Source organism: Mchenga conophoros, linkage group LG11, assembly GCF_057382185.1.
Source record: "Mchenga conophoros isolate Kocher_MC1m ecotype Shallow Benthic linkage group LG11, M_conophoros_male_GT1.1, whole genome shotgun sequence".
Lineage (NCBI taxonomy): Eukaryota > Metazoa > Chordata > Actinopteri > Cichliformes > Cichlidae > Mchenga > Mchenga conophoros.
In genome coordinates, this window is record NC_140536.1 from 18,066,850 (window position 1) to 18,620,162 (window position 553,313).

At 41.0% G+C, this 553,313-nt stretch overlaps 12 protein-coding genes, 8 long non-coding RNA genes and 3 pseudogenes across 42 annotated transcripts; 10 read left to right on the forward strand and 13 right to left on the reverse strand.

The window, feature by feature from the left end:
* Nucleotides 1-74,202: 74,202 nt before the first annotated feature.
* LOC146563887 (uncharacterized) lies at nt 74,203-74,784 on the forward strand. Its single transcript, XR_014894278.1, has 3 exons — nt 74,203-74,325; nt 74,386-74,555; nt 74,635-74,784. It is a non-coding gene; the product is annotated as an uncharacterized LOC146563887 (long non-coding RNA).
* A 77,273-nt stretch (nt 74,785-152,057) lies between these two features.
* Nucleotides 152,058-152,546, reverse strand: LOC146563888 (uncharacterized). The gene is made up of 2 exons (XR_014894279.1): nt 152,292-152,546; nt 152,058-152,201 (listed from the first exon to the last, which is right to left on the reverse strand). It is a non-coding gene; the product is annotated as an uncharacterized LOC146563888 (long non-coding RNA).
* A 4,532-nt stretch (nt 152,547-157,078) lies between these two features.
* On the reverse strand, nt 157,079-157,687 carry LOC146563889 (uncharacterized). Its single transcript, XR_014894280.1, has 2 exons — nt 157,313-157,687; nt 157,079-157,222 (listed from the first exon to the last, which is right to left on the reverse strand). It is a non-coding gene; the product is annotated as an uncharacterized LOC146563889 (long non-coding RNA).
* A 25,330-nt stretch (nt 157,688-183,017) lies between these two features.
* On the reverse strand, nt 183,018-378,649 carry ptprub (protein tyrosine phosphatase receptor type Ub). Of its 4 annotated transcripts, XM_085291246.1 has the most exons (31): nt 378,452-378,649; nt 323,557-323,688; nt 273,093-273,364; nt 265,512-265,593; nt 258,493-258,608; nt 252,772-252,946; nt 249,905-250,198; nt 244,473-244,790; nt 241,337-241,446; nt 237,820-238,021; nt 235,512-235,614; nt 235,155-235,428; nt 228,209-228,245; nt 224,682-224,820; nt 223,701-223,724; nt 223,302-223,456; nt 222,518-222,705; nt 213,917-213,989; nt 213,737-213,813; nt 209,302-209,319; nt 207,745-207,781; nt 206,772-206,869; nt 202,789-202,905; nt 201,665-201,819; nt 200,147-200,282; nt 199,315-199,464; nt 196,158-196,472; nt 193,734-193,859; nt 191,524-191,681; nt 185,672-185,807; nt 183,018-185,565 (listed from the first exon to the last, which is right to left on the reverse strand). In XM_085291246.1, exons 1-31 carry the CDS (start codon nt 378,519-378,521, stop codon nt 185,503-185,505), a joined length of 4,350 nt encoding a protein of 1,449 aa, XP_085147372.1. In that variant the 5' UTR covers nt 378,522-378,649; the 3' UTR covers nt 183,018-185,502. The 4 variants fall into 4 exon arrangements, with proteins under 4 accessions (XP_085147372.1, XP_085147374.1, XP_085147373.1 ...); XM_085291248.1 differs by lacking the exon at nt 223,701-223,724; XM_085291247.1 differs by lacking the exon at nt 209,302-209,319.
* LOC146563891 (uncharacterized) lies at nt 216,252-217,781 on the forward strand. The gene is made up of 2 exons (XR_014894373.1): nt 216,252-216,563; nt 217,589-217,781. It is a non-coding gene; the product is annotated as an uncharacterized LOC146563891 (long non-coding RNA).
* On the forward strand, nt 234,396-235,653 carry LOC146563892 (uncharacterized). The gene is made up of 3 exons (XR_014894375.1): nt 234,396-234,685; nt 235,256-235,421; nt 235,519-235,653. It is a non-coding gene; the product is annotated as an uncharacterized LOC146563892 (long non-coding RNA).
* A 2,361-nt stretch (nt 378,650-381,010) lies between the features above and the next one.
* LOC146563893 (glucocorticoid modulatory element-binding protein 1-like) lies at nt 381,011-393,891 on the reverse strand. 4 transcript variants are annotated; one of them, XM_085291254.1, is made up of 10 exons: nt 393,715-393,891; nt 388,860-389,001; nt 387,290-387,348; nt 386,919-387,040; nt 386,655-386,758; nt 386,030-386,214; nt 385,567-385,713; nt 382,833-382,970; nt 382,478-382,594; nt 381,011-382,393 (listed from the first exon to the last, which is right to left on the reverse strand). In XM_085291254.1, the coding sequence occupies exons 2-10, from the start codon at nt 388,982-388,984 to the stop codon at nt 381,855-381,857; spliced, it is 1,536 nt and encodes a 511-aa protein (XP_085147380.1). In that variant the 5' UTR covers nt 388,985-389,001; nt 393,715-393,891; the 3' UTR covers nt 381,011-381,854. The 4 variants fall into 4 exon arrangements, with proteins under 4 accessions (XP_085147380.1, XP_085147381.1, XP_085147379.1 ...); XM_085291255.1 differs by lacking the exon at nt 393,715-393,891 and adding an exon at nt 391,572-391,908 and having other exon boundaries at nt 385,567-385,710; XM_085291253.1 differs by lacking the exon at nt 393,715-393,891 and adding an exon at nt 391,572-391,906.
* A 221-nt stretch (nt 393,892-394,112) lies between these two features.
* LOC146563894 (discoidin, CUB and LCCL domain-containing protein 1) lies at nt 394,113-407,680 on the forward strand. Of its 2 annotated transcripts, none has more exons than XM_085291261.1 (15): nt 394,113-394,284; nt 396,845-397,066; nt 398,439-398,576; nt 399,886-399,937; nt 400,020-400,092; nt 400,189-400,322; nt 400,437-400,474; nt 401,906-402,097; nt 402,269-402,381; nt 402,482-402,662; nt 402,790-402,882; nt 403,068-403,161; nt 403,301-403,344; nt 403,445-403,540; nt 406,103-407,680. In XM_085291261.1, exons 1-15 carry the CDS (start codon nt 394,182-394,184, stop codon nt 406,480-406,482), a joined length of 1,953 nt encoding a protein of 650 aa, XP_085147387.1. In that variant the 5' UTR covers nt 394,113-394,181; the 3' UTR covers nt 406,483-407,680. The 2 variants fall into 2 exon arrangements, with proteins under 2 accessions (XP_085147387.1, XP_085147388.1); XM_085291262.1 differs by having other exon boundaries at nt 394,181-394,284; nt 396,817-397,066.
* On the reverse strand, nt 407,673-410,424 carry LOC146563895 (uncharacterized). Of its 2 annotated transcripts, XM_085291263.1 has the most exons (3): nt 410,178-410,424; nt 409,779-410,016; nt 407,673-409,695 (listed from the first exon to the last, which is right to left on the reverse strand). In XM_085291263.1, exons 1-3 carry the CDS (start codon nt 410,316-410,318, stop codon nt 408,146-408,148), a joined length of 1,929 nt encoding a protein of 642 aa, XP_085147389.1. In that variant the 5' UTR covers nt 410,319-410,424; the 3' UTR covers nt 407,673-408,145. The 2 variants fall into 2 exon arrangements, with proteins under 2 accessions (XP_085147389.1, XP_085147390.1); XM_085291264.1 differs by lacking the exon at nt 410,178-410,424 and having other exon boundaries at nt 409,779-410,070.
* Nucleotides 410,425-414,000: 3,576 nt separating this feature from the next.
* Nucleotides 414,001-419,728, reverse strand: LOC146563896 (uncharacterized). Of its 4 annotated transcripts, XM_085291258.1 has the most exons (5): nt 419,461-419,720; nt 418,630-419,233; nt 417,039-418,006; nt 415,635-416,370; nt 414,001-414,356 (listed from the first exon to the last, which is right to left on the reverse strand). In XM_085291258.1, exons 1-5 carry the CDS (start codon nt 419,536-419,538, stop codon nt 414,343-414,345), a joined length of 2,400 nt encoding a protein of 799 aa, XP_085147384.1. In that variant the 5' UTR covers nt 419,539-419,720; the 3' UTR covers nt 414,001-414,342. The 4 variants fall into 4 exon arrangements, with proteins under 4 accessions (XP_085147384.1, XP_085147385.1, XP_085147383.1 ...); XM_085291259.1 differs by having other exon boundaries at nt 414,001-416,370; nt 419,650-419,728; XM_085291257.1 differs by having other exon boundaries at nt 414,001-416,370; nt 419,461-419,719.
* Nucleotides 419,729-420,883: 1,155 nt separating this feature from the next.
* On the reverse strand, nt 420,884-425,377 carry LOC146563897 (uncharacterized). Of its 2 annotated transcripts, none has more exons than XM_085291267.1 (5): nt 425,243-425,377; nt 424,368-424,534; nt 424,166-424,281; nt 423,138-423,281; nt 420,884-423,037 (listed from the first exon to the last, which is right to left on the reverse strand). In XM_085291267.1, exons 2-5 carry the CDS (start codon nt 424,510-424,512, stop codon nt 422,198-422,200), a joined length of 1,245 nt encoding a protein of 414 aa, XP_085147393.1. In that variant the 5' UTR covers nt 424,513-424,534; nt 425,243-425,377; the 3' UTR covers nt 420,884-422,197. The 2 variants fall into 2 exon arrangements, with proteins under 2 accessions (XP_085147393.1, XP_085147394.1); XM_085291268.1 differs by lacking the exon at nt 425,243-425,377 and adding an exon at nt 424,717-425,227.
* Nucleotides 425,378-429,069: 3,692 nt separating this feature from the next.
* LOC146563898 (uncharacterized) lies at nt 429,070-438,028 on the reverse strand. Of its 7 annotated transcripts, none has more exons than XM_085291276.1 (10): nt 436,549-438,028; nt 434,764-434,873; nt 433,332-433,541; nt 432,202-433,214; nt 431,882-432,050; nt 430,924-430,968; nt 430,746-430,805; nt 430,567-430,638; nt 430,243-430,400; nt 429,070-429,586 (listed from the first exon to the last, which is right to left on the reverse strand). In XM_085291276.1, the coding sequence occupies exons 4-7, from the start codon at nt 432,737-432,739 to the stop codon at nt 430,799-430,801; spliced, it is 759 nt and encodes a 252-aa protein (XP_085147402.1). In that variant the 5' UTR covers nt 432,740-433,214; nt 433,332-433,541; nt 434,764-434,873; nt 436,549-438,028; the 3' UTR covers nt 429,070-429,586; nt 430,243-430,400; nt 430,567-430,638; nt 430,746-430,798. The 7 variants fall into 7 exon arrangements, with proteins under 7 accessions (XP_085147402.1, XP_085147396.1, XP_085147397.1 ...); XM_085291270.1 differs by having other exon boundaries at nt 430,924-431,787; XM_085291271.1 differs by having other exon boundaries at nt 430,567-430,646; nt 430,924-431,787.
* LOC146563899 (E3 SUMO-protein ligase KIAA1586-like) lies at nt 435,536-440,003 on the forward strand (annotated as a pseudogene).
* A 3,879-nt stretch (nt 440,004-443,882) lies between these two features.
* On the forward strand, nt 443,883-454,158 carry LOC146563900 (myelin-associated glycoprotein-like). Its single transcript, XM_085291266.1, has 9 exons — nt 443,883-444,559; nt 445,239-445,517; nt 446,393-446,662; nt 446,740-446,830; nt 447,054-447,146; nt 447,253-447,316; nt 447,406-447,506; nt 448,772-448,819; nt 452,852-454,158. The coding sequence occupies exons 1-7, from the start codon at nt 444,100-444,102 to the stop codon at nt 447,439-447,441; spliced, it is 1,293 nt and encodes a 430-aa protein (XP_085147392.1). The 5' UTR covers nt 443,883-444,099; the 3' UTR covers nt 447,442-447,506; nt 448,772-448,819; nt 452,852-454,158.
* An 8,769-nt stretch (nt 454,159-462,927) lies between these two features.
* LOC146563901 (uncharacterized) lies at nt 462,928-472,661 on the forward strand. The gene is made up of 2 exons (XR_014894376.1): nt 462,928-467,977; nt 468,676-472,661. It is a non-coding gene; the product is annotated as an uncharacterized LOC146563901 (long non-coding RNA).
* Nucleotides 472,662-474,367: 1,706 nt separating this feature from the next.
* On the forward strand, nt 474,368-475,782 carry LOC146563902 (XK-related protein 8-like; annotated as a pseudogene).
* A 1,641-nt stretch (nt 475,783-477,423) lies between these two features.
* LOC146563903 (uncharacterized) lies at nt 477,424-485,473 on the forward strand. Of its 2 annotated transcripts, XR_014894282.1 has the most exons (4): nt 477,424-477,541; nt 484,454-484,515; nt 484,721-484,783; nt 484,950-485,473. It is a non-coding gene; the product is annotated as an uncharacterized LOC146563903 (long non-coding RNA). The 2 variants fall into 2 exon arrangements; XR_014894281.1 differs by having other exon boundaries at nt 484,721-485,473.
* Nucleotides 485,474-488,608: 3,135 nt separating this feature from the next.
* Nucleotides 488,609-489,564, reverse strand: LOC146563904 (uncharacterized). Of its 2 annotated transcripts, XR_014894284.1 has the most exons (4): nt 489,538-489,564; nt 489,220-489,312; nt 489,044-489,107; nt 488,609-488,955 (listed from the first exon to the last, which is right to left on the reverse strand). It is a non-coding gene; the product is annotated as an uncharacterized LOC146563904 (long non-coding RNA). The 2 variants fall into 2 exon arrangements; XR_014894283.1 differs by lacking the exon at nt 489,538-489,564 and having other exon boundaries at nt 489,220-489,356.
* A 22,223-nt stretch (nt 489,565-511,787) lies between these two features.
* Nucleotides 511,788-516,880, reverse strand: LOC146563905 (uncharacterized; annotated as a pseudogene). Its single transcript, XR_014894285.1, has 5 exons — nt 516,790-516,880; nt 514,532-514,609; nt 513,212-513,328; nt 512,589-512,783; nt 511,788-512,502 (listed from the first exon to the last, which is right to left on the reverse strand). The product of XR_014894285.1 is annotated as an uncharacterized LOC146563905 (transcript).
* A 4,561-nt stretch (nt 516,881-521,441) lies between these two features.
* On the reverse strand, nt 521,442-529,087 carry LOC146563906 (uncharacterized). The gene is made up of 7 exons (XM_085291277.1): nt 528,938-529,087; nt 528,494-528,568; nt 526,303-526,428; nt 523,477-523,851; nt 523,225-523,391; nt 522,971-523,083; nt 521,442-522,850 (listed from the first exon to the last, which is right to left on the reverse strand). Exons 1-7 carry the CDS (start codon nt 529,002-529,004, stop codon nt 522,724-522,726), a joined length of 1,050 nt encoding a protein of 349 aa, XP_085147403.1. The 5' UTR covers nt 529,005-529,087; the 3' UTR covers nt 521,442-522,723.
* A 1,039-nt stretch (nt 529,088-530,126) lies between these two features.
* LOC146563907 (zinc finger BED domain-containing protein 4-like) lies at nt 530,127-530,972 on the reverse strand. Its single transcript, XM_085291791.1, has 2 exons — nt 530,609-530,972; nt 530,127-530,515 (listed from the first exon to the last, which is right to left on the reverse strand). The coding sequence occupies exons 1-2, from the start codon at nt 530,970-530,972 to the stop codon at nt 530,127-530,129; spliced, it is 753 nt and encodes a 250-aa protein (XP_085147917.1).
* Nucleotides 530,973-532,065: 1,093 nt separating this feature from the next.
* LOC146563908 (uncharacterized) lies at nt 532,066-537,560 on the reverse strand. 2 transcript variants are annotated; one of them, XM_085290329.1, is made up of 8 exons: nt 537,404-537,560; nt 536,960-537,034; nt 536,376-536,450; nt 534,801-534,926; nt 533,863-534,258; nt 533,616-533,776; nt 533,388-533,500; nt 532,066-533,292 (listed from the first exon to the last, which is right to left on the reverse strand). In XM_085290329.1, exons 1-8 carry the CDS (start codon nt 537,468-537,470, stop codon nt 533,163-533,165), a joined length of 1,143 nt encoding a protein of 380 aa, XP_085146455.1. In that variant the 5' UTR covers nt 537,471-537,560; the 3' UTR covers nt 532,066-533,162. The 2 variants fall into 2 exon arrangements, with proteins under 2 accessions (XP_085146455.1, XP_085146456.1); XM_085290330.1 differs by lacking the exon at nt 534,801-534,926.
* A 1,023-nt stretch (nt 537,561-538,583) lies between these two features.
* On the forward strand, nt 538,584-546,522 carry nes (nestin). The gene is made up of 4 exons (XM_085291278.1): nt 538,584-539,563; nt 540,492-540,616; nt 542,347-542,420; nt 543,097-546,522. Exons 1-4 carry the CDS (start codon nt 538,733-538,735, stop codon nt 545,916-545,918), a joined length of 3,852 nt encoding a protein of 1,283 aa, XP_085147404.1. The 5' UTR covers nt 538,584-538,732; the 3' UTR covers nt 545,919-546,522.
* Nucleotides 546,523-553,313: the final 6,791 nt, after the last annotated feature.

A 553,313-nucleotide genomic window follows, 5' to 3' on the forward strand; every position in this document is an offset into this window, starting at 1 on the left:
GCTCTAAAACAAAAGACATGAATATTCAAGAAACAAACTAAACATAAACTAGAGCTAAGAATCTCCTGACTAGCAACTAAGGACTTTACATGACTTGACAGGACTAGAGAACATGGAACAAATGCAAGGACACAGCCAATGCGGTTACGATGTGACAACGAACAGAGGAAAACACAGGGCTTAAATACACAAGGGAGTAACATGGAAACAGGAGGGAAACACAGCTGGGACTAATCTGACATAACGAGACGGGGAGGAGGCAAAAGTGAATACAATGAACACAGGACAAGGAACTATCAAAATAAAACAGGAAACAGACAGACTGAAAACTCAGACTCAAGGCCCGTAATCTTAACACAGTGAGTGGAGAGACACTGGAAACATAGAGACAAGACATGAAACGTGGGACACGGGACACGCACAGAATAGACACGGGAACAGAGACTAAACACAGGCTAAGCACAGCTAAGCTAACCACAGGTTAAGATAAACACTGAGAGAGGGAGAACTAAGATCACTGAGAAAGACATAACAGAACCAAAACCAAGAATAAAAGTAATAAAAGAATATTAATTAATCAACAAACACAAAACACTGGGTCACAGACTCAGTACCATGAGAGCATACAGCCAAACACAAATGCTTTACAACTTGCCTCATCCTCTGTATCACAGCCCTTTCATTTGCTACTATTATTCCTCAGTTAGTATTGTACATTACCTTGTAGTGTCACATTAATCTAAACCTTTCCTAAACCAAGCTTGCCCAGGTGGGAAGCGTATTCTGTGTCCTAAAGTATACTTTTTTATAATTAGATGCAGTGGCACACAGTGGTGCATAATAACAGAGCAGTGCATCTGTTTTCTTCTTCTTTCTATTCGATTCAGCATTGCGGTTAGGCTGAAGAGTACTCCAGCTGGTATCCCAGAGGCGGGATTAACTCAGTGACGTCACTTCCTGGCCAATCAGTGGCATGCAGTCTGTTTACTGCATGATTTTGTTTTATTTAATCAAATTTATGTGCTGATTTTGGGATATTCATGTTGGATATGAAGAACTCAACATGGAAGTTACCTAAAAAGATCTTCTGATTCATCGTTTTGACTCAATCATATTCTTTCTCTAAGCCTAACTACATAACTATACTGTGAGGAAAAAGGAATAAACTACCAAAAATAAAAATAAGATAATAAGATGCAAACAAATTCTAAAAAAATTCTAAAAAAAACCCAACCCCAAAAGGAGATGATCTCATCATCCAAATTGTCACTAGGTGTGAATGTGAGTGTGAATGGTTGTCTGTCCCTGTGTGTTGGCCCTGCGACAGACTGGCGACCTGTCCAGGGTGTACCCCGCCCTTCGCCCTATGACAGCGCCCCCCGCGACCCTGAAAAGGATAAGCGGAAGCGAATGGATGGAGGGATGGATATCATCTTACTTAACTTGCAAAGTGCTTTTCTGCTGAAGCATCAGTGGCAAACTTCTCCTAAATTTGTGGGAATATGTAAAACATCCATGGATCTCTTTGAGGAAGCTTGCAAAGTCTTTTCAGTGCACATGCCACTGAGCAATTTTGGTTTTGAATGAATGAGATGTCGTCTTGTAATCCATCTCGTAGACAGTTTTCCACAGTAACTCCATAGCTAGCATGACTCCATGCTACTTCTACTGTGCTGTGAAACTTTCTTCAGAAGCTAATAGACGTGTTAAAAAAGAGAGAAGGCTGAGTGCAGTCTTTTACTCTGCTTAGCCACAGGGCTCAAGGATAATGCATGTTTTACCAACCTTGCTCTCAGTGCTGTTCCCTTCAGAGGCTCTCATTATGACATACTGTTCGGGTGTTGGTGCAGTGGAGGACACTTTCTGGTAAATTGCTGTGGAAAGGAGCTTTAGCAAGTTGACATTAACACACTCCGCTCTCGGTTGCATCACTCGGCAGCTAAAAGCTGACTGCCTTTTGCAAAGCATTTATCTTGTTAGCTTTGGCTAGAGCATAGTGGTGCTTTGAAGGAGATAGACGGGTGTGAAATGCTGCATTTAAGGGTGGATGTCCTCTTCCTCAGCAAAAGTTTGCCTCAAGATAAATAGCTGCCCATTCTGCTGGTCGACATTGCCAGAGTGAGAACAAAGACAAAGGCTTCAAAAGACTCTCTGAAAAAATGGGCTAATGCAAATAAAACCACAAATCATATTTGTTGTCTTTGCTTACAAGGCAGCAGATGCAGAGGGGACTACGGGGATCACTTTACCTTCCAGATGGTTTGTTCTCAGACAAATCCTTCATTATATGTTTTAAACCTGCTATCTATCACACCATCCTCCCCACCAGCCTTCAAAGTACTTGTTACGTTTATACTGCTTTCAACAAAGCAGTAGTTCCCCAATTAAGCTTGCATTTAGAGTTATTACCATCTCATCTAAAAAGTAAAACAAGAAAGATTTAAGTGGCACAACTACAGTAACGAGTTATGAGTTAATTAGCCATTATTTTGTTTTTTACTTAACATAACAGTGTTTTGCTTTAAACACAAACATACATGAACGCATGGTTGATCAGTTGATCCTGTACAGGTGATGAGAGCACAGAAAATATGCATCTCTACAGCTAAATGTAAATTACAATGAGCTCCAGCACTGTATCACGCGGCTGTTGGTGTGCAGGCAATCAAACAGTCTCCACAATAATTCCAAGTGAATCTTGTTTCATGTGCAAAACTGCAAGTTGACAGACTACAAATCACCAAACATCTACTCAAACATTTTTATAAGTCTGGGGTCTGACTCAGGTCTGCATTTGCATAATGAAATCTTTTGTTTATCATAAACTTGTGCATTCATTTCACCAAGGACCATTAAACAAGCACAAAGTAGTTAAAACTGTGGATGCTATGGTGTGGAATATAAAATTAAAATGCAAATGTGGCTCAGTCCTGATATCTAGTCCTCCGTGGCCCAATATAACACCAGCGAAACAGGTAGCGCGTACTCGATCTGTGGTGTTTCTCCACAGCGACTGACAGAGAGCAGAGGACCCAGAGGAACGGAGCCAAAGCAAGATGTGGATGATGACACTTGATTTCCTTTGATGAACGAGACTCAGGTGGATACTAAGAGTGTGCAGAGGGAGACTGTGGGGGAATGGGGGAGGACAGGATGGTATGAACAAGCAGCAGATCAGCTCCACACTATTGTGCCATTAGTAACTTCCTGCGCAGAGATGTTTGAACAGCTACTTGTGAACTTGTTGTGAAGGCAGACAAACAGACACAATTAAAGGTCAGGTCACTGAGGATTAGCTTGTTCATTCCGCATAAATATTTATCAGATTGTATGTGTCCTTGTTCTGTTTTTTTACATCTACTTCCACATGTTTATACACGCACACAGAGAAGAGGATAAGGTTACATTTTGTGGCAGAATGATCTTCTTTCAGCTGTTGCTTCTGGGCAAGTTGCCAAGACAACATGACTGGATCTGAAGTATGTGGCAAGCTTACATAACCACAAATCTATGTCTAAGCTGTGGCAATGCCATGTACTAGCTCCATAAGAAAGGCAGCCAAATTAGGCTACTGTCAATCGCGTCTTTTCTTCACAGTGTTTTGGAAGCTTTGCTTCATACCGATCAGCTTCATGAAGATTGTAAGGATTTTCTACAGAACAAGAATGAAAGAGCTGAGGTTAAACTTGCCTTATGCTGCACACACTGTAACAAGGGGAGGAAACAGATAAGTGAAAACAGAGTACAGCAGTAGGTTTACTGTTCATATGGTGCTTGTTTAGTTTGCTGCTAAATTAGAACATGAAGGAACAATCCAAATAAAAGAACCAGATTTTATCATCATTTGCTTTCAAGAGAGTACAGTACAGCTATCTCATTACCAAAGGTAGGCTACAATTGCTGCGTAAGCTAATGACTTTTGTAATTATTTTATTACTTAGTAATGGAAACTGTTGCTATTGCTGAAGTCTTCTTCACTACTGGGAGCATGAAATGATGCCTGCAGCCCATTCACATTTGACAGTTCCAGCTCCTTCATGATGGCACACCCATACATGCCACTGTAAGTATGCTGTGTCTCCCAGCACATTCTCAAGAACGTGAAGGAGATACCAGGAAATTGGCTGTTACATGACGAGAGCAGGATTCAGTTCAATTCAGTTCAGTTTTATGTATATAGCACCAGAAAATAGAGAAAACCTCCAGAATCAGACAACTCGACCTGAGCTTTGGTGGCAGGGGAAGAGAAGGAAAAAACTCCCTTTTAACAGGAAGAAACCTTGGGTAGAAACAGGCTGACGGACGGGCAGCCATCTGCCATGACAGATTGGGGGTGAGGGGAGGGAGACAGGACAAAGACATACTGTGGAAGAGAGCCAGAGATTAATAATAATTAATAATTAAATGTAGAGTGGTGTAAAAACACATGGTGAGTGAAAAAGGTGAGTGAAGAAGAAACACTCAATGCATCATAGACAGACCCTAACAACCTAGACCTCTTGCAGCGTAACTACGGGAGGATTCACGGTCAACTGATCCAGCCCCATCTATCAAAACATTTTAAGCCTAATCTTAAAAGTAGAGAGGGTGTCTGTTTCTTGAATTCAAACTGGAAGCTTGTTCCACAGGAGAGGGGCCTGAAGCTGAAGCCTCTACTCTTAAATACTAGGAAGTAAAGCAGTAGCCTGAGAGCAAAGCGCTCTAATTTGGTGATATGGTACTATGGGGTCTGTAAGGTAATATGGGGCTGGATATTCCATGACCTCTTATGTGATAAGAAGGATTTTAAATTCAGCTCGGGATTTAACAGGGAATCACTGAAGAGAAGCCAGTATAGGAGAAATATGCTCTCTCTAGTCCCTGTCACTATTCTTGGGTCAACAAAAGGCTTTCCAAAATGACCTCCAGCAGACCACTGGTTTGACCGTCTCTGACCAAACTCTCAGAAACATGAGGGAGGAATGAGGGCATAAGACCTGTGCTCACAGCCCAGTGCTGTGCAACTAATTTAGCACGTACTAGAGAATACCAGAACTGGGGGTTCCAGCTCTGGTGCCCATTCTTTAAATAGAATACAGAGCATATTTCTCCTGTTTTGGCTTCCCTTCATTGGCTTCCTGTTAAATCCAGAATTGAATTCAAAATCCTGCTCCTTACTTACAAGGTCTTAAATAATCAGGCCCCATCTTATCTTAATGACCTTGTAGTACCATATCCCCCCATTAGAGCACTTCGCTCTCGCACTGCAGGCTTACTTGTTGTTCAGATTCAGATTCAGAAGACTTTATTTATCACCAAGGGGCAATTAGACTAAACTAAACTAGACTAAACTTGCCAACCGTACATACAATACGGTTGTTCCTAGAGTATTTAAAAGTAGAATGGGAGGCAGAGCCTTCAGTTTTCAGGCCCCTCTTCTGTGGAACCAGCTTCCAGTTTGGATTCGGGAGACAGACACTATCTCTACTTTCAAGATTAGGCTTAAAACTTTCCTTTTTGCTAAAGCATATAGTTAGGGCTGGACCAGGTGACCCTGAATCCTCCCTTAGTTATGCTGCAATAGGTGTAGGCTGCCGGGGATTCCCATGATGCATTGAGTTTTTCCTTTCCAGTCACCTTTCTCACTCACTATGTATTAACAGACCTCTCTGCATTGAATCATATCTGTTATTAATCTCTGTCTCTCTTCCACAGCATGTCTTTTATCCTGTCTTCCTTCTCTCACCCCAACCTGTCGCAGCAGATGGCCCCGCCCCTCCCTGAGCCTGGTTCTGCCGGAGGTTTCTTCCTGTTAAAAGGGAGTTTTTCCTTCCCACTGTCACCAAAGTGCTTGCTCATAGGGGGTCATATGATTGTTGTTTTTTTTTCTCTTTATGTATTATTGTAGGGTCTACCTTACAATATAAAGCGCCTTGAGGTGACTGTTGTTGTGATTTGGCGCTATATAAATAAAATGGAATTGGATTGAATTGAATTGAAAAACAGCAGATCATCTGCCTCTCACCCTATCCCCAATATCCTCTTCTGTCACACCCACCCTCTGCAGGTCCTCCTTCACTACACCCAAGAACTTCTCTGTAGTTTTTCTGCTGCATCATTGCATTCATCCTTTCTCTACCACGTGTTCTTATCTTATCACATGTCTAAAACATTGCAACCTTGCCTCTCTAACTGTGTCACCAACTTACTCATTTCTAATCGTATCCTTCTTGGTCATTCTCGGTGAAAATCTTCAACTATGACACCTCCAGTTCTGCCTCTTATCTTTTTGTCTCTAAACTATTAATCTTGTAAACATTTCCATGCACAGACTCTCCTTTTGTCACATCATCACATGTTCAATAATGAATAATTAATGAATAAATAAGGGTCTGACTGCAAGGTTTGTATTCCAGTGCAGTGTTTGGCTGCCTTAAAGGGAACTACAAAGAGTTTGTAATTCAGTTTCTCCAGTAAATACATTTTATTTTATGTTTTCTCATTTTGGGGAGTTAGGTAATCTCACGTACAGGCCCATCACACAGGAAAACACTGGATATTGCAGCCCAAGGAACATGAAGATGGTGCACAAACTAAACTTCAGGCTCTCAAGTTCCCAGTCAAATGGAGAATCTGTTGGGTTACCTGAAATAAACATGATGCACAGTGACTCCACACAAAAACTCAGAGCAGCCAAAGAATCTACCAATGTCAGGATGTGTCTCAGAGAGGACATTCTGCCCTGATGACACACACACACACACACACACACACACACACACACACACACACACACACACACACACACACACACACACACACACACACACACACACACACGACAAGATGGAAACAATACCAGCCATGCTGTCCTGGCTGGTAACTAGCTGACTGACAGCCTTGTCTCAAGAAGCTGTCCTGGAGCTTTCAATCATACCAAACATCAGACCTCAAGAGGAAAACTCACTCAGCAACTGGAAAATCTTTCTTAAAGGTGTTCATATATACACAGTGACTACATATAAAAGCCTTTATGATTGACATTAGAGAGTCTATATATTAATATTTGCCTTATAGCATAAGTGAGTCATTAAGAGTGCACAAATGAGCAACTCAAACAGGTATGTGCCTGGGATGTGTTGGACCACCTTTGCAGTTGACAAAAAAGACTGAGTCTATAACTAAAAGTCACGTTTTCCCCCCCATAACACATTTCAGCTAACATTGACAGTCAGTCCAGCTGCTGTGATCTTGGTAATGCTTCCAGTCGGTTATTTCAGTTCAACAAGACCAAAGAATCACCGGAGTGATCAGGATTCAATGTCTCAGCATCATGTTTGTCTAAACTGTTGTTTGCTAAAATTATTATTTTGCTAAATATTTTCAGTTTTAGGGCAAAATATTCGACAAACCAGCCAGCACTGCCACCTTTCAAGGCAGATGATGTCACGGAAAGCTTGTTTTTACATACTGCCCTGCAAATGTGTTTTCCCCACCATCATCTGACAGTCCCCTCCCCTAAAACCATCCATGCTCTGTGTAGAGGATGTTAATATTGCTTCTCAGGACGGGTTCCAGGTGTGTACCTGTGCAGTATGCGCACTGCTCTTTCGTTATCCAATGTGTCTCCTCCCCATGTTTGTTGAGGATTTTCTGGTTGTGCCAGCTACACACTCCTCGCTGCACTTCACTGCATCTGTGGCTCCAGTGATGTGCAGGTATATCATCCCTTGGGTAAAGTAAGTGTTACCTCAGTGTGTTGGCAGGTTTGTCAAAAACATGCTACCTGCTGTGGTTTTAGACATTTTTGTGGCATTTGTCAAAGAAGGTGGATTAAAACAGAAAAACTGGCAACCACGATGGTCGAGGTTTGCACTCCATGTGGGAGCTTTGCTTTTACCCACCTTTTAGCTTTTCCTTTCACTGTTCTTTGGGTCAGTCAAGGAACCCCAACTCATGAAGATATAACACCAAGGGGTCCTTTCCAAGAGTCTGTACGTGATGAGTCTGGAGTGAGATTGAGCTGCTTTTAAAAAGTGCAGCAGAACCAGCAGCTTGGAGCTTCAATCACCAGGATGCACCCAGTGCTTATTTCTTCATTTCCTGCATGCTGTGGGGTACACTGACGAGGCTGTGACAAAGCCAATATGAAAGGAACTTTGAAGTGTGAATACTCCTTCAACCAGTCTGGGCTTAGCTGAATTCTGAGCCTCTGCCATTGTTACTGTTTCCACTGCTTCCTTTGTTGGAATACATATAAACATTATTATTTTGTTATACTGTTATTTTATCTGATGTTGCATTATTTCCTAGACATATTTCACAAAAGAGTCATCTATTCAGTCCTAATTAGAGGTTTTAAGACAGCGGCTTGGCATATGGATATATTTCCAAAGTTGCAGCTGGGTGGAGGAAACTTTACATTTCTAGAAATAAAGTTTGTAAATGTGAACTAAAAATGAAAACAGACAAATTTCTGTTTCCACACTGTGAACAGCCCCTAATCGCATTCTTTCTGAGTGTTTTCTTCATTGATATTCAAATGTGTCTTTGCTCGCGCGTCTGCTATCAGTTCTTCTCCAGTAATGTTTCATTTAAGCTGCTCGCCACGGAGAGCATTTATTTTACACCGTCCACATTTGTCCATTTGTGCATTGGGAGTGTGTTTGTCTCTCTGCGGTGAGCAAGGACAGGGCATATTACTGACCTGTGACAGCGACAGCACACTCAATCAAGGGCAAAGAGCAGGAGGAAAAAGAAAAAAGGGTCTGCATAAATTTCCATCGCATTTGATTTGTGACTTTGAGCGGCTGCGGACAGGTGAGCAACTTATCATCCATGAAGAATGAATTTTAGCACCTGTCGATGCTTTTAATGTGTTTGTACAAGTTCTACGATTTAAGACAACTACTTTAATACAACCACCGAGTCACTACAGACAGAATTGTGCTGTAAAGCCAGAAGATCAAGAGAGGAATTCAAATTTGATTTCCAGTGGGATTTTTACCGTGAAAATGCGACTCCTTCAACACCCCCATCCTCTCGTCACATTGTCATCTCCTCTGAAGTCAAACAAATCTGTTTCAAAATCCTCCCAAGCATTGGACTCTCTGGCACTGTTGCCATGGAGGCCACTTCAATATCAAGTTCCCCTCCTCCTTGTGAACAACACATTTCATTATGGCCCCCCAAACCAGATTAAAGCTGTTTTGCCCTGGAACAACCAAAGGCCTAAACCAGCTGTCATAGTTTATTAGATGATAGCGCTGCTATAAAAGAGCTGGAATCCTCTAATATCACTCTGTTGTTTTATTGCATGTTTCATTGTAATTATGGACATGTGGTATTTCATGGGTGTGAACACTTTTTCTTTTTGCAGTTCAGAAAAAACTTTGATACTAATATTTCTTTCACTTAAGTAGAACAACAGCAGATTTATAAGCTACACTCACATTCTGAAGCTATTCCAAAAAGCACGAGGCATTACAAGCCCTCTATATCGTGACTTTCCACCAGCATGTCCTCCTCTCGCTGCCTCGTCTCGTCAGCTAAAACTGACAAAACATAAAGCTTGCAGAAACAAAAGCTTAACTGTCTAACATTGCCAAAATGAGCTCCCACACACTAAACAATGTCTTAGTCTGTGTGTGCGCTGCACACTGTTGAATAGCCAAATAAGCTATGCGCAGTGCTGGCATTCCAGTAGGCGGGCAAAGTACAATCTACTATAGTGGGCGGCTCTAATGGAATTCAAATATTTCGCACCTCGCAGATTAAAACGGGAGCTGATAATTCCAGTTTAGAGGGAGACGTTTAGATTAAGCCTCTTCTCGTTCGCTCTGTCTCCGTCTCCCTTTGGCGCTTTGCGTTTTGCTGTGTGTTACTGGAGCCTGAGGAAAAACACAACTGCCACTGATGGAACTCATGCTAGGTGTGAAATTCACAGTGGAAGAGCTTTTAAATGTGCAAAAAACAATAAAACAAACAAGAACAAGAACAAAAAATAAATTAATCATCATTCTCTATTGTCTGCTTTGGGCTGAATCGATATGGGGCACATACTCGCAACTGCCATAGAGGTTCTCATCTAATTTATCACAGTCTGCAGAGAATTGCTAATCAATAAGCCCATCAAGCCTCTTATGCTTCAAGGTCAAAGGTGTCTACAATATAGCACATTTCCCACCCCTCATCACGTGTTTGTCGTCACCGTTAGTGTAATTGTGTTTCTTAAACCTTGAGAAGGTGACGTTCACAGGACCCAGTGAAGGTAATCTGCATTCAGCAGCATCTCTGGCTGCCTGTGCAGATGGTTTTCAAATGTTTTCGTACTTGTGAGCGAGACACTAAATCCGACAAATGAACTGGGGGTCATTTAAATTTTATTCAGATTTAATGGCTTGTGAGCTGTGGAATTATCTTCTGAATGTTTTTGATGAATATTCCACGTCAGTACATGCATTTATTCTTTCAGTCATCATTTTTCTGCAGCTCTGAATGAGGAGGGGGGGGGGGGGGGGGGGGTGGAGTATACCATGTTGTTCTCTAGTAGACCCGCTGAGTAGTATCACCTGCTGCATTAATTTGCAAAGCAGATGGATTTTTGGGGTGAAAAATAGACTGTTGCGAAGGCACAAAATAAATGCACTTGCAAAGACCCTCAATCTCCCTCATCTGACAGCAGGGGGCGCTAGTAGGCCGTTAACTGAGTTGGGAAGTTGGTTTCTTGTGAACTGAGAGCAGGAGCTGGGGGTTTTTCTCCTCAGATGTGGTATATGGGCTCTTCAGCTACACAAACACAGCTCCTCTTTTCTGCTGCGAAGTGCGCATATTGCACGGAAAATACTTAAAGAAAAGAAAAAAAAATCAATTCCACCACATTCTTTTTCTTCTTTCTTTTGCTTTGACAGATAAAGCGTGAACTTGAATGACCTATCATCACCACCCCTGCCTCTTTGTACACACACCAAAAATGTTGTGTCACACTTTTAAAATATTGCCTGCTTTGTATCGCGCGAGGAATAACCCACAAGATACGCCGCTACTCTGCTGTCGTGAAAATGGGAACTCGGTAGCTGAACAATAAAGCTAAACAGTTCATTTTGGAGTGATTTACAAAAATAAGCCACTGTCTGGAAGTATGAAAAACATTCTTCACTTCGCCGGCAAAGATAAACACTGCAGCGACATTGCACAGTCTATTGTTATGCCTCTCTTTCTGGAGGGTGGTGCAGTAGCTCTCATTACACATTACACAAAGTGCTTCGATACTAACGCACCTCTTATGACAAGGAGCTCACATTTGGTTTGATTCTCCTCCCTTTTCCCGTCTTCCTCTCTCTCTCCTTCTGAGTGTGTCGCTGTGCTCTCCAGATCTCCCACCAAAGAGCTGCGTTCATGAAACAGTGCAGTCTATCTCTGGATATACTCCATTGTTCCTCGCACATTTAAGTGTCTGAGTCTATCACTCCTTTCTTCCCCTCAAAGATTTTCCTTGAGAACTTGACTGACTATAAATTAGGCAGCTAATGTGTTTTTAATGTTTAGGGCAATCTCACCCTTTTTAAAAAAATATTCTAAGGAGTCTTTAGGGAAACGCTGCTATTGGAAGTTGTTCAAGTGAGTGAGATTTGGTCTAGCTGTCTCTTCTAATGTTAATTGGTCCCTGTGAAGGTCTGTTATTAAATAAACACTGGATAGATTCAAATTACATTAAGAAACAGCTAATGCACTGCACATTTTCTTATCTATTATCACAGAACGAGGGTGGGGAAAATAAGTTGAAATGGTAATTCTTCAAACTGTCATATGAGACATGATTCTAATCAAAGGAACTGGTGGCCAACAACAGTAGCTCAGAGAAGTGTTTCGGGCTTTAAATAAAACATTTTTCACCGAATTTCCATCCCAACACCACTTTTTGAATTCCACCATCTTCAGTTTATAACACAGGGTTTCTATTATCATTTTAACATCTAAAACTCACATTTGCCAGTACCACAGGAGTTATTTTTTCCTTAGCAGGGTATGTAGTGTTATCTTCCATGCGTTTTAGATGTGATGTTCAAAAATCACATTGCGCGAGTGCACTCTGGGCTTTGACCATCTGGTTCTTAAGTACTACTGTGCTCCTTAGTGACTTTGGTTTCCATAGCTGAACTATCCCCGAACAGCTATTGACAACCAAGAATGGCAGCTTCATGAGGCAGGAAGTTTGTTCCTTTCTTCTCATTGGCTGTAAAGAGAAAAGAATAGATATCATTATGAGATGTGCTTCATTAAAAAGGGTGCTAATGGCTGCTCTTTAACGCCGAGCCCAGGCTGCCTCTGCAGACATCAGTGCTCTATAGTGATTGCCACTGCAGCCTCAGCATCACTTCACATTAAATCTGCCTGTGCTCTGTCTTCTTTGAGCTAGGAAAGGGAGGAAAAAGGAAGACGCCAGTCAGCGGATTAATGAAGGCAGAAGGACCTATTCGCTTTTCCTTCCCTTAGTGAGAGGAAATGAAAGGCACTTTATCGTGTGAAGAATAGAGACTAAACACGAGACGACCCTTGTGGAGAGAATGGAGAAAGCAAAAGGGGACGAATTACTTTATCCCAGGAACCCTGTGACTCATGATTTCTCCTTGCTGCACTTTCTCTCTGTGCTGCTACACTTTTGTGAGACATTGAATACGGTGCAAATATGTTTTGAGCTAAAAGTAAAGATTGCCTTCAGAAACAAAGGCTATGATTTGGTTTTATTCATCAAGTAACTTAAAACAAAGCGCGCAGCAAACAGAGAATATCTAAGAAAAATCGATATTTGGTGCATCCACCCATCTCCTTGAAACAGTAAATCTCCCACATTCGCCTGCACACAATTTTTCAAGGGGCTTGGCAGCCGTATATTTCCAAGGATCTCGGATATGACTCAATTTCTTCTCTCTCTTCATGTAATCCCAGACTGACTCCTTGAAGTTGAGATGAGACTCTGTGGGGGCCACACCACCTGTTCGAGGAGTTCTTGTTCTTGCTGTTCAAAATAATGCTTCATGACTCTGCCTATATGTTTGGGGTCTGTGCCTTACCGCAGCATGAATTTGGGACAAGAATATAAACATCTACAGCAGCTAAAACTTTTCCCTCTTGCTGTATATTTGTCACGTAGAACCATTATGCCGTTAGCCTGGCTTTTAATGGAGAGATCTGTGTGAAAACCCCGTTTCCCCCATAAATACTTCTAATGAGCATAACAGCATGTGTCACTATATAAATTGCATACATAGAGCTTCTCAGCATTTCCATTTGGATAGGCTCATAAAATGCTAATATGCTCTGAATTTTAAGTCAAACTCAGGCTCAAATCAAGCTTTTAACTGAGGCAACGATAGGACATGTGAGTCTTGGAATCAATTTATACACATTGCAGCCAAAATGAAATAAATGTTGTTGTTTTTTTGCTTTTTTAAAAGATGGCAATTCGAACATCAAGAGAGCACAGAAAAATACTCATGACTCATGATTTTTCTAGACACAACTTGGCGTGGATAAACAGGAATAGAAGAGCTCACTCGATGACAGCTACTAAACCCTTCTAGACATCACTGTCTGTCTTATTCACCATAGCCGTGGTCTCAGGATTGCTTATCAGGAACACTGCTGTTTTTTGTTATAAGATGAGGATTTTTGGAATATTTCACTGGACCTTTATGTTTCTGGGTTTCACTTATTAGATCTACTAAAATAATAAAAAAGGTAAGGTGTATTAAATCTATGGAAAATTACAGACAGTATGTTTTGTGTAAGAGGGTTTGCTTGAAGTAGATGCAGTGATCTTTGTGAATGCCCTCGTGTATGACAGCTGACATAAACCCCCTGAATCCCATTGCCACAGATGGACAGAGGGGATGTAGCCCATGCATACCCTTTGCACTGACATGCAGCCCCCCGCTGGGTGATGCTGAGGTACCAGTGTTCAGCCAGTAGTCCAGTGCATATTAATGCTGACAACAGTGCTTAAACAAGGCTAGAAAATGAATGCTTGGCAACACGAGGGAAGGAGCACTAAGACATGATAATCAAGTGTCATTGTGACAAATGCCTATTTCTCAAAAGCGGGTGGTGAAACTAATTTTATTCAAATGAACTTGCCATCACCAGCTTGGGAGCTCATCTCCATACAGTGGGTCATTCGGCTTCATATGGTTTCCCTACTGTGAAATTCTCACACTGTCTTTATTGCAAGAAAATAAGGTGTAAACTTCAAAGGCACTGCATGGAAAAAGCTACACGGTGCTAAACTCATTGCGGATCTGTTTGGGGTTTTTAATGCTCATCTTGTTACTCATTTTGTTACAGTAACTAAGCTGCTTGTTATTGGCTTTGGTCATTCTGCTAATAGCATCTCCAGAGAGTTGATAAAGATCTTCCACCAATACTCTGTGGATGAAGTAGAAACTCAGGCCATCCAGGTTAACGTTGCAGTAATGAGCTTTTCCATCCTTTGAAGCGTCTACAGTAATCTACAAAAGTCTCATTTCTTTATATTTAGCTAGCGTAATGGGAAATAGGCGCAATGATTTATTGAAACATGTGCAAACATACATTGAAATACAGTATATGAGGCAAAAACAGAGGTGGTACAATTCTAACAAGTATAAAAGTCAGTATTTGGTATGACCGCCTTTATTCTTCAACACAGCCAGAACCCTTGGGCAAGCTTTCTCATATTTTCTTTAAGTAGTATTTAGGAATAGTACTCCAGGCTTCTTGAAGGACACTCAAAGCCCTTCTTGGGATGATTGCTGCCTTTTGTTGTGTTCTCCATCAGGATGATCACACATCACTTTAATAACGTTGAAGATTGGGCTCTAGGGAGGCCAGTCCATGACTGATTGTGCTCCATTGTGTGTTTATCTAATCAGATAGGATTTTACTGCATTGGAATTGTGTTTTGGATCATTGTCATGGTGATAAATTAATCAGTTGCCAATCAGATGCTTTTCAGATGGTGTTGGATGGTGGATAAAAATCTGTCAGTTCTTTTCTGTGTTTACATCTGTCAGTTTAGACAATATTTCCAACACCACTGGCTGAAATACAGCCACAGACGCTCCAATCTGTTCTACAGACGGCTGTAGACAACTGTCTCCTGACCTCCTCAATACATACTGAACCAACTAATTCAAATTTGGATTTATCAATCTATAAAACCTGTTGCCACTGATGATTTCAGTCCAGTTCCTGTGTACACCAGAGTGTAGTCTATTGGTTTACACATCTGCATTGTAAAACCTAATATTGTGCTTAATCAAAAATAAAAATTGGACTCAGTTTTGGCTTAAAGTTGTTAGAGTTGGCTTAAATTAGAAAAAACTAAGTAAGCTGGAAATTTTTCTTCAATGGTAGAATGTAACATTTCCTCTATATTGTACTCAAGTAGGTTACAACTCACAGGTAGCCTGCTTTACCTATCCTTGCTTCACTATATTTTATTATTTCACTTCATTATCTGGCAGTTTATGTTACTGTTGGACTTTTGTGTATTTTTTTTAGACAAAAACAAAGAACTAGATTGAGAGACTGCTTCTTAGCTCATACAAATGCCCCCGTAACTTTAAATAAACCTTATGAAATGGTCATTTTATTTTGTTTTATTTCATTATCAGATGATTTTGCAGAGAAACAGACAAAAGACCGTCACCCTTCAGCAGAAGGACAAAACGACATGGTTTGAAAATGCCCTGTCACTGCTTTCCTCCTCCCTCGCACAGATCAGTCCGCATGGTTGGCACTAGTTTTTTCTAGAACATATTGAGCAAATGTGGGTGCTTTATTAAGTGTTTTACTAAGAATCTCTTGCATTCAATGATGATAAAACATAATGTGATTTAGTTGCATTAGTAATTTAGTAAGAAAAAATTAAAAACAGTAAGTTACAACAAATATTTTTTTAATTTAATGGAACTTGAAATGTTTGTCGGTGGGTAAACAGTTAGTATCTATGGAAGCGTAGAGCTGCCACCCAGGCAAAAGAAAAATAGAAGTATATCACATTATAACGTGAAAAATTTATCATTCTAACAATATACTTTTCATGTTTATATAATATAATATCACGTTATTACAATATACATAATTATCACGTTCGTACAATATAATATTTATACTGTACAAACGTGATAATTATGTGTATTGTAATAACGTGATATACTTCTATTTTTCTTTTGCCTGGGTGGCAGCTCTACGCTTCCGTAAGCATTACTAGTAAAAATCAAGTTATTCTTAGTGCATCATTTTTACTAGTGATGCTTATCACTTGCAATGAATAAGTTGTCCAAACATAGTTCGCTTGGTTCTTTTGAGGCAACACGTTTGTAAAAAGTTCTGGACCTAATTAGATTTTATAGTGTACCTGATGAGTGAAAGAACCGGGCTTGATCCAAAGAGGGGACACAAATCCTTTTGCGGTTTTTATCATGAAGGGCATCTGATGTGAAAATCAACCATGCAGAGCTAGCTGGAAGTAGCTCTATCGTGTAATTTGTCATATCTCAACCTTTTATCCCTGACAGAGAATGGCTTCTTGACAGCCACCCTTCCAGCAAGACTGTTTCTGATGCTGCTCTAGTGAGCAGCCGATGGATCAACTGAAGGGCCAGTTGTACCTGTCAGATCTTTGTTGGTTCATTTCTTAAGAATGTGGTTTTCAAATATTGTTCATCTGCTTTAGATTGTGTTTACACCTGTAACTACTTATTCTGTCCTCCACTTATCCAGTTTCCTCAAAACTTTTAAGGAGACAGTGCACACCATGTAGAGATCTGACAAAGTTTTGGTTATTAGTTCTTTGCTAGTCCTAAAATACTATTTTATTTCTTTCAAACTGTCTTATATTGGGGATTTGTCTTAGATTCAGCTGAAGAAATGGGAACAAATTATGTATTTATATTGTCTGTTATGTGTAGATGCAGACTGGTTCGTCCCTTGAATTAGGTGACTTTTTGATTAATGATTCATAGGTTAGTGTTGTTAAGTGGTTTAATAAATAATAACAACAACAACAAAACTTTCTAAAAACATCAGGTAGCAGGACTGATTCGAAAATGAGTGAAAAAGCAATCAGTGTCCACAGAAAAGTCTGGAAAACTGTCGCTCAAGACGTCTTGATCCATGCTTAATCATCATGGCAATGACAATTTGCATATTAATGGTCAAGAAACTAATCTCACAGCACATTGTTTGCCAGTGGTGCTAGTTTCATTCATCATACAAATGTACTGTTTATAAGGTTGGGGAAACCTGCAGTCAGCTGAGACTGAAGAAGTCACTTCAATTCATGAATTCATTTCACCAAATGTTTCTCCCACTGAAAACGCTACGTCCAGATGAACAGAATCAACTTTTGGGACATTACTCAAAACTAAGGCTGGGTATCATCGTCACTGATTTCTATAACTGATTCTATTCTGAGGTCCAGATTCGATTCGCTTCACGATTCCATTTGATTCAATTCAATTTTGACTCAGACAGTCAGAAATATTAACATTCTGATCATTTATCAGTACGTATCCATATTTTTATATTTCTGAATAAAAACAAAGCTGACACTTGTGAGACTTCATCAGAGGTGCAAGCATCACAGCAGATGCCTTTGTGTCAAAGTAACTGAGGATAAAAAAGAAAAATACGAAGGAGATTTCCCTTCCCTGGCTTTTTATAGCAGATAACTGCCGTAAAAATATTCTGCAGTAGATGAAAAACTAGAGAGAACCATGAATCAACATATGAACATTACCTGATGCTGCTGAAGTGAAGCAGAGCAAACTTACAGAGGTTTATTAGAGACACAGCTAAGTGTTTTGCAATTTGGCATAATTTGCAAAAGTTTAAATTTCTTTGGTATTGAAACAGCAGAAATGAAGCTTTCTTGTCTTTTTTTTTTTTTAAAACTACCGCCAACAGTGCTGGACACAACAGTAGACTGCTGCATAATAAGCAAGCGAATAATGCAGAAAATTGAGATTTATCATGGGAAACTGTTCCTGAAGTACACTGACAGAGAGAGAGCTGTGCAGGAAGTGCGATTTTATCGTGGTGAAAGTAAAACTGCCAAAGTGAGAGGGAATTAATGACGATATTTATCAAATGTGAAGCGTAGTTTTTGGTCAGAGAGTGACGAAACCTGCAGCTTCAGTATCTGAGAGATGTCGTCTCTTAGCACTCGATGGCATGTCCGTACATGCTGTCGGGTCGCGCTTTGTGTTTACATCTTTTTGCGGACTCGGGGCCTGTTCTTCGTACCGCGCTAAGTGAGTTAGCTGGATGAGATTGTTGACGATTTCGCGTGATCCTGGATCGTTCGGTTCCCCGAAGCCCATCCGGGACTTGCTGTCATAGCAACAGAGCCGTAAGCGTAAACCTGCTGGGGAGCAGGTTTACTTTATGTAAACAGGATTAGATCGCGGCCACGCAGGTATGTCCGCGTCATTCATACGAAAGCAACAGCGATATTCCACCACTGTTTCACCATAAATAAATAACATCAATGTAACTAAAGATAATGCAGCACTTGATCCTTTTATTGATTTCACACAGATACATACAGGTCATTCCCTAAAAAAGGGAAATGTACTATTAACATTCTATTACATGTATGTGATTATTACAGATGTAATTCATATTTCAGAGTAGTAATTGTAAATTACTTCGTGTAATCAAGATGAGAGACCACGGCTATAAAAGCGAAGGTGGATTTGGGAAGTCTGTCGCAGTCATATCCTGTCCGTTTACGCGAGCAACCCATTGCGGAAGGTGCAAGATTGATAAGGAGAGTCCTCAGAATTCAGCGTATATTGCGGGACAGACAGGATCCTTTAGCTCAGTGCGGCAGTGTGCTCATAGAGAGATATCGATTTTCCCGTGAGGGTATTATTCACTTAACCAACTTGTTGACGAGGGGGTGCAGGACCACCACCTGTCTTTTTTTTTGCTCTGCCCTTTTCTTGGTTGCTGTTATGAACAAACAAACAGAGTATTCCAGGGTCTCTTTCCAAGAGACGACAAGCAATATAAGTGATAAATATTACCATTCTGTAGAATATTCTTATATTTCACTTTTACTTGTTCCCATGTTCTAGTGGGTCCTGTTGTGGCTCTAATGTGAAAGGGGATATAATATAACATATTATAATATAATATAATGTAATATAATATTGGATAATATGGTGTGATATGATAAATCTACCCTACCGCCTACTGGTGTTGGCCAGAGGGGCCGATGGCGCAATATGGCAGCCTGGCTTCTGTCAGTCTGCCCCAGGGCAGCTGTGGCTACAACCGTAGCTGCCTCCACCAGTGTGTGAATGTGAGAGTGAATGAATAGTGGCATTGTAAAGCGCTTTGGGTGCCTTGAAAAGCGCTATATAAATCCACTCCATTATTATTGTTATTATTGAATTACTTACGAGTTTGATTTGTCAGCAACTTTCTGCCAGCCCTCTCTCCTTGCTTTTGCAGCCTTTGCAGTGTTCCCTTGCGTTTTAATTAAACTCTGAAACTCCTGTAATCCCTCACTCAAGAGTTCTTGCTCTGCTGCCGAAAAATACCGAGCGCGCTCCTTCGACATTTTCGCCGACCAATCAAAGGGTTGCCGATCAATGTTTCTACTATCGATGCGTAGCCCCTGTTGGGCCACCCAGTGATCTCACATTACTTCATCCAGCTATACTAATCGTCAACAACAGGTGTGTTCGGGGAACCGGAATAGCGAGCTCAGAGTTAGCGCGATGATTTGGTCTTGGATGTTTCATTTGATCTTGGATGTAGTAAGCGACGTACGAAGCACAGGGCCTCTGTTTATCCGCTCTTTCAACTTTAATTGCTGTTTTAACTGTTTGGCATCTGATGAAATAGTTTACACTTCACACTGAGATTCCGGGGTTTCAGGCAAAATACACTGAAAAAAAGGCCATGTTGGATTTACTTAACTCAATAGTGGATATTGGTTGCACACAAATGTTTTGCTTTGGCAGAAACTTAAACAACTGAGTTAAATCAACACAACTTATTCATATTCAATAAACTTGTGCATTTTGTGTTGATAAAACGCGATTAAAACATGTTTAGATGAAGTAAGTTGAGCTCTTGGAATATTTTAATCCAGGGGTGCCCAGTCCCGGTCCTCGAGAGCTACCGTCCTGCAGCTTTTAGATGCATCCTTGTTCCCACACACCTGAATCAAATGAATGGCTTGTTATCAGGCCTTTGCCAAACATGATGGCATGCTGAAGAGGTAATCAAACCATTTGATTCAGCTGTGTTGGAGTAGGGATGCATCTAAAAGCTGCAGGATAGTAGCTCTCGAGGACTGGGATTGGGCAGCCCTGTTTTAATCCTTCACAATTTTGTCATTTTATTTCGACACTATTCAATAACTTCTACCTCAATACTACTTGGTCACTTAAATACTACATATTGTCTTCATATTACATAATGTTCAGTCTGGGTACCATAAAAAGTGAATGGATCTACAACAACTACCACCCTCCTATCTTTATCCTGGTTGCAGAGGGGTTGGGGAATAAACCTAAAGTGGCAGGTCACACTGTGAACAGCTCACCGGACAAACAACCATTTGCACTTACATTCACAGGTAATTTAGAACCACCAATTAACATAACTCCAATAACTGCATGACTTTCAACTGTGGGAGAACACCAGAACACCCAGAGAGAAACCACTGTAAGCTAGCCAGGTTGTGGATTTGAACCAAGGACCTTCTTGCTGTGAGACAATAGCACTAACCACCATGCCATCAATCCAGGCTTAACAAAAGTAGGAAAGTTCAAGGCTTGATGCAGAATTTTCTGTACGTTTTTGTCCTTGACAGGTTAGACCAGAGGTCCCCAACCTTTTTTGCGCCACGGACCGGTTTATGCCCGACAATATTTTCATGGACCGGCCTTTAAGGTGTCGCGGATAAATACAACAAAATAAAACTAGCACCGGTACCGAAAAAAAGAACATTTATTCATAACACACGTGAAAAGACCCAGGAAAACCGAGTTAACGATAAAAACGATAACAAAATAACGCTGAAAACCGATAAAAACCCTGAAAACTATACATTTCACACCTGAGCCTCCACTCTCGCCGCCCGGTATCAAACAACTCACGGACCGGTACTGGTCCGAGGCCCGGGGGTTGGGGACCACTGGGTTAGACTACAATAAATAGCGATAGCATATACGTGGTGTTTGTGTGTAGTTGTCTGCCTCTTACAACTCCAGTGATTTTCCTGCAGTTTGAAATCTCGTGCGATCTTGTGAATTTCACCAGTCCAGCAACTAACCACTCGTATTAGATTGCATCATGTCATCTCAACAAGAACAAATTAAGTTGTTGAATTTCATACAAATTCTACATGATTTAATTATGTTTAAGATAGAAACATGAAATTTTTGTGTTCAAATTACAAGGTAATTGTAACTTTTTTGGACTTTTTTAATGTAACAACCCCCTCTACTTTTTTTGGTACACCGAAAAAAGTAGAGGGGGTTGCTTGACTTGACTAAGATGGATGCCTTCCTCAAACCACAATCCAAAGCGTGCGAGACTGAAATCCCATGCAGTGTCGTGAGATTTAACATTGCTATATTATTGACTTACTTCACATATTAACATGATATGAACAATTTAATCTACCCTCTCTGCATATAATGTAGTTTCTACACTATATAGTTACACTTAACTTTAAAGCACGAGGCAATTGTGTTAAATACAAGCAAGATGCTTACATAAATCTAAGAGATGGCCAATCACTTTTTTTCAGTGTACATTTATATAAAAAAAATTGATTTAGGACTTAACAAATCGATATTGCATTATTCAAACTAAAATTGATTTGAATTGGGAAATCAATTTTTTTTTAAACCCACCCCTACTCGAGACCAATTACAAAAATAACATGAAAGTTTGGGTCCTCATATAAAGGATAGAGGAGTAGCACAAGACTTTTGCACAGTACGGTAACACTTCCTAAAGATGTTAATGTAGTGAACTTTTTCAACTCTTAAAACACACTTCAGCTGTCCTGGGATTTGAGAAGTCTACATGGCTGTGATGTGGTCTGCAGTGACAATGACATAAAGGAATCGCACAAAGAACCACAAAGACTCAAGCAAACATACAGACATCCACATAGCTCTGGGTACACCAGTGGTATCAAACTGTCTATGACCAAATGCAAAGACAGTATATGTATGTGTGTGTTTATATGTGTCAGGTGGGGGTGTTGGTAAGGTAATGAAGGGGACTGTGATGTATGTATAAAAATGCCTGTGGGGATTTGTTTTTCTGTTTGCAGTGCCGTCGAGCTCTTGTTGCATGAATTTCTTTTACATTATTCCACCAATTGTTATCAAGCTTGTCTCTGGGGACCACATTGGGTTAGTTAACTACCCAATATCTGGCATAGCATATGCACCGACAGCACAATCATTTTGCCTTAACAATCTTGCAACAATGAATATAGTTTCCTTCAGGAAACAACAAAAACCTTGTTCACACAGAGAGTCTTCAGGATGTCTTTTGTGTGAATGGCCCAGGCTGTGCACAGTGTTCTGCCCGTTGGCAGAAAAAGCCATTTCTCAACAGCTTCCCCAAGCAAGATGTCCGTAGGTTGTATGCCTCCTGACCCCACTGTATCAACAAGCAAATTAATATCAATTTGTGTCACTTCATTACACTCTGCCATTATTTAACATCACAGTTGCAAATTCTTTACATCCCCTTTGCTGCGAGACTGAGATTAAAGCTCTAACGGACACTCCCTGTTCTCATTAGAAAGCTTTCCCAGATACACTTTTCATCTGAGCCTGTCACACACAGACCCGCCTGTCAGCCAAATGATGATAGAGGGACCCTTAGAAAGCTTTGTTGTTTTGCTGAAGTGTTTGGGTTGTTTTCTCGTGTGTATTGCTGTTTTTTTCTTCTTCTTCTGCATCTTAGGCCTCATTTTATACTCACAAATCTGGTTATACATTCATGTAGATGATTGTCTTGGATAATCTGGTGCAGCAATGCTGATGCAAATAATTGGTGACTTGACCCTTTAGCCGTCATGTCTTCTTGTCTATATGTGACATATGCAATAAGAAAACTGGTTTTAATTTAATAGGAGGATGTCTATGGGAATGGAATAACTACACTACTATTGTGTTGTCAGCTGTTAATGGCCTGATGAAACTGTGGCAAAACAACAGCAGTGCAGTCCCATTAAACATGTGCACGCTATGGTTCTGTTGCTAAAATTCATCCCTGTTCTTTGGTTTGGGTGGCTTCATATTGAAGTCTCCTATCAGATTGCTCTGCAGTGCAAAGCATCATGAAACCATAAACAAACATCACTCAGAGACATCAGCTGTGCTGGGTTTTCCGGATAATGATCAGAGTTTTTAAGCCGATGCGACTGCAAGTGCTGAGTCCAACTGGACTGCCTTCTTGTGTTTGTGTATACAGAGAAGTGTGAGTGTATTTACGGCATCTCCTCTGACACAATTTTTAATAACTCAGTGATTGCCATATGTAAATTATTCTGTGGAACCGGCTCTTCCCAACAGGAGGAGCAATTTGAGAGATGAAGCTGCTACAGGCATTTTAAGATGAACAACAATTCTAGTACAAGAACAATATGCAGAGGTGTTAAAATATTCAACATAGCCTGCAAACAGTCTTTGCCCCTCCCTGGGTTATTGTGCACTGAAATATGTAGCTGATATTGGTGAAGGGGCAGCTGTGAAATGGCAGCTCTGTCTGGTTTCTGTGCCTCTGTGAGTCACTAATATTGTTCAGTAACGTCCAGTATGCGCTGATGAACTTTCGATTGAGCATGTAAAGCTGGAGAAGCAGGGGCATACACTTACATCACATATCCCCCCGAAGTTTCCAGCACAGGAGGGCGTTTTAATTCTCTATTTTGCTTTGCTGGGTTTTGTAATGAATCACAATCCAGAGACCTCTGCCTTGAATCGATACAAAGCGCCACCACAGCACTATCTCTGCCTTATTACAATATGGTTAGAGTCATTGGAAATTAGTTCCCAGCAAGCATCCCACTAGTTCTTTAAAAATGCATAGGATTAAGAAGGAATGGTGCGCTGCAGTATCAATCAAGCTCAACCAAGTGAGTAAAAGGACAGAGGGGATAGAAAAACTGACACTTGACAGTTTCCACAGAAGCTGCTTTCTGGTATTTTCTTTCTTAGATGTTCTGTACCGAGTGTTGGTGATCAGAGGGTGGCAAGGTTATTATTTATTGCTAAAGCAGAATTTTCAGTGTGAATTCAGCCAAGTGTGGGCTGAAATACACTATAAATGAATTTGTCATTATAGGCTTTTTAACTTTTTTTCAGTACGCTTACTTGGCCAGTTACTCAGTCGACTCAGCTACTTGTGATACAAACCAAAGCCCTGATGGATACATGGCAGTGCTGGTGGAGTAAAAATGCTCAAACATGCTTTTTATGTTATCTGCAGCACCGGCTGACACCTTGGTCATGAAACATGGCCAATGATTTACATCTGTACCTGCAAAGAAACTGAAATCAAAATGCTTATGCACAATTATGGGTTTGATACTCACAATGTACAAACATGGCGATGGTATCAATGAGTTCAGGTCCTTTAGAGCAAAGCAACACATGAAAATATTTACTTATGTCGGGCCATTTCTTGAAAGTACTGAAGAAGGTGTGAGGAAGGCAGAGGAGAAAGGGGCTGAGGTAGTTCTCAAAGGTTGGTGTGTTTTGTGGTGGAACCTTTCAGTTCAAGTTATATTTCACAAAGTGAGTGTGTCAGCAGTGATATTCAAAAATGCTTTATTTCTCCAAAGGTGAAGAAGAGCCAAAGGCATCTCAACGAACCTGAAGTCCTCAAAGAGAAACACATGGAGTGAATTGCTAAAATCCTTCTGAATATCTTTTGTGCTGTGACACTCTCGTGACACCACGGATATTGTGTGCCTTTTCCTAGGTGGAAAGTAATTCTGAACCAGGAAAGATACAGGTGACAGGAAAGAAGGAGGCCAGAAAAAATACCAAATTAAAAAGAGGGTCGTAAACACTATCAGCTTCACAGAAGCAGGACAAAAGGCTCTATGTGGAAATCCCAATGAGAGCGAGCCCAGAAACTGGCAGAGAAAACTCCAGTTTCCTCAAGCACCAAAGAATTTGATAGAAGGCACTTAACTCTTACATACTGTTCAGGTCAAATTTGACCTGTTTTGATATTGACAGCTCAGTAGGTAGCATGGTGGCCCCATGATCGCAAGGTCAGGGGTTCAAATCCACTAAAGGGCTACTCTGAGGTACCCCTGAGCAGGGTACCGTCCCTACACACTGCCCCCTGGGTGCCCAATGGCTGCCCACTGCTTCACAGAGTGAATGGGTTAAATGCAGAGAGGACTTTCCCCAAGGGGATCAATAAAGTATACATTATTAAAACTGAAAAATACGTACATTTCAGAATTATAAAAAAAGGCCTTTTTCAGGGAACACAAAATGTGTTAACAAGCTGTTCTGCAGCAAAGGAGGTTGGTCAAGCCTTGAAATCTGGTGCTACTTCTACAGGTGTTCCAACTTTTCTGGATTACTTACAACCCCCCGGTCTGCGTAAAAGCAGTGTTGGAGCACACTGTGGTACCATACTCTCCAGTTGAACAGTATTGTACTGCAGAAAGTAGCGTGCTGCTACAAAAAGAGTGGCATCATATAGAGGAGGAAGTGTGATGGTCTGGGGCTGTTTTGCTGGATCCAGGGTCGGTGAATTGCACAGAGTGAGAGGCACCCTGAACCAAAACGACTACCACAGCATTTTGGGGCGCCATGCAATATCCTCTGGTATACACCTAGTTGGTCAGGGGTTCATCTTACAGCAAGATAATGACCTAAAACATAAGTCCAAGCTATGTAAGAAATACCTCAGGAACAATGAACATGATGGTAAGCTTGAAAACATGAAGTGGCCACCACAGTCTCCAGACTTAAACCCCATTGAGCTGGTCTGGGATGAACTGGACAGAAGAGTGAAAGCAAAGCAACCTAGAAGTGCCACATTTTTGGGAAGGTCTGAAACAGATATGAACTTTTCTGGAGAATATTTGATTTCTATTGTAGAAAGAATGCCACGTATGAGTTCAGCTGTTATGTCTACCAAAGGTGGCTACTTTGATTAGTCAAAAGTTTAGAACACATTTTGGTCCATAAATGTATTCTCTGATTTCTTTTTTTTAACTCCATTGCTTATGTGTACTACGCTTTCATTTAAGAGTGCAATGAGATATTAAACTGCACAATTTTCAATAAATAACTGGGGTGTTTTAAAACTTTTGACCAGTAGTGTAAACAATAATAATATTGAATTAATATCACACATCATAGATGGTAGTTATGAGGATTTCTTTATGATGTATAAGTGAGGTTGTGCTCTGTAAAACAGTAATTGAGTATTAATCATCCATTTATAAATGTCAGACGGGCTGTTTATGTATTCTAAATAGATTTGTAGTTGAGAATTTGCTATACACACTTACTATGAGGGAATTATTGGTCTGGGTCAAAACTGATCCAACGTATACAGTGACGGCATGAAATATGAAGAGTGTGTTTGTCATGACAGATTGGAGGAGAAGAAGCAGCAGAGTTAAGGACTAACAGGTCATCCAAGCATGGTTGCTCACACTGGAGGTGGGCTGCTGGAGTTTTCAAACTCAAAAAGCATGATGTCTTCTTACTAAAGTGTATGGGAGAAATTAGGCTAAAAGCTGTGAAGGAGCTGATAATATTAGCTATTTGTTGTTGTTCTATTCGCTGTTTTAAGATATACCGTATACAGTCACATCCATCTGCTTCTGCTGATCCTTTTCAGGGTCGTGGGGGGCGCTGGAGCCTATCCCAGCTGTGATAGGGCAAGAGGTGGGGTACACCCTGGACAGGTCGCCAGCCTGTCGCAGAGCTAACACACAACCATTTGCGCTCACATTCACACCTATGGGCAATTTGGATGAATCAATTAACCTATCCCTACAAACTGCATGTCTTTGGACGGGTAGAGGAAACCGCAAAATCCACACAGAAAGACCCCGGCCTGATGGTGGAATTGAACTGAGGACCTTCTTGCGGTGTGGCAACAGTGCTAACCACCATGCTACCGTGCTAATACATACCATAGACAGTCACAGCTACAGTAAATTATAAAAATGGGTTTCTTATTGTTAAAGAGTCTGTTAAACATCATGAAATTTTAAATGGAATCTGTATATTTCAAGTATTTGACTGAAACCTTGACAGGATTGTGCTGCCAGTCGCCAATCCCACCACCTTTGTTTCTGTTTACCTTACAGGTTTAAGGTCAGGAAAATATATCTTTCATAGTCATTTATTCAGCTTGGGTTCCCTCTGTGAATAATCTTGACATTTTCATAAAGGTTAGAGCAGTGAAGTCCTAACCAGGCTTTAAGACTTCCAGCCCACTGGTGTCCATCTGCCTTGCAAAAGAGATTCAAGTAGCCTGACAAAAAAGTGCCTCACAGTAAAGAGAGGGCCATTACTAATTTATTTTTATACACCCCATATTCAGCTTCTGCTCACTTCTGAAAGCACAGAATATAATCAGGTTTGCCAATGTATTTTGATATGCAAAACTACACAGTTAATGTCACATGTAAAAATAAAATTTAATATAATCATGAATAATGACTTGGTGGAAACGCTCGAGTTGGTAGAAAGATTGAAATCTGCTTCACAGGAAGTGAGGGCATCCTCTCATCACCACCTGGATGAATAAATCCCGAACATTTTTCACAACCACATTAAACCAGAGCCTGTAATGTGCAGATGTTGCAAAATACTCCACATGCACTCATTTTTTTTATAGTATTAATCATATTTAGGTGTTGATAACCAAGATTGCAAAATTGCTTGCAACACTTACTGTCGCAGCATTGAGCTTGAAATACTCTGTAAAAGCCTGAGTGAGCTGACATTTTTCACTCCTTTTCAGCGATGTCATGCTTCTGGCTTTCACTCAACATAGCTGTGCAGCCATGTTCATCCACCTTTGGCCTTGGATTTTAACCGCTGTGAAAAAGGTGTTTTAACAAGGCCCACAGATGGTGTTATTCAATTCAATTCAATTCAATTTCTTTATTGTCCCACAAGGGGAAATTAGTTTAGCAGCAGGATAAAAATAAACAGAACAATACTATGAAATAATAATAACAATAATAATGGTAAAATGGCCTGTATTTGTATAGCGCATTTCTAGTCCCTAAGGACCCCAAAGCGCTTTACACAACCTGTCATCCACCCATCCACACACACACATTCACACACTGGTGATGGCAGCTACGTTGTAGCCACAGCCGCCCTGGGGCGCACTGACAGAGGCGAGGCTGCCGGACACTGGCGCCACCGGGCCCTCTGACCACCAACGGGTGAAGCGTCTCGCCCAAGGACACAACGACCGAGACTGTCCGAGCCGGGGCTCGAACCGGCAACCTTCCGATTACAAGACGAACTCCCAACTCTTGAGCCACGATCGCCCCGGTGATAGAAATGATAGAAAGTTCAAGGACAATTATTTGCCATTAAGAAGACAAGACGCAGTGGGGATAAAAGAGACCTTATGAAGAAGAAGCATGAAGAAGAAGAGCAACATTTAGTGTTCAACTTTCAAGATTTATTTTCAAGATTTTCAGTAATTTTCAGGTTCTACTCCTTTTGCTGAACCACAAAGTGTCTCTTAAATGCATTGTTCTTATTTAGGGGAGATATGAATCAAAATTAAAAACACTGATGTCGATAATTTATTAATAATTTATTGACACAGCAGAAGAAATACAACAGAGTTCTTTATAAATTAAAACTTAAGCATGGATCAAAGCATATTGTTAATGGAAAAAACTATACTAACAATTCGTTGAACAATTAGATGAAATAATCTTAGGTACTTACAAAACTAACTTCATCAGAAGCTCCAGAAGATGTCAATAGAAAACACAGGAGGGAGCATTGGTCTATATACTCGTTAGACACTTTATTAGGTACACTTTGTTTGTACTGGGTTGGAGTTCCCTTTTACCTTCAGAACGGTCTATATTCAATATGGCACAGGTAGTGGAAACATTCCTCTGAGATCTTTGGTTTAGCTCACAATTTAAGCAGGTGACTATATACTGCAAGGCTAAATCCAGCAGCCTGTTTTTAATTCCAATCCAAGACTCTTTGCTGAATCTCCTCACTGCCTTGCTCTGTGCTTTCCTGTCCCTCATCACTGATTTCTCTAATAAAAAGCAAAAAAGCCCAAGACATTCATTGAAATAGGGGAGATGTTATTGGCATTATAGCATCATACAGTTGCTGCAGATTTGTAGCTGCACATCCATGATGTGAATATGGCATTATGTGTTATTCTGCTGGAAATAGCCATCAGAAGATGGGTACACTGTGGTCATACAGAGATGGACATGGTCAGGGACAATACTCCAGTAGGCTGTGGCATTTTAACGATCCTCTGTTGGTACTAAGGGGGACAGAGTGTACCAAGAAAACGTCTCCCACGCCATTATACTACCAGCAGCAGCCTGAACCGATGATAGCAGACAGGATGGATCCATATTTTCATGTTGTTTACACAAAATTCTGTCCCTACCCTCTGAATGTTGTAACAAAAATTGAGACTCATCAGGCCAGGTGGTGTTTTTAAAGCCTTCAAGTTTTCATGAGCGTGTTTTTTTGTGAATAAGTTTTCTGTTCTTAGCTGACAAGAGGGGACCCAGTGTGGTCTTCTGCTGCTGTAGCCCATCTGCTTCAAAATTCAATGTCTTGTGCGTTCAGAGAACAGTTGGTTTGTTCTGAGATCAACAAGGCATTTTCTGCTGCTCACTTGATATTTTCTTTTTGGCACCATTCTCTGTAAACCCTAGAGATGGTTGTGTGTGAACATCCCAGCAGACCAGCCGTTTCTGAAATACTCAGACCAGCCTATCTCGCACCAACAACCATGCCGCCTTTCTTCCACACTCTGATGATCAGTTTGAAATTCATCTACATGCATAAATGCACTGAGCACACCCACTGTAGGAACCAATCTGACAGAAAGGGTTCAATACCATAACTTTCATAACTCCCTGGTACTAAAATTTTACCAACATCGAAAATAAACTATAGTTTTGTGTTCTTAGCACAATGGTACAGCAGAAGGAACAACAGATTAGGCTGTCAGATCAAACTGCTCTCATGAAAGCGTCACATTTTTAAAAGAAGCTCAACATATTCTAATAAATATTTCTGATAATAACTGAGTGTGCAATATCAAATGCATATGTCTCCTTACTCCATTCCACTTTGTTACCGATTGATATAAAAGTCTTTCTGTGTTGGAACTCAGAATGGGATATCAAAGGCTACACAAAATAAAAGCAAGCTCCCACACTATGATTAGCAAATCCACGCAATGAATTACACTGTGAAAACTTAAACAGATAAGTCTGCCATGATAGTTGATTTAATCTAGCCTCAAACAGAAAGTGTGGGTTTCAAACAGAAATGGTCGAAATACAAAATTGCAGCAACATAAAACATTTCTTTCAACTCTCAGCGTTGCACGGCTCTACGAAATTAGCATTCTTGTTTCCACCACTATCAGCTTCAAGCATTTCAGTGATGAGTCGAGCAGATTTTCCTCTAAAGTGCATGCAATAACTTCTGATTCCTTCTCCAATAAATTGATATAAATGTTAAAAAGAGGGGGGGAGCACAAATTGGTGTGGTGAAGCACAGTTTGTTCTCATAAAGCAGGTTTCCTTTTGTGAAACTTGACACTTTTCCATGCTGCAGTGAAAACACATCCAAATGACTTTCATTTGTTGGTTTCAGGTGTGTGTGAGCAAAGCAGGAACCTCAAAGTTTCACTTTCAGTCACTAGAAATCTGTTTGGTGACTGCTATGCAGCCAAAAAGCCTATTTATAGTTTCCATTGCACTGGCCTCTAGTGGTATGATCAGACAACTCCCATGCTGTAGTCAGTTGCACAAGATGAGTTGCACAGCAAATGCAGGCATGCGTGTGTGTGTGTGTGGGTTACAAGCCTGAAAAACAGCTCACAGGCGAAGCCAAACTATGACTCCTAACGCAGCGAACAGAGTTAAAGTGTTGCGAATTATCTGGCAGTTAAGCATCGCTTTCTCAGTGGCTCATGTACAGAAACAATAAAAGAAGAGTGGGGGTTTAAGGTCAAAAGCTGAGTTAGCCTGACAGGGAAAATACATATAAATGTAGAAACTGTAGGAGGGAGCATAGGCGTTTATAAAAATCCACTGTGAAGGTGCAAGTTGTTCTTCATACACTGTATGTTTCTGGGAAATTATGAGCTAAATATCGGTTTTATTTACTTTTTTGTTAGTAGTTGAAGCAAATGAAACTTGGTGCATTTCATTTTCCATTATTGATGTCAAATGTATTTGTTTTGCAGGGTAAAGTGTTCTTGAGCATCATACATCATAAGCAGGGGGGCTCTGCTTCTTTGTCTCCCTTTAAACCCCCTTTAATTTAATGCACTGTCACAAATATGAAATTGGACAACAAAATTAACATTCTTGTTTCCTCTACTATCAACTCCAAGCATTTCAGTGACGAGTCAAGCAGATTTCCTGTAAAGTGCACGCAATAACTTTATGATTCCTGCTCCAATAAATTGTAATAAATGTTTTTGTGTACTTTTTAGGGGTTGCTGAAGCAAATTACACTCTGCATATTTTGTTTTTCATTAGCGAGGTCAAATGTACTGTTTGTGCAGGGTAAAGTGTCTGTGAGCATCAGACAGGAGGGCTCTGCTTCTCTATTTCCTTTACTTGGTGCCGTCAGTGGCTCACAGGATGGAAAACAGTGCTTGCTGGAAAGGAATGATAATTAATTTTCTTACTCCCATTTGACAAGATTTTATTTTCAGTTATGAGGATTTTAAAACTCGGCACTCACCAGAAGTGCTGCAGATTCACACTCTGAGCGCAGTTAATTTGCCAAGCAGCAAACCCCGATGACCCTGACGTCCTCAACAAAATTTAAAAGGTTAAGTTAGCTTCATGCCGTGCTCTGCTGCTTAAAGAATATTACATTAAAACAGAAATTGCTTTTTGTTGTTGTTGTAGATTTGCACAAATAAAACACGAGAGCAACCAATCAAAGAGGTTTTTACCGTGTGGTCTCCTGGAAACAGCTTAAAAAAGACCAGCACCAACTTCAGTATTTCATATTGCATTCACTTTGAAAACCCACAAGTGTCACACTTTATATAGTGGTACAATTTCTAAGACATCTACACTAAAGGTTTTCTTTACTGCAAAAACAGGTAATTAACAGGCCTGCAACAGAGTGAAATCAATGACTTACAGAGCAGCTCATGAGCCCCGGGGCTGTTTCAGTTCATGAACTTAAATGCTGGGTAAAATATAAAAATACCACTGCTCTTAAGAAGACAATCATCCTCTCTGAGTGTTGTTTGTAGCTCCTGACATTTCTTTCCGACATCGCATAGGTTTGTGTTTTAAAAAAATATATAATTTATTCTGTCAAAAAGCTTCACAGCGTGCTTTTTTTACATGCTTACTGGCCAGGCTGCCAGTCAGGCTGTCACTGGATAACAAGGCCTCCATACGTGAACCATAAATCCATTAGTTTACACAGAAATCAGTAATTATATGCGACACATAGATCTCGGTGGGGGACATAAGTGTGCGTTTGCTACTAGGCTTCACTCTGCCAATAGGAAATATTCACACTGTTATGGCACAGAGGAATTTATATGTGTGTGTGTGGAGAGCAATGAAGGAATAGCTACAAGGGATGTATGATTGACAGTGAGTGCTAAAGACAGCAGAGCATCTGCATCGCTCTGACTCATGCAAAGCTTTCTTGCTAGTGTGCTGAACTTGACCTCTGTCGGTTGTAGTGTGATTGGGCTTTTAATTCAGCCCACAGCTGTGCGGCGCACCAGCAGTCAGTCCATGAGTAGCAGAAACAAATGACTGGCCACATAATGAAATCCCATCTTCTTTCCACTTACACAGCGCCTGCTTTTACAAGTCAGTAGGGCAGAGAACATGCTCTGTTTTAAGAACTGTGCAGAGTGGGATGCACATGGAGATGAACGTTTGACTTATTCTCTGAATTTCGTGTTAAAATAGGGTCGTTTTCAGTGAGTAAGAGGCATGAAAGACATGTCTGAGATGATTTTCATGCCAATTTTGTTTTAAGGAATAGAGATAAAGGATTCTCCGATTACAAGATGAAAAAAAGCATTAGCTCATTACAGAAGACTACTTTTAATCACCTGTAATAATAAATAATGCTTTATTTTGGGACTCATTTCTATCCTTGTACTGATGGTTCCAAATAATCCTTATTCAACTCATATTGAATTTATATAAGGATAAGGAGGATAAGGATATGTATTTATGTTTTTTTGCTCCACAACAGCCGTGTGGGAAAATTAATTAATCTTCCCTTCTTTGAAGCAGACTTTCTTCTGATTGGCTGCCCCTCCCAGACCGAATATTGGAAGGGCGAGATGATGGACAATTCAGGCTTGGTTTCCTAGGTGTATTCATAACCAGTTCAGATGTCAATCTTGCACTCTCATTGGAAGTTGTTCCAGTTGCTCACCGGAAAGTTGAGGCATCTTTGTCTCATGTTTTGCCCACTCTGTGTCACCAGTTGATATTTTGTTTCTGTGGTTTTCCATGTTTCCAAGGTCATTCATTTTATATGGTTGCCAAGTCACTTACAGTGTGGACTCAGCTTAGAGATATCCTCCCTCAATGACATCACCAGCGCCAAGAATGAAACAAAACTGGTAGAAATGGAACATTTAGAGCAATTTGAATCCTGAGCAAAACTTTCACTTCCCCTGGTGCTGAGGCAGAGTGACAGCTGATGGACTGATACTACATGGTACTTACTGTTTACATTTGCTATATGAATTGTTAGAACTTGGCATGTGCACTGTGTGTTTTTGGTTTTCCATGACAGCTGTCTGAATTGGCACTATAGACATAAATTCTATATTTAAAAGAACACTACATGTCTCGTCTTTCCCTTTTTACCACATTACCAGATTTGCAAAGCATTAGTTTCACAAAACTGTTAACAATGCTGAAAGAACCAAACTTCCAGGTACTTAACAACAGTAATCATTGTAGCCGAAAGCATTCACACTTCTTTGGGTCGATAATTAGCATGTTGGTTGGATTTTAAACACCACCAATTCAAATGATACAGAGCAAATAGAAGAACTAGGGGACATATCATAGGTCATGCATCCATAATCTTCTTTGGTTTTTGTGCAGCTCCCGCTCCCCTTATATGAAATCCACAAATTAGCTGATAAGTGCTGAGACACTGTGAGCTGCGGATTTTGGCAGAATGACAGCATTAGCAGCTGCCTTATCTTTAAGTTCAATAAAGCATTGACAAGAGGTTTTCCATGAGTTATCTAGGGAGAGGCAGCAGAGCACAACAGGGGACATCAAGATGACAATGTTCATTGCAGGTTTTCATTAAGATCTCTGCAGAAAAGCTACGCTTTGCATGGAATATAAGCTGCCTCCCTCTTGTCCTATCATTTACTGAAGTGTGCATCTCCCACTGCTTTTAGATTAACTTTGCATTCCCGCTTTCACTGTTCAAGCAAGGCTTTCATATCATCCCACCTGGCATGTCGTTAACTCCTTCGGCTGATAAATGCAATTCACAGCTTCCAGTCTTCCTAATTCTGCAGCGCTGCACAACCTTCACCATATGAATAAATTAGAATCAGTATCGCAAAGTTGCACAAAAGGAAGAGAAACACGAGAGCAAAGGTTTGAAAACTAGACTTCGATCAGTGCTTATCTCGGATCCTTTTCACTGTGTTTCTCTGTTTCTACAAGATTCGTGCTTCACAGAGATTTCCATTATTCCCGTCTCTATGTTTTTTAAATGGCTGTTGTGACAGGTAGACTTTAGAACAGACCTCTTGATGATGCAAAGCTATACTTTTTTTTTATCCGCTCATGCTGTAAATTGGTGCTCACGTCTTCTTTCTTAGGAAGATGGAAGCCCTTCGTCTGAAATAAGAAGATAACTATGCTTGCATAAGGGGGTATGAATTTTCATATATTGTAAAAGCCAGACAACTGATGCAAAAAATAGAAGCAATTTACAATCAAAGACATTTGCTGCGTTTAGTTTGAATAAGATATCATGCATAATGTCTGACAGTACCAAATTCAGAATGATTCCCATGGTCCTGAAAAGCCATCCTAACATGATTTCTGCCATGCTTTTCAGTGCTTGCTTGGGATTGGTCTGTATAATGCCACAGTGCCGGAAGATGTCCATCTGCAGTACCCTTATATATTTTTTTAAAGATTTCACTGAACATTATGTCTCCTCATTCTAATTTATGCCCTTATCCCTCTGTCCTTTTATCACTTCACGGCCAAGGATGATTAGTAGCGCTTAACTATTAGGCACAAACTATTAGGAGGGTTACATCTAAACCTCCTGCTGCTTACTGCAGAGAAGCAGGGATGGTTCTTCAGTCATTTGTTCAACTGGGTAAAGTCCTCTGTCACTGATAATTAGGCCTCAGAGAGCCATCTGAAGACCTGCAGAAGGGAATGACTGAACAGATTGCCAGGACCCCTGAAAGTGTTTGTGAAAAACTAGATGTGTGTGTTTGTGTGCCGGACAAAAGAAAAAGCAGACAGACAGTCTGACTGGCAGACAGGAAAAGCGAGAGGAGGCCATTATCCAATATGAATCTCCATTTTATTTGTTTTTTTTCCTGCCAACCTTCTGTCCATATTTCACTCCAATGAATATCCCACCGATAAAACAATTAGACTCAGAGACAAATGGTAGGTTTCGAAGGCATTACTTGTGCTTGGCAGTAACATATTTCCATGGTTTCACTGCATATTTCACACAAAGTCTTTAATTATGTACACGAAACATCTACATGGATACTGATAGTAAACTGTGTCATTAAAATGGGCAAAATGCCTGCAAACGCCAAGTTATTAGAGGAATTGTATACACACTCCTTTTGTGTCAGGAGGATTGCTCTGGTCAGTGGGAGTCTATCAGTTTTGTAGAAGTGCTCATTTAGACCCATTTCCCTCTAATGACAGCAGCTAGAGGCTCATCCAAGCACACCAGCCTCCAATGCGACACAGGATGTGATGCGCGACTCCTGTTGTATTTGTGGACAGGTTTTATTTGTCTCAGAAAAGGGCAATGGTTATATATCCAGTAGGGGTGCAACGATACACAAAATTCACGGTTCGGTTCGATACTTTGGTGTCACGGTTCGATATTTTTTCGATACAAAAAAATGTTCATGCATTTTTAATTTGTCATTTATTAAAATTATAAATATATATTTTAACTCAAAAGTACAGTTTTTAAATTTAACCCTCACCCTTGTGCGTGTTTTTTATTTTGACAGCGAATGCGCACCTGCGGACCACTTATGTGCAGCCCTGGTTATTTAGCTCGTCATATTGCAGCCACAGAGATTCTTTTGTCCATGAAACCATAAAGCTGCACTTTCTTTTTGCCTTATAGTCTGATTTGTCATAACTTTTCCGTTTTGTGGTAAGCTTTTCTTTGGCTGTCACTTCTTCACCCTGACCTGTCTTATTTGGCTCAGCAGAACTGAAATGCTTTTACACACGCACTCACATAAGCTCAGCGATTCTCTGCGCGATCAACCTCTCACATGTTTAAGCTTGCTGCGGGAGATTTCACTTGTCATGTTTGCATAGTAAGCTAACGATTAATAAGACGATGTCAGAGGAATTGGTGCACAAATTATCATCACTCACAGATCAGTGCTGTCGCTCTCTATACACAGTTCACACGATTGCAAAGTGAAAGCAAAAAACAAGCGCAAATTCAAACGCGACTTCAATATGTCACATATTGACAGTGGCTCACCGATGCCAATGACATAATTACCCAGCTACATTTCCGAAAGAATGCAAAAGCATTGACATATATTTTTCCTACAGTAGCCCGACGGGCAGGGAAGAGATCGATTTTGGTAGCCCGACTGAAAAAATCGCTAGCTCCGGGACGTCGGGCTAGCGATATTGCAAGCCCTGTATCTGATTGAGGAATCACATCATCTTTGGAAAAGAGAGTTTATTACAGAGAAATGTCTCTTTCCAAAATAAAAGCTATACTATCCGCTTCTTCTGGGCTATATTCTCAGCAGCATAAGGAGAATCCTGTGCTAACAGCTGTCTAAATGACTCGGCTAAAGTTAGTAGCATGCTTGTTGTTTTTGTCTTTGCACTAGGATGATGTCGGCGTAAATGTGCAGTCATATTCGTTGTGTTCCCACTAGTGCTTTCAGGTTAATCTCGTTGAAATGACCTTAACGCCACAACACGGCAAATCTCCGTTAACGAGCTACCGCCGATCGCTCCGTGCATGGGGCTAGACGGCCAACACCTTAACGAGCTAACTGCGCTAACACACTAGTTCACACCAATGTAATTGAGCATTGCATGGCACATCCAACATACTGTTTTACTTTAGTCCATGACTCGCTTACCTTCAGGGTCATACGTCACATGAAAACCAAAATAATTCCAAACACCAGATCTGAATGAGGTTCAATTTGCTTGTTGCAAGGAGAGCTTAACTTCTGTCTTGCTAGCTTGCCCTGCGCTCTTCCTTCTGACTATGCTGTCTGTGTTGAGCGCTCAGTGGATCTGCGCTCGACAGTGCAGCCTAGGCGGAGTAGTCGAACGCAGATTCACTGAGCGCTCCACACAGACAGCATCGTCAGAAGGAAAATTGATAAAATAAATTACAAATGTTGTATTGTTCGATACATATGCGTACCGAACCGAAAGCACTGTATCGAACGGTTCAATATCGATACGAATATCGTTGCACCCCTAATATCCAGAGTCATTTTCCCCGCTGGATTTGGAGCTGGATGGTTAGAAGCACGTTTTAGACCTCCGTTAACACAGACAATGTTTGCACCAAGATGCCAGCTGTAAATAAATCCTAGAAAGCTTGTAAATAATTTTATTAGGGCAACAAATTAGCAAATGCTCTCGCCATTTTTTAAAAGCTGAAGCTGTAAAGTGTTTCACAAAACATTTCACAGCATGACTGCCGGAGAAACTACTGCAACAAAAAACCCCAACAACAACAAAAATAAACGTAAAAAAGAAGAGCAGTGCAGGATAAAGCAGTGTAAAGACAGTCGTTTGTGATCTTCGTCGCTGTGCACGTCTAAACGGGCAGCGGTGGAAGCACAACAGGAAATGATGGAAAAGTAATTTTCATCTTTTGTCCCTTCGACCAGGAGTGCCACAGCAGCTCGGTTTGCCCCCTGGCACATTCATTCAAAGATGAAGGGGAGCCTCAGCAGCAGCGTGATCCTAAACGCGATGACACAGGACTCTGTGGCTGATTCTTTGGACAGGTGCATGCTGGGTGATTTATGTGCGCGTCCTCTTGCAGGTCCCCAGGAGCAAATATTGACTGTTTATTTCTCCAAGCTCAAGGCAACAGGGAGGCAGCAATTTCTTTATTTTTTATTTATTTCTATAATTTTTTTAGGCCTTAGATAAATTGAACCCTGCAAGATGCAAACGCACCTGACAGGGAGCAATTTTTTTTAACTCACCCCCCCAACCCACAAAAATGGAGAGAGAGAGAGAAAAAGCAACTTAATAGCGAACATTATTGATTTGTCATTCCTCTTCTCAGACATCTATACACCACAGGGATATTTCAATTACATAGGGGCTTTTGGATTGCTTCCCTCTTCAGCTTCCCACCAGGACCGACCACCTGCTGCAGAGCAGTGATGGACACACGCAAACGTGTTCGCATTACAGCGCTTATACCCATACATACATTCATATCCACCTATGGATTTGTGCATGAACTCACTCAACCCTCCCGGTATTCCTGTTTATCATTCTTATTTTTATTTTTTTTAGGAAATTGTTGAAAAATGCTAAGTGTATGCACGATTAACACAAGGGCACGGTCAAGGTTAAGTCAGGGAGCCGTGAATGGCACGATGGTGTAAAACCAGAATGTAATTAAAAATATAACCTTGAATTGTCCTTTAGGGATATGAATGATACAAAATGCCTAAAACTCGAACGTGCTCAATTTGGAGGACCCTGTTTTTCTTTTCCTAGTCAATTTGCCCTTTACTGGGAAATGGACTGCACAGATTTCTCTCGGTAAAGTCTGCTCCTGGGGGAAATTGTGTTTAGCGTTGTTGGTGGGAGATACACGGGCTCACTCAACCAGAACAAACAATTATTGTACAAAGGGAGAGAGCCAGGGTGTCCGAATGAAGCACTCCCACATGCTTATGTTACTGAGTCCGAGAATTAATAAAATGGGAATTATACATTATTGAATAAGAGGCACAAGTGAGCACTGCTGCCTCTTAAATACGATGCATTAATGTTCCATTTTCTCGTTATTGTGTGCAGACCAGTGTCTTTGTGCTTAAACATTTGTTATGTTTTTGTATTCTGTATACTTTGGACACTTTAAACTGAAAGAGAGAAAATAATCTGAATAAGTTAACTCTGCAGTGCACTGCTCCACTGCTATAAGGACAAGTGCTTCCTGCCTGCAGCACAAAATAGTGAAAGTGTGGATTGAATTGAAAGAAAAAATCCTGCAAATCTTGTTTAGTCACCTTTGTGACCCTCTGTTTTAATTTAGGTACAGGATGCATTTTGTTATTTTGGTGAATCAGTTTATCCACTCAGGAGCAAGACACCATTTGCAAGCGTGATTAAAGAAAATGTGCAACTTTCCACTTGTCAGTTTTGCTTTTACCAATATTTTTTCTTGTCTTTTTCCTTCTCTTTTGTTTGCATTTTTTATACACTCCTCTTCTTATCCAGCAGAGAAACAGCTCACTAAAAATGCTTCTGATCAATTAATATTCTTTGGTTTAAGTCCAAATATAGTGAAGTGTTTCACTGACTGTTTTGTTCTTTGATTAGTGTTCATTAGAAACTATTACAGGTCTTTTCTTCACTACAAGCTGAAGTAAAACTTCATATGAGCCTTCATGGATCAGTAGCAAAACACTGAAAAGCAAAGAGTACTTATGCAAAAGCCTTGCAAAGCTTTTGGCTGGAGCAAATAGGGATTTTATTACTACGAGAGTAACATTTATAAACAGAACATTCAGTCCTTGTATTACCTATTCATAATCCATATTCCACTTTCCATAAATCCTAACCTGTATCTGGTTCATGTTCAAAAGGTTGAAAGCTGACAAATTCCTTCCGAAATGAAAAGTTTGTTAATATTTCATCAGTGATAATCAGTGATTTCAACCCATAAAAGCCAAGTATATCATATTGTTTGAGACTTTTCCTTTCAAACAATCAAAATAAATCAAAATAAATGAATACATATTTATGAAAAAGGGAGAACAACATTTTAAGGGTGTACCCTGCCTCTATCCGGTCTTTAAGTCTGATGTCAATAGCTGATTCCAAACTCTGCTTCAGGTCCCAAAGTCAAACGAACACTGCAGCATCACTGAGAATTACAAACTGTCTAAATCCTTTCATCCTGGTTAAATAAAGGTTAAATAAAATAAAATAAAAATCTGCAATAAAATGATCCGTGTGTCTGCGCTACCAGGTGTAACAATTAAGTTTAACATCCAGGCATCCACAAAAGCAGAATTTATTAAATTTAACGAGCTAGAAGTTAGCAGGAAGTTAGCTCACTAGTTTCCACCTAAACATAATATGCCATGTTGTGATTGAGGGATTTCTTAAAAAATGAAGACGTACAGCTCTGCTATCACTTCCAACACAAATGAAGACAGGAAACTAAACAGTATTGATGTTTGTAGGGTTACTGAAGTTGGACTAGCTGGTATATAATGATGTGCTATGCGGTGGCTAACTACATAGCTATGGTTAGCATAACATAAATACAGTGAACATGGAAATGCCATCCATGCCAACCCTCCTGATTTTTCCAGGAAAATCCCAAATTTCAGTGCCCCTCCCGAAAATCTCCCGGAGCCACCATTCTCCCGAATTTCTCCCGATTTTCCACACAGACAACAAAATTGAAAAACCATATCCCGGATTGGCCAAGCCAATTCCAGTTTACAACAATGGCTACTACTACTGCAGCTACTTTTAATACTACTCTTATTACTCTTTCTGGGTCGCAAATTAAACATATTTTCAGAATGTAGCTGTGTAAACTTCAAATACCTGAGCAGGGGAGAACAGCAAACTCCCGGCACATCGTTTACAAACCCCCCGCGGCCTTTTGCTACTCAGGTTAAACATGATATATAAGTCACTTAAATAACTTAAACATGTTATTGTTGGGCCTTTTTCAGTGTTTTATTTGTTCGTGAGTAAATCGGTTTGGCTGAGATTAAAGTTATTAGATTAGATTAAATTAAATTTAACTTTATTAATCCCTCGGGAGGGATTAATCACTCCGGGGGTTTTCACACAGCTGAATAAACGTCAAACAGAAAACTGATTAAGCAGAAGTGTGAGATGGTTGAAAATTTACGCCAGCGTCCGGTTATATTTTAGATAGCAAGGAGCAGACGGCAGAGTTTCACTCCACCGAGAGAGCTCGTGACGTAATCCTGAGGCTAGACCGTCCAATTTCACAGTCGCTCATTTCCAGTCTACCCAGCTTTCGGAGGACCCAGCCCAGACTGCGAAGGCCGGGTCCTCAGGTGGATGCAGCTTCTGAATTTGGACACCCCCGCTGTTTCTGGCCGGACAATAATAACGGTGACATTTAACTTATTTTATCCGATAAATAAACATTGTAAAATTCAAGTTTCTTGTATATATATGTATACCACTCCTTGAAACAAGTGCTTTTTAGGATCATTTACCTTCAAAGGTTTCCCCTGACATCATAAAAAGTCATTTAAAAAACATAAAAACAGAGTCTACAAAGGTCAGGATAAACCTTTTCGCTAGTTCTCATCAACAGTTTCCTTGATCTCAGAAGACTCCAGAAGTGTTTATGAGTGTTGAATAATGGGGCGGGTCAAATAGGAAAAAAAATGTTTTCTTAGTTGTTGCCAACAAAGTGCTGAAATACACATAATTGCATGTATAGCCCTGTAGTACTAACATATTTATATACTTATATGCTACAGATTAATATTACCGTAATTGTCGGGCTATAAGCCGCTACTTTTTGCACAAGCTTTGAACCCTGCGGCTTTTAGTCAGGTGCGGCTTTTCTATGGATTTTCCATGATTTTTGTGATATCGTAAGACGATTTGTTTTGTTTGTTCCGCTGTTGTACGGCACTACGTTGCCTGGCGGAAGGATCGGGGTTCAAGAGTGGTATGTTAGTCACATGTCCGTCCGCCAGGCAACGTAGTGCCGTACGAAGTAGCGCGAAAAACAAACTTCAAAGTAGCGCTACGCATTCAGCGGGAGGCGTGGATGACGAGCGGCGATAAACTTGCGAAAAGCAAGTTATGCCCAACTCCACCGGTGGATTCTGACAGCGTGGAAAAGTGCGAAAACATCCACGATCACCAACGGATTTTGAAGGGCTGGACTGCTGCATGATGGAGAGGAGGACACCGCCACGGCCCTTCTGAGGGTGTTCGACTCTGACACTGACAACGAGGATTTCTTTGGTTTTGAAAGTGACAACGAAGGAGAGAAGCGGAGAGTGGATGACGAAGCCATCCTGAGCCTGTTCGTTTCCGACATTGGAGAAGAGGACTTTGGTGGTTTTAGAGCGCAGGAAGAAGAGAAAGATGGTGAATGACTGACTTTTCTTCTTGTTAAAGCCGTGTCACTGCACCTGAGCCTAAAAGGTAGGCCGAATCTATTTTCTGGTGTGCTGTAGGTTACTGTTATGTACTACATGTGCAAATAGGTACCCATAACTTGTTTTTCAAAATATTAATAAAAGGGGTGTGTCTCCAAACAGCCATCTCTTTCCTGACAATTCCCTTTGTGCATATTCTCTTACATATGATAAGTCAACATTGAAACACCTGCGGCTTTTAGTCAGGTGCGGCTAATGTATGTACAAAACAGGATTTTCCCCTGATTTTAGCTTGTGCGGCTAATATTCAGGTGCGCTTTGTAGTCCGGGAAATACGGTAATATTAATGCAAAGGCTGAAGTGCAGTCCTGCGAGTGGTACACTGACTGTCTGTTTATAAATCAGGTTCAACAGAGTTTAAATGATATCTAAAGCATTTCTGCTAAGCACTTAATGTTCAGTGACAGGTTGCTTCTCCCCAAGACAAGAACTAACAGACTTAAAAACTCCTTTGTCCCACACGCCATCAAACTGTTTAACTCCTCTCTGGAGGGGAGAGGGAGGGGAAACAGGAGGACAAAGGAGGGGGGAACAACTAAGCTGTAGTGCCTCTTCACCTCACTGCACAATACCTTGTGCAATACTTTTTGTAAATAGTCAACAGTGCAATAGACTCAATACTTGAAATGTGCAATTCACTTGTATTTTTATTTTTTATTCCTATTTATTCTATTTATCCCCTTTGTATATTTTATTTATATTTGTCTCTGTATTTATATATGTGTGTGTGTGTGTGTGTGTGTATATATATATATATATATATATATATATATATATATATATATATATCAATTCTGTAACTGTAACTTCGGTCGTTGCTGTGCTTTTTGGAAGTCGAATTTCCCAGAGGAACCCACCCGAGGGATTAATAAAGTTCTATCTTATCTTATCTTATCTCTTAATGCACAATATCCCTGCTTTTTTCAGCGCTTTCATCCTCAGCACAGAACAATTTAGTGTCCTTTACCTGAAATATATTACATTTTATGCAGTCTTGTTCATATCCTTCTTTAATGGAGCAATGTTATTATTAAGTCGATTTGGTTGTGTGTATTTGTGGAGCACTTTGGAACTGTGGTTTTAAAAGCTCCATAAATAAATTCTACTTCACCAGCTGCTTCTGATTTTCTATGTAGATTACAATTCATAAAAAAAAATGTATTTTTTTCCAGGAAGAGGTGCATTTAGGGATGCTGACTCAACATATACACAAAGCCAGCCACTGTGGAGAGATCACTCACAGAAATACACAACAGTGACAGATACCGTCTGGCCAACAGGGAGCATACTGTTCACAGACACATCCCAGTTTTAACAGCTTTTTGCCTTCATCCTTCATCCAGTCACTTTATTGTATGTGGCCAAAATGCACCATATTGATACATATCTGCAACCAATTTCAGGTGCATTTGTACAAATGCATGAAAAGCATTGTGCCAGTGACGCATTGTCTGTTGTCTCTTGCTTATCTGCTCGGCTTGTACTTTTTGCTAATCTGTCTCCCCGAAGTTTGAAACAAGCCACAGCGAACACCAACTCACCAACAGTAAAAACACAAAGGGAATGCTAATGATGTTAGGGGTTTTTAATGTTCACATGGTTTCACTGAACCGCATAATATGGTGAATGGATAAAAAGAAAAATATCAGTGTTCACTGCATGAAAAGTGGGATTTTTGTCAGGAAATAGATCTGTAAATTTCTGTGAAACTTCACAGCTACTTGGAGTTATGCAGGTGTTGAAAAACCTGTAAATGTGATTTTTTTTTTCATGCAGTGGCCACATTTTATTCTATAAAATGCATAAAAGCTCTGCAAGAAAAAGAAATGCCAACAGATGTATATTAAATGTTCAAAAGCTGCAGATGACAAACACATAAGATCCTTGATGTCCCTTTGTTCAGTAATATCTTATATTGATTCTTTAGAATCAATTACAATAAAGTGAAATGGGCAAAAGAATCCTGATTGAGACGAGCGTGATAAACAATACATACTGTACGGGCAAACTGAACTCCTGACTTCTCAATCTAAAACCCATCAACCTAGTATCGTGACAAAGCGTCCAATAGACACACCAGTCTGCCATGTCCATTTCACGCTTTGCCTCTCCAAAGCGTGAAATGGAGAGCATGCAGAACTCGCAGTAAGCTGCATTACCGACAAAGGGAGATATTTTATTTCAAGCCAACATGAAAATAATGACGGGAAAGTGTTTAAACAGACATTATTAACACATTTACATGAAAATATATTACATACATTTCTGGCACAGAGGGACCCTGCAGTGCCCTTCGTACATCTTTTTGATCAGTACCAACTTCTTGGCTTTAAATAAATTATGTCCCCCTGCTGGTCCTGCAACTTCTGCATGCATGCCCATTTCACTGAAGCGTGAAATGGATACGCTGGACCGGTGTGTCTATCACATGTTTTGCCATGATATCAAGTTGAAACTATTTCTTAATCTACCAAAGAATCTAGACACTAGATGTGCAAAGGTTGTAATACTGACATCAGGAGGCAGAAAAGCAATTTGCTGTCAAAAGACCGCTTGAAAAATTGCAAAAAATCATATTTTGCATGGTTGGATCTTAACAAGGTTACAAGTCAAGCTTCAACATGCACCAAGAAGAGCGAGACAAAACATTTTTTTGAACGTGCAATTTATTGAAAACAAGGCTTAAACTGAAACAGGCTGATTTACAGCTGATCAAAAGTTTAGGATCACGTTTCCAAAGGCCCCGTGAACCCCTCAAAGCAGAAATCAAAATTTCAAACTTTAGCTCCACCGTTATTGTCGATCACTTCTGAAATTTGTTGCGGCATGCTTGATGCAAGCATTTCCATGAGGTGAGTGGGAACATTTTTCCAAGTGGTGAAGACAGCCACATGAAGGGCATCTACTGTCTGGAACTGTTGTCCATTTTTGTAACCTTCCCGTGCCATCCATCCCCAAAGGTTCTCAGTTGGAATTAGATCAGGGGAACATGCAGGATGATCCAAAAGAGTGACGTTATTCTCCTGGAAGATGTCCCTTGTCCTGTGGACATTGTATACAGTAGCGTTGTCCTGTTGAAAAACCCAGTCGTTACCACACAGACGAGGGCCCTCAGTCATGAGGGATGCAACATCTGGACATAGCCAGCGACCGTTTGACACCCCTGCACCTCCTGAAGCTCCTGTGTTCTACTAAAGGAAAAACCACCCCAGACCATTATGGCGCCACCTCCAGGTGAAGTGTAGAAAACATGGGATCTGCTTGTCATTCCAGTAACGCTGGCAACCATCAGGACCGTCAAGGTTAAATTTATTCCCATCAGAACATAAAACGTTCTTCCACCTTTCAATGTCCCATGTTTGGTGCTCTCTTGTCCAAACGGTCAGTTCTGTGGTGTTCAAGGAGACGAGGCCTTTGAAGATGTTTTTGAAGCACTTCAGTCTTAGATGCCGTCTGATGGTCATGGGGCTGCAGTCGGCACCAGTAATGACCTTAAATTGTTCCAACTTCTGCAATCTGGTAGAAGGTTCCGCATCTTCCGGGCAAGGACAGAGAGACTCAAGAGGAGCTTCTATCCCCAAGCCATCCGTGCCCTAAACACACACACCCGCCCTCTCACATCATCTATAATTGACTGAGACAGGACTCTTCCAGACACTAAACCAAGGCACAATGTACATTTCAATTCCTTTAATTTTAAATATGTTTATATTGTCTATCCTGTAAAATAGTCAGATGTCTATTCATATTAATGTACAGAATTCACCTGCTTGCTGCTACTACTGCACATTCACCCAGTGTACATACTATATGTATATATATATAATGTTCTTCCTCTACACCCCCCCCCCCAATTTTTGCACATGTCGAGGAGCGTGTCAGGCTACATTTCACTGTGTGTTGTACTTGTATAACTATGCATGTGACAAATAAAGAACCTTGAACCTTGAACCTAAATTGGGTCGAGGATCTTGGCGGACAGCCAATTGGATCCTCCAGCTCAGTGCTGGTGAAATATTTTGGGTCTTCTACTTGACTTTTTTTGTTCCATAACCCTCAGGATCATTTAAGAAATTCTAAATGACTGTCTTATTGCATCCCACCTCATCAGCGATGGCGCACTGCGAGAGACCCGGCTTATGCAGTTCAACAACCCAACCACGTTGAAAAAAGGGAACCTTTTTTTGCCTTTGCCATCAGAACATTATGACAGCGTGACTACCTGACAGAAAATGACAATGAATCCACATTTTTGCACAGATTTGGTCTTTTAAAGGCACGTGGTCATAAACTGAAACAGGCTGTGAAATAAATTGCATGCACAGAAACATGTTTTGTCTCACTCCCATTTCTTCTTGTTGCATGTTGAAGCTCTACTTAGAACCTTGTTAAGATCCAACCATGCAAAATATGATGTTTTGCCATTTTTCAAGTAGTCTTAAACAGTGGCGGAGCGGGGGGGTGGCTTACTGGGCTTAAGCCCGGGTTGTTTTTTCAGAAGCCCGGGGTCTTTTGGAGTGTAATTTTTTCATAGTTAGATGCCTGGCTGACAACTGTATAAAACAAAAACCAGGGGCGATTCTAGAAAGTAAGAAATCTTTGGGGGTGCTTTGATTCATTTTGGGGGTGCTGAAGCACCCCCAAAGATGGGCTAAAATCGCCCCTGACAAAAACTACACACAATATTCGAAGCACATAGTGCACACTGTGGGAATTTACGACTATGCGTAAATCCCCCCTAATATTGGTATGATCCGAGCTTAGGCACTAAGTGACTGTGCGAGGGGGCGGGGGGAACTGCTGCCTGCGAGTGTGCTGTTGGAGAAGTGCAGCCAGGCAGACAGAGGAGAACTTAAGTTTGACCAGGTACTAAAGTAGATCATTCGTACTGTACAAATAACGTAAATATGATGGTGAATCACGAAAGATTAATGTCAAACTGATCACTTGACCCATATTACGTTACTTGCTCTTCAAGTGAATCAACAAATGGCGAAATGAAAAGCCGAACAACAACAATGCTGTTTCTTTAGAGAGTCTTAGCTTACATGTGTGTTTATTTCATATTTTCAGTTCTTACCCTCCACGGCTAAATAAATTTCAGTTTCAGTAATGCACTGATATACAAGAATGGACATAAGGAGCTTCTTTCAAAGAAAAAAACTCGTAGATGTTATTTTATATATTATGCTTTGTATGTTGTTCAGTATATTTCTATGCAAAACAAGAGGAATTTCAATACACAGCAGCATATTCACAGTTTAAACCAGATATTTACATACACTTTATGGAAAACACAAGAACATTTTTATACTGTACAACATCAATTTAGAGCAAACTTATTTTGTTTTGGATAAATAAATATTGAAATATCTTTTGAATTAGTTAAATGTCAGAATAAAGAGAGACAGAGCTTCTATTTTTTATCACTTTCATCAAATTTAGGAGTACATATACACTAAGTTTATTGTTAATTAATAAGAAAACTCCAGACGATTCCATTCTGAGCTGAAGAAGCTTCTGATAGGTTAGTAGAGTCCATGTGAGTAAATTGGTGGCACAGCTGTGGATGCATATAAGGCAAAACACAGAGTCTGTTTCTTTAACATGGGAAAAATCAAGAGATGTCAACAAAACACCAGGAAAAGAATCGTGGAGCTCCATAAGTGTGGCTCAAGTTTGAATACAATTTGGTGCCATTTGCAATTAAGAAATACAGATAGTTTCTCTCTTTACTCTTTATATTTATCAGCCTAAAAAATAAACATTTAGTCTAATTTGATGTTACAATTAAAAAAGTGTTTGTGTTTTGATCTGAAGAGCATGTAAATATCTGGTTTCAACTGTATATTTGATGATTGTCAGCACAAAGAGGGAGAGAGAGGAACAGAGAGGGAGATGGAGAATGAGGACAGAACAGAGATGAACAAGAGCAGGTGAGCCACACATGTTAGTCAAATGGTTGTTTACCAAAAGTATCACCGTATCATAGGTACTCATGTATCTCGTACCTAGTGTTTCTTTTTAGGTTTGTTATTTTTCAAATTCTGTATTTATTAAGTTCTGCAGGCTTGTTTGCACAACAAGGCTAAATAATTATATAAACTTTTCTGAATCTAAATAGTGGACTTTTGTAGAATTAAAAAATAAGTGTAGTGCAGGTCTATGATGATTTTAGTGCTACTATCATTTAGTTCTGATTCTGGTTCTGTCTTGGTTAAGTCCCAAGTAGTCCTGATTTTGAACTGTTGTAGTCCCGTTTTAATTCCGGATCAGTTCTGGGTCTGGTTGAATTGGGGTTTAGTCCTCGTGTCTTGATACAGCCCTGATTTTGTTCTGCCTTGCTGCTTAATTAAAAAACTAGTTTAAGGTGTCCTGCATGTGTGATATATATTATACCCTATATGAAGTCATTCTTTTTTGAACAAAACTCAAAACAGAGCCTATTAATCTTTCAGTTATTTCTAACATGCATCATACTACCCTTTAGGGCTAAGCCCCGAGTGTATCAAATGTCTGCCTCCGTCTCTGGTCTTAAACTTTTGATCGGGACTGTACAACTGAGATAGAATTTACATTTAGATGAATGCAAATGGCTTATAAGTGTTGTTTAAATATTTTTTGTTAAAAAGATTCATGCAAAAAAATTCAATGTACAAATAAGTTGTCAAAGTTGTTATATGCAAAACAAAACAATATCCGTTTAAATTAATCAACGCAGCAATAGTTCTTGCCTGAGATAACCTGAATTTGATTAATTCATTCCAAGATATTATTCAATTCAGGATAAACTCAATTAGCGCCTGAGTTTTGATTTATTTTTTACTCATGAGATAAGTTTGCACACAGATAGCTAGCACAGCAGGACAACCTTTCTTACAAAACGTGAACACTGCATGTGTCTCTAATATCCGATCGTAATCAGACAGACAATGAGCTGTTGTCATCAGAGCAATCCAGCCTCCAAGGCTGGCTGTGAGAATAGGGTCTGTTTAGAAAGTGCGATACCCTTATCTGTGGTTCTGACCCTAAAACCTCACCCAAACATGTGCACATACACATTGTAATGTCACAAAACGTTGCTTCTTTGTTATTTCTTTTGATCAAAACATGAAATAAAATGAGCTCCACAGACTGAGCTTAAAAATAACTCAATATTTATTAAACGGAAGGAGGTTAGCCTCTCCATGACTCTGATTCCCAGAAACTAGGAGCTGATTTTTTTTATATGAATTCCAAGAAAACAGCATTTGCCTGAAGGCCAGGCTATTTAATAAAAGCATTTTTTAAGATGATGATTTTAACAATAAGAAAAATCACAAAAGAAAGCTATTTTGATACATTAAATCACGCCTCAATATTCTTCTTGGGAAATACTTTTGAATTATCAAAATTATAAAAATAAACAACTTTACATCCCAATGCCTAATAAAGTTAAAATCCTTGGAGTTTTCTAGCACATACTATTAAAAAGATTATCTTTAATCTTAAGTATTAACTCTGCAATTTAACAAACAAATCCAATCTCATTAAGCTCTGTTTATAAAACACATCTTAATTATTAAATTATTTTAAAAAAGAATGAAAAGCATTACATTTCTTACAAAATAGTTTTTAAAATAATATTCTGAGTCTGAGGTGATTACCTAACCTCGCCAAATTATTTAATGCACTATTATGTTTTGTGAGTCCTACAAGCATCTTCACAACTCATTATACGGACAGGCTCAGTCCTAAAAACAGACCTAAAGTTCCATTATCCTTTCAGAGGAAATAATAGGGCAAGGTAATGGCCAGGCACAATGGTATCCTGTAGAATTAGTAGATAAAACCTGCACTATTGCCTCAGTAATAGTGAAGCACATTCACAACTGGTGAAGTCCTGGATTTATGGTCAAAACCTTTAGTTTGTGTGTTTTTTTCTTCTTTTGTGTGGAACAGCAGATTGTGCCCAGGTGTCTTCCCGTGTCTCAGGGAGAGTAAAGCAGATGAGCCTAATGACGTGCACACTTCAAAGCAGACTCGTTTAAATATTAAATTGTAGCACATCATTAATTAAACAAAAAAAAAGCAAATCATAGCACGGGCAGGGTTTTCACCAGCAGATGTTAAAGATGACAGCAAATTCATGTCTACAGACAGAGACACACAAACATATATATAAGAGAGGGGGAAGGGTGGGGGACGGGGGGGGGGGGGGGGGGGGGGTGGGGGACGGGGGAAAACAAACTCGATAAACACTAATTAGCTACTCTAATTGAAGTGCACTCTTAAAGTAATTACTAGGCAGAGGAATCGGTATTTACATTCATAAATAATCCTGACAGCCAGTGCAGGAGGGTCCCTCCTCTTTCCTTTGGGTCTGGGGAAAGTTGTCTTCCCACTCCATAAATCTGCCAGTCACTAACATTATCAGTTAGAGTTTACTGCTAATGGCTTTGTACAACAGTTGGTTTGTAAGCATTAAATCAGTGAATGGCTGCCCTGAAAAACAGAGCTTAAAAATACCTGAAGTACACCAGCAGTTATTACAACAAGTCCGCCACCCTGAATGACAAGATAGCATGACTAATATACAGTGTTGGGGAGTAACGGAGTACATGTACCGCCGTTATGTATTTAAAATACAAAATATGAGTAACTCTATTCCGTGACAGTTACTGTTTAAAAAAGTGGTATTCGGAATACAGTTACTTTGTTGAAATAAATGGATTACACGGCGGTCTTTACCTGTTTCATATATTAGGCTATGCTCTCTCTATTTTTGGTAATTCCACGCCGGTGGAAACCCAAACAAAACACGCATAAAGAGGCTCTAATGTCTGCGTCTTAATCTGGCGGCCCATATCACCTCTACTTGCGGCCCGCATAATGACGTGAAGAAATATTTGTAAAAAAATATTCAAAAAATGATTTCATATGAAGGCAATAGGCAGAGTGTTAAAGGCATAACTGTAAAGAATGTAGCCTCATGGGCAGTTTAGTCCGTGCTGCAGGTTGAATGGACTGCCATACCCGTTACGTGTCTGTGGGCACGAGGAGGGAGAAAAAGGAAGTGGAAAAGCACGAGTTGTCACCGAGCAGAAACGGGAGCTGGAAGCATGTAAATATAATAATAACCACTGCACCCAAAAAGAGTGCCTGACGAGCCCAGTTGTAAGTAAGGTATTAAGACTCGACTGTACACTGTGTTCGTGTTTTCCTCTGAAACAATAAGTTCTGCTGGAGCAGCCTTTCAACGCCTCTCTCTGTCTCTCGCTAATAGTAAAGCTAGTTTTCAGCTACAAGCCCGACATGGAACCCAACGTATTAGCCAGAAGTCCCTTTACTACGTTTCGGAGCCGCGGACCTGTTTTATATACACGCGGAATAGTTTTCTATATGAGATCGCTGCAAAAAGTGCAGCTTTACCTAATGTCCGCCCTACTGTTACTCTGTTACTACTTTTACATTAAGATTTAAAATTCTAGTTGATATTGGTATGGCGAGTAGCCTTCAGTAACAGTAATAGATCACACAGCAATAGTACATTCATGTAGTTGTAAAAAGCATGATAATACATTAAGTAATCCAAAGTATTCAGAATATGTTACGCTAATTGAGTAACGTAATACGAATACGTTGTATTCTGTAATCTGTAGTGGAATACATTTTAAAAGTAACCTTCCCAACACTGCTAATATATTTGTTTGTTTGTCCCTGTGATTTTAATTTGAATTGTTTCTTTCTCGGGCAGCACGGTGGAACAGTGATTAGCACTTTGCCTCACAGCAAGAAGGTCCTGAGTTAAATTCCACCATCAGGCTGGTGTCTTTCTGTGTGGAGTTTGCATGTTCTCCCCGTGTTTGCGTGGGCATGCAGTTAGTGGGGATAGGTTAATTGGAAACACTAAAGTGAATGGATGGATGTTTCTTTCTGTTACTCACCAGAAGACTGTACCAGAAGTACTGTCTGTCTCACTGTTAGTTGTTTCTGGAGCAGTGCGTCTGCTGACCAATACATTTGTTCACAGATGTGCAGGGTGGCTGCTAATAATTAAATGGACAATTTTTCAATGTGCACATTGTGATGAGGTAAATACTGTAGGTTTTATAGCCAGCATGCCAGTGTATTCGCTTTTGTGACATTGAGATTGAGGCCTGTTGCTTTGGATTCTTTATATCAGGGCATACTTCACATGCCAAGTCTAAAACGTTGTAAGTGATGCAATTTTAATTGGTTTTCTTTCAACTACACCTCTGTGACAAGCCAAACATGTTCTACACCCAGAAAACACTGACGTGTCTGAAACTTTTTGCTTATGACTTATTTCCTTTTAATAAAACAAAATAAGGCACCTTGCCTCTGAGTGGTTCAGCTAGCAGGGGAAATATGTTCACACATTTCTGTTTTTTCTAATGATCCCAATCTTCTAGAGTTAATATCTGAGTGTGGCATATGCAAATAATAATATAAGATGTGCAGATGTTGAAGAGAAAAAAAATGTTGCTGTCTCTTTTGACATTATGACTGTGCACACTGAGGCAGCTCCCACCACAGAAAGACAGATCAGGAAGACGGGCGCCTAAACTATACTGTAGACAATGTTTCACATATGCAGTGTCCAGTTTGGATGGAAGTTATTACTGTCAGATAGGAAGAGCAAGAAAAGCAGAGATGACATATCAATCAAATGACAGCTCAGAGCCTTTTCCTCACATATCTTTGTGATGGTTAGTCAGCCTCCCCCCAAGATCCCGTGGATCTCAAAGTGCTCCATCTTTAAAGGAATTTTATTTCATGCGCATCCGTGTATAGCAGAGAATGATATTTTGGCTTTAACACTGTGATAGAGGCAGAAACTATCCACTGACTGCCAATCTGTATTAAGAAATATTGCTGTGTGTTCAGTACTGACCTTTTCTGGATTGCCCTCCAGTTAGCTGCAAAGAGAAGCAAAAATGGAAAGTTTAGATTTATTCACTTCACTGCTGTGACTGCATTTTGCTGCTAAAAAATATAAAGTTTCACTAAATTAGCTTTAACTATCAAAGCAGATTTATATTTCCTATATTGTCACATTTCACATACATTTATAAATATGTGTGCACCCATGGTATCGCGTCTGCGGTAGCTAAATGCTGATCGTGGCAGTGCTGACACAGTAAAGCGGGTATAATATGTTCACCATGAGACGTGTTAAGGAAAAAAAAAAGATATTTCATGATTCTAAATCAGTGGGCCATTACAGCTCTATCTGACTTCCTGGGTCTCTGCACATTTCACCACATGATACGACTTTAATGCAATTTCTAAATTTTATTTGATCAAATGTTACAAAAAGAGACAAAAGCATACATTGGGGCTTCTGTGACACCTACCTTATTAATTGTTTTACAGCTTTACTGGGAGTATTCTGTATGTAAGAATGTTTTATGCCACTGTTAACACACAAACTTAACACAAAGGATGAAAGACACAGCAGGTTTTTAGAGATTTGCTCAACCCTCAGCATACTGGGCAAATTGGAGCTAGAATTGATGGGCATGTTATTATAATCCATGGAATTTATCCAACAGTTGCTGATGGACTTGACATCAACAGAAGTGCTGTTAATGCCAGAATGTAGACTGCTCTAAAACCCTGAATAAACTAATGAGAAACGCCACTGTGCCTGAAAAAAGTAAAGAAGAATAAAGTTTCATCCAAAGCACTGCAGTCACTCTTTTCCTTTTCTCTGCACAGGCATAACGTTAATTGCTTAATTGGCACTTGAGTGGGGACAGTGGTGTCGTCGTCATAATTTATCGAAAGACTCTATATGCCATGACGTATTGGTTGACAAGCTGAAGAAAAAAGGCCGCTGCTTTTCAATTTAACTGATTTACAAACTGTGGCTATCTGTCTCCTTCAGTTAATTTGTGTTTGCCCTCTCCCTCATGTGTAGGACCAAATTAAATTGTCTAATTGAAATTGTTCTCATAGCTCTGGCGAACAGCACGATGTCTCCTCAGTGGGGTTGGCCTCAAGGAAATAGCCTTCTATTAAGTTGTCACTTATCGGCATGCATGAACTGCAAGGGGTGGGGATTTTATTTTTTTCAATCAAAACAATGGGTGCATCCATTGCCTCACACAGAGCAAAAACCGATGGAAGTTGGTGCCCTGCTGGGAAACTATACAAGAGTCTGTGATGTACCATTAAACATTCCAGACTATGGTCACACAGAGAATTATAAAACACAAGTAATTGAATTCAGAGATTTTCTCGGATCCCATCAGTCATTCAGAAGAGATAAGCTCCGGATGACCCTGCTAAAATATTATAGCAAATGTACTTTTCTTGAAATATAATTACTCAAACTGAAGGGTAAGCTCACCCTCTTTTTCCTTCTTATCTAATCTCACAAAGAAGAAACCCACTACAGGCTACTGGCAGTCTGATTTAACATATTAAATGTCAACAAATGGTTTCTAATTAGTTTCACCAACTAACAATGAAGCAAAAGGCATCAATATGCAAAGAATCAACTGCAAAAGATGACTGAGCACAGAGTACAGTTAACCGCAACACACCAGGGACTGCGGGAGATGAGATTTAACCTAGAGTCAGGTAACACTGGCAAAATGTCACCTACTCACATTATATCTATTTACAGAGGCTTACTTAAGCACAAAGAAAAGAGGGAGTAATTTTCAGGCAACTGAGAGTGATTTGAATGCCGGTACTAAAAGTTTTATGAAGCATGAATTTTATTTTCTCAGCTATTTGAAATATGACTTTGTGAATGTGTAGCGTGTGCTGTCATTTGTTGTCTCTGCACATTTACCGGCTGCTTTACACAGGTAATTTTTTGGAGCTATAATAAAGAGACATTTGGCCCTTACTCTATGGGGGACCTCGCTTTTCCCCATGTTGTACAAATGTCACACTGTCAGTGAACATTGCCTCTGAGATTCAGTAGTTAATGCTGAATACTTAAGGTGGAGTACCATGAATTTATGTGACTGTCCTCCCAAGAATGAAGCTTTAAAAAGACAACATACAGGTTCATTCAGGTGACGATGCCCTGTTTGTCATAGTAGTTATTCTGGATGCATGAAAGAATGTCGCATGGTGCATAATCGTGGATGTCACTGGAGATATCCCAAGACAATTCTAAGAGATGGCATTCACACAAGCGATGGTTATAATAATGGACTGATATTGCCTAAAAAAAGAGCCACTTAAAATCCGGTCCTCTCTTTATTATACTCTCCTCCATCCCTACAAACATCGTTAACTATAACCATAACCAAACCAGACCACATACACAATGATAAGATCCAGAAATACATTCCTTTGGTGCAGCTATTGAAATAATAATATAAGTAATGTAAGGAATTATTATATAATACAAAGTATTAAAAGTACCAGGAACTCAAAGTTGTTTTGAGTTGTGTTGCTTTCTGCATTTGGGCTTTCTGAAAGCATTTCACTGCACACAGAGAAAATGAAATCGTATGAGTATTAATAGCTTTTTTTCACATTGGTGATTGGCAACCAGGAAGACAAAATTTACAAAAGTTAGACAATAACTTCTACTAACTCGTTTTATGTGGCATGCGGCGAGTTATGTAGTGGCAGCTCATGTCTGCTGTCACTAATTAACTGTAGTTTCAGGCGCAACTTCATGGCAAACCAAATTAAAAGTAAACAAACAAAAATGGCGTAATGCCTGAGGCGTTACTAAAACCATCAATGACCATAAAGAGAGAAGGTTAGGGCACGCTAAACAAAACACTGGGCGTGAGGGTGCGCCTGCATTTCTAGTTTCACTGCAATCTCCGGCCAGCTCTGAATGATTTACAACACAAACTTCAGTTTTATGAAGTTCTCAGATGTTAATGATCCGACAACACTAGCATACACCATGAAACTGTTTAGTAAAGCATTGCCATTTTACATGACAAAAGTACCACATTAGTCTTACACACTGGTTACAGTTTGCGATAACTTTAATGGAGTCTCATTACAACTCGAATCCAGGCTACAAAATCACATCCGTAGGGGGTTAAGTGTGAAGTTTTTTCTGTTAACCAAAAGAAAAATGTGATGTTAATTAAGCGAGAGGGGAAATGTATGTGGGGAAAAGTATTTGCTCGACACTTTGGCGAAGTGCGCCGCTTCTGTTTATTGTAATGCATCTTAATCAGCATACTCAAATGCACTAGTATGACAATTAATTTAAAATGGTCTCTAACGAACTCCACATAAAGCAATTTAAAACAAAGCCTTTGATGTTTGAAAAATATAGACTAGAGCAGGTTTTCTTTTAAACTAGAGTATGTGTTCTCTGGACAGGGAACTGAAAAATAGATTCGGCCATGTCAATAGTAGACGTGTTTAGCACAGAACAAGAACAGTTTTCTGGAGACCCTCACACCATGAAGAATAGTGGTGGACATGATTTGGGGTTGTTTAGGTGCTTTGGGGACCGAGTGGTTTGCGGTCATTGATTATACTGTCTGCATCATATCAAAGAGTGCTTGAAGATAATGTAAGGCCATCTGTCAGAAAGATCAAGAGGACCTTTCAGCAGGATAATGATCCCGAGCAACCTAGAAAATTCACCAAGGAATGATGCAAAAAGAAGAAAAACGCAGGTGTATGGAGTCGAATCCCAGGCTTGCATCACATTATAAATTTATGAGAATTTCAAAAAGGCAGTAGATGGAAGAAAACCAACAAACATCTTGCAAATACAGGAATTTTGCATCACAACATGGACAATTGTTTCATCAAACTGATGCCAGAGAAGCTACATTGGGGGGAAATAATTATGAGATCTCCTAGTGAATTTATATGTTTGCTTACTTATAAAGAAATGAACAGTCTCTAATTTCTAGAGACTAAGTTTCATCATAATAGAGAACTCCCAAAAAAACATATTCCACAAAAGTTATAAATTGATTTGTGTATTATTGAGTGAAATAAATATTTAATCTCCAAGCAAAACATGACTCAGTACTTGGTGGAAAAACCCCTATTGGTAAGCACCATGGTAAACTGTCTCATGTAGTTGAACGCCAGGTTTGCTCATGTCTCAGGAGGGATTTTGGCCCAATCCCCTTCACTGAAACTCTAAATCTTTAAAATTTTTTGGCTACTAGTGATGGGATTTCCGGCTCTTTTTAGAGAACGGCTCTTTCGGCTCGGCTCACTAAAACGAGCCGGCTCTTTCGGCTCCGAACAGGCTCTTCAGGTTGTTTTGTTGCTTAAATTAATTTATTATTAACAATAATATAAAATTATGCACAAAAGGAGTTACTAATGTAAAAAAAAAGTGGTTTTATTTATATGTTTATATATAAATATATGCGGTGGCCCCTCGAGACAAAACATGTACAAACTCCAAAACATATTTCTAGCATGAACTGAACTTCCAAAACAGAGCTTCCTAGATCACTTAAATTACACAATTGAATGCATATGTGTACTGTTTGTGTATTTATACACAAGCACTCATATATATTCGAATAATTAAAAAAAATGTTCATTTGCCTGTTACTACCACACACCAAATCAGGACGTTGCTACTTGCTGGCTTGTGTAGCCACTAGGTAACAAAAGCTCAACACTGCCCCTAGCATCCTGGACCATTTCTGTTGTGTTTTGTACGTGTTTTGAGTTTTTACGTGTTTTGGAGTTTGTACATGTTTGTTTGTGCTTTGTCTGTAGCGGTCACCGTAAATATACTTTTATTTATTCACTCCACATAAAATGTAATAAATAAATCATATAATACAAAAACCAACTATTTACATTTACATTTCAACTCTTAACTATTTAAATTTACACAAAACACTGAAAACCACAACACAATTAAATATAAATTAAATTAAATTAGAAAACAAAAAGAAGATGCATCTTCTCTGTCATATGGACCTGCGTGAATAAACTTTCTGAATCCTTTATCATCCGCAACTGAAAATAGTTGTAGATGATTACTATACCTTTCTAATGTGATGTTGTTGTCCCTGGCTCTTTCTCTGTCTCTCCTGCTCTGTTCCTGTGCTACTGAGTGTAACTACCGCCCCTCCCCCTCTTCCCAGCGTAAAGCACAAGGCTCGCAAGCGAAAAATAGTGCGAGAGAGAGGGGGAGATAAAAAAAAAAAAAAACCACGGCTCGTGATAAGGAGCCGGCTCGCATCGTTCACGTCAAAGATCCGGCTCTAAGAGCAATTTCGTTCGCAACCAACACATCACTCTTGGCTACTGCTTGGCAACTCACAGCTTCAGCTCCCTCCACAGATCTCTATAGGACTAAGGTCTAAAGGCCGGCTATACCACTTCACGACCTGAATCTGCTTCTTCTTTAGGTCACTGTCACGCTCAAAGACTCATTCAAAACCAATGGTCAGTGTTCTCGCTGAAGGAAGGAGGTTCTCATGTAAGATTTTATGGTACATGGCCCCATCTTAGCAGGAACACAGGCCCAAAGCATAATGCTGGCACCTCTGTGCTTGACCATGTGAATGATGCTCTTTCAGTCATACCTAGCATTGCTCTCTCTTTAGCGAGTTGATGCCAAAGAGCTCAATTTTGGTTTCATCCGGCCACAGCATTTTCTCCCAAACCTTCTCTGAATCACTTAGATGTTCACAAACACATGATGGATCTCTACATGAACATCCACGCACTGCAAGATTTCAGTCCATTAGACTGTAGTATCTTACCCATGGTGTTTTTGGTGACTGTGTTACCAGCTGCCTTCAGATCATTAACAACCTCCTCCCGTGTAGTTTTGGACTGACCCATCACATTTGTCATGATCATCCTCAGCACACAAGGCAAGAGCTTGTAAGCAGCTCCAGACTGAAGGAGATTCATTGTCATTTATATTTCTTCCATTTTTTAATAATCACACCAACAGTCGTCACCTTCTCATGAAGATTCATGCTGACTGGCCTTGTCGGCCATGTGCAGGTCTACAGTCTTGTTCCTGATTTCCTTTGGCTGCTCTTACCCATGGTGGTGGAGAGGTTGGAATGAAAGAAATTGAATTTTTACACAGGTGTACTTTAAACAAATAACCAGCTGTGCTTGATTGATTGATTGATTGATTGATTGATTGATTGATTGATTGATTGATTGATTGATTGATTGATTGATTGACACTTTCTTTTTAAGTGTCCAAACCTACAATTACAACATGGAATGAGAAAATGTTTTCTGAGCCATCACTTATTTCTTTATGTTTTCCTTCAAAGGAGCCAGACTCTCTTGTAAGTTTTTAAAGTGGTCTTGAGCAATAGTTCTCCAGGCTTTCTAAAGAACTTTCAAAGTCTTTCATTGGACACTGGCTGCATCTTTAACTCATTTTCACTGTAGTTCTTATACCTGACTTTTTTCAGAGTAATGTTGTTTTTTTATTTTCTGTTAACACTGACCTATGACCTATGTAACATTAAAGAATAAAAAAAAACCCCACCTTTCTCAAGCAATCAACCAGTGTATGTCTACACATAACGGACAAATCAGACAACAAAGAACCTGTTATAATTGTATCTTTAAGTACTTTGTTACTAGTAGCCTATCACAAAACAAACAAAAACAACAAAATATATATTCTGTAGATAGGGGTGCAACGATATTCGTATCGGTATTGAACCGTTCGATACAGTGCTTTTGGTTCGGTATGCATATGTATCGAACAATACAAAATTTTTTATTTATTTTATCAACTTTTCTTCTGACGATGCTGTCTGTGTTGAGCACTCAGTGGATCTGCGTTCGACTACTCCACCTTGGCTGCACTGTCGAGTGCAGATCCACTGAGCGCAGCGCAAGCTAGCAAGACAGAAGCTAAGCTCGAAACTGAACCTCCCCCACCCTCATTCAGATGTGGCGTTTGGAACTATCTTGGTTTTCATGTGAAGCATGAGCCTGATGGTAAGCTCGTCATGGACAAAAGTAAAACAGTATGTCGGATGTGCCACGCAATGCTCAATTGGTGGGAACTAGTGCGTTAGCGCAGTTAGCTTGTTAACGTGTTGACGCCGTCCGGCCCCACGCACGGGGCGATCCGCGGTAACTCGTTAATGGAGATTTGCTGCGTTATGGCGTTAATGTCATTTGAACGAGATTAACGCTGACAGCACTAGTGGGAACACAACGAATATCACTGCACATTTACTCCGACATCATCCTAGTGCAAAGACAAGTGGAAGCAGACAAAAACAACAAGCACGCATGCTACAGACTTTAGCCGAGTCATTTAGACAGCCGTTAGCACATGATTCTCCTTATGGGGACCTGATATGTTTAATATGCTGCTGAGAGTATACCCCAGAAAAAGCGTATGGTATAGCTTTTATTTTGGAAAGAGCCATTTCTCTGTAATAAACTCTCTTTTCCAAAGATGAGTGATTTCTCGATCAGATAGATTTTTTTATTTTTTTTTATTTTGTTGTTTCAGCAACATTAAATTTAAAAACTGTACTTTTGAGTTAAAATATATATTTATAATTTTAATAAATGACAAATTAAAAAGGCATGAACATTTTTTTGTATTGAAAAAATATCGAACCATGACACCAAAGTATCGAACTGAACCGAACCGTGAATTTTGTGTATCATTGCACCCCTATCTGTGGAATCTGAATCTGATTATCAGCACCTAATTTTCCAGCTTGACAATGATCGTAAACACATTCCCAATCCAGTAAAAGCATATCTGTCAAGAAGCCTGGAGAACTATTCATGAAGACTACTTAAAGAAATTACAGGAAAACCTGCCCAACAGAGTCTAGGCTATAATGAAGATGTAGAGGAAAAATATTTCTCGTACCAAACATTGATTTCAAGATTGTTACAAATGTACAAACTCAATGTACAAATGAATGCTTGTACAGGTTTTAATAATCTCAAGACTTTTGCACAGTAGTGTACATGTATATATATAACGTATCTGTTTCAAAGAGAGTAAAAAACAAAGTTAATGTCAACATAAGACATTTACTTTTTCTCATAAATGTAACATAGAGCCTTTGTTTTCACATTTTCATACTCTTCAGCATGTCTTTCAAAACACATTATGCTAATCAATGTAAACAAAGGCTAAAAATAAATAATGTGAACAGTATTTCTGTCAGCCTTTAACAAGGGACATTTATACATCTCAACATTTGACAACTTAATAGTGGAAGGAAATAATACTGGATCTTTTCTTCAGTCAAATTCTCCTGCTGCTTTTCTTTTCATTCTAATGCAGTTTAGTGTTTCAATCAACGGAAATACATTCAAAACAATAAGTGAAAGCTTCACTCAGATGAAAGAAATACAGAGCTGCTTTTAATCAATTCATCCAACAGATGCGATAGAAGCTCCGCATGTTTTTGTTTCTGTTTAAAAAAAGTTTTTTTAAACCATATTTTCATGTTTTCAGCTAAAATTCCACAGTAATGATAACCTTTTATTCATCAGTCTCTTTTCTGATTTATAAAAAACATAGCAGCTCTGCAGCCACTGCACAAAAACAGAAGTAGCACAAAAGATCAGTCGCACTTCAGATCAGAAGGGAAGACTAAGGCTGGACATCACAGTTACCCAATGTATTCACTTAAAGATATGCAGTATTTTTGGTGGATGCTAACAATTTTTACTTACATGCTGCTTTGCTGAATTCTGGTATGGTGAGCCAAAACACATGGACTGGGTATATGATGTGACCACAGAATATATACAGGTTACAGTTTTAGCATCTAGGCCCTGATCGTCTCAGCATCCCCGAAATACACAAGCTCAGCAGTGAGTGGGAATGCAGAATAATGAAACTGGCTTTGTGTACAGAAGTCAATGATAAGTAAATAGAATTTGCTGTGAGCTCTGAGTAAAAGCTGCCACGTGGTCCTTCTTGTGTAACTCTAACTCCTGCATGAACCAGATTTATAGCAAGCAGCTTATGACAAATCATAATTTTATTAAAGCTTATTATGACAAAAATACCTCCTTCTAAAATGGGAGTAGATTGGTAGCCGATGAACCGTCAGCACACATGTGAACTGTTGGGTTGGCATAGAGTGTAGAAAAAAAGCCACGCTGACTTACCAGTGAACTTTACCAATTTAGTGTTTTACTTTTAAAGACTTTTGAAACTTTCTATTAAAAATGTGAGAGTATTACTTTTCATACTTCACAAAGAATGCAGTAAATCAATTCAGTCTATATACTTGCTAATTTACGGTGTAGATAATGACGACCCCAGCTACTCTGCCGGTTCCTTCTTGTCTCTGTCTTCCTGGTATTTTATCAAAGGCAGGCAGAGTGTGAGAGGTGGATCCCAAGAGGGGACAAACTTGTTAGCACCAGGCTAATTGTTATTGAAAAGGTCTCGGTGCTAACTTTCTCTCTTCTCTCCCCAGCAAACAAGAATGTGTTGAGTTTGGCTTGTTGTTAATTTTTTTTCCTGTGCTGACAACTCCACTTTATGTGCATCCATGCAGTAACATATTAGTAATTTCACTTTTTAATACATTTAATATGATTAAATACATTGTGGATACTTAAAGCTGTCCTTATCTGTTTGGTTTACCTATCTTGCCTGAACCTGTGTACTCCTAGTGCTGGTCCCAAGTCTGGATAAATGGGGAGTGTTGCATGAGAAAGGGCATCAGGGATAAAACCTTTCGCAAATCAAACATGTGGATCACAAAGAATTAGATTTCCATTCTAGTTGGGTTAACAGTTCATAATCCAGGTTAAAATTTTCTACTGGTGGCTGAAGGCAAAGGAAGAAGAAAGGGGAAAGACGTATTTTGGGGCAGGAGTGTGGTGAAAGTAGGGACTCTAAATTTTGGGACTTTGACTGGTAGGGTTAGAGAGCAGGCTAATGTGATGGAGAGAAGGAAGAAGGATATTTTTTGTGTGCAGGAGATCTGGTGGAAGGGAATCACGGCCGGCACTGGAGATGGATTCAAGCTGTTCTACCATGGTGTACGTAGGAATAGAAATGGAATAAAGGTAATCTTGAAAGAGTAGTTGTCATGGTCCTGAGTCTGAGGACTCAGTGTTTTGTGTTCCTTGTGCTTTTGTTCATTCAGAGTGTGTATTCTGTTGTGATTTTGCCATTTGTTAGGTTTCTGTTCTTTGCCTGCCTGCTTCCACTTCTCTGTGTTCCCTCTGTCTGTCCATGGTGTTATTGTGTCTGCTCATGAGTCTGCCTGTCAAGTTCAGTGTCCGGTCTGGTTCTCTGTGTCTGTTAGTTTCCTGTTTTATTCTGAAAGTTCATGTCTCATGTCAGTGTGTTCAGTTTTACCTCTCCCCTGTCTCGTTAGCCTTATTGCTCCCAGCTGTGTCTCCCTCCTGTGGCCCATTCCCTGATTACTCCCCGTGTATTTAAGCCCTGTGTTTTCCTGTGCTCTCTGTCGCGTCGTCTGTTTAACTCCATGTCAGTCTGCATTATTCTGTTACCTGGTATTCATTCTGCGTCTCTCTGCCATCTCTCTTTGTGCATTTCGCTCCTCCTCCCGTGAGTGTCTGGTTTAAGTTTTGTTCTTTAGTTTTCCCAGTTTAGGTTTGTTTACTCCCCGCTCTGCTCTTCCTGTTTTGTCACTTTATCACCTCTGCAAATAAATTTTCACTCGCACCCCAGTCAGTGCCTGCATCTTGGATCCTTTTCTCAATTCACCACACGACTGCTGTGCAGCCGTGTCAGTACGACGCGACCACAAGATGGATCCAGCGGTCTTGGCCGGGGAGAGCGACCTCACACGTGCCCTACGCCTGGTGGACTGGGTAACCCACACCTCCAATGCACGAGCGAAAGTTGTGGGGATAAATGCCGTTGAGGCAATCCTGGCCGGAAATCCCTATCTCCACCAGGTCCGGGGATTTACAGACTTAATCGCTGAGCTGCATAAAGCCCAGGAAGTGGTGCAAGCTCGGGAAGTAGCCAATTGTGCCCAGCAACAATGGACTACGACCGCCACAAAGCATCCGTCTCAGATTCACCCACCGGAGGTTTCACGGCCCGACCCCCCAGAGGTTTTTCCCTGCCTGTCGGAGCCGTCAGCGGTGGGGAGGAAACATTCGCGCCACCGACGCTTCACCCCACAGCCGGATTCAGGGACTCCTGTGCGACCAGCTGTGGTGAGTTTTAAGGACGCTGGTGCTTCTGGGACTGTGTTTTCTGGGGCCGTTCATGGGGAGGGTAAAGACAGTACACGGCGTTTACCTACCTTCGTGGTAACTGACCTCTCACAAGTTGGCATTTTCAAAACATCCATAACAGTAGCTGACTGTGTTTCATCCACTCCACCACCAACTCCAGTCTCACTTCAACCAGTACATCAGCCTTTAGCCAGTTCATTAGCCCAGCCTGCATCTATGCCATTAGCCCGATCACCCGTTCCCTCCATACTGGAGGCTGTGTCTGTGCCACCCATTTTGAATCTCGTTCCTAGCACCCATTTTGAGCGGAGAGACAAATGCATTAAAACCACTCTAGTTTCTCAGAAACTGGCTAATTTAGAGACTGTTACTCGCCCCAGGGCCTCCCCAGAGGCTGGGTCTCAGCCCCCAGCAGACTCAGGACCCCTGGCGGTTAAGAAGCCAGCTGAGGACCACACCCGGCCGTCGCTGCCTGAGCAGACCCAATGCTCTGTGCAGCTGCAGTCTGCCATGTGTTTGCCAGAGGCCCGTGCGCCTGCTGGTTCTGTTGCGTCCCTGCCAGAGGCCCGTGCGCCTGCTGGTTCTGTTGCGTCCCTGCCAGAGGCCCGTGTGCCTGCTGGTTCTTTTCTGTCTCTGCCAGAGGTCTCCGCACCTGCTGGTTCTGTCCTGTGTGTGCCAGGGGCTTTAGTGCCCACTGGTTCTGAGACTGTTTTTGCTGGGGGGCCCGAGGAGCCCGTCCAGCCTTCTGCCTCGTCAGCTGGGGGGCCCGAGGAGCCCGTCCAGCCATCTGCCTCGTCAGCTGGGGGGCCCGAGGAGCCCGTCCAGCCTTCTGCCTCGTCAGCTGAGGGGCCCGAGGAGCCCGTCCAGCCTTCTGCCTCGTCAGCTGGGGGGCCCGAGGAGCCCGTCCAGCCCTCAGCTGCAGTCTCATCACCAGCTGCAGTCTCATCACCCTCGCCTGGTCCAGCTTCCGCTTCCTCATCAGCATCGCCTGGTCCAGCATCTGCTTCAGCATCGCCTGGTCCAGCATCTGGTCCAGCATCCGCTTCAGCATCGCCTGGTCCAGCATCCGCTTCAGCATCGCCTGGTCCAGCATCCGATTCAGCATCGCCTGGTCCAGCATCTGCATCCTCATCAGCTGCTTCGTCTGGTCCAGCATCTGCATCCTCATCAGCTGCTTCGTCTGGTCCAGCATCTGCATCCTCATCAGCTGCTTTGTCTGGTCCAGCCACTGCTTCATCCTCATCAGCTGCTTCGTCTGGTCCAGCCACTGCTTCATCCTCATCAGCTGCTTCGTCTGGTCCAGCCACTGCTTCATCCTCATCAGCTGCTTCGTCTGGTCCAGCCACTGCTTCATCCTCATCAGCTGCTTCGTCTGGTCCAGCCACTGCTTCATCCTCATCAGCTGCTTCGTCTGGTCCGGCTTCAGCCTCCGCTTCATCCTCGTCTGGTCCGGCTTCAGCCTCCGCTTCATCCTCGTCTGGTCCGGCTTCAGCCTCCGCTTCATCCTCGTCTGGTCCGGCTCCAGCCTCCTCATCAGCATCGCCTGGTCCGGCTCCAGCCTCCTCATCAGCATCGCCTGGTCCGGCTCCAGCCTCCTCATCAGCATCGCCTGGTCCGGCTCCAGCCTCCTCATCAGCATCGCCTGGTCCGGCCTCCGCTTCTGCTTCAGCCTCGCCTGGTCCAGCCTCCGCCTCCGCCTCGTCTGGTCCAGCCTCCGCTTCGCCTGGGGCTGCAGGGGCCACGCAGCCTTCAGGTCCCCTACTACCACCTCCACATCGTCGGTCATCTGCCAGGCCGCTTGTTGGGCATCTCCGCCACTGTGGACGCCCTCCTGAACGCCCTCCTGAACGCCGCCACTACCTTCCACGTGGCCGGCCTCCGGACTTGTTTCCACACCGCTGTTGCCGTCCGCACGGTCGGCCCCCAGAGCTGTTTCCACGCCGCTGTTGCCGTCTGCACGGTCGGCCCCCAGAACTGTTTCCACACCACTGCCTACTGCGTGGCCGGCCTCCGGACCTGCCCCACTGCTGCTGCCTTTCATGCGGTCGGCCCCCGGAACTGAACTGTTTTGGCCTCCGGGTCGGCCCCCTGACCTTGTCCGTCTGGGCCTTTTCGGACTATGTCCCTCCGTCCTGGACCCCCACCGCCCGCCCTGGTCGGGTCGTTTTCTGTTTTTTGGTTCGTGGGGGTTTTTTTTGGCTTTGGTCCGTTTTTGTGTTTCTGTTGGGCTGTCTGGTGCCAGCCCTTGAGGGGGGGGGGGGGGTACTGTCATGGTCCTGAGTCTGAGGACTCAGTGTTTTGTGTTCCTTGTGCTTTTGTTCATTCAGAGTGTGTATTCTGTTGTGATTTTGCCATTTGTTAGGTTTCTGTTCTTTGCCTGCCTGCTTCCACTTCTCTGTGTTCCCTCTGTCTGTCCATGGTGTTATTGTGTCTGCTCATGAGTCTGCCTGTCAAGTTCAGTGTCCGGTCTGGTTCTCTGTGTCTGTTAGTTTCCTGTTTTATTCTGAAAGTTCATGTCTCATGTCAGTGTGTTCAGTTTTACCTCTCCCCTGTCTCGTTAGCCTTATTGCTCCCAGCTGTGTCTCCCTCCTGTGGCCCATTCCCTGATTACTCCCCGTGTATTTAAGCCCTGTGTTTTCCTGTGCTCTCTGTCACGTCGTCTGTTTAACTCCATGTCAGTCTGCATTATTCTGTTACCTGGTATTCATTCTGCGTCTCTCTGCCATCTCTCTTTGTGCATTTCGCTCCTCCTCCCGTGAGTGTCTGGTTTAAGTTTTGTTCTTTAGTTTTCCCAGTTTAGGTTTGTTTACTCCCCGCTCTGCTCTTCCTGTTTTGTCACTTTATCACCTCTGCAAATTTTCACTCGCACCCCAGTCAGTGCCTGCATCTTGGATCCTTTTCTCAATTCACCACACGACTGCTGTGCAGCCGTGACAGTAGTGTGTGAATGGGTATGTGGAGGTGAAGAAAGTGTCAGACGGGATTGTGCGTTTGAACCTGGAAATTGAAAGGGTGACTTTAAATGCTGTCAATGCATATGCTCCATGGGTTGTAGTAAAATGAATGAAGTGGTACAGGGTTTTGCATTAAAAAACTGACACTCTTTGCCCCTGATTGAAGCAAATTTTGATAGACATGTAGGTGAAGGGAACAGAGTTGATTAGGTATAGCGTTAGGAAGAGAGATGCTGAAGATCAGATTGCAGTGGATGTGTGGTCACTTTTGAGTTAAGAAGCATACACACAGGAAATGATCTCCAGATGACCAGAAGCCATTCATTTTTGATTCTACACAGATGCATTTGTAAGTATTTTTACTTTCAGACACATGTCACACAGCTGGAATATAGAAACCATGGTGAAAGGATGGCTCTTTATACAGCAAGTTCTTTTTATTATTAATATGTGTTCATAGACTTTACAGTAAGTGATCAGATTTTCTGGGTTTCTCTGTTTTTGTTTCTGCAAATAAGAAAACAATACAACATCTTATTACACTGTGCCATGTATTGAATTTAATTAAAAATACCCCCGCTTATATATTCTGCTCAGAAGGACTAAGACATGAGGAGAGGAGTCATGAGAGGAATCAGGGATGTGCAAAAACATGGAAAGTCATTGAAATAAATGTTGCTAAAAAAACTCCAGTTGAACTACTCTCAGCTCTGAGGTAGTATGATTGAAGTGACTGCCAATGGAAACTGACTGATTCGGAAATATAGGGATTGGTTACTTCTAGGTTTATGGTTAGCAGAATAAATATTGCTGGACTTCAAAGCAGCTGGCTGCATATGTACCGAGCTGTCGTAGAGCTCATTCTTTGTTGAAACTGGGCCAGACTAGTTGCTAGGTAGACTTTATGTCACATAGTGCAGCGGTCCCCAACCTTTTTTGCGCCACGGACCGGTTTATGCCCGACAATATTTTCACGGACCGGCCTTTAAGGCGTCGCGGATAAATACAACAAAATAAAACTAGTACTGGTACCGAAAAAAAGATTTATTCATAACACACGTTAACGATAACAAAATAATGCTGAACCGATAAAAACCCTGAAATTCATACATTTGACACCTGAGCCTCAAGTCTCGCGGCCCGGTACCAAACGACTCACGGACCGGTACCGGTCCGAGGCCCGGGGGTTGGGGACCGCTGACATAGTGTACATAAGTAACGGAAGAAAATCCTGGACTGCAAACAAAGAGTCTCAGGAGGTTTAAAAGCAATGTTTTAGAACAATGCCATCTGCCATAGACCGTGAACATTGTCACCTTTCCTACCTTTTAATTAAAAATATGCTTAGTGACAGAGTAAAAACTAAGAAACACATGAGAAATATCTACATATGTAATGGCAACAATAAAAAAAAAACACAGGCAAGCAGAGACGAATAAAAGAGCCTGCAGCTTCAGCAGCATCATAGCTACTGATGAACGAGCACACGGATACACTGTATTTTTCTGTGACTGGATTATCAGGAGGACAGGACAATGGGAATCATATCCTTTTGCGCTCGCTTTCTGTATATACTGTATCTCGCTGAGGGATGTGCAGCATCTAGTCTGTATAGTTGATATGGGAAAATATTTTATTCAGGCTGCAGTTTCTCTAATAGACTCTTGACTGGTTTTTATTTTTTGACTTTTCTATATTATGTTAATATGTAAAGCAGCAAGGCGAAGTAAAGCTTCTATAAAACCAATGATAATAAAACCAACTACCTAACCACTTCATCTCCCTCTGAGGCAAACCTACATTATCAGAGGGTTCTTTACTCAAGTGTTAAACTGAACTGCAATAATAGAATGAGAGAAGTTCAAACATTAACAGAGAATCGGTAATGAGCAGCAGACAGCAAACACAAACATCTATGCATGTATAAAGTAATGATGCTCAGAGAATATTTTTGAATCTCATAAAATGTGAAACATACAGTTGATCAGTTTGGTTTTCTTAAGTAAAATGAAGTAAAACAAAGAATAGACATGCTGTGCTCACAATGAACTAATATGAACAATGTGTACGCCCATTTATCTGGAAGAGGTTATTAACCTGAAATATTAAACTGATTCTGTACCTTACACTCAGTCGGAAATGTGCATCTTACATATGAAAATGTCAAAGTGAAAATAAAAAAACCCATCAAAACACTTTCTTCTGTTTTTTGTGGTCATATTCACATTCTCTCATTTGTCACTTTCAGACATGTCCAGATTTATTTATCAATGCAAATAACTCCCGTCACACACCAGCAGTGTATGCATGTAACCGAACTGTTCCCTCTGCACACTCTGAGCTGGAAGATACAGCTTAATCTTCTCCAAGGCTGCAGTGTATCCCACCAGTCATCTTGGCCCCACGCAGGGCATGTGATTGAACTCTCCGGGGCGCATGTGAGGTGCAAGAGCCATGGAGCGCCAAGGTCCAGAAGCCACCCTGCGGCCTCCAGACGAGCATGGCGCAGGTTAATGAAAACATCAAACAACTCCCCGTGGAGTCCAGATGAATAGAAAGCTGTCACGACGATCAAGCCCCCCTCCCCTCCCCCTGACCAGGCCTTAAAAAAAGATCAAAACAAACAATAATCTCACATCCGAAAGCCGACAGGGCATTTACAAAGGACATGCACAAGACTTGTTTTTGTTCTTGCACAAACTGGAAATCTACCTAATGGAATTATTTCCCCACCTAGCTTTTAGAGAATTTTTCCGACCAAAGTCTATAAATCTGATTATTTTTTTAGTCCATTATCATCAACATTTCCATTTTCAGAGAGTGGGTGAAATTGTCTAAAAACTCCAAAAGTTGAAATGGAGAAAAACGTCTCTTTTCCTGTTTTTCATTTTACCTGTGATTTTCTTTCCCTGCTATGACATTACATTACTTTCAGATGCCTTCGCACCACATCTGCGCTACTTCATGTAAGAGTGTGCCAAAGCATGTAGCTACAGCCATTTGCACTGCTTTTACATATCATGTACAGTAATGAACTTTATGCAAGGTGCTTAATATGCTTTATGAGTGTGTGAAATAGCCATTTTTAAAGCCTGGTTATCTCAGTGTATTTTTCCTCACTTGATAGATTCATTTAAAATTAAGAAGAACATCATAAAACTGTCCAAAAAAAAAGTCTCTTTGCAGTGTTCAACCTGAAACCCCAGAGGTCGCAGTAACTGGAACAGGCTCAATTACTCATTAAAATAAATCTTGTCACCATAATTAGAAGGTAGAACATGGCACGTTAAATGAAGAGGCCAGCTAGTGCTACTACATGTGTTTGAAGATTTCCAGGTGAACAAGTTTCACAGTGTTTTTTGTGACACTGACAGTGACTTTTGTGTTACAGGTTGTTTTTTTGCCATCTCAGAGTTGTGTGATTGATTTTTCAAATACTGATTGGCACAATAAGACAAATTGTCATTCCCACCTCTCCCTCATCAAAAACATCTCTAAATATAACGAACCGAGGGTCTAAAACCAGTTAGATCACAATAATTGTCTCAGGCAGTGTTTTTTTACACGACAGCAAGAAAACAAGTGAAAAGAATTTTATTTTCTAGTCTGAAGTGCATTATGCTGTGGGTCTGTAGTTGTCTGGTCTTGCTCTTTAGTTGTTCCAAGTCTCAGTGTTTGTTTCCCTGCATCAAGCTGCATGTCTTGAGTTTGGGTCTCTGTCCCTGTGTATGCTTCCTGTCTAATTTTGAGAGTCCCTCAAATCAAATCACTTTTATTGTCACATCACATGTGCAGGTACATTGGTACAGCACATGTGAGTGAAATTCTTGTGTGCGAGCTTCACAAGCAACAGAGTTGTGCAAAATACAATAAACAAGCAAAATACAAGATACAAGAATGGCTACATCACAAGAATGGCTACATCACAAGAATGGCTACATCTATCTTGTGTCTGTGATGTTCTGCTTTGCTTCATATGGTTTGTCAGTGGATTCTGTTAAGCTGTGTTCCCCAGGTGTTTCTGTTCTGCCATTACCTCATGTGTGTATTTAAGCCTTCAGTTTTCCTCTGTTCTTTTTCCCATTGTTGTCATATGTCCCCTCACACTATATGATCTATGTTTCCTCTGGAGTGTCTAGTTCTTGGTTCATACCTTTCCATGCCAGAATTTTGTATTTCAGTTCTTGTAAATTTCGGTATTAAAGCTGTTTTTCTCTTTGGAATCCAACAATTGGGTCCCTCTTCCTGCTTCCACACAGCCACCGCATAATATTATTCTCTCATTCTCTTCAATTATATATTACATAGATCCAAAGCTCAATTTCGAGAACATTGTGATCACTATAATCTGAACTTTTTTCTCAGAAAACCAGTTGGTGATTTATAATTGGCATCTGACATGAAGTGCAAAAAATTCACCAAGTCCTTCAAATGCATTTGAAACTAAAAGTTAGTCAATCCTCTCATATTAAAATAGTCACCTTTACAAGAGAAATTTACAAAAAAAATGCCGCTAACATAGTCAATTCCTCTTTTAAAATGTTATATACACTAATCCAGCCTATGCAATTGCATTGGCAATCTTGTAACTATATAGTGTTAGGAAAATAGCCACTTTGTGAGTGTCCTGTTGTTCTGTTTAGTTGCACTGAAACACACTGCAAGGAGTGAGCTGCTCAGTTCTTCCACTTCCACTGTCTCTAGCCAAAACAAGACAGAGACTTTTGAATGCACTTTGCAAACCAGGCTAACTATGCAGCATTATTATTAACTGATAACTCCTGAGCACAACTATTGGTGTGTTTGTTTTAAACAAAACCAAGACGACAAAATTCAAAACCGGTAGTTTCAAAGCAGTAGCTGTGGATGACAATGTAGTGGTTTTGTCCATCCTTTCTGTACAGTCTATAGCTGCCATTTAAAAGGTAAACTAACCAGTCTGGTAATCTTGGATTTTTCACTGAGAAATGTGGTCATGTATGTGTATTGTGCTATTCTATTCTTTCTGGTACGGTTACATACACCCACACATTTTTTTAACAATTAATATTGAATATATCTTGCATTAACATGCAGTGCTCATATACTTTAGTTTGAAAAGGTTCCATTCACTGGTGATATTTTGTCTATATGTTGTCTCCGTGTTGATCTAATATCATTTTACCTGTTTTTACTGCCCTTCTTCCTCTCTGTGCTTCTTCAGGCTCAGCAGTCAGACAAAGTCGTTATTGTTGCGAGACAGATTCTGTGGAAGCATAGAAACAGCCATTGTTGATGTTCACAAGAAGCAAACATTATTAAAGCATGGATTATCACTTTAACCTTGTCGGTGTACCTTGGGGACAATTTCCTGCTGCCTCATGGTTATTGGTCACTCTAGATTTTATCATTTCATTCAACTAAGTGGAAGTCAGCTTACTTTAAATGACCTCAGCTGAGGGGCAATAGGGATTTATGTGAGCACGAAAATTCTTCTGTAAAACATAAATCAATGCACCAGCTCTTTTGCAAGACATCTTGCTTTTTCTTAATTATTGCTATTAGCAGCTGAAGCATCTGAAGCATGCATCACTGTCTTTTGCTATCGACTCAGTGGATTGACTAGCATGTAAAGAACTGGTTTCTAATGGCATGTGGAGGCTGTTTTCAGGCCTGTGAAAGCAGTTAAAACTAAATGGGATAATATTCATCCATGTGTTTTTCTGCCAACGAGCACCTGAGCCTCAACAGCTCTGTGTAATTCATGAAATTAAGAGTTTGCTCTGTATAAAGCATGAAAGGGTAATCAATAAGCTTGCTGTCATCTTCGAGAGTGCTCCCTCTCTTGTTCAACTATGAAGTGTTGGCGAGTACAGACAAACCAGATACACCTGATATCACCCTAGAGATACTATTAATTTTATGGCCGCTAGTACAAGAAGCGCATGACGTCTCTTTCTCCCTCTGCTGGTCAATGATCCTTACTCATGCACGGAATGGCAATCGATAAGAACACAGATGCTTCAATTTCCAGGGGAGCAAAACTGACTGCAAGATTTATTTGCTTAATTAGCCGAAAGAAAAGAAAACAATAAAAGATGCAATTGCCCCATTCACATTGTTCTTCTTGTCTTCACTTATTCTGTCTGCTACATCAGACACTCAATAATAATGTCATGGTCTGGGTGGGCACCTGCAGGTCTCCGACAGCGGCCCCTCCTCCTTTGGGCGGAGTTCGGTTGCTCCTCCCTGGCTGACCACCTGTGAGCAATCATGCCAGCAGTATATCAGACCTGCGCTCTCAACCATTCATCGCCTGAGTATCTGCTATCCCCATGTCAGTCGAGTGGAGCATCATAACTCTGTCAGACGCTGTGTGATGTCTTCTTGTCCTCAGAGGTAGCACCTGGAGTGGAGATCTTGTCTCCCTCACTCCCGCCTTCCTGGACCTGGGCCGCCTGCTGCTAACACGACGTGGCCTGCCAGCCCACCACTCACTTGCCTGCCTCCCCACGCTTCGACCGCTTCCGGGCTTCCGCCCCACCTGTCACCTCCACCTGAAACCAAGTAAGGCAACTCAATTCAACTGTGGAGGATCGGTGATTGTCTGCTGGATCCCACTGACCGTGATCTCCTCTTATTCCAGTGCCCCGGCCCCTGCCCAGTCCTGTTTCTACCTCCCCGCTGCCTCTGCTGTTCAGCCGTCTCCTAGAGGTGTCTAGGTCGCCCTCTTTATCGTAAATTATCCTACGCACCACGAGTGTGGTGGCGCCGCTTTGCTTTTGTTTTTGTTTGCCTGTGGGCGGAAATAAATCATTTGTTCCCTACCGTCTCGCTTCCGGGTTGGTTTCTGCACCTGTGTCCATCTTTGTTCCCTCGTGCCGCTGGGCCGTGACAAATAATGTGCAAGCATTCTGTGTGGAGAATATATGCAAACTGATACTCTGATACTGATCTGATAATGACGATATGAAATAGGAAGACACATCCATCTATCTAATAACGTTCAAAATATGCTGTTTTAGTCATTTATTTAATAGATAATGGTCAAAATCAACCTATAATAGCATTCGTGGCTTTATTGTGCTGATAATCATGTTGGTCTGTGAATACAGACTTTAAGTACGCTAGATAGAGAAGCTGTTTGGATGACGGCAGTGGTAGTTGTCTATGTACTATTAATATTAAAACTACATATTTTTTAATATCTCTTTGCAGGGCATACAAAATGCTAGGCATCGTAGGGGCTAACAAGCGAAGAGCCATCAAGTTGGTCACCAACGCAGCAGAAGCAGCGTCAAGGTGGCTGTGGATCAAAAGAGTAGAGGCATGGCATGTAGGGTAGCGCTACCTGTACACAAGCTGGGGCTTGATCAACCCTGGCTGGGTCGCCTGGGAGAGGGGGTTTGATTGTTAAAAGACCCAAAAAAACCCAATGACCCCCAGGTTACATCACTGATGATGTGTCCAGGGGCACCAGAGGGTGTATCATCAATTGACAACAATGTAATATTTGTGGAAAAAATTTATTTTAAATTTCATTTCGAATCAAACACACCATCACTGTAGCTGATTCTGAAAGTTATCGGATTATCTTTTACTTCAGATGAATGAAGCTGTGCAAACTAATGCAAAAAAAACCCCCCAAACAAATAAAATAAGCACATAATTGGAATAGCTGAAAGTAGAAATGCCTGACTTATTAATTTTAAGTTATAATGCAAGAAGCCAGACCTTCTCCAAATAAACTAAAATCCAGTGTGATAATGCATCAAGACTGCATAAAAGATGCATGAAGATTTTCTTTAGAGTTTGGGCAACAGCCTGTGCATACATGTAGATATCCGGTCTTTAAGTGATGACGTGATAAATCCTGCTTCCGGGCCCAAACTACTGTGCGTTTATTAAGGCTGTTGTGTTTTTAACGTGTTAATGCTTTGTATCTTGTCTATTTAATCTGAACAAGCCCCTAAAAACAGTCAGTGATCACTGCTGGCCTTTCTCGGTTTTTATTACCACTGTTCATTTTAAAGTTCAGTTTTCAAATCCTTACGATGTAACTACAGCCCAGCCCATGCAGCAGCATATTAATGACTAACCTCGTATTGTGGATGGATTATCTCAGTTGTTCTCCCGACTGAAGTTTGGTCCGTTTACAGCATTCTGCCATGCGATTACATTTGTCCCTAACCATCAGGAACCCTCACGTGAACTTTTATCGAGTGGAAAAAGGTTAGCGTTCATCCTCCAGCTTCACTGTCTTTATGTTATGCTAACATAGCTGTGTTGCTATCACGTAGCACATCATTATATACCAGCTAGTCAAATTTCAGTTACCCTACAAATGTCACTGCTGTTTACTTTCTGTCATGATCCTGGGTCTTTTGACCCAGCGTTTTAAGTTTGAGTTTATTTTGTTCATTAGGTTATCTAAGTTCATTTGTTTATTAGATTCCCCTTGTGTATCCAACCCCTGTTAAGTCTCCCTTGTCCTTCATGTGCTTCATGTCTGTGTTTCTTATGTTGTCATGTTTGCGTTTCATTATGTTTCCCATTTTATTTTGAAGAGATCTTGTGTTTTTATATTATGGATTATGTTTTGAGTCCTTTGTTGTACTGTTTCTTGTTTCCCTAGATGTCAGTTATGGTTATCATAGGTTTAGTTCTTTGGCTTTGTAATATGGCTTCCCTGTGTTCAATGTTGTGTCTACTGTGACCTTTTTGTACCATGTTTCTGGTCCCTATGTTCTGTCTTCTCAGTTGCTGTTAAGTTTGCATGTTTAGAGTTCAGTCAGTTTCCTGTTTTACTTTGAAGGTCCATGTCTCATGTGAGTGTTTCTAGTTTTGCTTCCCTTGTCTCATCCAGCCTGATTACTCCCAGCTGTGCTCTCCTTCTGTGTCTCATTCCCTCGTTATCCCTCTGTGTATTTAAGCCCTGTGTTTCTTTGTCAGTGTTATAGTCTCCCTCATGGCTGTGTTTCCTTGTGTGTCAGTTTATCCATGTCCCAGTTTATCCATGTCCCAGTTTAGTTTTCCATGCCATTCTGCAATAAAGTAACCTTTTGAGTTTAATTTCGTTGTCGTGAGTTTTGCGTTTGGGTCCTTCTCCTGCCTGTACACAGCCGAAACATGACACTTTCCTGTATTTATTTATGTCTGAAGTGATAGCAGAGCTGTACGTCTTAATTTTTTGGGGAAATCTCTCAGTCAGAACATGGCATATATTTAGATGGATCCTGTTAACTTCTAACTCTGTTAAATTTCATAAATTCGGTCTTCATGGATGCCTGGATGTTAAACTTAATTGTTACACCTGGTAGAGCAGCAGTGCTGGTCATTTTATTACAGATGAAAGGATTTAGACAGTTTTTAACTCGCCCTGCACACGTATTACTGTACAACAACCCGTCCAACCAACATCATCGTCAATTATGCTGATGACACCACCGTGGTTGGGCTCACCTGCTGTCGTCACCTGGAACCACAACACCAACGCCCTGGTAAAGAAGGCCCAGCAGCAGCTGCACTTCCTCCGTGTCCTGAGGAAGAATAAACTGGGTCAGAAGCTACCGCTGGGCTTCTGCCGCTCCTCAGTGGAGAGCATGCTCTCCTACTGTCTGGGTGTTTGGTACTGAAGGGGCCACTACTGAGAACAGGAAGGCTGCATAGAGGGTAATTAACACTACCCAAAAATTCATTGGTTGTCCTCTGCCACCCCCGGAGGCCATCGTCAGATCCTCCTGTCTCAAAAAACCAGGGCCATCACAGGTGACCACTTGCACCCCGCCCACCTGTTTGACCCGCTGCCCTCAGGACAATCAGGCCCCACACCTCCAGACACACAAACAGCTTCTTCCCCTGGGCCACTCAGACTGCCAACAAACACTATCCCCCACAACCCACCTCCGCCCACTCACCTCACCAATCTGAGTCATGGTCTGAGTAACCCTCATCATTCAGGCCACTCACACACGGACTTTAGACTCAGACCAAGTCTTTGTCCACTGGTTCCAAACACTTTCCTCTCCATATATATATTCCTCTAGACTGTATAATTCTCTTCTTTTTGCTATCCATTCCTGATCTCTTTACTATTTATATATATTTCATCTTTTCTCCTGCACAGTTGGCATGGAGCACTCCTAATTTTTGTTGAATATGTACAATGACAATAAATGGCTATTGTATTCCACTGTATTATATTTTGGCAAATTTCTATTGAACAAAGAAGTCAACAGCAATGGAAAATAAGGATGTTGGAAATGAAACACAGTGACATTCAGTGCTCAGCAAACTTAGCAAAACCTTAAAAAGTACAAAGGCAAGGTAACAGATAAAAAAAAAAAAAACTCATAATGATTATTGATTGATCCTGTAGATAATCTAACAGTTAAAGCATTTTCAGACCTCATTTGTGAAAATGTATGGCAGCCAGTTGAACGGCTATTCAAACTGTCTCTTTGTAAAAAATAATACCAAACGTGCCGACGTCATGACAGGCCTCTCTGGATGAGTGCTTCCATCTGGCATAGCACCAAGGTGACCTCTGTGGTGTGCTGCTTTTCTGAATGCAACCCTGTGATAAGATAAGAGGGGGTATAGAGTTACTGCCCCGGAGATATAAGGTAAAAAAGGAACAAGCTTAGTAAGCACAGCACTTAGCTCCTGTCTAATGTGTGTGAGAGTTTATTATGGTCTCATTCTATTCATAGGTTTTAGACAGACAGCTACATCAGGTCGGACTGAGAAATAGACTGAAAACAGGAAGCATAATGCAATGTCAGTCAAAAGTGCTGGTTTGGCTCCAAAAGCATTGTAGCGTTCCAGCCCACTCTCACTCCAAGGTTGTCAAATACTGCAGTTTTGTCGAAGCCAGTGCTGTCTCAGAGATATGCACAAGGTTTTCTTTTTCATCACTGCCTGATGCACCAGACAATACTGAGGCAACTCTGTCACTCCCAGCTCGTATATGAAATCAACGCTGCTTACACATGTCACTGTCTTTGTACTAAAAGGGCAACTTTCCTCACAGTGTAGTTTCATTTTGTGACTGTTGTGCCTCGGTGTAATTTTCAGCTGCCCAGCAGGAGGTTGGGGGTACAATGGTTGCTCTCGGACAGAACATGCTATCCTCTGCCAGATTAGTGGCCAAAATTTCCCAAACACAATTGCACAATTGCATCAAAGACTGCAGTGCAAAGTGTTAGCAGTCAGTCAGTAAGTCATGTGCCTCTCAGATGAAGCTAGAGCATCATTACAAGAAGGAACAGCTTGCTGTCATGCTACGTTATATTAAAAAACAAAATATTTCACAGTTGGTATTAGTCGGCGTCTAGGTTCTGCTGTGCAAATGCAGATTTAATGTATCATGTCAGGTTGTGCTGATAACATGTTATTAGTAAAATTAATTAAATGAACAACAGCCTACCTAGGTGGTTCAAAGAAATCTGATTTTGCACATAGTAACACAACTATATGAAATGGCTCATAGACAAAATTTAAAATTAAAAAATCTGAATATACACAATCTCTATAACTGTCAGATAAAGTGAGAGAAAAAAGAGCACAGAGGGGTTTTATAAAGTGTCTTATGCCTAAAATCACCCGTGAGTCATTCTGTGTCCAGCCAACCAAATATGAAAAAGCTTTTTTGTAATATAACACATTAAAAAATTACAGTTTTCACTTCTTGCGTCCGGGCCTAATTGCAAAATCATTGTCATAGCTTTAATTCTTTGAATGTTGAATTTCACGTTTAATGTTAAAAACTGAATCTATTCTTTCAGGATGAATGAGCCTGGTTTTAAAATGTAGAAAAAAGGAGACCTTGCATATGCTATAACTCGCTTCGACCTGCCATCCCTCATAACAAGTAATACTTTTTTAAAATGTTTTTTCCAGCGAATTAACAGAAAAAGCTCAAATATCCACGGTACCAGTTCTATCCTCTGTCACAGCTGACCCCGTGATACTGATATTCACACATCTTGCCATAGAAAAAGAAAAATCATGCTTTAGATTTTAACCATTACAATGGAGCCAGATTAAAAAGAACCAAACAACCAACCCAGTGTACTCTACAGGAACTGCAACTTGGAAAATAAACATAATATGAAGCTCTTGTACATATGCTGGGAAACCTACTGATCTTCCATGGAAAAAATCCTTTCCACACTTCTAAAACATCTTAATATGGCTTTAAAGTTAATTCTTGTCTCAGTCTGCATTGCTTTCTCACACTGTCTGTCTTTCATATGGGCCCAGGAAAACTTAGATGCACTTTTAAAATCCCATGGGTGCGTGATGCATCTCCTCACTGTGTTCTGGGATTTTCAGCATTGCACAGACAAGCCCACAAACGCTTCTTTCAAAGGTATAAGCAGGGTGGCATATTTGTTACTGATAGCTGCAGAGTGGATCTGCATCAGTCAACGGGGCTGACATATTTTGAGAGCAAAGAGAGCTGTGAAGGAAACTGTGCTGACATGTTTGATGCAAAAATTGTTTTATTTATTTATTTATTTAAAATATGGAAAATATAGACACAAAGCTCTTAGAAATCTGGTATCACAATCCAACAATAGTGTTTAACTGGTTCAAATTATGCAACCTTAAACATAAGCAGCGTACAGTCACCTTTTACACCAGTGTGTGCTTCAGAAAACTACTTCAGCATGTGATAATGATAAGCCTGTTGAGTTATTAGCAGATTTGATGGTAGTAGGTGTACCGTGTCAGAGAAGGAGTTACCTCCTGTTTATCCCCTCCCTGGTAAACAAACACCACGAAAGCAGACATCCCAACCCCTTGATGTCTACATTCTGTTTATGTGGTGGGTGAATTATTTCTACAGTCATCAACCTCATATTTGCACAGATAAGTAAGACACACAGCTGCACAATTGGGAGTTCCACTGATACGCACAGGTGCCTTTTCAGAATCATGCTGTCGTTGTACCAATTGTGTGTTATCTGTATTAAATATCTTTCACACTTATAGGAACCATGTGCATCCAGAAAACACAAAAGAGTCAGCAGCTGGCAGGCGCATTCTCTTTGAGCAAATTACTCACTGATTGTGTTTTGCCAGTACGGTAAAGCTAACACAGCGCTGTGTCTGACAAGCATAGGCACACACAACCACCTGGCTCAAATTTCCTTTCTTTGACTCAACACGGTGTAGAAAGTGTATCGACAACATGTAGAAAATCCCACTCGTTTAGAATTGAAAGCGGCTGTAAATGCATTAGGACTTGAGTCTAGTGTGCTTTTAGTGATTCTTCTCAGTTTCTCTGGTTAATTATTGATCTGAGCCGTGTTTAGATCCTTGAATAATTAACGTGCCAGTGTTGCGGCTGTCAGAATGAAAGCGATCGCAGCAATGCGTCAAAACAATATTGAGGGAAGTGTTAAATTATGCAGCGTTGCTCTCACGTTCATTAAGTGTCATCTGACCAGTTTCTTCTGTAACACTGAATGCATAACACAACACAACAGTAGTGGCAGTGGGCAGGAAAAGCAATATTTTAAAGCACTCCTCAGTTTCTTAGATTTTATTTGAGAAGCGTAGAACAAGGTTAGCACAGTGCATAATACATTCTCCCTTTGTTATTTTTTAATTCTGCCACAACTTTACCCACTTTTCACTCCTCTAATGACAGCTGTTCATTTACTTTCAAAGCAAAAACATGGTTAAAATACTCACATGACACACTTGTCACCATGGTAACCTCATTCACACCTTCGACATGTGATCCAGTTGACTTTTACTTTATACTGCCTGTAACATACAACTCTGTTTAGACATAGAAAAAAAGGTATGAGTGTCTAATATCATTAGATAAAATATTTCCTATCTATTTACAAGTATAAACCTTTATAGAGTGTATAACATGAAATATTTTATTTAAAATAGTTTTCTTAGTTGACCACCAGCTGAGTACTTTGGACTCCACTCACAGTCTCTTTATGAACATGGAATGCATCGCATGCATCGCTGTATCAGCGATCAAAACATGAAACTGAAAAGGTTGGATTTACAGCATTAAAGAGGAATGGCTCTCATTTCTCTGCTAAGGACACCATTTCTTCACTATATTTTGCACTATGCAAATAGTTCTTTGCTGCAAAATTAATGTTTCAAATCTCATAACTTTAATAATGGTGTTGTTGTTATTTCAGTTCTGTGACAAACAACCAGGGCGTTTGTTAAAATGTAAATATATCAGATTTTTCGTAACAGTGTGACACAAGGAAAATTAATCCAGGGTACATGCACCTATATTTTACTATAATATACTGTATGTGAAGATATTGAATAATAAATAATAAAGAGAATAATAAAATTCCAGACAAAGCAACCAAACAGGAGACAGTATTATACTGTAAAACCTTTATACATCGCAGTTATTTTACATCGTTCTTGTAGTTTACGCTGGTAAAACAAAGTTTCATGCAGCACAACTTCGCTGTAAGGATTAATAACGAGGCCTCATAACTTAAATTTAAATGTTAAAACCATATTATAAATGATTTCAGGATATGTTTCTTGTAATGTCACACAAATGAAAATAATGGCTGCATTAACAAAGCTGAAACAAAATTGACAGCGACAGTCTTGACATTTGACTTTTATTTTACGTAACTTGGAATATTTAAGCTCTGACACACGATGAACGCGAGTGACTTCATCCTTACTTAAATGTCGTTGTAATCAACACTGATAGAGTTTTATCCCCAGTTGAAATCGGACAAGAGCTTTCATTTGGTGTGGTTCGTGCCTGTGAGCTGTCAAAATTATTACCAATTACCAAAAGTGCGATTTATTTCCATGATAGTTTTCATTCTTCATTTTTTTTTTCCAGTTTACAATTACACATTGTTGAGTGCCTTTTAGCAAACCATAAATTAGTTTAGTGAGTTGAGGGTTCTGAAATCAGGAAGCTTATTTAAACAGTGGGGCAACTCTCAGGCACTGACTGACACATCATGAGGAATCGCTGTTGCCTATACTCAAATCAAGTAAAAAGACCTACTACCACCTCTTGGCATTTACTTTCCCCCACTCCTTTCTTCCACTGCCGTGTGTGTTATTGTGTAGTTTCTGAGTAGGTTGGGCAGCGATGCACAATGTCTTATGTCAGGCTGGGTTTTTATTTATTTATAGATATTTTGTCTTAGCAGCACAAAAATTCTCCTTTTTCTGTGATATGATTACTTCATGACAGAAGCATCAAATTGGATTAGTTTAAGGTGTTCACCCAAATCGATGTGTTTTTTTGATTGTATTTCGTGATTAAATAGAATTTTGTGTATGCTGGAAAACTTGCCAAATTTTCTGGTTTAGGATGCATCACTTCAAAATGTGAACTTTATCAATTCCAGCTGTTGCTTTGTCATTGGAGGAATTTGCTAATTTAACTAGCATGAAACTAGTTAGTCTTTTTATTGTTTAGAAATGTAAGTTATTAAAGTTATTTATTTATTTAACTGGTTGTGGTACAAGACGTACTTGACAGCATTTGACAGCTAGTATTTACTTACGTATTTACTTGTTTGCTTAACAATAAAAATGTATGGTTTTGAGCATTCTCAGAGTCTTTAAATACAAAGTAAAATTCTTTCAGCAAGTGGAAAAATCCAACATTTTACTGGCTGGCTGGACCTCCTTGGTTGTCTAAGCTATAAGCAGGGCAGGAGTGGAACATTTGTTGTTATTTTAGCTTTTTTTCTCCAATGTTAAGTGACAGAGTAACTTCGAATGAAGCGATATTTTAGTTGTTAGTGTCCTGTAGTTCTTAACATTGACATATTTATTGAGCATCTCCTCATTACATTAAACATCTGTTTACGGTTCAAGGATCTGCTGAAGTGCTGATCTTGTCTCAGTGCTCATTGTCTGTGGTTCTTCCTCTTTTCAACCTTTCACAACATCAGACTCGTCTGTATTGACTGGCATTTTAGAAAAAAGGTCACAGGCACTTAAAATTAATGACAACAGATAAATCAGCCACTGATGAAACAACTTAAACTTTCTGTCACTAATAGTTTCATTGTAGTCCATTTTACAATGCAAATGCAGAACTTTGGTTTACAGACAGACGGATGGATGGATTTGTCGGCTGCTTCATTTAAATCCTTTATTGTTCTCTTATAATTGCAATGAAAGCTGGATTGTCTCCAATGTGCCCTCCGGTGCATGCTGAAAAAAAGAACGGACACCTGGTGTGACGTTCTGCCTTTAGGCTCGGAGGCTTCAAAGTTTTAAATTCTGAACGGCTAGGTTGTATTTGATGACTCAGCTCTGAGCACAAGCAGCTGTCCTCCAAACAAGAAATAGGTCAGTTTGACACCAAAGTCAACTCTCTGTAAACGCTTTCTGTAAACGTTGATGTGTTCACAGGTGTATGAGTGGTGCGCAGAGAGGAAGGCATCTAAAATTAGCAGCTACTCTGAAAGTAGTCCTAAGAGGAATAAAACAGTGACTAGTTATTTATGTATTTTTTGAGGTTTTAACAAAAACAAAAAAGGCAGCAGCTGCACCTGATGCTCATGTGTTCATAAACTAATTAAAATTGTAGCTATACAAGGAATTTCAGCAAGCATGGAAATTATTCTGTTATAAAGTAAAAAAAAAACAAATAATAAAAAATTGAATATTGATGAAAATATTATCATAATAATAATAATTATTATAAGTAAATAAATAAATAAGTAATAATAATATTTTAGAATTTTTAGGTTTAACCCTCTCAAGGCAGGCGTTGCAGATTTGCAACAGTTAAAAACTAACAACCTGATTACCCCACATACATATTTTATGAGGGTTTTTTTACTCAGAAGTACCACTGCAGGTATTTTTTTGTGCATTAGCAACAAAAACTTAATTTGAGCCTGAGAGGGTTAAGCATTTATTTTAATTAGCTAAAATTCATGAGAGAAACAATAATTCCAATGGTTATGTCTTTCAAGACTACTGTAAACATCATGAAGAAAGAATATGATACAAAAACTTTCATTTTAAGTCAAATCCATTGCATCATAGATGCTAATAAACTAGAGTTTAGGTTATGTTGAGACCAGGCAGCAGTAGAAGGGATCTGTTGTGTAGCCCCATTGGAAGTCTGTCACAAATACGACCCTGTCCCTAATCCGTGCAGTTTGAATAGCATCTCCAGACCTTATCGAAGATCAAGTGAAGAAAAGAAAAAAATGAGTTAATGGATAGGAGCACAGAAGGTGAAGCAATCAGCAGGTTGCATTAGAAAGCATTTATTGTCTTGATCTTCAGTCAATAAGCTTCACTTGCTTAGTTTCATTTCCTGCAATTTAGAGATCAAACATATCTCACTATTTTGAATACAAAATCAATGAACAATTCTACGTTTTGATCAATTAATGCACACATTCCTAATCTCATGTACCATATATACACTGGGGCAAAAAAGTATTTAGTCAGCCACCGATTGTGCAAGTTCCCCCACCTAAAATGATGACAGAGGTCAGTAATTTGCACCAGAGGTACACTTCAACTGTGAGAGACAGAATGTGAAAAAAAAATCCATGAATTCACATGGTAGGATTTGTAAAGAATTTATTCGTAAATCAGGGTGGAAAATAAGTATTTGGTCAATAACAAAAATACAACTCAATACTTTGTAACATAACCTTTGTTGGCAATAACAGAGGTCAAACGTTTACTATAGGTCTTTACCAGGTTTGCACACACAGTAGCTGGTATTTTGGCCCATTCCTCCATGCAGATCTTCTCGAGAGCAGTGATGTTTTGGGGCTGTCGCCGAGCAACACGGACTTTCAACTCCCGCCACAGATTTTCTATGGGGTTGAGGTCTGGAGACTGGCTAGGCCACTCCAGGACTTTCAAATGCTTCTTACGGAGCCACTCCTTTGTTGCCCGGGCGGTGTGTTTTGGATCATTGTCATGTTGGAAGACCCAGCCTCGTTTCATCTTCAAAGTTCTCACTGATGGAAGGAGGTTTTGGCTCAAAATCTCACGATACATGGCCCCATTCATTCTGTCCTTAACACGGATCAGTCGTCCTGTCCCCTTGGCAGAAAAACAGCCCCATAGCATGATGTTTCCACCCCCATGCTTCACAGTAGGTATGGTGTTCTTGGGATGCAACTCAGTATTCTTCTTCCTCCAAACACGACGAGTTGAGTTTATACCAAAAAGTTCTACTTTGGTTTCATCTGACCACATGACATTCTCCCAATCCTCTGCTGTATCATCCATGTGCTCTCTGGCAAACTTCAGACGGGCCTGGACATGCACTGGCTTCAGCAGCGGAACACGTCTGGCACTGCGGGATTTGATTCCCTGCCGTTGTAGTGTGTTACTGATGGTGACCTTTGTTACTTTGGTCCCAGCTCTCTGCAGGTCATTCACCAGGTCCCCCCGTGTGGTTCTGGGATCTTTGCTCACCGTTCTCATGATCATTTTGACCCCACGGGATGAGATCTTGCGTGGAGCCCCAGATCGAGGGAGATTATCAGTGGTCTTGTATGTCTTCCATTTTCTGATGATTGCTCCCACAGTTGATTTTTTCACACCAAGCTGCTTGCCTATTGTAGATTCACTCTTCCCAGTCTGGTGCAGGTCTACAATACTTTTCCTGGTGTCCTTCGAAAGCTCTTTGGTCTTGGCCATGGCGGAGTTTGGAGTCTGACTGTTTGAGGCTGTGGACAGGTGTCTTTTATACAGATGATGAGTTCAAACAGGTGCCATTCATACAGGTAACGAGTGGGGGACAGAAAAGCTTCTTACAGAAGACGTTACAGGTCTGTGAGAGCCAGAGATTTTCCTTGTTTGAGGTGACCAAATACTTATTTTCCACCCTGATTTACAAATAAATTCTTTACAAATCCTACCATGTGGATTCATGGATTTTTTTTTCACATTCTGTCTCTCACAGTTGAAGTGTACCTCTGGTGCAAATTACTGACCTCTGTCATCATTTTAAGTGGGGGAACTTGCACAATCGGTGGCTGACTAAATACTTTTTTGCCCCACTGTACATTATAGCTGATGAACCCGGACGCCTAATTATTCCCAGGATTGCGTTTCACTTGCTGTTCTGTGGGATTAAGTGCAGCTGTTTTGTTTAAGTTGAAGCTAGTTTCCTTTCAAGTGGAAAAAGTGTGAGAAAAGTCCAGTGTGTATTACTCATATGGATATAGATATATACTATATAGATATATACTATATACTATATATTTAGTTTGAGAAAGAAACACATTCCCCAGCAGTTTCCTTGTGCCAGGCCTGCTGGTTGTTGGCTGCACAGATGTCTGAGCATAGGGGGAACAGAAGTGATGCAAGTACACCGTCAGCCCAACCACCTAACTCGACACACTGACATATGGACTGCCTGTCAATTGCAATTATTAATTTGATATTTCCCAGCCCCAGGAGCATGGCACAACATGCTGCCCAGAGCCAGCATAATCAAATTACCAGAGCATAAGTAATGGCTGGCCATACACCATTGCGTCCCCTGACTGAACCTTTAATTCTGCCATGTTGGCTCTGAGGGTAAAAAAAAAGGATATATTTACATTGATAACTGCGGACGTCCTCAAGGGTGTGTTTGCTTGGTGAAATAAATACATACATTGTTTTGAGGGAAGCAGCTTTTACTCAGGGATGGATTTTGCAGTTGAATTAAGTTTTAGGGCAGGAATGAGATTCATGTGGGTCCACTTAATGCTCTAACCTTCTAATATAGTGGAAAAATTCCCAGCCACAGCATTGCTGTTACTATTGCGATTACTTTTTATTTGTTGTTACCTCTCCTCATACATTTCCACAATACCCAGCAGAATAAAGCGTTCAATAAGAACAAGAAACTTCACTGTAGCAGCACTTTTTAAAACCAAGTTATGAGATGTTTTACAAACTGTAAAATATCAATAATCAATATTAAAAGGAAATGAAGAAGAACTGAGAAGCAGGGGAAAAAGAGTGAACAATAAACAACACTAGGCAATTTTATAGTGGCAGAGTAAAGTATTACAGCTTAACAATCAGCAACCTTGCATGTGACACTTCCTACAAGCTGATATTTTTCTACATAAAGAGACGTTTACTGAAGCACGTTGCAATCACAAATAAAAAAAAAAACTGAGACCTTTTCAAGTAATTGTGGTAATTACAATAAAGGATGGCTTGTGATGGTTCTCAATAATTGCAATTCTTAAGAGGAAAGCACAACAAATTATTTTAGTGAAATGTCATGTTAAGTCTGCACTTTTGTAAACCTGAAGGAAGCAGATGTTGCCATGGATGCAGCAACTTTACTATGTGCTGTTGCTATGTAAAATTGTGCAAAGTTATTGCTGGATGCACCCACATCTGAAGAAATGGTAAATATGTGTTGTATCTCATAATAATCTTATCTATAACGTATAATGTGGCCACCTAGGAAAATGAACTGCCCACTATTATTCATTTTGTATGTAGCAGAGCTTTCTCACAAGTTAAGTAGCAGGCTGAACTTTTGTGGTTAGTAGAGATTCATACTGGTTTACTTTGGTCTTTTCAGTGTGGAAAAATAAAGAACCTAACCAAAGGGGAAAAATCTCCAATATTGCAGTATCCTTAACAAATTTGGACCAGAGCAAACAATCTAAAGGTGGTGAAAATAGCCTCAGTCTTAAAGTCAGGATTATACTTACTTGCGTTTTTCTGTTGTTTCCATGTTGGGCATCACAGACAAGGTTTCCTTCCATCCATCCATCCATCCATCCATCCATCCATCCATCCATCCATCCATCCATCCATCCATCCATCCATCCATCCATCCATCCATCCAAAAAGATGCATTTCCTGTCATATTTTTAAGTCTTTCAATAATGTAGTGCCTGTCTGGATGGCCAAAAAAATGAAGCACAAAGCTGTACATTCACCTTATGATGAAGACGTTTCTGTCACTTGGACCCAGGTAGATCCTAGTATACTCACTGCTCACTGTCTCTTCACAGGACATCATCTAAGCTCTGATACATTAGGCTTTTTTTTGCAAGATTCATTCCAATCAATATTAATTAATTGTAATCAATGCATTGCCCCTCAGAGGAGTGGACTTCACTAATGAAGTTACTGAATTTCATGTTGAAGCAGCAGTTTCTGCTGAAGTATAACATCTACATACAGAGATACACTGCAGTATTAACAGTACATTGCACAGCTGTGCTTTGGGATGTTTCTGTTGCCTTGACTTATGATCTTATTTCCCCTTTGAGAGCTGAATCTCCTTACTAGAGGACAAATATTGTTTTTTGTAAAAACCCATGTGCTTCTTGATGGAGTTTAAATATAGTTCAGCAAGGCAGAACAGTAATCAGAGCCAATAGACTAGCCAGGGACAGCAGCAAAAAACAGCGCTGTCTCCTTGTAAGTCATTAATACACAGTTAACTGCCAAGGGCATTGCATGCAGGCCACCCTTCAGGGGAACTCCCCTTTAAATCCTCGCCTGTGTGGAATTTCATTTTCCTGCAATGCTGTTTGTCAGTAATTTCTTCAAGCATGTCCTGCTCTGCAAATGGAGTGATGATTACTTTGCAGACTTCTAATTGTCTTGTAAATGAGAGCAGAATTACCAATACATCAACCTGGATCGAATGAACTGTTTGTTTGCCAAGAGCTCCTGAATCAAGAATGCCCCAAAAAATCTTTGGTTAGCTACAAAGTTGTGTTAAAGAAATCATATTTGACAGAGGCAGTGATTTGATCATAGCAGTTCGATGTCAGTTCCTTTTACTTGTTGTGTGTAAAGTTTCCTTTGAAAAGAGAACTTCAGTGTCAGCTCATGTTATTTTTACTGGTCGCTCACAAGAGATGATGTTGGTAACGTTAATTGTAACGCATTAGTCACATGTGAATGTGAATAGCACCCTGACAAGGTGCCAACAACAGTGAGAACAAATGTGAAGTTGGAAATCGTAGATGTTACAAGTACCCTGATGGTTTTGTTGGAGGAATGCAAGCATGTGATAGAGATTGTGCAGCATGCTTTACACTCTCCTACTGACAGACAGTGGGCAGTGAACTATGCATGAAAACAGTAGAATCAGCTTTTTGCAGTGATGAAAAATGTAAAAAACACTGCAGTTTATCATAACTTTTTTTGTGGCCCTAATCCTCTTTTGTACATGGATCTAAAGAAATACCATGATGATGTGAATGCTATATAAATCAGCAATGCATGAACACACTGATAATCAGCTTTTTGCAGTGATGAAAATATAAAGTGCATTAAAACAAAACAAAAAAAATCAGCCTGGTCTTGGAAAAGTCCTGCAAACGCAGCACAGGCTAGAAGGATTTGTGTTTCCATCCAAACAGCTTTGAAGACAACACAAGCTCCTCGGTTCCTGGCAAGGCCAAACCCATGTGACACTTTGCTGCATTTGATCACCGCCCACTCATAATAAACAATAAAGAATAAATAGGAATGCAAGATCCCTTTACGTATTCGGTGAGGGCTACATATGTTCATATTAGTGAATTGTGAGAAAATGGCTTTACAACAGCTTCAGGGCGCTTTAAGTTTTACTTGGAACTTTCTGATCCTATCAGGGGGTTTGTACTCTTGCATGTAAATTATAGGCCTACATGGAGACCACTGTGAATAATGTGTGTACATTCCACGGTATCATGCAATTCATTTTTCTGCTCTGATTCATCCATCTTAGAGTAAACCATGATGAAGTGTCTCACATTCACCTGGGAATGAAGCCTCTTTTTTAATGGAGGTGGCATTTGTCATAAGCTGCTGCAACTGATTAAATTCACAAGCTCATGTCCTCACCCATATGGACTTCCAGTCCGAGTGTGTTTTTTTTGCTCTTGTTCTGAGAGGTAAAGTGCTGCACCTGCACCATCTGCTGCATTGTGTCAGGCACCTCTGCCTTGAGCTATTGAGAGGGACGTTCTGCTCTCCAGGCACAGGTACCTGATAACCTCTGTTGTTTACAACCAGCCTCGAAGCTCAGCGTGAGAAGTAAAATGCAGATAGCCAAAGTAATTCTGCTCTGATTGTGTTGTTGTGTGGAAACTGCTGCTTTAAAGCGCTTTTTTTTAGAGATTTTATTTCTTCCTGTTGGAAACATTTTGGAAAACGAGCTCAAATATATGTTGTATAAAATTAGCTTTTGCTTCTTTATAAGGAGACTGTGGGATGCCTGTGAAATCTTTCTCTTGAAATTATTCCAACATTTATTCCTTTCTAAACAGATAGTTTGCCAATGATTCCTAAAAAAATGACATATGTGAGTCTGAATGCAATTACTCAAGTGTTTTCAGATTAGCAACAGTAGGGCCTCTTGTGAGGTGCAAAACTTTCACTCAGGGGTGAAGGATGGGGCCATGGCATATTTTCCTAAAAATAAACCTGTTTTTAGACAGTTTTTATATCATTATTAAGTCTCCTGTTTGTTGTTTTCAGGCTTATGCAATAAAACTGTTAGATATAAATCATAATGCAAGACCACGTCTTTCCCTGCCATTGCCTTTCTGAAAGGTTGGACATTTTACATACACTTTCTCACTGGACACGTAGTGATCTCTCATGCAAACCCATGCAGTTTTAGCCCCCTCTCGGTGTCGGCCGCCATTGTTGTTTTTCTGTCGTGGCCAGACTGGAATTAATGTGTGCGAGATCCCTGCTGATTTCATCCAGCCACATCCATGGTCTGAACAGCACGGCTGCTGTTTCACAGGGATGTCGGAGCCCAGGGGGACAGACCGGAACGGTGATGAAAGGACTCCATACTGCGACAGTAAAACACCTTTGGGAAATTTTGTCAGACAAGGGGACAACCAAAAAGGTCTCAATTCCCATAATTGTTTGTATCAGCCACTTCAAATGGTAAATACTGTTCAGGCTTGAAGTGGTTGAAGTCCAGAAAAGCTTCTGTGGTTAGCGGGATGATTTTATCTCCTACCGGGAAAACAGAATTTGTCTTCCTTTATGATTTTATGTTATGAATGTCAGTATTCATTTCCATTCGGCTTTGATAGTTACTTAGGAACAATTACTCAGCCAGGGCAGAAAAAAAATATTCACTACACAAATACAGCATCTTACTTAAGAGCAACATCCAAAGAAATAATGTTCACATCATAATATAATGTCACAAAATACAAAGTTTTTGTTTAAAAGCTTTGCAAAATTTAATGAAAATACAATTATTGGCGAATCGTATACCATCTTCTTTTGTTCTGGATAGACTATGGAAGATATCGAACAATATTACATCTACTTCAAAGAAAATGTTTGCTCATGACAGCTAACAACAACACTTACCAACAGAAAAGTTAAGGATGTCCTTTACATTCTTTAGCAACTCACTTCAAACCCCTCTCCCACCTCTGTCCAACTGGAAAGTGTACGCAGATGGACAGATTTGTGGGACCATAGATTCCCCTGTAAACAGCAGACAGACAGCCTACACTCAATACAGATGAACGGTGGCCTGAACTGTTTTTTCCTGAGCTTGGATTATTATGCACTTGAATTGGGAGTGGTGAGGAAACAGAATTCAGTGGACTGCAATCTACTGATGTCTAGTGGTGATAGTTTACTCATTCTGGCTTTAAACTGCATTTGTGGATGGCACAGTGAACTGTGTTCACAGAGAGTGATTTCTGGTAGTGTTCCTGGTCAGAGATTTCCACAGCAGACTGCTTGCTTTTAATGCCGCGCTGCCTAAAGGCCCGAAGAGCACAGGCATCAAATACCGACTTTGAGCCTTGTTCCTTGTACTCCTTCTCTGAATATTGTGATGGTATTATGTACTGCAGATGATGAAATATTCAAAGTCCTCGAAATTTTTCACCAAAAAGCATTATTCTAAAATTGCCTCACAATTAGTAGGTTGTAAGGCAATTTAAAGTCTACGTAGAAACTCTGCCTCTCTAGAATTGTCTTATTCAATCCAATCATGTCACTGACCTGTCCCTAATTAGCTGCAAATTGTTCCACAGGATATTTTATTTTAGTGCCACTTATTGTTCATGCCCTGTCTTGTCCTCATGTGTTAATCCCATCAAATTCAAAAACAGCCAATATTGTTTTTCATGCAATAGTAAAACATTTAATAGGTTTTCTATGTTATATTATGGATAAAAATATGGATTTTATCTAAATATCGCATAGCCTATATTACATTTTCAGAACTGAGTTTGTATATGTTGCTGCAGTATACTACGCAGTATGTAAACGTGTGAGGTGGAATTTAATTATGTTGCTGTGCAGGGAGCACGACATGCATTGTGTGTGACAGTTTTCTTTAGATATTGAAAGACTATGGATAACACTGAGAGGCTGATGAGCTCAGGGAAGCAGGAACTCTGTGGGAGACAACAAAAAAAGGAGTGTTATATTCACTCAGTATGTACCTGCAGGAGGCAGATGATTGATTCTTGAGGGCCTGAAAATCAATAGCAACCTGCTAGAGTTGCCACTCATCACGTCAAAACATTAGAAGCCATAAACCTCAACAAAGTCAGATATGGGCCGTGCACATTCAGCTATGATAGAGGTGGTAAGGATAATTAATTAAGGATTTTATAACACAATAGAAAATATTTACACTGCCAGTTTTGCACAAAGGAATTATTTTACAAACATGTACTTACATAATGCATATAATAATATATTATTTTATTAGTACATGTTTGCAGCAGTCTTAACCCTCAGGGATTGCTATTATTTGGAATGAAAAAAGACACCTGAAAATGAAAGCTAAGCGTTGTCCATTGAACTTTACATTCAGAATCTAGTCCTAGTAAGTCAGCAAATAAAAATAATATAAAAGACAAGTTTTTTGATATTCTGCTAAATCAGAACTAAAGGGAAAAAATAAACTTTAAAGTGAATTTCAATGTGTTTGCATCTATTTTTATATCGCACATGTATTACACAAAAGTAACTGCATGAACGGAAGAGACAGTTTCCTATGCCTGAAAGCAAAAATGCATGGCGTTTCTCAGTTGCTGCTGTGCTACAAGTTGTTCTCCCGTTGAAAAGGAAAGTGCTTTTTTTATGTTCTCAGCCTTTGCAGCTCCTCTTCTGGAGTAGAGACAAAGGGCAACATGTGAAGATGAATCGCTGCTGTTCTCTCCATAGACAAAGCAGGCCAGTGCTGAGGTCAAAGCAACACCAGCTGCTACACAAAATTATCAGTTCGAGCAGAACTACGGGGTGCAGCCCATTGTTTGAGGCAGATACTCTTCTGATAGAAAGAGATCTATCTCTGTGTCAGTCTTCATTTCCAGTGTCTGAAGTTAATTGTTACCATAGAAACACTGATAAAATAAAGGGGGTAGTTTATACGCTTCGCTCCCATACAATAGGTGTGACCGGGACCTCATTCTTGGGCAGGTTGAAATTCACTGGTAGAATACAACAGCGCTGAGAGGCTCCCGTGTCTTCCACACAAACAGCTGCAGTCTGGTATCATTTGCATGTGATTTAATCAAGGCAAAGACACTGGATGGCATCTGTAGCAGCACTGCTCTCTGACTCCTCTAGTTGGAGGTGGCACATTTATCAATCTGTCCTGTTACCTTTGAAGAGCTGCAGGGATTTAATAAACCGAAGGAGATGTTTTTCCTTTTAATACTTTATACTCTATCCCCAGTGTCAGTTTGTAAATATATGCAGATTTGTTTTCACATTAAAACAAATTGTGAACACATGTAATGGTTTATAGCAGTGTATAGCATTAAACATTAATGCATTCAAATGACTTGCTCTTGTTAATAAAGTAACCAGAGGGCTAGCAGAGTGATGTTGTGCTAGAAATAGGTGGAGCATTGAAATGTATATTTTCTACAAGAATACAATGGACAGATGTTTCGGGAAACATCTGACTTTCACTATCTGTCAAATAATGTGCTGTTCAAATGTCTTGAGCCTACCCTCATTTTTTTATAATGCCTCAAAGGATCCAGACTTTCTTGCGAGTTTTTAAAGTGGTCTTGAGGAATAGTTTTCCAGGCTTTCTGAAAGTCTTTCAGTTTTTCTTTGGACATTGGCTACTTTTTTCACCAATTTTCATTTTAATCCTCTACCATTCAAGCATAAAAATGGTACCCACTCAAAGGGTGAACCAGCATTGTGTCAACACATAACAGGCAATTTAGCAAAGAACCAATTTTAAACCATGTCTTTAGGCACTTTGTTACTAGCTGCCTGCCACAAAACACATAATGCGTTCCCATTTCTTTTCATAGATTCATAGTTGATTATATGAAAGATTCCAAAGATAACACAGTGTGACAGGCATAAAATAATATTTTTGCACCAACAAAGTGACCCCCCCCCCCCCCCCCAAAACAAACAAACAAACAAACAAACAAACAAAAAACTATTAGCTGAAAAACTTGGCATACTCTGGATTGTGTGCAGTGTCTATGAAAACAGAGCATAATGTACAAGTGGAGGACAGAAGGAGGGTCAGACCGAAAAAACTATTCAGCCGGTAGTGTTTGGGATCCTGTCAAGACGTATGGAATTATAACTGCAGTGAGTACAATCAGAATTTGATCCATCATGCAAAACCATCTGGAAAACATCCGATTGGCAGAGACCTAATTTTTAAGGATGGCAATGACTCAAAACACACTGCAGGTAAAGGTACAGAAAAATACATCAGTTGTAGATTGGCCTCCTCCGAGCCAGAATCTTGACATTATTGAAGCAGTGAGGGATAATGTTGATGGCAAATGGAACAAAATGCAGTCAACAAGAAGCACTTTGAATGTCCTTTTAGAACCCTGGAGTGTCATTGTCCCATGGTCCTCCTAGTTCAACCCACTCCTCTATCTTTTCCTTTCCACTTGAGTCCTTCTCTGTCCACACGCTTGAAGGCAATGGCTAATTACTCACCTGCATGTAGTTTGCAGATCACTCATTGCCTTCTTAAGGCTGAAGATTTGCCCCAGTCAATGCTAGATTGTTGCACCACTAATTGGTAGTGGTGGCCTGTATCAAAATTTACTATTTGTGCAAAGCTGGACCTACCTTTCTTTCATCTGTGCAGATGCCAGGAGCCTTGGGAAACCTGTGTAGAATCAAGGAAACATGTAGGAGGAAAAATCCTTTTAGATTAATCTGCCTGCCCCCACTGTGTAGCCCTTCTGAGAGAAGACACCAAGCAAGTCCTTCTTCAACCTTTAGTGAGTGCTCTCAAATGATGTTTGCAATAAACCAGCTTAACTTTTATTTCCATGTCCCATGCTTATGGCCAGATCCACCTTGGTTCATGACATGGAGAACCACTCCTGAAAATGACTTAAAGGCATTATAAGAAAGCTTTCCTAAGATAGTTCAGGTTGTTCTGAAGAATAAAGATTCATTTCCAAGCATTTTAGAACTGGCAAAAAACCGCCTCGTGGAGTTTTTGCCGGGCCTGCTCATGTACGGCACAGAGATACATACTTAATTTATGTTATTATTTTTTAACAACATTGTAGAATCTTTACCTTACATGTAACAGTTTTATTTATTTTTGTATATAATACAGGAATGATAATTAACAGTCTGAAACATTTAAAGTGAAAGCAAATTTTTACATAAACTTTTGCAGTACTTGCTGCAACGCAGTCCTGATGGTCCTCAAAAACATCTTCAGTTTTACCCAAATGAATTGTGTTTTGTTAAGCTGTAACTCTGTGATATTCAAGGACTTTCTTTCTGATTATTCATTGCATATTTAGTGGTAACTTGAATAAAGTTCTGTCATGGATGCAAATTTTGATGAGCGTTAGGTTATGTATAAGCAACGTATGTTGAAAGGAGCATGTGAAACACACGCAGACAGAGATTTGCATTTAAATACATTCACGGGGGGATGATGAAATGAACATAACATGTAGGGAAATGAAAAGAACTGGGATTCTTAATACATATTTATTTAAAAACATGTAAAGTCTTTACTTTAATTTTCATCAGTTTAATATCATATCTTCAGGAGCCTCCCACTGTCACACACACAAACACACACACAGAGGAACTAAGTCACCATGCTGTGGGTTAACCGGGATTCACCAGGGTTCATTTTGTAATTGCTGAAGTAAAGCAACTCATAGAGAGCTCCATTTATCAATTTTCATGTAATAAAATGTATCTGCTTTTATTTATTTTGCCTCACTGTAACTAAATCAAGAGAAATGTTAAAATACAAAATGAAGGCTGGGCCTGCAGAGTGCGCCCTCACAATACTGAAGTCGAGATCGAGGTTGTAATTTCAGTTTTACAAAGCTACATCACTTTATCCAGCAGTAACTATTGACCTCTCCACCCCTGCTTTCTTTCTTTTGCTGTCATTGTCTTGTTCCGTTTTTTCCACCTATTTAATAAAAGATACACACTTCTTCTGTTTCTGTTGTGCCATTCAAAGACCTGAAACCGTTACACATTACAACGAGATACACAGCAGAAGGTAAATTCCAGCTTTATTTTCCTCTCCACACAGCAGTTTGTGGATACGATTTTTAAAAAAGGGCATTGAAACACTTAAAGCCTTACTGTGGCATTTTCAAATATGCCATCAAATTATTCCAATGTGTTGGTAAATGGCTCACGTTCCTTTAAAGTGGGACAAAGGAGAAGCCACTGATTCATCTTAGAGGCTCATCCACAATGCAAACTTATTCTCAAAATCTATTTATACAGGCTAGAAGTTTTACATTTATAATTTCATGTCAAATCCACAGTACACAACAGGGGAAACCTAGATTTATGAGATTTCTCACAGTTTAATTTTAATCTCCAGACAAGCAAGAGAAGATATTTAACCTCACTGACTAAACTCCACTGTTCCCATCCTGTCAGGTTTTTTTTAGCCTTCACTGTGTCTCATATTCACCCCATTCTTCCTTAATTCTAATAAATGCATGCTGCAGTAATGAGGCAAAGTCAGAGCTCCCCTGTTTCCTTTCATTTGCTGAGATCACAAAGCCAATGCATCACACAGGGGTTTCCAGCACCCTCCCAGCTGACCATGGCTAAATGGTGTTTTTGCTCTGCTGAACACTAATCCTTCTGTCAGATAAGGCCCATTATAGCAGGGGTGTAGCCAGCCCGGTTCAGTTTGAACAGACAGTGAACCCATCTGTAGTAGACAGCATGGTTCTGCAGGCGACGGCAATTCAACGGCGCTGCGGTGTTTGCGTGTTTACAGAAACACTCTGTGTCTCTCTTCCAGCACAATTGGTCGCTCCTCTCTTTCAATATTCAAAGGCAAGGATGGATTTGTTAAGGGCAACAGCAACTGCTGAAGGAGCTTGAGCAGCTACGCTTGCGCCACACCTGATTGCATTAATATTTACAAAGCAGAATCAGGATTATAATTTAATCTGCACTAGTGAATTTGCTCATGGTACACAAAAGACTGTCAGAAGTGAGGGGACAGAGGGAGTTTGTAATGCGTCCGCTGTGTTCGGCTGCTTTGAAAGCACATGGGCCGTTATATGTACTATTATCTTCTGCATCTGTACATAAGATGTTTATTGCAAAATGAAGTTTGGTCTCATGAAACTCATTTGGAAGTCAGCAGATCTATCATCGACTCTCCGCGACCCAGACAGCCGCATGGAAATGAGCAGCCAAACAGATGCACTTTATTTGTGCGGGAGCAAGCCGGCATTGTTATTTTTCCCCTCTCTGAAAATGAGGAGCCGAGGCTGGACGCTCACAGCCTGAGGGGGATGGAGATTTAACTCAGAAATGGCTCATATATCGAAGCCCACAATCATTGGTATTCTTTGTGCTATATTTTAATGACATACATCAGACATTTCAGCATCGTGGTCGGCAATAGAGCATGTGGGATATCATTTGCAGGAGATATTTTGTTAATAAAATCCTCTCAATTCCTAAATCGTCATAAAGAAAACAACAGATTTTTCTTTTTTATAGCCTCGTACTTAATGGGAAAGAAACTTGCTTCTCACTAGTCATGTTTTCTTTTTCTTTTTTGCCTTCCCTGTCTCTGTTGAAGGAGGTCGTAGACTCATCTATTAGTGGCTGTTTACCAATTGTTTTCCAACAACACCCACATTACGTGCAGCAACAGCGAGCTCACAGATTGACCACCTGAGGCGCTGTGGGAGCACAAACATCAGCAGAGAAATTAGTTTCCTTTCCTCCTCCTGCTGTTGTTGTGTCTGTTTCACAGCTGCACTGTTTTTATTGATGTCATCAGGGGTCTATTCTGTTGATCTTTCAAAGATGCAACATCTTTTAGATAAAGCATGGTTGAATCTTGGGAGTATAATGTCAAGGGAATAGACTGCGAGACGGTAGGGAGCACTGGGAATGGCTCTGCTTCTCCTCAACATCACACACAAGCTCATCCAGTCTCTCTGCCCCTCCTTTGTGTGCCAGCACTTCTATTTTGGTATGTTAGTGCTGTGTACTGTGGGTTGTGGGTGTCATTATAGAACACAAACATCCACACTAATGAGGTTTTTGGGGAGCTGAATTTAAATCTATTAACCTGTTTATTTACACTGGAAAAGCAATAAAAAAGGACTTAAGAAACTGTCACTTTATTTACATTTTATAGACTGGAGCTAGAGCAAGTTTGGTGTATCAGCTGTGACTGACTGACGGCTTGTCCACCTGTCATCCAGTGTTAACTGGGAACAGTTAAAACTTTTTGCTAAAGCATATAGTTAGGGCTGGACCAGGTGACCCTGAATCCTCCCTTGGTTATGCTGCAATAGACGTAGGCTGCCGGGGATTCCCATGATGCATTGAGTTTTTCCTTTCCAGTCACCTTTCTCACTCACTATGTGTTAACAGACCTCTCTGCATTCAATCATATCTGTTATTAATCTCTGTCTCTCTTCCACAGCATGTCTTTTATCCTGTCTTCCTTCTCTCACCCCAACCGGTCGCAGCAGATGGCCCCGCCGCTCCCTGAGCCTGGTTCTGCCGGAGGTTTCTTCCTGTTAAAAGGGAGTTTTTCCTTCCCACTGTCGCCAAAATGCTTGCTCATAGGGGGTCATATGATTGTTGGGTTTTTCTCTGTATATATGAGGCGCCTTGAGGTGACTGTTGTTGTGATTTGGCGCTATATAAATAAAATTGAATTGAATTGAACAGGTTCAACTTTGATTTGATTTTCATGTTTTTGATTTCTACTAATAAGAGCTTAAAAACAGTTTAATAGTGGTAAACGGACTGATTCTTATATAGCACTTTTCTACTCTCCTGGAGTACTCAAAGCACTGTATACAACATGCCACATTCACCCAATCACATTCACTCTCCGATGGATGCATCGGAGAGCAACTTGGGGTTAGTATCTTGCCCAAAGATACTTGGCATGCAGACTGGAGGAGCCAGGGATCAAACCATCAACCATCAGTAGGTGACCTGCTCTACCTCCTGAGCTACAGCCACCCCATACTAGTGAAAAGACCAAGGTAAAAGTCATGCCATGTATTAGAACAGGGGTGGCTCTCGAGCCGCATGCGGCTCTTTGCCTGGTTTCATGCGGCTCTTACGTTCATATCAAAGTTTGTGTTTTGGGGTTTTTTTGTGTTGTTGTTTTAAAATGTGCACGTTCGCTTCGCTTGAGTTCAATACGGTATTTTCATTAAATGGCCATGTGTGTGAGATGAAAATACCGCAAAGTTTCCCAGTAGGAGCAAGTTTGCCCTTAAAATGGCAAGGAAAAAATACAGAGCAAAAAGAAAATATGAAGATGAACACAGGACGTTTTTAACAGAGTGGGAGAGTTTATATTTTTTTGTTGAACGCAATGGCAAGCCATTCTGCCTTATATGTCAGACGTCATTAGCGCATTTCAAAGCTTCAAATCTTCAGCGCCACTTCAGCTCACTCCATGCTAACATCGACCAGAACCATCGACCCAAAAGGGACTGAACTTCGCAAGCACGAGTTGGCCACTTTGAAAAGTCAGCACATAAAGTTTTTCCAAAAATTTACGAAGCGGTCAGAGACCTTAACACTCGCATCCTATCAGCTGGCTTGGAACATTGCACGGGCTAAAAAGCCATACGATGAAGGGGAGTTCGTTAAAAAATGCCTCAGTGACGTTGTTGAAATCTTGTCTCCTGAAAACGACAAATTAAAACGCATGGTATCAGACGTCCAACTGTCCCGCCACACTGTTGAACACAGAATATCGGACATTAACACGGCTATTGAAACACAGTTGCACTCTGACCTTCAAGCATGTGAGTATTTTAGTGTCGCATTGGATGAGAGTTGTGATATACAAGACAAGCCTCAGTGGGCAATATTTGCACAGTCTGTGTCAAACGATTGTGTGATCAAAGAACTCCTGGATATTGTGCCATTAAAAGACAGAACCCGTGGCACAGATGTGAAAGAAACCATGATGGCTGCATTAGAAAAAGCAAATCTGCCCATAACGAAATGAACTGCAATAGCCACGGATGGAGCACCAGCCATGATGGGATCTGTGAACGGGCTTGTGGGGCTGTGCAAAGCTGACCGAACTATTCCTGACTTTTGGAATTTCCACTGCATCATCCACATGGAGCAACTCGTGTCTAAATCATTGAATTTAGATAACGTCATGAAGCCTGTGATGGAAATCGTCAACTATATCCGCACACATGTGCTTAACCACAGTCAATTCAAGAATCTCATTGCTGTGCTGGACCAAGGGCTTCCAGGTGACCTGCCGCTGCACTGCGAGGTGGCTGTCAAAAGGCCAGGTACTCTCTCACTTCTTTGAGCTTTTGGATGCCATGAAACTGTTTATGGAAGAGAAGGACAAGGACTATCCCGTGCTCTCGGACCTCAAGTGGATTATGGATCTGGCCTTTTTGGTCGACATGCTGTGTCACTTGGACAGACATAACCTGACCCTGCAGGGTAAGTTAAAAATGCTGCCTGACCTGGTGCAAAGTGTGTTTGCGTTTGTCAACAAACTGAAGCTGTTCAAGACACATATTCAAAAGGGAGATTTAACGCATTTTCCCACTCTGCTAAAAGCCAAGCGGGCAAGTCACCAGCGCTGCCCTGAGTAAGCAAAGAGCCAGATATGCAACGCTGATTGAAAACTTGCACGAAAGCTTTGTGACCGGGTTCCATGATCTACAATTGAAAAGGCCACAGATTACGTTCCTCGTCGACCCATTGAATGCAGAGTGCGGCTGTTTGAAAGTCTCGCTAGTCACAGATAAAGCTGCGGCTGAGTTGGAGATGATCGATCTTTGTGAGGAGGACCAATTGAAACCTGCTTTAAGGGAAGGGACCATTGAGTTCTGGAAAAGTATGCCAATGGAAAAATACCCCAATGTCAAACGGGCTGCGCTTAAGATACTGTCAATGTTTGGGTCAACATACAAGGCAAGGAATGCCAGAAGTCCCATTAAACAACATGCATTGTAAAAGTAAATGCTATTGTAGATTATTATATTTTTGTTTGTGGACTTGGTTGAACTGAGAGTTTGTGTGTGTGAGACAGTGCACACAATTGTTGAAAATGACTGGCCTGTGGTTTTAGTACTGTAGGAGTCATTATCATATTGGTGTGTGTGTGTGTGTGTGTGTGTGTGTGTGTGTGTGTGTGTGTGTGTGTGTGTGTGTGTGTGTGTGTGTGTGAGAGAGAGAGAGAGAGAGAGAGAGAGAGAGAGAGAGAGAGAGGGAGGAAAGGATGGGTGATGTTCATGTGTGCCCATGTGTAGGATGTGGCTCTTTGCGGTAACACAGTAAAAAAAAAGTGGCTCTTGGTCTCTGACTGGTTGGCCACCCCTGCATTAGAATAATCAAAATTATCAGGATGCAGTCCTCTTTATACTTTATTTTTCTCTAAGCAGAAGGTTATTTATCTGTAGATTAGTGTTTTGGACCAGCGTCTATACTAATACTCAATGTATGTGTCTGTGAACACAGATAGTGTGAAAAAATATTGTCATCTCTTTAGTCAAAAGACATGCAGGATCATAGTGCGGTGGCTATAGCTGAGGAGGAAGAGCAGGTCATCTACTAATCGGACACTTGGTGGTTTGATCCAGCCTGCCAAGGTATCCTTGGGCAAGATCGTGAACCACCAAGCTGCTCTTCAGTAACACATTGTCTAATGTGAACATTAGACAAAAAGCATTTAGGTAAAAAAAAAAGTGCAATTGATGAATGAGATATGTTGTATGAAGCCCTTTGAGTGCTCAAGCGGAGAAGAAAAGTGGTATTTAAGCACGAGTCCATTTAACATACCATTGATAATCCTCTACTTTGAAACATGGTATGACCAAGATTTACAAAGAGATTTCAGTTTTTAGTCAGTATGATCTAAAAGGAGAGGCTGAGAGCATAAATTCAGCAGGAAGGTTTTTACATCATTCAAGACAGAAAGCTGCTTTCCCATAGACTTCTATAGGACCAGAGGTTCAGTTGCAACCTCAGCTATACCCATCTGGTGGCTTTCAGATACGTATATTTTTTATACATCTATGGTTGTAAACAATTTTTTTTTCATTTGTTTTTTTATGCTTTGTTGTGAGTTGTGTCATCTGGTCCTGAAAAAGGAATAAAAGATAAAAGAAGCCACGATCCAAATGCCTTGGCAGCCATTGTCATAATCACGCAATAGTTTTTAGGGGAGGAGTTTAACAGTCAGTTATACAGTGTTTTTTTTCCCTTGTCCACAGTGTTCACAGTCCTTCCTTGTGCAACCTTACAAGTGACGATGTTTAGTTTAATTTTAGCAGCCGACATAAACCATGGACATGGGAAGAATATTTTAATAAGCACTACCTTTCTAAATGTCAACCACTCAGACAGATAGAGATATAGGAAAATCCAGCTATATTAAACCCCTACTGCCATCAAATAAGAGCATGGTGAGTTAAAATGTAATAACATTTAATACTCAGTTTGGTAAAGTAATGCATTACATTATAAAAATTTTTTAATTTGATCACCAACACAGTCATGAACACCATAACATAAAATCATCACGAGGGGTTTGTTTGTTGTCTGTGTGACTGGTGTCAGGAAGACTTTATGAGTAATGTAGGGAGCTTTAGTATATTTGATGTCTGCAGCCTCTTCAGCAGGGATCGGTGTGGGTTGCTATGGCAACCAGGGAAACAGAGCTTGGAAAGAAGGCAAAACTTCACTAACTTTCAATGTGCATGGAGAAGAACAAGAGTCTAAAGATGCTTTACTGGACCAATGAGCTTTAGCCTGTGTCTTCAATAAGAGCTATAAGAAGACAGCACTTAAAGGAAAAACCTTAAACAACCAATCATATGGAGGGGCTGCACTTATTTTTTCACTAAATCTTTTACTTTTATTTTTAAATGTCCTTCATAGTGAGTATTTGTGCCATTGAATACGGAAAAACCTAAAACACCATCTCAAATTTATCCTTCTTATACTCCATTGGTGGATAAATATTCTGGATGTAGATGACTGAGTGTTTGAATTTTTTTCCACAGGTCAAGTGTCGGTGGAGCTTCACCGTCTTTGCACTAAAGCCAGATAACATGTAGTACCTCTGTCTCCTTACGTGGTAGGATGGAGTATAACACCACAGAAATCTAATCATCAAAATGGCTTATTTTTTCCATCTCCTACACCGCTTTCTATCTGATTCATACATGGTTTCATTATGCCCAGACTTACTGGAACAACACTCTACAGTCAGCCAGTACATCCCAACCTCTGCTGCTCACCTGCTCACTGAGAAAAAAAAGAGACTACTTCTCTTCTGTCCTCAAGAACTGGGCTCCCTGTTATACAGCACATTCAGTGCTCATCATTTACAAAGCCTTCTATAACAAGGGCCGCTTCTACTTCACTGACCTCCACTTCCAGACTCCTACATGCAGCTTCCACTCATCTGATGTGAATTTTTTTCCCGTCCATCCAATGCCAAGACTTAAAACTCAGAATTGTTATAAGTGCTTTTAGCATTTCAATGTCGCTGAGGACGTGTACTCTTAGTCTGCTTCAAGATCGGGTGTGTTACTGTGCACAAGCACAAATGTCCCCTTTTCACTCACTGGTCAGCATTCCCATCACATCAGTGTTCCGTACCAGACTACACATACATCATCATCAGAGTTACAACATGTCTTTACGTTGCTCTCTTCTGTTCTCACAGACAAGGACATCTGACACACTCGAGCCTGTCTCCAAATCATCTGTCAAGCAACAAAGTAGCTGTAAGTGTGGAGACGTTAGTAGCATTTTATCATAACCACATAAAAAAATGCAGCTGACAGAAACAGCTGTCCTTCTTCTGAATGCCAGTAGGTAATATGCTTTTGTGGGGAAACATTTAAAATATGGACAGTAGGAATTTCAGCAGATGAAATGGTTAAATTCTTATGTTACCGTATTTTACGCACCATAAGGTGCACTTAAAATTCTTTTTCTCAAAAATCGATAGTGCGCCTTATGTATGAATTCTGGTTGTGCTTACTGACCTTTAACTGTTTTTTTGTGGTACACGGCGCTCAAAAATCTGTCAAAAAATGTTTTAGTACGACTTTGGTAAGCTAAGAAGCCGCATTACAGCTACTGTAGTCAGGAGCCTCGTGGAGTAATCTGGGTCCAAAACTCCATCCACTTCAGGTCCCAAAGTCAAACGAACACTGCGGCAGCACTGAGAGTTAAAAACTGAACAAAATATAGCATGTTCTGGCTGACTTTTGTAGGGTCACTGAAGTTGGACCAGCTGGTATATGATGTGCTACGTGATCACTAGCAACACAGCTATGTTAGCATAACATAAACAGTGAAGCTGGAGTTGACTAAAGTTTGACTTATCTGACTGTTTTGTTTCGCTTAATGCGCCTCATAATCCAGTGCGCCTTATGGTCCCAAAAATACGGTAATATTACATGATTTGCAAAAGTGCAGCCTAACTAGTCACTGTGCATCTATTGCATTAAATGGAGTTTGTCGATTATGGCTTATGCTGTATGGTTAATACTAATGTCACTACTGTAGTTGTAGAGTAGCAGAGCACTTGTCTATATATATTTGTTCTGCAGTAGGCGGTGCATGGCATTTACCATGTTACCAGAATTATTTACTTTAAAAGTGTTTAAATACTAAATCGAATGAGTTAATTAGGTAAATATTGTTAGCCAAACAGTTCCTGAATAGGGAATACTTTATTTTGAGACAACATCTGGAGGTTCTTTTATCAATACATTTTCAGCAGCAAATCTGCAAAAGATCTTTCATGCTTTAAAACCCACTCAAGGTAAATCCACAGTCTCTGTCAGGCTTAAAGCACACACACACACACACACACACACACACACACACACACACATATATATATATATATATATATATATATATATATATATATATATATATATATATATATATATATATATATATATATATATATATACATACATACATACATACATACATACATACATACATACATACATACATACATACATACATACATACATACATACATATATATATATATATATATATATATATAAAGGGAAACCCATCCAATGCACTCTGGTGAATTTTGCTGTTTAGTGTAGATGCACTCTATGATGCATGAACCCACTGAAAAATATGTTGAAATGTATATTACATATTAGACAACAATACTGGAAATTAAATTGGGTATAAAGGATTAGTCTAGCTTTTCAGAAACTACGCTCTATGATATTTTGGGTAACCTGTTTCAGCAAATATAATCTCTTATCTGTGATTTTGAAATTATTCAGTGAAAGAGGATTATGAAGTTTAATCTTAACAGGGATTTTCATGGTGAAATAAATTATTTTCCTTCCTTACTTCATCAATATAAAGTGATACGAGAAAGGATTTTGCCACCTCAGAATACGACAGGTATGAGGGTAGATCTGCAGTATCCCTTCAAACGATGACAGAGACCTGGATAGGTACATAATTTCCTTTTCTCTGCTGTTATTACTGTGGTTATTTCCTGCTCTGCTGCTTTCATCGTCTGTACGCTAAGCTTAATCAGTTAAAGTGAAGATTAATCCATTTCTGTGATAGCTAGACATGATCATTCATTTGGTGTATTATGTGGTAAGACTTATCCTATCATTGAGCTGTTTTTGATGTCTTATTGGTTTCTAAATGACCAACAATCTATAATAAAGTCCCCATTGTGATCAATATAAAACAACTAATAGCAGAAAGTGTGAACATTTTCACCAAGAATTAAGTTATGTGCCCATCATGCAAATGTGTAATGCTGTTTAATAATTTAGGAGCAGCAATAGAAAGGGAAAGCCTTCATAAAGCAGGATAAGAGACTGTTAAGAGGAAGACTGGTTTACTTGTCTTAAACAACACATATAACAGGTCATCACTTCTTATTTTAGATGAGAGTATAATTTGTAAATGCTTCTGAAGCATATGTGTGCTGTGATAATGTCACAATACACTGTTTAGTCCCACAAAGGTGTTCTCATTTATGTCTTGACCACATAACATATTTGCACTCCTGCAACAGGTTTGCAGTAGAAGCATAATATAATATAATATAATATAATATAATATAATATAATATAATATAATATAATATAATATAATATAATATAATATAATATGTCTATGTTGTTTTTTTTGGTGAGCCAAGCTATCCATCAAAAAAATAATTTCAGCAGTCATCTGCATGATGAATTATTTACACCAATGGCAGCAGATCAATTGTATACAAAAGATGGCTGCTGCTGTCACATCAACCACTGGTTTGTAGATCCTTTAGTTTGTATTTTGAAGCTTTTCTTTTCTTTGAAGGTGAAGTAACGATATAGAGAAAAGTTATCAGCTAATGCTACAACCACTCTAGGGAAAACACTGGTTGAAGACTACACTATGACCAAAATTGTTTCCACTGTGCAGTAAACTTGGATTTGAAGTGGTTGCTTTGAAGATGGAGAGCAGACCTGTTGTCATCAGCTAGTCTGCTATCCGTCTGCAATTGAATGTGGTTATGCTAGCAATCTGTTTGTGATAATAACAGCAATTAAACTTATGAAGTGACAAAAATCACAAATATTTTCCCCTCTGTTGCAAATCTGTTGCTGTCTGCAGAAACAGAAATTCACTTTACTTTATTTACTTGCAATCGGTTACATTCAAAAATACAAAGCAATCAGCGGGCAACTAAAGAGTTTTCCTAGTCACAAGAGGTCACAGCCATATTTTTACTCCACTGTAACTGAGCCATAGTGAGAGAAACCTTAGTAAGCTCATCTGTGCTAAGTTATTCAGTTTAAAACACTTCAAAACACACTAAGCCACAGCAATCAATTTCAGGGACTTAAATTAGCTGAATTAGGTGAGCGCAATAATGACAGGACACACTTTCAACCAAAGTGTCTTGGGTTATAGTTTGTACTAACTAGGTATGTACTAATTCATCTGGTAGCTTTCCTGGTTGTTTACATTAAAGATCGACTGATCCGATATTACGTATCGGTCTGATACTGACCTAAATTACTGGATCGGATATCGGAGAGAAATAAAAAATGTGATCCGATCCGAAGTATCACAAAATCACCTCACAAAACGCGCTACTTGGCGTAACCCAGCTAGGGGCATCAGAGCAGTATGTGTCACGTGATAGAGCAGCTGTTTGCGAGACCTGTCGGCGGTCTGTTGGAGCGTTTGGAACCTTGCTACATGCTTCCTAACCGCGGCATTTCATCTCGGCGAAAACTATCCCAGAGAAGTAAAGCAAGTGTGTAAGTTCATCCCTGAATGTTTGCATAGTATTTCCACGTTAAGCTTAACAACTGATATATTGAGCCACAGCTGGACTTGCCATCGGAGTTCCATACTGAGGTGAAAAGGAAGCGATTTGTACTTCAGCTAGAATTAAAAAATAGACACAAAGCTGGAGTTATTCTGTGGTTTTGCTGCGCAGTTGCATCTACTTCTCTCATTCACTCCCCCTCCCTCTCCTGTTGCTACTTCAATCATGAAACTGATCAATGGTCAGCTGATCGGCTTTTCTGCCGCAAGTCCCGTCTTTCTTGTTTGTTTATCGTCCACTTTGCGCTAGAAAGAGGAGACCAGTGGATAAACTACAGCAGCACGTTTAAGCGTGATAAGCTGTTGTTAGAATGTATTTAATATTACTTTCTAGTATCAGCTGATGTTTGCTGGAGCCACAGCTGTAAACCTGCTGGTCATGATGTCGGTTTGGATATGTGGTGAGAGGGAAACATGAAGATGAAACCAGGAGATGTCCTTACTGAATCATCAGAACTGAACAGGTGATGGAGAAACAGGTTTACCTTTTAGATGACATGAATGAGTTGAAGGGAAGTTATGAACTGTTTCTGAGAGACAAATAACACCAGGATCCTTTCATACTAGCTGATGGCTGGTAACTGTGCAGGGGCGGGTCTAGCAAAGTTTTGCCAGGGGGCCCAGGTAGGGCATTAACAGGGAAAGGGGGGCACAAAGAAATATTTTTCTTTGTTATGTCATTTAAAAACTTTGAATAAATAATTATCTGAACCTTACAACAAAAGTGGTCATCTGATTAAATGTATATAAATCGATTATTGTATAGAGTAACTGTTAAGTCTAATATACCCTAGTAAGCTATAGTACTTTTTCCTTTGGGAAGGTACCATCTGTGCAGTCTGCAATTCTGTTGAAGAAAGATGTTGAATCTATTTAAATATTGTGGAAAAATTATTGATTTCTGTGCATTTCTTTTACACTTGCATTAAATTAAAGTCGGTTACATCGATTAAGGGCGGGGGGTGGTTCCATAATATTTTTGCTGGGAGTTGGCAACCCTATTAGTTAGATTGCTTAATATTTCCACTAAGTACTCATTAAAATACCAGAATAGGGAGGATGGTGTAGGTTTAAATTTATTAGATTGATCAGTGTTGCTGAACTCTAAAATGTTTTGGGTGGAGTGTATTTTTTGCATACAGGTATAACAGAATAGCTTCAGTCTCTTGTTTTTTTTAAAACGTGAGTGTGAACTTCTACAAAATGCAGCAAGATATTTATAAAAAAAACAAAACAGTTTTATTGATTACAAAATACGCTATATCGGATTCATATCGGTATCGGCAGATATCCAAATTTATGATATCGGAATCGGTGTCGGACCTTAAAAAGTGGTATCGTGCCATCTCTACTTTACATCACTTCCACTTTCTCACGTGGCCAAACTCAGTGCTGACGTCATTGCTCTAGCCCTTCTTCCTGCTTGCCTTTTTTAGACTCTCATTCATACCCATCCACCTTCTTTCCAACTCCACCTGATCCTGGTCACTCAGAGCTCCATCCAGGGCTCCATCCTCATCTTCATCACAGCCAGTCTAGACTCCACAGGGTCCTTTTCTAATTCCTATCACCGCTAGGATGCTGTTCTGCTATGACAGGTCATCAAAGTCAATTCTTATTATGTTCAATTCTTCCAAATGATCTCACCTTATTGATATATATTTATTACATAGCTAAAATGCAGCAGTCATATTATGTAACATTTAAATTTTGCATCTTTTAGATGTTCAGCACTACAAAGAGAACATTCTCACGGCACGTCTCTCAATCCAAGCACAGCCTACCATATCAGCTGGAATATTAGCAGTCTCGCTACAGATGCTTTGTTTTAGCTGCAAAGCTGCGCTGGGCTTTTGCTGCATACACTTCCCTTGAGGTAACCCAACAAGAAGTCCACGGGGGTAATACCTAGATCTTGATGTGAGATCTAAGGATGGAACTTTGGCTGGTGAAGTATAATTCCACGATGTATGCATTTTCTGTTGGTGCAAAAAAAGGCATCAGATCCCTGTGAAAGTATATCAAAATGAGCTCCACTGCTTATACATCACAGTACACAGCAGTTCAAAATTTAACCGAACAATAAAATGTGTCCCACTGTTATGGGACACCCTGTATATGCCCCTGTTATGAAGGACTAGTTGGGCATTTTAACACTGGCATTGTTGGCATGACAAGTGTATTTTGTTTTAAGCGTTTTAATATTTCTATTTTTTTAAGCAAAATCTACAACAAGCATGTTAACTAATCTTATGAGCTTACTCTTCAAGTTAACACATAAAAATATGCCTCCCCCAACCTTTTTTTCTTTTAAGGAAACAAAAATGCTGGCAGATTTTAATGACTTATCAACATTTTACATGTTTAGCTGACATGTATCCACTGTCATGGTGCTACAAACTCAAATGCTGTCTATATGTGTGTTCTTTGTTTTTTATTAAGCACTAGCTTATTTTGAAAAAAACATCTAGCGACTTTTTTCTCGTAATCATGCGCACCATCATCCCGAGGGAGCAACACAGTAGCTATTTGTGATGTTCAAAGATAACCTTTGTGTATCTGAGTAGTACGCAAGATGACTACACTTCAGACTGTTCGTGGATGCATCTCCTGATCATAGCTTTTAGTATCAGATAACCGGACTGCTTAAATTCCCAGCAGAGACAGACTTTTACCAGAGTCAGCCCCATCTCAACTTATCTCAGCTGGACCTGAAAAATTCCAGGCTGTAATCTAAAGTTACAATCAGTACTGGCACATAATCTCAAACCTATTCCTACAGCAGTGTCAAAGAAATGGTTAAAAAAAAAAAAGCCCCTGGAGGAGATTCAGCAAGTGAAAATCCTTCTCCGGAGTGGAAGGTGTTAGATTTGATTCAGCTGTTAAAGACGAGAATACACTAGGTGCATACTGACATGTTCCAAGAACATTAGATATTTAGAGACAGAAGAAAGAAGAAAAGAGTATAATTTCACAGAGATGAGAAAGGGGTTGGGTTTGTTGACCAAGCTCTTTTTTTAAAGTAGGCATCGTCCTATCTCTATCCGGATTTCCTCTATAATCCTGTCTTTCAATTTAGTGCCTCAATCCTGTGTTCACTGAGGTAAACAACCTGGCCAGCCGCAATTTCCTCTCGGTAGCTTGTTACATCCATCCCTGTCATGTTGTCACATAGATGCACGAGCAAGGTGATGCTGTTTCAATAGAAATGTTTCCAAACTCTGTCAATGCTGAGAACAATATTAACACAAACGTCCTGTAGTAATTCGTGTAGAATATTACCAATGTGGACATTCTGACATGTCTTGAAAATAATTCCACAAATGTGAATAATAATCGCAGAGCTTACGACCAAGACTGAAAATGCAAACAACAAATGTGCATAGCAAAAGTATCCTTTACCATGTAATCTGTCTAGGCTCCCCTAGCAATTTTACATTGTCATTGTTAAAGAAACCAGTTTGTAGGGTGGAGGTCAAACACACTGCAACTTAAGAAAACACCAGGAAATAGAAAAACATTGCAAGAGCACAAAAACCCCACAATTGATGTTAAATAAAACACAACAAAAAGCAGAACAAAAGGGTGCAAAAGCTCACAAAAACAACAATCACAAGATATTCTCTCCAGCGTGTCCTGGGTCTGCCCCGGAGCCTCCTCCTGGTTGGACATGCGCAGAACACCGCGCCCAGGAGGCATCCTTGTCAGATGCCCGAACCACCTCAACTGGCTCCTTTCGATGTGAAGGAGCAGCAGCTCTACTCTGAGCCCCTCCTGAACGGCCGAACTTCTCACCCTATCTCTAAGGGAGAGGCCAGCCACCCTTTGGAGGAAGCTCATTTCCGCCGCTTGTATCCGTGATCTCGTTCTTTCGGTCACTACCCACAGCTCGTGACCATAGGTGAGGGACGTAGATTGACCGATAAATTGAGAGCTTCGCTCTTACACACAGCATCCGCATCACTGCAGCCGCAGTACCAATCCATCTGTCGAGCTCCCGTACCCTTGTCCCGTCCCGTACTTCCATTTTGTTTTGTGCAATTTTCTATTTGCTGATGTTTTCTTCACTTGCAGTGCATTTGATTTCTCAGCGTCACCGTAAGTTTGAGACGATCTGAGCTTTGTGGCATTGGGCATTATTCTGGGCGCATTGTGGTCATAAAGGGATGGACATCATCAGCAACAATATTCAGGTAGATCGTAGTGTTTAAATGATGGTCAGTTGGTACTAAAGGGCCCAAAGTCTACCAAGAAAATGTCTCCCGCACAATTACACAACCAGCAGCTTTTACCACTGATGAGCGGCAGGATGGATCATGTTGTTTGTCGCAAATTATGACACTACCATCCAAATGTTCCAGCAGAAATGGAGACACATCAGACCAGGCAACATTTTTCCAATTTTGTCCAGTTTTGGTGAACCAGTGTGAACTGTAGCCTCACTTTCCTTTTCTTAGCTGACAGGAATGGCACCCAGTGTGGTCTTCTGCTGCTGTAGCCCATCTCCTTCAACGCTTGTCATACCATGCAATCAGAGATGCTCTTCTATATACTTTGCATAATGGTGGTTATTTGAGATATTGTTGCCTCCCTATTGTCTTGAAGCAGTCTAACTATTCTCCTCTCTGACATTAAGGCATTTTTACCGCTCATGGGATATTTTCTCTTTTTCAGACCATTGTCTTGATGATGTCTGATTGGCTGATTAGACTTAGAGATAAATTATCTGAATTTCAGGAGCGGGTCCACACCTCCAAACATGTCCCTTCTGGGTCTTAACTATATACAACCGCCCCGTTCTACAAGCTGTTCATTCTCATTTTTGTGCCCCCCCCCCCTTCCTCCCCTTTTTTCAATTCTTTCACTTCTACACTTCTCATTAATACATGGGGATCTGCCAGGCCCAGGAGCTGCCGCCAGTCTCCATTGAGGCCTTCCCCAAATCGCAGTTCAATTCTTGATTAAGCCATTCACCTTTATCTACTAAAAAAATGCTCCCAAACCTAAAATGAGGACGTGGGCCCAGCTAGTGAAATTAACCCTTGTGTGGTGTTCATATTTTTGTTACTCAGCCAGTGTTCATGGGTCTGGTGGACCCGCTAGAGTTTTGGCTTTCCAAATTAACTCTATCAAACAATTTTATGTTAAATTACTCAACAGATGTTTACTTCATCCCAATTACAAGACATATGAACAGCAAACATGGTTAATTTTTTCCCTTTACCTTTGTTAGATCACATTTATGAATTAATGTGCTTCTCGTTTTATGTTTTGTTTTTTATAAAATGTTATAAAAAAATAAATCAAGTGATAATCAAGTGAAGTGAGTGGAAAGACACAACACATTTACACGTGAAGCAATATGTTTCACAACTAAATGACATCAGCTGTTCATCAATGGTGACATTAGGCCCAGGGTTGTAAAACAGGGGGAGGTGGTGCACCCACTTATCCCACACTGTCCTGATGGCAGCTAGCTTGTCTCTCTGCCGTTGAGCTGGTCTGTCATCTCGGTTATCAAAACGGATAATCCTGGAAATTTTGTTGAAGTTTTCCAGAGACATTGATGCACGGAAAGGTTCGTGACGGTTTCTGCATCCCACAAGATTCTGTGGATTTCTCTTTGGACCTGAAAACTCCTGCAAGGATAAGAACCCCAAAGTAGGCCTGTAGATCAATTTGGTCCATCTACTTCCACCTCTCTCCAAAAACACACCTTCATTCTAAATTACTGCAAACTAGAGATGGACCGATCCGATATTACGTATCGGTATCGGTCTGCAAATTGGTATCGTGCTTGATCGTGCTGCAATCGATATCGGTCTGCAAACCAGACCAGAATCATTTTCTGGATGGAATCTGGGATGAAAAGCTCAAATAAAGACTTGATGTCCTGCACATGAGTAACTGTCAGCCGTGTTGGCCCTGGCTTATCACAGTAACAGCTCTGCAGGGTGGCTCATTTCTTGGGCAAGAAGACCATTCAATTTCACCAGTTATTGACATCCATATTTCTTCACTTGCTGTCTTGGTGGGCTTGTTCTGGTCCTGGAGCTGGCTGCTGATGGAGTACTCGTCTTCGTTTTGTTACTAAATGGTGCTCAACCTCATCCTCTTCTTCAAAGTCACTGTCAGACTCTGAATTTTCAGAAATGTGAAATATTCTGAAACCTCTTTGTCAACATCATCATCCAAAGCTCCTCTCTCTTCCAAAATCAATTGGATGGCCCTCGCAGCAGATAATCTTTTGCCATCTTGATCAGTTGTGATAAAGAACCACACTGGCAAAGTCTTATTTATAGTATTATGCCCCTAATTTGCAGGTGGGACAGGGTATGAGAAAATAAAATTTGGATCCCTCAAGAAAGAGGGTAAAATGTGTGGGAATGTAAGAGCAGACGGTGTTGATAGTTGAATTTTCAACAATGTTGCAACTTTGTGCGAGAGCAGGAGGGGAAGAAAACACTATCAGCAGCACCAGAAAGGAGGAGGACAGAGTATGGGAACACAGGACCTACACTTTCAACACTTTTATTAGACCTGGGTCCAGTGGACCCGAAAACCTTGTATGTAATGTAAATGCGTGGGGGGAGGTACAGTATGCGGTCATCGAAAAATTGTTCAGATTTATGTTCTTCACAGAAAATAAGCCAAAGCCAATGAATTTCAGGTTGAAAAAATAATTAATTGTTTCATTTTTCTTTTGAGAAAAACTGAAAACGGGTCTCACAGACCCGAACACCATACAAGGGTTAACATTAATGAGCATTTAAACAGATGTGCCTAATAAAGAGGACAGTGACTGTGTCATCAGCTATTGTAACAGTGTCTAACACTAGAATTAACATATCCTAAGTTAGCGGGGAAAAAACCTTTTGAATTCAAGAAAAGGCATGATTTGAAACTGGTAAAGGATTGTTCAGTGGGGTTTTTGAGCTCTTAGATTCTATTGGACTGTATTTCCACTCTATTTGCACATTTGTCAGGTAAACAGAAACATACCGTTTTAGTTGGCAGACTTTATTAGAGCAGAGCAAAAGTAAGCCAAGTCACACTCACTGCTAAGGTTGTGTGCTTGCTGTAAGAGACCAGACCTTCTGTCACTATGACTGATACCCAGAGTGCTTGTATTTCTAATAAACCCCTATCTCACTCTGAATGCCTGCATGAGAGAAGATGCACCTGAGGACAGCAGCATCAGTGCAGCCTGTCACATTTATCAGCCTAAACTATTTGCCTTCTGATACTGTTGCTCACAGTTGTTGTAAGGTTGCATTGACTTTCAGTAATCACCTCGCCACTGCAGGTCGTTCTTTATGAATAGACCTCAGATGCTCTTTCTGGAACTCAGTGTGTGTAGGTCTGCACTTGCTGAGTGCAGGCACAGCAGTGCAACAGAGATTGCTTAAGTGGCATCTTTGTAATAAAAAGAAATAATAGTGAATTTAAATTACATCTATTCAACTTGAGCAGCGATCACCTTACATTGGATATTTTTTCCCTTCACCATGACATTTCTATGAGAGCAAATGAAAGCTTTGCTAGTTTCAGCCTGACATTCAAAGTAAATTACAACCGATCGCGGCTTTTTTCTGGTGAATGCTGTAAGTCTACAAAAGAAGATTGTATTAAATGCACCACAATTTAGGTACAATATGTATCACTCCATTTTGTGTTTTTAAACTGTTCTGTTGCCTTAAGGTTTGCTAAGTTATTTTAGAAAAGTTTGCCAAAGTTATGCTACATGGCTTTATTTCCACTTTAATTTTATCAGAAGAATATGTGAGGGTGGTGCAGGACATGCACGGGGACAGTGAGACAGTGGTGAGGTGTGTGGTAAGAGTGACAGATGGATTCAAGGTAGGGGTGGTATTACATCAGGGATCAGCTCTGAGCCCCTTGTTGTTTTCAGTGATGATGGACAGGCTGACAGATGAGGTCAGGCAGGAGTGTCAATGGACTGTGATGTTGGCAGACAACATTGTGATCTCTAATGAGAGTAGGGAAGCAGGTGGAAGAAAGCCTGGACAAGTGGAGGTATGCTCTGGAGTGAAAAGGAATAAGGTCAGTAGAGGCAAGACAGAATGCATGCGTGAAGGAGAGGGAGACAGGTGGAGAAATGTAAAGAGCAGAGACAGTGAAGGTAGATGAGTTTAGATACCTGGGGCCAACCATTCCAACTGATGAGTGCAGGCAGGGTGGAGCGAGTGGAGATGACTATTACAGGTGACTTGTTTCTGAAGGACAGCAGCAAGAGTGAAAGGGTCTCACTACATGATACCTGTGAGACCTGCTATAATGTTCTGTTTGGAGATGGTAGAGTTGAAGATGCTCAGGTTTATAGTAATCAGAATGGATAGGATTAGAAATGAGTGTATCAGAGCAAGAGCTCAGGCTGAGCAGTTTGGATATAAAGTCAAAGAGGCAAGGCTGAGATGGTTTGGACATGTGCAGAGGAGGGATAGTGGAAATTTTTGAAAAAGGATGTTAATTTTTGGAGCCGCCGGGCAGGAGGTTCGTGAATGCAGTGAAGAGGTATTGCAGATGGTTGGTGTGACAGAGGAGGATGGAGACAGATGACCTGCTGTGGAGAACCTAAAGAGAGAAGAAGATTTTAGTAACATGAAAATTATATAAATCTTTGAATTGTTTTTACCATAACATGAAATATTGAGAAGCATGTTCTTATTTTTATTTTTTCAACATTAAAAGCAGAGATTAATTAGCAGTTTTGGCTCTCTGCCATGCTGAGTGTTAAACTAAAAGAAGAAAAAACACTGAACATGGAAAAGTTGAATCATCAAAGCGAACATTCCTTTTTATTTAACGTCATTTTATTTTTCTGTCCAAAGTTCTCATTGTATTCAACAAAGGTGGTGGAGCAGAGAAGTTCATGAATGTTTTCTACATTAAACCCTTTCTTTTATCCGTTTCTTTCATGTGTGTCATTAGGAGAGATTTGTCTTCAGCTCACATATTCATGTTGCCTGAGTTTGGTTTCTCACTAATGCCACTGAAAATCTATTAAAAGTGAGCCACTGAATGTACAACCAAAAAAAAAAAGATTAATTTCAGGCCAAAGAGAAAAATTGATGATAGGCCACAGAAAAAGACGTAGAGAAAGGTGCATATAAACAAACCACAGACAGGGAGAAATGAGACAGGTTTTTAGAAAAATTAATTTGGACAGGAAGAGTGTGTGGAGGTTTTAGTTACAGCTGATGACTCTGCTGCGACAGATAGCTGCTCTAATAAAGAACTGGTCACAGCAGTCCTCTAAACTCCCTCTCTCTCCTCGGCAGGCAGGCTTTAACGCTGGCATTAAGCTGTTGTCAGCTCGCGCTCACACATAACAGAAACATTCTCAGAGGTCAAATGCCAGCCTGCATTGCCTAATCAGACACCAACTGGGACCATCACCATGACAGGGAGTGAGAGAAGAGAAGGTGATCTGCAACCAAATACCATCTGACAAAATCAAGACACATCAATCCACATTTGAGCATTTCATCGCTCATTCTTTTAAGGTCTTTAGCAAAAAATGAAAGAGTTTTATGATGATGATGATTATCATTTTTATTATTATTCCTTATTATGCTCTAGTCTGTTCAAAGCATCACGTGAACATATAAAATGTTTTGTAAATTCTCTTATCTTAGAGTAGGAGTCAGTCGTGTTCCATGTCACGAAAATATCACTGCACAAAAGCTGACATCCACCTCAAACTGTGACCAAAAAAAAAAGCTAAAGGTTGAGGTGACCTCCATGCAGGGTACCAGCATGGTAGAGTATCTTGTTTATTCCCTACTGCTTCAAAGCCTCTGGTGTATCAGATAATTTGGCCTTTTCCCTTCTCCTCCCATTTGGCTCCATCATTCTTGGCTGTGTTATCTCTGACAGTATGGACCAGCACCCTCTTCCTCCACCTTCTATCTTCTGGCTCTGACTAGTGTTCCCACTAGTGCTTTCAGGTTAATCTCGTTGAAATGACCTTAACGCCACAACACGGCAAATCTCCGTTAACGAGCTACCGCCGATCGCCCCGTGCATGGGGCTAGACGGCCAACACGTTAACGAGCTAACTGCGCTAACACACTAGTTCCCACCCATGTAATTAAGCATTGCGTGGCACATCCAACATACTGTTTTACTTTAGTCCATGACTCGCTTACCTTCAGGGTCATACGTCACATGAAAACCAAAATAATTCCAAACGCCAGATCTGAATGAGGGTGGGGGAGGTCCATCTTGCAAGGAGAGCTTAACTTCTGTCTTGCTAGCTTGCCCTGCACTCTTCCTTCTGACTATGCTGTCTGTGTTGAGCGCTCAGTGGATCTGCGCTCGACAGTGCAGCCTAGGCGGAGTAGTCGAACGCAGATTCACTGAGCGCTCAACACAGACAGCATCGTCAGAAGGAAAGTTGATAAAATAAATTACAAATGTTGTATTGTTCGATACATATGCGTACCGAACCGAAAGCACTGTATCGAACGGTTCAATATCGATACGAATATCGTTGCACCCCTAATATATATATATATATATATATATATGTAGAGAGAGAGAGAGAGAGAGAAATCGACTGTATTAAAATGACGTTTTTTTTTAATGTTTTTTTGCTGCATTTCATTAAGTCTAAATTGGGCACAGATTAGGAAGTTTTAATTGCTCTATAATTTCTCATGAGACCAAATGCTTTTATTTTGTCATAACTCAGCACACCTGTTGATTTGCAGAAGAAAGTGGAGAATAATTAATCGAAATCACAGGTTAATGTCCGCATAAGCTCTTGGGTTTCTGTGGTTATTTTCCAACAGTCTAAAGACTGCTGCACAAAATGTAAAAACCAGCAGGGGACCAGCCTTGTATAATGTACTACATTACTCCAGTGAAGAGTCTAAATTGAAAGTGCCTGCTCCTTTCAGATACATAGTTGGTAAGTAAAACACCAGAAAGGTTGATGCTTTCAGTTTGGGTTCACTGGCTAAACAGAATATTATACGTATATAAATGTATTTTTGACATTAATAAACTCTTAAGTTATGTGTTTTTTATTGTTGAATACAAGTATTCATATTTTTGTATGTGGGTTGTTATTTAGGATATGTTCACCCTCTTGTTTAAGAGATTCTTACCAAATCTAGTCAAATCATGATAGTGAAGTTCAGTGTGTTAGTGGTGCTCCTGCAGAGTGCAAACAAGCTAATTACTTTTTTCATCTTTATTTATTTTTTGGCTTTGTATAATTCTTTGGTTACAGTCAGAATAAGCTCAGTATCTTCGGTTTACATAATCACATCATCTGGTAGAAAAATGTTGCATAAAAAGATAAGAACAACAAAGAGATTTGTTCTAAATGCTGACAAAACTGATGATATTGTCAGACTCAATCACTGGTATAGTCTTTTCTGTAAGGCTATTCTTGGTTCGTGCCCATCATACTTACTGACTTACATTATTTAAAAACAGTGTGGGGAGTTATTGTCTTCACTCATTTCTTCTGCTTTTTCAAAAGGTTTGCTCTGAATTTATAGAACAAGCATTTAAATTTGAAGCTTCTTCCTTCTGGAAAGATAAGATAAGATAAGATAAGATAAGATAAGATAAGATAAGATAACCTTTATTAGTCCCACACGTGGGAAATTTGTTTTGTCACAGCAGGAAGTGGACAGTGCAAAAGTTATGACGCAAAAATTAGAATACAATAAGAATAAATACAGTACACAGCTGTACAGAATAGAATAAAATAATATACTATATACAGTAGAATAAAATAGAATAAAAATATACAATAAGATAAAAATAGAATACGAATGCTATATACAACTGAGTAAAAATACAACGATGCCAGAAAAGATTATTGCACTTAGTGTTATTGCACATGTGTGGATGTGTGTGTTTGTTCAGTTAAAGTCTTTATTATGGAGTCTGACAGCAGTGGGGAGGAAAGACCTGCGAAATCTCTCCGTCCCACACCGTGGGTGCCGCAGTCTCCCACTGAAGGAGCTGCTTAGTGCTGTCACAGTCTGCTGCATGGGGTGGGAGACGTTGTCCAACAGGGATGACAGCTTAGCCGCCATTCTCCTGTCACTCACCACCTCCACTGGGTCCAGAGGGCATCCTAGAACAGAGCTGGCCCTTCGGATCACCCTGTTCAGTCTCTTCCTGTCCCCAGCAGAGATGCTGCCGCCCCAGCAGACCACGCCATAAAAGATAGCAGAAGCCACCACAGAGTCATAGAAGGTCTTCAGGAGTGGGCCCTCCACTCCAAACGACCTGAGTCTCCGCAGCAGGTACAGCCTGCTCTGCCCTTTCCTGTAGAGGGCGTCTGAGTTATGAGTCCAGTCCAGTCTGTTGTTCAGATGAACACCAAGGTACCTGTAGCTGTCCACAGCCTCAATGTCCATACCTTGGATGTTCAGTGGTTGCAGTGGAGAATGCTTGTGCCTGCGGAAGTCTACCACCAGCTCCTTGGTTTTACTGGCGTTGATCTGGAGGTAGTTCAGCTGGCACCAGTCCACAAAGTCTTGAGTCAGTCCTCTGTACTCCTTGTCGTCCCCATCAGTGATGAGGCCGACTATTGCAGAGTCATCAGAGAACTTCTGCAGGAAGCACTGGGTGGAATTGTGGGAGAAGTCTGCAGTGTAGATGGTGAAGAGGAACGGAGCCAGAACCGTTCCCTGTGGGGCCCCCGTACTGCAGACGACCCTGTCCGACACACAGCCCTGAGTCCTCACATACTGTGGTCGGTCGGTGAGGTAGTCCAAAATCCAGGTAGTGAGGTGATGGTCCACTCCAGAGTTCTCCAGCTTGTCCTTCAGAACCGAGGGAAGAATAGTGTTGAAGGCACTGGAGAAATCAAAGAACATGATTCTCACAGTGCTTCCAGCGGTCTCCAGGTGAGCGAGGGAACGATGTAGGAGGTGAATGACGGCATCATCCGCTCCAATGCCAGGCTGGTAGGCAAACTGAAGTGGGTCCAGTGATGAGCTTGTTAGGCGCCGAAGCTGAGCCAGGACCAACCGCTCCAGGGTCTTCATCAGGTGGGATGTCAGAGCCACCGGCCTGTAGCTGTTGAGGTCCTTGGGGCGTGAAGTCTTTGGCACTGGTACAACACAGGAGGTTTTCCAGAGCTGTGGGACTCTTCCCAACCTCAGGCTCAGGTTGAAGAGGTGCTCCATCACCCCACACAGTTGGTCCGCGCAGGACCTGACGACCCTCGAGCTGATGCCATCTGGGCCCGCTGCCTTCTTGCCATTAATCCTCCTCAGTTCCCTCCTAACCTGGGTGGTTGAGAGAGACAGGCTGGAGCCTTGTGTTGAGTGTGTATTGGATGCTGTTGTTGGGGGTGGGGGGGAGTGAGCAGGGTGAATAGAGGAGGTGTGAAGTGTCTGAGGTGTCAGAGGTGGAACAGCAGCAGTGGGGGTGGAAAGAGCAATTCAACAAATAAAACTTAAGGAACTGGTCTCATGAATGAAGTTAAATGTGATTTGAAATGATTTGGATGCAGTTGCAGATATTTTTCCTGGGTATTATTACCGTTGTGCTGCTAGTTTGAGCAATTGTACTGATCTTTCTTGGCCAGGAAACTCTAGTAAAAAGATTTATTCAGTCTTACTTTCTCCTGGTTAAATAAATATAATAAAACGAAAAGATTTTTTGAATTTTTACAATGGTTTACTATCAGCAAGATAAAGGGACCAAAACATATTGGAACGAAAGTTACTTGCAATGTCCACCTACTTGAGAAAGTTGGCTTCAAAACCCAGAAATTAAGAATGCAGTGCACCACTGGGCTGGCAGCGCTACATCTTATTCCACACTTCTCACACTGGATAACCTCAGTGCACCCCAAGAAAATACCAGCTGCCAAATGCATTCTGTGCCCTCTGCCAATACAAAATATAGAGAGCCCTAAAACAGCCATGTTGGTAGCTCTGCAAAGCTGCAAACAGGTACAATGGCACTTGGAGCAATATGCTAGTCCAAGCTCGGCATCATGGTCGTGGCAATGTTATCATGTTGACTTTACAATAATAATCCAGAGCATGGCAGGGATGAAGAGAATGGATTTAGTTTCATTGATGCTGGAAACATCAAGATGAAGAGTTAAGTTTGTTCTAAGGGGGGCTTGTATAGGGGGCTTTGCCAATTCTTTATTCCTAAACGTTTTAGTTAAAATCACTGTTTCAGGGTGGTTGAGGAGGACATTTCAGGGTTCATACAGGGAGTGCAGAATTATTAGGCAAATGAGTATTTTGTCCACATCATCCTCTTCATGCATGTTGTCTTACTCCAAGCTGTATAGGCTTGAAAGCCTACTACCAATTAAGCATATTAGGTGATGTGCATCTCTGTAATGAGAAGGGGTGTGGTCTAATGACATCAACACCCTATATCAGGTGTGCATAATTATTAGGCAACGTCCTTTCCTTTGGCAAAATGGGTCAAAAGAAGGACTTGACAGGCTCAGAAAAGTCAAAAATAGTGAGATATCTTGCAGAGGGATGCAGCAGTCTCAAAATTGCAAAGCTTCTGAAGCGTGATCATCAAACAATCAAGCGTTTCATTCAAAATAGTCAACAGGGTCGCAAGAAGCGTGTGGAAAAACCAAGGTGCAAAATAACTGCCCATGAACTGAGAAAAGTCAAGCGTGCAGCTGCCAAGATGCCACTTGCCACCAGTTTGGCCATATTTCAGAGCTGCAACATCACTGGAGTGCCCAAAAGCACAAGGTGTGCAATACTCAGAGACATGGCCAAGGTAAGAAAGGCTGAAAGACGACCACCACTGAACAAGACACACAAGCTGAAACGTCAAGACTGGGCCAAGAAATATCTCAAGACTGGTTTTTCTAAGGTTTTATGGACTGATGAAATGAGAGTGAGTCTTGATGGGCCAGATGGATGGGCCCGTGGCTGGATTGGTAAAGGGCAGAGAGCTCCAGTCCGACTCAGACGCCAGCAAGGTGGAGGTGGAGTACTGGTTTGGGCTGGTATCATCAAAGATGAGCTTGTGGGGCCTTTTCGGGTTGAGGATGGAGTCAAGCTCAACTCCCAGTCCTACTGCCAGTTTCTGGAAGACACCTTCTTCAAGCAGTGGTACAGGAAGAAGTCTGCATCCTTCAAGAAAAACATGATTTTCATGCAGGACAATGCTCCATCACACGCGTCCAAGTACTCCACAGCGTGGCTGGCAAGAAAGGGTATAAAAGAAGAAAAACTAATGACATGGCCACCTTGTTCACCTGATCTGAACCCCATTGAGAACCTGTGGTCCATCATCAAATGTGAGATTTACAAGGAGGGAAAACAGTACACCTCTCTGAACAGTGTCTGGGAGGCTGTGGTTGCTGCTGCACGCAATGTTGATGGTGAACAGATCAAAACACTGACAGAATCCATGGCTGGCAGGCTTTTGAGTGTCCTTGCAAAGAAAGGTGGCTATATTGGTCGCTGATTTGTTTTTGTTTTGTTTTTGAATGTCAGAGATGTATATTTGTGAATGTGGAGATGTTATATTGGTTTCACTGGTAAAAATAAATAAGTGAAATGGGTATATATTTGTTTTTTGTTAAGTTGCCTAATAATTCTGCACAGTAATAGTCACCTGCACACACAGATATCCCCCTAAAATAGCTAAAACTAAAAACAAACTAAAAACTACTTCCAAAAACATTCAGCTTTGATATTAATGAGTTTTTTTGGGTTCATTGAGAACATGGTTGTTGTTCAATAATAAAATTATTCCTCAAAAATACAACTTGCCTAATAATTCTGCACTCCCTGTACATCATCTGGAAACCTCTATAAAAATTCATGTTAACACTGGTAGGCATTGCTGAAACAAAAAGATGTGAACAAAAGACATAATTGTCTTAAAATGGATTTGATGAAATGTGGGGAAAAGCATAACTAGCAGTCAGGTTCTGCAAATCAAGCACTTGGATGTCTGATCATCAGTAAGTGTGTGCAGAAAAAAAATCCAAGAGCTTCATTTCAGACTCTACAGGCCTTAGTTAGCATGTTAAATGTTAAAATTCACGATAATAATAAACTGTATTTGTTTGTGCTTTTCAAACCACTCAGGGTCACCTTTCAGTACAAAATTAACAAGAACATTATTAAAAGAGATTTCAAATCCAGGAAGAATAAGATTGTAAAACATATAAAACAAGATGCTTGTGAGTGATACTCTGATGGAAAAAGATGGGATTTGAACTGTGTCAGAGATTGTAGTGGACAAAGGTGAAGTGGTAATAAGTTCCAAAGATGAGGTGCAGCTCAGGTAAAGGCTCCGACACCCATGGTGTTAAGTCTGAAGCGAGAAGCTGTCATGAGAGCAGCTGAAGCTGAGTGGAGGGCATTGGAAGTGGTGTAAGGATGAAGGAGGTCAGAAAGATATGGGAGTGCCAAGTCATTGAGAGCTTTGAAAGTGAGAAGCATAATCTTGTACTAGATACACTGGGGAATGGGGAGCCAGCGAAGCTCGAGGAGAATAGGTGTAATATAGTCAGTAGACCTAGTGCAGGTGATGACTCTCACTACAGAGTTCTGTACAGTTTAAAGAGTATTTTTGAGAAGATAGGGAGAATGGCATTAAAACAATACAGATGAGAGGGGACCAGAGCATGAACCAGGATTTATGGGCTGTGTACAGAAAGAAAAGATTGTGGTTGAAATGTTACGTAGGCTGAAGCATGGTGAATGTGAAACATTATTTATGATGAGGATGATAAAGGAGAAAGTATTGTCCAAGACTTTTGACACTATGGGAAAAAGCAGACTGGGGTTTTTTGGCCACCAGAAAAAAAGTCTCTAAAAAGTACACGACAGCATGACATAGGTTTGCAAAGTTGTATCTGAACAAACCATAAGACTTCTGGAACAATGTCCTTTGCACAAATGAGACCAAAGTATGGCGGTCTGGCTACAATGCATAGTGCCATGTTTGGTGATTGCCAAACAAAACATATCAACACAAACACCTCATGCCAACTATGAAACATGGTGGTGGAGATGTAGTTTGCAGTCACTGGACCTGCATACTATGCAGTCACTGAATCAACCATGAATACCAAAGTATTCTAGAGTCAAATGTAAGGGCATCCATCCAACAGCTTAAGCTTGCCCCAAACTGGGTCATGCAACAGGACAATGATCCCAAACACAACAATAAATTACAACAGAATGGCTAAAAAAGAAGAGACTCAGGGTGCTGCAATGGCTCAGCCAAAGCCCAGACCTCACCCTAATGGAAAAGCTTTGGCAGGACCTTAATAGAGCTGTGCATAAGTGAATGCAAATCTGAGTGACCTTAAGCAATGTTTTGAAGGAGAGTGGGTTAAAATTCCTCCACAACACCATGAGAGACTGATAAAGTTGTACATAAAATGATTACTTCAAGTTGTTGACATACTCAGGCTAAAGGTGGGTCTACTAGCTACTGAATTATGATGCGTATTTGGTGTGCACTGTGTGTGTGTGTGTGTGTGTGTGTGTGTGTGTACTTTACAGCACTCCTTAGAGTCATGCAAAAATATTCTTTTTCAAAGCTGTACATGAATAATAATATCTTACAAGGCCTGCAAATATGAGGCATAGTAGTCAGGAACAGTGAGGATTTTTTTCAGGCTCACTGAGTGCAAATATGTGTATCATTCCATTCACTTATCATTAAGTAAAAATGCATTGCCTCAAACAAAGAAATCACTGTTGTTTGCTAATGAATCTATTCAAATGCAACACTTAAGACAACACCTCTGGTCATGTTTGTTAGAAAGGATGATTACTATCCTGGCTCATCTTTTTTGTACTGTACTAGAGAGGGAGAAAAAACAGCAGTGCTCTGACTTCAGTATAATTAAGGGACAATGGTGCAACTGTGATGTCTTACAAGCCAATAATGGAGCCTTTAGTCAATAAGAATTGATCTGGGAGTCATTTCATTAATGACCGAGGCTAAAAGTTATGGTGGTTTTGTCTTAAAGAGTCAAAATAATAGACTTTTTTCAGAATGAATGTTCATGTAGCCATTTTGCAGATTTTGGGGGAATTTAGCTTAAATTACACAGACTGGATGAACTGTAACTGTGTGTTAAAGGATTGCACTACAATAGCTAACACTTTACTAAATATTCTACTAAATAAACACAGATGCAAAGATTTATACTGATTTCATGACTATACAATATTAACAAAAATAACATGCAATACTAAACATCTATCATGGCAGAATACAAATGCACTAAAATCTGTCAACGCCTTGCTAATGCTCCCTGGTTAACATGATGTATCTATTTCTAGGTGCAGTGAGATTAAACTCTTACATTTCCTATCTGACCTTTTGTAATATGAAGCATATATTCCCCAATTATGTAAAAAGAAAGAATCACTAAAAAGCAAAAGAAATAATACATAATCTAATAGTTCGGCATTCAACTGGAAGAATCACTGACTAATAATTATTTATTCATTTCTTTATTTAAATAGGCAAACAAAAGGAATTTTTAGTAAACAGGTTTATTTTGCCAATAGTGTGTGTTGCTGCACAGCTTACACTCTCAAACAAATGACGTAAATTCTTCCACTGCAATATCAAATATAAGCAGTCACCCACAGAAGAAAATTATGCTAGGAGCATAACTTGCATTTGCATGCAAATGCAGCAAGTGATTTTTGGCAGAGGCAACGAAGAGGAACCATCATTTAATGGTTGCAGCTTGACATATTGTGTGTTTCTGCGCAACTCACTAATCCTCGACATTGTAATTGTTGGAGTCATACAGGGTTGTCAGGGCATAGAAAGGTCCTGATTAGCTCACACCTTTTACCATTCAGGGCTCTGTTCACAGGCATTTCACAGCGCTTTTAGCTTTGCCTTCTCATTAGTTACACAGGAGACCCGAGGTGCTATCCCTTCATTTAAGCTGATTATTTAACTCTGAGGATGGGCCTTATTTTCTTTGTAACGTACACCAAGGCTGCTCTCAAACTTCAACCAAGAATTTAACAAGGCAGACTAATTTGCTCCACAGGTTACACATTCAGTCGGCTAAGAACAATAGCCTCAGTTTAAATTCAATTAGTATAGGGATAAGTAAAAGTACTGGCTCAAACATTTAGTTGAGTCCATAAAAAATACTAAAAATGTTCAAATAAAATTGTGATTAAAAAGTTCTACAGCTGCAATTATTAAAACAAAACAATTATTTGATTTGTAGATTGTTTTTAATATATGCTCTTTGAGCTGTAGTAGGGGAGAAAGGAAAATTTTATATAATATAAAGATGTTGCATTTTATGAATGAATGATCGCACCTCATAATCGCTTAATTGTTGATAGCATGGCATGACATTACCAGCATAAAAAAATATATAAAATGGCGAAAATGCGTTTGTTTCACTGCATTAAGTTGGAGTCATTTTGAGTTTTAAGGGCTATTAAACACTCACGTCACAATGTCTAACCCTTCTAATTGTCCCATATGAGCTTCTGTGGTTTGTTTGAGCAGATTTTGCCCTGGTTCCTGCAGCCCCGAGCTGGTGTTTGCTTCTCTGTCTCCCTCACTGCCTCATGTTCTGATGGTCCTGGGGTGTGTCCACCAGGAGGAACAGCGATCACACTAAACACCTGTTTTTCATCATCCCACTCACCTGCAATACACAAGCACTGGCCTTTCCTCTCCAGCTTTGCCACATCATTTCAGCTGCCGACGTGGTAATATCAGGCTTCTTGGGGTTTAATCTCTTTCAAATATCGGTATTAGTCTACTTACCTTTTGTCTCATCTGCTTCCCTCAGGATTCCCCCGGTGTGTGTGTGTGTGTGTGTGTGTGTGCTGCTGACTGGCTTCCCTTAGAAAGCTCTGGACTGTCAGGAAATCTCATATCTCTACCTGTCTCCCTGTGAGCCAGGAGTGAAACTCAGTTTCTGGAAATGCTGCAGACTCACCTGCAGGCCCACTCAGCAGTGTAGCTGTTTGGATTAGATTGGACTTTTCATTAGTCGCCCTGTCTGATTTATTTAGCTGTGGATTTTGGACTTTAACATATTTCTAGTGCAATATTTAATATTATAATAAACCTGTTAAACTGCTTCTGCCATCTGCGTCTGCTCTGTGGTCCTTCTGTCCCAGTGTACGAAATGACCAAAATGAGTGAGTGCTAACATTCACAGTTCTGTTACATGCAGGCAAAAACAATCCTCTGATAAAGACCAAGTAATTTTGACCTAAGGGTCAGGAATAACTAGTAAATAGATCTAGTGTTGGGGCTGTTTGTCTCAGCCACTCATGTCTTGTTGGGAGAGATCACGGAATCAACTCTGCAAGAGAAATTAAGAGTAGATAGAAACTATGCTGTACATGTGCTTGTAAGGAAAGTTTGCTCTGCAAACCGTAACACAAATTATCAGTGCTACTGCTGACCTTTTAAACTTATGGGCACTACTGAAAAGGTCTTTTGTTATTCACCACACATCTTCTGTACTGCGAACGTTCAGCTGTGCCACTGCCGGTCAGCCTAAATGGCCCCAAAATATGATGCTGGTGATTGAGGCTTGAGACATTTTTCTGTGATGGTCACAGTGCTGAAGTGAACCTCTCAGACAAGTATTAGAGTTGACAGTGGACCTGCATTGCAACCTCTGTAGTTATTTGCAAAGGACCACCCGTCTCTGTCTTGTCAGTGTCTTTATCTGCATGAAATGATGTATCACTACTTCAGTGCATAAAATAGGCACATAAAGCGTGTGTTGCCTGGGCTGACACAAGACCCATCACTTCTAACTATGTGACACACAGCACAGAGTAACTGGGAGAACAGGCTAAGCTAAACCGCTGACTGCTCATGAAAAAACCTCAGCTTTGGGTCTGTGTGCATGAGCATGTGTTTGTGTTCTTTTGAAGCAGCGACAGACGTTAAATTATACAACTATGAAAGAATCTCTGTGTCAGCGATTTTTTTTCCAAGCCATTACAAGCTCTTTGACTGTTCAATAATAGATAAGGCTTAATAGCTTCTTCGCTGCTGCTTCTGGCTGTGTTTGACATGTAGTGAGATAATGAATGTAAAAGAGTGTTGGGGACATGGGTCACATGGTTAACATCTTTTTCTGGTGCTAAAAATGTCCCCTCGCTCCCTGTTATCCCCCGACTACCACCTGTCTGTGTGTTTTAGACATATTTCTAAAGAGCTCATTTCAGTGTCAGTATGCCAACAATCAATCTTACTCCACGCATCGCCAGCAACAGTATGTTCAGCTTTCTGTTTTTCTCACTTAATCGGAAAAAATTTCCTCTAAAAACTGGTCACTTTATTTTCTCTACCAAATAAAGCAATAACGCTTTAAAACCTGGACACATCAGTTTTTAAACTAAAAAACTGTTAACACTACAGCCCCGTTTGTGACTGTCTGTAGCATGTTTGGGCCATTTTGAATGCAGTGAACAATGTTGGGTAGAGATTCAGATAAGCCTGGTACTGAGCACCTCTCATCCCAGCATAGGAACACACTGTCATTTACAGTAAATACTTCACTCAGCCATAGCCAAACAATATGGTGACAGTATGTTGACAGTTTTGCTTCAGCATGGATATATATAAAATTCAGTCAGCCAGACACTTTTTTAAGCAGTCAGTATGTTACCTGTGCGCATAAAAATACCTTCTGACTTTGAATTTACTTTCATGTGAGTGCACTTTGTTTGTTTTTTAAACCACCGGGAATGATTGATGGAAAGCAGTCTGACTGGTCTGAGTCTGTTCTCTAAAACCTAAAAGAGGAATTATGGATTTGATCAACTGGTCCCTAAATGCAATTGACACCCCTTTCTCAACAAGAAGTTTGGGCTTGGGTGAGCCTGAGTGCTGAAGATATCTACCTATTCGGAACCATGGTAACAGGGTTCTGGCTGATCGGAGCTGGCTTGGCCCTGACTTATCGAAGAATTAAGAAAGCGGAACCGGCTGTTCAAACCCCCACAAGGCTGCCCGCTGGGATTGGAACGATGGGAAGAGGCATGAGTTTCTCAAAATGGGCTCATTGAGTGCAGCACAGATAAGATCTTGGAAAAGCTACGGCTGCTGTGAATACTCAGAATAAGATCTCTGAGCGCAAATTGGATGACATCTCGGGGAGGCACACTGTCGTGAGTTCTCAGAATCGGCTCTTTGAGCACAAGAATGACAACATCACAGAACACAAGTATGGCGAAGCTCGCGGCTCTCCAACGGGAGATTGAGAGATCAGTGTTGGACTGTAGAACTGCTTTGAAATTCATATGAGCTGTTCGCACTAAAGTAAAAAGCCCCATCACTTCATGCGGATACCCTCTCAGCCCAGCTGCGGTCGCAAGGCTGGAGCCGAACAAAAACACCCTGATAACGACTGTGTTTAGACTGTTCTTCCCATTCCATGCAAGGCCACCTGGGCTGGCTGGAAGACTGTTTACTTAGCCTGGCAGGGCGAAGGACACTGTCTCAGCTGAACTCTGGACACGCACACACATACATATACACTGATATGCACACACTCATCCCCCCTCCCTTTCCAAACGCCTTCAATGCTTGTTCCCTCCTGGGAACACGGCGGGTCTGAGCCCGCGCTGGAATAATAGCGCAGGGCAGGATGGCTGCTGTGTTTGCTTCGGATTGCTCCTCACCCCCCATCCGACCCTGTGGCTTGTCACGTGTTCCATACTGTTGTGCTGTGGACATTTATGTGCTTTTTTGTGCAGAGGAGTTTTTTTGTTTCCTGTTCTCATGCTGTCCTCCCAGGAGCCCAGCATGAGTAGAGGTCTCTTTTTTTCCCCTCTTGTACTTTCCCATTGTAGTGTATATTTCAGTGTTTTTCTTTTCTGTAATGCTACGGATCTCTGACCTGTATCCCCATGTGATGTCTGTGTTGTGTGTGTAAGGTCAGGGGGTGGTCCTATTTCACTGCAGAGCAACCTGCACGTGGCGAATAAAGCCTTGATTGATTGATTGATTGATTGATTGATTGATTGATTGATTGATTGATTGATTGAAAAGCACATGCGAGAAGATTTAACTCCTTCAGGTGCATCACTCAAGAAGTATTGAACTTAAATCTCATAATCTGCTGGTGCTACTGTCTTATTTTCCAAAAAAGGTTTGGATTACAGGTATAGATTTATTGATTTTTTTAAGGGAACTAAGTGTTTCTGCACTGCACTAAAAATGACTTGTAGGGAGGCAGCTCGGGTGGATGACAGGAATACAGATTGGGAGTTTTGCTTCTGTAGAAAGCGCTGTTGAAATATTCTCCAATAACCCAAACTTCTGCATTTACCCGATGGTATCCTATCTGAACTTACAGTGTTTTGTCTTACTTCCACTTTTCCGTGGCAGTTGACACAGGTTCTCTGGTTGATTGATTTTGCTGCTGGTGCCTTATGCCTGTGTGCGCATGCGATAAGGCAGGTGGTTGTTAAACATGGCTGACATTAGTTAGAAGGTATGAACTTAGATTGAGGTGAGGCAGTATAAACAGATCTCTGTTAGTGGGTCCATCCCTCTGGGTCTGCTCCACAGTGAAGCACAGAGATAGCCTTTCCATCCTTGTGGAGAACTGCTCAGAGAAAATTAGAGGCAGATTATTGATGAACGGCTTTAAGAAGTGAAAGCTCCTCCAGTGTGACAATGGGTGAATTATTCATTTCTTCACAGAGACCATTAAAATTTCATCAAATCTAGTTTGTTGTCATTTTTTGGCTTTTTTAAATTTTATTTTAATCGTAGATTGAAATATTCACAGTCAGAGCAGAGAGAGGCAACAACACGCAATCACTTTTTAACCAAAATATGGCCGCTGTAGTAGTCCTCATATTTTTTTTCTTTTTTTTGTTCACAAGTATAAAATAATTTTTTTTAAAAATCATTTATTTTTTTCAAAGGTATTTGGCTATTTTAAATTATTTCTACTTCCACATCTATAAAAAGCTGCGATGTAAGCAAAAGAATCACACATTGTTCTTTTAATGCTAACACGTTACCACATATCAGTTCTTAATGCAAATCAGAAGGAGACAAATGAAATGTTAATCACTGATATATTTTGTGGTTCTTTTATGTTTAATGCAAATTTCTATGCGAGTGTCCGTAAAAATAAATATTAATTAAGATTTGAGATGCTAGATGGCAATCACTGATGAATACGCTTCTGCTTTGACAAGTTTCCCACAGAAAAGCTCATCATGTTACTGTTAAAAATGGTTCTTTTGATTCTTAGGGCCAAAAAGACAGTTAGAATTATTACTTGGAATTTGAAAATATTTTTAAACTCCCACAATTTGTGGAAGAAAATCAGATGTAACAAAAAAACAATGCATCAGAGGCCAGATAAGAGTATTTGTGCAGATAATGTTCAAAAATAGAGCGTGTGCAAGTGCATTGAGTTTTAAATCCTTTTTTAGGGGGTCCAGTTGTTGGGGATTGATATAATAACCAATATCCACTGCCTGAAACAAGTCATTTTAGTCCCCTTATTTTTAAGGCCCCTTGTCTTTTTACTGGCCGTCCTCTCAGCTGGTTTCTGTAAACACAATCTGGTGTTTTGGAACATCACATCCTCTGTTTTTCTCAAATTATCTAAAAACTAAATACAAACCTAGTAATAGATATAAGTTCATGTTCTTTCTTTTTTCTGTAGCTGGAACAGCTTCGTATTTTACTGACAAACTGAGAATGATTTTTGTTCTAGACCACCTTAAAAACATTCTCAAAGATAGGATAAATGTAGCATTATCTTATTGTCTTTAATGTGGTCATCTGAGGCTGACAGCTACAGCTCTGAGCCTGAGATGACACATTAAGAAAATCTCCTCTTTGATGTCAAAAAACATTGAAAATTAAGCAGTCTGCAACTGCCTGATAACACTCATACATACACTGAGTTCATCATTAGAAACTGGTTATTTTTTAATATGATGATGCACTCCTTTAGTGGTTCTTTGTCCCTGCAAGCAGGATTCAATTTATAGTGACCCAAAAACCTTTTTCCTTTTTTGTTTGTTTTTTTTTTGGCGCAAATGTAGAGGTTAACATCAACACTTCAAAATAAGAAGGTCTTGGGTTTGAATACACAGCCCAGCTGGGGTGCCCCAGTATGGAGTCTGCATGCTGTTCCTGGAGGCAGCCTCCATCCCCCTGCAACTGTAACTTGGACAAGTGGAAGAAGACTGATGTATGCTGATCCATCACAGTGTAATGGCTAAAATTCAATACCTGGACACACATATTATTACACCATATAATTCCATGTTCCTGTTGTCTGTCATAACATACTTTTGACTACCTGTAATTACTGAACGCTTGGTTACAACTGCCTGCCTTGTCCATAGTGTGAGCTCCCATCAGGTATTTCAGACACAGGTCACCACTGCCTAGGTGTGAGGAAAGGTGGAGAAGAAAATTATTGGAGTGAAGAAAGACATTTAAAAAATTGTGAGGAATACAGTGAGGAAAATTAAAAACTTCGACCGCTGCCAAGTAGCCCTGTACACTGACAGTCTCTGTGGACGTTCCACCGACAGCTGAACATGTCTGATAAGAAGTGAGCCAAGAAACAGTAGCAAAAAGAGAGGTACCGAGACTTAAAGGCAGAACGGTGAGGGGGTGTGAGGAGGATGGTGCTTATTTGATAGAACAAAACTATATCTAATATTAACTTAAATGAAACCTCCTCTCACCTGTTTCTGTACAAGTGCAACTTTGTAATGTAATCGTGTTCTTCGTGCCCAGCAGTAGCACGAAGAACACGATTACATGCTTTAATTATTCTAATTTAAAAAAAAAAGATTTTTAAAAAAGACGTCCTTTGGATCAAGGATAAAATATAAAGTATGGTTTATAATTCTAACAAACTTGAAAGTCAATTTATGTCAGCATCTTTATTTTTCAGCACAGCCATAATTATCTTAGGCAAGTTTTCTGCTAATTTGAGAGACATTCAAAGATCTTTTTTGCTCTGTTCTCTGCCAAGTTGAACCCAAACTGCTTCTAAAATGTTGAAGTCCGGACTCTGAGGAGACCAATCCACCACTGACCACGTTCCAGGTACAATGGTTTGAAGTGTTTGCCCCCTTCATGAATTCCTATTTTTGTGTGTTTGTCACACTTAAATGTTTCAGATCATCAAACAAATTTAAATATTAGATAACTAAAGTAAACATGAAATGCAGTCTCTAAGTGAAGGTGTTTATTATTAAGGGGAAAAAGAAATCCAGACCTATGCCCCTGTGTGAAAAAGTGATTTCCCCCCTAAACCTAATAACTGGTTGAGCCACGCTTAGCAGCAACAAGTGCAATCCAGCATTTGCGATAAATGGCAATGAACCTTTTCCAGTTGTGGAGGAATTTTGGCCCACTCATCTTTGCAGACTCATTGTAATTCAACCACACTGGAGGGTTTGCAAGCATGAACCACCTTTTTAAGGGCATGCCACAGTATCTCAGTCTGATTCAGGTCAGATCTTTGAGTAGGCCAGTCCAAAGTCCTCATTTAGATTTTTCTTAAGCCATTCAGAGGTGGACTTGCTGATGTGTTTTAGATCATTGTCCTGCTGCAGAACTCAAGCGCAGTTAAGCTTGAGATCACGCACAGATTCAAAAAAAGTTCAACTTTTGTCTCGTCCGTCCACAGAATATTTTCCCAGATGTCTTGGAGATCATCAAGATGTTTTTGGGCAAATATGAAACTTTTTGATTAGCAGTGGTTTTCTCCTTGAACTCTCCCACGGATGCCATTTTTGCCCAGTCCCTTTCTTATTGTTGAATCATAAACTCTGACCTTAACTGAGATGTGTGAAGAGAAAGATTAGACGAAGACACATGTCTGAGTTAATGAACTCTGACCTTAACTCAGACATGTGAATCTTGTTGTTCTTTAATGTTGAAACAAAGCCACCAAATATAAAATCTGAAAAAGATCAAAACAAAATATACAGAAATGAGTGGCGGCTCCAGATTTTGCAAAGTACTACACATGCCATAAATTTAGATCTCTTTTGTGTTTTTAGCGTAGTAATATTTCACTACTACAAAGTCAGAGAGACTGGCTTTTATATCATGAATTAGTTCAGTGCATTTTTTCATTAAAATACACAGTTTCTAAAGTTGCATTCAAATAAAACTGAGCCATCAGGGTTTTAACATAGAGCACATTAATCTGCTCCTCCTAGGTGAGGAGTCGTTTTTAAAATCCATACATACTGTATGCTGTGGTTGCCTTAACAGACTCTTTAACCTTGTATGACTCAGGCTACATGTAATGATAGCCAAAACAGAGCTTTTGTGACAGTTGTCTTAAGTAATGTTTCACTTTCAGCACAACACACAAGAAAACAGGAGTCTTCGTGCCTGTATTTGTCCCTGCGTTAGTGGTTCACATTATTAAATGTTGTGCTTTTATATTGCCAGGTCTATCAGAAGTCAGAAAATAAACAACATCCACAAAGTTGGCCCACAGGCCTTCAATGTGGCTGTGGAGATTAGAATGCAAATTTATTGGAAAGGGCTTTTTTGTACATTCCCAATCTTCACCTGAAAAACTCAGGTTTATAGAAGTCTGCTTCATCTTTCCCCGTTGCCTCTATAGCTGAATAAACAAAAGAGCTTTCATTTTAATCAGCTGAGTGAGTTGTTAAATTCAGCACATAAAAGGGTAAAACCTTGTGGGTCAGAGAATTTGAATATTTTCTTTTTGGACCTCCACAAAAAAGAAAAATAAATATTTCTGAGTATGCGAGACTGCCTTTATCAGGCTGAACATTCAACCAATATTCCCTTTATGGTTTGAACAGCAGGCGACTGTTTTTAAAAAATAATCCAAGAACTTAAATAAACAAGAGCAAAAACACTGTATTTTGGATTGAGCTCATTTCCCACTAACATTCATCTGTCTGAGGGTGTTTTCAGTTCCATTGTTTCTCAGCGGTTTGTTTTTATTAACCATTTCCTCTATGCAAACTATTTTCACAGCTGTGCAGTTTTCTTCCTGCCTTCCTGCGGCAGTGTAGCTGAGTGATATGGAAGAATGAACTCCCGGAAAGAAATTACCTTGGACTGGATCTATTCTAAGTAAAACCATTTTTGAAAGACTAAAGAGCGCTCTCAGGGTTCACATCACATGAGGTATCACCGTCAATGCGAAAACGGAGTGATAATTGCGTCGTCTCATGACACCTTTTGGTGTTTTCTGCCCTACTGAGTGATAATAACAGTTTTTGTCAATTAGTCAAACCTGATCTCAAACACTAGACTTTGTGATCATCTCTGTGGGACCCTGGTTATCGTGTAGTTTTTTGTACGTGAACAGAGATCACTACACACTGCTGTGCTCATCACCCCTGTCCACCCTAGTCTTTTAATCTGTCATGTAGCTACATGTTCTCTGACAGGGAGGCGTGTCTGTTAGACCAACAAGTACTTCTTGTCAGCTGTGTCTTGGTCTAAAATTGCTACACTATGGGCCCAGACATGCTAGGGCACCCAGAAGTGGTGCTTGCAGACCAGCAGTATTGAAGGTAGTCGGCAGTGTTTTTCTTACTCAGGGTTACACAGTCTGCAAATTTAGAAAGGCTTTCTGCATTTACTCTGTTTGCTGAGGAATTAAACTTTTCCCAAGTGGGCTTTTTTGAAAGGGCTAGTTGTTCTCCCAGTCCAAGTGCATAAGAGTACAAATTATTTAAATTATTACAAGAGGTCCAAAGGAAATAGCAGTATTCACTATCCATTTAGCCACAAACCATAACCTTATATGGACTAGACTAATAACGTTGTATATTAGGCCTATTTGGAGGACTACTATTACCTGGGGATCACAAGTAATTTGTAATATTTGCAGATAATCTGTAATCTTAATGCTAATGCTAATGCTAACATTCCACTGCAATATACCTAGCATATTTTGCCAAACACAGACGTTTAGACCACATTTGGTGAATGTGAATGACTTTTCTTTTTTGTTTTTATTTTCCCATTGCTCCTTTGTTCTTTCTCTTTAGTAGTTGAATTATGGAGGCTCCATTGGCAATTAGAAATAAAAGTCCTGAAAGTATTTCCCACTGAAAGTTAAGTAAGTCTTGTCTTGAAAACTTACATTTTAACTACTGATTTTATCTATTGTTCTGATTTTATCTGTTTTGATTTTTTTTTTTACATACTGTTTTGTTTGTTTGTTTGTTTGTTTGTTATTTAGTTAGTTAGTTTGTTTGCTTGTTTTAATCAATTTTAAATCATGCTTTTTATTTGTTTTTGTTTCTAATGTCTCTGTAAAGCACTTTGAACCACCTTGTTGTTGAATTGTGCTATACAAATATACTTGCCTTGCCTTGCCTTGATGCATGCTCACCTGAATGCAGGTTTCCTCAGCCTTATAAACAGTACATTTGCATAATGATTAAAACTAGATTTCTACTCATCTGGATGCTGTGTCCACATGAATCAACTTTTTAAGTAAGGTTTGCACAGCAGGGAGACACATTTGTAGAAAGAGGAAAGCTTAAATGTAACTGTCATATTTTGGCTCTGCTGGCATTTTCTAAGTGTTTATTTAAAGGCTGGTGTGAACAAGTGGGCAGCTGGTGAGTTTTTACAGGTAACTGGTTCTCAGAAGCTCTGTCAGAGAAGAGAGTGTTAGAAACTGGGAATAGTCCAGAGGGAATGGTTTGCTTATTGAGTGTTTTGTGATCTGAGATTTCAGCCTTACTTGCAAGGAGCTGCTCACAGGTGTGGAGTGAGCAGGGAGGTTCAGAGCTGATATGTCCTTTGCTTTGCAGGGAATGTGAACAACTGATTGGAGCAGGAGAGAGAAAGGCTGTAGGTGCCTGCAGTTCCAAATCAAGGCGAGTTCCAGGGCCACTTCCAAAAGCTGAAAAAGAAGGAGTAATGAGAAACAGAGTTACAATGTGAGGAATTCGTAATGGCACAGGTAACGTAGAGAGCCTGATCTGGCAGAAATCTGTGGCATCCATCAGCCTGGATATACTGCAGTATTGATTGCTCCATTCTTCAAAGCTGTGGAAAGGACGGCATGAGCTAGAGGAAGTCGTAGAACAGGGAAAACCGAGCTGGTCCAAATACTCCACCTGAAACAAAACCCTACCCAGTTCGACCATGGCGTTATCAGAGGTGCAAAAAGTCTGCCGGATGGTTGGATAAAAAATGTGCATTGCCACATTGGTAGGAAACAATGTCTGCCTTTCAACCAGCTCAGCAGTTATGATGGACTGTATTCGAATCAAAGTTTGGTCTGCAGCTGGCAACACAGAGGTTTGTACATTAATAATGTGAATAATGTGAATAGTGCTTTGGACAATCTAACTTTTATGATCTTGTAATTAGAGGCCAATGAAGTATTGGTTTCTTTCTGACCAGGATTTTCTCAATAATGCTTGGAGCAAAATGCAGCTAACCTGCAACTAATATATTATAGATGTTACATGAAAGATATACCCACAGTGATTAAAAACAGTTGATAAAATGAGACGGTCCCACAGTAAGTCAAAGTGAAAGTGCAATAATGTGGAAATTAGTTTGGAATCAACAGTGTGCCACCATATGTGACTCCAAGTACAGTGTTTGCCTTTGCAACTGCCACCATATGAGGGGAAGCAGTGTGAAAATGATGAATAATAAAAGGATTAATTATTTCTCACCCGTACCACCAAGGGAGAAACCCCATATGGAGTTTTCAGTGAATGAATTAAACTCACAGATGTTTCAGCATCTGGTTGATCCTTTTGGCATTTGCCAAGGCAGGATGCATTACCGAGGGGGACCATACATGCTCTTTCCCCTGTTTTTGTGTGCTCACTTAGGCACTTCAAAGGTCTAGCACTTAGTTTACACAAAACTAAAATAAACTCCTGACAGGCCTGCCGCCAGCTCACTTTTGGTCTAAATTCACACTGAAGTTTGCTGATTGCTTACAGACCTGTAACTCAGATAGTGGGATCAACACAGTTATCGTTTACCTCTTGATTTGATTTTCTTTTACTTCTGTTAGTCTTCAAATTGTACAAAACTTTCAGAAACAAAATACACAGAGGAAGGTGGGCCTGTAATTGAGCTTGGCCAGAGCCGTCCTGATCACAGAAATCAATACATGAACATATACACAGGGCTGTACACCAGGCTTAAGAAGCTCTGGACTTCGTCATGTTGGAGCCTAAAAGCTTTCAAACGCACAGAGTTGTCAGGGTTTCTGGGTCGTTGACCCAGTATTTTCAGTTCACGTTCACTGTTTATCTACTGCCTGTTCCACTTCCTGTTTTATTGTGTTAGCCTTGGTCTGTGTGCATTTTGTTCAGTCCTCTTCCCATTTATCATTAGTTCATTAGGTTCAGCTGTTCACTCACCTGTCTCCAATCGTTGTCATTGTTAGTCATGTATTTAAGCCCTCTCTTCCCTTCAGCCCTTGTTGTGTCATTGATGTTATGTTGTCGTTTCCGCCTGCATTCAGCCAGCCAGCCATTCAGTCCTTCAGTCAGTCGTCCAGCCAGTCGTCCAGCCAGCCAGCCATTTTCTACCTCTGTTCTGTTCATCCACTCCTTATAACAAACCTTCACCATTCTTCACCTACCTGCGAGTCCTGCGTTTGGGTTCCTTCTTCCTCGCCTCCACACAACGCCTGACAAGAGTGTAAAGAGAGGTAGCACAGATCATCATTGTGCTACAGGAGTGAGCTATACTGTAATCAATGTTTTCATAAAAAGAAGAGCAATCACTTTTTTATCACAATGTCAACGTCAGAAGTTAATTATTTTTTAAATCTGCATAACAAAGATTATTTTTTACACTAACAGGTCAATTTATCGCTGTAGAAAAAGCAGACACCATGAGATTACAAGATAATTTACCAAGACAAAAATAAAAATAGTTTTGTTAAGATCACTGTGTAGTTATGGAGAAGTCTGCAGAGATAAACAAGTCCCCTAATGTGGTTACTGGCAAAGTTAGCAGGATGCAGTGCCAGTAGCTTATCTCTATCAGAAAGACACAGTGCAATGTCTGTCCATGTTAGATCCTGATTGCAGGCTGTTGCACTGATCACTAACAGGTACCTCTTAATTATTTTCTACAATGGACAGGATACCATCTGTGCAGTTTAACACACAATGTGAGAAAAATAATACTTTAAAATAATAATAATGTTTTATTTCACTTTTTATGGTGAGAACGGGCGTTTATACAAAATTTATAATAAGCTTTATTAAGTTTTTATTTATCATTAGCCATACGGATGTGAGCAATAACAAAAGAAAACAGACATAGCTACTGTGTGTCACACCACCAACTGTTTATTTCAGAAATCACAGTAGCTCACTTTCTTGCCGATGAAGAAAAAACAGGATCATTTCACAAATCCACCCTCCTGTTGGGAAACAAAGTCTTTTTATTTTTTAAATTCTATGCTAAATTGTCTACATTAACTATTTGGGCTATTTTATTTCCTCTTTTAAAGTGTTGACAAAGAAAAAAAAAAAAGCCTAAAAACAGCATGCTTGTCGATATCTTGTCTATGTCCTCTCAATGCTAATGTTTCATTGGATCCATGCAGTTGAAGACATATAAAGATAGATATGTTAATAATGTCAACATTAACAGACCTCTTAGAAAGCACGCTGCTGCTGCATGCAGGTTGAATGTAAGTATAAGTGTGCCAGGGTCACTTACCATGATTCACTTCTTCCTATAAGGGCTACATTGCTTTCTCTTCTGCATACACTTATCAGGGTGTGGCTACCCTATCCCAGCTAACATAGGGCGGTGTACACCCCTCACAGGTCCCCAATGTGATGCAGGACTAACGCAGAGATTCATACTCACATTCACCGCTACAGTATGGGCAACTTAGAATCAAGCTAACCTCAATTTCAATAATGAGGGAAGAATTGCAATTCACTTGGATGATTTATTTAGATAGAGAAATTACTGTATTTGGCGATTCGATTGGCATAACTGGAATCCCAGCAATGATAGGATTTAGGACTGAACCCCTCAGAGTCTAGACACTGGTGGTGGTGAAGATGAAGACTGAGGATTGAATAGAGCTCTGACTGAGGTGGAGAAGTGGAGGAGGTTGCACAAAAGAGAGTGTGAAAGGGAGAATAACGGAGTACACAGATTTAAACCACGCAAAGCAGAGGCTGGATGGCTCAAAGAAGGCCAGCAAGAAGAATAAACTCTGGAGTGTCTCCCTCTCTTTTTTCATTAAACCTTTAGCAGCACTTCTGTTTTTTCTGTATTTAAAGTTATCTGTTTTCATGGCCAGAGTACTCAATAGTGTCAACCAACTGCAACGAATGCCAACAGAGCAAAAGGACTTGAATGAACCAGTGCCACTCTGCCTGAAATATTAAACTTTGTCTGATGGAATCCAGAGGTAGTTGAGGTATGCATTGTAAAGGCTGGAATCTACTTTTCCCTTTGAATCTTCACCAGAATTTGTTATGTAGTCAAAGTTTTTAAGATGCTGTGAGTAACTGGTGCTTCAAAAACTGCCTGGATTAGAAAGTAATCCCTCCTCAATCCTATCATTTTGACTTAATCTGAAACCATTTTGTCACACCAAAGTCACATCTGGGATTGAGCAGACCATGACATCCGAGCTGTAGCAAATTAATTTTTCAAACACTTCAAAGTCAGTCTGCCATAGCAAGAGCACCACTTTGCAACAGCAAGTTCACCATGCTCAGACCTTCGTACCAACTTTATACGCAACCTGAATTGTTCTGATTCTTAAATATAAGACATTTAAAGTGAATAGACTCAAGTTAAACATAGTTGATCTCCTTTTGTTTCCCCCTTTTTTCCTGTGCATGCTTATTCATATACTTATGTAATGTAAGGAGCATGGAAACAAAGAAACAGGACTTCATAAGTTCTTCCAGAAACTTCAGAAATAAGTGAAACGTCCAGTCGTTTTCATACTAACCGCCTTGACCTGGGTGACTGAGAACCTACACAGACATATTCCAATGTAATGACTTTACAGAAAACATACATATAAAGAAATGTGTTACTCCCCAAGTGATGTAAACTTCTGAGTCACTGGGCATTTTTTTAGCATGCATCAGAAGTTATGATTGGATAATTACATGAAAGGATTTTCCGAGATTTCATTTGGTTTGGCCAATATTTGTCAAAATAAATTAACTTCTTTTGAAGCAAAGAAGCCAGACATCCACTGGTGTAAGCTCTAAGCAGACAGCTATGAAGAAACTAAAAAGGAAGCTGTTTTCCAAGATATAAAATGAAAATATTCATGTGATATCATTCAGCCTCTACCTACAAATGAGCTGACAGTCTTTTTGAAGGAGACAGATACAAATACACAGAATGTAATTTAGGGAATACATTTAATATTTAAACGTATTTAGACACAGTAAAATAAATTAAGTAACAACTGACGGCTATAAAGGAAATGAGAAAAATTGTTCTGCAAGTACCTTTGGTGGGGCCTCTGTGGAGTTTGTATGTTATGTCTCCACGGATTTCCTCCTGGGTTTCTTTCCACAGTCCAAAGATATGCATTCTAGTATTACTACTACTGCTGCTACTACTACTACTACTAATAATAATACGGTAATAACTTTATTTATAAAGAGCTTTCAAACAAAGTGCCAAACACTTATCAAAAACTAATAAGCATAGAATTAAGACACATAGGATAGCACACTCCCCAATAGTCTTTTTTTCTGGCTTTTGGAACTTTTAGTGGGCTAATTTAGGTGATGATTCTAAAGTCGTCCAACTTGACCCCACCTTTCACTGAGAGCTGGGATAGGCTCCAGCCCTCACACCAACGTCAATAGGTGGTTAAAAAAAAAGGAGATCAATAGATTACTTTTGAAATATTTTAAAGGGAAAGAGACAAACGAGAGACACAAACGATAGTGTAAGTTTAATCAACAATTACCATTTGGGTATTTTAAAGAGGATCTTTGGCACGTCCTTTGGTTTGGAAGGGGCAGTGCCAACCTGAAAAGGTTTACAGAGTCAAAAGCTTTGATTAGATAATAAATTTCACGAGACAAAGTTTTTAAAAGTTTAAAACACTGTTTCCAGCTGTTATTGTTCAGGATAATTGGTAGGTTTTTTGTTTTTGTTTTTCAGTTTAAATTAACAATTTGAGAGTAAGCCAGCCCATAATCTTTGCTAATCATTGTAACCACTACAAGTAACAATACCTGTCATTAAATATTTTTGTAATGAAACTTATGTGTTAGTTTAAATCCATTTATTAATAATATTTAAGTGGAAACCTGAGCTTTGATAGTGTCTTGGAGTCTTTGGTAGAGCTGATGCTTCTAGTGTGTTAAGGAAGAAGGTTAAAAAGAGAAAGAATAGGAAATGTGCATCCTCTCTGGGAAAGTTGTGCATTCTTACTGTGTGTGTCATTGAATTCTTAATAACATTTGAATTATAGTAATTGTTTCTACTTAAATTGCCATCGCTGGATGATTAAAAGCGCCATCTTCAGCTGACTTTAGCAATTAAAAAGAAATTACTCTGTTTAATATTCAACCAGTTATCTTTAATACTCCCCATTGTGACAAATGTCAGTATGTTAAATATGTTTGTTTTTCACAGAACAACCAGCGCATTTAAGACATACCAGTGTAATAATCTTTTACAGTTATAGAAATAACTGACTCCCATACAAACAGTAGCCTTCATATAAGTAATAATAAAAAAAGTAGTGCTTATTGTTTAATGGATAAAAAATTATCATCGAGTTGTATCACGTTTTCAGTTGTTTTAACAATTTATGTATGTTTTTATTTCTTTTACTGTGTAATTAAACTGAAGCAAAGAAAATGAGTGTTGTAATTTTTAAATGCTCTTTCGTTTGAAAAAAAAGGAGGTTTTGTTTTATTGCAGTACAAACAAACAAATATGTATAAAATAAGCCTGAGTAGACAAATTACATGGTTTTCATCAACACTGCTTCCCCTCAGGCATCGGTGTAATCTGAAAAGGAAAGCTAGTGTTGTGCAGTGTAAGGTAATGGCCCCAAATTACATTGTTTCCTGCTGTAATTTTTGGTCTGTTCAGCAAAATAGCCTCACCCAGCCATCTGTTTGCTCTTTGTGTGTCCTTCAATTCACTGCTATGTGCTATTAGTAGTGGCTAATCACAAAGCTGAAAGGTGGACTGAGTGGACCCACCAAAACGATGGGAATAATTTGTCGGGTATGTAATAAATTAATGTGTGTTATATATCGTTTTGAAATGTTTGGGGTTGTCTGTGTTCCTCAATTTCACATCATCACTGAGCTGTGACAGGGCAGGTGAAGCTGAACACAGGTTATGTAACAAATGTCTGTTTACGTGAGCCTTGCGGGATTGTTCGGAGACATTACGAATGTACAGCACACTTAATATTCCCCCATGCAACCATCATTTAACCTCAGCTTTGTTCAGACAAACAAAAACCTCTAAAATTATATTTTCAGAAATATTTCATTTTAGAAATATGATAAACATGTAAACGCACAAAGGGCCATAAAAACAGGGGGGGAAAACACATCAATCAAAAAAAGCAAATTCTACATCTGTTTCCATTAGTGACAAAAACATTGTATAGTTGATCCATCTCATATCCATCAGTCTAACGCATACAGAAGAAACTGAAGAATTTATTTGAATTATGTTACTTTTGTCCTCTTTGCTTTGGAAAGACAATGTGAAACATAATCAGAAAATATTTACTATTTACTATCCATCAGCTCCTGTCCAATAGGAGCTTATTAAATGTTTAAATCAGTTACTGAAGAAATCTATCTATCTATCTATTGAGCACCTTATATTTTGAGCATCAGTTCTGATTTAGAAAAGAGAACTTGCCATCTTTGCCTCAGTGTAATTGTAATTGTACCAAACCGCTCATCTGGAAGGAATGTAAATCACCATTTCTCTTAAAAATGCCTGATCTCACTCCCACAGATGGACAAACTCAGGTCTTTAGGATCAATCAAGCAATTGCTAGTACTTAGACAAGGACACGAGGAGCTTAGTGACTCTTCCTGCTAATCTGTGATGGACCTCATTTGTACATTCCTAACTGAGCATTTTGCATTACAGCTATGTGCTGCTATGCCATGCTAGTAGTAGCGGTATCATTGTTGCAGTTATTTGTATTACATTAGTTATATAATCAAACGGCAAGGGTAATAAAAATGCAAAACACTTACATTAGTACCCTGGACGTGTGATCTTAAAGCCAAATTGATGCACATTTGTATAATAACAAGGCATCGAATTATAATAATTACAAGCTTTTAAGTAATTTTTGAGTATCTGTTCTGCTGCTGTACCTTTGTGGATTACATTTTTCACTCTCATGGTTAACGTTCATCTGCATCAGACAGTTGCTTCAATGCAAAAGCTCTAAAACACCACCCACTCATTAACAAGCAGCAAAGAGACATAGTTAGTAACTATCTAGTAAACACAGTAGTGCATTTATCATCAAGAGAGCGAAAGAGATAAATCTCAATAGAAATAAGAAAATAAAGAAATAAAAAAATAGAGCTAAAACTTAAATTCGCTACATAGCCACAAACTGCCTTTAAATGAATACTACTGTTGCTTGGTGACAGCTGGATATGTAAGTATATAACGGTTAGCTGACAACTTAAATATAATGTTTAAATTTTGTGTCTGACACTTTCTCTAAATACACCAAGAAGGAAAAAAACATACAGCCATACAATTTAAAAGTGTTTTGTCCTCCAAAAGAAAAGAACAGGTGGTATTTTCCTTGAATGGATTGTAATATATTAGTATTCATAATTAAGTGCAGCCACACCATTATATAACTTGAATATTGAGCACTGGCACACAGAAGTGTGTTTGTTTTTATTTTGACATATATGATACTATTAATTATGTAATAAAACATGAAAACTAAAGGTTAAATTTATAGTCTGAAGATATTCCAGATAGAAAACAAGTGAGAAGTTGCAAACTGGTGTCACGAATCGATGTAGCAATGTCAGCTTTGTCATGGAGGAAATCAGGATTTGATCAAAAATAATGATAGTATAGAAAACTGGCATTGAAACAGTGAACAGTTTTCACACTCAATAGCATAATGGCCTGAAAATTGTTTGATAATTGTTTTCCTACTTTTGCAAATGAACAAAAACAGGCTTTTAGATGCTTTACTCATGTTGAAGTCACAGTTCTACTTAAGCAACAATACAAATGTTTGACCATCAAATTATACGTATAGCACTCGTTGTGCAGAATGGCCCTTCTGAGAATTATAGACTTTAACTTATTAGATCATAATTTTTGAGTGGTTAATTGTATATCATGGGCTGGAGATTATTTTTAATTCTGTTGATACATGTAATGCAGGGTTGCTTTGTTTATAATAATCCATTATAATACAAACTCATTGAGTCCAAGTACTGCTGTTAGAACTGTTTGGACTTACAGTTATATCCATCTCACTGCAAACTTGCACTACAAACATAATGTTACATAACTAACATGACATAATTTTTGAATGTTGAGAGTCATTGCTGCCGGACGTGGGTTACTGATCTGGTAGCCTGGCTGCTCCTGGGTGGGTCCAGGACGGGCGTGGGGTTCTGGGGGCGCTCCGTCTCTGGGCTGGGGCCCTGGTTGCGCCTTGGGGGCATGGGTCCCGGTTGGTGTGTTGCCGGGGTTGTGGGCGGGTGGGTGTATGGGGGCCCAGCTCTGGCGCAGGGTGCATCGAGCCACCTGGGGGGCTCTTCAACTGGTGGGGGAGGCTGTTACATCTTGCAGGAGGTCTCCTCTCTTCAGGAACTCACTCTGCAGGAGGGGGAGATATAGGAGAGGTGGAGGAAGATCTCAGCCTGGGCGTCTATTGTCTTATGTAGTCTGGAAGATGAGTGGATGACGGGGTGGGTGCAGTTTTCTCTGTGGTGGGGTCGGGTGGGCTATCCCGGGCTCTGTGGGGCCAGGCGGTGCTGCTGAACTGGGCCCCGGTCCGGATGGGCCTGGGCCCCCTTTCCCTGGCGGGTTGCAGAGTATGGGGGGTTCCTACTGGGGTCAGCGGGGGAGCTGGCCCCAGGGAGGGGTCACTTGCCCCTTCCCTCCCCATCTCCAGCTGCCTCCCTCTTCCCGCTCCACCACAATCACCCACACATGCAGGGCCTTGGGGTAAAGGTGTGTCACCAGGGTGCAGGGGAGGCACCCCCCCCGCCTCTGTCCCCTTCTGGCTTCTTGGGCCTCAATTTTATCCCACAACTTAGGCATTCACATTACTCACACTCTCATAACACATTAACACATACATATAGGACCTTGGGGGTGGGCATGCTACACAGAATCCAAAAGACCAGGGTGTATACCTCACCCCTGGCGTCGTTGCCCACCTCTCAATTTTAAAGACATATAGACATTGAGGGCTAGCAGGAGGGACCATGCGCTTACCTGCTGCTCTCTGGCAGGTAGCTCCATGCCCTCCTGGGTTTTAATTGCACCTTAAAACACACATGCATCAACACTACAATGAGCGGGTGGAGGGAGGTTTGGAGTCTTCTCTCACCCCCATTCTCTGCGGCCTGCTGGAGCGGGGGAGCTAGAAGGAGGAGTTGGCCGTCCGACTGGAGTCTGGAGTGTGGGGCCTCCCTGCTGCTGCCGAGTCGGGGCAGTCTGCTTCTCTCCACCCCAGGGAAAAGGGTAACACCACCTGGGTCTGGGTGCAGTTTCCCCCTCCAGGGGCAAGGGTACCTAGACCCGGGGCTTAGAGTACGCTTGGGGAGTGTGATCGTGTGTACAACGTCTCTTTATGTCTGTCTCCACGTTGGTTGAGTGTTGAGTAAGTGTATATGAGAGCATGAGGGTGGGAATGGATGTTTGTGTCTGTGTGTGCCTGTATGTCTGTGTCTATATGTCAGGTTGGGTATCAGACGCCACCTCTCTGGGGACATCTCAGGCCCTCCAAGGTATGGAGGCCTATCTTCCCCCCACCACTTCCCCTGCCAGTGGCAGACGCCCTCAGACATCGGTGCGTTGGTGGTTCTTTGTGTCCGGGGATGGGCGTCCAGGTACACACCGGCTCACTCCTTGGTGGCTGCTTTGTCGGGGCCTGGAGCCTGGGGCTCGCTCCGGCCACTTCGGGGGTGGGGTGCCCTCAGCCTCTCGGCCTGGGGCTCGGTCACTCTGGCACAGCTGGCTGCCAGCGGAGCTCACGGGCGTATCACTGCAACCTCACCGGCCTCTGCTCCGCGGCTGCTGAGTGACCCTCATCTGGGACTCTCCTCAGCTCTTTCTGGGACAGTGGCGCGGCTGCCCCTCTGTTAGTCTTCCTTGGTCTCTTGTGTTCTGGGGGCCTCTGGATGTCTGGAGTTTTGATCTCCTCCATACCTGCTTCATGCCCCCCCTCCCACACACACACCCTCTAGCAGATCATTACATGAAGGAACCTTTTAAATACAAGCGCGCTCATGCTCACAGGTGTACACACGGCTGCTCACACACACAAACTACACCCTTTTTGGCTCCTACCTCAAAGCACACTGTGCGCAGTCGATCTCACGTGCTGCACAATAATGTTTAATATTTAGTATTTACTGCTATATTCCCATAGATCATCGTGATGATGTTTATTATATTGCTCTCTTTTTCTTCTGCTTGTTTTCTCTTTTTTTCTTTCTCAACAGGTGATCCAGGAGATTGATATATGTATTTTTGTCTTCTTATTTTGTTGGTTTTTGTTTTTTGCCCCTTATCCCCGTCCCTCTTCTCCGCTGTTTTTCTTTCCCTCTTTCTTTCCCCCCTTTCTTTTCCCCGGTCAAGTCTGTCCCGTATTTAGCAAGTGAAAATAAAATAAAATAAACAATAAAAGGTGAATCACAAACGGGACAGGCAACAACAACAAAAAAAAAGAATGTTGTTTTCCCTTTTATACTGTATATTTGAATTGTCTTGTCTAACAAAAATATTTAAAAATATATACGTTTCAGTGCAAAACAAAGGACAATACTTGCATCAAAAATATATTGGAGTAAACGTACAAAACACTTTTTAAAAACTGTTCAATTCAATTCAGTTTTATTTATATAGTGCTAAATCACAAGTCACCTCAAGTTGACCTTATATTTTAAGGTCAATAATACAGAATAATACAATAATACAGAAAAAAAACAACATTTAGGCAACCTCCTATGAGCAATCACTTGGCGACAGTGGGAAGGAAAAGCTCCCTTTTAACAGGAAGAACCCTCCAGCAGAGCCAGACTCAGGGAAGAGCAGCCGTCTGCTGCGACCGGTTGGAGGTGAAGAAAAGTTTTACGAGTGTACTAGTTCTTTTTTCAGAAGTTGGATTCCCATTTGAACCATGCAACAGATGTTTAACAGGAAGCAATTCTGAAGCACAGGAGAAGTTGAGGTTTAGAGTGTTACCTCATCTGCTCTCCTTGATTATAACTGTGGCATCCTCTGAAATCCACATCACTTTTATTATTATGGTTGAGAGGTTTGGAGAGGTATAAACAAAAAAAGGTAAATGGTAACAGGGTTTTATAATGTGGCAACTCTGAAAGGGGACTTCACTTAAGTCAAGATGAAAAAGATGATAGTGCCACCAGTAACAGGTCGTGTCTCATTTGGATCAAGAGTGTTTTGTACAATCTAAAGCCAAGTTAACAGGCGCTGCTTTACTGAAAGCGTATTTCATAATCTGAAGAATATGTATCTTTGTTTTCTTTATATTGCTTATTTTTTGTGCACCTCTGTCCAAAGTGAGACACCACTGGTTGGCTTTCTATCCTTCGGGGAGCACTTTACATAAACAGCTACAGCTGGAAGAAAGCACTCTGCATTGAGCTTGCAGCTCTTTCAATTTATGCGTTACAATAGCTTTCACAAACATCATCAGAAATCCTCTGCTGGCAATAATGGACCTCTATTCAATCGCTGGCTCACACTTATCCCGCCAAGTGACATTGCCTGGTCTTTTGGACATCCTAGATAATATTATCTCTCCTGCACATACAATCATTATATTCCTACAGCACACGCTGTGAATGATCAGTAAATACCACACACAATAATGCAGGATCTACACACTTACATACCAGCACCAATGCAGTAATTAAAAATACACACTAAAGCACAAACGCACAACATTTACTGCAATATATGAGAGAATAATGAACAGCTGTCAGATATACAAGCCTTTTTAGGTTTGGCTTAGGTTATCATTTGAGGCTGATTAATTTGCTGTAGTTTGTCTATCATCCAACAATATAGGTTAAGTTTGCATAAACTCTCAGAAACATGTATGCATATTTTGTGTCTCTGTATTCTAGAACTGTGCCAGTTGTCAGGGTCCACCCTGGCCTGTCTATCACAGGGACAAAGAGACAACCTAATGGCTAATTAGTGATTCTTAATTATTATTATTATTATTAGTAGTAGTAGTAGTACTGGTAGTAGTATTAACTGGATTAATTCAGCAGAGAACATGCAAACTCACACAGACCCAGGACCTGCCTGCTGTAACAGGGCACCACCCTGCAACCCCAAACCTTTAAACATTTTGAGAGAACTTTGCATCGCTGCTTCTAAAGAACAAGATCCTCTGTGTCCATTTTTTAAGAGACACAAACTGCAAAAACGATTTCACTAATTATTTGTGTCTGGTGTCTCCATTACTCTTGTGTGGCTTGTCACTGCAGTCTGGCTTCCTAAATCCACAGTTGGTCATCAAAACTTTGGCAACTTTTGCCCTGACGCGTTTAACCAACCGGATTTTGTACATGGCTGACAAATAGCACTGAGAATCATGTGGCTATTTGTTTTCCTCTCAGATTACACACTTCTGTGTAAAGAGGGTCTACCTTACAATATAAAGCGCCTTGAAGTGACTGTTGCTGTGATTTGGTGCTGTATAAATAAAATTTAATTGAATGGAAAAAAAATACCTGGTATTTTCCATACGTGTGCTTATGTTCGACACTCTATATCTGCTTTACCAAACATATATTAAAAAAATACGAATCTCTCTTTTACAGTAGAAAGTTGGATGAATTATTTGGGGGTTGAAAGGGCTCTCGGGGGATTGGACAGTACTAGAAGTACAGCACATACAGTACAAGGACAAGGCCCCCTCAACAGAGCCTCACCTGAGAACACTACTGGTTTATTCAATAGAGTAAAATATTGCTGCTGGGCACTGATCTGTCACGGACGAGAATGCGGTGGACTCAAGAGCAGACTCAATTTGCTTAGAACTGTGTATAATTTATTGAAAAGAACAAAACGTGAACGGAACTGGGTTTAACAAAAACCATACGCAGAAAACTAAAGGAAATCCGTGGGCGGAGAAACCGGCGTAGAGCACGGGGAGACTTCTAACGGGAACTTCTGTAAACACAGGGGAGAAATGTTACTGAATGGGAAACAAACGAGTAAGGGACAAAGGTACGGAGTGCCAGTGAATAGTCTTGGGCTTACTTGGCGACCCTAGTCATTTAACGGGGAAAAGGCTGCCAGGGGTGTATTCCAAAGAGGGTCAAGAGTGGAGAGTCCGGTCCAGATTTCGAAGAGATGGAGAATACAGACTGAAGGGCAGGCTGAGGAGAAGTGGAGTATATAATCCTCGGGTTCCGAGCAGATGGGAGGACAGGATGGAGACCAAAAACAGCACTACTGGTGAGTGCGATGGGTGGAGAATCTGAAGAATACAGGAAACAAAAACATATTAACCCAAGGTCCAGATATACAGAGTCAGAGCTCAGAGGAGGCCTCTAGGTGGAGCCCCGGAGATTGACAACAGGTGATGAGCTGGCCAACTCCACTCCCAGGGACAAATGACAGGAACCTGGACCACGCCCAACCAGACACTCCCACAGCATATGACAGTACCTCCCCCTCAAGGGCCGCCACCCGGCGACCCCCCAGACCGGGCCCTGCGAGGGGAGGAACGAAACGCAGCGATCAGAGACGGGTCCAGAACGAGCGACCGGGGAACCCAACAACACTCCTCAGGCCCATACCCCTCCCAGTCCACCAGGTACTGGACACCACGACCACGGCGGCGCACGTCAACGATCCGCCGGACCGAATAGGCCGGATGACCGTCCACGAGCCGGGCGGGAGAACAGGCGGTGGACACAGAGGACTGCTACGGACCGGCTTGACCTGAGAGACGTGAAACGTCGGATGGACACGCCAGGAAGCCGGGAGCCTGAGACGGACCGCCGAGGGGCCGACGACAGCAGTGATCTCATAGGGGCCAACATAGCGGGGAGCCAACTTTCGAGAAAGCGACCGCAAGGGAATGTCCTTAGCACAAAGCCACACCCGTTGTCCAGGCCGATACGCCGGAGCGACAGAGCGGCGACGATCCGCATAATCCCGTTGCCGGTCGACAGTTGCAAGGAGAGCCCGCCGGACCCTCCGCCACACCCGCCGGCAGCGTTGAAGGTGATGCTGGACCGAAGGAACAGCCAAATCCGCCCCATCCTCTGGGAACAACGGTGGCTGATATCCCAGTGAGGCCTCAAAGGGCGACAAACCCGTCGCCGAAGACGTGAGAGAATTATGGGCATACTCCACCCAAGGCAACTGAGACGACCAGGCCGCCGGGTTCAGTGACGAGACGCAGCGAAGAGCGGATTCCAACTCCTGGTTCAAACGCTCAGTCTGGCCATTGGTCTGCGGATGGAAACCAGAACTCAAGTTGACCTTGGCACCCAGGGCCGTACAGAAGGCCTTCCACACTCGGGAGACAAACTGAGGCCCCCTGTCAGACACAATCTCCGAGGGTATGCCATGAAGACGGAACACATGGTCTGTAAGGAGCTGGGTGGTCTCTGCAGCCGTCGGCAGCTTGTCCAGGGCCACGAAGTGAGCCGCCTTGGAAAACCGATCAATATGGACAGAACCACCGTCTTCCCCGAAGAGGCTGGGAGGCCGGTAACAAAATCCAAGGCGATATGAGACCAAGGCCTATGCGGGGTACTCAGCGGTCGGAGTAAGCCAGACGGGGGCCGATTAGAGGTCTTGTTACGGGCACAAACGGAACAGGCAGCTACATAAGCCTTCACATCCTTGTCCATAGAACGCCACCAGAAATACCTCTTCAACAAAGCCGTGGTCCTACTCACTCCCGGATGGCAAGTAAACCGGGCTGTATGGATCCAATGGATAACAGCCGACCGGGCGGCAGAGGGCACAAAACGCCGACCGGGCGGGCCGGTTCCCGGATCAACGTCGTCCCGTAGTCCGTGGCGTATAGCCTCCTCCACATCCCAGGTGAGGGAGCCAATCCTGCAGGTGGAAGGGAGAATGAGCTCCGGGTCCCGGGAGTCCGAGTCCGAGGAGTACTGGCGAGACAGAGCATCGGGTTTAAGATTCCTGGAACCAGGGCGATAGGAAATATCAAAGTTAAATCGAGCAAAGAAAAGGGACCACCGAGCCTGGCGGGAGTTCAGTCTTTTAGCCGTTCTGAGATAAGTCAGATTCTTGTGATCTGTCCAGATGATAAATGGATGTTCCGACCCCTCCAGCCAGTGGCGCCACTCCTCCAAAGCCAACTTAATGGCCAGGAGCTCCCTATCCCCAACGTCATAGTTCTGTTCGGCAGGAGAAAGGCGTCGAGAAAAATAGGCGCAGGGCTGGAGCTTGCCACGAGGACCAGAACGCTGAGACAGCACAGCCCCCACCCCCACACTTGAAGCATCAACCTCCACCACAAACTGCCTACTCGTGTCAGGATGGACTAAAACAGGAGCCGAAGTGAAAAGTCGCTTGAGTGTGGCAAAGGCCGAGTGAGCCTCGGGGGACCAAACGAAGGGGACCCGGGAGGAAGTAAGGCGAGTGAGAGGCGCAGCCACCCGACTGTAGTCCCTGACAAAACGCCTGTAGAAATTTGCGAAGCCAAGGAACTGCTGCAGCTGTCTACGCGAACCAGGAACGGGCCACTCCACCACTGCCTTAACTTTTACAGGATCCGTCTTCACCTGCCCTTCCGCCAGTAAGTAGCCCAGAAACGAGATAGACGAGACATGAAAGTCACACTTCTCGGCCTTCACATAAAGGCGGTTCTCCAACAGTCGCTGCAGCACACTCCGGACATGCACCCGATGTTCCTCAAGGGACTGAGAAAAAATCAGAATGTCGTCCAGATAAACAAACACAAAAACATTCAAAAAATCCCAGAGCACGTCATTCACCAGTGCCTGGAAGACTGCAGGGGCATTGGTGAGGCCAAACGGCATCACCAGGTATTCAAAATGCCCCAGAGGAGTGTTAAAAGCAGTCTTCCACTCGTCACCCTCCCTTATGCGGACAAGGTGGTATGCATTCCTCAAGTCCAACTTAGAGAAGACAGTGGCCCCGTGGAGGGGTTCGAAAGCTGAACTGATCAAAGGCAGGGGATACCTGTTCCTAATCGTGATCGCATTAAGGCCCCTATAATCAATGCACGGCCGGAGCGACGCATCCTTTTTAGAAACAAAAAAGAAACCAGCGGCCACCGGTGAAGAAGAAGGACGAATGAGACCGGCCGCCAGCGAATCCCGGACGTACGTCTCCATAGTCCCCCTCTCCGAACGGGACAGGTTATAGAGACGGCTGGAGGGCAGAGGGGCACCGGGGAGGAGATCAATAGCACAATCATAGGGCCGATGAGGAGGCAGCGACAGAGCCCTGTCTTTACTGAACACTTCTTGTAGATCATGATATTCAGGAGGGACAGAGGAAAGGTCAGGGGGGGAGACAACCACTGGAGGAGAAACAAAAGCCCCCGAGGGCAGAGCTGACTTTAAACAGTTGGCGAGACAAAACAAACTCCAACTCGCTACTTTCTTCGCTGCCCAGTCAATGTGCGGATTGTGCTTCTGCAACCACGGAAAACCAAGGATCACTGGCACGTCAAGGGAAGAGGTGGCAAAGAGAGTTATGTCTTCCTGATGATTACCTGACGTGACTAACTTGACAGGCGCGGTCCGGTGAGTGATCATCGCGAACACCTCATTATTCAGAGCGGCGGCCGGGATCGGAGGCTCGAGCGGAATGAGGGGCAAATCGAACGATTTAGCCACCGCAGCATCTATCAAATTCTGCTCCGACCCGGAGTCAACGAGAGCACGGAGAGAATGAGCCTTAGTACCGGACATCAACGAAACCGAAAGCAAAAAACGGGGTTTATCACTCTTAAAAACACTGCCCACCCGTAACCCCGGACTTACCGGCGGGCCACGCCTTTTGGCCGGACTGGGCAAACAGCGATGCGATGGCCGCTTCCCCCGCAGTAGAAGCACTCTCCGGCTCGGAAACGCCGCTCCCGCTCCTCAGGAGTGAGCCGAGCGCGGCCAATCTGCATAGGCTCAGGGGAAGGAGATCGAGAACGGACGGATGATGTCACCGGAAGCGACGGGGGTAACGCCGAAACGGCCGCGGGTCGAAACAGAGACGGAGAGGGTTTGGACCGCCTCTCAGCGTCTCTCTCCCTCAGTCGACTATCGATCCTGAGAGCAAGAGAGGCAAGCGCTTCAAACGTGGCCGGCTCGTCGTGCACAGCCAGCTGATCCTTCAGTTGTTCGGAAAGGGACGCTAGGAAAATACCCCGCAGCGCAGCATCCGGCCAACCCGCTTCAACAGCAGCGGTGCGGAACTCGATCGCATATTCCGCAACGCTGCGTTTTCCCTGGCGGAGTCCCAACAGCCTCTTAGCTGCAGTACCCTCAGAGATCGGGTGAGCGAACGTAGCCTTGAATTCCTTGAGGAAGTCCTCATAGGAACACGAGGCAATAGGATGAGAAAACAAAAACGCCTCAGCCCACGCAAGCGCCTTACCCCTAAGCAACCCAACAAAATGGGAAATCTTGGCAGCCTCATTAGGAAACGCGTGCGGCGTGCGATTGACGAACAACGACCACTGAAACAGGAACCCCCCACACAGCCCCAGCTCTCCATGAAAAGGCTCCGGTGGAGGAGAAGAGATGCCCCGATAAGCCGATTCAGGACGCGCAACGGCGGGTGCAGGCAACGGTCCCGGCTGACTAGGAAAAACGGGTGGATTAGGCTCCCTGATTTCTGACAACCGGGTAAGTAACTCCTCCTGTTTTTCACTGATAGCATTACACTGGTCCATTAAGGACGTCAAAGTCTGTTCATGCCGTCCTAACACCGCGCCCTGTTTGTTAATGGCGGCGCGAATTGGGTCCGCTGAGTCCATTAGTGGCCAGTTCGTTCTGTCACGGACGAGAATGCGGTGGACTCAAGAGCAGACTCAATTTGCTTAGAACTGTGTATAATTTATTGAAAAGAACAAAACGTGAACGGAACTGGGTTTAACAAAAACCATACGCAGAAAACTAAAGGAAATCCGTGGGCGGAGAAACCGGCGTAGAGCACGGGGAGACTTCTAACGGGAACTTCTGTAAACACAGGGGAGAAATGTTACTGAATGGGAAACAAACGAGTAAGGGACAAAGGTACGGAGTGCCAGTGAATAGTCTTGGGCTTACTTGGCGACCCTAGTCATTTAACGGGGAAAAGGCTGCCAGGGGTGTATTCCAAAGAGGGTCAAGAGTGGAGAGTCCGGTCCAGATTTCGAAGAGATGGAGAATACAGACTGAAGGGCAGGCTGAGGAGAAGTGGAGTATATAATCCTCGGGTTCCGAGCAGATGGGAGGACAGGATGGAGACCAAAAACAGCACTACTGGTGAGTGCGATGGGTGGAGAATCTGAAGAATACAGGAAACAAAAACATATTAACCCAAGGTCCAGATATACAGAGTCAGAGCTCAGAGGAGGCCGAGTTTACCACAGATGGTAGCAGGACGAACTGGCGAGGAGTGGCAGGCCGTGCTGGCTTAAAAACCCTCTAGGTGGAGCCCCGGAGATTGACAACAGGTGATGAGCTGGCCAACTCCACTCCCAGGGACAAATGACAGGAACCTGGACCACGCCCAACCAGACACTCCCACAGCATATGACATGAACACAGTTCTTTGTAGTGCTTTTCCCTCCTGTACCAACCATGTTCCCCCCAACTGTGCTGACTTCAACTGTACCTTTAGTTCAGGTTGAATTGGAGCACATTGTATTCTTCCACTACAAGAAATGGCTTTGTACTTTTACATAAAAGTATCAAAAGCTTTGTGTCAGACATATTACACACCTGATATTGTACATTTGGAAAAAGTGTGCATTCAGTACTTTTCAGTGTGTTCCGTTAGTGCCTGTATCCTCTTTCCTCTTCTCTTCTCTCTTGCAAGTTTAATCTTTCAAATGATCTGTGTGCATGACACACCCGTACAGCCACAGGAAACACATACGGATAAAAATTATAATAACATAGTACAATATCCTCTCATGCATATTTCTTCAACCTTTATAGTGAAAGACTATTAGTCACTGTGACACTAAAAGGCATAAATAAATACAGCTATGGGTGAGTGGGTCAAAGGCCAGTGAAACAGAAGGGCTAAATACAGTCTACAGTTTGACATCTCGCATACTTGGGCCAAGGTGGTACGTGGAGTTGGATGGTGTGATGCCTTTTAGCATGCTTGGGGATTTTTGTGTTTTTTTTGTAGTTATCTGTTTTTTTATTTTGATCTTCACCTCTGCTGATATGAGAGAATACTTATTTTAACCTCCTTCTCCTGTGTCTAGGAATAATACAAAACTGTGTGTTAAGTAGTCAGCATGGTGGGGAATGACCTGAAGAAACGCATAGCAGACAAAGGACGCCATAAAAATAGCACGCGTCTGCCAATTTCTCTCAAAAATGTATCATTTCATCCTTGAAACTGTGTCCCGTGAAACACAAAGCAGAAGGCACTCAGGCATGAAGGATGTGCACATGCACAGAATACATATTCGTATATGGAGGAACCTCACATGCTTTCTCACCGTTTACACAGTACTCTTGTGGGCACAGGGCAGAAGTGTAAAGTGTAAAGGTCCCTTTTATGTTCATAGTGTAGCTTTAAGGCCACGGGTCATTGTCTCTGGGAATGTCATTTGCCAGAACATTTTATGACACTGCTGGTCGACCTCATAAGCCCCAGGGACGCTGCAGAGAGGAAGAATCTTTGTATTAAAGCTATAAATAAAGTCATTGGAGTTGCGATATTGTTTCGAACCTCTAGGCTGCTTGCTCACTCAGCTCCAGCAAAGGAAAATTTTCTGACTGTGACAGGTGTTAGAAGATTGTGTTTGGCCTCTAGGGTTATAGAAGAAGTTCTCTTGACATAGGCTACTGACCAACAGGATGCTTTGAGTGAGACATTGGCCCCCGATCAGGTCTATCTTCTGATAGAGTAAGTATCCCATTGTACTAAGTTTCACAGATGGGCAGTCCCCCCAGCACTGAACCACAAGCCTGTAACATGGTGATAAAATAGAGTAACTGGGCAGTGTTCCTCCTGATACTAAAGCAGGCAGGTTAAGGTCCACTGACATCTGCTTATAGTCTTTTGGCTTTGAGTTTCTACCTCATGAAGGCGAATTTGGAGCAAGTTTAAATGATGCCTCTTGCTGGAGCAGCCTGCGTGGTCATTATTTAAAAATGAGTCAAGGCACTCGAACAAGTTCAAAAACAACTGCAAAAAACAGCAGCAGGGAGAGAAGCAGACATTGTGGAATCTATTTAGACAGGAAATTTTTTCAACTTTTTTGCTGCATAAAAGTGAAACATGACGACTGATGGGTGTTAAGCATGAATCTTTGCACTGCCAGATTCTTCCTCCAGTCATTAAATGTAAATTTCAGTTAATTTCAGTTATTGTTCATTACCAACTTGTTCTCTCTCTCTCCATTTTTCTTTCTAATGATTTGATTAGCTGTAGAGACTCAGCTCTATGGACTGAGTTGTTGTCTCTCCTCCAGCAAAGAGCTTTATCTTCATTTGCCTATTCGATTCTGTGACTGAGCACTGTTTTGCCAAGATGTTAGAGTCACCTGCAACTAGATGTGGCCGCAGCTCCAGCAGAAAACAATCCCAGTCTTTTTCATGACTCGATATTCGAAAATCAGATACAGATTAGATGTGGGAGCATCAGCCCAGTAGAGTTAAACGCAATAACCAACCATAATGCCATTGCTAGGTCCCTAAAAAGGGCTAGAGGATGAAGGGAGTTACGATAAAAGAGTCTATGTGAAAGAAAGACTCAGTGAAAGGAGGCTGAAAATGAAGACACTGTTATTAAAATACTCATTCCACCTGAATCCGCAAATTTTTACATTTTAGCTTGCTATAGCAAAGTTACATTTTCTGTTTCAACATTGTGCATACAAAATATGGGCTTTTCAAGGTGAATTTTCTTTTATAAAATGGGACTTTGCAGGAGTGATGGACTTTTTTATATATAGCCAAGACTCTCCCAAATGATACATTGATATACTGATTCACATTGACAGTAAGAAAGGCCAGGATAAATTACAGGCTTTTTTTTCTATCTTTAATAGTTTTTGAGATGTTCAAGCATTGCCTAAAAATTCAATGTGAAAATAAAAGGCCCTGAAAGTCAGTTGAATGGACTTGAAAGTATTTGACCTATAATGCTAAAATTTCACAGCATTTTTAACATTTTTATGCAAATAGGAAACAGGCAAGCACGGATCAAGTCAATGAAGCTAGGGAGCTGTACCAAACATTAAAACAAATACATCAACAAAGCAGATGTACAGGTTACAGAATAAAGGTTAACAAATGGTCAAAAGAAATGGCAGCAACTACCCACTAGGAGCTCAGCATGATCAAAACACTAAAGCTCACCATGCTACAAAGGTGGCCCACACTGAGAGACTGGGTAGCTCTTCCATGGTTGATTGCTGAGTGGAGGCAACTGTGAACTAGTACTGGCTCCACAGGAGAGATGTGTGGCAGCTGAATCAGTGAGAGAAACAGGGGACACCCACACACAGGAGGCGTGCTAGGGCTGTAACACACCCTCTCATATGTACAAACTATGTTTGTAAAACAAGGTCACATATCATGTTTGCCAAGTTATTCTTTAACACATTTGACCGCTGTCGATTTACATGTACTTTGGAGCAAGAGCATAAATACCAAAGCTTAGCCTCCATAACAATGGAGGGCGAGGCTAATAGAGCCTCCCTGTATCCTTTTAATAGGTAAGGCTCAGTGGTCATCCACTCCGAGGTCAGACAGCTGACCTCTTCTGTTTCTAAAATTGGGTCTGCTGTGGAATCCTAGTAAAAGCAGAACATCTATAGGTTGAGATAGATGCTTATTCTCCCAGAATGAGGACCTTGTGTTTTAAATGGCACCAGGAGCATCCTACCGGTAATTTACAACTAAGCAAGTGCTGTAGGGGTTCTTGGTCTGTTGTAAGGATGCTAAACCACAGGAACCCGCACGATTGTGTCAAATTGAGAGAAGCTAGTCTGAACATGGCCCCATGGCTTCAGTCCAGTGTTCATATTCTTTTGTATAATATACAATACAGAGCAAAAGTCTTGAGTCATTTTGCCCTCAAAGGGAGGGAGGATTTAATCGACTCCATTTGTTTGTCTGTCTGTTTGTTAGCAGTCTAATGTCCAGTTTTCAAGAAACCACATTCAATCTCTGCTTGATGGTAGATACCAATAACTTCTTGAGCTGATTTAATTTAGTAATTTAGTGGTCAAGGTTGCACCAAATGTGAAAAATCTGAAAAAAACTTTATGTGACCCACAATATACTTGGTCTTGGGGGAAATGAGTACCTAGGTTGGCCAGGCATTTTATCTTGACCTTCATTGTTAGCGCCTACTGTTCAAAGTTGATCTTGAAAAAAAGAATTTAAGAAACCACATCAAGTTATATAAATAATATGAAAGGACACGTATAGAGCTGTCCAACACGCTTTTTATTCTTCAATATGACGTCCTACAATGTAACAACCGTAACAGGCTGACGTCAGCATGCTATAACAAAAACATCATAAAACATCAAAGTTGTCGTTTAGCCCTCGCCGTTTCAGGTGGAGTTGTGCTCACTGAGTGCTGTTGTTTGCCTCACAGACTCAGACTCACTTGACATTTTTAAATTGGTCTTGAGCAATAGTTCCTGAGGCTTTCTGAAGGTCTTCCACACAGTTTTCTTTGGATTTTGGTTACTTTTTCACTCACTTTTTGTCCAGTCCATTTCCAGAGGAATTTTCTTAAGCCACTTGACACTGACCTATGAATCGTTCAAGCATAAAAAAGACACCTAACTCAAAGTATAAACCTTTGTTGTTTCTACACATGACTTATCAAAAAAAACAACCTTAAACTGGATCTTTAGGCACTTTGTTACAAGCAGCCTGTCACAAAAACACATGATATGGTGCAACTTTTTTATTGCCATAAAATGGCAAAGATAAAACAGTTTAATCCATCCACTGCAAATAAGGCAGAAAAAAATCCAGCGAAGATCTGAGACGGGAGCCAAGAGATGCATCTCAACCTTCTGTTGTTTCATCTACTGCTTGTTGGAGATTCATGGTTCAAGGATGAGTTCCAGCCGGTGATGGAATTATGACTACAGAAAAGTCAGATTTTGATCCACCAAGCAATGCAGTAAAAGCACACCTGGACAAAATAATCATAATTTTGATCGTCTTGACAGGAAACAGAACATGTAATTCCCATTTTCCTTGTAAAATGTAAAGAAATGAGGAGTAGCTCAAGACTTTTTGTACTGTATCTTTTTTCTTCCACAGAATACAAAACAGTGTTGCATAGAGCATTCACACGATTCAATACAACATAAAGTAGTATTTCTGACTTATTACTTTCCCACTAAATCAAGGCTCGACTTTTATTGTCAGTTGAATGATTTATTTACACAGCAGAGATTAGAAAAGATTCTGAAATATTCCGGTTCCCTGTTAAAATGTTTTACCCTTAATGAATCTGTGAGACACAAAAAAACAACACAATGACGGGCTGTCATCATTGGCAGTATCTCAGAACGTACTGTATTTTGGTAAACGAACAATTTTGGAGATGTACTCTAATCTTAAAGTAAAATAAACCTTCTTGATGAAAATATCTCAGTACAGCTATTAGTCTGTTATTAACGTCTAAATTATACTAGACTACCAGAGTCTAAAGTGAGGCTTTCAGTATCATAGCATGGAAGAAGCCCACTGAGGGTCGGCCAGGTAATATCGTGTAATATCATCACGTTCGCACCAGGCAGAGGACAGGGCTTCAACAACAGACAAGATTACAGGGGGTGTCTGTCTCTCACACTCTATTCCCACCAGACCACTCTCCTATTTCCATAAAGGGTCTTCTCAAACGATTGCCTGTGAGGTAAGCTGTGCTTCAGAGAGTGAATGAGTCCAAATCTGTCGACCTCTATTCTCTGTCAGCTCCATTTGCTGTTGAGAAATATGATCTGAACTGTTGTTAAAAAAGAAAGAAACAAAAGTGAGATTATGGTTTGGAAGTTTGAGTATTTTAAATGTATGTAGTCCAAACTTGGAGCCACTTGTCCTTTCAGAAGGACTGAGAACACCTGGATACTCAGCGCCAGAATAAACCAGACTGTTTTGTTTGAGGATGAAGAACCTGAGATCCAACTTATATATATAGCCTCTCATCTCAAAGCATTCAAAGAAAATAAACCAGCAACATTAACTCAAGGGCTTGGTGTTAGATGAAAATCCAGAGAGGCTGGCTTCTTTCTTGTCTCTCAAATTCCTATCTGTAACTTTTTTGTAATTTTATGCTTTGATTTTTTTAATTTTCTTTTTTTTTTTTTCGTAGATTTCCTTTAGAGTTTCTAGCTGCTATTTTTATTATGTTTTAGTCAGAAGATTAATGGTTTGAGCCCACGGGGTACACAAGAACAGGCAGCTGTGGGCGATAAAACTGGAAGATCAATGGATTTTAACATTAATGATGTTCCTGTTAATTATACCCCAATCCTGCTGGAGATACTGTTGGCACAGTCATAACAAGAGTTGTTTATGTCTTTGGTGAAGGGTCATTATATGTACAAGCCCTGGTTGGAGATCTATCCCTTTTTAATTATCTCTCCATTTGTTAAGTCCTGGTCATATACCCGCTGCATCGTGCTGCCAGCTGCACTTTTGAACTATAATGAGAAGGGGCAAGATTAATTATATTTTTAAGGCAAGGATGTAATAAACAACATCATGGAGGTCATACAAAGCAAACACTATCACAAGAATGTCCAGAGGATAACAAAAAACGACAAAGATTCAAAACTCAAAACGGGCAAATCTAAACGTAATATTTTGATTTATATGCTTACAGACACTTTGGTTATTAGTCAGTGTATGACTGGCACAAAATCTTCATATCACCAATACACAAAGGCTTCGTGGTTGGTTTCACTAATCCGAGAACAACCACTCTACAGTTTAATAAAAACTGTAGGTTTTGTTTTAACTTTAATTGGTCTTTTTAGTTGGACTGTAATTACAGACGCCTTGTCGCTTTTCAGGAATTCTTAACAGGATTTGATTTGGAAGCCTCGACAACCAAAATCCAAAACCGCACCATGCTTTCAAAAGAACAATGAAATCTTTGTCAGATGCGTCGACAATTAAATTTGCGTGTTCAAAACAACGGATTATCTTGGTGGATGGTTGGAAATGAAAGCATTCAAGTTAATTTCCCCCCAGATTTCTGGAAAAGACAAAAACACATTTACCAGATGTGCTGAGAGACGATCCTCGAGAAAAGCTAAGAGCTCCCCTGTCAGTAGTGCGTAGCATTGTGTGGTGCTAAGTGCCTCTGACTGAGTTCACTGAAATCATCTGTGCCTTCATTATCACCACAGAAACTGTACAAAGTCACTTGAATTGAACAAAAAAGATTGCATGACTTCATTGTTTTGTATTTTGGTTTAATTTTATGTACCATTGGCTTTTAGAAATACTCAGGTCCAAAAACTGAAATAGCAAGAGAGGTTTGGGGCCATGCTCCCTAATGAAATGCTGATTTCCCTTATCTATATGTACATTTTAAGATGTTGGCAAACATTGTTTGTGTGGCTGCTCTGAGTGTTTCGTCTCTCACTTTTTGATTTTTAGCATTGTTTCTCTCTCTGTCTGGATAGACAAACAGATACCTTTCATCTCTGTATCATTTATCACATTTCTCAAACTGCACATAAATACCAGTGACACATTGTTTGTACTATATCATTTTTATACATCATTTCAGCATATTAATGAAGGTTACTAGGCTGCTCCCTTATTCACAGTGGGAATAATCCTTTTTATTCTGCACCTAATAAATATCTAAGTAAAGATCAGAATTCCCAGCAGATTACAGCATTTTTTCATTTTGTAGCAGGAAAACTAAAAATAGTATTTACTATTTTGTGAACTGAGAAGCATTTTTCTAATTAACTACTACGTTACGAGTAATGTTGGGATTGTACTCATCTAAAAGAAAATCACAAACCCAACAAAATAAATATAAACATTTGTAACGAATGTAAATATGAATGTGTAATTACTGTTCTAGCTGCTGTGTTTTCAGGCTTTGTAAAATCACATTTTTGTAACCAGACTAGTTTGTAACAAACACTGTAATCGAGTATTTAAACCTTGCTTAAAGTTAAAGTGTTATTTTAAATGCTTATGAAACATCATTGAAGTATGTTGCATCATGCTATGACCCCCCTAACTAGACTTTTCAGTTGGATCTGATTTCATTAGCGGCGTCTACTGTGTCATTTACCTCCTTTATGTAACTGTGGCAGTTACAGACCATTAGCTCTTTCGGGGTTGGATACTGTTATGGTTCCAACAACAGGGATTGTGCTGCCGCCGCCATCCAAACTAAACTGATATGCACATGTAGATATATATATGTCACATCCAGGAGATATAAACACACACTAATGTCCCTTGCTACATTTTGCTTCAAAACAGCATTCTTTTGCTCAAGGGGGCATTGTTGTGTTTTCAAAGCACTAGAAAAGGTTATGTAAAACATGTTTTTGGATGCAACAGAGATCCTTGCTTGCCACTCTTGTGTCATGCGTAGTCTAAAATTACAAACAAGCCCAAGTTTCCTGTTGTTCACCCTTCTCCTTTGGGGATAACAGTGTAAATGTGCAGCAATCTACTATCCTAGGACTACAACGCCTTCCCTATCATGGTCTGTGTGGAGGCACTGCATTTCTGCAGCGCAGATTGAGTTCAAGGCCTTTTACTACTAGCAACAATCTAGGCCATCTCTTTATATTTTTTTTTTCTGAAATGAGGAGTCTGTGCGATTGACAGGGTGTTAATAGTACATGGATGAAACGAGAGCTGTTGTCTGTTCAGACGTGTGTGTCCTGACGGTAAAGACACACCTACTCTTTGGCCTTCCACACATGCTTATTATTCAAGCTGTTGGCAGCACTCTTTGTGTGATGCAGGTATGGAGTGTAAGAGGGTTATATTGATAGTTATATTCAGAGCACATGCACACATGATACATTTTCTGCATGGACATCACTGACACTTTTGAGGCAACACTGACGCAAATTTGACTACCAGCAGCAATCATCGGACTATTCCAACAATTGGTTGTTGTTTTTTTTGTTTATGGTACCTTACATAAGAAATTTTGACCGTACCTGATCCTCCAGTGTAACCTATTACTGACTGATCTCCACTGTGCTTATGTGCAGTCTTACAGTTATATACATGTCTTGTTGAATTCTAAAGTGGAAATTCACAATTACTGGAAAATATGCCTGCATGTTGAATATAACATTAGATTGTTCAATGCAATATTTCCAAAGGCACGTTCACCCCGTATTTATTTATATTTCGCTAGGAAACAGGTGCAGTGATTTATTACAACATCTTCAAACATAAATGGAAATCCAATATGCAAGGAAACACACAGTACAATTCTAACCAGCTTGAAAATCAGTGTTTGGTATGACCGCTGTTATTATTCAGCACAGCATGAACTCAGTTTCTTGTAATTTCTATAAGGAGTCTCCAGACTTCTTCATGGGCGTTCAAAGCTCTTTGGATGTTTCTGCGTCTGTAGCTCTCTTCCACAGCATGTCTTCTATCCTGTCTTCCTTCTCTCACTCCAACCAGATGGCCCCGCCCCTCCCTCAGCCTGGTTCTGCCGAAAGTTTCTTCCGGTTCAAAGGGAGTTTTTCCTTCCCACTGTCACCAAAGTGCTTGCTCATAGGGGGGTCATATGATTGTTAGGTTCTTCTCTTTAAGTATTATTGTAGAGTCTACCTTACAATATAAAGCACCTTGAGGCCAATGTCGTTGTGATTTGGCGCTGCATAAATAAAATTGAATTGAACGATACTATATGTACTATTCTCTAATTTCCAAATGATTTCCAGTGTGGGTAAAATATTTCAAAGACCAAAAACGAAACAATTTTTGCTGCTGTCTCCACTTGTAGTTTTGTTTTCTCCTGTTGTCACATCTTCATGATAAGCCTTTGTTATGTACATTATGACTGCAACAGCCTTTAATCTTGACAATCATACAGTAAGTCCAAGCATGTCTGTGCAAATCCAAGTGAGTGCTCATGTAATGCATTAACAGATTTGACACAAAATTTTAACCCAGTTGATTCAAAATGAGACTGAAAGTTACTCCAATAAATGAATCAGTCAGTGTCTCCACATCTGCGTGTGGAAATGCCAAGCGATTACAGTCTCAAGCAGTTTGAAGAATTGTGCCCGCCAGGATTTGACTCTGAGAAGAGACCGGTGCTGTCACACCTCACAGGGAGATTTATCGGAAGCTCTGCAAGAGGGTGCATGATTTCACAACACCTCTCTCCTGACTCAGGGGTCAGTGACAGAGACTTATGTGAGAGAAGACAGAAGTGTCATGGGGAAAATATGTGTGTCGGCTCACGTCAACACTGGTCTGCTCTCATATATGAAACAATAAGAAAGCAATAGCAGCAGTGATATAATAACTAATAATGGCATGATAGCATGACAAAGCCAAGTTCAAGTTAAAGTATTAAAAGGTTTGATCAGCAGCTCTGACCTCATGCTGATATGATAGTAGGAGATTCAAACTGGTGATATTTTTTAAAATAATAGTCTCGAGCTGAAAAAGGCAGGCTTCTATTTCTAAAGCCAAACCACTGAGTTTTCTAAATAATGCTAATTCCCCCTAGCAGCTCTATTAAGTTAAGCTAACATTAGTTGTGGAAATTCACTCTCCAACTTTAGGTTTTTTTTTTTTTCATTTAACTTGCTTCATGAGGGCCTCATAAATGGAGTCTTAAATATGTACTTGATTCCTACATGATAGTGTACTAAAAGACAGAGGCTTAGGCATTATCTCCTAATTTAAAACTCAGCAGCTTCTAAAGTATCCATTGTAGTTTTACTGCAGAGTGGATCAGGATCCTAATTTGGTTCTAATGTAACTCTTAACTGCTAAAAGCTAAGACAGACAAGATATTTCATCCTCCTGCTTTCAAACAGTGTGCCTCACTTTTAAAACCTAAAAGAGAATGTTTTAGGTTTTATAAATAAAGTCTGCACGATGACCATAATAGTATCTTGAATAACAAACGTGACTGGGATGATTGATGTAAAAGAAGTTGGAACAAAACCTGAGGTAGCATTGAAGACTTTTTTTGTGTTGGATTGTTTTGAGTAATCTGCAACTCTGAGATGTTAACTAATTAAAAATTAAAAATCCTGTGGCAACTGAGTAAGGCAACTGTGAAGAAAAAAAAACACCAGCAATTACTTGTCGCAGTGTCAGCAGAATCTCCTAAGTCATATGTGTCAAATGTGGCCTGTGAGAGCTTGTGCATGACTGTAAACTACGTCTCCCACAATGCATTTCAATTGTTTGAACCCCAGTGCCCCGGGTACCAAGGTCGAGAGGGAGAACATCTTAATGTGATGTACCGGCAGATCTGTTACTTAAATATAGACACATATGGTATCAACAGAAACTTTAAAATCTCAGCTAAAAGCTCATAAAACCATTTCAGCACCAAAAAGCTAAAACAGCAAACTATCAAAGAGCAGGTAAACAGATTCAGCAAAAAGATGTAAAACAAAACAGGGACATGCCCATTGGGTACGGAAAGCCAACGTCTCACAGATTCTGAAACTCCAGAATTCGTCATTCTCCAACCAAAATTCATTGAACCAGCAGCTAAAGAAGAGCACCACACTCTTCTTCACGTTTGAAAAACATTGTAATGAATTCCCACTTACTTTGGCTGTCTTGCTTCCACCATGATAAAATTGCACGTCCTCCACGGCTCCATCTCTTTTCTATTTTCTGCCTTATTTTCTTGCTTATTATGCACCAGTCTACCATAGAGTGTTGTTTACCACTGTTTCTTTCCCCCCCAAAAAATGACATCTGACAAGAAAGCCTAATTTCTGCTATTCAGTCACAAACAAATTTCAACTTTCATAATTTATGCCAAATTGCAAAAAGCCTCTGTAACTTTGTTGCAAACAGAAAAGTTTATGTTTATCACTTTCTACTATATCAATCTCAGTTTTTTTAGGACTACAATTTAAAAAACAACAACATCCACAACAACAAAAAGCTGGATAGTCTGGTCAATGAGCTACCAGAACCTCTTTTGTAATTTTACACATTTATTTCTTACAGTTTAAGTCCAAAGAGTCGAGCTGGCAGATTTCTTTCTTTGTCACAGCAGCTTTTTCTTTAACATGTAGAAAAACAGTTACATATGTGACTGCATTTTTAGGTAAATAGTTGTATATAACTTTTTTGTTTACAATTTTTTTTTGCATACGTTTTTTTTAAATGTACTATTAATATTTGCATTTTAAGTTATGAAAATAATTCGCTAAACATGTCTGTGGTCTTTAAAAATTCCTACTATGATTGTATGTTTTTTGTGTGATTACAGATCAGTTGTGTTAATACAGTATGTCAATGAAAAAATAACTGTCAATTCAGACACGTGAGGTTGTGCTGATAATAATGATACCTAACAAGGTAAAAAAAACAACAAAAGTATGGCCAACTATATCCTGGACCCCAGAAGGTGAACCCAGTAGTCAGGAAAATTAGGCTTAAATGAAAATGTTTTCATGACAGCGTAGATTTCTGGCATTTTGTGTAAGCGTGTAACAATCTAATCATTTCTAGTTAAAAGAAAAAGTGTGAAAGTTAAGCTAGACTTGTGTTTGTAAATGAACCACCCCATGTTGTGTAACCTTCTGGATTTTATACTTATTGGGCTTCATACTTATTTATTATATAGGCTACACAGGACAGTAAAATAAAATAAAAATGCTACATAAAATGTTTTATGTAACTGAAACATGTTTCTGTGGACCAAAGAAAATAAGAAAGTTATAAACCATATTTATATGAAATGTGTAAAATTACTGCATTTAATGTATTTTAACTGTATATAATGCATGTTATAGAGTGTAACACCTGCATATGTGTAAAAAAAACAACAACATGGCTTTGATTTTGCCACCCTAAGAAAATGTCACTAGATCCGCCCCTGGTTCATGCACCACTTTATTCTGTTCCTTTTACTTGTCACTCACACACACTCGTGATACATGCATCGACAGCAAATTGGGGTTCAATATTTTTCTCAAAGAGCCGAGCAGCAAACCAGTCACACAAGATTTTCTTTTTCTTGTACTTTCTGTGAGATTTCCAGTAATGCAGAGCATGTAACAAACACTCTCTCTCATTTTCTCTCAGACATAAGTGTGTGGAAATGTTTTAAAAATACAGCTATCATCCCATCACCTCACTGAGCCTGGCAAATATCAGTTTCTCTGTATATCATAATATGTGGCAGACTTTTTAAACTGCCGGTACGCATACTGTTCAAAAGGAAACAGTGGGACAACTCAAAATATCAAGGAAACTTTATTCTATATCTTATTGAGTTTTGTCCATTTTCACTGTTGTTGACTTTACTGAGACTTAGTTCAGGCAGCTTTAATTTTTAATTACAATGTTCCTGTAAGGTTAACAAGTTTTCCTTTGGCGCAGAATTTTACACCATGCACCCTTACTGATGCAACCCTCCAAATGATCTGGCAGCGCACTAGCTTGCTTACTTGGAAATTTTGGAGGTTTGGAGGCCTATCTCCACCCACCACCACTTCCTTTTTTTTTTTTTTTTTTTTTTTTTTTTTTTTTTTTAAATGACATCAGAAACAGCAGTATGCGACATTACGTGATGGCAGAGCTTCAGTTCATCCTTTGTCTTTTTTTTTTTTTTTTTTTTTTTTTTTTTTTAATAAATAGGACAGGGGGAATGAATGAGAGAAAGAGGGGGAGAGAAAGAAAGAAAACCAAAGGGGAGAAGAGACGGTGAGAAGCCCGTGAGCTCCGCCGGCCCCCAGCTGTGCCTGAGTGACCGAGCCCCAGGCCGAGAGGCCGGGGGCACCCCACCTCCAAAGGGGCCCGAGCGAGCCCCAGGCCCCGACAAGCGGCCGCCAAGGAGTGAGCCGGTGTGTACCCGGACGCCCACCCCCAGACACAAAGAACCACCAACACACCGACACCTGAGGGAGTCCGCCACCGGCAGGGGAAGTGGTGGTGGGTGGAGATAGGCCTCCAAACCTTGGAGGGCCTGAGGTGTCCCCAGAGAGGTGGCGTCTGATACCCAACCTGACATATAGACACAGACATATAGGCACACACAGACACAAACATCCATTCCCACCCTCATGCTCTCATATGCACTCACTCCACACTCAACCAACGTGGAGACAGACATAAAGAGACGCTGTACACACAATCACACTCCCCAAGCGTACTCTACAAACCGGGTCTAGGTACCCTTGCCCCTGGAGGGGGGAATTGCACCCAGACCCAGGTCCACCACCACTTCCCCTGCCGGTGGCGGACTCCCTCAGGTGTCGGTGTGTTGGTGGTTCTTTGTGTCTGGGGGTGGGCGTCCGGGTACACACCGGCTCACTCCTTGGCGGCTGCTTGTCGGGGCCTGGGGCCTGGGGCTCGCTCGGGCCCCTTTGGAGGTGGGGTGCCCCCGGCCTCTCGGCCTGGGGCTTGGTCACTCAGGCACAGCTGGGGGCCGGCGGAGCTCACGGGCGCGTCACTGCAACTCCCCCTGACTTCTGCTCCGCGGCTGCTGGGCGAGCCCTCATCTGAGACTCTCCTCAGCTCTTACTGGAACAGTGGCGCGGCTGCCCCTCTGTTGGTCTTCCATGGTCTCTTGTGTTCTGGGGGCCTCTGGATGTCTGGAGTTTTGATCTCCTCCATACCCGCTTCACACCCTGGAGGACGGGGCTGTGGCCCCCCCACACTCCCTAGCAGATCATTACATGGAGAAACCTTTGGAATGCAAGCATGCTGATCCACACAGGTATGCACCCATGGGTATTCACAGACGCGGACTAAAGCTTTCTTGGCTGCTGCCTCAAAGCACACTGTGCGCTGTCTATCTTGCGTGCTGCACAATATCGTTTATTATTTAGTAAATATTGATATCTATGACTAGCTAGTTTATTGTGATGGTGCTTTGTTTTCTCTATTATTATGTTGCTCTTTGTTGTTTGCTGTCTCCTCTGTTTGTTTTTTTTGTTTGTTTTTTTTTTTTCTCCATACAGGTGACCCAGGAGTTCTTTTTTTTTTTTTTTCTCTCTCTTCCCCCCCCTTCTCACCGTCTCTTCTCCCCTTTGGTTTTCTTTCTTTCTCTCCCCCTCTTTCTCTCATTCATTCCCCCTGTCCTATTTATTAAAAAAAAAAAAAAAAAAAAAAAAATGACAAAGGATGAACTGAAGCTCTGCCATCACGTAATGTCGCATACTGCTGTTTCTGATGTCATTTAAAAAAAAAAAAAAAAAAAAAAAAAAAGAAAGGAAATTTTTGTATGTGTAAGTTAAACACATTTGACTTTCAATGTTATGTTGTTAAAACAATGCTGAATGAAGGGGACTCGACTGAAAGTTACTTACATGGTTAGCACTTTGAGTTAACAAGTGAAAAATTACTGGTTTGTATTTGGAGCCAACGTGAAGCCAACATTGTCACAAGTTGGAAAGTTTTATAACTCTAGAATTTTTTCTTGACTCAAAAATACCCATTATTGAAGATAATTGTTAACCTCATTGGTATAATGTAATTAGGCGAGTAAGAACACCTGAGCTTTCAATGTATAAATCTTAGTAAAGTCAACGACAGACAAAAGTTGAGAAAACTCAAAAAGTTACTGAATCACAGCTTAATATTTTGAGTTGGTTTTTTTTTATTCAGTTTTCTTTACAGTGTAATAGGCCACAGCACACATATTATTAGTCTATATTGCCATATAGTGTGTCCAGTTTTCCACTTTTTACAACCATTTATATACGTTAGTATTCTATCCATCTTACAGCAGAGATCACTGACTGCAGCAGAGGTTTGCATCTCCATAAAATGTCTTATCCTTCCCTGCACGGACCTTCTGTTAGTGCCAAAGCTGGAGTTGGACAAAACGATGACCTTTTTGTGTTAACACAACATGGCATGCATCAGAAACCATGTAAACTGACAACAAAGGTTGCATTCTTTGTTCTGCATTGCTTCGATGAGAAAATTATTTGTGATTCTAATATAATAAAGTGCATTTTAGATGCTTATATCTTCCACGAGACCAGTAATGTTAATAAAACACTAATAGCATCTCATTGCAGAACCATGTTTATTCTAAATCTCTACAGTGTGCACTACTCTTTGAAACCCGCTACTGTGGTCCCTGTAAATGCATCCAGTGCAAGAGCGCTACCCAGACGCTAGGCCAGAGATAAATCCTACTCATTTCCTGTGTTGACAGTCTGAGGCTGCTTCCTTGACTCGGTAAAATTAACGGCCCAGAACGTTATTTTCCCATCCAATATGCTGCCATCAATCATTCTGTGTGCCTTCATCGCTTTAAAAAATTATGTGTCACTGTTTTCTACAAAGGCAAAGCAACAAATTTAGTCACCAGGCAAAGGATTGATGATAAAATGCACACGTCTGACGGTAAAATGAAGGGGCCATACAGGATTAAAGTTATTGCGCAACAATTAGTTATGAGTAGTTAGGTGCTTTAATTAAGAGAGTGGGGAACTGGATAAATGTGCTTCAAAAATAAACGCGGAGGTGCGGGCCTACAGTGTACAGCGTTGGGTCACATTTGCAGGTTTTCTCTGATCAATTCATCGACATCGGTAATAGCAAGGTATTTGAAATTACTGCAGCTCGAGAGCTTTCTGTGACTTACAGACTTACCAAGAACAGGCTTAAACACTGACCTTACAAAATAACTAAAGTGCATCTAAAGAAAGTGCAATTTACACGTCATTTGAAATTACAGAATCCTGGCAAAAGATTTAAAAGCTGATATTCTCCTCAGTAAGTGCATAAAAGTTTATTTTGACAAAAAAATGAAATTACGGAGGCTTGCACTTTTTTTGTGAAGAGATCACAATGTGAGGGGAAAACTAGTGGCTGAAATAAAGTGTATTTATCATAGAATGACAACTAGCCTCATGTTCCCTGATAGACAGAGAAGAAGGTATATTACAGCTGTAGGCTGTGACTGCTCCTGCGTGAACTATATGGCGTTTTATTGCAGAGCGGGAAATTGCAAGTGCCAGGGAACAGAAGTGAGTGACATCAAGGAGGATAGTATGGTAAGGGAGCATGTAAAGCGCATCCTCATTTCACTTCCAGGCTTATGCTCTCCTACTCCCTGATCACAGAACAGCAAAGGCTGATGGGAGAGCGGATGGGTGGAGGGGAATGTGATTTGAGGGCATCGAGAAGCGGAACTGACAGAGACGGATTCACTGTGGCCCAAGCATGGAATTGCTTTTCCTTTCCCCTGGAACTGAGCTGGAAGTGTCTGCGGCTGCAAACAATCTCTAAGCAGGAGCTTTCACAAAGCCCAAGAGCCAGAACCATGAAAGCTCAGAGGCAGGTGAGAAAAACGCTGAACTATTTAGAACAAGAAAACGGGCAAAGTCAGCTTGAGTGCCCAGAAACTGTTGCATCAACACAAAGTTGTAATAACAAGATACTGTATGTTTTCCATCTTACAACATTGAGTGAAAAATGTGCGTTTGTTCACACAGTACGTGTCTGTGCATTTAAAGTGCAGACTATGTGTACAAAACCCTTCTTGTTGCTTATATGAGAGGAACAGAGTTCATGTGTCCACTGCTGTCGTGCTGCACAGCTAATTAGACAGGTGTTACAGAGCCCCAGGATACAGATAGGAAGACATGGGAGCATTTCACTCTCTCAGTTTGACACAACAGAGAAGGTGTTCTGTTCAATTTACACCTTAACCTGAGAGGAATTCCGGGCGGAGTTTGGTAAGGTATCCTAAAAACTCAAGGTTTGCAGGCAGTTTTATTTGAAGACATACCTCCGTTCCTAACCACAGTCACTGCTGCTACCGTCGTTATGACCGTATTAAATGAAAACCCTATCATCGTACTCCACACTGCACTGAGCCACAAGATGAGATGTTGCAATGAAATGCATCATTAGAACCTATGTGCATTAGCTTAAAAACTACAGATTAAACTCCTGGTTTCTTCTAATGGTCCAAAGTCTCAGAGTTAACATTTGCTCTAAAGAGATCACATGAGCCCCTGGTGTTTCACCTCTAATGGTGCATGTCTGGGAGGACACTGGGCATTGGACTGAGATCCTCATTGTTACAAAACCTGCTTTTAACATTACTTCTCTTTTGCACTGCTTCTCCTCGGGTCGACAGTGTTGTCAGGGTCTTTTATCACGTGAAGACAGGCTGGGGCAACCAATAAGCAAACTGAGCCACAGTCTAAACCACTGAAGATGTGAGAGACTTTTAAACTCTCAAACAACCAAGTTTGTCCATGCTGGAAATGTCATTCATGTGACTGAAACACAGGCAGGATTATTCGAGCTTCTACTGGCCTACAGGAGTGAGTTTTCCTTTGTCTGCATGCATTTAACGTGCATCTGGAGCAGATAATAAAAGAAGTGAAAGCAACAAACATCTACAATGAACAAGAAATTAATACATTCACAGATATGTTGTCCTCCTCAAATGTTGCTTGCACAGCTCAGCGTGGCCACAAGGGATGTCTACTGAACCAAAGACAGAGTAAGAATAACTGGCATCCAGTAGATATGACAAGGAGGTTGCTAGCTATTCTTCCATCTCTAATGTAAGCATTGCATTTGGCCATTCACGGTAATTACAGTCAGTTGTTGCCACTTTAGAGACACATGTCAAGCTCAATGCAATATGCAACATGGTTCAATGTGTTCGTGTTTTTCTGCTCATTCCAGCAGATTAACATCAAATATGGAGTTAGAATGCCACGGTGCATCAGTGAACTCAGTCTTTAAATAACAATGCCTTAGCACAAAGGCAAAGTCCAGTTAGTCGTCCACACCTAGCAGAGTGTGACTTTTCTTTTCTGCAAGTGTGCTCTCTCTGTCGTGCTTCTGAAACCTTCTTCATCCACTCTTAAAAAAAATAAAACGAAAAAGTAGAAATTGCTTTTCAGTAAATAGTGACAGCAAAACGGATTCGTGCCATGTTACAGGCGCTAAATCGGGATGTTTTGCATTGCTGGCAAAGCGTAATGTGATGCTGTGACAGGAGCAGAAAAGGCTGCCTGTTAACAGTATGTAGTTTAAAGGCAGACCTCACCGAGGACGCTGTTGTCGACGTTCTTTTGAGTGACACGGCAACATCAAATACAAGTTTCCACAATGAATGTCGTGACCTCGTCACCCCGGTCACACGGCAGAGCAGACAGCTGACAAGCGGGCAGGGGGAAAAAAAGCACCGCCCTACCCAACAAGCCCTCGATCAGCTGTCAGAAACTCACACCTCAAACAATCTCACCTGACACAAAACCGGTGAGATGCAGAGAGGATGAGGAAAGCACAAGAGGGCTAAAAAGTAAGGGAACAGATGGTGGGAGAGAAAGGTGAGGACGCTTAAAAAATAGACAAGAGGACAAAACAGGAAATTGCAAGTGCAAGAGTGAAATTGATAAAAGGCTGCAAAAGCTGATCATTTTTTAAAAAAAAGACAGAGTTAGATAGTCAAATGTAGTGAAACCGGGGCCATGCATTATTCTGTTATTATCCTGTCTGACGCAGTATCCAAAGTTTTTTTTTTCTTGAGGTGCAGGCAAGCAGTCCAACCTGTGGAATGAAATATTAAAGAGCTCGTATCTGCATGCATGTAGATCCCTGGGTTCAGTCTACATGACATGACAGCATAATCCCCAGTGCTCTGAGGTTCAGGCACAGCATTAAACGAAGAAGCCATGCAGAGCGATGAAGAGAAATAGTTCTTCCCTTTAATTAGGTTTGAAGGTTGTGAAAGACCAGAACATGACACTGACAGTTACTCTCTGTGGGCAAAAGCCAAGACCTGGAGACCAATTTGTAGCCAAGTCATTCAGTACTACTGTCTTACTGACCTGCACAGGGATGGGAAGATGGTGGTAATAAGAGAAAAGCAAATTGTCAGATTTTATTAAATAAGCAATTTGTGCAAAATGTTCAACAAGTTTAAATAAAGTATTAACCCAACAACTGCTAAAAGTAATAGTTTCACTTTTGGAAATTATGCTTTTGATAGGGTTTGGATACTAATGGCAGCTAGCTAGCTTAGCTTAAGGACAGGATCTTTCTGAAGTTTGGCTTTTACCAGAAGGCTGGAAATCAAAACTGCTTCATCTAAAAATATGACTGTTTATAGTTTTTAATTAACTATTATGTTATTTTGTTACCTTGCTTGCAGCAGTGACAGCATTACTTATTGCTAACAGTTAGCCGATTTCAGTTCGTGCATCGGGAGGAGGAATATAGCAGAGTGATTTTGAGTAGATTAGATATTGTCATTACTTTTTTAATGTGCAAAAAAATAAGAGTGTGACAGTAAAGTCCAAACTGCCTCCATGACAGCCGACAATTGCATTATTCTGCTTGCACAACTTTGGCTTTTTTGGCCAAGAACACAAAGTGATAAAATTGAGTGTATGCTGACCTCAAACCTGCAGCCAGAGCCTAAACTTCAAAAGGTCACAAAGGCATCGATGAGCAGTCAAGCTAACAGCATTGTGGCCTCCATTTCTGTTCATGCTTCTGCAGTAGAATCTCTGTGGTGATAGACAGAGTTTACCTTCATACTCATCCAACTTGCAGACCACCACAGCAGATTTTAAAAAGATTGAATGTGTGCAGATGCGTTGGACTGCAGCCTCAGATTTATAATGTCAGCTGGTAATTATGTGACAATGCATTTAAGATCAAGTTACACAGAAACATGAAAGTAATGTCAGTGTAACAAATTACTTTCTGCCTGGAGCAAAAAGTTACATAATACAAAAATGTACTTTAAAATAAGTTGTTTTGTTTTTTTACAAAAAAGGGGAACACAGTAATGAGTAATAAATTACTTTTTTGACAACCCCCACACTGTTCTAGACAACATGTGCTTCATCTTTGTACAGAAAATACATAGTTATGTTTAACGTTTAGCTCAGTGTGTGTTTTTCTGTGTGTGTGTGTAATATACAGAAAACAATCCTCTCTATAAAAAAAGAGCATGCAGGCAGTGTGGGAGTGCGCAACTATTCTCCACAGGATAAGGTGCTAAATGAAATGTAGACATTGTGAATGACGCTACATAGGTGTGAAAGACAAAGTACTCTGGGAAGTAATAGCGTTCTGGGCCATGTTTCCATTCAGGATGCAGACAACATTTTTTCACATAGCATGGCATTACTCAGCCCTGGCAGAAAGAAGATCAGTTGCCGCTATGGGGCTTCGTGAACCGGTGAACGTAGGGCTCCAGGGATGACAGAGTGGGGGAGGACTGGGGTTAATGCGGCCTGCAGTCGGGGATGTCTGGTGTGGAACAGAGATGGGAGAGCAGAGGACAACTGTGTTCTCCCTGAGGTTAATATAGTATTATCAGCTGCACAACTGTCCTCTCATAGCCGCATCTATTTCAACAACTGCTGGAGGAAAGAAGGGGGCAGGAGGCGGGGGGATGAAGACAGAGAAAGATAAGAGAAGAAGCGACAAGAGAGAGAAGAAGGGCATAAAAGGATGAGTGAGAAAAAAAACTTAGAAAACAAAGACAAAATAGATATTCTCAAGAGTGGACAGGAAAGTTTGAAGGCCTTGAAAGTTGATAACAGATTTAATTCTTCTCATATTATTTAATTTTAATGGCATAAAAAACACCATAAAACCCCAAAACAATAAAACGAAAACAAAACAAAAACACTAAGATGTCAAAAAATAGGAAATCAAATCTAATCATTCTCAACGGGGGACATGTAATATGCAGGAGCTCCTATGCCTGAATATGTTTTATAACTTAAAAGCAATAAAAGGTAATTCCATACTTTATTGACTTGAGTATACTCCCAGTGTTTGTTCCCTGCCTTTAGATGAAATCACAAAGACTCCTGCTCTTTCTTTAAGTTTGTCAAGGATCACAATGGAGTATGATTGATGCTAGTCGTCGCTTGTGGCCCCATTTTTCTGCTCTAAATAAACTGAAGGATAAATCCAGTTGCTAAGCCAGTCCCTCTAAGGGCTGACCTTTTGATAAGCTCATCTCTCAAATTTATGGCAGCTCGGAGAAGCATTATTGCCACAACCTAGAAATGGCTCATGTTGACATAAGATCGTTTACAAGCTTCTCCCCAGAAACCTCAAGGCTCAACATCTCTATGTGTGTACTAACAACGAGAGATTATCCTTGGAGCAAAATAACTTCAGCCTCTGCTTCACCTGAGATTGTGTTGTTATCGAGAGAGTGCGCGGTGGCAGAGACGGATTTTGTGTACACAATCCTGATATTTCATCACCACAACTTCCCAAACTTTTTTTTTTGTCTCTCTCTGGATTATCCAACTTCTCTATCGCCTGCCGTGTTCATCCCCCTCCTCCAGCTTAATTCAGCTGTTGAACTCAACCCCACAAATGACACAAGTCAGAGGATCCAAAGTTAAAGGTGGCCGGTGTTGGTGGTGGCGGCAAGCTACTGTTGTGCTACCCAACAGCGAAAGGCGAGCGTGATAAAGAGGAAAGGGACGGCTGGATCACTCATGTGTCCTCTGATTCTGGTTATCTGTCTCAGGCTCCTTGTTTGCTTGCATGATCCAGGCTGGAACCATCAGAAGCTTCCTCTCTTCCCCTTGTTCATGTCAACCATGACTTTCACTGAACTCGGAGCACACTGTTGAGATAAGGGCTCCAATCAGACTGACTGTGGCAATGGAACCGGTGAGAAAACATGGTGGACGGAGCCATCTGGCTGGCTCTTCTCGCTGTCCTCGCTCTGCTGAGCACAAAGCTGAACCACCTGTCTTGTCTGCTGCACTCTATAGCAGAAGCCAAGTACCACCAGGATGGTAGAACAAGATAGTGTGGATATGGTGTGTATTTGTTTAGTTGTGTGTTTATAGTATAAAAAAAAATGCTCAGAAAGAGAAGAATGGCTTTACTCAGTGGACTGGACTTTGTTTAAGTCTCTATTGGTCCTAAGGAATCATATAATACATCCCCAGACATACACCAGATATTTATCCCACTTTCTAAAAGCCTGCAACTTTATTTTCATGCCATCTTCTCTATCGACTTATTGACTGAGGCTTGGGCAAGGTCACCCGCAGAAGCTTCTGTGACAATATTCTCCCAGAGAATATTGGATTTTATCTGCATCTATTAGCAAAGCATTTGGCATGAAAGAAGAATCATTAAACATTTAGTAAGATACACCACTGTGCTTTGAAGAATAGCATTCTGCCGATGTTAAAACCCGGATCATGTCTCTGTAGCTATTAGGCAACGAGTGAGCATGTTTTTGAGTCCCAGACATTGCTTCTTTTTACAGTTGCAAGACTGTAAAAGTCACAAAACTATGAATAATTTATATTTACTGTGCAAAAGGTCTTGCTTGGAAAATTGGAAATAGGTGCAGCAATTTACTGAAACATGCAACCATTTATGGAAATACAGTATATAAGGGGGGGGGGGGGGGGATGGGGTTTGTACAGTTGCAATGACCTTGAAAATCGATATATGATACGACCACCTTCATTCTATTGTTTTGAACCTTCACACGACCTTTACTATCTCAGACAAGCTTTCTTGTAGTTTAAGTAGTCTTCAGGAATACTTCATCAAATCTCTTGAAGGACACTGAAGCTATTCCTTGGATGTTGGCTGCCTCTGTGCTCTCTGTCAAGATGATTTGGACTCTGTCTTTATAGGTATTAATAGAGTAATAACACTGCATTAACATTGTGTTTGGGATCGTTTTCATGCTGATAAATGACGTCACTGCCATCCAGATGCTTTTCTGATTGCATGCTGGATCTACGTTCCTTTTCGGCAACGAGTTTGACAAGATTCCCAACACCAACGTTTGGAATACAGCCATACACCATGACAGAGCCTCCACCATGTTTTACTGATGGATGTAAACACTGACCTCCTCTGTATATGTTGATGATAATTTGAACCAAAAGTTTCAAATTTTACAATAAGACCTGTTGCTACTTATTTTCAGTGCAGCTCTTGTGTAATGTGGCATACTGCACCTGCTTCCCTTCCTTAAGAATGGATTTCTAATGAGCAGATGGATAAACTCAAGGACCTGATGCATACTCTGGTCTTTACTGGTATGCTGTAGATACTAAAGCTATCTGCTGCATATTGTTTATATGTTTACATGCACCTTCTTCCTCTGTCCTCCATTTGTCCAGTTTTCTCACATTTTTAAGGACAAACTGAACACCATGCTTTTAACTAATAGCACTTTTCGAATCACCTTATAAGTGCAAATACATTTTTTTTATATTATACGTTTATGTTAAACTCTGTTATATTTGGTGTAATACAAGGATTGGACTAAAAATGAGTGAAAAGGCGGCCAACTTTAAAAGAAAACCTGAATGAATATTGCTTAAGACCACTTAAAAGTAACAGCTTGGCTCCTTGGAAGCAAAATATAAAAATATGAGGGGGACACTCAAGACTTTGCACAATATTGTATTGTCTATCCAAATACCTTGAAGTATATTTGTTTTAAAACTTCCATTAACAATAACATTAATCATACCTGATCAAATTACTAGATAATTTTTCAGCTTTCTCCGTTATATCAGCCAATAACAGAAGCTGTCGGAAGTCACAGCCGTTTTATAGAAAGATATCCGAGTGTATGTGGTGAGACTCAACAGGGAGACTGAGGAGAAGCCGACATCTATCGAGCCCATCAGTGACAGAATATAAGACAGGATGCTCCAAAGAGAGAGAAAAGACAAAGCCCTGTTGGATCCTGGCAAAGTGATAAGTGCCTTGACCACGACAGTCATTACACCATCAGAATTAAATGATAAGATTCCAATTACCAGCTAATTTAAACCGCCGGTCAAATATGAGAAATAAAAGATGGAAAAAAGGATTTTATGTTGTAATGGCTTTCTGCAGGTGAAAAGGGAAATTGAGAAAATCTTGCAGATATTAAATAGGGTGGTATAAATGACCTGCCTCCATAAAAATAGCTCATTGCCTCATTAATCTACAAGGTATTCCTGCCCTTTTCACCAACATGACTAGTGGAAAAGTACCAACTTAGGAATACTTAAATATACTGACGCACTCCTTTAAAGTTTGTTTTTGCAGCTTAATCAATCTATGAGAAAATAAAGGCAAGTCTGCACAGCCTACATTGTCCTCATCCGAACAGTAGGGGGTCTTGTACTCTAATTAATCTGACTAGTCTCTCTGCTGAAGACTGGATCAGTTTGCAGGACTGCTGCATTATTCAACGTAGCCACGGGGTAAGAGAGGAAGTCTGTGGTCTGGAGTCACCTTACTCTGAGCTAAGGAGCAAAGCAAGAGATGGAGAAAACGATGAGGAAAAGACATCGAAAGTAATGGAAAATGAGCAGGGTGCGGTGGAGGGGTATGATTAAAAGAGATAGGGAAAAGAAACAGGGTGAGGGATCAGAAAGGCGGGTCAGATCAAATGGTCAATGCGGTTCAGGGTGACGGGAAAATGTTAAAAGATCACATCCGCATGAGAAACCGCAGGTGGGTCAGAGGGGATATAGACAGAAAGTCCATCTTTTGCCATCAGGTCTGCGCTTCTGTTGACAATCCGATCATGAAACCACGTTGTGTGTTGGGGTTTTTCAGCCGTGTATGTATTTGGTACAGAACATCCAATAAAGGCTGCGACAACGTCTTTTTTCCCCCCATTGTTCATTTATTGTTAATCGTTGGTATCGCTCAAAAGAAAGATCTTTCTACCCCGATATACATCTCTCTTCTTATTTTCTTTCATTAAATACACACCATGTCCCCACAAATACAATGATCAAAAACACAGTAGTCATGTACTGTTGGTTCATACAGAAAACAACAAGTGAAATCAAACATCCTGTGTTGGCAGTTGTCACTCAGAAATAGTCATAATAAAAAGCTTTGGAATGGTAAAAGTATAATGCACTCACAGTCGTGGCTAAAGGTTGAAACAAATCATATGGATCGGGTTATTCTGAAATCACTGAAATGAAATGCAAAGCTTAACGAGCGCCCGAACACGCCCCATGAGCCGCTTCGCTCGCAGCGCTGGGATGAACGCTCGTCGTTAAAAGTTCTGACAAAAACTCACAAAATGCTCATTTACAGCAACATTCAGCTTTATGGTTATGTTGTGGTTACTTACTATACGTCTTTACTCTGGGCAAACATATAATATATTATTCACATAACATAATATACATCTGTATATACATATTCCTTCCACCCTTAACAAAAAAAGTGTCCAGGCACTTCCTTCAGCAATCTTTTGCCAGATCACTGACTACAATGTAGCTACCTCATTCTTCTTCCTCATCACAAACAAGCTGCTCTATTTGAGAATCTGTGGGAGTCTGGTGATGTTTGTATACTGTTAGATTGCTCACATATTCTGGTTATCCCACCTGAACCAGAGTGTGAGCTGCAAACTAGCAGCAGGGTTGCCTTTCTCAGCTTCTGCAGGCTTCAAGCTGTCTCTCCTTGTTCATTAGGATATGTCCTGGAGTGATACCTTTACCACCCTCCCTGAAAACCTCTACTTAAAGGAGTCTCGGGAGATGTGTTGGCGCATAACATATTTTAAAAGGCCTATGTTTTAAAATATCTCTAATGGAGCTTATTAGAGATATTTTTGTGGCTATAACGCAAAAGCGATTTAAAAAAAAAAAAAATCTCTTCCTCTGTGTAATGGGGTCTTTGCAAGAGCATGTTTCAAAGTTGTCTCTGATCATTATGTGTATCACAAATCCCAACCTGACTGCTTCTTACATTGATTCAGGCATGAAGAGTTCCAGTGCTCTCCAGGCCCTGGCCAACAGCTGAAAAAGAGTGGATTTTGTTTATCCATCGACTCTGCGGTAAGTCAGCAGCAGGGTATGTGGCCAACAGCTTCTTACTTTTACTACTTTTTTAAAACCACATTTCTGCAATCAAAAAACTATGTTCAGCAATGAGCGGTGACCCAAGATGGCACTCCCACCATCTACCCCATCTTAGTGCCCCCTACCCCCGATTTTCTTTTTGCTTTTCTTAGACTTTTTTTGTTTTTACAGCACAACCAAACGCCTCGGACAATGAATGAGTAGAAGAGGTGCAGACTGAGACCTGTGTGACCGCACCAGTTCAGACACTTCACCACAGCATTAATGGCGCATCATTTTTCACACCAACACTGTGGCATCTCGATGCCTTTCAAACAGCTTTCGCCATCCTCTCCTTTTGCTGTCTTCGGTGAGTATAAAGTACAAACAATCACTTCGGAGCGAGAACATTAGCTGATGCAGTACATAGTGTTTGTTTGTAGGCATATATCAAGATGAAGCAGTAGAACAAAGCAAAGGATTCAAGTCAGTCAGTGGGATTGGCACCATGACAGTAACGAGACAGGAATCTCCCTCGGTGGCACCAGGCTCAGTGCCAGTAACGCCCACCTGTAGCACACATGGTAATCCAGCACAAACATTATGGGAAAATACAACACATTGCACTACTGTACAGTTTCTGCATCAATACTGTTGAATACTGGGCTGGTCTGCTTTACAATATAGGTCTCTTAAAATCTCTTGTTCTTGTTTTCTACCCCAGGTGAAAAACTTTATCGATTTATTTGGTGGTTTCAATAAATCTGTCCTATCATTAGAGAATAAGGCAGTTTATGGTATGGTAGATAAGTCATGCCACGAGCACAGTGGACCGTTATTTTATGTAGCTCTTCCACGTTTAAATAATGCTGCTGTAACTCCAGAATTAGATCCAGCGTCTTCGGTTTGTACGAATGAAATGATGAAACACAGCCAAGGTGACCCTTGCTTTGAAGAGAGAGGTCCACATTGCAGCTCCAAATATTGTTTTGCTGCTACAGAAACCCTTAGCACATACAAGATGTAGTCCAAGAGGCAAATAGGACCGAGAAAAGCACAAAAAAAAATATCAAAAGAGATAAACATCACCAACAAGGAGGAAATCACAGCTGTACATTAAAGGTTAAAAGTCAGAACCTTGACCATGTTTTTTTTCTTTGCTCTCGTTCCTCTGCAGTCCTTTCAAAGCCAACTTCACAGGTCCAAACATTTAAGTAGATGGGGGGTCACCGGGTGACCTTTGTCTCCAGCGCGTGGGAATTTGCTGCTGTCGTAAACGTTTAGTTGCTATCTGCCTTCAAAGCAGTCCAAGTACTCAAGGACAAGGTCATAGCAAAATCGATACTGGTCCTAAAGAAACAAAAAGGAAAAACACAAAACTAGAGTCAAAAATCTCAAATGTATTGAATTTGGGGTTTTTTTCAATTAGTTTACAGACTAGACTAAACTTCCATACCAGAGACTCGACCATGTTGGGTTTGCAGTTGCGTAGAGTTTTGACAGCATAGAATACGTCTACCATGTTCTGATACTGGATCATCTCGATGAGGATGTTGCAGGCACAGAAGGTCCCACTACGGCCACCACCATTGCTGTGGAAGAGAATACATTGTCTAATAACTATTACACAGTACAGGCATAAATCAATGCTGCTACTGTACCTATCCAAAGGTATTCATGTGTATATGGACAGTACTCAATGCTCTCTGCCAGATCTGTTCAATCGCTTCATGATTTGGACTAGTTAGAGAAGTTACACAATGCAAACACTGCAGATACTAAGGTAATGAGAGATGATGAACACATGGATCCTTTGCTGCTCATTCCTCCTTTTGAAAGGCAAAGCCATCAATGTACACAAGCAGCATAGCAGCCCTCTCTGGATGCGCTGATTAAAGCTGTGCTTGTGGATATGGTTAATGTTCAGATGTTACATTTATGGTTCAGTCCATAGTGCTATGGATAGATGCTGCTGTAACTCCTCTTTACTGCTCTAATGGACATTACCCAGAAAGCTCTGCTACAGTTTATGTCAGAGATAACAGTAGCAATTTTAGAGACTTCAGTGCAATAGCACAAACAATCATAAAGAGTCAAAGCCGGACAAAACAAACCAAAAACAAGAAGCTTCTGACAAAAAGCATAACCAGGCTAATCTACAGCAGTGTTTCCTTTCTTCCATTTATCTATTCATCTTCTACAGCTTATCCAGGGTCGGGTCACAGCCAAGTCCAGACCTCCTTCTCCAACTTCGCCAACTCCAGCTTATCCAGTCAACGTAAAGACGTAAACACCCTGACAAGATGAAGATGCAAACTCGCCGCATGTTCCGGGCCTATCCAGAAAACCCAGCCAAGGAAACATCCTAATCAGATGCCTGAGCCACCTCGTTTGGATCAGCTCTACACTGAGTTCCTCTTCTGAGCACAGCCACCGTTTGAAGAAAGGGTTTGTTTCTGCAGTGTCATTCTTTCTGTCATCACTCAGAACTTTGTGATAAGAGGTGAACATAGGGATGTAGAATAACCAGTAAATTGATAGCGATGTTTTTATAGACGTGTCAGCATCACTGCAGATGCTGCACCAGTCTGTCTGTTCACTCTTTCACTCCCCTCCCCTAACTCATAAACAAAAGCAGCTTGTCCCTCAGACTAGAAGGTGCTAATGGTCATTCTGACCACTGCACAACTGTGAGCTGCTCCAGTGCAAGCAGGAAGTCATCACCTGGTGATGGCAAAGGAACCACATCATCTGCAAAAAACAGCGATAAGACTCTGAGAGTGGCATCCTTCTAGCACTTGGCTCCACCTAGAAATTCTGTCCGTAAAGATCACAAACAGAATCAGCCTTGCCCACCATCCGCCAGGGAAAAGTCTGACTTATTGCCGGCAACGATAACCAGGTTCTTATTGTAGTTGACATGGACCGAAAGGCATGTAACAATGTGACAGTAAGCGGTCAAATGCCTTCTCCAAGTCCACAAACCACATGTACACTGGTGGCTCAAACACCCAAACATACTGAAATATTCTTAAGAGGATAAAGAGCTGGTCCAGCGTTCCACAGCCAGGATGAAAACCACATTGTTCCTCCTTAATCCGAGGTTTGACCAACACAGAGTTATCGTAGTTTTGTAATTTTTCAAAGTCTAGTTTTTATTTTACTGAAATATTTTTTCACATCTGGTTTCAGTTTTTAGTTTAGTTTTAGTTACCTATTATAATGTTGGACCAACTGGCATATTTATTCTCAATCTAGCGTTTCCCAGGGTGTGAATAAATATGGAGAGATAAGAACATCACCCTCGAAGTAAAACTCACGGCTTTTGCATGCAGCACACATTTCAGTTTTCCTCTACTTGGACGCTCACAGCTGACCTATAGAGGAAGTTCAGTGCAATGCTTATAAAAATGCACGGCATCAATGACTCTGTCGAGGCAGTACAAAAGATTATAATATAAAACACAGTGTTGATAATATCCAAGGATGGTTTGGGGTTGCCTCTGGCACAAAACAAGTGCAGGCTAAAAACTGTCTGAGATGGTAAAAGTTGGCCACTCATGTGCCTGCTGTGCTGCCCTGTTACTAATGTCGTGATAATGAAGATCCAAAGATCTTTCAGTACATACATGACCACCAACACAATCGCAGTGTCGGGTCATGCAATCATTTAATGATCCCAGCAGCTGTCTCAATTAATATTAGCTGCTGATGGTAAGATGACTGGTTGATTTAGTTCATCAAGATATTATTTCTTTCTCCAAAAGGTACAGATTGTTCCTGAGCACAGGTAAAGGTTCCTGTGGTCAAAGCAGCCGCAGTCCATTTATAATACATACTATATCATACAATATATGGTCCAGAGGGAATGGAAAAACTTAATTAAAGTTAATGCAAGCTGACGAGTGTGAGGGGAAAATAACAAATGGGCAGACAAACTGTCAACACAGAAATTTCTACCATGACCCTTCTGGGGCTGTGTAACATTACCATTGCATAATCCTGATATTTAGTAGCTGTTAGCAGTTTCGTGTAATATTTTATTTGAGTTAATAAAAAAGCTAAAGTTTGTTTTTCTTGTGTCAAAGAAAAGAAACATAATACTAAATAACAGTTGTATAACCGTGTAACAGACTGGGTTGGAATCAGTAGTGAGCAAAGAATAGGTGGTTTGTGGGAAGAATGCAAGTCAGAGTTGCTTTGGGTCATCGTGGCTCAAGAGTTGGGAGTTCGCCTTGTAATCGGAAGGTTGCCGGTTCGAGCCCCGGCTTGGACAGTCTCGGTCGTTGTGTCCTTGGGCAAGACACTTCACCCGTTGCCTACTGGTGGTGGTCAGAGGGCCCGGTGGCGCCAGTGTCCGGCAGCCTCGCCTCTGTCAGTGCGCCCCAGGGTGGCTGTGGCTACAATGTAGCTTACCATCACCAGTGTGTGAATGTGTGCGTGAATGGGTGGCTGGTTGTGTAAAGCGCTTTGGGGTCCTTAGGGACTAGTAAAGCGCTATACAAATACAGGCCATTAACCATTTACCGTGGTGCAGTATTTTCTTTCTAAACTACCGGTTTATGTTAGGAGTAGGAGGCCCAAGTGAACGTAAAACATGAAATGAGAGCATTATCGAAGAAAAAAAAGAGGCTTCGTGGCTGTTTTCGCTCATGGGACACTACTGCATAATTTAACAAAGTGTATGCCATGAAATAAACATTTCTTGAAATGGAATATAAAAATTTGGCAAGTGATTGACAAAAAAAGTTCAAGCCTTCTTCATTAATGCATCAAATTAGTTTGATCCTTTGATATAATTTGCAATCTATAATATATACTTAGTCATGCTATTAGTGTAGCACTGTGTGCAGTCAAACTGACCACATTAGCTCAGACTGAAATACAGCACCAATAAATGGTTGGATATTTGTACATAAACATTTTTGATTCCCAAAAGGTATCTGATTGCCGTTGGTGGTCTACTTTTTCCCTTGCAACACTACGAGAGCGACATTTGTGATTCTGAGTGGAATGTTTCAACAGCTACCAAATGGATTGTCATTAAAGCAAGTGCCAACATTCAGGGTGCTTTTTTTCTTATCTGAAACCCTCAATAGGACAGTTTTAGTATATATAACATTTTCTAAGACTTTATATTTTGATGGTGATCACCCTCAAGTGCCCTGAGGCGACAGTTGTTGTGATTTGATGTTATATAAATAAAATTAAAATTGAACTGATCACGGCTGATGTTACTGGCTAAATATCAGGATCATAGGAAGAATAAAACATAGATGCTGTTTCCTGGTCAAATGCAGAAGTGCCTGGAAGGTTTTATTCCATCCAAAAGAAACCAGAGGGCGATAGCTGTGGCTGCAAAATCACTCCCAGTCTCTTAGAAGTTGAGGCAAAAACAGCTTTCTGACTCAGCCTCTTTACACACTTTACTGCTGATTTTATGGTTTCAGTCCCTCATTTCGGGTCACACACAAAAAACCCTCACTGGCTAACAAGCTTCAGCCACAAGTCTTCAGCCCCACTGAGTGTGCATTTTAACATTTTGCAACCAAGAAGGTAATGGTGGAAAAATCCATCTCAAGACTTCAAAATGGGACTTTAGAAACTATGGTGATGTAATTGTAGCTACATCCATTTTTCATACTGTCTGTGATCAGCATGTTAGCTTTATCACGGTGAACGTGCTAGCATGCTTAGACTGTTAGCACCGCTTTAGACTAATACTTTTATTATGAGTTTAATTAACATATGGTGGGCAGTGGGTGCATGTGCAGTACTGTACAGAAGATCCATCCCCCATTTCTTTGTATTATGCTACAGGAGCAGTGATTTCTTGAAAGATGCAAACATAGATTGAAATACAGTGCATGAAGCAAAAACAGAGTTTTTACAGGCAGCTTGAAAGTCAGTATTTGCTACGGCCTCCTTTATTCTTTAACACAGCCTGAACTTTCTTGGGTAGCTTTCTTGTAATTTCTGTAAGTAGTCAGGAATAGTTCTCCAGGCTTTTTGAAGAACATTCAAAGCTCTTCTTTGTGTTGATGTTGGCTGCCTTTTGTTCTGTTCTCCATCAAGATGATCCCACACTGCTTCCAGTGTGGGATCATTTCCAGGCTGGAAAATTAAGCTAGCAACAAAGTGCTAAAACATACAATTTAAATCTGGCATATTGACTCTTGGCTGAGTTGTCACACATAACAGTCAGAAAAAAACTATTTATCTTACGAGACTACTTTAACAGATAACAAGATAAAAATCTGGATCCTTGGAAGCAAAATACAAGGAAATGATAGGAGGCTCAAGACTTTTCCGCAGTACGGCATATATATATTATCTATATGTACTCGTCTTATTTTTCCAGTATGAAATACATGTTTAACTGAATTCTGGAAAACAATAGTAGAGTGTAAGCAGAAAACAAACAGTAATCTGATGACCCTGTATCTGAATTCCTATCTATCTCATAAAAACAGCATTTGTTTAAATTGAAACACAATATGAATATAAAATATTTATACAACATAAGAAGAGCTATATGAGAAACACTGTAAGTAGTTTGAAATTGAGAAATAACACAATAGTGTGGCATTTTTGCCTTGTATACTCGCCCGGTCATCATAAATGTAAAACGCTATCAATAAGCTGATGAAGGACAAGCCACTTCCTCTCTTCTGAGACAAACGCAGCCAGGTGGGCCTGGGAGATTCTGCAGTGTATAGAAGCAATATTAAGGCAATCAATCGTCGTCAGTGCTCTGGCAGTGCTGGATTTAGTGTAGTGAGAACCATCGCATTCTGTATTAAGCTATAATTGATTTGATCTCCATAATCTCTTTCCTGGTTGTCGTGGGTAACACTGTGTGACAGCACTGAGTGATGTGCTTCTGGATGGGGGCGGTGGGGATGAGCGTGTGATGGGTTGGCAATGAGCTGGACGGCCCATTCATATTCATCAGCAGGGTGTGCTCTCCGGGGCTTTAGGACAACACAGACGCATATAACACCACTGACTTCACAGCACAGCACGGCGCAATTTGATTTTCTACAATATAAATACTGCCATGACAAATCACGCTGCATCTCACTGTGCCAAATCGCACATAACGACACAAAAACAAGGCAAGAATCGGTTGCCAATTTTACATTTCCTATGTTTTTTCATATACTTTTGCGACATCTCCCACCAAGAAAACGGTGTCGGCTTAAAATGCAGTCTTCAACAGCAGCAAGAGCTTTTCAGAAATAAAATGGGCACATTACTGCCTTCTGTATCAATCTGCGTGACGCATGCTGCTAAAACATTACTCACAGGCAGTGCACAACTGTGCGTCCTTCTCCACACTCCCTTTGCCACTTGTGCACTTGAGCCAGCAGGTTGAGGAAAGCCTTCTTGGAGTCTGGAACGTCGCGATATGCCGACCAGCGCAGAAACTGGAACTGACACATCACCAGCTGGCCCTCTTGGAGCTTCAGATACAAGAGAAAGCACACAATTTATTTATTCTATTTATCCCCTTCGTATATTTTATTTATATTGTCTCTGTATTTATATATATGTGTGTGTGTATAACTCTGTAACTTCTGTCGGTGCTGTGCTTTTTTGGAAATCGAATTTCCCAGAGGAACCCACCCGAGGGATTAATAAAGTTCTATCTTATCTTATCTTATCTTATCTTACAACACACATATCTGACACCATTGTTCTCTTTTGCTGAATATATGTATGCATGTGGCAAATAAATTGTTCTGGGTGTTTCTGTACATCTTGTGTGGTAGCCAGTTAGAAGCTACTTTTGAGTGCTCCCCAGGCTGTGTGTTGGCATTCGGCGCTGTGCTCACTCAGCAGCCTGACTTTGAGATATATGGGTCTGTGGGAGTAAGAGGGGCCCGCGCTGTGTCTGAAAGAGGTCCCTGTGTGTTCATAACCTTGTCCTGTAGAATCTCACCCAATACTTAAGGACCAGCGGAGAACTGTAAGTCATGCAAATTGGGCCGGCAAAGACACCGACGATGCATGGAGGAATTGCCTCAGTGGAAGCGGGATTTACACAGTGTGCTCTTTTTTGTACAAACCACATATCCGTACATATGCTTACAATGCACTTCCTTTGACTTTTACTCACTACCCTTGTATATCATTGTCAGGCAAAGGAAATCTACTCACTAATGCACAGAGAGGGGCTGAGTGAGGGAGAGGTGTGCGTTATTTTTGTGTGATTGTATTCCTTCCATGCTGTGTTAAGTTGCCCTCTCCCTGACTGTGATGTGCGCTGAGTAGAAAAGAGGTGCCATAGATAGAGAGGGGAATGACGGGGGCAGTCGACACAGGAGGTGAGGATGCCAATCAAGACAGGAAGTTCTGGGCACCGCTTGTCGTGCTGCTTTTAATGGCATAGGGGAAACGCCTTGCATACAGATTTCTTTAGTAATTGGTTGATTTTGATCCAGAGCAGAATGCAAGCATGTGCGTATGTAAATTCCTGAGCATAAAACACGCATAACTACATATAAACAAACCAAACAGCCAACACAGTGAAGTGAAAATGTTCTAGTCCTACATATAAAACACATTTGGGAATTCTCTTCAGCTGAGGAAAGACCAAACTAACATTCCACTGTGCTTCCTCGACTATGACAGAACCACTGGTGCCTTCTTATTTTTTTTGTTTCTAGCCTATTTTCAGAGCTCTACCTAACGCTGCACTGTTTAAAAGGTGTGACGAGGTTTATGAGCAATTCAAAAGAAAATCTTCTTTGCTGCCGAAAAGAGTAGACGGCAACTGAAAATATGGCAGGCATCACAATGATGAAAGGTTCCTTTTTAGTATGCCAACGCGCGCATAAGAGAGGGAAGACACCTATCTAGGTAATAACAAGAAGAAATTGATAAAGCGAAAGACTGACCTTTATGGCATGCATGTCAATGGCTTCCTCTTGCATGTTTTTCACGAAAAAGAAAATTCTTATAATAAAAATCATTCTCATGGGAATGTTTGATGGAAGCACTGGGGGCTCTGGTTCAATTTTCTGGACTGCTGAATATCAAAAGAATGTCCTTTGTAGTACGTATAATAAAGTCTATGAATAAAACTTCTACTCATCTGCCATTGTGCTCGATACAAATTTCCTGGCTCTCGTATAGAGTGTATTTTCTTAAGGGGACTTATTTGACAAACTCTTCTGTCCCATGAGGCGTAAACTAGTGAAGTGTTGCCGTGTTTGCATTAGTAACGCAAAAGCGCACACTATACAGAAATACAGTCTCATGTGAAACCCCGAGTTTCAGTTTGCATCCATAAAGGATATTGTAGAAAATGTTAGATGTATAACATTTATCTAAACCACCTGTAATACTTCTCTAGATTTTCAGGTGCACGTTAGAGGTGACGGCTCTGAATGTACTGCAGGTAAAACCTCCCGCTCATACATTTCTAAAGCAGTTTAACTTAATATTTGTGAAATATCATCGAGCTCAATAAAATGTCCTGCGCTGGCTGTTTTGGGATGACAATGACTCACCCTCGTGACGTTCTTGACTCGAAATAGACGAGTTATGACGTCCTCGTCCGCTGACATAGACAGGAACTCCACTTCCATTGGCCCGTACTGCTGTAAACCAGGCTCCGGCCAGTACTGGACACATGGCTGCACAAACAACATGGGCAGAGATGAGTTCATTAGTGATTGAGCTTGAAAGAAAATGCATTTTTATGTAGCTGTGGCCATAATACTTGTTCTTAGACCTCTGGATTATCAATTGCTGCTGGTGTTTATTAAAATAAAAGCAGCAGTTGGGTTACTGTGTGTTTTCATGGAATTTAAAAAGCCACACTAGTGTTAGTTAGAGAAGTTAGAGAAGCATTGCGAAGGGAGAGACCTAATGTGCTTTGAGAGATTTCAACAAGAGGGAGACAGAGCACCGCAGCCCAGCAAATGAACTCTATAACAGAGTTTATAACAAGATCAAAGAACAGCCAGAAAAAAACAGCACAGCACCTATTTTCCACTTAACATGTGTAAACCAACAGTAAAGATGAAATATTCAGAACATTTATTAACATTTTAGCAATGCTCGTCACGGCTTTGGAGGTTATACTGATAGTTTAACGCTTGAGGACAGTTTTTACAAACTGCATTTGGTAGCTTTCACATTTAGTCATAAAAATAATAAGTATCTCTGTCTTAGCATATATATTTATAAATCCAGTATTGTTTGGGCTCTACTTTCTTCCTTCTTCAATTTTTTCCATCTTAGACCAAACGCCTGTTTTTCAAGGATCTGATGCACTGTAATACATATTTCACAAAGTTAATATTTAAAGACGGACTGAAAACCTTGTAAATCTAATGCCTAAAGGACAGAAAGGAGAATGCGTGAGCTATTATCTTCAGTGCCTTTGGCTTTTACAGGTGAACTCTGCAACTCACTCCTTATTCATGCCCATATTCATTATGCAAGACTGTAAATACAAGGTACTATGAGACTATACACAAGTACTTTAAATTGTCCTTCTAGCAGTACTAATAATAAATTGATGAAGGCCAGCGTTACTTTGTGTTGCAGACTTATGTATTTAAATTGTTTTTGACTCTTGTAGGCTGCATCCTTATTTTAGGACTGTTCTCACTTGTTTTGAATGCTTTTCCTTGGGCTACATTACTGGACTGCAAAGATTTCTTCTTCCTTTATTGCCAAACTGATGAGACCCAGTTGTACCTGTCCCGCAAGCTTAATTATTCAGCAACCTCGTTCTCTCTGCACAACTATTTATGTGCCATTAAGGACTGGAAGCTTGCCAATCTCCTTAAGCTTAATTCCAACAAAATGCAGTCAGGTTGTGCCAGCTTTTGGCTCTTTCACAGACTATGCGTTTCCTTCTGCTACAACTCGAGGAGTTACATTTGATCAGCTTCTCAGTCTGGTTTCCTATATTACTACCACAAGCTCATTAAATCCTGTTTCTTCCAGCTGACAAATGGCTTGAAGAGTGAAATCATTACTTTTCTTTAGGGACACAAAAGCAAACTACACGCTTCATGTTTGCTCAATGCTTATAATGATTTCTTATGTCGTAATCAGAAGAAACTATGTGAAAGATATGATTATGCATGACCACATGGAAAAGACAGGTCTGCTGGGGTAGAGAAATCCATAATAACTTTTCAGCATATTGTTGTTGTTGTTAATTAGCCTTCCGCGCTCCCCGTGGGTTCTGTTTTAAGACTTTAGAAAATGGCAATAACGTGTGGCAGTCACAGATCTTATCTGTTCAAATTCCATGACAGTTTATTTCTTTTTTTTTTTTGCCTAATGTCATCTTAAGCCCTTATTCACCTGCTCCAACCACATGAAATAGCTAGTGTTCAGGATTTAGCCTAGCAAAGACTTTAAAAGTCCTGAAGGCTAAAAAGGACAAGTAATGACCACTAATCTCATATTATGTTTCCCCTAATTATTTTTAATATTGTTGGTTTAAAAATAATTTAAACCAAATTATTTTTAAAAAAAATTATATGCTCGTGAAAAAATGTGAGCTAGTTAAAAAAAATCTAAGATGTGGCTGGAGGGTAATGCAAGCCTATTCTTCAGAGATGTAGCTTGAGAAGGGAAGGAAAAACTGGGGCGAGCGTTATCTAGTCATGCCTTGAGATCAATGTGGTCAGGGATCAAAGCCCAACAAAATGGCATGAAAGAACTAATCCCGAGCACAGTAAGATACAGAAACTGTACAGGCGGGGGATGTCAGGGAAAGTCTCGAATAAACTTCATACAACCCCAAGACTGAGAGTAAAAACTTGCACAGCAAACAGTGGCTCCTCTGTGTGTGTGCGTGCTCGCGTGCGTGTGTGTGTGTCAGATCTCAAATGTTTTAAGACATCTCTCTCTTTTTTCAGTGTCAACAAATCAATGGCAATAAAAAGTACCTAACACTTTGACCTTACCCAGGCAGAGTTTGACTGATTTAGCTGGTTGAGCATGACCACTGCCGTGCAGCCGTAGTCAAAAACCAGCCGCCAAAAATCGGCCGTGGTGCCCGGCAGAGGGTGAGGGGTCACAATGAAAGCAGCCTGCCGGTGGAAGCTGTCAGCGAGAGCAGCGTTGATGTAATTGTTACTCTCCCCTTCTGTCGTGACCAGGAACGCAAGGGCGCGATCGGGCGGGAGGACATCCATGCTGCGGTTCTTCTCTCGGTTTCTGGGTAAGAGAGCAATGCTGCACTCCTCCACATCCACGTGGGGAGTCACAGAGTTCAGCGTCTGAAAATGGAAATGTGTAAGAGGCCAGGTGAGAGGAAGGTGAGGATAAAGTGAAATTTGAGAAACCATTTAAAAGTGGAATATGTGAGGGGTGATGAGGCACTGCAGAGAAGTCTGAGATCTTAGGAAAGAGAAGGAGGTAGAGGAAGTGAACGAGACAGGAGGAGGGAGGACTGGAAAAAAGAGATTACAAAAAGACCAATGATGGTAATTGGTTTAGTCTTTGATACACTGAGCATCAGCAAACTAACTTAAAAGGAATAAAGCATAAGATTGGCAAACTGCGTAACAAAGCTGAGTGCAATAAAACAAATAAAAAAGAAATGTTGCATACTAATTATCCATAATGAATTTAATCATTATTACATTAAACAACTTGAAAAAAAATATTTGAATAATTAATGTACAGCATCAATAATAGATCTGTGACTTGCTGATCTCAGTGCTACCAATTGGCTGTTAGCCACAGGATGACAGAGTAAAAGGCAAACACAGCTCTTTGGTTGGTAGGGAGGCTTTTAGCATCAATGCCTGACAGAGAAGTTTACAGGATCAAAGCAGGGAGTGAAACACTTTCCTATATGAAAAGGTAACTGCTCCCTACATACATCCATCATAATTTATACAATATGCATATTTTATGAGGATTAAATGGCACAAAATCATAAGGAGAAGCGCAAGTCTTTTTCAGAAGCACTTTGAAATGCTAAGTCACAGTGTGTGCTGGTTGAGCAGCGAGCGGCAGAGGAAGGTGAATGAAGCAGGTAAAGCGTTTTGGAACACAGCTGGCTCTCCTGTCTCCTAATCAAAACCTAATAAAATCTTCTGAGAGCACATTCCTTTAAACCACTCGAGGGGACATAAGTGGCAAAGAATAACAATGGAAACTAACATCATGTTTCATGTACGCACACATACATTATAGATGCAAACACGCCACGCAGAGATATCTATTAGTCTGTTCCTTTATGCGCTCTTTGTCGAACTGATGTGTGCGCTACAAAGAGCATCTTCGTCTCTGCATGCGTGTCTGTGTGTTTATTTGTTTTTCCCAAACAACCGTTCATCCTTTCTCCTTCATATCTGACAGGCGTGTTTGAAGTTGTTTGGATGAGCAGTTCACATATTTTGGTTAAAAGTGGACTGCATGTGAGATATTTATGGAACACCTGTGTGGTGTAGCTGCAATTACCGTGAATATATTCTCAACCTGTGGGAAACCACGCAGTGGAATCCAGGCACACTGAAAACACCTGCTAAAATAGTCATGTGAAAAAGAAAGTTTTCACGGGACAGTGCTGTCCGATGAAATGCTAACGGCACCTTCCTGTTTCTTTAAGAATTAAGAGGGTAAGTAGCAGCCGGGTGCTGCTAATCATCTGCACTTGGCTAATTGATCATCAACAATCGTGAGCACCTGTAAAAGCACATGTTTTGGCTCTTTGGTGCTCTGGAGGGTTTAAGTGTGTTAACACGTGGGATGTCCCCTCTTTCCGAGAAGCAGACATCCCAGGAAAATTCACCCTACGGTCAGACCGTGCAGTGCTCAGAGAAACTGTAAAAGATCCAAAAGCTGCTTCTCAGACTCTGCAGTCCTCAGCTAGCATGTTAAATGTTAAAGTTCATGACAGTACAATTAGAAAAAGACTGAACAAGTATGACTTGCTTGGAAATTACCTAAATTTGAGTTCCATCTGAACAAACCACAAGATTTCTGGAACAATGTCCTTTGGACAGACCAAAGTGGAGATGTTTGACTATAATGCACAGCACAACGGCACAAACACCTCATACTAACTGTCACAGATGGAGGTAGAGGTGATGATTTGGGCTTGTTCTGCAGCCACAGGAGCTGGGCGCCCTGCGGTCATTGAGTTGACCGTGAGCTCCTCTTCGTACTAACGTATTCTAGACTTAAATGTTAGGCAATTTATTTGACAGCCAACGCTTGGTTGAAACTGGATCATGCAACAGGACAATGATCTCAAACACAGCAGCAATTCTGTAACAGAATGGCCCAAAAAAAATCAGGGTGTTGCAATGATCCAAGGTCCAAACTTCCGGCTGATTGATGGTTTGATTGCTGTGGATAAATGAATGCCTGTAAACCTCAATGAAATAAAGTAATCTTATAATGACGAGTGGACTAACAAAGTCATACAGAAAACAATTCAGCTTCATGTTATTGTTGCTGACGGTGCTTATTGAACCGTGAGATACACTATTTTCACATAACTAAAGTGGCCCAAATTTCTGTCTGTGATCGAGTTTTGTCTCCTCTCTCATGCTCATTTCTGTTTATTATCTGAGTTGTCTCTATGTTGGTCCTTTCTGTCTTCACTTTCACTTCACTCCCCCGAGAACATGGCTGGCTCTCCCTGAGCCTGCTGTAGCTGGAAGGACTGTTTGATCGTTGGTGTGCTCTCTCGAATATTCTGGGGTCTTTACCTTACAATAAAAATCGCCTTGAGATGACTGTTGTTGTGAACTGGTGATATATGTTAAAAAAAAAGAACAAAAGAATTGAACTGAATTGAATCAACTGCCTGCAGGCGAGGGTGTTTAGGGAACACTGGTTACAGCCTGAATGTGAGATGCTGAGAGAGCACTGGAGTTAAAGCATTGGCAGACAGCCTGAAACTCACAACCTGTGAGATACATTTATCTTACTTTCAGCTAAAGAAAAGTAAGTGCATGTCCGGTGACTGTGCTACTATCTGAATATCAGCCAAACAATATTAACTAAATTGAGCAAACCTACACTACATAACTACAAATGACTTCTAACTTGTACACAGTGGATCATTATTATGGCTCATTCTGACTTTGCAGCAACACTGACCTGAAACTCCTCTCGAAGCTGAGAGGAATTACTCTGAGAATCCACTCGCAGCATCTCTTTGTAAGTGACAGCAAACTCATTCACCAGGATGGCCGTCTCTCCGCACAGACACGCCTCTAGAATAGCATCATGGATGAAGATATACTGCTCCTGAAAAGACAGCAGGTGACATAATTTAGTTCATCGTTCTGGCTTTTGAATAACACATCAAAATATGTTATCTGAAGGTTGTAAGCAACCAGATGCTAAACACTACAAATGACGCAGGTTAAAACAGAAGCAGGTGAGAAACGTAAGTAGTTGTAAATAAATAATCGAATAATAGTCAGAATGGGAGAAATCTTTCATAACCCGCCTTGTTCTGAATTAAACATGTGCTTTAATGTTAGTGGTGTATCAAGGCCGCTAGAGAATAAATAAATATTTATTTGTAAACAAACACATGCAGTGTGCATTTAATTAGTGCGCCCCTGCAAATAGCTACAAATGCAATAAACAGCCAAGTCAACGTTGGATTTACATAATAAGAGGTAAAAATGCAAATTATGTGCACATCAAAGAACAGCACGTGCCTACACAGAAAACTGACAAAGAGACAGTCTTTTCTCTAAAACTTTAGCCGTGACCTTTACATACATCTAGAAGTGGGAGTATGGAAATGTACCCCCCTCACTTTTTGAATTCCCAAACAACAGAAGGAAAAAAGGAATTTTTACAAGCTTGGCTTTTCTGGGGGGGTTTGAGAAGATTATATTAAGGATCGAGATGTCACCTGCTAAATATGTGACATGTGCAAGAAATTGTGATTTCCTGGCTGCACTGCTGTCCTCACCTCCGTTTGAATCATGTTGATACGTCGAGAGCAGAGGGTTTTGACGCAGTTGTAGATATCCACCACGCCCTCACACTCGGCCATGTCCAACATGACATCCAGCACAATGTAGCAGCCGGTGCGACCTGCCCCCGCACTGCAATGGAAAGACCATCTTTTATAAGGAATTGTGTCTTAAAACATTAAAGGTCTGTGCATAGGATATGAGGGACCCATTGGCACAAATGGAACATGATATAATCATTGTGTTATAAATAAGTAATCAATATTGTTTAAATGGCTAAGAATGTGACAGATCTGCCCAATCTTATATATCTACAAAATGCAAGTACATGGGTCAAAAGTTCTCATACACTCATGGGCATGAATGTCATTGTAATTTGGGGCTTTTAATGAGCTGTTCTTTTTCCAGATGGGATTGACTGGACAGCATACATCTTTGGTGGCTTTAAAAAACAAGAAATGGCTGCTCAAGTTTGAATTTATTTTGGATTTTCTCTCATCTACACAGGGTCAAAGGTATACATATAGGCTGAAATATAGACATACTCCCCAAAATCTTTTAATTATTGGTGATTAAGATTTTAAGATGTCTCTAAACTTGCCTATTAACTACTCAGTAATGATCAGGATGGAGTACAACTCACATTATCTCTTTGCAGTATAAAAAGGATTTGTTTGAAAGGAGTCACTGTACTGGCTGATACTCAAAGCAATGGGAAAGTCTAAAGACCTCGGTGAAGATCTAAGAAGGTGAATTGTAGAGTTACGCAATTTGGAAAGTATTCTTAGAGCCATTTCTAAATAACTGCATAATACAAGATCATCAGATCAAACAAGTTATTCGGATGTGTCACTACTTTACCCGGGTTTAGAAGAAGAAAGTTGCCACCCCAGAGGAGAGGAAGTTAGGATGTTCAGGAACAACTCAAACAATAAGACTCAAGCCTACATGAACCATGAACTGGAAACTGCTGGAAACTTCAGTCAATGTCCACATTGAAACAAACTTGAAGAACTGTGGAGTTGTCAAACAAGAATGAAGCCTCTGCTTCAAAACTGTCACCTTCAAGCTCAACTGAAATTTCTGGCTGCCCACATGAACAAGCCGAAACCGGAGAAAGGTCTTATCGTCAGACGTTTATTGTCAGAACTATTAGTGGGGACGTATATATAAATATATTTGACCCTGTGAGCATCAGAGAAAATCCAAGATAAATTCAAACTTGCAAACTCAATTCTTGATTTTTAAAAACATTAAATATGTTTGCTGTACAATTCTTCCAACCCCGAAGAAAAAAAAGTTGAAAGAAATCCTTAAAAGCGCAAAATTACCATCACATTCATGCCCATGTTAGAGCGACACATAGATATCTTATAGTAGAGTGCAGCGGTTTAGTGAGAGAGAGAGATTATACATATCTGTTACGCCAACATAATGTATAACAGTTATAAATACAAAAGTTTATCAAAAGGTTATTAAAACATATATATAGCACTTGCAAGGGCTTACGGTACCTGCAGTGAACCACGACAGGGCCAGCATCAGGTGGCGTAGAAGCTTTAACCCTTCGTATAAAAGCCAACAATCCAGTGGCATGATAGGGCACCCCGTGTTCAGGCCAGGATGTGAAGTGGAACTGACGTACCTCATGCTTGGTCGAGTATCCTCTCTATCAACAGAAACACAGTGCACGTTAGTAGTTCAGGGAAAAAACAAAAACCATTGGCATTCTAATGCTAGCAATAGCCTACAGGCCTTGATCTCACAGAAGATATGCTACAAACTATTCAGAGACTTTTTCCCTCTGTGATAGATGTGACAAATTTTTTTGGTTCAGAGTGAGGACACCCAGGACATTATTTACGCGGGGTGTTAGGTCTTCTAGGACAGTTAGGCCTCTGGGCCCCACATGTTAGGAGCAGCTGCAATCTGACAGATGTGCAGAAAGGAATTACTAAGGCTCTAGGGAGCTCAAGGAGGGGTAGCAGCTTTCTCCTTTCTTCTGGGAGGCTGCTGCAGTCACGTCCCAATTTCTTTTTCCATACAGAGATGACAAAGTAAAGCAATGCAAAGCAAAGATTTGTTGAAGACAGAAATCCAAAAAAAGAAAGTAAAAGAGCTATGAAAAACAAGCTGTCACCAGCTCGCAAACTCATGCCGATTTGAATAAGCAGCAGTTTGTGCCTGTGGAGAATGACTGTGACAGTGTGATGATAATGCTGTGTTTGTGCCACTGTCACTCCAGCACTGCTCTGAGCCCTTCCAATGAGAGATCCCCCAGGAGATTGACAGGATGGAGGCCATCAGGGGCACGGCACTGTAACAGCTATGCTGGAAAGACAGCAGGGGCATCCACAAAGCTACTGGTGTTAATTCCTCTCAGTTTAACACATGGACCTCGTGTCCATCAGCAAACCCCATCTAGTATCTAATCCCTTCTATTAATGCTCTACTTCTAATCCAAATTCCTGCTTCGCCAGGTAACATGATTAAGTTGTGTTTACATTGGTGAATCACAGAAAGAGATGAAGCAAAAACAGAACAAGATAAAAGGAATGTGTTTACGAGTAATCACAGATGATGTTCTACCAGGAAAGAGCAATCACAAACTGAGAATATAAAGAAATGCAAAACTCACCCTCTCCACAGCAAAGGTGCGAACTGTGTATTCAGCGAGTGTCTCTGTCTTAAGAAGAGTGATTTTGATGTCACCATACATCTCGGTGTCCTCTGGCCAATATTTGCAGCATTTCACCTGTTTCAAAAACGCGAAGGCGAAGTTTTAAACAATATTCAGAACTGCAAAACTGTAGAAAACGTGAGAGTAGTCAGTCTGCAGACAGAGAATAGTCAAGACACAATCTATTTTTTAAGTTTTAAACTTCTTTTTCTCCTTTTATATACTATCAGCATGTTAACAAATGGCTCACTGTGTTGCGTGAAATCGCTACCCACACTTTTATTGAGTGGATTAAGCGGGTTGGTTTATGGTTTTGTGCACAAGCCATGCATTTATAGACTCCATCATGAACCGACGGCTCTCTGCTGAATTCCCACTGACAGGCAGCGCTAACTCAAGCAAAAGATCATTGGATGTATAAGATCTTTCTCAAATCTTTTCACAAAAGACACTGGAGGCTCAGTCATCTTTACTTCCTAAAATGAAGAGTAATGGTCTGAAGGCTTAAGTTAGGGTTTGTTAGATAAATCTAAGAGCCCCCCTAGCATGTTTCCTCGTGTCAGTATTGGGTTTCTAGGGACTAAAATCCTTCCTGCGACATTTGAAATGAAAGCACTGCATTTAGAGAGAGCGCATAATAAAATACTACTCTTTAAAAACACAACCAAGCCATTTTCAACAATTCATTCCAAAGTAAAGGAGATAATTGTAAAATGCATGAACACTATTCAAAATAATGAGATGATAATAATAAACATGAAGTACTCAATTTCATGGTTTAACGAGAACAGAAATTATAATGATGTGAAATTTAACAAGTTAAAAAAAAATTATTTATTTATTTATTAAAAAAAATGGTGTTTTTTTTTTTGGGGGGGGGGGGTCCACACTTCAAATGATGTGGAAGAAAAAAATAACAACCTGTTCCTTTGCAGATATCTTATCTTAGACAGTAAAGAGAAGAACAACACAATAATCACATACTGAACAGCAGGGCAGTAATCTTTTTATTGTACCACCACCCAGTACAATGGAGGCAATTCTTTTTAATTTAATGGATGTGTTATTTGGATTCAGCCACACAGACCACTTCTCCAAACTGGACAAACGACTACTGTGTGATTTTCACCATCCGCCACAGTATATGTTTCTCCCGGCTCGAATGAAAAGGCTGGAATATTTAAGGTGGGATTTAAAGTAACTATGTTTATGTAGGGTAGAAAATAATACTGCTTAAGTATAGCAAGCAGAGCGTGTTCACAGACAGCAGCTCTAGCAAAGATACTGTATATATGCATTTGCAAGAATTGCAGTTTCATGATGTTTGAAATGCATGCATTCACCAAAAAACTCCACAGTAGCACACAGAGACAGGTTTGTGATGATTTCTGAACATGGTACAGAAAGTTAAAGCCATCTTTAAACAGTTTTGGCAAGGAATTGACTGAGTTCATTTATAAAAGTAAAATTCAATAGGACTTTTGGTCCATCCTTGGGCAATACTTTAAATATATTGTTTCTGTCAGATGTGCGGTCAGCCAAAGCTACAAATTAAAATTAACTTACTAAAAGCAACAAGTTGCTGTTGATGTGTGTTTACAAAGTATCCTTATATTCATCCCAGCTGCCCCCTAGCTAACAGAACCAGCCCAGTGTTGGAGCAATAGAAGTCGTCTCTGAGGCAGAAAAAAAGCCGTGGGTGCACTCGGCTTCAGAATAAAGCAAACACTACAACACAATAACATCAGTAAACTTTATCTGAAGATTTCTAAGACACATCTTGAAACTTCCTTTATTTTTGAAAATGCATAACAGCAATCTGAAAAAGTAAATATAACTGTCTGACTGCAGCTTAAGACATTTAATAATTTACCCTTGAACCGTCATGCAGCTGTTTTTCCTAGATTTATAGTGTACATATTATTGATTAATGCAATCTGCACCACCCTTACACAATGTCAGGCTTTTTTTAACTAACCTCATTTTAGCTTTTCTTTTGTTGTTATCACTGTTGTATGTATCAATGTTTGAACTCTCCCATAATGACCCTTACTAGGTGCCTGTGGCACAACTTTGCTGTTAATTTATTGTTTATTGTAGACTATACTATGCTGCTGTAACACAGCAGCAGGCTAAATGAGGGATCAATAAAATAACCTCCCTGTCTAACTGGTTAGGAGGTAAATGAGACAATTATGATAGGATACAGTAAGTTGCTATCACCAAGCCAGATAAGCAGGGAAATATTCTCTTTTGGTGTTTTGCAGCATTAGCTTGGCATGAAATCGCACAATAAACTGCATGTGTGTTAAATACAGGCAGTTTAAATAAATCCACCAGAATCTTTAAATAAATCTACCAGAAGCAGATGGCTGGCTTAATGACATAAAAGGAACGAAACAATTTGCCTGGTACTGTCCAAACAAAGGCTGAGTCACGACAGAGTAAAAATAGGACGGCAATGTCCTTGTGATTAGGAAAGAAAACAAAGCAAACAAGAATGGTGGCTGCACAAAGATTTCACTGAACCTTTGTTGCATTCAGTGACCTGTTACAACTTGTAACAGCGACCAACTGGTTGCCCAAAGGTTGAGCCGCAACACCCTCGACTTCTGACCAACCGCTTTCAATCACAAGGCAATTGCAGGGGTCACCGGGTGGGAGGCAACGTGTCTCCAAACACTCATTGTGCGAATTGAACTGACTGCAATCAATCTCAGATACATCGGTGAAAGTTTGCAGATAACTGGCATAGAATTTATAAATACAGACAGATTGCCAACATGTTGCAATCAATCTAAGTCAATCTGTGCTTCTCAGCAGTAGGGGATGAAATTCAGCTGATTGTATTCTGGTTACACGTCCAGATAATGATCTCTCTCTCTCTCTCTCTCTCAGGTAGAGCAGGTCCTCTACTAATCAGAAGGTTGGTGGTGCAATCCCTGGTTGCTCCAGGATATGCCAAATATCCTACGTCAAGACACTGACCCCTAGTTGGTCTTCGATTGTTTGTGATTGTCAGCAAGTTGTATAAAGCGCTTTGAGTGCTTAGGTAGAGCAGCAAAGTGCTATTTAAAGACCAGTCCATTTACCATATAAAAGCAAGGTTGTCAAGGATGTTATTCTCCACTTAAATCACCATCCAGCAGCAACTACCTATGTGTGGAGGAGTTTCTGTTTCAGTTATGAAGTTGTGACTCAATCTGAATGTAATTAACTGAATTTGTCTTTAATGTGACTTTCTGTGTATATTGGAGGGAACAGATTTGTATTTGTGTTGACGTATCACAGTTAATTGCCATATTAAAACAAATATACTGCATGTAATTGCCAACTTCCCCCCATTTATTTGCAAACTGAGCCTGCCATTTTATCGTCTTGACGCAGCAAAGCCACTTTGATGATGGCGAGTGACTGCCAGTGGTTGAAGCACTGGCCCCTGTCTCCAAAGCAACCATTTCAAAAGGGCAACGTTGCACTCGGCTCCAGTAGTTTTGTCTCCCGTGCGACTGTAGCGTAAGCTAACAAAGTCTGCAGGTCAGCACCTCTAAAACTAGTCATTTACCATACATTTAGTTTAATCTGTCCAAAAAGCTTCCAGTTCACCAGATATTATCTTTCTGCAGTACTCGTTTTTTTCCAGTCAGTGCTAACTCACCGCTGCCTGGAGCACGGCGCACAGAAATGAAAGTAGTGTTGATCTTCTCTTGTCCACTTTCATCAAAAGTGTTTAATTGCTCCTTTCACATGCTTGTGGTATCACATCATCAATAAACCATAACGGCCTTTAGGCTGGAGTTTCCATGCAGAGCAGGGTTGCAAACGCATAAAACGCCTTTCATATTGACACCAAAAAGTCCCCTCATGATAAATGTGGTCTTTTTCTGAACACTGATTGGTGACAGGGACGGGGGAGGAAAAGGAGAGTGTACATCACTTACCCTGCCAACCTCCACCAGCTTAGTGATCATGACGATGCTGAAGCAATTTTCCTGCCACACCATCCTCCAAAAATCATAGAGAGTCTCCTGCTTAGGACCTAGTGGGAATAGGGAAGAAATAACAGAGAAAGAGACAAAAACGGCAGCATCAAAGCCTGCCCTCTCAATAACGGAGTTTCTGCTGTGAAATTTTGTATTATTGCGACCTAAGTGTCCTTTCTCAGATGGCAGGGTACTGATCTTTCGAGATTGTGCCATCAATAAAGTTATTGGAAATTCCAGGCAGTAAGAGGCAATGGGTGACAAAACAACAGCAGTAGCTGATGATGAAAGCCTGGGGGACCGCCAGTCACTCACCAGGATCTGAGCAGGAGACGTTTAGGAAGTGAAAAACAGCTTTAAAAACGGGGATCACGTAGGAAGAAAAAGCTCTGAAACAGGAAAGTGCAGCTGACATCTTCTTTCTTTCCTTTACGTTTCATCTGCCTCTATCCGTTTAACAGGAGGGAAAGGAGGTGCGGGCAGAGGATGAGCAGACCCTTAGGGATTCTGTGATAGGAGCTCCCTAGAAACTTGCTCCTCCTAAGAGGGAACGCTCATATTCCTGCAGATCCCGGAGTGACCATCTGAAGCAAAAGTGCGTTTGAGCGACAGCAACTGAACTAAAGGTTCTCTGCGTGACAATGAACACATCGCTCCACATGTCACAGAGGCTAAGAAGCTATAATTAATGTGTTTAATTATTCAACTCTACTCATAATTTATTCAGTGACTTCCCTAACACAGGCTCCACGGTTTGATAGTCACACTATCACCTTTGAAATTGGCAGAGAGATGGTTTTGGCAAGGGACTGTGCATGAGTAGGATCGTTGGCTGGATCATCTTCAATTTATTAAACTTCAACAAAAGGTACTCGCTGTACTGAATTCCCGCACACACAATTACACACCACAGCCTTGCCGGGATACTCACCCTGAGTGGCGATGAAGTGGTTGGATCGATGGTAGCCCTGAAACAGAGAAGAGGGATGACATGCTGAGTAAGCGATCTGCACCATAGGCACAGCTGTATGGGTGTCTCTCTCTCTCTGTGCTTCCCTCTTCCTTCCCTTGTTCCCTACATTCCCCTCTGTAAAGCCTGGTTTCTGTCTAATTCGTCATTGCTGTCTAACCTATTGACGCCTCCAGACCGCCTCTTTACCCTCGTTGACTGCGCAGACACGTGACGAACAAGCGCCGTTTCTTGAAAAACTGCTGACATCCCTAAAATAAGCTATTTATTCAGCTTGTCAGGCTAGCTAAGCAAACAATGCCTAAAAAGATATGATAAAGAACCTACAGGTGTGCATTTCTAAATTTCAGGTGTCCGGTTTATTTAGCCATCTCTGCCTCGGAGTGCCTACTCATAAAAATAAATCAATTTTCGTTGGAGATGCTATATGCACTGGGCGACGAATTAGCAACCCAAGAGGAAATTTCATCCTGAAATTCTTCCACTTGTCACAAGCCATACAGCTGGATCCGTGTCTTGCACACGTTACACATCAATGCACGACACCAGCAGTCTTCAAGAAGAAAATCAAAAGTACACAGCAAAGTTTTCTGAAAACCTTTATATCAAAGGATGTGACAACATTTGATATAGATGACAGACATTTTCATATGGCGAGTATGGGTTGAATATGAATGAACAATGAGATGTCACCTCTGCAGCCTTGAGGGGGATAAACATGACAAAGACCACCTGAGGGACTTTGAAGCATAAACCCTTTTCAGGATGAGCAAACTGTTCAAAGGAGGTCCTCCTGGAAATAAGCACTGCTTAGCTAACCTTTTAAACGAAAGGAGACAACTGCCTTGAGATTGTATGAAAACATCAGCCAGAAAACTGCATAGATGGTTCCCTGTTTGCTGAGAGGAGCAGCTGGAATGATAATTGATGCTGCAATTACTTAACTTACAGGAGTCCGTGGAGGGGGAGAAGGCAGGTCAGGAATAATCTGAGAAGACTGCCAAGCCCACAGGCTCTCATCAAATCAGTATGATGAGGCAATCCATGTTGATAACACTATTTTTTTATCTTTTTGCAGAGGGCATCTTCGTAATATTTTGAGTCCATCCACATTGCTGACGGATTGCTAAACTGAATCGCATCCACTCAGATAAATGTGGACATGTTTGAAATGGAGATGGATGACCAGTGCTGTGAGGCCTGCTATCCACAATTTCTCAGGCCCTGGCCAAACTCTATCAGCATGAATGCCAAGCTTTCTCCATATGAGACGGTTGCCATAACAACCGAAGATCCTCCATCCAGAGAGAGGACACATCTCTTTGTGTTCATTTAAAATCATGAGCTAAAAAGGGCATTTCTTTTGCATTTGATTGGTTTAATGCGCACTAACCTGATACACCCTGACCTTTGAGCATTTGTGGATAGAGGACAGTGGAAAGAGTAAGGGGGAAGGGGGTAGAGGGAAAGGGGAAATAGAGCAATGGCAGGCAGAAGAACGAGCAGTTAAGTACTTACTTCCCTGTTAATCCGAATCTACAGGGTCCGAGGTCGAGGAAGTGAGGTGGGAAGTAGAAAAGAAGACATATAGGCTAGTTAATGAAAGAAGCTTTAGGAGGTATGGTTAGAGACAGCAGGGAAGCCTGCGTGTGCATAGGTGTTGATGAGAGAACAGCAAGAATTAGCTTCATCGTGTGTTAGCGCAATGACTTTGTGTGAATCAGTGACCTAAGGCCAATCATGTTTGATCAACTCTCTTATCTCTCAGTTGTGTTTTTGTTCAAATTTGTGTTTTCTTTCCTTTTGAATTTGGCTTTAAAATTATGCAAACAGTATTTTCATTGCATCTCGCAAATTCAAAGCAGCTAGCAAGCTTATATTAGTACTCTGCTTATTTAGCATTTTGCTCTCGTTGGCAAATTCATGATGCACAGTTAAACAGGGCGGTAGTCCTGCAGTTATTCTGCATAACCAGATGATGTCTTCTTTATTCTGCATTTGCTTTAACTCATGCACTGCATATAACACTTAACAACGGAATGTGGTGTGTTAGTTACTTATTTAGCCACAAGATTTCGATACCACACTCAAAAATTCTTTTCATTTTTTAACTTTTAGTCTTTGGCAGTCAGTTCATGAACAAAGCCGAGTACAGCTGTGCTACCGATTTGCAATGAGGAAAAAAGAAAAGGAAAAAGCATTCTCCCGTTAGGCCGGAGCTAATTATGCTTAATATTTATCACTTTAAAGCTTATTGGTGCACGCCTTACCTAACAGGACTTTTGAAACCGTACAATCCAACCAGCGCACCGAGGTCTACGAACCAACTCCTCTTGGACATTCTGAGATCCAGACTTTGAAGCAGAGTCTTTTCAGTGGTGGCTCCTAATCTTTGGAACAACTTACCTTCTTACATAAGAGCTGCACAGTGTCTCTATCATTTGAAAACACTTTGAATAACCTATTTTTTCTCCCTTGCTTTTGGGTCTAGTTGAGCGAGGAATCTTATTTTTCATACAAAAACAGCCTTATTTACCTGTTTTATTTGACTTCTAGTGTGTTTAATTAGTGACTGTTCCATAAAGTGTATATTTTATATAGCTTTTACAGCACTCTGGTTAACTGAGGCTGTTCAAATTAAGCTACAGAAATAACCTAATTTGACTCTACAGCAGTCTCAGTTTCTTGTGTGCCCCTTGGGACAATTTTCAACCACCACCCGCGACAGACCATTTCTAGAAAACAGACAACTATACCATTGTAAGAGAGATATTTTCAAATGCAAACAAGATTGGTTCATACTTTATTTCTTAGGCTTGATCATTAAAAAAGCTTTATTTGTGGGAAGTGAATGGGCTGAGCCAGAACCAAAACAACAAGAACAATAAAAAAAGTGTCATGATTCACAGCAAGCGAGTAGTTTTCATTTAAATTAGCCCATATTGAAGTTTTCCTTTATACAGTCGAGCTTACAACAGAACTGAAAATGACTCAAGTAATATCAAATAAGGGCTTCCTCTAATTTCACTGTAATATACACACTAAAAACCTTTTTACAGATTTAAATTCATAAAATCTCACTGAGGCACAAAGGCAGACTTAGTATAATTTATTAAGATTTAAACACTAAAAAAGCATGTTTGCTTTAGTTAGAATATGTGATGACTAAGTTCAGTTTGATCAGACCTTGTAAAAGCCTGCGAGTGTTGCTATCAAGGTGCTGTCCACTGTTTGGTAAGTGTGAACATTGCACAACGTGCACATGCACGACGCTACTATCCGTGCCAGAGTTCATTACCAGCAGGCAGTCTTGAGTCCAGATGAAAGCTAGAAAGTCATTCAGACATGCACTCCCGTCCTGTTAATCTGAAAGCGTCTGATCGTGTCATCGTCATATCCAAATGGAAACCCTGGACCTCACATCACATCACCAGATAGGTACTATAAGATTATGACTACATCTTTATAAATTGCTCAGATCGTCACAGAATCCTTGTAAAAGTATAAACAGCATGAACTTAAAAACATTTTTTCTTTTCATTCAGAAATAATACTCGTTTACCAGCACGATGCACTCGTTGCCTTAATGTTTGAATGTAAGACAGCCTTGCACATGCTGAAGCCATAAGAAACAGTAACATAAAGGGGAATTAGATCTTTATAACACAATGCTGTCACTTTAACAGGCAGATAAAGCCCAAAAGTGTAACATATCCCATGTCTGAAAAGGAGTTGTACTGCTTTTAAGGATTTAACATTACACCACTGTCTGTCACTTTTTCAAACAACAACAAAGGCCCTCTCTGCACTGCCTGTCACTACAGAATTGCATATGCATGCATATCTCAACACTCGCATGACAGATGAGTGTCCTCCTTGTCTGCGTATCCCAGCTAGCCATACTCGTAGGATTTGGCGCACATTGTTGGCTGCGTATGCAATCGTCATGAGGATGGGAAGAGAGGGTTAATCACACGAAGCGCAGTGTAATCATAGTTAATCCTGAAGCACCCGCAGATTCAGCTTTTGCTAATCTCCTATTGATTAACTTATCACCTTTTTTTCTGCGTGAACACTGCCCAACAACACTGTGTGAAAAGCAAGTGAACAGATTTAAATTTGGACGAAAAAAGTAGAAATTTAAAGCAAAAACTGAGAAAATCTTTGTATTTTTAGGGCCTTCTTATGCATAGAACAACAAGATATTACTGCTATTTGTTATTTACAATATTTACATAGATTAACCCAGCATGGATAAAGAGTGTAATGGTGTAAGAGTATCTTCCTGAAGTGGGAGGAGCCTGTTGAGCCCAGTTATGAGGTGAGCCCATGGAGACATTAGGTTCAATTTCTTTGCTGGGTAAACGTCATCTGTTTTAGAGTTTAAGAATTTAAATAAATATTGTAAATGTGTGTTTGTTTACTGTCACGAACACCTCAAAACTCTTGATGCAGATAAAATGCAAAGTAGCAACAGCCATTAAGCACTGCTCTGCTCTCTCTGGTCTGCAAATGCTACAAGAAGCTGGTTCAGATATGCAAAGTTCTGTACACATCAGAAAGAAAATGCAAATAACCAGTCATTAAGCGACAAAGAGAGAAAACAGAGATCCAGCACTTTGTCCCCTCTGCTCTGAAAGCACGATAATGTTTCAGAGGGAGGAAAAACTTTTCCATTTAACCTCTGGTGAAATAATCACAGGCTGTCCAAAATATGCTCCACTGCGGCTGAGTACTTACAATTCATCTCGCTGGGTCAGGGAGTAACATCACTGACACTGACACTGTAGTGGCTGCTGAGTGGTGTTTTCCCTCTAATGCCCGCATGTCTGTGCCCTCAACGCTAATGGAGACCCTCACAATAACTACAGCCTAACAGCAGGCCAGGTTTTTAATGCCCTCTCATTGTAATGAACTCTCTAAAAGCATCTCACCACTGGCCTTTCTGTACAGAGTGTCAAACATTTAATGATACGATTTGGCCAAAAGGTAGAATTCACCCAAAATCAAGTCAATGTGAGGAACTAAAAATGACATAATTTGTCTTTAATGTATATCTTTTATAAATGTCTGGCAGACTGTTATCCTAAAAAAAGAAGAATTATTTAAACTCTAACCATCCTCAAATGGAGTTGGGTGTACATAAGCACTTCTCTCTTTTATTCTTTTGTTTTACAGTCTGCCATACTTACAGTAGTCCCACTGAGAGGTGTGCAAAATAAATTTTGCAAGATCTAGATTGCCAGACTTCCCTTGACATTTCTCAAACGAACAGCAGTGTCACAACTATGACAGAGGATTCACAGGGAAACTGAAACACAAGTTTCTGCTTTTTTCCCCCACATTCCTGGTTAAATCATTTATTAATAACTAACTGCTGCCTTCTAAGCACACGCACTTCTGTTTTCTCAGTAAAAAATATAGCCTCGGCTAGCTGTAATGAATGACAACACATATGAATGGGACACGTTAGCAACATACACATGTATTTCATATGATAAGTGAGAAATGTTGACTGCATGTGGTGTGACAGGAGGTGAACGGTGGAAAGGATCATCTCTGCTCGGCCCATCCAGAGATTGAATGACGACAGGGACGTCTATTTAATTTAGGGGGATTTGTAGCATCGTACAGAAAGGTTCATCTACTCTGCAAAGCATTAAATATATTTATCCTGTTCTGTTTTAATAAAAGTGATGGCACAGGTAAGTCTGGGTCAGGGATCCAATGTGGCAATTGACAACCATGGCATTTGGCAAAACACTGGCGGGAACGGTGTCTGATTGGATGAAAGCCTCCAGGTGAAAGTGGGGCAGCAGACTGGTGGGCTTACAGGAATGAGAGAGATGGACTGAGGCTTTGCAGAGTGTGAGAGATAGAGACTCGGCAGAAGCTATTTGTGTCCCATATTGAACCAAGACAGGAAAAAACAGAAAAGCAGCATCAGACTTACGTCAATGTAGTTTGCGTTAATGTAGTCTGAGTTGGGGTCTCCCAACAGAGGGTGGAGCTTCACTCTGTGTCGATCATCTGAGGGAGATAAAAATAAAAGAGCAAAGAAATATTGAAAATACAACTGTCACAACATTTTCTGTGTTTTTATTGATTTTCTAAACATTTTCTGATTACTTACATCCCAGCAAGGTGTCATGCCTCCCTTTTGTTTTGTCTTTTTTCTTTGTGCAGTCCCAGCCATCAAAGAAGCTCTGCGGATGAAGACGACACTTGTTGAAGATTTCAAGAGCAAAATCAAACACCTCCTAATCACAGTTTTCTCATGTTTTTCCAAGACGAAAAGGAAGATTGCATCTTGCGGTCAACAAGGAGCAGCAGCTTAGATCGAGAGCTCCTGTACACTAGGAAGTTTGGGGTTTTATGCATTATATGTAATTAAAGAAAAGATCTGTGTTAGCCGCAGATAGTCCTCATCTGATCCCAGAGCCCTAATAAGTCACGGACCCCCCATTTGCAGCTAATCTTGTTAAAGCCCTCAGCAATTTAGAACTGGGTTTAAAGCTTTTGTGTCAATGAAAGTATCAAGAGGCAAACCAAAATAATCCAAGAATTATTTTTTTTTCCCCACAGAGAAATAATGTCAGTCACATACAGTTCAGAGTGTCAGAGATACATTCATCTGAAACTAATGAACACATTTAAATGTCAAGCTTCAGCTTTAATTAAAGCAGGTGAATTATGTACTGCGTATTAAAGAATACAACATGCCCAGAGATTAGAAATCAAAAGCAATTTGTCAGATAAACACAAAATCAAACACTATCATCATATCTATCATCTTGTGTGTTTGCCATCTTGTTCCGTTTGTGTAATTCAGGATGGCGGGGGGGGTGGAGCCTATCCCAGCAGCGACAGAGAAAGAGGCAGGGTACACTCACGTTCACATACTAAGAATCCCGTTAAACTAACCCCACTAACTGCATGTGTTTGTACTGTGGGATGAAGCACCCGAATGATCCCACACAGACATGGGGAGAATATCCTAACATCACACATATAGGCTCCGGCCAGATGGACCTTGCGCATTTGCTTCTAAATAATCCCAAATAAGAGAAAATAACTCCGCCACAGGCAATGTGGTGCATGAAGACGCTCGTGTTTTTGATTACTAGTGAATTAAAAAAATACCAATCGTTTCCTTAGAATTAAAGGTGACCATAACACGATGGAAATGCTTCCATGAAATGCGTGGGACAGTAAACAACAATGCATGCTGTCGTCATGGCTACAGCTACTAATGGTTCTGATAATGCAGGAACCGCAGGTACTGCTGAAAGCAGTTCATATGAAGCTTGGAGAGTTTTTTTTTTAAAAACACGTGACCCTGACCTCGAGCACAGTTCAGAGCCATTAGGTGATTACTGTGTGTAAGGTTGATTACATTCTGACCAGTACTGCGGAGCAGGAATTGTAAACGGATGGATGGATAAGCTCATCGGTCCAGCTGGATGAGATAAAAAAAATTTCACATTTGAGAATGTCCCCGAGAAGCAGAATTAATAAAATAAAAAAATATGACTAAAAAGGTAAGACAATAAGACAACTGCTTACTTTACAGAACCAAAATCAATCAGCTTTAGGTCATGCTAAGTGCTAAAGAACACACTTGCATCTTTTTGTTCTTGGCTTTAGAAAGTAAGCTACGTGTGTTTCTGTAATAGTGCAGAATACTTTATTTATTTATATATTTATGTATCTCTTTTTCTTTTTAAAGAAAGCATAAGAAATGAAGAGGAGCTAGCTTGTTTTGGGACTACAAGTAGTCCATTTTCATTTGTGTGAGTGAACCTCCAGCCTAGCTTGGTTATCAAAAGCACATTTACAACTCCATCAGTGTGGATGTTATTGCTTTTTAACCAAGAGCGTGCCTTTTAACCCTCAGGTCATTAGCAAAGTAACATGGCTATTAAGAGCACACGAGACACCTTTAACAGGCTTTCTTGTTTCTCTTTTACAATCCTGAGAAAAACAAAAATAACTTACTTGCTATGTGAGATAGAAATTGCCACATAAATCCACTTCACATTGCTGGTTACTGCTGTGCGACATACTGGCTGTTTGTGTACCTGCAGTTTACCAATCACAGTGTGAAAGCAGACAAACTGTCTACCACCTGCTTCATGGATGGCTTCTTAGTTATACTTTAACACATCTCATTCACCGTTATCTGCCTGCCTGCATGGATGCACCAGCAAGCATTTACTCGCCCAAGTTGTCATAAGTCACTCAGTGGCTAAATTAAGCTTGCAAACAGCTCCCTCAGATCTGTGAATAAAAATACGCACACACCAGTGTACCCCCAGTGGTTTGCAGCCACTTGGGGAATTTTGTGAAACTCTGCCCAAGTCTGCATGCTGAGCAGGGGATTACAATGCAGTTCCCCCCGCAGAGAGCCAAGAACCAGCCAAATCCTGCCCAGGATTACACCCTCCTCCCTACTTTTTCCTCCTCTTTTCACACACTTCATTTCTGGGTCTGCCTTTCCCTCTGAATCACTTGTTCTTGTAACCAACTATTTCTCTCTCTGTCCACCTTTTCCTTTACTCCCTCCCTTATTTTATTGACACTACACCTCTGAGCTCTCTCTGCTTGTGTGAGTGCTCTGCTTCCTCTCCTGCTGCCTCAAGAGAGAAGCAGGAAAGTAAAGAAGAAGAAAAAATACAGGAAAAACTGTGAGAGAATGGCAGAACAGTGAAGGAGAGAAAAACAACTCAGGCTTACGAAGGACTGATTAGAAACCATCGCTGGCAAAGATCAGTGGGTGGGTAAGTCAAGAGGATTACATCATTTATTTGTTAAATTATTACACTTATAAATCAATTTTTTTAATTTTAACATAGTGATGTTGTATCAGTGTCTCAGTAGATTTTATGACAGTAACAATCCAGTGGCAGACTTACTGTGCTGGATTAATCTTTGTGTCACTTTGACCCATTAATTTTTCAACCGCATAATTTTAAGATGACAATGAGTGAATTGTGGATCTCTCTGTGATGACTTTCACAATAATCCCCCCCAAACACACACACACACACACACACACACACACACACACACACACACACACACACACACACACACACACACACAGCCAAAATCCAATCAGAAATCTTATCTGCTAGAAAATATTCTACTAGAAAACAGCAGAATTAACAAGCTCGACCAATGTTTGTTTAAAAAAAAAATTTAAAGACAGGAAAAAAAACACCAGCTGCCTATTTTTTTTTTCTTTAAACAAACATAATAATTTGGTAGCCCCAGCTGCAACTAAACATCAAATCAGTGTTTGAATGCGTCCATCATTCTTTCTAACCTCAGCCTCAGGGTGCAAAGAGGTATAATGAAAGTTTTGAATTCCCCAGAAAAGCTCTGCCGCTGTTTACTTGTACGTTTCTGCGGTGGGAATACGATGGCGGTGACAGAAACCGCCACACGTATAAGCCCTTTTTACAGCTCACTGTAAATTCTTGATCAGTGTTTTTACAGAGCGCAGGTACTCCGCAGGGAAATAAAAACCTATGCCTGCCGAGGGAGTGTAATATGATACTCCTCATCATTTTCCTTCATAATAGAGAGAGACACTCCATAAAAACACATACTCTTAGCACAGAGGGGGGAAAAAAACACAAACACACACACAAAGAGGTGTGTATTGATTTTTTGAGTGGAGTGTGTTTTGCCCGTGAGGGACAGTTTAATGAGTCTACAAGCAGAGTTCCAGAGGCAGAAACCATGAACCAGAGACAAAAGTTGTTTTCTCCCTCTCTTTTTTTTTTTGCAAATGTTTCAGGCCGCGGGTGACAGAGATGGACTTTTCCTCAGGTTGTGAGCTCAACGTTCTGCCACAATTGTTCCATCGGGGAGAGGCATTCAGAGTTTTGGGCCCTTCGTTAGATGGCAAAGATAGAGACAGCAAAGCACAGCTAGAGGAGAAGGATATGTAATGTAAAATGTAAAAAAATGAATAAATAAATAAAACAGCAGAGATAGAAACGGGCTCGTTATTGGTAAGACTGTGTATTATTATCATCATAATAGTTCAAAGAAAACAGGGCATTTGATCTCAGCGACACATGAGTTTTGAACTCGTTACACCATGAGGAATATTGGCTGACCCTTGATATCACTGGACACAAAAACCTAATAACCCCTACACACTACATTACAGGATAACTGGTGATTTGTACATTTCCTTGTGTTAACAAATCCCATTGAAAGATGAGAACCGCAACTTGAATCATACTGGCTGTGTCCAAAGCTGGATTTAGCTTATGCCCCTTGGGGCCAGAGCTCCAGAAGAAGACATGTCACCCAGTGCAACATGTGACTCAATAATGAGTTCGTAAAAGTTTCTGGACAATAATGGGACACAAAGCTGTAAGACACACTAAACCAGGCTCTGGATGTATGTTAAGTCAAATACATTTGTAGCTAGTTTGCATCTCTTCAATAAGAAAAATATAGAAAATTACCATTGTTATAATGTAAGGACCCTCAGCTGCACATTATGGAGCATTGCCATGTTTGAGCTGTGACGGGGTCGAGACTTCTGGCTTCCAAATAATTACACACACTCTATATTTTCATGACAATTACAAGAAATCAAATGAGCCAAACTGTGCCCGTCGCTAACAGCAAGTGCAAATCCACACGTTGTATTGTTAGATGTGCTCCAACAGAAAACATATACCAGGCATCACTAATGACAGTATTGATCTAGGCATCACAGTCTAATGATTACTTCTGAGAATAACAGAGCAGTGGGAGATAAATACTATCATAAATACTACACAACAGGGAGACTGTTATTTGGAGGCTTGAGTGACTGGGTGGCAAGAGCTCTCTTTTCTCAATTGTCTCCCTCTCACACAAAACGATCCCAGACAGCCCCTTCCTGTCCTCGCCGCCAAAAAAAAAATCTGCCAGCAGTGGACGATGAGGCTCACTCGAGCTAGAGATGTTTAACCTCAAGACTGAGGTCATCTCTAGGGCCCAGATGAGGATAATTATTCATATGCACAACAACAGTGTGATCCAAAAGCCTCTTTAACCTTGGTAATTAATTTCAGTGTGGGATAAGGAGGGCGGATGATGTGGAGGATTTCAGATTGATGGTCTCCCACTTTCAACATTCAGGCTATATGGCCTCTTTACGCTCACAGTTATCTTCCACTGAGGCTGTGGCTAGAGTGCCCTGACACAAGTCCAGGTGTCTGTTGGGATTTTGTATCATTTATGATTGTGAGTGCATGAAATATATTAATTTGCCTTTACTGAATTAGTACAATCAAATGTCAGGAGTAAAACATACAAAACCAGCTTTAAATAAAACAGGGAGGAGAAACTGCTGTAAAACTGACCTTGTGGCTTTAACTGGACCCAGACTTCAGCAGCCTTCAGCATGAGTATATCATTTGTTGGGAGGAGTTAAACAATGCTAACATGGTGCAAATTAAGCCAAACACATATTTGGAAACGATTTCAATTCACTTTCATAACACAGCAACAGTTGCCTCAAGGTAAAAACGCAGTAGAGAGAAAACCCCAACAATCAGACGACCCTTATTAGCAAGCACTTGGCGACAGTGGGAAGAAAAAACTCACATCTAACAGGAAATAAACAAATATCTCTTCTCCTGCTGTAAAAATAAAAACAAAACAACAATACACAGAACCTGAACCACAGGCAGCAACAACCCTTGCTTGCTTGTGCGAAAATAAGGGTACGTATACAAGCTGTCAACATAATCTAATAAGTCACTGATATAATTCCAGGTGACATAAAGGTTATTTTCTGCAAGTGTGAATGCATGTGTACTTTAAAATCAATCTCCTTTTTTAGCCTTGGGCACAAAAACAAACAAATAAAACGGAGAAATACCGATCCACAACATGAAATCACAGCCTATAGGCTTTCTTACTATTCTGAAATTTCCAGTTTCTTTGGACACTTTACCAAATATCACATGGACTGGTGAAGTCATGGTGGACTGAATATCTGACCCAATTGAAAATTGCTGTTTTCCACCCCATCACCACAGTAGACGGCTCACACTTTTGGGTCAATCCAGTTTAAAAATCAGTCACTTCTGAGAAATGTTCTCACCTGACTCATGAATCATGGCTAAAAGATGAGGCTGGTGTCAAAATGTGGGTACAAAGGAGAGCTTTTATGAGTTTGTTTAAGACAGGCACCTATCCCACATTGTTATATAATCCAAAATTCATTTTCTGAAGCTTTTCCCAGAAATGCATAAAATATCCAGGAAACCAATGCTTGTTGAAGAGCATCAAATAGGTGCAGTTTTGCTATGGAAACAGTGATGATCAAATGGAACTGATGCTAAAAGTGGATGGGTGATCGCTTTAGATCATGAACTTTGGAGTGAGCAAAATAAATACAACTGATTTGGTTGCATTTTTCATCCAGGAATATCATATGAGGTACTCGGAAATGCTAGAAAAAATAAGACAACTTAATATGTACCAAATTTAAGCCCATCCCCATGAACTTACACAGCCTCTAGTTCAGAAAATTCAAAACTGACATAGTGTGAAGACAAAACTTTACGTGGCTTCAACACATATGGTAATATTATTGCACAAAAACAGCTGATTCTGCAGGGTCAGGGGGGAGGCACTTCTGCGATGCAATGATCCTTTTCTGTGGAATAAATCAAATTTATATCGTCATCTCATCTCACACCTGTTTCTTTCTTTCCACTGGGTACCACTCCAGTCAGATCCCAAGTGGACTAAAAAGGGAACTAGAAGATAACAAAGTGTATAAGAAAGAACAAGTGCAATTCCTTGGTGTTTGAAGCTTTTTGTATGCGCATTCAAAAGCAAGCACAATTCCACCCTTCCTCCTAACAATGTTGGCAATTAAAGTCAAGCATTCCTGCTGAGGGGGAGCCTCAGGACAGAACTAGGACATGTCTAAGAAGTAATGCTTTCCATCTGCCACTGAAACATCTGCAGAACCCTCAGAAGAAAAAGCCTTTAACTACTAGGTGTTACAAGTTGGGATGTAACACCGTAACACTACAGAAAATGCAAGAATAATATTTAGTAATACTAATTATGATAACATCACTATCAGCCAAGTTCTCCGAGCTGTTGGAGATAACTTGGAAAATATCATTTTAGTAAGTAATTTAAGGGAAAGGTGTATTTTCACCTGTCATCTTTAAAAGGTATGATAATGATATATTTAAACTTTTTATTTATAGGAAGGGAAGGAACCACAATTAAATTGGGCGATCAATGTGCCCCTAAGAAGAGAAGACCAAATACAAGGTAAAATCAACAAGTGCACCTATATGTACTAAATTCAAGGTCATCTTCTCCTGTACCTTGAACCAATTTCAGTGGAACTTCTATTTTTAGACTGCGCTCTGAAAGTCCCGTCATGACCGCTTGCACTTGTGCCTCTGGAATCTGGCTGGCACATGCCACAGCTCAGGTCATTTCCATTGAACGTTCGCCTCAGGACGTTACAGCAGAACTTCGCTGACCCCAGAGTGCAAATTCATTGAGCACAGCCCCGTGACTGAAAATAAAAAATAGATAAATACATAAAAGCATACCTCCCCATTGCTAGCCTCCAATGTCACCGAAGGGGTTGGAAACTCTGGACTAAACAACTTGAAAATTGCTGTTTGTTTTCTGGATTGTGCTTCCTCCTAATGCTCCTCGATACAAAAGTCCGATCAGTTTGTCACAGAAGTGAATATTTGCTCCCCGACCTCCTCTGAATAATTGTAAAGCACCGATGCATTTGGCCCGAAAGTGGGTAATGTGAAAATGGAAGCAGCTCTAGAATCGGTCCAAGTTTGGATGAGAGAGTGATCTTGAAGTGAGGACTGGACAGAAATGTGGTACTTTTAGGCAAAATTTCACAATATCATGATCACACCCAACAAGTATAAATTATGGAACTGAACCAAACAAGCACCTGAAGTACAAAATGTTAACTATCTCACAATATTAAAAATAACAAAACAAGCTCATCTCCATCTGTGTTTTCGTATATTTCCTCCCTGTAGCATCACTTTTAACAACTTTAACCAATAAAAAAAGCTTTCAAGAGTCAGCAGAATGAAAGAGAGCAGATTCGGCTACACTTTGAGTGAAATTGTAGCAGCAACCATTGAAATCCATTAAATACGACAGCAGTGGTTTAGTGACACCTTCAGCTCGCAGTTCTGATAGCTATAGCTCATTATTGCCTTTCATAGGCAGAATAGCCCCATCTTTTAGCATTAACATAGCTGAAACTCAAACTTCATGCTGGGTTCATTGAAAAAACATTGCTCTCTGAAGTTTTGGCTCGCGCTTTCTTCTTTGGGAAAGGCAAACACGTTTTCATACAAGTAAAGGACAACAATATTAAGGACAACTCCTCTCACTGACATCAACTAGCCAAAGAAGTAAAGGATACAGATGCGATCCAAGCCTGAGCTTTTGGCTCACAGCAACTACTTGCATAGACTTTGACCTCATTATTTGAAACTTTGGCCATCTACCATTGCAACAGCACATATAAGACAGTAGGAAAAGTGTTATAGCTCCATTTTAAATAACTCAGCATGAGTGCACCAGCACCCATTCTTTATACCGCTGTTCATTTAATGTTGCCAGAGTGCAGGACTAATAGCTGTCTATGCTGTCTTATAATGTCACAACGTTAAACAGGAGTACAACGGCGCCCTTTCACCTCATATTCCTGTTTAAAGCCGTAGCCCTCGGCGGTCTTCATCTGGTTAATGTGCTGGAGGAGGTCGGCCACTCTGACGGCAGGGTGGAGCTGTCCCGTGTGGTAGGGGGAACCTTTACGTCCACACTGGTGCCTCGGGGAGCCTCCCAGCAGGCTGCTGGCCTCATTCACTGAACTTCGAGCATCACCTGAGCGACGCACACAGACACATTCACAGTTTGAGTGAGCTGAAACATTAATGACTCAGACACATCACGGCTTGAAACATTTATCGTTTTTTCTAACACTTGCGTGTCACGTTTATACTGGTGTGAATGTGTTAGTGGCACAGAAAGGCACTTTACAGGCCGATACATGACAAATACACGTCAGGCATGAAGTTTTGAATGGAGTTCGTCTCGATACAGATGTCTTCGTAATAGATCTTATGCTGATGCGTCGGCAACTCTTTCTCAGAAAGAGTGTGAAGCAGACAAGAATCTCGAGCATCTTTAGGATAAACACATCCATCTTTCCTCCTCTGTGATGCTGACAACATTAGAAAGCACAAAACTGACAAGAATCACAAATCATTTTTTTTATTTTATTTGCCATCTAGTGAGATTCTGTGTTTCTGTGTTGGCTTCAGGCGGTACTAGCTGACATGAAATCATACTGAAGGAGATTTTTCACATGTGGAGCGATCGAGCAACAGCCAAAAAGATTACAAAGTGAGGGATGATGCATGTCAGATTCGGGGCTATGCAAAGCTTGCATGAGTGTCACAGCGGTGCACTTCTCTTACTTCGTGTGCCGCAAGTGTGTGAATCCATGAAGGAAAGAGCCATTCTTTCATCCTCCTGCAGGGTGCTCTGGTCTGTGAAACTGCGCTCCATAGAGCCCATATGGCTCTTCTCCTGGCGGTAGGTAATTGGCGTCTTATTCATGTTCCCTGGTTTCCTGTTAACGGATAGAGAAAACAATCAAGAGGCAATCAATATTAAGAAGAGATTGCCACAAGAGTCTCTGCAGTTATGTTTAGGTAGGAAAAAAAAAAAAAGCTTGTACACTTTTGATCTGCTGAGAGAAGAAAAAAAAAAGAGTGGTACACTCTTGTAACTCATGATTGACAGCCAGCAAGCGCACATGCACGTGTATGATGGATCACAAAACGATGGAAAAGCAAAGAGGTGGAGTCACTTACGGATAATAAGAGTAGTAGTCCCTTCTGGCAAGAGTGCAGGAGAAGAAGGGAAAAAAATAAAAATCAAGAGAAAGAAGAGATGTAAGATGAAAGCAATGTCAGCTAAGGGCAGAGCGCATTGATTACAGTGAAAATGAAAACCGTCCTCTCATGAGTTTAGCTGCGCAGGCGGCCATATGACACATGCGAGCGGATCAAGCAGGTGCTGACAGACTAAACCACAGCCGGGCAGAAAAATGTGTGTTTCTTTCAATCGAATACGTCTCAGTGTTACACTTCAAGGACTAGACCACGCGGCTTCCTGTCACAGCAAATTTAATAATCAATTCCCTAAAAGTGAAATTCATGGTGGCTTAGGAGAGCAACGCGGGCTAATGTGCAGACTAGAAGTGACTTCCACAATCAAGATTATTCACCATTACCCTGAACGCTGTGTCAGCAATTTAAACACCGATTGCTGGAGCCTCTGACTAACTCCTATTTTGGCTGGCTCTTTAGAATTCAATTTATCTTAAACAGGCGAGGGCGTCGAAGCCCGATTTGAGACTTTAGCTGCCGCTAAATAAATGCGGAGCCAGAGGTGTCGATGATTTACTGTAGACCTGCGGGATCAATGACTAATAATCTCTAAAAGCACACCTTTTCCCTCCCAATTACCATCTCATTTAAGGGTCAGGCGTCTGTTTGGTGTGTAATTAAGTGGCTAATTGAATTGCATCCGCCTTTAATTAAATACTTCACACTCAGGCTCTGCAGATGCGAGTTGTTTGGTCCCTCTGGTGCGATATAAGAAAAAGAAAAACAACGCCACGCCAGCTGTTTGCCCATCTTTTGGAAAGCGTGACCTTTGCAAAAGTCTAGCAAAGAGTAAAAGCCGATCACCGAGCTGCCGGAGAATAAAGCGTAAAAGGTAAAACTATGCGGGGTGATTAAGCACAATGACGCATGTTTTGTTCACAACGTCTATGGAAAGTTGTTTACCCTTTCTTGATGATGATAATGACAGCGCCCAGAAGGAGGATGAGCACTACCAGGCCTCCGGCGCACACACCGAGGATCAGCCCCATCTCCTCGGAGTGCTGCGACACCTCCAAAGCCTTGCGATGATCTTTACAGGCCGCTACACGAGGGAAGACAGAAGAGCCACATTAAAAAGGCAGAATGCAAACATAGAACTTAAAGGAATAAAGGGCAAAAAGGATTCAACAGAGGTAGGAAAGCTGAATTTTGTCATCCTGTCACACTACCTATCATAACCACTGCTAAGAGATCCACTGATCTGATCTGAGGCATTTTCAAAAAAATAGACAGAAATGAAAAATGTATGCAAATGAAGAGGTGACACTTTGAACAGTGATTGTCCACACTGTCCAAACAGATACAAGTGACATGTGCAAAATAAGCAGACTCGCTCCCACACGGAATGATTTTCTGTGATCATTTCAGACAGTTAAAGATATATGTCGCTACTATGACTACCATGATCTTTTTAAGCAGGTTTGTATGAATTGGTAAATTTTACAAGGCTCCAGATTTGGGAGAGTGAGGCGGTGAACTCACAGCAGAGCAGCAAATCATTCTTGATTTAAAAGTTGTGCATTAAACATTATAATTATAACGCGACACGTTTGGATTGCAATTCATGCTGTCATACACTCACTGACCTCTGAAGTCAATTTCCAATCAATAATCAGTTTCCAGTCAGAATCCTCCACACTGCTTTACAGTACAGTCTCAAGGTGCCCCGCTGTCTGTGAGCTACTGGAAAGGTCGTTACCATAATAGCAGGTTATTCATTTCTCCTACATAAAGCTTCATACTTATGTAAATGGTGCTGAGCAGTGGGTCTTTCTTTGGCTTGTTCTAGGAGCCCACTGATCCAGTTTTTTTCCCTGTGTGTCAGCCTGTCCTCCAGGCCTTGACAGCCTGGAAACCAGCCCTCCAGAGCTTACTGGAACAGTATAAACTATCTGGAGAGTGGGAGAAAGTCAGAGCAGGCCTGGGGATAGAGCTCTATCTTACAGCCTGCTGGGGAAAAAGAAAATCAGATCTGGGGCAGGGAAAATGAAAACAGAGCCGTGCTTTAGTCCAACCATTTGCAGCCATGGGCACTTGGGCCGCCTTAGAACCCTCTGTCCAAACAAAGATGAAAGTAGTGCAATATCATGGTAGGCTTTGGCTGGATTTTTTTAATCAATCATGAATGTCTGACATATCAGAATAGGGGGAAATTAGTCACTGGCCTGATATTAGTCTAAGGCTGTTATTTCTGAAACTGCTTTGGACATCACTTTCGTGTCGCTGTCCTCCGATTACATATTAATCCGATAGCGTGACATCTCTGCATGTGCTGCTTTTAAACGTCGCATCTGCCGCCGTGGTGAGAAAGGATTTAGCCAGTGAGTGATTCCTTTTGTGGTTTCTGTTCACACACAGGGACACACCAACATCCAAAATGCCTTTGTGTCTCTGAGCGACTGTAACCGACAAATACCAAAGACTCCAGCGTGTCTGAGACGGCGCTCCATTCAAAGCACCGTCTCAGACACAAACTCAGATGCTCACTGTTTATTTTATGCCGCAACTTCATTTAAAATTAGGGGAAGGCTTCTTTATACGGGCTAAAAATGTAGCGGAGGAGGTGAAAAATCAATTTCAGTTTTCTGACATTTTGGACAGATAAGGCGGTTTTGCCTCTTTTACCCTCAAAATTTCTATTAAGCCAAACACGAGCATGAAATAGATTTCCACATGAATCCATGCACCTGCCAGCTGCCCGATGGTGGAAATTGGCACTTAGAGGAGAAATGGAAGTCTATTGTTGTGTTGAGCCTGCCAGAGGATCCTTAATTAAACTGTCACCTGGAAGTTGAAATGTAATCTCCAGCTTTGTTATCCAAGCCAGAATCATTTGCCTCCACTTCGCTTGTGATGGGCTGCTTGATAATAACGGCTTAGGACCCGATGATGCAGAGGCTCTGTTAATGGTAGAGGGATCATGGAGATCGCACATAGCAACAAAAAAAAAAAAAAAAACCAACCCTGTGACCTGTTACACCTTGAAATTGGAAATACCCACATTTTTTTCTGTCATCAATGGGCATTTCAGGGTTTTTTTAGTTATATCACCATGCCTGTGGTGAAAATGTAGTGCTGGCAGTTTTTTTAAATCATAACTTTCAATTGTGCATTTAACCTTTTATTCTTTTGTCTTATCTCCACTTCTGTTCTCTCTACAGGTATTTTATTTCATTGCTAATTGTATTTTCTTTTTATCTTAGGAGCTCCATTGTTCATTTCTTTCATTCTGTCTCTGCCCAGTGTCAAATAAAAGTGGCACATGCAGCATAAAGTCTGTTGCTGTGGGGACTTTTAATTAATCAATGCCCAATTTGGCACTTGTGGGGAGCAAGAAGTCGAGCTGAAAAGGCTGGCCTCGCCTTAGCCTCATCTTTTTCATTATTTTCTCACAAAAGAAGAGGCCTTAACCAAAAAAAGAAAAAGACACCCCGCCAAGTCAATTTACTTGCAAGGCTCCGCTTACTGTTGCGGTGCTATGATAACTATAAATACATGACTTTTTATTTACCGTGATCTGACAGTGTACTATGGTGGAGGGGCTCTCCTGCCATAAGGACTTAGAGTCAATTTCTCTGCCCTTTTCATGTGCCTTTGAATCAGAAAAGCCGAGGTAAAGATAAGGAGGCAGGGAGGGCTTTCTCATATAGGCCAAGGTAGCTCCATCTGGAAGTTTTGATCTGGAGAACCCTTCTGGACAGCGCAGAGGTCAGAGCCCTCAGATGTAGCTGTCTGGTGGGCTGCTGATGAGAACAAAGAGACTGCCTTTGATACGACGTGTCCCAGTGTCAGCCCCCAAACAAACAGGATGAAAGCCTGACCTCTAATCCTTCCCTGCTTGTTGCCCTTTTCTCTGAGGCCCAGTGCTAAACAACCGGGGCCGCCAGAGAAAATTTGTCCAGTTCTTCACCTTTTTACTTAAGAGAAGAGAGATAGGCGGGAACTACAGAATACTAAAATGAAACCTTGCCTCTAACAACAGTGACTGTAACAAAGGGAGGAAAAATAGTCCTTAAAGTGTCTTTTTTTCAATTTTAATAATTTGCTGATCAGGTCACTAATTTGTTTGAACCATCTGTCCCCTGTTAGTTTCCTCTTCACGGCAGGTTAACTATTGTTCGCTCTACCACGAGGTGTCACGAAGTAGCGACGCTGGGCAGTCAAACCGGCAGATCTGAAGTATTTGGACGTTTTAACGAACAAATAAATGGTGACAATGTATCGACAGCATATTAAAAACGAAAGCTACGCGAAGAATCACCTCGTGAATATTTCATCCTACAACAGAGTAAACACACCATCACCGTCACATTCGTAATGTCCTGTCTTTCTACAAAAGTACACAATACTGCAAGTTATTTAGAAATGATGCAGGGAAATGGATTCAGGTCACAGTGTTTTTGGGAGGTGAGATATTTATGTTGAATTACCTTTGCGAGCAATGCGGATGCAGTTTATTCTAGATTCCTGAAAGAGAAAGACAACACAGACGTCAGGGGGAAAGTGTCACTTTGCATTTTGCATGAAAGAGATGTGATAATAGAAGAGAGGATGTGAAATACTGAGCCGAGGCGCACATATTTATCATGTGGTGAAAAAATTATGATTACAACACATAAAAACACACAATGGCTTTCAAAAATATGATGTTTATTCCCAAGACAAGCAGTACGGACTTAATGTTAGAAGTGATGCTAGCCCGCATCTAGAAGCATGATGCCGCCTTTCTTTTCAATTGTTCATACCCTCTGATTAGAAATACAAATTACTCAACACGAGTGGGTGGCACTCACGTCTCCAAAGAAAGCATAAAATGACTGAGTGTAAAAGGACGAATTACCTCACAAGTTAAGATTCCTACTAACGACAGAAGAAAACAAAAAAATATCTAAAACCTGAGATCTGTGGTGAAGTGTATGAGAAGGAGATTAGGGATTCTATCTGAAGGAGAAAAGATGAAAGTTGAAACGAATTTAGCATAAATTTCAGACCAGTCCATCGCTATAAAAATCATTCATTTTATTCAAATTTCAGCTGATGGCATCTCTCTGTTACGAAAAGAACCTTTGTCAAACAGCACTAATGGGAACCAAGACTGTAATCCAATTCCATCCTGCCACCTCATGGAGGAGATGTATCATCAAATTAAGATTCAGAGATGCTAATTCGGGCATTATGGGACAATTATGCTTTCCTCAAACTCCAGTTGCTTTGCTTTTTTAAATTGAAAATACATTTTTAATCCGACACTTAAACAAGTCTTTAACTCCGTGGTTTAATCTGAAAATATAGAATCAAACTGTAAACAAACATGTCCGTCACACAGAGTGCCATTTCTCCAGCCCAACAGTGTGTAAAACCTCACCACTAGATATCAGTAGATTGCAGATTGGAGTCAACTGAATCCAGTTTTCTTGCCCCTACTAATTCAAAAGCTTTGTGAAAGGAGTCCAATCCGAGTCAGTGAAACTCACTTCTGACCGATACTGAGGTGCTGTTGAAGATATACTTTTCTGTTGGTAACTGCTGCTATTTTGGCTGTTCCAAAGGTTGATTCTGCAGGTTTCCACAACCTTATAAACAGTACATTTGCACAATAACTGAAACCAGCCCACTGAATGAACAATGGTCAGTTCCTTGATCATTAATATTAATTATCATTAATATAAATTATTAGCTGAATCAGTTATTGTGCAATGTACTGTTTATAAGGTTATTTATAAGGTTGGGGAAACCTGCAGTCAGCTGAGACTGAAGAAGTCACTTGGATAAGTGACAAAACGTTGCTCCTGTTGAAAACGCTACGTCTAGATGAACACAATCAACCTTTGGGATTTACTTACACGGATGAATGAGCATGCATCAAGATATTTTGGCTGTTGTTAATCTAGTTAGCTGCTAGTTAGCTTGCTTTCTTTGAAGTGGATCTAGCTTTGTTGGACTCTTTGCGAATAAACTCTAAGCTGGCCCTTCAGTTGATCCATCTACTTTTCACTAAAGCTTCATCAGAAATGCTCTCAGTAGAAAGATGGCTGTCAAGAAGCCATTCGTAAGGAAGAGAAACAGGGAGCAAAGGCTGAGGTTTGCCAAATTATAGAAAAATGAGACCAAAAACCAAATATTTGAAATGTCTGGTTCGATGGTTTGGGGCTGTAATTGTTAACACAGACGTGGCAGATTTTTGATTATCCATACAATAACATCTGGAAAGTATCTGATTGGCTTTGTTTTTCAGCATGACAATAATCCAAAAACACTGCCAGTGCAGTAAAAAAGCATACTTTACTGGTAAAAACGTACAATTATCCTGATAGAAAACCCAACAAAAGGCAGCCCAATATCCAAATCAAAAGACCTGAATGTCCTTCAAGGAGCCTGGAGAACTATTCCTGGAGACTCTTTAAAGGAATTAAGAGAAACTTGCCTAAGAGAGTTCAGGCTGTGTTGAAGAATAAAGGTGCCCAAACCAAATATTGACTTTCAAGCACCCTGAAAGTGAATTGAATGAATTCTGTGTTTGCCTCCATACTAGGGCTGGGCGATATGGCCTAAAATTAATATCGCGATATAATTTGAAGCATGTGCGGTAACGATATATATCGCGATATATTCTTTTCTTCTGTATAACGTATTTTCCACACTATAAGGCACACTTAAAATCCTTTAATTTTTTCAAAAATCGAGAGTGTGCCTTATGTATGAATTCTGGTTGTGCTTACTGACCTCAAACCGATTTGGGCGTGCAGAAATCTGTTAAAAAGTGTTTTAGTACAACTTTGGTAAGCCTCACTGCTTGATCTTTAATCTTCAATAAAATCATCAGCATTGCTGCTTTACCAAGTGTAACAATTAAGTTTAACATCCAGGCATCCATGAAAACAGAAGTTATTAAATTTAACGGAGTTAGAAGTTAGCAGGAAGTTAGCTCGCTAGTTTCCACCTAAACATGACATACCATGTTCTGACTGAGAGATTTCTGAAAAATGAAAACGTACAGCTCGGCTACCACTTCCGACATAAATGAAGACAGAAAACTAAACAGCAGTGGCGTTTGCAGGGTTACTGAAGTTGGACTACCTGGTATATAATGTTGTGCTACGTGATTGCTAGCGACACAGCTATGTTAGCATAACATTAGCACAGTGAAGCTGGAGGATGAACGCCAACTTTTTTTCCACTCGATAAAAGTTAACGTGAGGGATTCTGGTGGTTAAAGGCAAATGCAATCGCATAGCAGGATGCTATACACGGGCCAAACTTCAGTCAGGAGAACAACTGAGATCATTCATCCACAATACGATGTTAGTTATTAATATACTGCAACAACATGGGAATAGAGCAGCTGCGAGAGAATTCAGCATTAATGAATCAATGTTATGGAAGTGGAGGAAGCGCAGTTTTTGGCTTTCCCCATATTTCAAAAGTGCTTCATCTCTTTGCTATGACTGTCGCCCGCCATAATTTGCAGATGATACTGGTTGTAGCCACTGCAATGCTTTCAACCAAAACAGGCGCAGCTTGATAACATCATCAACATGTGATAGAGCGGTATAGTCAAAATCTCTATCGTTGGCCAAATTTATTTTGTTTCTATCGTATATCGTTTATATCACCCACCCCTACTCCATACTGTATTATTAACTGAAATGTTATAAGCAAATATTATACTAGTAAATGCTATATATATTATATTTCCATGTATGTCTGCATGGTTCGATAAATCGCTGCACCAATTTCCCATTTTCCTAGCAAAATATAAAGAAACACTTTTGCACATTACCACAATACAACGAAGCTGACAGGTGGATTTATATAACTTACTTTAAGCCACATTTCTAATATAATTTATATCAACTGCTATCAAATGATTATCAATTTGTTTTAATTAATACTATTCATCAAAGTGCAACCCACTTCATTTCCACTGCATGTATCAGGAGAACTGGAACATGCAGACTGCTGACTGGGGACTTTGAGCCTTCTGTGGACTGACTCAATTACATTAAACATTTTCCTTACGAAAGAAAAGCTGATTCATCTGAAGCAGTCTACTTTATGAAGAAAGTATTTGAAATCATTCATACATTCAATCATTACAAGCTTTGGCAAATTAAGACAGATACATTTACATCTCCTTAATGCAGATGATGTAAAATAGGTCGTCGTGATGGACAAGTAAATTTTTCAACTCTCATATCTAAGTCATTGTGCACTAGCTCGGCAGAAGTGTTAATTGGCAAGCTCCAGATTGTGGAAGAAACATCACGTCTCCCCACGCTGTGCCAGTTACGCCTGAGGGGCTGGTGGCTCCTGGCAGCTCTAAATACAAAACGCAAATGCCAACATGCAACACAGGGCTCTATGGCACACACTCAAGGTTTTTACAGTGTTTGTGTGTATGTGTGTGCAAAGTTTGAAGATCTAAGTGTAGTGGTTATAAATGGGTATGCTGTATCCTTCAAAGCTACAGCCTTTATCCACAGCTTTTCAAGTACCTCTTTAGATGGATCAATCAAAGCAATTACAGAGGCTTGAGAGCCACTCTCTAGATAATTAGCATGGGTAAATACCAAATATTATGGGTCCCATATACTGTTCAAACTGTTCCACCATTATAGAGGTTCAATGTTTCCCCTTCACAAAGACAAAACCTTAAATAAACCACAGAGATTCTGAAATAACGAGGCGTCCCAATAAGTCATAAAACGTGATGACAGCTCTGTTTGGCCCCCGGGGTGCAATAGCTTAAATAACTGTTAAAGATGACAATTATGTCAGCACGGCATCAACAAGTGTTTAATCCAGGTGTCTGTGACTTTCAGATGCTTCACTCTTGGGAGAGAAACTACTTTCATTGCCAGCTTCTGGAGTGCTCTTTACATTTTTTTCTTCCACTAAAACGAGCAGGCATAAAGTAATTACGCTTCGCTCTCTTCTTTACAAAACACCACTACAAAAATATCCCCAGTACATGCATTTGTGCCTCTGTACGCAATCGAATTCAAAATGCCAACGTTCACTTTTCTGGCCTACATTTTTGTGACAGTGTGCGCACAATGCGAAAATGTGAAAAGGCCTGTGATGCATAAATGCACATGGAGCACAAGCAGGAAGATACAAAACAGGACAAAACATTTAGCAATTGCTGAACCATTTCTGGTCCGTGCAGGCTACAGGAGCCAAACGTGAACATCTGCTTGATGGTTTTAATACACTTTGTCATTAGCACTTGGATGTGGCCACTTTTAAATGACTCTGGGAGGTGAAAAACTGCGCCTGCTAATGACGTTAATATCATTAACAAGCTAAGTGCCATGCCGTATAACTGTGTGCTCTGTTAGCAGTCTAATTACTGCTATTTTACACTCTTTAATACTTTTTTTGTTACATTATGCATATGACACCTTTTCTCCTGCAATCCTTGTCTTTTCATAATCCTGTTGTGATGTGTGTGGGTTATATACAAAGCATAGGTTCGATTTAACTATACCGAACTCACTGACATCACACAGCTATTACACTGACATCAATGAAAAAGCTATATTAACCTCCTAGGACCTGCCGTCCACATATGTGGACATCACATTTTGGGTTATTTAGACCAAAATACTAAATTTTGCTCTACATGGGCCTGATATCCACTTACGAGGACATTATACTGCTACTGTTATATCAAAATTTTAAATGAATATCCTCATATGTGGCTCTCATTTTTCTTAAAAACAAAAATTAGGTAAAAAAAAAATCTGGTAATTCTTTGTTTTTTACATTCATCGGGCCCCAATCAGCCCAAATATCAAAGAGAAATTAAAAATGCATGTCGTGAAAGAGTTCGGGTCTTAGGAGGTTAATAAGATCCTGTGCTAAGCAATGAACACTGAGCAAGGTCTGACACACTCCCCGAAATAATGTGTTTGTGAGGGTAAACTTGTTCTGACTAAAACTCCTTGTGTTAAAAGCTGATTTAAGTGAAGTCGGTTCAGTCCTGCAGCACCGATATACAGATTTAAACACTCACTGCATCTGTACTTCCAGGCAAAGCAATGTTTAAAGGACTGAGGACAATGTTGGCTGTGTGATTTGGCACTGTGCTCCCATCACTGTGGGTCATGGATGCTGGCCCCCTGCCAGGCAAAACAAAGCCTAATCCCATCCGCCGGTAAAGCCAGGCCGCCCCTATCTAATCCCATTCTTGGTAGCCTAGCTGTGTGAAGTGCTCACACAGCACTCCGTCCGTGTGTTTTTTCACTGGGTTGGAAAAAGATCTTACTGGTGGGGACGAGTCACCCAGCTCCTGTTTGCAGGATTTTTAAAAACACTCACACGCACACTCCTAATGAAAAAGCAGCCGACAGAAATCGGAAAAAATAATCAGACACGAGTGACCCAGCTTGCACGTATTTATCACCAGCTGATGATCACAGAAGACTGTGTTTTTACCTACGGCAATAACTCTCAGCTACATTGCCACAGTCTGTGAATATTAAAGCAGCAGCTTTCTACCACTGATCAGCTGCACCTGTGCCCAATTATCCTTAAGTAATTGCCTCACCCAGGTAGCAGCTCTTCCTGTAATGGAATTTGGAAAGGTAATGTGGCATCCTCTGGGTACAACTGAAGGTCTTTGTCTGTTCAAGAACAATGAAATGGAAGCAAGCACAGCCGTGTGGAAACAAGGTCTGCAAGTTTTTAGTGAGTGGACAGAAAAGCAGTCGCGTAAAAGCCTCAGGTTTAGTTCTGCGTTACCCTGGCCAGCTACATCTGGATTTTTCTCGAAGATAATTAACTAATTATTTGCATAAAGAAAGAGGGGAGCAGACAAGGACATGGAGGTAACGGGACAGAGGAGGCGAATGAAGTGGATTGTTTACTCTGAGTAATTCCACTTAATCAGAGCTTTGCTTGCTGTAAGTAATACATGCAAGTAATTCCTGTCTCAGAAATGCTTTGTTTGCAGAGAATCAAAGTGGTAGGATGTAAGCGTTTGTAGTTTTCAAGTAGTTACATTTGCCTGCACAGTTTGTTTTCATCCAACAACCTCTTTCACTGCATAAGTGCTTGTTCAGAGGTCCACACAATACATCAGTCACAGCATTAGTACTTTAAATACAGATACTCATTAACGCCAAACACCACTGACTTCATTTGATTACCACTGGCCAGGGATTAAACTGGGATATTATGGAGATGGGTGTGTTAGCATCAGTGGGGAACAGAACAGTTTTCCATACAAAGGCCTGCAACTGATTTGAGAACGTTTAATACATTAAAGAACAGGAGTGTCATTGGTACAATTTGACACAGACTATAACAAGGTCTGCAAAAACAACGTATCCAGCTTTGCTGCAACACCAGTGCAAGTTTATAGTCACTCACCCCTCTGAAGTTGCTCATAGCCTGGAAGTAGACAAGGTAGCTTTTGCGGGGGTCCAAAGGGCTATTCCAGTAACCATTATACGTGTGATTGTCACCCACAGTAAAGGGACTGGCCTCGGGCAGACTGCTGGGCGGCAGCTCGGCTGTGTAGTAGTGAGGCGTCCCTCGGGCCTGGGCCTCCCCGTGTGACATGGGCAACGGAAAGCATTCCTGCACCCCCAGTTCCCGCTTCACTTTCTTCCCAGTTTCTTCCTCAACCACTACCTGGTATGTGCTGTACAAAGAGCGGATGTGCATTTTAATAAGCCTGGAGCACTGATGAAAATCAATTTTCTGTACCTGAAATGATCTCCTCACCTAACAGGTGCTCCTCTGCCTTGGGCGGGGCGCAGCAGGACAGTAATTGTGCTCTCTGTCTCACTCAGCGGAGACGGCATGTCTCCGTAATCAAAGGTGGGAGCTGTGGACACCAGACACCAAAGCTTACATGTCAAAAACAATAAAAGCACACGCAAATAAGCACACGTCTAGCCTTAGCCAGTGCTCATTTCTGCCTCTTTGTCCTTTCACATAAACATGTTCATCCTTGAAATGTCACGTAACACGGAGCCTCACTCACTCACTATATAGCGTTTTCCTCATAGTACACTAACTAGTGGCAATGCAGACAGTTGTTGATACACTGGCATATCTCGCCATGTCATTAAGATAAAAAATGTGTGCACACAGCTACATCACTACTCATCTTTTACATATTTACAGTTTAGACTATGGAACTAGAAATTCAGAGATGAATTTTTAAGGTCATTTTGAATCGTGGGCCACATGCAGCCCACTTTGACCTTAAGTGGGTCGGATCAGCAAAACTTGATTTTGTCAATGTGCAGTCAAGAAGTTTAACTACAGTGCAGATCAATTTTTCCACACAAAGTTTTTCTACTGTGGCAAGTGAAAAGAAATCTGTCAGCACGACTCTTTGGGCTTAAATTATAAGAAAGAACTGTGTCAAATTACAAAAATAAATCTGTTTGTTCGTTGCACAGACAGCCCTGTAATTTTAACTTGCACTTAATTACTTTGTTTTAGTATGAATGACTGGGGGGGGGGGGTCTTTATCAGTGGGAAAAGCTGTAAAAAGTATGAAAATACAGGTGAAAGCTGAAAATTCTTATCCCATCTTTCACATTTTTCAAAGCTTCCCAGTGGGCCAGATTGGAGTCTTTGCCGAGCAGAGTGTGACCCCCCGAGCCTAATGTTTAACACCCCTGGTCTAAGCCGCACAAACTGTCTTTTTGAGCAAAGACTCGTTCCTTTGTCAGCATACAGGGATAAACGGGCTAATATACCCAAACCCCATATTGTCATTTTAAGTACAATGTTTGAATTTCCCTTCTAGTTGTCTTAGAAACAAGTCCAATTAAAAGTAAAGGGAGTGAAGCTAAATTGAATGGGTTTTTCATTTAAAAGGATTTGGCTAAAGTCATGCTCCTCCCTGGAGATGTGGCGGCACATTTTTCTTTAATATCAGCAGTCAATTAGCGAGGGGGAAGAGAGCAAACTATTCATGAGGAATCGATAATTATCATATTAAAAAGCAGTTCACTAATAGCGCAGAAGGAAAGAGCACGCATCAATTAAGGTGAGTTATTGAGGAAAACCAGATGCACTATTGTCGACATTACGTGCTGCCAAAAAAGAAAAAAGAGGGTTCGATGCCAGTTGCCACACTGAGCCTGTCTGAGAGATTAGTGCCCGTCAGCCACGACTCCACGTGCACGCGAATAAGGAAACGTGCGTGGAAGGATACTCCGCGGTGGGTGTTGCTTGAAGATGCTGACAGTAGTGGCTGTTGAAGGTGTTCAGTGTTTGCTAGCTGTCAGTGCAGATTTGAGAGACGCTCAGTGTAAGTGAATGTTCTGCACCGTGGGCCAGAGGAGGAGGCTGAGGATGATCTGCAAAGACTTTTGGACTCTATCTGTGGCCTGGCTCCACGCCAGATTGCTGTCTGCCATACAGCGAGTGAGCCTGTGCACTAAATCTATAATTAAACAAACCGGACCTCTCTGCAAAGAGATGGGGGCAGAGAGAGTAAATGTTCGAGCGAGACCGAGTGGGAGTGGTCGTGCTGTGTGCTCCTCAGAGGTGTAATCTCATCCCTTAACAAGCGCAAATGCATCATTAAAAGGAAACAGAAACACAAAGGTTGGATTTCTATCACCAGTAATAAGCTCTGAGACTCTCAGAAGGGGTGTTCTGGTCCCGAGAATGTTCTAAATCTTTCTTCATACATAACGCACAGCAGTGTCCCCTCTGTTGTGCTTTCCTGCTACATGCAAGTTAATTTATGTCTTGAGGACTGTGAGATGACAGCGTGCCACTAGATTGGAAAGGCAATTGGAAAATAGCTCTTGCACTCTGGGAGCAGCAGTTTTGCCTCAGCGAGGGGAGAAGACACAGAGGTTAAAAGAGAGAAAACCTGATTTCTAATTATAGCACACAGTGGGTGAAGTCTCACTGTTGTACCTGCATGCTGCATTAGCGATAGGCAGCGATGGCACAGAGAACAGCCTCTACACACCCGCCTTCATTTCTATCTTACGATTTTACACCAGATTTCGCACCGTCGCCCACGATAGCACGGATGCTCCGACAGCGGCGCTCCTACCAGAGATGTTAGTGGTGATCTCGGTGAGGGCCGTCTGGCCAAAGCCCTTGGCCGTACGTGCCCGGACGGAGATTAGGTAAGTCGTTCCGGGGTGGAGGTTGGAGAACATGTGGTAGGTTTCGTTCTTGAGCTTTGACACTGTTCTCCTGGGTCCTGGGACGTTGATGCTCGGATCAGATGACTCGATACTCTGGTAGCTGATCTGATGTCAGATAGGGAATAAAAACAGCATTAAAAAACAGTTAAAATGGTTTTTTGCTCTGTTGTTATACCTGCTAACAAACTTCAACTGTGATTTTTTTTTTTTTCCCCCCCAGTTGAGTTCATCAAATAGGTGCACAAATGGCTCGGTCATAAGTAGTAAATTAAATATGTCATTGATATGATTCACTTGACATGAAATAAAAACTGCTTCACTAAATAAACATGCTAATTGCTCATGTGGTTTCCAGTTTCAGGTGAATACGTCTTGATTGGCATGGTCGCCATTAGCTCAAAGGCATACGAGCAACATGGAGCTCTGGTGAGAAGCATTGGAAGCCGTAAGTGATTTTCTGACTAAGTAACTCATTATGAAGGCCAGAGACGGAACCTCGCGCACTAAAAAGTATTTCCAAGCATGAAAATCAATACTGTGAAGTGTTTATGAGTTTAATTAACACTTGTTAACACTACGAAATCGGTGCGCGAGAGTGTCCTCAAAAAAGTGTAATCTTTTCAAAAGTTTTTCCTCAAGAGGTGATTAGCTGTGCCTCTACCTCACGAGAATTTCCACTTATGCTCTTTGAAATAGTGGAGAGCTAAATGAGATGACCTTACCGCAATCAGACAAGGGTGAGCGTATTAGGGAAACGTGGAGCTGGAGGAGATCCACTTCACTGAAGAAACGAACACACACACGATGCGTACCGTATGTGCTCGTGCGCGTGCACGTTGCACACACCGGCACTGACGCTCGAGCTGAACCGAAGCTTCTGCTGATTATCATAAGAAGAGCTTAATGTCTGCTCATGCTCGTAGGGAGAAGATAGAATTATGAGCCATCCAGTGACTGAGAAAAGACAGACCACTGTGTTTCTGCAACAAAGGCATTCATAAAAAATGCCAGACCCAGCACAGAAGAACGAGGAGGGCTTGCAGGACAGCTTTCTGGTCGATAGGCTCAGGCAGACTGGTCAATAGTTTAATCTGAGAGAAATGAAGAGGATTTCTACAGCTTTGTATAAAGCTTTCTTTGTCAGTTGAGGAAGATCAGTGTACACTACAGTGTAAAAATCTTGTGCGGCCTCCACTTTATATGTCAAACTGGAAATTCTATTTAATATATCCTTGAGGTGACATTGCAAGAGAAGCCACGGAAGGAAGAGTTGAGCATGGGTAGGCATGCTCAACTCTTCTGCAGACAGAGGGTGTAAAGTAAATGCAAAATGATTGTCCAGCTAAGCAGAAGCCCTACAGCAAAAATTTGTGTATCGATTAAGGTGCCACTCTCTGTTTCTACAGGACAAGAAGACCAAGCCATGTGCTCACGGGTCAGCAAAAGCATATCCAGTCATCGCTGCTATTTTTGTTTATAAAGACACACATGTATTGTCCGTTGGGTGGAAAAAGAAAAAAGCATAAACTGCAGCAGAGCGGTTGTGTGATTAAGCACATACTTTATCTGTGCTGTGCCAGTTGCAGCAATGCTGAAATTGGTTCAGCAACTAGAGAGGGAAATATTTTCTGCACTAGGCAGGAAACAAAAAAAGAACAGGCACGTTTCAGTTCCAGGAAAATGCTGTTTGGGTTTGTTATTTTTTTTGTATTGCTGGAGATTTTTTTTGTGCTGGTAAAAATATTGAATATAAAGTTAACAACCCCTTAAAAAGAACCTCTAAATTTATCAAACCAAATGGGAAAATTATATTTTATTCTTGACCACAAAAATGGCATGGAAGCAGTAGAACAAACTACATCCACATCCACCTCAGTTTAATTTGAGTTTAGTCGTATGTATGATGCAAGCAACCCAATAAAGAAACTCAGCCTGCAGTTAAGCGCCTGATCGTGCATTTTGCTTAGCTTTAAGACTTTACCAACTATCCCAGCAGCCCTTTATGTGTTGGAGGTACGTTTTATCCTACAGAGGTCACACAGCAGATGCCTGCACCGGGACTTTTACTGAAACTGTGAGTAAGGCGTCTATACTTTGCAGGCATTATATATTCTGGGGAGGTCTTGCATTGGATGACACCCAGGAGTGATTGCCACTCAAAATCTCAGAAGAAGATCATAGTTGATCTTCTATCATAGTTGAGTTCAGAGTGTCAGTCTCCTTTTTTCAGGCAGCATGTATGACCTACGTCTCTCACATGACACACTGTTGATGGCACACGTGGCACAAATGTTTTACTCACTGGCTCAATGGTCTTTCATTAATTTGCCTGATTTACAAAATTAAGGATGTTTAAATTTATTAAAACAGATTTTTTTTTATTCTTTACATTTGACGTCTTAAAACTCATCCCTGCATCACTTTTCTTTTCAGCAATAGTGTATGCACTCATACAATCCCGATGCTCACTTTTATCACTATACAATACCAATAGGGTTAATACCACTATGCTTTCCATCTGTAGTATATAATATTTAACAACTTTATTTAGAATATTACTGGGTTTTTCTTTGTATTGTCAAAGCCACTTTACAAATAAGGCACCACGGTGCAGGTGGCACGGATAGCTTGGATGGCAGGTGAGGGAGAGAAACTGACAGAGACCTCACTCTGCGCCTTTCAACTGAAATGCCGACAGTGTTTAACAGGACGTTGAAATATGATTAAACATAATACTATTTAAACAACCAAAGTCAGGTTCAAATTAAATTTTCCAGCTGTCTGTCAGGGCAGGAGAGGAATATCAGAGTTACTATTGGCTAGAGAATACGAGCTAGTTTGATGGTTTCCTAGCAATAACACGTTTAATATCTGTGTTTATTTTACTGTAGATCAATGTAATTTCATTATTTTAAAGATTCATCTGAGCATATGAAATTCTCTTTTAGTTGTAGTCTAAAATCACTACTGTACAGACTGCACTTAAATAACTGATTCATCATCATCAGACAGTTCAGGATTTTGACATCTATACGTTTGCAGACTTTGTACACAGAAATATTTTCCCAGTTAGTTTCTGGTACGCAAACCATGGCAACCCTGAATAAAGTTCAAGATAAAGCACAGAGAAGTTGATTAATCACCCATCCAGCCACTGGTATTTAACATGCTGATATGCATGGGTACAGCCTTGCTTGTTATTAGATTTGAATATGTTTACACTCCAGAATCATTAAAAGAATCAGCAAACAACAGCACAGCAACCATGTTAGCTGATTAAGTCAACTTTTAAGTCCAGCGGAGCCAACAATGATAACAGAGAGACTACTAAATGCTCGCACCTGCCCCAATCCACCAAACTCTACAACCAATTAAATTTACACATCGAAGAAATTCACCCTCATGTCTCCATGGGCTCACCTCATACTGGGTAATAAGTCCATTGGGCTCAACAGGCTCCTCCCACTTCAGGAAGATCATGTCATCCAGTGGGGTGAAGGTGAGCGACTCCGGTGCGATGCCTCCGGGGACTATGAGAAATTACAGAACAAACATTTGTCAGGGAAACTGAAGGGCTAATCACACAGTGATCCTCTCCTGTCAATATCACAGAGTGAATGTCATTGTGGCCCAGAGCGACGCATCACACAAAGCACTCTGACACACAGAGCAGTAGGCAGGCAAAACTCACAAAAAGGATACAGAACTGCATAAATTATGCACCCATTACAAAGATGAGAAAAAAGAAAATATTATAAAAGAATTATATTTTTTTATTCTGCTTCAGTCAAAGCTTAAATATACTGATGAATATGTGAAGGCCTGAGCTCTCAACTATACATGGTTTTGGGGCCATTCAGTTGAAGTCCTGGTCCCAGCGGTCTGTGCGAGTACTGCGCAGAGGAAGACTGTTATGTGAGATTCAGGCCTGAGGCTAAAGCGAGAGCCAAACAGCTGAGTTGACTGTTTTTTTGAATTGGGTTAGTCAGGACGACAAATTTGCTTATTGGGACTTTTGGAAAAGGTGGTTCTAATTGGCACACACTGTTTGTATTTATACATATACTCATCTTTATCTAAGCAAAAGAAAAACATTCACTCTCTTATTTGGTTGCTCTTTTTCTATCTTTCTCTGTACATATGTGTGTATGTAGCTTTCTGAAAAATCCTGTTTGTTTAGATGTTTTTCCTTTTTTTGGTTCACGGCAGAATTTCTCCTTTAGCCACCACGCAGAAAATCTGTGAAGGCACACAGGAATAATAGGAGATAAGAAATAAGAACCAAATCCTATCTCGGGATTGCCCGAGTCTCAGATATGTTTTCTCTTTTATGTTATTTCCATCTAAAAATGAAATGGATCTTTTGTGATGCTGACTCAGTCAGCCGGTCACCCTTTCTGTATTAATGCGTAAGGGAGAGGGGAGGAGAAGTTTTAATTACACAAAACTGGGCTGATAATGGATTTGTGTATTTTGAACACTGATGGAAAAGCAGAATTACATCAATCTGGCATAACATTATGACCACTGCCAGGTGAAGCAAATAACACTGATTATCTCTTCATCATGGCACCTGTTAGTGAGTGGGTGATATTAAGGAGCAAGTGAACATTTTGTCCTCAAAGCTGATTTGTTAGAAGCAGAAATCTGGCAAACCTAAGGATCTGAGCAAGTCTGAGATGTGCCAAATTGTGATGCTAGATAACTGGGTCAGATCATCTCCAGGACTGTAACTCTGGGATGTTCCCAGTCTGCAGTGGTTTATATCTATCAAACACAAAGAAAGAACAGCGGTGAACCAGCAGCAAGGTTACAGGTGACCAAGGATCACTAATGCACAGAGCTGTTCTGGTAGAAAGGTGTCAGAATCTACATCCGTATTGCAGTTTGTTGTGTACCCCTGTCCCCAAATAAAAGCACCAGCAATGGTCACGAAGCATCAGAACTGGACCACGGAGCCATGGAGGAAGGTATCCACATTTTCTTTGACATCACATGGATGGCCGGTTGTGTGTGCATCGCTTACCATGGTGAAACACCTGGTGTTAGGTTGCACTATGGCAGGGGTGTCCAACTCCAGGCCTCAAGGGCCGGTGTCCTGCAGGTTTTTGATCTCACCCTGGGCCAACGCCGCTGAATCAAATGATTCGTTCATTACCAGGCCTCTGGAGAACTTGAGGAGGTAATTTAGCCATTTAAATCAGCCATGTTGGATCAAGGACACATTTAAAACCTATAGGACAGCAGCCCTTGAGGCCTGGAGTTGGACACTATGGGAGGAAGACCAGCCACCGGAGGCAGTGTGAGGCTTTCTACTTGGAAACCTTGGGTCCTGTCATCCATGTGGATGGTACATTGACATATATCAATACCTAAGCACTGAAACTGTATTCCCTGATGGCTGTGGCCTCTTTCAGCAGGGTAGTGCGCCCTGCCACAAAACTAAAATAGTTCAGGAGCACAACAACAAGTTGTTTAGCCTCTAAATTCCCCTTGAAATCTCAATCCAATCAAGCATCTGTGGGATGTGCTCGACAAACAAGTCTAACAAGTCCATGGAGGCTTCATCTTACAATTTACAGGGCTTAAAGGTTCTGTTTCTAACAGCTTGGTGCCAGATACACCAGCACATCTTAGGGGTCGGGTGAAGTCCATGCCTCAATAGCTCAGGGCTTTTTTGCAAGCAAAAGAGGGACGACACAATCCTAGGGAGGTGGTGTATGTCCACAAAATTATAACATGGGACAGTTTCAATGTGGGAAGCCTGCACTTATTATGAGAACATACAGTGAGCTAACCCCAGACCGCAGTTTAGCATGTGACAAACTGAGCAAATGCTTTAAGGCAATAAAACGTTGGACTGCCAACATTTAGTGGGAACCACATATTATTGGAACTTGTACTTTGTGATAATTGGAGAGTGGAGGGTTTCTGTTTGTTTGTTTTTTAAGAAAATAACATTTATAATATGAAGGCCTGATGAATGACGGTGTCTTTGGCTGTTAAGGAGCGAGAGCAGCTTTAAGATTTTTCCCAGCTGCTCTAATATTAGTACACCTTGCTAATGTTACAGCTTTTTAAAGCAACAGTCCTACAATATTCTCACCTTCATCAAGGTTACAATGCTTTTGACGAAAAGTGTTTCGGAAAGGTGTTGATTGGATTTTTTATTTTAATCTCGGAAGCGCTCAGCTTTTTGTTTCTCTCAGTTGTACTGCAATATAAAGCAAGGTGATTCTGTTATTTAGCCTCCCTTCATTGATTTAAATGAGGTGGAAAAGATAATAAACAGAAACGCCTGCTAGTAGGAAACAACGAGTTCAACAGCAACACAGACTACATCCGCCATTATAAAACAGTTTCACTGAAATCATTAGAACTTTAAGAAACATTTGATCAGATATTAATGTTGCACTTTGCTGCAGATCTAATAAACTGGTAGTGAACCTTGAATGTGTAGCATTCATCCAGTGGCTCTATTCGGTTTTAGTTTCTCTGCGCTCCGTCTTTTACCATCTATCTACTGTCTTTTCTGTAATCTCCTTCTGGGACTTACTGTCCTCCTCCGTCTGAAAGGTGACCTCTCTGCCCTCTTTCTTCCCCTCTGGATTTGCCAGTGACAGACGGACATGGATGGCATGGTAGGGTGGCAGATCACGCAGCGTGAAGCGTGAGGCATTGTGTTCCACTGCAAGGCACTCGCGTACGGTGGTGTTGTGGCCGCCGCCTCCTCCCGCCATGGTGTAGCGGTAGCACAGGGACACTGAGTAGGTGTGGCAGCGTGTCAGGTTGAACGCCAAATTCTCCCACTGCAGGGACAACTGCCTGGGCTGGATATCTGTGGCGGCGAGTCCCCGTAATGCGCGCATGGGCTCTGTGAGAGATTGAGGAAAAGGATATGAGAGATACGGACAAGACACAGGTAAGCTTTTATTGTGAAATATTGGATTTTTGACAGAACATCCAGCAAATAGCCTGCATTACTAATATAACAGGACCACCCGGGCAGTTTTCAAGCTGTTCCTCTTCTACGTGCCGCCATACTGCCCTGCCACAGTGCAGAGGTCATTTTGCTGCCAGCACAACACACCCACATCCCTGATGGCAGAACAGGAACTCACACCAATTGCGCTAATTAATCGGACAGGCCGCGGGTTGCTGTTGCACTCCCACCAGTCTCCTCCCTTTCCCCTACCGCAGAGCAAAGTGGTCATGCAGTAGTTTCACTCCTTCGCCCTGAGGTTTAATCCACATACAAAAAACACAAGAGCATTCACTTCCGCTGGTCAGTGTTACTGACGGGTCATCGCTGTGGCCCGGTCCATATTTTTAGAAGGCACCGAGTTAATTCTGGTCACTGGCGGGTTAACCCCGACTTTCTCTAACTCGTACTAAAAGAACAACAGCTGCGTCTGTGATATTCCCCTTGAATTTATTTGCTCACTGAAAGATACAGAGAGCCTCTATACCCAGAGGCACAGACCAGCCAGTGTTCGGGAGGACGTCCGAAACTGAAGCAAGGCCAAGTTAAGCCAAGGACATCCTCCGTATCAATGGAGGTATTTATCAGTGGAAATTATTAACACAATCAATGCCGTTTTTGTCAAGCAATATGCTACATAATGCATTGTATGGCTTTATTCTTTTAATAGGGCACGATGAGTAATGGGCCAGGGAGGCAGGGAATGACAGCAAAGATATCGGGTACAGCAAGAGATCAGTGGAGTTTGAGGTTACTGGCCAAGGTCTTCATTCCCTCGCTGACTTGCACACTCAGAGGGATTCTCGCTGCAGCACAGATTAGTGCAGAGAACTTAAATAAAGTGGCTAATGCATCACTGCATTAAGACAAGTATTATCTGAGAAAATGGATTCAAAAGGTGCTCTGTACTTGTGCAAGGACACACAGGCACACAAACAGACATCACATACATATGTACATATATATATATATATTTCAGACTGTCTGAGACACTTAGCTAGAGCAGTGGAGATTTTATGACAGTTCCAATCTATACTAAAGGTCTCTGCAATCACCAACTTTCTCTTTTAATTTGCTATCTGGCATCTCAGGGTAGATGGAAATATGAACAGAGCATTGATCTGAACCTCATCCAGAGTAATGTGACGGTAGATAAATGGGTGGGCACGGTAATCGCACCGTAGTAGACTGCACCCAGTAAGAAATGTTAATGTACCATTGTTCAGTGTGACTGAGGATTGTCTTGATGGTGCAGTTGACAGTCTGCACAGTCTGGGAGCTAAATAAAGAGAGGCATTTAACTGCTGAGTTGATGAAAGCGCCACCAAAGCGGCCACAGTGTGCTCATTATGGGTTTTCTCAAAGTGGACATTTGTGCCAGCCCCTTCCCCTAGCCTCGTCTTATTTGTCTGTATGCCACGGGCACCCGTTCCCTGGCACCCTGTGGCATGAAAACTGCAGCCGTCCCAACATGGACGAAAGCCCACAGCACCGTGGTGATGAACGGAGATTGGAAGTTAGAGAAGATGTGATTGGTTCTGGTTTACTTCCTCTAAAATTGTAGCATGGGACAGCAGCAGTATAGATTGTGTTATACAGACATTCACTCACACCCTGGTGCACAGAAATCCAAATCTGCCCATATAGGGAATTCTGCCTCTGAATGGAAGACATGATAAACGACATGCCAAGTAAGGCAAAGCACTTGTGTTCCTAATGTGCCTAATTTTAGTCGGGCTCCAGCGTTGGCTCCCTCTAACAGACCAAAAGCATCACGGGCAGGGGCTTTCCAGAAGGTTCAGTGACCCAGCAGCAGGTGGAAGCCCATTAGCATAGTTTGGGGACCACCTGCAGTACAAACGCTCGCCTCTCCTCTGTGGTTTACTTGAGGGGCTTCAAGCTGTGCTAATGCACCGTGCTGATAATCACAGCAATGGCTCATCAGGCACACCTGGATGACCATTGGAGCCAGGTGGAGACCGTGTTCACATTCACGGCCATTAGTTTTACAGCAGCGGCGCTAGGATGGCTCGCCACCACGAGGATGTATATGTGCACAGCGCAGCCGGCTAGCCAACATGCTTCACCATGAAAGAGCCAGATTAGTCACGGTGGTGAGACACGGCTTCGGGAGAGGAAATTCACTTCCTAAATACAAAAGAGGGTCCAAAATATCCCTTCTGTTCACCGGATAATTACAACCTTCCCCGAAACCAAACCACAACAACAACAGCAACCCCGCCGATCTATTTTCTCATACTTAAATGTAATCGGGCCAGCAGCGAGTGCATGTGCGTCTGTCTGTATTCAGGATTCAGCAGAAGCATGCAGGGTGAGCAGGGGTGGCGTGCACCAGATGGTTTGAAGGTTTGGGTCAGGGGAACTCTGGGAGACAGCCGGTTATTAGAGCTACTGAAGGGTCAAGAATGTGAGACGCACCAGGAGGAGATTCATAGTGTTGAAGTGTATAACAAAATACACACGTGTCAGAACTGTAAACACTGATTTGTGTCATGCAAAAGCCAATCAAATGAAGCCCCCACAACACACACAGACACACACGTATATATATGTACAAGATACACTGATGGGCCAAATTAATTTCACCTACACTTCCTCTGTGTTGAACTAGTGCTGCATCTAAATGCCCTGTTTAACAGCTCAGCAAACACAGCAGTATTACTTATCCCACACATGGCTGGCTGAACAACCTAATGTCACAGTGGTTGAAATGTAAATACATCATTAAAGGCAGAGTTTAGTGACTTTCACAAACACCGATAGCAGCAACTGTGAAAGCAATTTCCGTACGTTATGATTCCGCTCTCGCTTCACCTCTCGCACGCTCGCTTTCATTTTTACTCTCACTTTGAAAAACTACCCCGACTCCACCGCCATCGCCTTCCCTCTACTCTACTTCTTCTTGCTATCAACCTTTTTTTTTTTTTATTGGGAATTTTCTCTGTCTCTCGTTGTTGCGGAGCGGTGTGTGGGGATAGGCGAAGGAGGGCAGAGAGCTCACTCACGGCGCCTGATGAATGAGGGGTGTCTCTGGCTGTTGGGAGAGGAGAGTAGCTTTAATATGTCATTGGAGAGGAGGCCAGGGAGGCTCTAGTGGAGCAGGGTAGGAAGATATGTGAGGGATGGTGTGTGGCAGGGAGAGACCGTTGGGCATAGAGAAGAGTGATGACCATGGAAGACGTGAATCCACAGACTGCCTTTGGGTAACACAAAGCTCTCCATTTTGTGTGTCTGTGACTACATCGCACACATTGCAGATTCAGGCAGCGGTAATGACTACCTGCAGCTTCTGTGTGTGCATCTGCAGTAACACAGTTTGTTGTATGTATATTTAAAAGAGAGCACGGTTATGGGGCCCTGCTCTTCTCCTGGGTGTTCTGTGTCTGAACAGTGACGAACGACAGAGACGGGAAACGCGAGCGGGACAAAATGAACAAAAACAATAAAAAGGCTTGATCTGAGCCTTAAAATGGACCAGAGAAAAATGATGATTTGGGGAATTGTTAAGTGTTAGTCTGAATACTGTAAGAGTCAAATGATAATGAGCTGTCCCTTTTTAAATTACAGTAGGCAGAAATCAACATTGTTGAGTTATTATTAGCCAAAAAAATCTGCTTTTTTCACTGTTTTCTGACAAATCAAGAAAATCTTTCACCTGCTGATTCTTGTCCATTTGTTACACTAGCCAAATAAAATTTCTGTCTCCTCCAGTAGATACCAAAGAAGCCCTTTTTTAGGCTAGCTACTGCAGTCAGCCAGCTGTTATCTTTTAAATAACCGTCAAAGCAATATTGCTATGCTGGCAGCAAATAAAGTCCCTTTCAGTCTCCTTGGCTACAGAGTTCAGAGAACACCAGTGATAACAAATATGCCTTTCTTATGAGATAAGTGCAGTATATGCAGCGACTGAGTCAGAACTTGTCTATCAGCTTCTCACTGATTGAATTTTAGCAGATTATCGTGACCAGCGCAGTCTCATATTGTAAGCTTCCTTTAAGTTACAGTGTGTGGCTGTTGGGCATCAGTACAATGAGCTGAGGGTCTTTATTAGAACAGCTTCATCATAAGAAGGGGCCATATCTACAAGTATTATCATAGCCAAAATTAAAAGTATAAGCCTATCTGATTTAGAAATTCACTGAGCTGAGCTAAAGTAGAGGATGAGAGCTGCCTCGCACTTTACAGTTTATTAGTGTTCAACGTACTTTATTCTCATATGGTTTGCTCGGGGGTACTGCATTGCCTAAATAATGCAGATACCTCAGAGGTTTTTCAGAAACACAACGTGTTGTTTGTTTGGTGAGCTATTTCCACGCAATATCAACCCCCAATAAAAAAAAAAAAGATGTTTAAAAAAAGAAATGTTCTCACTTTTGTAACAACTCCAAAAAGGAAACAGCTGACAAGACTGTCATCGTCTCTTCACACATGACAGCATACAAGATTTAGAGCTGCACACTGGCATAAACAAGATGTTAACGATAAGGCAGACATTCATCTGTTATTCAAATTAAAGCTTCCCCGTGGAGCTTTCGAGTGGAGCGTCTTCTTATTGTCTCGTGCACACGCACTAAGAGGCACGTCGACGTGAGGTGGCGTGACAGGTAGCGGGCCATGGAAAATATCAACGAGCCGGCACAAGCAGGAAGGACTCGTACTGCTTAATAGTAAACACGTAAACCGAGGTTGAAGCTTTGCAAGAAGGGAAGCACAATCATGTGTGTGCATATCAGGGATATGCAAAATGAATTTTGGGTGATTAGCAGCAATTTTTGTCTGCTTACAAGGAATCTCCAGAGAGTACCGTGCAGTATGGATGATACACTCCTCAAGAGTGTGTTTAGCTCCTTATGTCATCGTTTGGTACATTTACCCCATTAATCTTCTTTAAATCCTTAAAAGAAAACACACTTCCTGTGTTAAAAGAGAGAATATATACAGCATAAAATCCCATTTTTATGAGTTTGGGAACAATTATTAGTCACCTGCACACTTGGTCCTGCTCACGAGAGGAGGTCCCGGAGGGCCGGTTCCGCCCTCTCCCGGTCGAGTCAGCAGCACGCTGATGTGATACTCTGTGTCTGGATCCAGGTGCCACAGCTTATAGGTGACCATGTTGACTCCATGCACCTCTGACCATGGAGACTGGCTGGCACGATACTCAATCTCCTTCCTGATAATAGGGCCATCTCCCAGGATAGAGTTGGTGTTGAGCTGGATGATCAGGTAAGTGGAGCCAGCACGCAGAAGCTGAGGCGGCGCAATGGGGGATGGGGGTACTGTCGGAGAAAATGAAAAGCAGTGTTTTCTCGTTTTGCTGGTTAAGAACACATTGGTATTGATAAAAGCACTTCCTGGCAGGCCGGCAGCACTGCTGCACAATCTAGGGTGGTAAAGTTGTGCTATTAATTTTACTAATCAGGCGTATGCAAATAGATTTCTGGCTATGTTAAAGCCCACTGAGTCTTAAATGAGTCTCCAGAGACTGCAGGATGTGAGCAGGTCAAACTATGTTCAAATAGCAGATTAGTCATACCTATTAACGGGGCGTTCAGAGCCTTGCATACATTTTTTAGCAAAGGGGTGAATGCAAAAAACAGCTGTGCATGCGTCGCATTGAACGTGACATTCCCTGTAACTCAGACAATAATTACTGTGCGTGTTTTTCTCCAACTTCTCAGACAGCCGGCCACCACGATGAAAGAGCTGAATACATTACTGCTGGTAAAGCCTGGCAAACTGAGAATTAATACCACTGCCCACGTCACTTTCTGGCAGATCCAAGCCGCTAAACACTTACACAGGCAACCGTGAGAGTGAGGGATGGGAAAGCCAAAAGAAATGTGGACAAAGCATGAGAAAAGATCAGAGTTAGATCTGTGGCTGTGACTAATCCTTCATCCCTGCCTCTGTCTTTTATGGCCCTCCTCTCTGTGGGTTTTTCGACAACTTCACCTCTACTCTGTATTGCTTCTTTGTGCCTGCAGCAGCTCATCTTTTAACTGTCAATGGATGCATCTATAATAAAAGGCCAAATTTGAGCAAACAGGCAAACAGCCAGTGCGATTACCTTCAAAGTATCTCACCTACCCCTTTCACACTTTAAGTAGACTCAATTTTATCTGCTAATTTATTGTATCCCCCCCTTAGTTCATTAATAGTTGTCACTTCCATGAAAACAAAGCAAGCTCTCAGTGCTAGTGTCTGTTTAATGTGGGACTCCTCGTCGGTGCAACATTTGTTTCTGCCAATGCATTTTCAAATATGCTTAGGACAGAATATGTGTGCACATATAAACTCAGGGCCCACAACAATAGCCCGAGACATACGGACAAGGTAAAACTGTTTTATTAATCATGTAGCTATCTCCGAGCCCTCCGTGGAGCAGTAGAAGGGTTTACTATGATTCTCGCATTCTTTCTGCATTATATAAACGAGTAGATCCAACTCATTAAGGGGATGATTAGGCTCTTTTTAGCAGAGCAGAGGGGAAAAGGGATTTATGAAAGCCTTGTTAAGTCAGCGAAGAGCACAGCCAGTTATGGAGTTTCAGGCAGCTGACATGAGAATAACTTAACTGGCCATCGCATTTACTGGTGGTGCAGCCTTGCCAGAAAGAACATCTTTGTCCTGATTATAACAAAATAAGGAAAGCAACAACCACAAAGACACAATGACACTTATTCACTGAGAGTGTGAGCAAATCACAGCCATCTGTCAAGTACATTCGCTGTGTCCTGGTTTTCTGGCACTCGCTGGTTAACGTTCTAGCAAAGGGGGCTCCTTTTTGCAGCAAATCAGTCTATCGCGACACTAAAATCAACCCACGTTGTCTTATCAGTAAAAGGACTATGGAAGCGAGGCATTACAAAGCTCATATGTGCCATGTTCACAATGTAATTTAAGCATGTGAGCATCCTAACATTCACTAACTCGTAATAAATACAGCTGACGTTGATGGATGGTTTGAGATTATGGTGCTGCAAAAAAAAAAAAAAAAAAAAAAAGACAATCTCATGCATGTGCCCAGCACTTTAAAAAAACTACAAAAGCAGGGGGCTTCCTCGTGGTGGGATCCTAACTGTTGGCTAAAATTCACAGCAGCCCATCCAACGGTTGTCCACCAAAGTGGTGGACTGCACCAATCTATCAGCCAGCCAAGCGACAGACACTGATATCCACAGAGCCACTCTGCTAGCTTGGCTTAAAAACTCCTTTTGAGCTTGTCCTCACTCTCATTTGCTTTAAAAACGTAATAACAAGAGCATACAGTAGAGGACAAGGGGATTGAGAATCCCTTACATCCTTATTTTCCTTTCTTTACTTTGCTGAGGGCTCGGGTTTGTTATGCCAGCAAACCATCCCGCAAGCCATGTCATTACTATGCTGTCAAAGCGGTGGTGTTGGGCGGTGGGGATGGAGTGAGTAATGGTAGTGAGGTCACCATCTGCGCTACATGATATGACAAGGGCTGCAGGAGTCCCAGGCAAGTGAACTGCCTTCTGACAGAGAGCTGAAGAGCTCAGTATGGCAGTCTATCTGGCAACTACAGCTCAGGATGCCGCACATGCCAGGGAGACTGTGGATATCACTTAAAAAGCCTTCAAGTGGTCGCTGTAGCATACAAATTGTGAATAAGAAATTTCTCTGGAAATAAATGCGCGAGACATTCGCAGTCATGCACAAATGATATCCTGTGGGTATCTGTTTCCTTTTTAATTCTTCTTTCAATCACATGCAGTGCTGTACTGTGTCCAAGAAAAGCAGGAAATCATAACGGCTGGGATGATGGAGAATGAAGGCTAAAAGAAAACAATAATAACAGTCAGAGAAAAGGGAAAAGGATGTTTACCTTTGACAACGAGTTCAGCAAAGTTTGAGACTCCGGAACCTCTGGGGGACTGAGTGACGCAGCGGTAAAGGTCTTGATCAGTTCGCTGGACGCTGTCGAGCTGGAAGGACACCACAAAGCGCCGATGGCTCAGGTGCTTGACTGACGCCATTGTTAAAATGTCCCCATTGTGTCTCTGGAAAGCAGAAAAGGACATGGTCAGAGAAACCAGGATAGGCCATGACCTGTCCCTCTCACACGCACACAGATATAAATCATCTTATACAGCACAATAACACAGTCTTTTACACCCGCACGCACATAAGTGTAGATGTTTCTGTAGTAGTGTGAAAAATTCACAAAATACAAATGCATAATAACTCTGAATGACGTAGTCAGAGTCTTTAAAATCTAGAGCTATGCAAAAAAAGGCAGGCATTAAAGGCTGAGATGTCCTCACTGTTACTCTTTAGCATGAGTCAAGTTGTCAACACCCAAGATCTTTGGCATGGGATAATGCAACATGATAAAGTCTCTCCATTACAGCCTCGACATCTTTCAGACTCAGTGTCCCAGTTTGTAATGAAGGCCTGAAGGACGGCAGAAGACAACGGCTGTCACATACTGAGTGGCCCTCACCATGACTGGAAACTGACCTTCAGTTGTAAAATTAGCGGAGTGTCCCTTCAGCTGATGGAAGACCTCGCTGACTGACTCACTAATTAAAACTGATTTTTAGCAAATATTAGTTATTTAAAGGCATGAAAAATATGCAGATGTTCAATCTGCATGGAGTTGTATGCTTTACGTTGACAGTATTAGTATTACAGAGCATGTTTGTGTCATATCCACGCGGAATCCCAGAATAGCTGGGGATGTTTGCCTGTAATGTTATAGCATATACCATCACCAGACACTTCATTAGGTATACTCTGCAACTTTTGCAGTTTTTTTCTGACTTCTGACTCTGGCACCAGTAAAACAAGCTCCTGAAAACACTCCTCAGAGATTTGGGTCCATATTAATGCAAAATAGCATCACACAGCTTCTGCAGATATGTCAGCTGCATATCCAAGTTGAGAATCTACTGTTCCACTACATCCCAAAGGTGCTCTATTAGATTGAGATCTGGTGACTGTGGAGGCCATTTGAGTACAATGAACTCATCGTCATGTTTAAGAAACCAGTTTGAGATGATATTCGCTTTGTATCACTGTGCGTTAACCTGCTGGAAACAGCCATCCAAAGATCAGTACACTGTAGTCATAAAAAGTCAGTAATAATACTCAGGTTATGAAAATCACTTAGTACTAAAGAGCTCAAAGTGTGCCAGGAAAATATCCCTGATACTATTACACCACCACCTGTCTGAACAATTGATACGAAGCAAGATGGATCCATGCATTCATGTTGCTTATACCAGATTCTGACCCTACCATCTGAATGTTGCTCCACACATCCAACCAGTCAGTGTTTTTCCAGTTTTCCCTTGTTCAATTTAAGCTTGTGCAAATTGCAGCCTCAGTTTCCTGTTCTTAAGTGACAGGAGTCACACCCACAGTAGTCTTCTGTTGCTGTACCCCGTTTAACATATTCAGAGATGCTCTCCTGCATATCTTGGTTGTAAGTAGCTTTTATTTTGAGTTGCTCTTGTCCTCCCATCACGCAGTCTGGGCATTCTTCTCTGACATCAACAGAGGTCAGCAGTTTCTGAAATACTCAGACCAGCCAAACAACCAGCAAATGGTGCCAGACTGGCACATTCAAAATCCCATTCAAGTAACAAGAAGCTGACCAAGCATAGCTAATAAAGCAGCTGGTGAGTTTAGGTGTATAAGGAGTCTTTGCCTTCTTTTAGTTTTCCTGCCTTCTATTTGCCTCTGCTCCTTTGTTTTGGTACTTTGTTTACTTTGTCTTTTAAGTACGGGTTCATTATGTTTCATACACTGATGTTTTTATTATAAACACCCTTGCACACAACATCCAGCCTTCCCTATTAGCACGGGACACACACACACACACTAACAACCTTTATGGTTGCCTCCACAGTTACCGCACCGTGAACTCCTGGAACACAAAGCTAATAATGTAGCAATACACAAATTATTGCTATCTGGGTCACTTCTAGTTAGAGCTGTGTGATTAAAAAGAAGAATCGTCCAGTTGTGTACAATTTCATTAGAATGGAAGGACCATCTCCCTGATTTAATCATGCAATATTACGATCAGACGTGCTTTAATGAAAACAAATGAAATCTTGTTAAAATAATAGTGATTACGGGGGTAATATATGTCATGAGCGTCGTGCCCTAATGGAGCCCATCTTCGACTTCATCTGTCCTTAGCGTGCAATGTTATTGAAGCAAAACATTTAACCGTTCAACAGTTACAATCGGGAGACAGATGGACTTTAATGCATCAAAGTTTAATCACTTTAGCACAGATAATACTTGAATGATGGCATGAAGAGGCACGAAAGTGCAGAAATGGCCGCTGCTGGCTCTGAGAGGCACCAATCTGTCTGCACTTCAGAGGATGGGGTGTATGTGCTTGTGTGTCTATGTGCAGCTTCTGTGTGTGTAGGGCTAGGCCTGGGTCTACCCTGAGCATTGATCCCCACATTGCTATTAAGGGTGGGCCTCTACGTTGCACGGTGGAGGCTCCACTGGGTGTCAAGCGGTTCTCGGGGGCCCGGAGTCTGGGGCCCCCATCCTTAGCTTGGCCGGGATGATTGGCCGCTGCCTCTGGTCCTCTGGCACTCTTGCCCTTGGCTGTAGAAGCTCCATCCAGGACCTCCAGGGTCTTTCCCTGTCTGCCTCTAGCTCTTGGGGGGGCATGGTTGGAGTGTGACCCACATTTTCAAGTATGTTTCATCACAAATGATCTCACACACACACACACACACACACACACACACACACACACACACACACACACACACACACACACACACACACGTCTGTCTGTTTCATCATCACCCCCCCTTTTCTTTTCTCTATTCCGCCACTTTTTTCTCCAGTCTTTCACGCCCTGTTCACTTTAGCAAAATATTCACACAGATAGTAATATGAATAATAAAATAAAATAAAATAATAAGATTACGAGAGGAGCCTACAGTGAGTCCATAGTGCTCCTCTTGGTAAAGCTAATGTGTTTGACACAACAAAGCATTCACACCTAAGCAGTCTTAGCAAAAAAAAGAAAAAAGAAAAAATGTCCGCTTGTTTCAGTCTAAGAAGAATGGAAAGAAAAGCGAGCTGTGGCAGAAAGTAGGAAGTGGAGAAAAAACTGTGACAGAGAAAAAAGAGGCTCCAGTGAATGTTGCATGATGCACCTAGCTGTTGCACTGTGAGAGGCCTTTCTCACTTGTTCCACACCATTAAAACCACTAGCATTTGTCACATCCTCACTGTTTCAGAATAACACATTGGCTCTGGCATTTTTTTCCTCATGTTTTCAGGCCATTCTCTCCGCGTGTGAAATAGTGGACATGAATCATCATTCTAGTACTTTTGATCCAACAGCTTTCACAGAATGAGAATGTGAGCGTACTGTGATTAGCAGCGAGACCTCTGGGTTACACTGGGCCATTTGGGCTTCTGTCATACTGCTGATTTGAGGCTTTCAAAAAGCCACAGACCACAGGAACCTCAGGCCGAGTCTTGCAAACAAACACATAAACACACACCCCCTGATTAGGGTTAAAAAGTCAACAAATCTTGTAACCGCAGGAAAAAGAAAAAAGAATACAGTAATGTATCCTTCCTGCATCTTTTCTATTCCTGTTTTTTTGTTACTTGGCCGGTGAATTACAGAAAGGAGACAGCAGAAATCAGAATAAATCAGAGTAAATCAAATAGCATGCGATCACTTCATGTTACATAAACAATCTGGCTATAGCTAATTGGCGAGGAAACGACAAAAACGATCTGTTAATCTGGCAGGCGTGTACGGTTGAGACTGCGGTACAGCTGGTACTGCAGACACAATCAACACGAAAGGGCACAACAACAGAAAACAGCCTGAGAGGTGCATGTGTGGAGCAGACAATGGAAGAGGACAGCTGAAGGTAGAAGGGAGGTAGGAGGGGAAAAAAAGCATTCCAGTGGCCTGAAGATCTCATTACAGTAGGCGTCTGTAGGGTTATGCCAGCTAATTACCCAACGCATTTGCCTTCATCTTTGTGTTTGACTAAATGGGTGGCTTGATCAGAGAGGTATGGATGAGGATACAGCAATTACCTAAATCATACGTCTCCCATTTTCAAACAATGCAGAAGGTTTTCCTGGGTCAGCTTTGATTAATGCTGGCTGCAGTGGGTGGTAAGATGCTCAAAAGCACTGAATATGTAGCTACATGCTAACTGTATGCATGAGATGGACAAATTATGAATCCCTACAATAGGTCTTTAATTGGGCCTCGAGAAGAGAAGAGTTAAAAAAAAAAAACTCATTCACATGGATTCAAATGGCGACCATCATGTGAATAGATACATTGCAAAAGGACAAGAACACAGCGATCCTATCAGCAAGGCGACTTTTCAGAGGCAGCGGAGTGAAGACACTTCAAGGCCTTCATAGCCTTTATAGCATTCAGCCTTTGTGTACCATCTTTATTTAAGGATAAATACGTCTGGGTTACATATAATGATGACACACAGAGAGAGACGTGACAGTTATGTATGCAGTAAACTGTAGCAGCATGTGAAAACTTAACCATGAGTCACAGACCTGCGGACAAATCACTAAACACAAAGATCAACACACCTATGATATATTTCCATTACGTGGATTGACTTATCCTAACCCAGGGTTTCCACTGTGCATTCACTTAAAAGGTGCAAAGTAACTAATTTTAAAAGCTAAAACTGTAATGTTAGAAAATTATGAACCAATTACTCAAATAATACAGACAAATGAGTGGCGTGATTTTTTGTGAGAGGAAACACACCCTCATTAATAATGTTAATAATAACATAAAGTTGTTTGCAGCCAACAGGAGAAAAAAAACATCAAGGTCCAAGAATCTGCATTTATTATTGATGCTCATCAGGGAAAGGCTTAAGACACGACTGTAAAACTTTAGATATTCCTACTATCCGCACTCCGAGAGCTTCCAGGATCGGTGACACTATTTTTGGGTCGGCGGTGATTTCATACCAATTGATCTCTAATCTAGAACATAACCTGCTCCTGAGCATATGAAATCTACAGCATAAGTTACCATCATGATATAGCCTGGTAAAGTACAGAAAAAACACAGCCTTTGTCGTACTAAACACCCAGGGTTCAACCTGAAGTTGCCCTGATAAGATAAAATCTTACTTCACACTACAGGCCTCAGGACTCCTGGCTGTAGGCTATAGCTTCTACTTGAAATGAATGTTCAAATTTCTTTTTTGAAAAGTCAATCAAATAACAACAAGGAGAAACAAAATAACCAGATAGCAAGGAAAAAGGTGCAAAGTTGAATAAAATTGACACAATGTTTGTGGTCGCATGTGTCTTTTTCTGTGTGCAGGATGGTTTTCTCTTCATAGGAAAGTGTGTGATGACTTTTACTGTGTCCCACGTGCCCAGGGAGCCTTGTCTAATAATCCGTCTGTAACATTAGGCACTAGAGTTAGTATTAAAAGAAGTCTTCCCTTTGTACTGTTGCCATGTTGAAGGTAAAAATACAACAAGCTGACACACAGTAAACACAGGTTACTTTGGGCAATAAACACCATCATGAAGCACTAACCTCCAACAGGAACTTCTCAGCCTCTGATGCCCTTCCAGCAGCAACACACTGGAAAGTGGCATTTTGCCCAGCATTGACCTCCTCATCTCCTAGCCTGGAGAAGTGTGGCGCCTTATCTAAAGAGACAGACAGAGAGAGAGAGACCCACTGTGAGATTAAAAAAAAAAAAAAACCCATTACCTTTCAACCGTTCATTTCATTCATTCATTTCATTTATTTATTCATTTTCAGGCACAACAAATACCTATATTGAACATAAAATACACAAAACAAAAAACAAAACTTGCCTGAAAAAGGAGTGGGACGAAGAAAACTTATTAAATCCCACCCCTATACTCACTCATCAACAAAAAAAAAAACAATAAACAGCTACGCCCATCATTGCATACAGACCCATCAACAGCCCCGGGCAGATACAAGCATCTAAGCGGCAGCTCGGAACCAACAATTAGAGCCTTCATAACTGAATACAGAATATATAAATTATAAATTGCATTACCACAGGTAACAGGCAGTAATAACTACAAGTAACAAACACACATACATATACATACATATATATCTACACACACAAGTACATATATGTACATACATACATACGCACACTTTATTTTTTATTTTTTATTTTGGAATCCATACCAGCAATGGTAAGAGGACAGACATTACAGAGCACACTAAAACCCATCATTGAGTATACTGTGACCAGACCAACTGTTTGTAGAGAAATTTAAATCTATGAATATTTTTGCATTGTTTCAATTGTAAACTCAGACTGTTCCAGATTTTCACACCACATACAGACACACAAAAGCCTTTACGGGTTGTTCGAGTTCTGGGTAATTTGAATTCTCCAAAGCCTCTCACATTATAAACCTTTTCTCGAATTTCAAATCTAGTTTGTAAATTTGCCGGTAAAAGTTTAGTAAAAGCTTTATACAAAATTATGGATGTATTGTAATTAACCAGATCCTGGAATTTAAGTAACTTTGCCTGAAGAAAGAATTTGTGAGTATGATCTAGATAACCAGCCTTGTGAATAATACGCAGTGCTTGTTTCTGTACTGTGACTAATGGATTAGTTGTATTTTTATATGTATTTCCCCACACTTCCACACAATATGTAAGATATGGAAGAACCAGGGTACAGTACAGAGTACGAAGTGCATCTTTATCAAGGAATTGTTTCACTTTGTTCAAAACTGCGAGGCTTCTGGAAATTTTGGTTTTTATGTGTCTGACGTGGGGTTTCCATGAAATTTTGTTATCAATTATAACTCCCAAAAATTTGTTTTCACTCACATTATCAATTGGTACACCTTCAATGATAATTGGTAATTCTATATTATATTTTAAATTACCAAAAAACATTGCTTTAGTTTTATTTATATTTAATGATAATTTATTTATGTCCATCCATTTTTTTATTAATTTTAGCTCCCTGTTTACAGTCATTACAAGATCAGTATAATCATCGCTACTGAAAAATATGTTGGTGTCATCTGCGAACAGTATGAGTTTAAGTACTTGAGAAACATCAAAAATATCATTTATGTATACATTGAAAAGTTTTGGTCCCAACACTGACCCTTGGGGAACACCACATGTAATACCAAGTTTCTCTGAATGGTAATGCCCTATGCTAACATATTGTTCCCGACCTGTTAGGTAACTTTTTAACCAGTTACCAGCTTTCCCTCAAATACCATATCTTTCCAATTTATCCAGTAAAATTGAGTGATTGATTGTGTCGAAGGCCTTTTTGAGGTCAACAAAAATACCAACTGCATATTTATTTTTATCCAGTGTATCAGTAATTTCTTCTACTGCCTCAATTATCGCCATTGAAGTGGTTCTTTGCGTTCTGAAACCATACTGACCAACATTTATTATTTGATGTTTTTCAAGGAATTTTTCTAATCTTGAATTAAAAAGTTTTTCTAGAATTTTTGAGAATTGAGGCAGTAGAGAAATAGGCCTATAATTGGTAAAACTGTGTTTGTCATTACTTTTATGTAGTGGTATTACTTTCGCAATTTTCATTTTTTTTGGAAAACAACCGGACTGAAATGATAAATTACAGATATATGTTAAGGGACTAGCAATATTCAGAATAACCTGTTTAACTACAGACATATTTATGTCATGATAATCCATTGAAGACTTACTTTTACATTTTAATGTGATATTTATTACTTCTTGCTCATTTGTAGCTGAGAGGAACAGTGAAAAGGGATTTGATTTTATATTACTGATATTTTCATTTTTATGACACGGGATGTCTGCTGCTAGTTCAGGGCCAACATTTATGAAGAATTTATTGAACCCATCGACAATATTACTCATGTTGTGATTTTCACCATTTTCACCATTTTCACCATTTTTCACCATTTGCATCAGTAAAATATTCACAATGCAAGTCAGATTAACATAACATGTTTTGATCCAGGTTTTCTTTTTGTTTGTTTTTTTAAATGCAAGAACAGAAATTTCAGGCTTTTTCTGTTTTGAAACAGCAGTTTGGAGGACTTTGTATGAAACTGACCAGCTATGAAGGGCAACCATTAAAAACAGAAATCAGTTTATCAGTAGTTTGGCAGCAATTTATTCACATATTTTCATTCGGTTCATTCAGTTTGCATCAGCCTTTTCAGGCTGAGGGGTAAGAATTGATTTTCGTTTCCAGTTTCTCCACGGTCAAAATTAAGTCTAAATTTGCACTGCATTTTCAAAAAAAATGTAATTACGATATAAAATACAAGAAAAACATTTATAGAAATTGAGTGTTGTTGAGGTTAAAGCCACTGATGCCCATTTTCTTTCTGTAATGTTTAATCCACCAGTATGTACAAAGCTCTGATATTTTTAATGCTAAAATTGTTGTTTTGGCATGAATTATTGTTGTTATCCATCAATTTTCAAATTTAGCTTTTTACAGAAATGCTGAAAAAATAGTAAAGCACATAATTATTATTATCTAAGATGCCAAATTACAGTTATTTACTTGTGTTCCTGAACACGCAGATAGTTTTGCTCAACGTTATGCTCAATTAATCTGTGACTTCACAGAGAAGTCGAGTGCGTCGGCTCAAATTTGGGTATAAACAGGTGAATTCTCCAGTGAATTTTGACCAGTTTCCAAAATACTCCCGTTTCTTTGTTTTTATGGCAGGCTGTGTAATAAATGTGTTCAGCGCTGCGTATATAGTTTTATCGCGATGGAAATTCTGTAAATGCAAATGTGGGCAGTGGCTCGCTCAGAGCCCACCACTAAAATAACTTACAAACAACATCAGATTAGAGGGGATCTATAGATAAGCACAATGTGGGAGTGAATCTGTGGAAGAAAAGCCAGCGAGTGAGCATTGGCTCTCTGCATTTCGACTAATAATGTCCCAGCAACCTGCGCGGGAGCCGCCAATGAGTCAGTGTGTGGGAGTAGCCGTCTCACCCAACTCCATGATTAACAATAGAGCAATGAGTACCAAACCCCTGCAGAGCCAAATCACTGGGTAAATGCTGGCAGCACTGCCTGCCAACTCTGAGAGATGGGGTAGCAAAAGTTGACATGTCACTCCAGATGACTGACAGGAGGAGAATGCAGGGCTGCTGTGAAGCCGAAGCATCGGGGAGAAGCAAATGTTTGCGTCTCACTCATCTTCTGCCTGGTTTTGCACAAGACTCTGTTCCCATCTAGCTGCGAGGAAGATGACAATTTCTTCATCTTGTTTGTATACAGTAAGTAAAGGAGAGTGCTTGCATTTGTACCCCACATGTGGCCATGTTTCCTTTGAGTGACTTTCCCTCCTAAGGTTTATTCATAATTCATGCGAGCCAAATATACAGTAAACAAACACTGAAATGAGTGTGAATAGAAAAGAACAAGCTCTGCATTTGGAACCGACTGCAGTGTTATACAGCTAAATGTGTCAGATCCTATCCTCGGGACTCTTTAGCGCGATAAATATTTCATTGGGCTGCAACACTGGTTTCAGAGTCAAGGATTAAGACTCAGGAGAATACAACAAAAATGTCAACCATGCTTTATCCAGTATTCCCAGAAAGGAACTTTTTGTCGAAAGTTCCTCTTAGTTTTGTTTTTGTTTTTTTGTATGCAACACTTAATGTCTTTTCACTCCTTTTCTTCCTCCACACTCTTTGCTGCCAAGTAAGGCAGGCTGGCTATGTGCCACATCATAAGGCATGTTCAGGTCTTGATGAGAGTCTTAATTATTTAATGACCACAGTGGGAGCATTCAGAAGTTGCCATCTGCTATGTCTGGAAGTAAAAGGGTGTCTGACTGGGTGATATGCATACAGTATGGGTACAAAGCAATCTTACAGCCAATGTTCACGTAATAGAGCTCCTGGTGGTATCCTCTGTAACGTGAAATCCCCGAGGTGTCCAACTCAGCAAGAATTAAAAAAAAGAAATAAAAAACAGGGATATAACAGAGATCCCCCTGAGAGTAAAATATCCTTCAAGCTTGTGTCAGGTATATAAGTCACATGAAAGCAGCGTGGCTCAGGTGTTAAATGTGCTATGAGCTGACAAGAGCCCTTGTGTTCAGCAGTGGGACTGTACAGGGAGTGTGTAAGTGACAGGGAGAGACTTTGTCCGAGTATTAAGCTCGGGAGCTTTAGCGAATACGTTTTATACAAAGACTGTACATCACTGTGTAAAAGTCTTGAGCCACCACTCATTTCTTTATATTTTGCTTAAAAATGGGAAATAGGTGCTGTAATTGATTTTAACGTGAAACCATACATGTTAATACAGTATATAAGGCAAACACAGAGCCAGTACTTTTTAATAAGCTTGAAAGTCAATATTTGGTGTGACCACCTTTATTTCTCAGGCAGCTTTCATGTCATTTCATGATCTAGTTTTCAGGAATAGCTCTCCCGGCTTCTCTAAGGACAAAAATGGATGCTGTTTGGATGTTGGCTGCATTTTGTTTTGTCCAATGATCCCACACTGCTTCAACATCCGTGAGGTCTAAGCTCTGAGGGGCCAATCCATGACTGATTGGGTGTTTTTCTATCCAGGTGTTCTTTTACTGCATTGCCAGTGTGTTTGGGATCACTTTCGTGTTTAAATATGAAGTCATTGCTCATCACACACTTTCCAGATGGTATTTACATGGTGGATCAAAATCTGACTGTACTTTTCTATGTTCATATTTCTGTCAGTTTTGGCAACATCCCCAACACCACAGCTCCAAATCATGATGAGCCTCCACTGTGTTTTACATGTGACTGTAGACACTTACTGTTGCAGCTCACTCCTGAGCTCCTCCATGCACAATGATGACTTGAACCAAAAATTTCCAAACTGGATTTATCATCTATCAGACCTGTTGCCACTGTTTTATTTTACCATACCTCAGATTTTTCTCCCTTTTCCTCTTCCTTAAAAACAACTTCTCGACTGCCCGCCTTCCACTGACACCATTTCTGGTGAGACTTCAGTGAGCAGTAGATGTAACTCAAGGGCCAGATGCATCTCTCAGGTCCTCTGTTAGATTTTTTTTTATGATGATGTGAATTTCAGATAACATTTATCTGCTGTAGATAGTTTTTTTTTTTTTGGCCTGCTACTTTTTCAGCTAATAGCTCTTTGGAAATCACTTTGTTGGTACAAAAATGCTATATTATATCTGTCAAACTGTTCTCTTTGTCACTTTTCAGAGATTCAACTTTCAGAGATTCAAAAAAATGGGGAAAAAAATGTTGTTTTTGCAACAGGCTTCTAGTAACAAAGTGCCTAAAGATGCAATTTAAAACGGGTTCTTTTGCAATGTTGTTTGTTATGTGTAACAGATTCATCTTGTGTGTTGTTGCCTTTTTTGTGCTTAAATGAGTCATAGGTCAGGGTTAAGTGGCTTACAAACAAAAACTCAGAAAACAGTCAGGTACAAAATGTTCAAAGAAAAACTGAGACCCTCATAAAGCCTGGAGAACTGCTAATCACTCACACAGTAGTGCATATAAAAGATGTATCCAAGCCTGAAAACTAAAGCTAGTGCCAATGTCATCGGTGCCTTAAACCTAAACAAACCTTGATGTGATTCACTCGTCACAGTCGTTTCAGGGACCTAGTAAGTGATACACATTTGATAATACTAGAAATAATCCAGCAGCAGTGACTGTAATTTGGTGTACACACCAACGTAGAAGGTGGCAGTGCCGCAGCTCAACACTGATTGCCAGTTACCATAATAGGAAAGAAGAACTCCAGTTCCCAGCAAAGTGTGCGGCTGCAGCTGATCCATAAAATCAAGCTGAACTAGAAGACAGATAACACACTACCAGCACCTGACAAACCTACCTGTTATTGCTGGAGTTTGGAGAAAATTGCTGAGATATCACCAAGAGTTTGTTTGGTCAACATAACTGTAGCGGAAAACCTGACAATATGACAGTCCTAGCAGGTTTTTTAAAAAAGCAATAATGTCCATCTTTTATATACTATTTATATACTCTTGTTTCACACAAAGTTGTCAAGTTTAGGAAGAAAACTGAAATGCTCCTTTCACTTTTTCACCAGTGACACAAAAAGCCCTGTGCTGCTGGGAGCTGTTTATTATAACAACAACAAAAAAACAACCCTGAACAGGAGGCGTTTTCATTAAGCTTTAAAATGCAGCTAAATGTAGAAAACCTCTTTATGAGTTAAGTGCAAGAAAATGCGAAAGCCTTCACAGAGACTGAATTTGAGATTACACTGATTAACAAATAAATCTGCCTGTCAAAGCGTGCTGGAGGCAAAACGACAGGTGTGTTCTCAGGTGGAAGGGAGTGTTGGCATTTGGGTGTCAGAGTGTCTTAATAGTGCCGCTGTTGTCACAGCGTGCCCCGGGAGAGCTTGTCGTACTAATATAAAAGGTCAATTAGCCATTACTCTTCTCCTCATCACATTTATATTTCATGCTGCTTTAAAATCTGTTTTACTCCCACCCCAAGAAAAAAAGCTAAATATTTCTTTCCTGCAGCATCTTCTGTGACCGCAATCCACTTACAGCAAGGATAGTTGAGCACCATGATGTCATCTATGGCAATGTAGCCTCGCCGCTCCTTCGAAACCGTTGCCTCAATCAGCACCTGCAAAAGTGAACATTAATAAATGATGAGCAGATTTTATTCGTTAGCAGAGCAGCTAAAGCATATACTTTTCATTAGCCTGATGCTCTCGAAGCTGAAGTGTCAGCGCATTTGAGGGCTGTGTGAATTCTACTCCACTCTGCTCTTGTTACTTCTACTGCGACAGGCGGATTAATTACAAACACACCCATCACCGCATGTTTTACCTCAGTCCACGGGGCCAAGGGAAATAATTGATTTATCAGGAGGTACACAGAGTTGTTTTTGTTGTGTCGCATTCTAAACGCAGGACAGCCACAGCAGCTGATAATGCAACTTGCCACGAGACTCAAGGGGAGGACAAACCTCCACACCCTCCTATGGAACAATAAGCTGGATGAGCTGTGGGCTCTCATGAAACCTAATCAATATCAAATCACCAACCTCAGTAACACTGAGAGAGTTATGGGACACGGGGGTGATGTTTGTTTTTGCACCACCAAGGACAGTCTCCCATCCACAAGTTTGATCAAAGGCCAGCTTTGAGTTATTGTTTCTCATAATCCTCTGACAAAGTGATTACAGCATGTTTCCTGTCGCTGGGTTTGGATTTTTACTGAGGCTCCACCCCAAATTAAAATGAAATCACATCCTCAAAGCTGCTTTAAATGTGTCTCACATGATATTCTAAATCATGTTAGCTTAATCTTTACAAGGTCAAATACACTGGCGGCCACCAGAGCTCCCCTTCAGCCTCCTGGAAGTACTGGATCATCTGTTACCAGGTTCAAAATGTTCCATTCTTATTGTTTAATGTTGAAACACTAAGCAGGCAACATCTTTTAACACTTTTAATTCATCTTTTAATTGTCCCCTGGCCTTAAAATCCAAACAGTTACATCAGTCTGACAGGAGGAAAGTTACTATCACTATGAAAATTCACAGAATGCAAATTGGGAAGAAGCTCTGAATGCTGTCAGAAGAAGCTGTGGTGCTGGTGTAGATACATATTATACTGCACCATTGAAAAACCTGCAAAATAAAAACAAACTCAGGGAAAAATATCACTGTAGCTGAATACTTCTCTGCCAATACCAAAATTATACTTTGCACAACCTCTGTCTGAGAGCTGGTTAGGGTTTTTTTTTTTTTTTTACTTTTTGATTTACACTGAAGGAACTTTGACACCCACATCATCTCTGCTACCGCAATCCTCTTATGTTTGAACACCTAATTTAAGAGTCACAACTGCATCTTCAGGACCTCTGGCCCAAACCGCAGCCTTCCACAGTCAGCAGGATGGAGACGGTCCACCTTCTTTGGGCTTTGAAAGAAAGACGCCAACCGGTGTGACAACAAACTCAGCCATGCGTGACCCCTAAAGGCACCTTCCCAGAGAGATGGTGATGGGATGTGAGGAGATTGGGGTCAGCTGAAAAAAGAAAAAAAAGTCCAGACAGGATGCCATGCAGGAAGCCAGGCATGCACAGAGGGGAGGCTTGAAGCTTGCAGAAGGAGAAGTGGAGTGGGGAGGAGAGGAGAGGTGAAAGGAAAAGCAGGAGGAAGGGCCCTGGCTGCTGGGTCTCCTGGAGTTGGAGGCTGACCCCGCTCTGTCCACAGCTGGCTGCTCTACTCACAGAGGAGCACTGAGGCTAATCTCCTTCTGTCAGAGTCAATTTTTCCTGTTTGTTCCCAGACTTTGTTGGAACCTGAGCTGGAAGATGGCACCGCTTTTCAAAAGCAATATTAACGTTTTACTGTTTTCATCGTTTTCCCCCTTCTTCAGGTTGTCAATTCGCTTAAAAGCAGAGTCCTCCCCTCTGATTTGATTTTCTCTGCCTTTCCATTTTTTGCTGTCTGCCTTTATTTCTTTCATCTTCCTCTCACGTCTTCTTTACTTAACTCCTTACAAGCCCCTGCTTAACCAGAAAATAAACAAACAAATCATTGCTATAATGAAAGCATAATATACTTCCGTATGTTGACCTGAATTAGCTGTGTAAACACATGCGACCATGCCATTAGACTAACATCAAAATTAGCCAGAAACACTGATTGGGCTTAATGGCATACAAGACAGAGGGAAAAAAATGTCTCGGAAGTCTAATTAAGGTGTTATTACTCTCCGCTGAGCTAAAGCACTGAGGAGATTGATTGCTGGTTAATCCTTGAACTTCTTAGCCATTAGAAGAGCAGCTTTTTACGAGGGAGACATTCAGAGCATTTGTTTTAATAAACAACCTCTGCGGATTTTTATTGAAAGCCACTTTCCCAATGAAACTTTCCATGTGCCTATTCTTTATTCTAATGAGCTGCTACTTTTCTTTCTTGGGATAAAAACGCAGGCATCATCTTTTGGAGATAAAAAAATAAGGAAATAAATAAATAAAAGAGTGACACCACAGTGATTTATGGCTGATATAAGATGCACATTATGAGAACATATTACATTATCCTGTAATACTGGCTTTTAGAAACGGTTATAATGTATACAAATCTGGAGACAATTTATTTGGCCCTATAAATGACCTGCTACCTTTTCTCCAGTCACGAGACACAATTAGGCACACCAGGCTTTCACTCACCATGAGACGCAGTCATGCATTAGATAGATGACAAAGGATTGCGTGCTGAAGTAAATCTGATGGGGTAGGAATACCAAAGAATAGCAGCCAGTGTCTGAAGATATAATTTCAATGTCAAGAATCCCAATTCGCTCTGTACACCGTTAAAAAAACGAAAACCTTTAACGTAGCCATGGGCTCAGCTTGAGGACTCTCAGCAGGCTACAGCGAGGAAAATAGCAGAAATGATCAGACAAAGAGGAGACGCACAGATTCTCATTTACAAGCCTTTGATGTGTTTAATGCATGTTATCTTTTTCCTTTTTAACTGAAATTGGTTTTATAAGTAAACAAGATAACATCATGGGAAATGGTTTTACATATCGAGACTTAATAATAACAATGTGAAAAAATGTCTGAGCGTGTCTATGAAAGTAGACGCTCTGTCACTTTGTTATTCTGGAGCATTCAGGTGTGTCTTAACACAATGCCAAGGAGAAAAGATGTCAGCACTGATCTTAGAGGAGCAGCTGTTGCTGCCCATTAGCCTTGGAAGGGTTATAAGGGCATTTCCAAACAATTTAAAGTCCATCATTCACAAGTTTATTCCCATGTGGGAAACATTCAAACACTAGTCAATCTTTCCAGGAGTGGACATGGCAGCAAATTCACCCCCCAAGGTCAGACTGTGCAATGATCAAAAGAGCTACATGTCAGACTCCACAGGCCTCAGCTAGCATGCTTCATGTTCAAAAGTTCAAAATACTATAATTAGAAAAAGCCTGAACAGGTAGAGGTTCTTTAGAAGGGTTGGGCAGGAGTTTCTTCACTCTAAAAAGAACATCAGCAGCACGGTTTACGTTTGCACAGTTGCATTTGAACAAACCACAAGACAGGTGGTGGTGAGAATTAGCTGTAATGCTCAGCACCGTGTTAGTGCAAATTAGTGCAAACACCACATTTCAACAGTCAGGCACTGTGGTGCAGGGCTAATGACCGGGGCTTTTTTTTGCAGCCACAGTCGCCGCAGTCATCCAGTCGATCAGACCACGAACTCCTCTGCACACCAAAGTATTCTAGAGTCAAATATGAGGCCGTCTGTCTGACTGAAATCGGGGTCATGCAACAGGACAACGATCCCAAACACAGCAGCAAATCTATAACATAATGACCCAACGTCCAGACCTCAGTCGGATTAAAATGCTGTGGCAAGAGTGACGATGATGTGAGAGACTGATAAAGTCACACAGAAAATGATTACTTCAGTTTATCACTGCTAAAGGTGGTTCTACAAATACTCAATCCTGTTCTTGTTTACTTTCAAAACGCTTTCACACGATTGTATATTCACATTTTCTCAATCATTTGCTAAAAAAAGAGGTGAAACACACATTGAACAAAACATTTCTTGTGCAGTTTTTTTTATAGATGACACAAATATGTAGGGAGTCAACATAAAACTATCATAAATGCCTTTGTGCACGATAATCATGTGGCAAACGTTTGACATCGTGTCAGCCATGCAGTGTGAAATTAAAATTTCATAGAAATCACCAGGTAAAAGAAAAGAAAAAGAAAAATATTATGTTTGCATCATACCATATAAACACATGGGGAAAAGTAAGAAAAGGAAATAAGAAGACAGGAGGGGTCGGCTGGGACCGGGTGGGTTCAGCGCAGAGGTGCATGTCTCCGGCTCTAGTTAGCAGTTTTGGGGGCTCGATAACATCTTTAATATTTGATAACAAGATTCTCCAGGTATTGCAAACACTCTAAACCAATATGAGGCAGAGAGAAATATGGCAATGCACAGCAGATCGCACTCGCACGACATTTTCAATCGAGACATCTCAAGGTGATCTTACTGCCTTCTATTTTCCATTCCTGAAACCCATTGCACTCCAAATCCCAATTTAACACCTGTGATAGGAGGAAGAGACTCCTGTCAGCCTTCGCATTAATATACACGGCAACCTGATCAGAAAATTTACAATAAACTGCACATAAAGTGCAAACATAGACATGTTAAAGAAAAAAAGAAAAAGAAAAACATCATCATTCGTTTTCGATAAAATCCTCAAACACTCAAGTTGGATATAATCAAGAAAATAATTTTTTAAATCACCAGGAAAGCAAACAAAGGAGATTGGAGTGATTGTGGTTTTTCGGCATATTAATCCCCTTAGTTTTGGTGATTATCAGAGAATTTGTCAGACTCCACTTAATTACATTCCACAATGACATTTTCAAGAAATAAACACAGACTGAGTGCGTGCCCCAAACAAAGTATTTCATTACACCCCAAAACGGTGAAAGCTCGAGTGTAATCTCACGTCTGTATCTCTGCAGTGTAAAAGCCTGACATTTTGTATCCCTGTGCTGTAGGCAAGAAACTGGCTCCTCCAATATGTCCTGAAACCTAATAAGGCAGAAGAACTTGAGGATTTAAAAACTGTCTCCAAAAGCTTGTGTGTTCCCGTGGGATTTATTTTAGTCACAGACAATGATAAGAAGGACCCATTATCCACCGCTGCTTCAAAAGAGTGCTTTTCTACTTTAATGACAGTGTAAATCAGCCTGCCTATCATTTGAAACCCAAAGTGGAAGTATTACACCTGCCATGGAGCTAATATAAACAAAGACTTTCACCATTTAAAGTCACACAAAGCTGCTGCTATACAGCTAAAAATAAAAAAACATGTAAAAATGAAAGTTGAACGCAGTGCCACTGCAAACTTCTCTTCCCCCTTTTCGTTGCTGCTTTACAATAGGGGATAGCCAGCACTATTAGATACCATTAAAGAAAACATTGAGCTTTTACACCTCCCCACTTGCCCTTCTCTCCGTTCTGTCTGTGCAACAGAGAGCAATGACGTGTTGCAAGACAAGGCCCACTGTCATTCCACAGTGATGAGGTTTTTGACTGCCGAGGGATTAGCAATGTAAGCCGTGGCATATGTGACTTTGTGGAGGCAGTTTGTTTTGTTTCCTTTGTACTCAGAAGCAGTATGAGGTCAGCTGAGTTAAAGTGAAATGTGAGATGAAAGTAGAAGAAAGAAAGAAGGAAAACTACATTGCTTTAATTCCTCACAAGCTAAAATTGGATACAGTTTTTCTAACGGTGCCAATATCTGCTGATCAAATCCCAAATATTAGCAATTTAATCCAATCTGAACACCGTGTTCCCCCCCAACATGACATAAAAGCCATTAGCAGTTTAAGCTGTTCTATTAAAAGCCACTACTGTCAATTCTAATTCAAGTGTAAGGCCCATCTTCTTCTTCTTCCCTTGTACTGTTTGTCCTGTCTTCAGAGCCATCCACTCCTCCTCATAAGCCCATTATAAAGCTCCTTCTCCTATCTGGAGCCTCTCATTGGCAGCTGCAGCATAATTCTGACTCACCTATGAGCCATCAGTGTTTACTGGGATGCTAACGAGACCGAGAGACGAGAAAGTACACAGCTCCCCGGAGAAAGGGAAAGGAATAAACCGGCGATGTTCAAAAAGCAAATTCAATAGCACTTGACTGGCGAAGAAAACGCAGGATAGGTTTTATTATTTTATTCAGGACTTATCTGCGCTGATGTTATGATAGGGTGAAACTGTGGTTAGTGAGTCTGTTTTATAACACGGAGATGGCAGCTCTCTTCCACTTCCAGCTCGCTCACTGTTAAACATGCAGAATGAGAGCAAACCTCCACTTAATGTATTTAATAAGGGTACAGTGAAAGTAGCGATTTGCGATGAAAAGAAAAGAATCAGACAGTGTGGACCTCATTATTTGCCACTGATGAGCAGTTTCACTGGCAGGCGTCCTTTGCTACTCTGTTTATGGGGCCAAAGCTCAAGAGACACTGCAACTGGATTTGGCACTGATTAGTGCAGCTCGCTGTCTTCTTGTATAGTTAGTGATTTGTAGCTACTGACTTGATATCCAGAAATATAGCTACAGATGGCAGCGCCACAAATTCAGTGGGTTTCACTATAATGGTTTGTTTCTCTTTGAATCAAAGAAAAATAATGTCCCTTTTTAACTTAGGTCAACAAACGTTGGTGTTTAATTATAACCTGGAAAAGAAGTAGATACATAAAGTATGCCTGAAATATTATTTTCTGCTATGAGTCAAGTGCCCCTGACTGTAATACTGTTCTGTACAATATATACATGTGTTTTATCCTGTTAACCTAACATTGTTTACCTTATTTTCAGATCGCATGATGTCGGGAGAAAGGCATCACCCTGCATCTACACCCCAGGTCTGCACAACGCTAAGGACTATTATTTACATAGTGAAGGTCACATCTTGCAGGTCTGAATAGAATTTAATTAAGTCAGCAGGATTGACAGTTCTTGATAAAATGCACACTACTCAACTTAATTGCTTTTTGACAGCTCCGCAGAGTTTGCAGAAAGAAGAAATTGGATTAATAGATGGATAACACTCACGCTCACCTGACTGTGCCATGTGCAGACCACAGCATATCAGACCCTCACAGTGCATGCCAGTCACTGTCTGCGTGCTGCATGCACACAATGGCGTATCACGCGAATTGTTAGAGTGAAGTGAAAGTGCAGAAAAACAAACCTCGCAGGGTAAAATCTCCACCAGGCATTCCCTTGTGAGATCTACTTAGGTGCTTTAAGCACCAGCATTGGCTACATCCACAAGGGAATCAGTGCTAATTAAGTTGCAAATGTAAGTAATTAACTGTACCTCGAGGCTAAAATGAGTAGTGATCAACAGAGCCTCACTGTGTACCATTTTTAAGCTCTACATGATCGCGGTCAATGAGTCTGTATATCTCCAACAAAACAAAAAAATGTTAAGTTCTTAGAGGAGCATCAAGCAGCTACTTTGAACAACACGTCCGACATATTAAAAGCGAGGATGATGAAGACTTTAAGTCAGTTTTAAATCAGTTTCATCAACATATTTAAATATGAATGTTTGTACCTGGTATTCGTTCGGCCAGAAGGTGCTGACAGCCAGCTCAACCTGATGCCACTGTTTGCCATGAGGCCCCGACGTGTTCCACACTGGACTGCCGAGCGGGCCGCCGTTGACCCGCACATATGCCCGTAGAGCCCCGGGACTGTGGCCATCACGGCTATACAGGAAGTAGCTGAACTGGACGCAGTGCGTGTCATTTTCACTCAGTGTCTGCAGCAGCAGCTGAGCACGATGACCCACGGCATGCTGGGAGGAGTTCACCAGCATATAGGACCCTGGAAAAAAAGCAGGACAGAATGCAACAATTAATCGCTCTATTCAACATTTATGTGTTATTAAAAGTCGGGGTCATTAACTGTGAAGCCAATTTTTCTGCTGCTCTGTATTGGCCGGTTTAAGCCTGAAAACAATGTAAAAGTATTTTAAATCATTGCGTTCCTGTACACCAGATGTCTTACATGCGTCAGAAACAGACATCATTTACAAGTTGCAGAAGTGAAGCGTGCATTTTAAAAAAGTTAACTAGTCTCTCGAATGCCTGAGGTGTTTATTCATTTTAAATTGGAAAATGAAGTCAACCACACAGACACTTGCACTATCTTCTACACCCGCGTTTTCCTGAGGCAGTAATAGCTTTTTGGACATTCATGTATTTTTCATTCATGTATTTTACAATTTGACTGTGTTGTTTTCTTTAGACACAAGGGGCAATATTGAAAATCATAGTTTGAGTTTATTTATATATATAATAAGGCATGATGGGAAAATACACAATCTACAGTACTGCACAAAACTCTTGAGAAACCCATCACTTTTTTATTGTGCTTCGAAAATGGGAATTAGGTGCAGCAATTTATTGAAACATACATTTAAACGCAGCATGTAAGGCGACTCTAATGAGCTTCAACACAGCTTGAACTGTTATTGCTTTACGTAGCTTTCAGGAATAGTACTCCAGGCTTCTTGAAGGAAAGTTGAAAATACTTCTTTGGATTTTGGCTCCTTTCGTTTTGCAATAACGTTCAGGTTCAGGCTCTAGTGAGGTCAATCCATGACTAATAGTGTTACTGTGTTTTTCTATCCAGGTATGATTTTGAAGTATTGGCAGTGTTTTTTTGGAGTCACTGTCATGCTGAGAAATTAGGCTGTTGTAAATCAGATGCTTTCCAGATACAGGTACTGCATGGAAGATCAAAATTGTGCTTCGTAATTCCATTAATTCTGATCTGAAAAGATCGCAAACACCAGAGGCTGAAATCCAGACACCGTATTTTATAGATGTTATAGACGCTCATGGTTGTACCCATCTCCTGACCTCCTCCATACATATTGGTGATGATTTGAACCAAAAATTCTGGATTTTGGATGCTTTACTTTGTCAGACCTCTTGCCAATGATTTTCAGTTCAGTTCTTGTGGAATTTGGCACACATCAACCTTTTCTTCCTATTTGCCTTCCTTAAGAATGGCTTCTTGACAGTAGTTAGTAGTGGACTGAACAACCATATCCATCTGTCAGGTCCTGTGTCAGGTTTCTACTAGATTTGTCCTGTTTGTTAAGGACAATTTGAGTTTCCTCAAATTTTTTAAGGACACACTGCACACCATGCAGAAATGTATCAACCTTTCAGCTACTTGCTGCTTGGGAATCACTTTGTTACGGAGCCCCGCAGGGGACATGGGAGAAAAAAAAATTAAGACGGACTTTTGCGAGATCTCGCAAAAGTTTTAGCCGCATTCTTCGGAGGCCGCCAGCTCGAAGCCGACCGGGAGGTCGAGGCACGATGTGCCGGGAACAGTGTTCCTCCCGGCTGTAGTAGGTCTCGACCTCCCGTTAGCTTCGAGATGGTGGGTGTCAGATCTCCAAAAACGTCGGAGCACTTTTGCAAATATGTGATGTCTTGTAAAGCGAGCAGGTGTCTGATGTTTACACAGCTACATTCACGCCTCAAAATATCTTAAAAGTGTATTTTGTGACCCAGAAAGAGTAATATTACAACTAAGTAGCTGCCGCCATTGTTGGAATTCAACTTTTGCGAGATCTCGCAAAACTTTTGCGAGATCCCAAGTTTGTTTTGCGAGATCTTGCAAAACTTTTGCGAGATCCCGAGTTTGTTTTGCAAGATCTCGCAAAAGCCCGTCTTAATTTTTTTTTTCTCCCATGTCCCCTCCGGGGCTCCGTACTTTGTTGATGCAAGAATGTTATTTTATGCCTTTTGAACTGTGTAATATTTGGCATTTCTCAGATTCAGCTAAAGAAATGGGAACAAATTATGTTTTTGTGACAGGGTCCTACTAGCAACTTTAAAGTGAATCAGAAACAGAATACTTTATTAATCCCTAAGGAAACTGTGTAGACACACATGCTCCAAGACAGTAAGAACAGAAACTAAATACAGGTTGCAACATATAACATAATAGCTCTAATTATTATTGTTATTATATCTGTGTGCTACACAAAATTAATATACTTTGACATCAAGTTGCCCCTCTTATCTTTCTTCTTTTCTCTGTAGAGGATGTGCAAATGTGCACTCTTTGCTAAGTTGCCCGTCGGCTTAACAAAAAAACAAAATGTTCCTTTGGAAATGGTACAAGGACTGGACTGAGGATGAGTGAAAATGCAGGTAATGTCCAAAGAAAAACTTTGAAACATCTTTAGAAAGCCTGGAGAACAACTGCTCAAGACCGCTATAACAAAATGACAAGAAAGTCTGGCTCCCCGGAAGTAAAATATAACGAAACGAGGGCTGGCTCATGACTCGCACAGTACCGTACAAGCGTATATGAAAAAGAGAGTAAATTAGTTACATTAGTGCTCATACCGCGAACATGTCCATAGCACAGACTTGTTCATCTAATTTAAGTGGTTGAGCTTTGCAAATGAATCACTGAGGCATTTTTGGGAAACAGACTCCCATGAACCAAGGCAAACATATCAGACAAGGAACAAATCTTTTTTTAACCACTTTTCGCCGTGTGAATCAGAAAGAAGAAAAATGAAAGTATTATCCACCAAGTCACTGCTATGTGTGTAGGTGGTTAACAAAAGGGGGAAAAAAATTAAATGTGGGCTTTTGAATGTACAGACACATTCAGTTCTGGCGATGGCAGCAGTGAATACCGGAGACAAATGAGGGGACCGAGTGAGAAAAGAAACTGAGTGAGAAAAATGAGCTCATGGCCAGTTTCCCTCTTCCCTCTTCACCAAGGTGACGCCGAGGTAAAAACGAGATTCACAAACCCCCCGACCGCCCCAAAGCCTCCTCTAATCAGGATAACATAACCCCATTGCCCTTTGCCTCGCATCTGTCCTGCCTTGAGTCTTTGCCCACTAACGTGATTAGCACAACAATGTTTGGAGACCTTCCTGTGTACTCAAATAATCAAGCCTGTTGTCTTTGTACTCCAAGGTCTTTCTGTTCTCAGTCAGAAACAAGCCCGAGAGACCAGACAGTCACAGCCTTGGCGCCAGGTGTCCAGAAGACACTTATTCTCCTCTCAGATGTAATAGCATGTGAATGGTGCAGAAGCCAGACAGAGGAAAAAAATCTTAACATCCCACCGAGTTTGCACCTCTGAAATAGGAGCCTCTCTGACAATAAGCATCTGGGGCAACACACCATACCTACAGAAGTACTCTGAGTTATGAATATAGAAGTCTTTAGCTTTTTTATCCTCATCTCTATTAAACGCCAAACAAGCACCTGATGGAGTCATCCGCTTCTTCACAAGCACAACCAGCCACTGAGAACACACTAATTACCTCTTTGAGCGCAAATAAGACAAAATGCCTAAATTTACAAGCTGATGTTCTACATAATGAGATTGAGATTCACAACCCTTAACCCGGAGCTGTATGGCCGCTCATTACGTGAAAGCTATACGTGGCCTTTGCTATAAAACCGCATTGCACTGCAGCGCACTGTCAACACCTCCTGATTTGTGTCCTGTCCTGCGCTTGGCATCTCGGCACTCTCATTTCGCTTTGCTTAATTAGATCTTTCAGAGTCCGTCTCCTCTCTCGCACCCTCCAGGCCCACGAGGGACTCATAAAATACCAGAAAAGGGCTGAGGTGCTGAGGCCATACTGTCCTCACTGTGCCTCCTGTTTTATATATAGGCATTATTAACACCTTTCTGTTGACTCTGCAATAACGTCACGTGAGAACGGACAGAGCAGCCGCCCTGCTGCCCTTTAACCTGCTTGAAGACTCAAACCGAAGACGGAGTGAAGTCATAAATTTAATAAGGGTTAGCACGTGTGGGTGAAAGCAAATGATGGCGAAAAACTGAAACACTGTGACAAATTAAATGGAGGTCCTGGACACAGTCGGTGCAGTAATCCCGATATACTGGGAGATAATCCACATTAGCTCGCTCAGTATGGGCATTATGTATATTACTTGATTTGATTTGGCAAGTTTTCGAAGCCCTGCCTCTGTGTAAGCAGGAATTTCTGCCCCTAATTAAATGGTTGTGTCTGAGGGCTGAAAAGGCTAAGCAAAAGCATTTAACAAAAGGAAACATAATGGGAAATTAATCAAATCTATTTCTACACAATGTGTTTCTTTTTTCTGTTACGTAATCCGTTTAGTAAAAAAGTAAATAGACATTGATTTTTTTTGTGCCTTTTCTCATACACAGACAACAAATATATCTCCTTTCTTTTAAAGGGAATTAACACTTTAAATAAGATACAAAGATATAATTTAATTCGAGCACACATAAGGCGGGAGACTGGGAGACCTCCGTGCACTTCAGAACCAATGTTGAACAGCGTGAATGGAACATGAAGAAAACGAAATGTATTCAGGCATAAACTGAAGTGGGTGACGGTGTGACAAAATGTCTTTTTGCAGCAGCACTCTCTGCACACTCCATCTGACCTTGTTTGCCAAGTCTATATTATGGAGACAGAACATCTCTGCAGGGCCCTGTGCAAGGACGGAGACGAGAAAAGGAAGGGCAACACCTATTCAATTTCCTCTCAATAACTGACACTTTGGAGAAGGCGTCGATTTTTGATTTAAAAAAAAAAAAGCGAAAGAAAGAAGACCTCATCGGGGTCAAAAGGCTGCCTGCGAAGTGGTCCAACTTCAGAGTGCATTGCAGTGATGGGATTGTTAATATTAACTGTTAAGGCCAGTCAATTCAGGTTTACCTTGACATAGGGACACTGAACAACATCTTTAGAAGAAACTGCGAAGACGAAGAAATTGTTATGTCCTAGCGAGTCATCTTTGGGAAGTAAAGAAGAGGTCAGACTGAATTGTTACTGTCTTGCACACGCAAAGTAATGACACCGTTCAGTCACTCGAAAAAACCCTTGGATTTATCTGAAAAGCGCTCCTCAACCAGAGTTTGTCTGCTTTTATTATAGTCATCAGCTCATTGATTGAACACCTGGAGTGTCAATGTGTCATTAGCACCTAAAACCCACCTAAACTGCGGCGTAAAGTCGTTTTTGCTTCAGTGACACCTGCCGCTGTAATCCATTCAAACAACCAAATGTATTTCAGGTCTATAAGGCAACATCTGAAAAGTCTACAGCTATGATGGCAAACTGTTCATGTTGCTGTATCGCCACTAATGTTGAATACTGAGGTGTATAGGTCAATTTTCATGTTTACATTCAGTTTTTTAGCATTTTATGAAGTCGTTCAACACAAAATTTAAAACAAATATGTTTGTCAAGCTGCCCACACAGGAAGCCATTTGTTCATCGTGCATTGCTTTCAAGCTGACAGTTGATCGCTTGTGGGCATTGCAGGTAACCTTGGAAACCCTCTAAAGTATTTAGGTCATGCATCAAACAACAGTATCCTGCACTCTTATTGGTCGTCGCTTTAATCACTGAAGTGAGTTGTTGTTGGAGGTTGAGACGAGTTTCTCTTGGGTCCCATCCGCTTTGTGTCTCCAGGGTTATTTTGACCATAGCTGCTTGGAGTTGTCAAATATCACTGGCTTTCTATGGTTACTCCATCGCTGCAAATCACCTCCAGTGTGGACACAGCTAAAAAGCATCTTAATTGTAGACAAACTAAGTGCAAAACAGTTTCTCTTTCTTCATTTTACCATGCTTCCTGCTGAGAACTATATGGAACTGCCCATGTCCTCTGACTCTACCCTGCTGCTGAGCAGTGTTGTGGGTAACGCTTTCCAAAGCAATGCATCACTGTAATCTCATAAATTCAACACTAAATTCAGTAATTACATTGCAGTTACAATTATGTTGTTACTTGCATTACAAAGGTTTTTCAGTTATCTGAACGATGGCTGGACAGAAAGAAAAAACATCAAACATATTTGATCCTTCTTGAACACAATCACCACTAAAATGAGCTGAAATGGATTCATATGCATCGAGGAGGAAAACAGCGGTCCGCTCTACAACTCTTGAGGAGAGGAGATATGAACATTAGGTTTATTTTTATTGCACGAAAGAACAAGAGCATGATGATAAAGTGCAGACTATATCAGGACACATAATTATTGCATTGCACTGCTAGCACAACATTAGTTCAAGCATCTGCAGCATGCTAACACTGAGACAGAAAACCCAGAACCCTGAGTGAGCTTCAACAGGTAACAAAGTCATGGTAGCCTCCGTTTCAAGGTAGAATCACTGTGGCGTTTGCTTTGAAGACTCTTTGGGTGCTTTTCAACTTTACTTTTTCTTGTAGATTTTGTAAACACTAAAAGAAATATTGTATTTTTGTCCTAATGGGAGTTTGTGTCCGTGTATGAGACTGTAGGTTCAGGTTTATATAGTTAACTAATAGTTATGTGACAGTGCTTCTTACACATCATGTAAGAAGTAACATGAAAATAATGTATTGAGTAGTTACTACTTACATTTAAGAAAAGTAACGAGTATTGTGTAATACACTTTTCTGAGTAAATACACCAACACTGTTGCTAAGTAACTTTAACAAATCTTCCCAGAGGCAAATGTTGCTGCTCACAGTATCTTTTCCATCTCAGGAGAAAATAATCAACTTCATTTAAGGAGCCTGATGAATTCTGACCTGTTTCTGGTGAACTGCCCTTTGGGAGAATTAAGGAGCGAAACAACAAATCAATTACTGACTAATTATCCTGCGTAGGTTGAAAATAACTAGAGAAACCCAGTTCTCTTAGGTTGTCTTTAATTTTGAGTTTAACAGCCTCATGGAGCAATCAATAAACAAAAAAAGGAAAAAGCTTGTAGGATTTAGATCTTGGCATTGTCTGACTTTGGTGTCAGATGAAGTGCATGCAGTGCTGAGAACAATGCAAGCTACCGTACTTTTGCCATTAATGAAAACTGAAAGTACAATAAAGTTACTCATCATATTTTCCTTGCATTTAAATCTGGAAGTCACTCTTGACAGAATTCAGCATGAAATATCCCACGCTGCTCTTTCTTTCAGCAGCCAGCAGATCATCACCTTAAACGTGCAGTACCAATCATTGCACGTCACCAGCACCAAAAACACAGCATGAGCAACTCAACTGCAAATATAAAGAAAAAGACGAACTAAACCTCGGTATGACAGACTGACGCACGCCAACGCAGCCCTTCCAAATGCTACAACACAAGTGACGTGCAGTCGGCAGACACAAAGAGGTGACGGTTTGTGATCGGCTCACTCCCTGGTGGGACACAGAGTACATCCCCACTGTGGGGCCCACTCAAACAGGTTTTGCATCTCACACTATAGTATTATACCTGGGTTATGCATGCAATATTTTATTGAGAGAATTGAAGCAGACATTTAAATGTAACACAAAATGATTTTCTTTAGAATTTAATTACATCCTCCTACACTCGTACTCCCACATGGAGTAACTGGTAAAGAAATGTTTAGTAATTACAGCTAATAATGCTAATACAAACTTAGAGTGTTCTTTTGTACGTCTGATAAATTATTTTGAGAGAATAATCTGAAACAATTTGTTGATAAATAAAGAAGTTTTAATGATCCACACAATCTTAATTTGAAAACAACAGAATTAAAAGCTTCCAGATAATTACGTGGCTTTAAAATACTTTAAATAATTTGAAAAAGTATGTGCTGAATATATCAAAACAACTAGTTTTGTGATCAAGGGGCAACCTCCAGAGCTAAAAGTTAAGCTACAAACTGCAGTACCTGTAGGTGCCACATGAGGCCGACTAAAATTGGCTTCTATGGATAGATTCTCCCATCATAACAACTCTAGCAGGGATCATTTTTACTATAACTCATCCACCTGGACATTTGATGTGTGGGTGTGGCTCCATTATTGCCAGTCAACGTCTGGTAGGACTCATTTCTTTGAGTCATTATACAAGACTTCTTAAACTGTGTGTTCTTTTAGTCTTTTGAAGAATTTTTAACAGCTTATCTGATGATTACAGAGTCTCCACGAAGTCTGAGCTCCAGTTTTGGTGAATAAAATTATAGTTTTTATTAATCCAAATCATTTCAATTAATTTATTACAGTGGGGCCTTTAGCTTACAATATAAAGCTCCTTGAGTTGACTGTTGTGATTTGGCTCTAAATGCAATTGAACAGAATCTTTCATACGGTCTGTGGTTGTGAGGCATCATGCAGATCTTAGAGACATCTCTGAGAACAGAAAAAACCTTCAGAGTTGAGAATTCATTTTGATCAGTGAGATCATACTCATTTTTGATTTTCATTCTTTTGGATCTCACTGTCATCTTTAAGAACGGGTTTAGAAAAGAAATCAATGCAGTTTGAGATCTTAAATTGAGGTTGAAGGATATTTCTCAGGACCTGAATTTAAGAAGTATGGTGAAATGGCCAAATTCTCATTCTGATGGTAAATTGATCCCAATTTTCAAGAAGAGTTTTGACAAAAAACTGTTTTTTTATTTCCTTTCATCCCTGAGGTTTTGATAAGTGAAATAAAAATGCTATTAAATGAATTTACTGCGTATTTACAAAGAGATTCCTGTTTGTCCGATTTTATTTTATTTTTGCTTCATTTATTTTCTTCGCTTCTGATGCTAACTACATAGTTAGTTACTACTAGTTAACTACGGTCTGATTATCCAATGAGAACATATCCCATTACTATGGTAGCACAATGGTAGATGGTTTCATCTTCTTCTTCTTTCACCTGATCATTATAAGAGTTTTGCCACAGGATCGGTACAGTACAATATTTCAGAAACCAGTCTCTTTGTACCATAATTTCCTAGTTTATTATCAAATATCAGGTTCTGTGATGACTGAAAACCACATTTAATGTGTATTTAAAAAGTCAAAAAGCTTTTGAATACACTAGAATGTAATTTATTTGTATATCCACTGACATTGTGAATCTGAGAATTAAAAAAATAGCATCTTTTAAGTCACTTTTAAAAACTTGCTTTAGTCTGATGATCTGATCTTCCCCACAATTTTTTTCCCCTGCTGCAATTTTCATTATTAAAGCTAAAGACTAGAGCATAGATCAAGTTATTCAGATCACACTGCAGTGTATAACGCTGCAATGCATGCCCCCACCCACACATACAATGCATACACAGCAGCACCTTTCATGAATTATATTCTGAAGCACCATAAAATCTGATAAAATTCTATCTATCCATTGATGTTATTCCCAAGGGCAAAAAAGAACATCCATAACAAAATTAGGGCCCATCCACCACATCATAATTCATACCGTGCACCACTGCACTACAGGCTGGTCACAGGCTGCATGTGACACTATCTGTGACAAGCCACAATGGACACAAAACACAAAGCCGGGCGATAAACTGAGAACAGGATTTGGATTGTGCACTGCATCGGGATCACAAATTAAGCAAAGTATAAAAAGGTAAAGACAAAATAAAGCTGTTAAGAAGGACGATTGTCAGAGGAAAATGGGAGACATAACATGAAAACACAACAAAAGGATAAAGTATATTCTTTGTTTATCCACCCTACCCTACCAAAGGCACCAAACATTCCTCAGTAAAGCCTTGTTTGTCTAACATCCAAGGCCAAAGTCCAAGTAATCTCAAACACGCAAGAGAGTAGCAGGCCTACAGGTCTGACAATAATGGGATCAATGGCTGTGTTAGGGTTTAAGAAATGTCCTTGATGCTGCTTGCTGTGCCATTACTGTTAGTCTGAGTCGCTGCCACCTCTTTGCACTTTGGCCTTGATGTTCATCTTTTCCCCGTGTCTTCATCATGCACTCTCTATTGAGGTCATATGGGATTTCAGACTCAATCTCTGAGTGTGCCCTAACTCTCTTTATTTGCTGCTGTTTGCAATATCCTACAAGTAGAAGAAGCTACATTCAGCTGCTCCCTTATTCACAAGGGGTCTTCATAGCGGGTAACTCCAAATGTTTTGATTGGCCACGAGTTTTACCCCAGGATTGTTGTCTCCTCTGGGAATCATCAGGCAAATGTGTAAACCACTACACGATGGAGCCACTGTAACATCCTATAAATGAATAAAGAGGGGGGAAGAGTGGGCATCGGCGTGAAAAGCACATTGCCATTGTCATTTCCTGGCGTTTGGTCTCACACTGAGAAATGTAGTTCACAGATCTAAAACCGCCTCATTATGTAGCAAAATTGTTCACAGAACCATAACAGCTTTCAGTGGAAGATGCCACAGTCTTGTCGCTAACACCAGATGTTAATGTGGTTATTATCCATCGCTGCAGAAAACAAATGGCAGATAAAATTGTTCTTTGATTCTTTGTTGGGGTTTTTTTCGCCTGTCTGACCTTATCGATAATTTGAGGCAGGCCTGGAAGTGTGTAAACAACGTAGATGGAGGCTTTGATAAAAGGAAACCCGTTGGGAGGATGGACAACTTCTCTTCCTAATGGAAGATCTCATACAGGGACAAACCAATAATAAGACATCACACAGACTTAATCGACCGACAGCAATAACACACAATGAGAGTGTTCCTACTAAGAGGCTGAGGATGACCTTATACTCAAAAAGAAAAGCAGCACAACAGTTTCATCTGAGCATATGGCAGTAAAGTGTTATGGGCGCCATTTTTTTGTCAGCATCCATTTTCATCTGTAAGGGATTTACAATACCCTCTTCATTTTGATGCTTCCAACTATGTTTTCTTACAAAATTCAAGTCATTCTTTTTGTATTACTATTATTCTGCAGAAGAACAGTTCACTTACTTCACTTTTCTCGCCTACGTCCATCAGTTATAAATCAAAACTGCTTTATTGGTTGGAGCTCATCAGTTAATTAAGTCACTGTTGGTTATCCTTTAAGCAGAAACCTCACAAAAGGAGTTTGTGTAAAGAATATGGAAAATACGGAGACAAACCTTGTTATAGTCAGGAGTGTAGAGAGTATTAAATGTTATAATAACTCTGTAATGCAAAGATGTCTGTTCTAAGCAGTATAAGCCAATATTTTTGTTTATAAAGCTGTAAAAGTACAAGATGAAAGAATAAAGCTTAAAAAAACTTGTTTTAGCTACCAAATCTATCTGGTTATTCTACACGTGGCCTTTTTATGTCACTGAAACTAAGAACTGTCAGGGGCCTGGGTCTGTGACCCAGCATCCTGAGTTTATTTTTAGTTAGGGTTTAGTTGAGTTTTAATCTAGTTTGTGTTTCATCTGTTTCCTTGTTTATGAGTCTTTTCCTGTCCTCTGTGTTTAACTTTTGGTTATGCTTGTGCTTCTTTTATTTTGAAAGTCTTGTCTTTCCATGTTGAGTGTGTTTAGTTTTGCTTCCCCTGCGGCGTCAGGGTTGTTTGTGTCATCTGTGTTTCCCCAGGTGTTTCCACTTCCCTCTTCTGTTTATTTCCTCTGTCTCCCTCCCTCTGTGTCGGTTTGTCTGTCCATCTCGCTTCATGTCACGTCAGGGGCCTGTTCTTCGTACCTCGCTAAGTAAGTTAGCTGGATTAGATTGTTGACGATTTCGCGTGATCTTGGATCGTTCGGTTCCCCGAAGCTCATCCGGGACTTGCTGTCATAGCAACAGAGCCGTAAGCGTAAACCTGCTCGGGAGCAGGTTTACTTTATGTAAACAGGATTAGATCGCGGCCACGCAGGTATGTCCGCTTCATTTATACGAAAGCAACAGCGATAAATAAATAACATCAATGTAACTGAAGATAATGCAGCACTTGATCCTTTTATTGATGTCACACAGATACATACAGGTCATTTCCTAAAAAAGGGAAATGTACTATTAACATTCTATTACATGTATGTGATTATTACAGATGTAATTCATATTTCAGAGTAGTAATTGTAAATTACTTCGTGTAATCAAGATGAGAGACCACGGCTATAAAATCCAAGGTGGATTTGGGAAGCCTGTCGCAGCCATGTCCTGTCCGTTTACGCGAGCAACCCATTGCGGAAGGTGCAAGATTGATAAGGAGAGTCCTCAGAATTCAGCATATATTGCGGGACAGACAGGATCCTTTAGCTCAGCGCGACAGTGTGCTCATTGAGAGATATCGATTTTCCCGTGAGGATATTATTTACTTAACCAACTTGTTGACGAGGGGGTGCAGGACCACCACCTGTCTTTTTTTGCTCTGCCCTTTTCTTGGTTGCTGTTATAAACAAACAAACAGATTATTTCAGGGTCTCTTTCCAAGAGACGAAAAGCAATATAAGTGATAAATATTACCATTCTGTAGAATATTCTTATATTTCACTTTTACTTGTTCCCATGTTCTAGTGGGTCCTGTTGTGGCTCTAATGTGAAAGAGGATATAATATAACAATATAATATAATGTAATATAATATTGGATAATATAGTGTGATATGATAAATCTACCCTACCGCCTACTGGTGTTGGCCAGAGGGGCCGATGGCGCGATATGGCAGCCTCGCTTCTGTCAGTCTGCCCCAGGGCAGCTGTGGCTACAACCGTAGCTGCCTCCACCAGTGTGTGAATGTGAGAGTGAATGAATAGTGGCATTGTAAAGCGCTTTGGGTGCCTTGAAAAGCGCTATATAAATCCAATATATTATTATTATTATTATTATTAAATTACTTACGAGTTTAATTTGTCAGCAACTTTCTGCCAGCCCTCTCTCCTTGCTTTTGCAGCCTTTGCAGTGTTCCCTTGCGTTCTGATTAAACTCTGAAACTCCTGAAATCCCTCACTCAAGAGTTCTTGCTCTGCTGCCGAAAAATACCGAGCCGAGCGCGCTCCTTCGACATTTTCGCCGACCAATCAGAGGGTTTCCGATCAATGTTTCTACTATCGATGCGTAGCCCCTTTTACGACACCCAGTGATGTCACATTACTGCGTCCAGCTGTACTAATCGTCAACGGAAGGTGTGTTCGGAGAACCGGATTAGCGAGCTCACGGTTAGCGCGATGGTTTGATCTTGGATGTGTCATTTGATCTTGGATGTAGTGAGCGACGTACGAAGAACGGGCCCCAGGTCTCAGGATGTTTCAAGCTACTGTTCAGGTCCATGTTGATGTTCATGTTTAGTAGGGGTGCAACGATATTCGTATCGATATTGAACCGTTCGATACAGTGCTTTCGGTTCGGTACGCATATGTATCGAACAATACAACATTTGTAATTTATTTTATCAATTTTCCTTCTGACGATGCTGTCTGTGTTGAGCGCTCAGTGAATCTGTGTTCGACTACTCCGCCTAGGCTGCACTGTCGAGCGCAGATCCACTGAGCGCTCAACACAGACAGCATAGTCAGAAGGAAGAGCGCAGGGCAAGCTAGCGAGACAGAAGTTAAGCTCTCCTTGCAAGATGGACCTCCCCCACCCTCATTCAGATCTGGCGTTTGGAATTATTTTGGTTTTCATGTGACGTATGACCCTGAAGGTAAGCGAGTCATGGACTAAAGTAAAACAGTATGTTGGATGTGCCATGCAATGCTCAATTACATTGGTGTGAACTAGTGTGTTAGCGCAGTTAGCTCGTTAACGTGTTGGCCGTCTAGCCCCATGCACGGAGCGATCGGCGGTAGCTCGTTAACGGAGATTTGCCGTGTTGTGGCGTTAAGGTCATTTCAACGAGATTAACCTGAAAGCACTAGTGGGAACACAACGAATATGACTGCACATTTACGCCGACATCATCCTAGTGCAAAGACAAAAACAACAAGCATGCTACTAACTTTAGCCGAGTCATTTAGACAGCTGTTAGCACATGATTCTCCTTATGCTGCTGAGAATATAGCCCAGAAGAAGCGGATAGTATAGCTTTTATTTTGGAAAGAGACATTTCTCTGTAATAAACTCTCTTTTCCAAAGATGAGTGATTCCTCAATCAGATACAGGGCTTGCAATATCGCTAGCCCGACGTCCCGGAGCTAGCGATTTTTTCAGTCGGGGTACCAAAATCTATCTCTTCCCTGCCCGTCGGGCTATTGTAGGAAAAATATATGTCAATGCTTTTGCATTCTTTCAGAAATGTAGCTGGGTAATTATGTCATTGGCATCGGTGAGCCACTGTCGATATGTGACATATTGAAATCGCGTTTGAATTTGCGCTTGTTTTTTTGCTTTCACTTTGCAATCGCGCGAACTGTGTATAGAGAGCGACAGCACTGATCTGTGAGTGATGATAATTTGTGCACCAATTCCTCTGACATCATCTTATTAATCGTTAGCTTACTATGCAAACATGACAAGTGAAATCTCCCGCAGCTTAAACATGTGAGAGGTTGATCGCGCAGAGAATCGCTGAGCTTATGTGAGTGCATGTGTAAAAGCATTTCAGTTCTGCTGAGCCAAATAAGACAGGTCAGGGTGAAGAAGTGACAGCCAAAGAAAAGCTTACCACAAAACGGAGAAGTTATGACAAATCAGACTATAAGGCAAAAAGAAAGTGCAGCTTTATGGTTTCATGGACAAAAGAATTTCTGTGGCTGCAATATGATGAGCTAAATAACCAGGGCTGCACATAAGTGGTCCGCAGGTGCGCATTCGCTGTCAAAATAAAAAACACGCACAAGGGTGAGGGTTAAATTTAAAAACTGTACTTTTGAGTTAAAATATATATTTATAATTTTAATAAATGACAAATTAAAAAGGCATGAACATTTTTTTGTATCGAAAAAATATCGAACCGTGACACCAAAGTATCGAACCGAACCGAACCGTGAATTTTGTGTATCGTTGCACCCCTAATGTTTAGATTACTTCACGCCAAAGTTGTGCATGTACTTGTTTAGTTTCATGTTGTGGTTTCACGTTCTAGTTTTCATGTGTAGTTTAGATGTCCCCCGTTTAGTTTAGTTTGGTTATGCCCCTGTTCGCCCTGCCGTGTTTTGTGTTCGTGTATTCAGCCTATTAAACGGCTCGCTTTGTGTTACACTTAGTTTCCTTCTCTTCCGTGTTTACATTTTAGTCTCCTTCACAAACACACCGGCCAATTCGGTCGTAACAAGGACAGTGGTGGAAGGTTAATTTTCTCCATTTTATCTCTTTATAAACTGCTACTAGTTACATTAGATGATGAAATAGTGAAACAGACAGAGGAAAAATCCAGCATTTAATCTCTATTTAATCAAGATTTCCAAAAGCGTGGGAGCCAGATGTGGTCCAGAGCCCGTTCAATGGCCAGGTCTGTTCTAGAAGAACTGCTGCTGCACAGCTGGATGCCAACTCCATAAACAAGCAGGTGCCTGATTTTGCTAATGTGTTGGTTTTTTTCTTCTTTTTGTTGTAGTTGTCTGTCGCCCGAGTATCTTATACCACCATGACCGGCTGAGCTATGATTGGACAGTTGCTGTTTGCAGAAGTTCAGTCTATCTAAAGCTCAACAAAAGGAAAGAGCATTCATTGAATTCACATTATGCAACCTACAAACCTCACACTAATAGAAATGGCATTTTCTTTCTGTTCTTTTCCAGAGTGAAAATTTGACATTTACTGCAGCAAATCACATGTCTGCTCACACACAGACTACAATGTCAGACATGTGAAAACATCACTCCTAGCTGGATAGGGAACCTTCTCCATTGCAGCTGGATCAATAGAGCAGCCTACTGCTTTGCATCAGGGCATGAAGGACTGACAGGTTTTCTATTCTCAAGGCTGACACACCACCTGAAGTGCAGAACCTAATCTCATTTTCAGCCCCCACTCATTCTATCATTCACAGCTCCACCTCTGTCATACTCATTCTCTTGCATTCATATCATTTTTCATTATCACCGCCGCCATCCATCAAGTAGCTTCACTCTCCCACACACAACATTCAAAGAAGTGAACATTATTGACATTTTCTGTTCTTTAAAACAATCTGCCCCTTCGGCTGTAGTATTTTTCATTGACCAGAGATCAACTTCAAATGGCATCCCCTCTGTCATTCATTTCTAAATGTTAATATCGGACGAGTCACTTCCTCAATTTATCATTTTTCATCTTCTATTTCGAGGACTTTAAAGTATTCTTATTTATCTGCTCGCCGTGTCCTTATTTCTTTGACTTCACTGTTCTCCAAAGAACTAATTTAAAATGCAAAAGCGGACCAAAGGGTGACAGAAAGAAAAAGTATTGAATTAGGCTGTACGGTGCCACGGGGCACTTATAACCTTTTTCCAGTACTTTTCCTTTATCTACACTGTTAACAACTCATCTCCTTTTTCTGCTCTTGACTTTATCTTTTCCAAGCAAGCACAGTGACTGGTTTCTCTACAGGTCTTTATCGCCCGTGGGGCCGAGCAGACCATTACCAATCCCTCTGGGGACAGCCCTGCACGCACCGGGTAGAAACGAAGAGAGTAAGGGAGTAGGAGGCCAGCTGAGGACTGATGTTCGAGCGCAAAATAAATGAATTACAACTGCTATTGTCAAAGTAGCTAGTGCCTTCCAGCATTTGAGAAAGATAAGGCCACGTCAGCAAGTGTTGTTGTCTTCCTTCCAAGGAGAGAGGCGGCTGGCGCTGACCTTTTGAATTGTCCTCCAGGCAGTTCAGGATCAACTGCCAGATTTGGCCAGAAGAGAAGCAGCTGAGTGGACATGAATAAAAAAGTGGAAGTGAGACAGATTTTCTCTTCTTGACTGTTTCTTTTTATGCGTTGGAACTCCAAAAAGGCTCTACTGTCTTTGACTGCACAGAGGAAGAATGGACAACTGGTGCTTAATGATGACAATTCGGGCAAATAAAACAGCAATCAGCAAACATAACACCATATTCAACACATGTGATTGCTAAAGCAGTAGCATGAAAAAAGCTGCTGTATGCTGTAAAAAAGCTGCTCTATGTATAAACTGTATCTTTAATTAAATTGGACATTGTTAAGAATGTCACTGTTTCACATATTTTAGGTGCAAAAGTACCCAACTCCTATGTTGGGACTAAAAAGGAGCACTTGAAGGCAATCACAAAGCCGTACCTCAAATGTGTTCACTGATTATTTCCTCTTATGTGCTTAAAGGTCTGCTAATCAAAAAAAAATCTCCCGCTGCAGTCCCGCATATTCTTAGCACTACATGGCTGACCATCCATGGAACAGCCTAATTATACGCAAGCCCTAGTGAGGAAAAAAGCGTTCCCTAACTCAGAATGGAACAACATGAACGCAGGAATCATCCGGCATTAAAAAAGACGTTTTCTGCGCATGCACGAGTGACTCTATTTGCACTAGTTGTTCCCACCACAGCCAGACCGACATAGGTGGGGTTATCAGCAGCCCTGAACAAACCAAAAGACAAGCCTTCACTAGGCAAGGCAAGGCAAGGCAAGGCAAGTTTATTTGTATAGCACAATTCAACAACAAGGTGATTCACTAGCTTTGGCCACAATCCAACCTACTGTATATCAGCTATTAAGTAACTCATTAACAGAGATTAGTTTAGTTATTAAACCTATACTACTTTTAATACATTGCAGTCTGTTAAAATGTAACCTACCCCTTAAAACTTAGACACTAATGAACAGGAACTGCAATTTTGCTGTGTGACTGAGGAGTCATTTGTAAGGCAGAGACTTGACCGTACACACTTTAACATATTTGGTGTAAATAAATAACAATTGGACATTTTCTAATGTACATTTTTCATACTTGACTGTCACCACCTTGTTTACAGCTCTCTGCTACCTGCAGTGTCAATATGCATGTCCCAGCTTGTTTGTTACACGGTGTGCTTAGCAACAGTGTGTGTGTGCACATGAGACAATGAGGATAAGATCTCCCCTGGGGTTCCAAAGGTCGGTCAGTGGTGCAATTAACCATGCAATCAGGCTCTAACCTCTATTGCTAAAAGACAAACTAGATAACCACGTGGCCCTGATTCCTTTTGTCTCCATTCAGTCTGTAAAGTGTCTATCAGCATCACTCTCAGCAGCATGGTTAAAGAGCAATCCCACACCACTGTTCTACAAAATGAACATGTCCTAAGGCCCAGCCAGACCGCTAAGAACCAGCTTCTATCAGGTCGGTGTTTATTTTTTAATTATGCATTAAGATATTAAGATTTTTTTGAGGACAGTAATCACCTCTAAATGCATTTCCTCTTTAAATCAGTTTGATGCTACTACAATCCAGAGCCAAAAAGATGCATCAAGGCTCATCAAATTTGGAAGTGTGGCCCTGACAACAGCTGTGATACGCCAGACTGGTCAACCTCATCTTCCCCTGTAGCGTATTGGAGGCCAAGAAGCTGCGAACAGACGCAGTCTGGGCGTGTGGCGAAAGAAGCCGAGACTTTCTTCCCGTCTTGCTCAGTTGTGGCTCAGGGGTGGTGCAGAAATCCATAACCCTTACCTCCTGACACTTAGCAGCACTTTATCAGCCAGTCATCACCCACAGAGTACACATAACACAGCCCTGGAAAACACGCTCTGTCCCTTAAGTATATTTAAAAAGCTTTCATAACAGCGGATACAATATTGATAAAGTGTGGTGCCTCTTTAAATCACTATCCATTAAGATCAGCAGAATAGGTGTGTGGTTTTTTTTTTTCATTAGGTAAAAAAAACCACATTAAGTTAAAATGCTGTGATATGCTGATAGCCTCTTAAGACCCAACACTGTATTCAGGCAATTTTAATAGTTAATTACAGATGCAGTGGCTGCTTGACATTTACATAAAAATTAGATTTTCTGAATTAAACTTGTATGGTTTAGAACTCTTCTGCTATTTGTCTTCACAGAATCTAAGCACGGGGAAAAGGGGATCTATTTGTGCAAAAAACTATAAAATAACAATACTAATGAAATGTTTGAGGAAGCGTTCATAAATCAGCTTTTTCATAACATCTAATTATGTGCACCTAACAACCGAGCATATGTTCAAATGTAACTCAGGTGCAGCTCTCTGACAATAATAGCTTGAGAATATACACATATGGCTCTGCTTCACTGTCCTACATTCAATGCCAAGGGTATTCACACATTCCTCTCTAAAGCCTGCCCATTCAGTTTCACTGCAGCAACCAGGCCTTAAGGGCTTCATGCATATTAGTGGTTCCCCTTAGCAACGCTGCCTGGACAACACGTCTGTCCCATCTTGACCGAAGCAGGGGAAATTTTTGACACTGCGATGCACTGTTCCAGTTTATCTAGAGGTGTTTTATAAATACAGTACCGCCAAATACTGTTGTTATTAATACTAAGACATGTAGGACCCCACACACAGATTTCTGTACTTCATGATTCCTTGTGGTGATGCTGGTCAACATTAAGAGCAAAATGAATGGTAGTTAACTAACTTGCAGGGGAAATGAGGGATGGCTGTGGAAAAGCAATCACAGGGCTCATTATTTGGCACATGAATAAATTCACGCACAGACTGACAGCTTAATGTAAGGATTATTAATTACAGGATTCTTGCTTTTTGCCTCTTTAGGGGTATTTTTTCCTGTAATGACGCATTATTTATCTGTGTTTTACACTGAGTCTGGTGGGATCTCTGTATCAAGACACCATCGGTATCGTAAGAATTGTGACATGTCACAGACGTGCTGCCATCTCTAATCTTTAGAGTCAGGCATTACACTAAACTGAACTGCTAAAATTAGCGTCTATGTGACCTTTTCTTCTGGGATTAAACAATATTTTAGCTTTAGACCTACATAATCTTTGTCTTGCCTCTCAATATCTAAAGAGATAGATAATAGGCATAAATTCTTGGAAGTCCATTCATTAGTTTCCTGGATGCACCAAAGGCTAAATTTAACATTGCTCCAGTGGAAAGACCAGCTGTCAGCACCCATCTAGTATAATTTCTAGCACTAAAACACTGAACAGATTCAATTTGTAGAGTTCATTTTTTTCTGTGAATCATGAGCAGATGAGACCAGAGGTAGAATTTCCCCCACCGGACTCAGACGAGAGGCAGAGCAGTTTTGTGTCTTTGATATTCAGAGAAAGAGAGACAATGCAGTGACAGGCTAATGTTTTTGGATTCGATTTTCATTAGCTCCTTGTTATCAGTGGTCGATCCCATTAACGTGTCAGCAGGGTAACATCAGAGGTTTCCAGGGACAGAGGGTGAAGACATGTAACATGCACACCATGGTTTGGTCATATCTGTGGATGGAAAGCTAATGAGCTACTCAGGAGAGCAAATCAGTGGCAGCTGACAAAAGCTGACATGATAGGAAGTTATTCTCAAAGCACTTCAGGGGTAATTAGTCCAGTTATACTACATGCACTAGAAAGATATTGTTGCTTTTGTTGTTGTATTTTAAGTTCCACTCAAAGTTGGCTTTGTGGTGTTTAATTGTTTTGTTCCAGGCACGTTGTATCCCAAAGTATTACAGTCAACAGTGATAAATTAGCACATCACCATTCAAGCAAAAACATGCTTATGCAATCTCCTCAAATTCTCTCTTCCAGCGTCTTCATCCACACATACAAACACATGTGCACGTGTGTATATAAAACTACATGTTGACACTTGTGTGACAATGATGTCAACAGACCATTTACTGCATGCGTCACCATTGTCATCAGACACGCTGTCCAGTAGCACCATTCATCTTTTGACACTAAACCCTGCCACCTCTAAGCTGCTGGATGCCAACACATTTAAGGTGAATGGTAAATGGACTGGTTCTTTGTAGCGCTTTTCTACTCTACTTGAGCACTCTAAGCACTTTATATATCCCTCATTCACACAAGCACATTTTCCCATGCTTTTTCTACTGAAGAGCTTTCTATCCAACATTCACACTCTGATGGATACATCGCAGAGAAACTTGGGGTTCAATAGCTTGCCCAAGGATGTCTGGCATGCAGATTGGAGCAGTCAGGCATCGAACCACCAACCTTCCAATTAATAGATGGCTCCTACAGCCAAACCTTAAAAGTGCTTCAACGGTGACAGAGTTTCTGTCTGCAGCACATTGTTGGCTCCGCTAACACTGCATTGCATTTATTTATTTGCACCCACTGAATGACCAGTGCGAACAGCAGCACTGCCATGTGGCAGCAAGGCGCTGCACAGAAAGAGGGATTCTGTCCACTCCATGGCAGAAGGACTTCAGCGGCTGATGGATGGACAGGTGCCAGGCTCGGCCCAAGATGAGGCCACAGTCTAGTGCCAGACAGATAAATCTCAAGCAGACACTGATAGGCTGCAAAGTCATCATAATGACAGGTGGGCTGGAGCCAAAGGCAGGCGGCTGCGGTGCCGCCCATCCCAGAGGTGTAATGTGCTTGTGATTAACTGTCAATCCCTCCTGTTTGGTGGACAGACGTTCAAGCACAGTAAGAAGCACTCATCATTGTGACAGCTACTGTAGCTCTGACCTTGGGCTTCACCAAGAGGGCTGCACACATTTCCTTAGAAATTTCTATAAATGTAAACAATTAATCCAAAGCAATTAAGAATAAGTCTGGTTTTTTTGTTTCTTTTTTATTGAGATTCATACACAGCATTGCAATAAACTACAAGTACGCCACAGAGCGAAGCAGCTCTTTAAAGGAGAAAGGGTTTTTTCATGGACGGATGTTTTTATATGTTACAAAAGGACAAATGCTGCTGTTAATAATGAACTTATTGATGGCGCAATTAACTGCTTCAAGTTTCAGCATTAGTGTCGGCTTCTTAATTAGCTTTCCATCCATCTAAATGTCAGGCAAGTTTTGTTTTTCAGACAATTAAAAACATGACAGTTATGTGAAAATTTGAAGTAATTCCCTAAAGATTTACAGAACTGTAAAAAAGCAGTTCTCTCTAAAAATTTACAATAAAACAATTATTTAACAATAAAAAGAGATCCAAGCTGAATCTTGAAGCTCAGCATGACACCATCCGAAACCTCGGGATTGCTTGTTTATGCGTGTCCCTGCCCACAGAACCGCTACTATACACTCTTAAGAAAGAAATCAGTACGTGATGGCTTATTGTGATTCAAACAAAACATGCTTTTCTTTCCAAAGCGACTGCTGCTGACAGGGTTTAGCGCTCAGTGAGTTTTTCTCAAACATCAACTCAGAGCAGCTCTTTCAATCACTGAGTTACATATCTGATTGTCAAAGTTAGTCTTAATAATCCACAGTCTGCACTGACAGCTGTGTTCATCGGAGCTCCTTTCTACAGTTGAAGTGCCTTGAAAAAAAACATTTTTTGAAATCCACCCAGCGTACTGACAGACGCTGTATCTGAAAACAAACCCTGCTTTTTCACTGCTGTCCACAGTGAAGGTGGGTATCGCTCCAAACTAACTGTGGTTTCTGCTTCCTAAGGACTTTTAAATGCTTTCTTAATGTGTGATGTTTTATTTCACTAGAAAACCTATATCATGCCCAGCTAAAACTGGCTGTTTGCCAGGTACAAAGAGTGAAATGGAGCCAGATATATTACATCCATATATCTTTAGAACTTAGCAAATATGTGCATGACTAGATACCACTGAAGGTACATCCTATATTTGTCTTGTAATACAAGTACGTCAGTAATGGCAGTGTAAAGCTGGGATAAAAACACACATTAAATGTTCATAATTCACTCATCTTTGCCTGCTATGTGCTTTCACATGCTGCAAAAAAACCAAAAAAGGCCTATTTGTTTAAATTTTATTTATGCACATAGGAAAATGTGGCTGACCCATCACCACTAGGCACCATTAGTTCTCATACCTGACTCATCTTGAGTGAAGGATGAACGTCACGGGAAAAAATCCAAACTTCAGGCAGAAAGCGCTCGGCTATATTAAACAGCTGCACTAACCGTAAAATGTCAAAACCATAGGTGCTGCCAGTTACCAGCTTTGGAGCGCGAATACAAAAATACGTTTCTGCATATTGACAGAACGAGAAATTCAATAATTATACAATATTCTCAAGATGTTTTATGCAAATTAACGAATGCAACAAAGTGCCATAAGCGCTATTGGGACTGTAGTCATCATCTGATGAGGAACGCCTGTTGTTTGAAAACAAACACCTGCTGTGGGTTGAGATGGCCGTGTGGCAATGTTACGGTATATTACAGCAGCTGTGACTAACTCCAAAAGTACGTTTAAAGCAACAGGTGCTGAATTCACGGCGTGGAGTGTGAAGGTGGTTGCTCCCACCACCCCAAAGTCATGCTTGTTATATTAATTGGTGATTCTAAATTGGCCATTGGTGTTAATATCAGAGTGAATGGTTGTCTGTCTCTCTATTAGCCCTCTGAGACCTGTCCAGGGTGTGCTGTGCCTTTTGCTTTCACCTCTCAACCCTGACTTGGATAAACTGTTAAGAAAAGGCTTGTATGAACACCATTAAAAGCCCATTCGTGATTTTTTTTTTTTTTTTTGCAGTTTTTCTTTCTTTTCTATTATATTCTTCTATTCTAACACTATTTTCTGCTGCTGAAGGATCACATTCATACACAACAGCAAGCCAAAGCTAGTTGAACCCTCTCCTCCACCATAAAAGTGGTTTCTGTTTTCCAAAGCTTGGTAGAAAGTATGCTTTTCTTCCTCTGTTTTGTTTAACCTCCCATCGATTACTACCTCTGGCTGGCTGAGAGCAGAGAGACTTTTTTTTTCTCCCTTCTTTGTGGTGCCTCTCTGTGGTGTGACATCCTTGTCCTGACAATAACACTAGGAGAGGAGAACAAAACCTTAAGAAAAAAATGAGAGAGGGAGAGAGACAGAGATGCAGCGAGGCAGCACGGCCGCACAGCCAAACGCACTTTCCCGAGCCTTTGTTTTCAGCACATTGCCTTGAGTATGCAACTATGCAGAGTAAAACACAAAGAAGAGTGATTAAAACAGACACAGGGAAAACAAATTTAGACTCGGTATTCCTCGTGACTGTTTTCCTTCCTTCGCTGCACGCAATGTTGTAATTGTGCTCTTCTGCTATCTTTTTTGTTACAGTCTGCTTCTGACATTACATTCTCCTGCTTTCTTGTCTATCTGTGTACCTTAAGGTTTGCGGATGATGAGTTGAGCACAGTTCAGTACTGGGATGTCTGCCCTCCGGCAAAGTGGCATTCTCTCAAACTAAGAGCCAGGCTGAATATACATAGTGAAAAGTGTTTTTTTTACTTAATCTGCATTTTGATGATACGGTTTGTCCTTTCACATGTGATAAAGAGAAATAGGAAAACAATTACTTGCATTCCTCTTGTACTATCAGTGCTCTGTCAATCTGGGGAATTAATGCACACAAGCCTTTGCAAATTTACAGAACTGCGGAGAAGCCATCTTCAGTGTTTCTTGAAAGGCACAGTCATTTTTACAAAGCTTGCTTTAAAATAATCAATAAAACAAAGTGAACAAAACCTTTTCTTTCCCTCCCAAAAAACTTGCCTGGTTTTGAAATCTCGACGGACAACTCAGACTCCGCTTCACCTCCTTGTCTGCCAGGGCTTTTATCTGTACCTCTTGCTTAAAAAGGATCAGAAACTGTCAACTGCCAGACTCTGAAGAGCTGCAGCATGGCCATTAGGCAACCACGGAGACTGCTGTGCTCGCTTTCAGAGGGTTTGCGATAGAGCGGCTCTAAAAAGCTCTGCCAAGCCCCAGCCTAAGGGAGCTCCTGCAAGCTCGGGGCCCTATTTCTGCTCCTACATCCAGACTGCACTCATCAGCCAGTCTGTCTGCAATCAACAATAGAGCCAGATGGACAGAGACTGAAGGATCCACCGGCTGGCTCTACTGTATAGGCAGCCAAGAAGTACAGTGCTCGAAGTAACTTTGTTAAGTCGTGAGGACATTTGTTTCAGAGAATAAACAGGTGCATGGGCACCTGGTACCCACACAGTGTTTTTAACCTCTGTTTGTCCAGCTGGTGTTTGCTGAGCATGCACATGCTATTTTAGAGACAAGCACGCACATATGTGCTTCTTTACTGCCATAACATGATCCTGTCTGCAAAACGCAAAGTCCATAATGGGCCAAAGCGTGTATGTGGTCTTTGTCCCTGCAAGGACACCACCAGCACACTGATTAAACTACGCACCGCATCTCATTAATTCTGACCATACCAGGGGAAAAAAGCTGTTATATTGAAAGATACAGTGTGCTACTGTTGTATTATGTGGAAACATGTGCATGTTTATTGTTTTAACATCTTTTCAGGCATGAATGTAATTTAACATTCTAGATGCGCCATATTTAAATTAAAAAGTGCCACGAGAACAGCTCGGATGAAGTGTTTAATCAAAAGGCATAATTATTCATTCAAGACTTTCTGGGAAGAAGAGTCTACAATTAGAACATTGAGAAGAGTTACTGCACATCATAGAGCTGTGGTTTCAAAATGACTTCAAATATCTAAATGTGGTTTGTTTGGTTTTTGTTTGGCAAAGATTGTCTTTCATCTTTAGTGGTCTTAAAGCACCAAATTACATGGTTTTGCACCATATGTTCAAATATCACCTGACAAGTATCTCTCAGCTAAACAGTTTTATTGTTTGTTTGTTTTTTCCGGGTTTTGCCAAAGCTAATTTAGGATGTGCAGTCCCATTTTTCCACACACTGGGTTAGTGTTCTTTCAGCTAAATCCAGCATGCTTTCTTTTTATTTGACTTCATAATGAAAAAATAGCACTAGTCCCAAAGTAGATGGCTTACTTAATAGCCAAAACAAAGCTTATCAGCCATCTGCTTGCATTGCATTTAAAAGTCCCAGAGGTCTTATGAGACCAAATGCAAAGCATGTTAGGAACAAAGAGGGCAGACTGTACATTTCTGTGTGGTTCAGTGACCTGTTGAGCCTCACAGGGCACGATCCTTATGAAAGGAAGCCAAGCAGAACCACAGGGGGAGTAAAAAAAAAAAAAAAAGCCAGAAAGCCAGCGGCATTTGCAGACGAGCCTTTGAAGTGTGGATAGGGTAGATAGGGCTAAACCTTTATGCTTAATACGTCACAGAGAGGATTTATAGCTGCTCCCTGCCTATGTAAACAAGCAGGGATGGTCCATGTGTCCGTACACATTTATGAAAACATTGTCTCTGGAAATTTTTTTTGTTTTTTTTAAGCACACACTAATAAACATGGGCAGTAGTACTGGCATATTTGCATATATGAGGGAGCTGATTTAAGCCGTTCCTTATTTGCATTGTCTTTGAAGTGCTCCTATTGGTAGTGTAAAGGAGTTCGACCCGTTAAAGCCCACAGAAACAGGATTAGTCTAGCCCCGCTTCCTAATTAATTGCCGGGATGTTTGGCTAATAAATCTTGGTTATCTGGCCCTCTAATCGTAGCAGGAGATAGCAGGACTCTGACCCAGCCGCTGGAATATTTAACAGTCTGTGCTTTCTGTAATCAAGCTCAGAGAAATGTGGAGGGAATATCTGCTTTATTTTGCTCTTCTCCTAATTTAATTAACAAAAAGATAGGCCACTGCATTGCGGAAATTGTAGTGCATCATTAGATTAGTCGCTAATTGGATACCAGTTCTCTGTAGCGAGTTCTGCTGTGTGTGTTTTTAAGAACTTTTCTTGAAGAAGCAAAGTTAGGAATTGTTTGACTGTGGTAGATAGTTCTAGTACACATAGATGGAGTGTCTTGAGACTGACATGCTAGCAGACATAAGAACACCCTCACACCCAGAGGCATACAAGGCTACAGCAATGAGCACACGCTGGGAAAGCAAGTAGCTGGTGTTTGGCTGCTCCCGCCCCACCACAGACTGCTGGCCTCTCCAGAGAATTGGAGCCGAGATCTTAGTCTACCTCTCAGAGACTGTTGCAACATGTCTGAGCGAGAGGGCATTTGTAATGCACCAACCAGGGCTCGAACAGAACTGCAATGTCATCTCATTCTCAATATCATGAGCAAAGTGTGAAATAAAACTCAGTGTTAGACTGGATAGAATATTTTGAGAGAGGGTTGGGGGGGCAGAAAGTGAGCAAATGAGTGAGAGAAAAGCTGAGATGCAGGTGCAAATGTGCAGCTCGAGATTCAGTGAAATGGAAAACGTGTGTGTGAGGACTTTGGTTAGTTATGTTGTGAGGACATAAGTCTGCTTGGATAGTCTCGTGTTGGGGACTTGGTCCAAACCTGGTGCTCTTTTTAAAAAAAAAAAAAACGAAAAAAAATGAAAAAACATGAAACTAAGTATTGCAACTGAGCTTAGTAAGGTTAGGTTCAGCTAAGTGAAAGTGAATTTTATGTCCTGTGTGCATGTGCAAAAATAGATGCGTGTGATCCTGGGCTGGGAAGACTCCTCTGCTCCCAGAGAGGCCCCAGATAAATTAGGTTAAGTGATGTGCAAATCCCACAGCTGTTTGAAGGATCGTTTTGCAGCCATATAAGGGGCATCCAGCTGCACGTCGAAGATCGTCCCCGCCACCTCAAAGGGAACACACGGGACGACGAGAGGAGTGGCAGAAAGCCGCAGGAGCACTTTGAAACACTATATTTCCCACAAGTTAGATTTTGAAATTCCCTGTTTTCTCAGCAAAGAAAAACATCACAATCAAAGCATATAAAAGAATATGAGTTTCCTCTGAAGTTATGATTATGGCTTTTTCTATTGCTCCCTTTAGAGAGCAAGGCCCTTAGCAAGGTGACAAGGAAGCCGCCCGCATAGCGGTGGGAGCTGGAACTTAATAATTGTACTGTCACAATAAAACTGATGCAGAGCCTCCAGATTTCAGTTTATGGCTTTGCTTCAGAAAAACAAAAAAACAGCTGATTCGCTAAACATGGCTGCCTTACGCTTCCCTACACAAATCAATTACTGTCGGTGAAGAACATAAGTCAGCAAAGTGGATGCATGCAAGATGGTGTGCATCTACGTGCCTGTGCCAACTTTATTCACGCATGTCTTGCGTTTGTGTGGCACCAATTTACTGCGTGTGGCAGTGTCCTCATTCCCATCGTTTGATATTAATATCTGAGCAAATGCTGTCAGACAGCTCTTTGGGAAGAACCCCCAGCAGTCATTAGATGTAACAACCTGGGAGTGTTCCTCGGAGGGCTACGCTCTTCACTGCGATTAATTCAATTAAATTCAATTCAATTTTATTTATATAGCGCCAAATCACAACAAAAGTCACCTCAAGGCGCTTTATATTGTACAAGAGATACAGAGAAAAACCCAACAATCATATGACCCCCTATGAGCAAGCACTTTGGCGACAGTGGGAAGGAAAAACTCCCTTTTAACAGAAAGAAACCTCCGGCAGAACCAGGCTCAGGGAGGGGCGGGGCCATCTGCTGCGACCGGTTGAGGTGAGAGAAGGAAGACAGGATAAAAGACATGCTGTTGAAGAGAGACAGAGGTTAATAACAGATATGATTGAATGCAGAGAGGTCTATTAACACATAGCGAGTGAGAAAGGTGACTGGAAAGGAAAAACTCAATGCATCATGGGAATCCCCGGCAGCCTACGTCTATTGCAGCATAACTAAGGGAGGATTCAGGGTCACCTGGTCCAGCCCTAACTATATGCTTTAGCAAAAAGGAAAGTTTTAAGCCTAATCTTAAAAGTAGAGATAGTGTCTGTCTCCTGAATCCAAACTGGAAGCTGGTTCCACAGAAGAGGGGCCTGAAAACTGAAGGCTCTCCCTCCCATTCTACTTTTAAATACTCTAGGAACAACAAGTAGGCCTGCAGAGTGAGAGCGAAGTGCTCTAATAGGGTGATATGGTACTACAAGGTCATTAAGATAAGATGGGGCCTGATTATTTAAGACCTTGTATGTGAGGAGCAGGATTTTGAATTCAGTTCTGGATTTAACAGGAAGCCAATGAAGGGAAGCCAAAACAGGAGAAATCTGCTCTCTCTTTCTAGTCCTTGTCAGGACTCTTGCTGCAGCATTTTGGATTAGCTGAAGGCTTTTCAGGGAGTTTTTTGGGCATCCAGATAATAATGAATTGCAGTAGTCCAGCCTGGAAGTAATAAATGCATGAACTAGTTTTTCAGTGTCACTCTGAGACAGGATATTTCTAACTTTAGAGATGTTGCGCAAATGGAAGAAAGCAGTCTTACATATTTGTTTAATATGTGCGTTGAAGGACATATCCTGGTCAAAAATGACTCCAAGGTTCCTCACAGCGTTACTGGAGGCCAAGGTAATGCCATCCAGAGTAAGAATCTGGTTAGATACCATATGTCTAAGATTTTCAGGGCCGAGTACAATAACCTCAGTTTTATCTGAATTAAGAAGCAGAAAGTTAGCGGCCATCCAGGTCTTTATGTCTTTAAGACATTCCTGCAGTTTAACTAATTGGTGTGTGTTATCTGGCTTCATAGATAGATAGAGCTGGGTGTCATCTGCATAGCAGTGAAAATGTATGCTATGTCTTCTAATGATACTGCCTAAGGCAGTAGTTCCCAAACTACCGTACGCGTACCCTCGGGGGTACGCAAGTGGCTGTAGGGGGTACGCGTGGGTTGGGGTTGGAGTGGGGATCAAAAGTTTTAAAAGCCGAAATTTGCGCTAATGCAGTTTTTTTTGCCTGTCAAATACATGACTATATACCACCCTCTGGTGTTCAGCAAAAAAATAGCTCTGACAAAATACATGGGCGTGATTTGCCCAAATGACTGACACCTAACAGTTGAAGTTGCCTCCAAGCATTCAGTGCAGCGCGAAAATGGACAAGTGGTTAACAAGAAAAAAAGGCCCTACCACAGAGACACCGGCCACAACAACCAATAAGCTCATATCTGAAGATGCATTTTCCAGTGACCGCACAGGTGATTGTTCAACAACAATGTGTTCGTCAGATTTGGATGCTAGCAGTGCTAGCAGGGATGTATCTGTGGTTACTAGCCAAGTGGCTAGCATAGCTGGAGCCAGCCATGTGGAAAGTGATGAAGTGTCTGATGCGGAGCGTCAAAGTGGGAGAAAGCATGACAGCACGGACTGTAACACAACCTCATCAAAGAAGCGCAAATATGATGACAATTATATTTCGCTGGGGTTTACGTGTATAAATATTGGTGGATTTCCCCGGCCACAGTGTGTTATTTGTGCAAAAGTATTGTCTCAGAACTCAATGAAACCTTCACTTTTGCGCGGACATTTAGAGACAAATCATCCCCATTTGAAAAATAAACCAAGGGAATATTTTGAGCGACAGCTAAAATCACTTTCAACAAGTAAAACCTGCATTCAGGTGCCAGATCTTATGAATAAAAACAGACTACAAGCATCTTACATGGTCAGTTACAGAGTGGCTAAAAACAACAAACCCCACACTATTGTGGAGGACCTCATTCTCCCTGCTGCTTTAGATATGGTAGGGACAATGTTGGGGGAAAAGGCAAAAAAGACGATACAGTCCATTCCATCATCAAACAATACTGTCTTACGGCGCATCAATGCAATGTCAGAAAATGTTTTACAGCAGCTACTTCTGCGCATACGCCACAGTGAATGTTATGCAATACAGCTAGATGAGTCCACGGATGTGGCTGGCCTGGCGCATCTTCTCGTATATGTGCGCTACATTCATGAAGGAACCATCAAGGAGGACATGCTGTTCTGTAAACCGCTGGAACAAAGGACAACTGCCGCAGATATTTTTCAAAAGCTGGACACATTCATGAACACACATGGACTCGTGTGGGACAGATGTGTTGGCATCTGTACTGATGGCGCACGGGCCATGACTGGGAGACACGGAGGTGTGGTTTCGCGTGTGCAAGCAGTCGCGCCAGATGCCTCCTGGGTACACTGCAGCATCCACCGAGAGGCTCTTGCTGCAAAGGGAATACCTGTCCGTTTGAAACATGTTTTGGACACGAGTGTAAAAATGGTTAACTTTGTGAAAGCCAGGCCGCTGAACTCCCGCTTATTTGCTGCGTTGTGCAATGAGATGGGCAGCGAGCATGAGACATTATTACTCCACACAGAGGTTCGCTGGCTATCTAGAGGGAAAGTGCTGACCCGTTTCTTTGAGTTGAGGGATGAACTTAAAGTTTTCTTCAGTAACCATCCCTTTGAGCTGTCTGAACATTTGCATGATGAAGAGTACCTTACCTGCCTGGCTTATCTGTGTGATATATTTTCTCGTCTGAACGAGCTCAATCTCGGATTACAAGGCGTTTCTGCAACTATATTCAATGTTCAAGATAAAGTTGAGGCCATGATAAAGAAGTTAAACCTTTGGAAGAACTGCTTGGATACAAACAACACTGAAGTCTTTCCTGTGCTGCATGATTTTCTGTGCTCTAATGATCTCACACTATCTAAAAGTGTAAAGCGCGAATGTAACGTGCACCTTGAGGAGCTGGCGGTGCAGTTACGCCGATACTTCCCAGAGACGGACGGCTCAAATGATTGGATACGTCACCCGTTCACCGCCGTGCCTACTTCGTTATCACCGTCTGACCAGGAGAGCCTAATTGAAATCGCCACAGATGGATCTCTAAAAGTTGAACACGCTCAAAAGAACCTGGCGGATTTCTGGATAGGGCTGCGCACTGAACAGCCCGCGCTGGCTAAGCGCGCTGTCAAGACTCTGATGCCTTTCGCCACCACATACTTATGCGAAAAGGGATTTTCTGCTTTAACAAACATGAAAACAAAATACAGAGCAAGACTTTGTGTGGAAAACGATTTAAGACTCAGCCTTTCCCAAATTGAGCCAAACATTGAAGAGCTGTGTGCCTCTGCTCAAGCACATCCATCACATTAAATAAAGTTCTGTTTAATGAAAGTTCATGGCCTTTATGCTCTCGACAAAAAAGTGAATTCTAATAAATCCTTTGATACACTGCTAGTATTAAGTAGTAAAGTTTGTTATTAAAACTCTGTCATTACTAAAAAATATTGATAAATTCATTTGGTGGTGAGAAATAATCGACTGTGCAGTATTTATCTTTATGCATGCGATATTGCAATGTATTTATAGACACTAATTAAGAGTCGTTCGTAGTAGGGGGTATGCGGCTGAGGGTGACATGTCTCAAGGGGTACGTGGCTGGAAAAAGTTTGGGAAGCACTGGCCTAAGGGAAGCATGTATAATGTAAACACAATTGGTCCTAGCACTGAACCCTGTGGAACACCATAATTGACCTTAGTGTGTGGAGGACTCTCCATTTACATGCACAAATTGGAGTTTATTAGATAGATATGATACAAACCACTGCAGTGCAGTACCTGTAATACCTACAGCATGCTCTAATCACTCTAATAGGATATCATGATCAACAGTATCGAACGCAGCACTAAGGTCTAGCAGGACAAGCACAGAGATGAGTCCACTGTCACAGGCCATAAGAAGATCATTTGTAACCTTCACTAAAGCTGTTTCTGTGCTGTGATGAGCTCTGAAACCTGACTGAAACTCTTCAAATAAACCATTCCTCTGCAGGTGATCAGTTAGCTGTTTGACAACTACTCTTTCAAGGATTTTTGAAATGAAAGGAAGGTTGGAGATTGGCCTATAATTAGCTAAGACTGCTGGGTCTAGAGATGCTTTTTGAGTAAAGGTTTAACTACAGCCAGCTTGAAGGCCTGTGGTACATAGCCGATTATTAGAGATGAGTTGATCATATTAAGATTGAAGCATTAATTAATGGCAGGACTTCTTTGAGCAGTTTTGTAGGAATGGGGTCTAAAAGACACGTTGATGGTTTGGAGGAAGTAATTATTGAAGTTAACTCAGAAAGATCAACTGGAGAAAAAGAGTCCAAATGAATATCAATGGTACTAAGAGTAGCTGTAGATAATATTACATCTGTGGGATGATTATTGGTCATTTTTTCTCTAATGATAAAAATTTTATTTGTGAAGAAGTTCATGAAGTCATTACTGGTTAACCTTAAAGGGATGGTTGGCTCAGTAGAGCTCTGACTTTTTGTCAGCCTGGCTACAGTACTGAAGAGAAACCTGGGGTTGTTCTTATTTTCTTATTTCAGAGACGAATAGTAAGATGTTCTGGCTTTGCGGAGGGCTTTCTTATAAAGCATCAAACTATTTCTCCAGGCTAAATGATGATCCTCTAGATTTGTGACACGCCATTTCCTCTCCAGATTACGAGTCATCTGCTTTAGGGTACGTGTTTGAGAATTATACCACAGAGTCAGGTACTTCTGATTTGAGGCCTTAGTTTTCACCAGAGCTACAGTATCCAGAGTCGTACGTAGTGAGGAGATGAAATTATTAACAAGATAATCGACCTCTGTTGGAGTAGCGTTCAGATAGCTGCTCTGCTCTGTGTTGGTACAGGGCATTGAAGATGATAACAGTGGGTGGATTATATTCTTAAACTTAGTTACAGCGCTTTCAGAAAGACATCTACTGTGATAAAGTATACTCTCCACTGCTGTGTAATCAATTATTGTAAATGTAACGATTACAAACAATACAAAGACAGCCGGGCCAACGATGCCATGATTGAGCTAACTTTGCGGGCATCGGCGATGGTCTAACACTATGCAATAAACATTTAGAGTTTTATACCTTTTTGTTTTCCCACAACAATTTTGAGACATCAAGCTGTGGCTTGCACAAGCATCTGCAGCCTCATTCCGTTCACCATAGCAAAAATACAGTTCCCGCTTTGTGCCATTCGCACTCTATTACTGCAGTCAGTATGTCTGAAGGTAGGAGGCACTGAACAGATTTGATGGAGGCAGTAAAAACTGCAATGGCTGTGAAAAAGGAATCGAATGTGGTAATCCTACAGATGCCATAAAAGCACACAAGGCACTCCTCGAAACGTGCATCTCTCATTTTCCAAAGCTGTTGTAACCTCTATCCACTTTATTTCCGAACTTACCAGCTAGGCCAACATTTACAGTCAGAGCGGAAAATGTATTCTATCTGCAGACCATCCAGTATTAGAGGGAGGCCTTTGTTTCTCACAAATATAATCTCCACAGACTTATTATCACCCCCCAACACACACACACACACACTCTGTCTCCAATGACATTGAAGAATCCTCATGAAAGCCAACCCCTCCTCTTCTAATTTGTCAGCTATGCGTTTGGAGGAGAGGGTGTAGAAGAAAAGTAGGGTTTACATCGGTTTACATTGGCCTATTGAATTTACTCATTTTTTCCAAACAAAATATTTGAAGTAATTGTGATACAACATTTTGCAAAAGTCTTAAGCTATCCCTTTTTTTTCTTTTTCAGTTCTCCAAGTTTAACTGCTTTTTCAGGTCCGTCCTTGTATTTGCAGAATGATGTTTTTCATGTGTTTGTCTCAGAAATGGTCTCTGGCTATCAAGAAGCCATTCTTAAGCAAAGGGAAAAGGTCAAACAGGCTGAAGTATGCCAAATTACACAAGAACTTGACTAAAAATCATTGGCGAATTGAGTGATGAATCCTAATAAAATATGAAATTTTAAGTTCAAATTGTCATCAATATCTATGAAGGCAATCAGAACACAGGTGGTTGTCTACATCTGTAAGTGACGGCATGGTTTTAACAGTCAATAGTCGGTAAAGTACAGATTCAGTGCAGTAAAGCTATACCTGGATAGAACAGCACACAGTGAAACACTATCAGTCATGGACTGAGTCTGGACCTCAACATTATTGAGGTCATATTTTTCATTTACTTCCATTTACTTAGTGAAAAATAAAGAAATGGTGGGTGTATATATCCACCTTTAAAATCTTAAGCTGAAAGCCACGTGCACAACATTGTTAAAATAATATTTTCAGTATTTGACATTTTCATGTGATTTTTTAATAATGGTTTGCAGCTGCAGGAGTAAAATCCAACACAGCAACATCGAGAAACTTTTCTCTGTCAATACAAAGTATGATGCCTCTGGGCACCTGTCAGTACCTGGAACCAGCTCAAAGTCTGTGCACTACAATGCTTAAATAAACTTTGATTTAAGGATTTCAAAGGTGCTAACTCCAAATACTGACAAATATTTCTTTTTATTATAGACAGAATACTTTAAAATTCTTTAATTAAAGTCTGTAATCTCATATTTTTTCCCTTAATGCACTATGACCCTTGCAAAAGCAGGAAATCATTCACTGGAATACTTATAAAAGGGTGTCAGTAAATTCTTTAACCCATTTAGGCATGACAGTGTTTTAAACACACAAAGAAAAAAGATAATTTTAAATAAAGTTTGAATTCATCTTTGTCTTCAGTCATCTGTGGCGTCCCTTCTTCATCCAAGCCTTACCACCGTCACGTCTTTCACACTACAATAACTTATCTGAAAGGCAATACGCTTCATATGTGTTAATAGAGAATAATAAAGTTTGGTGAAGCAAGAGAAGCCAATTATCAACAGTCTGCTTAAAAGCTTAGAGGTGGTCAAACATATTAAACAGACGGCCAGCATGAGAAGCGGTGCAGATATTTCATCAGTCAGATCTGAGATATTACTGTTGTCACTCCTAACTAACACAGCTCTGTGTTAGTTAGGAGTTATATTTCAGCTCGCTTCTACCATCTATTTCCACATGTGCTGATTTCCCTCCATATCAGATATCATTAAGGACGGGAGTGAAGTGAAGAAAGGGATGCCAGATCTGATGCAGACTATTTATATTCAGGCAGCTCGGGCTGATCTGAGTAAAAGACAGGCAACAAATTCAGGGAGAGCTCTGCACCCCTGAGACCTGATATAATATATTACTTATTGTGTATAATTCAAATAGCCATCCATCTCTAGTTAGTCATTCCGCTTGCATCAGGCCTTTCATATTCATTATCATATCAGTTAACACGATTTAATGCAAATGGCTCCACCCAGAAGCAGTGCCTACATATCAATTACTGACAGACTGTTGTGCACGACAAGAGTTATTATGGTAACAATGCTGAGTTAAATTGCACCTGAGAGGAAGTGTGTGAATGCGAATGTCAGGCATGGATAAGACATTACCCGGGAACATGAAGAAGAGGAATGAAATGTTTTGTCCCCACTCTATTATTCTATAAAGGACCCTTTTGGCACTTCATGAGCCTCCAACCAGATGCTAACTCAAGGGGACCCTACATCTCAAATCAATGTTATTTCAGCAAATGGTGATGAAATAACCTACACTCAGAACCTCTACTGGTAACTAGATTGCCACCCACTATGTCTACAGAAGAAGAAAAGAGCACAGAAATCATTAAGTCTCACAGCTCAGGATCAATAGCTGCATACAAATTGTGCTCATGCCATTTGCAGGGATATTTATCTCTGCAATTCTCTTGCCCTCCAGGTATGAAACATATACGGCAGTTTCAGTCCTAAATGATACATCCATCAACTGGTGAGCCAAAGTGACAGCTGATGTAAATATAGCACATGTAGACACCTTTATTTCCAGGACTCAACGAATAATATGTTTTGAAACAATGACAGAATCATTTTCAGATGCTTTGTGCTTGTGAGATTTAAAGTGCAGGGATGCATGCTTTTACGAGTTCATTTGTGCTGTTTTGCTCTGTGAAGAGTTGCAACTAGTTCTCCCCACTGGGACTTTTTTTTAAGAATGAACCGAGTCCTAGAGGGCACTGCATTTATAAGCAGATGGTGGTGGATTCACACTCCCACAGGAGATCGCTACAACATTTATTTCCCTTTAGAAAAGCAGTCAACCTAACAATGAAAACGAAGCAAACGCCAGAAAATAATGCCTCTCAAATGGCGAGTCAGCAGCGATAACTGCAACATTCTCATCCCACAGCAAAATGAGTTTAATGTATGAGGGATGTATATGTCAGGAATTGGAACAAACCAGAAGAGAGACAAGTTTTTTTCCCCTTCTTTCATTAAATAACTGCAGAGGTCTGATATAGGTTACATTATCTTTGCTCTAAGTACAATTTTCTGCAGAGGTAAACTCTCAGTTATCCAAGCCTGCTGATAAAGTGTCGGCTACACATGGGTAGATACTCCCTTACCATTTTTGTCGCTGATACGTTCTCCCTCGCCTTACTGTGCCTTTTTCTGTTTTGTGCACCAGTGGGCTGTTTCCATTTTGTTGGTGCCATCATCAACACAACACCAGACCAAAACCAAAAATCTATCCTCTATACTCTTTGACTCACATCCATATGAGTCTTTGGAAGTCTTTGCATTTTTCACCAAAAATCATTCTTTAAAAGGAATCAAGACTTTGTTTTTTTTTTTCATGTCACATACTTGATGCTGTTACAAAAGTTTTTAAAAAAGACATCAGCATATCTGTTTGGGTAAAGCTGGCCAAAGACAGTCGAACAAAGACTGGACTGGACAAATGTTTCCGATGTTTGTTGTCTTCACCGCCTGTAAATATCTCTCAAAACTATGAAACATGTAGTTTAAAAAACAGTTTCTGATGCCTAACCTGTAAATTACTACTTTGCCCCAAATCCTCCAGAATACCCCTTGGATATAAGGGTAAAATCCCGGCTCAGTGCAGCCACACATTCCTACTGGTGCGATCAGCCAGCGAAATTTGCCTCCTCAGCACTGGTGACTGCTTCATCTTTACCCCGTGGCAATAACGCCAAGTCGATTGCAACTGTTCATGGAAATTTAGTAGAATCTTTGATGGATGTTTAATCATTTATGAGCAGTGTTGGGTAAGTTACTTTAAAATAGTAACTTAGTTACATTACTAGTTACTTCTCTCAAAAGTAACTCAGTTACTTCAAGTTACTCGTTACTTTCAAAGTAACTAGTTACTAGGGAAAGTAACTTTGGTTTTACTCAGAATTCTCTTGTTAATGTGTTTCTTCCATAACTTTGCCAGTCTTCTAGCTTGCTTACTTGCCACAAGTGCACTGTGCCACCTACCAATAGAAAGGAAAAGATAATGTGCATATTTCCACGAGAGAAATCCCACGCCTGGACCGTCATTGACTGCTGCCATGATTCTAGCCTACGTCACAGAGTCATGTGCGCCTTTTACATCCAACACAAAAACTGCAGTCGTGGTGCTTTCGATTGTACTCAGAACTTGGAAATTCTGCCTTCTGAATAGGAAGATGTAGGTAACACCAGACTGCAGATGAGCTGCATACAGGGCTGGACTGGGACAGAAAATTGGCCCGGACATTTTGACTAGAGACTGGCCCACCATCATAGGAAAAATCATAAAGCCTTTGAATGAAAATAAACACTGTTGTGACAGTGATGTTCACTGTCTTGATGGTATATATGCATCAATCTATCAATCGTTTGTTGTAAGATTCAGATAATTATTTTTTAAAAGCTAGACATTTTAAATGAGAATAAGAAAGAAAAATATTTCTTTGTGCCCCCTTTTCCCTGTTAATGCCCTGGCAACACTTTGCTAGACCCGCCCCTGCACAGTTACCAGCTGTCAGCTACCTAAAAAAGGATCCTGGGGTTATTTGTCTCTCAGAAACAGTTCATAACTTCCCTTCAACTCATTCATGTCACCTAAAAGGTAAACCTGTTTCTCCATCACCTGTTCAGCTCTGATGATCCAGTAAGGACATTTCCTGGTTTCATCTTCATGTTTCCCTCTCACCACATATCCAAACCGACATCCTGACCAGCAGCTTTTTTGCAGCTGTGGCTCCAGCAAACATCAGCTGATACTAGAATTTAATATTAAATAAATTCTAACAACAGCTGATCAAGATTAAACGTGCTGCTGTTGTTTAGCGCGACATCCGCTGGTTTCCTCTTTCTGGCGCAAAGTGAGCGATAAACAAACAAGAGAGCCGATCAGCTGATCATTGATCAGTTTTCATGATTGAAGTAGAAACGGGAGAGGGAGGGGGGAGAATGAAAGAAGAAGAGGCAGCTGTGCAGTAAAGACACAGAATAACTCCAGCTTTGTGCCTTTTTCATTGTAGCTGAATTACGGGACAAACTGTTCCTTTTCACCTCAATAAGAAACGCGTAATATTTTCTCTGAATACCAGACGGGACGGTTGGCAACTCTGATAACTTATGAACAAAATAAAGTGCAACATCATTAACTTCATAGCACCACCCAGCTGTATAGAAACTCTGTCATGCTAGCTAGCACGCAGTACGGAAAAAGTCAGAATAACGAAAATAAACTGCACCTAAACCTGGTTCATATCTGACCCAGAGAGACTGCAGGTTATAACTTCTTACCTGAAGTTCAGTTCACACTTGGACCGGTGGCCGCCTCGGGTCTCTTTTCCTTCTGCGTCCCTTTTCCTTCATCCACCTGCTGGCCTCCACCACTTGCTAATGTTACTGAATCTGTGGAAGCTCCGCGATAGCCACCACACGAAGTAACGAGTAACGACCCTATCTAAATCCCAGTAACGACTAACGCGTTCCTGATTTTGGCATAATAACTAGTTACCGTGCTCGTTACCACAATAATAACGTAGTTACTGTAACGCGTTACTTAATAACGCGTTAGTCCCAACACTGTTTATGAGCATGTTAGAAATGACTCATGCTCAGTACTAAACTACAATCATTCAAAGAAAGTACACAGTTTGACAAGTTTAAGTTAAAAATTCATAGAAAATAAAGAAAGACAGATAAATGAAATCAGTTTTTGTATGTTAATCTGGAAGCTTTGAAATTGGTTTTTGCATGCTGTCACATTTGTGCAAGTAATTCCTTAGTTAAAGCTCAAGCTTTTGTGTCAGGGCTGAAACAGCCATTCTCAAAGTCAAGAGGAGAGCAGCCCACTTAAAATTCACAAATTCCCACGGGGCCCACCCAATCTTAAATCTTCACTTTAATCAAATTAAGAGAGAAAAACAATTTCCTTGAAAATGTTATTCAAAAAGCATAAAAAAAAAAAAAAACACAGGCTGTTAGCTATAAATCGCAATTGCAACCCAGTCATATGCAAAGAGTTAAGGCAAATATGCAACCCACCCGCCACTGGGACACAAACGTCAATACAAGAGCAGTAATTAGGTTTCTTATTCACTTTTTGTATAAATAAATCCATTTATATAAATATGTAACTGAACATTGTACACACTTTCAGATTCACTGGTCTATAATGTCAGTGGGAGCAAGTAACATTTAAAATGGTGATCTCAGGCACACTCTGAATGTGAGTACAGAAGCTCCGCCCACCTGCCGTTCAAAACTTCTGTTTGTGAGCAGCAGCCAATCAGAAGAAAGTTGGCAGGAGGGAAGAGAAAGAAAACACCTCTTTTCAGCTAAGAGATAAGTGAGGGGCTATTAAAGATAGTTAAGGATTATTCTACTAGAAACTAGGACTACAACTGCACAAGTGGAAATTAGCATAACAGACCGTGTTTAAGGTGAGAGAAATAGTCACAAAAGGATTTATAAAGTAAACTTTTTGAGTCCCAGAAATCTCAGCCCAACACACACTAGGCGCATTCACTGTTACTTCAGTAACTTTCATATTAGGCTGATTAAATGGCACACGGCATCCTGCTCTGGATATAAATTGTAGGCTGTAGCATCATCCAACACTGATATAATTTGTGTGTGCACAACCTTGGCAACCTTGTGTTCCGCAATATATAAAACTTTGTTTATTAACTGGGAAGTTTGTTTGTCAAACCTTTATTTGCTGATAAGGAACCCTGTTCCTCACCTTTAGCAACAAAGCTGCATACAAAGCGCAGGTCTATTTTATGGTCTACTGTGTCACAAGCTCATGTTTGAGCTTATTTATGAGGCATAATGTCATACATAATTATTCAGAGTAAACCTAAATAAAAGCAGACAATTCTAAACAAAGATGCAGCTCAACAACAAAATGCAACAATGACCTGTTAATACTGTGCTAGAGCCAATAGTGTCCTAAACCTGACCAACTACATCCCTTTTTACTCACTAATTACAAAGATTTCTCTTCACCAAGAGTGTAAAACAGATTTGAATGCTCAAAGCAAGACATCAGATGCTATCTTGATAAGGTGTGTTGATGTTTTGGAGAAAATTATGTCAAGATACACTTTTAATAAATCACTGCAAAAGCTGAAGTTTTCCATGATTTAATTGTAGTGCCTGATGATGCCAGAATGAGAGACTGCATCCCTAAAGTCTTTGCTTTGAGCAAAATACCGTCAGAGCTGTCAAAACCATGAACATTTTTTAATTAATAAAATGTTATCAAAGTAACAAATTTGCATTCATCTCATCTGCCAGTGTTCAAGTGCTCAGACATGCTTTACTCTCTATATTCAAACTGCTATATGGCTAATGAATGAGTTACTGCAGTTGCAAACGAGGAGGTTTTCCTTCTCTTTACATTTTCCCTCCCATTTTTAATTCATATGTATTGGGAAGGCTCGATTCAGTCCTGTGCACAAACAGAATTTTAAGAAATAGCAATGTGGTCTGGTTTCAAACAACTTTCCAGAACCTGTGATCTGCAGAGATTTCAAGAGAGTTGGAGCAAAGTATGAACACGGAGGAGTAGAGGAGAGCACAGAGGCTGGGAGATATCCAGTAGCACACAGCCGTCCGCACTAGGCACACATACAAAGCCAATTCCAATCTCCAGATCGCCAAAGAGAGAATGTGTGATTAGCAGAAAAGAGGAGGATATCAGAAGAAGAAAGAGAGCTTCAAATATTTAAAGAACATGTTCAAAGACAGCAGGCAGTAGTAAAAATGTCTTTTAACTTCATTCAAGCATCCACATTTGATTCACAAAGATGCTTTAACTCTGTTAATCTTCTGCTTACTAAAACAGAAGCAGAAAGACTCTGTTGGATTAAATGATAGAAGATTCAGTTTTGCAAGTATTCTTCTGACCGCAGCTCTGAGCTGTGAGCTTATGCTAAACTAGAATATCGATATCAACACAGTAACTGGGTTTTGTGTTTATACTACGTGAAAATATTAGTTTAAATAATGTGTATTTCACACTCACATTCTCCAACCGTTTCCTAGAAATGTGTCTGAACTCACTCTGTGCTTACTATATAGTGGTCTATTGAGTTTTATTGAGTTAGCTATTTTGCAGTGCTGTCCAAATGTTTAGTGAGTATTGCTACACCATATATAGTGTCCTCAAATTACCCTGCAGTGCTCTGTAAAAGTAGTGCAGAACCAATAATCAAGCTTTTTAGACCATTATGAGTTGCACAGAAGGGAAAAAAAGGCAGACAGAAAAGAAAGTGCATCACAACATAAACTCAATCCAAGAACAGGTATTTAAACATCATTTGTAATACTTCCTTGTTCGAATCCTGGCCAGAGTTTGTCTGTGTGGAGTACTACAGCTTACTGCAAGTTCAGGTCTGACGGCACTAGCCATTTCAAATCCAATCTGAAGACCTACCTATTTGTCAAGGCTTTCACATCTCTCTGACACCTCTTATTCTGTTTTAGCTATTGTGGTCTTTTATCTCATTGGATGTTGTTTGCATGTGCATGTGTATACATGTAACTTATGTTCACGTATGTGTGCTTGTGTGTGAATGTGTAAATTTTTGTATATGTATGTGCATATTTGCATGTACACATATTTTTCACAAACAGATATGGATGTCTTACAATGTTTTTGTATAATGTTTTCATCTTATCTATTTTAATTCTTTTCATTATATTATCCCTCTGTTCAGCACTTTGGCCAACACTTGATGTCTTTTAAATGTGCTACCTGACTTGACTTCTGGGTCCAGACTCTGTTTCACGTCCCAAAGTCAAACAAACACTGTGGCATTACTGAGAGTTACAAACGGTCTAAATTCTTTCATCTTTAATAAAATGATCAGTGTGGTTGCTCTACCAGGTGTAACAATTAAGTTTAACATCCAAGCATTCACGAAAACAGAATTTATGAAATTTGAAGGAGTTAGAAGTTAGCATGAAGTTAGCTCGCTAGTTTCCATCTAAGCATCATATACCATGTTCTGACTGAGAGACTTCTGAAAAAATTCAAATGTACAGCTCTGCTTTCACTTCAGACATAAATTAAGACAGAAAACTAAACAGTTGTGACTTTTGTAGGGTTACTGAAGTTAGGCTAGCTGGTATATAATGATGTGCTACGTGGTGGCCAGCTACACAGCTAAGGTTAGCATAATATGAACACATTAGCACAGTGAAGCTGGAGGATGAAAGCTAACTTTTTTCCAATCGATAAAAGTTCACATGAGGGTTCCCAATGGTTAGGGACAAATGTAATTGCATGGCAGGATGCTATAAACGGACCAAACTTTAGTGAGTAGAACAACCGAGATAATCTATCCACAGGTTAGTAATTAAGATACCGCTTCATGGGCTGGGCTGTAGTTACCATCGTAAGGTTTTAAAAACTGAGCTTTAAAATGAATAGTGATGATAAAAACCAAGAGAGGCCGGCAGTGATCACTGACTGTTTTAGGGACATGTTCAGATTTAATAGAGCAAGATACAAAACATTAAAACAGGTTAAAAACACAACAGCCTTAATAAACACAAAGTAGTTTGGACCCGGAAGCAGGTTTCGTCACGTTATCACTTAAAGACTGGATTCCACAGTCTTCATGGATGTGAGATAGATGAAGTGCAAAGAATAAATTGTTATATGAATGCAGTAAAAAAAAAAAATTACTTGTAGTCTAAAGCGCCATGAGTGGTCCATAAGACTAAAAAAATAAATGTGACTACATTACATTGTTAAAAGAGTAGGAAAAAATATCTAACTACTCAAGTGTGTCAAACACAAAAGTTACTGCAGCTGACACCCACATAGCCATTTTCAAAAGCTGTACTAATACACTCTTCAAGTGGCCGGTTATTTTATCTCACATGAGTTAAGGTGGTTCACCTAGAAAGTGTATTTAGCTACACCTCCAATTATATTATTTAAACTGCAACCTTGCACATAAAAGCCCTCTAGCTACCCCTCTAAAGTGACACTAATTAGACAGAAACCAGCCAAAGGGGGCTGAATTATCATGCCTTCCTATCATCTGGGTACCTGTGTGGGTGAGTGAAAAACAAAGAATTAAAAAAAAGACTGGTCACAGAGTATACTTCAGCTGGACTGCAGGCTTCAGTGATTGGCAAAATGTCTGCGTTTCCCAAATGTGTCTCTATCATTCACATTAATGAATCGCCCTTACCTTGTTGAGGAGGCATAAAGGGAGCAGCTGCTCGCTTCCCTGAATAGCAATTCAATTAATCGGCTATATTTTAAAAGCTTCTGTGTAGTTACAGCATTTTTGAGATGCTTTAAAAGGACACTGGGCTTTCAGACATTTATATTATACATCAGTGAGTATGATGTCCTTTGCCTTGAGGTAATGAGTCTTAAGCAATTATTCCAGTGAGCCAGTAGCTCCCCTTCCAAGCCGCGGAAGGTTTTCTAGCAAATACCACAGTTGATTTCACTAATTATTTCCTGCCTCTCTGATTGAAGGTGTGTTAATTAGTAAAATCAGCTGGTGGAACGTTTGGCTGGAGTGAAACACGCAGAGTCTACCAGAAGACCGGACTCGTCTCCTTTAAAATGAAATGCTGTCCTCTGTAACCCAAGCCAAATGATAAATATGGCTGTGCAATGTTAAAAGGTTCCCCCCCAAACCCTTCAAGAACAAAAGATGCATCACCATCCCAGAAAACAAACAGCAGACTACTTTATCTCATCTCTGATTTCATTCATCATGACACAGTTTTAGCCTTGTAGGCGAGCCTTCTCTGTAAAGCTGATAAGTCACTTCGGCTATTGCGCGACATTTTTTTTTTTTTTTTATTAAGATTTACTCAGCTGTGACTTTGGCCTTCATATTTTTGCTCACCCTTTCAGGTCCGTCCTCAACTATTTTTCTCCCCAAAACAAAAACACACTGCAACACATCAGAAGGAAATTGTTCTCTTTTCAAAGAGGAAGGGCGAGGTCTAGCTTTGCAAACAAACAAATCCATCAGCTATTGACATTTGAGATATCAAAAGTGACATAAACGAGCTGCGGACACAAAATTCTCCCGACTCTCGCGCAGGATTATTGGAGTCTGAATTACCTCTGGGACACCTTTACGTTTCACATTCACTCACTGTTTATGTTCATTTTCACTCACGGTTTGTTTAGGCTCAGGCATTAAACTACTCGTTTAAGGTGAGGCACGAAAACTGTAGGATTTGCAGAAACGCATCTGCAGGCTTTAGTATGCGCACAACCGCACGTCTCCAAAGACAAAAGAGTCAGAATGAAATTAAAGCTCCTACTGCACAGTTTCTGTCTCCCCTCTCCTCTCCCAGCAGAGGCGAAACAGGATACAGCAGCTAACCCTCTTGCCTTCAGAGCCCCCTGGGCCTTCTAACAGCATGTAGTCAGTGGGAAATAATCTTACTAGAACACTGGTTTACCAAAACAGCCCAGATAGTTAGTGCTGATCCAGCACTCCAAGCCAAAACATTACCCACTCCAGAAGAACATCTGGGTCCATTCTTCTTCTTCTCACAACAACACACAAGGCTGAAGTGAGCTTGACTCGAGCACACAGAGCATAACATAAAATGCATGAAGATTACACAAACATGAATAATAATCAGTAACCATGAAATGTCTCCCACACATTGTTCGGATTAAGAAACGTACTTTAACGATATTAAACAAGTGTTAGCGTGACGACTTTAGATTTTACCCCCAGCATGCACTTCATCGCTGTAATGACATCTTGAACAAACAGTGTCCCATCACCGTAACTGATCAGTTATGCAACACCAAAAAATGCAGTTTTTGAACAAAATGACTGTCTTCAAATAAAAAGTTACTTTCGGCTGCTGCCGTATTCACATGGGGTAATCACCACAGCGGGTAGCTCCGCATGTTTGATTTAGCAGATTTTGAATACCGGATTCCCTTCATGATGCAACCCCAGAGGGATTTGTGTCTCCTCCAGGGATCAGACGGCTATCAGTTTAAAGTCAGCTACACCTAATGCAGTAAAACCAGTAATGAGTCGCTGGTTTTAAACTGAACTGATTAATCAGAAGATAAAAAAGAACATGAATAGAAAGCAGCTGTGTATTTTTTACACTTGCTTTCTCCTAAAACAGTCAAATAGTATCTGCATGATCGCTATGGAAGACTTTTCTCCACCTACAGCAAGGCAAAATACGCCTGAGGTAGAACCAGTAAGGATGGCTGGAAAGTTCTGATTTCTGGCTCACTCTGCCTCATCTTTTCACACATGCAGAAGGATCTCAGATCATTCTCAATGACACGCACCATAATGTGGAGCTGATCTGTAGTGTGGAGCTGAGGCCAAACAGAGGTGAGAGGAGACGGATAAAGACCAGAATGGCTGCCCAATAGAGGAAATCAGGCTGGAAATACAGGTGGATGCACATTTCACTGTATGAATTAGCTCTGTTCAGGTCATTACATTGTGTACACTGCTGCAGTAAGTACCAGCTGACCAGACTAACTCTACAACAATACTTAAAGCCATAGTTCATACAAGTCTCAACCTTTCTTTGACCCGAGGTCCAATCGAACTATAAAGTCTATTAAAGGTCTCTCGGGCATTTATGTCCAAGACTTCTGCACTACTAGCTAATAAAATAAGGTACACAGTCAATAAATTGACTCCGTAGCTTTTTGCAGTGTAGCAGAAACACGGAGACGGATTTAGACAGAAACAGGATCTTCAGTGGATGTGTGCTGCTGGAAAGAAAACATTTACAAAAAAGATGAGAGGAGCGTGAGGGATTAACATGCAAAGGATGGTGAGACTAAAGCGGCAGCATATTCAACACTTTGTTTTAGTACTGTCAAAGTTTTTCTGCGTGACTCAGCTGAAAACTGTCCCAAAAACTGCACATCCAAGAGACACTGGCTGGCCTGTACGGCTGCTGAGGCAGAAAGCGAGGAGGAAAGTTTGTGGGAAACATTTCAGCCCTTACAGTATGCCTCGCACTTGACTTGGGGGTGGGTGGGGCTGCCCTAATATCTGTATACATTTTTACATGATATAAAGTGTCCTACTGAAATATCACCGATACAATTCCTTTCTCTAACACACAATGACGAGACAAGCCCAGACATGTCTGAGAGTGAGAGCAGCTAGTTAGAAAAGTGTTCTCACTAACGGTGGAAACAACAAACCTGTTTCAACAAACCTTGAGGCACAAAAGGACCGTTGAGTCTGCTATAAAGGCATGTAAGGAGGAGATGCTAGCAGCTGGTGATGCGTAATGCAAATGGAAACAAACGACTCCACCAGCATCACTGGAGCATTTGCCTGTTACACTTTGTATGACAGGAAGAGCAAACAGTGGATGGAAAGTAGCTTTAAGCAGCTGATTAAAAAGCTGAACCCACCATCATAGGCAGGAAACATTTTTTTATTTCAGTTTTATTATGCAACAACATTGTGCAGCTCCTAAACTTTACATATTTCACTTACTTTAGTTACCGTTAGACTAAAGCAGCTGTGTTGTAGTTTGACTTTCATGATTTCCATTCAAAACACTACGTAAGCTTCTTTTGCATTGACAGTTAACTTATGCTACGTCGCTATAATCCTCCTCCTGCTGCCACTTAGTTTTAATAGGTTCACATAATGACAGCAAACAGTTGGAAAAGAAAGATGGAAATTAATTTTATCTGCACTAATAAATGCTGCCGTCTATAAGTTGCAATCACAGATCTTGTTTCTTTTTCTACACTATCAGAAATATCTTTATCGTAATATTCCTCAAAATATCGGTGATATTACTTTGAGGCTACAGAAAAACGCCACGTTTACATGGATGTCATGAAAGACATGAGGCTCTTCGCTTTTGCATTACACACCTGAAACTCTGACATCCCTGTCACGCTGTATTTTGACTGTAGTAGCAGGTTTTGATAACAGTGATCAGAAAATGCTGATTTGGAGCAGAGTCTTACAAATGAAATGCTAAGAAATGGCGTGTTATTCAAGGTGTTAACCAGCTGAGGTATTTTATTTTTTTAAATGCAGCCACAAGGATCAATTATCCACCCTTTCTGTTGTTTTTTTCTTGAAGCCTCTTAGTCACCACTGGCACATTCCTTAAACAAAGGAACTCTTAAGTATTCACATTCTGAGTGAGGAATCCAGGGTCTGCATTCAGTTTTTCACCCTTCTTTCCAAAAATGACCCTGTACTTGTTAGAGCTTTGTAATGGCCTACGAGGTGCCCCATACTTTTTGCTCTACTTTGCCTGCTTCACACAATTTTCTCATCCAAGGACACTTTGGCATGTGGACCGAGGGAGCTGGCAATCACTCACTTCACTTCCACCAACAAGGTGAACAAGGAAAGCTAGATACATCACCATTAGCTGTTTTTAACCCCATTTAATGGATTTTCGCTTAAGGCGACCCTGATACAGTATAATGAATATTGCAGCAGCCCCATAACTTTTCAAGCTTAATGAATCTGGCTTTCAGAAAATGAGGTACACTTGACATGCAAACACATTCTTCTCGTACAAGGTTATCATCCTGCACGCCTCACTTGTTCATTTAAACAAAAGCAAAAGAACGAAAGATTATCAAAAATCAGCCAGAAATCTCAACTCTAATTCCAAATAAAGTAAGATGTGATAAAAAAAAAAAAAAAGGACCAGTCTTATTAAGACCTCACTGCGCTCTTTCTTCCTTTTTCTTTTTGTTTTGTAAGACTATTTTGTCTTTCATGGGAGCAGTAGTCTCTAATTTCTCCTGGGAGCCACAAGCTGCTGCTATCTCAGCTGTGTTTACTAATCTTCCCTCGACACCAATTTCTCAGCCCCGCAAAGTTAATACTGGTCCAATGTAAATAGCCTTATCTCATAAACTCTTGTTATTCCCCCCACCTTAGCTGCCCAATGTGATACATGGTTAGAAGTCAACACAAGGGGATTAAGTCAGAGAGGAGGAGAAAAAGACAAAAACTTCCTGTGCCTGTATCTGCGGTAAGATTATCCGCCTTAAATAACACGGCAGAGAAAATGTCAAGTTATAACACAATGAAGAAACGCTGCTGTCAATATACAGTGACAACATTTAGGAGAGGAACATGAATAATACACGGGTTCTTGTGCAGGGCTGAAGGATGAGCGTCTAAGAAATGAGACAGAATTTGTCTCCTGGTCGACGGATCGATAGTGGACTGACGCTCACAGCCGTCGTGTGCAGATTACGCTACCTGCCTCATTCCACCTGTGCAGGTCTGTTCCACTGATGGCTCTGGATTGTTGTAAATGCCATGGCAGTAAGTTTTAATTAAACCCGAAGGGAAAAGAATTAATAATCTCATTGCCTGCTGTGAACTGGATGGCGGCTGCAGGCAGATTCTCACTCGAATGCTGATGATGTGTGGCTGAATGAAGAGTGATTTGGGATTAAATGTGAGATTTATCGAGTTCAGAAGTGTATTTGGATAACCACCTGCGGACAAGAAGTGATTTTAATGCTTTAAATCAAAACCACAAGTACCCGGCTTTTAAATTACCCCTGCAGGGTGTTTTTGACCGTTTTCAAAGGCTACTTGAGTTGATAGTTTCCAAACGGACAGAATGTTCCCTGAAGCCTGCATTTATTTCTTTTTAGATGATGTATCTGATTGTATCCTATCTTGTCATCTCTCCATCTGTTCCTCTTAGCTGCCCCGTCTTTATGTCTACCGAATTAGCTCTGTTCTACCAACAAATCATACCAGTGCTTTCTTTGAGGCTTAAAGAAACGGTTCCTCCTATTTAGTGTGCAAGTGCTCTCCCCATCCTCTTGTAAAAGGAACACTTAAATGTACGTCTGTGTCATGGATTTGTTGCATTCTCATTACCATATCATACACTGATTGATTGGTTAAACCCGAGGGAGGTCAATTTCTTAATCATATTCCAAGTTTTCCCCCAGTAGAAGTAGTTTACCGGAGAGAGCACTGCAGCCACTGGTATTTTATGCTGAGAAGCTGAAACAGCAATCTTCTCTTTGTCAGATCCCTGTAGGTATTTGTTAATGCAGAGATGGAGGAGCGCCTTATAAACTATGCATGCCATCACCCTCTGGCAACCACCAGTGGAGAAGATGATGGCAGGGAAATGCTGGTTTCCATTAGTCCTGTGAGGCTGGTTAACATAAAATTATCCTTGGGGTTAGCAGGAAGCAGATAAAACCAGGGTGAGGGCTTCATTAAATTTGATGCATAACGGACACAGGACATTTTTAAAGGCCGATAATGCCAGCCACATTAATACAAACAAGTCTATGTATTTCCCAGACATGAAAACAGGGCGCCTGTGTCCCATGCACGCTCGTGTGCCGTGTTTCAGTGTCTAAAAAAACTACAAAGTAAAGAGGACAGGGAACCATGAGCACAGAGTACTCACCCTTCAGCAGGTCAGAGTTGGCAGAAGGTGAACTCTGTGTCCTAAACAACAGCCAGTCAAAGTCATCCTCCTCTCCTTGGGTGAAGTCACACAGATTAGGGTCTGAATCCTCTTCGAACGTGCAGCCAGCAGCTAAAAGGTGAGAGGAAAACGTCAACTCAGTGACAGAAACAAAGTACATCAAGACAGATTCACCTCAAAGGTTAAAACTCCACACAGGTTAATACATAATTTTCTACTTTCATTGAAATCAACAGCCTATTTAGTGTTGAAGATGAATAAGAAAACAATAAACTAGATATTTGTTTAAGAAGCCATAACTAGAGAATGCAGCGGTTATTGTTTCAGCTTTAGTGTCATGGTAATTTTATGAGTCACAACTTAATGTGACCTGTTTTTTAAATTCCCCCCAGGACTTCTTCCTTTTATGGAAACTGGGAAAAACAAACACAGCTTCACAATGTCTTCCTCCTACATCTTCCAATCTTAGCTGCCAGCCACAACTAGATGTGCATCAAAGCCACACTCACCACCTCTCGACGCTTTCTGGCCAAATAAATAGCCTCAGCTCAGTGTTGATGCCAATGCCAACGACACAGCCCTGGTTTCAAGTAATAACTTAGGTGTAACAAATTGGTACAATAACTGTAACAGGGATTGCAACTTGTGTCTCTCCTAGAGTCGTTTTTTCACCCATAACAATTACAAAGATGTTTCACTGTGAATGCTACGTTATTTGTGCTAAAATTCAATAAAGTGATCAAACAACACTGTTGTAGCAATTTGCAGACAAACTGCTGTCAGAAATCAACAATGTGACCACCAGTCACATTTTAATGCAGGCTCAACCCCATGTCGTTCTCAGTGTGCATTTCAAGCACACCAACTTGTTCTAATATGAATAAATTCTCTCCAACCAAACCAACAATCAGCCCGAGCCATGTGAGCGATAATTACCTCAAACTCGCACAAAAAGAAACAAAGCCTGGCAAAAGCAATGATTACCCCTGAATCTGAGGCGAAATACCCCTCCCATAAAGCATTGACAAACAAGACTACACATCCTAAAGCCCTTTCACAAAGGCATATACAAATAGCAATAACATTTGCAGAAAGCAGCCACTCTGGGGAATGTAGTGATTATAATAATACCTCACAACCTGCCATTCTATGCGCCAAAAAGCAAATTTTTTCAAATTATATTTAATAGCTATGGCTTTAATGGCCCTTGGGTCCAGAATAATGTGCTTCAGTTGTTGCTCTCTGCATCTGTTGCCATATTTCACATTAGTCCATCGGCATGAGAATTACACTCTAACAGTGGGCAGTTTGAACTGCTCAGTCATAAGACCAGAGGTTGTGTCAGTACTAATTGGAGCAGGACAGCACGAAACAGTCACGCTAATGACAGGAATAACCACAAGCAGGTTCTGAAGGTGACCCCTGTGATATACAACTTTATTGCTGCTCTTTTTTCTCTAATCCTCAATTTTGAAAAATGGCTTCAGTATGACAGGCTGCAGAGAAAAACACATGCAGCCTTTCTGTAGTGAGGAATCATAACTCTGTTACTATTGTGACCGCTCCAGTTGTTATAGTTAGTTAGTTATAGGGCAAATAATATTGTAGCATCTGATTTTTATTTTATCCTGTGGTTTCTGGGTGTGTGTGGGTGATTTTCAATGCTGTAGTGCAAATAATCAAATCAGAGGCTGACTGACTGTCACATCAAGGGCATTGATCCCACGACAGTGGAGATGACACTACTTGGGGGGGTTGATCAGATCAGTGCTATTCCAGCTTTTCATTAAATCTAAAAGCACTCCTGTTTCAGAGTGAAAACTACCATTTAATAAATAAAAAAGAAACTAGATTCAAAGCATCGCAGGACTTGCCCCAAAAAACCTAGAAATATTCCTGCTGTGTATCAACAGCTTGTCTGATAATTGATAGATCAGAGTTCCTTACAAAGGTGAGATGCACAGCTCTTTCTTGCAGCTTGTCGAACTGCAGCTACAACTCGAGGCTGCTGTTGGTGGCATCCTGCAGTTGTGAAGGTCGTCTCTAAAGAAATTACACTCACGGTCTGTTGGCTTTGCAAGTGATGGTACATCTGCTGTGATGGGCTGCTAGAGAGGAACGACCACTCTCCCGAGTGAAAAGATCATCCCTAACGTGACATCATTGACGAGTTAAAACTTGTGCTCCATGATGATGTAGACCACATTACAGATCTGAGTCATTTTCACATACTTATTTGCTCTAAAAGTCTACTGTTGTAAATGGAGCAGAGGGTACTTCAACATGTATGAAAAGCAGAAAAGGTTTAGCATCAAAGCAGTCTTTTGTATATTTTTTACAGCATAATATATTATTTTAATTGACAGCATGTTGTGCTGTTTAAATTTGAGCTTACTGCATATTAAGTACTGAAATTAAATGGCACAAGTAGGCAAAGAGCACAGAAGGGGGTTTCATTCTGGCACGCTAAACTGCTGACTGGATCATCTGTGTCTGAAGAGGAAAACATGAGACTAAGCATAGTGCACATAACAATTTCATTAAAAAAAATTATAATATCCTTGTATTGTAGGGCAGCACGGTGGCACAGTGGTTAGGGCTATTGCCTCACAGCAAGATGGTCCTGTGCTCGACTTCACCATCTGGCCAGAGTCCTTCTGTGTGCAGTTTGTATGTGGTCCGGTATGCACTTAGTGGGTTAGGTTAGTTGATGATTCTAAATTGCCACCCAACAATATGACTGTGAGTGCAAATGGTTGCAGACTGACGACCTGTCAGTCTGCAACCTGTCTGCGACCTGTCCGCCTCCTGCCCTATGACACTTGGGATAAGATAGATGTCATGTTGACAGCGTAAAAAATAGCCTATTCTAACAGACTTCAGAGTATATAGGACCATTCTGATTCCTGAACTATTTTTGCAAAAATAAATAAATAGAATGGAAATGAACAGATTTCCCGTTTCCTGGCTTAGATAAGGGAATATCTGATTTAAAAACAAAAATCAGGTTAAGGCACTAAAACTAAATTAAAGTTAACCCGCTGACTAATTTAGCAACTCAATCCTCTTCTCTTTCTTCCTGTCATGTGGCAAGCACCTCACAAAGGCAAAACAAATGTCCCAAACTACACTTGAAAACAGACAAAAACAACATTAACCATATAAAGCCACACTAGCAGCCATATAGTGGCATATTGAGACAAATAGATGCTTTGACGGACATGCTAACCTGCTTAAAGTACCATCCAGCCTTCTGATTTATAAAATTGTGTGTTGCTGCTGTCTTGTTTCAAAGGTTACCACCAGTCCAATTTATTGAACTGCGGCACAAACAAACACTTAAGGTGTCCTTGCCTACGGCCAGCCTATTACAATATCGCTACAGCCTTCACTGATTGTATGATAGCACAGGAGCACATTTACAATCATGTAAGCTTGGTCCATTGGGTGACGGTAGCAGCCAACCAGGAGAGGTGGGAGTGTGTGCATCACCCTCTGGGTTTGATTTATTGCCCCATGCTGGGCTGTTACTGCACAGATCTGCTGCTGAGGCCAGGGGTTAATTGTCCCGCACTGGGGTCTATTTCTAATAGAACAGCCAGAGATATGGGACCTGACACATCCAAACGCTGGCACTATATTATTCCCCGCTGCTTCAGTAAATGAAGCACACAGACTCCTCCCTACAAAAGTCTCGGAGAAGGAAGCCAAGATCTGAGGCCAGAGCTACCCGGGAATGTCATCTCCTTTAGAGCACACTGGGAGAGATCCAGCTCATCTATCATGACAAGCACTCTCCCTCCGCTGCTCCTTCTGGAGGACCGATGGATGTGCGGGGTGTCAGTGGCCATTTTTTACCTGAATAATTACAGCATAATTTAGTGCACTGACCAGTGCATAGCTAGACACCGCCAAGGTTTGGTGGCTGAGAAAAAAGACTCATTTAAGAGCTTGAGCCACTGTTCATCCTGTTGTTGGCTGATGTATGTATTTGGCAACATAAAATGAGATGTTACTACTTCTTGGATAAACACTTTCTAGGAATGACACAAATGAATAGAATAAATCAAGATAGACGACAACGTCCAGTCTCAGTGTTGAGGCTTTCCATTTTTATTACAAAGGAAGTGGCTGATCTGCTGTCAGCCCCTTCTTCTCTCAGCATTTGCAGCTTGCAGAACCAGCAATAAGGCTTTTTCTAAAAGATTTTCTTATGAATCTTCCATGTTTTTTATCGTAATCCCAATAATGTAAATTTTAAATGCATATTTAAATTCATAATAATTATTTATTTACTTGCCAAATCAAATCAAATGTTTTACTTTTTTGAAATCTGACCAGCCAACACCAGTCAACTGCTTGTTAAGGCAAATATCTAATCAGCCTGTCACACAGCATCAACTCAGTGTGTTTAGGCATTCAGACATGTTCAAGATGACCTGTTGAAGTTCAAACCAAGCATGCAAATGGGGATTTTCCAAGCGCAATCGTCTCTCGAATGCACAGAGTGGTCAGAACAAGAAAGAAAGCTCAAAAAAGGAAACAGAGGCTACAATTCACCCCAACAGAAAACTTGAAAAATTGGCATCCATAATACTTTCTATCATTAGCTCAGGCTGGTTGTGACGATAATGGTGTGGAGGATATTTTCTTAGCACACTTTAGACCAGTTAGTACCAACTACATATCATTTAAATACCACGGCCAACTTATGGATTGTTGCTGAACATGTCCATCCCTTTATGACCACAGTACCCATTATCTGAACACACCATGTCACAGAGGACACAACATCGCAAACTGGTTTCTTGAATACGACAATGAGTTGAGCACCCATTGTATTCAAATCGCTTACACAGTCACCAGATCTCAATCCAATAGAGCACCTTTGGGTTGCAGCAGAACAGGAGATGCACATCGCAAACGTGCAGCTGACAAATCTGCTGCAACTGCATCAATGTGGACTAAAACCTCTAAGGAATGTTTCCATCATAAAGAGTTAAGACAGTTTTGAAGACATATGGGGTTCAACCTAATACTAGCAAGTGCATGCTATATTTTAGGTATATCATTTGTAGAACAAATGTCAGCTGTGATGAACTAGTTTTCAGGATTTAATACCAGTAGAAAACATAGTGGAACTGCTCAGTGGTGCTAAATCATCACTCTGTGGTTCTCTACATACAGCACAGCTGTGAACTGATGGGAGGGTCTGACCAATCGGGTGGTGATTTATAGACTAAAGTGAAAACGATTTGTGTCACTTTTTGGTTTCATCTCTTTGTTTAACACTAATCTCAGTATTTACTGTAGTTTACGCTTGATCTCCACAGATTAAGCCACAAATAAATCAATACATAACCTCTCTGACTTGACAGAAAACAGAACTAGCTTCAGATTTACACCGAGGAAGTGAGGAGCCGGGTTCTGTCAGAAGACGTATGTAGTGTGTCCTCCATCATTTCATACGGACATAAAAGAAGGTGAAAACTGGTTTGCAAGACTCTCCAATTTGGCACAGCATTCGGGCTGATACGTAAAAAATCTTCCCCAGCTTTATGTGAGCAGTAAATCATGTCTATGAGTCTCTCTCTGCTCATATCAGCAGTTAGTGTCACATGTAGCTCTTCATATTAGATTTGGTATCTCGCCCTCTGTTTACTTGTATAATCCCCCGCCTTGCTATCTAATTAGAGTGTCGCTGTGCACGGTGAATATTGTCAGAATCTCTGCTTATCCCTTTATTTGCATACGTTTTAGGCATAACATCGCTGGCCTAAGCTTCTTTAAAGGTACCGCTACTCTGACAAACTTTTCACTTGAATAAATCATAATCAGAAACACAAGCAGAAGAGAGTCCTTCCTGAGCCACAGAATACCTAAGAGTTAAACTGTTGTTGGTATTTCAAGACCGTTAAACGATCAGTGGACAGCCATCAAAGTGAAATCTTAAAGTGTACGCCCTCTCTTTTCTAATATTTCAAAGAAGAAGAATGACACACTTTTGAAACAAGAAAGTAATCCTTTGATCTGAAACACTGCAGCTAATCTTTTCGCTCCTTCCGAGATTCCGTACAGAGAGTGAGCAGAATAAAAACTGCAGATTCCAAAAGGGCAGTGTTTGTACAGATTGTAAATTAGCAGCACTTGTTTGAGTACCAAATTGCCATATCGACCACTCACAGAGGCAGTAAAAATCTGTATGGGAGAACATTGGGGTAAATTAGCTCAAGTAATGTCATTCGGTTGGGTATATAGCCACATGACAAAAATTCTGGGACTCTTGACAACAGCTCAAAGGCGGCACAGAAATCCTTAACATTTTTAATCCTTTAATCCATGTCATAAGACCCCTGACCAGGTCTGAACCGCAGAGTCCTACCTGTGGCTCAGACTTGCAAAAGATTATAAAATATAACTATGCTAGGAAGTGAAAGAAATGCTAATAAATAGCATATTTTCTTTCAGAAAACAATAGACTGTGTTTATGGATAAAATGAGGCGACTGCAATGCTATGATACAGGCTTCATCACTGATGTGCAGCAAACAGCCAAATATCTGAAGGTGAAATTTGAGATTTGCACAGTATATCATCATATCACCCATACCTGCATGCACTATTAAATAAGTGGAAAAGTAAATGGAGCAATCATAAAGGAATATACACATTATGTGTCATAATGTGCTCTCTGTCCACTTTAGCAAGTCTATAAATGACTTGTGTAGCTCACAAATGGATTATTGCCAGCAGAGTTTTTCGTGGTAGTTTTGCACTGAGCAGCACTATTTGTAAAGTGGTGTTATTTAGTCTTAATTGGACAATCAGTGATTGAGAGGATGTTTCTGCCCATAAAGGATCTTTCAGGGTCTTTTCACCTCTATTTATCTTGGCTTCAATATAGAGAGTTATATACTGCAGCACTCAGTCACTTTAGACCTTTACTGGCTCCCACGTATCATAATTTTCCACCACAGCTCAGATGTGAACGTTTTTTCCCCATAAACACGCAAGGTTGAGTCGGTAACATCTACAAGGAGGTCCCATCACTGGGTGTGTGTTGCTCTGTTTGTTGAATGTGTCGATGATATTTTCTTAGCTACTTTATTGATGTAGATGAGAAGATATTTGTTGTTGTTATGTTCCAGTACATACATGGCTCCATCATTCAGCCAGTTAGCGTAACTTAATCTAAAAACTGGAAAGAAAACAGGAATCCTGATTCAGTTTAACCTGAGATCCATCTGAAAAATGAAGATTCAAGGAAGAAATGCGACATTATAGAGTGTGCTGCATTAACAGCTGTTGTGAGAATGATTTAGAAGAAATGTTACCTTTGGACAGAGGCGGGAAAAGTTTCTCCCCCCTGATTTTACTTTTTATGTGAAGCTAAGACAGCTTGAAAGGTATCAACGGTAAACTTACATTTTACTGGCATATATGAGCGTGACATTGATCTTCTGCTACAATCCTCAGCAAGAAACTCTATTGCTGCAGGTGTAAAAACACCACTTTAACACACAATTTCATCAAATAAGATCCAAGTTGGCAGAAAATCTGCAATTACTCTTTCTTTTCCCTGAAATTCCTAGAATTTTATTTGGATACCATTCAAGACTTGGCATTGCACGTGGAAGGTTTGATATCCTGTGCAAAAAATAAAAACTATATTGAAAGAAGAATGATAAACACATGCAGCTGTAAAGCATTTTGGTCTTTTTTGGGGAGGGTGAAAACACAACAGAATTCAAAAACACTTGAGACCTAGCTGCTTGTTTATAACAAACATTTTTAAAAATTAAAAAAAGGTTCTGCTCCAAAAAAAAGATGCGCATGCTTTGCCCTGCTAGAAATTCCAACTTCTACCCTTAATTATTAAGCAGCCCTATAGGTAATGAACACCAGAACCTGTCAAATCATCCGGGAAATGCAGCCCGGCGAAGAGGCGAAGATGCTTGTTGTATCATCCACAGAAGGGAAACAAACTGTGCTGAGAAGCTGAGAGCTCTTCCACTCCACACAGAAAGCCTCATATGATTCTGGGGTGAGTGCACGTCTGGCTGGTGGGGATCCAGGTGGGAACGGGTGAGTAATACTGGAAGCAGGTAGGGGGGAGGAGAGTGGTTGATTTGCATTGCTGTGAGTGTGGCCCTATGCATCAGCAGGGGACAGGTATATTTATTCACTACAGAGACTCTTCTCGCCAGCACTCCCCTGGCTGCCTCTGAAAGCCATCCATCCCCACACCTGAATATGCAATGAAATCATCTCTCTGCCTCCCTGGGCATTAATAACTCAACCCTAGTGGCTGGATGGGCCCAGTCAGACACAGAGGGGACTGGAAGCAGATTGAGAGAAGAAAGGGCTGGAGATGGCAAACTGGTACCGCAGAGGCGCTCAGCTTCGGGGTGTACTACGTTGAAAAACCAGGGTGCTGTAAGGGAGCATCTAGAGGGGGCGGAGAAAATAAGCGACTTTAAGAAAATTACTTGGGTGGGTGAGGGGAGAGCTGAGCCTTAGGGTTGCAAAAAGCAAGACCCCCACTGCAATAATAATGTGCTCCTCAGATCCTCCCCCTTACTTTGTGGAAAAATATCAATATCGTATAGTGATAACACAGCGGAACGGCTACAGCTCACTGTCAATAGAAATCAAAAGTGTACAAATCAAGACGGTTTATAAAGCTGGGGGAAAAACACATGACCTATTTCACCTTATTGCAGATGTTAACCTGCAAGTAACGAGGATAAAAAAGAAGAGGAAACAAAAGTAAGAATCTGTCTCTTGTGAAAGTGAAAAAACTATATGTAAGTTGTTACATTTGTAATATTTCAAGATACAAAGTATCAATATAATGACTCAATCATATTATACTGGAAGCTTGTAAAACATTACACTGCTGGTATAATCAGATCAGTTGTGAGGGAAATGTGACATTTTACAAATATATTTGTAATCAACCTGCATTCTGTTCATGCTCTTGCTTTCCTGCTGTTGTTCCTTTTCAGGCAGTCAATCACATGCATACGATTACATCCAGAATTTGTTGGACAATGACACGTTTGTTACTTGTAATTTTGCCTCTACACCACCGCAGTGGATTTGAAATCAAACAATCAACGTGTGATTGAAGTGCAGACTTCCAGATTTAATTCAAGCAGTTTTTAAACTGCACCTGTTTTCATACACAGTCTCAAATTTTCAGAGGCTCAAACTAAATTGGACAAACTAACATACTTTTAAATATAAGGGTTGTTTTTAACACTTAAATGAAAATCCTTCGTAAACGACTGCCTCAAGTCTAGAATTCATGGCCGTCAGCAAATGCTGTGTTTCCTCCTTTGAGATGCTTTGCTAGGCTTTTACTGGTGTCACCTTCTGATGCTGCTGGTTTGCTCTGCATTCTGTCATGTATTTAATAACTAAGCCTGCTCTATTGGGTTGACACCGCCCACTGAAGAATATCCCATTCTTTGCTTTGAGAAACTCTTGGGTTGCTTTTAGAGTTTGCTTTGAGTCCATCCTGGTACTTCTATCAGCAGTCACACCAATAAACACTATTGAATCAATTCCACTGGCAGCCATACATTCCAATGCCACATCGTTGGCTACACCATGTTGGGCAGATAATGGCATATGCTTCAGATGACGAGTTGTTTCTTTCTTTCTCCAGATTTTTCTCTTCCCATCAGTCCAATAAGTTCATTTTGCTTTCATCTGTTCGGACTGTTAGATGTTTTCTGGCAAAGTCTAATCTGGCCTTCTTGTTCTTCAGTATAACCAGTGGTTTGCACTTTGTTGTAAATCCACTGTCTTTAGATTGATTGTACACTGTGACAATGATAATGATACACCTACTTCTTCCTGTGAAATTTTGTAACCATGGAAATAATTCTGTCATCATACACTTTTTTTCCTCTTCTGTGGTCTTTCAGGACCTTTGATGTTCATCAGCTGCACTCCTTTTTAAATGTAGCCACTCCTAACGTCATCGTCATTCTGATTTTTAATTAGTTTTTTATTTATCCCAACATAATAGCAAGAGAATAGGCTTGCCAATAAAAATGCTTGTTAGTCAGTTTTCCAATTACATATGAGCCTCCAAAAATGGAGGCCTATTAAACTGGCTGTAAATTCTTAATAGTTAATGCGGTATTTTTGTTGCACCCCTTGAGTTAAAGCTAGACTGCTGCACTTTAATTAGTTGTTTAATGTAAAACTCCACTGTGGTGGTGTACAGAGGCAAAATTACAAAACAAATTGGGCTTTAATCAAAAAAAGCAGAGTATCCTAAATGAAATCATTGTGGATCTTTTAAATTATATATGGCTCAAATCTATTGTACTTTTTCTTATATCAAAGAATTAATAAAAACATTCAGTTTCATTTGTCAAAAGTGAGACGATAGCTGTTACCTAATCAGGATAATAAACCCCTGATACAGAGTAGAGGTTGCTTTGTGTTGCAACAATTAACATTTAACACCTGTAATGAACATAAAATACTCTGGGATGAGTAAAGTTAAAGACTCGTATGCTCCTACAGCAAAAAGAAAACACACACATAACCTCTCCCCCTTGTCTACTCCGGTAATTTCCATACTTCCCCGAAATTCAAATGAAGTAAAGTTACACAAGCAAAGAACATTTTCCCTTTTCATCTTCCAAGCATGAACAATGACAAAACGGCTTCCTACAGCTGTATTCACGGCGTATCCAAAGATACCAGTCAGCTGCAATTCATCTTGAAATTAATTTTGCCTTCACTTTGAAAGACCGGTACAATATTTCATCCTGGATGGTGGGTTGATGATAAAGGTATCCCAGATGTCAGTGGAATAAGAATCAAAAATATTAATCTTCTGATATCAGCCTGTTCTGTGGTATTCTGAGGGCAGCACAAAGAAAAAAGCAACAAGGACACAGAGACAAAAGCAGCCTGAGCTTGTTGTCTCTTGTTTCTCCTTTTCAGTGAAAACATGAAAACATCAAATATTCCACTTTCTAGATCCTGCCGGTTTAATGTCAGGGGGAGAGAAAAAAATCTCTGTTCACTGATGAAAGGGCGTTGGGTGTAATTATTAGATTTTTATTGTCGTTTTTTTACCAAAAATTATCTATTCTCATCGATATCGATACATATTCATCTCCACTTTCTCACCACCTCCACAACGGGAAAAACGAGGAGCATGCAGTCACTGGCCAATACATTAGGTACACCTGTTCAACTGAACGTTAATGCAAATTAGTCTCATCACAGCAACTCGGTGCATTTAGATGTGAAGACATGGTCAAGTTGACCTCCTGAAATTCAAACTGAACATCAGAATGAGGAAGAAAAGTGATTTAAGTGACTTTCAATGTGCCGTGGTTGTTGGTGCCAGACAGGCTGGTCAGAGTATTTCAGAAACTGCTGATCAGCTGGGATTTTCCCACAAATCCAGCTACAGAGAACGGTCTGAAAAAGAGAAGAGAGCGGCTGTTCTCTGGGTGAAAATACCTTGCTGATGTCAGACGTCAGAGGAGAATGAGATGCTTGGTTCAAGTTGATAGGAAGGCAACAACAAGTCAAATAACTACTCATTATAGCCAAGGTATATAGAAGAGCATCTCCGATTGCACAACACGTTGATCTGTTTGGGCTACATCAGCTGACAATGGAAAATTATAGAACTATTGCCCGGTCTGAGAAATCCTAATTTCTTGTGGGAAATACAGTTGGTAGAGTCAGAGCGAATTTCCCATTATTTAAACACCACAGTCTACCTCAGTGTGGCCATGTCCATCTCACAGTGTATCCATCTTCCAGCAGGATAGTGAGCCATGTCACAAAGCTCAGATCATCTCAAACTGGTTTCTTGAGCATGTCAATTAGTTCCCTGTACTCAAATGCCCTCCACAGTCCACAGATCTCCATCCACTGGAGCACCTTTGGAGGAGATTTGCATCGTGAGTGATGCTATAATGTCAATAAGGACTAAAATCTCTGAGGAGTGCTTCTGGCACCTTATTGAATATCAACAGAAAACATGGTGGAAATGCTCAGCAGTACTAAACCATCACGCTGTGATTTTCTTTATACGGCACAGCTGTAAAATAACTGGAGGGTCTGATCATTAGGTTGATGATTTATACTCTGAAGTAAAACAAAAAATTGTGTTACTTTTTGGTTCCGTCTCTTCATTTAACACTAATCTCAGTGTTTGCAGTGCAAGAATTAGGACAGCTCTGCAGGCAAAACGCCTTTGGAAAATAACCAGTACCAGCAAGGTGTACCTCATAAGGCAATTGGTGAGCGTATGTGTTTTGTGACAGCAAAGCAAAATCTAAAGGCCCATAAAATAAATCAGTTTAATTAGCAGGACAAAGTCTGTCTGGCTCACTCTTCAACATCTGCTTTTCTTTAGAGAGACAGAGAAATGAAAGGGGGAAATCTTATAAAGGAACTAATCCTGCAAGTTCAAAGCGGGGGAATAATAACTCCACAGTGCGCCTGTGGAGTGTAATGAGGAAACCCACAGCAAAGTGAAGGACCAGAGGACATGTGTCTCTTCCAGCCAGTGACAGACTGAGACAAACCTGCAGAAAGGGGCCTCTTACATGTGAAGGGACTTTACCACCACTAAGCCAAATACTGCTTGTTTTGATAAAGCGCAATAAAAAAAACCATCTGTTTATTGACTGGTGTCCATCAGCTCTCTTGCTTAATGACTGTGGTATGTTTATAATTCCTGGTTGGTTTTCTCTTTGGTTTAAGGCAAGAACTGAAAGAACTGGCTGCATAAAATTGATCAACTGATCTCCAGTAAACAGCAGAGGGCTCCACTCTGACTGACATTTTTCACCATGTTCTGACATCTGACAGCTGTGACTGCGTAAGTGATCATGAAAGTACACAACAAATTAATCAATGATAACAATATTGGACCTATGGCAGCACAAAACCATGCAATTTGAAGATTGAGGTGTGGAAGGTTTCTTTTTGCCATTTTATGAAAATTTATGGCCACGGGGTTAATTGATTAATCAAAACGCAATCATTATAGTAATGAAGTTTTGTTGGGAAGCATGCATAAATGGCTCCCCTCTAATTACCTTCCTGGCCTTTTTAATTTATGGTTAAAGAAAACAGCTCATGGATTTTTAAGGTTTGTTTTTTTTGAATATGTATATAAGAGAGTCCACGCCATCAATGTCAAACGTTCCAAAATTGCATGTTAAATCTGTAAAAGTAACACAGTGACACTGATGAGTATTGGAGCTTCGTGTAGCCTAATCACATTTCCTGTGAAAACCCACAGCCTCATTCAACAGTTTTTATATATCATAAAGAGGAGATAAATATTAAACTATGACACACCTCACTTGTAAAAATAATTGATCCCTTTAATTTAGATAGTAATGCCTCATGACCTAATCATAATGATTCATAATCCATCTTAGCTTCATGAATCACAACGTTATTACATTCTTTCCACTATGGAGTCGTTCAAATATGCTTAAGAGGTGATTATGACGTGTCAAACAAATAAAAATACACACACACACACACACACTTGCCTGTTGATACGTTACTTCCAAGTATATAGTATGTGTAGTCTTTGGGTAGGTACTGTAGCAGGATGTGTGTCTAACTGAAGGATTAAACTAGGCAGGCTTGAATGTTTCCACCTGATAATGCTTCCTGTAGCTGTTGTTGCAGCAGCTGAATTGCTAAAGTAAACATATGACTCACTGCCCGGCTGATCAGTGTTGTTTGAAAACAGCTTCCTGGTTCGTAGACGGGTCGTTTTTGTGTGACTTCATCACATGTAGCAGAGGGTAACCAAAGGGTCGTTTAAAGGTCACAAGTACTGCGTCTGAATTTAACATCTACACTTATTTGGGGGTAAACAAACTCCCACACCAGAGGGAACTACAGACACTCACTTCCCACTTCAGCTGACCTCCACCAATCGCATGCAATCCCTGACCAGCTGAGCTGAGTCCATTTGACTGCACGTCCTCTTCAAACCGCCTGCAGCGTCCCAGCTCACCAAGGGTGGGGGGGGAACTGGTGTCTATCAACTCTGCTAAACTACATACCCCGTAGCAGCTTCACCGCTCTGCTGCCTGTCAATTCCACTTACACAAAGGCAGCCAATTGCTGTCTCCACAACCTGCAGCCTTTCAATTCCACTAACCCACATATAGGATTGTATGCAGGGAGGGGAGCAGGAGAAGAGCATTTCAGTTCACGCAGCCTTTCTTTGTACGTCTGTGTTTCTAATTCGCCATCCATTGTTCTCGTCTGGAGCACATTTAGCATAAAACATGCGCGCGCCGCCTTCCTTTGTTTTTACAGTTGACATCAATGAGGAGGAGACAAAGGACAGATAATTTTACCCTTCGTACAGGGCAAAGCCATGCTCTGCCAAAAATGTTAGAAACGGTCTAGTGTTTTGTAAAGACCAACATGATCCTGTGCCTGTGAATAGAGATTGAAAATGTGACGTCATTCAGGGGCAAAACCACAAAGAATTCTGGGAACTCGTGGCAAGCGGTACTAGCGCACGCAGGCTTTCAATTGAAATCAGTTACACAGCGATAAAAAGAAACACAAAAAAATGGCAAGAAGCTGCTGTATTATTAACTGCAATAGCCGGTTGTATGACAGCCACGGGAAGCCGACGGGTAAAGAGATCGGTTGTTATCGGATTACGTCATTGAAGAGAAATTGTTCGAGCCATGTTTCCGAAGTAACAAAGAGGCGACGGATGGCCTGGATTGCAGCCATTCAAAGACCAAATATAACGTCCCAGAACACTCCAGCTCACAGGTTAGTCTGCTCCAAGCATTCCCACAAAGGTCAGTCTTCTGTTGTAGTTAATACGTCATTTTTCACAACATAATTGGTGATATAGGTTACAAGCAAGTCTGGCGCTGAACAGAAATTGTGGCGCTATGCTCCTTTATTTATTGTGCATAAATAGTGAATTGTCTTGACACAATATTGCGTTTCGCTTCTGTTATTATGGTACATTGACAAAAACATATACTTTTATTCACAGGATAAAACAGGTTTTTGTATCACTAATTGCCCAGTACGATTACAGCATACAGTATTATTGTCACTGCTACATTTCTGTGATGAACCAGGAATTATTTCCACTGCTAATTAATTACCGTTGAGCTTAAAGGTCTTATTAATAAACGGTTAACGAATGTGTATTTATGAAGACAATTTGTGAGACTGGTAAACTTATGATATGTACGATGGTCTTTCGTTCTACACGGTGCATTTCAAGGTCCTGCACCCATCCGTCGGTAAACTGTACCTGGGCTTGTTGCAGTGACCTGAAGTTACTAAAAACTTCATGAGTGCATGCACTCACTCCAAGAAGCGTATAATTATAAATATGAGCGTGGTGAAAGCTGGGCAGCACGCTAACGTCTTTTGTCCACTCTGTGTGCTCGTAAGGGTCTAAACCTTTCACTCCTTTGATTTTGTCCTCGTATCTTTTCTTTGATTTTTCATCAAGTCTGTCTTTGTACGGGCCGGGATTGTTCTCCTTCGTTTTGTACATAACTTTTTTGGGGGGGCAAAAAAAACCCAAGAAGGTATTGGAACCAGAGAATGAACGTTTTGCGGTGCTGCAAATGCTTGCATTTGATGCGGTACTTGGATTGTTTTGCCACGAGTTCCCGGCATGCAATGCGTGAAAGTCACGTGGTCTGTCAATCTCTATACTCAACCTACCAAACAAATCTTATCTTGAAACGAGAGGAGGAGAAGTGGTGCACTTTGTGAACTCCCAAAGATTCTGCATGATATAACATCCTAAAAACATGCTTATGCATGTATCACTGATCTGTTCTTTATCTTTAACATATCTTTAAGTTTTGTTCTTGTTTTTTAATCTGTGTGTTTGTTTCATGCCAAATCTGCAGTTTGGATGTCCTCCAAAGGCCATGACTTATCGGGAGAGATGCAAAATCCTCCCAAAGTAAAAGAGTTCAATGACGGTGTTAATCCGTGATAGCAGTAAAACAGTAAAACAGCACAAGTTGTGCTCTTGTTGACTCCATCCATCCGTCTTCTTCTGCTGATCCAATTCAGGGTCATCGGGGTGCTGGAGCCTTATCCTTGGTGTCATAGGGTTTGTCACAGAGCTAACTAAATTGTTCACATTCATAGCCACGGTCAAATTAGGATCACCAGTTAAACTTATATGCATATCTTTGGACTGTGGGAGGAAGCCGGAGTACCCGGAGAGCAGTCACGCAGGCACGGCGAGAACATGCAAACAGAAAAGCCTCAGCTGGCTCATAAATTCAAATCCAGGACCTCCTAGAGGTAACGATGCTAACCAATACACCCCTGTGCTTTGGCTAAGATATATTTGAATTATTTAATGACATGCCTGCAGTGTAGAATTGTGTCTGTGTCTATGCAAATCAACACTCATATCTCCACGATGGAGGGGAAAGTATTCAAGAGACTAGCACGCATCAGCTTTTTTGATTAATAAACAGAGATTTTAGGGTCTGATTGCATTTGATTTACATCTCACTGCAGGACACTCGATTGTTCTAAATGAGACAAGTTCAAATTAGCGAAAAACAAATAGAAATGAAGAGAATGTTAAGGCAGAAAATGCATTTAACTTAGCATGCAGATGCGCAGCCTTACATGACCTGTTTTAAACCGCAGCTAAGCTTACGTAATGATAACTGACAGAGCAACCGCCAGTGTGAATCTATCATATTAATAAAAGAAAGAAATCTGCCTGACAGCAAAACCCAAAGTGTTGACTGTAATTAGACTGCACAACATTCTTAGTTTGTTATAGGCTGAATACTATTTTAAGACGTCTGACGGCTGACTCCCCAGATACTCAGACGAGGAGCATCGTCCCATTTCTGCCTGACATTTTAAGGGATTAGAAGTGGAGAGGGCTAGTTCCACCTGTGCTAGGGGAGCACGTGGGGGGGAGCCAAGAAGTATTTAAATCTACTTAAAAAAAGAAGTTAAGTATTTGTGTGGAGAGAGGGTCGTGTGCGAGCTGTGCGGCTGATTTGGAGAAAAGGATTGCACTGAAACGAGTCCTCAGACAGGTGCTCTGCCACGGCCCCCAGAAATGATATAAGAGGAGAAACTCAGTGCCTGGCACAGATTTTAATGGCAATAAGCAGGTGGAGGTGAAATACTCAGTTAAACATACAGGTAAACATATGTAATAAATCCTCCATATTTTATCTGAATGTTTTTGAGAAAGAAGCATCTATACGGCTATCTACTAACGATTTTACAGCGCAGTGTAAAATACATCTTATGGCTGCACAACTGATCATTGCAGGAGTCTATACCTGCAGTGATGCAAAATAAAGACGGGCCAAAAATGGCCAACAGCTTGCTCACTGTGGAGTCCTCTATTAGTGAATGAGAGACCGGGGGATTGATTTTGGACACAGCTGACAGTTCCTAGAAAGAAAAGAAAAGGAACAGGAGGAAAAAGCAAAGCAGGAAAGAAAGAAATTCAAAACAAATGAAACATCTGGCCCTATGTAAAGTGAAAGTGAGGGTTTCTTCTTCAGTTCCTGTAAAAAAATAAATAAAAAATAGACAACCTGCTTCTCCAGATGGCTCCGTGCACTCAGATGATGATCCTATGGGGGATCTTATGAACAGCGTTGTCAGTCTGAATGACAACAGTGTCAACATGCACGGCGCTGAAGACAAATGGAAAACTGAATAATAAATGCTTGGGTAGGAGGGGGGAGTAAAAAGTCAAACTCCTCTAAAGGGGCATGCTTTTTCACCTTTTAATTCCTTCCTCCTCTCCTCCCCAGCCTCCACCTGCTCTCCACCACTTTCTGGGCTACCACCCAGCTAGCCGTCAGTGCCCACCTGATCGTCTCCTCGTATCCGGGCACCACGAGCACATGGTCTTTTGGCCTGCTGTGGACCAGTTTCCTGATGCAGCTGCCACCTGCCCATTCGTGTGGTGTTTTGCATCAATCTCACTGTGGCTGAGGCCAAAGCGGCCAGTCCAGTGCTCGCTCGTATACGCACGAGGAGTGTGCGCAAGTGCCTCAGTAAGCATTCATTTATATACGCTGCTGCTGCACGGAAACAAGGCGAACCGGCCGCCAGTCAAACAAAGATGGACATGTAGAGAAATGGGAATAGACGTGGCGCAATCACAGATGAGGATGTGCTTTCACATTCGATTCAGGCAGAGATGGCCAAAAAGACACCAAATAAACCTAATTCCCGACTTTCCTGGCTGCCGCGGCACATAAATCCTGCCCTCTGACTTCATTCTCAGCAGCATTCAATAGTTTATGGTTTCAAATCATCGCTTATATGCGTGGAATTTGACTGTTTTCTAAAACATTTGGCGACATCCACCCATCAGCTGTGACTCCTGCTTAAATCCTCAGAGAACACATGAAAAGTAAAAATTAGAGGCCAACTTCTTCATCAGCCTCCTAGAAGCACATGCCCCACATCAATCATCAGATGCATAATGAGAGGAGCAGCAACCTCAAATTAAAGCCAGGGTTGTTTTTATTTCACACTGTGTCTGATTTTTTTTTTTTTGACATAAAAAATAAGCACGTGTGAGCGTTCCTGCAGGTCTCTCGGGGGCTAATCAGTGAGGCTTTGACAGATCGTCTGCTCTCGACATCATGCAATGAGGGAAAAGGGAACACAGGTTCCTGCGCTAAGAGTTCCCGCATCTGGCTGGTTGTGTTAGCAACAAGATGAGGACTGTGACCGAGACCATGTTTCAGCCATGTTAGGCCAAGTGTAGATGGCAGGAACAAAGAGCCTTGTTTAAAGAGATTAGCTATGCCTCAGTCACTGCACTTTGAAGGCACACTCAAAGCTTCCTGTGTGGAAAATACTATTTTGAACAAATCTAAATTTCCATTCACTCCCCGTGCTTTGGAGTCAAATGTATCACACGTTACTAAGAACCCCATGGATTCACACCTGGACCTGCACATCTAAGGAAAATGTTTAAAAGCCTTATGTTAAAGAAGGAGAAGCAGCCTAATGCTGCTGATTTCATGGCAACAAAAAAAACTGAAAACATGCATCAAAGTGCAACTGCAATTTGTGCTCTATTAAAATGCTGCAAATAAAAACTAAGCGTGCATGCTACACTGAGAGTTAGAGATAGGAGGAAGAAAGATCAGAGGTAATAGCACTGCCTACTGGAGCCCAGCCAGTCAGCAGGGGACAGTGTTTGAGGTGAGAATCCTGTGGGGAACAGAGAGAGGGAAGGCTGCCAAGACTTGCTGTTAGAAAGCTAATTAAACTATTGGCCCATTGTGAGGGAGGTGAGAGTTGAAGAATGGGCTCATGCTCACCCCGAGCAGCGGCTCTGTAGCTCGAGAGCAGCCGCACTCTCTGAGGGAAATTTTCCAGAGAGTTATACAAAAAAGGCAGACGAGGGCCTTTGGATGACGCCGCTCCGTCTCTCTGCTGATCATCTCTCCTTTCTCTGTTCGTGCACTCTCCGACTCAGCCTTCGCGGAGAAAAAGCAATTCCAGGGATCCTTCTGCAGCCTCAATCACTGTCCTGTGAGAGCAGTGATGAGTTCCTCATGTGTTCAGATATTAAAAGGGAAAACACAATAGGCCGCCACACAATAAATTCCGCACAAAATCGGCGGGTCGGGCTTACGCCGCGCCGACAAGCAGCGGTGCTGTGTGTGTAGCAGGCATCTGTGGCTTTACTCTCTTGTTTATTGGACTATGAAAGCGGGGGCGTCTAAAGGAGCCTCTGACTGACGGCAGCAGCTGTCTTTCTTTGAAGCTGTGGCACACAGGAGGCTGGAGACTAAGTGATTTGATGACATGGCTCCTTCTAATATTTACTTTACTAAACACTATTTAAATATGTCTAAAGCAAAGGGAAGGGGAAAAAAGCGCTTGCAAATGTTCAGCAGGAATGAGAGTTAATGGAAGCATCCACAGGTAGGTGCGCAATATATTTGTCAGACCTTTCTGCACAACATCAAGCTCAACATAAAAACACTCTGAGAGCAAACAGATGGGGCCCCTGTAGTCCACGCAAATCATTCCTCCCTTTGCTGTCCTAGTCACACATAAATGCTGTAATTCTGCCGCTGAAGAGATCCGAGAAAAAAATTGAAAGAAATCTGCAGTGTGAGGACGTTGTCCTGGCATATGTGCCAGACTGGTGGTGAGAGAGGCCTTCATTTGTTATATATGTCTGCCTGCCAAAAAAAGAAAAGAAAGAAAGAAAAAAGTAAGAGCAGTGTGCACGTATGTGGGCTCTGAGCGCCCATCCAAACATTTTTCTTCTTTAACTAAATGTTAGAGCTGAAGTGCTTTACCTTTGTGCACGAAAAGAAACGGATGGAAGGAGTGAAAGAAAAGCACCGTCAATATTTACCGTTTCCATTTCTAATGTGTCACGCCGCAAGCCCATATGGAAAATAAAGAGGATGTAGGAAACGTTTATGTTTTATAAACGCATTAAAATCACATTTAAAAAATCAACTAAAATATCACCTCTGACATGATTACATGAGCTCAGTGACGACATGTTGTTATCAGTGGATGGAAAACCCCTTTTATTATCTGTGCTAATGTTCGGGGTTACACTCTGCATTGACAGAGCCGCCACAGGAACCCGCACAGCCCTCAGTCTGCATCCTGCTGTATCTCAGTTGCAATTCTGCACTGGTTGATCAGCCTGGCTGATGGAAGACCTCCAGGCTATCTCCTCCCCGTACATTCAGCCACAGACGTGGGAGCCGTGCTGAAAAAAGGGAACTAGAGGCTTTGCAGAGGCTCCGGCTAACTGAGAAGTCAGGGAGGAGACGGGGGGGGCTACACAGCTGTAGAGCAATTTCACTTTTACGCCGAGATAAGCCTGGATGTTTTATCACTGCTGGATTCACGTCATTTGTAACTGAAGTTTCCACTTAACATGCAATGATAAAGTGCCAGCTTAAGCCACGCATGTGAGATACATCTTTACTTACCAATTTATCTGAACGGATCTATTTTTCATTTTTCTGCTTAAATTCATCTAAGATGACCCAGTTCTCTCAGTACTTGGAATTCTCTTTTGACTGTCGACAGCCAAAGACATCAAACACAAGTCAAATGCCCATCAAATATGTAGCATCAGCCAAATCACTGAAACATGACTGACTGGTGTGCTATTTGTCCTCCAAAAGCTAATAATTTCAAATGGCCACTTATTTTACATCATTTTTTTCTCCACCAAATCCTAAAGAACAAGATGTACTCAAAGGCAAACGCCGAGCGGAGATAACATGTTGTTCCTAAAATGTATATACACACCGAATAAAAGCTCTCTTTGCAACACCTTGTCTTGAGAGAGAGTCTTTTTCCACAGGACAGAAGTGCACCTCAAATAGATTTTTATGGCAGCGCCCTGTGAAAGGTTTTAGCTGCTTTCAAAGACCAATGCGATTTAGTAAAAGGTCACAAAATAATCCAATCCTTTCATGAGGTGTCTCCTTCAGATCCCCCCCCCCCCCCCCTTTTTTTTTTTGTTTTAAGTGCTGCACTTTTGTGTAATAATATCTTTGGAAAGGTCTTGAAAGGGGAATTAAATTGTTGAGAGCACAGAAACACTACCACCCTGTAATCCTCAAGTGTCTGATAGTTTAATTTGCCTTCAAGTACAGTCATTCAATTTGTGCGCCATGCTACACAGTTATAATCTATACTTTCAGTGATGAGTGTTTTTCAAGCTTAACAAGATACTGACAGCATCCAGGGAGCCATTTTAATTCTAGTCTTCACATTGGGACTTTTATAGCCTCATTACTCAGCCAAAGTAAAATAAGTTAAGGGTCTTAATCAGGGATCAAGCAGTTTGAGACCTCTCACTGAGAAGATTAAAGGTGAAAATACCCTGGGACACCTGTCATTAGACTGGAGTGGGGGGCTGAGTGGGTTTTTATAAGGCTGCTTTTCTCTAATATCCTGCTCCCATCATCCGATTGTCTTCCATAGTGGTGGAGAATCCCTGCTGGGACACTTCACTTCACATTTCCTCAGCACCAGACTGACAAGCGTACGCCCAGGAAGGTCCTCTAAAAGACGGATTCATCTCCTAATTATAAAACCTGACTATGCTGAAATCGCACTGCTATTATTGAAACCGTAAAGAAAACAGCTAAACATCTCATCGGCCTAATTATGGCTGTCAGAGAAAAGAACCTATAGACGAGGGCTGGCTCGATAGCAAAGAAGAAAAGAAGATTTCTAAAAGCCTTACGGCATCTCGCTAAAAATACATTCACTTTTTCAGTCATGAAATCAAAAGTTCTTCTTGTCAGAATCTCTCTAACAGGCTTCTTCTTTGGGTGGGGGGTAGACAACTGCTCAGATTGGTGAAAACAAGCACCAACTGGATCTCTCTAGATGGCATCACGGACTGAGTGAGCATCCATTTTATTACCACTGCACACAGAAGGATGCAGAGCGATAGGCTCCCATTGTGAAGTCTGCGGACTGAGATGTTTCCATCATGATGCCCTCTGACAACATAATTATGCATTGTATCTCACTTCGCACGGCTCGCCAAACCACATCAGCAACAGCTCAGGGTCCAGTAGCACAGCAGCGGCGGCGGTGGTGGAAAAGCTGAGGGATGCAGGGGGAGGAGGGGAGGAGGTTTGAAGCTCAGACCCTGGAGCTAAGCAAATGCAACGCAGTGGCAGAAGATTGGAGTCCAGACACAGAGGGGCTGAAAAGGGATGTCAAAGGAGCGGCAGTCTTTCACTTTGCATCAACGTCAGATTAAGGGCACTGGCAAGAAGAGCAGGAAGCTGAGACACCGAGGGGCAAGGGTGGCAAAGGAGTGTGAGGAGCAGGAAAAGAGAGTGTTAATCCTTAAGCTAGCGCTGCCATGGAGCATAACACGAAAGTCACTTTAAGGACTCGAACCACGATGGAGGACGATGACAAGAGATCTCTCTCACACAAAAGCAGAAATACAGGCGTGTGCTGTAAACCAAAAGATATTACTTACTCAAGTAGCGACACTTGACTGGAAACACACGTTTGAAACATATTTTTTTAAAAGAGTGTGAGCGTGCACCAACTCACCCTTCACCGATTAAACCGACACAGGTTTGGTTAATTCATCATTCAAACAGACTTTCTCCTTTTGTGGGGTGGCTGTAGCTCAGGTGGTAGAGCAGGTCACCCACTGACCAGACTAACCAGAAGGTTGGTGGTTCAATCCCAGTCTGCTCCGGTCTGCATGCCAAATATACTTGGGCAAGATAATAACCCCATGTTGCTCTCCATCGGAGTGTGAATGTGTATGAATGATAGAGCTGAAGTGCTTGTGTGAATGAAGTAGTTGTATAAAGCTCAGCTCAGACAGAGTCAAAAAGTGCTTTATAAGAACCAGTCTATTTACCATCTTGTAACTGCAACACTGTCACATTTTTTCTTGTGAGAATGACAGGAGGAGTCCAACTGAGTTTAAATGAAAGCCTAAATGAGGTATGCAACCACATCCACACAAATCAGTTGCTCGATTTCACTTTTTGCAACAATCAGCACAAGAAATTTCAGGATGAATGATTCAGTGCTAAGAAACCAAGGAAAGACATCCAACCAATCAAAGTGTAGCTCAGCACTGATGGCAGATGGCAACTTCCAGTATTTCCCTGTTTGCAAATGTGTTTTATCACTTTTTTTCTTTTTATTTCTTAAAAAGTGATCGAGACATATTTCATGAAATGTTCTGTCTCAATATTGCAGAGGTTATATCCAATATAGAAGTGTGATAACGCAGCGGATGAGAGACTCCCTTCTCTATAATCGCGTGCCTCCCGCTGTACAAAACAATGTGTCTGCACTTGCGCTCCTCTGGGTTCTTTTCACCACTTTGTCTTCAAGAAAATGGACACGGAAAAAAATCCAAACGGTGACACAATACCAAATAAAACATACAGGGTGGGCCTTTGAAATATATGCATTTGGGTTTTTTTATCCATCCCAGATGAGACAGCAAAGATTTGCCGCACCACGCTGCAAATGATCCCCTTTAACTCTCCGAGGTCATCGCTGTAGAAGTCCAGGTGACCCGTGGGTCCTTCCGCAGCCAACGGGGATGCAAGGTAAACCGGGCGGGGGCTTGAAAAGTGGCTCCTCAAATCTCCACCTTCATTAATCACACTTTGCATGCCCACGGCCCACAGAGCAGTATGACAGTGACAGCGCTGAGAATGATTAATACTTAATGCAGCGTTTAAGAGAATGATTTATGCCATCTGTTAGTGGATGACATGCTGCAGAAGTTGGCTTCAGCACTAACACACACTTGTCAGCAAGGATTAGGAGAATGATACATAACTTAATCTCAGGAGCAGCAGGTCACCTCCAAAATTAGGCTGATTCTGGACCATGAACACAAGGAGGAGAGGTGGGTGTTAGGGGAGGATATACAGGGGTGGATGTGCATAACCCCAGCGAGAAATTAATTGGAGCTGGTCAGAAACGGTCCAGCGTAATCAGGCACTGTGTTCATTCAGTATTAACCCCTAACATGCAACGGACTGTTAGTTGTTCATTACGATCTCTAACCATACATCCATCCATTTCCTGCTAATTATCGGTGAGTGTGGTACTGAGTGGTACGGTTGTCCGTGTTCGTGTCCTCCAGCCTGTCCTGGGAGCTTCTGAGGCATTTACAGAGCAGACAGGGAACATACTCCCTACAAAAATAGAAAAAAAAACCCTCTGACTTATAACCGATCCCAATGAAACGGAGCACCGGCTCTGCTGGAAGCTCCATCCGAGTGTCCTCATGCTTCATTCTGTGGCTAATGGAAATTTTATTCATGATCTAAAGTTGGGTTTTGATGAACAGTTCACTCACTGACAGTAGTGTTGCTATGCATATGGGTACAAAATTTGGTAATTTCAGACCTTAATTATCCCCCCCCCCCCCAAGTAACTGTGCTTATCCATTTAGTTTATGACGCAGGGAAACAGTTGGCGATAGTGCTAACAATGTGGTGCTGAAAAGTAGAAAATTACTGAGTGCCGCTACTCTCTGTAATTCTATAATGATTTGACTTCACCATCAAAAAAAGCTTCTGGAGTTAGAAAATTTAACAGACGAAACCACAAGCGCCTAAGATTGCCAGTTACAATCACCATGTGGCAGCGTTCTGATCCCAGATACAGTCACATGTCACCTTGTGGTTATATCTTAACCTAAAAATCTAGAGTAATACTTCTGGTAAGTTTATCTAAGCTTGTGGAGACAAGAAAAAAAGGTCAGCTGAGAGCTTTACCTTCAGACTGTGTTCCCTACTTCCACGAAAAGTCCAGTGCAAAGTGTCTACAAACAAAACCAAATATTACAGATATAAGAGCAACCACAAGACTTGTTTTAATAAGCTGATGAGACAATTAGCATACGTAGTCTCTGATTTAATATTCTACTGATTGTGAACCCTTTAAAAACGCTGGACCTTTCCAGGCAGGCGTCACGATTTGTTTCTGCGCAACCTCCATACAGAAGTCCACCATCCACCCATTTTCTTGACCTCTTATTATCCACAAAGCTAACACATAGAGACAGCCAAACGTATTGAAGGTTCTCATTTTTATTTTTATGTAAAGTTGTAGGGTGGTTCTGGGCTTTAGTGGGCTTTAGAATACTATACTTTTACAGAGTGTACAAGATTTAACCAAAACTTAAACCATGAGGGTAAATTTAGAGCAAGAAGCCCTAACCTCATGCTACTGCACTATTACAAGCTCCTTCTGATCTCAACACTAGATTGCAAATGAGCAGCCTTATCTCTCCCTCCTTCTCTTGCTCCCCATTGGCCCTGTAATATTTACATATTCAAACAAACTGTCAAAGTCCCAAAGCAAACAATTTGTTATCCACCAGAGTTTGCATGGTTAAAAATATTCCACATCTAATCTGCATAAAAGTATCAGTCTTTCGTCAGGGATTACTGGCTTTTCTCGCTGTCCTCTCTCCCTTTTTGTTCCTCCCAGAGCTTTCAGATGACAAGGTGAATGCAAGGATAATCAGTTTGGTCACCGCGTTGAATCTTTTTTTTTTTTTGCCTGGAAGGTTACACTCTTGTTTCATGTTTGAGGTTCCCGCTGAGAGGTAATCAACAAAATCAGTCCTTCAACAATACTCCCGTCTGTACTTAACCCAATAAAACAGCCTGTCCAAAACTTCACTTCGCATTACTGTTAGCATCGCCCTTTCATAACAAAAATCAGCAACCATTTAAAAAAAATAAATCAAACAAAGCACACAATACTGCATTGAAATAGGTAGAAAGGGTGTCACTCAGTGTAACTATTCTTGAACAGCAAGTGTTTTATTCTACACAGTGGAGATGTTTGTCAGTCGTGGGCAAGCACCGTCTTGCCTGTCAGTAGTGTCCAAGAGCAACAAAATGCAAAACTGGAAAAGCTTGATGTGTGGATAAAGTTTCCCAAAACATCCAACACGTCGCAAAAAGATGCCTCACACGAGATCACCTTTGGAAAACAGTTATCATTCAAAGCTGCTGGTGTGTGCCATACGTAAACAAATTAGTAATACGTTTTTGTTTTTTTATTACAGCAAAAATACCAGCTGAGGTGTTTTAATAAGCCAAAGACACAGCATGTGATGTGCTGGAGCTGCACGCTCTATCCAATTAATTTAGAGTCATGAAATTGCCACCCTGCGCACCAAAGCCAGAAAGTGAAGCTGTCGGAATAAAAAAACATTACAACTTTTTATAAAGGGAAGATAATTATTTCTCTCAACCTATTTAACTTTGCTTTTGGTTGCACCTTTGCTCTTTGCCGGTGAAAGTGCCTCCCGTCTGTCTACAAATAGAAGAGAACATGAAATAAATAAATAAATAATACAACAAGGTACTTATAGCAGCGAGCGGGAAGGCTTTTTTGAGCGAATATTGCACCGTAGGAATAGAATAGAATTAGAATAGAATTCAACTTTATTGTCATTGCACATGCACAGGTACAGGGCAACGAAATGCAGTTTGCAAGTGCAAGTGCAGTGCAAGTGCAGTGACAGCAAGATCTGCTTTAAACAAGCAGCAATATGTCAAACAATGCTAACCTCACATCGCTCATTTCTCAAATCACAAGCGATACTGATGTCTCATTAGCGCCCAGGCACAACTGTAGAGTCTCTGCAGACTGATGCATCAGCAGACAGAGCTGTAAAGCAGCTCTTCTCCTTCTCCTGTGACTTTCTACATGAACTCCAGTGCTGTAAAAGAAAAGCGGGGCAGTATATGGGAAGCTCATACACACTCATGATTGATTGATTGTTACACAGTGGTAAATCAAAGAGTGGGGTGCCTTTTCAATCACGGGCAAAGTCTTTGAACATAAATAACAGCTACCATCTTGCCTTTGGCAGTTTCATCTCAGTATAAACACAGGCACTTGGCAGTCATCGCGCACAGTGAAAAGTCTCTTTGAGCAGGAGACGGAATTCCTCACAAATGTAAATTTATGTACACCCATTTGACACTTTCCACTCGTGACTGGTTTGTGTTTTGCCTCCTTCTCCATCCTACTTATTATAGGAGATGATTAGCAATTTTTCCAGGCCCAGTCAGGCAATGAAGAAGACGACCAGGCGGGATCTCGAGTCTAGAGCCCTGCCTGCCACAATAGACGGCAGGTAAATCCCTGCCGCGCGTTGACAACAAAGAGCCGCTGCAGAAATTCACCTGAGACCCGAGTCTGTCCTAGTCTGCAGAGGAACACCAATAAAAACTCTGTTAAGAAGGCGCTTTCTTCTCAGGCTATTAGTACCAAAGAGCGCCTGTCTGCGCTTTTCTTCGTAATTTCAGAATGGTATCACAATTATCGAGCCCGGGAGAAATTACTGAGCGACGTAAGGGCAATTTAGTCATACAAAAAAAGAAAAAGGAAAAAAGAATGTTGCATTAAGAGCATTATTTCTCACATCTGTCCCTTCATTCAACTCGTTTCGGGGTCCTACTTTGAATTCGAGACATTTATGCAGACCATCTTAAGAGAAAATTCTCACTACTGACAATTTGGCTGCTAATGGACCCATCAGTTCTAAATTCACAGCCAAAAAGAAATGCTTTCACAGACTTGGACTCATTCTTGATGAGTCTTTCATATATACATATATATTTATATATTTTGACAGTGCTTTTCGGGGGTTTGCCAGTCCCTCTATGATGTGAAGAGAAAATGAGTTAAGACCAATCCTTTTTTTGGCAGGGCTGCATCTCTCGAAATCCACAGAGTAGCACAGAAAAAAATATAAATAGATAAAGCATAATAAACACACTTAAAAGCTCAGTGATGTGTACGTACAAGCTGGTTTGGCTTTCATAAAGAGCTTTTCCACTTTGCCCATCAAGTGTCTGACAGAGTAAAGGATCTCAGACTTGAATACCAACTGGAGACGAGGACAGACACCAAAATGATCCATGTGGACCCGTGCCAACCTAATGACAACCAAACTACACAAAAATAATTTATGGGCCACAGTTTTGTGGATTTTTTGCATATATAACCAACCAATTATCATGTGAAAGAGGTCCAGATTCTTTCTAAACGATGAAATCTTTTTAGGCATCTGCATTTGCATACGCAGTATTTTCTTACTTCCCATAAAACGGATTCACACTGAGTCAGTTATCACTTCATTGCCTCAAACTGGGTCATCGTGTCTCCAGGCACAATTACAGCCAAAATCTTAGCGAGACAAATTCGCTGTCAGTCTCTGCGCCACTTTTATGTATGTGGCACGGAGACTGACAGAGCTGCCAGCAGGACAGTCAAAGATGAATATATATATATATATATATATATATATATATATATGTTAGGGGTGCAACGATATTCGTATCGATATTGAACCGTTCGATACAGTGCTTTCGGTTCGGTACGCATATGTATCGAACAATACAAAATTTTTAATTTATTTTATCAATTTTCCTTCTGACGATGCTGTCTGTGTTGAGCGCTCAGTGAATCTGCGTTCGACTACTCCGCCTAGGCTGCACTGTCGAGCCTAGGCGGAGTAGTCGAACGCAGATTCACTGAGCGCTCAACACAGACAGCATCGTCAGAAGGAAAATTGATAAAATAAATTAAAAATTTTGTATTGTTCGATACATATGCGTACCGAACCGAAAGCACTGTATCGAACGGTTCAATATCGATACGAATATCGTTGCACCCCTAATATATATATATATATATATATATATATATATATATATATGTATATATACACACACACACACACACACATATACACAGAGGATTAAGCTGTGGATCATACGGCAGGCCTCGCAGGTCAATAGGAGACAAACGCATCTAATAAGCCAATGATGAACTCTGAGGGTCCCTCTTCTGGGGCCCTGATTCTAACAAATGTAGTATTGACTTCACAGACACTCAAAGGAACACGTTACGTTTCCAGCAAGGACAAAGAGTGCTGAGAGATGAGACATGAGCTGCAGAGGGTTCAAGTATGGATCATACAATCGACTTAATACCACCCATCTAATGACAAGCAGAGCAAAACAGACATGCAACAGCCTCACAGCCTGACAGGACAAACCAACATAGTGTAAAGACTATAACTGTTAATATGCATTCACCAGGGCTGGAACTACAATACTTATCAATATTGCTTAAGTATTGTCTTTGATATTTCCTAAACTCGAAGGGAAAGTCTTCTAAAGTCTTGTTGTTGTTTTTTCACATAAAACATTAAAGTCAAAATATTTTTCATTCAGTAAACATTAATATTAACATTAGTAATGTTAGTATGTGAAAAACATTAGTAACTTATTACTTCACTGAAGTTCTGGTTACAAAAAATCACTGTCCATAAATGATTAGCTTACAGTGATTTAATGGTAGTGCTAATACTTAACATACATTTGAATGATTACGAGAAAATGAAGACAAAATGTGGGAATTACTTCCAGATACATTATTAATATGACTTCCTGGAGGGTTATCACTAACCCCCAACAATAAGTCAGGAACACATTAAAGCCATTTCACCTGCAGTTATTCATCAAAGTGATTCAGTAATGTTAACTACTGCTATGCAGCTCCACGCTGTGCATTATACATATGACTTATGGGTCTCTGAGGCTGAATTACAGTCACATGCTACAGAGCCTGGTGAGTCAGACTGCAATGGCACTGCTTCACCTGTGTGTATGGGTCTGAGTGTGCACACAATGGGTCTAATGAAGAAGAAAAGAGCATTTTTAATTCATCTTTAGTCATTGATCGTTTCCACAAAAATCTTTCCTTCTGCTATTTTATATTTCAAAATCATTGCTTTAAATTTGTAGTGAAAGCAAAATAATAAAAAAAAGTAAGCATACACAGACTGGAGGATGAAATTAGGGTTTTTTTTAACATGGTAAACACTCAGTCTTGTGTTTAGTGTATTCAATTAAAGAATTCTGTAGTTTTGGTTAAAAATAGAGTGACACAAGTAGCACAGGGTCCATTATGCTTATACTCTAGAAAAAAGCTAACTTGTGTTCAAGCAAACATACTAATCAACATTTTTTAATACAGCCACCGGCCACTTCATTAGGCCCACCTTGCTAGTACCAAGTTGGACCCTTTTGCCCTCAGAACTGCTTTAATTCTTTGTGGCACGACTTCAGCTGCATTGAACATGCTCAGCAATGGTTTCCCAACCTTCTGTTGACCAATTTTGGTGAGCCCGTGTAAACTGTAGCCTCAGTTTCCTGTTCCCAGCTAACAGGAGCTGCCTTCAGTGTGGTCTTCTGCTGCTCTAGTCCATCTGCTTCAAGGCTAAAGGTGTATAGGAGATGCTGTTCTACATACCTTGGTTGCCTTTCAATTAACTCAAAGCAATTTGACCTTTCCCCTCTGACCTCTGACATCAGAGGGGCATTTTCACCCACTGGATAGTTTCTTTCTTTTTTTCAGACCATTCTCTGTAAACCCTGTGAGAAAAATATCACCTTTCTTCCTCATTCCAATGCAGCAGTTTGACCTCAGTTTGGTCATCTTGATAATGTTTACATGTCTAAATATACTGAATTGCTGCCATTGGATTGGCTAATTATATATTCCCATTTTTTAAGAGAAAGCTTGTCTTCTATTGTTTGCTTTCTATTAGTACCAATGTCTACGCATAAGAGGAAAAAGCATGTTTATAGGCCTCTAAGAAAAAGTGATTTCTGTCATGGTTTCTAGAGCTATTGTGACCGTGTTAGTCAAGATTTTATACGCAAAGAAACAAAAATCGAAAACAGAAGTGGTCACATTTGAACATCTGATCGGAGCAGGTGAATGACACCTGAACCCCGGGCCTCTTTGGAAACATGCCACAGTTTATGCCTGATGATAGAATTGTTGTTTTTTAAAGAACTACAAATGATAGAAAACTATGTACTTAATATTTGACAGGAGAAGACACTTTTTGAATGGCGGTCTGTGGACAGAGAGATCCTCTGGGTCCAGCGCTGAGCGACCTTCAGCAATATGACGTTTTAGGCAGGGTCACACTTGCCTCAATTTTCAGTGGCTTTCTCCATCTCTTATATACAGACTATAGTAGTGTTAGACTAGGGTATCACTGTGTGTGTCTGTGTGTGTGTTTTCAGCACACTGTTTATTTTGTCTTATTGTGTGTTAGTATTACCAGTACTAACGTTACATTTATGCACACACATGTGCGTTATCTGTATATTTGTGTTTATCTTTCTGTGTTTGCATAGTTGCTCGTGTGCCGTGTGGGTCAGCAGTAGCGAAGCGGAGTGTGTGATAAATGTCCTGTTTGGTGCTGACAGAGCAGGTCCTGGTAAGCTATACGGTCCCAGGGGCGGGAGGCTAATCATGGCGGTTTCTCTGGAGCCCTTATGCCACTGAATGACAAACAACTGTAAGCGCCACTCAACAGAAAAGTACACACAAGAATACACGCTCACAACACTGATTTAATCTCCGTCCCAAATGTTGATGATCAAGTTGAGTCACGTTAAATTTGTCCATAAAGCCCTTTAACAAACAGGTTTATCGCAGGGTGGCTCCAAAAAGAGCAGAACAAACCAATGAAAGACTAAAGCTGGTCTTGATGCAGTCAAGACTCATCCTTGTAGCTGGTAATAAATTGACACAGGGATTCAAAAGCATCTGAGTGGCTCTGAGGAAAAAGTAATGAGTGTTTTTGGCTTTTCATTACCTGGAATTTAATTACTTACAACCACCAGAGTAATGAATGTGTACGCGAGCTTCGTTTAGCCCACTGTGAAGCATTTTGAGTGTTTTCCATGCTTATCCTCTTGACAATATTTGCATTGGTGATCAGAGCTGATACTGTGTGTAGACACAGTTCTGTTTAACAAAACATTAATTATGTAAACCCAACAAAAGCAAAGCCAGCTCCCCTGGCCTCTGTTTCCCTCCATTTCTATCATTCTCTCATCCACTTAAGTCTGCATTCATCCCTCCATCCTGCAAATGACAAACACACGTATTCAGAAACACACACACAGTGCAGTGAAGCAGAACGCATCTGGCTACACACCCCGTCAATCTCACACTGCTGTGTGGCCTTTCTGAGGAACAACTCCGGCTCTGTCCAGTCTTGCTGCTGCTGATTGGAGGTTTCACTCAGTACTGCATGAAATCCCACATAACACAGACAGGGAAAATATGAGCAGAGGGCGAGAAAGGGGTACACAAAGAGGGGTAAAAGTAGAGGGAGGGGCAGCAGGAGGAGTAAAAAGAGAGGGAACGGGCTAAAGAGATTTAAAAAAAAAAAAAACGAGAAGCCAACAGGGGAAAGGAAAGCTGCAGAAAGGGCAGAGCGAGACCAGAGAGAAATCTGAGATACACTTGTGCCTACCAAGCACTTCTTTTTCAGCTCCAGCAGCACTAAACACATGCATATGAAAAGCGCCGGTCACTGCAATAGCAGCACGACTCCCCAAAACTCGTCTGAAGCGTGGCATGCTGAGAAAAATAAAACATTTTCAACTTCCAGCGCTCTACGCCATGGGCGCTAAAGACATGCAAAGTTCTCGGCGCTGCCAAGAACATGCCATAGCACATCTGAAAATAATGTGGAGGGAAAAAAAAGTAAATAGAGGCCCCCTGTGAACATGTAGCCTCAGGTTGCGTGGGGGGTGGAACGGTGTCAAACGGGTGGATCGGGTCGATCGAGACGTGAATGGAGCGCGGCGTGAAGGAAAAGTATGACAAACAGAGCCGCAGCTTAACGACTCATAATAGCATTACCGCCTCTTCTAACCCCCCGTGCTCAAGGTAAGAATGACTTCTCCTGAGCACGCTGGGGCGAGAAGAGAGTTAAAGGAAGCAATGACACTGACTGAGGAAAGCACAGTGCAGCTGTGAAACCTCTGGCAGATACTAAAGGAACACTCCACGATATCTTCATACTAATCCTGCTCCTCTGGGTGCAAACTGCAGACGTCGCACTGTCAGAGCACAAATGAGGTGTGCTGCACCGTTGCAAAGATAACAGCTTTCTTTACACCTCAATGTGTGTGAAAGACAGAGAAAAGACAGAAGGAGACTGGGAATTTAGATTTATAGTGTGCATGCATGCTTTTGTATTTTAGTGATGTCATAAAATGTCATTTTAGGACAGAATAACCAGATATACTTTCTGCTTTTTGCTTCACGCAGAGCCTCTTCTAATTTTTTATTTTCGAAATGAACAGAAAATTAATTACAAGCTTTGGTGGTTTTCAGCAGGTTTTAGGGGATGTTTACTGGGTCCGTCTGTGTCTTGTTTCATCTGTTATGTTTAGCCTGTGTCTAAAAAGTGACAAGTGTTTCCAAACTACTAATTTGCCTATTAATATAATAAATGGGACCTGTTAGTTTTGTATTTGCTATAGTTTATATATGAAGAGATAATAAATCATTAGAAGGCATGAGCACAGAGTTCATTTAACTGTATGTGTATATACTGTAAATAAAAGATGGGCATAGCTGCTGTTTTGAGAGGTCCATTTTTTATCCTATGTTTGAACATTTGCTGGACTATCCTATCCTGATCGTTCTTGGTAAACATCTCCACACTCCAAATTATACCCTGTTTTAACCCCTTTGTACCCCAGAACAGTCACGGCAGCAGGCAAGTTTCTATTACTGTATGTGTATGAAGACAGGCTTTGTAACAGATAACACTTGTTCAATCACTGAATCAGAAAAAAAGCTAGAACAAGAGATTGATTTATAATTATTTTTTAGGAAATATCATCAAAGCCGTCAATTTTATCATTTCAACACAACTAAAACACTTCTGGCCACTAAACTCTTCATGAACGGCCTTAAAATGGTTTCAGCCTTCACACTCTACAATATATCCTCGTGTTACCCAAGCCTAGTATCACATATCTCTATCTGAGGGTCCAGTAACCAGACAAGCCAAAAGGCCATGTGTCCAATCTGCTGTAAAAACCCTCTATGCCCCTGCCCTGCTCTGCTAATACGACCTTATTTGCAGGCAGCAGAAACAGCCATCTCGATCATGTGACCATTCCTCGCTTGGTTTCCAGTTGCAAGGCATGGATGTGGAGGATTTTATCAAAGGCCAAGGAAAGAGGGCAGTTAGTCTCCACATACACAGCTAATTCCACTCCCTTAAAAGGTGGCACGGCAAACAGGAAGCTCTCCACCCTACATATTGCTAAAGGCCAAAACAATGTGAGTACCGTGGCTGCTGAGATAATAACATAACATAGTGTGTTATGAGCTTTTATGTTGCTAAAACCACTAATGATCTACCTGACTGACTGTCTTTGTCTGGGTTTGCTGGTGCCTGGCGGCTCTCCTGCAGCACGGTGCCACACACAGCGTCACGATAGTGGAAATGACAGGAGGAATTCGAAAGCTGTAATTTTCCCGAAATTATAATCTGCGCTTGTAAACATATACGTGTCCATGTCCTCGTTTACCCTGCAGGATCTGCGGTAGCTGAGCGGAAAGAATAATCTGCATCAAAACACCCTTTGCCAGAATGACTTCATTTTCATGGGTGCTGTGTTTTGTGACTTTAAAGCCAGAGGTTGCAGTCAGCTCAGTTTTCCCCATTTCCCACAGATTCTGGCCCGTCAGCTTTAGACTGACAACACCAGGGCGGCTGTCGGCAGGATATGTGAGATCTGTCCCTCGTTCCCTCCTCTCATCTCCATGTGTCTGCATTTTTACAGCTCTACCTGCCCCCGCCCCCCCACCCTCTTCACCTTGACCAGGATACATGACTGGGGAGCCAACAAGCCCGAACATGTGTATGTGAAGGTGTGTGTGTGCTTTCTCAAGCATTTGTAGGTCACAAAAAACAGCCTCACTGGGAGTCTGACAGAGGGCTTACTTTTCAGTCTGGACCGGCCCAAAAGCCTTGCTTATGAATGTTATATTATAGTGGTGTGTGCAAGGAGAATACAGAATTTGTACAATATATACACATTTACAAAAAAAGAAAAATCAACAGGTGAGTGCAGACACAAAGCTATTATAATGCATCACAGGACAATTCATGAAAGTGGCCGTCGCTGCAGCTCCCTCAAGAGATTTAAAGTGTTTAATCTGAAGCACATGGCTTCATGTGGATGGCTTAGACAGCTGTAATCTAACATGCCTCAAGGAACAAAATTCCTCTGTTATCCAGTCACTCACATCTGATGGAAAGTGGAAGGAACTGGGCCGCAAAAGTGGCCATAAAGTGACTGGAACTGCTTCCTGTGAATGATGCAAACCTATCTCGCTAACTCTGGTCCCCAAAGGACACCTTTGGAGCACAGAGTACGCTGACATACAGGAAGGTGAAAATATTTTTGCATATATGTAAGACGTCTATGTTTCAAATCAAACAAATTTTAATATTAGATAATCAGAGAAAATACAAAATGCAGTTTTTAAATGATGATTTTATTTATTAAAGGAATGGGGTCACCCAAATCTAATAACTTGATTTATCACCACTAGCAGCAAGAGCTGCAATCAGGTGTTTGCAATAACTGACGATGAGTCTTTCACATTACTGGGGAAGAGTTCTAGGCTGCTCTTCTTTGCAGAATTGTTTAAATCTAGGCACATAAACAGGACCTTCATACGCTTCAAACCCTTTAAAGGTCATGCCAAAGCACCAATCAGATTTACTGCTTTCCTCCAAATGTAACAGGGATCAAACTTTTGTCTCGTCAGTCCACAGAATATATTCCCAAAAGTCTTGGGGATCAAGATGTTTTCTGGCAAATATGAGACGAGCCTTTTTGTTCTTTTTTAATCAAGAGTGGTTTTTGTCTTGGACTCTCCCATGGATGACAATTTTATTCAAGTCTCTTTCTCATTGTTGAATCATAAACTCTGACCTTAACTGATTTAAGAGAGGCCCTCAGTTCTGTAGATGTTGTTTGGAGTTCTTCAGTGACCTCCTGGATGAGTCGTCAATGTGCTCTTGGAGTATTTCTGGTAGGCCAGCACTCCTGGGAAGGTTAACCATTTTGTTTCAAGTTTTCTCCACTAGTGTTTAATGGCTCTCACTGTTGCTGGAGTCCCAAAACCTTAAAAATGGCTTTGTAACCCTTTGAAGACTAATAGATGTCAATTACTTCCCAGCTGTTCCTGGGTTTCTTGGCATGATGTGTTGGTTTTTGAGATCTTTTAGCCTACACTTTGTCAGACAGGTACTATTCATGGGTGTTCCTGATCAGGCTCACATGTGATTATTGAAAATAAAGCCAGTTCTGCAAAAAATATGTTTAGGTTATGATTTAACAAGTGGTACGGAATTACTTTTACACAGGGCTGCGTTTTTCCCTCAACAAAGGAAATCATCATTTAAAAACGAAACTTAGTATTCACTCACCTTTGTCTTATATCAATATTTGTGTGATAATCTGAAACATTTAGCTGTGACAAATGTGCAAAAAATATGAAATCAAGAAGAGGGCAAATACTTTTCACAGCACTGTATATGTAAACCAGCACCAGTCTCATCAACTAATGAAGCGAGTGAATGTAAGAAGTGCTGCGGATCAATTCAGGTTAAAAGAGGTTAATGCTGTTTGCCCTCCGGGTAACAAAAGGGCACGCCTTGCATGACTGCAAATGTTTGGACATATTAGCTACATAAGATATGTTTTTAAAACCAATGGAACAAAAAAGTAGGCGGTACAGAATGACAAAAACAACCAATGAGCATCTAAAGTCTTAAAACACACAGAGGCAGCCATTACCACAGGCCTGACATCAGCCAAATTACTGAAAGGAGCTTTTTAAACAGGCACCTGCTCATTACCTGAGGATGATTCACTTTTTTAAATTACAGAGCAACCACATGACCCAGGTGCATTAACCGCCCCTCCTTCCCTGCCTCCCTTCATGGCATCCAGAGATGCAAGCTCATGCACACAGATGCATACACAGCTAATCCTATTAAAAAAAACATGCACAGATTTTAGTTCTAGGTGTGACAATTTTACTCTGCGCCACTGTCGCCATCAAGACTTGGTTAGTATAATCAAGTTAATCTGCATAGCGGGGACTGGCTAATGAAGTTACCTTCTCCCATCACCCCAGGATAGGAAATTATGTCTCTGTCGGGGGTCTTTTAACCTCGACATGCACGCATGTTTCTCCCAACAGCCTCCGGAAACACACACCTTCACACACCAGCTTAATGAGTGCCTGGGGAGACAGGCAGACACACACACACACACACATAGACACACACACACACACATAAAGACGGGTCTGCTTTGAGCTCACGTTCACTCTGCCTAGAATACTGAACCCTTCCCAGAAACACTGAGCGTACTGTGGATCCCCGAGAAGCCCTAAGGCTGAGACGACAAGGGCAAAGATGGAGAGAAAACACAGAGCCTTGTGAGAAATGCAGAGGGAATGATGAGAGAAAGAAGCGAAATCAAGAACAGAAAAGCACCTTGGCACCGCAAGAGATGTGACTGATCCGAGGATATGTCTTTTAGAAAGCTCAGTGAAATCTAGTTTTACTTCATGTTCAGTTTGTTACGAGCATTGCAGAACCAGCCCAAGTTTAGGGATTATTTGAGACTTGTGACAGTTTTACAGGAATTTTCACATCACGTTACCACAGCCAAATGGAAAGCAATCAAGACGCTATCAATTTATTAGTTGTATTTATATTAAAAGCCTATATATAAATGTTTATGACCAAGGCATCCCTAAAAAAAGAAGCACATTGAATCGCTGTGACTAAACATGGCCGCAGCAAAAGAGCAGCAGGCACCAGCTGTGAGAAAGCAGATGTTTTCCATGTATGTCTTCCAGTAATTCAGACTCACCACTTTCGGCAGCTGCTTTACAATAGAAGTCTCCCAGTAAAACAAACAGATGCCAGCTTTAAGCACGAAGCGGTAACCTACGCTCACTGAAACGAGCTATGCGAGCCATGTGAAACCTTTAGCCTTAATGTTGCTTGTTGGTTTATTTTTGTGAAGAATACTTAACATGGCTTCCCTCTGTTGACTACGTTGGTGAGCATGTGGAGCTCTGTCTTTTCATTTCCTCGCAACTTATTAAAATCAAACAAGTTCAAGATAATAACCGGCCAAATTATTATAACTGGATCAATAAGAACATGTAAACATCAGGGCCGGTCTGGTCAATACGGTCTCTATTTGACTAAATTCTCCAAGCTCGTTCGTCTTGCAGCCACCGGTGTCACTTTCATAAAAGAAAAGCGCTACATCAATAGCCTCTGATCCTTTTTTGATTATTATTTTTGGCAGCAGTAGAAACAGAGTCGCTGTGAAAGAAACCCTTATGTTTTCACAACTGAGGACTGGAGTCCATGTTGTGGGAGTTTAACTAATGTTTTCATTTTCTGAACTTCTACTCAGACGCGACTCCAGACTAATTGGTGGCATGTCAAAGAAGTTCTCACTGGGACCGCCCTTCGTTAAAACAAATGATCAAAAAGGCCAGTTTAAACTTTACATATCAAAGCTCAACTACAACAAGTCAAATCCTCAGAAACACTAAACGAATTTGTCTGTGCTAAAACTATCTGCTAAAATTCACATTGTTTCGATTGTTAACATATTAGACATGGTATATTTCAGTATGATGGCTCTAATATACAGCCCAACCAATATAGGGTTTTTAAGACCCATACCAACACGGATATTTCGCAATCCAAAAATCTGACGTTCCAATATATCGGTCAATGGGCAGGGCAATATGGCCAAAAAATATTTATCACAATATATATTTGAAAATTTGCAATAACAATATAACTATATCGTCAATTATAATTGACGATGGTGAGACAAAAACTCCACAACTTTATTAGTGCAAAAAAATACCCATCAATTTATTTTCACTTAAACAAGCAGCTGTTTATATTAGTTTAGTTCATTAGTTAGTTCCCCCCACCGTTTGCTACTTTTGTCATAAGGCGTGCAGCGCGTTTTACCCATATTCTATAGCGATATTTCATTTTCTTATCATTGCCTAACATTTTACCAGTATTACCGTGAAGGGTGTAATATGGCCCAGCGTACTGTAACGTGCGGTGGAGATAAAGCCAGCCACGGAGGTGTGCAGGTGGACAGCAATGAGCAACAACTTGTAACTTTCCACAAGTACTTATTTATTTTACATATCAAAAATAAAACTCCCAGCTTTACGGCACGTTACTGGAGAGGACACTAGTCCACATACACGTGGAGGAATCTATTACAGAGATATAACGAAGAAGAATTTTTTTAAAAAGGGGAATGAGAGGCGCCACCGTGTGGTGATACACTGTATTACAACAGCCACAGTAGCAACTGTTACAATACCATGAAACAACAACAGATTTCCCTAAAATTTTGTATTAAACGTTCAGCTAGTAGGTGTGTTTGTGGCGTTCCAAGCACCAAATGGTAACATGGAAGTAGACTATAAAAAACCTATATAAAACGTCAACACTTAGAACTATTGAAGGGTGTTTCTCTCATCTCTACTTTAGTAAATGTTGATACCAATAAATGGTAGATAACCAATATTGGCTGATAAATCAGTCATCCTTTCGTAGTGGGTTTATAATGGTACCCTTGTCCAGTTGCCAGTTCTAGCATTTATCTAGCTGGAGCTACAATTAAGCCAATCTAAACGTACAATAGATTCCCCTTTAAAATTAAAGGTTTAAAATGATTTCATCTGCTGCAAATACTAGAGTTTCATGTCTATTTACGTGCGCTCCACAGACTAAAGACAGATTTTGGGAACTCGTCACCTCACATGACCAGTAGAAGATAAGTAAGATTTCTGTCATCCAAGATTTTCTTTGGTTGACTACAACCCTAATAAACCTTTACTTAACCCTCAATAAGCCTTTATGTATAGCTCCTACATCTTTCTTTTAGCAGAAACTACTACAGATGTTTCTAGACACGTTTTGTGCAGCTGTTAGGTAAGAACATTCAATACTGTTCGAACTTGTGAAAAACTCAATAAAACTCCCCTTCAATCTTTCTTAGCCCTTCACCCACACTTCTCCTTTTATAAAGTTCAAACAGAATGTATCAACCAGACACATTTTATTACAACTTGGGAGAAAAAAAATTCTTTCCTATCTGTGGTAAAAAGACAGACGTACAGACCAATCTTAAATCCTTCAACAGGAGCTTGTGGCGCCACAGGGACTCACTGGACTGGGATAAATCCTCAGTTCCATGGCCTCGGCACTGAATGAGCCTGTTCCCCCAGGGGTACATGTGCCCAACCAAGCCAGCAGACAACCAGTGAAGTGAGAAACCTTGCTCTAGAGGTAAAACCTAGTTAATTCATCTGCTATATTGAAAGTTCACCAATGCATCTACAAAAGCTGCTGCCGAATCCAAATCTAAAGTTGTCTCCTGTTTTTATTGACCCATACAGCTCACAGAATGAGACATTTGCCCTAGTCGTGACTCAGGAAGAGGAATTAAGAAGTCAAGTTGTTTGGGAGGAGTTTTCTTCCTTTGCTTGTGCCATGTTAGCCAGACAAACACATTCCTGTCTCCCTCTTGTTCTGGCAGCACTATCTCAGTTAGGCCTCCATGCTGTGCAGTCCCTCTGATGGGATTAGCTCTTAAAGACTGTGGAAAACAATTCCCTGCTCCCTTCTCAATAAGGTCAAAACAAAGCATTGTTGTGTCATGTCATGCACTGATAATTCTGCCAGCTATGCACCTGCAGCAATGTTTTCTAATGCGCAAGCAGCTGATACCAGCAAAGTTCATTGTAAATAAGAGTAATGCGATAAATTAGGTGGTTCATTTGATGTAACCTTTTCGTGTTTGGATAAATCTTCCCTCTACATTGTTATTATTCACACTGGCCTGCTTCCATATCCTTTCTAAAGGGCAACAAATGGCTTCACTTATGGAGGTGGTGCAGAGGCTACAGGCATTGGGTTACCTCTGCACAATAAAAAGCTGGACTAACAACAAAGTGGCTGTCATACCACTCTTTGTTTCACATGCCAGACGCAGGCTATCCATTTCAGCAGCCATGTTTCATAAAGCAGAGGAGGGCCAGGACCCAGTGGTATCAGACTTTTAGTCCCGCCTTACAGCTTGCTCACACTGTTAATGAGAACATTAATTACATTCCACAAAAATATCTCAAAAACTGTGTTTATGTGTGTGAGAGAGAGACAAACAGTCATGCATCTTCCGTTTTAGAGGCGCTGGTGTTAGGCAAACACATCGGAACATTGCTTAAATACCTCAGGGAGGTGTACAGCAAAACATTACCATTTTCTAATTAGGTTGAGACAAATTCTATAAAGTTTGAATGGGCATAGAAGAAAGATAAAGCGGGAAGGTGGAGTGCTGCACACTGTGGGTAAACAAAGCAATCTGCAGTAAAGCCTATTAGCGCAGGGCAAGGGATCTCAGTATCAACAGGGTTCCTTTGTCAGTCCTCTCACTGTCACATGATAGCAGTGCTAAGAAGGGTAATACCCATATTAACCACTATTCTCCTAATGCTTTTTCTCCTGTCTCCTGTGATCAGCCTGCTTCTAGCAATAATCCCGAACTAAGCTGATTCTTAATTACCCTGGCTGTCCGAACAGACAAAGGCCAGGGCCGACCTGCTCTGAGGTCTCTGACACACTGTGCACTCCGGCTACTCTATAAACACAGAATGGCTACAAAGCCCGTTCCTATAGCAAAGCCTGGCTTTTTGATCTTTGCTGTGCAATGCATTTATCATCACAACAGTGTGTCCTAAGAACGGTATGCTAATTTTTTTCATTAGCATTTTCACTCCGTGGAAGAATAAAACAAACAAAAGCGCCATAATAATCCACAAGGCTGTGATTTATGGAAGTTCAAAATGGCCAAAGGAGTTCAGCAAATATTTACATATAATCAGGTGGGAACAATCACCACTCTGGCTCTGCCACATACGCAAAACACACACGCGGCCAGCGCGCATGCAAACAGCCACACACTGAAGGGCCAAGCAATAATTACAATCTTCTGTTTGTGGTTTAGAATTAAGCTCTTTGTTAACGAGACCCCGTGGGCTCACTGGGCATTCTTGCATATTTTTTTGGCTTTTGTGCTAATGTGAGACACGCAAACGGTGCTCTGCCTTTGGCTGCGGTAGGTCCAGGCTATTTGAAAATACCATGAAAGCATTCCATCCATATTAGCCCTTCCAGGTCCTTCGCTAGACGTCTGCCATTCATATCAAAATGCCAAAACCAACAATAAAAGCGCTGAATTCTGGATCCACAGGGCATGCACGGGCCCTGTGAGTCGGCGCCTTTGCAGCAGCTCACTTCACAGGGATGCAGTCAGTCGTTTTCTACCATTGAAGTATATTTTAGAAACTCAAATATTATATAATAGCAATCTATAAACTATAGCATAATGTTATATAAATCTCCAATTTGATTCAGTGACTCTTCCACGTTACTTCTAATGGCACCCTCTATTCTAAAAAAAAAAGAACAACAGGAAATTCAATTCTTCTACTGTATGACAGACAAGCATTTCTGCAGATATCAAGTGTACAGAATGGCACTGTCATGCCATTGCCAGGGCTACCCTACTTGGAATTCAGGTAAGAAGATGACCAGCTTTTTTATATGTCTGCATAAAAAGACCTAAACATCAAAGCACTGTGCAGACATTAATCTTGCACCTATTTCTGAGCAACACAATAGGAGCACCGCAAACTGAGGATAAAGGGCAAATATTTTCTTGGTCAGGAGCTCTCTCTCTCTCTCTTCATTAGTGTCCTTGAAGAAGTGACTCGCATGCTGTCTTAATGCACTGGATAGCAAATACAGATCATGTTTTTGCCTTTGGGCAATTATACCATCCTGCCACAGAAAATGAATAATAGATACTGTTTTCTATGAATTGGCTGCTAATGAATGGTTTGAATGTGCACACTGCAGATCAGGCCACACGGAAAATGGTAGAGAGGCAAATCCTGAACTTGCTCATGAAACTATAGAAGCCTATCAGATAAGGTGCAAAAGACTTATACATATATATATTTGGGTTGTCACAATCCCTTGAGCAACTGCTGAAAAAGCGGCGTGTCAAAGTGAGAAGTATTGTGACGGGAGGTCATGTAGGATCGAAAGGAGAGTTTCAAGAGGAAGAAGACAAGACTGTGACAAGCTGTGTTTGAGAAATCAATACCCTCTGCTTTTGCTCTGTCTCACTTCAACACCTAAGTCAGAACAAAGCTTTCAAGGCTGGCCGAGTTCCCAAACTCTCTTTACTAACATCACTTGACAAAAGCTTTTCAACCCATCGAGCGGTTAGAAGCCGACACATCTGCTAGCGTATCACAGCACGTTGCCATATTCTGCAGACTCACTGCATTTGTTTAAATTCAGAACTGAAACTGGTACTCACACCCGCAGTCCAGAGGAGAACGAGGACTGCATGAACTCTACAAAAATAAGAAAAATTACGAATCTGGAGGAGTAGCGTGCAACGTTCCTCACATGGACCTATGATGAAACTGCAAGCAACAGCCACATTAGTGATAAAACCATCCAACCCCAGTTTGGGTGTATTTCCACTTCAACTAGAATTTCTAATAGTTATTTAATTTAAACTCCTCAAAAAGAACCCTTAACATTTTTTCTCACTCCAGCCTATAAAGGCTCGGTCACAGGTCAGTGCACTGTGTACAGTTAACTCATTTCTCTGTGTGCAGGGTTAATGTTAGGACAGAGAGTATTTGAACCAAAGCAGGTTTTTTCTTTGTCCTTAACACTAACCCAATAGTTTTGGTTCTCAAAACCTAACTAAGCACAATAAAAAATGAAATTATCCCTTAATCCAGACTCTTTTCAGCCCAAGGACAAAAACTGCTGTATAAATATTATATTTCCACTTTAAATGGCTCATTTAAAAAAAATAAACTACTTCAGTATGAACTATAAATATCAAATATTAATTATAGTTTTTAGATTTTGACCCTTTAAAGAAGAGGGACTCTAGCTGAGGTGGAGCTACATGCATGCTCCTACATGGTGCTGCCAGCTCTTCTCTTTCTGTCCATGCAAAAGTCACACTGCCCTTATATTTGCTGATGAGACAGGTTGGGAGCAGCACCCTGCAGATTTGAATTGATTTATTATTTGGCCTGTAAACACAAAATGCACATCTCTACATGAGTATGCAGTTCCTCTGTGATTCCACTGGGATCAAACCTCTGGCTGCTGGGACGTAGCAGAGCCTTGCACTCTATGTGGAAGACAAAAATATGGGGATGACCAAAACGTTGAGAAGTCCATCCTTTCACTGCTTCAACCGTCTCTTCTCCACCCACCCTCCAATCAGATGATTTAGAGTTGGACTCCAGCTGGTCTGTTTCCACCTCTGAAGCCTCCTCCATGTCAACCTGAGAGTCCTCAGAGGAGGATGAGGTGCCATCTTTCCAGAGCCTCCTGTGTGCTGTAAAGTCTTGCCACCTCCAAAATGACTGCTCCTGCACTCCTGCTCATACTTCTTACCATGGCTGCTGTGTAGCTGCACAAACTCCTCGAGCAAGAACCAAAATAAAGTCCAGTTTTGTTCTGGTTCTGGCTGCTGAGATATCTTTAAAGCTCTGAAAGATTACCTATGGCTTATAATTATTGAATTAGTTTATAACACAGTGAGGCCTTTAAAGAGAAAAGACTAGAAGGTGGACATCACGCGCACACACACACGTGTCATTTATCATGGGTATGTTTGTGTCACATTAACCATGTCTTGAGCTTAAGGGAGCAGCAGCTTTGTCTGGTTGTTTGCACATGTGCATTGTGGATAAACCTCTGGTCTTTGACAGGAGCCCGATAGGAGACTAGCTTACTAGACAAGCTGCCACTGGCTCTGCTTTCACAGCTACCTTTGCAGGAAAGTTAAACAGGTGGAGGTTCCCCCTAGCATCTATGACAAATCACCTGTTTCAACAAATTCACTTTGTTTACCACCGCGTTTCGTTTTCGTTACCTTCCCCCAAGTTGTGCTTTAGCGTTTGCATGTGTGTCATTCTGTCTGTGAATAAGATAGCTTAAACATTTTTGAGTGATCAGAATATAAAACTGTGTAGGGGGTGGAGGGTAACGTCGTGTTAACAAACCATTACAATTTGGCTTACACCCACCAAGATCTTCAAGGTAAACTTAATTATTTGTTGGTCAAAAATTGACAAAAAAACCTTAGAAACTATGATTCTGTGGTGCGATGTGTACTCTCAAAATATATAAAGTAGTGTATAAAGACTTAAAATATCATGTTACATTTGACCTCTGACCTCTTCTTTAAGGTCACTAGATGGATCTATATGGAGCCATTTAAAATGACTGATAAAAACATGTTGGAGGGGGATACTTTGAGTATAGTTCATTCATTTTATTGTGACTTTGTTGTGCAATTCCACTAATATTTTTAATACTCCTAAAAGGCGTAGTACTTTTTTAGGCCTATTAGAACTATTTTTAATAGCTGTTTCTTTTTTTAGAAATATATATACACGTCACAGGACAATCATACTACGAATGTCTCATCATCTAATACTGATTCAGCACTAAACTAGATCTTATTTATATGTCAGCAACTTTGAAAAAATATCAGTATTTTAAGCCCCAGAATTGGTTGGTTAGTCAACATCATCACATGTTAATTGTATCTTAAATCAAGAGCTCTGTGCTGGGCCCTAAATTATTCATATTATATATAAATGACATATGTAGTGTTTCCAAACTGTTAAAATGTGTATTGTATTAGATTATTCTGTTATTATATGTTACCTTATATATGTAATCAAAGTAGTTGAATTAGAATACTGCTGTAGATCACATTATACCCTTTAATATAGAGTGTGTGAGCTGTATGTAGTTTAGTTCTCATTATACTTTTGAGTTAACAGAACATATTCACATATTAGTTCATTAGATAAATGTGTATCACTCTGTATCCTTGATCTGCTGGGAATGTGTTACACTGTTTTCTTGACATGCTTAATTGTTGAATCATGAAGAGAAGGTTGTAAGCAGGAGACTCTGTGTCTAAAGACAGGGGAGATAGATAGACCACATTCCACACCCCCACCTTACAGAAAGCAGAGAAACAACGGCCGAGGTCATAACTTAGGCGCTGTAACAGAGAAAAAATGTGATGTTTTGGCTTTTACGACTAGCTGGGGGCCACTAGAGAGCTGAGCAACCCGTCACCATTTTGAGACATGTGCCTGACCCTCTGGTAGCATCTCTCCCGTCCGGACGTTGTAATGCTCTGACTGTTGAATTGTATGGAAATAAATGATTGTTGATTGAGCATTTATACACCGAGTATTGTCCTTCCTTCAGCCCAAAGATTCAAAGAATTGGGAGAATTCAACAATTGTTTGCTGATGATACCACTCTGTATTGCTCAGGTAAAAACCTAGAACAGCTTCTGACTACAGCGGAAAAGGAGTTAAATATATTAAAAAACTGGTTTGATGTAAATAAGTTATCGTTAAATATAAAGAAAACAAAATTGATTCTTTTTGGCACTAGACAAATGAAAAATGTATCTAAAATCAGGGTTAATGGAATTGAAATTGAAAGAGTGTACGAAAATAAATTTCTTGGAGTGATGATTGATGATAAGCTGAGTTGGAAGTCTCATATAAACCACGTGAAAACAAAAATGTCAAAAACCATTGCTATTCTCTATAAAACAAAGCATGTCCTGAACAAAAAAATCATTAAACACACTTTATTGTACTCTGTTGCTTCTATATATGACTTATTGTCTGGAGATATGGGGTAATGCATATAAAACAAACACTCTTCCTATTTTCAAATTACAAAAAAGAGCTATAAGAATTATAAACCAATCAAACTATATAGAACCAACTAACATTTTGTTTATTAATCTGAATACCCTGAAATTTTATGATTTAGTTGAATATAAAATGGCACAGATAATGTATAAAGCACAAAATAACTTGCTTTGCCGCAGTACTCAGAAACTGTTCAAAGTCAGGGAGAGTCAATATGACTTAAGGGGAACAGATTTCTTTAAAAAAAACAAGATAAGGACAAATATAAAGCAGAGATGTGTTTCTGTTAGAGGAGTTAAACTGTGGAATAGTTATGACAGTGATTTAAAAAGGTGTGGTTCATTTTCCTTGTTTAAAAACATGTTTAAAAATAGAGTATTAGAAAAATATATAAATCAAGAATGAAAAGAGCAAAAATAATAATACTGAAACTCTTGATTTTTTGCTTTGATGTAGTTACTTATCTAAAGGTGGAAGGTTTTTTTGGGGGGGGGGTTTTGTTTGTTTGTTTGTTTGTTTTTGCTTTGTTTTATTCTTTGCTTCGAGCCCTGTGTACAGGAGCTGCATGCAAAAAGATCTTTTGTTAAAAGGGTTGGCGTAATAAGTAAATGCTTCAGCCAATACCTTTTGATTAGCCTTGTCTCGTGCTTTCTTGCTTTGTGGTAATCTTTATTCTGTCTTCACTGAGATATTTGAATGCTAATCAAAAAATCAAAAAATCAAAATCAAATCAAAAGTACTGTAAACTTGTTATATGACATCAACAGGTTCAAAATCCCTCCGCTAAGTGACTTCCTGCCAGCTGGCACCTGTGCTACCCCAGCTGCCATGACCTACCCATAACCCACCAGCAGTGGCAGCTGTCACAGCTGAGTGTCACCCCGTGCCATGAGACTGTGCTGCAGGGAATCTTCAATCATGTAATGCAGAAGCTATAACTGAGAAGTTATTGCCTTTTTTTAAAAGATCTCAGTTTTAGTTATAGATTTCATGCAGGGCGAGCCTTGAATGCTGCGCTCTTTTAAATCAGCACAGTAGACATTATCCACGCTCTGTTACACTTTAACGCTCTTCAATTTCCACTGTGCTAATAAAGTTTATATGAAAGATTGTCAGTCTAATAAGTGTGGGATGCATCAGGGTGATAAGTGTTCAGGTTCATCCCTGGGTCTGCGTGAGGATATTTCTTTGCTGGAAGGAACTGGTCAAACCAGAAATACCACTTCCCTGCCTCCCCTTGAGAGCAGGTCTCATGGCACAAAGGCAACTAAATTCTGCATCTATTACAGGGAGAAAAATGTCCTGAAGAGAGTGTTTTGACTTTTAGAGGAGTGTCAGGGGCTCATATTTCGCTGACTGTTTCATATGCAAAGGACTAAAAAAGAAGCCGAACAATAGGTCAGATCTCGACTCCACAATCCCGTCCTAATTCTGAACTTTGATTCCAGCAGCATTTGTTACACACCGCATACACCAACTCAGAGGGCCTGAAGATTCTGGCAGGAAATTTTGTTGACACAGAGAAAGGTAAAGAACTGAAACACGGCCAGCGGGCTAATTTTAAACTGCTCAGGAGGCTTTCTTTTCTCTGGGCAGGGGGATAAGGAGCGGCACTTGCAGCATCAGTCTTGCAGACCCAATTTCTGCAGTTGGGAAGGCACTGCCTTGGGGAGGAAAACACTGGGACTGAAACGGCTGCAAACTCAGAGCCCTGGTTATTTCCTTGTCGGCTAATTACACACCTGCATGTGCATGAACTCGAGCTATTCACTTTTCTTATTCAGGCTATAAACTCTTGCCAATCTGTGTTCAATGATAATATTCCATGTCCGTTACTCAAGTGAAACATGTGCTTTTAAGTGATAATGAGCATGTCAGCTATTTTAATTCAGACCAGTACATCGACTACATATTTTATAGCTTCCCTTTATGATCCAGTATGCAGCTTCCCTGTGAAACAAAAGCTCACTATTTCCTGTTTAAAAGCATTTCGGCTTTTACCTCTTTCTTGTATGCTACGCATACGGCTAACATTACTCCGCTCTTTGTAGGTACTTACGTAATGCAGGTCCTCGCTGACTGACCAGCTAATTCCCACTCCTACATCAAACTTGCAGGCCACTGGCGCTATGCTACTTTGATCAAATTTAAGTAAAATGGACTTCCCAGAGTTTGAAAGATCAATACCACATTAATAACAACTGGCAGAGGGAGCAAAGAGACCCGCACTCCGGCTGTAGAGTGGAAAGGAAGAGACAGGCCGAGGCAGGCGACTGACTGTAAATCTCTCAACTCTTGGCATCTCTTCCAGGGTGTTGGAAGGTGTCACAGTAACCCCGAAGAGCTCACCGTGGCAGCAGCTCAAGCCCATGCTAGCATCAGTGTCATGGCAAGTTCAGTCACTCAGCAACACAGGACCCTGCTGCATGTCCAGGCTTCAGCGTGTGATTTCGTGGTCTTACAAGCAGAGACGGAGGTGATGTTAACATGCACACATATGAAAATGACAGGGGACCACACATACACATGCAATTTTCATCAATATGCTAAAACATTCATAGCGTACGTCACAGAGTGCAGCTTTCAAATTAAAAAAAAAAAAGAATGAGCGGGCTATGAATCTATGCAAAGAACTAGAATACATTTAAATTGAATTTGAAGAGCCTCAGCGATCACAGCTCAGAAATCCACAAGAAGCCAAGCCTTCGGCCAAACGTGCAACTCAATTATTTAAAAAAATGTCTAAAATGTAGTGCGGTGTAAATAAAAACAGAATGCGAGGATCTGCTAATCATTTAAACCCTACATTTAAGTGTACACAGCAAGTGGCACATGACTATCAGCTGTACATTTTCAATTTGATGCCAGCAACGTGCTCCAAAAGAAAGTCTGGACAGGGGCATGTTTACCTCTGTGTTGCATCACCTCTTCTTTTAACAACACTCTGCAAGCAAGAAGGCAAGAAAGGAAAAGGTTTCCCATTCCTGCTTGATGTGAGCACCTCAACAGTTCATGGCCTCTTTTTCATACGTTTGCTGTAGAATAGCAGCGCGCAAGTATTGAATACAAATATGATCTGGAGAGCAGATGCCATGCTAATTTCTCTAGTGTCTCGTTGCTTTATGTTTCACGGTCATTTATTCTTTTCTAAAGGAGAAAATCTGTTTTTGGATTTCCCACTTGTTGTTTCTCAGGACTCCCGTGGCCTGATTCCTGGCCCCTTCATAATACACTTACAATAAGAGACCTCGACAGGATAATAAGTGTCATGTATAATTATCTCCAATCTGCCAGGTTTCCCTCCCAGTGGTTCCTTTCAGCACTTTGTGCTGGCCGGCGAGACCAGATACAAAGCAGTGAGGGCACACAGAGAAAGGCAAGGCTAAATGGCACAGGAGACACACACACACGCGCGCACAGCGGAAGCAAACCTGCCTTTGGGCTTTGCCCTGTTCTCAAAGACAACGACCTGCTCTTTCTCTGCCTCTAAAACATGACTCCCAACCAGTGCTTGACCTTTCTGAAGAGCAAACAATCCTCTGCCTGAGTAGGCCACAACTCACAGAGCTCTTCAACAGACAGGGGAGAGAAAAAAACTAAGTTGGGACTGATTTAGAAACAGAACACTAGCATGTGATAATTAAAAAGAGAACAGGAAAAACGCTTAGCAGGATTAATTAAGCACAACAATCACAAGATGTGCGTGAGCCGCAGCCTGGCATAGGAGAAGACTAATAAATGCCTGCACACTCAGCAGAGCACCGAGATGGGGAAGATGCATGGGAAAGACATGAGAGATTAGCCCAGATGAAGACGGAGCAGGCCCCAGACCGGACACATGCCTTCACTGATGAGGCGTACCAATCATGGCACTTGGCATGAAGCAGAGCTCCTTGAGTACACACGGTAGATGGATACGTTTCATCTTCCAGCCTTGTGAGATGAGTAAGCCGATCGTGGCCTGGCTCTCTTCCACGTAGCCCCACATTACAATAGATGAGAAACAGGAGAGACAGGCTGGAGAGCAGAGGGCTTCTCTCATAAGCAGCCTGTTTAATCAGACACACGCACACGTGCAAGCCGAAGGCAGAATGGCCGGCATGCACGAGCTTTGCAAATGTCCTGCTGTGGCCTCAGCAGAAAAACAAAACACCCCAACAATCTATCTGAATGAATCCCTCTGTCGCTCTCATCTTCTCCCTCTCTGAAATTCTTTCCCCACCGTCCTCCCGCTTCAATCCCTTCCCTCACAGTTGCAAAGTTTTCCATCTGCTCTCTGAATTACTGCCCCTGATCCCACAAAGATGGAAATCAACCAGTCATTTCAGGAGTCTGATTTAGGCCCAATCCTTACTGCCCGTTCGTATTCCATCCACAGATGGTGGCCTGGCTCCTGCAGGGAACACTTCCACTTGGTGGATTTACTGCAATTCTGTGGTGCGAGGCAACATTTTCTACATGATGGGTATTTTTTTTTCTTTCTCCAGCAATAATTCACAAATGCATCAGAGGGTCTTTTTTTTCCTCGCCATTCAGTCAGAAGCTTATTACAGTGAGCACGTCTAATGGACTCTCAAGAACCAATATGTAACAGCTACAAATAGGCGCCGGGAGATGAATAATGCTACAATAATAACCTTTTGCAATAAAGAAAATAGTCAAATTGGCACAGCATAAACATTTAAATAGCCTGGGAACACTTCTTTTGAAATAATATAGCGACTGAATTATTTTAGCCACATATATACCGTTTTATTGTTGTCTGTTTGGTACATGTATCAATACATCTGCTAATGCTTGTATAGGTGTGTGTTAACTTTTTAGTTAGTCAGCTTACTATGATGCATGATTAAGTTACATTACTGTTTTTTTTTTCTTAAAATTATGTAAAAGACGATCTGATTATCATTGCAGCTCCATCCCCTCTATGCTTCTAAGTGCAGGTGTTTCCATATTACACATCCCAGGATCGGTGCTTTTGTTTATGCAGTGTAAACCCGAGGCCCCGTGGTGTTATTCATCCCATGCCATGCTTAAGCTAGACAGTCTGGGCTCCGCGGCCCTTTTCATCTTGATCTAAGCGTTAGCTTATTCAGGGAAATAAGCAAAAAAAAGGATATTCTGCCTTAACTTTAGATCAAACTGGGAAATGAGTCATGAGACGCGGGATAATTACACCACTCAGTTGACAACATTCAGTGCTAATAGAGGAGACAGATGGTAAGTGAACATTCGTTCTATTCCCTTAAGAGACAACAGGGGAGTGAAAGTGGCAGTTTGAGCTCCATAGGATGGAGGAAACGCGCTCATATAGCTGTACAACTGGAACGTCGACCGTCTACATGACGGGCTCTTTATGCGAATATGATGCAAATGCCGTGCTTTTCTTTATTTTTAATCACACACACTGCAGTGAGTCCAGTGCAGCAGATAGAGATAATAATCATTTCACTTGACGGCCTGCATTGACCCAAAGCACAAGCAAGAAAGGGTTATGGCTTGAAAGATATGGATCGGAAGAGGTGAAAGGGGCGAGAAAATGAAAAGAGAAGTGAGCCCTAATTGTTCTAAAGACGTGGTCCTCGCCCAATCACAGCAAAAGAGACTCTCTAAAGATTGTGAGATTCAAAGCTGCATTTATGCGTGCTCCCTAACTTCGCCTCCCACAGGATTCAGGTAGGTGGAGGAGCCATGAGGGGAAGTCAAGCCAGGGGAGAGGAGGAGGAGGAGTGGCATCAGTCACGTAGAAGAGAAGCTGCAAAAACTGGCAACTAAACTGTTACCTATTAGCAGCTAATGGGAAGGTGGAAGATGTCAAGGACTTGCAACACTCCAGTTAACAAACTTTTTAAAAAAAAGAAAAAGGAACGACAGCATGTACATTTTTGTTGACAGACTCCCTCACACAGCGTTGCGTAGTGAAGCGTTGCTGTTCCATTCAGCTCTTTTAATTACCTGTGTGTGATTTAATCCTTCATATGTCTCAGCCCATTCCTCTTAATGATGTGCTCCATTCAGCTCTCCACAAAACATATTATGCTTGGTTTGTTGGGGGGGAGGTTTTTTATTTTTTTTTAGTGCTGTTTTTGTTGCTGCTGCTTCTTTCACTTACACAGAGCATCAGTGGCTTCTCCCTTGTCTCGTGAACCACTAAGCAGGGCAAGAAAGAAATGCAAATCCTGGCAAAAGTAATAATGGAAAACATCAAGCCAATTTCCTTCCGCAGGTGACAAGCGCTGTGGTGCATATTTATACAGTCTGCCGTGTAAATGATATCCATGTTAACGCCTTATTAGCCTTATTAGGTTTAATGCACAATGTGCATATGCATGTGTGTGCATTAATTCAAACAGGCCCAAGCCGTTTCAGGCACTGAGAAAAAAACAATTAATCCAGAACACCTGAGTTTATACCTGTATCTGAATAAATGTTTAATTCCTTAATATGACATTTATTCTCATTGCTTTTTTTCTTTCTCCTTCCACCTTTCAAATGAGGCAGTTTTTTTCCCCATTTCTTTTCTAAAGATTTCATTTATAAGGTATAATCCAATCTCAAGAATAAACTAGAGGAAAAAGTCAGACACTGCATCCTATTCATGTGAGAAAAAAATCCTCAGTCTCCCAATCCAGCCTGGCAATAGACGAATAGACTTCTTCCAACAATAAAATCAGCCTCTAAAATGTTCTCTTTTTGTAACGTGTCAGTTTTGAAATTAAGAGCCGCTTGGTGAGCTTTCTGCAGCCAGACAGCCCACCTCGTCCAAGGAGAAACAGGAGCATCTCACCACCTTGAGATAAAAATGTGGCATCTGTGAGAAAGACTCATCTAATCCCAGAGTGCACGCGACAATTAACCAGTAATCACAGCAGTGTCACATTCAAACTTTTTAAAGAGTCTCCGACTCCCCCTGTTTAAACCGACGCCGGTGTGGTTTTGGTTTTTGACGGGGGGGTCTGGATGTCATCAAGGATTGGGTCAAGGCTGTGGGGATATGAGAGACTCGTGCACACATGCTCTGCGGGGATCTCTGATTTTATTTTTCGTTTTAAGGAAATGAACTGATGTCTAACTTTGGATCGCAGACACCGTTCAGGCTACCTGGCGCCTTTAAATGGGGCTTGGGCGATAACAGAAAGCAGAAGCGGCGCAGCGCAAAAGGGCTGTGCTGTTTAGGGGAATGGAAGCTTTTTCCCCCCCGACCCAGAGCACCCATTCGCAGTCATCCTAACCACCAACCTTTGTTTTTTTTTTCTTCCTTTTATTAACCTTGGAAACTTGAAGCTTCAGTTTATAAAAGTTATTGCTCGTAGCTTCTGCTGGGAGGACATCGTCCCACGGTAAGTCGTGGAAAGGGGCAGAAAGGCGCAGATAAACGCAGCAGCGTGTTTTGGAGGAACAGGAGCACAAAAGTTGGCACCTCCACCAGATTCGCTCCGCTTTTTCTTTCAGTGGACTTTCATCCGCATGGTAAAACTTCCCAAACGTGTCCACGAGATCGAGATGAACGTGTGCCTTACCTGTTGGCCCCTCGATGCCATCGGCGTAGATCTGAACAGTCAAAATTAAGAGAAAGGCGCAGGTGTTCATCGTGTAGATGATTTAGTCCACTTTAAATGTGCAGAAGAAATCATTTCATTTACTTGGTGCGATCCGGCAGCGCAGGCAGAGCGGAGCCCATTTAGTCCCCCCCCAAAAAAATCTGACTGAGTGGAGTTTCGGAGACACTGAAGCAGACAGGGCAGAGCTAGTTCTGCAAACTGACGTCAGGGTAAACATTTCAGGGGAGAGATTTCTTTCTCAAGCCCACTTTCAGTCCCAGCCTCCACTTCGCCCTCCGCGGGATTCAGAGTATGAGCCGGGCGCCTCCAAGCGGTCAGATCTATCAATGGCACCGAGGTGCTCAAACGTCGGCGAAGCAAAACCCCACAATGTGAGAGATTGTGTGTCTCTATACCTGTATGTTTGTGAGAACCCTTTAGTTGGCAATCACTTTTTTGCGACTCTTTTATTTGACCTCACTGCCTCAAAGTGCTATCTCATGTGTAAAAGTAGATTGTAAGATTTAAAGAAAGGTTAGTCACGCTGCTTTAAGAGGTCCAGGCACAGAGATTAGATTTGGCTCAGACAGTGAGATACTTTTCATATATTTAATGTTAAGGAGAAGCTCTCTAATCTTCCCTGGCCAGAGGCTCCAAACACAGGTACAGGAGTCTGATAACAATGCCTACAGGCGGAGGAATAGCCTACTTATTATTCCAGCTAAAGCTACATCACTGCACACAGTTGAGAATTAAAACTAAACATTTTAATTTCACTCCTGTTTAAATATGCTAAATCATGTTTTAAAATCATATCAGCAACCTGAGGACTAATGAATCAAGTAATGCACAAACTATCCTGGAAAAAAAGATTTTTTTTGTCATGTTAGCGACTGTTTTACAGCTGAGGTAAGACGTATACTCACACAAGACAGACAGGTAAGCATGCCTTCACGCCTACCCATGACAGGTGCAAAGCATATCTCTCCATAAATTATGTGGTCTGTCATGTTGTGTGCATTGAATTTGCATTTAATGAGACTACATTTTCTCTCCAACCCCAGCTGGCTGTGTTTGTTGGAGTCCACCTGATATAATGGACGGCAGAAATCAGGTATCATGCAGAGTGAAATATAAAACACAGATGGAGCGACTACATGGAAAGAGTGACTTTCCACCGTGACTTTGATACATATAAATGCATATCTGGTTGTCTTGCTTGTCCTGTCTGGTGTGTGTGAAAACACAAGTTGTGTATTTGAATATGAATTCCTGGATATTCTTTCCATCCAGCAACGTGTGCACTTGTATTTGATTACAGCTTTTTTCTTCCCAGCCTAAACGTCTTGCGTAAGTGCTGATGTGACAGTCGCTCTTGCTCAGGTTAAAAGCTGACACGTTTAGCTGCTGCTCCAGGACCCCCAATTTGATCAAGATGCCATTAAGCAGGCTAATCATCATTCATTTTGCTGCGATGTGTGAGCACTAAGGCCGTGGATTAAATTAAAGGTGGCCACAGAGATGCATCTAAGTCCAAACATGAGAGCACATTGCAGACTTTAATGCCGTTAGCCCGGAATGACAGATGAATGATACGACGCTCAGCCGATTACTTAATTTAACCAAAGGAGCACAATATATGTCAGGCTAACAATTCTAATTACACCTGCGTGATGCACAGCAGAGCTTTTCTTCCAAGTATTCGAGCCACAGAGCAGCAATTTATATAAACAAGCTCAGAATTCTCCATTATAGTTTAATTTGTGTTAAACTTAATAGAATGTTGCAAAATACTGTTCGAATAATCCAACAGCAGGACAGGTGTCAGCGGAGATGCTGAGAACCGCACTACGATGAAAGTCATTTTATCAGCTGCCACTCACGTTGCCTCACAAACAACTACATCTGCCCAGGCAGTGTTGTGCATGAATTGATAATAACATATCATCAGAGTTCTGAGAGAAGCTGTCAAAGGCAAATCATCAGCGTCTATCACGCGGCCTCGGCATGCAGCTCGAAAAGCAAACAAACAGCGAAACGCAACGGGGAGGCAAACATGAGAAGGCTACTGTACTTCACTGTGTGTGGCCTAAAACGCTGAAGATCGGTCAGTCAAACCGGCGATACCTTAAAAAACAGGACAATTTCCACCGGCTGTCAAAAAGAAACTGCAAGTCCAACACAGTGATCAGGGAACTCACAGCAGCAGTGTTTCCTCCTCTGCAGGCTGATAAGCTGTTCAAATACACTCGTTTCTGTTGTGAGGAGGTCAGTAAGGTAACAGGTGTCCGCGTGAGACGTTAGAACAATCTGACTGTGAGAAGTAATGAGATGAATGAAGCCGCTGAGATTAAAACCAGCAGGGAAACTTTGAATAAACAATGACCTCTGTGCGCAATTTATTGGCTTCCTGCCTGTACGGTCAGTAGATTAACCACCAACGTTTTCCAATTTCCATCAACGCCCTGACTTTAAAAAGGATCAGTAAATTGAGTGGTGTGAAGTTAGCGCTTGAAGAAAACTCACACGCTGCTGCTGTTAAAAATTCAAAATGCGAAGATTTTTATTCAAAATGCATTCATTATCGCTCAAGGTCATTTTGATGGCTATTTCTCCCTTCTTACTTTTAACTAGCAAGGGGATAGTTACTGCAAGATTCTGTATTTGTTAGTACTCAGTGTAAGGGGCGTGATTAGAAACTGGGAGCCATACATCTTCAGGCAGGATGTGTCTGCAGGTGGTCAAATCCTAATCACAGCCTGAGTGAGAAATATTTCACAAAATCTAAAAGATATAAATCGCAAAACACAAGTAACAAAATAAGTATTTTACAAGTTGCTAAAAAAATCTATCATTAATTAGTGACAGTGTTCAGCTAGAGGAAGAGTGTCATCAAAGACGGCAGACTTGTAAAGGATTGGAAACACTGATACTATGTGGGTGATAATAATAAAAAAAACAACCAGACCAGCACACGTTCATTGTCACCTGAAATGTCAATGATTTTTTCTGTTAAGTGCTGGTGTCATATAAAATCTCAAAAAGCAGTAATAAATCTTCGTATTGCAAAATAGGGCATATTATGACACCCATAATGACTCGAACAATGGTTTGGGACAGTCGGTCACTTAATCGACGAGTCATTTCAGTTGTATTACCTCTGATGCTGTAAAATCCAGCATTTCCATTTAAGAACATTAAAAAGCGTCTGTGTGAGAAGACAACCCCACTAACCGCTGTCTGTACTGCATATTTCACTGTGGAAAAAGTAGAGTTTGACAAAGTCATATTGTTTTTAATTGTTTCTCCGCTCCGTGTCTTCTTTCAGTTCCCGGCACATTCCCTCAATTAGTCCCGCAGAATCCCTCTGGGGTCGTCTGCCTCACTTACTTTTATGTTTCTTTGATGCCTTTCTCCCCATAATCACCTTTTCAATGTCGTGCAAGCCTTCTGTCACCTCGTCCCTTCTAACATGAGATCCCTCCCAAAACTTTACACTCCCTTGTCCAGGTTCTTTGTGGATCCCTGATGTGTCCTTTCTCTTGTTGCCTTCCCTTCCCAGCCCATGAAACTCCTCCTGGTTGTCTGCCTCACTGATCTCTCGGTCCCCCTCCAGCGTGGCACTGTGGACATCCCTGTCTGTCCTGCCAGTTTCAGCATGACAACGCTGGCTGGTGTAGGCAGAGAAATGGGCAAAGAGCTGAGGGTTTATTGTGAGATGAGGGTAAGATGCAGCACATAAACCTGTGATAGAATGAGGCTGGATCGCTGTGGCTGATTTGACAGAGGGCAGCGAGCTCTGGGGATGGCTGCTCGTCTTGCTTTTACGCTGAGTTCGAGGGTGTTTTAGTGATGCGGCTTTTTTAGATGTCCCTTTATCACAGCTCTGCTTCCCCTTGTCCTCCGAGAGCTCATCGAAGTCTACACAAGAAGAAAATTATCGTTAATTCGCTTCATCGGGGTATCTCTGCATGTGCCGTGTGATAGTTTTGAATGCTTTCTCACCATAAACACTGTTATGGATCTTTTTCTTTTCAGTCTGGCTGCGCCTCAGGTCTGTGGCTTGTTTCACCGAATCCAAAAGCCCAAACATCTCACACAAGGAATTAAGCAGCATGACATCTAACAAAATAATCAAGAGTCAGCTACAAGGCTTTTGAATGATTTGTCCACAATGAAGTCAGCTGTTTGCAAAATCAATAGCAATGAATTTTCAAAGATTTAGCTGGCGGGGCCTTTATTGAAAATCTTTTTGAAACCTGATTTTTCAAGTTTTGACTCAGCTGACGTTTTATTAACATCAACACTGAATCATTTTTCACAGTCCAGAGGTTAGATGGGTACCACTGTGGGCACTTACCTGTTTCCTGCAGGTTTCCGTTCTCACTGCGAAGCTCCACCCGCTTAAAAGTGCTGAACAGTTCATTCTGGAGGCTGGATAGGACCTCCCCCATCATCCCGCAGTCTGCCACACCCTTCCACAGAGTCAACACCCCGTCTACAGGAGGTCAAATAGGTAGGGCGTTATAATGGGATATCAAGAAATCTATGCAAGTGTGTGCATGTTTGTCCTTTCGTTTTGTTAGTTTGTGTAAAAGTATACAATGCTTTGTGTTGCTGTGGGGACAGGCAGCAAGAAAAATAGGGTTGGAGGTGAAATTTGGAGAGAGTCAGAGCTTTGAAAGAGGAAGAAAGGAGAGAAGAAAAACAGAAACAGAATATGTCAGGGTTGGATAAACACTGGGAACAAATATACAGAGATAAAGGAAATAGGAGTGATGCAGCAGTTGGAGAGAGGATGTCAAATATGTGACAGAGGGAACGACAAAAGAGTGTGAAAATGGGTCAGAAAAGAGGTGCTCCAAGAGGAGAGAAAGGAGGGCAAGGCGAATTTGAGAGTGAATGAAGAATTACTGGAGATCTGCCAAAAGAAAAGGAAAACAAGTCAAGCGCATGAAAGTGGTAAAAATGTCAAAGATGCTTGATATGAAATGCATGCAAATTCATGTTTGCTTAAAATCTGTCGAGATAAATGCAGAATGTCTGGTGAAGATATTCCAAATACCGTTTAAGGCCCTCCGAAGTTTAATTCATTCATTTCTTTACATCGTGCATTACAGAGAAGCAGCGCATTTCTTCAGCAGCTGATAGAGGAGTAGAGGTGTAAGCTGTGAATTGGCTATATGTTTTAAGCCCTATGACAAGCAGCACTCCATGTGCTGTGACACATTTCAATTTGCCCTTCACTAAACCATCTCAGGCTATTTTACTGAGGACCCGGACTGAGAGCCTGACAATTTATTTGGAGCCGATACCTATACCTATTTTTAGAAAGTAAAAAATTCAGATATCAATATTGAACATTATTCTTATTATTAAAACCATCTGTAAAATACCACCACACGTTTTACCTTTTTAAATCGGCACAAACTGTTCCGTGCAAAATTGCTGAGCCACTCCTTATTTCGTTTTATTTTGCTTCCAAGGAAACTAGACTTTTTTAAAATATTTTTAAAGCGAGCAGCAGTTCAAGTCCAGGTTTTCTGAAGGTCTTTCAAACGTTTTTCAGTCCAGTCCTTGTACCTGACCTGATTTTAGTGGAATGTTTCTTTTGTTTGTTAAGTCGTTTAACATTGACCTGTGAATCTTTCAAGCATAAAAAAAAAACATTACACGTGACAAAGAACTAATTTTAAATTGTATCTTGATGGAGTTTATTACAAGCAGCCTGTGTTAGATTTATGGAAGATGCCAAAGATGTCACGGTTTGATATGCAAAGTATTATTGAAAGGTTTTGTCATGGTTCATGGAAATGTTGGAGATCGTGTCAACAAACTTGATGGAATTCTGAACACAGAAACACACCATCAGATTTTGATCCGCTATGTAATACCATGTGGAAAGAATCTGACTAACACTGGCTTCATGTTTCAGCATCACAGTGATACCAAACGCACAACAGAACACTATCGGTCATGGATCGGCCTCCCCAGAGCCCAGAACCTCCTCGAGACTACTTAAAGAAAAGTTGAAAAAAGCTTGAATCAGAGGTTTTAGGCTGTGTTGAAGATTAAAGGTGGTCACACCAAATATTGACTTACAAGCTTGTTAGAACTTTACAAACTCTGTTTTTGACTTATATACTATACTTCAATGTATGTTTTGACATTTTAGTAAATCTCGGCACATTTTTCCCTTTGTCCTAGCAAAATATAAAGAAACGATGGGTGTGTCAAGACTTTTGCACAGTACCAATATCGATGCATCTCTAGGCTAAAGATGCATCGATATCTACTGTCATCTACTTTAAAGAGCACCTGATAAGGTCACTTAAAACACCCTTAAATCAAAGTTTTGGTTAGAATAGCACTTAGAAATGTCAGATGGGGTCAGCAGCTCTTTAAGGACGGTCTGCAGGAATGGCACAACTGCAGATTCAAAGGTTCAGTGGTTTGGTGGAGGGGTCAAACAATTGATGCTGCAAGAGGTGTGACACAAGGGACAAATGGACTGCAGGATGACTCATTTAAACCCTTCAGGGCAGGTTTCAGGGCTCACAGACATACAACCTCTTGAAGATCTGTGGGCTGAAGTTGTGCCTCCACCCATGATAGCATTGAAACTTTTAAAGTCAAACATTTCTAAGAAACATTTCCTTTAACAGATGGAAAAGTAACACATGCCAGGAGTAAATAAAACCTTCATGATGCCGGAGCCTACAGGACATATTCTAGCATATAACCTGACAGACATTTGCAGTTAAACATGTGACTTGCACATGCTCCATGTGCTGTGCCCAAAACTGCAGTAAGCCACTAAATGGCTTCTAAACAGAGCATATACCCATGTGGCGACTGCTTAAGCACCCAAAGTGGAGCAGTAGAGGTGAGCGGTTTGCTGCGGTGTGGGCTATCATGAAAGGAGATGCCATCTGCTTTCCCGGTTCCAACAGTGACTGATTGTGCACAGATTTTCCCGCTGAACAGTAATTATCTGGGTGTTATCTTTATTTAAAATAGGGCGTACCTGCCTTATGCAGTTTATTAATCTATTCAACAAGCACCCCAGTGTATGCACGTGTTCTTATAATTACCAGGTACGTCAGCCAGCTTTCTTTTGGTAGCATGTCCATTGGCTGTTACAGGGTTTAGAAGCCTCCGTGGACCGTTGCTCCACTCTGCTGCTGCACTAATCCTATCCTGCAAACTCTCCTGCACCTCTGCCGCCTTATGTGCATCTTCTGAAATGGGAACAAAATGCAGTGAAACCCATAATGCGACCACTCCTCTCTGGATTTTATTTTCTTCTGTGCGGTGGTGAGGTAAACATTAAAAGCAAACTTTTTATTGCTGATGTTTATATTTAAACGTCAAGCTTATTAAAGCGTTCACTACTTTCCAAAAAATAAAAAACCCCTAAGGCTGTGTTTCTTTTCTGTAAATGTTCAAGTGGTTTCCAAAGGGTTTAGGTTCTGTTTCCTGAGTGATGCCGCAGCAGCCCAAGCATATGTGGGAGGCAAAAAAAAAGCAGCAAACTGAATGCCAACTGAAATCTACCTGTCACGGGAGACACCTGCCCTCCAACAGGGTCAAGAGCCAGACACGACAGGCTCGGCTGCACCGAGTTCCCAGGAGGAAGCCGCGTTCTGCTGATCAGCACATCAAATTTAGTGCTGTGGCAGGTGTTGCTGCACAGGGTGTCATGCTGGTAGAAATCTATCTGGCCGGAGTCCATCATTTTCCTGCACGGGGAGAGCCAGGTTAACACTGCAAAGTTTCCAGGAAAATATTTACGCTACGTAGCTACGGGGGGATGTTAGGACTGAATTTCCAGTGAGTTCCTGATAGCTTCTCAGCGGTGTGCTCGACACAGAGTGCCTTGATCTGGCCTCTGGAGGAATGAAGATGAAAAGAACAGATAGGGCCTTTTGAGCTTTGTGTACCATCTCACAGTAATACCAACAACAAGCGCAAACATGATAAAGAGGTGAGAAGTGTTTCTCGGCAGCTTGCATCCGTGCTATTTGATCCTGCTATCATGATAATGCCACTTACAGACTGCCTCTGGAATGCACCGGCAAACCCTGACAGACTCCAAGCAGCTGCAAATTATATGAGTGAGACTTTAGCTGTGCGCCGCTCTACAACAAAAAGCAGACAAAAAGAAGTTATATGAGTCTACCTGAGCATTACTCCTCCCAGCCTGATGGCTCTTTTCCAGTCCTTTAGAGTAGCTTTCCCTGCCAGATGCACAAACTGCTTAGGACTGATGAGCTCGTCATTGAACTGTTAAAAAAAAAAAAGGGAGGACAGCACACATTATGTTTCTGAGAGAGTAATAAGACAGAAGGGACCAAAATGCCATCGCGGAGAAAGGTTTTCAAAAATTAATTTTGCAGTAATAATTAAGGTAATAATTAAACGATCACACTAAACATCAACTTACTTTGACGCATCTGACGTTGATTCCGGGGCACACAAACTTCTTAAACAGCAGCACCGCCCTGCTGTCTCCGCAAGTGATGGGGTAGCCATACTCGACCTCATCTCCATCTGCTTCACTGTCATCTAAACGTTACAGAACACAAACATCGCCATGACCGCCTGCAGCGGCATTACAGTGTGCATTTGCAGTAATGAAAGTCAGAATCGTCAAACACCCCAGGAGGTTTGTCAATACTCTCCGTGTATATCTGTTACATGACAGTGAAGCTTGAGAGATTCATTATTCCGTTTACTGCATCGGTTAGACTGAATAAGCTGTGTGTTTGAAAGGTTCAGTTCAGCAATTAGTTGCAATGTCTTTGTGTCATTCACCATGATGCGTCTCTATGGCCAGGACTGTAGTGCCAGTGTCTGCAATGTCATCATTCATCCTGCAGAGGGCGACAGATCCACACATATAAAATAATTATTTATTGCACGCAAGCCTTGGAAATATTCTTAAAATGCGTGCAAGTTGGCTGCATGTATACACAGAACGACCAGATGTCACTCTTTATGTGGGACTGTAAAGCATTTGTATTGTTTATAGAGGAAATATCCTCAGTGTCAGTATTTGTTAGTTTGCTTTAAAAAAACTTTTACAATTTGCCTGATAAAGCATTGATGACGTCTTTATTGAGACTTTGGATGTCTACAAGAATCTCAGCCTCCATACAATAATAATTTAAGAAGTCTAAAACTAACACTGAAACTAAGAAAAAAATCAACTAAAGCCAAACATTTCCAAACAATAAAAATACTGGCAGCCACCAGTGCTACTCAGTGCATAATAAAGGAAGATTTTTTACTATAGTCAAAGGAAGGTCAGCCTGCATGATGGTATGCCTGTCAATGACATTTTCCCCCCAAAAAATCTGTCTTTTTATGGCAATGGGAGGCGCTACAGGAGCCTCCGGACTAAGACCACCAGGTACCGGAACAGCTTCTTCCCCACAGCTGTCAGACTCCTGAACTCTGCCTCCTGACATCTGACCCACGTTAACACATGGACTGAACATACACACAACCACAATGGACAACTGTACCCTCAAACACACAATAATAACATGGACTGAACCACCACTCACAACCACTAGCACTTTATATAGCCTCTGTAGGAATTATATCTCACTTATCTTAACTGCACTACTGTATAGCTCTGTGTAAATAATCATTCTGTACATTCGATAATCTTTAATCCTACAACTGTTTACAACTTGCATAGTTCCCATTTCTGTATAGCTGTATATCTCAGATTTCTGTAAAGTTATTTATTTCATATTCTGTATAGTTTTTCATATTTATATCCTGTCCATATCCTGTACATAGCTTGTACTCACTACAGCCTGTACATACTTATAGTTATAGAATATTCACAACATACTTCATACCGTGTACATTATAACATACCATAATAGACCCATTTCTGTAATATACTCACATATCTATATTATTGCTAATATATATTGTAATATATCTATATCACTAAAGCACTTCTGGATGGATGCAAACTGCATTTCGTTGCCCTGTACCTGTGCATGTGCAATGACAATAAAGTTGAATTCTATTCTATTCTATTCTATTCAATCTGTGAATGCATCCATACTGAAACTCAAAGACTGTTAGCTAAAAGAATCAACAGTGAAATAACAATAACTTCAGTTTCCTTTTATGCTCATTGTATTTATTTAGCAAGAGTTGGAAAGGTTGCCTTTAAATATAATATAGTTGTTAAGGTGTCTCACTTTAGGATGTGGTCATCTTCTGTATACCTGCCTGATTTTGTGTTCTTTGAATTAAGTCTGCATTAAACAACAGATGTATCTCACATAATTTGTTTAACACAAAGATCACTGTGCTCTTCACACAAACAAAGCGCTTATATTAATACGAGCCACTTTACCCATGCAGGACGGGCTGCAGGTGCAAGAGGACTTGAGATTTTTGCTCAGTACTGCTGTGCTCTCCCTCCTCTTCCCTCGCAGTCATGACCTCCTCTGAAGACACGGTGACCTGAGCACCCGCCATCACCTCTCTTCTCGGAGCTGCAGACAGAAAAGGGCGAGCAGGCGTGTTAACGTCCACATGACAAGTGTGCACGCTTTAATGCACATGCAAATCACTGAGTTTTACCCACCCACCCCCTCTAACAGCCTTTTCTTGCATGCAACTGTCATAGAAATGAGTCCATACAGGGCTTAAAATGACATAATCCTCACATCACCGGGCCTTGCTTCCTATGCTGCTGCTAAGAATGCACAAGAACATCGTAAATACTGAAACAAAAGCTTACAGCTTTTACTAAAGCACTGCCTACAAACGTAACACAGCAAAGTCTATTCAAGGATATTCATCTATTTAATTCATTCAGTCAAAGGAATAATCTGACATCAGATCAGTCAGTCTGTTGAACAAATGCAATCTGCAGGAGCATTGTTACCAGATGAAATAAAGCAGTCTGCAAAGCATGCTGCCATGTAGCCTGCCTATATGTATGTGTATGTGTGTGCTATAATTATGGCTACAGAACACCTTAAGAATTTGCTTTAAAAATTGGCACATAATCACATTATGGAGTGGTCAAATGTGAACAAAGTACCCACTGGACTGTGATAATATACGGTCAGTGCGAAATGGGAAACCGCTCCAGGGTAAAAAGCTACCGATTAATAATAAATAAAGTGCCTTTGCAATCATTCGAGCCTGGTTCTCTCTATTATATCACTGGTGTCAAGCCAGCCTCCAATTCGAGACTTGCAGTCAAGCCAGCCTCCAGTTTGTTTTACGTTCCCTGTGTATTCAAAGTATTACGGGAATGGATGTGGAAACCGGATTTCAAAATAAAAGCCAACTTCGAGTGAATTAACAGATATGTTAAGAACATAATAACATATAATTTAGGCTTTTTTTTTTTACAAACTCTAATGTTAGATCTATATGACACAGCCTTGTACCCTAATTGTGCCCTGTCACTATCAAGGCCATCTTATTTTGGATTTCAAAGTAAAAGCCCTGTGAATCTTCATTTTTGAACTACTCTTTCAATGACTTAATAATGCTCTTAAAAGCAAAAGTCGTATTTCCAAATACTATTTGAACTTTATATCAACACTTTCCAACCACAGTCTTTTTACAGTGATACCATATCAATATCAAGTCAGTCTGATTTTGCCTTTCATAGTAATGGCCCTTTGAAATTGTCCATAATTGACTTAATCTTCTAACGATTCAAAATGCTCTAAAATGAAAAATTCTTGTTTCCACAGGGTAATTCCACCTTAGATCAACAGTATACAGCCCCACAGTGATACCATATCAATATCAAGTCATTCTGATTATGCCTTCCAAAATAAAAGCCTTTTTAAATTGTCCATAATTGACCTAACTTTCAGTGATTTCAAAATGTTTTAAAATGGAAATTTCCTGTTTCCACAGGGTAATTCCACTCCAGATCAACAGTATACAACCTCACGATGTTACCATATCAATATCAAGACATTCTGATATTGCTTTAAAAAATAAAAGCATTTTCAAACTGCCCATATCTGACTTGCTCCTGGAACAATTTCAAAATGCTCTAAAATGGCACATTCCTGTTTCCACAGGGTAATTCCACTTTAGATCAACAGTATACAGCCCCACAGTGATACCATATCAATATCAAGTCATTCTGATTTTGCTCTCAAAAATAAAAGCCTTTTCAAATTGTCCATAATTGACCTAACTTTCAGTGATTTCAAAATGCTCTAAAAAGGAAAATTCCTGTTTCCACAGGGTAATTCCACCTTAGATCAACAGTATACAGCCCCACAGTGATACCATATCAATATCAAGTCATTCTGATTTTGCTCTCAAAAATAAAAGCCTTTTCAAATTGTCCATAATTGACCTAACTTTCAGTGATTTCAAAATGCTCTAAAAAGGAAAATTCCTGTTTCCACAGGGTAATTCCACCTTAGATCAACAGTATACAGCCCCACAGTGATACCATATCAATATCAAGTCATTCTGATTATGCCTTCCAAAATAAAAGCCTTTTTAAATTGTCCATAATTGACCTAACTTTCAGTGATTTCAAAATGCTCTAAAATGGAAATTTCCTGTTTCCACAGGGTAATTCCACCTTAGATCAACAGTATACAGCCCCACAGTGATACCATATCAATATCAAGTCATTCTGATTATGCCTTCCAAAATAAATGCCCTTTCAAATTGAGCATATATACGACCTACTTTTTTAACGATTTCAAAATGTTCTTAAAAAGAATTTTGCTGTTTCCACAGGATAATTTCACTTTAGGTCAACAGTATACAACCTCACGATGTTACCATATCAATATCAAGTCACGTAACTTCCACGCTGTATTAAGTGGCCTTAACACAGTGTGGATCACCAACTCATACAGCACGAACAGTTGCGTGCCCTGCTCACACTCCTGCACCCACTCAAACTGACGTCTGCTTGGTGCGGAGGCACGCACACCCCGACAGGGACGCGCGACCCTGTCCTTTGAAAAAATAAAAATAAAAAGGCGCACAAAACACCGTGTCCCGTGTCAAACTCCCACACACTCTACCTGCGACTGTATGTAGACATTGTCGTAGTTTTACTCACCGTTTTACAGCAGGGGATAATTCATCCTCCGGTCGTCAGAGAAGTGCGATAGCATGCGCAGTGCTGCTTCGCTTAGACTTCCTGCAGTGAAGGCAGCATTTGCCTGAGAAGCATCTGTCCCGCTGTCACGAGAAGCGGTTGGCTCGCACGCGATGTGTAAATCGGTCAGACTGCTCTTATGTGGCTTGGATTGAGCGCCTCCACGGCTGTGCACAGGCTGAAAGCTTTCCAGCCTCAGAGCATGTTTCCAATCCAGGGAAAATCCGCAAGAACTATTATTATTATTATTATTATTAGTAGTAGTAGTAGTATCATTATTATTACACAAATTACATATCTTAGCTCAACAATCTGGGTTTTGTTTGTTACACGTGTAGCTTTATGGTTTTAATACGACAGGCTCAACCCTCACGTCACCTACATATTTGATTGATTGATTGAATCTTTATTTTGAACATGTTGAAAAAGTACAACAAAATAGAATTAAAAGAGACAAATGAACAAAGCAAAACAAAAGGAAAACGAGCAACCACAACTCCAAATAACGTTCATGTTCAAAAAGGAGCAGGAAGAAGCATAAGCTTATTTAATCCCACCCCTTTTCCACTATCTAGTATCAATAGACTACAGAAATACCTCCTTGCAATTACATTATATGTCATGTGTATTTTTAAAAAAAAAATATATATACATATATGTTTCTATCTATCCATACATACGTATATACACATACGCATATATACACATTTTCAATAACCCCATTAACACCTCAGGGATACACAACCTACAAATATATATATATATATATATATACCCATACCAACATACCCGTGCATTTTTAGAATATTGTCAGGAAGCAGGTTATTTATTGCTTTATATATAATTTGTGCAGTGAGAAAATGAACCAGATCTGTGAATTTTAGAATTTTTGATTTTAAGAATAGTGGATTTGTATGATCTCTGTAACCAGTTTTATGGATTATCCTTATGGCCCTTTTTTGTAATATAAAGATTGATGATAGCGAACATTTGTAAATATTGCCCCAAACCTCTGCACAGTAATTCAAATACGGTGCAATCAGGGAACAATAGAGAATGTGGAGTGATTTGTGGTCCAGAATGTGTTTTACTTTACTCAAGATTGAGACACTTCTTGAAATTTTGTTATGTATATGATTTATATGAGACTTCCAGTTTAATTTATCATCTATAATCACACCAAGAAACTTATGTTCAAGTACTCTTTCAATTTCCACACCATCTATATGAATCTGCACTTGTGCATTTCTAAGGGAATTCCCAAATAAGATCATTTTAGTTTTACTTAGATTTAGCGATAGTTTGTTCCTGTTAAACCATTTTTTAATTTTGCACATTTCTGAAGTAATTGTATCCAGCAGCTCCTTTAGATTCCCCCCAGAACAAAAAATATTTGTGTCATCTGCAAATAATACTAATTTTAATATATCAGATGCCTTACAAATATCATTTATATAAATAATAAATAATTTTGGATACATATTGTACTTTACACTCCACACCTGGTCTTGATGGTCGAAGAATGTGTTGATGCAATAATAATGCAATAATATTTAACAAGCATGGACCGGACCAGGGATTTTTTTGGGGTGACCTTTGGAGAGTCACACCAGCAGGTGGTGTAATCCTTACAGCCAGAAGCATCAAGGCTGCCCAGATTGGGGCTCGTAGTGCAGCAGGATCAGCTCTCCTGTTCATGTGTGTCGTGACCAGAGCATGCCCCAGCTCTCTCTCAGGTACAACAGACCCACATCTCCAATATTCTGATAACTTCCAGTCTATAACTTTAAACCAGATGATGAATGCATGCATGGCCTCAGTCTTTCTTCTTTAAAATGACAGTCAGAGTGCTCCTAGATCACATGAATACTCTGTGATACTTTGATTGGGGACTCATGGCATTAAGTGAATAAATACTTCAATTTGTTCATAATTTGGGTGCGTTTGACAGGAGTCTCCTGGGACAGCGACAAAACGATGTTTTTTTTAAAAGCACTTGTCAAAGCAGAAATGTTTTTAAAGTGAAGAACTAACTGATTGACGAAGACATTAAAAGGCTGGAATAATAGAAAAACACACGTAAGATTAAAGAAAAAATACATACCTCTAAATCTTGAGGAAAATGATTAATTCACCGGAAGATGGCAGTCTTAGCACTTAGACTGAGAACGGAAATTCGGGCGAGTTAATAAAGCGAACAGACGAGGTGTTTCTGAATGTTTCATGTTTGCTTTAAAACTGCACTTTCCACCTTTGACACGCACGCATCTTCAAATAAAGATCCCGGTTCGGCATTTCCATCGTTTCTAATGAGCGTAAATAAGAAGCACTGCTACCGCTGGCTGGTCTCAGGTCAGCGAACACCTACGGATCAGGCCAGCCCTATTTGGGAATGGAATCCCGGACACCAACTTGATTGACGCTTCAGGAGAGCCAATTGGAGACGGGGTTCGACACTCGTGACCAATAGTAAATATCCAGTACTCTGTGCTCCAACTTTTTATTGAAGCAAGACCCCTCGAGTCAGCGAGGCATGCACCTTACTTTTTCCTCGCCGAGCTCCTGGAAATCATGCTCGCAAAGTGCGAAAACATCGGGGATGCTGTGAAGTCTTTCATTGGCGGTTTGTGGATCGCTTTAAGCGTCTGTTCGGTGTGTGTTCGCGGCCAGGAGGGTAAGAAAACGCCTGTTATGTTGACGCTTTTGATAAGATAAGGATTGTGACGTGGGAGACGGATTTTCGCACATTTCGTTAGCTGCAACTAGAGCTGAAGAGTTTCCCCCGTTTTCTTTAAATTAATCGCACGATTATTAATAATCAAGACTGATGACGTAGGATGAGCACCCAGTCGGCAGCCTCCTTTAAAACACATTTCTGCTGTGTTTAAGATAGTTGTTGTCATATAACCCCGCTAACTATTGCTGTTTTAATGCATTTTCATCAGAAACTGTTGTTGGAAAGACCACCATACCTTGTCCTGTATTCTGCACTGTACACATCCACACTTATTTTGCTGTTCCGATCATCTTTATGGCTCTAAGCCAGAATTAAAGTGCATTAATGTGTCTGTATTTAGGTGCAAAGGTCGCCGATTGGAAGTCATGTTAACAGTTTTTACAAACTCTTTCCTTGCCCGTGTGTACCTAGTGATCCCAGCAATCCTTTCCCAGAGTCTTTTTCTTTCTTTCAACACATCAGTCAGGCCTGTTATGAATCACAGTGACCATATATAAACATAGACAAACAAGCTATTGCCCTGCAGACTATGACTCCACCAGTCAGCCATACCACAAATCTTCAGTGTTGTTTTTGTCGGTCTCTGGGGCTTTGATTTCCGCACATCGGAAGATGATTAAGCCCTGGATACATCATTATTTAACTTAGCAAATATGCTATGCCCCAGCTTTGGTGGGGCCTAGGTTTGGGGGAAACATTTCTACCTCCGGGATTGAATAAGGGGATGTAGTGACAGGTAGCATAGGTGAACATCCTGTCTGCTAGTGTGGACCTGTAAGGACCTGCCAACAAAGCATGAAGTGGAAAACTATATTGCTGGCGTGTTTCTGATGGACTGTCTGCTATCCTAACACCCAAGCTTTATGTGGTTTAGCTCCTGAGATTTCTAAACAGGTCAGAACAGCCTGAACACGAACCCAACAGACTGTGGGTGAAACAGCCCAGTGATCAGGGGGGCAATTACTGGTCACCCAGACATTTCCCAACATTACGCCCTCTTTAAAGCTGGGAAAAGTCCCCCGTGGCCGGCCTCCGGAAGGTGACAGATCCATGCTCTGCTGCCCAGAGTTACAGTATGTGGCTGCGGTATTTCCAGGGAATCCTTTGGGGAATTGAGGGGGGACAATAACAGTTGAAGGCTTATGATATGAGGAACTGAAGTGCTGTTGGGAAGGAGGTGACCAGCTCGGCTGATGCAGGAGGAGACACAGGGCGAATGGAAGGCTACCCTGTAACTTCCAGTCAACAAATATTCAGGAGCCTTTTAAGGGAAGCAAGGACAGCGCTGGTGTTTAGGCTCAGACTGACCCTGGTGCCTTCCTCAGGTTTTGACCATTCTTGGAGCACATTACTTGGGGGAGTGAAAAGTGAGGGCAGGGAGTGTTAGTGTCTGAGCTTGTCACCCCCGCAACACCAATCTCTGTGTGACTCCTGTAGGAAAAAATTTTTGTGACCAACAGGAATCTTAAACCATCTGAATGTTTGTGTTTTCTGTTCCTCTTCAAGTGTTAGTCATAGCAAGATGTAGTATATCAGCACTATGCTTTTTTTTTCCTTCCTTGCTTTTGCCTGGGGAAAAGCACCTCTTGGTACTTAATCTTAAACAATTATGTTTTGCTCTGTATCCAACGTGCAGGTCACAGGTGTTACAGTTGAGCTCTTCCCTTGTTGGTATTTCAAAAAGTCGTGATGACAGAAGGATAAGCATGCCCTGAGCTGCTGTACATGCTCAGATTAGACTCGTTGCTCATCTGTCTTGAAATGGTGTATTAACAAAGCCTTTAATATTTGTATTTAATTAAGAGAGCCAGTTACGTAGCCGTCTCAGGTTATGTCATTTTGGCTTTCCTTAAGGTCTATAATTCCACTCTGCTCACTGCCGTCAGCAGCTGAACAGTTGAAAATATTAATCAACTAGATGCTGACTCAGTTTGTAAAGATTTGTGACCAAAAGGCAAAAGATGCTGAGATGAGTGCCGGGAAAAAATGTTAGTAATGGAGAAGTTTAAGCAGTTAAACATGATAACTCAAGAAGGAAGTCACCAAGGATTTTAAAATTGATATCAGTGGTCAACTTTTCGACAAAATCACTCAGGATTTTCACAAGTGCATCTGTTCGGAGGCTGAGAGGTAGCAGTGGTAGCACCAGTATTTTTTATGTTTGAATGATTCATAGGTCAGCGTTAAGTGGCCTGACAAACAAATAAAAGGAAAACATTCCTCTGGTCTGGATGGAGCGTCGGTGAAGAGACAGCCACTGTCGCTCAAGAAACCTTTAACAACATTACAAGAAAATCTGGCTCCTTGGAAGGAAAATTTAAATAAATGAGGCATGGGTTAAGACCTCTGTATCGGTTTTAGAAGTGAGTGATTAGGAAACATGAAACTGAAAGAAAAGGAAATCAGAAGTTGTTAGAAGTTCATCTTAATTTTTACCGTGTGAACTGTGCCCTTTTTTTCTTGTCGTAGCTTTCTTATAGTGCTTGTTTTGTGTCAGGTAATGGCTGTGGACATACGCTGCTGGCACCAGAGACGGGCACCGTAGCCTCCCAGAACTATCCGGGTACCTACCCCAGTAACGCCTGGTGTAAGTGGAGGCTTCGTGTACCACAGGGGCGCACGCTGCGACTGCTCTTTGGAGATTTTGACGTTGAGAGCAGTCCAGGCTGCAGCAATGGCTCTGTGATGATCACAGACAAAAACGGAGAGCACAGCCTGGGTGAGCACACCTCTTGATTGTTTTATTTATTTATTAATAAATAATAAAGTTAACATTTTTGGTGGGAGAATAAATGAATTTACTATATTGTAGAGAGTTTGGGGGTCTCTGACATATCAGTCAACACATTTACTTAAATATTTCTTTTTTATTTTAATAAACATCAAGTTCATTTTCAAGCTCTCTCCACATCACATAGGTATGGTTGAACTGACCCTTCAGACCTGATTCTAGGGTCTCCTTTCACTCCCTGTCACTCTCATCACATTTGCTGACCCCACTGTGGGAATGACCCTCGCTGTCCAATCGTAGTTTTTCCTCATAAAATCACTTTGTGTCCATTTCTTGTAAGTTGTTAAAAGTCCATTTTAGTGTATTGTTTGCCAGCTCACATAAGCGACAGGTCAGTGCTGTCAAAACATTACCCCGCAGGTTCTCCCTGTGACCCCCACTCACACAAACTTTGCAGCTGGGAATGAAAAGCTTGCAGCTGCCTGATAACCAGATAATCAAGTGTTGTGGAGCGAGGAAGGAAGGATCAGAGTTTAGAAGCACTGCTTTAGCATCATTGCCCTAAGAAAAGTGGTCTAGCTGCATAATGTTACCCTGAGGCAATGAACCAAACAAATCCTGTTTTTAGTAAGTAAATGAAATCAAAGTCTGTCTTTTAAACAACCTCATGTACTTCTTTAGATTCTTTCTTTCAGGCACATGCACATTAGTTTTAGCAGCAGCAGGTATTGTCTCATGGTTCCTGCCCCAAGTCAAAGGTCAAACTGTTCTCATCCTTATTTTACTGAACAGCGACATGTCTTGTGTCATTAATTTAAAATATATAAATACACATTTTAAGGGAGAGGGGAATACAAAAATGTGGTCACACACCAGATGTCTGATGAGAACTTTCCCGTGTCCTCATCAAATCTTAATTGACATACTTACTGACAGAGACTTTGTTCCCACTCATTACTGATGATCTTCCAGTCTGGATTGTATAACTCACTCAGGACATGCCATTGTGTTGATGCACTGACAGAAAAGGCAAACCATATTTCACAGGAGACGTGTAGGTTTTGCAACCAGCTGCATCGTATCCTGAGGGCATAAAAGTTGCTCCAAATTAAGGGTTGAGAGATTCAAGAGATATTCCACTAGGCTGACTATTGTATACATCATCAGATTTCACAGCGCCTCACTTTCTTACAGAAACTTCCTTTTGTTTTGTTTTAGTGTTTTTCTGTCTAACAGACTGTCAAATCTTCATTATTAAGGACTGGAAATGGATGTTTATAGTGCACCGGCGTGTGTGCTGACAGACGTATTTATGTTCTTGTGCTTTATAAACGTAGTTTGTGGGAATGTGTGTTCACAGGTCCTCTGTGCGGGAAGCTTGATGCAGCCGGGAAGAATGTGACATTTAATAGCAATGAAGTAACAATAATGTTCAAGTCGGGCCCACATCGCTCTGGACGAGGGTTTCTGCTCTCTTATGCCACAGATCAGCAGCCAGGTACTCTATAATTTATGCCTTCTGACTGATGTCGTGCTGGGTAACTTTTGATGGAAGCTTCTTTGTTATTCCGATTGCATTGGTTTATTTTTTTCACTGTTTATTTATAGCAGAGTAAATTTGACGCAGAAGGAAATAAAACCACAGAACACCAGAGCATTTCTGGCCTTGGGTAATCTGCAGGGCCAGGGATGAGCCTGTGACAGATTTTAAAATCAACTGTGCACCATATATAATAAATGCACACACTAAAGCACAGAAGCTAAAGGGGAAACAAGGCTGTTACATTATGTTACGTTATGGTTATTTGCCTGATTTATATGTTATATAGGTGCGAGTGGGGTTGTGAGAGAGATCTTTTTTAAGTTTACACTGATACAATCATAACACTAGCTGTTCTGTGACTATTTATCCTTCAGTATAACACATTTGCCCGTGTGTTGACGTGCGCGTGAGTGTATGAGTCATTGCTTATTGGCATTCACCCTCCATCGCCTCCATGTTGGCTCCGGCGTGTTTGCTCAGAGAGCAGGAGTTCTTCTCCTTCTCTCGGGCTGAATGGAATGAGGCCTCAAGCTTCAGTCTGTCACTTGGACCGTCTCGAGCTCTCCTCCCCTCCTCTTCTTCAGCCTGTTAACCACTCCAAGCCCACTGCCGTCCTGTATTCGTCGCTATAAGGCTTCTGAACCCAGCGGCTACTTGTTTCTTGTTTTCAGGGTTTTTTTTAATTTGTTTTTCTTTGTACCCCGGCCAGTTGTGACATGCGTACACCCGGTATGTTTATTCATGGATTAAACCACAAATCTCACTAAATGATACACAATATCAGATTCTCCTTGGGTATTTTTTAAAATAACCATGTAGCCTTACTTACTTAGTCTAAATATAGGCTATTCAGACTAAGTCTTAATTTTCCCGGCTGTGGCCTTGTGTACTGTGCACTATGTATCATAGTTTCCTGTTTTTGCTCAGTTGTTTATGAAATCCAGCAGTGTCTGGAGCTAAGTCTGTACTCAGACATACAAACCACTGTCTGTTGGCCGTGATCACACATGGACCTTTCGCTTTGCTCACAGTAACAAAGGCGTTAGTCACATCAACAGTGATGACCACTCATGCCTGACTATAGCACAGTTGTAGCATCCCAGACCGTCTCACACAGTCTGTTGTCTGTTTGTGTGGTTGAGCGAATGCCGAGGTGGTGTTATGTAAGCCCGAGACACATGGTCCACCCGTACATGCTGTCAAAATGTTAAAAAAAGATTCATTTTGAGGAGCGCCGTTTGAAGTTTTCTGTTTTTGTTTTCAGATCTCATTTCATGTTTACAACGGGGATCTCATTTTAGCTCGCAGCATTTAAGGTAAGCCGTGGACCTCTGCGTCTTCATCTCCGATTCAGTAGAGCTGCAAGTATTTCTCACATGTTGTTCTGCTCCTTCTCAGCGTGTATTGCCCTGCAGGATGCAAGAAGGTCACAGGGGACGTGTGGGGGAACTCTGAGCATGGTTACAGAGATGTAAGCGCAGCAGATTTCATTAGGAAAAGCTGTATTGTACTGTGCTTCTTATCAAATACATGTCTGAAAAGGCTCCATCTCTCTCTTCTGCCACAGACTTCAGTGCTGTGCAAGTCTGCAGTCCATGCAGGAGCTACATCTGACAGTCTGGGAGGCCATATCACTGTGAATCGTGGGAGAAGCCTTACACTGTATGAATCCACCTTTGCCAATGGAGTCCTTTCAAAAATGTATGTGTTTGTTTTCCACATTTTAAATGAGATCTTGTGGAAATGTGTAGCTGCTAGTTTAGTGTAACTGATTTGCATTGATTATCAATATTTCTTTTTCACTTCTTTTGACAGGGGATCACTTTCTGAAAAGAAGCTGCTTTTCATCCAAGGTATGAGCCTGACTTTACATTCACAACCCCAAATAAAAACAGAATCTAGTGATTTGCTGATCTCGTAAAGCCATATTTTATTCTGGATCTGCTTCTTTTAACTCAAAATGTTTTAACTTGGTGAAAGGTACGGGATGCAGACAGGCCATTTCAGTAGCTAGACTTTTCTACCCTGAAGCCTTTCTGTTCTCACAGGTGGTTTAGCATTGTCTTGCTGAGATTATTAAGGCCCTCCCTGAAGTAGAGGTCATCTGGATGGGAGTGCATGTTGCTCTAAAACCTCTATATACATTTCAGCACTGGTGGGGCCTTTATAGATGTGGAGACCTCGATTTAATATGCACTGACACCCCCGTACCATCGACCGTTGTCCACATATGGTTTCTTCTTTGCGCGATAGAGGTTTAACCTGTTGCTAATTAACCTAATTAGTTGCATAAATTCCACCAACTGTTTCTTTTTTAGAGCCACTTACTTTTCCAGCCTTTTGTACCAACGTGTTTTTTATTATTATTTTTTAATAGACGTCTTGCTGCCATCAAATTTAAATTGTGCTCATATTTTTAATATAATAGTAAAATGTCTCAGTTTAAACATTTTCCAAGTTGTATTGTGAATGAATTTATGAGATTTGCAAATCACTGCATTCTGTTTTTGTTTTGTTTATTAAAAATGTTTACATATTTTTTACATGTTACACGGTGTCCCAACTTTATTTTATTTTAAATTGGGGTTGTATAACTTCAGATGATGACGTTTAATGTTCACGATGTTTGAGGAAAGCGTTTAGACGACCTTCGGCATGGCTGAGCGGTGTTCCAACAAAGGTAGGAAATAGGATGGACCCCTGAAGTGTAAACACAGGTGGTGGAGCAGATGGCAAACAAAGACCTTGGATGAAACTCTGAACATCCAGGATGTTATGGAGACTGGGGGGACATGGGTTACATGAAAGGCAGAGTGACAGAATTGCAGTGAGTTTTAAAGAACAGGAAGCCGACACCTATTCACCCAGAGGTGGTGGGCAGGAATCCGAGTGGATCGGAGTGATGACGATAGAATAGTGGGCGAGAAGACTTGGACAGCGTGGGAAAGAGGAAGTAAAGAAAAGATGAGAACAGCAGGAGTAGCGCAAACACAGCTCTTCCTCGCTGAAGCTAAAGGCTTCATTACTATCTGAAACAACCGGTTTGCTGTTTAGCTTCTTTAAATAAAGCGATTTTCATTTCTGCACATTTTGTTTAGGGTTTTTTTTTTTTCTTCTTCTCGCTTTTAAGGCAAAACAGTGTCCATTACTTTCTTGATTTCATGCAGTTCATCACAGGGAACATGAATCTGTGTGGTTTATAATGAAAATGTGTAGGCGAGTGTTACTATGAAGCTCAAATTATAATTCATCAGTTTGTTTGTTTTCCTTTGATCCGTGAACAGAGTGTAACAACAACTTGGCTGTTTCTGCTTTAAACGCCTCATCTTTTGCTGATAAAAACAGTCAAGAGCAGACAAAGTCAAGGAACGCCAGAAATAATGATTTCAGCCATAACTTCCTGCTCTGGACAGCAGACAGTAGTGATCAGAGCCCGTGGGTGGAGATGGAGCTGAGCGATAGAAGCAACATCACAGGTAAAAATAACAATAAGTATGTGTACAAAATATGCTTGGTTTAAGCAATTTATTGTGATTTCATGAATCAGAGATGGACTATTTTTGTTGTTTAAAATCCATGAAGCCTTTTATTTCTTTTTGAATATTGATCTGAAACAAAATCAAACAAGCGTTGTTCTCTTTCTTCAGGAATAGTAACAGCGGGATCAGATGAGTACTACATGGAATCCTACATCCTTTCATTTAGTAAGGATAGAAAGAACTGGAAGCTTTACAAAGATGCTGCAAGCAAAGAAAGAAAGGTAGGTGTTCTGCTTAATGCTTTCACTGCCCCAACTTCCTGTGCTTTTTAAAGCAGTAGACATGCAGATGCTAACTCATTTTGGTCTTTGTGGCTCTTAGGTGTTTCCGGCCTACGCCGATGGACACCTCAGAGTGCTCAATAGCTTGTTTCCTCCTGTGGTGGCTCGATTTGTCCGCCTCCAGCCGCTGAGTTGGCACGGGAGGGCTTCAGCTCAGATTCAGGTCCTGGGCTGTCCTGTTAGTAAGGCCACACCGAGGTCTTCCCGTCCACCAGGCGGTGGTAGGCAGTAGCTCATAAGCTTCCAGATTATCCACAATAAAGTTTGGTTTGTTTGCTTTTAACATGGTTTGATTTGCAGCTGAGTTTCCTGATGTGAAGTTTTCCTGTCTCGATAATTCCCCAACAGACTCTCCGTCCATCAAAGTTAACTCGGGTCCACTGCTCCCAAGCCCCACTCCCACCACCACTGAGTGCACCGTGTTAGTTGAAACAAAACAGAGTATGTACTTGTGTCATCCACCAACTCACCTGTATGAAGTTTATACGAGTAGATTAGAGTCACACCAGTGCAAACAGGGCAATATAGCCATTAATCTGATCGGCAGCACTTTGTACTTTGTAATAACAGCATTCCTTCCTCACACGTGTTCAGTTGTTTACGCAGACTCTCTTGCACTCTTGCAGCCTCCAGTCAGCCAGTAATAGTAGCAGTGGGCGTGGCCCTCGGCCTGATGATATGTGGCAGTTGTGTTTTGGCTGGATTCTGGTTGAAGCGAAGGTACTGCACATGTACTAATTAACTTTCCTGTATGGACATACTGTCACTGATTTTTGATACATGGATTGCTGTCACGAAATATCAACGTTCATTATTTTATTTAACCTCTGAGTTTGTTTTTTGTTATTTGAAATTGTAGGAAAAAAGATTCACAAATGAAGTACTCCTACTCTGTCCCCACAAGTAAGTCTAGCACTTTTCAGATTATTTTTTTAACATACTTTTTAGTTATGAATCCTTTTTTAATGTTGCAATGATTTTTATGGTTGTGATTTTTGTGTAGGTTCTCAGAGTTTGAAGGAAAAGAGTTTTCCCGGCTCACAGTCGTACCCTCTGGTTCGAAACGTCCACGATGCACTACCAAACCCTCCTCTTAATGGTGAGAATTCACATTTTTATCAATTACAGGAAGTTGCTGGTGCTGCTTTGTTCTTCTGCAAGTGTCGTCAGCTGCTACCTTTGAAGTTTATTTGTCCTGTTAAGTGTTCGGCTCTCCATCTTTCCCGCTCTAATGGTCTCTAGCTTCAGTGGTCAGTTTGAGTAGCTCACACCAAGCCTGACAGGCAAACAGTTCTCTCCACGGGCTGTCCATTCTTTCCTCTGGCTCAGCCCATCACCCAGTCACACCATAAACATTCCTTTCTTTGGTCCACAGAGGCTCACTGAAAGAGACCCTTTAATTGGAGCTCGATACAGGGCACTCAGCCTACTCCCCCCCCCCCTCCCCCCCTCCTCCCAGCAGTCCCATCTCTGCCTCCCTTACCCCTTCCCTCAGTGAGGGGGCCCTTCTCTGAGAGGTCCAGTGATAAACAGGACAGACGGTCAATGCTAAGACAATCAAAGCCCTCAGTAAAGCCTGTCTAATTAAAATAGCTCTGGGTCTTAGACTCCCTGTGTGCTCTTGAAAGTCCAGGCCTCCCACACCACGGCGTCTTCTGCGAGGACAAAGAGTAGTCTGGATGGATCTAAGTGCTAGACCGTCAGCCCTCATCCTTGCGATTAGATGAGACGTTGTTGGTGGCCAGACGTCTCGTGCAGCGCTCTGCATTGTCCTAGAGACAGCTATTTGGTAGAAAAGAAGCAGAAGTTTCCCAGAAATTGATTTGCAAGATGTAAACAAGAAGTGGAGTTTTTCCCATTATCGAAAGTAGCCTGCTGCTACATGTTTTAGTATCTGTGTGTTTAAGTTTGTGTAAAAATGTCTTGATGCATGCTCAATCATCCCCGTCAGGAAATTACAAAAAGTTGATGTTGTTCATCTGGATGTCGCATTTCACTGAAAACGCTGCATCCAGATGAACAAAATCAACAATCAAACCATCAAATCATATAAAAATAGTGATCTGTGACCTACTGATCTGGCAAACCAAGAACTTTTTAGGAGCTACGGTTCTGCTGGTCGGAAATGCCGACAAATCCCATGACTTTAAAAGCACCCAGACGGGAGTTGCGGTGCATATCTTCACTCTGTTAAATGTAGAGTCTGTTTGTGCACCAAGAAAGTCTTCAGAGGAAAACTACCTCACAGAATTCAGAGTGACTTTTAGGATAAGCCAGAGTCGTTCTGGATGCTGTGCAGAGATAAAACTGAACTTTTGTGGAGAGAAAAACTGAGCAGCTGCTGACAGAAAGAAGACCAGGCTGCTCTGTGGTTGGGTGGCACGAATAACGGGAAGAACAGATTTTATTAAAATTCAGGTTTTGTTGTTGTTGTGCAGGCACTTCAAGAAGCTGGCTTTTAAAGCAGACCTCAAATGTTATAGGATACAGCAGCTTCAGTATTTAGAACCTAAACATTATGTAAAAGTCTGCGTGTGTACGATGTAAGTAAATGTGCCCGGGCCCCTCAAACTAATCAACTGCCAAATCCAATTTATGAGGTAACACTGAGTGAATAAATGTATTCACTAGTTTATTGTGTCTTTTTGAAAACAGTTTGGATTTTTAACTTTCTGCCATAGTTGCAGGATTGATGCTACTCTCTTATTGGTCTTATTTATAGTTAGGTCAATCAGGTAGGTCATGTCATTGGTAGCGTGTATGTGCGTGTCACTGTTTCTGTCTGTAAACACGACGGCTCGAAATGCAGGGGTGCAGATTGGGGTCATGTTAACAAGCCATTTATAATTTGCCTTGCATGCACTGAGGTCTTGAAGGTCAACCTAATGATTTATTTCTTTATAAAAGCCTTGTAAGGTGTTTACTGTCCGCATGTAGAAAGTACTGTATAAAGATTTGAAATATCAGGTCACGTTTGACCTTTTCTTTACGGTGAAGTAAGTTTACATAGTAATTAATTTTCATAAAAGGTCGATCTTTAAGACTGTCCTTAAAATTCTGCTGCTTTTGTTCTTATTGGCAACAATTAGGAGATGATATACCGGCATATGGAGATACTGAATGTCACGATACAGGATAGATCCAAATATCATGTCAGGTTTGACCTCTGATCTCACGAAGGTTTGCTGTATGTCAGGTGACCAGGAAAAAAAAATCTTGTATGACTTTTCTTACATAAATGAGCTTCCTCCGAAGGGTGGCTGGCCTCTCCCTTAGAGATAGGGTGAGAAGTTCGGCCATCCGGGAGGGGCTCAGAGTAGAGCAGCTGCTGCTCCACATCGAAAGGAGCCAGCTGAGGTGGTTCGGGCATCTGACAAGGATGCCCCCTGGGCGCCTCCTGGGTGAGGTGTTCCAGGCATGTCCCACCGGGAGGAGGCCCCGGGGCAGACCCAGGACACGCTGGAGAGATTATATCTCTCGGCTGGCCTGGGAACGCCTTGGTATTCCCCCGGATAAGCTGGAGGAGGTGGCTGGGGAGAGGGAGGTCTGGGCCTCTTTGCTTAGGCTGCTGCCCCCGCGACCCGGCCCCGGACAAAGCGGATGAAAATGGATGGACTTTTCTTACATTTACATTTTCTCTTTTCTTCTCTAATCCTCCCAGACTATGCTGAGCCAGCTCTTACACCTATTGGACATAAAGTTGGCTCAACGTTTAAACCTTCCTCAGAAGAGTGTTATACTGCCCCCTTCACCTGCAGCCATTATGACACTCCTGGCTGCCTGCCCGAGTATGCAGAGCCACTTCCTCCAGAGCCTGAGTATGCCACTCCGTTCTCAGATCAGCCCTCTGACTCCAGCATCATTCCTGCACCGACATCCAGTCACAGTCAGTATGACTGCCCCTCACACAGGGTGCTCTTCAATGGCTACTGCACTCCCGCGCTACATGCCAATGGACCAAGACCAGTCAGTGCTGTCTATGCAGAACCCAAGTCTTGTGATTCTTTACAACAGAAACACACATACGAAGATCCTTTGTGAGCACAGCAAACTTAGACTCAGGAAAAGGCTCTTTGGAGTTGAAATGTGTGTTGGCACCAGAGCAACAATTGGAGTGGTCTGAAGTTGAACAGTGAGCTGGACAGTGCTGTTCAGAATGCACTAACTGGACCTCCCGTGAGTGATGTACCCAAGGAAGTCACTATGCATATGAGGGTATTCAGACTAAACACTGAGAGCCACATGGAGGCAGATATTTCCATCAAGGAAGTATGGGATAGGTTTTTGGTTTTTTTTTTTCTTCATATTGCACAAATAAATACAGGCTCAGTTTGTCTCAGAGATACTGTTTGATGAAATGTTTAATCACATAACTGCACTTTCCAAAAGCACATACAGAAATTTATGTGTAGTCTTCTCCACAAATTAAGGCAAAACAAAAAATGAATATGTTACAAAGCATTGTATTCACAATGTATCATTTCAAAAACATTTATGAAGCACTATAAATTGTAACCTGTAACAAAGAGTACTGTTATAATTACACATAACCACTAGGTGGCTGCCACGAGCTTCAGACGTTAAGCAACAATGGACTGTGTAATTATTTGTCTGCGCAGGTAATTATCACCCGGTAACATACCAACAGCTAAAAATAACTGCTTGGATTGTAGTACAACTGAGAGGCACGAAAGGCAGTAAGATGACATAATTAGGAAGGACTGTCCTTTGCTTGGATGAACAGCTGTGTTCAGCCACTTTTCCTGGAGAAAGAAATGCTCTGTCTAGTTAAACAAGTCTCCAGAGGAAGAGTACGTTCCTCTGCTGGAGGCCGAGTTATCGCAAAATGTTAACATTTAAAAAAAAAAAAAAAACCCACCTCTACTGGCCTTGTTTGTTAGGCCTTTGCTGCTGTATAGCACCTTTCTCAGAATTACAGAATTAAGTGAAAAATTATAATAGTTATATTTGTATACTTGTATTATTATTTTTTTTACTTTATATTATATCCCATGGAAAGTTGTTTTTTTTTTTGTATAGAAGACATGTGGTTTTATAAATGATTAAGTTACTAAATAACTTAATTAAACCTGTGACACTGATGTTTACTACAGATCCATGTTTAACATATAAAATTGTACTTGTTCCTATTTCATTCCTATTTCAAGGCATTTTGTATAAAAAGAGCCAGGTGGCAGTCCTCAATCCCATAATAAAATGCTACTAAAAGCCCATCAAATTACATTAATGTGACATGCTTTCTGGTATCATAATACAACACTGGGACTGCTGGATAAGGCACAATTACACAGATGTGTTAGCAACCAGTTGGTTTGGTGTGTGTGATGGATGGACATCAGGCTCTCTTGGAAATTAGATTTTTTTTTTTTTTTTACCTGGATATATAAAGGACTGCTAAAATGGGGTAAATTTGTACATATAGGACACTTCACTCACATACATCAGGACTGAAAAGCTGATGGAGAGTAGAAAAAAAAAATACATGAATTCTAAAAGTAAACTGTGGTTGTGTTTAAATAGAAAAGGTTTAGCGTTGAGTTTCAGCACAATCTTAGTGTGAAATATCAGAAAAACACTTAAAAAGGAGTGCAATATTACTGAATTTCCAATTTGAAAGCAGTTTTGCTTAAAGAACAGATTCCATAAGATGTTCAGTCTGTTATAATCTACCAGCCGCAGTAATTTACTCTCTTTCACTTTCAGCATCTGTGCTGAACTCTTCCCTCTGCCCCTCCTCCTCTCTTCCCTCGTGGGAGTAATGCACCAGAGACTGGTGTCTGTTCCTGGACAGTGCGTCTTTAAAGCGCAGGCCGCAGTCTTCGCATGCATACGGCAGCCCCTCTCTTGCTCCTTCTGGCTGAGATTTGCCCTCGTTCCCACTGATTGGTGTAGAGGTGGGATGAGAAGCAATTAAATCTGAGGAATCCCGAGTATTCAGAACTGCGTGTGAGTCGATACCTGGACTGTTGGGTGCATTTAACGCAGCGCCGGTTGGAGGTGTCGTTCTGGGGCGCCCGGGCTGACAAGCACGACCTGTGGGTCCTCGGTACACGCCTCCAGTCTCCCCTGTGACCTCAGGAGCCAGCCCGTGGACTGTGCGGTAGTGGAAACGGATCCCGGAGCGGTTGGAAAAGCCCTTGCCACAGATGCTGCAGATAAAGGGTCTCTCTCCAGTGTGGATGCGAGTGTGTATCTTTAGCGCTCCGGACTGGGTGAAACACTTGCCACACTGGTTGCAGCGGTAGGGCTTCTCTCCTGTGTGCGTCCTCTGGTGGGCACGCACCCCTGCCAGATGGGGGAAACCTCTGCCACAGAAGCCACATGAATATGGCTTTTCACCCGTGTGAATCCGCCTGTGGATCTTCAGCGCTCCAGACTGGCTGAAACTTTTCCCACAGTCGGAGCATGAGTAGGGCCGTGCACCAGTGTGCACATTGAGGTGTATGCGGAGGTTGCTGTGTGAATTGAAGGCCCTGCCGCACTCTGTGCAAATGAACCCGGCTGGTTTGTGAGCGTGCTCGGAGCGCTGGTGTTGTAGCAGCTGGGACGGTCTAGAAAATGAGGCGGAGCAGTGCATGCAGGGATGCAGTGACGACAGCAAGGTTGTAGAAGTCCTAACCCTCTCCTCCTGCTGCTGTGCTTGCCTGTGCTGACGGTGGCACACCTGATTACAGGCATGAAAGGAGTGAGGGCAAGACAAGCATGGAAACGCGCCAGAGAGCCGAGCAGAGTGCGAGTGGGCGAGCTGGGGGCAGGGTAAACAGGACGTTAAAGGGCAGTGGTGGTGGTGAAAGTGATGGTGAGCATGGGTGTGAGAAAACGGGGAGTCTGTGCCCTCCTGGCGGCCTAGTGTCTGGGTACAGGTTTGCAGGCCGGGGTGACAACACAAGTGTGGAAACATAGAAAGATGGGACAAAGACGCTCTTGAAGGAGGCACATCAGAGTTTTGGTTCTGGCTCTGAGTCCCTCTGTCTACATCCTCGTTCTGTGATCGGCTGGGCAGGCCCGTCTCTAGCTCAGATGTAGTGGTGGTCGTGCTGCTGGGTAAGGTGGACTCTGGTAAACACATGCTAAGGCTCACTGGACCAGCAATACTGAGATCTTTTGGGTGGGATATGGTCTCTGAGTGTGGCGGCAAGGACAGAGGCTGTCTGGATGTTAGGGTCTCAAATGAAGGAGGGAGACTGGAGAAAGGGCAGCCAGGGCAGGTGCAGGCATGATGCAGATCTAAAGCTGAAGGACAAACCGAACCACATCAGTAGGAAAATAAAATTTACAAGAAAATGGGTGGACTTGTTTATTTACACGGCTCCTACCTTCTCTCCGGTCTCTGGTCTCTCTCGCCCTCTGTGATGCCCCTGCACCCATCTTTTCCCGAACAGGTCTAAGTGGCTCAAGCGATGTAGCTTTGAACGCAAGAGCACCATCAGCAGCACCACCTCCTGCCACGCCCCATGCTGCATTAAACACATCTGGCGGATTTTTTGAGGAGTTTCCAGATGTGATAAGGTCACCGAGGAACTGATGCATCTCCATCCAGGAGCACTGACCATGCTGCAAAAGGTACACAAAGCATGAGTGCAGAGGCTGCATGTGGTGAGTGAACAGACTCCACACAGTCCAGTTAGCTGGCTCGTGTGAGCTACTGGCTGCTCTCAAAATAGGCTGAAAACGTGACGTTTTAGCTAAAGCAAACAACAGACTCGCTTACTTACAATATCGCTACACTTGTCTTTGTCCATGAATTCAAAATAACGCCGCCGCTGTCGCCACAAAACCCACAGCAACGAATTTAAAGTTTTAAATTTCGATAGCACGGCTGGAAACGATAAAAGAAAGTTACAGCTTTTACACATCGGCTGTCGACCATCCGTGTAGCCCACTTAAAACATCCCGTCACCAGGCATTGTAGTTCCGGGATTTTTAAATCACGTGACGGGAGTTGTAGTCTTTTCTTTCCCCCTTCTTTTTCAGAAAAGATGGGCGTTTATTTATTTTTTTAATATCTACTGGTAAGTTGTATTAATTTTTTTTGTTTTTATTCAATTTATAGCACTTATTGTATCCTGATAAACTGCAACTGTTATGTCAAATATCAAATGTGATTTTTGACATAACAGTTACAATTAGGCTGTAGTTACCTACATGTTTTGTTTTGTTAGGTTACACCTATTCCACTGCTGGAAATGCAGATCTAATCAGCCAATCACACGGTACCTGCTCAGTAAATTTAGGTGTGTAGACATGGTCCAGCGATCCAGAGGACCTGCTGAAGTTCAAATTGAGCATCAGAATAGGGAAGAAAGGTGTTGGTGAACGGTTGTTGGTGTCAGGCGGGCTGGTCTGAATATTTTATAAAGTGCTGATCTACTGAGATTTTTCCACAAAACCATCTCTAGGGTTTAAAGAGTATCAGCCAAAAAACAATAAATATCCAGGAAGCATCAGTTCCTCGAGTGGTCAGAGATCAGAGGAGAATAGCCAGGCTGCTTCAAGCTGAAAGGAGGGCAACAGTAACTGAAGTGAGCACTCATTTATGTAGAAGAGAATCCCTGATTTACTCCCTGCAGACAGGCTACAGCAGCAGAAGATCACACCAGGTGTCACTCCTGTCAGCTAACTACAGGAAACTGAGGCCACTGTTAAATCTCACCTCGTATCAAGATTTTTTAGGCACATTTGGGCAGAGCATGATTTAAACACCACGGTCTACCTGAGTAATGTTGCTGACCATCTGCATCCCTTTGTGACCACAGTGAACCCATGTTTCAATGGCTGTTTCCGGGAGTATAGTACACTACGTTGCAAAAAAGCTCAGATCATCTGAAACTGGTTTCTTGAACATGAAAATCAGGTGGCTTCACTGTATTCAGGTGGCTTCTGCGGTCGCTAGATGTCAATCCAATAAAGCACCTTTAGTTGGGGTGCAACAGGATGTGGAGCAGACAAATCTGCAGCAACTGTGATGCCATCATGTCAACATGAACCAAAATCTTGGAGGAATGTTTCCAGCACCTTCTATGCCATGAAAAATTAAAGCTGTTCTGAAGACCAAAGGGGCTCTAACCTGGGACTAACAAAGTGTATCTGATGAATCTATGTCTATACACACACAGACTGTGGGTAAATATATAATGCCTTTTACACCCACAATTGTGGCCTAATAAATATATTTTTAAAGTTGTTATTGACATGAAATTCTCACCAGATGTCGGTAACAACCAATCCAGTCCACACATGCCAAGAAATTTACCAGTAGGTGGCCATAAATTATGTGTAATAATGAGAAATAATGCAGGGAAAAGTACTGAACGCACGAAGAAAGGTAGGCACAATCTATGAGTAATTAGAAAGCAACCCTGCGGCTTTAATACCAGCTGGTTCACTCCCAGCTGATGGCTCATAAAAATGTTTCATTACCAAGTTGTCAAATATCTCATGATGAGATCTCTCACAAATCCTTCCTGTTTCAAAATATACTGATGGCACTGAGCACTGTTGGAGCTCTAATCTGGAAGTGGGAAGATTTCTGGCAGGAGTGAAAAGTGCCAGGGACCACTTGTGGAGAACTATGGAAAGACCTGGAATCAGCAGGCAACTCAAAGAAAACAATAAGTACTGCAGTCAACTGCCATGGCCTGTATCCATGGCCTGTATGCACACTCACCACACAAGACTCCACTGCTGAAGAAAAAATACGTTGAAGTGTGTTTAAGGTTTGCTGAAAAACATTTAGAGAAGCCTGCGAAATACTGGGAGAATATAGTCTGCTCAGATTAGACGTAATTAAACTTTTTGGATGCCATATTTGGAGGTCAAAAAGACACTGCATATCACCCCCAAATCACCATACCAGCAGGGAAGTTTGGAGGTGGGAACATCACCCTACGGCACTGGCATGCTTCATATAACTCCTGCCATCTATGATGATGACGAAGATGAAACAAGGGTGGACATTTCAGCAAGACAATGATCCCAAACACACAGCCAAGGAAACTTGGTCTGTTAAAGAGAAAAGAAAAGCTGCTAGAATGGCCCATTAAATCACCTGACCTGAATCCAAGTGAAAATCTATTAAAAATAGAGATCATGGAAGGGACCCACAGAAGCTCCAAGGTTGATCCAACTAGTTTCTCCATATAGGAGGCATGTGAAGCTGCCATCACCAGCAAAGGCTTTTATACAAATTATTACATTTCAGTAAGTGTTCAGTACTTTGTCCCTGTGTCAAGGACATCTGTGGCTTGATATCTTTGCATGTGTGGACTGGATGGGTTGATACCAACATCTGGTGGGAATTTCATGTCAATAGCACCTTTAGAAATACATTTACTTAGAAAATTGGTGACGTGTTTGATAGTTATTTTACCTGCTGTGTATATCAAATCAAATCAAATCAAAATTTATTTCTATAGCACATAATAATACAACAAAGTTGACCAAAGTGCTTCAGTCGGTCAGAGCAATAGCATAAGACAGAATAAAAAGAAACAGTTAAAAGGAGGGCAGGAAACAATATGAACAATATAGGGGAAAAAACATAACTAGCCACGAAATAACATTAGTTTAAATCAAAAGCCAGACTAAAATAATACGTTTTAAGACTCAATTTAACAGACTGGATGGACTCAGAGGAATGAATATAAGGAGGGAGGTTATTCCAGAGTCTAGGTGCTACAACAGCAAAGGCCCGATCACCTCTGGACTTCAGACAAGACCTCTGTTGTGTCAGGAGCATTTGATTGGAAGATCTAAGTGCCTTATTAGGGATATACAAATGGAGGAGTTCGCATAGATAGCTGGGAGCCAAATTGTTTAAAATTTTAAAGGTAAGCAAGACAATTTTGAAATTGATATGATTTTCAAAAGGGAGCCAATATAGGTTGGCTAAATCAGGTGTAATGTTGGCATAATTTCTAGTACCAGTTAAGAGACGCGCAGCTGCGTTTTGAACTAACTGGAGCCGGTGAATAGAGGAAGACGGGTGGCCCGAGTAGAGGGAATTACAGTAGTCTAATTTGGAAGTGATAACTTTTCAAGGTCCTTCAAAGATAGATATCTGACGCAGCTGGTAGAAACTGTTTTCTACCACAGAGGAGAGCTGTTTCTTGAGTTTGAAAGAGCTGTCCAGGAAAACACCAAGGTTTCTAACAGTGAGCGAGAGATGGCTAGCAAAGGGGCCTAAGGCATCAGTTAGTTGTTCCAGCGGGCGTGGCCATCAAAAACTATAACTTCTGACTTATCCTCGTTCAGTGTGAGAGAGTTGCGTGATAACTACGTTTTGACCTCATTTAGACAGTTAAATAGGGGTATAAACAGTATATCCATTTTTCAAAGATGTTACAGGAAATGAACCTCACTATGTCTGACTCTGTGGCTGTATGGTTTCGGACTTCTCATGACCCTAACGAGAGCTATATTTTGGCACATATATTTTTTCATTTGGTAGTTTTTAGAATTTAAGGCCAACTTTTTGCAACAGAAGGCAATACTGTAGATAGGCAAACTTTAAAAAAAACAGTTTCAGTGCGACTCACCTTGCATCCAAACAAGCATTTATTAACCTTTAGAAAAACAAAATATACCTGCAGACTGTTTAGAGTCATGAAATGTTAATCACAAGAAGACATCTATTCATTCTACTAATCAGTACCATTCATAATGAAATATTTAACATAGCACTAAAATGCTAGTTACTATACAAAACAAGCTTTCAGAAGAAAAAAAAAACCCTGTTTCCCTCTAGTTTTGACACAGTTTACAAAAAGAATCAGTTTTCCAAGACGATAAGAACATGACAGAAATTTTAATGCTAATAGAAATTCTGCATCACACTGCATAGGATTCATCTCCATTCATTCTTCCTCCAGCAGGCTGAATTTACAGCCTTATATCTGAATGCAAAAGGAAAGAAGAAAAAAGTGCCTCGATAAATAAAAGCTTGGAATGTCTTGTTTAAATTACAGATGCAAGAAAACTGTCACACTTTGACCCCTTTCAGACATGGATCCTTGTCTGTTAATATGAACAGCATGTGAGCAGGTCAGCTTCAGGTCTGAACCAGCACACTGGTCACCGTTCTGTGGAAGCGATGATGATCGTCTTACTAGACAACCATCATCGAGTCTGAACGGGTAAAGACATATTCCTCCGTCTCCAGTCTGTTGCACACGTATCGAGATTCTCTCATTGTATATTTCTGAAAGTAGAGGCCAATTCATGATAAAGTGACCTATGAGCTCAAAGCTCAAAATAAGCTAGACATATTCTTATACTGTCAATGATGGAGCTCCATTTCCTCTGAATGGCAACCCCTACCCCCCAAACAGTTTTATACAGCAGGTGGGAGGAGCTTGTGTGCTTATACATATAGCTGTATGCCTGAGATGACCAACCAAGGATATCCCTGGTCAGGGTGTACTCACATGAGACGATCTGTATCATGCAGGAGTGCAGTTGAACCTCAGAGTCGAGCTCATTTGTCTTTTGTGATTGCTGGGTGCTGTACCAGGAACATGTTACAAAAGTGGTTCTGTTGTGACGTTGATGTGTAGAGCAATTGCTGCTGACTAACTTCAGCTTTCTCAGTGATAGCGGCTCCGGCAAAACTCATTTAGGAGACACGACTTTTCCAATTAAGCTACAACATGTAAAAAAAAAAAAATCGTGAGCTTACAAGAGTGCCTTTCAGGGTGTGTGCGAGAGAGGGAGGAGCTGAGATGCTCAGACAAAGTAATGCATACTTGTGTCTAGATAGTTGAGTGCAGGGGAGCAGGAACAATCATGCACAGGCAACCGTGTCTAGTGTGAGTACACCCTCACTGACATCATACTTTGGCTATGTTTAATATGAGCATCCACCATTGTAACAGTAATGAAGTAAAGGCATAAAAAAATCCCCTTCAATAAACCGATGAAGCCAGCAATATTACGTTTTTCTGAATGGAGCTTCTGAAACAAAAACCACAGTCACACTAATAGTCTATCCTGCTGACAAAAGTGGGAATAGTTATAGGAAAATGCTGCCTTGTCATAAAACCGTATGATGGTCAATATACAAATTACACAGTAATGTATGTAATTCTAACAGTATATTAAATGCTTCCTTTACAGGGTAGGGAATGTGATCTTTCTCTCCTTTTCCGACCTTGCTTTACTTTATTTTTCCTTACCAGCACTTGAAATGTTAACTTCAATCTTAATCTCTTTCTCTAGCTTGTAGTCTGTCAGTTGGCTTGATTCGGACGACCACAAATCACAACCAGAAGTCTGAGGCTCTTTCTTTATATCCACTATGAGTCCTGTGGGAGCTGTCTTTATTGAGGTTGTTCTAGCTGTCACTTTGCTGTGATGGTTTCCAAATTCTTGCCTTCCAGCATTTACAGCCTGTCCTGAGATTTCAAATTCTTCTGGTTCACCTTTAACAGGAAGGTACGTCACTGCAGACTTCTTAGACAGATCCAAGGGTGCTTCTGGATCCTGTTTAACCCCAGTTAACAGATCCAGTGGGGCACTTAGTGTCGCTCCAAGAGCAGCACCAACTGCGAGTGGACCCTCAGGCAGAGCTTGCATAGCTGTGATGGGTAGTGTCTGAGGGATTGCAGATGGGAGCGGGAGCCCGTTGGCTTGTGTTGGACAAACAGGAACGAACAAGACAAGATTGACACCAGCAGGCGGCCGTTTATCAAGGGTTAGCTTCCACAACCCATCCGATGGACCAGTGCCAGTAGACACACCCTCAGTCACGTGACCTGGATTGCTAGTATCCTCGACTGGTGGAGCAGGGTTGTTTAAAACAACAGCGGGCAAAGTGACTGCGTTTGCTGTGTTTGATGAGTCTGGTGTAGTGCTGTGCTTTTTTCTCTCCAGTGCAGAGCTCTTTAAAGACACACGTTTCTTGGTGGCACTCTAGAAGGGGAAAAATAGCAAAAGCATTTCAGTGTGACTTTATGATATGAAAAGAGTTCCTGGAAACAGGTTTCTGAGCATATCTGTAGCTACATCAGAGCAAAAAAACAAAAACAAACGATGGGTTGCTATAAAGGTTGCTCATGTTGCACAAAAACATCCTGCAATGAGTAAGATCAAAAGTAAGATAAGACCGATGTGCACTCCTATTTACTCAGATATGTCAATAGTTGATCCTGGTTTAGAATCATTGTGCTGACACAAAAAAAGCTGGCTAAGAAATACAGCCAAACCTACACACAGACACCTGGCTACTTGTGGGTTAGTCGATTAAGCAGGTTTCTCATGTTTGAGAATACAGATATAAACAGTAATTGCGAATTGGAGGAAATAGTTTTCCACAACCCTTAAAATCCACTGCCAAAGAAAAGTGGCTGCTCTCATCCACATAGCTCCATGGCAACCAGCAGCAGCTGTAGGAGGCTCTACGCGCTCTTCTGGCCTGACTAGCTCAGTTAATCTGTGCAACTTGATTTTGAAATAAAGTTGTTTCATTAAAGTATTTCTGTGCCAAACTGAAATCTGGAAGATAGAAAATCTTCTTAGCGTGCTTTAACAGAAGAGGCAGCAGCAGTGTAAAAACTTCTCTGTAAGTTTCACACACTCACCGCAGACTGAGGTGTTTGTCCACACGTCTTAAGGTGGCTGTCATAGTTCTGCTGGTGGGGAAAGCCCAGTCCACAGCTCTGACAAAGGCAGGGTGACTGCCCGGCATGGCCGCCCATGTGGGACATCAACAGCAAGGCCGACCGGAACCCCTTCCCGCATTCAGCGCACTTCAGCACCCTCTGATGAGCTCCAGCGTGTTTCTTCAGCTCTTCTGACGAGTCAAACCTCTGTCCGCACTCCAAACATCTGATCTCGTTCGTTTTCTCACTCGGCTCCTGATTGCCCCAGCAGCCCGTGTCCTTTTTGTGCTGCTGGAAGTCCTCCTGACTGAGAAACTCCCTCAGACACGCCACGCAGTGAATGCGTTCAGGTTCACATTTGTGCTGGCGGTACAGCTTAGCCAATCGGAAGTGGCAGCGACACCGTATACACGTGTAAGGCAACAAACCCAGGTGGGAGAAACTGTGTTTTAGCAGTGCATTCTTCTTGGTAAACACCTTTGTGCAGTCTGTGCATTTAAAATTACGGTGGCACTTCTTCCTCCGGTGGCGCGCCAGGGATTTCGGCGATGAGAAGTTGCGGCCACACACTTCGCACATGACATTCAGCATACACTTATGTAGCTGCACGTGATATTCGCATGCCTTTAGGGACGTGAACACGCGTTTGCACAGGTCACACTCATAGAACTCGTCCTCCAAGTGAGTTTTTGCCAGGTGGTCGTTCAGATCTTCCTGCGACGCAAAGCCCATCAAACAGACTCGGCACTGGAGACGATCCACTTTGGTCTGCGCGTGCGTGCGCAGGTGGACGCGATAGTTGTATATCTGGCAGAAGCGCTTCCCACACTCTGCACAGCAGTATGGGCGTGCTCCTGTGTGGAGGTTCATGTGATCGTGGAGCTTGAACTTGGAGGGCAGATGCTGTTGACACACGCTGCACCGGTAGTCACCTGACTGACTCGACTCTAGAGGGGGGGAAAAAGGAAGGAAGTGTGCTAATTAAAAAGTCATCTGCTGTTTTTCACTTCTTTTTTCTTGTCCAGTGAGAAAACTGAGGGGGGAAAAAAACACATTCCATGTCAGTGTTTCAAATGACAGCCATCATTTGAAACACCTGCCTTTTTGTCCTATTTCAGTCCCAGCCAGCATGTAGTTACTACTTGTTACTACATGTGATTGTTGGGCTTTTTTTCCTCTGTATGTATTATTGTAGAGTGTCTGTTTAGGAGACGTTAAATGGCCTGTATTTATATAGCGCTTTACTAGTCCCTAAGGACCCCAAAGCGCTTTACACATCTAGGCACTATAGTGCCAAGGTTCATGCGAATGAGTAAACAATTGCAAGGCCAAGTGCAGTGTTGTTGTTTGTTGTTCTCATGAGATTTGTTGACACTAAGGGAAACTATCACAAGCTCAGACTTCAAAACCACTATGCAAATAAGGCCATTTTACTCGGCATTTAGTTTGTGTATCAGGAGCAACTACGTGCTAATTACAGGAAAATCTGATATTTAGTTTTTTTGTTTATCTTGTGTTGAACCTTTCACCTGCACATGGGTGCATGTGTGATATTAACATATGGTCTTACCACTAGTTAGCTCCTCATCCTCCTCTTCCTCATCAACCTCTTCCTCCTCATACACCTCTGACACTTCACTGTCATCCGAGTCATCCTCCTGCACTTCCGCCGATTCACCCTCAGCCATGTCTACATCAGGTCTCTGCCCTCCTCCATCTCCATCAACACCCCCTCCTTCCTGTTCAGCGATCACCGGGGGAATGTCTGTAGTTTCTTGTAAAGCAATGGGATCACTCATCACTGTGGGTGCTGACGGTTCGGCGAGTGCTGTCTCGCTGCCACTTTGTTTGTCTTGCAGCCTTTTTGTTGTGGGATTCAGCCGTTTACAGTTTAACATCTCAGTCCGTTTGGATGGACCAGAGGCCACTGTGGTTTCTTGGGTGTCTGAGGTCTGTCCTGCTGCACCTACTACTTTGCCACCTCTGAGCAGCCGTTTCGGTTTATGTTTGGTTGGAAGTGAAGTGGGAGAGTGACTGGGTGAGATGGAGCCATCAGATGATGTGGAGCGACACGGTGTTTGTCTGACCAAAGCCTCCTCCGGCTGCAGTATGTCCGGAAATCCCAACTCTGTCAGCTGGATATCAATGGTGTATTCAATGGACATGACTGGAGGCTGAGGAGACATGAAACAGAGAGAGGGGTCCGTGTTCAGCTAACATTTAAAACGCTAACGCGTCTCACAGTTAGTGCACGTGTACTAATAAACAAACACTAGCACAATGTGCTTCAGCTGATCTGCCGAGCGACTGTTACAAGTCTTCAGGATCCTTTTTTATTCTCAACATTTAATTTAAAGTCGTTCATGCCACACCTTAAAGAACTGCTGGTCACCTTTCTCACCTGGCAGGAGAAGCAGATGAAGCCAAGCGTGGTTTTTACAACCTTTTCTCTCGATGCTAGCTTTACAAAAAAAACCATCTATACATATCGAAACATATGACACGTCTAGTTTGTACGATAAAAACAAAAGCACTATTCAGCATGACATAAAATAAGCCCGATAACCCAATTAGCCAGCTACAAACTCACCTCAACCGAAGATGAACATCGAGGTAATAAGGACAAAAAGGAAAACACAGGGAAAAAAATTCACACAAACGCTGGAGCACGCCTGGTGGCTCGGAGTGGTATTACACGGTCTTACAGGTGCGCAAGCAGGGCAATATTTTAAGAAACTTTTAAATACATTTTGTAAAAAAGATAATATGTAGTGTGATTTAGACTGGTCTTATAATGCATAGGTATTAAAGTCAGTTTTGTATCTTATTAGTTACGTTCATATAAATGCATGGATTCTCTGAGATTTTTATATGTAGGTTATAATGGAAAGCTATGGCAGAAAATGTACTGGTATTCACATAGCACCTTTCTAGTCAGCTGAGCACTCAAAGCCCTTTTACTACAAGTCTCATTCACCCCTATGCACTTTGTAACAGTCTCATATACACACTGATGCATCAGGAGAAACTGAGGGTTCAGTATCTTACACAATAATACTTTCGAATGTAGATTTGAGAAGCCAGAAAGAGAAAAGTGGCACCAGGTGTGCCTTTCTGCTGTTGTGCATTCAGAGATGCTCTGAATGCACAACAGCAGTTTTTGAGTTACTGTTACCTTCCTATCAATTTCAGTCTTGTAATTCTCCTCCATTGTTTACCGTCACTAAGTCATTTTCACCCAGATAAATGGCCGGATAATTTCTCTTTATGCACCATTCTCTGTAAACCCTAAAGATGGTTATGTGTGAAAATCCCAGTGGATTTGTGAAATATTCAGACCTGTCAGTCTGGCACCAACAACTACGTCATGTTCAAAGTCACTTAATCACCTTTCGTCCCCATTCTGAGGCCCAGTTTGAACTTCAGCAGGTCATCTTGACAATGTCTACATACCACTGCATTTAGTTTCTGCTGTGCGATTGATTAGAAATTAACAAGTAGTTGGACCTTTATGATGTACCTAATAGTGCATTAACATCAGAAAATCCTAAATAACATCATGCCACAGGCTACTTAGGAAGAGCATGTCTGACATTTGTTTTAGTGATTCAGCTGTCAATGAAAACCCACCATTTAGACTTAGTTCTCTTCCAGGCTTGGGGAAAAAGGCCTTCTTAACATTACGCTAAAAATAGATACTAATTTCAAAACCACATGAAATGCATCTTTTTCAAAACAAACTGCATTATCACCACAAGCAATGCAACTCCTCATTTTAATTGGTGCTCCTGAATTCCAAATAAGAACAGAAACAGTAAGTTGAGTCATCTTTTCAGCAGCCTCCCTTGGGATAGCAAGTTTTATTTCATGTCCAGACACATTGCAGTGGGGAGAGAACAATCCAATCAGTGAGTAACACATGATATACACAGTTCCTTATTGGATACTAGAGCATTAAAGAACCACCAGTCCCATTCAAAAATGTCTAAGACATTAAAGATCATTTTAAAAGAGCATTGTGTAGGATTCATTGGCATCTAGTGGTGAGGTTGCAGATAGCAACCAAAGTCATTTTGCAAGCATATACAACTACTTGTGACTGAGCAGCAGGAAAGGCCCTTCTTAAGGTCTGGTTTGTTCATTCCAGGCTACTATAGAAAAATGGCGACTACATGACACACCTACGTTGCATTTTACATGGATGGCATGTATTTATGTTTACAGAGTTTTCTTCTCTACAAAACTACACGGACCTCTCAGGTGAGAATCCTCTCCCTCTGTAGATACTAATGTGGTTAGTAATTCCAGTTTAGTATATACAATTATGAATATTTTACTTCATTTTGCCCAATAGACCACCCTAAATCCTGCACACTGGTCCTTTAAACAAGTGAAAAAATAAGGGAGTACATTTTAGCATCAGACAAATCAGGATTAAAGTGGATCATTTCTGCCCACATGCCAACCACTCCACATTGAACTGGGAGCACTTAGCAAAAAATAAACTTTCAGCAGAGCTTAATCGTGTTATTTTAAAATTCCTCCTCAATGAGACTTAATTTATAAAGTAACATAATCAAAATATTAAGTGTAAAAATGCACAATAAGAACCCGAAGCTGTACATGACATAATTCTTCTTGAAAAACAAAAACAAAACAAACAAAAAAATAACTAAACAATTAAACATAGTATCACTACCAGGTATACCTCAACACATGTAATTGCCCAAACTTTAAGGGGGAAAAAAAAGAGGGAAGACATTTTTTTTTTTTTTTTTTAACCACAAAGTGAGTTCAACAACTCAAGACAAAGTAATAAATTCACACGCATTTCACACTTAAAAAAGAAAATCCTTTAAAAAGTTAATCCAAACAGTTTCTGTTTTTACAGAATATTTTGTGACAAACGGTGTAATAGTTGGGTTTCATGTCTGGTTAGTTAATTTAGGAGATGTGTCTCTTAGACCAAAATTTCAACAGTCGGTAATCAAAATCAATCTCACCATAACTTCATTCTCAAAAACCAACATCATCTGCAGTACGAGATCCCCAAAGTTTAAAAAAGAAAAGAAAAAGAGAGACAGGGGTGGGTAAAAGGAAAATTTATGAATAAAATCTGCAAAGTCTCCATGCCTCAATTATCTTTTTCCACTTGTATTTTCATGCTTTTCCTCTGGGTGACTTTTCTGGTGAGCTTTCAATGTGCGCTCTCGGCCAAAGCTCTTCCCGCAGGTCGGACAGGCAAATCGGCCCACGACGTGCGCCCGGGACATGTGAGCATCCAGCTGCTCTGGACGGGCAAAGCTCTCTTCACATTCTTCGCAGGGGTGGGCTTTCCGTGGGGCGTGCTTCTCCTTCTTGTGAGCACGGAGCTGAATCAAGCCGGGGAATGTGAGGTCGCACTCGGGGCACGGGTGCTGACGGGGTGGGGTCGGCTCTGCTTTAGGTTTCTTCTCCTTTGCTGAAGCCTGACTCTCGTCCTCGGGAGTTTTATCTTCCGTTTCTGACTTTGCTGTCACCTTCGAGGGACGGCCACGCTTTGCTCCGCCTGCTTTCCCTTTTTCTTCCGCTGGGGTTGCCATCGCGTCTGATGTGCTGCTGGCCTTCACGGTCTCCTCGGGAATGTCTGCTTCCTCTTTCTTTTTCCGCTTTCCCTTTTTCTCAGCACCTGCCGCGTCTTCGGCCTTGGCGGGCCGTCCGCGTTTCTTGACAGATGAAGTGCTGCCGTTGCACTGCTGACCTTCGGGGTATTTCTCCTGGTGTGCTATCAGCTCTGATTCAGCTTCAAATCCCTGGCCGCACTTCTTACAGCGATGAGTTTTTGTAGAATCCTCTGGCTGTTCTGTAGTCTCGACATCTGGGCGTGGATGCTGGGTCAGGCGATGAGCACGCAGCAGTCCGGCACTACGGAACGTTTCATTGCAATCTTTACAAACCATCTGTTTCTCTGGGCACACCTGTCTTCTATGGGATGTGAGCTAGACAGGAGAGAAGTAAATGGTTATGCACAAACATTAAGCACAAACACATAAAGCTAGAAACTGATTCATTCTGCTGTATGTTCTAAATTATACTCACTTCAGAGAACGTTTTAAAGCTCTCTTTGCAGTGAACACATTTGAAGGGCTTGTCATCCTTGCTGTGTGTTGGCTGATGCTGCGTCAGTTCCTCAGATGACAGAAATGTGCGGTCGCACACGTAGCATGTGAACAATGTGTTTCCCTGAGAAAAGATGACCAAAAAGAACGGGGAGGAGAAACATTTAAAACCTTATGTTTTGGACATATAGTTGTGTGAAGGCTCCTTTAGCGAAAAACGGGTGTCTACGGACTCAACCGAAGCAATCTGGTGCCTTGAGGAGTAGTGTATAATGCGAAAGCTATGTAGTGTAACCTGCACTATGGTGTCATTTCAGTGGGTCGGACGCCTCCCGATTTTCTTCGCTGCAGTCATTTTCAAAATGAATGAGGATGGGTTAAGACTGAGGAAGTCTGACTGTGCAGGCTTTTACATGACAAAGGGTGCACAGGGATTTCCAGATGACATGGGACTCAAAGATGGAGATTTCTGCAACGGTGATACAGAAGATCACTAATGGACAAAAGAACCATAACAGCACGTAATGTAACGTGCGAAGCAACTAATGAGGCGAACACAAATGGGACATTACTAGCCCTCGGAATGCTAACATTTGCAACACCAGGGCAATGTGTGCAATATTCTGCTTGGTGCAAGATGCTACACACATAGGCTGAACTTAAAGGATGATCTAGTGACTTGAGAAAGTGATTACTCTTGATAAATTGTTCTCAAACACATGGGGTGTTTTTACAGATCGATGTTCTTCAACATAAACTGGAACATCCCTATTTCTTAGAGTAACTTTATCCACCAAAGGAGGACTTTGTTTATGGGTCAATGGCAGCTAAAACCACAAAACCCCCACAAATCTGTGGTTTTAAGTTTCATTATTGCAAAATTGGAAAAGAAATTAAAAAGAAAAATCCCAACTATCCATCATTGAGCAGGGTTGAACTCTGGTGAATAGATTAAGACACAAAAAGGTCATCAATTTAGTTAAAAATGACACACTCTGTTCTTCTCACCTGCTGAAGCTGCTGCTTGTATTCCTCCCGGTGGCTCTTCTTCATGTGTCTCTCCTTGGCTTTTGCACTGCAGAACGTGATGAAGCATTGGAAGCACTGCAGGTTTTCATGCTGGTCTGAATCCACAACAGAATGTCAAATTTATTATGTGTTGTTGCTTTTAGGAAGCTGATTTAAAAGGTATGATCGCTGCATCACTCACAGGAATGAACCGAGGGAGCCGGAGGTCCATTCAGAGTGATGGGTTTGTATGGTTCTGCCGGCTTTTCCGGGGGAGCCTCGGGTGGTGGATCCGGCAAGCCCCGTCCCATCACGATCTCCTCTATGTTCAAGATCTCCGAGTCCATGGTGCGATGTTCCCTGTTCTTCCTGGAGTCAATTTAAAAACAAAAAAGACACGAAACAAAGTTTAATTACCACGTGGAACAAACACTAGTTTAATAAACAGCGGGAAACATAACAGCGCCAGAAACGCAGATATGTGCTCATTACGTTAAGTTCAACAGCTGACTATACAGAAAAATAATCGCCTTACTAGGTTGGTTACTTACGTTGGTTGAAATAACGCCAATGCAACAGTTTTAGAATGAGCCGCGTATAAAACCCAAAGGCCGTGAAACTGTTAGTCCGCGGGAATTACCCAAGTTTTAGCCACTGTTAGCTAACGTTACCGTAACATTAAGGCCGCTAGCCATGCTAGCTACCTCCACACAGCTCTGCAAGTGGCAGACATTGCTCACTTCACGAAAAGAGCCTTGATATATCCACGCGGTAAACTGAGTGCGTTTCAATAGCACACAACCGCCTTAGTTAAATGTTTATTTTAACGTTAATAACAAAAGTACCGTGCTAAGTTAGCGCGCTAACGTTAGCTAGCTCACTACTAGTTTGCAGGTTGGCGCTAACAACACTGATTCCCAGAGAGGACCACAGAGTTTTCGTGTCCCCTTTTTTTTACACGCTAGTTTTGAACTCATCTTCTGAAATTTAAATGTATCTGCCGCGAATCATTACAAAACAAGCTAAGACCTAAACGAAAGGCAAATAATTCGACTAAGAAGCTAGAGTAGCCATTACCTCTAACCGCTCTTTCAGGGTAGTTTGACTGAGAGAGTTGACCCCAGAGAAGTGCAACCGATAGATCGGACACTTCCTGCTGTGTGGTGGCCGTCGGTACAGCTAAGATGGCTGCCTGGAAGTATTCGATGTTGTTATTGATTCATATTTAGATGCAAAATCTAAATGGTCGTATATGAGCAAGCCGAGTTTACCCAACGCAAATATACAGAACACAAGTTTTATCACATTGCATACGTGAAGAAATAAAACTTTCAATTTAAAACAAAACTCATTAACAATGTTACTGCGCGGACTACTATTACAGTAATGTTATTTTCTGACTCTTACATGCTATTTTACTTAGATAACTAATACAATCAACTACAGCATACACACGGGCAGAATTGTTTGAATAAATCTTTTCTATTAAGATCGATTCTATGCTCGATCTTTGTCACGTGACACAAAACAACTACATACTGTAGTAATCGTTCAGCGTACTACTGTGTTTTTAACATATACTGAACACACACACGCGCAGATGGAGTTTTGTACCGCTAATGATTAAAACTGAGTATCTGGTCTACAGATTCCTTTTTTTCATCTTGATGTCTTTTGTAACTTGAATTTACTTTTTACCACCAGTTTGTAAAATTTACTGTTATAGCTGAATTATTTGATTATTCCACCGCTCATTTAATCGTATTCTGCTTTCAATGAGTCAGACTTTCATGTAATTTTTAAAAGTTGCCTTTAAAAGCGGTCTAGTTCTCCAGGCTTTCTGAAGGTCTTTCAAAGTTTTTTTTATTGGCCATTGACTGCTTTTTCTCTTTCACAGTTCAGGTCTTACATCTCAACATTTTCAGAGGAGTGTTTCTTGTTGTTTGTTAAGCCACTTCACATTGATCTAAGAATAATTCAAGCATAAGAATGTACCTAATTCAATTGGTGAGCTGATTTCGTGTATAGAGAAAACAGAAAACTTAGCAAAGGACCAATTTATATTGCACCAACTAGGTAATTCCCAAACAAGGTTATTATTACTAAACTAAAACTAAACTAAAACTAGATGCAACAATTTTTTAAGGCAATTAAAAATTAAAACTAGATTTAAAAAGAAAATGTGTGAGCTATTGTAAAACTCTTTAACATGAAATAAAATCTAAAGAAAATGTTTTTTATTATAATAATTTTCTGAAATCTTGTCTCTAACGAATACTAATAATTAACAAACTCTAATGCTTACACCTAAACTCATAAAAAATATCAAAAACTAAAGATTTATAAACAGTAAAAGCTAAACTGAAACAAGAAAATCCACTCTGAAAACTAAATGAAACTAATCTAAATAAAAACAAAAAGTCAAAACGAAATACAAATAAAACGAATTTGAAAATGAAAACTATAATAATTCTTCACAAAGAGCTTTTAAATAACAGACAAACAGTATCTAAAAGTGACATCCTTAGTGGTGGATTTGGCCCTTGACTTCATCAATCTACTGTTCAATCTCATCAAAAATGGTCTCAGTGAAAGCCTGGCTGCCAAGAAGCCATTCATAAGGAAGGGAAACAGGGAAAAGGGGCTGAGGTATGTCAAGTTACTGGCCTGAAAATCAGTGAAGGCTTTGTCATGGTCTAGTCCAAAATTTAACTGACAGCATTGGTGATTTGAATGGCCTATATTTGTATAGTGCTTTACTTAGTCCCTATGGACCCCAAAGCGCTTTACACTACATTCAGTCATCCACCCATTCACACACTGGTGATGGCAAGCTACATTGTAGCCACAGCCACCCTGGGGCGCACTGACAGAGGCGAGGCTGCCAGACACTGGTGCCACCGGGCCCTCTGACCACCACCAGTAGGCAAAAGGTGAAGTGTCTTGCCCAATGACACAACGGCCGAGACTGTCCGAGCTGGGGCTCAAACTGGTAACCTTCCGATTACAAGACAAACTGCCAACTCTTGAGCCATGATCGCCCCAATTTTATCAACATTGACTGAATTATGAATGCAGCATCAGTACCATCAGATTGTTTTTGTTCTCACCATGTAATACCACCGGAAAATATTCTGATTGGCAATTGCTTAATTGTTCAGCATGACAATGACCCAAACCCACTTCCAATGCATTAAAAGCATACCTGGATTAAAAAAAAAAAAAAAAAAAATCAGTCATGGATTGGCCATTTTGATGTGTTTTTGTAACTTGAATTAATTTTTTCCACCAGTTTGTACAGTACTCTGTAATATACTGTATTTCAAACCTCATACAGGCATGCATCGACTGTGTGCTAGTATAGATTTTCTTTTAGTCATTTCAGTTTTCACTATTGTTACGCAGCATTAGTGGAAGATGGTCTAGTGACCGATGCTCTTTAATTTCTGTTATTGTTGCAGTACTGTGTCCTACTTGGTTATTTCAGTACACAAGAGCTTTAATATGTTTTGGCACATTTTTCTTTTGTACTTGTAAGCAGTCCTCAAATGAATAAATGAACATTTGTCCTTTATTGTTTTCTAAAACTCAAATAAATGATACTTTTTTAATAATAAAACTCGGAGCCAAAAAATAAGCTCACTGTAGAATGTAAACTAGATCAGGTGAAAATAAATAGTTGAGGGCAAAAGTATCATGATGGCCACAGTGAAAAAAACAAACAACTTTTTACACTTCTTTTCCAGCACAGTGTGTGGCTCTATTAACTATGATAATAGCACTAGGTACAAAAGACAATCTATGTCTCTTTGTCTTCACTGCAAGCACTTTATAACGACGACCTGATGGAAGCAGTTGAAAATCATTAAAGAGAGGATGATCTGAACACAACAGGACAGAGGTTGCCTTCCTCAGCACCTGCCTGTTATAAAAGTCCACAAGCTGGACCTGAGACCTCCCTGAAATCTTAACAACCTGGTTAAAGTGGCTGGCAAGTCTGGTCTTATTATTCAGGGACATATTACCGTACCAAGCAATGATACAGAAAGTTAAAACAGATTCAATAAAACTTTTATAAAAAAGAGTCAACATTTCAGATGAAACATTAAAACCTCTCAACCTCCTTAAAAAGTACAGTCCTTGTTTAACCTTTTTCACTGTAGCAGCAAGATGTGACTCAAAGGACAGAGACTTATCAAGAACAACCCCCAAATACTTATAACCTCCACCAGTTCAATGGCTGCACCATTTACCACTGTTAGTGCAGGATGGAGGGATGACTTCCTGAAGTCAATAACCGTGTCCTTGGTTTTCAAGGTGTTAATCATTAAGAAGGACTGATCACACCATGAAACAAACTCATCCACAACAGGCCCATGGGAATCCTCTTCACCATGAAGGAGGCTTACAATGACTGTGTCATCTGCGTATTTAATGAAATGCCTGTTGGCCTGTGTACTGCGACAGTCATTAGTGTACAAAATATACAGTACACTGTAAAAAAAAAATAAAAAAAGTCAAATTTACGGTAAAATACCGGCAGCTGTGGTTGCCAGGAATATACCGTGTAAAAAATGTGGAATCTGTAAAAGACAATACGGTATACTGGTTTTGTAACCCTAATTTCTAAGGTAGACAACGTATTATTTTACCAAAATTATGATAGAAAAAAACAAATATATTTGTCAATTATACAGCAATTTAATGTAAAAAATGCAACTTTCCATAGCTTTTTACGGATATTTGCAGTAACAAAAAAAAGTTATATAATAATATTTACAGTAATTTGTTGTTAATTTAACAGTAATAGGATAGACCCTACTATTGTAAATAACTGTAAAAATAACAGAAATATGTTAAATCTTATTAAAACCTTTGACAGTAAAAAACACAGTGAAATCGTATAACAAATTACAGCATTTTATTTTGACCAGATACATTTTACGGTAAATTCCTGGCAACCACAGCTGCCGGTATTTTACCGCTAAAAATACAGTACAATATGAGGAACATAAATGGTTTACCGTACATTTTACATTTGCAACTGCTAAATATAGAAAAATCTAAAGATGCTCATATACAACCAAGGTAGAGAATATTACTGATAAACAATGAGAAAATTTGACATACCATTTGAAAACAGACTAAACATATCATTTTCTCTATTCCTACAAAACAGCATAGATCTTGAGAATACAGCATGTGTCCATATATATGGCTGGTAATCCATGGAGGAATGAATAAACATGAAACAAAATATTACCTGCCCCTGACCTATCAACAGTAATGAGTCACTGGGTCCTGCCTTGGTGAAGGAAAGGACTCAGTGGACTTTCTAATGCGCATGGTGTCGAAAATACAAGCTCTGCAGGAGTACTTCAATGTCCATCAGGAGTTCACTTTGGACTGGCAGGATCCCCTCTGCAGCAAAAAAATGGACAAAGTTTGATCAGCGCTTGAGCAAAATGCACAGAAATGAACAAAACGTGCTGCCAAAAACAGATCTAATGATAAATGATTTCTTAAGTGTAAAATATACAGTTCTTAAAGGATAGCTATTGTCAAAATGCAACATGGGCTGGTTTTTTTTTTTTTAACTGTAAACGAGACAAACATATATCTAAAAGCATAATTACGACAAACGAGCCGTTTTTGAGATTGACCGTGATTTTGTTTTGTGGTCAATAGCCAGTGAATGGGAATACTAGGGGGCCGGGGCATAAATTTGAGCGCATCAAAATCGATACAGGGAAAAAAAAAAAAAAAAAAAAAAAAAACAGCCCAGTTTGCGTTTTGGCAATAGTTATCCTTTAAATCTACTTTTGTAAAAGTGATACACAGACAACGCAGCCCTAATCACAATCATAATTTGTTGGAAAATGTATTTAAGTTTCCTATTGATTTATCATAGAACTTGAAGTTAATGGCTGAATGCATGGTGATGAGACCTATCATTCAATCTACATTTTATAGCGTATGAAACTGCTCACCTGGACATGAACCTGAGCTCGGCTGATTAAAATTAGTGTCTCCTGTCCATCTTTCTTTAGCAAAACTTGAATAATACCACTGCTTACCTCTCATTGAATCTTTGGGTGCAGACTTAATTGAAGAGCCTCGTATAAACAGGCAGGGTGTGATGTTTAGGGAAACCAAAGAATACAGGCGCCATCATTTCTGCCAGAAGACTCATGGGGTGCAACGAAGCTTTCATTGTGGACTGGCTAGATACCTTCTGCATTCAGAAAGAAAACAAGAAGGGCATACACCATAAACAATAATAACTGACAAAAAAATTGAGACAAGAAATTAAAGTAACAAAATAAGTGCAAATCAAGTTTCCCTGTGTTGCAGTGTAGCTGAATGTTTTTCAACAATTTGATTTACGGTAAAACACATACCAAATATTTCCAGCCAAGGTTTGTTTCAATCTTCAGCATGTTTTTCCTGCCATTGTCTTGAAACTGTTCCATCTGTCCCTCTCATTTGATGCCGTTTACAAAAACAAAACAGCAACATTGTAAAGGGAAAAAGGAAAATGAATTTAATGGAGAAAAAAGATTATGACCTGAAATCTCACCATTTCCTGAGAGTCACAGGTCCTTTGAGTATCCTTATGGTTTCTGCTCAAATTCATTGTCTGAAAAGGGCAGGAACAAAACAAACCTTTTTAATCATAATAAAGACAAAATTAGATTTAGAGACAGACAACAAAGAAATGTGTAAAATATCTTGTTGAATCTGTTTACTTTACTAACCTTGAAAGAGACTCTTGGGTCTTAGCTGTGCCACCACCCTTAAACCTTAAAACACATGCATCAGAAAACCACTGCAACAAAATTTCAGATGTCCTCCACTGACATTTTTATTGTCTTGAACATATTTTGACCTCCACACACTTGCTGCTAGTCAAATATATTGCTTTAAACAAATAAAGGCAAAACAAGCATCTAAAGCTTGTCCTGGGATTATGAAAAGAAAAAAGCCAAAACTGCTTAAGCTCTACACTTAAAGTCAACTAACAAATGTATATTAACCATTGTCAGGAAAACATGAATTTGAACAAGCACATAAGCTTGTGACATCACTTTTGCAGAAACGTACAGCTACAAAATGCTATAATAACAGTTAAAGTCAAGTAATGTGTGTAACAGACAGTGCTGTTTAAATTTCAATGTTAACAGTTCAGTGCAACACTTAACTTGTTTGCTAATTAGGGCAATACAAAATTCAAATAGTTTAAACTCTGTTGTATAGAATATAGAACATCTCTGAAACCTCAAAAGTAGAGTTCTCAGTAACAATCCCTAGTTAGAGGGATTGTTTAAAGATATATGGTCAAAACCTCTGAAAAGCATGCCTGTGATAACAGAAATCAGGTAAGAGCACAATACTCAATATCAGCTGGGATAACTGAAAACATAAACAACACAGTAGTTCCCAGTCAAGGTACAGTTAAGCTGACTGTACCGATCTGTTCAAAATGTCTCTAAACGGTCTCTCGCCACTCGTGATCAGAGAGATCGGCGATGAGGGTGAGTACTCTTGGGTTCACATGCAGTGTCTTCTTCTTAGTTTTTTCAACTTTTGTTCCCTTCTCTGGGTTAATGTTGAAGAAACACCTTGATAAACACAATAATCCATAATAAAACACTATACAATGAAGAAAATAAAAAAAAGAAAAAGGGAAAGGCAAGGGAAAAGTAAAAGAATTACCTCTGAAGAAATTCAAGTGTGGAGCCAAGTTCCAGGGGATAGTGGATGTTCAGGCAGTAGTAGCTACCAATCATCAGACAGATTGCAGAGATGAAGTCAGTTATTTGGTCATTTACAACTTTGTGGTCAATGCTGAGCATGAACAGTCTCGATGCAAAGCAGGAGGATCCTTGGAATGAAATACAAGTGTAAAAGAATTAACTGTAAAACCCCCTTTACCATTCAAATGTGTCTTAAAATAGTGAAAGTGCAGACATTTAATATAGCGTATCCTTGCATTAGCTTAGGTTCTGTGCACACTGTACTAATTTTAAACTCACCACAAACAATGACACATGGTGTCACAGGCAGGCTTTCCACTTGGACTTCTTTTGCCAGACATGTTTCATCAACATAGTGGAAGAGGGTCTCCTCTTTTTCATCGAAATAGGAGAGGAGGAGGAGCATCATATCTTTCACGTCTTCTGAGCAGCCCTTCAGCTGTCCCCTCTGCATTCGAAGCTTTATGACAGCCTCCAAGACACGCTTGCTCTTGTCTGCACAAGTGGTTTTCAGAAAGTCCAGAACCCGTTTTCCCTTCTTTTCCAGACTGGTGAGGAAAGTCTCTTTCAGCGGTACCCCAGTAAGTTCTTCAAAATGGACTGTCATTCCAATCGCCTGAAACAAAAAAGGCCACTCTTCTTTGAGGGTTTGCATGTCTGCTCCGCTGTTTATTGCTTTGCGCTGAGAGTAGTAGGTGCATTTCATTAGAGTTTTTACTTCTTCATGACTGAAGCTTGTCTGTTCACTGAGAATCTTCATACGTTCCTTCTTCTCCTGCTGGGTTTCCAGTGTCTCACTGACTGGCAAAAACTTCATGTCCCACTTTATGCAGCCATATGTGTCTTGAACAGATGCTCGCTTTTCAGGTGTCACTTCATCGGTGTCATCTGATCCTCCCTCTTCACATTTTCAATTCGTGCCTGAATCTGTTTTACCAAAGAGTGGTACCCCTGTCCTACCACATCGCCCTCTATGACATCCTGCAGTGACTTGGGATACAACGCAACCAGTTTTTTTGCAATTTCAGTCGAGGCTCTTCTACTTGGAGAGGCACAGGCTTTCATCATCTCCTTCACAATGATGCGGATCATCTCCCTCCGCAATCGAGGCTTTGGTCTTTTCTCTCTCTGAAGACACTGGATCAAGTCTTCTGGAAAATCTTCACTTGGAATTCTAAAGTTATCTACCCAGTCTAGAGAATATATTGGACTGGGTGAGGGGGAGGCAGAAAATGAGGAGCAAGAAGATGGAGACGATATGCTGGCCTGGCTTGAAATTTCCATATTTGGTGCTGTAAAACAATATCACAAACAATAGATTAATTGTACTTTTTGGACCTTGGCCAAAGCATAATAGAAAAAACAGAAAGCCCTTCATGGCTATTGTGCAATGAAATCATAATACTTACTGGTTTGTTTCCAGGCAGCCAGCAGTTTTCTTGCCTGAACTGGTCTCAGGACAGAGTTCAGATCAGTCTCACTGATGAACTGCAAGTCCTCAGATGTCTCCACTCCTAATGATTGTAGTGCCTCCACTACAATTTCAAGGATTGAGGCAGACAGGTCCGGCAGCACCTTAGTAATGGAACTCCTTATGCTGTCCCCCATTTCCGAGATGTCTGATAAAAGAATGTGAATAAAGGTCAATTTACACCAAGTTGGTACCTTTGGTCTTAAAACATGAAGCTGATCTTGCTTGATACTACACTTTTATACAGTGTTACGTAAATACCAAACTAACAGCACCATTATTGTGACAGCACACTGTGTTTCAATGGAACCATTTGGTACCCATACTTCATGTAAGATGTTAATGGATAGAAATCAATTAAGTCAATGATGTTCACACACTGCATCTTTTCTTTTTCCTTTCTCACTGAGTGCAGATGATACTGAGAATGGTATTCTGTCACATGCACCGACACCAGAAAATAAACACTGTCATTCTTAATCAAAATGAGAACTACTTCACCAAACTCAACAGAGTCAGAGCCCCCTGTGACAAGGAAGTGTCCTTTCTTGTACTGTGTTCCCTTGTACATCATTTCTACTGTGACCTTTGTATTGGTTTCAGTAAAGTCAAACATTTGAACTGCTTCTTGAATGGCTTTACTGTACAGCACTGAGTAAAATGGAGAACCATCTTTGACCTTCAAGACAGACTGACACAATGACCCTGCTGCAAGATAGGCTTGAAACATCTGATGTCTTTCAGAGAGTGTATGGCAGAGGTTTTTGAAATTTTTCAGATTTCTGGCACACCTCTTGAAATAACTGTGCTTACTTTCAAAGCGCATTGTCCATAATCTTATCAGTGGGCCAAATTTCAGAATCAGTGCTGGGTAATGGCGTAGAAAATGGTGTTTTGGTCTCAGGTTGCATTCTGGGAACAGAGCTTTTCTTGACTCTAAATATTCTTGAATAAGAATATCAAGATATGCTACCTGAGCCACTGAAATTTTCTGAGCACACACCATGTCTACAATATCTTTCAGCTGCAGAGTTAAGTTCCACACATCATCTGTGGGGTCTGTCACTGTGTCACCAACTATGAGAGGCAGCAATCGGAGGAAGTTCCAGTTCTGTATAGCCTGTCCTGAGAGTTTAGCTGCTTGAGGACTGACCTCAGATGGCTTTGTAGAAGCATCAGAGGCATGGTAACTAAACTGTTTGATGCGTCGGTTCAGAGTGGAGTAAGTGAACCATGCTTTTTTCTTTATGAAGTATTTCAGATACAGTGCCACATCATAAGCCAAAACTCCCTCAAAGATATCATGACCTAGACATGGTGGCAAGCCTGGCATACAAACGTTGAAGTATTTCAGTGAATTGAACACTGACCTGAACTTCACTCCTTCGACGTCTGGTGTATTGTCAATCTGGAGGCGATCAACAGCAGAGTTGTAGTTCTCTTTGGTACGTTCTGGTCCACACAGATTTGGGTCAGCACCCTGAAATTCAGATTTCGTTATCAGGCAGTACCTGCAGAAGTACTTTGAAGAACTAAAGTTTTCAGTGAAACCACCAATACAGTGAGAACCCAGATTATCACCAGCAATGCAAAACAAAGTTCCTTTGACTCTAGTTTCATCTGATGCAACAATCCCACTGTCCTCCAATTCTTTCAAGTCTGCCAGTAATTCAGAGAACACATTAGCATGACCAAACTCTTTAAAATCTTTCTCCCTGCACAGTAAGACAAGAGACATGTGATCTGTGTCTGAGCGTACATGAAGTGGCAAGTTTGCCACTGATGCATATACAGCTAATACCTTGTGTTTTGTCCTTGCAGAGCCTAAAGGGTTAGCGACTTCAAAGGCATCCTGGTAGAGTACTAGCTTGAGACATGATGGGTTTTGACCAAAAAAATCATTTGATTTAAACAGCTTACTATCACTTAAGTCACACAGAACATCAACAGGAGGCTCAGTAGAGGGCTCTTCTGATTTCTGCCACAGATCAGACTCTAGCAGACATCTCAAAGTCTCTCTTAAAGGCACATAATAGGCAAACCTATCTTTTCTGTTTTCATCTCTCCCTAAAAATATTTTCTTTGGTTCCACATAGTTGAAGGCTTTTTTAAAGATCTGAGCTCTGGAGTGCACTGTCCTCAATGGCCCGGTATGACATGCAGAAAAAAGATCATAGCTTTTGACAGACTCGCAGACTTTGTTGATGTCCTCCTCTGATAATGTGTCATCTTTTAACAGTGATGCAAGTTTACCCAAACTGTATGTCTGTCCCAACTCATGTATGTTCTGCATTTCCTCCACAATGTTCTGTATGGTTGAAGCAGGCAGTAGAAACTGACCCTGCAATTTTAAGTAGAATAGTGAAACGTTTCTCAGAAAAAGATCACAGAATTCAGGGGGCATTTCCATATTATCTTCATCTGTAATAGACTGTGCAGCAGGCTCGGAAATCAAGGGTACAAAGTCATCTGATGTGGTTGGAACAGATGATGATTGACATGCAGACTGTCTATATAAATCACCAATGCTGCTGTCTGAAAACTCTCTGTGTTTACGTGACATGTGAGCAGTAAAAGATGATTTAACTCTAAAGGTATTTGTGCATCCTCTTACTGGACAAGTGACCACGTGTCCTTCCACAATATGGCTCTTCAGATGAGCTATTAACTCTTTAGAGTTCTGACACTGACGTTCACACATCGCCATTGCACATGTAAACGAAGAAACCACCGCCACACCAGTGACATGGGTGGGGGCAGAGTGTCTTCGGTAAAAATGAGCCTTAAACGCGCCATACCTGGTGTATGTCTGCTTGCAGCCTGCTTCAATACACCGAAAGAAACTACGTGGCTCATTCCGATGCAGTTTACAATGAAGCACGTAGCCCCTTGATGACTGAACTACCTTACCACAGAAATTACACATTAACATAACTCCAAGTACTTTGGTAATTCCTCCCTAGCGAATTAAGCACGCCAAATACAGAAACTAATCCAGAGCAATGCTTCCCTCGCGACAGTAATGCTAACTCAACTCACAAATGCTAACTAAATTCACAACCTCACTCATAAAAAAACGAACTGCTAAACTTATCTATAAACGCTGGGCTGGTGGATTTTTATAACAGAGATAACTTGAAGTTGCATGTACTCACCTCACCTCGAACTAATTGTAAGCTGCCAGGATGTCTACAAATTCCGAAGATGCTGTGGTCCAAGCAGCAATAAATGGCGCTAAATTGCGAGTTCAAAACTGTGTCCGTTAGTGAAGCCAACTTGAGTCTCCTGCATGAAAAAAAGAGCGGTTGGCACACAGCTCAGCAGCGCGCCGCGCTATTGGTCATTTTCAGGTGACGTCATCCCGCAATGTAACGTCGCTCTTTGTTTCTTTAGGAGGTTCGAATTTGATCAGAAGTCACGTCTGCAGACCGCTGCAGCCACGTCTTGCCTTGCTTCCCCTTTTTTTGGTGAAATGGTTCGCTCATACTGCACAATGTTGCTACCAGATTATTTTTTCTCTGCAATTCGAACGTAAAACGTCTGTACACAGTTTACCAGCAGTTTAGCTACCAATCAACAGCGATCACACAAACTCAAAATTTAAGGTGGACCCACTTAAGGTGGTCTGATAATATGGCGTGAAACACAACAACATATAGTTGTTTTAAAATAATAATTAAAAAAGATTATTGAAATCAATTTTATTCACAACCATGAACTTTATTTTTAACATCTTCTTTTGCTGTTGATTTTTTTATCAGAAGGTTAACAATGATATACTGCAGGCCTAACTTTTAATCTGTATATCAGTATCTGAATTTTAAAATAAAAAAATACTATCAGTTTTATTGTCTTTCACTGCTGATATTTGCTTCTTTTTTTTGTTTGTTTTTTTTTGTTAATGGTATGTACTGGTTGTTTTATTACGGTGGACCCTATTTTTTAACATCTTGCTTCTGTAAAAATGAATGTTTTTGTTTGCTTAAAAATCTACAGCTTTATACTGTGAATTCCAATGTGCACAACCCCAAAAGATGTAGTTTTACTCAAATAATACCGTAAAATCTAAGTTTTTCAGACATTTTCAACATTACAATATGTAATTGTAAAATGTATGCATATTTATTTGTTTTCACAGAAAATATTTATAATTTCAACATTTTATTACAGTAAAAAACAAAGTTTTATCCAGTCTCACAATTAACGGTTATTCAATCTATTTAATACAGTAAAAGGAAGTTTTTGGTTTTACGCTCCATTACCGTTGGAATTTGACGGTGTTTTGATGTATATTTTACTGACTTTTTTTTACAGTGTAGAGGAGAGAGACAACAACCTTGTGGTGAGCCAGTAGAAGAGTTCAGCTGTTTAGAAAAACAACCGTTTACTCTCACACACTGAGATCTGTCAGTTAAAAAGTCTAAAATCCAACCAACCAGTGCTTTAAGTGGGCCGGTACGCGCCGGTACTCAGTACCGCCACTTCTAAATATAGCTCTTGAGAGTACCGCCACCTCTCCATGCGCCCAGAACGTGCTTTTAGCGTACCGGTACTCTCATTTGCACATCTGTTATAATCGTTTGGCTGCGCTGCCGCTTTTCAGAGCGCCCTTCACAAGCACGCTTCCTAATTCGTCCCACCGAGAGCAGAGCCTACATTACCCATACACCAATGTGTTTTACAAGTGAAAAGCGTATGCGTCGCTTTTGCCGTTGTCATGTCAACAACTCAACGTGGTCCGGAGAGGGTGTGTAAAACGCGCAAACAGCTGCTCGGCTAAAATACAAAAACAATGAACACTTAATATGCTCTCCTGGCTTCAGACTCTGAGTAGTAAAAGAACATGGTCAGAATCAGAGGACTCGCTGGCTGACCCCCCCACCAAGCCAGAATGATATCGCTGCAGGTCAGACGCAAGCTAATGAAAGCTGCACTAGTGCCGCAGCCGCGGACGACGGCACTTTTTGCGACGACGAGGACGAGGATGACACCATTTCTACCGATGACAACAGCCGCGTTAGCGAGCATGAGTGGCCAGAATGTTGGTCCCAAGCACAAGTCCGGTATTTCTCCACAAATTACAAGTGGCTGATCAGCAGAAATCAAAAGTTGGGTTGTAGTGTGTGTAGTCAAGTTTGTGCTCGCGTGGACATGCAGCAAGGGCAGAGAGTGTCGCAGGAGTGGAGTGGGTGCTTAATCTCGTCTTTTGGAAGGGACAAGGCTGCACAACAAAACTCACTACGAAAGAAAATAAAAGAGCACAGAGACTCAATTTATCACAAGAAAGCAGTTGAAATAAAAGAGAAGGCAACACAAAATACAATGCAAAAACACATTGAAGATATGAGAAAGGCTGACTACGCTTCAACTTGCAATGTGTTTAGAACAGCTTATAAGATTGGCAAGCATGGGCGTCCCTTTACAGACATGCCAATAGATGTCCAGTTGCAAGTCTTAAATGGTGTCAAGATGGGCAGAGTTTTGCACTCTAATAACTCATGTGCAAATATACTGGATCACATTGCAGCTGAAATGAAAAAGAAGGTAGTCAATGACATAGTGATGAATGAAAGAAAATTGTGTGTGCTCATTGATGAATCCACTACAATAAGTGGAAAGTCTGTGCTTGTCGTGTGCCTGCGGTCAGCTATTTCCAGTGAAAATCCAGACACAATATTTTTTGAACTGATTGAGCTGCAGGGGACCACAGCAAAGGACATCACTGAAGCACTGTTAGGATGTCTTCATAATAATGGCTTTGACCCTCACTACCTACAGGAACATTTGTTGGCATTTGCTTGTGATGGAGCCTCAGTGATGCTTGGGAGGAAAGCAGGAGTTGCTGCCAAAGGAGCTTGCAAAGAAAAGCGTCTGGACTTTTTTAAGTTGCTTGAAGACGTTTCACCTCTCATCCGAGAAGCTTCTTCAGTTCTAAGGTCAAATGGTGGAGAGTCCCAGATATAAACCTAGTGGGAGAAACCCCCCACAGAGGGACAAAAGGACCCCCTGATGATCCTCTAATCGCCTGAGCCAAGGTGTGAGACTGGGTGTGGGTCCCAATCAGCCAGAGTTTCGGGTGTGTTCATTGTGAAACCTGGCCCCACCTTATCATGCAAATTCCTGAGGTCAGATGGCCCAGGATGTGAGTGGACGTTAAGGCGTCTGTGAAGGGATCTCAAAACTGGATTATAGATGGCAGAGAGTTGGTGTCGTAAACCCCCGCCTCTGTTCAAAGATGGTCGCTCACAGTGGACATAGATGGCTTCTTTCACTCCTCTTTCAAACCATCTGTCCTCTCTGTCCAAAATGTGAACATTGGCATCCTCGAAAGAGTGTCCTTTATCCTTAAGATGCAGATGGACTGCTGAGTCTTGTCCTGTGGAGGTGGCTCTTCTGTGTTGTGCCATGCGCTTGTGAAGTGGCTGTTTGGTCTCTCCAATGTAGAGGTCTGAGCATTCCTCGCTGCACTGTACAGCATACACCACATTGTTAAGTTTGTGAGAACCTTCACAGACAGGAGTTGCTGTGCAGCTTTGTTCCAAATTCCCTTACCTGTTTGTCTGGCATTGTTCCAATCACAGACTGGAACTGGCAGTTTGTGATGTTTTGAAGGAGGTAGGAGGAATCAACCACTTTAAAATATTCTTAGATCAGCTTTACTCCCTCTACCATGCATCACCAAAAAACCAAAGGGAGTTAACCGAGAGTGCTCACAATGTTGGACAACGTCTCCTTGTGATAGGCCGTGTTTTATCAGTGCGTTGGGTTGCTTCAAGTGAGAGAACAGTGAAAGCATGTATGGGAGAACTACCAAGCTCTGCAGGTACACTTTACAAGTGCTGCTGCTGATACCAGCAGGGACTCAAGAGAGAGCAAAATACAAATTAGTTTATAATTTATTTTATGTACATTTTGTTAAAAAAAAATTTCAATACCTTTTTGCACATTTTATTTATGTTCAGTAGCTCTTTCTAGCTCAAGTAAATCCACAAACTAATAAAATGATTTATTATTTTGTATAAGGTTGTCTGTTGACTGTTGTATATAAAACCCATTCAATATAGTTGTTGTTACCTCAGGGGAGGCGGAAAAAAAAATTGAGTACCGGCACCTCTTTTGGGCCACTTAAAGCACTGCAACCAACGAGATTAAAATCAAGTTTAAACTGGTTAAGAAGCTTATCAACTAAAAGATGTGGCTGGATAGTATTAAAAGCTGAAGAAAAATCAATAAATAAGAGCCGAGCATGAGCTTTGGCGCCATCAAGATGGCGATAAAGGAAGTTCAACGGAGTGACCACTGCATCATCCACACCTCTACAAGGCCTGTATGCAAATTGTAGTGGATCTATAAGCTTCTCTACTTGCTGCAGGATCTCCTTCCTGACAAGTTTTTCAAAGGACTTCATTACTAAGGATGTTAGAGCGACAGGCCTAAAAGCATTTAATGATGTAGGTTTTGTGGAGAAATAATAGATTTTTTCCATACCTCTGGAACCTTCTGTTGCTGAAGAGATAAAAGAAAGATGTAATAAAAAATACTGCATAATTGCTCAGCGCATGTTCTAAGCACCTGGCCACATATATTATCAGGACCTGGACTTTTATTAGTCTTACTCATTTTAAAAAGATTTCCCACCCTTCTTTCATCAAAGAACAAAGCTGGGGGGCCTCTGGTGCTCTCTATTAAGAAATCAAGTGTATTCCTTGGATTATAATTATCATTAAATCTCAAATAAAAGCTATTCAGCTCATTGGCTAACTGAGAGTCTGAACTAAAACCAGGGAGACTTATCTTATTACAGTCATTGTAACAGTGACCAGTCATGTGTTTCATGCCTGCCCAGGCCACCCTTAAGTTATTTTTTCCTCAGGCAAAAAAAATAAAATAAAATAAAGGAATAAAAGAATGAAATAAAATAAGTTAAAACACTGACACTGACAGACAGAGACAACCTGCTGGTCGCCGCAAGAGCAGCGCCCTTCTTCAGGGCGCAATAGGGTCCTGACGTGTCAGAGATGAATAAACACTCTTGTGAGTCAGGGCAAATTCATCTGTCAAGACTGCAGCGTTTGCAAGAGACTCAACTTTTTGTTCATTTAAATAAATCACCACATGCTCCGGCAAACATTTATTAAAATCCTCCAAAAGCACTAGTTCCCTCAGCTGTGCAAAATCTTTGACTTTGCTAGCCTGACACTCTTTATCAAAAAGCACCCTTTCTCACACATAAACTACACACACTTGGTTGTCCCTTTCCCCATAGTTTCGGAATTTCTGTCTGTATGCTTCAGGCACCAATTGACAAGCACACAATACTGTAGCCCTAACCACATCATGGTCTAAGCTTTGGTCCACTGAGAGGCTAGCACACTCCTCCTGAGCTTTACTCACAAGCCTACACTGCAGCAGCAAGGCCCAAACTTCCTTTTGCCATTTCAAAGCTTTAGCAAACACAGCAAAGTATGAATCCACCTCAGTTTATAAGTCAGCAAAGGCAAACATTAGCATATCACCTTTATCTATCCACAGTCTATTTATTCATCTATTTATTCTAGCAAAGCTTATGGTAATTAGCTAAAGCACCAAGCTTGAGGTGGGATGCTGCACTGTGGTTAACGTGTTGCATTGCAAAACAGAGCTGTGAAGTGATGCATGACTGTCAAGTGTAACCCTTCTGATGAATGTTAAAAATAAACCCATTTGTATTATGGTAAATATTCTACATATAGCACTGGTGGTTATAGGCTGGTTTTCTTTTAATGTAACATGACAATTCCAGTAACCAGAGAAATATTTAAACTAGGTCAGGGGTGTCGAACTCCAGGCCTCGAGGGCCGGTGTCCTGCAGGTTTTAGATCTGACCCTGGTCATTACACCTGAGTTCATTACCAGGCCTCTGGAGAACTGCAAGACATGTTGAGGAGGTAATTTAGCCGTTTAAATCAGCTGTGTTGGATCAAGGACACATCTAAAACCTGCGGGACACCGGCCCTCGAGGCCTGGAGTTCGACACCTGTGAACTAGGTTGACCTTTCTTGCAAAACACAAAAGGAATGACTTTATACAAGGGACACATAGAGGTCAGCTTGCAGTAAAGACAATAACTCAGTATGGTAGAAACTACAAAAAAGAATCAATTTAATGGAAAACAAATAAGATTTATTTTAAAAACGGAAAGAAAGAAATTGACCAAAAAGTGAAAATCTAAATATATTAATACATAATATAATGAGAAACTAAATAAAGAAGCAAAAGGCAACAAGAAAGGCATGTAATGATCAAGTTGTGATGTCAGTCTCAAAGAAACAGTGAAACTGATTATAGGGAGGGGTGGCCACCTGCTGCGTCAGGTTGGGCTGACAGGAGGAAGACAGGATAAAAGATATGCTGTGGAACAGATCCATATATCAATAACAAGTATGATTCAAAACATTATGAGTGAGAAAGGTGACTGATGAAGAAATCCTCAATGGATAATGGGAATCCCTAGAAGCCTAAAACTACTGCAGCATAACTACGGGGGAATTCAGGGTCACCTGGTCCAGCCCTAACTATATGCTTTAGCAAAAAGCAAAGTTTTAAGCCTAATCTTGAAAGTAGAGATAGTGTCTGTCTCCCGAATCCAAACTGGAAGCTGGTTCCGCAGAAGAGGGCCCTGAAAACTGAAGGCTCTGCCTCCCATTCTACTTTACTACTAGGAACAACAAGTAGGCCTGCAGTGTGAGAGTGAAGTGTTCTAATGGGGTGATATGGTACTATAACGCTATTAGGTTATCATAGAAAAAAATGAAATTATGATTAACATGACTATTTTCTCAACCTTACAGCATATGAGGGAAAGAAGTGACAGTTTGTGTTTGATAAAGTGGCTTCAGAGGGCTATCTAAGAGCTTGCAAAGAAAAGAGACTGGACTAAATTTCTTAAAGATGTTTCACCTTTCATCCGAGAAGCATCACGGCTAGCTGGGCAAGCTGTATGAGTTTTAATAAAGGACCCAAGTTGAAGGCAGCTTCTGATGCGAGTGAGCTTTATTAATATGGTAGGTGAAACAAACAGGAACGTAGCAGGTATGAAATAAAACCTAAGGATAACCTAAACTGGGGAAAACTAACCAAAAACAGCCTTGAAACCTGAAATGGAGGTGCAGGGAAACTACACAGGATGACACAGGGAAATAACACAGACGAACCAGCAACAAGCAGGAGAAAACACAGGGCTCATAAACACAAAGGGGCAATCAGGGAATGAGAAACAGGAGGGAGACACAGCTGGGATTAATAGGACATAATGAGACAAGGGGAAGAAAAACTAGACGCACTAAGATAGCAAATGGCCTCAGAACTAGAAGACCTTAATCGGAATAAAATCGAAAACATGGATAATAACAATGAAAAAAAACCACTGAGTCCTCAGACTCAGGGCTATGGCATGCATTTCAATTCAGTGGATCTTAAAAATAGAATTGAAACGTCGCAATCACTTCACACATGAAGGAAATAAATGTGACGACAAACAAAACTTGTCTGTATTTACTTGAGTGACAACAAGGTGAAAGATGGCATTGCGGTGGTCTTTGTGTTTGTTCTTCATGTGCATTTGCTTTAAAGGTATGGATAGTTCATATATTTAGCTGTAATTTTTAATTCTCACTTCTTTTATAGGCCTTTGTGTTTTTGTACAGACAAATTATGACAAGTGTTAGATGATCTGGTCTGTATTATTCCATGCTGCTGTCCTTCTTTCATTCTTTGTCTTATTCCTGTGCTTTATTTCATTGCATTTTACTCTGCACTTTATTACAGTTACCCCAACAGAAGCTTCATCTTGGAGCGCCACTGTGCCATCCTCAGTGAAAGGTCTTCTTGGCGCATGTGTGGTGATCCCCTGCTCTTATAACTACCCAGATCCACAAATCAGTACCACAAGCTTTACAGGCATTTGGTATAATAAGAATAATCAAGTCATCTGTCATTCGGATAAGTCTCAAACTTCGGGTCAGTTTCGGAATAGGACAAAGCTGCTGGGAGACCTCAGCAAGAAGAACTGTTCTCTGATGATTGATGATCTTCAACAAAGTGATGTGGGGCCTTTATATTTCCGGATTGAAATTAAAGGTTATGACCAGTACTCCTACAAAAATAACAAAGTCTCTGTTTCAGTCAGTAAGTAAAATAAATATGGTTACCAGTAAAGTCTTGTGTTCTAGCTCTAATAGTTCTCTTTTTATTTCCAGTATTTTTACCATCATGTTGGACGTTTGACATTCAGCATTCCTGAGCATTTTAGTTTTAGTGAAACAGGCCTGATCTAAGTCTTTTATACTCATTTGAATATAAATATGAAGTAAATATTGTAGGGTCAGGTTGCAGTGCTCTGGAACATTTTACATTAATTTTTGCAGACTTGCATTAGTTGTTGAACTACTCATTCAAACCTTAGATGTAAAAATGTATTTGTGCAACTCATCAAATTATGATAATCAATCAAAATCAATGGCAATAGAAGTTATCATTATACTCCAACCATGTTATCAACTATCAATTCGCTTTGTTCTTTATAAATTGTTTATTGTAAAACTGCTCATCTTCTTCTTCTTTGTCAGTCAGATATTGAAAGTAATTATCACCTAGTTTATTTCTTATTTCATTCATCTTTAAGCTTGAAATCACACTCAAAACCCTTTACTGTGAACAGTTTATTAACTTGACCAAAATTTAAAGTTGCATAAAACATAAAATCAGCAGCTGTACTGTTTAAGTACATTTGTATTTCCATTACAGTATAAACTTACTGCCATGATGGAGTTCTGGTTTATGACCACAGTCTTTTTTGTTAACACAGGTCAACCTGTTTTCTCTGTGCAAGAGGTAAAGGAGGGTGAGAATGTGTCTGCATCCTGCTCTGTGTTTCACTCCTGCCCCACATATCCACCTTCTTTCATCTGGAGTCACTCTGGAGAGCAGCATGATCAAACACAGCAGCTTCATGAAGGCCAGTGGAATTCAACATCTACTCTGACCTTTCGCCCAAACCACTCTGATCACAACAAGCCTTTAAAATGCAACATAACATACCATCGAGGGCTGCACCTGGAAACATCTAAGATACTTCAAGTAAGATGTAAGTATACTGCAGATTTACCAGGGTATTAACCGCTGTAGCTAGTATCAAGCCTTTTTAAACTAAAATCTCCAAAAGTTGATTCTGCTCATCGGGACGCAATGCCCCAATCTTATAAGATTTCCCAATCTTACCTGTAGTCAGCTGAGACTGAAGAAGTCACTTGAATGAGTGACGAAACGTTTCTCCCACAAAACGCTACGTCCAGATGAACAGAATCAACTTTTGGAGATTCACTTACCTTGATGATTGAGCATGCATCAAGACATTTAAACGAAAACGTTATTTACAATCAAATTTTAAAAAAAAAAGAAAAAAACATTAAAAATCTGGATTAAAACATGATAAAATAGAACAAAATAGGGGAAGGGAGCACAAATAAAGAAAGTTACAATTTGTTGTATGGTCACAGTAGACACAGTTGCCTCTCACCATGACTGAGTATGACAGCCCTCACACTACTCACCTGAAAACTTTATTCATGCTGCCAGTAAATGAAGTTCACTGGAGTTTTTTTGTTTTTTTTTTTGTTTTTTTTGTATTGAAAGGGAAAGTTGTGAAACATTGCCTTCTTACATACTATATTTCTTAATTATTAATTAAAGTTGTCGGTTTTACAGGGGTTTTTTGGGTTGTTTTTTTTTATATATATACACACACACTAAAAAACTGTATGCCTGAAGTGCTTCAGTGATGCTAACCCTGTCAGCAGCTATGAGTGGCACAGTTAAACTGTCAGCTGTCACCAGACATGCCCTGTGCAGCTCATGTTATGTGTTACATTACGCGAGAGTAAATCCAAAAAGAAAATAGATTTTTTTATTTCATTCAAACATATATAATATATGCATGGCTATGTCTTAATATATGTCTAGTTCTCACAGATGGCCCTGACATCAAGCCTTCCTCAAAGTGCTCCTCCGAGGACGGCGTGGTAAAGTGTGAGTGCATCGTAGAGTCTGAGCCTCCCAGCATGGTCTATTTTATTCTTGGTGACAGAGTCATGCAAAGCAGCAAAGCAGAGAAAAATGGCTCTGTTACTATTGAGACTCTGCAGACAGACTTTGGGTCTTTCAGGTTTGTGCACTGCCTGGCAAACAACATGCTGGGATATGACAACATCTTGCTCTCTTTACCTGTTAATGGTAAGAAAGACTTAGGATGAATTGATCTCTCTATTTTTACATGACAAAAATACTTAACATGGTTTCTTTGTCAACAGACAACATGCAGAATATTCTTATCTCAACCGGAGCAGGTGTGATTTTGCTGATTATTTTGATAGGAAGTGGAGTGGGAGTTGTTAAAAAATGGTAAGTTGTCATGAACATAATCATTGCAGATAAACAAGTATGTCATGCATGCAGGAGAATCTGTAAATATTGCAACATGTATCAAATAATAGTCACAATCATGATTACAACTATATGAGCACCAGAACAATTTTTTTAGGTCCTGACAGCCTGTCTTTAATTTCAGAGGCTGTGAAAAGTGTCAGTTTCCTTTCTCATTTAATCAAAAACACTTTACTGCCAGTAGGGGGAGATCAAGAGACACAACAACCACTAACCTGAGCACCATGATGTCAGACAGACCTGTGGAGCTCCCTCATAGTGCCCCACCGAAAAGGTTTTAATTCTTCACTTCTGTTTGCAAACAAACAAAAAAAATTGTAATCATAAATATAAGTTTAAAGATGTGTCACTTGTTTTAATAATAGCTTTTCTTTCTGCAGGAAAATGAGCCGTAAGGATATCCCTTCCCCTGACATGTACACCAATTATCCTGTCTATGGCAACGTATGGATAAGTAATGTTTTCTTCATTAGTTCATTCATATTTTGCATGCATTAAAAAGGGGAGTGAATTAATTTTGTTTCTCTGTGCAGACTGACTGGGATGAGTCAATATATGCCAATGTGTAGCATGTGGAAGACCAGCTGGAGTCCATGTTTATGTCCTCTGATATACGAGTTAAGAATGAGTCAAGGTTTTTTTTCCAATCTCATTCAGTTTTCAATGTTTATCACTTATATCTGTCATATATAATTCACATTTTATTTGCAGAATACAATAAGGAAATATTAATGTCTAAAACTGTGATGATCACACACGCACACCCACACACACGCACACACACACCCACACACACACGCGCACACACCCACACACACACGCGCACACACACACACACCCACACACACGCGCACACACACACACACACCCACACACGCACGCACACCCACACACACGCACGCACACACACACACACGCACACACACACACGCACGCACACCCACACACGCACACACACGCACGCACACCCACACGCACACACACGCACACCCACCCACACACGCACACCCACCCACACACACACACACCCCACACACGCACGCACGCACACCCACACACACACCCACACACACGCACGCACACCCACACACACGCACACACACACGCACGCACACCCACACGCACGCACACCCACACACACACACACACACACGCACACACACACACACACGCACACCCACACACACGCACGCACACCCACACGCACGCACACACACACACACACGCACACACACGCACACACACACGCACACACACCCACACACACGCACACCCACACACACGCACACCCACACACACGCACGCACACCCACACGCACACACACGCACACACACACGCACACACACGCACACACCCACACACACACACGCACACACACGCACACCCACACGCACGCACACACACACACACACACGCACACACACACACACGCACACACACACGCACACACACACGCACACACACCCACACACACACACACACACGCACACACACGCACACGCACACACCCACACACACACGCACACACACACACACCCACACACACGCACACACACACGCACACACACACACCCACACACACGCACACACACACACACCCACACACGCACACCCGCACATCCACACACACACGCACACACACACCCACGCACACCCACACACACGCACACACACACACACCCACACACACACCCACACCCACGCACACACACGCACACCCGCACACCCACACACACACACGCACACACACACACACACACGCACACACACACGCACACACCCACGCACACACGCACACACACACGCACACACACGCACACACACACCTGGTAATTTCTCACTGTTGATGTTTCTAAAATACTTTTTTGCTTTCGTGTCTCTCTTGTTTTGACTTGCAGATTTTTGGTCCAGTGATGCAAATCTTGAAGTTTAAAACGCTCGAGGAGGTAGTGACACATTTTATGTGACCTGCGAGTGATTGTGCAAGACTGTCTTAAAATAAGTTTACTGTATACTGCTCAAAAGCACAGTGACTGCAAACTACATCTCCCACAATGCATTTCAATTATTTGAACCTCAGTGCAGCCAGGAGCAGGGGTGAGAGGCAGAAGATAAGATGAAAGGAATAAAAGACACACAGATACAGTTGTAAACAAGTTATACCTGCTGTAAGGTGCAGTGTAATCAGTGGAAGTCCACCAGAGGTAGGAATGTAGGTCGCATCATACTATGGTAAATATGGTTTATAAATAGGAGGGAATGTTATTTATAACTACAGTATAAAAACGTCCATGTAGTTTATCGTGATGTCCCGGAGGATCTGTTAAATATAGACGTGTGGTCTCCACAGAAACGTCAGAATCTCAGCTCAAAGCTCGTCAAACCATTTCAACGACCAACAAAAAGCCCAAACAGCAAACGATTAAAGAGCAGGTAAACAGATTGTGTAAAAAGATGCAAACATGGATCCCGTTGGGTAATGGTAAATGGACTAGTTCTTATATAGCGCTTTTCTACTCTTCTGAGCACTCAAAGCGCTTCACACCCATTCGCACAAGCACAACTGACATTCACACACATTCATACTCCGATGAATGCATCGGAGAGCAATTTCGGGTTAGTATCTTGCCCAAGGATATTTGGCATGCAGACTAGGGGGAAGCCGGGAATCGAACCACCAACCTTCCGATCAGTAGATGACCTGCTCTACCACCTGAGCTACAGCCACCCGTGCAGGAAGGGTGGGTGCAGGAAGCCGACATCTCACATCGTCACCCTCCAACCAAACGTCCCTGAACCAGCAGCAAAAGAAGACCACACTACACGTCTGAAAAACATTGAATTCCCTCGATAAAACCGCACAGCTCTATCTGTGTGTGCTGCGAGACCAGGCTCCCATCAAAAATCTGTTTTCTGTTATTTGTTTGCTTATTACGCACCAGTCTATCGTTGTGTACAGAGCTGTCAGCTGCTGTTTTCCCCCAAAAATGACAAAAAAGCCAAATTTTTGCTATTTAGTACCAAAAAAATTCAACTTGCAAAACGCTTAATTATGTCTCCAATAAACCCTCTGCACTATATAGAAATGTTTATGACTACAACAAACTACAACAGCCAAAAAATGGTCAGTGTGAACAATGAGCTACCACCACATCTACACATGCGTCTTACAGCATATGTAACTTGTATTTTACACATTTATTTCTTCCAATTTAAGTCCAAAGAGTCAAGCTGACAGCTTTCTTTCTTTTTCACAGCAGCTTTTTCTTTATTAGGTAGAAAAACAGTTAAATATGTCTGGCTGTTTAAGATCAAAGTGGGCTGCATGCCTCAGAGGCTGATGCAGGAGGGAGCGCGTGTGAGTCTCAGGAAATGATCTAATCACGCTTTTTCTGGCAGAAATTCTGATTTCAGTTCAACTCGTGATTTTCTTCAAATTAAGCTTCAGCACAAAATTCACAGCGTACAGTAACATTTACAAGCATGACAGAAAATGACGTCATTTCATCAAAACAATAAATGCTGTTACTCTAATGTATGACGAAAACTAACGTGGTTTCAAATGTATTTATTAATAAGGAACATGCAGGTACAGCCTTTAAAGCTTTTGACCAGTTATTACAAATGAAGAACTAAAAGGACCATTTTTGACTTAACTTAAAAAAGTGCAAAAAATCCTTTATTATGTGAAGTTACAGTTAAGTAAAATACAACAGAAACCGTATTTGGTGAGACACCATGTCACAGTGTGTTATGGCACCTCCTAACTGTCCTCTGGTTCTGCTTAATAAATAACGCTACAGATCCTGGGTCAGTCAGGAGCACTGCAAAAAACCGCAGCTTTGGGCGTCACATGATCACGCTGTCTGAAATCGCAGTTTTGATCAGAGAACGATCAATCGTTCAGCCTTCTGTGGTTAGAGAGGAAAGGCTTGGCTTGCATATCTTAAACTCGGTCTTCTAATCAGGGTCGTAGTATCAGCTGAGCGTTTAATTAGGCTCAGTTATCAGCATTAGTTATGCAGTATGTTAGAAAGGATTAAGTCATATAAAATCGATCGTTGTCAAACCCATAAAGAATCATTTTATTGTGTTCAGTCAGACTGAGTCACAAATATTTGTGTCAAAGATTTGATACCTGGGAATAATGTTTCTGCACCGTAGGGATGGGTATTGTTTAGGTTTTATCCGATACCGGTGCCAAACCGGTACTTTTGAAACGGTGCCGGTGCTTAAACGGTGCTCAAACCGGTGCTTAAAGAATGGAGAACACAAAATTGGTCCAAAAACCTCTCATGTTCAGCTGGTTTTTTGTAAAAAGATAACAATGTTAGCCTTTTCTGCAGCTATGGGGCATATATGGTATCACTCTTGGCTGGAAGCAGTGCTTAATCAATGGAAAAAACACAAACTTTGTCCTAAACCTCTCATGTTTAACTGTTTTCCACTTTTTTTTTGGTCATTTTAGCCTTTTTAGCCAGGGTGAAGGGAGTATCTGCCATCAAACAAGAAGACAGCAGCATGTAGCTATGATGATGTTTGCTAGTTCACCTTACCTGCATTAATGTAATAACGTGGTTAGCCTACTCAACGTAAATTACACACGAACATTAAGCTACTCACGCAGAGAAGAACGGCTGCTGCTGCATCATCATCCTCATCATTTCTGCTACACTGGCAGGGCTAGGGGCCAGGACTCTACTCTTCGGGGTTTTGGGGGGATGTTGCTAACTCCGGGTCAGATAACTGGCAACCCACGCACAGTAGATGCGCTCGGTGTGAGGTCTCGCAGCAAGCTATCAAATACGGCGCATTTCTGGGCTTTTAAAAAAAACGCTATGCGTCGCCAGGTGTTTCATCAGATTTGAGGTGTTACCTCCTTTGACAGTATCACAGTATCAGCTTAAAGCACTTGTTGCTGCTGAGTTTGCATCTTTTGCTGTGAAGTACAGCCAGACTTTTGACCGCTTCGCCTTGGGCATTTTTAATCTGTAGCTCTGCTCTAAAAGAACGCACGTACCTGGCCCCGCCTACTATCCTCGGAAACGTAAAATGATTGGCTAGAAGTGTATCACAGCTCAGGAAAAAAAAGCACCGAAATAAAGCACCGAAATGTGCGCTGCTTTTCGGTCTGGTTACTACCGTTTATGTCAGAACCGGTGCCATCATGGCACCGGACACCGGTACACATCCCTACTGCACCGTGTACAAAAACAGGACGTAACAGAGTCATCCTTTAATATTAAATATAATATTAGGTCACAGTAGGGATGGGACTTTTTGAAAACACTGAGTGCAGCGATGCACTCCTCAAACACGACTCTGAAGTTTGCAGACAACACAAACGTGGTGGGTTTTATACCAAACAATGAGAGGGGCACCTCTCCCTGTTTGTTGAACAACCTGCTGATTAACACCAGCAAGACCAAGGAGGTCATAGTCGACTACAGGAGGTCCAGGAGGACAGAGCACCCACCTCTCCTCATCCGAGGAGCCTCCACAAAGCCTCTTCTTCCTCAGGAAACTGAAGCGGGCTGGACTCCCCCCCCCCCCCCCGTTTGCTCAGAGCTTTTTACAGAGGAAGGCCAGTCGTATTGCTGCTGACCCCACTCTCCCAGGACTGTTCATCGCTGCCATCGAGGTCACGGCATAGTTACATAGAAACCCCCACCTGAGGGACAGCTTTCTGCCAAGAGCTGTGAAAGCCATCTGTCCACCTGCCCTTCCCTCTGCTTCCCTGCACACACACTCACATCCAGTCGCTGCACTCTCGAGACTTCTGCCTGTGTTTTTCACTTTTTGCCCTTTTTTAAAATCTTACTTATGTATTTATTGATCTTTTGTTTTCTTTATCAGCGAGGGCATCACAGTAAGTTTTGTAATGTTTTAGTAACATAATGACAATAAATGTGATGCACCCTGTGATGCAGTGTACATTAGACATTTCTTACATGTTGACAGCCTGCTCGTGCTTTCAGGTGACCATCAAGGTACTGCAAAAGAATTCTTAGACGTGTGCAGTGAGACGGGACGACAGCTGACTGAAAGAGATGCAGAGAAGATAAACTGTCCTCTGGTACACAAGCAGTACCAACCTGCTGAAGCGAGGTGGAATCTGTGCTGTGGATTCAAAAAATCATCTCCCCACTTAAAGGTTGATCTCAGTGAAATATGTTAGTGAATGAAATCACCGAACTCGATTAGTTTTCAGTCATGGCTGAGATCAAACACTAGGATCAGAATTTGATCGTATTACTGCAGCTGTATGTAGAGACCAAGGTCTGTGGACTTGTCTCTCATTTTTCATAATAAATTGATTTGAGTCACTCTGCTTCATGTGTGTGTGTGCAAACTCGCAGACGACCAATTACACTGTTGAAAAATGAAAGCACATTTTAATCAGAGTAGCATCAATCAGGTAAACATCTGTGAGTGTTAAATAGTTTCAGCTGCTGTGCTGTTAATGAAATTAACAGCAGGTGCAACAATGAGACAAACCCTAAAGCAGCAGCGGTTTAACAGGTGGAGGACACTCGTGTTTTTCTCTGCTCATCTTTTTAAAACTAGTTCTGAATTTGGCTCAGGCCAGTTTCACTACTGATATCAAGACGTGATACCTGGACACAGCACGGGTTGCACAGGTAGCTGCTCCAGGATGGCTCATCAACACGTGCCATACAGTTTGCCGTGTCTCCAGCACAGGCTGCAGAGGATGAAGGAGATTCCAGAAAACAGGCAGTTAGAGCAGCTTTGACTCTCTGACCAGAAACAGACTTCGTAGAGTGGCCTGAGTGCCTCATGTCCTCTGGTTGGCCCCGTCCTTACTGCCTGGGAGTGTGGACTGCCTCGAGTAGCTATCAATATGAAGAAGTGAAGCTTTTTCTTCATATGTGAATTATATGGACATTGAGGCTGTGGACAGCTACAGGTACCTTGGTGTTCATCTGAACAACAGACTGGACTGGACTCATAACTCAGACGCCCTCTACAGGAAAGGGCAGAGCAGGCTGTACCTGCTGCGGAGACTCAGGTCGTTTGGGGTGGAGGGCCCACTCCTGAAGACCTTCTATGACTCTGTGGTGGCTTCTGCTATCTTTTATGGCGTGGTCTGCTGGGGCGGCAGCATCTCTGCTGGGGACAGGAAGAGACTGAACAGGGTGATCCGAAGGGCCAGCTCTGTTCTAGGATGCCCTCTGGACCCAGTGGAGGTGGTGAGTGACAGGAGAACGGCGGCTAAGCTGTCATCCCTGATGGACAACATCTCCCACCCCATGCAGCAGCACTGTGACAGCACTGAGCAGCTCCTTCAGTGGGAGACTGCGGCACCCACGGTGTGGGACGGAGAGATTTCGCAGGTCTTTCCTCCCCACTGCTGTCAGACTCCATAATAAAGACTTTAACTGATCAAGCACACACATCCATACATATGCAATAATACTAAGTGCAATAATCCTTTCTGTCATCGTTGTATTTTTACTCAGTTGTATATAGTATTTGTATTTGTATTCTATTTTTATCTTATTGTATATTTATTTTATTTTATTCTATTCTGTACAGTTGTGTACTGTATTTATTCTTATTGTATTCTAATTTTTGCCTCATAACTTTTGCACTGTCCACTTCCTGCTGTGACAAAACAAATTTCCCACGTGTGGGACTAATAAAGGTTATCTTATCTTATCTTATTATTTAACTACTTAGAGCCATAGTTATGCTAAACACAACAAGTAGTCGTTGAATTCAACAATTACCATTACATCCAGAACTGATTGTGGAATGACTGCTTCAGCTCTAGCTCTGGTTCAGCTTCTACATTTAAATATCGCGGGCTTCATGTGAGCCTTCGACTGAAACCTTGCGCTGCCAAAAAAAAAAGAAGAAAAACCCGCCAAAAAGCCCTGAATCAGATGTTACAGTCATGTAATCCAAGTGCATTTCACCTGAACTACCTGAACCTGAAGCAGCACCGTGGAGTCTGCTACCAGTAAATTCATGTTCGGCTGCCATTGCTCCTCCAGTAGAGCTTCAAACTCCGCTAGTACAGAATTAAAGCAGATAACTCGTCTTTGCAGATTAGGTCCTGCTTAGCTCGACACCTGTCTGCATATGCAGATGTTCCTTTTCCGTTAACAGAAGTTCCTGCTTGTTGTGTCATCCTGTTCAACATCGTGTCCATTTATGAATGCACTGAAGAACTACCAGTATGCATGCTGCCACACCAAGCACCATTACTATCACTTTCATGCTGGATTGTGATGCTGGCAGCACTACAACTAACTTTATTACCATTGGGGCAAATTGGAACAGTGCCACAAATATTTAATACCGAAACCTGACCTTCTTGCAGTAATAGTGTTGATGCTAGATAAGTCATCATTGAGAGTTGGGAGCCTTCACCGTCTCCTGAGCAGATGTGGTCTGCTCATGTCTGCCCTTATCATTCTGTCTGTTCTCAGTTCCTTTATTAGCACGTGTGCCATTTCCATCATTTCCGTCAGCTCAGTTTCTGCGTTTCCTGTTCACCACCTGCATCCAGTCGCCAGTGTTCCTCAGCATCATCATCTTTTTCCTTACTGTGATCAATCTTTGTCTTTCATGGAGGAACAGCCATGATTTCTTGTCCTGGTGGACTCATTCTCTACATGTTTATCCAACAAACCACATTCCTGCCAACCCAGATCATTTAATCCTCTAAGCCACATTCAATTTAAAAAACAAACAAACAATACAAACGTATCAAATTTCTCCCAGGGGCAGTAAGGTCCAAAGCAGTGTTATGATTTAAGTCAAAGCAGTTTGTTACTGGGAACAAGGGAGAGTCCGTGGGAAACTTTGATTTGATTTTCAAGCTGCTTTTCCCCCCAGTTTCTGACTCCAGTAGAGCTTATCCAGAGGTCTTAGTTTTTGAACGCGACTACCTCTTATTGTACATCAGGAAACTCGAACCACAGGGACGCCTGCAGAATAATAGCTAAGTATGATACTAAAGAGCGTGGGTGAGCGTCTGGTGGCTGGGCCTTAGTCCATGGGGCCCGACTGGGCACAGTCCAAAAAAGGGACATTGGCCCATCCTCCTGCAGGCCCACCACCCGCAGGAGGCGCCGTAGGGGTCGGGTGCAATGTGTGCCTGGTGGCGGCCAGGAGCAGAGGTCATGGGGGACTGATCCCCAGCTACCAAGACTAGCAGTCACAGGAGACCCCGGGGCAGACTCAGGACACTCTGGAGAGATTATATCTCTTGGCTGGCCTGGGAACGCCTTGGTGTTCCCCCGGATAAGCTGGAGGAGGTGGCTGAGGAGAGGGAGGTCTGGGCTTCTCTGCTTAGGCTGCTGCCCCTGCAACCCGGCCCCGGATAACCGTAATATGATGGATGGATGGGTGTATTCGTCACCTAGAGATTTCTGAGGACACCGCCTGTGAACAACACTAGTCTTGTACTGGTTAATGTACTCCAGTTACAGGTTATCTTCAGAGAAATAAATGAAAGGGGAAACACAGCAGTACATTTTGTTCAAATGACACAATTTTGCACTTTACATTTAGGTCATATTTGCTAACCTGCCAGCAGCCTCGTTGTAGTTTCAGGACTTTGCAGTGAAACTAACGGACACTCAACAGCAGAGGTACAGCACCTGTACACAGACAGGGTCAAATTAATCCTCAGGGGTCCTTCTTGGACACACACACACACACACACACACACACACACACACACACACACACACACAGGTTTTCATCTTATTTGTGAAACTTCTTTGAAGAGAAAGGCATCCACAGAGAACCTGAGCACACTGTGCCCACCTGACAGGAACTGGGAGCGTCTGCCTTCTGTTCTGCTGTCGATGTGGAGAACCAACTACAGTAAGAAATGTGTATGACAGTTCCTGCAAGCAACACACCCACCCGTAGTCTCTAATGTCCACTCTAGGCATGGGGTTTGGATCTTTTGAGCTTGTAACATAGCACAAGTCCACATAAAGCCTTTCCCCAGCCATAAGAACTTCCACCTGGACCAAAAAATACACAAAATACCTGAGAAGATAGAGTGCCCTGAAGAAAGGGGCCCTTACTGGGCTGTTCAGATGAAAACCTTGGATCACCCCTTTGTGCATGAGTAAAAAAAGAAAGAAAAAACTTTGTAGGATTGTGCATTACAACAGTGTGAATTCATTGCAGTGCTTCTGTAAAATGCAATTTCTAACAACATTTTATATGATTTGCCAAATGACTTTTTTAAATAAGTACTAAATTGGTTCATTTAATTTTAAAATCACTCTTTCAAAGTCTGCTTTGTAGATGTGAGGAAGCAGTTTAAGAGTCTGAATGCTCGGAAAGCTCCCGGCCCAGACGGTGTGTCTCCTGCCACCCTCAGACACTGTGCAAACGAGCTGGCCCCAGTGTTTTCTGGCATTTTCAACTCCTCACTGCAGGCATGTCATGTGCCTGCCTGCTTCAAGTCCTCCACCATAATCCCTGTCCCCAAGAAACCTAGGATCACTGGACTAAATGACTACAGACCCGTGGCTCTGACATCTGTGGTCATGAAGTCTTTTGAGCGCCTAGTTCTCTCCCATCTCAAGACCCTCACGGCCCCCCTCCTGGACCCCCTGCAGTTTGCATACAGAGCCAACAGGTCTGTAGACAACGCCATCAACATGGCCCTACACTTCATCCTGCAGCATCTGGACTCCCCAGGAACCTACGCCAGGATCCTGTTTGTGGACTTCAGCTCTGCCTTCAACACCATCCTTCCAGACCATCTCCGAGGCAAGCTTTCCCAGATGAATGTGCCTGATCCCATCTGCCGGTGGATCACTGACTTCCTGACGGACAGGAAGCAGCACGTGAGGCTGGGAAAGAATGTCTCGGACTCCCGGACCATCAGCACCGGCTCCCCTCAGGGCTGTGTTCTTTCTCCTCTGCTCTTCTCCCTGTACACCAACTGCTGCACCTCCACCCACCAGTCTGTCAAGCTAATCAAGTTTGCAGATGACACCACCGTTATTGGACTCATCTCGGACGGGGACGAGTCTGCCTACAGGAGGGAGGTTGAACGTCTGGTGTCCTGGTGCAGCCACAACAACCTGGTGCTGAATGCCCAGAAGACAGTGGAGATTATTGTGGACTTCAGGAAGCACACAGCCCCACTCCCCCCCATCATCCTGACTGACACCCCCATCACCTCTGTGGACTCATTCCGCTTCCTGGGTACCACCATCACCCAGGACCTGAAGTGGGAGCCCACCATCACCTCCGTCATCAAGAAAGCCCAGCAGAGGATGTACTTCCTGAGGCAGCTGAAGAAATTCAACCTGCCAACACGGACGATGATGCAATTCTACACTGCAATCATCGAGTCCATCCTCACCTCCTCCATCACCGTGTGGTACGCTGGAGCCACTATCAGGGACAAACAGAGACTGCAGCGTGTTGTGCGCTCTGCTGAGAAGGTGATTGGCTGCAGACTCCCATCTCTGCAGGACCTGTACACCTCCAGGACACTGGGGCGTGCAGCTCGGATCTCAGCTGACCCTTCTCACCCTGGACACAGTCTGTTTGACCTGCTCCCCTCAGGCAGGAGGCTCCGGTCCATTCGCACCAGAACCTCTCGCCATAAGAACAGTTTCTTCCCCTCTGCTGTTGGACACATGAACAATAACCATATGACTGTTCCCACCACTAACACATGACCCTACGCTGTGTTCACTGCATCATTCCATGTTTGGCACTGATCACCACCTGCACTCATGTATATATCATGTATATATCTATCTACTTAGCACTTTTAATTCTTATTTTTATGTTTATTTAAGCGTTATCTGACGGTATGTTTGCACTAAGTACTGCAGCAATTTCCTAATGTTGTAAACCTGCTCAACATTTGCCAATAAAACCCTTTCTGATTTTTTTCTCTCCCTTAGAGGTAGGGTGAGAAGTTCAGCCATCCGAGAGGGGCTCAGAGTAGAGCCGCTGCTCCTGCGCATAAAAGGAGCCAGCTGAGATGGTTCGGGCATCTGAAAAGGATGCCCCCTGGGCGCCTCCTGGGTGAGGTTTTCCTGGCATGTCCCACCGGGAGGAGGCCTTGAGGCAGACCCAGGACACGCTGGAGAGATTATATCTCTCGGCTGGCCTGGGAACGCCTTGGTGTTCCCCCGGATAAGCTGGAGGAGGTGGCTGGGGAGAGGGAGGTCTGGGCCTCTTTGCTGCTGCCCACGCGACCCGGCCCCGGATAAGTGGAAGAAAATGGATGGATGGATGATTACTATTATTATTACTGCTACTAATACTATCTATTTCACCTTTCGATTTTTCTAACTGTAACATCTGCTCTTACCAGCAGCACTTTATACATAGAGTAAATTAATCCTGAGCATGACTGAATTCAGATTATTGGTGCTGCCCTCCACAACAGATCCAGTTTCTCATGTTGCCTTCAAATAAATATGCAATCCTTCTGCATTAAATTACTTGTAAAAATGCCTCTGAGTTCATCAGGCTAACATTTAGCAGCTGTATGATATGAAAATAACAAAAGAAGTGTTTTATAGCTGGAAAACATTTCACTTACCAGAGCTGGACACTTGGTGGGTGCACAGAAACGTAAGTGAGGAGGAAACCAGAAGAATAAAATGAAAAAACATTGTCCCAGCTAGATTTCTGGAAATCAAATGTGTTGAAGAAAATTATGAAACATGAAGTCCAAAGGTGCCTTGAAAGGGAATGGGCTCTGAGTTTCCTGCTTTGCTTTTCTGTTGCAGAGAACAATGCTGGCAGTGAAGGCTGTTTTTGTTTTCCAGCACTGCATCCGCTCGTTTCGTTATAGCAGCCATGCCTTCAGTGAAAGCGAGTGTCGTAAAATCACCAAACAGGAAGCCCGACAGAGGCCGGTCAGGTCTGCTTCCTGGGAAGGTTCCCATGTATCCCTCTGCAGAATACTTTTTTCAACTGCCCTTACATAATGTGAGTAAGTATGGAGCGTTACACCTTTTTAACAGGGCTTTAGAGAAAACGTAAGAACAGCAGTTTTGTGAGTCAGCCCTCGACTGGTTATAGTCTGTTCAGGGATAGAAAGACCCTCACATAATAATAATAATAATAATAATTTCTATTTATAAAGCGCCTTTCAAGACACCCAAGGACACTTTACAATAGGATAAAACACGTAATGAAAAAATGACAAAATGAAGAACAATAACACAAAAACACAAGATAAAATTTACAAACAGTGGGTTCACAGTAAATATGCAGATTTGCAGACATTTCACTTTTATCTCTTCTTTTAAGCTTCATTAAAATCCATTTTTTCTTTCTGACATACAAAGCATTTATGAAAGTAATCTGACTGTTAAAAAAGTAAATCTTAAAATGAGACATACACAGCAGGCGCTCAGCTGGATGTGTAGAGACAGAGCCGTTCTGCAAACTCTGACTAGAGAGTCCGTTTGGGAGATGAATCCTGAACCACTTTGATTCAGGTCTGCTGACACAAAAGATCAGAATAATGAAGATTTCTGGTCATTTCCAAGGTTCACCTGAATCGATCAGACTGAGCACCCTTCACTGGCACGAGAAGCTATAGGTCCTGTTATCTTGGACACCATAAACACCACCTCGCTCTCTGTCCAGTATTCACATTTAACACCAGCAGAGCTTTTCACACAGCATGCAACTGAAGAAGATGTTTTTGGAAAAAGCAGTTTACATATTGCATTTGATTGCATTTAGTGCTGGATCATGTTTCGTCTGTTTTACTGAATAAATCTGTTGCCTGTGTGCTGCATTTTGTTTTTCTCACATTATAAAAGAACTAATCAGGTAGAGAAACAAGATGCACATGGTCACAACTTAATTAAAAACTTTGTTTTATACTTTACACAGTTCAAAAGGTAAAATATAGTAACAAAAGGAAAGAATTTGGAGTTGGTATATGACCTGATGTCTCAACGATATATTTTCACAGCCGGACTAAGAAAAAAAGTAAACTTGTGTTTTGAGCCCTGAACTTACTTTTTGAATAAATTCTTCTTCTTTCAACACCTCCCTTTAGAAATCAAATGCCTACACCATCATGATCTTGTTGCAATAATGATCGGCGGTGGGCTGGGGTGTTTATCTGAGTATCTCCTCGGCTTGCTCCCTGTACGTTGGGGTTTGGAGTGGGTCTGTTTCCTGCGTCTTGGGAAGCAGGTTGTGACTGTCGTTTGTGCCAGAGCACCTGGCTTTCTTGGAACCCCTGGATGGAGTTCTTGAGGGTGCTCCACTTGAGGACTCCGTCGTACTTAGAGACTTCAGTGCTCATGTGGGAAACAAGAGTGAGACTGGAGGGGCGTGATTGAGAGGAACGGCCTCCCAGATCTGAACCCGAGCGGTGTCCTGTTACTGGACTTCTGTGCAAACACTATGTTGTAACATAAGGGCGTCCGTAAGTGCACGTGGCACCAGAACACTCTCGGCCAGGAAAGCTTCCACTTGGGTGGTCTCAGAATTTCATCTCAGCTTTTCACAGATGTTGTGGTTCTATTGGCTTCATCAGGTGACGGCCTCCAGCTCACACTGGAGTGCAACCGAGTGCAAAGTGCTGGGAATGAGAATCGGCACCTCCGAATCTGAGGCCATGGTCTGCAACTGGAAAAGGGTGGAGTGCCCACTCCAGGTCAGGGACGAGTTCCTGTTTATTTGTATATCATGGTGTGTTCACGAGCGATGGGAGAGGGGAGCGGGAGATCAACAAATGGATTGGTGCAGCGATGTGGACTCTGCACCAGATCGTATCAATATATCGGTCGAGCTACATCCCTGCCCTCACCTATGGTCACGGGCTGTAAGTAATGACCAAAAGAACGAGATCATGGATACAAGTGGTGGAAATGAGCTTCCTCCTAAGGGTGGCAATCTTTCAATCTTTACAATACAGCAGAATAGCCCATTATTGTTATTGTACAACTGACTGGTTACCACAGGCAGATAATATAGCAGAGCTGGTCCATTTATGCTGTATACAGTATAAATGGACCAGCTCTGCTATATTATGTAACTACGGCCAACACAGTATACTTCCTTACTTACATCTTTTCCTTTCTTTTCAACTCTTATCAGTCACTCAATGTTTAAATTCTTAGTATTTTTTTAAAAACTGCTTCTCAGGTGGGGTATCAGCCCCTAAATGATGCTCAGATCACACTTTTGGAATAGATGCTGCTATTTCTGCAACCAGATTTCCTCAATATTTAATGACTGAGCTGCTGGTCATCATCAAGCTATTTGTCGTACATCAGTAAAGGGGCTCTGTAGCTTCATGATTAGTTTGCGGTTTTTCTTCCTTCACTTTGATTTGTGTTTGTGGACATATAATGTGTGTAACAGGGCGTGGTTGGTGGCACGGTTGCGAAGGGAGGCTGACACAGCGGAGCTCCATCAGTTCAGTTGTGTTGTTGTTGTGTGTGTGCAGCTGGGGCTGAGGGTTGGAAGAGACAAAAACTGAGTAAAAAGTGTAGTAAAGTGCGATCTGTGTGGTCGGGTCCGTCATTCATTGTCACTATGTGCAATGTACACTTTCCATTAATCTCACAGTGGAAAATTCCTGGAAATCAAAGTCAAATGTTTATCAGTAGAAGAATCAGACTCCTGTTAAACATTATATTTGTACTAAATGTGTGTGTAAATATGGTGTCTGTAGATTTGTGACGGTGTTTCTGTTGTAGTTTATTCCTGTATGAATATTAAAAACTTGACTGAAAGTATTAAAAATGTATTTGCATTGCTTTACAGAAAAAGGGAAAAATGGTAGGACTGTGGGGGAAAGCGTGATCACCTCAGTTAAACAACTGGTGTAATTCTATTAGGTTCATCTTTAAGGAACTCTGCATGTCTCCAAATAGCTTTGAATGTCTTTGAAATGAGAAGAATACAAATAGAAAAAGACAAAAAGTGGACACATGCAGACAAAGTAAAGAGATGAATATTCAGTAAGCTATAAAGATCCAAAGCTCTCTCAGTTTTTCTCAAATGTGTGTGAGGACTGCTTGTTTGTGTTCTTGGATGCACTTAGTGTTAGGTATTTTAGTACCATGGTAGCATTTACTGGATATTGTTTTATAGTGACATTATGCAGGAAAACTCTGTCATTCAATAAGGCCCCTTTTGTTTTAGTTATTTTTCTCTTTGACCCAAGAATTGATGTGTGAGAATCACAGGCTGGTACAAGGTTGAAATACCACAGAGATCACTCCCTCAGCTACATTAGTTTCTTAATCTTTTAGACGCCTGTTGAAGGCCAAATGGTTTGTTTCAGATTTCACTAATGTAAGAACTCTTCGTTTTGTGCCTTGAAAATATGTCGCTGAGATAATCACAATTGTAGCTGAACTAATAAACCACACAAAGGATGCTTCTTCACCCAAGGGCAGGAAGACGCTGCCTTATCTTGGTCTGTACTGGTTTAAACTGATAATCTGCTGTCTCATGAATTTTACCCTCTATATAAACTGTTGTACTTGTGAATAAAGTTGAGTCACTTTGGGAAGACAATCTAAAGCAGTCTCTGTTTTCTTGTTCTCCCAAGCTGCTCCCGAGCTGCTCGTACTAACACGCTGAATGGCATGCTTGAATATTACTTGAGAATATATTTGACTGTGTTACAGACTAAGGGACATTCTCTGCTGATAGGTGAAGGTACATTCTCTGCTGATAGACGTCCACGCCTCGGAGGAAGCCGATCCACGGAGTAGGCCCTGGAAACAGTTTCCTTCAATTTTGGTGTCAGAAGTGGGATCCTGACGAAGGTAGGCACTTGTCTTTTTATTTTATAAGACTGTGTTATGCCTTTCTCAGTGATCCACATAGAAACGGGATACGCTGACGAGGCCTTCTTCAGTGGCCCACATAGTAACAAGTGGGATACACTGAGGAGCCTTATTTAGTGGCCCACATAGAAACACAGGAAGTTGCCTGTTGTTTTGTAAAATAAAAGCAGAAAGGACACAGGAAGTTGCCTGCTGTCATAAACTAAGAAGTTGCTCACCAGCAGAAAGGACACAGGAAGTTGCCTGGGGTCATAAAACGAGAAGTTGCTCGTTAAAAAGTGAGAAGTTGCTCACTAAAAACATAAAATTGCTAGCAAAAAATCAAGTAACCTCAGGTGTGCCACAGCAAAAATAGATACTAACTTAAATCCTTCAAAGCGTCTAAACCCCTCTGGAAATCACTGACCATGGGTCAGAATAATTCAAAGACCTTAGACGGGTCCGATAAAAACTCAAAATTAACTGTAAAACCGAAAAAAATAAAATATAAAATCACAAATAGCGGCTCAGTACGACTCCCACTTCCGGTTACGTTTAACCCACGCTCGCGAATCAATGAAGACTTCCATGATTACGTATCCAGAACATGCGGAAGTGCTTACGTGACTGATTTCGTCTCGAACTTAAGAACTATAACTTTAATGCATCCTAATGTATTTCCGGAGCCCTATCCCGAACGATTATCGCCAGAAAACAGGTCAGTAGAAATGTTAAATACTATTTGTGATAAGAAAAGTAGGCTGATTAAAAAGTCCTGTAAAAAATATATGATAGAATGTCGTGATGTGACCAATCGCATGCTACCACTATGGAAAAAAGGACCCGAGCCAGACGTAAATGCTTTAAATCAAGCCAGTGTAGGCTCTAGTAAATCCACTGCAGAAAAAACTAGCCTTATATGCCCATCCGTTCAACCTACGGCTCCGCCGCCTTATGATGAAAAAACAGAATTAATAGCTGCTGCGGCGGCTGCACGTCATCAGCGCGTATATCCTGATTTAACAACAGAATCCCAAAAGAGTGAGGAAGACACTGAAATGACACCTAAATCAGAAGAAGATGACTGGTTTAACCTAGATCAAAGACAGGAACGAGAATACACTGAACGAGAAAGAGAGTTACAGGAACATAAAAAGCAAACAAAACAGTTAATGGCAGAGTGTGAGGAAATCATGAAAGATCCTTTAACTGAACGTACGGAAGCCGAACTGCAGGAAGCCGTTTCTGTCATAGATAATCATGTTCAGCGCCACACTAGAGTAGCAAATGGTTTAACTGTGCCAAAAGCAATAACTAACACCAGAAATTTAATAAGGAACTACTTAAAGCAGAAAAAAGAGGAAAAAACTCAAGAGGGCCCCCACAAAAACACCCGTTATAAAGAAAAGCAGGGATCACAATTTAATGACGTCAGCACCTCCCTCCCGTTCATGATAATAGGGGACATGTGTTGCATTCAACCCCCTAAAATTTCAGAGTTAGCAGCAACCATTAAAGAACTTCCCGATCCTCTACAAAATCCTACAGCCTTTGTTTCTGCATTACAGAGAAGTACCAGATACCACCACTTGGGTGGGCCTGACTATAGATATATATTATGTCAACGAATCCCAGGTGTGACTGAATCCCAGCTTATTGAAGAAGTAGAGGAACTAGACCCTAAAAACGACCAAGCAGCCAACACCACCTCGTTTTTGTGGATAAATGATGACAAAATCACAGCCTTTTTTCAAAATCTAAAGAGATTCCTGCTCACAATGTCTAGAGATAAAATTGATTTAAATGCAGTAACCATGTGTAAGCAAAAGCCAGATGAATCCATTCTAGTGTTTATGAAACGTTTCACACACTGCTGGACTAATGAGGCATGCATGCCTGAAGGAGGAAATGATCAGATTTTCATAACAACATTCTTAAACAATATTCATCCAGAATGTTCACAACTATTGAAGCTGACTGCCACTGATAATCTCTATGACATGAAAATAAAGAACTTTATCACACTTGTCAAAACAAAAGCTGGTGCAGATCTTTTCCCCAACAGCACGAAGGCTAAAAGTGTTAAGATGATGTTGAACTTTGATGTTGAAGGCTCAGAGGAAAGTGAAAAAATGATGTATGCAGGGGCCCCGCCCCCTCAACAAGCGCAGCAGGGAGATTTCAGAAGGAAAGATAGGAGTGGAGACGTATGTTTTTATTGCGGAAAAATAGGACACTGGAGGAGGGAATGCAAATCAGCAGCACATAGGTCTCAACCACAAAACACAGGACCAGCTCCTGCCACTAGGCGTAAGCAGAGCTCTTACAGACAAGGTAACTGGCAACGCAGACAGGAATCACATCAAAATAATGGCCCCTTTGCACTTAGGCAGCAACCTTATAATCCACATTTTAATCCCCACCCATATGATAACGAAAGACTGGACCGACAATAGGGAGGCCCAGGTGAAGATGAGGGACAGTGTGAAGCACTACACACGATGCTGCATTTGCAATTGTCCCGTAACACAGAAAGCTTGCCCATGTTAGATATAGAGATAGGTGAAAAGATTTATTCCTTTTTAGTTGACAGTGGAGCCACTAAAAGTTCACTGTCTGGAAAATTCTATAATGGGCCTGTTTCCTCTGTGTGCATCAACACCATGGGAATAAACGGAACTCTAGTGCAATGCCCCAAAACTCATTCTCTAAAAACACGCTGGGGCCCAAAACCAGATGAAATTACATATCATCCATTCATAATTATTCCAAACTCGCCTGTGAATCTATTAGGCAGAGATTTAATGGCAAAAATGAACTTGTGTATTTCATTTAACACAAAGGGTGAAATGTTTGCAGATACTGATAACAGCTATGTTTTCTCTGCCCTATGCACCGACACCATGGAGAAGGAACATCCTCTGTGTCAGCTGGACGCCTCAGCGGAGAATGAACTCAATATCCATCTGACTGGTATCCCACGTCACACTCTGTGTCAAAAACATGTGCAAACACCGTTACCAGGTAGCCCCATGCCTGGAAGCCACATATTTGTTTCTCTCACACTGTTCAACAACATGATAACTGCTCACACCAGTGAAGGCCAAACAGTGGTTTTGTCACATAACTCAGACATAGGCTATGACATCACTGCACCATGTCAACACATAGATCTAACCTACCCCATACACTGTACTATCTCTGCTGTCACATTGCCAGCTGAATATCAAAACATGACATTATGGTCAAGAGGTGAGAATGATGTAGGATTTATTGACTGTACACCTTATCATGCTCAGCTGAAAAACAACGAGCCGGTATATGTCAAGCAATATCCCATTTCCGCTGAAAAAGCCGCAGCCTTAGACATCATCATAGGAGATTTATTAACAGCTGGAGTAATAAAGCCCACAGTTTCTCCATATAACACTCCTGTCAATCCTGTGCCAAAGCCTAACAAACCTGGCGTATGGCGTTTCACACAAGACTTAAGGCAAGTTAATGCAGTCATTAAGCCTCTGCCACCTATTGTCCCAGATGTTCCCAGCATACTGACATCTATTCCAGCAACAGCTACACATTTTACTGTGGTGGATTTGTGCTCCGCCTTTTTCTCAGTACCTGTGCATATAGACACACAGCCGATATTTGCTTTTACACATAGAGATAAGCAGTACACATGGACTCGCTTACCCCAAGGCATGGTAGACAGCCCTGCGGCTTTCTCAATGGTAGTACGTGCTACCCTGGATGGCTTCACTCCTCCAGAGGGCTGTACTCTGATCCAGTATGTAGATGATCTCCTCCTCTGTGCTGAAAGTGAAAAACTATGTCAAACTGCTACACACATGCTACTCCAGCACCTCCAACAGACTGGCCACAAAGCATCAGCAAAGAAAATGCAGTACTGTCAGACTTCTGTTCAATATTTGGGATTTACACTGTCTCACGGACAACGTTCTATGACTACAGACAGGGTCAAAGCTGTGACCTCTGTCCCTAAGCCCACTACACAGAAAGAAATGCTGTCTTTCCTAGGCATGGTGAACTATTGCAGACAGTGGATACCAGACTGTTCTTTTCATGACCACATTCTGCGTGAATGCTGCAAAAAAAGACAAGCCTCCTCGAATACTGTGGTCCACAGAAATGACTGCCTCTTTCAATGCATTACAGGGAGCGCTGACCTCCGCCCCTTGTTTGGGTCTGCCTGACTACCACTTACCGTTCCACCTGTACGTCACAGAGAACGGCACAACCTGTGCAGGTGTATTGGCCCAAGAGCATGGCTGTGGCTACCGTCCAGTAGCCTTCTACTCAAAGGTGCTGCCAGCAGTAGTTCAGGGGATGCCGGCCTGCCTGAGAGCAGTAGCAGCTTGCTCTATCATGATAAGGGACTGCGAGAAGCTCACACTCTCACATGACACTATTCTACACACCAATCACCAGGTCACGACCATTCTAGCAAATATAACTACACAACACATGACCGCACAACGTCGCTCAGGTTATGAAGCTACACTAACTTCAACAGCAAATCTCACTATAAAAGCAAGCAGCACACCCAATTCGCCAGCACACTTACTCATTCGTATGCTGTGTTCCTCTGACCGACAGGATGGTTCAGACGACCCTGACGATCATGATTGTATGACACGTATACAGGAATCCACAGCACCACGCCCAGACTTAGAGCAAACACCTATACCAGACTCAGTCATTGTTTATGTGGACGGGTCCTGTTCAAAACCAAATGACAACTTATTTCTTTGTGGCTATTCGGTGGTGACATTGCCTGACATCATACTAGAAGCTCACTCATTACCATTTCACTCAGCACAAAAAGCAGAACTCATGGCTTTAATACGCGCCTGTGAGTTACATGTGGATAAGCGGGTAACAATTTACACTGATAGCCGTTATGCATTTGGTGTGGTGCATGACTTTGGCACATTGTGGAGACAAAGAGGATTTAGATCTGCTGATGGAAAACCGATCGCTAATTCTGACCTTGTTCAAAGACTTTTGCAGGCTATACAGCTGCCATCGGCAATTGCAGTTGTTAAAACGAAGGGGCACAGCACGGCTGACACAGACGAAGCAGTGGGAAATGCTCTTGCAGACGTAACCGCGAAAGCAGCTGCTGCCTCACAGCAACCACCCAGAAGGGAAGTATTATCTTTGCCTTTACAGCTGCCACTTGTCACGCTCCCAGACTATTTAGAAACAAATGTTGACCTAAAATTCATACAAGAGCAAGCCTCTGCCTTAGATTACACTTACTGGGAAAGTAATGATTGTACCTTAGATAACAGAGACGGCTTATACAAAAACCTTGAGGGTTTGATTGCCCTCCCATCTTCACTACTGCCAATCCTTGTCCGCCATTTTCACGGTGTGAGTCATGTCGGACAAAGAGGGGTAATAGGAGCAATAAAATCAAGATTTGTAATCGAGAAAACATCACACGCAGTAAAACGCATATTAGCAACCTGTCTAACATGTGCACGAACTAATGTAGGAAAACCAAAAGCAAAACATCAGCATTTACCACAACCAGATTTCCCATTTCATACATTACAAATTGATTTTACACACATGCCAGCACAAGGAAGCATCAAGTACTTACTGGTAATAGTGGACCAATTTAGTAAATGGGTAGAAGCTTATCCAACATCAAAAGAAACTGCAGAAGTAGTCTGTCAAAAGTTGTGCAATGAAATAATACCCAGATTCGGAATACCTCACCAAATTAACAGTGATAGAGGACCTTCATTCACATCAGAAGTAATTCAAAAGTGTGCTAAAACTCTAGCAATAGACTGGAAATATCATGTGCCATACCATCCTCAGAGTTCAGGAGTTGTAGAAAGAATGAATAGGACCATAAAAAACCGCCTGACTAAAGCAATGATAGAAACAGGAATGACCTGGATCAAACTACTTCCTCAAATCCTCTGCGAGATTAGAATGACTCCATCCGCAGCAACCAAATTATCTCCATTTGAAATAATCATGGGAAGACCGTTTCCAACACCATGGTCAGCCTCCAGAGGGGCACCGCTATTGGAAGGGGACATAGACACTGCATTGTCTGACTATGTTCATAACCTGGTAGAAACACTGAATAATAACTATCAGAAAGTTTGTCTCTCTCAGCCTCTCCCTTCCATAGATCCAACCCATCCGTGGAAACCAGGAGATGCGGTGTTGGTACAGTCGCTAAAACCAAGGGCACTCGGGGAGGCCGCGTGTTCCAGCCCCCAGACTGTACTTGCAGTGACGAGAACCAGCATCCTAACAGACGGACAACCTCAGTGGATTCATGCCAGCAGGGTTAAGACCAGCCCCACCAAACCACCTAAGGCGTCGGATCAAGTAGATGACGTCTCAGGCGAGCCAGCGCCCGGATTCAATACACCTATAGATGACGACTCAGGCGAGCCAGCGCCCGGATCCAATCCACCTATACACACACAATCACTGATTAACACACAACGTCGGAAAGAGCCAAGACTCAGAAAGCCCTTTGATCCCCCACCTGAACAACAACAAGGTACTCGAACATCCAGCAGGAACAGAAAGCCTAGAGTACCACACAATGTCTAACCTGATAAAGATACACTCATTCCATCCTGATAATGGAGAAAATGAAATGCCCATTGTCATCTCTCGAACCTGGGACCAGGCCAGGAGACGACTAAAGAACTGTCTTTTTTATATATTTAGGTTATTAATCATATCTACTGCATTAATCTTAGGATTTTTATTTACTATTTCGTATTGTAAAGTGCAACCCTGTTCACGTTTCTGCAAGCCACATTTTGCTGACAATACCTCATGCTCCACTTGGCAAGACACCCACCTAGTACACTCGTCACGTTCTCTAAAATCAGTAGAAAGCAACACAGACACCACCAATAAACCATCTTATGCACCCCCTAGAACAGGAACTAACGCCTGGTATGACAATGCCAGAACAGCCGCTCGTGACTTAGGAAACAGTAACTGTTATGTCTGTTCAAAGGGTAATCCAGAACAGGTCATAGTGGGATATCCAATTTCAGGTTTTCCCTTAACAAAGATGCTATTCAAAGATGATAAAAAGGGGCCCTTAACGGTAACCCTGATTGAAGCGCTGCGAGTAGAACTAAGTCCTTTAGATTGTTTATTCATATACACAGCACAAGTCTCTAGTAAGGATGTTAGCATGATTAATGATTCTACCCACCCCTGCAACCAAATGAAGCGCCCCGAAGACCGCACTGAACCTCTTTCGCCCCCAACACAGGTGCGCCATCACCCAAATATTTTGATGACATGCATACACCGACCAAAACTTGAAAACATAGATTATGACACACAAAACTATACGTTCTTTTCTGACTCTCCAGGAGCACGCTGTAACGAAACATGGCTAGCAGCGAGTGTTGACAGGACACAATATAAACATATGTTTTCTTATATATATGCATATATAAGTACGCATTCAGATAACTCAACAATCCTGCATTCGCCCAACACACTAAACGACTCGTACTGGGGAGGCATATTAAAAGGCTTTACAGCCTCGCGCCTGACCAGACCAATCCCACATGCTTATTGGATGTGCAATAATACTCTTAGATTAGCCTTACCTGTTAATTGGACCGGTACCTGCGGTCTAGTAACTTTAGCTCAAGAACTACTGATACAACAAACCTCGGATCTGCCTGTATCCAGCAGACGGACGGAACGCTCCGCTTATTCACATAACGTTTACATAGATGCTATAGGAGTTCCACGCGGGATACCAAATGAATTAAAGGCACAAGGAGAAATATCAGCAGGGTTTGTCTCAATACTACCGTGGATACAGGTAAACAAAAATGTAGGCTGGATCAATTATGTTTATTACAATCAGCAAAGACTTACTAATTTGACCAATACGGCCCTTAAAGCCCTAGGAGAACAGATGTCTGCTACCTCCTTAATGACCATGCAAAATAGAATGGCCTTAGATATGCTGTTAGCTGAGAAAGGAGGTGTTTGTGCTATGTTTGAAGATTTTTGTTGTACTTTTATTCCCAATAATACCGCCCCTAACGGTTCATTTACACAGGCTATGAATAAACTTGAAGCATTGCAGATAGAACTAAGAGCCAATACAGGTCACGGTCAGTGGCTAGACAAGTGGATGCAGGACACGTTTGGAAAATGGAAGGAACTCATTGTAGCCTTTGTAACAGTTGTAGCATGTATTATTTTGTTTTTGATGATTATTGCCTGTTGTGTGATACCCTGTGTACGCTCAATGATAACCCGTATAGCTACTAGTACAGCTACTTCAATGTATTTGCAATTAGCACAAATTGATCCTGAGGATGTGCCAGATGTTACCAATGATGTTCCTGATGTGTATATTGAACATTAGGTTGTGAACTATTACATTTTATGATTTGCTTTTTATATTATGTTATTACATTTGTGATTTTTCCTTTCTATTTGAGTTATTATTTTTAAAAATAATAAAAGAGGGGAACTGTTAGGTATTTTAGTACCATGGTAGCATTTACTGGATATTGTTTTATAGTGACATTATGCAGGAAAACTCTGTCATTCAATAAGGCCCCTTTTGTTTTAGTTATTTTTCTCTTTGACCCAAGAATTGATGTGTGAGAATCACAGGCTGGTACAAGGTTGAAATACCACAGAGATCACTCCCTCAGCTACATTAGTTTCTTAATCTTTTAGACGCCTGTTGAAGGCCAAATGGTTTGTTTCAGATTTCACTAATGTAAGAACTCTTCGTTTTGTGCCTTGAAAATATGTCGCTGAGATAATCACAATTGTAGCTGAACTAATAAACCACACAAAGGATGCTTCTTCACCCAAGGGCAGGAAGACGCTGCCTTATCTTGGTCTGTACTGGTTTAAACTGATAATCTGCTGTCTCATGAATTTTACCCTCTATATAAACTGTTGTACTTGTGAATAAAGTTGAGTCACTTTGGGAAGACAATCTAAAGCAGTCTCTGTTTTCTTGTTCTCCCAAGCTGCTCCCGAGCTGCTCGTACTAACACGCTGAATGGCATGCTTGAATATTACTTGAGAATATATTTGACTGTGTTACAGACTAAGGGACATTCTCTGCTGATAGGTGAAGGTACATTCTCTGCTGATAGACGTCCACGCCTCGGAGGAAGCCGATCCACGGAGTAGGCCCTGGAAACAGTTTCCTTCACTTAGTAAATCCAACAGCTCAGCTATTTGTTGTTTGTTGTTTGTAAAAGTTGCAGGAAGAACAAACTTCTTAAACAGTAAATGAAACAAAGCACAAATTCAAAGTTTTTTTTTTTCATTTTATTTTTGTTTTTTAACTCAAAATGTCCTGTTGTAACTGGACTTTTTGAGTTAAGAAACAGAACAAATCCCAACAACACTTCCCTCATGGTGCTTTATATTGTAAAGTCAGACCCTACAATAATGCACAAAGACTCCAACCCCCTAGAGCAGGCACTTTGGCGACAGTGGGAAGGAAAAACTCACTTATAAAGAGAGAAACCTCCGGCAGACCCAGGCTCTGGGATGGGGTGGCCATCTGCCTCGGCCAGTTGGTGATGAGGGAAGGAAGTTGGGAAAAAAGAGTAGTTATTTTTAACCACTCTGGTTTCAAAATTACATTTAGAAAGCCCAATTGAAATGAATATTTGAAGCCAATTTAAGAGTTTTCTCACATAATCACATGCACGTGTTGGTTAGACTTTAGCGTGCACATGAGAAAGCCCTAAAGATGATGTTTTGGCTCCTCAATTTTGCATGTTTTTTGAAGCTGCTGACGATTGCTTCATCCATTACTGGGTTTCTTGACCACATTAAGAGTACTGGAGAATCCCACCTGTCATGGAGTTCATTGTATATTGTCAGGGCGAGTTCTCCAATGTTCTCCAAGGACATTTTGTACTTTTTTGACAAGATTTTGTTCCAGATCTTCTGGAAAAGCCTCTCTGCAATGAACTCGGATGCTACTGGATTCATTGTCATCGTCTCATTTCCTTCGCTGATGGCGTGCATTACCAGATCTTTGGTCACATTTTTTACAACTTCCTTGTACTCTTGCCTGTCTTTAGAGACACTGAGTACTCTTGCTGGTAATGCCAACAGGTGTTTGGTGAAGATTGAGACGGTAATATTGTCAAGCTGTTCCCTCAGATTAAAGATCAAAAGGTTTTCTTTGCAGTTGTGTGTTTTGCAAAGATCTTTGAGAATGGCCTTGCCCACTTTGAAAATGCTGTTGTGGGATAAATTCAAGTGTTTCTCCTCAACTTCAGGCCAGATTTTCTCAATCAGACGACGGCTGATGCAGTTAGGAGTGAGGCGCTCTGTGAAGATCTTGTATTTGGAGGAGACTTTTTCTTTGGCCAGTAAAACCACCAACTGAACAACCCAGTTGACGCGCACCTTTTTCTGCAGCTTCAGTGTCTTTTCCAAAACTGATACTTTAGCCTGGTTGGTCTCATCTTTGAATACAAACTGCACTTCTTCTAACACTTGTTTTTCCTGTCCAGTTTGTTTCTTTGCGTCCTCTACCATTGTCTTCTCCTCTGACAGGACTTTCTTATTTTCTTCCTCCTCGACCTCCAGGTCGCCCAGTGTACTCTTTGGCATAGTGCACACTAATTCTGGTTTTGCTTGTTGGTCACTCGTTTTTGACATTTAAGCTACGATGTTACAATGAGTCAGACATTCAAATGTGACTGAGGGTAGCAGAACAAAATCTCATCCAGTGAATCGCTCGTGACTATAAGAAACGCGCTGGTCCAGTGTGGGTTTCACCTGCAATTTATAGACCTGAGTTGACTGTGACGTCACGGCCTGGTTCTTTTGCCTTTCATCTTTGAATCAGGCCCCGCCCACAACAACGTTCCCTATTGGCTCTTTGAAAATAGGTAACGCCCATAAAGAACGGGCTGTCGGAGTTTCTGACGTCATGGCCCGATTCTCTCTCCTTTAATGTTTGAAACAGGCCCGAAAATACGGTGGCCCTGAGAGGCCAAACGGACTGCAACTTCAGAAAACACTTGCAAAAAGAAAAATGCTGCAAAAAGAAAAATGCTGCAGAAAGAAAAACGCTGCAAAAGCACACACAGCACAACGGAAATATTTCTGGGGAGACAATAACCAGACGGACCAGTTGCATGAACCAAAACATGTATGTATGGCTGTATCCCAATTCAGGCACTGTTTCCCAATTCAGGGTCTGCAGCCTTAAGAAAAATACCAGTAACAACACCTAAAACACTACCTTTCAGTCACACAGGCAATGTCACATATTAAGAAAAAAACAATACATTTCACATGTGTTAGTTAATATTCTTTAGAATACTTCACAACATTTCTCTTTGCTTGTTCTAACGCTGCCTCTCGTTCTCCGTCAGTTCTAAAAGCCGTCGGCTCGGCCTCAGCTATCACCTTCACTGTGACGGCCTACCATCGCTCGCTGCGCTCCTTCCTGCCTGCCAAAGAAAACCAGAACATAACCTCATCAGTCATCTACTTCATCTGGAACCTGGTACTCATCTCTTCTCGTCTCACTGCCCTTGCTCTTTTGGCCTTCGTGCTGACCTGCTTCATCTTCCCCCACTTCATCTGCACTTGGCTGGTTTTATTCTCCTTCGCATGGCGATCCAAGACGAACTTCATGGAAAGTCCTTGTGGAGAATGGCTTCATCGAGCCACATCTTCCTTTGGTATTTCGACTGGTTTAATGTTGCTGAGGGGAAGACGCGGTACAGGACTGTGTTCTAGCACAGGTTTATACTGACTGATCTTTGCATCCTCTGTGCTGTGTGGTGCTGGAAGATGAGCACACATCCTCCTGATTTTGTGATAGAGCCCATATCAGCTTTAATTATAGCTGCCTGTGTTGTTGCAGTTTACGTCCTATGTCTAATACTTAAATGTATTTATTATAGAGTCTTTCATCCAAATATGAGCTGAAAGGGGCCAACAGAGAGCAGCGACCTGAAGATGAGGTGGGATTTTGTATGTTTGTCCCTGCACCAAAGATTGCAGACCACCCTCCATCCTCCCCATCAGCACGCTGCAATAAAAGAATGAGAAAGCTGGCTGAGAACATCTACTGCTGACGTGCACTTGACATCCACAGGACGACTAGAAAGAGACCGAGTCATGCAGAATGTTTTCATCTAGATCGCGTGGCTGTGTTTTGTAGCACTCTGACCTTTGTCTGATTTAGCCACAGATATAATGTCTCAAAGCATTACTCATCTTAATGTGGAGATGAAATTGAATATGCACTTTCTGCTGTGCATTAAATCATTTCTAGATATCAGTCATTAAATTAAATGAGAGGCTTTAATTATTAAATCTGTATTAAATAGTTGTTGTTTACATGTGAAGAGATCCTTTTTCAAAGGCTATTTCACTGGATCATCTTTTCTAAAGAATCTAACAGGTTAAATGAGGATAAAATGATTGTCAGCAGTGACTGAGTCTGCCATCCCACCTACCAGAAACTAGGTTTATATGACTGTCCATGAGGTCAGTCTCACTGTGATTAGCACTGGATTAGCTTACTGCTACTAAACACTGAGCGTGTCAACAAAAGAGACATTTATAGCAATGTTTCCTCTTCACACAGTTAGCTGGTAGATGGCAGGCATCTGACTGTGGGGTAAACTGCTGTATATGTGTCACAGTACTGGATGTGCGACCCAGTGTTTTGTCTATTTTAGGGGTTTTTTGTTGATAACTATTTTTCTCCATGTTTCTGTTTTAATTTGAAAGAGTCTGATGCAATCTTGTTCGTTGGTGTTAGTTTGACTTTCCCTGTGACGTCATGTTTCATTTCAGTCAGCTGTTTTCCTCATGTGTTTTCACTTCCCCTGAACACATCCAGTGTGTTCATAGTTGATTATAGTTTTTCACAGTCTGTCTTAGTTGTACCTAGTTTTTCATGGTTTCATGTTACTGCTACCATCAGCCAAAATAAAGGCTTTTTCTTTTACCTGCATCTCCTCTCTCTGCATCTGCTTCTGCGTCCTGTTCACGACCCATCAACATGTGGCCATGCAATAAAGACCTTCCTTACCCATGTGAGTCATGGGTAAGGAAGTCATGGGTAATATACCCATGTATATTACCCATGGGTCATATACATATATATACACATATATACACACACACACACATATACACACACACACACACACACACACACACATATACATACACACACACACACACATATACACACACACACACACACACACATATACACACACACACACACACACACACACACATATACATACACACACACACACACACACACACACATATACATACACACACACACACACACACACACATATACATACACACACACACACACATATACACACACACACACACACACATATACATATACACACACACACACATACACACACACACACACACACACATATACACACACACACACACACATATACACACACACACACACACACACACACACACATATATATTAGGGGTGCAACGATATTCGTATCGATATTGAACCGTTCGATACAGTGCTTTCGGTTCGGTACGCATATGTATCGAACAATACAACATTTGTAATTTATTTTATCAACTTTCCTTCTGACGATGCTGTCTGTGTTGAGCGCTCAGTGAATCTGCGTTCGACTACTCCGCCTAGGCTGCACTGTCGAGCGCAGATCCACTGAGCACTCAACACAGACAGCATCGTCAGAAGGAAGAGCGCAGGGCAAGCTAGCGAGACAGAAGTTAAGCTCTCCTTGCAAGATGGACCTCCCCCACCCTCATTCAGATCTGGCGTTTGGAATTATTTTGGTTTTCATGTGACGTATGACCCTGAAGGTAAGCGAGTCATGGACTAAAGTAAAACAGTATGTTGGATGTGCCATGCAATGCTCAATTACATTGGTGTGAACTAGTGTGTTAGCGCAGTTAGCTGTTAACGTGTTGGCCGTCTAGCCCCATGCACGGGGCGATCGGCGGTAGCTCGTTAACGGAGATTTGCCGTGTTGTGGCGTTAAGGTCATTTCAACGAGAATAACCTGAAAGCACTAGTGGGAACACAACGAATATGACTGCACATTTACGCCGACATCATCCTAGTGCAAAGACAAAAACAACAAGCATGCTACTAACTTTAGCCGAGTCATTTAGACAGCTGTTAGCACATGATTCTCCTTATGCTGCTGAGAATATAGCCCAGAAGAAGCGGATAGTATAGCTTTTATTTTGGAAAGAGACATTTCTCTGTAATAAACTCTCTTTTCCAAAGATGAGTGATTCCTCAATCAGATACAGGGCTTGCAATATCGCTAGCCCGACGTCCCGGAGCTAGCGATTTTTTCAGTCGGGCTACCAAAATCTATCTCTTCCCTGCCCGTCGGGCTATTGTAGGAAAAATATATGTCAATGCTTTTGCATTCTTTCGGAAATGTAGCTGGGTAATTATGTCATTGGCATCGGTGAGCCACTGTCAATATGTGACATATTGAAATCGCGTTTGAATTTGCGCTTGTTTTTTTGCTTTCACTTTGCAATCGTGCGAACTGTGTATAGAGAGCGACAGCACTGATCTGTGAGTGATGATAATTTGTGCACCAATTCCTCTGACATCGTCTTATTAATCGTTAGCTTACTATGCAAACATGACAAGTGAAATCTCCCGCAGCAAGCTTAAACATGTGAGAGGTTGATCGTGCAGAGAATCGCTGAGCTTATGTGAGTGAGCGTGTAAAAGCATTTCAGTTCTGCTGAGCCAAATAAGACAGGTCAGGGTGAAGAAGTGACAGCCAAAGAAAAGCTTACCACAAAACGGAGAAGTTATGACAAATCAGACTATGAGGCAAAAAGAAAGTGCAGCTTTATGGTTTCATGGACAAAAGAATTTCTGTGGCTGCAATATGATGAGCTAAATAACCAGGGCTGCACATAAGTGGTCCGCAGGTGCGCATTCGCTGTCAAAATAAAAAACACGCACAAGGGTTAGGGTTAAATTCAAAAACTGTACTTTTGAGTTAAAATATATATTTATAATTTTAATAAATGACAAATTAAAAAGGCATGAACATTTTTTTGTATCGAAAAAATATCGAACCGAACCGTGAATTTTGTGTATCGTTGCACCCCTAATATATATACACACACACACACACACACATACATGTATATGTATATATATGTAATATTCCGCAACTCTGAAAGTCTGTGTGGTGTCTGTGAAGGTTCTCAGTCATTCAGGTCATCGTAGTCAAAGGAGCTTGCAAAGAAAAGCATCTGGACTTCTTTAAGTTGCTTGAAGACGTTTCACCTCTCATCCGAGAAGCTTCTTCAGTTCTAAGGTTTATGTCTAGGGGCAGTGGCCCCTAGAGACAAAGCACGTACAAACTCCAAAACACATTTCTAGCATTAACTAAACTTCCAAAACAGAGCTACCTAGATCACTTAAGTTACACAATTGAAAACATATCTGTATTGTTTGTGTATTTATACAAGCACTCATATGTACGTACGCACAAGCACTCATATGTACGTACGCACAAACACACACACACACACACACACACACACACACACACACACACACACACACACACAATTAAAAACAATTTTCATTTACCTGTTACTACCACCAAATCCAGTCGTTGGTACTTCCTGGCTTGTGTAGCCACTAGGTAACAAAAGCTCAACACTGCGCCTGGCATCCTGGAGCACTTCTGTTGTCTTTTGTATGTGTTTTGGAGTTTGTATGGGCGGAGTTTTTACGTGCTTCAGAGTTCGTACATGTTTTGAAGTTTGCACGTGCTTCGTCTCTAGGGGCCACCGTAAATATACTTTTATTTATTCACTCCACATAAAATGTAATAAATAAATCATATAATACAAAAACCAACTAGTCACAGTTCAACTTTTAACTATTTAAATTTTCAGCTTTTTCCTTTTAAACAAATTTAAAATGAAACAACACAAAACACAACACAATTAAATATAAATTAAAATATGAAAACAAAAAGAACATGCATATTCTCTGTCATATGGGCCTGCATGAATAAACTTTCTGAATCCTTTATCATCCGCAACTGAAAATAGTTGTGAATATTATATGGGCAGAAATCTGTGCCATCAGAAACTGAATTTGAATAAGTTAAATTTGAATTGCTCAGATTGAATCGGAATTGTAACTTGAATAAATGCTTTTACAAACTGAATATGAATTTGCCTAATTTGAAATTCAATTTATTGGTTTATAAATAATCATCACTAAATTGAAATTGAATTTTATAGTTTGAAAATGAATCCATTTCCTTTGAAACCGTATTTTATCCTTTAAAAATTTAGCTCTCGAATAATTGCAGATTCATTTCTCACCATTCAGTTTCAGTTCTACAATTCAATTTCAGTTCCAAAATTAAGTTTTGGAACTGTGAATATGAGTTATTGTAGATATGCATGAAACACCTGGCGACGCATAGCGTTTTTTTTAAAAGCCGAGAAATGCACCGTATTTGATAGCTTGCTGCGAGACCTCACACCGAGCACATCTACTGCCGGTGGGTTGCCTGTTATGCAACATCCCCCAAAAACACGAAGAGGAGAGTCCTGGCCCCTAGCCCTGCCAGTGTAGCAGAAATGATGACGGATGATGGTGTCAGCAGCCGTTCTTCTCTGCGTGAGTAGCTAATTTACGTTGAGTAGGCTAACCACGTTATTACATTAATGCATGTAAGGTGAACTAGCAAACATCATCATAGCTACATGCAGCTGTCTTCTTGTTTGATGGCAGATACTCCCTTCACCCTGGCTAAAAAGGATAAAATGACCAAAGAAAAAGTGGAAAACGGCTAAACATGAGAGGTTTTTGGACAAAGTTTGTGTTTTTTCCATTGTTTAAGCACTGCTTCCAGCCAAGAGTGATGCCATATATGCCCCATAGCTGCAGAAAAGGCTAACATTGTTATATTTTTACAAAAAACAGCTGAACATGAGAGGTTTTTGGACCAATTTTGTGTTCTCCATTCTTTAAGCACTGGTTTGAGCACCGTTTGAGCACCGGCACCGTTTCAAAAGTACCGATTTGGCACCGGTATCGGATAAAACCTAAACGATACCCATCCCTACTGTAGAGTAATGTCATATTATGCTGCTTTTTTAAATGTGCATTTTCTTCTGCTTTTACTTTCTTCTTTAACTTTTTAAAGCCACTAATTTGATGCTAACTATGAAATGTAGTCTCACAATTATAAACTTTTTCCATTTGGTTATGCCAGTAATTCTCAAAGTGTGTGGTGCGCTGTTAGGTTTTGTATTGTTGATTGTCATTTATGCTTAGAAATATTTAACCATATATGCTTAGAAGTATATAATCATTTGTAGATTGGAAGAATGTCTCATCCAAGGAGGTCTGTAACAACTCTGTGTAGCAGGAAGAGGGGAGTGCGTTCACTCCTCTACAGAGTATTCTGGCATAGATCACACACCTCCTAGGAGAGGTCGTATCTTCTCTTTTGCTGATATATGGTTTAGCAAACACACGTATATTTGGGGAGTCTTCACAGGGTCACATCTTGACCACACACACACACACACACACACACACACACACACACACACACACAGTATTCTTTGTTCACATGTATACCTATGTAAGATGTTATATGTTAATGACCCTATGCATATTCATGTAACCACAATAAAAGGAGTGCTATGGGGGACCTGGCTGAGAGTCTGACGGAGGTCAAGTGGTGGAACGACACTTGGCTCCAGGCAGGACTCCCTCATGCATGAGTAACATGAAGAACTTTGCCTACTCGTGTCTTGCTTTGCTGTGTAATTATATTGTCTTCAACGTTCCAGCGGATAGGTTCAAGCTACAAACCTATCATGCGCCCCCCTGTGTGGGGCAGAAGTCTGACAGGTGGAGCGCAAGTTACCTAGCAGAAAAGTCATGTGGAAGTCATGTTTAGCATCGGAATCACTTTTAAAGCCGAACAAAGAAATTCGCAGCAGTCACATTAATAATATGGGCACCCACTGCATCTGCTGAAAAACCGCAGCCGCGTGTGTAAATCAACAGCCGCAATAAAAAAGTGTACTGAAAAGTGCGAACATGTGGTCGGGACTGTCGTGCATTTGTTTACAGTGGTGCCAAAACCAGGATTGGGGCATGACAGACCTGACCACATGTACTGTATTGCTCTTTCATTGTGATTTCTTATGTTTCAGTCATTTTTTGCAGGGTTTTAGTTTGTTTCTTGTCTATTTGGGAGCTGACACAGTCTCTAAGGGGATGGGGTTCTGGGGATAACAGGATGAGAGAAGCTGCAGAGAGGCATGTAAGACTGCAACTCTGCTTCCTCGTCCCAACTCTGGATAGTCACGTTTGGGAGGTTTTGATTAATTTGGCCAGATTTCTAAACATGAGATCTGCTCCATCCAAAATGGGATGGATGCGGTCCCTCCTAATAAGGGAGGTTTCCTCCAGAAAGTTTCCCAATTATCTATCAAGCCCACATCATTTGTGGGACACCACTCAGGCAGACAGGAATTTAAGGAGAACATGCAGCTAAACTTGTCATTCGTGGTCCAATTGGGGAGGGGACCAGAGAAAACTACAGAGTCCGACATTGTTTTGGCAAAGTCATCCTTTCAATATTGATTTTAGTGTCCTCTGATTAATGTAACCAGGTGTCATTACTGCTTGGAATTAGGATTTTAGTGAATTTACATTTACCCTTAGCCAGCAGTTTTAAATTTCCCTCAATAAGATAAGATAAGATAAGACTTTATTGATCCCACAACGGGGACATTTTTGCGTCACCTCAGCTCAGGTACAGATATCAGAAGGAAATACAAAAATACAAATAAGTACAATCAATGAAAAAAGTAAGATAATACACTACATACAATGGTAGCATACACAGTATGTGATTATGGATATGGTTGGAAATATGGAAGACATAAACTATATAGCTTGATATAGCTATTGTAATATGATGGAATTAGGTGTTTTTTGTTTGGCAGTTGGCCCTCGAGTGGTTGTTTTGTGTTTTTTCACTCTGCAAGATCTAGTCAGGGGCAGTTTCACCTGTGTTAATCTGTTGACATCCATGCCTTCACTGTTGATAAACAGCATTATCTATAATTAATATAGTTTGTTATCACTGAAACAACTTGTGCGCGTTATTATTTATTGTGAAAGAGTGATATAGTTTGTGGTTTGACTCTAATATGCACATTGAAGGCTCTGGCCTCTGGAAGACAATTGGCTATGGTTGTTGGTGTTTCTAGCTTCACATCTCAGAACAGAATCGCCAATTACTGGAATTTAATCCTTGGATGGTGTGTCGCCGAGTGGAGAAGACACATGAACATGTTGGTGCTACCTCTGGAGCTTCTGTTTAAGACTATGCTTCCTCATCACCATCACCCAGCGGTCCTGTGCTTGGGACAGTTTTCTTGGGACAGCTTGCCAGGGGTCAGCAAGCGTTACAATCAGCTACAGGGGCCTGGCTAGATAGGGGTTTTTCAAGGGTTTGAAGCAAACTCTCCAATTCAGGGATACTGGCCTCCAGAGCTGCAAATATTTATCAAAAGTTTATCTGTATGTTTTAGCTAATAGTAAATCATATTTATTTTTAATCAAATTTATAAATAAAGTGTAAGTCTGATTAAAAAGATACCATCCATGCTTTATTACTGATGAAATGAATGATGATGATGATACAGACAGCACTGTAAGCTCTATGTGCAGGCAAATACCATTGCATCACATGATGAGTACATAACCAGGTCTCTGGAGAACTTCAAGACATGTTGAGGAGGTAATTTAGCCATTTAAATCAGCTGTGTTGGATCAGATCACATCTAAAACCTGCAGGACACCCGCCCCTGCTTTGAAACGTATTGCACACCGCTATGTACTGCCCCCTTGTGGTCCTCTTACAATCACTGTTGCATGCAGAAGCTGCATGTTGCATGTAGTGATGCAATGAGAATCTTCTATAGGATACCTAGAAGGTAGTAGTGTCAGTCAGATGTTTGTAGCTGTGGGTTTTTGCACTTTTAAAGCACTTAAAAAAAAAGTTCGTGTTCACTTTTAGAGAACAACATGATGGTTCCTGAGGTTGAAAAACAAAAGCAAGCCTTTATTTAGGCTGATACATGAATAACAAAACCGACAACTAAGACTAGACTATGAGTTTGACTATGATTTTAACTGTGACTATGACTATAACTATGACTGTGACTACAAGGGGGGGAACATAAGCAGACGACCTGACAACAGTAAGAGACACAAGACTTAAATACACAGGAGTGTAACCAGGGGCGATTTTAGCCCATTTTGGGGGTGCTTCAGCATTTAACCTTCAGTTACTCTTTATATAGTTAGGTAGGAGTCAGACCATGTTTGTTTTTAGCTGAAAAACATTACACCCAGGTAACCTGCTGTGTTGAAAACGTGTTTCCTGACTATGTTTGCTACCCTACAATCCGTCCTAATCTGTAGTAAATTCAGCGATATTTGACCGTCCTGTTGCTCCCATTGAAATTTATACAGCCTATTTAAAATCTAAAACTTAACATTATCCGTAGCCTGCTGCTGTTACCACTGTCTTGTTTGAAATATAATGAGAGAAACTGGTTATTTTATCATATGTGCCGATATTGAACCCAAGGTACTAACTAGCTAACTGACTGGATGCGCATTAACCTTATAACTCCTGTTGTGTGTGTGTGTGTGTGTGTGTGTGTGTACAGAGAGACAGCCAGGTTCATATTGGATATGAGGACGTTTTTTCAAAAACAGGAGCCACATTCAGGTAAAAGTGTAAGATCAAATGATCCGTCAATAAAGGATAATGTTGGATCAGTGTTTCAATATTTATATCCTTTATTAGTTGTACATGTGCTTTGGTTATTTGCCTTTTGGTTGAAAGTACAGTGAGAGAGGACTTTTTTATTAGTGATCTTGATATATATTTTTTAAATCTAATTGAATACAATCTATTTGTGTATGATTGTCAGTCCAAAGAGGGAGAGAGGAAAGAGGAGAACATGAGGAGAAAGTACAAGATCAGGAAGAACCAGGTAAGAAAACAGACAGGGAGTACTAACAGGTGTGGAGATACAGAAATTATTTTACTGCAACAATATAACCTGCATTATTAACATTGCATTAATAATATACCTTACAGCATTGATATTGCATTAAAGATGTTTATGAAACTTACTGCTATTAACCTTTTTCTTACAGGTGCAGCCCTAGTCAGTTTATACACACATTGCATGTCTGTGCTTTATTCAGAGTTGATGCTCAGTCTCAGTCTATTGAAGGTTTCAAGCTTCGATAAGCGCGATGTCTCAGTCGATATATTGTGGGTGACTTGGAGCATAGAAGGATAGACACATACACGCTTACAAACACATATAATCCAAAAACCTGCCAGACCAAAGGCCTGAAACTCATTTAGCTTCTGACTGCATTTTAGTCTACTTGGTAACAGATGACAGAAGACCCGTCAAGAAGAGGACAAGCCCTCAGGGACCATGTAGGCTTGAAATTTATTGCCATGTATGGAAGGTGTTATAGAAAAGGGAACTTTGGTGTCTGTTTTTAGCCATTTAAGATGTACCATTTACTGCAAATCGATGTATCTGATCTGTAATCGAAGCGAGAAGGGGCGTGAACCCTGATGTTATAAAACACTTCCACGTGTATTCTTAGCAGGAGACGTTTTGCTGGTGTGGTGCTGTATACTTCTCCTCCTGCGTGTGTTTAATAAACTCCTTGTCTGATTGCACTCTCCTGAGCCTCTGTTGGTTTGTTCTGTTGCTCAACATTTTCGAATTCGGGACACAGGCAAAACAGAAACTGTTAAACTAATTTTACTCGTACAATCTGGAAGTTGTTTTCTCCCTATATTAAAGCTGCTGTACAGAATCTGCAAAACAAACTGGGTTGTCAGCCCTGGCACTGCATTACCATATTGAGCTTTAGTCAGAGGAAGTCACGGTTGCCAAAACCTTTTTGAAGCTCAAGAATGAGGCTGGTGACATCCCAGATATGTTAACATTGTACAATCTTCTGGATAATCAGATCGTCCCCACACTGAAAACTGTTATTCAGGTTGCCCTAACAAACCCAGCTAGCAGCTGTAGCTGTGAAAGGTCTTTTAGTGTCTTGAGTCAGCTCCATACCTGGCTGAGAAGGACCATGGGTCAAAGCAGACTCCAGCACCTGCAGTGATGTCAGTTGAGAAATGCTTGAGAAACTTGACCACCAAAATGTGATAGACAGATTTACCAACCTCAAGGTGAGGCGACATAGGATAAAAGAAAAGAACAAATCTGCAGAGCCATAGTAGTATCTGCAGTAAAGATCTTTTCATACATTGTATACATTGTACCAGAGGCCAAGGTGTCTCAATTTTTCTAATTTTGTAATAATATTTTGTACATTTCAAGGACTCTTCTATTTTTGGAGTGTAGGACCCAGGCACAGAGAGACTTGATGAATTTAAGAATCTCATGATTTAATAAAGAAATTTGCAGACTTGCACAGAGAGGGTACAATTATGATGAGTGATAATGGAGATGAAGACAACAGACGATGAGGACAGGGAGGAACAGGGGTTTAAATGCACCAAGGAGACAGTCAGAGGGAACTCGGGACAACTGGAGACATTTAAGGATGCAGGGACTGACAGAGACGGGGAAGAAGTCTCATCGTGATGACTAAAGTTTACCTTGCCAGGACGGGCAGCTCTCTGGGTGCTCAGCACCCCCAAAGCTCTGATCCTAGAATTGCCCCTGAGTGTAACAGAGGGAAGTGAACACACATGGAGAAACAGCGGACACAATTGACCATAATGGCACCACAGTGGAAATACGCACATAGAACATGGAAACAAGACTTTCAGAATAAACAGGAAACAGGACAACAAGAACCACACAGGCAAGAACCATGATAGGTAGACACACAAACCAGGGAGACTTACTACAGGGGCAGATGACACAAAAGGATCTAAAAAACAAAGGACTAAAATGGCAGAAATTAACTAGATAAGCTAAACTGAAACTAGAACACAAATGAATAACAAAATACAACGAAACTGGGTCACCCAGTACCGTGACACAACCCATCATTATACGTGATTGTGAATAAGAGAAATGGTATTAGGTATTTTTTTTTCTGATAGTCAATTATGCTTAATTGCTTAATACTGATCAGAATATAATCAGGTATGTTTAACCGTTTCACGCATAGTGGTCACTACAGTAGACAGCTATTCAAGGGCTATTTTCTTGCATTTGTGTCAGTGTCGATGGTATACTTGCACATAAACCACTACACTGGACATTGATGTCTCACTCTATACACTATAAATTGTCCACCTAAGTGAACATGTAAAAAACTCTTTAAAAAGTACATGTTTAAAAAATGAAGTTCTAAAATGTTCTTTTTATGCCTAAAGATGAATAAAAAATGCTTAAATATGTATCTAGAATATCTAGAATATGAAAATATCAGAAAAAAATGTAAACAAAAAAGGAATTATGTTATTTTTTTACTTAACCTTTTGTACTATTCTTCATTGTGTTCTTCTTCCCCTTAACTCTGATTTCCAGCTTCCTGAATTCCTGAAAGTTGTGGTGGTGGTTAATTTCTGATGTTTTCAGTTTGTTGTTTTCTGGACTGATGGTGTCCGTTAGTTTACATCACCTTCATATGACTTCAAATATTAATCACTTTTTCTTTCTTTCTTTTTTTTTTTTTTTTTTTTTTTTTACACACATGCTTTACTCTGTGACTTTTGAGCATGTTTTTCTTGGTTTTATTTTGTGCTTTGTAATGTTTAATGAAGAATAAACCATATTCCATTTTATCTATTGTTGCATGTTCATGTTTTTCAATATTTCAAATTCAGATTTTTTGCTGAACCTTTTCAGGAACTGCTATATTTAAATTTTGGTTAACAGCCCCATCTTCTGACGAGTATTAATATTTTCATTGACTACTGAGTCACAGTCTGTTTAAATATCTTTGATATAAAGGTCTGTGTTAACTTGAGTTGAAAGCAAGCCGTCTCTGGCACAGATGATTGTTGTAAGTCTTTGAATTAAACCTTTTCCACACATTTCTAACAACAGAAAGATCAAACTAATAAAACTCTGAGCAATTCCACTAATCTCGATCAAATATTCAAAATCATTTTTTCAAAGCAGCATTTACTACATTTGTTCACCTTGGCATGCTGGCCTGCAAAATCCAGACCTGATTACCAATTAGTCTTACTTGTGTTGCAATTGAATTGCAAGAACTTTGGTCATGTATCAAAATATAAAACAGGCCGTGAGTATATTGCAGTGGTAATAGGAAACAGAAGGAAATTAGCATAGAATGTGTAACATGGCTTCATAAAGCAAAAACATACATGAATAATTCTGATGGTAGTTTTTTAAATTTTTTTATTTTAAAACATCACTGTGTAAACGATTGTGTAAGACATTAAATATGGTTGAATAACACACTTTTTTTGTTCTTTATTTCATTTTGCATAAATGCTCAAGACTAATCTATAGTTATTCTCCACAAATACCCACACCCCATGAAGGTCAAACATCCTTCAACTAGACCTGTGCTGATAGACCAATATCATATAACTTGACTGATGTTGTATTTGATAACCCATAACAGCTCTTAACAAAGGTAATAATAAAGAAAAATGATATTGAGTATAAATAATGAACAACATAGTTTCAAAACATTTTTAGTAATTTGACAAGTTTGCACATAATTTAATCAGACAATATGTTGCGATAATTTTGAACATGAGTACATTCTTAGTGTAGATTTTTACAAAGTAAGAATGTACAAATGTGAATTACACATTTGTGAAAAAAAATATGTCATATATTATATACTTCATAATAATAATTTTGCGATTGAATTTTTTTAAATCTGCAACCTTTGCGACCTAGCAACTTAAAGATTTTTACAATACGTTATTGGTAATTTTTTAAACAATATAATTTGATAAGCCAAAGGAAATGTTCTAGATGAGATTAACAAGAGCACTTTAACAAATACTATTTACTTACTCTATTTTCCAAAGAAAGTGTGAAAAATATATGATAGAAATATGTGATTAAGTTGCACAAGGATGTTTTTCTTGATTCATATCAGAAGACACAAACATGGACTGCAGCTGGTTTTCCACACGCTACACATTGTTGTATATTGACTCATCGCAGTCAGTCTGCACAGAGAAACAAGATTAATTCACTCCCCTTTTCATGCATGCACAAAATGAATGAACTAATGAAGGAAACATTACTTATCCCTACATTGCCATAGACAGGAGGGTTGTTGTACATGTCAGGGCAAGGGATATCGTTACAGCGGTTTTTTCTGGAGAAAGAATGCAAAAGGTAAAGATTAAATCTAGTTGCATATCTTCTTAAATCATATTTAATCATCAGTAAGATTTGTTTGTTTTCAAACAGAAGTGAAGAATTAAAACCTTTTTTGTGGGGCACTATGAGGGAGCTCCACAGGTCTGTCTGACATCATGTTGCTCAGGTTAGTGGTTGTTGTGTCTCTTGATCTCCCCCTGCTGGCAATAAAATGTTTTTAATTAAATGAGAAAGGAAACTGACACTTTTCACAGCCTCTAACCAAAAAGACATAGATATTTTAAATATCTATCTATCGATCGATCGATCTGCACACACACACATACATTCTGGTGTTCATTTGGTTGTAATTATGACTATTATTTCACAAATGATGCAATAATAACAAATGCTTATTTTCAATGATTATGTTCATGACAACTTACCATTTTTTAACAACTCCCAACCCACTTCCTATCAGAATAATCAGAAAAAATCACACCTGCTCCAGATGAGATAAGAATATTCTGCATGTTGTCTGTCCAGATAGAAACCATAATGAGTGTTTTTGTCATGTAAAAACAGAGAGATCAGTGCATCTTAAGTCTTTCTTACCATTAACAGGTAAAGAGAGCAATATGTTGTCATATCCCACCACGTTGTTTGCCAGGCACTGCACACGCCTGAAAGACCCAAAGTCTGTCTGCAGAGTCTCAATAGTAACAGAGCCATTTTTCTCTGCTTTGCTGCTTTGCATGACTCTGTCACCCAAAATAAAATAGACCATGCTGGGAGGCTCAGACTCTACGATACAGTCACACTTTATGATGCCGTTCTCAGAGGAGCACTTTGAGGAAGTCTTGATGTCAGGGGCAGCTTTAAGGACAAGAAATATAATTAGTGGGGATTTATCATATCCTGTTAGCATCACTGGAGAACTTCAGGTGTACAGATTCTCCCTCATTTACATCTGACTTATACTCAACCTTTAAATTAAAGCTTTAAAATCTAAATCAAATCAAAATGTATTCCTATATCACATTTAAAAGCAACAAAGTGTTTTACAATTAATTAAGAACAAGAGAAAACAATAGAAAAAAAATGCATTAACAAACATAAAACAAGCGTGATGCTACTCAAACTAAACTTGAATTAAAAGCCAACACTAAAAAAGTGAGTTTTAAGATACAATTTAAAAAGACTGAATAGACTCTGAAGTACGAATATCATCTGGCAGATTATTCCAGAGTCTAGGCACTGCAACTGCGAAGGCCCGATCTCCTCTATGCTTCAATCGAGACCTTGGCTGTAGTAAGAGCATCTGGCTAGACGATCTCAGTGCTCTTTTGGGGTTATACATGTTGAGGAGTTTGCTTAAATAACTGGGCGCCATATCATTTAACTTTAAAAGTAAGTGAAAGAATCTTAAAATCAACATGATATTAGACAGGGAGCCAGTGTAAATTTGCTAAAACTGGAGTGATATGTTCATACATTCTAACACTAAAAGACGTGCAGCAGCATTTTGGTCTACCTGCAAGCAATGGAGAAATGAGTGTTGAAGACCCAAATAGAGAGAATTGCAGTAGTCCAGTCCAGAGGTGATGAAGGCATGAAAAGGTTTTTCTAGGTCTTTTGGAGGAAGATAAGGCTTTGCTCTGGCAATTTCACATAACTGATAAAAACGGGTTTTCACCCGTTTTCACCCGTTTCACCCGAATTTGATTATCTGCACTGGTAGAATTATCTGCTATTAGTATAAACTGATACAGTATACTTACATTTTACTTGAAGTATCTTAGATGTTTCCAGGTGCAGCCCTCGATGGTATGTTACTCTGCATTTTAAAGGCTTGTTGTGATCAGAGCGGTTTGGGCGAAAGGTCAGAGTAGATATTGAATTCCACTGGCCTTCATGAAGCTGCTGTGTTTGATTTTGCTGTTCTCCAAAGTGACTCCAGATGAAAGAAGGTGGATATGTGGGGCAGGAGTGAAACACGGAGCAGGATGCAGACACATTCTCACCCTCCTTTACTTCCTCTTGCACAGATAAATCAGGTTGACCTGTGTTAACAAAAAAGATTATAGTCATAAACCAAATGCAGTTGTGAAGGTAAGTGTACTGTATTGGAAATACAAATGCACTTAAACAGTATAGCTGCTGATGTTGTGTTTTATGCAGCTATCAATTTTGATCAAGTGAATTGATTTGATAAGTATTTAACTGTAAAAAGTAAAATAGATTAAAAACAGTGACTGGGCATAGGGATTATTTAATGGAGAGATATTTCCTATTTTATTGCAAACAAAACAGTGAAAACATCCGTTGGATATTACTGATGTTATCTTTTCACAAATATAGTTATGCTAATATTCACAACATGCTTACAATAATTTTTAAAATAAATTATTTTACATACTGACTGAAATAGAGACTTTGTTATTTTTGTAGGAGTACTGGTCATAGCCTTTAATTTCAATCCGGAAATATAAAGGCCCCACATCACTTTGTTGAAGATCATCAATCATCAGAGAACAGTTCTTCTTGCTGAGGTCTCCCAGCAGCTTTGTCCTATTCCGAAACTGACCCGGAGTTTGAGATGCATCAGAATGATAGACGACTTGATCATTGTCATTGTACCAAATCCCTGTAAAGCTTGTGGTATTGGTTTTTGGATCTGGGTAGTTATAAGAGCAGGGGATCACCACACATGATCCAAGGAGACCTTTCACTGAGGATGACACAGCAGCAGTCCAAGATGAAGCTTCAGGTTGAGTCACTGCAATAAATTTGAGAGCAAAACGTGATGAAGAAAAAAACAAAAACAGGGTAAACAATGAGAGGAAGACAATGCACAGGACAAAATCTTAATAATGAAATTTTTTTCCTCAGCTAAATAAGATAAAAAAAACAAAACAAAACACATACTGTTTAACTCTGTATATTTTAAGAATTTATACATTATACAGAACACACATACCTTTGGAGCAAATGCACATGGACAACAAAAGCCACTGTAGAGCATTCATCTCTTCACTTCAGCAAATAAAGTGATAAAGCTGCTGTTTTTTCTCTTTGTAAAAATATGACATGATAGTTTCTGTTCTTCTTTTGACACAGTACTGTTACGCCCCTAGTCTAGGCGGGTAGGGACGCACATAAGGTTGGAGGAGAGAGAGACAAATCCCCACCCTGGTTCCCAAGCCAAACAGCCAAACCAGTTGTGAGTAAAAAAAGTGATTTTATTTAAGGACAAGAAGCATAGCTCCAGGGTGAGCCCAGGCCAAAATAATAAACAAAACCAACTAAGTCCCACCAGAAAAGACTAACTAAACCCTAAGAAAGAAAAAAGAACAAACAAATGACAGAGCTATCCCTCGCTCCCTGACCAAGAAAACAGGAGAAAACGATTCCAAAAGAAAAGGCAGCTCACCCCTTCCGCTTCAGCCCACGAGTGCCTAAGCTCTCAGCTAATGCACTAGGAGCGGCTTTTACAATTCACACTCCCACAAATACACAAGATAAACACAGGCTGGGAAAACCAGGGTCAGGACTGCGACGGCTGTCAGGCTACTCGCTCGTTCCACACTCTCTCTCTCTCTCTCCCTGGAGCTGTCAGAGCGGCTTTTTGAATGTGGTCACCTGTTCCATGGTCCAATCAGCTGCTCACTACTCTTCATTAGGGGAGGGACCTGTAAAGAGTCTTAAACACAGTAAAGAGACACAGAACAAACAGCCCACACAGTGTTCTTATGGCCACAGCCGTAACAAGTACATTTAAGTCAGACCTTCCCAAAGTGTGGGGCCCGCCCCCCAGGGGGGGTGCAGAGCCGTTGCAGGGGGGGCACGGTATGAAAAGGGGGGGGAAGAAAAAACAAAACGCTTGGACACTGCTAGCACAGGGCGCCCACAGAAATGCAAAGCAGGAGATGAAGCATCGCTGAATATGTTTTCAAACCAACTTCATTCTAAGCCAAAGACTAGAAAATATGGCGAAGCATATCTTCCCTTTGGCTTCACCTGCACAAGTGCCAAGGTAGGTCTCCCCTGCAGGATTGGTTTTCCCTGCGTCGGGAGCACGCACTGGGCTCTCCAAATCACGGACAAACAGTATCCTACAGTTGTTTATGTTTTTAAGCCCATTTTGCACAGAGAGGCATTTTTTGAAAAATGCATTGATAGCAATGTTGAATATTATTACACACATACAGTAAAATAATTACACCGTGACACCTCTGCCTTTCTAAATGGAGGGACAGTAACTGCGTGTGTATATGTTAGTGTGTAAAACTTGAAGACAGTAAGATTAACAGTATTTTGTCTCTACCTGCCATTCTGTAATTCATCTCATGTAAACCATAACGTGGCGCACAGCGTGACGTGAAAAAGGCACATACCTTTGACGTTGCGTGACCAACTCTGTATTCCTCGTCCACACGTAAACAGAAAAAAAGGAGTTTTAAAAAAATCTGCGTTTTCGGTGATTCGAAACGCCGTTTACGTGTGGAAGAAACAGCTGCGTTTTCAAAAATACCCGTGTAGGTGTGGACGTAGCGTAATAGAGTTAGTAGTTTACTTTCTTACTACCTGTAATTTATTGCAGATTACTTGTATTTGCTTAATTGTTTACTAAATGTTTGAGGTGTGAAAGAAACCGCAATGGAGCAAAATATGGGTGTGTGTGGTTGGAGGATGTGTTTGTGCGTGTGCGTGCATGCGTGAGAAAGAGGGGGGGGGGGGTGCGAACATTTTTCTTGTAAAACAAAGGGGGCCTAGCAAAAAAAGTTTGGGAACCACTGATTTAAGTCAAACACAAAATCTAACCTTTCTTTCATATATTGTATGTCTGTGAAAGGTCTCAGTGATCCAGGTCATCTTAGTCTAAGTAGCTTGGAAAGAAAAGTGTCTGGACTTCTTTAAGTTGCTTTAAGACCTTTCACCTCTCATTCAAGAAGGTCAAATGGTGGAGAGTCCCAGATTTTAAGCCCTGTGGGAGTGTCCCCAAGAGGAACATGGACCCCCTATTTGTCCTCTACCTAATCACATGAGCAAAGGTGTGAAAACGGGTGTGGGTCACAATCAACCAAGGTTTCAGGTGAACCCACCATGAAAGCTAGCCCCACCCTATCATGTGATTTACTGAGGTCAAATGGCCCAGGATGTAGGTGGGTGTTAAGGTGTCTGGGGAGGGATCTCAAAACTGGATTATAGATGGCAGAGAATTGGTGTTGTAAGCCACTAACCTTGTTCAAAGATGGCCGTTCACAGAGGACATAGATGGCTTCTTTCACTCTTCTTTTAAACCATTTGTCTTCTCTTTCCAAAATGTGAACATTGGCATCCTTGAAAGAGTGACCTTTGTCCTTTAGGTGCAGATGAACAGCTGAGCCTTGTCCCACCAAGGTGGCTCTTCTATGCTGTGCCATGTGGCTCTTCACCCTCCACATTTTCTGGAGCTTTTCTCTGAGCGCTTGGTACTTCTCCAGCTTCTTGTGTACATTCTTCCTGATGTTGCTGTCATTCGGTATCGCTATGTCTATCACTGTGGCCGTCTTACTCTGTCCAACACTACTATACAACCACTATACCTAAGATAATATAACTATATTTATACACACACACATAAGCACATGAGCGTGGCACAGAAAGGAATTGGCAAGAATATCAGAGGAGCGAAACACCAGTAGAACAGTCACCTGAGACTGCAAGGCTAGACGGACCAATCTGTGCATTGCCTGGATTGGTTACAACAGTGACTCCCAAAACTTTTTTTGCTGGGCCCCCCTTTGTTTTTACAAGAAAAATGTTCCCCTTTTCATACTGCGCCCCCTGCAATGGCTCTGTGCCCCTCCCTAGGGGGCGGGCCCCACACTTTGGGAAGGTCTGGGTTACAAGAAGGATTATGAAATGCCTGGAATGCCTAGAACTGTACAAGATCAACAGGACCCTAAGAGCCTTCATCAGGAACTTAATGGGACTGTGGCATACAACACTAGAGGCCAACTTCAAGCCCATAGCACAAGTCACCATCAAGCCAAGGCGATGCTCTGTCCCCAGCGCTGTTCTGCATAGGCCTGAACATCCCACCAGCCGCGTGCTCAGTGAATACCCTAAGCAGAAACCCAAGAAAGAGGAGGAAGAGGAGGAACTACCATGGAAGGACAGACCCCTGGACTGTATACATCATTGGCAGATAGAGGAGGTGGCTGACATCCAGAAATCCTACCAGTGGCTAGACAAAGCTGGACTGAAAGAGGCACAGAGGCACTAATCATGGCAGCACAGGAGCAAGCTCTGAGCACAAGATCCATAGAGGCTGGGGTCTATCACACCAGCCAAGACCCCAGCTAAGATACTGCACAGGACCCTCAAGCTCCCAGGCCTCTGATAGAGGACCTGAGCCTGAAGGATAGACCGCAAAAGGGGACTTTTATTTGTATTTTTTTTTACAAATATAAATCACATGACAAATGAGGCCCCAATTCTCTGAAATGACACGGCATCGGCTTTTTATGTTATTCGAACTGTTCAAAAGACGCAGGAATTGGATCTGAGGTGATTCTGAGGTTGAGGTGGATATTGTAAGCCCATTATTGTGCCATCAAACAGGTTAAAAAACACACACATAAAAGCACTGTTTAATGAGGCTTTGTGCGCTCAACCTTTTGGCAAAGCAATTGGCAGTCTGTGATGAGTGAGCACAAGGAGAATAAAAGTTTACAGGACAGAAGACCTTTCAGCAGAGAATGAGGCCACGAGCTGGTCCATAAATGCTGACTCTTAACTGGAAATGATGGGATGCAGTTGTGTTGGGAAAAGAGTGGGAAGCTGGACTAACCAGGAGGAAGGAACCTGGATTTTGTGGCAGGAACAGAAAAAGACTGTCCCTCAACTTAACACTCAGCCTGGACTTCGCTACAGCTGGGTTCATGCAGCGTTTTCTGCTTTTTCAGAAACAAAGGCAATCTGTACTTAAGTTACAATCATTTAAAGATTAATTTCAAATTACTTCGTTTTTTTGTTTTACTAGTTTATGTTTGTGGATTTGATGTATTCTATTACATGCGTATGATATGAAGATTAACTTAAGAAGAAATAGCTGTTTCCTATTAGTCCACAGACCTAGATTTGTCTACATAGAATAGGAAGAAATAATTAGCAGAAGACAAGTTTTTACTAAAGGTGTCTTTACTAAAGGAAAGTAATAGAGAAAGCAAAAAGATATTTCTGTACGATGCTGTATTTTGTGTTGTGGATCTTACCGAGGGCGGCCTCAATGGTAATGTCACGGTCTGGCTGGCAGACCGTGGGGATGTGGGGAAAGGAGGACCCAAAACGCAGACTCTGCGATGCAAACAGTGCTCTTTATTCACAGTGAAAAACTGTAAACACAATAACTCCCCGTTGCTCCCTTGAACCCCGTGTGCGTGCTTCCCTCCGACGTCTGTGCTCGTGCTCCCCGCTGTTGTGTTTCCCCACACCCCGTGCGTGCTGCCTTTCTGGACCACTCTTCCTCCTGCAGGGAAACCATAGAGGCAGCCGTCAACACTAACCCTCGGTGGGCATATACGAACAACACAGACATATGCTGACACACTAACTTGGTACGATAACTCAATGATCCCGCGCCGGTGGGAGCTCCAACACTCTCCTAAGTAGCTCCCCCGACGAGCCCTGATCACCAACAGGTGTGGCAGGAACTTCAGGTGTGGCCAGTCCTTCGCAGGGCCACACCCATCAGGCCTGCAGGTGGCTGGGCTCCATCCTCCAGCCACACCCGCAGACATACACACGTATACACCCACACCCTGCCTATACATACGAGTGGGACACAGACTAACACAGCATTGTGGAGAAAACACACATCACCAAATAATAATAATACTAACAACAATAACAACAGTCAAAACTGGTCACGGGTCGTGACAGTACCCCCCCTCTAAGGGTCGGCTCCCGACGACCCAAAAACACAAACCAAAAACAGTACAACCAACCCAGGGCGGGCGGCGGGAGGTCCAGGACGGAGGGCAGAACCAAAACAAGCAAAAACCCCCAAAGAAAACAACCCCCCCATGGTCACAGTCCCAGAGTCCGACCGCGCATCCTGCAGCGGAGCAACAAAAAGAAAAAATGCCACAAAACAGTCTCAGGCGGCCCATCAACATAACAAAAGAGTTCAGGGGGCCTACCTCGAGTCCAATGGTGGCGACATTGCAGCTCCGGCGGGCAGCCACGGGTCCGGCAACAGCAGAAAAACGGTTCTGGGGGCCTGCCACTGCTCCACCTCGGCGGCTGGCAGCGAGAGCTCCCTCGGCTCGCCGAGCTCCTCCTCGGCTGGCAGCGCCGGTTGTTCCTTCCGCTCGCTGAGCTCCTCTGCTGGTGGTTCGCTGAGCTGCTCCTGCTCGCTGAGCTGCTCCTGCTCGCTGAGCTCCTGCTCACTGAGCTGCTCCTGCTCGCTGAGCTCCGGCTCGCTGAGCTCCGGCTCGGGCAGAGCGAGCTCCTCCCGCTCGCTGAGCTCCGGCTCCCGCTCGCTGAGCTCTGGCTCGGGCAGATCGAGCTCCTCCCGCTCGCTGGGCTCCTGCTCCGGCTCGCAGGGCTCCTGCTCCGCCACGCTGAGCCGCTCCTCCGGCTCACCGGGCTCCTGCTCCGGCTCGCAGGGCTCCTGCTCCGCCACGCTGAGCCGCTCCTCCGGCTCACCGGGCTCCTGCTCCGGCTCGCAGGGCTCCACAGCTGGCGGTGCGGGCTCCTCCCGCTCTCCGAGCACCCTGAGCACCTCCGGCTGCGCTACAGCTACTGACGGTCGATCTGGAGGTGAAGATGGTGATGCGGTGTCTGCAGGTGGGGAAGGTGAAGGTAGAGTAGGTGATGCAGATGGCGAAGCCGAGAGTGCTGCGGTCGCTGCAGTCTGATGGGACTCTGGTGGAGAAGTAGCTGCAGAGGGAGGAGGTGATGATGGTGCGGCCGCTGCTCCCGGTGGACTGGCCAACGATGCAGGGACAGACGGGTGAAATGATGGCAGAGGTGGTCCAGCAGGCATATCGACCTCCAACTGAGGATGAAGGTGAGAGGCTGACCGGACTGAAGACTCAGTCACCAGCTGGGCAGCAGACTCCGTTACTAGCTGGGCAGCGGACTGAGTTGAGGGTGATATGGCTATTATGAAGGGTGGAGAGGATGAGAATGTTACAGCTGGCTCAACAAATTCCAGGGGTCCAGAGGCAACTGAGGCCTCCAGTTCGGCCTCTGGGGAAGCCCTGGGGAGAACCTCTATCTCCATATGGCCAGACTGAGCCAAAAAGTCATCTGGGTCTGTATGCTGTGAACTCCCTAGCTCCCAGCTCACAGTCTCAGAGTGAACATCTTCTGAGTGTTTGGAGGTAAAGCAAACAGTTTCTGACCCCACCGACTCTGAGCTAACTACCTCAGGGCTGTCTATGCAAAATTCTGCCCCAGCATTAGCACTCAGGCCACATTCGTCCGTCGGTGGTCCAAAAATCCCCACTGGGAGTTCAGTTACACCTCTTACAGTTTCTCCATTGTTAATTGCCGTAGTGGCTATAGTCTCTATGTCCATGTTCACAGGAAGGGAATTTACGACACCGGCAGAGTCCATTTTACTCACTGTGGCGTCCAGAGCCGCTGGTCCTGAGCCTTCGACCAGCACAGGAGTGAGTGTAGAGGTGGCTGAACGCTGCTTGCGAGGACGCCTTCTCCTCCGTGAAGGCGGGGCCGGGTGTACGGAAACAGTCCTCTGCTGTTCATCTGTGTTTTGATTTTCAATGACAGGAGTAATAGAAACAAATGAGTCGGGTTTACTCACTGCGGTAATGAGTGCTGTCGGTCCGTCGCCAGCTGACCGGACTGAAACCGCAGGAGTGGGTTGAGGTGTAATGGGGTGATGATGGCGAGTGCGACATCCCTTCTGTAATGGAGGATCAAACAATTGTGCCACAAGCATCGACGGGAAAGTCCTCCGCCGATGCGCAAAAAACCAAGCGGCTAGAGTTTCTAGGTGAGCAGCCGAACCTTCCTTGCTTGGACTGCCCAAGCCGAATAAATCAAAACTAGAGCTCTCTCGTAAAATAGTGACCAATAGCCTAAGGTTGTTAATGTCCAAAAAGTTCATGGTGAAGGTAGTGGATGAGAGATAATTGTCAAAGAACACTACCTGTATGTCTCTTGTGTGGGTCTACAGCCTGGATTACGCTCCGGCAGTAATCCCATAGCTGCGTGAGCGATCTCTCCTCCGTGGCAACTCCTGAGTTTGCTGGGTCCATGGTGGTTGGCGGGATCATTCTGTCACGGTCTGGCTGGCAGACCGTGGGGATGTGGGGAAAGGAGGACCCAAAACGCAGACTCTGCGATGCAAACAGTGCTCTTTATTCACAGTGAAAAACTGTAAACACAATAACTCCCCGTTGCTCCCTTGAACCCCGTGTGCGTGCTTCCCTCCGACGTCTGTGCTCGTGCTCCCCGCTGTTGTGTTTCCGCACACCCCGTGCGTGCTGCCTTTCTGGACCACTCTTCCTCCTGCAGGGAAACCATAGAGGCAGCCATCAACACTAACCCTCGGCGGGCATATACGAACAACACAGACATATGCTGACACACTAACTTGGTACGATAACTCAATGATCCCGCGCCGGTGGGAGCTCCAACACTCTCCTAAGTAGCTCCCCCGACGAGCCCTGATCACCAACAGGTGTGGCAGGAACTTCAGGTGTGGCCAGTCCTTCGCAGGGCCACACCCATCAGGCCTGCAGGTGGCTGGGCTCCATCCTCCAGCCACACCCGCAGACATACACACGTATACACCCACACCCTGCCTATACATACGAGTGGGACACAGACTAACACAGCATTGTGGAGAAAACACACATCACCAAATAATAATAATACTAACAACAATAACAACAGTCAAAACTGGTCACGGACCCCCGAGTCCTCCAGAGCCGGGTCCGTGACAGGTAAAGTGCAGACAAGAACCCTGGAGGAGGTCCTTAACTACAGGAATCTGAGTAAAACCTTTCTGTAGAGCTGATTAGAATTCAGCTTCAAGTCAATGGTACTTTCAACTGTTCTGTTAAAATGTTTAGATTCTTGTTTAAGCCCTGTTCGTTGTTTACTTATTTTTATTTGAGTACTAAATTTGTCTTCAGCTCATTTGTTTCTTAAACAGCAGAAGTAGCTGCTGTGGATGCGTAAAAAACCCTCACACGTCTTGTAGTCCCATTTCTCCTTTTGTCTGAGTTTTAAATTACCAAGACGATGTTAAACCAATTACATTTATGTGTTATTCACTAGACCATACACAACTGCAAAAGAAATTTGCACATTCATTTCAGAATAGGAAAAAGTGACACAGCTCACGAGTTTTGTACAGACAGTATTTAATCACGAGTGAAATTGTTTGTTTAAACTTAAGATGAAGAATCAAAACCTTTTTGTTGGGGCATAACGAGGGAGCTCCACAGGTCTCTCTGCTTTCATGGTGCCCAAGTCTGATGTTGGCGTCTCCCCTGATCGCCCCCTGCTGGCAGAAAACAATAAAATAAATAAGAACATGAGAAAGACAGCTGTCAGTTTTGGTAACCTCTTAAGTAGAGCCACATTTGGCTGCTATATTTGGATGGGCAAACAAAAATAAATGAATTTCAGATGCAAGCTCTGAGATAAGTTTTTTTGTACATGTTGGGTGACAAAAATAAGCATCATTACAATGATCTCATGGAACATAGCAGCCTATGATGGTCTGAACTGAAAGAGCAGCAGCAGCAGTTTCAGGAGTCAATGTGTGCATGTTTCATTTATAGAGAGATTATATTTTGAACATTTTTATTTTTTATTTTTGTCAACATACCTCTCATGAGTAATGCTACTGAAGTAAAAGCACAATGAATAGAATCAGTGGATTTTGTTTTTATTAAAAAGAAGAAGAACACAATTAGCCTGTTTTTTTTTCTCTCTTCCCCAACTAAACATGAAGAGAGAGGAAGAGGGGTGTGTGTTTGTGATTTAGGATAATCTGTTTTTAAAGGAACATTTTTAAATACCACAGTTGTCTTTGATACTAGTTGTTAATGTTGCTATGCTGCTCATTTAACAGTCTTTCTATAAATGAAAATAACAAAGAATTCAACACCATAACACACATCTAAAGGAAAAGTTGATCCTCAAACAGGTTCACAAAAAGACAGACACTGGCCCCAGTGGCTCCAGTGCCGCCCGTAGCGCAGGCCCCAGTGGCTCCAGTGCCGCCCGTAGCGCAGGCCCCAGTGGCTCCAGTGCCGCCTGTCGTGCAGGCCCCAGTAGCTCCAGTGTCACCGATTTCGCACACTCACATAATGCAGGGAGGCAGCCTAAGTTCCAGTCAGGGGCCCCTGCCCTCGTCTCGTGTCTCCGCTGGAGGGTCCGAGGGACCGCTCCGGCCTTTGTCTCGTGTCTCCGCTGGAGGGTCCAAGGGACCGCTCCGGCCTTCGTCTCGTGTCTCCGCTGGAGGGTCCGAGGGACCGCTCCGGCCTTCGCTTCCTGCCTCGTCCGCTGGAGGGACCGAGGAGCCCGTTCAGCCACCTGTCTCCGCTGGAAGGGCCGAGGAGCCCGTCCGGCCCCAAGCCACGTCAGCTGGAGGGCCCGAGGAGCCCGTCCGGCCCCAAGCCACGTCAGCTGGAGGGCCCGAGGAGCCCGTCCGGCCTCAAGCCATGTCAGCTGGAGGGCCCGTGGAGCCCGTCCGGCCTCCTGTCTCCGCTGGAGGGCCCGAGGAGCCTGTCCGGCCTCAAACCACGTCAGCTGGAGGGCCCGTGGAGCCCGTCCGGCCTCCTGTCTCCGCTGGAGGGCCCGAGGAGCCTGTCCGGCCTCAAACCACGTCAGCTGGAGGGCCCGTGGAGCCCGTCCGGCCTCCTGTCTCCGCTGGAGGGCCCGAGGAGCCTGTCCGGCCTCAAACCACGTCAGCTGGAGGGCCCGTGGAGCCCGTCCGGCCTCCTGTCTCCGCTGGAGGGCCCGAGGAGCCCGTCCGGCCTCAAACCACGTCAGCTGGAGGGCCCGAGGAGCCCGTCCGGCCTCCTGTCTCCGCTGGAGGGCCCGAGGAGCCCGTCCGGCCTCAAACCACGTCAGCTGGAGGGCCCGAGGAGCCCGTCCGGCCTCAAGCCACGTCTGCTGGAGGGCCCGAGGAGCCCGCCCGGCCGCCTGCTGCAGCTCCATCATCCTCGCCTGCTGCAGCTTCATCATCATCATCCTCGCCTGCTGCAGCTCCTTCTTCCTCATCCTCGCCTGCTGCAGCTCCTTCATCCTCATCCTCGCCTGCTGCAGCTCCATCATCCTCATCCTCGCCTGCTGCAGCTCCTTCTTCCTCATCCTCGCCTGCTGCAGCTCCTTCATCCTCATCCTCGTCTGGTCCAGCCGCCGAGTCTTCAGCCTCGTCTGGTCCAGCCTCCGTGCCTTCAGCCTCGTCTGGTCCAGCCTCCGTGCCTTCAGCCTTGTCTGGTCCAGCCTCCGTGCCTTCAGCCTCGTCTGGTCCAGCCTCAGAGCCTTCAGCCTCGTCTGGTCCAGCCTCAGAGCCTTTAGCCTCGTCTGGTCCAGCCTCAGCCTCTGCCTCGCCTGGTCCAGCTTCATCCGAGTCTTCATCCTCGCCTGGTCCGGCTTCACCCGAGTCTTCATCCTCGCCTGGTCCGGCTTCTCCCTGTGCTTCGCCTGGCCCAGTTTCTGCCTGTGCTTCGCCTGGTCCAGCTTCTGCCTGTGCTTCGCCTGGTCCGGCTTCAGCCTGTGCTTCGCCTGGTCCAGCCTCTGCAGCCTCGCCTGGTCCGGATCGCCATCGCCTGAGTCGCCGCTGTTGCCGTCCGCACGGTCGGCCCTCGGAACTGCTCCGTCAACTCCCTCGTCGCCGCCGCTGCCTTCCGCGCGGCTGGCCCCCCGACCCTGTTCACCTGAGTGGCCGCCGTTGCCTTCCGCACAGCCGGCCCCCGGACCCTCTTCACCTGAGTGGCCGCCGTTGCCTTCCGCACGGCCGGCCCCCGGACCCTCTTCGCCTGAGTGACCGCCGTTGCCTTCCGCACGGCCGGCCCCCGGACCGCCATCGCCTGAGTGGCCGCTGTTGCCTTCCGCACGGCCGGCCTCCCGAACTGTGTCCACGTTGCCGCTGTTGCCATCCGCACGGCCGGCCCCCTGAGCTCTTCTGTTTTGGACTCCTGTGCTGTCGGCCCCCTGGCCGGCCCCCTGAACTCTTCTGTTTTGGACTCTGTTTTTTCCTGTGTTCTGGGGCCTGTTCTTCGTACGTCGCTTACTACATCCAAGATCAAATGACACATCCAAGACCAAACCATCGCGCTAACCGTGAGCTCGCTAATCCGGTTCCCCGAACACACCTGCTGTTGACGATTAGTACAGCTGGACGCAGTAATGTGACATCACTGGGTGTCGTAAAAGGGGCTACGCATCGATAGTAGAAACATTGATTGGCAACCCGCTGATTGGTCGGCGAAAATGTCGAAGGGGCGTGCTCGGTATTTTCCGGCAGCAGAGCAAGAACTCATGAGTGAGGGATTTCAGGAGTTTCAGAGTTCAATTAAAACGCAAGAGAACACTGCAAAGGCTGCAAAAGCAAGGAGAGAGGGCTGGCAGAAAGTTGCTGACAAATCAAACTCGTAGGTAATTTAATAATAATAATAATAATGGATTGGGTTTATATAGCGCTTTCCAAGGCACCCAAAGCGCTTTACGATACCACTATTCATTCACTCCCACATTCACACACTGGTGGAGGCAGCTACGGTTGTAGCCAGGCTGCCATATCGCGCCATCGGCCCCTCTGGCCAACACCAGTAGGCGGTAGGGTAGATCTATCATATGACACTATATTGTCCAATATCATATGGCATTATATTATATTATAATATGTTATATTATATCCCCTTTCACATTAGAGCCACAACAGGACCCACAAGAACATGGGAACAAGTAAAAGTGGAATACAGGAGTATTCTACAGAATGGTAATATTTATCTCTTAGATTGCTTTTCGTCTCTTGGCAAGGTAATACTGGCCTGTAATACTCTGTTAGTTTGTTCATAACAGCAACCAAGAAAAGGGCAGAGGAAAAAAAGACAGGTGGTGGTCCTGCACCCCCTCGTCAACAAGTTGGTTAAGTAAATAATACCCTCACGGGAATATCGATATCTCTCAATGAGCACACTGTCGCGCTGAGCTAAAGGATCCTGTCTATCCCGCAATATACGCTGAATTCTGAGGACTCTCCTTATCAATCTTGCACCTTCCGCAATGGGTTGGTCGCGTATACGGACAGGACATGGCTGCGACAGGCTTCCCAAATCCACCTTCGCTTTTATAGCCGTGGTCTCTCATCTTGATTACACAAAGTAATTTACAATTACTACTCTGAAATATGAATTACATCTGTAATAATCACATACATGTAATAGAATGTTAATAGTTCATTTCCCTTTTTTAGGAAATGACCTGTATGTATCTGTGTGACATCAATAAAAGGATCAAGTGCTGCATTATCTTTAGTTACATTGATGTTATTTATTTATGGTGAAACAGTGGTAAAATATCGCTGTTGCTTTCGTATAAATGAAGCGGACATACCTGCGTGGCCGCGATCTAATCCTGTTTACATAAAGTAAACCTGCTCCCGAGCAGGTTTACGCTTACGGCTCTGTTGCTATGACAGCAAGTCCCGGATGAGCTTCGGGGAACCGAACGATCCAGGATCACCGAAATCGTCAACAATCTAATCCAGCTAACTTACTTCGCGAGGTACGAAGAACAGGCCCCTGGTGTGCTTCGTTTCTTTTGGTTTTGGGCTCGTTTTTTGTTTTTGTCTTTTGGCCTTCTGGTGCTCCGGTTTTGTTTTGCTTCGAGCCCTCCTTCCTGGGCCCTCGCCGCCCGCCCTGGTCGGGTTGTTTTCTGTTTTTTCTGGCTTTTGTTTCTTGTTGGGCTGTCTGGGGCCAGCCTTTGAGGGGGGGGTACTGTCATGATCCTGGGTCCTTTTGACCCAGCATTTTGTGTTTTCTCTTCGATTTTGGTTCTGTTCTTCCTCTGTTTAGTGTTTACTCTGTTCTGCTCGTGTGTTCCTGTATCTAGTCCGCGTTTCTTAGTTTGTGTCCTTTCATGTGCAAGTTCCTGTTTTATTGTGAAGGTCTGCGTCTTATGTGAGTGTTTTCAGTTTGCCTCCCTAGTCTCGTTATGTTAATCACTCCCAGCTGTGTTTCCCACCTGCGTGTAATCTCCCTGTGTTCTCTGAGTGTATTTAAGTTGTATTTTCTGTCTTAGTAATTGCTGGTTCGTCTGTGTTGTTTCCCCTTGGTCTCCCTGCGTCTTCCCGTATGTATTTCTCCGGACCTCCCTGCATCCTCGTTCTGGTTTGTCTTCTTAGTTTACCCAGTTTAGGTCTCCAGTTTCATGTTTCGTCACCACCGCTGTTTGTACTTACCCACCACTGTAAATAAACACTCACCTGCACCAGAGCTGCTGCCTTTTTGGTCCTTTCCTACAATCCCACACGGCTTGCCCCGGCAAACCGTGACAGATATATTACAGTTTATTTTATTTGCAGATGATACAAATGTTTTTTGTGCTGGAGAGAATTCACAGCAGCTTTTGGAAATTGTCACACAAGAAATGATTAAACTGAAAACATGGTTTGACAGAAACAAGTTATCACTAAATTTGAATAAAACTACATTTATGTTATTTGGAAATTGAAAAAAAAATGCTGGAACAAAATTGTTGATAAATAATGTTGAAGTAGAGTTTCTCACACAAAACTTCTGGGTGTGATAATAGACAACACAATCTGCTGGAAACCTCACATACAGCAAATACAAGCTAAACTGTAAAGAAGCATCTGTGTACTGAGTAAAGCTAAACATTTTTTGCCTTCCAAATCACTCCGGGTACTTTACTGTTCACTTATACTGCCATATTTGGAATACTGTGAAATACTGAATACTGAAATCTGAGGAAAAATACATACAAAACTTCACTTCAACCATTATGTAAAATTCAGAAAAAAGCCATCAGGATGATTACTAAAGCAGGATTTAGAGACCACACTAATATTATGTTCTTGAAATTAAAAAATGTTGAAGTTTATGAATCTTATAAAATATAAAACTGTAAAAAATTATGTACAAAGCCAGATACAATATGTTACCAGGAAATGTACAGATGATGTTTTTTGACAGAGACTGCGAATTGAGGGGAAAATTAAATCTGAAGACTCTTAAAGCACGGACAAAGGTTAAAACCTTTTGTATTACCATTTGTGGGGTAAAACTGTGGAACAGTTTTCCTGTGGACCTACTGCAATGTTCAAGCATTAGTCAGTTCATAAAGATGTTTCGAAAACTGCTTTTGGGAGAATATGAAACTGATAAAGTTGATGACCCATTGTATGTATAACTATGCTAAATTGCATCAAAATTATATCTATCACTGTAGCTATTTTTATACATTTCCTTCATTCCTTGTTTATAGTGTGGGGTAAGTTATGAAGGAATTAGGGGTAACAGTGAAAAGTATTGTATTGTATTGTATTGTATTGTATCTTTATTTGTTTCAGACATATAAAACAAAAAACAATATATACACACTACATATATTTTCATTTACAGATACGAATATATATGTAGATATACACACACACACGTATGTGTTCAGATAAACAAAAAATATATAATGAAATAAAACAAAATCGTCTGACATAATGTAACAATGTTTGGTCTGAAAAGGAGTAGGAAGAAGTATGAACATACTTATTAATTCCTACCCCTGCTCAACATCTTATTGATCCCACATAATTCACCTAATTCCCATCATCACATACTCCACACGATACACGAGGAGAACCTATATAAACTTGGCTACCGTGACTGATATAATTTGGATATAATTTGATATTTTTATACATACAATGGGTGATCATCTTTATCGGTATCATATTCTTCCAAAATCAGTTTTCGAAGTATTTTCATGAACTTACTAATTCCTGAGCATTGCTGTAGATCTATAGTAAAACTATTCCACAGTTTTACCCCATAAATAGTGACACAAAAGGTTTTAACCTTTGACCGTGCTTTAAGAATCCTTAGATTCAATTTCCCCCTCAATTCATAGTCTCCTTCTCTGTCATAGAACATCCTCTGTATATTTCCTGGTAACATATTGTATCTGGCCTTGTACATAATTTTTGCAGTTTTATATTTTATAAGATCCATAAACTTCAGTATTTTTAATTTCAAAAACATGATGTTAGTATGGTCTCTAAATCCTGCTTTATTAATCATCCTGATTGCTTTTTTTTGAATTTTACATATTGGTTGAAGTGCAGTTTTATATGTGTTTCCCCAAATTTCCACACAGTATTCCAAATATGGCAATATAAGTGAACAATAAAGTACCCGGAGTGATTTGGAAGGCAAAAAATATTTAACTTTACTCAGTACGGAGATGCTTCTTGACAGTTTGGCTTGTATATGCTTTATGTGAGGTTTCCAGCAGATTTTGTTATCTATTATCACACCCAGAAATTTTGTATCCGAAACTTGCTCTATTTCAACATTGTTTACTAATAATTTTGCTCCTGCATCTTTTTTACAATTTCCGAATAACATAAATGTAGTTTTTTCCAAATTTAATGATAGCTTATTTCTATCAAACCATGTTTTCAGTTTAATCATTTCTTGTGTGACAATTTCCAAAAGCTGATGTAAGTTCTCTCCAGCACAAAAAATATTTGTATCATCTGCAAATAGAATAAACTGTAGTATATCTGATGTTCTGCATATATCATTGATATAGAGGATAAACAGCTTTGGTCCCAATACTGACCCCTGCGGAACTCCACAAACAATGTCCATACACTCTGATTGATATTCCCCAATTTTCACAAATTGCTGCCTGTCTCTCAAATAACTCTTTACCCATTCTAACACCACTCCTCTAATGCCGTAGTACTCCAGTTTATCAAGTAATATGTCATGATTAATTGTGTCAAAAGCTTTTTTTAGGTCAATGAATACACTAACTATACATTGTCTTTTATCTATATTGTTGGTGATATTTTCGATCAGTTCCATTAATGCCAATGATGTTGATCTATTTGATCTGAAACCATACTGACTATCCATTATTATTTTGTGTTTATCTATAAATTTGTCAAGTCTATTACTAAAGACTTTTTCCAGTATTTTTGAAAATTGAGAAAGTAGAGAGACAGGCCTATAATTTGTGAATTGGTGTCTGTCACCATTTTTAAACAGTGGTGTTACTTTAGCTGTTTTCATTTGTTTTGGGAATGCACCAGTTTGTAAGGACAAATTGCAAATGTGTGTTAAGGGTTTGGAAATGCCCTCTATCACTCTCTTAACGATTTCCATATCAATGTCGTCAGAGTCTGTAGAGTTTTTTGTTTGTGATTTCCCAACAATATCAATGATTTCCATTTCTTCCACCACCGTTAAGAACATTGAATGAGGATTGCGGTCAATGAGTCTAGTTTCTTTCTCTACAGAATCTGTTATATCAGGAATTGTTTCAGCCAAGTCTGGCCCAACACTTACAAAGAATTTATTGAACTCATTTACCACATCTCTCATATTAGTAATATTTCTATCATTATTTGCGAAATACGAAGGATAGTCTGCCTGCCCCGAGCCCTTTTTGATGATGGTATTTAATGTTTTCCAGATCCCTTTAATATTATTTTTATTCATAATCAGTAATTTTTCATAGTATTCCTTTTTACATGACCTTAAAATACTCGTTAATTTATTTTTATATTTCTTGTATTTATTTTCAGCTTCTGTGCTTCTGTTCATTATAAATTCTCTGTATAAGGTATTTTTCTTCTTACATGCATTTTGCAATCCTTTTGTAATCCATGGGCACTCTGCATATTTTTGTTTTTTACTATATTTCTTTACTGGGCAATGACTATTATATAACAGTTTAAATTTTCCTAAAAAAATCTCATAAGCTTTATCAATATTTTTTTCCTTATACAGCATCTCCCATTCTTGCTTGAGTAAATCACTTTTGAATGCGTTTATTGACTCTTCTGTTCTCACTCGTTTGTATTTTATTGTGTTTTGCTGTTTAACCTTCCTGTAATTGCTGTTATACACTATAAAAACAGGTAGATGATCACTGATGTCATTAATTAGGAGACCACTTATGGTTCTATTTTCTATTTCATTAGTAAATATATTGTCTATTAGGGTTGCCGACTGTGCTGTAATCCTGCTGGGCTTAGTGATCACTGGAAAAAGTCCCAAGCTATACATTGTATTAATAAATTCCTCTGTCGCTCTCTGCTTGTTTGGATTTAGTAGATCTATGTTAAAATCCCCACAAATGAACATGACTTTTTGATTTGTCCTAATGAATGTTTTATCTACCCACTCCTTAAAAATTTCAATATTAGAACCTGGTGTTCTATATATACAGCTTACAATGACATTTTTCTCTTTTCCCATACTAATTTCTATTGTTACACACTCTAATATATTATCTACCGCCACCGTCATTTTTTCTACCATCTTGTATTTTAAATTTTTATCCACAAACAAGGCCACACCACCGCCATTCTTATTCTTTCTATTTGTAAGATTTAATTCATATCCATCTATTACAAAGTCCTCTCCTTTCTGTTTATTAATCCATGTTTCAGATACTGCAATCACACTGAATGGATGTGTAAATTTGCTTAAATATTCCCTTATTTTGTGAAAATTTGCATATAAACTTCTACTATTAAAGTGGATTATAGATATTTTGCCGTCGACCTTGACAGTTTTGTTGAATTGTTCTTCAGTAGTAAATAAAGTACCTGGAGCGAAAATAAAGTGGGATTCAATAGAATGTTGAGCATGGGGTAGGGATTAATAAGTATGTATATACTTCTTCCTACTCCATTTCAGACTTAATAATTGTAATTTGATATCATTTAGACTTTGTTTTATTTTATTTATTTTCTTTCTCTTTGTTTTGTCTGAGCATATACGTGTGTATTTACATATATATTCATATTTGTACATGTAAATGCAAATATGTGTATTTCTATATATTGGTTTTTCTGTATATGTCTGAAATAAAGATACAATACAATACTAATACATTATTACCAGTTTTCTCCTTGTGCAGGTCCATGGACAGGTGATTTTCCAGTGTCTGATGATGAACTGCCTCTATGTGGTTAAGAGACTAAAATGATGTTGTACATGTTTCTTATCTGTCACAAATAGTTCTTTAACTTCTTTAACGACTGAGCCTTTGCTTTGGATTTGATAACTAAAGTCTCCATCCTAAAATGGATGGATTAGATTGAAATCTCTGATTATTCACTCTGAGTCATTCTTCGACACTACAATAGGTCATCCAACTAATTTGCAAATGTTTGCAAAGGTTTGCAAATGTAGAAAGAGTTGATGACATTTGCAGGCAGCATGTTCAATTAATATTAATTACAAGGCATGCATGCATGACATCATGACTGGGAGCTGAGCCTCCTCTAAAGGTTTGAACCTAGAATTGCCCCAGAACTCACACATAAGATTTAGACAGATATTAGATTTGTGGTGGATAGAGTCATTTTTGTCTGTATAATGTGCCTTCCAGTGAACACTTTTGTTTAAGATTAAGTTCTCAGTCTAAAAGCAAGTTTTCTGTTTTGAATGATTTAAATTAGAAAAGCTTTTAAATAAATATTCCCAACCTCAGAAAAAATTCTTTTTTGCACATTCAAAACATGTGGCACATTTAGGAATAGCTAGCAAGCTAATAAATAACTGGTTTTTCAGACATTTTTAGAAAAATTGGGATTAGTGGAACATGATGGAGTTTATGTGGATCAGATTTTTCTAATAACCATTCTGAGCTTCAAAGTTCTTGCTTCTGGCAAATACGTCTGTATGTGTGTGCGCGGCGGCAAGTGTGCATTGTGAGGACATGGCTGGTTTTGCACCTTCTAGCTCACACACCTGGTCACAATCACGCAACTTCTTCTGATGATCCTGTCCAGGCAGCTTCATAAGAAAGTAGCAGAAGATCAGATATCACCGAGTGAAACACTTAGTGAAGCCTGGCTTCTATTCTTGTTGCTGTGAAAACTGTTTGCTAAGAAATTCTTACCTGTCTGTCCCTGTGACCAGGTTTGTGTGGAGATTGCCTGACATGGAGTAGTGAGGTGATTCTACTTTGGATTTGGGAATGTGTGGATTCTGTCTGAATTTTGTGGAAGCCTCAAGGAGAGTGGACTGGTAGTGTTGACCCTTTTGACCTGTGTTCATCATCTACCATGTTAGCACCGTTGCCTCACAGCAAGAAGGTCCTGAGTTCAGTTCCACCATCAGTCTTTCTGTGTGGAGTTTGCATGTTCTCCGCATGATGGCGTGGATTCGCTCCAGGTACTCCAGCTTTCTCCAGTAGTCCAAAGACATACAGTTAGTGGGGATAGGTTAATTGGAAACTCTAAATTGCCCATAGGTGTGAATGTGAGTGCAAATGGTTGTCTATGTGTTACCCTGCAACAGACTGGCGACCTGTCCAGGGTGTACCCTGTCTTTCGCCTCAAGACAGCTGGGATAGGCTCCAGCCTCCCTGCGACCGTGATAAGGATTAGCGGCAGAGAATGGATGAATGGATGGTTTTAATCAAGTTAAGAACAACATTCAGATGTGGAAGGAGGAGAGCCGGCACTACATTTAGACTTCCGTCATCAGTCACACTGTCAAGATCTGCCATTTAGCAACAGCGAAGAACAGGAAGTTCAGCTTATTTTGTTCAGTACTGTTTGTTTGTTTCTTTAGTTGGTTGGTTGATTTTTTTTTTACAACAATAATTGTCACTTAAATATAGAAATGCCAGAATACAGATACTTTAGACAACCACTGTCTTTGATGGGAAGTAATGCAGTGCCCTCTGCTGGGCAAACAAAATCAGTACAGTTTTGTTAAACTTTTTTTTTGTGTAAACTCAATTTAAAAAAAAATCTATTTAAAGATTTCATTAATGGTAATATCATTGTTTTTTTGTATTTAGAATCTCCACCAGTCATGATATTTTTACTGCAGTATTCAAACAACTACAGCTTTCTTTTTGCAGATCCATCGGTTCTTCTCATTACAGCTCACTGATTTAAATCCTTCGTCTTGTACAGAGATTGCACAGTGACCATCAGAAGGAGGCTGGTCGATCCAGGAGCTGAGGAAAACAACAAAGTTTTCTCAGTACCTTTTCTTCTTCATTAATAACAACAGGTAAATCTGAAATCTTTCCTGTGCAGTTTTCTTGAGCTTCTTCCCAGGTTTTCCATTGATCACGGACAGCATCATTAATTGCATAGCAGCTGGACTCAACATGATCCCATCCATTCTGACAAGGCTTACATGTTCTGTCTGCAAGGATAGAGCTCAGTTAATAAACATCACTGCATATTTCTGTTAAATTTGGTATTTTTGTACATGATATATTTGGAACATACGGTTATTTTCTTTGGGACAGTAGGCATCAATGCTCCACTGAGCTCGACTAATATTGAGCTTGTTCCATGATATGTCACATATTTGTTCTGTTAGATTTTCCTTCTCTGTCTCCAGCCCCTTATTCTGAGCCTCCAACTGCTCATTTTTCTCTCTAAGGCTGTGGTTTTCTGCAGTCAGGTTCATCACCTGTTTTTCTAACAGAGTAGAGTCTCATGTTAGGTCGCATCATACATGTTTTTTTTTTTTAATGGATTGTCTTAAAAAACACTGCATTCACTGTTATTATAGAATATTGCTTATTATTGTATCTCAAATCACATATACACAGATTTTGTGTGTGTTGCATCTTTTTTTTGTGGAAGGTTGACTCTAAAGATAAAAAACTAATCACAAAAATATTACATGTAGTCAAAATTGTATTCATTAAAATGTATCTTTTGCATTTTTCTCTTCTGTAATTAGTTTTTTCCAGAAATGACATTTTTTCCTTTTACAAATACTAACAGAAATTAGTTTAAGTATGACTGTTAATTTGTAAAAAAAAAAAAAAAAAAAAAAGGCTTTAAAATCTGTCTGAGCTCTAAATTGAGTGTATGTATTGACTGATCTTTTTCATACTTACGGTATACTGTGACTGCTATGATGCCCAACACCAAAATGACACAAAATGTGCCCAAACAACAGGCCAACTGCTGATAGTGATGACGTCTACTGCCTGATCTGTTGTCAATCGAGACGTCTACAGGACAGAAATATATTGCTTTACTTACTTTACATTCATTGCTTGAATGAATGAATGTCATTATTGTTTATTGGTTATTAAAAGTTGCATACATTTCCAGAGAAAAAAATCTGAAAAAATAAGTATTTTATTTAATCTTGCACTGCTCAAGCCTCATATCGGCTCTAAAATGCACATGTACACACTGTTTTTTAAAGTAAATAATTTTCTGCCAATAAATAATCCAGTTTTAAACAGATATTTCTATAAATGGTAAATGGTAAAATTCAATGTGTGGTTAAAAAGTAAGAGAAAAATTAATACAGAAAACTCCTTTACAGTGGTCGGTCACTCATTTGTCGCGGGATTTATGTTCTAAAAATAACCCGCGATAAGTGAAATCATGGTAGGTGAAACCAAGTAGTCAGCTTTATTTTTTACAATTACTATAGGTGTTTTATGGCTGTAAAATGCCTCACTACACACTACATACTCAGACAGGCATGGACATTTTTACACTTTTCTCTCTTGTTTAACCTCCTAAGACCCGAACTCTTCCACGGCATGCATTTTTGATTTCTCTTGGCCATATTGGGGCCCGATGAATGTAAAAACAAAGTTTTACCAGATTTTTTTTTTACCTTTTTGATAGAACAGTAGCAGTATAATGTCCTCGTAAGTGGATATCAGGCCCTTGTAGAGCAAAATTGAGTATTTTGGTATAAATAACCCAAAATGTGATGTCCACATATATGGACGCCAGGTCGTAGGAGGTTAAACATTCTCAAATTTCAAACTGGTAGAAAAATAAGTCCAGTAGCCTATTATAGAGTGAAACCAAAGGCAGCCGCAGCTGCCTTTGACGGTGCAAACCATTTTGTTAACATTGTTGTGTTTGCTGGAGAGAAAACTTACAAACATATAGTACAGCACTTCAGAGTCACATTGCTAGCGATCGAAGATTTATGTAAATTTGACAAGCTGAACGCATTCTGTACTGTATAAGGCCTGCTCTCCCCTGTCTTTTACAATGAAAGCCTTTATAGAGTGTACTCTCGTACCAACCCTTATGAACATGAAGGATAATAGCATGAAAACACACTGTAAATGAATTTAGAAGCTGATTAGTACTCATTACCACATCTTGTAGTAAGTTTTAAAAAATCTTTGCAGTGTTAGACATGATTACAGGTGGATTTGTGATTTCTTTTTATTACTCACTGTTTGTGTCAGGAGTTTGTTCCGTTGCTTTATGTTTCACTTTCACATCATCATAAATGGTTTCCTCCTCTTTTTTAACTGAAAGGTTTAAAGATTTATTAGTATTCACAAATATAGGACTTTATAGTGCCTATTTAGTAGTTCTTTTAACTTTCTTTTATTCATTAATACAACAAAAAAGATAAATGCAGCAGATGTCCATGTAGATATGTGTATAAATATACATTACCAGCCATTTAATGATCTTTCTTTATTTTCACGATTATTTACATTGTAGATTCTAACTGAAGGAATGCACCTATGAATGAACACAGATGGAATTATCTAGTAAACAAAAAAGTGTGAAATAACTCAAAACATGTTTAATATCCTTGATTCTTTAAAATATCCACCCTTTGCTTTGATTACTGCTTTGCAGAGTCGTGCCATTCTCTCAATGAGCTTCATGAGGTCGTCACCTGAAGTGGATTTCCAACAGTCTTGAAGGAGTTCCCAGAGATGCTGAGCAATTATTGGCCCTCTTGCTTCACTCTGCGGTCCATCTCATCCAGAACCATCTCGGCTGGGTTTAGGTCAGATGACTCTGGAGGCCAGGCCAACTGGTGCAGCACTCCATCACTCTCCTTCTTGGTGAAATATTCCTTACACAGCCTGGAGGTGTGTTTGGGGTCATTGTTCTGTTGAAAAATAAATGATGCTCCAACTAAACGTGAACCAGATGTGATGTCATGTAGCTACAGGATGCTGTGATAGCCATGCTGGTCCAGTGTGCCTTCAGTTTTGATTAAATCTCCAACAGTGTCACCAACAAAGCACAACCTTAATTTGGACTCACCAGACCAAAGCACAGGTTTCCACTGGTCTAATGTCCATTCCTTGTGTTTCTATTTGACTATAAAGGCCTGATTTGCACAGTTTCCTTGAACAGTTAATGTACAGATGTGTCTGCTACTGGAACTCTGGGTGGCATTTATCTGGGCTCTAATCTGAGGTGCTGTTAACTTGCTGGCTATAAACCAGCCTTAATAGTCAAGAGAGGTGATTCTTGGTCTTCGTGTGAGCCAGTTTCAACCGATGGTTGATGGTTTTTGCAACTGCAATTGGGGACACACTCAAAGTTTGAGCAGTTTTCAGGACTGATTGACCTTCAGTTCTTAAAATACAAATAAACCCTGATAAAGCACACCAGTGAAGGGGAAACTATCTCAGGGGATCATGAAGCTCATTGAGAGAAGGCCAAGGGTTTACAGCACAGTCAACAAAGCAAAGAGCAGCTACTTTGAGAATCTAAAATATATGATTTGTTTAGAGTCATTTATCAATTTTTTCTTTGCTTCATAATTCCATATATCTTACTTTACATACTTGATTTCTTCAGCATGAATAACAATGTATAAAGTAGTAAAAATAATGAAAAACCATTAAATGAAAACGTGCGTTCAAACCTTTGACTGATAGTAATTAATAAATCATTCTTCAGTTCTGGCTCCAACATTTATTTCTGTTTAATTTCTTTTTTTTTTCAACCAACCTTGGACAAGTTCCCAACTAGTCCACAGCCCGTCCAGCATAGCTCACATCAGTTATTGTATCTTGAAGTGGTAGGTGGTGAAATATTGAACCTTTATTTTGCAGTCAAATTCCTTCTAATGCTTTTTTATTATTTGGATGTAATAGTTCTTTGCTCAGTGTAGCTGTAGTAAAAGTATCTGTAGTTAAACATCATGCAAATGCAGCTAGTCTGCATGGGATAAGTAGTTAAAGAAATGGATGGATAGATGAAATAATACTGTAAATTCCAGTGGATTAGAACTGGTTCACAGAGGACACACTCATTCTTAATGGTTCATCGTCTTTCAACAAAGTGTGACTTTTACACTTTTTATTTATTTATTTAATTAAATACATTTTTCTTTACATTTTCTCCCATCCATTTAGGAAGTGGGGAGGGGTTGTGGTTGTGGACACGGTCCAAGCAGATACCCCGACCTCCCCCTCATCAGCCACCACCACAACCAGGATGCATCAAAGTCAGATGTCCAAGCTATCAGTTTAGGTCGTTTGGGCATCTGAATGAATCCCCTCAATATTCTGGTGGGATAGTTAGCTTAACATCTAACTTGGACCTGATTTCTACAAGTTTTTTTTCTAACCTCTATTACTGCAGAAAACACCAGTAAAAAACATCCGTATTGTGTAAATTTGCAGTGTTGGCTTTATCTTTTCTTCTTGCAGTATATTTGAAAAACTTAACTTACCTTGTGATCGGGATAGTTTCTTGGTGTTGAATGTGACTGAGGCATAGTTAACTTCTTCGTCTGCCATCCTTACAGTCTTGTTGAGATTTAAGCGATTATAGACAGAGAGATACTACCGCGTTACAGCCACAGAGCAAGTTGTTTCTTAACTCTGTCACACCCATCTCATTTAGCAACTTCTGCTTTTGGCTGACAAAGTAAGCTGTCCATGTCTTTCACTTTATTACACTTTATTAGGTACACCTTGCTAGTACCAGGTTCTTCATGGCGTAGATTCAACAAGGAGCTGGAAACATGACTCACAGATATTGGTTCATACCAGCATGATAGCATCGGCAGCACAATTGCTGCAGATTTGATGGTATTTAATGAATGCATAAGATCGGTTTGATATCAGGTGCTTTGGTTCCTTTGTGAGTGGAAAGTTCCAAAATATTCTGAAAATGAGAAAATGGGCCGTATTTAAAGATTGGAAAACAAGCAACTAGAAAAAACATGTAAACTGAAAAAAATGAGAAAAATGTCCTTTGGAGGTATTTTTCACAGAGTAATGTTTCAGTTGATTATATTCAGCTTCTGATTTTGTCCACATGACATGAGGCACCATTGGCCTATCTAGATCTTTATAAATATAAAGCTCTAGGTGTGTACATGAGAAAGTCTGTGAATCAATAACAACTGATAGCTTTTTACATCTAAAAAATACCAAACATATTATAGTTGATACTAACAAAATAAACAAAAAGATATATACAAAACTAAAATGGATATAAATATATAAAACTAACCAAAACAAATAATTCACTCTGAAAATTAACTGAAAAACACTGAACACAAACTGGAAAAACAACATATGTAAAACAGACAACATGAGACTCATTTCATAAGCTGGACTTCCCGTTCCTCACTGCAGCTCTGTGACTGACGTTGACAGGGTGCTTTGTTAATGACGTCCAAATGTAGTGGCCAACTCTTCCTCTACCTCATCTTGATCAAACATGTTACAACAGCTATGAATTTATGAATAGAAGAGCCTCATTTTTAACTTTTAATCTTCATTGTCAGTAGATTCCAGAGGTGGGACCAAGTCATTGTTTTGCAAGTCTCAAGTAAGTCTCAAGTCTTTATCCTCAAGTCTCAAGTCAAGTCTCAAGTAATGTCAGGCAAGTCAGAGTCGAGTCTCAAGTCACTGGTGTAAAAGTCCGAGTCAAGTCACAAGTCTGAAACTTTGAATTTCAAGTCCTTTCGAGTCTTTAAAAAAAAACAAAACGAAAAAATAATGTTGCAGTTATGCTAAATGTAAATATTAGACCATGTAATTTTAAAATCTGTGTTTTTCTCAACACATGACAAAATAGTGAACTTAGAAAATATACACAAATTGTGAAATTGCACGTCTTTAAAATGCAGCTCAATTAAACTTAGCTCCAAGAATAATTTTCACCGACAGTTCTGAGATAAGCTGCATGTTATTCTTGGATGCGGTTGTAGGACCGGCTTTAAAATCGCATGACAAAAATATCATACACATTAAAAAAAACTGTATCACCAACATAGCCTGGAAAACATTTGCTAGTTAGATGAAGTCAGCTATCTCATCTTAGCATATTTATATGCATATTTATAATCATACGGTTCTTGGAGTGAGTGCATACACTCATGAAGTTTAGTAACTTCCGGTCACTGCAACAAGCCCAGGTACAGTTTACCGCCGGATGGGTACAGGACCTTGAAATGCACCGTGTAGAACGAAAGACCATCGTACGTATCATAAGTTTACCAGTCTCACAAATCGTCTTCATAAATATACATTCCTTAACCGTTTATTAATATAACCTTTGAGCTCAACGGTAATTAATTAGTAGTGGAAATAATTTCTGGTAGCATCACAGAAATGTAGCAGTGACAACAATATTGTATGCTGTAATCGTACTGGGCGATTAGTGATACAAAAAACCTGTTTTATCCTGTGAATAAAAGTATATGTTTTTGTCAATGTACCATAATAACAGAGGAGAAACGCAATATTGTGTCAGGACAATTCATTATTTATGCACAATAAATAAAGGAGCGACAATTTCTGTTCAGCGCCAGACTTGCTTGTAACCTATATCACCAATTATGTTATGAAAATGACGTATTAACTACTAAAAAACACTGACCTTCGTGTAAATGCTTGGAGCAGACTAACCTGTGAGCTGGAGTGTTCTGGGACGTTATATTTGATCTTTGAATGGCTGCAATCCAGGCCATCCGTCGCATCTTTGTTACTTCGGAAACATGGCTTGAACAATTTCTCTTCAACGACGTAATCCGATAACAACCGATCTCTTTACCCGTCGGCTTCCCGTGGCTGTCATGCGACCGGCTATTGCAGTTAATAATACAACAGCTTCTTGACATTTTTGTGTTTCTTTTTATCGCTGTATAACTGATTTTAATTGAAAGCCTGCGTGCGCTAGTACCGCTTGCCACGAGTTCCCAGAATCCTTTGCGGTTCTACCCGTGAATGACGTCACATTTTCAATCTCTATATAATATGCATGTTAAATTTTATATTTGGGGTAAAATATCAAGTCTTTTCAAGTAAACCGGTTCAAGTCCAATTCAAGTCCCAAGTCATTGGTGTAAAAGTCCAAGTCAAGTCACAAGTCTTAGAACATTTTTTCAAGTCAAGTCTAAAGTCATAAAATTAATGACTCGAGTCTGACTCGAGTCCAAGTCATGTGACTCGAGTCCACACCTCTGGTAGATTCAAATTGCGTATGTCTATGTGAAATCATCGATTTAGATTTTAGATTCATACATCCAACCGTTTTTCTTCTTAAAGGTACAATGTGGAAAATATCCCTGCTAGCTGTTAGTAGGTTGCAGATCATAGTCAGCTGAATTCAGTTTTCCTGCACTTCTCAGTTGAAGTGCATAATCCTAGCTACGGTGGCTGCTGTAGGACAAATAAACTTGACTGCTGTAAAAATAGTGTAGGTTGTTACTCCTCCGTTTACCTCAGTTATGAATGTGCTGAGTCTATTTACTCTGGAGGAGGCTGTGAAACTTGGTTATATGAGTCTGCTGAGTGTATCTTTCCTCTGTAAAAACAATCAGACTTTCTAAACCTTTACTTCACAATTACTCAAGTATGAACTCTTCTACTTACCAACTCTCTTTCACATACAAAAAGCAGCTTGGTGAGTTAAATTTGCCATAAAAGTAAATTAAATTATACACTTTAAATACAAAAGCTGTAAAATAGAAATCTTCGTGGTTTAAGGTTTCCTTACATGAGACTGGAATAAACATGACACAAAGATGAAATTTCAAATACATGTATGACTGTTATATGTACTGTATTTCTTTGTAAGTCTCATCATACTTTTTCATGTTGTGGTTCAAAAAACATTAATCATTATGAAAAATGTGATCCTTACAAAATAAAGGAACATTTGCGTATTTTTAAATTGTGAAACAGCATTTTTAACTAATTTTAAACATGATAGAGAAGTTTGTTGATCGCTGTGTTAGAAGAAACAATGCTGAGTTGGTGTGACAGGACAGATTATTAGCAGTTTTAACCCACAAAGTTCATCTACAGCTTGTTCTTCGGCTGCTAGTTCACCTTTCCTCAGCTGTTGTTTTTTTGGTATTGACATTTTTTTTCTTGCCATGACTGAAGACCCTTAAAACAAACACACAATTTTCCTTTTTAATGTAACGATTTGTCAATATCTTTTTCAGGTTTTTTTCAGGTTTTTCAGGCTTTGCACGTATGTGGGTGCTCAAGCTTGTTTTAGCATGCACTGCATGAAAGACAGTAAAGGAAGTCGAACAGATGGTAAGTACGGAGGAACAAACATTGATCAGACACACAATAGAAACTATTATAAACATAGGAGGATGTGTAAACTACTTTTTTTTTATCCAGGATTATTTTTCTTTAAGATCACAAGATGCCCAGCAGCAAACCTAAACCTAATTACTGTTCTAGCTTAAACTACAATGTACTATACTATGCACCAATCCTCTGCATGTCCTTCCTTATTTACTGTTGCCTGGCAGCTCCATAATTAAAATTATCTGTCCAATAGAGCCACTATCCCTCCACTGCACATGTTCAGACCATCTCAACCTCACCTCTCTAGTTTTATCGTCACACTGGTCAACATGGTTGTGGTTCCGATACACTCCTATGATAAACTAGTAACAACACTACAGCAGTGATGAAGGAAGAACAACAGGAATCGTTCTTCCTAAAAATACTGAAAACACTTCCTACACCAACAGGCACTGCTGGCCTACTGCCTCTGAGGGCATTTAAACAGTGTACTGTACTTGTGTTTGGTATCGCCGCTGCAAAGCAGCTGATCATAAAACTCTACAGCTGTTCTCTACAACAAATCGTAAATCTTCATTCTACTAAAAAAAAAAAAGAAGAAAGAAAGTGATGTATTTTCATAAAATGTTTATTCAAAAACATAAACAACACCACCTGTTGGTTATCAGTTGTTAATGTTATGTTAATTAGATTAAATTAGACACTGGTGGTGACTGCTTTTTTTTTTTTTTTAAATGTCAAACACATTTATAATAACAAGAATTTCCATTTTAGATCATGTTTTGGATGAAAAAAAAGCTTTTGATGAATTATTCCCATCACCTCTCACTTTTATGTGCTTAGTCTACACATACAGGTATGTGTATAATAGTGAGAGGTATGATATAGTGTTTAGTGATTATAGTGATATAGATGTCAGGGCATTTATTGAATCAACACTTGTGTCTGTTATTACTGTGGGTGACCTTGGTTCTTTGGTTCGGGCTTGTTACCTGCTCAAATGTATACGAGTCACATGTTAAACCATTTATTTATATCTTCCAGGCTTTTAATAGATCCGATGTACTTCAGTAAAATTTCAAATCGCCAAAATTTTTCAAAGTGAATTTTAGGAATCAAGCGCATCTTAACATGGTTACAGACGACAACTCAAAACAAGGACCTACAAGATTGTCTTGGGATTAATGAGTAAGCAAACTACCATGCATCTAAACTAAAAACTTTGTTTAACAACTTATTTTCAGACTTTGCAAGAAAAATTATGGATGTACTCACTTATGCAGAGCAAACATTTCCAATAACCATTCTGAGCTTCTTAGATATTGCCCTGTGCTACACTATTACCATGTTATAGTTTAACTAAAATTAGCATTGAGCCTAATAGAAACTAAACTCAAGTTAATAACTTTTCTCTGAAAGTAACTGAATCTGTGTGTTACTTTCAGCTGCTCCCTTCTCACAAGGGTTGTGTGTTTGATTTGCTAGTATTATTTTGCATCTCCTGCAAGAAACCAGTGAACCTCCAATTGAATGTGTTAGCAATTAAAATATAGAGCCACTGAAAAGTAATTGAATCTAATTTGGAAAATGTAAAACTGAAAGAAAACAAAAATTATTAAAACCCCCACCAAATACAATATAACAACAATGTTGAAAAACTGGACTTGATTTGACAAAGAATATGTATAAAATACAAAACATAAAACTTATATGAGCTGAACTTCCTGTTCTTCTCTGCTGCTCTGTGGCTGATGCTGACAGTCCAAATATAGAGGCCAGCTCTCTTTCTTCCTCATCATGTTACAGCAGTTTGGAAAGTGTTGTTTTAGCTACAACTTTTGTTTAAAACGTTTGTTAACAAGAGAAAGTCAGTAACAATATGGCAATTATTTGATTTCAAAAACAGGTTAATTTACTTCCTTTTTTCTTTCTAAGTAAAATTAAAATACTTGGCATGTTTTTTTAAATATACAAAAATCATAAAGCAGTCTTCATATTTCAATATATTTATATATTTACTTATATTTTTACTGATATGAACATCATTATTAATATTATATTTTCAGAACATCCAGGAGTCATGTGACGTTGTACTGCAGTATTCAAAGAGTTAAGGCTTTTTTCTTGCAGATCCATCGGTTCTGCTCACTACAGCTCACTGACTTAAATCCGTGAATTCTGACAGAGATTGCACACTGACCATCAGTAGGAGACCCTGGGATCCAGGCACTAAGAAAAATCACAGGTTTGATGAAGGGGAATCAATATTGACATAAAATAAGACATAATTAATTTATCCCGAATTTTCAAAAATATTTAAAATGATTTTTGATTCAAGGTGTCTCTTACCTGTTAGTCAGATTCCTTCCATCCACCCACTTCCAGTTCCCATCTTTGACTCTCAGACCAATCCAGTATCCATTGTTTCCTGAACTATCCCAGCTGTTGTCACTGATATAACTCTGAGAATAGAAAGAAAGTTTTCAGAGATATTAAATAGATCACATATCATATCAAAAAATATATAATAAATATTTTTCCTAAAACATTGTGGCACAAATTATTTTTAGATTAGATTTAGAGTCCCGCTGGTTTCTCATTACCTTTTCTGTTTCATTATTCACAACAGCCAAATCTGAAATCTTTCCTATACAGTCATCTTGAGCACCTTTCCAGGTTTTCTGCTGCTTAGGAGCTTCAGGATTATTAATTGCATAGCAGCCTGACTGGAAGGGAAGCCAGCCAGTCTGACAAACAACACACATTCGGTCTGCAAGGATAGAGATCAATTAATAAACATCACTGCATATTTATATTACATTTGGTATTTTTGTACTAATATATTTGGAACATACTGTTATTGGTCTTGGGACAGTAGGCATCAATGCTCCATTGAGCTCGACTAACATTGAGCTCATTCCACGATGTTGTCATGTTTTGTATTTGGTCTGTTAGGTTTTTCTTCTCTGCCTCCAGCTCCTCATTTTTCCCTCTAAGGTTCTGGTTTTCTGCAGTCAGGTTTGTCACATTTTTCTCTAAGACAGTGATGACTTGAGTCAGGTTGTTCATCTGGAGTGTGAGCTTGGTTTGGTTCCTCTTCAAGTCTTCATTGTCTGAGTTGAGTTTGTTGTTGAGTTTTGTCAGGTTACGATTGACAGCGTTTAAAGTTGTTTGGTTTTCTTTCAGTTGGTTCAGCTCAGTTTCATCAATCTCATGAATTGATGTGACATCTGCGAAATTAAAATTAGCTTTCAAGACATGGTAATGATGCAGTTTTCATTTTCACATTTTGTTTTTATAATTTTACCACTGAAAGTATTTTCTCTTCTGTTCTAATTAAACTTCTTTTACTAGCTACCCTTTTTTTCTTAGATTTTATGAGAAAATCTTTTAATATGAATAAAACCCACAATTCTATAATTGGTCTAATATTTCCTTAATGGGTAAATGAGATGAAAATTCCCACAATGCAATAGAGGTTCTAATTTTATGAAAATGTTATTAAAAGTATAAAAGTGCATTTTTGTTGGGGATTCTTTTGGTAATGTAGCTGCAGACTGGTTGTTTCAGCAGTCACAGCATAAGGACTGCCCTAATGACTACTGTTATGTTTCTTTGTGTATCACATTAAAACCACTGTATTCAATGTTATTATAGAAGTCAAAGTCAAAAAAGTCAAAGTCAACTTTATTTGTCGATTCTGCCACATGTACAGGACATACGGAGAATAGAAATTGCGTTACTCTTCAATCCCTAGATAAATAGCAAATGAACATTTAAATATATTTAAATATAAAAGTGATTAAAAAATGCAAGTAAAATAATTAAAAAGTAAAAATTTAAATAAATACAATTTTACATATAACAAGAAAGCTATATAATATACAATATAATGGGTAAGTGACATTGAGTGTAAACCAGGCAGAGTAGTGCAAATAGGCAAATAGTGCAAATGGAGATTTAGTAGTGTACGGTAAGAGAAAGTGTAACAACAAAGTCTTATGAGGTAATGGCAGTCCAATGCTCCACAAAGTGACTGGTAACTGGTGCAGGCCAGTGAGTGAGTCAGAGAGTGTGTGTGTTTGTGTGTGTGTGACAGAGTTCAGTGAGACCGTGGAGGAGAGAGGGGAGAGGGGGCAGAATCGGGAGGGAGTTAAGCTTCCTGACAGCCTGATGGATGAAGCTGTCCTTCAGCCTGCTGGTCCTGGCCTGGAGACTCCGCAGTCTCCTCCCCGACGGCAGCAGCTTGAAGAAGCTTTGCATTGGGTGTGTGGGATCAGCCGCTATGCAAAGGGCTTTTTTAGTGAGACGGGTGCTGTAAATGTCCTGGAGGGAGGGGAGAGAGACACCAATGATCCTCTCTGCAGCTCTCACTATGCGTTGGAGGGTTCTATGACAGGACGCATTGCAGGCTCCAAACCACACAGTGATGCAGCTCGACAGGATGCTCTCGATGGTGCCTCTGTAGAAAGTGTACATGATGGGGGCTGGTGCTCCTGCTCTTCTTAGTTTGCGGAGAAAGAAGAGACGCTGCTGTGATTTCTTGGCCAGTGCTGTGGTGTTGTACGTCCAGGAGAGATCCTCTGTGATGTGCACACCCAAGAACTTGGTGTTGCTCACTCTCTCCACAGACGCTCCGTCAATGGTCAGAGGAGCATGTTGGGTGTGCATTCTCCTGAAGTCCACAACAATCTCCTTCGTCTTCTCCACATTCAGAGAGAGATTGTTGTCAGCACACCACGTGGCCAGGCGTCTCACCTCACTTCTGTAGTCGGTCTCATCCCTGTTGCTAATGAGACCCACCACCGTTGTGTCGTCCGCAAACTTGATGAAGAGGTTGGAGCTGTATGATGGAGTGCAGTCATGGGTCAGCAGAGTGAAGAGGAGGGGGCTCAGCACACATCCCTGCGGGGCCCCCGTGTTTAAAATGATGGTGCTGGATGTATTACTGCCAACCCGTACTGCTTGAGGTCTTCCGGTGAGGAAATCCAACAGCCAGTTGCACAGTGAGGTGTTGAGCCCCAGCTGGACCAGTTTTTGAATGAGCTGTTGGGGGATTATGGTGTTGAATGCTGAACTGAAATCTATGAACAGCATTCGAACATATGAGTCATTTTTGTCCAGGTGTGTGAGTGCCGAGTGGAGTGCAGTGGAGATGGCATCATCGGTTGAGCGGTTGGGCCGATAGGCAAACTGGAAGGGATCCAGGGAGGGGGGCAGGACAGTCTTGATGTGTTGCATGACTAGTCGTTCGAAGCACTTCATCAGGATGGGAGTAAGTGCAACAGGACGGTAGTCATTAAAGCAGGAGGGAGATGACTTTTTTGGAACCGGAATGATTGTGGTGGCTTTAAAACATGTGGGGACGACAGCCTGGATGAGTGATATGTTGAATATTTACAATGTAAAATTGCATCAACTGCTTTGTTTGGGATCATTTCTTGGTTTGCATATTCTTTTGGGGAATTTGCATCTAAAAAGAAAAAGTTAAAACTGAAAAATCACAAGTATTTTTTAAATGGTCAAAAATATATTAATCAAGAAATTAGTCTTATTTGTTTCCTGAACAAAATGTTGTTAAACATTGTTTAACAACATTTTCTTGTGACCAATATAATTCATCTAAAGTGCTGTTATTTATGTCTAAGACTGAGTTAATGCATGGATGTTTTCATACTTACGATAGACACTGACTGCTATGATGCCCAACACCAAAATTATACAAAGCGTGCCCAAACAACAAGCCAACTGCTGATAGTGGCGACATCTGCTGTTTGATTTCTTGTCAGACAAGAATTCTGCAGGGGCTAAACAGATAGAAATGCAGTTAAGTCCATAAATATTTTGACAGAGACAACTTTTTTTTCTCATTTTAGTTCTGTACATTATCACAGTGAATTTTAAATGAAACAACCCAGATGCAGTTGATGTGCAGACTTCCAGCTTTAATCAGTGGGTTGAACAAAAAGATTGCATAACAATTTGAGTAACTAAAGCATGTGGAGGCAAATTTCTTTTCTCATGTATTAATCACATATTTTAACATATCACATTAGTTATAGTAATATCACTTTCTCACTTTACCATAGTAAGAGGACTCCTGTCACCAGTTTGCATGCATGTGGAATGTTAACACAGTGAGGCCATTGTAATGGGAGATGTTAAACAGATAGTGGGACTCCTCCTTATCAGGGATGTATATCTATAGGTGACGGCCAAGCAGAAAACAAGGTCATAATTCTCTCTGTGAGGGAGAAGGTATAGCCCCCCTGTGAGAGGGGCCAACATGGAAGAGTTTGTGGAATGTTCTTTGTCTGTGTCTCTGTATATAAGATGTAAGGGCGGTGGCCACAATTCAGAGATGGTCCTAGTGTTTCACTGGGATGCTCTCTCCACATTGCAATGGCACTGGGTGTGTTGCAGGTTATTGTTACATTTTCCATAACAAGCATTTTTGACCCAAGTTTAAAAGTAATTGGACAAATTAAATAACTGACATCACCACAACATCACATCACAGCTAACATCGCCACGTGCTGTTTCCTCATTTTAAATGGCCTTTCAGGCCTTTACTGCAGCAGATTTCAGTTGCTGTTTGTTTGTGGGCCTTTCTGTCTCAAGTTTAGTTTTCAACAAGTTAAATGCATGGGTTAAGGTTCAGATGTTTTACTTTTTTCTCAGGATGTAACAAATTGTATATTTTGTTGCTGCTTAAAGTATTTTCTCTTCTGTTCTAATTAAACTTTTTTTGCATACTGCAGCATCTCGGGCCCTCCAAGGTATGGAGGCCTATCTCCCCCCACCACTCCCCCTGCCAGTGGCTGATGCCCTCAGACATTGGTGTATTGGTGGTTCTCGGTGTTCGGGGCTGGGCGCTCAGGTATGCACCAGCTCACTCCCGGTGGCTTCTTGTCGGGGCCTGGTGCCTGTGGCTCGGTCGGGCCACTTCAGGGGGTGGGGTGCTCGGTCACTCTGGCACAGCTTGCTGCCGGCCGAGCTCACGGGCACGTCACTGCAACCCCCTCTGGCTTCTGCTCCCCGGCTGCTGGTGATCTCTCATCTGGGGCTCTCCTCAGCTCTTTCCGGGAGAGTGGCACGGTTGCCCCTCCGTTGGTCTTCCTTGGTCTCTTGTGCTCTGGGGGTCTCTGGATGTCTGGAGCCTGGATCTCCTCCATACCTGCTACGTGCCCTGGAGGACGGGGCTATGGCTCCCCACACCCTCTAGCAGAGGGTTACATGAAGGAACCTTTTGAATACAAGCACGCTCATGCTCACAGGTGTACCCTTTTTTGGCTGCTACCTCAAAGCACACTGTGCGTTGTTGATCTTACGTGCTGCACAATAATATTCAATATTTAGTATTTACTGTTATATACACATAGATTATTGCAATGATGTTGTTTATTATCTTGCTCTCCTTTTTGCTTGTTTTCTCTTTTTTTTTCTCAACAGGTGATCCAGGTGATTGATATATATATCTATATATATATATATAGATATATATATAGATATATATATTTATTTATTTATTTATTTATTTTTTTGCCCCCCCCCACGCCAAACTTTTTTTTGTGCCATTTTTCACCGTTCCTCTTCCCCGCTGTTTTTCTTTCCCTCCCTCCCTCTCTTTCTTTCTCCCTTTCCTTTCCCCCAGTCATGTCTGTCCCATATGTAACAACTGAAAATAAAATAAATAAACAATAAAAACAGAGGTCAATCAAATGGACCAATATGGCAAGGCCGGGATGGTCCACTTGGTAGAGTGAATCCATTGGGCATCTTTCTTGGCCTTTAGACAACAATTCTGATGGCAAAAGAACCAGGCGGGGGAAAATGAAGAAATGCTTTCATGTTTTTCATTTGACTACTCACCATTTGTGACAGGAGTTTGTTCTGTTGCCTTATTTTCCACCTTTACATTATCATACACTGTTTCTTCCTTTTTAACTGAAAGGTTTAAAAATGAATTAGTAATCACAAGTTATCAAATAACAGGACATTCTAATGCTCATTTCATTATTTGGACTTAACATTACAGTATCTTTAATCCATGTTTTCCCCCCTGTCTTATAACTATTGCCTAAGAGGAAGAAAGGATCAACTGCCTTAAAAACCTTTAAATATGCTTCATTACATTCTTCTGAAATCTTTTTTCATTTTTTGGTCACATTGTAATTTTCGGTGCAGGTTGCTTAAACAGGAAGTGAAAATAATAGTGTGTGTCTTCACATCCATTATACTGAAAAGACTACACAAGTACTCTGAGTTTATGAATCTCTTTTTCTTTACACAGTGCATTTGAAAGGCTTAACTTACCTTCTGATTTTTGTTGTTGGTTAGGTTTAAATACAACTGATGAGTAGTTAACCTCGTCCTCTGCCATCCTTACAGTCTTTCTGTTTGGTTTTTTGTGACTCGTAGACGGAGAAGAGTATTGTATTTGAACCACAGGGCATAAATGAGAGAAGCTGTTTTTTCCCCCCGAGTCTGTTTCTAACACCAACTTCTGCTTTTGGCTTTGAATGTAATTTGCATACATGTCTGGCTGGAAGAACCTCAAACACTTTACAGTGTGATGAAAAGATAATACTATTACTGTGAGCGGTGAATATGTTGTGAACAGATGGCTAGTGTGTACATTAGACTTTAAATGTTAATTTACTATAAACTGTGAAGCAAAATAATTCAATTTATCGTCCCTCAGTGCTGTTTTTTAGGAGTTTTTTTCCCCAACTTGGCCCATAGACTATAGGTTTCTATCTGTAGTTTGGCCCAAGGGTTAGGGTCTTTGGCATCAGCCTAATTATGGTTTCTTGTAGATGGTGTAGAGGTGGGACCAAGTCATTGTTTTGCAAGTCTCAAGTAAGTCTCAAGTCTATATCATCAAGTCACGAGTCAAGTCTCAAGTAAAGTCAGGCAAGTCAGAGTCTTAAGTCAAGACAGACTACTTTCAAGTCAAGTCCCAAGTCCTAAACTTTGAATTTCAAGTCCTTTCAAGTCTTTTTTTTAAACAATGTTGCAGTTATATGTTAAATGTAAATAATAGACCATGTGTTCTTTTTTAAATCTGTATTTATCTCAACACCTGATGAAACAAGTGAACTTACAAAATATGCACAAACTAATTCTGAAGTTGCACCTTTATAATGTACAGCTCAATTAAACGTTGCTGCAAGAATAGTCTTCCTCTAAATTACAAATTCACAGAATAAACATTCAGTGAAAAATGCAAAAGCAGAACTTCCTGTTGAAAAAAAAGTGCTGCAATTTCCTTATTTACAAAACAATGAACCATCGCAGTAAATTTAGTGCAGTGTGATTAGCTTAGCCTCTCTCTCTCATCTAGTCTGTCACAGGTGTGAACATGTGTGTTTGTATGTGTCCATGTGTGAGTGACAGAGGAAAAAAAACAAAAAACATTATATATGTATATATATATATATACATATATATATATGTAAATGAACGATGAACAAGAATGTGCACTTTAAGTTATTTCAGTTAACTATTCTGCACTGCATTTGCAAAAGACCAAATTGGCCAAAAGTCTGTCAGTCATTTGTGCACGATGAGGCCATAGAATGATGCCACCATAGCTGAAAACTCGCTCCACAGGAGCACTACATGCAGGTACTGCCAAAACTCTGGTGGCCACATGAAACAGAGAAGGAAGAGTCTGCATGTTCATTGCCCAGAACAAGGGGACGTTCTGTCCATCAGCAATATCCAGGTAGTGACTTAGCTGTAGAGCTGGACTCTTCCCCACATCTTTCTTCTGCCTCTTACAGTAAGCAGCAAAGAGTCCTCCATCTTCACAGTCCTCTTGATGTTCCTCACCAGGAGTCACAGGTTTCTCTGACTTTGCAGGATCTGCAGCATCTTGCAGAATCAGATCTGGCAAAACAAATTAACAACAGCAAAAGAGCCTTTCTTACAATTTTAGACAAAAAAATACAGAAAAAAATATACACTGTATTCAATCTTTACCTTTAGCTTTTTGTGTCACCTCTGTCTTTATGTCACAACTGCCCAACACATGGTGTTCCACCCACAACAGAGAAAATGCTGGATCCAAAGCAGCTACTTTAAGGTACACTGGATCTGAAAAGGGGGCAGTGATCCCATCTTCTGCTCTAGCCATTCGCACACTGATAAAGAGTCCAAGAAATCTTTTGTTCAAAGATGCTTGGAGACTCCTGACCAGACCACTCAGGAAACAGACTTGAGGCTTCAGTTTCTCAAGGTGGTGATTGAGGGACAGCACGGATGGAACAACAACACTGATCGTGACTATTTTCCCACTTTGTGTCAAATCTGTTGCGTCTCCAAAAGGCTTCAAGATGTCCACCATCTCCTTCAACAGGTTCCACTCTCGTGTTGTGAATAATAACTCCTTGTGCCCAGCCATTTCAAGAACAGCGCAGAGTTTTAGATGTTCACATTGGAGAGCTGCATTTACTTGTCTCAGTGTTAAATTCCATTTTGTGATTACAGCAGCAGGGATCGCTTTCTGTTCACCTTCAAAAACATATTTGAATGTTGTGCTTGTGTGCAGTAGAGAGCTGAGCTTAGATAACTTTGAAAGTGAAGGAGATGCCACTTTGGTCTCTGACAAACCATCTCTCACCACCAGCTGAAGTGTGTGCGTGCAAAACACTGCAGGCACTGTGTCTTTGCCATAGCAGCACCTACTGTTTCCTGATCTTCCAAAGGTTAAATCGTGCCAGAGCTCTGGATCATCAAGATGATCACCGTCATCATCATGTTCCTCAGCTTGCTCAGTGGGGAAGCACACAGTGAATGCTCTCCACATATTGGCAGCATTGTCACTAATAATTTAGTCTTGTTTATCTTTGATGTTGTATTCATCACATATAGCTTCAAATTTCTCACAGATTCTTTCACCAGTGTGTAATCCTTTGCAGTGGTCAAAGGCCAGCAGTTTGGATTTCCGCTGCATCCTCTCTGTCTCTTTCTGTATCCAGTGCACAGTGATACCAAGGAAACCCCTCATCCTTCGGTCTGACTAAATGTCCACAGTGACTGAAACATGATCGGTCTCACTCAACTGAGTTTTTAACATTGAACGTCTCTCAGCAGCGAGGTTCTCTGTTTTTGATGTAATTGTTCTGCAACATACCGGACTGTATTTTCTGTCAACTACTGTCAGAAAGTGCAGAAAATTCTTGTTTTCCACAATAGAAAGGGGCAGGTTGCAACCAATAATCAAGTCACTTAAGATCTCAAGATGCCAGCAGCAAACCAAACCTAAACCTAGTGCAGCCCACTTAAAAACCATAAATACCAGCAGCCCACCCAAATCTTAAATCTTCATTCTAATCAAAAGAAAGAAAGTGATGTATTTTCCTGAAAAGTTTATTCAAAAACATAAACAACACAGGCTGTTGGTTATCAGTTGTTAATGTTATCTAGCCATATCACACAAACTTCAATGAAAGAACATTAAATTTAGGTCAGAATAATGAGTAACATCATAAACCAAACACCTGATATTAGCAGTTTTAATTTACTTTTACATAAATAAATAAATGTATATAAATCTATAACTGTACATGCTTGTGAGTTATTTCAAACTGAATTTCTTTTTTTACTGTGGCCCATCTGCAGTACTTTGGAAGCCCACCAGGGGGCCCCGGCCCACACTTTTTGGAATCACTCATCTACCTTAACTGGTTTGGACCCTCATATGCTTTCAAAAGTGCTTTAATTCCTCTTAGCATTAATTGAATTCACATGTTAACATGTTCAGTTGCTGCTGTTTTGTCAGCTGCAAAAACAAACACTGCAATGGAAGAAAAAAATTTATAAAGCTATAATTCAAGGAATTAGATTAGATTAGATTAAATTTGTCGAGATGAACAGAATAAGTCCAGATGAACAGAATCAACTTTTGGAGAGATTAAATTAGACACTGGAGGTGACTGCTCTTTTTTTCTATAAAAAACATAGTAAATTCACATGCACCTCAATAAACAATATTTTTTCTATGATTTTATGTTTGAAAAGAATTTCCATTATTCCCATCCTATCTCACTTTCTTGAGCCTAGTCTACACATACAGGCATGTGTATGATACAGTGAGAGGTATGATATTGTGTTTGGTTAGATGTGAGGACATTTATTGAATCAATGCTTGTGTCTGTTATTACTGTGGGTGACCTTGGTTCTTTGGTTCTGGGTTGTTACCTGCTCAATTGCAGATGGGTCACATGTTAAACCATTTATTTATAACCTCCAGGCTTTTAATAGATCAGATGTGCTTCGGTAAAACGTCAACTCGTTTTTCAGAATTAATTTTAGGAATCAAGCACATTTTAACAAGGTTACAGACGGTAACTGAAAACAAGGACCCGCAAGATTGTCTTGGCATTAAAACTATACAAAAATCATAAATCAGTCTTCACATTTTAATATTCTATTTATAAATTACATTAATATTTTTTTATTGATATTAACATCAATATTAATATAGTAGTTTCTGAATATCCAGTAGTCTTCTGAAGTATTTACTTTGCAGCATTCAAACAGACAAAGCTTTCTTCTTGCAGATCCATTGGTTCTTCTCATCACAGCTGACTGATTTAAATCCTTGGTTTTGGAGAGAGATTGCACAGTGACCATCAGAAGGAGATGACTGGTCGATCCAGGAGCTGAGGAAAGTAACAAATTTGCTCAAGGTTGATGGACACTTGTACATTGTAACTAATTTATTCCAAATTTGGCAAATATTTTAATTGTCTCTTACTTATTAGTCAGATTCCTTCCATCCAGCCACTTCCATTTCCCATCTTCAACTCTCAGGCCAATCCAGTATCCTTTGTTTTCATTATTTTGCCAACTCTTTTCACGAATAATTTTCTGAAAACAGAGGGAAAATGATCAGAGATATTTAAATACTTTGCTTAAACCGCTGACTGAGTTCAGATCTATTTAACTAAGTCTGTAATAAAGAGTCTCTCTGTGCTGTCATTACCATTTCTTCTTCATTAATTGCAACAGCCAAATCTGAAATCTTTCCTCTGCAGTCTTTTCGAGCTTCTTCCCAGGTTTTCCATTCACCTTGGTCAGCAGTATTAATTGCATAGCAGCTGGAATTTAATTCCCAGCCCTTCTGACAAGCGTTACACTTTCTGTCTGCAAAGATGGAGATCAATTAATAAACATCACTGCATATTGCTGTTAAATTTGGTATTATTGTAGGTAATGTAATTGGAACATACTGTTATTTTCTCGGGGACAGTAGGCATCAATGCTCCACTGAGCTCGACTAACATTGAGCTCATCCCATGGTGTCGTCATCTGTTGCGTTTGTTCTGTTAGGTTTTTCTTCTCTGCCTCCAGGTCCTTATTCTGAGTCTTAAGCTCCTCATTTTTCCCTTTAAGTTTCTGGTTTTCTTTTGTCAGGTTTGTCACGTCTTTATCTAAGACATTAAAGACTTGAGTCAGGTTGTTCATCTGGAGTGTGAGCTTGGTTTGGTTCCTCTTCAAGTCTTCATTGTCTGAGCTGAGTTGGTTGTTGAGTTTTGTCAGGTTATGATTGACAGCATTTAAAGTTGTTTGGTTTTCTTTCAGTTGGTTCAGCTCAGTTTCATCAATCTCATAAATTAATGTGACATCTGCAAAATTAAAATTTGTTTTTTAGAATATGGTGGATCTCAATTTATTTATTTATTCATTTATTATCATTTTACTACTGTTTAAAGTATTTCCTCTTCTGTTCTAATTAAACGTTTTTAGTTTAGTCTTTTTTAGATTTATTTAAATCTTTTAGTATGAATTAAATCCACTCAGATAATAAAAAGTATAAAATGCATTTTTGTTGGGAATTCATTTTTTAAATGTCCACAGCTACATTGGTTGTGTCACCAGTTACAGCATAAAGACTTCCCCTATGACTGCTGTTGTATTTCCTTGTGTATCACCTCACCTTAAAACCAATTATGTTACTATAGAACATTTCCAATGTCAAATAACAGCTTTGTTTGGGATAATTGTATCTTTAGATACATTTTGAAACATTAAATTGAATTAAATGAAACATAAATTGTAAAATATTGTTTAGCATAATTTTCTGTGAAATTTCTTGCTAACAGATCTGCAAAATCAGAAAGAGAAAGTACCATAAGTGTGACTGATGTATGAATGTTTTCATACTTACGGTAGACACTGACTGCTATGATGCCCAATGCCAAAATTATACAAAGCATGCCCAAACAACAAGCCAACTGCTGATAGTGGCGACATCTACGGTTTGATTTCTTGTCGGGCAAGAATTCTGCAGAAGCTAAACAACAGATAGAAATATATAATTTTAGCTTTCTGAATAATTTTAAGTTTTATAAGTTTTATAAGTTTTATTCAAAGTTACAATTTGGTTTTGTTTTGTTTCCTTTTGTCTCACTGTCTCACAGCAGAAAAATACAAATCGCAAAGGTTTTGATGAGGCTATCTTGAAAATTTTCTGTAATTCATATGAGGCAATCAAACTGTTAAAAGCACTTGTTTTTAGACTTTAAAAACACAGAATAGTTAGCTTTTAATAATGCACTTCATAAGCACTTAATGCTAACTCAAAATCTCAAGTTTGTCAGACAAATAGGCTGACACTTCCTCATTCTTTAAGGAGTTGGACTTGATTATCACTTCTTACATATGTAACAACAAGAATCCTAGAATCTCAAAACTACATCTACATAAATCCAAATTGAAGGGAGGTCTGAGTTTACCAATATTCAAACATTATTATTGGGCTTCAAATGTACAAGTGCTGACCTTCTGGCACCAGACATTCCCATCATTTAATCAGCTTAGGCATTTTGTCCAACTTAACACAACTTTTTAAATGTGCTCCTGAGCCCTCCTTATTCCAAACATCTGATTTCTACAATTGTACATTTGTTTGATGACAGTGTTGAGGCGTGGATTACGAGGATAAGAGACGCTTGGAGGGATGAACTGGGTATAGAAATATTGGAATCAATGTGGGACAAGTGCTTATCCAAAATTAATTCCTGCCCTTTTAACAGCCGACATCAATTAATACAATTTAAAGTTGTCCATCAGCTACACTACTCCAAGGTTCGACTACACAAAATGTATTCTTCAACTTCCCCCATATGTGACAGATGTAAAATATCAGATAGAATACTGGCTCATGCTTTATGGCATTGTCCCTCATTGACTAATTTCTGGTCAAGATTATTTGATTGGTACTCTAAAGCTTCCGGAATCTTCGTCTTGCAGTTTTTGGTTGCATACATTCCAGAACTATTCCTGCAACTACGCGGGTACCAGTCGATCTTGGAATGATGGTTGCGAAAAGACTTATTCTAAAGGAATGGAAGTCTGATGTTCCTCCCTCCTTCAATGTCTGGCTCAATTACATGCTATCAGTCATACAAATGGAAAATATTCGATACCTACAAACTTCTGCAGTAAATGTTTTCTCAAAATCCTGGACTCTGTTTTTTAATTACCTTGGGAAAGCCCTGGTTATATGAACATGTGTCATGGCACTGTGGTTTCTCTGTTTGTTACAAATGCATGATATTTGATTTACTCTGGATACTGGTAGTTTTTATTATTACTGTGCTATTTCTTGTCTTCTTGCCCTGCCTTAGCACCTGAGCTGTATTTATTTGTTTGTTGATGGGGTTTTCTATATTGAAAAATTAAAATAAAATATTGCAAAAGAAATGTTTTCAGTTGCATGGGTTTTCATTTGACTACTCACCATTTGTGACAGGAGTTTGTTCTGTTGCCTTATTTTGCACCTTTACTTCATCATATACTGTTTCTTCCTTTTTAACTGAAAGGTTTAAAAATGAATTAGTAATCACAAGTTATCAAATAACAGGACATTCTAATGCTCATTTCATTATTTGGACTTAACATTACAGTATCTTTAATCCATGTTTCCCCCTGTCTTATAACTATTGCCTAAGAGGAAGAAAGGATCAACTGCCTTAAAAACCTCTAAATATGCTTCATTACATTCTTCTGAAATCTTTTTTCTTTTTTTGGTCACATTGTAATCTTTGGTGGAGGTTGCTTAAATGGGAAGTGAAAATATTAGTGTGTGGCTTCACATCCATTATACTGAAAATATTACATAAATACCCTGAGTTGATTAATCTCTTTTTCTTTCGCTTTTTCTTTCTTTTCAAATGGACCAATATGGCAAGGCCGGGATGGTCCACTTGGTAGAGTGAATCCATTGGGCATCTTTCTTGGCCTTTAGACAACAATTCTGATGGCAAAAGAACCAGGCGGGGAAAAATGAAGAAATGCTTTCATGTTTTTCATTTGACTACTCACCATTTGTGACAGGAGTTTGTTCTGTTGCCTTATTTTGCACCTTTACTTCATCATACACTGTTTCTTCCCTTTTAACTGAAAGGTTTAAAAATGAATTAGTAATCACAAGTTATCAAATAACAGGACATTCTAATGCTCATTTCATTATTTGGACTTAACATTACAGTATCTTTAATCCATGTTTTCCCCCCTGTCTTATAACTATTGCCTAAGAGGAAGAAAGGATCAACTGCCTTAAAAACCTTTAAATATGCTTCATTACATTCTTCTGAAATCTTTTTTCTTTTTTTGGTCACATTGTATTCTTCGGTGCAGGTTGCTTAAACAGGAAGTGAAAATAATAGTGTGTGTCTTCACATCCATTATACTGAAAAGACTACACAAGTACTCTGAGTTTATGAATCTCTTTTTCTTTACGCTGTACATTTGAAAGGCTTAACTTACCTTCTGATCTTTGTTGTTGGTTAGGTTTAAATACAACTGATGCGTAGTTAACCTCGTCCTCTGCCATCCTTACAGTCTTTCTGTTTGGTTTTTTGTGACTCGTAGACAGAGAAGAGTATTGTATTTGAACCACAGGGCATACATGAGAGAAGTTGTTTTTTCCTGAGTTATGTTAAGTCTGTTTGTAACACCAACTTCTGCTTTTGGCTTTAAATGTAATTTGCATACATGTCTGGCTGGAAGAACCTCAAACACTTTACAGTGTGATGAAAAGATAATACTATTACTGTGAGCGGTGAATATGTTGTTAACAGATACCTAATGTGTACCTTAGACATTAAATTTTGATTTTATATAAACTGTGAAGCAAAACAATTCAATTTATCGTCCCTCTGTGCTGTTATTAGTAGGTTTATTTCCAACTTGGCCCATAGACTATATGTTTCTTCCTGTGGTTCGGCCCAAGAAATTTTTTTCTGGCATTGGCCTAATTATGATTTCTTGTAGATGGTGACAGGCTCTCACTATTTTGTAGCTGTAGAAGTTCATAGTTACCAAACCAAAGCTTGATTCAACTTTTGCTAACACACACATTTTATCTTTGATCTTCCTTGTTCCATAATAAGGTTATGGATTTCATAAGCTCATATTATTTTTGCATTATCAGGGTTAACGATTCATATACGTCACTGTGAATTTAGTCAGATTTATTTAAAGAAAAATGTGTATTAACTGTTGGTTAGGGTTTTCAAGATCACTTGTTTCAGTCTGCTTAATACTGTGAAGTCTAAACTAAAAACGTATTGACACTGAGTCCTTTAAAGGTTTAAATTCCTAATAAAGTGGGATACAGAGGAGAGGGAAGTATGGAAGGTTCCATGGCTCAGCTCAAATTCAGCTAGAAAAAAGTGCCAGTGGTGAAAGAGTTAATTTTATAAATTAGATCACTGCTTCTCTCTCTGCCCTTTCACTGCTATATCCACCCCTGCTACTCCAACCCTCTATCTCATTTCATATCTGCTTTCCTTCATCCCACTTAGTCACTCCATCCATCTTCCTCTCCTCTCCCCTCCCCTCCTCTCCCTTTCCAGCCTTGAGTCTCCTCCCTCTCCACCCCCCTCCCCTTTTGTCCATGTGCCCGGCCCCTTCATTAAGCCTAGTATGAAAGGAAACCCTCTTGCAGACAGTCACATTTCAGGGGTCTCCCAGAAGCCTCACTCTCACGCTGTCTCAGGCCTGGATACAGGGATATAGGCAGTTGCCAATTTCTAATCAGCATACCTTTGAGTGAGGCTTCAGTTTTTCATATCTCTTATTTTTAACACTGACATGGAGCTCCACAGTTTACAAAGGACCACCCACACCAACCACCTGGGTGAGGAGAAGCAGCAAATGCTGAACCTAAATCGACGACTCGGGACCTACCTGAACCGAGTTAAACTCCTAGAGGAGGAAAACATGCTGCTTGCAAAGGAGATACAAGCTATGAGACACAATAATCAAGGTGCTTTGACACGCAGAAGAGGCCTGGAGGAAGAGTTGCGGCAGGCAAGACTGGAAGTAGATGCAGTCTGGAGAGATAGGGTCCTCACAGAGCTGGAAGTTGGCAAGTTGACTGAGGAACTTCAAGCGCTGGACTTGTGGAGACAGAGGGAGGCTGAAGAAAAAGTGAAGGCCAAGACAAAGCTGGAGCAAAGCAGGAAGGAGTTGGAGGAGGAACAGAGGGCACAGATTTGGCTTAGAGAGAAGGTCAACCAGCTGGAGCATGAGATGAGACTCCTGATCCAAACACATGGGGAGGATGTAGCCCACCTGGAAGCCACACTGACCCATTCTAGAGCTACATTATCTTACACATTTTCTCAAAAGGGCAACCATACACCGAATCTCCTTCAGCTGGGGCATGAATACTCTCAGAGTGCCACCAGAGCATGGCAGGAGGCAGCAGAGGCTTATCAGGACCAGCTGACTCGGTTAGAGGAGTCACTTAACCAGGCCAGGAGCCGTTTGACCCAAGTGGGTCAGGAGAAACGTGAGAGCCAGCTGAAGCTCCAAGCCCTGGAGAAGGAGATCATCTCAGCTCAGGAAATCAGACAGCATCTGGAGAAAACTGTTGCCCAGCAGACAGACAAATACAGCCAAGAGATGCAGCAGCTCCAGGTGAGTGAAACAATCCATACATGTTGGGATGCAACAGTTATTACAACAGTTGCAATAGTTGAATGTACATGATATTCAATCCAATTATTACCCTTTGAAACTGAAAATTGTTCCGCATATTCACACATTAGGCAACTTCTGACTGGTTGGAAAAGAATGCCAACAAAATCATTGGGTGTTGGTTGTGAAATATGCAATAAGTCATTGTGGTTAATGTCACAGTCTAAGATAACAAATGGACAAACCACAGTGGAATTTGAACATGTGACTCGTGACAGCTGGACAAAATAGAGTCTGTGGATATCTACTGTCACTACATTTGACTAGCCATGTCCTAAGAGATCAAATACTCAGTAAAAAGAACAAGAATACTAGATACATTTTATTTGAATATAGATTTTCCTGGAAATATTCAAGGCCTCCAGCAAAATACGCAAGAAGCTTCACTAAAGGCTTTTGGAAGCATTTATGAGTCCTCTCCCCCCCAAGGGATTTTGCTCCCTTGGCATCCACATTTTATATGCTGATGAAATGAACACATTTGGTTATGAAAGCAACTGGGGGCTACGTATTTGTAGGCTGGGGTTGATGGGATTAGTTCTGGGTCACAGTTAGGTCTGAGGGGTGAAGCACCTACACTAAATACTTTTTATGGCATTTCTTTTTCTCTCACTGAGGTCCCAGATCACTAGCAGGCAGTTATATTGCTTGTAACAGTGTGTAAATCTAAAAGCACGCTAGTGTGATAAGTAAAACAGGTTGAATAACTTAGATGCAGTAATAATAAAAGCCTGTAAACAACCCACCACATATAACAAGCAAAAGAACAAGGAGATTTATTCCTGCTTAATATAGCACAACACTGAATTCTTTTCCAATGCTTTTTTTTAACCTCTTCCTTTTCCTCTTCTGCTTCCTGTTTTGGCAGGAGCACTTGGAGTCCTTAGAGGTGGAGAAGCATGAGCTTGGTCAACAGATCAATCATATCATAATGGAGAACCGAGGCCTGACGCAGCTGAAAATGTCTCTAGGTCTCGAAGTAGCAACATACAGGTACACTGAACTGCCTGTTGCACTGTCAATTCTAAAGCACCTTTAACACTTATTTTTCTACCCGATAGTAGAAGTAGAAGCTAAAGTGTACTTTACCTTAGAATTTTTTTTACTATTTTTTTCATGAGTGTGTAATGTATCAAAAAAAATGGGTTACTTTGCACATGGAGTATCTTTCAAAGTGAAATAAAGTTTGTCTTGTGTGCTTCAGTAACAGAATATAAGATTAGTGGTTACAAAATTATCATATTTATCTCTGTCAAATTTATTGTGAGTCATTATTTCATCAGCAGTACTACCTGATTTCGCAATGCCACTATTGCATGAGGTTCACACAGTTTGCAGAAGGTCTTCTGTTTTATTTATTAATAAAGAGACTGTCTAATGCTGTGTCTGCCAGCCCCCCTTCCTTCTGTATTATCTGTGGCTGAAGATGCTTCATGCTCTTTGTGATTTAAAATGAAACATTAGACTGATCTGCATACGTTTTCTATTTAAAGAAGTCGGCCTGTGCATTGACTTAGACGTCCCGTATCCAGGTTGCTGTTATATAGCATCAGTGCTTTACAGTGCAATGTAAAAACAATATTGCTTCACCAGGTAGGGTGATCTGAAACACTGAGCTGCTTGATGTCAGACAGTTGGGGCTGCACCTTGCAGTTGATTTTGACTTGCTTAGAGGCAAGTGCAGCTTCATGTGTTTTTGATAGGTGTTCGAAGAATCTCACTAAATGGCTAAATTATCATATTTCCAAAATCAGTTTTCAGAAAGAGTCTTTGTCTGTAAATTGGTTATTAATGCACAAAACAATCAGTGTTTTTGCTTTCCTGCAAAACTCTAAGAATGAACCAAACTGACGTGGAAAAAATATGATTTAAAGATTTACTTAAATAGGTTTTGAATTGCAAACTGACTCAAACTCCACATGCATACAGCTTAGCTATTAGCTCAGTTTACCATGTAAACGATGAGTTGCATGATTAATTTAACCCACTTAGAAGCTCAGTAACAGGGTATATGTTGTCTCTTCCAGTAGTTAGAGAAACTGACAAAGGAAAAGATGCCCACGGAGGGAGCAGCCTGTCTGGAAGGTCATTTCTTTGAAGCAGCAGCCTCTGTTGCCTTGAACTGAGTAACTTATCCATTATGAAGCTCTATAGCCCACATCCCCACCCCACCCTCAAAATATTGACCCTCACCCTTTAGAGAGAAGCTACCAATTTCTCAGCTATGGGAGTCTAGAATTACAGCGTAGGGGAGCAGATGGAGACAGGACATTACTAGAGGACAAATCTGAATGTCATTTATACCATGTTCAATTGTGATTCTATGCCAAAAAGAAGAAATTATTTTGTAATAGAGCTAATTATTTAAGTATGTGTTGGAATGGAAACAACAGTGGTTCAAACATGAGAATGGAAACAGTTGTATTAGTGCTGCATGAGCTGCTTGTAAAATCTGCTGTCATCGTATGTGTGTTCATGAGAGTCCCCCCTGTTGTTGTGTATGTGAGGAGGTTTGTGAACTGCAGATGGCTCCTCAATGGCACTGCCTTTCCTTCATTACCATAACAACAGACCTCAGTCTTTTCTTTCTGCTTGAGAACAGCTAGAGTCTCCCTTCGCTCCTCTTCCCACCCACAGCTCAATGTGCAGCATCATGTTTGCATCCTCCAAATCTTATCCTGGAACCTCAGGACGTAATTGTGTCTTGTTGTCCATCTCCACAGAGCTTTGCTGGATGGTGAAAGCCTGAGGGGAGACGTGTCTGTGTTAAATCAGCCAAGAAACATTTCCATCACAGGTAATTAAAGTAAACTGTATTAACACATCCGCAGCATCATCACCACTGATTTGACCTCTGGCTTGTTTAGAACCACAGCATGTCACATTAATCCTCTTGCTTTTGTCCACTCTTCTTACTACTTTAAAACTCATCATTTTTCTCTAAGTATAGCTGAAATTATTCTAAGTAAAGGCTCCTCAGAGAGGGAGACATGTTTGATTCAGTTGTAATCGCGTTAGTCTCACTGGAGACTGGTGCTGGTGGGGGGGGGGGGGGGGCTTGACTAAAAGGGCTGAGCTGAGGTAGGCACTTTGGGTCTTGTAATGCAAGCCAGCTATGACAGTCCCCAAAGGTTATTGAGACATATGGCTTTGCTTTCCAGTAACTTAGACAGCAGAGAAAGGAAACTGCGATCAATATCTCCCCATTAGTGTCCAAACCCGGTTGACAACACACAATACACATACTCAATACACATTTAAAAACGCATTGTAGATGCCAGTTTTCCTCAGAAAAGTACACACACTGACTAATGTTTTGTGGAGATACCTCAGCATGTAGAAAAACTGTCAGGATTAAAGGATTAGGTTAGTAACATTTAAATGACACGTGTTGAAATGATTGTTGTACATCATTATTATTACAGTAGCTAAGGTCATTGTGTATTCATGAGCTGCGCTCTTGTCTTCCACAGATGCAGTTTTCAGTTCTCAAGGGGTTAAAAAGAATTACCAGACTCAGCTGTCTGCTAGCCGCAAAACCACTTCTCTCTCATCAATTCGCAGCATAGCAGAACCAACAGTAATGTCTACCACTCTATTTTTAAGTAGAAAACCTGTAACGTCAAATGAAACACCAAAGACTTCAGAGAAATGTCCTGATGCAAGAAAGGCAGAAACATGGGAAACCCCTTATCCAAAAATAATGCAGGATGGAGCTGTTGAAAATTTCAGACCACAGGAAGTTTGTGAAAAGGTCACGTATGCTGAGCCTTTGTCGCCTCCTAATGAGCCAGAAACGAATGCTAAAGCACCATCAGGGGACGAGGAAGCAGACTGGAACGATGTTGATGTTAAATGCTCTGATGAAAGGCCAATTGTTGAGTCAGTTGTCAGTTGTCAGGTTGAATCTACCCTCAGCACTGAGCAATCCTTTAATGATGAAGTTGGCCGTCACCAGTTTACAGCACCCAGCTATACACCATATCGTGCAAATTTGAAAGAAGAGCCCAGCAGTTTCCCAGATGAGTCTGATGAGGATGTAGCTTTGTTAGGGGAAGCTGAAGAGCAATATAAGCAACAGGATCCACTTGATGCATGTGTAAGGGAAGTGTGTACAGGCAAAGATACAGGGCATATTCAAGAAGAGAGTTCAGATTCTGAAACAGAGGCAGTGCTTGAACCGACACCCGAATCCAGGCCTTGCAGCCCAGAATCTCAATGCGTTTTTAACCAAGCTGTTGATAAAAATTTAGATGAAAATGTTACAAATGATGTCAATCCAACTGAAATAAAACAAGAAATAAGTTGTTCTATGATAGAGACAAACCAAATGGATGTCGAAGATAAATTATACCCTGATGGAGAAGAGATGGATACATGGGATAGTGTAATAGAGAGGAAGACTGATGTAAAGACAGACGATTGCAATACAAATGATGAAGTAAAAGGACAACATGCTGAACCAGAGGAGGACATATCAGCAAGAGAACAAGTGAATGAGCAGAAAGGAAGCATTATGCAGGATTTTGCTACAGTTGTACAGCAAGGCAACATTATGACTTCTTCCCTGATTGACAAGCAAGCAGATGACCAAGAGCATGCTGCATTAGAGCAAGAACTCGTTCCACTTCCTGATAATGAAGGAGATGATGATGATGAAGACTCTCAAAATGTTTCCATGTCTTGGAAGACTGAGGTGGAGGGTGACAGTTATGCTCAGGATAACACTCTGGCTGATACTCGTCCTCTGATCCGATACAAAAGCGATGAGACTGATGCCAACACTCAGGCGTCACACATGGATGAGAGTGAGTCCAGTGAAGGTGAGCAGGAAAAAAAGATCGGAGAGACAGGAACTGGAACGTGGAGTGAAAGCAAGGCAAAGAAATTTGGAACAATGGAAGATCTGTGTGAAGAAGTTGAGGGAGAAACAATGGATGATGAATATAATCTGAGTTACACTCATATCAAAGATGGGGATGATGATGACGGTACAACTGTAAGTGAGCGCGTTATCCAGGTGAATGATAAAGAAAGTGCAGAAGAAGGGATCAGAGATGGCCGTGAGGGACATTCAGATGAAGAAACTGAAGAACTAACAGAACACATGGTACCTGCAAATGTAGCCTATGACGAAGAGTTGGAAACGGACAAACTTGTGGAGCAGGAATTAGAAAATCTGTGCACAGACAGCTATAGTGCTCACTTTGCGCAGCAGCAAGACGGCGACCAACTGCTATACACGAATGACGAGTCTGACCGTGAGATAACAGAGGAAGAAGAGGACATGTCTTACTGTGAGACTGGAACAAAGGTGAACCATGAACTTGTATCTTCCACTACAATTATAGATCAAACTTCTGAAAACCCAAGTGTCAGTGATTTGGCGGATATGACGCATCACATAGACACTGTGGATGTAGAGGACATCCACTATGAAGATCAAGAAGTGAAAGATACCCCAGAGAAAAGAGAAGAAGAGGGTGGGCCTAATGTGTCCATGGTGACGCATGCTGATATAGCAGAAGATCAGTCTGGATTTAGCAAATTTATGAGCAGTCCTGAGATGGAAGAAATCAACAACTCAGTGGATCCAAATTCTGTGTTACTCGTGACAACAGATGAGGAAAATGTGCAGGATATGGCAGCTCAGGATGAGGTAAAAGATGCTTTCCCTCTTGAAGTTATCGGTCAGTCTCAAGAACAAGATGAGAGTGATAAAGATTGCCAGGAGCTTCCTGAAGCTGAATGGGAAGTTCTAGGAGACCCAAGAGAGGATTCTGAAGCCAGGGATGAGATTGAATATGATGATAAATGTCAAAAAGTGCCAGAAACCACAAACGAGGGTGATGTTATACACCAGGAGGAGCCCCTTGAGATTCCCAATGAAAGTACAGCTGATGAAAATGGTATTTTTAAGGCAAATGATCCAGCAAACAATGGGCTCAATGGTCTCTTTTCCTCTGGCATAAAGAGTGACTTCTGGGTGTCCTCTTTAGAGAGCGGTGCCACCGGTGAACCAGCTGATGCCTGCAATGAAGCAGCTGAGCAAACTAATGAGAATCTGGGATTTGTTGACAACCTAGTCTGGGAGATTACAAAAAACCAGAATGCCTTTAACGGCAAGTCCAGGGTGGATATTGAGTCAGCGCTCACTACTAAGAGCGAGCACGAACAAATGGATAAACAAGTAAAGCAGGTGTTGGGTAGAAATGTTAGCGAGGGGGAGTTGGTTCATTCTGAGGAGTCTGAAGCTGAAGCTGAATTGTGGTCATCTGGAGAGGAACCAGCATAAAATTGTGTGAAGTTTTAGATGTAGTGTTAGTCAAAAGTGTGTTTTCTTTAAAACCAAAGTTGTGCCTTGGTGCGCTCCTTAGTGACGCTAACCACCAATGTGCCAATTCTGTCTACAAACATACTGAGCATTTGCTGTGTTTCACGTTTTCCTCATTCCTAATTGTTTAAAGGTTTCAGTCAATTAGTGTGCATGCTGTGGAAAAAGATTGGGGGCTTTTGCATGAGGGAACGGCACGATGAAAGAACAAAGAATGTCATTTGAAAGTCAAAGCATTTATTGATTGTTTGCTAATCTGATTGTACTGACTAGTGGGAATCAATAATAGCAGAAGGGTAGAATTACTTGTCGAGCTACTATTCAAAGAAACGACAGGCAGCTAGTGTTTCTGTTAGTGAGTTATTTCATTTAACTAGACCAGAGTTGACTTGGTGCATGTTTTACACATGTAAAATGAATAACTGGTGGTAAAATGGCATAAATCAGTTTAGATAAGCAGATAGTTGTGTTTGTATTTGGCTGATCTCAAAGAATAAAGGTTTTTCCATTCATGAAAATATATAATGCACTACGGTACAGTTCCAGTTCCAAAATAAACAATAGCTTCTAGACATTCTGTCTTTTTGTCTTTTTGAACTTATTTGCTTGCACAGTGCCCCTCATCGATGCATTTAATTCCACATCACAATGACATTTTTTACTGGTGTAAATATACTCCTACTTATCACTAGTAAAGGTTAAAGCTAAACTGAAATATTTTAATGGTCAAGTTTGTTTTTGGTAAACATTATTAACATCTTATTAGCCTTTTACAAAAACATATCAGTTAGCACCTGAATTTATTAACTTTTTACACATTTTTAAAGAACCTTCCTGCAGGCTAGAATCCAACATAAGAAAATTAAGCTTTTAATAACAAATAAATGACCAGTAGATTTTATTTGGGTTTAAATCAGATCAAACAAAAAGCTGTTTGATGTGAATGAGACAAGCCTCTCAAAAGTGCTGAACTTTTCCTTTAGAGTACAGCTGTATTCTTAAGAGAAGGTCAAGAAAAGCAGCTGCTTGCCGCCTTCCAGCAACATCCATCTCCATTTCCTTTGGGGTTTGCATAGAAGAAGGGAGTAAAGCTCGTATGTGCCTGGACTTGGCAACAGCCCAGTTTTCACTGACCTCGAAGCAGGCGAGACAACAAAGCACCACCGAGGGTCTCCGCAAGCATGCAGCCATCCCATGAGGCGACCAGGGGAAAAGTACGAAAGAGAACAATGTATGACCTCATCTCCTCTCCTTCACAACCCCGCCCCCACTCCCCCTACCCCCCTCATGTCTTTCATTAGTCAGTTTACCGAACAATGATGGCTATTTCAGTGGGTGCTCGCCTCCTCACTGCCCATATCTGCCCAATGGGAGATTCAGTTAGGAAGGAAACTGCGGACGGTTGCATTCAGGATGACAAAGCTGAAGAGCTGGAATGGCATTACAGCAGCTGTCTGGCATGCTCCTATTCTCCACCCATCAATAGAGCTGTTCTACCAAAGACATTCTCTCTTCAGTCACTAAATAAAACTAGAAGAAATGTATTAATCTGTTAAGAGGAGAACAGCAAGAGCAACTACACATAAGCTGAGACATTCGCTAAATGGAGTTGATTTGGGCTTGTGTCCCATCTGTGCATTAATTTCACTTATTTCACTATTTCATTATTTAAGATCTGTTACAAAGCTATTCACATAGCATAGTTTTTGCTATTTGATGACTACAAACCACATTATGTTTAATAATTAAAATGTGACATATTGGTATCTCCCCTTTTTAAATTTTGACGTTGCACATATGCAAGTGTCTGTGTAGTTAAAGTAAGCCTGTCTCTGTTTTCAGATTTGAAGAAACTTGGCACAAATCAGCGGTGACCACTATTCATCTTCGTGGTTGGATTTGTCTTTTGATGGCAGCATGAATCATTATATTCCTTGGAAGCTTAACATAGAAAAACCTTGTTGCTGAGGGTTAAACATACTGTCAACAACATGTGTATACTCCATTCCAAGTTTTGACTAACAAGCTCCCTAGTGATCACAATCTGGGCTACTAATGAAGTATTGTTGTGTTTGAGGTAAGTTATCAGCACAACTACAGCATGTTTGGGTACCCCGCAGACCATAAGAAACACAAAATACTTTTAGAGCCAGTTGTGGTGGGTTTAATTTGTGCTGTGTTCCAGTTTCTTGCAAACTGAACCACAGGTACTTTCTCTGGATTTCTGCCATAATTTTATTCTCTAAAGGGCAACTACCTTAAAGGAATACATACAATTTGAGTGAAATTCTTTGTTAGTTTTAACACTGTTAACCAAAGGTCCAGCTGTGACCAATTATTGATTATTGGTCACTGTTGATTAACATGGGGGAGGTGTGTTTCTACAAATCCATTATAAGAGAATTGAACTCTTTGTGGTAGTACTTGCACACATGTGCCCCAGTTGTCATCTGCTAACCACCATCCATCTCCATTGATTTACTCTTGATTGGTATGAATAATGGAGGAGCCAGCTACAGAGCCAGACTGAGAAGGAAGAGGTTTCTCCCACTTCAGACCACCTTTACATCATGAAAGACATCATGGACATATGAGCCATATAGCCTAAGTAAACAGATGGTGCCAATGTTAAAGTCCAGCAAGAGATAAATCAACACTCATCCATTGTGTCACATGCAGCTGTCTTTAAAATAAATGCATGAGACACAAGCCAAAGAAATTCAAGTGTCTGTTTTCTGAGGTCATAAATTTGCTTTTCAAATTCAAACAATCAATTTAATATTGCTATTAGATATTATGCTATGCTATCTTTAATTTTATCCTTAATCAATCCCCCAAATGGAAAATGGTGATGTGCACAGAGCGTTAACTTGCATAGTATCAAAGGATGTCATCAATAATATCAATGAATAGTTTTTCTCTGGGGACCATAAATATAAGCACTGAATCTTGCTCAGTTGTGAGATGTCTTGCTGTGTTATTCAATGCTGAATAAATGATCATAAAACAATGAAAAAGGTGAAACTGCTGGTTCAGATTCTCAACAGAGAATCTCTCACCCACTTTACATTTTAAACACTTTCTCTACGCAGTTGTTTTTTTTTATTGGTCACAAACTAAAGAAATATTTGTCCTGTTAACACTCAGGCCACTGACCTCATAACTGTAATTTATTAATGTGCTACAATAATTTAGAAACCAAAGCTAATTTGCTTACAATTAGTCCAACCTGATCATCACATAAAACATAAACTAAATGCTTAAAACACAAATCCCCACACGTCTCTGACAAGCTTAAAACCCGACAACTGAATAAACAACAAAATCATGTTACCGTCAGCAGAGATGAGTTCCAGCATGAACTTCCTGTTAATTAACATATACAACAATGCCTGTATGCAAAATTTAAATGGTAAATGGACTAATTCTTATATATGATGTTATATAACACTTTTATACTCTGAGCACTCAAGGCTCTTTACACAATTTGCCTCATTGGAGAGCAGAATGGAGCAGCCAGGGATCAAACTACCAACCTTTAGTAGATGACCTGCTCCACCACCTGAGGTAAACCTACCCCACTTATACAAGCTAAAGTCATGCAAACCAACTCCTTAAACCCAAACTGCAAACTCAAGTTGAATGTTTTTAGCTGGGTGTGGTCAGTATTGTGCTGCTACTTCTTGTTACACTTCTGGAGATCAGACCATGCACAGTATGTTAACTTTCTATGTTTTGTTACATTGACTAACTCATAAGACCCTCTAAAGCCAATATTATTAGTAAGTCATTAGGTTCTTGTTGCACTCCAATGATCTATTCTTTATCTCCTCTAAGTATTACACTTGTTTTTCATTTTCTCCACCTTGTTCCTCTAAAACAAATATTCCATATGCATCTCAACCCTGCTCTGTCCTGCCTAAACAGAAGCATCTATCTGTGTGTGGACAAGGCTTAAAGACTCTTGAGCATATTATATCACTATCATATCCTACCTATCAAACCATCAGGCTCCAGGCAGTGTTAAAATAGAACAGAAGTTGCACCGCGCTGTGCAATCTGCTGATGACAGCTGCAAGTTGCTTTAATAATCTAGGATGAGTGAGACTGCAGGAATGACACAGGAATCAAAGCTCTAATCCTCCACGAGAACAATATTAGCAAAAGTTGTGACCTGTAGTTCTGAGTTCATATTCAGCTGGTTGAATAGTAGTAGAAGCTATTGTAGTCTTCACAAAATGACAGATTCAAATGTCCATTCACTTTTTAATAAAATTATATTAAATGCTTCAGAAACCATTTAATGTGATCTCATCTGATATTATACATATATACAAGAATTATACAGTCCTACAAATTACATCCATATCTCCATATTCATTTCATGTTTCTATGAGTTGATTATTAGATATTATAATATTTTATGTCCAGTTCAGCGTTAGGTGAATGAGGCGTAGGCAGAGGAGAGGTGGTTCAGTTCCTCTATTGATATAGCTTTGTGTGTTTCTGCCAGATGTCCACACAGTAATTCAGTTAGTGCGCAGAAATGAAGTTAGACTTTAGCTGCCCGACAGTCCACTCCCATAAACACAGAGACACATATAAGAGGTAAAGGGGAAGAAGCTGAGTCATAATTCTTTCACTTCTCATTTTCTGATCAACCTCAAATGACACTCTGAACACAAAATTTAAAAATCACACGTATAGTTTGTTTTTTTTTACTATACATATTCAAATCACACAGTGAACAGTAAGCTCTAGAAAGATATGATTACAGTCAGAAAATGGCTGCCTTCATGACTCAGCAGTAGGAAGTGGGGTTGTATGTCTCGCAGACAATGCCTGGACTGTCCAATATGACTTTTGACTGATCTGTCTGAGGGCGTGTGTGGTTATTATTAGCAGCCTCTTGAGCCAGGAGAATATGAGTCTATCTGAGACATGCACCTGATCATTGCTGTGGACAAGCCAGCTGAACGTGCCAGATGACAGCCTGCGGTCAGTTCAAGCAGTCCTGAGTTGGGTTGGTTGAGCAATTGTGTGGGTATCCCCTTTTTGTCTCACATACCCAACCAACTATTTAAATGTCTTTTTGTCCTGAAGCCCATTCGTAAGAAAAAAGGAATGCTACGACTAATTACAGACATCACTACTCTACCCCCTGACAGAAAAAGCAGGCTGTGATCTTCCTCTTTATCACTTTAGTGCTGTACTGTACATTCATATAAAGAAACATCTTAAAAAACATATTTAAAAAGAGAGAGAGAAATATCCATATTGGGGTTTATAAAATACACATTTACTTGGTTTGTACAAGCCTGGTACTATATATCAGCAATATTAAATACTGGCATAGTTTCTTTAACACTTTGCTTGGTACAAATTTTTGATGATTTCATGTTAATGTGAACTAAAATCACCTTGTTGAATCTATGCCACAAATAATTAAAGGAATTCTAAAAGCAAAAGAGAATCCATCCCATTATTAGCAATGTGTACCTCATAAAGTGTCCAGGGAATGTAGCGATCTGTTGTGCAGACCTGTGCAGACTGGATTTCTTCAAAGTGGAGAACACTAAGGCTTTTCGAGTGAGGAACTACAGGTTTTGGCACTTCTGCGATTGCGTCATTTATCCCTCAGGTTTATTTCTTGAAAAAAAAAAATACTCAGAAAAAAGTTCATGTTGGCATGTTTTCACGTTGAAATCATTTGAATTCGTGGGCACATTGTGATCTACAGTTACATAGCTACATGCAAATGCTCCTGAAAGCAGCTGTGTAAGATGCTGCTATTCATGGAAAGTAGCTCCACATATTTGACCTGGCAGATTTTTATGCCAGATGCCTTTCCTGACACAATCCCCAAGGGAATTGGATCTCCTCTTGAGACTGAAGCAGGTGTGTTTTTGTTAGGGGAATGTGTGAATCCATACAGTATGGCGCCACCAAGTAGCATTATTGCTTTCCAGATACAGATGTTAACACAAATTGTTAACTGTGGGATATATATGTGCAAAGCAACAGCTGACTATGGATAATATAGACATGTGTAGAAACATTTATTTAGCTGTATTGTTAATTTGTTTCAAATATAATTTTATACGCTCATCACATCTTCCAGATGTACTTCCAATCGCACTTTTGCAAATCACTCTGCTGCACTCTCAGTTTGTAGGCTGCGAAATAAAAATAGACTTTAACACACTGGCAAGTAGAATGAGCTTGGGAAGGTGTGCGTCTAATTATTTCTCTTGTGTTTCTGAAGCTCATTAAAGTTGTCATACATTGTTTTTCCTGTAATCGCCAAATAATTATCCTTTGATACCACATACTGTAAAGCTTTGTTTACCCATCATCACAAAGCAATTATCTTTGATTTTGAGACATATGTTGAGATGAAGGAATAATTGCTTGTTATATTAAGATAATTGGACAAATTGTTTTCTTGCGATTTAACTCCAGGAAATCAGCATGTTGTTTTAGAAAGTCAAGTAAGTTCAAATGTACTAACATATTTTTAAAACCCTCTTTAGAAGTAGATTGCATCCACTAGGCAGGCTGCTTCTTATATTTAATGGTTAAAAGCTTCAGCTCAGTGTTTAGTGTATTGTGCCACTTTTCTTGGAAACAGATGACTTCACTTTAAACACTAGACTAGAATCAACAGGGAGCAGGAAACCACCCTGCCAAATTGTTCTTAAGCACCATCCATCCATCTTCTTCCGCTTATCTAATTCAGGATTGTGGCTGAGCTAGGGCCTGTCCCAGCTGTCATAGGGCAAGAGGTGGGGTACAGCTCGGACAGATCACCAGTCTATCACAGGGTTAACACAGAGAGACAGTCAACCATTGAGGCTCTCATTCACACCTACAGCCTATTTAAAATCACTAATTAACTTAACATGGATGTCTTTGGACTCTGGGAGGAAGACAGAGTAAGTTTTCTATTCATGTATATATGCGATTAGTCTCAGATGGCTCAATATAAATAAAAGAAATTTTCTGAAACATTTAGCTTTATCTGTCCTTTATCATTGGGTTCAAATGTGGAAAAACCCCACAAAAGCTGTGAATATTTTTCCTTTGCGGAGCAGTCACACATCACATTTTATTGCTCTGCACTTAGTGGCAGTTACAGCACTGTGCAAAACTCTCAGGCCACCCCTCATTTCTCTATATTTAGCTTCCCCGGACTCAAATACTCTTGTATTTTTTCTAACTTTTGTACAGTACTGTAAGTCCATAAGTATTTTGAGAATGACACGCACTCTGTATACTGTCACATTGTTTTTAAAATGAGAACTTAAGATGTGTCTGAAACACAGACTTGTAGCTTTAATTTAACAGGTTTTAACA

Excerpts from the sequence above, each read along its gene's own strand:
- ptprub (XM_085291246.1), bottom strand. The coding sequence starts at position 378,521 with ATGAACACCTGCGCCTTTCTCTTAATTTTGACTGTTCAGATCTACGCC. Across the intron at positions 235,429-235,511 it reads GGCAGAGGAGCACCTGTTAG|CACATACCAGGTAGTGGTTG; the intron begins GTGAGGAGATCA and ends CTCTTTGTACAG. Across the intron at positions 224,821-228,208 it reads CATCCGCATTGCTCGCAAAG|CGGCCTGTAAAGATCATCGC; the intron begins GTAATTCAACAT and ends TCCCTCGTGTAG.
- LOC146563893 (XM_085291254.1), bottom strand. The coding sequence starts at position 388,984 with ATGGCGGGTGCTCAGGTCACCGTGTCTTCAGAGGAGGTCATGACTGCG. Across the intron at positions 386,759-386,918 it reads TCAACGTCAGATGCGTCAAA|TTCAATGACGAGCTCATCAG; the intron begins GTAAGTTGATGT and ends TTTTTTTAACAG. Across the intron at positions 382,394-382,477 it reads GATCCATAACAGTGTTTATG|ACTTCGATGAGCTCTCGGAG; the intron begins GTGAGAAAGCAT and ends CTTCTTGTGTAG.
- LOC146563894 (XM_085291261.1), top strand. The coding sequence starts at position 394,182 with ATGCTCGCAAAGTGCGAAAACATCGGGGATGCTGTGAAGTCTTTCATT. Across the intron at positions 399,938-400,019 it reads TTTAGCTCGCAGCATTTAAG|CGTGTATTGCCCTGCAGGAT; the intron begins GTAAGCCGTGGA and ends GCTCCTTCTCAG. Across the intron at positions 403,162-403,300 it reads GGATTCTGGTTGAAGCGAAG|GAAAAAAGATTCACAAATGA; the intron begins GTACTGCACATG and ends TTGAAATTGTAG.
- LOC146563895 (XM_085291263.1), bottom strand. The coding sequence starts at position 410,318 with ATGTGTAAAAGCTGTAACTTTCTTTTATCGTTTCCAGCCGTGCTATCG. Across the intron at positions 410,017-410,177 it reads AAGACAAGTGTAGCGATATT|CATGGTCAGTGCTCCTGGAT; the intron begins GTAAGTAAGCGA and ends TACCTTTTGCAG. Across the intron at positions 409,696-409,778 it reads GACCAGAGACCGGAGAGAAG|CTTTAGATCTGCATCATGCC; the intron begins GTAGGAGCCGTG and ends TTTGTCCTTCAG.
- LOC146563896 (XM_085291258.1), bottom strand. The coding sequence starts at position 419,538 with ATGGTTTTTTTTGTAAAGCTAGCATCGAGAGAAAAGGTTGTAAAAACC. Across the intron at positions 418,007-418,629 it reads GGATGAGGAGCTAACTAGTG|AGTCGAGTCAGTCAGGTGAC; the intron begins GTAAGACCATAT and ends CCCCCCCTCTAG. Across the intron at positions 416,371-417,038 it reads GACAAACACCTCAGTCTGCG|AGTGCCACCAAGAAACGTGT; the intron begins GTGAGTGTGTGA and ends TTCCCCTTCTAG.
- LOC146563897 (XM_085291267.1), bottom strand. The coding sequence starts at position 424,512 with ATGGACTCGGAGATCTTGAACATAGAGGAGATCGTGATGGGACGGGGC. Across the intron at positions 424,282-424,367 it reads GGCTCCCTCGGTTCATTCCT|ACCAGCATGAAAACCTGCAG; the intron begins GTGAGTGATGCA and ends TTGTGGATTCAG. Across the intron at positions 423,282-424,165 it reads ACAAGCAGCAGCTTCAGCAG|GGAAACACATTGTTCACATG; the intron begins GTGAGAAGAACA and ends ATCTTTTCTCAG.
- LOC146563898 (XM_085291272.1), bottom strand. The coding sequence starts at position 432,739 with ATGAAGTTTTTGCCAGTCAGTGAGACACTGGAAACCCAGCAGGAGAAG. Across the intron at positions 432,051-432,201 it reads ACCATGTGTCATTGTTTGTG|GATCCTCCTGCTTTGCATCG; the intron begins GTGAGTTTAAAA and ends TTTCATTCCAAG. Across the intron at positions 431,788-431,881 it reads ACACTTGAATTTCTTCAGAG|GTGTTTCTTCAACATTAACC; the intron begins GTAATTCTTTTA and ends GTGTTTATCAAG.
- LOC146563900 (XM_085291266.1), top strand. The coding sequence starts at position 444,100 with ATGATCTGGTCTGTATTATTCCATGCTGCTGTCCTTCTTTCATTCTTT. Across the intron at positions 444,560-445,238 it reads CAAAGTCTCTGTTTCAGTCA|GTCAACCTGTTTTCTCTGTG; the intron begins GTAAGTAAAATA and ends TTGTTAACACAG. Across the intron at positions 447,317-447,405 it reads ATTATCCTGTCTATGGCAAC|ACTGACTGGGATGAGTCAAT; the intron begins GTATGGATAAGT and ends TTCTCTGTGCAG.
- LOC146563906 (XM_085291277.1), bottom strand. The coding sequence starts at position 529,004 with ATGGCAGAGGACGAGGTTAACTACTCATCAGTTGTATTTAAACCTAAC. Across the intron at positions 528,569-528,937 it reads CCAACAACAAAAATCAGAAG|TTAAAAAGGAAGAAACAGTG; the intron begins GTAAGTTAAGCC and ends TAAACCTTTCAG. Across the intron at positions 522,851-522,970 it reads GGAAGGAATCTGACTAACAG|TGCCTGGATCCCAGGGTCTC; the intron begins GTAAGAGACACC and ends GATTTTTCTTAG.
- LOC146563907 (XM_085291791.1), bottom strand. The coding sequence starts at position 530,972 with ATGGTGGACATCTTGAAGCCTTTTGGAGACGCAACAGATTTGACACAA. Across the intron at positions 530,516-530,608 it reads GGTGACACAAAAAGCTAAAG|ATCTGATTCTGCAAGATGCT; the intron begins GTAAAGATTGAA and ends TTGTTTTGCCAG.
- LOC146563908 (XM_085290329.1), bottom strand. The coding sequence starts at position 537,470 with ATGGCAGAGGACGAGGTTAACTACGCATCAGTTGTATTTAAACCTAAC. Across the intron at positions 534,259-534,800 it reads CATAGCAGTCAGTGTCTACC|ATGTCACATTAATTTATGAG; the intron begins GTAAGTATGAAA and ends TTAATTTTGCAG. Across the intron at positions 533,501-533,615 it reads CAATTAATGAAGAAGAAATG|AAAATTATTCGTGAAAAGAG; the intron begins GTAATGACAGCA and ends CTCTGTTTTCAG.
- nes (XM_085291278.1), top strand. The coding sequence starts at position 538,733 with ATGGAGCTCCACAGTTTACAAAGGACCACCCACACCAACCACCTGGGT. Across the intron at positions 539,564-540,491 it reads AAGAGATGCAGCAGCTCCAG|GAGCACTTGGAGTCCTTAGA; the intron begins GTGAGTGAAACA and ends CTGTTTTGGCAG. Across the intron at positions 542,421-543,096 it reads AAGAAACATTTCCATCACAG|ATGCAGTTTTCAGTTCTCAA; the intron begins GTAATTAAAGTA and ends TGTCTTCCACAG.